We start from the raw sequence: 576,716 nt of genomic DNA, 5'->3' as shown, positions 1-576,716 counted from the left end.
CTGGTCAAGCCTCAAAGGCTGTAAGGACTTTTTTGAGCAGGAAAGGGAAAGGAGAACATTACAGGCAGAAGGAGCAGCATGGGTGGAGGCATGGAGGTGTGAAGTTCCCTGAGCTTGTTGAAGGCACCTGCAGGTCACGCTCTCCAAGGCGTGCTGTCTCTGGGAGGAAGGTGGGACTGGTTGGTGAGGGCTCCTCTTCATGGGCCTGCCTTGGCGGTGGAATGGCTCTGCGACCTTGGAGGAGACCCTCTGAGAGCCCTCTCCTCTGCCTGTTCTCTTTGTCTAGAGGGGCTGCCTGTGGGGAAGGGTGGGAGGGAAGAGGGCAGCGTCGTAGACAGTGGGCAGCCTGTGGTCCAATCTGCTGCATCACTTTTATTGATACCCTATGTAACTCTGGGTAAGGCACTCAGCCTCTCTGAGCCTCAGTTTCTTCATCTCTAGAATGAGACAGGCTTCTGTACCCCATAAGCTGCTGGGGGGGTCTCAGAGAAACTATAAGTTCTCCAAGTATGTAAGAACTGGGCAGTCTCTGTCCTGGGGACCAATATTTGTATATTTCTCCAGCCTCATCGGCTGGTCCTGGAGAAGAGAGAATTCACTTGAACAGAGAAAATGGAATCTGAGCAGGGATAAAGCTGGTTGAGAGGTGGGCTGGCTGAATAACATCCTGGAACCCCATCTCTCAGGGGAGCTAAGAGAAACCTGAACGTGGACAGAGCTGTGATGACAGGTCTCACTGCCTATGGTTGGGAAGAATTCCCTTAGGGTCTTCTAAGAAGTGGGGACAGTCTTCCGGGGAGCACGGTTAAGTAACTCAAGGTGGTTAGACTGTGTTTGGAGGAGGCCAGTCTGGTGACTGCAGAGCCTGAGTTTTGCAGAGAGGGTTTGCCGGTCTGGGGCTGGACCTGAATTGCTCAGGACAGTGGAGGAGGGGCTGTGAGTATCATCTGCAGTGCCCTTTGTTTTCCTGTCCTTCCTGTCACACTGCTTAGCTAGTCCTCTGATTAACTGCTTAGCAAACACTTAGCAAATATCAATTTGAAAAGGCCCCACATTATTAGGGTGGCCTCATGTCTGGGTCTGGCCTTGAAATATGGTAGCTGCGAGCTGCGTGTGGCTGTTGAGCACTTGAAATGGGGCTCGACCGAATTGAGATGTGCCGTAAGTATAAAATACACACTGGATTTTGAAGACTTAGTACCAAAATACGTGAACTATCTCAATAATTTTTATACTGAATACATGTGGAACTGATAATATTTTAGATATATTGTGTTAAGTAAAATATATTAAAATTAATTTCACCTTTTTAAAGACATTTTAAAATGTGACCCCTAGAAAATTTAATATTCAATATGTGACTTGCATTTTATTTATTTATTTATTAACATCTTTATTGGAGTATAATTGCTTTACAATGGTGTGTTAGTTTCTGCTTTATAACAAAGTGAATCAGTTATACATATACCCCCATATCTCCTTCCTCTTGCGTTTCCCTCCCACCCTCCCTATCCCACCCCTCTAGGTGGTCACAAAGCACGGAGCTGATCTCCCTGTGCTATGAGACTGCTTCCCACTAGCTATCTATTTTACATTTGGTAGTGTATATATGTCCATGCCACTCTCTTACTTCGTCCCAGCTTCCCCTTCCCCTTCCCCAGACTTGCATTATATTTTTACTGGACAGCACTGATCTAGAGGCTGAAGGGAGGAAGTGGTGTAGATGAGGGGCCCTTTGTACCTTGAAAAGAGATTCCCCCCCACCCGGTCAGGGACTTGAGCAGCACTGCTCTGGGTGGCTGGGAGCTCACTTCTTGGCAGCTCCACGTGGGATGTTGCTCCCCTCTTTTGCCTTCTGGGTCTGCTAGGAAAACGTCCCTGGGCCAGGCTGTGATGGAGCTGATGGGGTGGGAAACCAGAATGTGCTGCTTGAGGATCCCAGACAGAGGACACATTCAGGTCTCCAGAGGAGCTAACTGCATGGGCTTTATTCATAAAGGACCCTCTTCACTGGACTGAGAGGTCTTTATGGGTGGGGAGCAGCTGGTACTCATTTCTGTAGCCATAGACCCTGGCATAGATCCTGCATGCAGTAGGCTGGTTGGATAGATGGGTGAATGGATGTGTGGCAGGACGGTTTTTTGAGGACATAAATGAACCTAGAGATTGAAAACATTGCAGTTGGATGAATGGTTGGCTGGATGGAGCTCAGAGAGATGGACAGATGGGTGGTTGGGTGGAAAGATAGATGAATAAAAGGGTGGATGAAAAAGAGGGTGGTGAATCTGTGGATGGATAGCTGAAAGGAGGATGGGTGGATGGATGGATGCATGCATGCATGCATAAATAGATGGAGTGGATAAAAGGAAGATGTGTGATTAGGTGGATGGATAACTGGGTGGTGGTTGATGGAGGATGGAGAGGATGAATGAAGTGCTCATTCCAACACAAGCATTTGTCAGGGCCTGTTGAGGACATCACATCTTATGGTCAGCACATTTCTTGGCACATTTCTCTCCCCTGTTTTGCACAGACATGTCTCGAGATCCTCCAGGCTTTTGTTGTGTTCTCCAGAGAGTTCTCATTGCTATGGCTATGCTAGTGAAGTCTCTCTGCCTAATTAGAACTGTCAGCTCCCTGGGTGGGCCATGCTCTCCGTTGTCGGGGTCAGGCTGGGACATGATGTGCATGGGGTGCAGGGGATGATGTGTTTGCTAGATTGTGTGGGGAATTCTTTATGACAGGTCAATCATCTTTCTATACAAACCTCATAGGTCTTTCCAAATAATCAAGGAATCAAGAGTGTGACAAGGAGAAGAAGGAGGAGAAAGGATTCTGAGTTAATGGGATGGGGGAGACAAGATAGAAATAAATTTCTTTTCAGGACATTATTCCTGACCCATGTGGGACTGTCCTCACATATGCAGACATGGACCTTCCAGAAAGTGCTTTCTCTGATACCCCAATCTCCTTTCTCAGCAGTCCCAGGAGTCCACAGGGAAAGCCTGTCTCCTTTGAGGAAAATGAGCATCAGAGAGAAGAAAGGATTGCCTCCTATCTCTGGATTTGACTTGTTTCTCTGGAGGTGGCAGGAATGGGTGCTGGAATGGGAAGCTCTTTGTCTCCCTAGTGATAGAGGCCCTGCGGGAGTGGAGGGGAGACCAGACTTCTCCATCCTGGTTGGACTGCATCACTGCCCGGGGAAATCGGGGGAGACATGCCAGCTCTGGTCCTTTCAAAGTTCCGGATTTTCTGCATCAGCAAAGGCTTTGATCATCCTGATCAGCAGTCAACTCATCACGATTAATTGAATTACGTTTCAAGCAGGGTTCCTGGAGAGGTTCTGTTGCAAATGGCGCAGAAGGACAATGGGGCTTTTCTGCACACCACAGCTCATCCTGCACTCTGGGAAGTTGGGGGAATGTGCGCTTGCCGGCGGCGCTCTCCTCAGAAAATGCACAAACCTTCCTGTGCTCCCTTTCCTCTTATATTTAGGATCACAACCACCAAATCTCATCCTCTATACTCCATCCAAGTAGTGCATGGATCGTTTTTTCCCCCCTGTGAAATCAGAAAAAAAAAAAACTGGACCTCTTTTCATTAAGACAGTTTCAATACAGTTAAGCATCTAGAAGAAATGCACAAGTCTCTCAAAGCCTCGATGGGGATAATGAACAGATTTACTGAGGTTTTCTTAATGGGATCACCAAGGAGGATTTATTAGCAAACTTCCTAAATGTTCTCTTTTGTCCCTTTGTGTCCTTGAAGACTGGATCTTCTAGCAACTGCTCAGATCTCTGCTTTCTTTTCAGAATGCCCAATCTCCAGGCTGTCTTTCTTCCTTCACTATTCCTTCTGGCTCTGGCCAAGGCTTTTTAAGCAACTCCCATCTCCAACATTTTTATTTTCCTTCCAGTAAAGACAAGTCCATTTTTTTCTTTTTTTTTTTAGATGTTGGGGGTAGGAGTTTATTAATTAATTAATTTATTTTTGCTGTGTTGCGTCTTCGTTTCCGTGCGAGGGCTTTCTCTAGTTGTGGCAAGCGGGGGCCACTGTTCATCGCGGTGCGCAGGCCTCTCACTGTCGTGGCCTCTCTTGTTGCGGAGCACAGGCTCCAGACGCGCAGGCTCAGTAGTTGTGGCTCACAGGCCTAGTTGCTCCGCGGCATATGGGATCCTCCCAGACCAGGGCTAGAACCCGTGTCCCCTGGATTAGCAGGCAGATTCTCAACCACTGTGCCACTGGGGAAGCCCCAAGTCTATTTTTTTAAAATTAAATTTTTATTGGACTATAGTTGCTTTACAAGTTGTATTAGTTTCTGTTGTACAGTAAAATGAATCAGCTATACGTTTATATATATCCCCTCTTTTTTGGATTACCTTCCCATTTAGGTCACCACAGATCACTGAGAAGTGTTCCCTGTGCTGTACAGTAGGGTCTCATTAGTTATCTAATAGTAGTGTCTATAGGTCCATCCCAATCTCCCAGTTCATCCCACCCCCCCTTCCCCCCATGGTATCCATATGTCCTTTCTCTACTTCTGTGTCTCTATGTCTGCTTTGCAAATAAGTTCATCTGTATCATTTTTCTAGATTCCACATATAAGTGATATTATACGATATATATATTTTTCTTTCTAACTTACTTCACTCTGTATGACAGTCTCTAGATCCATCCTTGTCTCTGCAGATTGCACAGTTTTGTTCCTTTTTATGGCTGAGTAGTATTCCATAAGACAAATCCATTTTTATATAGTTACCTTCTGGCTCTCCTCATTCTCATCCTTCTCTGGTTCCCCACTCTGACCAGTCCAATTAAGGGAGCTTGGTGTCCAAGCTGGTTTGGCCAAATTGCCTGGAGTGACTTTGGCCGGGCTGCACAGGCCGAGGTACAAGGTGCAGCCTCTGGGAAGGTGAAGGTGGACAGAAAAGAAGTCAGGGATGCTGAGGGTGTGGTGCCCTCAGATTGTGTACGGCATCCTAAGGTTTCACTGTTAGAAATGTGCTAGTAAAACCATCTTTGGTTCTGAGGAACAGAAGTCCATTCAAACTAGTTAGTGTCAAAAAATTATTACAAGGACATAGGAATTTCTTTCACAACCCAAAGAGACGGAGGAAGCTGGGACTCAGGAATGGGCTGAGACTAGAATCTAGAAAGTGGCCCACTCTCTCCCTGTCCCTCTCTCCCCTCATTCGGTCTCCCCCTCATCCCCCTTCTCCCCATCTCTCTCACTTGGCACTCAGTTCCAGTCACATGAAGAAAGTAACATTAACATTTTGAGTTCAAATACCTGGAGAAGATTCTCACTGACTCAGCTTGGCTCAAGTGGTCTTCCCAGGTCTGGTCAACTGTGGTCAGGGAGCAGGGATCATGAGGCACAAACATTGGTGCCAGGACCCACACTTGTGGTGTGGGAAGGCAAATTCTCAGGGAAATGGGCTGACTCATGGGCTGTGCAGATACCCCTAAGGTGTTTACCATAGGAGGTACTTGTTGGATAAATAAAAGTGGGAGAAATGCTTATGAGACTCATTGCTATTAACATGGCTGTGATCAAACTATATATGATTTTGTTCTATTGCATTCTTGTTTTAGTAGTTTTCCATATTATTATATATATTTTATAGACTTCAACTGGATTAATTATAAATTACTTAATAATTTTCTCATTGTGGGACATTTAACTTGTTTAAAAATTTTTCAACCATTATAAATAATAGAGCAATAGTCATGTTTATGTGTAAGGTGCTTTCTAGGTTTTGTATTATTTTCTTTGGAATAGATTGCTAGAGGTAGAATTAAAGTTTCAGGCTCTTGTTTGTAAATGAGAGAATCTACTGGGGATATTTAAGCAGAAAGGAATCTTTACACAAGATAATAGGTATCTCTGGGGGGTTGGGGTGGTGATGCAGAGAACTAGGCTTGGATATAACCAGGAACAGTGCAGCTGGAATCTGCTCCATCCCATTGTGGGACTTTCTAGTGAAACACTCTTGCTGCCATTTCCTGATGCTTTACTCTAATGACTCCTGGGTTTTGGGCTCCAGAAACTCTGCCACATATTCTCTAGGAGGACCAGTTGCCTCCAACAGCACACTACTAGAAAACTGAGCTCTTTGCACATGGCTGTCATTTCACCTCACCCTTCTGAATCCAGGTCTCATGCGGGTGTCATACTGGCAGAACTTGGGACCCATGTCCTCAGTCTAGTAATAAGGAAGTCTGATAAGTGGATCTTTGGATTCCTAGTACAGGGAGGTAAGACTCATGTGAAACTGCCAAAATATCATGGGGTTATTAAAAAGATGTCAGACAGCCATGAATGATGGATGCCTAGTGTGTGTTCAGATGCAAATTTAGAGGAAAGACTATACAGGCTGGAGGAGTGGCTCAGTGATATCATCAAGAGCACAGGTGCTTTCTGTTTTTCAGTGTATTGATAATGTATGCCCTCATGGTCTAAAATAGCTGCCATAGCTCCAAGCATCACATCATTATTTGGTAGAATCCCAAGGAGGAAGGAAGAAGGTAGGAGCAAAAGGGATTTCTTCTTAAGAGCTTTCTATTTGCAGAGATTAATGTCTTGAGCAGACTTTCCTTTATGTGGTCTAAGTCAAATGTGTACTCCCACACCCATCACTGGCAAAAGGTAACAGGACTACCATACCATGATTGCCTTAGATCTGGGTTGAGTACATTGCTCCCCAAAGTTTAGATTCTTTTTTTTTTTTTTTTTTTTGTGGTACGCGGGCCTCTCACTGTTGTGGCCTCTCCCGTTGCAGAGCACAGGCTCCAGACGCACAGGCTCAGTGGCCATGGCTTATGGACCCAGCCGCTCTGAGGCATGTGGGATCTTCTCGGACCGGGACACGAACCCGTGTCCCTTTCATCGGCAGGCAGACTCTCAACCACTGCGCCACCAGGGAAGCTCCTAGATTCTGTTAGTAGGAAAGAAGCAGGAATAGATTTTGGGAAAGCAAGAGTATCTGTCATAAGGGGAATTAACATTTATTTATTTATTTAATTTTTTGATTTATTTTAAAAATTTATTTATTTGGTTGTGCTGGGTCTTAGTTGCAGCAAGCAGGCTCCTTAGTTGTGGCATGTGAACTCTTAGTTGAGGCATGCATGTGGGATCTAGTTTCCTCCTGACCAGGGATCGAAACTGGGCCCCCTGCATTGGGAGCAAGGAGTCTTAACCACTGTGCCACCAGGGAAGTCCCATCATTTATTTATTTTTATGTGAATATTCTAAGATTCCTAATACCTATTGCCAAATTGTTTCCAAAAGTGTTGTACCAACTTAAAAATTCTTACGAACAACATATGAGTATGTCAGTTTTACCACACCCTTGCCCACTCAGGAGTTTTGCATATTTATTAGTAACATGGTACTGAGCTCTCTTATTATTTCTGATACATTTTTAGATTAAATTGTCTTGAATTTTACAAGAATACAATCTTGTCATGAATGAATGAATGAAAATGATAGTATAGTCTCATTTTTAATAGTTAGAGATTTAAATGCTGTTTCTTATTGTACTGATCAGGCCTTTCTGAACAGTCTTAGTTAATAATGGTGATAACAAGCCTCCCTGTCTTGTTCCTGATTTTCACATCAAAATTTGAGTGTTACGTTGGTAGGTGTGAAGTGAATTGTTCATTTGAGATATGTCTGATTTCCTCAGATTTAAGCTATTTGTTCTGAGATGTACCAAGTTAATGATAACTTGATGGGAAGGGGAGGGGAAGGAATTACTTAATATTAACCTTACACATTGATCGAAAGGTATTATTTCAACAATGTGAAAGAATTAGAATAAACGAGAGTATTTATATATTTTCTTCCCATTGATAGTGTCATATAATTAAATACACAATTATTTGAATATAACCAGGATCCTCATGGAAGATAAATTCTTTGTATAATATATACTTTATTATGTTTAGCAAGTATCATTCTATTCCCAGATTTTAAAATTTTCATGAGGTAAACATGTTGAATTTAACAAGAGTCTAAGCATAAGGCTGTCACTAAAAAATTGATGCCCTGATCTGGGAGATTATATGACTAATTTCCTAACACTAAATCATTTATGCAATCCTGGGATGGATCCTACTTTATTGTTAAGCATTATTCTTTTAATATTCTATTGAATTCTATTTTCTGGTATTTTATTTAGGATTATTACACTTTTTAAAAAATTTATTTTATTGAAGTACAGTTGATTTACAATGTTGTGTTAATTTCTGCTATACAGCAAAGTGATTCAGTTATACATATTTATACATTCTTCTTCATATTCTTTTCCATTATGGTATATCACAGGATGCTGAATATAGTTCTCTGTGCAATACAGTAGGACTTTGTTGTTTATCCATTCTATATGTAATAGTTTATATATGCTAATCCCTATACTTATTTCTTTTCTTTTTTAAAAATTTTATTTATTTTTGGATGTGTTGGGTCTTCGTTGCTGTGCGCAGGCTTTCTCTAGTTGCGGCAAGCAGGGGCTGCTCTTCTTTGCGGTGCGCGGGCTTCTCATCACAGTGGCTTCTCTTGTTGCAGAGCATGGGCTCTAGGTGCGCGGGCTTCAGTAGTTGCAGCACATGGGCTCAGTAGTTGTGGCTCATGGGCTCTAGAGCGCAAACTCAATAGTTGTGGCGCACAGGCTTAGCTGCTCCTCGGCATGTGGGATCTTCCCAGACCAGGGATCAAACCCTTGTCCCCTGCATTGGCAGGCGGATTCTTATCCACTGCACCACCAGGGAAGTCCCTCTACACTTATTCTTTAAGTGAGGAGAATCCATGTTGTTTATATTTCTCTCAGGTTTTAGTGTCAGAGTTAGGATTGATTCATAAAATAAATTAGATTGCTGTTCAACTTTTTTTCAGGTAGTAAAATTGTTCACATGACAAGAATTAGCGGTTTCTTAAAAGTTAAATTTGACATGTGGACATGTAGACTTTTATGGAAGTAAATATTTGGTAACTTTTTCCTTGATTATTAATCTTAAAGAATTCTTAAAGGATTGATTTTTATAATTTCTATTTTCTCCAAACAATCATCCATATTGTTGAGATCTTCAAATTCATTAGTAAAAAATATTAATAGTTAAGTGCCTTGCAGTTTTTTTGGGGGGGGAGGGTGAAAGTGTTTTTTAAAAATTAAAAAAATTTTATTGAAGTATAGTTGATTTAGAATGTTGCTTTCTGCTGTACAGCAAAGTGACTCAGTTATATATATAACTTTCATATTCTTTTCCATTATGGTTTATCACAGGATATTTGATACAGTTCCCTGTGCTATAAAATAGGACCTTGTTGTTTATCCATTCTATATATAATAGAATAGTTTGCCTCTGCTAATCCCAAACTCCCAGTCCTTCCCTCTCTTCCCCACTGCCCTTGGCAACCACAAGTCTGTTCTCTATATCTCTGAGTCAGTTTTTGTTTTGTAGATGTGTTGCTTTGTGTTGTATTTTAGATTCCACATATAAGTGATATCATATGGTGTTTGTCTTTCTTTGTTTTCTTTTTAAAGATATATTTATTTATTTATTTTTGGCTGCGTTGGGTCTTTGTTGCTGCATGCGGGCTTTCTCTAGTTGTGGTGAGCAGGGGCTACTCTCCGTTGTGGTGTGCAGGCTTCTCATTGTGGTGGCTTCTTTAGTTGCGGAGCACGGTCTCTAGGCATGCGGGCTTCAGTAGTTGTGGAACGTGGGCTCAGTAGTTGTGGCTTGCAGGCTCTAGAGTGCAGGCACAGCAGTTGTGGCGCACGGGCTTAGTTGCTCTGTGGCATGTGGGATCTTCCTGGACCAGGGATTGAACCTGTGTCCCCTGCACTGACAGGTGGATTCTTAACCACTGCACCACCAGGGAAGTCCCCAGTCTTTCTCTTTCAGACTTACTTTGCTTAGTATGATAATCTCTAGGTCTACCCATGTTGCTGCAAATGGCATTATTTCATTCTTTTTGATGGCTGAGTAATATTCCATTGTATACATACACACCACATCTTTTTTATCCACTCATCTGTCAATGCACATTTAGGTTGTTTCCATGTCTTGGCTATCGTGAATAGTGCTGCTATGAACATTGGGGTGTATGTATTTTTTTGAATTATAGTTTTGTCTGGGTATATGCCCAGGAATGGAATTGCTGGATCTTATGGCAACTCTACTTTTAGTTTTTTGAGGAACCTACATACTTGTGGAAACATGCATACATGTTTCCACAGTGGCTGCACCAATTTACATTCCTACCAATAGTGTAGGAGGGTTCCCTTTTCTCCACACCCTCGCCAGCATTTGTTATTTGTAGACTTTTTGATGATGGCCATTCTGAGTGGTGTGAGGTGGTACCTCATTGTAGGTTTGATATGCATTTCTCTATTAGTTAGTGATGTTGAGCAGCTTTTCTTGTGCCTCTTGGACATCTGTATGTCTTCTTTGGAGATGTCTATTTAGATCTCCTGCCCATTTTTTGATTGGGTTGTTTTTTTGTTGTTGAATTGTATGAGCTGTTGGTATATTTGGGAAATTAAACCCTTGTCACTTGCATCATTTGCAAATATTTTCTCCTAGTCTGTAGGTTGTCTTTTCATTTTGTTTATGGTTTCCTTTGCTGTGCAAAAGCTTGTAAGTTTGATTAGGTCCCATTTGTTTATTTTTGTTTTTATTTCTATTGCCTTGGGAGACTGACCTAAGAAAACATTGGTATGATTTATGTCAGAGAATGTTTTGCCTATGTTCTCTTCTAGGACTTTTACAGTGTCCTTATATTTAGATCTTTAAGCCACTTTGAGTTTTTTTTTGTGTATGGTGTGGTGTGAGGGTGTGTTCTAACTTTATTGATTTACATGTGGCTGTCCAGCTTTCCCAACACTACTTGCTGAAGAGACTGTCTTTTTCCTGTTGTATGTTCTTTCCTCCTTTGTCGAAGATTAATTGTCCATAGATATTATGAGTGCCTTACACTTTTTAATTTTTTCCCTATATCTGCTTCATTTTTTATCATTTAGCATTTTATCTTTTTTGTTATTTGCCAGAGATTTGACTGTTTTAACTGTGGTTTTCCCCAAAGAAGAGTCTTAAATGTATTTATTAATGTTATTGTTTTATTATGTTTGAGTTTTCTCTGTTTTTCTTTAAATAATCTAATGTTTTCAGTCCAAGTCAGTATTACCTGTTTTTCACACAGCTGATGAAAGTTTGACTTCCAGTTTGATCCATGACTGTTTTGTTGCTGAGTTTTGGCATTTCTGGATTGCTGTGTGAATCAGAGCTACAAGGCAGGGATCTCTGTTCTTTTTCTCTGTGATGTAAGCATCTAGAACATCTAGAGCAAGCATCTAGAACATTTCCTGGCCCATAGTCGGGTGCAATGTGTATTTATTGGCCAAATGAAAGAATGAATCTAGGGAACTGGTTGGAAGCTGCCGGAAGCCTCCTCTCCTGGGAAGACCTCTTGCGGGACGGGGAGGAGGGGGAGACAGGTCACAGGCCTGACTGCACAGTGAGCTTTTGCCCCTGCTTCTCCTCCCTCCCCCACCCACAGCTGGTTCCCCACACATTACAAAGGAAACTCTTGGAACCTGTGGTAGCCAGTGTTAGGGGCCAGGCCCTTTTGAGCTCCATCCTCGTAGGCCTTTGGCTTCTGGTGGTGAAGTCTCTTGTGGCCACAGCTAGAGATGCTGGCAGGAGTGTGAAGGTGTGGAGAAGGCTGTCTCCTGGAAGGTGAAGGTGAACTCTAGGTAAGAGATGAGTCAGCTGGATGGAGGAGCTGGACAGGGGCAGGGGCTGAGGCAAGAGCACACATGAAAAAGACCTCCAGGTAAGGTTTCATTTGTGGCCCTTCAGAGTTTTGAGCCTGAGCCCAGGATACCTGATGTGTTGAGGATAGGAATGACCATGCAGCAGCTTGTGCCTTAGGAACAAGAGAGACCGCCTGGGCTGGCTGGGGAGGTGCCCATCCGGTGGACACCTGCATCCATCTCATCTCCATCCAGAGATTCAGGATAAAATGCAGGATGCCCAGTTAAATTAGAATTTCAGATGAATGACAATTATTTTTAAAACACAAGCCCTACAGATTTGAGGCCTTGATTTACCCAGATCTGAGGCATGAGGCTTCCTAGAACCTGGAAGGGACGACTCATTGGGAGGGCAGTAAGGCACGCATCCCCTCCAACCCAAACACACCCTAAGATAGTCCCAGCAAAAAGTGAAGCCTTTGTTAGAAGTCCTTATTAGACTCATCCCACTCAGTCTTGCTCCTCAAATGCAAGTGTGAACTAAGCAAGCTCTCTACACCTTCTTCCTCTTGGTGTTGGCCTTTTGGGAGATGCAAGTTCTGTCTCACGGGCTCTGCTGGATACAGGGGTGAGTGAGGTGAGTGCTTGCCTTCCAGCAGGTCCCAGTAAGTCAGAGGAGGTGGGGCAAGGGGCCAGGAAATAGTATTTTGGGCGGACTGGGGGTTATATAAACTGAGTGCTGGGGCTTGGCCAGAAGGGCAGACTGGAGGGGTGAGGTGGGCAAGGGGGCCATGCAGGAGATGACCAGAGGCTGAGGGGGAGCAGCCTGATGGCTACAGAGGGGAGATGTGAATCCTGTAAGATCACGGGGACCCTCCCTCCCAGGTACTTCTTCAGTGCCATTTGCTTCCAGGGGCTCTGAAAAAGCTGAAGGACGACCTCTAAGTTTCTGGGCTACAAAACAAACTTTGGGAAGTACTCTAGGTATTGTCACAAAGTGTGTGTTACCCTTTGACCAAGCTCATTTATTTTAAGCAGAAGGTTAAAAACTATACAAATAATTTTAATGGACATAATTATGTTCTCATCACAAAATAATGTGACACAGTTTCATAATTACTCAAAAATGATCATTGTCTGAATAGCTATTAATTAGTGAATAGCTTTGGAAAAAAATTTCAATAGATTTGGGAAGCATTGTTAATAACTCATTACGTTATGTCTGGGGGGTCAAATCACCATGTCATGTCAAAGCATAGATTTATGGCTCTATTTTTAATCATTTCAAAATAATTAGGAATGTGCTGTGCATCTGACTGGGCAGATTTGAGACATGAAAACCATATATCTGCATTAGGAAGGGAACGGATAATTTCCAGCCACAATGGAGATCAAAGCTCTTTCAACATCCATTTGTCAAGAGCAATGCACATTTTATAGCTTCTCAGAAAGTATTAGTGATTTTAGATAAATAGCATTCAGCTTTTCTTTTCCTCTCCCCATGGCCTTCTCTCAAGCCAAGAGAGGAAAATCACACATTGTCAGGAACTTCTGACCTTGACTTGGAACTCTGGGGGGTCCAGCCACACGTTGTTGCTAGTAGAGTGGGGGTATTTCTACATTACTCTTTGCCTTTCTCTAGAGAGGGTCAGCGGGAAGCAGCCTTGCCCTTCTCTCTGAGGGAGACGCTCATGCTTTTGGGGGATGGGTGCTGGAATCCCTTTTAGGCCAGCACCCTTCCTGTCTCACTGGAGCCTGCAATATTAGGGTGTTTTGAGCCTTTGGGAGCAGCCCCGCCTCCTGGACGTTCCTGGAATCCTTGTTGGGTAGGGGAGGGGAGTTGATGCTTACCGAGAGTCTCTGTGTGTCAGGTGCTGTACTGGACACTTTTTAAGTTTTTAAATTAATTTATTTATTTTTGGTTGTGTTGGGTCTTTGTTGCTGTGTGTGGGCTTTCTCTAGTTGTGGCGAGCGGGGGATACTTTTCATTGGGGTGTGTGGGCTTCTCATTACGGTGGCTTCTCTTGTTGCGGAGCACGGGCTCTAGGCGTGCGGGTTTCAGTAGTTGTGGCTCGCAGGCTCTAGAGCGCAGGCTCAGTAGTTGTGGTACGTGGACTTAGTTGCTCCACGGCACGGGATCTTCCCGGGCCAGGGCTCGAATCCGTGTCCCCTGCATTGGCAGGCACAGTAACCACTGTGCTACCAGGGAAGTCCTGGACACTTTATGTACATTATCTCAAGCCTGCACTGGAGCAGGTACTGTCATCCCTGTCTTACCAGTGAGGGAACTGATGCTCAGAGAAGTGAGGGGATCCTACAAGATTGTTTATCTTGAGGAGGACGCCTAAGGCTTGCAGAGAATCTTTAGGTCCAATATGCTATCTGATGTTTGACTCCTTTGGTGACTTACCCATGTCACCAGAGGGCTGACCATTTGGTCCTCCAGTCCAGGGCCACCACCTCTTGCGGAGGGGTGCTTCTACCAAATGACCTGTCCCATTCAGCATGAGTGTTGAGTGTATATACTCATTGTTTAAACCAAAAATGCATATAAAGTAGAAGATAATAGCTCTCCCATGTCCCTTCTAAATCTATTCATCAGAGGAAATGACTGTTAGCACTTGAGTGTCATTCCGAATAGCTTCCTATGCATGTATAAATATGTCGTTTTTATAGTGTAAGTAGGATCATATGTATGGCTCTAATATGCTTCTCACTCAACCATAGACTGGGGATGTGCTTTCAGATACGTATACGCACCTACACAATCTCTCTAACCATCTATCTTTATCTGTCTAGTTGGTTCTACCTTCAAAATACAATCTTCAAGGTAGATCTGACCATTTCTTACTTCTATCTTCCTGTATCTTAATTGGATTTTGATCATAGCCTCCTACCTGGAACCCCTGCTTCCACTCTAGCTCTGCCCTAGAGGCAATTCTGAACCCAGAAGTCAGCGCGTGCCTTTCAAAATGCAACTTGGGGCACATCACTTCTCTGCTCAAAACCCTCCCATCAGAGTAAAAGCCATAGCCTTGGCTTATAAAAGCCGTGGCCTTGGAGTGTCTCGGTGGTCTACCTCCTGCTGCCATCCTGATCCATTTCTTTGATTACCCCGCCCACCACTCTCCCCCTTGTTTACTCTGCTCCTGCTGTGCTGGCATCCTTGTTCTTTATTTTATTTTATTTTTTAACATCTTTATTGGGGTATAATTGCTTTACAATGGTGTGTTAGTTTCTGATTTATAACAAAGTGTATCAGTTATACATATACATATGTTCCCATATCTCTTCCCTCTTGCGTCTCCCTCCCTCACACCCTCCCTATCCCACCCCTCCAGGCGGTCACAAAGCACCAAGCTGATCTCCCTGTGCTATGCGGCTGCTTCCCGCTAGCTATCTACCTTACGTTTGGTAGTGTATATATGTCCATGCCACTCTCTCGCTTTGTCACAGCTCACCCTTCCCCCTCCCCATATCCTCAAGTCCGTTCTCTAGTAGGTCTGTGTCTTTGCCTAGCATGCTACTGCCTCCAGGCCTTTGGATTTACTGTTTGTGCTGCTTGGAATGTTCTTCCCAGAAAACCTTGTGGTTCCTTCTCTTCCTTCCTTTCAGATTTGTGCTCAAATGTAGTAAAGACCTTTCCTGACCACCCCTCTATAGATTGATATAATTTCTTAGGGTGATTTAAAAAAATCACATGCACATACACCCCAAGTCTAAGCCATCATTATAATTACTGATGAAATATAAAGGCATTCAAATTTACACGAGGAAAAAGACAAACCTGTTGAATTGGTCTCTCTATTCATGCGCCTGCACTGCACTGCTGGATTGGGCAGACAAAGAAGGGGTGGCAAACTGGAGGTTCTGGACTGGTCACAGAATGTCCAGAGAAGTAGTAGGCTAACAAACAACTTGGGAAGAGGAAGGTGTGGTCAGAGTGTGATGTCTGAATTAATGATGGTAACAGGGGAGTACTGTTGGTAGATGACAAGGTCCAAGGTGTGACTCTTGGTGGCCGAGATGGAGTGGAGGAGGAGGGCACCGGAACGAGGTGGTCTAGGAAGCGGAGGTCAGGGCGCAGGATGGGTTATCCATGTGGATGTTGGTAACCCAGGAGGAGGAAAGGAGTGGGGGTGAAGGGGATGATGGGTGCCAGGCACACAAGTCTTAGATGAATGAGTTGCCAATCAATGGGTGACACGATAAGGAAGCTATTGAAGGTGGGGAAGTATTGATGTAACAGCAGAGAGGGAAAGGACTCCACTTCCCATCCCCGAGGGCCTGGGGAAGCGGCATCTTCCATGGAAAGTCAGGTTGCAGAGAAGGCAGGCTTTTGAATAGAGGCTGATGATATGGGAGAATTTTTTTTTTTTAGATTTGAGAGAATGCTTTATTAACTGTAAAACACTATCCAAGTTGCAGTCACAGTTATTTCCCGTCCTTTTCGATATGGGAGAATTTAAAAATTATGGAGCTGTAGTTCTAGAAGCCCTAGTGGAAGGCTGAGGTATTAGAGGAGCTCTGTCCTAGAGAATTACAGATATTAAAATTCCTAATTGAAAATTTTAGACAGTCTTAATAATATAGTATATTTCTAGCATTTTATACTTATTTCCCTTCACAGTTTACCAATTTACGTATAATTAACATTTGGTTGAGGCCAAAGAAATGGCTGCTTTCTTTCTGCGCACTTAATGATTCCTCACGTGTCTCAACTGATGTGTCACCTCCCAAGTCGGAATGAAAAACACCTTTGGCTGTAATTGTCTCTGCTCTTTCCATAGCCTCTTACCTGAGGTCTGTGAGCCCAGTGGGACACTTTCTGGCTGGATTCCCCCGGCCCCACCATCCCCTGAACAGCAGACAGAGCCTTGACACAAACATCAGCAACGCCACAGAGACGCTAAGGCAGGGTGAGGCCACCTTGCAGGGTTTCTCGGCTGTGGACATCAGTGAGACTCCTGGAGGGGGCTGTCTGAGTGCATGAGATCCAGTCTTTACTCCAGGTTCTGGGCAGATTCAGCTTACTCTAGGATTACATGGGAAAGAGCCTAGAAAAATGTCCAGCAGGTTTCTTGGTGCACAGTAGGTTGTTTTTTTTGTTAGTCAAAAGGTATGTTGGCGGCAGCAGGGTGTCCAAGTGGTTTGTTCAGGCTCTGCGTTGCAGTAATGCTTCTGGCTGCAGTCCCATCCATCAGGACCGTGGCTGTCGTGGAGGAAGTTGCTGATGCACAGCCATGAATCACAGTGTGCGAACTGCTCATAATTGCCTAATGTGTGTTTTCACTTCTCAAATTTAAAACCGTTTACTGCTGGGAGCAGATGTTAAATTCAGGACACTTGTCAATTGTTGGTGCTATACACAAAAAAGATGCTTAAAATTAGAGGCCTGATTGAATTGTAAGTACAGTGATCACAGTGGTTGGAACTAAAATAATTGAAATGGTAAACAGCTTATTGTGGGAGATGGGAGGAAGCAATGGAAGGAGAAACCGAACTTAAATTTGAAAACCCATGATGCAGAGTTATAATGGGAATTCTACAATGGTTGTTAAGTTAATTAATACTTAATTGTAATAGAAACTCTCTAGCAGGGCTTGAAGAACATTCATTCTTAACTTACATGATTGCAAGAGAAGCCATATGGCTTCAGTAATAATAGTGAGAATGATAGCCATCATGTATTGGGCCTCTACTATGCGTCAGATATGGGGTGCACAGCCGGACAGGCTGGCCTGAGGCAAGTCTGCACCCGCTGGGTGTGCTCAGAGGAGGCTGGGTCTTGGCTGCTGAGCTCTGGTGGACCTGCTCCTCATCCTTTTGGTGCTCGGGGTGAGCGCATGCCGTACGTCAGCTGCAGCAGCAGCAGCAGCGGCAGCTTTTAGTTCTTTGGCCATATTGGTCCTTCTTTTAGGGACACCTCCCCCCGCTACACCCCCTCCCCACCGCCTTCTCTGCTTTGCCAAGGTGACTTCTAATCCTTCAAGCCTCAGCTTAGAGGTTTCTCCAGGAAGCTTTCCCTGATTCTGCCATGACTCTCACCCTCTGCTGGGTCTAGTGACCGCCTGTCCTCCCAGCGTACCCTGCACATCCTGTATCACAGTTCTGATCACACTGGGCTGTCAGCGGCTGTTCACTGGCCCAGCTGCCCCGCTAGCACATTGGTTGTGTGAGGGCAGGTCCAGCTCTCGCTGGGCTGCAGCCTCAACATCAGCAGTATGCCCAGTGTGTAGTAGGTATTGGGCAAGTGTGGGATGAAGCCCCTTCACAGCTTCCAGTCCTTGGGAAGAAGCACAGTGTGTAGCCCCTTTGCTGTCTGCTTTCACTGGCATCCACCCTGTGTTTCCGCGGGTTCCTGTGCTCCACGGGCTGGCCGAGTGCACAGACTACTGGGAAGTGGCATGTGTGGAGGGAGGGTGGAGAAGCACCAGAAAGGTGAGATCCTAGCCTGGCCTCAGCTGCTGAAGCACCCCACCCAGGAAACCGCCCTGACCCCTTGAGAGGGGGATGCGTTGTATGGAAATGGGCGCTTGTTGAGATTCAAGTGAATTTAAGTCAGGGTTCAGTTTTCCGTTGCGTTCTGAGGTTTGCTCTTTGATGCGAATTTCTGGCTGCACTTGAGGGCTGTGTGCTTCACAGGCCTGCTTGTTCCCTGTTGCCATTGTTGGTGGGCTGTAAGCCAAGTAGATTTTCATGTTCCTAAACTCACAAGTGTTGTTGCAATTTGAAATCCAACAGAGATACCCTATTTCTGCCTTGTTATGTGCTTCATGTGGTGGTCAAGATGCTCGTTACGTAAATACCGTGTTTTAGGCTTGGATCTCGCATGAGGAGCCCCGTGCAAAGCACCAAGAGAGTGCCAGCTATCCTGGGAAAGTCCTTGGTGATGCCGCAAGGTCAGAGATCAAATCTTAAGCCTGTGGGCCTTGATGAGGAAGAAGTGTGGCCCACAGTGTCCATCAGTATTAACAGAGTGACAACTTTTGATAGCTTAGGAAAGTCATAGCCCTTGTATCTGTTTTCCTTTCATGTGTCCTCTCACAAGGCATGTGTGCATAATTTTTTAATTGCCGGAAGGCCCTTAGTAATTGAGACAGCAGATTTGAATCCAGATTCCATCACATACTAGCACTGTGACCTTGGGCACATCATTCTCCTCTTTGGGCCTGAGTTTTCTCATCTCTAAGTTGGGGATGACAACCACAGGTGGTTGTGACAATAAAATGAGACAAGTGCTCACCACTAGGCCTGGCACATCACAAATGTTAAATATAGGATAGGCATAGTGTTAGTTCAGTTCTTATTTAGAATCCCTAACTCATACCGAATTTAGATTTTAGCCTCTTGCATGCTACCAGACAGACTCTGGTGTCTGTGGTCTTTCTTCTTCCCAGAGTAGAGTCATGTGGATTCTGATTCTGAGAGTAATTTACTCTGTGGTCCAGTAAAAGGACTTTGGGAAGGGGATTCCAGCCCGCTCTATGCTTCCCTGCTTGGGGAAGACTCTCTTTTGTTTCAGGTTATCTCTGCCTATAGTATAGACAGTGTGACCATGGCAGAAAGAGAAATGTTTGGTGTGCTTAAGGATTCTATGTGTGGTTGGAGCAGGTGAAAAAGACCTTCTTGTGGCAAGTCTGGGTGACCCTGTATTATCATCTGTCCACTCCTCAGCAGGAGAAGGCCGCTTGTGCTTGTGTGTGTGTGTGTGTGTGTGTGTGTGTGTGTGTGTGTGTGTGTGTGTGTGTGTGTGTATCTAAGAAAGCTTCTCTATGCTTGGTAGAGACTTGGGATTGGCCCAGCTGTCCAATGTTGACTAAAGCTGCTGCTGTGACAGATGTTCTTTTGTTTAGGGATTCATTTTGTGGTATTTAGTACAAAAACTTGAGGTAAACAGTTACTGCTCAAAGATTCATACTCTACATTAAAACCTCCTTATTAGCAATCTGATTCAATACGCACATAACCCAGAGTCCTGAGATAGGCATCTGCCACCTATTGAACATACTTCATCAGGTAATGGTGTGAGAACCAGCTGGGCGGCAGCCCTGCGAGGTCAGAAGTTGCTTCCTGAGCTCCAAGGATCCATCGGAAGCTGATTATTTAAGTGTCAACCAGTACCCTCCCCTTTGCACTCCGTCTAAGGTCTGCTGGTTTCAACAGCACACAAGCAAAATCCCGGGTGAGAAGACCTAGAGGGAAAGCCAGCCCTGGATGTTGGGCTCTGCTGTTTTTTTTGCTGTGTGACCACTTTTTCTCTTTTCCTGCCCTCATACCCATGCTACTAATTCTCACTGTACAATTGACCCTTGAACAACATGGGTTTGAACTGCATGGCTCCACTTATACACAATTTTTTTCAGTAGTAAATACTACAGTACTACATGATCCATGGTTGATGGAATCCACGGATGCAGAGGAACTGCATATACAGAAGGCCAACTATGAGTTATAGATGGAATTTTGGTTGCACAGAGGGTGGGCCCCCCAATCCCTGTGATGCTCAAAGCTTAACGGTATATGTCATCAAAAGTTCCCTCAAGTCCCCTCAGACGTAGAGGAGTTCTGGTTCATGGAGGAGAATGGGTGATGTGCAGAGCTCTGAGTTGCCCAAGGTGAAGGCTCTTTAAGCTCCAGAGGTTTTCTTTTCATCATCCAAACACCCAGGGTTATAGATCCTGTGAGAAGGCTGCTGCACAGGTTCAGCTCTTCTGGGGTTAGGAAATTGTTAGTGGAAATAAGACACCATGTTTATCAAACTCCCCTCATTTCTTGCCTTCTGGGATCTCACTCTCTGTCGCTGGTGTTTTGTTCCTAGCTTCAGGAGAGGTCTGAAGGATGGTTGGCAAATGCAGCTGGAATGCCCATCGTTTCCACACATATGTTCCCTCTGCAGGACAAGGGAAACTGATTTTCTGATTAGCCAGAGAATTCTTTGTCTTTTTGTCTTTTCCATTGTGCATCTGGAACAGTATTTCTTCTCCAAAGCCTCAGAAGCTAGTTTTCTAAAAACAAATGAGAAAAAGAAAGATAATTAAAATGAGCCAAAGTAGAGAACACATTGAAGGGTGAGATCTCCATCTAGTTTATCTAGCTTTGTAAAATGTTATTTGTCTTGACGAATATTTCCATATTTCATCTCGTTCCTCCTGTGTGTTCATACATCAAATCAACATGGTGTGACTTGCTCTAGTAAAGGGGAACTGAAGGTCAAGACATTCAATTGCCCAGTAGCCACAGGGACACTTTTTTTGTATAACACCTGACTGGTTAGCAAATAGAATTCTGGTTATGGAATCTATTACGGCCCACAGCGGTCTTCACAGTAACTCTCATAACAGAAGCATGGCTGCTCATCTGTAAAATTTATATTTGTCTTTACTGGTTCTCTCAGGAATATCCCTGGACTTGAGGAGCTGGTGGTAGATGTGTGCATCTGCCTTTCCAGTCTCCCGTGTCAGAGTCTTCTTCCTGTGTAGGAACTATGTCTGGGTCCTCAGTGTGTGGAGTGGGCCTAGCATGGCAGTGTAGGCTCATTACAGGTAACCTTGCAAAGCTCACAGAGTGTTGTTGGCTTGGAAAAAAGTTGTACCCAGTCACTGGACTTGCCCTTTTCACCTGGGCCCAAGTCTATAGGGATACACAGGCCCTGGTGGTGGGATTTGCAAAGGCAGCAGAAAGGTCTCCCGTTGCCTGGAAAGACTGCCCCCACCAACGTGCATTCATGGTAAGCTTCCTAGAGCTCTGCTCTTTTTGTGTTAAGCAATCCCTTCTACCTGTAAAACTCTGAATGTGGCACTGGAGAACATTGGTGGTTAAATTCCTTCCTCTGAGGTCAGGACTGGGCCCTGGGGCCAGAGGCAGAGGCTCCAAAGCCATACAGAACCTGGGAGCTTTGTTCTCCATCATCTTGTCTTGCAGTGAGGCAGCACTTGCTGTGCATTTTTTTGGGAAAAGATGTTTTAATTTTTTCTGAATTTGTTTTATTTTAAAATTTATTTTATTTAAAAAAACTTATTTTATATTGGAGTATAGTTGATTAACAATGTTATGTTAATTTCAGGTGTACAGCAAAGTGATTCAGTTATACAATACATATATCTATTCTTTTTCAATTCTTTTCTGATTTAGGTTATTACAGAATATTGAGCAGTGTTCCCTGTGCTATACAGTAGGTCCTTCTTGGTTATCTCTTTTAAATATAGCAGTGTGTACATGTCAATCCCAAAATCCCAATCTATTTCTGTCCCCCCACCGCCCCGCTTTCCCCCTGGTAACCATAAGTCCGTTCTCCAAGTCTATGGACCTCTTTCTGTTCTGTAAATAAGCTCATTTGCATCATTTTTTTTTTTTTAGATTTTGCATATAGGTGATATCATGTAATATTTGTCTTTCTCTGTCTGACTGACTTCACTTATTATGATAATCTCCAGGTCCATCCATGCTCCTGCACATGGCATTATTTCATTCTTTAAAATGGCTGAGTAATATTCCATTGTGTATATGTACCACATCTTCTTTATCCATTCCTCTTTCGATGGACATTTAGGTGGCTTCCATGTCTTGGCTATTGTAAATAGTACTGCAGTGAACATTGGGGTTCATATATCCTTTTGAACCATGGTTTTCTCCAGATATATGCCCAGGAGTGGAATTGCTGGATCATATGGTACCTCTATTTTTTTGTTGTTGTTAGTTTCTGCTTTATAACAAAGTGAATCAGCTATACGTATACATACATATATCCCCATATCCCCTCCCTCTTGCCTCTCCCTCCCTCCCTCCCTATCCCACCCCTCGAGTTGGACACAAAGCACTGAGCTGATCTCCCTGTGCTATGCGGCTGCTTCCCACTAGCTATCTATTTTACATTTGGTAGTGTATATATGTCCATGCCACTCTCTCACTTCATCCCAACTTACCCTTCCCCCTCCCTGTGTCCTCAAGTCCATCTCTACATCTGTGTCTTTATTCCTGTCCTGCCACTAGGTTCTTCAGAACCATATTTTTTTAGATTCCATATATGTGTGTTAGCATATGGTATTTGTTTTTCTCTTTCTGACTTACTTCACTCTGTATGACAGTCTCTAGGTCCATCCATCTCACTACAAATAACTCAATTTCATTTCTTTTCATGGCTGAGTATTATTCCATTGTATATATGTGCCACATCTTCTTTATCCATTCATCTGTCAGTGGACACTTAGGTTGCTTCCATGTCCTGGCTATTGTAAATAGAGCTGCAATGAACATTGTGGTACATGACTCTTTTTGAATTATGGTTTTCTCAGGGTATATGCCCAGTAGTGGGTTGCTGGGTTGTGTGGTAGTTCTATTTGTAGTTTTTTAAGGAACCTCCATACTGTTCTCCATAGTGGTTATACCAATTTACCTTACCACCAGCAGTGTAGGAGGGTTCCCTATTCTCCACACCCTCTCCAGAATTTATTGTTTGTAGAGTTTTTGATGATGGCCATTCTAACTGTTGTGAGGTGATATCTCATTGTAGTTTTGGTTTGCATTTCTCTAACAATTTGTGATGTTGAGCATCCTTTCATGTGCTTTCTGGATATCTGTATGTCTTCTTTGGAGAAATGGGTCTTCTGCCTATTTTTTTTTTGGTTGTCAGTAAATATTTATTGAATTAATTTGCTCTTTTATCTTCTGGCTTCATTTCTCAAATTCTATGTTTTCTTTTGTTTCCTGGGACATAAACATTTATACATTGCTTATTATTATCTTTTATTTTACTTATTTTTATTTAATTTTTATTTTAAATTGGAGCATAGTTGACTAACAATGATGTGTTAGTTACAGGTGTACAGCAAAGTGATTCAGTTATACCCATCCAGATATCCATTCTTTTTCTTTTTCTTTTTTTAACTTTTTTTTTTAAGATGTTGGGGGTAGGAGTTTATTAATTATTTAATTTATTTTTGCTGTGTTGGGTCTTCGTTTCTGTGCGAGGGCTTTCTCTAGTTGTGGCAAGTGGGGGCCACTCTTCATCGCAGTACGCGGCCCTCTCACTATCGCAGTCTCTCTTGTTGCAGAGCGCAGGCTCAGTAGTTGTGGCTCACGGGCCTAGTTGCTCTGCGGCATGTGGGATCTTCCCAGACCAGGGCTCGAACCCGTGTCCCCTGCATTAGCAGGCAGATTCTCAACCCCTGCGCCACCAGGGAAGCCCTTAACTTTTTATTTTATATTGGAGTATAGTTGATTAACAATGTTAGTTTCAGGTATACAGCAAAGTGATTCAGTTATATATATACACATATCTATTCTTTTTCAAATTCATTTCCCATTTAGGTTATTACAGAATACTGAGCCGAGTTCCCTTTGCTATACAGTAGGTCCTTGTTGGTTATCTATTTTAAATAGTGTGGACGTGTCAATCCCAAACTCCCAATCTATTCCCCCCACCCCCCGCCACAGTTTCCCCGTGGTAACCATAAGTTCATTCTCTAAGTCTGAGTGTTTGTGTTTTGTAAATAAGTTCATTTGTATCATTTTTTTTAGATTCCGCCTATAAATGATAGCATATAAATTTGGCTTTCTCTGTCTGAATTAACATGACTTAGTATAATAATCTCCAGGTCTACCCATGTTGCTGCAAATGGCATTATTTTGTTCTTTTTAATGGCTGAGTAATATTCCATTGTATATATGTACCACATCTTCTTTATGCATTCATTTATTGAGAGACATTTAGGTTGCTTCCATGTCTTGGCTATTGGAAACAGAGCTGCAATGAACATCGGGGTTCATGTATCCTTTTGAACTGTATTTTTCTCTGGATATATACCCAGGAGTGGGATTGCTGGATCATATGGTAGCTCTATTCTTAGTTTTTTAAAGAACCTCTGTACTGTTCTCCATAGTGGTTATACCAATTTACATTACCACCAGCAGTGTAGGAGTGTTCCCTTTTCTCCACATTCTCTCCAGCATTTATTGTTTGTAGACTTCTTGATGATGGCCATTCTGACTGGTGTGAGGTGATATCTCATTGTAGTTTTGATATGCAGTTCTCTAATAAGTAACAATGTTGAGCATCTTTTCATGTGTCTCCTGGATATCTGTATGTCTTCTTTGGAGGAATGTCTATTTAGGACTTCTGCCCATTTTTTGATTGGGTTGTTAGTTTTTCTAGTATTGAACTGCATGAACTGTTTGTAAATTTTGGAGATTAATTCCTTGTCAGTCGCATCATTTGCAAATATTTTCTCCCATTCTGTGGGTTGTCTTTTCATTTTGTTTATGTATTCTTTTGCTGTGCAAAAGCTTTTGAGTTTAACTAGGTCCCATTTGTTTATTTTTGTCTTTATTTTCATTACTCTAGGAGGTTGGTCAAAAAAAATCTTGCTGCGATTTATGTCAGAGCACTCTCTGCCTGTGTTTTCCTCTAAGAGTTTTATAGTATCCAGTCTTACATTTAGGTGTTTGATCCACTTTAAGTTTATTTTTGGTGTTAGGGAGTGTTTTTTTTTCTGATTTGAATTTTATTTTACTTTTTTATACAGCAGGTTCTTATTAGTTCTCTATTTCATACAAATTAGTGTATATATGTAAATCCCAATCTCCCAATTCATCCCCCCACCCCCGCTTTTCCCCCTTGGTGTCCATAGGTTTCTTCTCTACATTTGTGTCTCTATTTCTGCCTTGCAAACAGGTTCATCTGTACTATTTTTCTAGATTCCACAATATGCGTTAATACACAATATTTGTTTTTTTCTTTCTGACTTACTTCCCTCTGTATGACAGTCCCTAGGTCCATCCATGTCTCTACAGATGACCCAGTTCCATTCTTTTTTATGACTGAGTAATATTCCATGTAGATATGTACCACATCTTCTTTATCCATTTGTCTGTCAACGGGCATTTAGGTTGCTTCCATGACGTGGCTATTATAAGTAGTGCTGCAGTGAACATTGGGGTACATGTGTTTTTTTGAATTCTGGTTTTCTCAGGATATATATGCCCAGTAGTGGGATTGCTGGGTCATATGGTAATTCTATTTTTAGTTTTTTTTTTTAACATCTTTATTGGAGTATAATTGCTTTACAATGGTGTCTTAGTTTCTGCTTTATAACAACATTAATTAGTTATACATATACATATGTTCCCATACCTCTTCCCTCTTGTGTCTCCCTTCCTCCCACCCTCCCTATCCCACCCCTCCGGGCGGTCACAAAGCACCGAGCTGATCTCCCTGTGCTATGCGGCTGCTTCCCACTAGCTATCTATTTTACGTTTGGTAGTTATATATGTCCATGCCTCTCTCATTTTGTCACAGCTTACCCTTCCCCCTCCCCGTATCCTCAAGTCCATTCTCTAGTAGGTCTCTGTCTTTATTCCCGTCTTGCCCCTAGGTTCTTCATGACCTTTTAAATTTTTTTCTTAGATTCCATATATATGTGTTAGCATACAGTATTTGTTTTTCTCTTTCTGAGTTACTTCACTCTGTATGACAGACTCTAGGTCCATCCACCTCACTACAAATAACTCAATTTCGTTTCTTTTTATGGCTGAGTAATATTCCATTGTATATATGTGCCACATCTTTTTTATCCATTCATCTGTTGATGGACACTTAGGTTGCTTCCATGTCTTGGCTATTGTAAATAGAGCTGCAATGAACATTTTGGTACATGACTCTTTTTGAATTATGGTTTTCTCAGGGTATATGCCCAGTAGTGGGATTGCTGGGTTGTATGGTAGTTCTATTTTTAGTTTGTTAAGGAACCTCCATACTGTTCTCCACAGTGGCTGTATCAATTTACATTCCCACCAACAGTGCAAGAGTGTTCCCTTTTCTCCACACCCTCTCCAGCATTTATTGTTTCTAGATTTTTGATGATGGCCATCCTGACCAGTGTGAGATGATATCTCATTGTAGTTTTGATTTGCATTTCTCTAATGATTAGTGATGTTGAGTATCTTTTCATGTATTTGTTGGCAATCTGTATAACTTCTTTGGAGAAATGCCTATTTAGGTCTTCTGCCCAGTTTTGGATTGGGATGTTTGTTTTTTATGATATTGAGCTGATGAGCTGCTTGTAAATTTTGGAGATTAATCCTTTGTCAGTTGCTTCATTTGCAAATATTTTCTCCCATTCTGAGGGTTGTCTTTTTTTCTTATTTATAGTTACCTTTGCTGTGCAAAAGATTTTAAGTTTCATTAGGTCCTATTTGTTTATTTTTGTTTTTATTTCCATTACTCTAGGAGGTGGGTAACAAAGGATCTTGCTGTGATTTATGTCAAAGAGTGTTCTTCCTGTGTTTTCCTCTAAGAGTTTTATAGTGTCCGGTCTTACATTTAGGTCTCGAATCCATTTTGAGTTTATTTTTGTGTATAGTGTTAGGGAGTGTTCTAATTTCATTCTTTTACATGTAGCTGTCCAGTTTTCCCAGCACCACTTATTGGAGAGACTGTCTTTTCTCCAATGTATAGTCTTGCCTCCTTTGTCATAGATTAGGTGACCATAGGTGCATGGGTTTATCTCTGGGCTTTCTATCCTGTTCCATTGATCTATATTTCTGTTTTTGCACCAGTACCATATTATCTTGTTTACTGTAGCTTTGTATTATAATCTGAAGTCAGGGAGTCTAATTCCTCCAGCTCCGTTATTTTCCCTCAAGACTGCTTTGGCTGTTTGGGGTCTTCTGTGTCTCCATACAAATTTTAAGACATTTTGTTCTAGTTCTGTAAAAAATGCCACTGGTAATTTGATAGGGAGTGCATTGAATCTGTAGATTGCTTTGGGTAATATAGTCATTTTCATAATATTGATTCTTCCAGTCCAAGAACATGGTATATCTCTCCATCTGTTTGTGTCATCTTTGATTTCTTTCATCAGTGACTTATAGTTTTCTGCATTCAGGTATTTTGTCTCCTTAGGTAGGTTTATTCCTAGGTATTTTATTCTTTTTGTTGCAATGGTGAATGGGATTGTTCCCTTAATTTCTCTTTCTGATCTTTTGTTGTTAGTGTATAAGAATGCAAGAGATTTCTGTGCATTAATTTTGTATCCTGCAACTTTACCAAATTCTTTGATTAGCTCTAGTAGTTTTCTGGTGGCATTTTTAGGATTCTCTATGTATAGTATCATGTCATCTGCAAACAGTGACAGTTTTACTTCAATTTGTATTCCTTTTATTTCTTTTTCTTCTCTGATTGCCATGGCTAGGACTTTCATAACTATGTTGAATAACAGTGGCGAGAGTGGACATCCTTGTCTTGCTCCTAATCTTAGAGGAAATGCTTTCAGTTTTTCACCATTGAGAATGATGTTTGTTGTGGGTTTGTCATATATGGCCTTTATTATGTTGACGTAGGTTCCCTCTATGCCCACTTTCTGGAGAGTTTTTATCATAAATGGGTGTTGAATTTTTTCAGAAGCTTTTTCTGCGTCTATTGAGATGATCATATGATTTTTATTCTTCAGTTTGTTAATATGGTGTATCATGTTGATTGATTTGCATATATTGAAGAATTCTTGCATCCCTGGGATAAATCCCACTTGATCACGGTGTATGATCTTTTTAATGTGTTTTTGGATTCTGTGTGTTCCTATGGCCATTTTCTTAATTGTTTTGGGTCTTAATTTTCTTAATTCTTAATTTTCATATTCCTATGGCCATTTTCTTAATTGTTTTGGGTTTGTTTTTGTAGGTCCTTTTCTCCTCTTGTGTTTCCCACTGAGAGGAGTTCCTTTAGCATTTGTTGTAGAGCTGGTTTGGTGGTGCTCAATTCTCTTAGCTTTTGGTTGTCTGTAAAACTTTTGATTTCTCTGTTGAATCTGAATGAGATCCTTGCCCGGTAGAATATCTTCGTTATAGGTTCTTCCCTTTCATCACTTTAAATATATCATGCCCCTCCCTTCTGGCTTGTAGACTTTCTGCTGAGAAATCAGCTGTTAACCTTATGGGAGTTCCCTTGTATGTTATTTGTCGTTTTTCCCTTGTTGCTTTCAATAATTTTTCTTTTTTTAATTTTTGTCAATTTGATTACTGTGTGTCTCAGCATTTTTCTCCTTGGGTTTATCCTGCCTGGGACTCTCTGCGCTTCCTGGACTTGGGTGGCTATTTCCTTTACCATTTTAGGGAAGTTTCCAACTGATCTCTTTAAATATTTTCCCAGTCCCTTTCTTTTTCTCTTCTTCTTCTGGAACCCCTATAATTCGAATGTTGGTGCATTTAATGTTGTCCCAGAGGTCTCTGAGACTGTCCTCAGTTCTTTTCATTCTTTTTTCTTTATTCTGTTCCATGGCAGTGAATTCCACCATTCTGTCTTCCAGGTCACTTATCTGTTCTTCTGCATCAGTTATTCTGCTGTTGATTTCTTCTAGTGTATTTTTAATTTCAGTTATTGTATTGTTCATCTCTGTTTGTTCTTTAATTCTTCTAAATCTTTGTTAAACATTTCTGGCATCTTTTTGATCTTTGCCTACATTCTTTTTCCAAGGTTCTGTATCATCACTATCATTATTCTGCATTCTTCTTCTGGATGGTTGCCTATCTCCACTTAATTTAGTTGTTTTTCTGGGGTTTTATCTTGTTCCTTCATCTGGTACACAGTCCTCTGCCTTTTCATCTTGTCTGTCTTTCTTTGAATGTGGTTTTCACTCCACAGGTTGCAGAATTGTAGTTCTTCTTGCTTCTGCTATCTGCCCTCTCGTGGATTAGGCTACCTAAGAGGCTTGTGCAAGCTTCCTGATAGGAGGGACTGGTGGTGGGTAGAGCTGGGTGTTGCTCTGGTGGGCAGAGCTCAGTAAAACTTTAATCTGCTTGTCTGCTGATGGGTGGGGCTGAGTTCCCTCCCTGTTGGTTGTTTGGCCTGAGGCAACCCAGCACTGGATCCTACCCGGCTCTTTGGTGAGGCTAATGGCGGACTCGGGGAGGGCTCACACCAAGGAGTACTTCGCAGAACTTCTGCTGCCAGTGTCCTTGTCCCCATGGTGAGCCACAGCCACACCCCGCCTCTGCAGGAGACCCTCCAACACTAGCAGGAAGGTCTGGCTCAGTCTCCTATGGGGTTGCTGCTCTTTCCCCTGGGTCCCAATGCGCACACTACTTTGTGTGTGCCCTCCAAGAGTGGAGTCTCTGTTTCCCCCAGTCCTGTTGAAGTCCTGCGATCAAATTCTGCTAGCCTTCAAAGTCTGATTCTCTAGGAATTCCTCCTCCCATTGCCGGACCCCCCAGTTGGGAATCCTGACATGGGATTCTGAACCTTCACTCCAGTGGGTGGACTTCTGTGGTATAAGTGTTCTCCAGTCTGTGAGTCACCCACCCAGCAGTTGTGGGATTTGATTTTATTGTGATTGTGCCCCTCCTACCGTCTCATTGTGGCTTCTCCTGTGTCTTTGGCTGTGGGGTATCTTTTTTGGTGAGTTCCAGTGTCTTCCTGTCAATGATAGTTCAGCAGTTAGCTGTGATGCCAGTGGTCTCACAAGAGGGAGTGAGTGCACATCCTTCTACTCTGCCATCTTGAACAAATCTGTGGCTAGTTCTTTGTGTTTGGATGTAGAATATCTTTTTTGGTAGGTTCCAGCATTTAAAAAAAATTTATTTGTTTGTTTTTGACTGCACTGGGTCTTTGTTGTTGTGTGCGGGATTTTTTCTCCAGTTGCAGTGAGCAGGGCTACTCTTTGTTGCGGTGTGTGGTCTTCTCATTGCGGTGGCTTCTCTTGTTGTGGAGCACGGGATATAGGTGTGTGGGCTCTGTAGTTGTGGCTTGCAGGCTCTAGAGCACAGGCTCAGTGGTTTTGGCACCTGGGTTTAGTTGCTCTGCAGCATATGGAATCTTCCCGGACCAGGGTTCGAATCCGTGTCCCCTGCCTTGGCAGGCAGGTTCTTAACCATTACCCGACCAGGGAAGTCCCCAGCATTTTTGTCAATGGTTGTTCAGTAGTTTGTTATGATTTTGGTGTTTTTATAAAGAGGTGAGCTCATGTCCTTCCACTCTACCATCTTGCAAAGTCCTTCCCAAAATGTAAATCTTTATTCTAAGCAGGGAATTATTTTTTCAATAGGCTTCATCAGAGAAAAAAGTCATTAGGGTGCAAACAAGCTCAAGGAAGAAATTGTTTTCCCTGAAAACCCAAATGAATAGAATATGGTAGAGCTGGGCAGCAAATTGTCAGTGAGCATCTCTGTTGCAGAAAACTCATCCACATCAATCAGCTCTAGGAGTCCTATGAGAGAACTGTAAAATGAGGTCACTGGAATGGACGAGCTACTTCCACTTGGAGAGGCTGTAATTCCAGTCCATAAGATGGATCTTCAGTCACTTTTCCCAAAAAGGTGTAAAATGATCACCCCAAACCCAGGTAGTCTTTGTCCCCTCTGAAACAGAGTCATCCCAAGTACTCCTGCCAACATGAGCTGTGACTTGCATGGAGCACGCAGGCTGTGGTCTTAGCCTGTGCCTGTTCTTCAATTTGGTCATGTGGTGTATCACACTGATTGATTCATGGACATTGGAAAATCCTCGCATCCCTGGATAAATCTCACTTGATCATGGTGTATGATCCTCTTTAGTGTTGTTGGATTTGGTTTACTAGAATTTTGTTGAGGATTTTTGTGTCTATATCCATCAGTGATATTGGCCTGTAATTTTCTTTTCTTTTTTTTTTTTTTTGTGGTATCTTCGTCTGGTTTTGGTATCAGGGTGATGATGGCCTCATAGAATGAGTTTGGGAATGTTCCTTCCTCTGAAGTTTTTTGGAATAGTTTCAGAAGGCTAGGTGTTATCTATTCTATAAATGTTCGGTAGAATTCACCTGTGAAGCCTCTGGTCCTGGACTTTTGCTTGTTGAGGGTTTTTTTGTTATTGTTGTTGTGGTGGTACATGGGCCTCTCACTGTTGTGGCCTCTCCCATTGCGGAGCACAGGCTCCGGATGCGCAGGCTCAGCGGCCATGGCTCACGGGCCCAGCCACTCCACGGCATGTGGGATCTTCCCGGACCGGGTCACGAACCCGTGTCCCCTGCATCGGCAGGCGGACTCTCAACCACTGCGCCACCAGGGAAGCCCTTGTGGGTTTTTTAATCACACGTTTAATTTCAGTACTTGTAGTTGGTCTGTTCATATCTTCTATTTCTTCCTGGTTCAGTCTTGGGAGATTGTGATGTACCTGTACATTTTGATATAGCTGTACCATTCCATATTCCCACCAGCAATGTATGTGAGATATAATTTCTTTTCATCTGTGTCAGCATTTGGCAATGTCACTATTATGTTACTGTTCTAATAGATGTAGTGATAGCTCATTGTGGTCTTGATTTGCATTTCTCTCATGGCTAATGATGTTGAACATCTTTTCATGTGCTAGTTTGCCATCTGTATAATCCTTTTCAGTGAAATGTCTCTTCATGTCTATTGTTTTTTGTTTTGAGAGTTACTTATTATTCTGATGGGAGGAGTGGTAGGGAGGCATAATATTTTTTGATGCTTTTTGGTTCTAAATGGATACTAAGAATTAAAATTTATGACCTTAGAATATTCAGACATGGACAAAGTTGCTATACTAGTTTGTACTTCCACCAGATCTTTCTTGTGTGCTCATTTCCCCCATATCTTTGTAAGTATTTAATCTTATTAAACTTGTTATTTTTTGCCAAGTGGATGAGCAAAAGTAGATCCTACTCTTTTAAGCTGCATTTGTCTGAGACTGAGTATATTTTCATAGGTTTTTGGATTTGTATTTACTCTTTTAAGAATTAATTGTTTGTATCCTTTGTCACTTTAAAAAATCGATATTTAATCACACAAATAATCTGTGTTTTATTCTTCATCATCTTTTTTTAAAAGGAAAATTATGAGTAAGGCTAAAGTCACCTTTGAATACCATCCTATTCCTTAACATATCAACCCAAACTTTAGTAGTTTAAAACAGCCACCATGAGTCTCTAGGTTGCCTGGGTAGTTCAACTGATTGGGGCTGACCTAGCTATAAGCTGGCTGGATGACTGTGGTCTGGTTGTCCTGGATGGTCTAGAGTGGAATGACTTTCCTTTTCCCCACTTATCCTTCCATTAGGGCATTCTGGAAATCTTCTCATTATGAGTTCAAGAAAGGAAATGGAAACATGTAAGCACATTTTGAAGACTGCTTGTATTCCATTTACTACTATCCCACTGGCTAAAGCAAATTACATGGTTAGGTCCAGAGACATTGTGAGGGCACTGCTAAAAATCATAGATACAGGGAGGTATGAAACAATGGGGCCATTAAAGCAGTCAGTCTACCATAGCCTACCCTTTGGCCATGATTAATCACCTCCCTCCCATATGCAAATTATGCTCACCCCCATTCCAGGATCCCCCAAAGATTTTCCAATCATGTCATTATGCTTGGAGTCTAGGACCGCATGATCAACATCAGATCTGCATATGGCTCCCTGGATGCAACTTCTCTTTATCTGGGGACCTGTGAACTAAAAAGACAAGTCACTGCTCTCTGCTCCCAAATACAATGGTGAGACAAGGACAGGACACCTGCAACAGACACTCCCATTTAAAGGGAAAGAATGGGGAGGGCATATTGAATCACTGTTCATAGCAATTCTAAAATCAAGGTGGAAAAATAGTGCCAGGTTCCCCTGTTTTTGGCAGGACTTCACTCCAGGTACCTCCTACTTCAGGGATGGTGAATGTCCTTCTTTTTTGGCTGCTCCGTGCGGCTTGTGGGATCTTAGTTCCCTCACCAGTGATTGAACCCGGGCCCACAGCACTGAAAGTGCCAAGTCTTAACCACTGGACCACCAGGGAATTCCCAGATGGTGAATGTCCTTTGAATGGCACCTAATTCTGCTTACCAGGAGTGGCTTTCTAGTCCATTATATTCCAAGGCCCTTGACATCACCCTCTGAGGTGTTGTTAATTTTCCATTGCCCTCCTTTGGCCACTCCTGAAGAGAAAATACGCCCTTTGCACAATTTCTCAGCCTTTTTCCTGTCCAGTGGCCTTTTTACATTTTGAACAGTTTCAGCCCAGTCTGGAGGCACTTATACAATATCCTCAAAAATTTTATGGATTTTCTTTGTATCTGATTCTATTCAACTCCATTTTCTAAAAGCTATACCCATAATTTTTAAAGAGCTTCATCCTTTCTACGCCTGATCACTGTTACTCTGGTCTTGTCAGGCAATGTTCTTAAGATTCCTAGGTTCAGCAGAGAGGGTCTGTAAGGCAAAACCTTAAGCTTTTGCTTATGTCAAGTTTTTAATTTCCCCATTTGCCAAAGCAAGTCATATTTTTAAGCCCAGAGTCAGTATGAGCAGGCACTACAAAAGGGCATAGATGGAAAAAAAAAAAAAAGGGGGCATAGATGAATGCCCATCTATCCATTTCTCTATTGGGCTGCCTTTTTCCTGGGAGTCTTTGTGTATGCTGAATACTTTGTTAGGTGTGTGATAAATGTACTCTTCAGTATACAGCATGACTTTTCATGTTGTTTATTTTGCTTTTACCTTTTATACTTTTTGTTGTAGTTTCTTAGGACAGGGCCGAAAGGAAGCTCATCACACGAGATGAATTGTGCCAAAGCACAGCAGGAGAGGGCTGCCGCTCGCTCAGGCAAAACAGCGCCGTCTGTCTTGCTGTGGTAACTTTTATTAAAGCATTATCTAGGTTTACACTTTAAGACTTGTTTTCTTAACATTTCAGAAGTGCCAAAGCAGCAACCTATGTTTTTATTAATTATACAAGCAATAATTGGCTATCGTGAGCACCTGCCGTGCTTTGTCCTTGAGCGCAAGAACAGCACAAAGTTCCCACCATTATTTTGATTATACTGAAGTAGCACAAGGACATTTCCTTGCGTTCCCACCACTCTGATTATACTGAGGACATCTCATGGATCAGTGCCCAAAGCACTCAATGCTTCTTTTGCAGGCCCCCGGTTTGCCGGGGTGGGGGGGGGGCGCTCGAAGCATTCAGAACTGTTCACAACTCTGGCTTATTCGCATGCCCCCGGTTTGCCGGGGGGGCTCAAAGCAATCAGGACTGTTTGCAGTTCTGGCTTATTCGCCAGCCCCCAGTTTGCTGGGGGTGGGGGGGCTCATGGGTCACGTCTCCTTTCCATGTCCTCAGTTATCCCACTACACTTTTGCATTTTTATTTAGTCAAATTAAAAATTTTTAATTTATATTTATATCTGTTCATTATTTGTTTGAAAGAGCTAAGTTCCCATTTTCTTATAAAGCTTTGACTTTTTCAGGGAAGTTTAGATCTCTCCTCTATCTGGAGTTTCCTTTTTTTAAATTGAAGCATAGTTGATTTACAATATTGTGCTAGTTTCAAGGGTACAGCAAAGTGATTTTATATATATTCTTTTTCAAATTATTTTCCATTATAGGTTATTACAAGATGTTGAATATAGTTGCCTGTGCTGTACAGTAAATCCTTGTTTATCTATTTTATATATAGTAGTGTGTATCTGCTAATCCTATACTCCTAATTTATGCCTCCCTAGAATTTACTTTAGAGAATAGTATGTAGGGGCATACTATAATATTATAATACTATAATTATTACATAATTATTTTTTCCCCAAATGGAGAATCAATTGCCTCAGTAACATTATTAAAAGGTCCAGTTTCTTCCCACTGATTTGTAATGCCTCTATATACACATGAATCCATTTCTGAGCTCTCAATTACATTCTTCTGGTCTATTCACCTATCCTTACACTAATACAAACAATATTAATTTCTATAGTTTTATAATATGTTTTGATGTTCAGTAGGGCAAGCTCCACTCTTCTTTTTCAAACTTGTTTTTTACTACATTTGTATATGTACATTAAAAAAATTAATTCTATTAAGACAAAATTTTTAGAGCAGTTTATACTTCTTAGCAAAATTGAGGGAAAGGTACAGAGATTTCCCACATCCTGCCCCGACACATGCACAGCCTCCCCTGTTATCAACATCCCTCACTAGAGTGATACATTCGTTACAATTGATGAGCCTATGTTGACATGTTACCCAAAGTCCAATAGGTTACATTAGGGTTCATGCTTGGCGTTGTACATTCTGTTGGTTTGCACAAACGTATAATGACATGTATCCATCCTTCGGTTATCATACAGAATATTTTCACTCCCCTAAAAATCCTCTGTGCTCTACCTATTCATCCCTCCCTCTCCTAACCCTGGCAACCACTGATATTTTATTGTCTTCATAGTTTTGCCTTTTCAAAATGTCTTATGGTTGGAATCATACAGTATGTAGCCTTTTCAGATTGGGCTTCTTTCACTTGGTAATATGCATTTAAGGTTCCTCCATATCTTTTCATGGCTGGATAGCTCATTTCTTTTTAGTGCTGAATAATATTCCACCGTCTGGATGTACCACAGTTTATCCATTCACCTACTGAAGAACATCTTAGCTGCTTTCAGTTTTAGAAATTATGAATAAAGGTGCTGTAAACATTCATGAGCAAGTTTTTATGTGGGCATAAGTTGTTAGCTCCTAAGGGTGGATATCAAGGAGTACAATTGCTGGATTACATGGGTAGGAGTATGTTTAGTTTCATAAGAAACAGCCAAACTGTCTTCCAAAGTAACTGTACCATTTTTATATTTATATTTTCATAAGCATTTAATTAATTAATTTGATTATCACAATAAGTTTAGTGCACATTCATCATCTCATATTGACACAACATTAAAGAATAGAAAAAAAGTTTTCATTGTGATAACTCTCAGGATTTGCTCTCTTACAACTTTCATATGTAACATACAGCAGTGTCAATTATATTTATCATGTTGTATGTTACATTCCTAGTACTTATTTATCTTATAACTGGAAGTTTGTACCTTTTGACTGCCCTCATCCAGTTTCCCCTCCCCACCCTCATATGCATGTCAGAATACCTTATGCATTTCCTTGAAAAATCTTGTTGGTATTAGAATTGTGATTGCATTGGATTTATAGATTATTGGGGAGAGAATTGATAATTTTATTATAAATCCTCCCAGTCTCGAAAATGGTTTACCTCTCCAGTTACGTCATGTTTTAATTATCCTTTAATTAAGTCTTATAGTTGTACTATTGCTTGCACATTTGTTATTAGGTATATTCCAAGATACATTATGGTACTGATATCTTTCTTTGTTTTGTTTTGTTTAATTAATTTATTTCTGGCTGCCCTGGGTCTCCATTGCTGCACGCGGGCTTTTCTCTAGTTCTGGTGAGCAGGGGCTACTCTTCATTGCGGTGCGCGGGCTTCTCACTGCGGTGTCTTCTCTTGTTTCAGATCATGGGCTCTAGGTGTGCAGGCTTCAGTAGTTGCAGCACGTGGCCTCAGTAGTTGTGGCTCACGGGCTCTAGAGCGCAGGCTCAGTAGTTGTGGTGTACGGGCTTAGTTGCTCCACAGCGTGTGGGATCTTCCTGGACCAGGGCTCGAACCCATGTCCCCTGCCTTGGCAGGTGGATTCTTAACCACTTCACCACCAGGGAAGCCCCTGATATCTTTCTTTTTCTACTATATGTTATAATTGGTTAGTGTTAGTATACAGGAGCTATTGATTTTTTGTCATATAAAAGTTTGACTTTCTTGTAGTCAAATTTATGTTTTTGTTTTTAATTGCTTCTGGATTTTGAGACATAGTAAGGAAAGTTTTCCTCATTTTTTCCAATCATGTTGGATATTCACCCATGTTTTTTTTCTAATTCTTGTATGGTTTCATTTTTAACTTTTAGAACTGATTTGTTTGGTATTTATCCTGGGGTTTAGTGTAAGGAACTGATCGAGTTTTATCTTCTCTATGACAATCTAGTGTACCAACACTAATTTTTCCTTAAAGCCCATCTTTTCCTTGCTGATTTGAGATAGTGCATTATTGTAAACTAAATTTTCATATTTCTGGATTTTCTCTTTCGTTCCATTGGCCTGTGTGTCTAGTCATGCATAGTATCACGCTGTTTTAATCATAGAGGCTTTATCTCTAGTTTTCATGTCTGGTAGGTGTGTGTGAGATTTATTTTAGCACTCTCTGGGTCCTTTCTTTCTGCAGATGCATATATTGATATTGATACGTCTTTAGTTGTGGCCATGTTTAATGTTTGTTTTCCTTCCCCCTACTTTCTCCTCACTAATTTTCTTATGTAGTTTCTTTCTATTCCTTGGTGCCCTGTTCTAAAAGCGTTTCTGGCCTCTGATTCCTTCTTTAGATGTATCCATCCTGCAACTCAGCCCTTTTATTGAGTTTTTTAAATCTCAAAAGTTTAATTTTTATTGAGTGGTGATTTTTCATAGCCTATTCTTTTTATTTAATGGATGTGTTATCCTCATATTTTTCTAAGTATGTAAATATAATATTCTTATGATAAAAAATCCTGTCCTAATTGCTCTCCTAACTCTATTTCCTTGGACTTAGCTGTCCTGTTCGCCAAGTTTCCCTCTCTCAGGTTGTTGGTGTTTGGTGATCCATGACTGTGCACTTGTCTTTAGCTGAGCGACCCTTAGTGTCTGCCTGTTCTGTGCACAGTGCGTTTGTCAGGATGGGTGGGAACCACTATTGCTGCTTTCCTGAGAAGGACTTCTTGGGGGTTGATCTTCTGGGCATGAGTGAGCCTTGTCCCCATTTCCATTAGCATTGTTCCCTTCTATTTGGGATAGTACCTATCTCTCTTACCTAAGCATCCACAACCACTGCTCCTCCCTGGAGGCAGACACCTTCATGATGATGCTTGGCGCATTGCGGGTGGTGGTGGGAATGAGCAGGGTTACATCTGTGTCCGTGTTACCAGGTCTCTGTTAGTCACCATGGACCCAGGCCTTCTCTGGCCCTGAGTTTCCACCATGAGCACGAAACTTTTTTTTTTCCCCACCCTTTCTTTCCCTTCGTCTTCTTTTTTTTTTTTTTTTTTTGCTAAGCGAATTGTTTTTGTTCTGTATCCTGGCCAGTGGCATCCCTTTGCAGTTTTCAGCTTTCTCTCTCTTTTTTGCCCTTCATGGATTCCTCACATTTTGTGGTCAACTAGAGTTTCCTTTCTTGCTTTAAACATAAGTACAGTATGTATTTATTATTAATGATTTTGCCAACACTTTTATGGATTTGTTGCCAAAGGAGAATACTGTGGCCTTGATTTAGCTTACCATCTTGAAAGTGACACTTTATTGTTTTTCTCTTTTCTTTCCTTTTTGGAATTTTGTAATCAATTTTTGTTTATTAAAAAAATTAGAAAATTATACCCACCATCCAGAGCCATATTTATATTAAGAATAGATTATTACAGTTTATACTTGTATATTTATACTTTAAATAATAAGTATAGCAATGATTTAATTTTTTAACATATTTATTGGGGTATAATTGCTTTACAATGGTGTGTTAGTTTCTGCTTTATAACAAAGTGAATCAGTTATACATATACATATGTTCCCACATCTCTTCCCTCTTGTGTCTCCTCCCTCCCACCCTCCCTATCCCACCCCTCCAGGCGGTCACAAAGCACCGAGCTGATCTCCCTGTGCTATGCGGCTGCTTCCCACTAGCTATCTATTTTACGTTTGGTAGTGTATATATGTCCATGCCTCTCTCTCCCTTTGTCACAGCTTACCCTTCCCCCTCCCCATATCCTCAAGTTCATTCTGTAGTAGGTCTGTGTCTTTATTCCTGTCTTACCCCTAAGTTCTTCATGACATTTTTTTCCTTAAATTCCATATATATGTGTTAGCACATGGTATTTGTTTTTCTCTTTCTGAGTTACTTCACTCTGTATGACAGACTCTAGGTCTATCCATCTCATTACAAATAGCTCAATTTCATTTCTTTTTATGGCTGAGTAATATTCCATTGTATATATGTGCCACATCTTCTTTATCCATTCATCTGATGATGGACACTTAGGTTGCTTCCATGTCCTGGCTATTGTAAATAGAGCTGCAATGAACATTTTGGTACATGACTCTTTTTGAATTATGGTTTTCTCAGGGTATATGGCCAGTAGTGGGATTGCCGGGTCGTATGGTAGTTCTATTTGTAGTTTTTTAAGGCATAAAATACTGTTCTCCATACTGTTCTCCACAGTGACTGTATCAATTTACATTCCCACCAACACTGCAAGAGGGTTCCCTTTTCTCCACACCCTCTCCAGGATTTATTGTTTCTAGATTTTTTGATGATGGCCATTTTGACTGGTGTGAGATGTTATCTCATTGTAGTTTTGATTTGCATTTCTCTAATGATTAATGATGTTGAGCATTCTTTCATGTGTTTGTTGGCAGTCTGTATATCTTCTTTGGAGAAATGTCTATTTAGGTCTTCTGCCCATTTTTGGATTGATTTGTTTGTTTTTTTATTATTGAGCTGCATGAGCTGCTTATAAATTTTGGAGATTAATCCTTTGTCAGTTGCTTCATTTGCAAATATTTTCTCCCATTCTGAGGGTTGTCTTTTGGTCTTGTTTATGGTTTCCTTTGCTGTGCAAAAGCTTTGAAGTTTCATTAGGTCCCATTTGGTTATTTATTTATTTTTTTTAACATCTTTATTGGGGTATAATTGCTTTACAATGGTGTGTTAGTTTCTGCTTTATAACAAAGTGAATCAGTTATACATATACATATGTTCCCATATCTCTTCCCTCTTGCGTCTCCCTCCCTCCCACCCTCCCTATCCCACCCCTCCAGGCTGTCACAAAGCACCAAGCCAATATCCCTGTGCATGCGGCTGCTTCCAACTAGCTATCTACCTTACTACGTTTGTTAGTGTGTATATGTCCATGACTCTCTCTCGCCCTGTCACAGCTCACCCTTCCCCCTCCCCATAACCTCAAATCCGTTCTCTAGGCGGTCTGTGTCTTTATTCCTGCCTTACCCCTAGGTTCTTCATGACATTTTTTTTCCCTTAAATTCCATATATATGTGTTAGCATATGGTATTTGTCTTTTTCTTTCTGACTTACTTCACTCTGTATGACAGACTCTAGGTCTATCCACCTCATTACAAATAGCTCAATTTTGTTTCTTTTTATTGCTGAGTAATATTCCATTGTAAGATGTGGCACATATATACAATGGAATATTACCATGTGGTTATTTTTGTTTTTATTTCCATTTCTCTAGGGTGTGGATCAAAAAGGATCTTGCTGTGATTTACATCATAGAGTGTTGTGCCTATGTTTTCCTCTAAGAGTTTGATAGTTTCTGGCCTTACATTTAGGTCTTTAATCCACTTTGAGCTTATTTTTGTGTGTGGTGTTAGGGAGTGATCTAATCTCATACTTTTACATATAGCTGTCCAGTTTTCCCAGCACCACTTATTGAAGAGGCTGTCCTTTCTCCACTGTACATTCCTGCCTCCTTTATAAAAGATAAGGTGACCATATGTGTGTGGGTTTATCTCTCGGCTTTCTATCCTCTTCCATTGATCTATCTTTCTGTTTTTGTGCCAGTACCATACTGTCTTGATTACTGTAGCTTTGTAGTATAGTCTGAAGTCAGGGAGCCTGATTCCTCCAGCTCCGTTTTTCATTCTCAAGATTGCTTTGGCTATTCAGGGTCTTTTGTGTTTCCATACAAATTGTGAAATTTTTTGTTCTAGTTCTGTGAAAAATGCCAGTGGTAGTTTGATAGGGATTGCATTGAATCTGTAGATTGCTTTGGGTAGTAGAGTCATTTTCACAATGTTGATTCTTCTAATCCAAGAACATGGTATATCTCTCCATCTATATGTATCATCTTTAATTTCTTTCATCAGTGTTTTATAATTTTCTGCATACAGGTCTTTTGTCTCCTTAGGTAGGTTTATTCCTAGATATTTTATTCTTTTTGTTGCAATGGTAAATGGGAGTGTTTTCTTGATTTCACATTCAGTTTTTTCATCATTAGTGTATAGGAATGCCAGAGATTTCTGTGCATTAATTTTGTATCCTGCAACTTTACCAAATTCATTGATTAGCTCTAGTAGTTTTCTGGTAGCATCTTTAGGATTCTCTATGTATAGTATCATGTCATCTGCAAACAGTGAGAGCTTTACTTCTTCTTTTCCGATTTGGATTCCTTTTATTTCCTCTTCTTCTCTGATTGCTGTGGCTAAAACTTCCAAAACTATGTTGAATAATAGTGGTGAGAGTGGGCAACCTTGTCTTGTTCCTGATCTTAGTGGAAATGCTTTCAGTTTTTCACCATTGAGGATGATGTTGGCTGTGAGTTTGTCATATATGGCCTTTATTATGTTGAGGAAACTTCCCTCTATGCCTACTTTCTGCAGGGTTTCTATCATAAATGGATGTTGAATTTTGTCAAAAGCTTTCTCTGCATCTATTGAGATGATCATATGTTTTTTCTCCTTCAGTTTGTTAATATGGTGTATCACATTGACTGATTTGCGTATATTGAAGAATCCTTGCATTCCAGGAATACACCCCACTTGATCATGGTCTATGATACTTTTAATGTGATGTTGGATTCTGTTTGCTAGTATTTTGTTGAGGGTTTTTGCATCTATGTTCATCAGTGATATTGGCCTGTAGTTTTCTTTCTTTGTGACATCCTTATCTGGTTTTGGTATCAGGGTGATGGTGGCCTCGTAGAATGAGTTTGTGAGCTTTCCTCCCTCTGCTATATTTTGGAAGAGTTTGAGAAGGATAGGTGTTAGCTCTTCTCTAAATGTTTGATAGAATTCGCCTGTGAAGCCATCTGGTCCTGGGCTTTTGTTTGTTGGAAGATTTTTAATCACAGTTTCAATTTCAGTGCTTTGTGATTGGTCTGTTCATATTTTCTATTTCTTCCTGATTCAGTCTTGGCAGGTTGTGCATTTCTAAGAATTTGTCCATTTCTTCCAGGTTGTCCATTTTATTGGCATAGAGTTGCTTGTAGTAATCTCTCATGATCTTTTGTATTTCTGCAGTGTCAGTTGTTACTTCTCCTTTTTCAATTCTAATTTTATTGATTTGAGTCTTCTCCCTTTTTTCTTGATGAGTCTGGCTAATGGTTTATCAATTTTGTTTATCTTCTCAAAGAACCAGCTTTTAGTTTTATTGATCTTTGCTATTCTTTCCTTCACTTCTTTTTCATTTTTTCTGATCTGATTTTTAGGATTTCTTTCCTTCTGCTAAGTTTGGGGTGTTTTTGTTCTTCTTTCTCTAATTGCTTTAGGTGCAAGGTTAGGTTGTTTATTCCAGATGTTTCCTGTTTCTTAAGGTAGGATTGTATTGCTATAAACTTCCCTCTTAGAACAGCTTTTGCTGCATCCCATAGATTTTGGGTCGTCGTGTCTCCATTGTCATTTGTTTCTAGGTAGTTTTTGATTTCCTCTTTCATTTCTTCAGTGATCACTTTGTTATTAAGTAGTGTATTGTTTAGCCTCCATGTGTTTGTATTTTTATAGATCTTTTCCTGTAATTGATATCTAGTCTCATGGTGTTGTGATCGGAAAAGATACTTAATACAATTTCAATTTTCTTAAATTTACCAAGGCTTGATTTGTGATCCAAGATATGATCTACCCTGGAGAATGTTCCATGAGCACTTGAGAAAACTGTGTATTCTGTTGTTTTGGGATGGAATGTCCTATAAATATCAATTAAGTCCATCTTGTTTAATGTATCCTTTAAAGCTTGTGTTTCCTTATTTATTTTCATTTTGGATGATCTGTCCATTGGTGAAAGTGGGGTGTTAAAGTCCCCTACTATGAATGTGTTACTGTCGACTTCCCTTTTTATGTTTGTTAGTATTTGCCTTATGTATTGAGGTGCTCTTATGTTGGGTGCATAAATGTTTACAATTGTTATATCTTCTTGGATTGATCCCTTGATCATTATGTAGTGTCCTTCTTTGTCTCTTGTAATAGTCTTTATTTTAAAGTCTATTTTGTCTGATATGAGAATTGCTACTCCAGCTTTCTTTTGGTTTCCATTTGCATGAAATATATTTTTCCATCCCCTTACTTTCAGTCTGTACGTGTCTCTAGGTCTGAAGTGGGTCTCTTGTAGACAGCACATATATGGGTCTTGATTTTGTATCCATTCAGCCCGTCTGTGTCTTTTGGCTGGAGCATTTAATCCATTTACATTTAAGGTAATTATCGATATGTATGTTCCTATTCTCATTTTCTTAATTGTTTTGTGTTCATTATTGTAGGTCTTTTCCTTCTCTTGTGTTTCTTGCCTAGAGAAGTTCCTTTAGCATTTGTTGTAAAGCTGGTTTGGTGGTGCTGAACTCTCTCAGCTTTTACTTGTCTGTAAAGGTTTTAATTTCTCCATCAAATCTGAATGAGATCCTTGCTGGGTAGAGTAATCTTGGTTGTAGGTTTTCCTCCTTCATCACTTTAAATATGTCCTGCCACTCCCTTCTGGCTTGCAGAGTTTCTGCTGAAAGATCAGCTGTTAACTTATGGGGATTCCCTTGTGTGTTATTTGCTGTTTTTCCCTTGCTGCTTTTAATATGTTTTCTTCGTATTTAATTTTTGACAGTTTGATTAAAATGTGTCTTGGCGTATTTCTCCTTGTATTTATCCTGTATGGGACTCTCTGTGCTTCCTGGACTTGATTAACTATTTCCTTTCCCATATTAGGGAAGTTTTCAACTATAATCTCTTCAAATATTTTCTCAGTCCCTTTTTCTCTTCCTCTTCTGCAACCCCTATAATTCGCATGTTGGTGCGTTTAATGTTGTCCCAGAGGTCTTTGAGACTGTCCTCAGTTCTTTTCATTTTTTTTTCTTTATTCTGCTCTGCAGTAGTTATTTCCACTATTTTATCTTCCAGGTCACTTATCCATTCTTCTGCCTCCGTTATTCTGGTATTGATCCCATCTAGAGTATTTTTAATTTCACTTATTGTGTTGTTCATTGTTGTTTGTTTCATCTGTAGTTCTTCTAGGTCCTTGTTAAATGTTTCTTGCATTTTGTCTTTTCTATTTCCAAGATTTTGGATCGTCTTTACTATCATTATTCTGAATTCTTTTTCAGGTAGACTGCCTATTTCCTCTTCATTTGTTTGGGCTGGTCAGTTTTTACCTTGCTCATTCATCTGATGTGTATTACTCTGTCTTCTCATTTTGCTTATCTTACTGTGTTTGGGGTCTCCTTTTTGCAGGCTGCATGTTCGTAGTTCCCATTGTTTTTGGTGTCTGTCCCTACTTGGCTAAAGTTGGTTCAGTGGGTTGTGTAGGCTTCCTGGTGGAGGGGAGTAGTGCCTGTGTTCTGGTGGATGAGGCTGGATCTTGTCTTTCTGGTGGGCAGGTCCATGTCTGGTGGTGTGTTTTGGGGTGTCCTTGTTATGATTTTAGGCCACCTCTCTGCTAATGGGTGGGGTTGTGTTCCTGTCTTGCTAGTTGTTTGGCATAGGATGTCCAGCACTGTAGCTTGCTGGTCATTGAGTGAAGCTGGGTGCTGGTGTTGAGATGGAGATCTCTGGGAGATTTTTGCCATTTGATATTATGTGGAGCTGGGAGGTCTCTTGTGGACCAGTGTCCTGAAGTTGGCTCTCCCACCTCAGAGGCACAGCACTAACTCCTGTCTGCAGCACCAAGAGCCTTTCATCCACATGGCTCAGAATAAAAGGGAGAAAAAGTAGAAAGAAAGAATTAGTAGAAGTAGGAAGAAAGAAAGAAAGAAAGAAAGGAGGGAGGAAGGGAGGAAGGAAGGAAGGAAGGAGGGAAGGAAGGAAAAAAGAAAGAAGATATAGTAAAATAAAATAAAGTAAGATAAAATATAATAAAGTTATTAAAATAAAAAAAATTATTAAGAAAAAATATTAAAAACAAACAAACACAAACAAAAAGGACGGACAGAACCCTAGGATAAATGGTGGAAGGAAAGCTATACAGACAAAATCTCACACAGAAACATACACACTCACAAAAAGAGAAAAAGGGGAAAAAGTCATAAATCTTGCTCTCAAAGTCCACCTCCTCAATTTAGGATGATTCGTTGTCTATTCATGTATTCCACAGCTGCAGGGTGCATCAAGTGGATTGTGGAGCTTTAATCCGCTGCTTCTGAGGCTGCTGGGAGAGATTTTCCTTTCTCTTCTTTGTTGTCACAGCTCTCAGGGGCTCAGCTTTGGATTTGGCCCCGCCTCTGCGTGTAGGTTGCCAGAGGGCGTCTGTTCTTCACTCAGACAGGACGGGGTTAAAGGAACCGCTGATTCGGGGGCTCTGGCTCAGTCAGGCCGGGGGGGAGAGAGGGCACGGAGTGCGGGGCGGGCCTGCGGCGGCAGAGGCTGCACCAGCCTGAGGCGGGCCGTGTGTTCTCCCGGGGGAGTTGTCCCTGGATCCCGCGACCATGGCATTGGCGGGCTGCACAGCCTCCCCGGAAGGGGGGTGTGGACAGTGACCTGTGCTCGCACACAGGCTTCTTGGTGGCGGCAGCAGCAGCCTTAGCGTCTCATGCCCGTCTCTGGGGTCTGCACTGATAGCCGCGGCTCGCGCCCGTCTCTGGTGCTCCTTTAAGCAGCGCTCTTAATCCCCTCTCCTCGTGCACCAGGAAACAAAGAGGGAAGAAAAAGTCTCTTGCCTCTTCAGCAGGTCCAGACTTTTCCCCGGGCTCCCTCCCAGCTAGCCGTGGTGCACTAACCCCCTGCAGGCTGTGTTCACGCTGCCAACCCCAGTCCTCTCCCGGCACTCCGACTGAATCCTCAACTCCCAGCCCTGCCCGCCCTGGCGGGTGAGCAGACAAGCCTCTTGGGCTGGTGAGTGCTGGTCGGCACCGATCCTCTGTGCGGGAATCTCCCCGCTTTGCCCTCCGCACCCCTGTTGCTGCGCTCTCCTCCGCAGTCCCGAAGCGTTCCCCCTCCGCCAGCCACAGTCTCCGCCCGCAAAGGGGCTTCCTAGCGTGTGGAAGCCTTTCCTCCTTCACAGCTCCCTGTCACTGGTGCAGGTCCCGTCCCTATCCTTTTGTCTCTGTTTTCTCTTTTTTCTTTTGCCCTACCTAGGTACGTGGGGGGTTTCTTGCCTTTTGGGAGGTCAGAGGTCTTCTGCCAGCGTTCAGTAAGTGTTCTGTAGGAGCCGTTCCACATGTAGATGTATTTCTGTTGTATCTGTGGGGAGGAAGGTGATTTCCGCGTCTTACTCTTCCGCCATCTTCCTGGAACCTCCAAGTACGTTGATTTTTAAACTCAATCTTATGTTTTTGAGGTTTATCCATGTTAATACCTGTAGCTCAAATTCATTCATTTAACATTTCCTTTCTGTGATTAGACGATGATTTTTAAAAAGAATTAATTTGTTTATTTTTATTTTGGGCTGCGTTGGGTCTTTGTTGCTGTGCGTGGCTTTCTCTAGTTGCCGCGAGCGGGGGCTACTCTTCGTTGCAGTGTGCAGGCTGCTCACTGCGGTGGCTTCTCTTGTTGCAGAGTAGAGTCGCTAGGCGCGCCGGCTTCAGTAGTTGTGGCACGTGGGCTCAGTAGTTGTGGCTTGCGGGCTCTAGAGTGCAGGCTCAGTAGTTGTGGCGCATGGGCTTAGTTGCTCCGCGCCATGTGAGATCTTCCCGGACCAGGGCTCAGACCTGTGTCCCCTGCATTGGCAGGCAGATTCTTAACCACTGTGCCACCAGGGAAGTCCTAGACCACCATTTTTTATCTTTTTTTTTTTTTTTGCCACTGGTCATTTAGGTTGTTTCCAATTTTTCTTTATTACAAACAGTGATACTGTGAACATTCTTTAAATACTACTTCGTGCATATGTGCTAGCCTCTCTAGGTTATATACTTAGAAATGTAACTGCTGGATTACAGGATATACACATCTTTAACTTAATTAGATTTTGCCAAATTGCTCTTCAGAGTGGTGGTGCCAATTTGTACTTCCTCTAGAAGTGTATAAAGATCTTGTTTCCCCAGGAACTCATCAGAACTGGGTGCTATTGGACTTGTTAATTACTGCCACTCTTATGAGGGTGAAATTGTGCTGCAATGTAAATTTAAAGAGCATTTTCCTAGTTATTAATGAAACTGAGTAAGCTTTCATTTTATTGTTGCCCATCAGGTTTCATTTCTGTGATATGTGTGTTTATCCATCCTACATATAATAGTTTGCATCTGTTCATCCCAAACTCCCAATGCATCCCTCCCCTGCCCCCCTCCTCCTTGGAAACCACAAGTCTGTTCTCTATGTCTGTGAGTCCATTTCTGTTTCATAGATATATTCATTTGTGTTGTATTTTAGATTCTTCACATAAGTGATATCATATGGTACTTATCTTTCTCTTTCTGACTTACTTCACTTAGTATGAGAATCTCTAGGTCCATCCATGTTGCTGCAAATGGCATTATTTCATTCTTCTTTATGGCTGGGTAGTATTCCATTATCTATATGTAACACATCTTCTTTACCCATTCATCTGTTGATGGACATTTAGGTCGTTTCCATGTCTTGGCTATTGTGAATAGCACTGCTATGAACATAGGGGCGCATGTATCTTTTTGAGTTAGAGTTTTGTCTGGGTATATGCCCAGGAGTGGGATTGCTGGATCATATGGCAACTCTATTTTTAGTTTTTTGAGGAACCTCCATGCTGTTTTCCCTAGTGGCTGCACCAATTTATGTTCCCACTAACAATGTAGGGGGGTTCCCTTTTCTCCACCCTCTCTAGCATTTGTTATTTGTAGATTTTTTTAATGATGGCCATTCTGACTGGTGTGAGGTAGTACCTTACTGTAGTTTTGATTTGCATTTCTCTTAGCGATGTTGAGCGTCTTTTCATGTGCCTATTGGCCATCTGTATTTCTTCTTTGGAGAAATGTCTATTTAGGTCTTCTGCCCATTTTTCAATTGGGTTGTTTCTGTTTTTGTTATTGAGTTGTATGAGCTATTTGTATATCTTGGAAATTTGTCCAGATATTTTAGGTTTTCTTCTAAAGGTTTTATAGTGTTGCTCTAAATTTATCTTACCTCAATATGGATAGTTAATTATCTTAGAACCACTGATTGAATTGCATATATTTTCTCCCTGATTTTTAAAAATGCTGCTTCTTGTGCTGTGTATCTGGCTCATCTATCTGTCTGTCTGTCTATCTATCTATCTAATCTGTTTCTGACCTTTCTACTCAGTTCTATTGGTGTATTTACTCATTCCTGCAGCAATACGACTATATTTTAATGGTTATAGCTTTGTAAGAAATCTTATCTACCATTCCCTACCCCCTAGATTGTCTTGGCTATTCTTGGTCTTATTTGAATTTGATTAGGTTTGATTGGAAGTACGTAAAATTTATAGTTAATTTGAGGGAGCATGTCTATCTTTAGGATATTGGGCCTTCCCAGTCATGAACATATATCATCGTTTGTATCAGTCTTTTAAATGTCTTTTATAAACATATAATTTTCTCTGTAAAACACTTGCATATACTTTGGTTAGATTTATCCTTTGGTACCTTGTATTTTTTGTGCTATTATATATTATGCATCATTTAAAAATGACGTTTTCAAATTGTTTGTATAAACTCACAAGTGACTTTTCTGTATCTCTTGCCAAAGTTGCCAAACTCTTTTATTTGTTCTTAATAGTATGTCTTTAGAAACTCTTTGATTTCCCACATATTTATATACACCATAAATAATAACATTTTTGTTTTTCCTTTTCAATCTTATGTATGTCTGTCATCCACCCACCCACCCATATCTATCTATCAGTCCCTCCTTCTGTCCATCCATCTTATTACCTATACTTGCTAGAGTCTCTGGCACCATACTGAAAGGAGGGGAGACAGTGAACATTGTTTTTTTTTATTGAAGTTATAACATTGTGTTAGTTTCAGGTGTACAGTGAAGCCATTCAGTTATATAAATATGTATATATAGTCAGATTATTATCCATTATAGTTTATTGTAAGATATTGAATATTATTCCCTATGTTATATAGTAAATCCATGTTGCTTATCTATTTTACGTATAGTTTAGTTTAGTAGGTATAGTTTGTATCTATTAATTCCATACTCCTAATTTATCCCCCCCTTCCCCTTTGGTAACCATAACTTTGTTTTCTGTGTCTGTGAGTCTGTTTCTGTTATGTAGATAGATTCATTTGTATTATTTTTTAGATTCTACATATAAGTGATATCATAATATTTGTCTTTCTCTGACTTCACTTAGTATGATAATCTCTAGGTTCATCCATGTTGCTGCAAATGGCAATGTTTCATTCTTTTTTATGACTGAGTAATATTCCATTGTGTGATATATATATATATATATATATATATATATACACCACATATTCTTAAACCAGCCATATATTTGATGGACACTTAGGTTGCTTCCATGTCTTGGCTGATGTAAATAGTGCTGCTATGAACATTGGGGTGCATGTATCTTTTCAAGTTTGAGTTTTCATCTTTTCCAAATGTATGCCCGGGAGTGGCACTGCTGGATCATATGGTGGCTCTATTTTTAGTTTTTTAAGGAATCCCCATGAGACATTGAGCATTCTTGATTTGTTGCTGACTCTAAAGAGAACGAGTTTAACATGTCACCTAAAATATGATGTGGGATTTAGTTACCTCTGTTAGTTAAGATAATATTACATGCTGTAACAGACCTCAAAATCTCAGTGTCTGCAGCAAAAAGTGAGTTTATTTTTTGCTCAGTTAACTTTCATGTCATGTATTTCTGGTGGGTGGACAGTTATCTAAATGATCACACAAGGGACCCAAGTCCTCTCCAAATTGTGGCTTCTAAAGCCACCATGGAAGCAGAAGGAACATGGGAGGGTCATACATAGGAGAATTTTACGGATCAGGCCTGGAAGTGGTGTGTACCACTTTTGCCTACTTTCCAGTGGCCAGAGCTCAGTCATATGGCCACACGTAACTGTGATGGAGGCTGGATTCTGTAGTGGATGGGTGTGCCTGGAAGGAAGAAAGAATGAGGTTTGTGAACAGCTGGGTAGTTTTTGCTGCAGTCTGCCCTTCCATGTACAAAAGATCTATTTCAATCTTTGTCACACATGTAACATGGTGCCCTCTCCCCAAGGGATACAAGCCAGGGCACATCTAGTTGCTCCTTCTAGATCAAATACGAGGAGCTCTCTGGGAGATGCGCAGGCTCTCCTTTAGGTCCTGATATAGTTTCATGTCATCCAATGAGCTGTGAACTCATAAGACAAGTTCCGGCCCTCCCCTTGCCTAAGCAAATGACCGGTGGTGAAGCAAGTGCAGGATGGAGTCCTACATGAATTTCTCTTCAGAAGAGGAAAGATGACTACATACACAGCATTTCCTGGTCAGCAGTAATGATGAAATGCTGCCAGGCAGGCTCCGGGAGGTCCCCCTGTCCACTTGGTTTCAAGTGCCAGTAATTGTACCCATTGGACATTACTAGCGATAATTCTCAAAACTAATTTATTTCCCAAGAGAGTTCCCTTCTATTACTAATTAGCTAAGAGTTTTTTTAAAAATCATAAATGGGTGTTTAATTGTATCAGGTGCTTTTTCTGTATCTATTGAGGGAATCACAGATTTTTCTTCCTTAATATGTTAATGTAGTGAATTACACTAGTACCTTAGAATTTATCAATGCTTGTATTACTGGGATATGCTCTTCTTGGTCATGAGGTATTATCTTCTAAAAATCTGATTTGCTAGAGTTTTATTTGGAATTTTTCTATCATTGTTCATAAGTGAGATTGGCCCATAATTTTCATTTCTTTTACTGTTCTTGTCTGGCATTTGTTTTAAGAATTTCCCAGCATCATAAAATGAATTGAGGAGCTTTTCCTTCTTCCTATTTTCTGAAACATTTTGTGTAAGATAGAGATGCCTCTTAAAGTGTCTGGGCTTGGTGTTTCGTTTTTGTTTTTGTGAGTTGATTAACTATTGATTTGCTTTCTTTTATAGGCTTATTCAAGTTTTCCATTTCTTCTTGACTTCATTTTGGCAAACCATTTTTCTAGGAAATGGTCCATTTCATTTACGTTTTCATATAGATTGCATAAAGTTGTTTGTAGTAATCCGTTATGTTTAAAAAAATCTCTGCTAAATCTGTGAAAACTATGTCTTCCTTTTTGTTCCTAATGTTGTTTATACTCTCTTTCCTGATCAGTCTTGCTGTGGGTTTGCTATTTTATTAGTTTTTGCAAAGAATCAGCTTTTGGTTTTATTAATCCTTGCTGTGATTTGTTTTCTATTTTAAAAATGTCTGCTCTTACTCTTTTTTTTTGCTTTCCATTTTCTTCAGGTTTATTCTGCTGTTCTTTTTGTAATTTCTTGAGCTGAATTCTCAGATCTCTGCTCTGTAAACTTTTTATTCTTTTCTAATATAGACATTTTTTTTTCTAATGCACATATTTCCCTCCATCTGTGGTTGTACATGCATCATACAAGTTCTGATATATATCTCTAATAGACAACAGATAATATATATAGATGTATCTCTAATCACTTAATTTGTAATAGTTTCTAATGTCTATTATAATTTCTTCTTTGACTTATGAATTATTAACAATTACACATTTAAGTCTCCAAATGTACAAATTCTTTGGTCATCTTTTCTGTTATTGATTTCTGTTTTACTGGATTATGATTAGAGAACATGTTTTATGATTTTGATTATGTGGTACTGAAAAGGTTTTCTTGTGGCATTGTGCCTGGTACATGGTTTTTTGTGAGTTTGAAAATGTTTTGTTTTCTCTAATTGCAGGGTTCTACATACATCTCTCAATCAAGCTTATTTGTTTTGTGGTTCAAATATTCTATCCTTATCACTTTTTATTTGCTCAAGACAATTATTGAGAGAGTTATGTTAAAATCTCCTGGCATGGTGGTAGAGTTTTGGTTCCTCCTTGTAACACTATCAACTTTGCTTTATATACTTTGAGGCTATGGTTTTATAATTTGTTTTATCTGCCTGGTGAATGGCAACTTTTATCATGTAGTAACTCTCTTTAACCTTGCTGTTGGCTCTAAAGTCTATTGTGAGGTGTTAATATGTCCAGAACAGTTAAAAACTTTTTTATTTTATATTGGAGTATAGTTATTTTTCCAGCACTTAAAATATTTTTATATAGCTCAGCAAATGTAAAAATAGGAAGGAGGCTCTATTCCCATTCCCTCCAAGAAAATCCAGAATGTTACATTTGTATTTGAGCAAAGATTCGAACCAAGAATTCAAAATCATTTTATGAACCCTAAACTCTTACTCTTGCTTCTACTGTTCCCATAACAATGGTCTAAATGTTATATAGAAAAACTCTCCAAGCACAGAATAACATCTGACTCATCAGTGGATAATCAAAAAACAACACACAAATACATGGAATGGTTAGACAAAGTCATTTAGACTAAATTGCATCCATATTTAAGTAGTTGCCAGGTGGTTATTGAAGAGCCTAAAGAAAGATAGGTATTCTAGGGACCAAATTGGGATTAAAATATTCAGTAGCTAATTACTTTTCCCCTGCCCTAATATAAAGCCCTAGGAACTAAGTCATTACATTTTAAGTGGTAAGCAGCATTTCACTACTCATAATTTTGATTCACTGATACAATTACTAATCAGAGCCATCTCGTAACCCATTTCTACTAGTCAAAACTGCAGAATAAAATGGGAATATTTCCTATATTGTCTAATATGCGATTACTTTCCATTTCAAATATTCTTTCATTCATTCTAAAAAAGACTACTGTTGGTCAGTAGCACATTTATCAAGTGAAAAATTTCAGTTTTAGGGTACAAGTCAAGATGAATAAAATGAAGTTCTTGAACTTAAATCTGCATACACTACTGGTTTTCCTAATGGTTAACTAATTGTCACTCATGGAGAAAAATGAATTTATTCCTTCAAAGTAAAAAAAGACTAAAAGTGTATCTTTTTTCTCCCCTTAAATTAAAAAAACTTACAGGACAAAGTTTGCATTTCTCTTTTACAGTGAATTACAAATTCCTGAACCAGCAAACAAAAATTAAAATTCAGAATTTAAGATCAAGAAACAAGCTAAATCATGTAATATTTAATTAAGAAACTAACAATGGAATATTACCCAAATAAAAAGTAAGTACAAGCTCAATTAGCATGTTCCATATTTCAGAGAAGAAGCATTAAAGGTTTATGCCATAAGTTTATTTACAAACATATCTAGGATTCTGAGTTCAAGAATTTGATCGTTTTTTCAAAGAGACTGCCCCTCTTAAAATCTGCTCTACATATCTATCTCATAGATTATTTTTTAAGCAGTTGCTGTCTTACTCTAAAGAAAGGCACAGCAAATCTAGACCCAAAGTACAAACTCATAATAGCTAGTAACTGCTACTTCTTTTCCACTGAAAATGGTAAATTCTTCCCTGGATCCTCCTCATAGTGTCTCCTACGGACCACAGAGGTTGTGAACCTCTGGATGCTCTATCCCAACATAGTGCTGTGGGAAGCTCTGCGAAAGGCGCAGAGACTGAAGGTGCAAGAAATGGTGGTGGCACACCAAGCTGTATTGGAGCATAGCTGAGTAGCAATGTTGTGTTAGTTTCAGGTGTACAGCAAAGTGAATGAGTTATATATATACTTGTATCTATTCTTTTTCGAATTTTTTTCCCATTTAGGTTATTACGGAGTATTGAGCAGAGTTCCCTGTGCTATACAGTAGGTCCTTGGTTATCTATTTTATGTTTTATTTTTTTTCCAAATTTTATTTTATTTATTTTAAACATCTTTATTGGAGTATAATTGCTTTACAATGTTGTGTTAAGTTATCTATTTTAAATAGAGCAGTGTGTACATGTCAATCCCAAACTCTCAATTTATCCCTCCCCCTCCCCCTTCTACCCTGGTAAGCATAAGTTCATTCTCTAAGTCATTGAGTCTGTTTCTATTTTGTAAATAAGTTTATTTGTATCATGTTTTTTTAGATTCCACATATAAATGATATCATATGATATTTGTGTTTCTCTGTCTGACTTAATTACTTAGTATGATTATCTCCAGGTCCATCCATGTTGCAGCAAATGGCAGTATTTCATTCTTTTAAATGTCTGAGTAATATTCCATTGTACATAGGTACCACATCTTCTTTATCCATTCCTCTGTCAATAGCCATTTAGCTTGTTTCCATGTCTTGGCTATTGGAAACAACACTGCAATGAACACTGGGGTGCATGTATCTTTTTGAATTATGGTTTTCTCAGGGTATATGCCCAGGAATGGAATTACTGTATTGTATGGTATCTCTATTTTTAGTTTTTTAAGGAACCTCCATAGTAGTAATATCAATTTACATTACCACCAGTGAAGGAGGGTTCCCTTTTCTCCACACCCTCTCCAGCATTTATTGTTTGTAGACTTTTTGATGATGGTGACTCTGATCAGTGTGAGGTGATATCTCATTGTAGTTTTGATATGCATTTCTCTGATAACTAGTGATGTTAAGCATCTTTTCACGTGCCTCCTGGATATCTGTATGTCTTCTTTGGAGGAATGTCTATTTAGGTCTTCTGCCCATTTTTTTGATTGGGTTGTTTGTTTGTTTTGCTATTGAGCTGCATGAACTGTTTGTAAATTTTGGAGATTAATCTCTTGTCAGTTCCATCGTTTGCAAATATTTTCTCCCATTCTATGGCTTGTCTTTTCATTTTGTATATGGTTTCCTTTGCTGTGCAAGAGCTTTTGAGTTTAATTAAGTCCCATTTGTTTATTTTTGTCTTTATTTCCATTACTCTAGGAGGTAGGTCAAAAAAGATCTTGCTGAGATTTATGTCAGAGAGTGTTCTGCCTATATTTTCCTCTAAGGGTTTTATAGTATCCAGTCTTACATTTAGGTCTTTGATCCATTTTGAGTTTATTTTTGTGTATGGTGTTAGGGAGTGTTCTGATTTCATTCTTTTACATGTAGCTGTCCAGTTTTCCCAGCACCATTTACTGGAGAGACTGTCTTTTCTCCATTGTATAGTCTTGCCTCCTTTGTCATACATTAGGTGACCTTAGGTGCGTGGGTTTATCTCTGGACTTTCTATACTGTTCCATTGATCTATATTTCTGTTTTTGTGCCAGTACCATACTTTTTTGATGACTGTAGCTTTTTAGTATAGTCTGAAGTCAGGGAGCCTGATACCTCCAGCTCCGTTTTTCTTTCTCAAGAATGCTTTGGCTATTCGGGGTCTTTTGTGTCTCTATACAAATTAAAAATTTTTTTGTTCTAGTTCTGTGAAAAATGCCATTGCTAATTTGATAGTAATTGCATTGAATTTGTAGATTGCCTTGGGTAGTATAGTCATTTTCACAGTATTGATTCTTCCAGTCCAAGAACATGGTATATGTTTCCATCTGCCTGTGTCATCTTTGATTTCTTTCATCAGAATCTTAGTTTTCATAGTAGAGATCTTTTGCCTCCTTAAGTAGGTTTATTCCTAGGTATTTTTATTCTTTTTGATGTGATGGTAAATGGGATTGTTTCTATAATTTCTCTCTCTGATCTTTCATTGTTAGTGTATAGAAATGCAACAGATTTCTGTGTATTAATTTTGTATCCTACCACTTTACCAAATTCATTGATGAGCTCTAGTAGCATCTTTAGGATTTTCTCTTTATAGTATCATGTCATCTGCACTTACAACTTTACTTCTTCTTTTCCAATTTGGATTCCTTTTATTTTTTCCCCCCTCTTTAATTTCCATGACTAGGACTTCCAAAACTATGTTGAATAAAAGTGGTGAAAGTGGACATTCTCATCTTGTTCCTGATTTTAGATGGAATGCTTTCAGTTTTTCACCATTGAGTATGATGTTAGCTGTGAGTTTGTCATAAAATGCCTTTATTATGTTGAGGTAGGTTCTCTCTATGCCTACTTTCTGGAGAGTTTTTTTTTTTTTTTTTTGCGGTACGCGGGCCTCTCACTGCTGCGGCCCCTCCCACTGCGGAGCACAGGGTCCGGACGCGCAGGCCCAGCGGCCATGGCTCACGGGCCCAGCCGCTCCGCGGCATGTGGGATCTTCCCGGACCAGGGCACGAACCCGCGTCCCCTGCATTGGCAAGCGGACTCTCAACCACTGTGCCACCAGGGAAGCCCTCTGGAGAGTTTTTATCATAAATTGTGTTGAGTTTTTTTGAAAGCTTTTTCTGAATCTATTGAGATGATCATATGGTTTTTATTCTTCAATTGGTTGATGTGGTGTATCACACTGATTGATTAGCAGACACTGAAAACTCCTTGCAACCCTGGGATAAATCCCACTTGATCATGGTGTTGATCCTTTGAATGTATTGTTGGAATTGGATATTTTGCAGGTATTTGTTGGGGATTTTTGTGTCTATCTTCATCAGTGATTCTGGCCTGTAATTTTCTTTTTTTATGGTATCTTTGTCTATTTTTTTTTTATCAAGGTGATGGTAGTCTCATAGAATGAGTTTGGGGATGTTCCTTCCTCTGCAATTTTTTTGGAATAATTTCAGAAGAATAGGTGTTAACTCTTCTCTAAATGCTTGATAGAATTCACCTGTGAAGCCATCTGGTCTTGGACATTTCTTTGTTGCAAATTTTAAAATCACAGGTTCAATTTCAATACTTGTGATTGATCTGTTCATATTTTCTATTTCTCCTTGGTTAAGTCTTGGGAGACTGTACCTTTCTAAGAATTTGTCCATTTCTTCTAGGTTGTCCATTTTATTGAAATATAATTGCTTATACTAGTCTCTTACGATCCTTTGTATTTCTGTGGTGTCCATTGTAATGTCTCCTTTTTCATTTCTAATTTTATTGTTTTGAGACCTCTCCATTTTTTTCTTGATGAGTCTGGCTAAAGGTTTATCAATTTTGTTTATCTTTTCAAAGAACCAGCTTTCAGTTTTATTGATCTATTTTTTTTATGTCTCTGTCTCATTTATTTCTGCTCTGATCCTCATGACTTTTTTCCTTCTACCAACTTTGGGTTTTGTTTGTTTTTCCTCTAGTTGCTTTAGGTGTAAGATTAGGTTGTTTATTTGAGATTTTTCTTGTTTCCTGAGGTAAGATTATATTGCTATAAACTTCTGTCTTAGAACTGCTTTTGCTGCATCCCATAAATTTTGGTTCATTGTGCTTTCATTTTCATTTTTCTCTAGGTATTTTTTTGATTTCCTCTTTGATTTCTTCAGTGATCCATTGGTTGTTTAGTAGCATATTGTTTAGCCTCCAAGTGTTTGTGTTTTTCACAGTTTTTTTCTTGTAGTTAATTTCTAATCTCATAGCATTGTGGTTGGAAAACATGCTTGATATGATTTCAGTTTTCTTAAATTTACCAAGTCTCACTTTATGGCCCAGCATGTGATTAGTCCTGGAGAATGTTCCACGTGCACTTGAGAAGAATGTGTATTCTGCTGCTTTTGGATGGAATGCTCTATAAATATCAATTAAGGCCATCTGGTCTCATGTGTCATTTAAGGCCTGTGTTTCCTTTTTGATTTTCTGTCTGGATGGTCTGTCCATTGATGAAAGTGGGGTGTTAAAGTCCCCCACTATTATTGTGTTACTTTCAATTTCTCCTTTTATGGCTGTTAGCTTTTGCCTTATATATTGAGGTGCTCCTATGTTGGGTGCGTGTATATTTACAGTTGTTGTATCTTCTTCTTGGATTGATCCCTTGATCATAATGTAGTGTCCTTCTTTGTCTCTTGTAACAGTCTTTATTTTAAAGTCTATTTTGTCTGATATGAGTATTGCTAGTCCAGCTGTCTTTTAATTTCCATTAGCATGGAATAATTTTTTCCAACCCATCACTTTCAGTCTGTATGTGTCCCTAGATCTGAAGTGGATCTCTTCTAAGCAGCATATATACGAGTCTGGTTTTTGTGTTTTTTCAGCCAGTCTATGTCTTTTGGGTGGAGCATTTAATCCATTCACATTTAAGGTAATTATCGATATTTATGTTCTTACTGCCATTTCCTTAATTGTTTTGGATTTTGTTTGAAGATCTTTTGTGTTCTCTTCTTCTTTTGTTTTCTTTTATTGTGATTTTATGACTATCTTTAGTGTTGTTTTTGGATTGCTTTTTCTGTTTTGTGTGTGTTTCTATTGTAGATTTTTGGTTTGCAGTTCCCATGAGGTTTTGATATGGCAGTCTATGTATAAACAAAATTGTTTAAGTTGCTGGTCTTTTAATTTCAAATGGATTTCCAACATCCTGCATTTGTACTCACCTCTTCTCATGATTGCTGGTTTTGATATCATATTTATGTGTGGATGATTTCCTATCTTACTGTATTTTTGCCTTTACTGGTGAACTTCCCCATTCCTAATTTTCTTGTTTCTAGTTGTGGCCTTTTCTTTTCCATCTAGAGAAGTTCCTTAAGCGTTTGTTGTAAAGCTGGTTTTGTGGTGCTGAATTCTCTTAGCTTTTGCTTATCTGTAAAGCTTTGGATTTCTCCATTGAATCTGAATCGGACACTTGCTCGGTAGAGTGTTCTTGGTTGTAGGTTTTTCCCTGTCATCACTTTAAATATGTTGTGCCACTCCCTCTGCCCATCAGAGTTTCTGGTGAGAAATCAGCTGATAACATTATGGGTGTTCCCTTGTATGTTATTTGTTGCTTTTCTCTCATTGCTTTTAATATTTTTTCTTTGTCTTTACTTTTTATTAATTTGATTATTATGTGTCTTGGTGTGTTCCTCCTTGGGTTTATCCTGCCTGGGACTCTCTGTGCTTCCTGGTCTTGGATGACTATTTCCTTTTCCATGTTAGGGAAGTTTTCAGCTACTATCTCTTCAAATATTTTCTCAGGTCTTTTCTCTCTCTCTTCTCCTTCTGGGTCCCCTATAATGCAAATGTTGGTATGTTTAATGTTGTCCCAGAGGTCTCTGAGGCTTTCTTCATTTCTTTTCATTCTATTTTCTTTATTCTGTTCTGTGGCAGTGATTTCCACCATTCTGTCTTCCAGCTCACTCATCCGTTTTTCTGCCTTACTCATTCTGCTATTGATTCCTTCTAGTGAATTTAAAAATTTTAGGGTTTCCCTGGTGGCGCTAGTGGTTGGGGGTCTGCCTGCCGATGCGGGGGATGCGGGTTCGTGCCCCGGTCTGGGAGGATCCCGTGTGCCGTGGGGTGGCTGGGCCCGTGGGCCGTGGCCGCTGGGCCTGCGCGTCTGGAGCCTGTGCTCCGCGACGGGAGAGGCCACAGCAGTGAGAGGCCCGCGTACCACAAAAAAAAGAAAAATTTTAATTATTGTATTATTCATCTCTGTTTGTTTGTTCTTTAGTTCTTCTAAGTCTTTGGTAAACATCTCTTGTATCTTCTCGATCCATGCCACCATTTTTTACCGAGATCTTGGATCATCTATACTATCATTACTTTGAATTCTTTTTCAGGTAGATTGCCTATCTCCACTTCATTTAGTTTTCCTTGTGAGTTTTTATCTTGTTCCTTCATCTGGGACATATTCCTCTGCCATGTCATATTGTCTAACTTTCTGTGTTTTAGTCTCTGTTCTGTAGGCTGCATGATCATAGCTCCTCTTTCTGGTATCTGCCTCCTAGTGGGTGAGGTTGTTCCAGAGGCTTGTGCAGGCTTCCTGGTGGGAGGGACTGGTGTCTGCCCTCTGGTGGGTGGTGCTGGGTCTTGCTCTCTGCTGGGCATGGCCATGTTAAGGTTTGTGTTTAGAGGTGGTTGTTGCCTCAGTATGGCTTTAGGCAGCCTGTCTGCTGATGAGCGGGGCTGTGTTCCTATCCTGCTGGTTGTTTCACCTGAGGCGTTCCAGCACTAGAGCCTGTAGGCTGTTGGGTATGGCCAGGTCTTGATGCCAAAATGGCAACTTCCAGGAGAGTTTACACTGATCAGTATTCTCTGGGGCCTCTGCCACCAGTGTCCTTGCCTCCTCAGTGAGCCACAGCTGACTCCTGCCTCCACAGGAGACCCTCCAAGACTCATAGCTAGGCCCAGCCCAGGGTCCTATGGAGCTACTGCTTTATGCTGGGTCCCAGTGTACTTGAAACCTTGTGTATGTCTTCCAAGCGTGGAGTATCTGTTTCCCCTTGTCCTGTAGAGCTCCTGCACTCCAGCCCTGCTGGATTCAAGGGCAAATGTGCTGGGGACTCCTCCTGATGCCAGACCCTCAGGCTGGGTAGCATGATGTGGGGCTCAGGAACCTCACTCTTGTTGGAGAACCTCTCTGATATAATTATTTTCCAGTTTGTGTTTTGTCCCCCACCCCAGTGGGTATAGGATTTGATTATATCATGAAAGCACCCCTTCTGTCATCTCGTTGTGGCTTTTTTGTCTTTGAATGTAAAATATATATATTTTTGGTAGGTTCCAGTCTTTTTTGTCAATGGTTGTTCAGCAGTTGGTTGTGAGTTTGGTGTTTTTGTGAAAGGAGGTGAACTCGAGTCCTTCTACTCCATCTTTTCTGGAATTGAGGGGCTGCTTTTAGTTTGGATGCTTGCTGTCTCTTTCCTCAGCATGTGCTGACCCTTGTCCCCCTTATATCATCTGTGCAGGTCAGTGGTCCTTGCACGCCCCTTGGATGGTGGGGGCAGGGCTTGATGCCTGCTTGCAGGTCTCGTATAGGTGACTGCTGTCCGTGCACTCCTGGGGCAGTGTGGGCTGCACTTGGCGCCTGCTTGGGGGTCTCCTAGCTGTGGTTGCTCTCCTCTCACTCCTGGGACAGTGGGAGCAGTGCTTGCAACCTGTCCATGGGTCTCATAGTGGTGGCCCGTGCCCACCTCTGGAGCCCACAATGGTGGCGGCTACTTGTGTCCACCCCTGGAGTTTCTGTAGGCAGTGTCCTGTTTTCTGGGAGTACTCATAGGGAAAGAAGCCCTTATGGTGGTCCCACCTCTCTCCTTGTATGCCCCCCAACAAAGGTGCTTGCCTCTCTGGTGGGCCCAGGCTTGTTCTGAATGCACCCTCAGTTGCTGCTGTCCAACCTCTTCAGGCTGAGTCTGTGCAGCCAACCCCAGTCTTCTCCCTGGGTCTGACCTCTGAAGCCTGTGCTTCAGCACCCAGCCCCCACCCACACTGACAGACACGCGTCTCAGTCTGGGGAACACAGGGCGGTGGTGCTGACCTTCTGTGCACTTTACTGTCCATTTTGCCTTCTGCACACCAGTTGCTGTGCTCTCCTGCAAAGCTCTGAAACTCCCCATCCATCCAGGCTGATCTCCACAACAGTGAGGAGACTTCCCAGGGTGTGAGAACCTTTCCTCCTTCACAGCTCTCTCCCTGGGGCACAGGCCCCATCTTAATTCCTTTCTTTTTCTTTTTTCCTTTTGTCCTACCTGGTTACATGTGTGTTCTTGCCCTTTCGGGAGTCTGAGGTCTTCTGCCGGTGCTCAGTAGATGTTCTGTGTGAATTGTTCCACTTGTAGATGTATTTTAATGTTTTTGTGGGAGAAGGTGAGCTCCCCATCCTACTCTTTTGCCATCTCGATCCTGTCCTCACTGTTAATTGTTTAAACTATTTGGAAGGGGAAATGGGGAGAGTCCCTCCACTCAGCCCCAGGGCTGTTCTAATGTCAGGGCTCCACTGGTCACTCGGGGCTCGTCCACCTCCTCCTTGGTGTCCTGCCCTCAGCTGACCTGGAAGCAGATGTCTATATTTAAAAACTGAAGTATAGTTAATTTACAGTGTTGTGTTAATTTTTGAATCACAGCAGAGTGATTCAGTTATATATATATATTATTTTTCATATTCTTTTTCATTATGGTTTATTATAGGATATTGATTATAGTTCCCTATTGTTTATCCAGTCTATGTAAAACAGTTTGCATCTGCTAATCCCAAACTCCCAATCCATCCCTCCCCTGCCTCCCCCTACCCCGCCGCCCCCGGCAATCACAAGTCTGTTCTCTATGTTAATGACTATATTTTTATACTAAGTCTTGTTATTTGATAGGGTAAGTCTCCTTAACTTTTTCTTGAGTTTCTTAGCTATTTGTGGCCTTTCAAACTGCTATAAGTTATAGAATTACTTGCCAAAATCACCTCTTGAATTTATGATTGAGACTGTTATTATTTTGTAAATAAGTTTGGGGAACATTAATATCATTATATTATTAAATCTTCCAATCCATCAACATGGTATGGTTAAAGACATCTTCCATTTAATGTCTTTAATGTATACACTTAGAGTTCTCTTCAGAGACAACTTATATACCTTTGCTTATTTTATTCCTCAGTACTCTTTTAATGTTATTGTAAATGGTATCTTTCAAAAGAATAAATTTTATTTTTATTGTTTGTGCTAGTATATAGAAATAGAATTGTCATACTATTTTTTAAATCCAGTAACCTTACTCAATTCTCATTAATTTTAATAATGTATCTTGTATGTTCATTTTAATTTTCTACCTACACAATCATGTAATCTTGTTTTTTTTTGTTTGTTTCAATCCCTTATACTTTTTGTTTCAATTTCCTGGTTTATTGATCTGGCTAGGACCACAGTGCACAGGGCTGAATTGAAGTGGCAATAAGTGGGATCTTTGTCTTGTTCCCTATCTGAAAAGGAGCACTTACAATATTTTACCGTAAAGAATGTTTGTTGTAGATTTTCATCTCTAATAATCAAGGAAGTTTTCTTCTATTTCTACTTTGCAAAGAGGACACCATGAAAGTGAATGAATCTAGAATTTCTTTTCAATGCTTTTTCTACATCTTTCCTGTGTTTTTCCTCCTTTAATCTGACAATGTTGTAAATTACATCAATTATTATTTCCTGATGTTAAATCAAGTTTGCTTTTCTGGGATTAATTCAACTTGGTCATAATGCATTATCCTTTTTCTAAGTTGCTGGATTCAGTTTGCTGATATTTTATTTAGGATTTTGGTGTCTATTTTATGAGTAAAATAGGCTTGTAAGTTTTTCTGTCTTGAATTGATCTTGTTGGGTTTTGCTATAAAAGAGTTATTCTAATATCACAAAATAAATTGGGAATTTTAGTGCTTTCATTCTTTTCTCTGGAAGAGTTTGTGTAAAATTGTTATATCTTGCTTAAGTTGCTGATAGAATTCATTGGTGACACTGTCTGGCCTGGAGGCTTTAAATTAAAAAAAAATTGAGATAATTGTAGATTCACATACAATTGTGAGAAACAATACAGAGAGGTGCTATGTACCCTTTACCCAGTTTTCTCCAAAGGTAATAGCTTGCAAAACCATAGTAGTATCTCACAAACAGGATCTTGACATTGACACAATCAAGACAAAGAACATTTCCATAACCACAGGGATTTCCCATGTTGTCTTTCATAGCTACATGCAGTTTCCTCTCACTCTTGTACAATTTCTTTTAAAAAAAAATTGTTTTTACATCTTTATTGGACTATAATTGCTTTACAATGGTGTGTTAGTTTCTGCTTTATAACAAAGTGCATCAGTTATACATATACATATGTTCCCATATCTCTTCCCTCTTACGTCTCCCTTCCTCCCACCCTCCCTATCCCACTCCTCTAGGTGGTCACAAAGCACGGAGCTTATCTCCCTGTGCTATGTGGCTGCTTCCCACTAGCTATCTACTTTACGTTTGGTAGTGTATATATATCCATGCCACTCTCTCACTTTGTCACAGCTTACCCTTCCCCCTTCCCATATCCTCAAGTCCATTCTGTAGTAGGTCTGTGTCTTTATTCCCGTCTTACCCCTAGATTCTTCATGAAATTTTTTTTTTCTTAGATTCCATATACATGTGTTAGCATACGGTATTTGTCTTTCTCTTTCTGACTTACTTCACTCTGTATGACAGACTCTGGGTCCATCCACCTCACTACACATAACTCAATTTCGTTTCTTTTTATGGCTGAGTAATATTCCATTGTATATATGTGCCACATCTTCTTTATCCATTCATCCGATGATGGACAGTTAGGTTGCTTCCATGTCCTGGCTATTGTACATAGAGCTGCAATGAACATTTTGGTACATGAGTCTTTTTGAATTATGTTTTTCTCAGGGTATATGCCCAGTAGTGGGATTGCTGAGTCATATGGTAGTTCTATTTGTAGTTTTTTAAGGAACCTCCATACTGTTCTCCGTAGTGGCTGTACCAATTCACATTGCCACCAGCAGTGCAAGAGTGTTCCCTTTTCTCCACACCCTCTCCAGGATTTATCGTTTCTAGATTTTTTGGTGATGGCCGTTCTGACTGGTGTGAGATGATATCTCATTGTAGTTTTGATTTGCATTTCTCTAATGATTAATGATGTTGAGCATTCTTTCATGTGTTTGTTGGCAATCTGTATATCTTCTTTGGAGAAATGTCTATTTAGGTCTTCTGCCCATTTTTGGATTGGGTTGTTTGGTTTTTTTTGTCATTGAGCTGCATGAGCTGCTTATAAATTTTGGAGATTAATCCTTTGTCAGTTGCTTCATTCGCAAATATTTTCTCCCATTCTGAGGGTTGTCTTTTGGTCTTGTTTATAGTTTCCTTTGCTGTGCAAAAGCTTTTAAGTTTCATTAGGTCCCATTTGTTTATTTTTGTTTTTATTTCCATTTCTTTAGGAGGTGGGTCAAAAAGGATCTCTCTGTGATTTATGTCATAGAGTGTTCTGCCTTTGTTTTCCTCTAAGAGTTTGATAGTTCCTGGCCTTACATTTAGGTCTTTATTCCATTTTGAGCTTATTTTTGTGTATGGTGTTAGGGAGTGTTCTAATCTCATACTTTTACATGTACCTGTCCAGTTTTCCCAGCACCACTTACTGAAGAGGCAGTCCTTTCTCCACTGTACATTCCTGCCTCCTTTATCAAAGATAAGGTGACCATATGTGCATGGATTTATCTCTGGGCTTTCTATCCTGTCCCACTGATCTATATTTCTGTTTTTGTGCCAGTACCATACTGTCTTGATTACTGTAGCTTTGTAGTATAGTCTGAAGTCAGGGAGCCTAATTCCTCCAGCTCCATTTTTCGTTCCATTTCTTAATCTCTGACAACCACTAATGTGTTCTCCATTTCTGTAATTCTGCCATTTCAGGAATGTAATATAAATGGAATCATGTATTCAGTATGCAGCCTTTTGTAATATGCCTTTTCAGTCAGCATAATTCTCTGGAGGTTCATTCAAGGCTGTTTCGTGTGTCAGTAGTTTGCTCCTCTTTTTTCTCTGAGTAGTGTTTTATGGTGTGGATGTGCCACAGGTTTGTGTAATTATTCACCCACTGAATGAAGAACACCTCAGTTATTTCCAGTTTGGGGCTGTTATGAATAAACTTGTTATGAATATTTGTATGCTGTTTTTTTTTTGTGTGTGTGTGAAGATAAACCTTCATTTCTGTGGGATAAATGCCCAGGAATGTAATTATTGGGTCATATAGGAGTTGAATGCTGATTGTTTTGTTTTTAAAACCTGCTCAACCATCTTCCGTTTTACATGCCCATCTGCAATGTATGAGTGATCCAGTTCTTCTTCATCCTCAGCAGCATTTGGTGTTGTCACTATTTTTTATTTTAACTGAGTAATATTTAAGCAGTTCTGATAGGTGCATAGTGATATTTCATTGTGATTTCAATTTGCATGTCTCTAATGGCTAATGATGTTGAACATCTTTATTTTATTATATTTTATCTTAATTAATTTTAATTGACATATAGTTGATTTACAATGTGTTAGTTTCAGGTGTACAGTAAAGTGATTCAGTTACACATGTATATGTGTGTGTGTGTATATATATGTATATATATATACACACACACACATTCTTTTTCAGATTCTTTTCCATTTTAGATTATTACAAGATATTGAATATAGTTCCCTGTGCCATACAATAGGTCCTTGTTGTTTATCTATTTTATATATAGTAGTGTGTAACTTTTAATCCCAAACTCCTAATTTATCCCTTCCCCTCTTTACCCTTTGGTAACCATAAGTTTTTTTTTTTTTTTTGCGTTACGTGGGCCTCTCACTGTCGTGGCCTCTCCCATTGTGGAGCACAGGCTCCAGATGCACGGGCCCAGCCGCTCCGCAGCATGTGGGATCTTCCCGGACCGGGGCACGAACCCGTGTCCCCTGCATCGGCAGGCGGACTCTCAACCACTGCACCACCAGGGAAGCCCAACCATAAGTTTTTGAACATCTTTTCATGTACTTATTTACTATCTATATAACCTCTTTGGTGAAATGTAGCCTTTAGAATTTTATAATTCATGTCCTTTGTCCATTTTCTAATTGGATTGCTTGCTATTTTAATGTTGATTTTGAGTGTTCTTTGTAATATGCAAAGTTACTAGTCCTTTGTTGGATAGGTGGTTTGCTAATATTTTATCCTAGTCTGTAGCTTATGTTTTCATTCTTTTAACAGGATTTTCACAGAGTAAACATTTAAAATTTTGGTGAACTCTGATTTATCAGATTTCTCTTTATGGATCGTGCTTTGGTGTCAAGCCTAAGAACTCTTTGCCTAGCTGTAGGTCTTGAGTATTTTCTACTATTTTTTTCTTCTTGAAGTTTTACAGTTTCATATTTTACACTTAAGTTCATGATCTATTTTGAGTTAACTGTTTGATAAGATGTGTCATATAGGCTGAGGTTCTTTAGTTTTTTGCCTATGGATGTCTAACTGCTCCAGCAGCATTTTTTGAAAAGGCTCTTTCCTCCATTGAATTGCTTTTGCATCTTTGTCAAAAATCAGTGATGAGTGTGTTCCCAATTATGTTGCCTCATTCCCAATTATATCAGTCAGAGTCCAATCAGGAGCCCAAATCGATACCAATTTGAAAAACAGAAATTTATATAAAGAATTCTTAACTAGTAACAGGTGGTTAACTACTAAGAGATTTAAGGAGAGTCTATGGTGTCCAAAAGTATGAAGTACCAAAAAGTTGCTTATATCCCTAGAAGACTGGACAGTGAAAGAACTAGGACTTAGGAGGGAGGGCACATCCCATCCCTCCAAGAAGGCTGAGATTCAAACCACATCAAAAAGGGCAATGGTACTATAAGAACACACAGACTGCTAGTGCTGAAAAAATTGCTAGAGATAGTGAGCCACAGTTGGTTTGGCAGATGGGAAGATAGTTGCCTGAGGGTGTGGCTGGAGCTGTAGCAGAAGTGACTGCTAGGCTGTGATAGTGTGGTCTGAGGGCTCTGGCCAGACTGTCACAAAAATATATTCCAGGTGAGGAGAACATGGCTTGTGGCGGCCCTGAAAATGCAGCTGGGCTTGTGTGTCAGGGCTGCTGAGTTGAGTACCAACAAGTTTTCCATACCAGTCCTCTGGCTCCTCAGCTTAATGGAAAGGAAGGAGAAATGGATTCCAAAAGTAAAGTACCTACTGATTGAGTGTCTCCCAGAGCCAGAACACTGAGCCAGCAGGCACAGAGGAAATGTGTACAGAGTTCACAACACAGGGAAAAGAAGTGTAGGTTTGAAGTTGAAAAGTAATCAGTTGATAACTGGCATACCAACCTTGAGGGAAGGTGTATTAGGGTTCTCCAGAGAAACAGAAATAATGGAATGTATGTATGGATGTGGGTAGGTGTCTGTCTGTCTGTCTATCTGAAGGAATTGACTCACGTGATTGTGGAGGCTTGGCAAGTCCAAAATCTGCAAGGTAGTTGTCAGCTGGAGACCCAGGGAAGAGTTTATGCTACAGTTTGAGTCCAAAGGCAGTTTGCTGGCAGAAGTCCTCTCCTTCCAGGGAGGTCAGTCTTTTTGTATTAAGGCCTTCAACTGATGGGATGAGCCTCACCCACACTATGGAGAGTAATCTGCTTTACTTAAAGTTTACTGATTTAAATGTTAATCTCACCAAAAACAGCTTCATAGAAACATCTAGAATAATGTTTGACCAAATATTTGGGTACTGTGGCCTAAGCAAGTTGACACATAAAATTAATCATTACAAAAAGCATTCAGCCTTTCACCATTAAAGATGATGTTAGCTGTAAGTTTTTCGTAGGTGTCCTTTATCAGGTTGAGGAAGCTCCTTTCTGTTCCTGCTTTGCTGAGAGTTTTTTTAAAAAATTATGATTAGGTAGGGATATTATCATATTATTTTTCTGTTTCTCAACATGATCACATGATTTCTCTATTTTCACTCTGTTTTTACAGTAAATTACATTGATTTTCAAATGTTAAGCAAATCTTGCATTTTGGGATAAATTCTACTTGGTCATGATGTATTATTTTATTTATATATTATTGGATTGGAATCATTTAAATGTTGTTAAGGAAATTTATATCTATGTTCTTGTTCTTGAGAGATATTGGTCTATTTTTTTTTTTCTTTTGCCTCATAGGATGAGTTGGGAAGTGTTCCCTCCTCTTGTGTTTTTCTGAGAGAATTTTTGTAGAATTGGTACTATTTCTTTCTTAAATATTTGGCAGAATGAACCAATGAAACCATCTGGCCTAAAGTTTTCTTTGCGGGAAGGTTTCCATTTATGAATTAATTTTTTTCAATAGATGTAGAGCTATGCAGATTATCTATTTCTTCTTGAGTGAGCTTTAGTAATTTGTCCTTTTGGAATTTGAGTGATGGTTTGATTAGTGGAGACATAAATACAAATTTGTATTGATATTTCCAAACCATATTTAAATTGTAGGGCTTTTAATAAACTTTTCTTGAGTTTATGCTTGCATCTCTTTTCTTATGTGATAACATAAATTTTCTGTGGTCTTTAATGTTGCCTATTGATACTCTGTTTTCAGCTCTGCAGGGGCATGTAAAATTCTGAACTTCCTGGTCCTCTTGTGGTTGGATTTGCGCACATGACATAATTCTGGCCAATGAATTGTGAGGAGAAATAGAATTTTTCCACTTCCAAGCTAGAGAACTTAATTGCTCATTCTGGCTTCAATTCTCTTTTGCCCAGCCTCAGCAATTGTGGAAATGTATTGAGAGGGAGTTTTAATCAGCCTGGGTCCTTGAGAAACTATAATGCACAGAGCATCCTGACAGCCTCTACTGGATATATGGCATGTGCAAGAAATAAATCTTTGTTGTTTCAGGCCACTGAGCTCTGAAGTTGATTATTATTGCAGCAAAATCTCCTATCCAGATTGATATCATTTCTTAATTGCTTTATCCTGCTAAATAAGAAGGTAGCTTAAAAAATAACAATACAAATAATATTAATCATAAAATATTATAGTATATACAGTATATGTACTATAATAATATTATTGGTGATAAGACTACTGAGTGAAGTTTAATATTTCTTTGGCAGTTCGTTTAGCTCTTAATATGACCTACTAAGGATGAGCAAACTACTATGTTCCAAAGTTCTTGAAATTATTATTTTCTTTCTGTGATTGTGTTACCTAATTTTATATATTACTGAGTCATCTTTAAACTAAATTTGAGGCTTAAGGTTTTTTGAATGTGGGTGATTTGAATTTGGTCTGCAGATGTGATTACAGCCCCACAGGGACCTTTCCCCCTCCATCTCCTCAGCACTAAGGCAACTTTCCTTTAGGTTCCCTGGGGCTGGGGTGGGGATGAGCTATTCAACTTCTAGTTCAACCTTAGCCTGAGAGTATAGCCCTTTGAGGCCCCAGCTTTCTGTGGGATATGGTGTCCTAGCAGACTCCCACCTCGAGTGGGTCCTGCTCATTTCCCTGTGAGGCTATTGGAATGAAAGCCTGTTTACCTGGATAGACAAGTGCTCTCAGGAAAATAGCCTCACGGCCCTGCTTCTCTTTCTGGGTTCCCATTTATTTTCTCACGCGCTTCTCGCCTCCTTGGTGTTTAAGAAGATGTTCTTCTTTAAGAATTTTTTATCCAGTATTGTTAATGGTAGAATTGTCTGAGTGATCGAATCTGCCATATGCTCAGGGAGGGAAGTCTGACTATTGGTTCTGAGGTAGAAATTAATGAGATATTTATATGGTGGTGGCTGGACCATAGGAATGATTCCACTGTCTTTCCATTAACCCTCATCCATTTTGTTTTTCTTCCTTCAGTTGCACGGGAAGGATAAGGCAGGTTCAGCTCTGTTGTTGTTGCTTCTACCTGGGAGATCATCATCTCCCCTCACAGTGCCCCCATTCATCAAAGATAGGAGTCCTTCTTGTCCTTGCCTGCCCCAAAGAGAGCAAGAGTAGATGGGAAAGTACTGCTCTCTGCCTTGAACCTGTGCGGCTCATGAGTGGGTGTCAATGTTAGATTTCTCTTCTTAATACAAAAGTGGTATACATAGCTCCTTGTAGAAATTTTAGAAAATACAAATAAACGTATAGAAGAAAATTAAATCTGCTTATAATCCCAGAATTCAGTGATAAACATTTGGGCCCATTTGCCCCCTAGTATTCTTTTACCAAAATGAGAATATACAGTATGAGTTTTCTTATATCCTGAAGCAACAGTAGTGTGGTTACCTAGCAATACATCAGGAAGTGCTGATTCAGAGTGTCCTTGGATTTTCAGAACGCCTGATTAGTGTGAGCACAGGGCCATTGATCCTTTTAGGGTTTCCTTAGGATATCTATGAGTCACGTTCTCTTTCTTATCTCCCAGGGTTGTTGAAAGTCTCCCTGTTGTTGGTCTGTCTGGGGGTGCATTCTGCCCGTTGTACACTGAGTGGGCCCTATTGGTTGTCACTTGCCATCCTTTCTTCCTGGGCTGCTCAGGACACTGCCTAGCAGTTCTTCTGGCCACTGCTTACCAATATCTCTTGTCTGGTAACTGGATTTCACGTTGGCAGGAAACTCTGTCTTGAAGAGATGAACTCCGATGGCCAGTGGACTTAGAGAAGTGGGAGCTAAGAAAACAAACTAATTTTCTGTGGATGTATAAAAATGGTACCTTTGTACACATAAAGGTGATACCCGTCTAGACTTGAATATGATGTACTATTTACTGCATCAAATTTAGTTTTTAAAACTTTGATATTAATTTAATTTTTAAAATTGAAGTATAGTTGATTTACAGTGTTTCAGGTGTACAGCAAAATGATTCAGTTATATATATATATATATATATACACACACACACACATATATATGTATTCTTTTTCAGATTCTTTTCTATTATAGGTTATTACAAGATATTGAATATAGTTCCCTGTGCTATACAGTAGGTCCTTGTTGTTTATCTATTTTATATACAGTAGTATGTATCTGTTAATCCCAAACTCCTAATTTATCTCTCCCCCTCTTTCCCCTTTGGTAACCATAAGTTTGTTTACTATGTCTGTGAGTCTGTTTCTGTTTTGTAAATAAGTTGATTTGTATTATATTTTTAGATTCCACATATAAGTGATACCATATGATATTTGTCTTTGTCTGATTTACTTCACTTAGTATGACGATCTCTAGGTCTATCCATGTTGCTGCAAAAGGCATTATTTCATTCATTTATTTCATATATACACCACGTCTTCTTAATCTTTTCATCTGTTGATGAACACGTTTAGGTTGCTTCCATGTCTTGTCTACTGTAAATAGTGCTGTTATGAACACTGGGGTTGATATTAATTTTAGATTCAGGCGTAGCCAGCCCCAGTTAATTGAGAATTATGGCTCTGGGACCGTCTTCTAGCCACCATCCAATCTTCATTTATGGCCCACTGGCCCCCTGAATATTGGGATATTTAGACCCTAGGCCTGTTAGTCTTCTCACCTCACACTCCCGGGGCCTGCCTAACCCCTACTTCTTAGTTCTCTCTCTCCTATATTCTTCTTCCTCTCATATCTCATCTGGATATGCCCCCACCCCTCCCCATGCAGCCCAAGCTTGTTTGGACACCTCTTGCCTACCTGGCTCCTGCCCCTGTAGCCCCTAATAGAAGCTCCTCTCTAGGCCTCAAAGTTCCAGGGTTCTGTGCGCATAGGAAAGGATCTGTGCAGGGCCATCTGTCAGCTTCTGCCTGCCTCCCCAAGGGGCATCTGCTTTCACTGTCTTTTCTCTGACAGCCCTTCCTCACTCCCTGAAGACAAACTCCTCTTGAACAGAGTGATCCCAGGCCCTGGGCAGCTGGGTGCCCGAGCTGTGAGGCATCTGGGTCCTGGGTACAGGCCAGTAGTCAGAGTCACTGCCCTTTGCAGCACCTCTCTTTCTTCCACTTCGCCTGGACACTGTGCCCCCAGTGCCTGGCTGGGAAGATGCTCACCACAGCCCAAAGGATGCTCTCTATCTTCACAACACCATGGCACCCCACCATGCAGCCATCAGCCTTGCTGTGTGCAATGACCTCCCCTCACAGAGCTGGTGTGCCTGCGGTGCCATTGTTCTCCACTTCTCTCTTGTGTCAGCCCTTTGCCTTTGCTGTTCCTGTCTGCAGGCAGGCGCTCACCCCTGCCGTTCTTCACTCAGGCCTTCCTGTGACTTCCACAACACCTCTTCTAGAGAACCTTTCCTCACCAAGCCCCCCTGCAGGTCTCTTGGTGATCCTGTGTGCCACTGGTTCCTCTTGGGTCCATTTGACTCCTGCTGACTGTGGGCACCATGTGAGCAGGATCTGGGTACAGAAATGGTTTTTGGAAAATGATGGTTGAACAAGAGAGTAGATACATTGTGAAGGCTGTGAAAGTGGTCTAGCTGTGGGCAGGGCCGGTGAGTCTGTCTTTCTCCTCCTTCTCCCAGACCTTTGCATGCAGGAGCCAGACCCAAGCACTTTGCCTCTCCCTGAGTGCCCTCCTTTCAGCCTGGTTAGAAGGGAATGGGTGGAACACCAAATAGGATAGAAGCTTCTGTCACCTGTTGGGGGCAGGTCTGGTGGTAGGCTACAGCTTTGCTGCCCCACCCTACCCCAGTCTCGACACCTGACATCCTGGGTCTTGTGAGCCTAAAGGAAGAATCCAGGGCATGTGCAGTGATGAGCCCATCCTGTGTGGGCAGTGAGCAAACAGACTACTGCTATCTGCTTTCAACCAAAAGTTTTTGGCTTCTAATTAGAAGCATTTCTTCTTGCCTAGGGGGATTGGCCAGACCCAGCATCTTCAGGGCTAGTCTGGGCAGTTAACTTTCTTGAGCCCCTAGCATGTGTGGCCTGTGCCACCTGGGGTCTGCAAGGAGGTGAGTCTGGTGCATCTGGGATTCTGCTTTTTGTCAGAGTGGGTACTGCAGGGAGCAGGTTTAGTGGTTAAGAGCATGTGTTTTGGCCCTTGTAGACTTGCATTTTAATCCTGGCTCCGTTGTTCTGAGCCTCACTCAGTTTCTTTTTCTGTAAAGTGGAGATAATAATAACACCTCCTGCGTTGTTGGGGTAAGGTTTAAAACAAATGCTTATTAAGCGCTTATCACAGGGCCTGGCACAAAGCACTCTACTCCCCCAGGAGAGAAGGAGCAACATCTTGTTTGTGTCATCATGATAGTTAATTTTGTATCAACATGGCCAGGCCATGGTACCCAGACAGATAGTTGGTCACACACTATTCTAGATGTTTCTGTGGAAGTATTTTTTGTTAGTGAGATTAACTTTTATTTTTATTTATTTATTAAAATTTTTTTTTTATTTTATGTAGGAGTATAGTTGATTAACAATATTGTTTTGGTTTCTGCTGTACAGCAAAGTGAATCAGTTATACATATACATATATCTACTCTTTTAAAAATTCTTGTCTCATATAGGTCATTACAGAGTGTTGAGAAGAGTTCCCTGTGCTATACAGTAGGTCCTTATTAGTTATCTATTTTATATATAGTGTGTATATGTCAATCCCAATTTTCCAATTTATCCCTTCCTCCTCTTTCCCCCTCTTGTAATCATAAGTTTGATTTCTACATCTGTGACTCTATTTCTGTTTTGTAAATAAGCTTATTTGTACCATTTTTTAAGATTCCACATATAAGCAATATCATGTGATATTTGTTTTTCTCTGTCTGACTTCACTCGTTGTGACAATCTTTAGCTCCATCCATGTTGCTGCAAATGGCATTGTTTTGCTCTTTTTTATGGCTCAGTAATACTCCATTGTGTATATGTACCACTTCTTCTTTATCCATTCCTGTGTCAACGGACATTTACGTTGCTTCCATGTCTTGGCTATTGTAAATAGTGGTGCAATGAATATTAGGGTGCATAAATCTTTTCAAATTATGGTTTTCTCCAGGTGTATGTCCAGGAGTGGGATTACAGGTTCATATGGTAGCTCTATTTGTAGTTTTTTAAGGAACCTCCATACTGTTCTCTATAGTGGCTGATCCAATTTACATTCCCACCAACAGTGTAGGAGGGTTCCCTTTTCCCCACACCCTCTCCAGCATTTATTGTTTGTAGATTTTTTGATGATGGCCATTCTGACTGGTGTGAGGTGATACCTCATTGTAGTTTTGATTTGCATTTCTCTAACAATTAGTGATTTTGAGCATCTTTTCATGTGCTTTTTGGCCATCTGTATGTCTTCTTTGGAGAAATGTTTATTTAGGGCTTCTGTCCATTTTTTGACTGGGTTGTTTTATTTTTTTTGATTCTGAGCTGCATGAGATATTTATATAATTTGGAGATTAATCCCTTGTCAGTTGCTTCAATGGGAAATATTTTCTCCATTCTGTGGGTTGTCTTTTCGTTTTGTTTATTATTTCCTTTGCTGTGTAAAAACTTTTAAATTTAATTATGTCCCATTTGTTTATTTTTGTTTTTATTTTCATTACTCTAGGAGGTGGATCAAAGAAAATCCTGCTGTGATTTATGTCAGAGAGTCTTCTGCTTATGTTTTCCTCTAAGAGTTTTATAGTATCTGGCCTTACATTTAGGTCTTTAATTGATTTTGAGTTTATTTTTTTATTTTTATTATTAATTTTTTTCTGTGGTATGCGGGCCTCTCACTGTTGTGGCCTCTCCCGTTACGGAGCACAGGCTCCAGACGCGCAGGCTCAGCAGCCATGGCTCACGGGCCCAGTCGCTCCGCAGCATGTGGGATCTTCCCGGACCGGGGCACGAAACCGTGTCCCCTGCATCGGCAGGCGGACTCTCAACCACTGCGCCACCAGGGAAGCCCTATTTTTCAATTTAATTTAAATTTAAATTTATTTTATTTTTTAAAATTAGTTTTTATTGGTGTATGGTTGCTTTATAATGTTCTGTTAGCCTCCACTGCATAAAAAAATGAATCAGCCATACACATACAGATATCCCTTCCCTTTTGGACTTCCCTCACATTTAGGTTACCACAGTGCACTAGGTGAGTTCCCTGTGCTATACAGCATGTTCCCATCAGTTGTCCATTTTATACATAGTATCAATAATGTATATATGTCAATCCCAGTCTCCCAATTCCTCCCACCCCACCCCTTCCCCCTTGGTATCCATACATTTGTTTTCTACTTCTGTGTCTCTATTTCTGCTTTGCAACTAAGATCATCTATACAGTTTTTCTAGATTCCATATATATGCATTATTATATGATATTTGCTTTTCTCTTTCTGACTTCACTCTGTGTGACACTTTCTAGGTTCATCCACGTCTCTACAAATGATCCAGTTTCATTTCTTTTTATGGCTGAGTAATATTCCGTTGTATATATGTACCACATCTTCTTTATCCATTCCTCTGTTAATGGACATTTAGGTTGCTTCCATGTCCTGGCTATTGTAAATAGTGCTGCTATGAACATTGGGGTGCATGGGTTTTTTTGAATTATGGTTTTCTCTGGGTATATGCCCAATAGTGGGATTGCTGGGTCATATGGTAGTTCTATTTGTAGTTTTTTAAGGAACCTCCATACTGTTTTCCGTAGTGGCTGTATCAATTTACATTCCCACCAAAAGTGTAGGAGGGTTCCCTTTTCTCCACACCCTCTCCAGCATTTATTGTTTGTAGATTTCTTGATGATGGCCATTCTAACTGGTGTGAGGTGATAGCTCATTGTAGTTTTGATTTGCATTTCTCTATTTTTTTGGCTCTTTTTTTTTTTATAAATTCATTTATTTATTTATGGTTGCATTGGGTCTTCGTTGCTGAATGCAGGCTTTCTCTAGTTGCGGTGAGCCGGCTGCTACTCTTCACTGCGGTGGCTTCTCTTGTTGCGGAGGACGGCTCTAGGTGTGTGGGCTTCAGTAGTTATGGTGCGTGGGCTCAGTAGTTGTGGCTTGCGGGCTCTAGAACAGAGGCTCAGTAGTCATGGCGCACGGTCTTAGTTGTTCTGCAGCATGTGGGATCTTCCTGGACCAGGGCTCAAACCCATGTCCTCTGCATTGGCAGGTGGATTCTTAACCACTGTGCCACCAGGGAAGCCCTTCATTTCTCTAATAATTAGCAATGTTGAACATCTTTTCATGTGTTTGTTGGCCAACACATGGCCAACATTTTTTCTGTATGTCTTCTTTGGAGGAATGTCTACTTAGATCTTCCACCCATTTTTGGATTGGGTTGTTTGTTTTTTTGATATTGAGCTGCATGAGCTGCTTCTATATTTTGAAGATTAATCCTTAGTCAGTTGCTTCATTTGCAAATATTTTCTCCCATTCTGAGAGTTGTCTTTTCATCTTGTTTATGGTCTCCTTTGCTGTGCAAAAGCTTTTAAGTTTCATTAGGTCCATTTATTTATTTTTTCATTATTCTAGAAGGTGGGTCAAAAAAGATGTTGCTGTGGTTTATGTCAAAGAGTGTTCTGCCTATGTTTTCCTCTAAGAATTTTAGTGTAACAGGTCTTACATTTAGGTCTTTAATGCACTTTGAGTTTATCTTTGTGTATGGTGTTAGGGAGTGTATTTTTTTTTTTTTTGGTTTTTTAACAATAGATCTTTATTGGAGTATAATTGCTTCACAATACTGTGTTAGTTTCTGTTGCACAACAAAGTGAATCAGCCATATGCATACACATGTCCTCATATTGCCTCCCTCTTGAGTCTCCATCCCACCCTCCCTATCCCACCCCTCTAGGTCATCACAAAACACCGACCGATCTCCCTGTGCTATGCTGCTGCTTCCCACGAGCCAACTATTTTACCTTTGGTAGTGTATATGTGTCGATGCTACTCTCACTTCACCTCAGCTTCGCCCTCCCACCCCATGTCATCAAGTGCATTCTCTATGTCTACCTCTTTATTCCTGTAGGGAGTATTTTAATTTCATTTTTTTACATGTAGCTGTCCAGTTTTCCCAGCACCACTTATTGAAGAGACTGTCATTTCTCCATTGTATACTCTTGCCCCCTTTGTCATGGCTTAGGTGACCATAGGTGCTTGGGCTTGAGTCTGTACTTTCCATTTTTCTTTGAATTTTTGAATTCTATTTTATTTATTTTTTTATACAGCAGGTTCTTATTAGTCAACCATTTTATACACATCAGTGTATACATGTCAATCCCAATCTACCAATTCATCACACCACCACACCCACCCCCCGCTGCTTTCCCCCCTTGATGTCCATATGTTTGTTCTCTACATCTGTGTCTCAACTTCTGCCCTGCAAACTGGTTCATCTGTACCATTTTTCTAGGTTCCACATATATGGGTTAATATATGATATTTGTTTTTCTCTTTCTGACTTACTTCATTCTGTATGACAGTCTCTAGATCCATCCAAGTCTCTACAAATGACCCAATTTCTTTCCTTTTTATGGTTGAGTAATACTCCATTGTATATATGTACCACATCATCTTTATCCATTCGTCTGTCGATGGGCATTTAGGTTGCTTCCATGACCTGGCTATTGTAAATAGTGCTGCAATGAACATTGGGGTGCATGTGTCTTTTTTTTTTTTTGTCTTTTTGAATTATGGTTTTCTCTGGGTATATGCCCAGTAGTGGGATTTCTGGGTCATATGGTAATTCTATTTTTCATTTTTTAAGGAACCTCCATACTGTTCTCCATAGTGGCTGTATCAATTTACATTCCCACCAACAATGCAAGAGGGTTCCTTTTTTTCCACACACTGTCCAGCATTTATTGTTTGTAGATTTTCTGATGATGCCCATTCTAACTGGTGTGAGGTGATACCTCATTGTAGTTTTGATTTGCGTTTCTCTAATGATTAGTGATGTTGAGCATCCTTTCATGTGTTTGTTGTCAATCTGTATATCTTCTTTGGAGAAATGCCTGTTTAGGTCTTCTGCTCATTTTTTGGATTGGGATGTTTGTTTTTTTGATATTGAGCTGCGTGAGTTGCTTGTAAATTTTGGAGACTAATCCTTTGTCAGTTGCTTCATTTGCAAATATTTTCTCCCATTCTGAGGGTTGTCTTTTCATCTTGTTTATGGTTTCCATTGTTCTGCAAAAGCTTTTAAGTTTCATTAGGTCCCATTTGTTTATTTTTCTTTCCATTTCTCTAGGAGGTGGGTCATAAAGGATCCTGCTGTGATTTATGTCATAGAGTGTTCTGCCTATGTTTTCCTCTAAGAGTTTTATAGTGTCCAGTCTTACATTTAGGTCTTGAATCCATTGAATCCATTTTGAGTTTATTTTTGTGTGTGGTGTTAAGGGAGTTTATTTTTGTGTATGGTTTTATTTTGTGTATGGTGTATGTTACATTCTTTTACATGTAGCTGTCCAGTTTTCCCAGCACCACTTATTGAAGAGACTGTCTTTTCTCCATTGTATATCCTTGCATCCTTTGTCTTAGATAAGTTGACCATAGGTGCGTGGGTTTATCTCTGGGCTTTCTATTTTGTTGATCTGTATTTCTGTTTTTGTGCCAGTACCATATTGTCTTGATGACTGTAGCTTTGTAGTATAGTCTGAAGTCAGGGAGTCTGATTCCTCCAGCTCCATTTTTTTCCCTCAAGACTGCTTTGGCTATTCGGAGTCTTTTGTGGCTCCAAACAAATTTTAAGATTTTTTGTTCTAGTTCCATAAAAAATGCCATTGCTAATTTGATAGGGATTGCATTGAATCTGTAGATTGCTTTGGGTAGTATAGTCATTTTCACAATATTGATTCTTCCAATCCAAGAACATGGTATATCTCTCCATCTGTTGGTATCATCTTTAATTTCTTTCATCAGTGCTTTATAGTTTTCTGAATACAGGTCTTTTGTCTCCCTAGGTAGGTTTATTCCTAGGTATTTTATTCTTTTTGTTGCAATGGTAAATGGGAGTGTTTCCTTAATTTCTCTTTCAGATTTTTCATCATTAGTGTATAGGAATGCAAGAGATTCCTGTGCATTTATGTTGTATCCTGCAAGTTTACCAGATTCATTGATTAGCTCTAATAGTTTTCTGGTGGCATCTTTAGGACTTTCTGTGTATAGTATAATGTCATCTGCAAACAGTGACAGTTTTACTTCTTCTTTTCCAGTTTGTATTCCATTTAGTTCTTTTTCTTCCCTGATTGTCATGGCTAGGACTTCCAAAACTATGTTGAATAATCGTGGTGAGAGTGCACATCCTTGTCTTGTTCCTGATCTTAGAGGAAATGCTTTCAGCTTTTCACCATTGAGAATGATGTTTGCCGTGGGTTTGTCATATATGGCCTTTATTACGTTGAGGTAGGTTCCGTCTATGCCCACACTCTGGAGAGTTTTTATCATAAATTGGTGTTGAATTTTGTCTAAAGCTTTTTCTGCATCTGTCAGATGATCATATGGTTTTTAACCTTCAATTTGTTAATATGTTTTATCACATTGATTGATTTGCATATATTGAAGAATCCTTGCATCCCTGGGATAAATCCCACTTGATCATGGTGTATGATCCTTTTAATGTGTTGTTGGATTCTGTTTGCTAGTATTTTGTTGAGGATTTTTGCATCTATATTCATCAATGATATTGGTCTCTAATCTTCTTTTTTTGTAGTATCTTTGTCTGGTTTTGGTATCAGGGTGATGGTGGCCTCATAGAATGTATTTAGGAGTGTTCCTTCCTCTGCAATTTTTTGGAAGAGTTTGAGAAAGATAGGTGATAGCTCTTCTCTAAATGTTTGATAGAATTCACCTGTGAAGCCATCTGGCCCTGGTCTTTTGTTTGTTGGAAGATTTTTAATCACAGTTTCAATTTCATTACTTCTGATTGGTCTGTTCATATTTTCTGTTTCTTCCTGGTTCAGTCTTGGAAGGTTATACCTTTCTAAGAATTTGTCTGTTTCTTCCAGGTTGTCTATTTTATTGTCATCGTGTTGCTTGCAGTAGTCTCTTAGGACGCTTTGTATTTCTGTGGTGTCTGTTGTAACTTCTCCTTTTTCATTTCTGATTTTATTGATTTGAGTTCTCTCCCTCTTTTTCTTGATGAGTCTGGCTAATTGTTTATCAATTTTGTTTATCTTCTCAAAGATAACCAGCTTTTAGTCTTGTTGATCCTTGCTATTGTTTTCTTTGTTTCTATTTCATTTATTTCTTCTCTGATCTTTATGATTTTTTTCCTTCTGGTAACTTTGGGTTTTGTTTATTCTTCTTTCTCCAGTTCCTTTAGGTTTAAGGTTAGATTGTTTATTTGAGATGTTTCCTGTTTCTTAAGGTAGGCTTGTATAGCTATAAACTTCCCTCTTAGAACTGCTTTTGCTGCATCCCATAGGTTTTGGATCATCGTGTTTTCATTGTCATTTGTCTCTAGGTATTTTTTGATTTCCTCTTTGATTTCTTCAGTGATCTCTTGGTTATTTACTAACGTATTGTTTAGCCTCCATGTGTTTGTGTTTTTTATGTTTTTTTTCCCTGTAATACATTTCTAATCTCAGTGTTGTGGTCAGAAAAGATGCTTGATATGATTTCAATTTTCTTAAATTTACTGAGGCTTCACTTGTGACCCAAGATGTGATCTTTCCTGGAGAATGTTCCGTGCGCACTTGAGAAGAAAGTGTAATCTGCTGTTTTTGGATGGACGGTCCTATAAATATCAATTAAATCTATCTGGTCTATTGTGTCATTTAAAGCTTGTGTTTCCTTATTTATTTTCATTTTCGATGATCTGTCCATTGGTGTAAGTGAGGTGTTAAAGTCCCCCACTATTATTGTGTTAGTGTCAATTTCCTCTTTTATAGCAGTTAGCAGTTGCCTTATGTATTGAGGTGCTCCTATGTTGGGAGCATATATATTTATAATTGTTATATTTTCTTCTTGGATTGATCCCTTGATCACTATGTAGTGTCCTTCCTTGTCTCTTGTAACATTCTTTATTTTAAAGTCTATTTTATCTGATATGAGTATTGCTACTCCAGCTTTCTTTTGATTTCCATTTGCATGGAATATCTTTTTCCATCCCCTCACACTCAGTCTGAATGTGTCCTTAGGTCTGAAGTGGGTCGCTTGTCGACACCATATATGAGTCTTGTTTTTGTATCCATTCAGCGAGCCTGTGTCTTTTGGTTGGAGCATTTAATCTATTCATGTTTAAGGTAATTATTGATATGTATGTTCCTTTTACCACTTTCTTAATTGTTTTGGTCTGTTTTTGTAGGTCTTTTCTTTTATGTTTCCCACTTAGAGAAATTCCTTTATCATTTGTTGTAGAGCTGGTTTGGTGGTGCTGAATTCTCTTAGCTTTTGCTTGTCTGTAAAGCTTTTGATTTCTCCATGGAATCTGAATGAGATCCTTGCTAGGTAGGGTAATCTTGGTTGTAGGTTCTTCCCTTTCATCACTTTAAATATATCATGCCACTCCCTTCTGGCTTGTAGAGTTTTTGCTGAGAAATCAGCTCTTAACCTTATGGGAGTTCCCTTGTATGTTATTTTTCCCTTGCTGCTTTCGATAATCTTTCTTTGTCTTTAATTTTTGCCAGTTTGATTATTATGTGTCTTAGAGTGTTTCTCCTTGGGTTTATCCTGTATGGGACTCTCTGCACTTCCTGGACCTCGGTGACTCTTTCCTTTCCCATGTTAGTGAAGTTTTCGACTATAATCTCTTCATATATTTTCTTGGGTTCTTTCTCTCTCTCTTTTCCTTCTGGGACCCCTGTAATGTGAATGTTATTGCATTTAATGTTGTCCCAGAGTTCTCTTAGCCTGTCTTCATTTCTTTTCATTCTTTTTTTTTTATTCTGTTCTGCAGCAGTGAATTCCACCATTCTGTCTTCCAGGTCACTTATCCGTTCTTCTGCCTCAGTTTTTCTGCTATTGATCCCTTGTAGTGTAGTTTTTTTTTTTTTTTTTTTTTTTTTTTTGCGGTATGCAGGCCTCTCACTGTTGTGGCCTCTCACATTGCGGAGCACAGGCTCCGGACGTGCAGGCTCAGCGGCCATGGCTCATGGGCCCAGCTGCTCTGAGGCATGTGGGATCTTCCCAGCCTGGGGCATGAACCTGTGTCCCCTGCATCAGCAGGTGGACTCTCAACCACTGTGCAACCAGGGAAGCCCTCTAGTGTAGTTTTCATTTCAGTTATTGTATTGTTCATCTCTGTTTGTTTGTTCTTTAATTCTTCTAGGTCTTTGTTATACATCTCTTGCATCTTCTCGATCTTTGCCTCCATTCTTTTTCCAAGGTACTGGATCATCTTCACTATCATTATTCTGAATTCCTTTTCTGGAAGGTTGCCCATCTCTACTTCATTTAGTTGTTTTTCTGGGGTTTTATCCTGTTCCTTCATCTGGTACATAGCCCTCTGCCTTTTCATCTTGTCTATCTTTCTGTGAATGTGGTTTTTGTTCCACAGGCTGCAGGATTGTAGTTCTTCTTGCTTCTGCTGTCTGCCCTCTGGTGGATGAGTCTATGTAAGAGGCTTGTGCTGGTGCCCTGATGGGAGGGACTGGTGGTTGGTAGAGCTGGGTGTTGCTCTGGTGGGCAGAGCTCAGTAAAACTTTAATCCACTTGACTGTTGATGGGTTGGGCTGGGTCCCCTCCCTGTTGGTTGTTTGGCCTGAGGCAACCCAACACTGAAGCCTACCTGGGCTCTTTGGTGGGGCCAATGACAGACTCTGGGAGGGCTCACACCAAGGAGCACACCCCAGAACCTCTGTTGCCAGTGTTCTCGTCCCCATGGTGAGCCACAGCCACCCCTGCCTCTACAGGAGACCCTCCAGCACTAGCAGGTAGGTCTGGCTCAGTCTCCCCTGGGGTCACTGCTCCTTCCCCTGGGTCCTGATGCGCATACTACTTTGTGTGTGTCCTCCAAGAGTGGAGTCTCTATTTCCCCCAGTCCTGTCAAAGTTCTGCCATCAAATCCCACTAGACTTCAAAGTCTGATTCTCTAGGAAATCCTCTTCCCGTTGCTGGACCCCCAGGTTGGGAAGCCTGGCATGGGGCTCAGAACCTTCACTCCAGTGGGTGGACTTCTGTGGTATAAGTGTTCTCCAGTCTGTGAGTCACCCACTCAGCAGTTATGGGATTTGATTTTACTGTGATTGCATCCCTCCTACTGTCTCATTGTGGCTTCTCCTTTGTCTTTGGATGTGGGGTACCCTTTCTGGTGAGCTCCAGTGTCCTCATGTCGATGATTGTCCAGCAGCTAGCCGTGACTCTGGTGTCTCACAAGAGGGAGTGAGAGCATGTCCTTCTACTCTGCCATCTTGGTTCCTTCTCGATCATATCTTTTTTATTTTTCAGTTTGTTAATGTGATGTATCACATTGGCTAATTTGCATATATTGAAGAATCCTTGGAATTCTCTCCTACTAACTTTGGGTTTTGTTTGTTCTTTCTCTTGCATCCCTGTGATAAATCCCAGTTGATCATGGTGTATGATCCTTTGAATGTGTTGTTGGTTTCAGTTTGCTAGTATTTTGTTGAGGATTTTTGGGTTGAGGATGTTCATCAGTGATATTGGCCTGTAATTTTCTTTTTTTGAGTTATCTTTGTCTGGTTTTGGTATCAGGGTGATGGTGATCTCATAGAATGAGTTTGGGAGTTTTTCTTCCTTACAATGTTTTGGAAGAGTTTGAGAAGGATAGGTGTTAACTCTTCTCTAAATATTTGATAGAATTTGCCTGTGAAGCCATCTGGTCCTGGACTTTGGTTTGTTGGAAGTTTTAAAATCACAGTTTCAATTTTAGAAGTTATGATTGGTTTGTTCATATTTTCTACAATATTTCTTCCTGGTTTAGTCTTGGAAGGTTGTACCTTTCTATGAATACATCCATTTCTTCTAGGTTGTCCATTTTATTGGCATAGAGTTGCTTGTGTCCCTTATGATCCTTAGTATTTCTGTGGTGTCTGTTGTAACTTCTCCTTTTTCATTTCTAATTTTATTGATTTGAGTCCTCTCCCTTTTTTTCTTGATGAGTCTGGCTAAAGTTTTATCAATTTTGTTTATCTTCTCAAAGAGCCAGCTTTTAGTTTCATTGATCTTTTCTATTGTTCTCTTTGTCTCTATATCATTTATTTCTGCTCTGATTTTTATTTCTTTCCTTCTACTACCTTTGAGTTTTGTTTGTTCTTCTTTCTCTAGTTGCTTTAGGTGTAAGGTTAGGTTGTTTATTTGAAATTTTTCTTATTTCTTGAGGTAAGATTGTGTTGCTATAAACTTCCCTCTTAGAACTGCTTTCGCTCTGTCTCATATATTTTGGATTGTTGTGTTTTCATTGGCATTTGTCTCTAGGTACTTTTAAATTTCACCTTTAATTTCTTCAGTGATCCATTAGTAGTTTAGTAATATATTGTTTAGCTTCCATGTGTTTGTGGGGTTTTTTTAGACTTTTTCCTTGTAGTTGATTTCTAATCTCATACCATTGTGGTTGCAAAATATGCTTGATAGGATTTTAATTTTCTGAAACTTACTGAGGCTTGATTTGTGACCCAAGATGTGATTTACCCTGGAGAATGTTCTGTGTGTACTTGAGAAGAAAGTGTATTCTGCTGCTTTCAGATTGGATGTCCTACAGATATCAATTAAATCTATCTGGCCTAATGTGTCATTTAAGGCTTGTGTTTTCTTTTTTTAACATCTTTATTGGAGTATAATTGCTTTACAGTGTTGTGTTAGTGTTCTGCCTATGTTTTCCTCTGTTGTGTTAGTTTCTGTTTTATAACAAAGTGAATCAGCAATATGTATACATATATCCCCATATCCCCTCCCTTTTGCGCCTCCCTCCCACCCTCCCTATCCCACCCTTATAGGTGGTCACAGAGCATTAAGCTGATCTCCCTGTGCTATGCAGCTGCTTCCCACTAGTTATCTATTTTACATTTGGTAGTGTATATATGTCAGTGCTGCTCTCTCACTTCATCCCAGCTTACCCTTCCCCCTCTCTGTGTCCTCAAGTCCATTCTCTACATCTGTGTCTTTATTCCTGTCCTGCTCCTACGTTCATCAGAACCATTTTTTTTTTTAGATTCCATATATGTGTGTTAGCATATGGTATTTTTTTTTCTCTTTCTGACTGACTTCATTCTGTATGACAGACTCTAGGTCCATCCATCTCACTGCAAATAACTCAATTTCATTTCTTCTTATGGCTGAGTAATATTCCATTGTATATATGTGCCACATCTTCTTTATCCATTCCTCTGTCAATGGACACTTAGATTGCTTCCATGTCCTGGCTGTTGTAAATAGAGCTGCAGTGAACATTGTGGTAGATGACTCTTTTTTTTGTTTTGTTTTGTTTTTTATTATATTTAAAATCTATTTATTTCATTTATTTATGTTTGGCTGTGTTGGGTCTTCATTGCTGTGCACGGGCTTTCTCTAGTTGCTGTGAGTGAGGGCTACTCTTCATTGTGGTGTGCGGGCTTCTCATTGTGGTGGCTTCTGTTGTTGAGGAGAAAGGGGTCTAGGCACGCCAGCTTCAGTAGTTGTGGCAGGCAGGCTCAGTAGTTGTGGCCTGCAGGCTCTAGAATGAAGGCTCAGTAGCTGTAGTGCACGGGCTTAGTTGCTCTGCGGCATATGGGATCTTCCTGGACCAGGGCTCGATCCCACATCCTCTGCATTGGCAGGTGGATTCTTAACCACTGCACCACCAGGCAAGCCCTACATGACTGTTTTTGAATTATGGTTTTCTCAGGGTATATGCCCAGTAGTGGGATTGCTGGGTCATATGGTAATTTATTTTTAGTTTTTAAAGGAACTTCCATGCTGTTCTCCATAGTGGCTTTATCAATTTACATTCCCACCAACAGTGCAAGAGGGTTCTCTTTTCTCCACACCCTCTCCAGCATTTATTGTTTGTAGATTTTTTGATGATGGCCATTCTGACTGGTGTGAGGTGATAGCTCATTGTAGTTTTGATTTGCATTTCTCTAATGATTAGTGATGTTGAGCACCCTTTCATGTGTTTGTTGGCTATCTGTATGTCTTCTTTGGAGAAATGTCTATTTAGGAATTCCACCCATTTTTGGATTGTTTGTTTTTTTGATATTGAGCTGATTGACTGCTTGTATATTTTGGAGATTAATCCTTTGTCAGTTGCTTCATTTGCAAATATTTTCTTCCATTCTGAGGGTTGTCTTTTCACCTTGTTTATGGTTTCCTTTGTTGTGCAAAAGCTTTGAAGTTTCATTAGGTCCCATTTGGTTATTTTTGTTTCTATTTCCATTTCTCTCAGAAGTGGGTCAAAAAGGACCTTGCTGTGATTTATGTCATAGAGTGTTCTCCCTATGTTTTGCTCTAAGAGTTTTTTAGTATCTGGCCTTACGTTTAGGGTTTAATGCATTTTGAGTTTATTTTTGTGTATGGTGTTAGGAAGTGTTCTAATTTCATTCTTTTACATGTAGCTGTCCAGTTTTCCCAGCACCATTTATTGAAGAGACTGTCCTTTCTCCATTGTATATTCTTGCATCCTTTATCAAAGATAAGGTGACCATATGTGTGTGGGTTTATGTCTGGGCTTTCTATCCTGATCCATTGATCTATATTTCCGTTTTTGTGCCAGTACCATAATGTCTTGATTACTGTAGTTTTGTAGTATAATCTGAAGTCAGGGAGGCTGATTCCTCCAGCCCTGTTTTTCTTTCTCACCATTGCTTTGGCTATTTGGGGTCTTTTGTGTTTCTACACAAATTGTAAAATTATTTGTTCTAGTTCTGTGAAAAATGCCATTGTTAGTTTGATAGGGATTTCATTGAATCTGTAGATTGCTTTGGGTAGTACAGTCATTTTCACAGTGTTGATACTTCTAATCCAAGAACATGGTATATCTCTCCATCTGTTTGTTTTGTCTTTAATTTCTTTCATCAGTGTCATATTGTTTTCTGCATACAGGTCTTTTGTCTCCTTAGGTAGGTTTATTCCTAGGTATTTTATTCTTTTTGTTGCCATGGTAAATGGATGTGTTTCCTTAATTTCTTTTTCAGATTTTTTGTCATTAGTGTATAGGTATGCAAGAGATTTCTGTGTGTAAGTTTTGTATCCTGCTAGTTTACCAAATTCACTGTTTAGCTCTAGTAGTTTTCTGGTAGCATCTTTAGGATTTTTTATGCATTGTATCGTGTCTCATGCAGACAGTGACTGTTTTACTACTTCTTTTCTGATTTGTATCCCTTTTATTTCTTTTTCTTCTATGATTGCCATGGCTAAAACTTCCAAAACTACGTTGATTAATAATGGTGCAAGTGGGCAACCTTGTCTTGTTCCTGATCTTAGAGGAAATGGTTTCAGTTTTTCACTATTGAGAACAATGTTGGCTGTGGTTTTGTCATATATGGCCTTTATTATGTTGAGGTAGGTTTCCTCTATGCCTATTTTCTGGAGAGTTTTTATCATAAATGGGTGTTGAATTTTGTCAAAAGCTTTTTCTGTATCTTTTGAGATCATCATGTGGTTTTTATTCTTTAATTTGTTGATGTGGTGTATCACACTGATTGTGGATTTTGAAAAAGCCTTGCATCCCTGTGATAAAACCCACTTGATCATGGTATATGATCCTTTTAATGTATTGTTGCATTCCAATTGCTAGTATTTTGTTGAGGATTTTTGTGTCTATGTTTATCAGAGATATTGGCCTATGATTTTCTTTTTTTTGGTATCTTTTGGTAACAGGGTGATGGTGGCCTCATAGAATGAGTTTGGGGGGAGTGTTCCTTCCTCTGCAATCTTTTGGAATAGTTTCAGAAAATAAGTCTTAACTCTTCTCTAAATGTTTGATAGAATTTGCCTGTGAAACCATCTGGTCCTGGACTTTTTTTGTTGGGAGATTTTTAATCACAGTTTCAACTTCAGTATGTGTGATTTGTCTGTTCATATTTTCTATTTCTTCCTGGCTCAGTCTTGGGAGATTGTACCTTTCTAAGAATTTGTTCATTTCTTCCTTAATATTTCTGTGGTGTCCACTGTAACTTCTCCTTTTTCATTTCTAATTTTATTGATTTGAGCCCTCTCCCTGTTTTTCTTGATGAGTCTGGCTAAAGGTTTATCAATGTTGTTTATCCTTTCAAAGAACCAGCTTTTAGTTTCATTGATCTTTTCTATTGTTTTCTTTGCCTTTGTTTCATTTATTTCTACCGTGAACTTTATGATTTTTTTTCTTCTACCAACTTTGGGTTTTGTTTGTTCTTCTTTCTCTAGTTGCTTTAGGTGTAAGGTTAGGTTGCTTTTTTGGGATTTTTCTTGTTTCCTGTGGTAAGACTGCATTGCTATAAACTTCAGTCTTAGAACTGCTTTTGCTGCATCTCATAGGTTTTGGATCATCGTACTTTCATTTTCATTTGTCTCTAGGTATTTTTAAATTTCCTCTTTGATTTCTTCTGTGATCCATTGGTTGTTTAGTAACATTGTTTAGCTTCCACGTGTTTGTGTCTCTTAATATTTTTTTCTTATAGTTGATTTCTAATTTCATACACTGTGGTCGGAATAGATGCTTGATATAATTTCAGTTTTCTTAAATTTACTGAGGCTTGTTTTGTGGCCCAGCATGTGATCAGTCCTGGAGAATGTTCCATGTGCTCTTCAGAAGAATGTGTATTCTGTTGCTTTTGGATGGAATGCTCTGTAAAAATCAATAAAGTCCATCTGTTCTAATGTGTCATTTAAGGCCTGTGTTTCCTCATTGATCTTCTGTCTGGATGATCTGTCCATTGATGCAAGTGGGGTGTTAAAGTCCCCCACTGCTATTGTGTTACTGTCAGTTTCTCCTTTTATGGCTGTTAGTATTTGCCTTATATATTGGGGTGCTCCTTGTTGGGTACATACATATTTACGATTATTATATATCCTTCTTGAATTGATCTCTTGATCATTATGTAGTGTCCTTCTTTGTCTCTTATAACAGTCTTTATTTTAAAATACATTTTGTCTGATATGAGTATTGGTACTTCAGCTTTCTTTTGATTTCCATTTGCATGGAATACGTTTTTCCATCCCCTCACTTTCAGTTTGTATGTGCCCCTAGATCTGAAGTGGGTCTCTTGTAGATAGTGATATATAAGGGCCTTGTTGTTGTATCCATTTAACCTGCCTTTGTCTTTTGGTTGGAGCATTTAATCCATTTACATTTAAGGAAATTATTGATATATATGCTCTTTGAGCCATTTTGTTAATTGTTTTTGGATTTCTTTTTTTTAAGTTTAAAAAAATTAATTATTTTTATTTTTGGCTCTGTTGGGTCTTTGTTGCTGTGCGCAGGCTCTCTCTAGTTGTGGCAAGCGGGGGCTACTTTTCGTTGTGGTGCATGGGCTTCTCATTGCAGTGGCTTCTGTTGTTGAGGAACACAGGCTCTAGGCATGTGGTCTTTAGTAGTTGTGGCGTGCTGCAGGCTCTAGAGAACAGGCTCAGTAATTGTGGCACCCAAGCTTAGTTGCTCTGCGGCATGTGGGATCTTCCCGGACCAGGGCTTGAACCCATGTCTCCTGCATTGGCAGGCAGATTCTTAACCACTGTGCCACCAGGGAAGTCCCCTAGATTTCTTTTTGAAGGACTTTTTATTCCCTTCCTCTTTTGTTCTATTCTGTTTTGATTTGATGACTAGTGTTGTGTTTGGACTGCTTTTTCTTTTTTGTATGTATGTATGTATTATAGATTTTTGGTCTGTAGTTCCCATAAGGTTTTTTTGTAGCAGTCTGTGTATGTACAAGATTGTTTTAAGCCGCCAGTCTCTTAATTTCAAATGCAGTTCCCATATCCTGCATTTGTACTCTCCTCACAGTTTTGATATCGTATTTGTGTGTGGGTGATTTACTACATTTACTGTATTTTTGCCTTTACCAGTGAGCTTTCCCATTTGTGATTTTCTTGTTTCTAGTTGTGGCATCTTTTTTTTCCCCCTGCCTAGAGAAGTTCCTTTAGGATTTGTTGTAAAGCTGGTTTGGTGGTGCTGAATTCTCTTAGCTTTTCCTTGTCTGTAAATTTTTAATTTCTCTGTTGATTCTGAATGAAAGCTTTGTTGGTTAGATTATTCTTGGCTGTAGGTTTTTCCCTTTCATCACTTTAAAATATATCATGCCACTCTCTTCTGGCCTGCAGAGTTTCTGCTGAAAAATCAGCTGATAACCTTATAGGGATTCCCTTGTATATTATTTGTTGCTTTTCCCTCGTTGTTTTAATATTTTTTCTTTGTCTTTAATTTTTGTTAGTTTGATTAATATGTTTCTCGACATGTTCCTCCTGGGTTTATCCTGTATAGGACTCTCTGTAGTTCCTGGACTTGGGTGACTATTGCTTTCCCATGTTAGGGAAGTTTTTGACTATAATCTCTTCAAATATTTCTTCAGGCCCTTTCTCTTTCTCTTCTTCTTCTGGGACCCCTATAATGTGAATGTTGGTGCATTTAATGGTGCCCCAGTAGCCTCTGAGACTGTCCTCGTTTCCTTCTATCCTTTTTTTCCCACTATTCTGTTCTGTGGCAGTGATTTCCACCACTCTGTCTTCCAGCTCACTTATTTGTTTTCTTGCCTCAGTTATACTGGTATCAATTCCTTCTAGTGTATTTTTCATTTCAGTTATTGTATTGTTCATCTGTGTTTGTTTGTTCTTTAAATCTTCTAACTCTTTGTTAAGCATTTCTTGTATCTTCTCGGTCTGTGCCTCCATCCTTTTTCCAAGATCTTGGATCATCTTTACTCTCATTACTCTAAATTTTTTTTTCAGGTAGATTTTCTGGATCATCTTTACTCTCATTACTCTAAATTTTTTTTCGGGTAGATTTTCTATCTCCTATTCATTTAGTTGTTCTTGTAGGTTTTTATCTTGCTCCTTTGTCTGCAACATATTTCTCTGTCATCTCATTTTGTCTAACTTACTGTGTTTGTGGTATCCTTTCCACATGCTGCAGAATCGTAGTTCCTCTTGCTTTTGGTGTGTGCCCCATAGTGGGTGAGTTTGGTCCAGGGTCTTTTGCAGGCTTCCTCGTGGGGGGGACTGGTGCCTGCCCTCTGGTGGGTGGATTTGGATCTTGTCCCTCTGGTGGACAGGGCTGTGTCAATTGGTGTGTTTTGTTGTGTCTGTGAGCTTAGTAGGACTTTAGGCAGCCTGTCTGCTGATGGGTACAGCTGTGTTCCTGTCTTGCTGGTTGTTTGGCCTGAGGCATTTCAGCACTGGAGCCTGCAGGCTGTTGGGTGGGGTTGAGTCTTGGTGCTGAAATGGGGACCTCCTGTAGAGCTCATGCTGGATATTCCCTGGGGCCTCTGCTACCAGTGTTGTTGCCCCCACAGTGAACTACAGCCAAGCCCTGCTTCCCCAGGAGACCCTCCAAGACCCCTAGGTAGGTCTAGCCCAGGTTCCTATGGAGTTACTGCTTTGTGCTGGGTCCAGGTGCTCGTGGTACCTTGTGTGCACCCTCCAAGAGTGGAGTCTCTCTTTCCACAAGCCCTGTGGGGCTCCTGCCCTCAAGACCCACTGGCCTTCAAGGCTAAATGCTCTGGGGGTTCTTCCTCCAGATGCTAGACCCTCAGACTGTCTTGGAGGGTTATTTTTATGTGGGAATGTCCCTGTGTAGCCTGCATGGATTTGAATTTTTTTTTGGGGGGGTGCAATGTTTGTTTTCAGTATGGTTGTCTGCCACCTCTTTCTTCAGTGTATGCTAGCTGTTATCCCCTGATAGGGTATTTGACTGGTGTTTTGGTGACCAAAGCCTGCCCTGGGCATTGAGTGGAGCCTCCCCTTTGCCCTGTGGTTGTCTCTGCCCTGTCAGGGGTGGGGTCTGCTCCCTAGGTATTGGAGTAGAGGCCCCCAGATCTGTTTCTTAGCTGTGTTTCTGATCTGCAGTGTGAGGGAGGTGGTATTGGAGCAGTCCCAATAAGAGAGAAGCCACGGAGTATTCCTCCTTTGGCGCTATTCACCTATGAACATGCTCTGTTGTGTCACCTTTTACCCATTGTTTGAACTCACAAGTTACTCTGTTGTCAGCACTGCTCTCAGCCTCACCTTAACCACTGGTAGGCCGGCAATTGGCCTTGGTGTCTCTCAGGAGTTTTTTTCACCAGGCCACTAGCATAGATCCACTGATGTCGGGTCCCAGGAGATTGCAGTAATCATGGACCTGGACCTGCTTAGGTACTATGGGGGTGGCTCAGACTCTGGCTTGGCCCATCCCCCACATGTATGTGCTCACAAAGTCCACAGCTGCTAAAGCTAGACCCGTCTCAGCTGCAGGAGCATTTGTTGACTGTTTAGATGTTCTTCAGGTGCTGAGTTTACAAAGCCAGTTGTGGGGGTGTAATTCTGCCATTTGTGCAGCTGTGAGGAGGGATTTCAGCTCTTCTTTCATAGTTGCACAGTCCCTGGGGCTCAGCTGTGGTTTCAGGTCCACCTCTGTGTGGGGGCCACCCACAGGCATCTGCTCCCAAGGCTGCCCTGGAGCACAAGAGCCCAGCCCTGTGGGGATGGGTCACATGGCAGAGCCAGAGGCCGTGGGTGCAAGAGAGCTGGCTCTGGAGGGGATGGGGTGTGGGGGGGAGCGAGCCAGTGGCCATAGGTGTGAGAGAGCCAGCCCTGGTGGGATCCCTTCCTAATGCTCATGGAGGCAGGGGCTGGTGCATGGGCAGAGAGGCTTCAATGGTGACCCCGCCCTTTGTGTGTCCCTCAACAATGGCACTTTGCTTCTATGGCCATCCGGGCTTCTTCCAGGAGGCTTCATGGTTGAGGAGCTCCTTTCTCCTGTCCCCTCAGGCTGTCGCCTTGCAGAGAACAGCAGTTCTCTCCCTGGGTCTGCTCTCTAAACCCCACATTCCAGCACCCAGCCCCTGGGCACACGTCTCAGTCTGGGATATGCAGGGCTGTGGCTTGGACCCTCTGTGTAGGTCTCACTCTGTCCTGCCTGCCACAGACCAGTTGCTGCACTCTCCTCTGAGCCCCAAAGCTCCCCTTCTGTCCCACGTGATCTCCTGTCAGTGGGGGGCCTTCCCCGGATGTGGGAACCTGTCCTCACCTTCAGCTCCCCCCAGGGGTGTAGGTCCCATCCTGCTTCCTCTCCTCTTCCTTTTTCCTTCTTTCTTTCATCCTACCCAGTTATGTGAGAATCTTTCTTGTGCTTTCAGGTGTCCGAGGTCCTCTGCTAGTGTTCAGCAGGTGCTCTGTGAGAATTTTTCCATTTATAGATGTATTCTTGATGCATTTGTGGGGAGACATGAACTCCACGTTCTCCTACTCCTCCGCCATCTTGACTCGTCTTTAACAAATCAGTAGACTTTGAGTAAAGCAGATTACCCACCATAGTGTGGGTGGGCCTCATCCAATCAGTTGAAGGCCTTAAAATCAAAATACTGAGCTCCCCTGAAGAAGAGGGAATTCAGCCAACAAACTGCCTTAGGAGTTGAACTGCAACTCTTCTCTGGGTCTCCAGCTGCCCACCTGCCCTACAGATTTGGACTTTCCAGCCTCCACAACTGCATGAGCCAATTCCTTAAACTATATCTCCCTTTCCCTACACACACATACACGCACACGCACACACACACACACACACGCACACACACGCACACACATACACACACAGAGTGTGTGTGTTTCTTTGTAGAACCTGCACTACTGGTCATGGCACAGTGGACTTGAAACTCACCAAGGGCAGGGACTGTGTCTCCTTTGTGCGGCCCTGGGTCCCCCTCCCTAGCGCCATGCTGGCACATAGCAGGTGCTCCGTCCACATGGTAGCTTGGTGATTACCAAGCACTTTATACATTCTGCATCCTAGCTGGAAAGTCTGCCCCAGTAAGAATCAAGAGTGACTGGAGTCAAGAAATAGATAAGAGTCTGGGGGCTGGGGTGGATTTTAAGGGCCTGCAGGGCAGATGACGAGAAGTTTTGAGCCAGATGTTAGTTGTGCGTTTTGGGACCTGAAACTTCAACATGGGGAAGAGAGACTTCTGGGGTCAGATGCCTGCCTTTGTCCAGGCTCTCTTTGGACTGGGCCAGAGCAGGGTCCATTTTGCTTTGACCATCATGGACCTATAATGGCGACGGAGAAGGAGGAGAAGGCCCCTGAGTAGTCCTGCCTTAATCAGTTCTCACTTTAACAAGTGCATACAGACTGGCACCAAAAAAGGTAACTTTTTTCACGTTTTATTGTAAAGTCCTCAGAAAAAGAGCATTTACAATGACAATACTTTATGATAATCTGTGAATCGTCTTTATATCAAGTGGTACTGCAAACACATGGTGTGTCCAATACTGTGAAATACATCAAAGTAAACACAAACTTATCTCCAATGCCACATACAGTTGCTGTGTTGGTACAAATTTCTACTAAAGTTGATGTATTAAAAATAATTTATATATATTTTATAAATAAGGAAAAAATTCACATGTATAGTAATTACAGGAGGCCTTTTGAGAAGTACCAGTGATTACAGAAAATATATTTTGGAGTCTACACAACTGCTCAAAATAATGTAATCTGCCTCGACATAAGAGATCTGGAAGTTTTCTGAGGTGGGGGAGGATGAGAATCCTAACGGGACAAATTGTGTGTGTGTGACTGCATATCTCGAGGGTCGTTCACTACACTATAGCATGAACGCAGCGTGTGTGACTACAGCAGCAAAACTCCATGCCTAGTCTGCTTTTAGATCATCTCACACGGCCTTCAGGAAGCACGAGCAGCGGGGGAGGGGGAGATGGGGTGCGAAGGGGCAGGGCCAGGAACGGAGAGGAGGCTGGTCAGCCGCTGGAGCCAGGCAGTCAGGGTGTGGGTCGGGGGCACCACAGAAAGCTGTGCTGTGGGTCTGGGATGGGGGACTTGCAGACCACTGTCCCTCACCTCTCTGAAGCAGCTGAAGTAGCAAGGGACAAACAACTCTTAAAGCTATGGCCGATGTCACGCTGGGCAGTGCAGGAAGGTTTAGATTTAGGAAATTTTCTCATTTGAGAGCTCTTGGGCCCCGTATCCAGCCAATGATGGTTGCCATTCCTCAGAAATGATCTTGAAGACAGTGCCCCCACTGGGCAGCATTGTCTGATCCCGCCTTGGTGACATGTGGAGAGCTGCGTGTCACTGGGCTGGGGGTAGGGTCGAGTCGACAGTTATTGCTTTGTGGCATGCAGACTGAGCCCTCTACAGCCCTCCAGGGCATGGCCTGCTCCCTGGGGCCACGGCAGAAAGGGATGGTCCCATGTTAGTCAAGGTGAGCTTGGAAAGAGGGGTATGTGAATTGCGGTTTGTCCAAAAACCACACACATGCTCAACACTCCTGTGCTGGCTAAAGAAGCCTTGCTGTGAATTTTGGAGGTCAGTTCCTGCTCTCCCCCTATCTTCCGTAATTTCACACATTGTGTTTGGTTAAATTCCCAGTGCTGCTCACGGGTCCAAAGGATGGGTGAAACCGTGCTTGCTGGGCTCCAGGTGTCGGCTGCGTGGCTGGTGCCTAAACCCTGAAGGCCCAGATAAGATGCTCAAATCGTCAAGTGGCTCGGCAGGTAACCTGGTGTAGACAAAAGCAGGAAGTGGGTTGTAGTCCACCAGGTAGTTGGGGTCTTGCAGTCACACCTTGAGTATAAGCACTGTATATTTCCCCCTTGAACTTTTTTAAGCCCCTCTGTTCTATGATCTCTTGATTTTGGAGAGAAATCAAGGCAGTTAGTGACTTTCTTGAACAAAACTGCTTTCCCTATGTGCCAATCTGGGAGCAAATAGTAACATCTGGCCCTATGAGTGACTTTTCACTTGTACCCAAAGCAAGGAAGCAGCATGCAAAGGCCACTGGGGGCTGGTGTGGTGGTCAGGTGAGTTGCCCCTTGAGTTGTAGGAGTGGCTCATGAGCAGGAGGCCCCAGGCTTAGGAAGGGAGCGGGGAAAGGCAGAGAGCAAAGTGAGGATGGGGGGAGGTGTAGCTCAGCCCTTTAAGGGCTTGGCTGAGATGTTATGGTCTCTATTCCCGTCTGACAGTTTCTGTCTGATAATAGCCGACTTCCCTGACAGTTCTGAGTTCTCGCTTGTCTTGGTCACCTAACTCCCAAAGGGCTGTGAGCTAGGGTTTGGGGGGTGTGATTTTGGGTAGCAAGCGTCTATGTCCCAGTGGGTTCTGATTGCACTTGGAGTGGGATCTGGGGTCCTGGGTGGGGGAGGATGGCCAAGAACTTTGCCATCGATGTCGGCATCGTTGTCATCCTACATCACCTGTCTGGCCTCCTGGCTCAGAGGTGCCAGGTGCAAGTTGGAGGTGCCGGGTGGAAGAAGGAGGATGTGAGGTAGATTGGTGGATGTGTAGGAGGGCGTTGGGAGCAGTATCATTGCTCCTGGAGGCTGGCTTCTGAAGAGGAGGATGGGAGAGTGAGCTGTGGGATTTGGTAATGAAATGGTGCAGTGTCCGTGGTACCTGAATGAAACACGTTGTGAAAAATGAATGGATTACTATTTAAGCCCCTTGTAGAAAAATATATCCATCATGAAGCTGTTTCACATCTCAGTTCTGAAATCTCCTTTAGTTCACAGGTTATTTGGTCAGCAGAAAAGAAGTGGGGGCCACACAAAGCCAACTCCAGGCTGCTTTCCTCAGTGAAGACTCCGCAGTTACAATTCCCTGGGGCAGCAGGCGGTTCTTGGCTTTACTTGGGCTGGAGTGCTGTCCTCCAGGGCACTCACCTGGATCTGGGAGGCTGAGATGGGGGCAGGGGCGGGATTGCAGGGACTGAGCTTCTGTCTCCCGTGATGCTATCTCTAGGTCACAGAATATGAAGCCCCAGCCTAGACTTTACAGGGCTCTTCCAGCTACTTCTGGGGGCTTGGGGAAAGTAGCAGGACCCTCAAATGACTTGGAGCCTTAAAAAAGGGGCCTGGGCCAGCCCCAGGCAGGGCTCGCTGGCTCAGTGTTACTGGGGCTGCGATGATGGCATCTGCCTCACTCTGTGTGTGGTTCACAACCAAGCTTACTTGCACAGAAAGTCCATGCAGGCGTCTAGAAGCAGACAGATCTCTCTTCCCACCATCAATCCGTGGGTGGCTGCGTGGGCTTTTGGACCGAGAACCTCCATGTGGGGTGTTGCTCACTTGGGTAGAAGGAGAATGAGGGCCTCCAGTTCAAATCTTTAATGTCACCGTAGGTGTCGATTACTTCTGTTTGTTAGTCTGAAAAAAAATCTACTTTGAATTTTTGTGAAATGAATTTTATTTCAAAATCCAGTAATTTTGAAATAGTTCATCACGTAAGTGGCTATGGGGGTGATTCTTTTGGTAAAACGAATACTCCTTTAATGTGAAATATTAGTAGATAGCCGATAATTTGTGTTCATCAGAAGGATCGCTGGCTGTTGTGATGACTTCGTACCCCAGTGGCTTTCAAACTGTGTTCCACGAGCCTCTGCTGGGGCTAATGTGTGGGAGAAAGGGGCAGGTGGAGTCCTAGCCAGCCCTTCAGTCGGTTGCACTGCTGAAAAAACATTGACTTTCCTTTGTGAATTTGCAAATTTCACAGTTTTCAGGGCTGTGATTCCCCTCTCCTATTTAATTGTGTCTGAAATGCTGGCAGCAAGACCTGAACTGGCCATCTCCAGCTTTGCAACTTCACAGGTACGACGAGAGGCAGAGAAGCTTTCCAGACACACTTAGAAGTGGAAGGAATTGTGGAAAAGGAACAGGTGCCGCTGAAGTCACTCCCAGTTGAAAAGGCCAGTTGGGACTGGATTGGTCTTTTACTCAGCAGTCCTGCAGTCCAGAGGGGCCAGTGTTCTGGCCTGGCAGTTGGTGGACTCTTCTTCATGTAGGCTCAGAGACTTTCTTTTTCTTCCAGGGGCTGCCACAATTCAGAAGATGTTTTCCAAAGGAAGAAGCTCACGAAAGTTGGAGAATTTCAGGGACAGAAGTGGGACTTTGGAAGAAAATGTGTCAAGACATTGAGGCAGGAATAAAAAAAAAGGTGAGATGTGTTTTCCATCCCAGTTATTGTGAAACTAAATATTAGGCTTTTGAGGTCAGTTTCTTCAACCTATATCTACATATTGTATCTTAAAAAAAAAATCTATGAATGTATTTGTCTAGGCACACCCTGGGAGTTGTTGGGGACAAGAGTTTGGTGGACTGAGATGCATGAAACACACTAGAGGATTGGCCAATGTCGGGAACTCTGTGGCGGGCAGGTGGGTTGGGCAGTTAGGTGGGAGTGAGAAGCTCTGTTTCCAGTGAGGCAAGGTCTGTGTCTTCCTTTCTCTGAAAGGGGCCATTCCTCAGCAGCCCAAGAAACTCATGGCCATGTTGGCAGGTGAAGACATCTAACCTAACGTGTCTGTGATGGGACCACCTCTTCCAACTTCAGGTGGCTTGAAAAATGACCCTTCAAGCCAGAAGGCATACAAGTGCGATTTGACCACTGATGTGCACGAGAAGGAAAGGGGTGTTTTGAGAGCCCAAGGGGGCCTCTTCCTTGCTGAGATTCTCTGATATGGGCTCTCTTCACGGGGCTGTTGGGTTGTACTTCTTTGATGCCCAGTGGAGAGCCTACCACAGCCTGAGACATTTGGGAATAATGCAGCAGTGCCAGCCCGTATCCTTGTGTATTACTGGGGAGAGAGGGACCTAAGTGTAAGAAACACTTACTGAAATGTGCTGTCTGTGCTATGATGATGCAGGGACTGGGGTGGCCAGAGCTGAGTGCGAGGGCCACAGGGAGAAGAGAAATGGGGTTTTAAAAGGGATAGCCTAAGGAACCCGCCTGAACCCCACTTGTATCCTTCGGGTCTCTGCGTTGAGCCAGGAGGCCACTGTTCTGCAGGCCGCACACACCTTTCCAGGCAAGCCTGGTCTGCCCTGAATCTGGGGTACTGGGCTGGCTAATAAATGTCCCCCTTCAGTAGTGAAAAGCAGGCACGCAGGGTTTGTCTTGGTCTCTTGGGGTCCCAACCCAGAACGGAGCCTTTACCAATGTGGTGGCCTGATCTGCACTTGGGGGTGTCCCTGGTGCAGAGGAGCACGATCGCTTGGTGGCCATTGTCTTCTTTCTGGATGTGGGGTGGTGACTCTCAGAGCCATGGCCTAAGGCAGGGAGGAATACAGCTGGACCTCGGAGAGCATCTTTCTGCTTACTAGCATTTGAGATTATAAAAAATTATTTTTTAATCAAAAATTCCAAAATAAAGTGAGTGATTTCCCCATCCCCCAAGATGCAATAAGTCTTGTTGGCTCTCCCTCAGGCTTACAAGAAGTCAAATGGAAAGAAAAGCAAGAAGCAACTGCGAAGGAGAAAATGAGGTCCAGAGCGAGGGCGATGTGGCTCTCACGCCAGGAGGGAGAGCCCTGCTCCGGGGAGCCTGTGTCTTCAGGCCACATCAGGGTGAAGTCTGGCCGGACCCTGGAGAATGACTAGGCGAAGGCAACCGACAGAAGCATCCGCCTGGAAAGCAGGAGCTCCTGGTTCCATGGCGGCCCAGGTAACGTGGCACGTAGCTGGGCGCAGAAATGATTCCTTTACACGGCAGCATATTCTCATCGTAGCTCAAGGCAGAAATCATACGTCCTAACGAAAAACCCCCATCTTGTTAGCAGCGCATACCTTATACTAGGAAACTTGCAAGGAGACCAGTGTTGAACCACAAAGCGAATACAGGTTTTTGCTTTTGTCTGTAAAAATGTACAGGGTGCCTGCTTGGGGCTGCGGTGTCAGTACCAGGCGGCGCTCGTGGCTGCTTCATACCTCGCCCACCCACACCACTGTGGCCCCTCCCTTTACTCCCGCCACCTCACACCGCAGCGCCTTTTGTCTCGCGTTGATGAGAAACAGTGACTCTCGGGCCGGCGTGAGGAGGTACTGCCCGAACAGCCCGCTGTCCCTCACAATCCTGCGGGGCCCGGCCCAGGCTCGGGCTGGCCCCGTGGGCGTGGGCGGCTCCTTCAAACCCTTCAGCATGCCTGTCTTCCCCGTGGACAGCTCCAGGAAGAGCAGGTCCGGCTCTGTCTCTAGCGTGGCATAGACGTAGTACTGGTCGCCCTGGGTGAAGGAGGGCTGGAAGGCCACGTCTGAGACGCCCTGGCTCACTTTCAGGTCATAGAGGGTCTGGATCTCCCCCCGCAGCGTGATCTCCTGCACGTGAAGCTGGGGGCTGCTGGAGGCGGCGCTGACTAGGAAGCGCCCATCGGGGGAAGTGTGTGGGGTGCCGGTAACGTGGCCGTTGGGGCCGACCACGGCGTCTGTGACACTGTCGAGCAGCAGCTGCGGGGCGGCTGGAGAGGAGCTGTGCTGTCGGCACTGGATGAAGAAGTAGCCGCCCAGGTGGGTGTGGGCCATGGCCTGCGGCAGGCAGCCGTGGCTCTGCAGCCCGATGGTCTTGAGGAGCATCAGTGTTTCCAGGTCGACTTTGTGGACTGCAGGGTCAGACTTGTTGAAGATGAAGCCGAACCTGGGAGGAGACGCAAACTGAGGTCAGAGGTCAGGAGGACTTTTTGGGTAGGGGATAGGTCATTTGTCTCAAACGATGGCATCCTTTCTCTTTTCCTTTATCATAACCCTTTGGTGACTAACAGCCTATTAATAAGATCTACCATTCTGCAGGAGATGGCTTCATAAGCGATTCATCTATGATCTCAAAGCAAATGCAGCTGAGTTACAAAATGTTCCTGGATTTATGCTCTTGTAATATGCACGCATCTTTAGAAATGGTAAAGGAAGAGCATAATTGTGCCTCAGCAGCTTCTGCCTCGGGGATGCCTTTGATTCAGCTCCCCAGAGGCCTTGTGGCAGCTGGGAAGTGGCGGGCCTGTGGCTGGAGGGAAAGGACAAGAGGCGTCTGCCCTGACTCTGCCTGCTAGGAGGACAAGAGAGGTGAGTCTATATCTGAGGTGGTTTTTGGACTACCGGCTGGGTCAGAACTTGGGGATGCAGATGCAAGAGAACAAGGACAGATGTCCTGTCCATGCTCCCTTACCCTTGGAGACGAACGTGGGTAAGGGTTGAGGGCAGCCTCTTCCCTGGCCACGTTGATGATGCTGGTCGCAGGAAGCCCCTTTGGGCTGGGGCTAAGGACAGCTTTTACCTTTACAGCCAGATGGCCTGGCCCTGCTGCGGTGCCCTGCTAGCTGCAGAGCCTGGGGCAAGCTGCTTGCCTCTTCAAGCCCCTGCTAATATAAAGAGGGGAGTTCCTTCCAAGGGCTGCTGGGAGGATTAAATCCAAGAGGGAGCTGTAGTGGAAGAGGTCAGTAGGTGGAAGCTGCCATATCTGGACTTCGTGAAATTCCTCTTTGGAGGCTGGTTATGAGCTGCAGAAGAGCCTGATTCCAGGCAGGACTTCCCTCTGATTGTGAGAGCCTCTGCCTAAACCCCTCACTTGCAGAGGCCTTTGGGTGCCGTGTACACCTACAGGAGCAGAGAAAAATCTCTTCCACAATTTTCTCTTGAATAACAAGCTGTGCCTCAGAGTAGGGAAAATGCCCACTTTACAGCATCTTTAAAGCATCCTTAAAGAGCTAGAGCATGGAAAGAGCAGGAAAGAAAACCCCATGCTTATAAGAAACTGTAATGTAAAAGTCACACAGGCTCTGCAGAGCCTGAGTTTTCACGGCTCCTGGCTGAATTCAGCTTCTTTGAGGGCTTTTACCATTTACAACCATTTTAGAGGCTCTGTCCCAGGTATTCTCTGCAGTGAGGTAGGGAGGTCATAAAGTGGTTACTTTCTCCCTTGGCCAAAGATGAATGGGAGAGCCCTATTTTTACAAGTCTAGCTTCAGCTTGCAAAAATGAGTCATTTCTCCCTGGAAAAAGGTGCTTGATGTCAGAGTAAAGGAAGGCATAAACACTGCCACAAGACATTTGGGTCTTGATGACTTTATAAAAGGGCACGCTCAGTCTTCTGGCAGTGGTGCCTTGACAGAAAATGTCAGGGGTTCTCTGATGAATAGGGAAGGGGAGTGGCCAGGCTGGGATGAGGCTTGCAGTCGAGGCCATGGCTGGTATTATTAAGCTGTTCTTTTGGATGGTGGCAAACCAGACACCGAGGAAGCCTTGTTTCCTTGCAGGCCCCTGCATGGCTGCTCTGGGGACTCCTAGAGGAACCACAGGTTGTGGTTAGCAGAGAATGAGGCCAAATGGGGCACTGAAAGGAGACCCAGCTTTGCATTTAGTCTGACTCTGCCAGTTCCTGGCTGTGTGACTTTGGCCAGTGTCTTAACTTCTCTGGGCCTAAATTTCCTCATCTATAAAACAGATTCGAGACCGCCTCTACTAGTTTCTTGCATCTAGCAAGGAGAGGGTACTCAATTAACCACAGATGTTTCCCTCTTTCCTCTGCTGTCCTCACCCAAGTGTGAGACTTCCTGACCTCACTGGGCCCCTGAGGGCATTAGGAGCTGGGTGCCTTCCTTAACTTTAACAATTAAGTTCTGGGGATGGGGCCATTTCTCTGTCCATTCCTGATGGGTTCCAAAGCCAGCCCAGGAGGAGTGGGGGAGAAAGAGAAAGGAGCAGGGCCACCCCGGGCGAAGCTGCCCTGTGCAGGGCTGAGCTGGGGCACGGAGTAGGTTAGGGCATTGCGGGCCAGTCTCACCTGACGTGGTTGATGATGAGGTTTGTTGGAGGAATGAAGAAATCGTCCACTCCTGCAAAGGGCGTGCGGATGAGGTGCTGACCCTGACCGGTGCTGGCCTCTGTGATCACCTGCAACACAGAGCGGAAGTCCTTGTGAGGGCCCATCCCAGCGGGGCCTGGAAACCTGCAGACACATGCACGCTCGGGTGGAGACCCCGGCAGACAGGCTGCTTGAGAGAGAGATGATGGGCAAGTCACCGTCTTGGGTGGGGGGCGGGCCAGGAGCAGAGCGGGAGCTGCTTGGGAATGGCGTAGGCAGGGACCCATCCTTCCAGGGAGGGGAAGTGGGGAGACAGGAGTGAATGCCTGAATCGCTCCCTCCTGCTCGGTCAGGCCTGCCCCTGACTGACTGTGGTGCATGTTGTCAGCCACCGTGATGTGACAGCAGAGTGAGGACCTGGAGGGGCTGTGTTGGGGCTTCTGAGGGAGGGTCCTCGGAACCTAAGCATCTCTGCTCAGAGACAGCCTCCTCCACGACAGGGAGTCCCACCTGCTCAACACCTAGGCCACCCTGGGAAAGGCGGCGAGGTTGTAAATAATGAAAATGCTAAACGCTGGAATCGTTGACTGGCTCTGTATTTTCCCTTGATGCCAGGCACCTGGGCTGGTTTGTTGAGAGTCTCTGTCATATGCGCCTCACAGAGGCGCTCTCTGAGAACTGACTCCATAATTTATTAGAGAAAGCAGGCATCCGGTCAGAGGTGCTGGCCGTGTCATTTATTTTATTTTTTATTTTTATTTATATTTATTTATTTATTTAAACATCCTTAATGGAGTATAATTGCTTTACAATGTTGTGTTACTTTCTGCTGTACAACAAAGTGAATCAGCTATATGCATACATATATCCCCATATCCCCTCCGTCTTGCGTCTCCCTCCTACCCTCCCTATCCCACCCCTCTAGGTGGTCACAAAGCACCAAGCTGATCTCCCTGTGCTATGTGGCTGCTTCCCACTAGCTATCTATTTTACGTTTGGTAGTGTATATATGTTAATGCCACTCTCTCACTTTGTCGCAGCTTACCCTTCCCCCTCCCTATATCCTCAAGTCCATGCTCTAGTAGGTCTGTGTCTTTATTCCCGTCTTACCCCTAGGTTCTTCATGACCTTTTTTTTTTTTTTCTTAGATTCCATATATTTGTGTTAGCATACGGCATTTGTTTTTCTCTTTATGACTTACTTCACTCTGTACGACAGACTCTAGGTCCATCCACCTCACTGCAAATAACTCAATTTCGTTTCTTTTTATGGCTGAGTAATATTCCATTGTATACATGTGCCACATCTTCTTTATCCATTCATCTGTCGATCGACACTTAGGTTGCTTCCATGTCCTGGCTATTGTAAATAGAGCTGCAATGAACACTGTGGTACATGACTCTTTTTGAATTATGGTTTTCTCAGGGTATATGCCCAGTAGTGGGATTGCTGGGTTGTATGGTAGTTCTATTTTTAGTTTGTTAAGGAACCTCCAAACTGCTCTCCATAGTGGCTGTATCAATTTACATTCCCACCAACAGTGCAAGAGGGTTTCCTTTTCTCCACACCCTCTCCAGCATTTATTGTTTGTAGATTTTTTAATGATGGCTATTCTGACTGGTGTGAGGTGATACCTCATTGTGGTTTTGATTGGCATTTCTCTAATGATTAGTGATGTTGAACATTCTTTCATGTGTTTGTTGGCAATCTGTATATCTTCTTTGGAGAAATGTCTATTTAGGTCTTCTGCTCATTTTTGGATTGGGATGTTTGTTTTTTTGATATTGAGCTGCATGAGCTGCTTGTAAATTTTGGAGATTAATCCTTTGTCAGTTGCTTCATTTGCAAATATTTTCTCCCATTCTGAGGGTTGTCTTTTCATCTTGTTTATGGTTTCCTTTGTTGTGCAAAAACTTTGAAGTTTCATTAGGTCCCATTTGTTTGTTTTTCTTTCCATTTCTCTAGGAGGTGGGTCATAAAGGATCTTGCTGTCATTTATGTCATAGAGTGTTCTGCCTGTTTTCCTCTAAGAGTTTTATAGTGTCTTGGCCATTTCATTTAAATGCCTGTGATTAGGATGCTGGGGAGGGTTCCGGTCTCACAAAGGGGACTTGCTGTGAGAAGTGAAGAATTAGTCCCTGTGTTTTGTACAAATTGGTAGTTTGACAGAGCATGCTGCCTCTGTTCCCCTGGAGGTACCACTTTCTCCCCTGCGTGCTTGGCAGGAAGCGACTTGAGCCATTCCTTGGTGTGTGTCCCTGCTGTGTCTGTATCAGGGAAGGGCACGGTGGCAGCACAGAACAGAGCCAAGTGATGTTTGGGGTTAGACAGGACGAGAGCATGGTTTGGAGGCCCTGCCAGAAAGCACCCCCGCGGTCAGGCTGGGCTTTTATCCATCAGCTACTGAGGCCTTGGGCACAGGCAGGCTGGAGACACTGAGCCAGCCATCCTGTGTCCTCTTGCTTTCTGCATGTGCTCTTCAGCCTCCAAGTTCCAGGTGATTGCCCAGAAGGGTGGCAGACCTGCAGCCAGATGAGGGGCTTGGCTAGCTTGTGGGCAGTTTTGGCTGGAGGACCCCAAGGACAAGCCCAGACCCTCTCAGCAGGACAGGAGGCAGATGCCAGACCCTGACCAGGGAGGGGAGACACTTCCTGATCTTCATGTTGTGGCCATTTATACAGAAGGAAGGATTCAGATTTTTGCAGCCTGAGGCTGAGGACAGTTTGTGATGGGGCTTTGTGACTCACATGGCCTCGAGCTCTGGATGCTTTTGCCTTTTAAGAGTGGGACTGCCTTCTGCCTCTTACTTTAATGACAAGACAAACAGCACCTGCACAGCTTCTCGGGCAGGCTTGAGGCTTTACTTTTTGGATCATGCTTCCCTTGAGGGGTCAGCAGGCAGAATGCAGATTAGATTAGAATGATGAGAGCTGTGATTTTCAGTCTTGGGGCAGCTCTAAAGTTAGGTTATTTTCCTGTGATTTAAAAACAAAAAGCCAAATGACACTTCCATGGCAAGTCCATGGGAAAAGCTTAAAACTAGGCATTAAGAAAATATCAATATTAGGAAACTGGAAATTAGAGAGTCCAGGTGAAAATGCCAGAGAATTCCAAGAAGCCATGGAATCATTGCTTGATATAAGGTCTGTCATTTTAGCTTATAATAGAGATGGAAAATTATAGGCTGTCAGCAGTCAGTGTCATTCATGCATCACCACCCTGACACCCTATATTCAGAGGTTACTTCATCAAAACCCGGTGTCATGGGCCACCGAACTGATATGGGCTAGTCAGCCTCATTTCTCCAATGAGTCATGAATTCCTTCTTGGCCTGTGTCCCAGCGCATGGCTGGGCACATTTGTGACCAAAAGATAATTGTTGAGCCTCTCAAATTTCCTGGCTCTAGGGGCTTGGTTCAGGAGATGCACATAGTTGGCTGGGTATCAGGAGATGTAAGTTAGTAGTGAGTGTGGGGTAGGGAAGTCTGAGCATCTGCTTCCGAGGAGTGGACAAAACCAGATGAGAGGTGACAGCTGGGGAAGGGCAGGGGAAGGGCAGGGTGCAAGATATCGAGTGGGATGGGGAGAGAGGCAGCTGAAAGCTGGGAGTGGGTGGGCGAGAGCATGATGGGCAGAACTCGAGACGGTGCCAAAGGTTCTAACACTGGCTCCTGGGGCAGGGCCTTGGTGGAATAAGCCTCATTTATAGAACCACCTTCATTTAGTCATAGCAAAGCTTGTTTAACCAATTCCTTAGTGTTGGATATTCAGAAACATTAAGATGGTATTTTCAATGTTTTGCAAATATAAATATTGCAGTAACACACAATGTTGTAGCTAAATCTTTGTGCCCATCCCTGATCGTCACCTTTGGATAAGTTCTGAGAGGTCAAGTTGCTGGATTGAAAGCAATGTTCTGAGGCTTTTGGTTCACATTTCCAAATTGCTCACCATAAAGGCTCTGCCACTGACATTTCCAGGAGCAGTTTCTGCAAGCAGTGGTTTCCTGAACCCTAGTCCACAGAGATGAAGGTAGGTTTATTCAATTTATTTCATTTTCTTGTCATAGTGAATTTCTAAGACTTTCCAATTATGGTGATGGTGGGCATAATGGTCTAATTCCTGCTATTAATTAAAATGCTTTTAGTGTTTTGTCATTTAGGCAAAATTTCCTCTTGGTTTCTTGGAAATAGTCTTCATTATGTTTATGTCTTCTATTCCTATTTTTAGTTTTTTTAAAAAAATTAAGAATGTCTGCTGTATTTAGTTAAATGCTTTTCCAGCATTTACTGAAAATATTATAGTTTTTTTTCTGTTTTGTGTTATGAGTAATGTGGACTGATCTCCTGAGAGTGAACCATTACTACATCCCAGGAGTTTGTTCCCTGCTCGAGCAGTTAGATGCATTGTTGGACTCTATTTTTAATACCATGTTTAGAACTTTGCTTCTGTATTCATAAGTGAGATTAGTTGATAGTTTTATTTTTTAATTTTTTTTGAATTTTATTTTAGTCATGTTTTTATACAGCAGGTTCTTATTAGTTATCTATTTTATACATATTAGTGTATACATTGTCAATCCCAATCTCCCAATTCATCCCACACCCCCACACCCCCCAGCAGCTTTCTCCCCTTGGTGTCCATACGTTTGTTCTCTACATCTGTGTCTCTGTTTCTGCCCTGCAAACCGGTTCATCTGTACCATTTTTCTAGGTTCCACATATATGCGTTAATATACGATATTTGTTTTTCTCTTTCTGACTTACTTCACTCTGTATGACAGTCTCTAGATCCAACCACGTCTCTACAAATGACCCAATTTTGTTCCTTTTTATGGCTGAGTAATATTCCATTGTATATATGTACCACATCTTCTTTATCCACTTGTCTGTTGATGGGCATTTAGGTTGTTTCCATGACCTGGCTACTGTAAATAGTGCTGCAATGAACATTGGGGTGCATGTGTCTTTTTGAATTATGGTTTTCTCTGGGTATATGCCCAGTAGTGGGATTGCTGGGTCACATGGTAATTCTATTTTTAGTTTTTTAAGGAATCTCCATACTGTTCTCCATAGTGGCTGTATCAATTTACATCCCCACCAACAGAGCAAGACGGTTCCCTTTTCTCCACACCCTCGCCAGCATCTGTTGTTTGTAGATTTTCTGATGATGCCCATTCTAACTGGTGATAGTTTTATTTTTTAATACTAAGGAGTTGCACATTTTTTTCCATATGGTCTGGGATAGTTCAAATGATATTAAAATGATCTACATTTGAAAGGTTTGATAAAACTTGGCTGTACATTTTTCTATGGTAGATCTTTGATCTTTAAAAAACCTCTTCTCTGGTAATTGTTCTATTTCAAGTTTTCCTTTTCTTAGGTCAGTTTTTTTTCCTCCTTAATTTTTTTTTTATTGAAGGATAGTTGTTTTACAATGTTGTGTTAATTTCTGCTGTACAGCAAAGTGACTCAGTTATACATATATATTTTTAAATTTATATAAATATTACAAAACTATTATATCTTTTCCATTATGGTTCATCCCAGGACATTGAATATACTTCCCTGTGCTATACAGTGGGACCTTGTTGTCCATCCATTCTATATGTAATAGTTTGCATCTGCTCACCCCAAACTCCCAGTCCATCCCTCCCCCACACCCTTCCCCCTTGGCAACCACAAGTCTGCTCTCTATGTCTGTGAGTCTGTTTCTGCTTGTAGATAGATTCATTTGTGTCATATTTTAGGTTTCATATATAAGTGATATCATATGGTACTTGACTTTCTCTTTCTGACTAGGTCAGTTTGTTTTTTTTTCCTGCATTTTGCAAACAATCATCCATTTCTTCTAGGTCTTAAAATCTGCTGCCCCAGAGTTGCAGTGTAGTATTATTTTACAATTATTTTCATCCTCCTTTATCTGCAGTAATATGTCTTTTCTCATTTCTCATTTTGTTTATATTCTTTTTTATCAGGTTTGTGAAGGATTTGTTGGTTTTTGTTTGTCCTTTTTTTATTTCTACTAATTTTAGTCTGTTAAATAATTCCTTCCTGCCAGTTACTTTGTTCTTTTTCTTATTTCTTAATACAAATACTCTCTGCAGGCTTTTAAGACACAGATATTCCTTGTGTACAGCTTTCTCTGTATCCTGTAGGTTTTGATGAGAAGTAGTCTCTTTTTCATTGCTTTTGAGACAGTTTGTAATTTCTCCTTTTAATTTCCTCTTTGATGCAGCAGTGATCTAGGAGTGTTTCCTTATTAGGTAGGTCACATTTTAATTGTTTCTAATTATCAGATAATGTAGCCTGTAACACTGACTTTTACAAAATTTGCTAAATTTTTATTTGTGTTTCCTGACACATATGTGGACATGTGAAAAATTTCTATTTGGCAGAGGAAAGGTTTTCTATACATTTATTAAACCGAGTTCCTTATTCATATTATTCATTTTTCCCATGCCATGATTGATTTTGTCTCTCTGGAATGTACAATTTAAGTGCATATTGTAAATCAAGTTCTTGTATTTTTAATCACTCTTGTGTTACGTATTTAGTTATGTTGTTTGCTATCTGTTGGCTGTTTGTCTTCACATAATGCTTCTCCTTCTGCTGTTTAGTGCTTTTAACCTTAAATTTGACCTTGTCTGATATTCCACTCATACATCTTTTTGTCCACCTACCATCACTACTATTTCCACCCCTTTCAATTCAACCTTTTATTATCACTTTATGGGTTTCCTGTAAACAAGTTACAGCTAGTTTTCTCTCCCTCCCTTCCAAACCCAATCTCATCATCTCTGCTTTTAATAGGAGAAACCAGTTTGTCACATTTGGAATAATTAGACAGTTAACTATCTCAACTATTAATTTCAAAGAACATTCTCTATATCCTCTCTTATCCCTGTAAGATGACATTTTTGAGTATTTTTACTCTCCTCCACTCCCTACCCTTACTTTTACAGAAATAACTTATCATCTTTAGTTAGAGCCTGGTATCAGAATTTCTCTTTCAGTCCATTTCTCTTAATTCAAATGCCCTTATTTAGCACTTATTAATACATTTCCAGGTAGTCTCTCCTCATCCATCTTATTTTAGTTTTGGACCTTCCTCTCTAGGTTCCTTACTTAGGCCTGTTTCCTCTTTATCTTTCGCCATCTCGATGTCTCTGATCTGGTTCACCTACTGTTCTTCTGGTATCTTTCATGATCTGCTCTCTGAATTCTTGAATATCCTTAGGTCTTTCTTTTGTCCTGACAGGTAAATGATACCTTGGATATCAGCCCTTTTATCTTAATAGCATGTAGATATGATGCCATGGTCTTCCAGCAGCTGTTGCAGGTGAGAAGTCCAGTGCCAACCTAATTGTTCTTTTACAGGTGATTTTTCTTTCTGCCTTGAAGCTTGTAATATTTTTCCTTTATTCTTGGAAGTCCAGAGTTTTACCAAGAGCAGAGATGTGTTATTTCTCATCAAGTTAGCCTAGAACTTACAGATCCCTTTTAATCTACATAATTTACTTTTTCAACTTGGAAATTTTCTTCCAAATTTATTTAATGTTTGACTCCATTCCAACTATTACCTTTTCTCTTTCTAAACTTCTTTTGACTTTGAAACATCTTTTGAGACTTCATATCTCAATCTTGTGTTCTGTGATTTGAGGATTCTTCTTTATCTTTCAGGCTACTGTTTTGAGTCTCAGTAGAAACCATGCATTTTCAACTCATCTATCTACTGCAGTTTTAAATTAGGAAATCATTTTTTGTTAAATTTTACTTTTAGAAAAATATTTTTTGGTGGTCCCTCCCCTTCAATTTCCTTACATGCTTTCTTAGAGCTGCCAGAGGAACCAGTTTTCTGGGCTTATACTCTGTTCTAAGTGACATTTATTCTGGCTCCCAGGTCCTCTAATGAATTGTTATTATTTGTCATCAGCTCACTGGGGCCCAGGATGTGTTGATGGTGTTCACTGAGGGACAATAGTCTTGTTTTGTAGGAGGTGAAGTAGTGTCCTTCCCCTGGCCCAGCAGCACAGAGGTAGGTAAGGCAGGTGGCCAGTCCCCAGGAGGAAGCTTCTGTAGACTGGGTATCCCTGGCCTCTTACCAGTCTTGGGAACAGTGTGACCTTGGCTCCATCCGCAGCCCTTCTCAGCTGGGGTTCTGAGAGAGAAAAAAACCCTAATATCCTGAGGAATCCACTGTATGTGGTGAATTCTCTTCTGTGCATCTAGAATGGTTCTATGCACCATCATTGGGAGAATCGAGGGACCGGGCATTCAAATCACCTTTTGTAGGGCTTAATCCTCTCATGTACCCCTGATAAGAAAGGCTGAGCCGGACACACTCAACATAGGGTTGGTGATGACCTTCCCCGACTGGTGGAGGAAGGGATCCCACAGATGTCCTGGTCCCAAGCTCTTCCCAAGAGGCAGTACGATGCAGTGGCTGAATGTATGGGCTGCAGGGCTGAATGCAGGCCTAGGTTGGACCAGGGGCCAGTTATTGAAACTTCCTGTGCCTGGAACACTGTGAGCACTCAGTAATGTGCTTCCATTTATGAACATAATTGCTGCTGCTGCTTTTCCTTCTCCTTCCTTATCATCTGGTACCTGCTTTGACAGTGTTCTCCAGCCCATGCAGCCCAAGGTAAAGAAAGCCCTGGCTCCCTTCTCACTGCTTAAAGTCCAGAGGTTCATTTCTGCTTGGCCCCAGGAGCCCCTAACTCAGAAGAGGCAAGTGTTTTGGGGCTGGGCTGGGTGGGGCCCAAGAGACACATTCTGGTTGTCATGACATTAGAATCTTATCCATCATCAGTGTTACTGTCTTTAATAGCAGGCCTGGCGGAAGATACCGTTCACTGCCTATAAGGGGCATTATCCTGAGGATGTTTCCTACTCTCTCCTTAGCCTTCACGGACATACTTTGGATAAATGTGATTAGCCACCTAGGGAAGCAGGAGACATTTATTAGCTAGGGAGAGAGCCCTTTCCTGCAGGTGGGTGTTGTCTTCCATGTACTCAACATACCTGGAGGCTTGGTTGGGACTTATGCACGTTCCCCCAGCTCAGGACCCACACTTGGTCATGTGATTTGTCATAGGACAACTTAGCCGGCAGAGGGTCGACACCTATGGACTTGAAAAAAAATAGCGACAAGTTGGTCATTGTTGTAGAAGCTGATTCATTTCTAGGCCACTCTTGGGTGAGTGGAAAGCCAGCCTAGCAGCCTTGACAATGAGCCAGTTTGGGAACCCAGGGTAGAAACATCCCTTCTGGTTTGTCTTCAGAGGCATAAAATTGGTTGTCAGTAATGTTCTTCCTTTTAAAAATTTCTTGCAGGGACTTCCCTGGTGGCACAGTGGTTAAGAATCTGCCTGCCAGTGCAGGGGACATGGGTTCGAGCCCTGGTCCGGGAAGATCCCACATGCTGTATAGCAGCTAAGCCCATGTGCCACAACTACTGAGCCCACGCGCCTAGAGCCCATGCTCCGCAACGAGAAGCCACTGCAATGAGAAGCCTGCGCACTGCAAGGAAGAGTAGGCTCTGCTCGCCGCAACTAGAGAAAGCCTGCGTGCAGCAACGAAGACCCAACACAGCCAAAAAGTAAATAAAAAATTTATTTAAAAAACAAATTCTTGGGCTTCCCTGGTGGCACAGTGGTTGAGAGTCCGCCTGCCGATGCAGGGGACGCGGGTTCGTGCCCTGGTCCGGAAGGATCCCACGTGCCACAGAGTGGCTGGGCCTGTGAGCCATGGCTGCTGGGCCTGTGTGTCCGGAGCCTGTGCTCCGCAGCGGGAGAGGCCGCAGCAGTGAGAGGCCTGCGTACCGCAAAAAAAAAAAAAAAAAAAAAAAAAAAAAAAAATTCTTGCATGTCTTACTTAAAGGGTACCCAGACCATCTTGGCAAAAGCCTAAACACAGAGTTTTTTTTTTTTTTTCAGTTTTCCACTCAAGAATCAGCTTCAGGACCCTCCCATCACTTCTCCTGTAAGCCTTTGGGGCCTCTTGAACCCTCAGCATCCTTCTCTAGCTCTTCTTCCTGGGTCATCTGAGACTGTCTTTGAACTCATCCATTATCACCTGTCTGTCTCTTAACTTCGTGCAGACTCTATCTGGTACATCATTCACCTGGGGCCTCTGGGACTCAGACTGTAGCATCAGGCAGAGTCTTTTTCTACTGCTGTAACTGAAACTCTGCTCTTTTCTGAGGACAGAGCTTCCCCAGTGGCCCTGTCAAATGGTGACTTTTCTACTTCTCAGAATGTAGTTTTATAAGTTCCAAAACTCTGTTTTGATAAGAAGTTCCAAAACTCTGTTTTGTTATGCCACTATGACCCCTGCTCTTTTTGGCATTGGCCAAAGTTCTAGTCACTCCCTTTGTTCACTAAAGATGCTCTGTTTTCTCTGTCACTCCCTGAGTCCCCAACTTTGGTGCCTTCATTCAAAGCCCTGCTTTCTCAGCTCCTTCTTGGTTTCAGTGATCTTTACCTCTTCCCCACTGCAGCCACCATAACTTAAACCTTGTCAACAAATTTCTGAAATTTCAGTCCACCATATTCTAGCCTTTCTGATCTTGGGGGAAAACCATCTTTGCTCCCACTGATTAAAACTTCTCTAAAGAAATGTCTATGGAGTCCCTGAAACCACTTCCTCTTAACTGTTTGTCTTCACCACTCCACTGAACTGCTCTAGAGCTTCATGTCAAATTCAGAGATCACTGTGTGATCCTCCTATAACTAACTTGACATTTCACCAAGGTTCCACATGGTTAACCATTCCCTTCCGGAAACATTTCCTTCACTCAGCTTCCCATCTCCCTGGCTTCTCTTCCTCATCCTGACTTCTAAATGGTGGCATGTCCCCCGTCTTCATCTTTGACCTTGTCTCTGTCTATAGCCTGTCCCTGGGTGAGCTCATTCAATACATGGCTTCAAATAACCCATTATACTCTGATGACGCACTTTAGAATTCATTCCTCTGTCGATGACCACAACTTTAAACAAATCTGAACTCTTGATTTTGTCTATCCCTGCTGAAATATATTTCTTCTCCAGTCATCAGCATCTTTGAAGTCTCCTTATACTTTCTTGCTCTAATTAAAACTTCCTCTGCCCTGAAGCCTCAAGTAGAGGCTGTTTCTATGTTCCTACACTTCACATACCCCAGGTCCTTTGTTCATGCCTCCAGCTGCTCTTCCTTGATCCTCTCATCCTGGCTGCTTCCCTTCATTTACCAAAGGCTTTATGATCTGGCACTGTCTTCCTCTACCCAGAGCTTCTTTTCTCACCAGTAATGATACCATCCTGACACTATCTCTAGTTTCTTATATTTTCTCTCTCACTCTTTTAAAAACCCTCTTGATTACACATTCTCCTCCAGGTATCCCATTTGTCTGCCCTCTTCACAAACTTCCCCAAAGTTTAGACTGCAGGCATTATCTCTCCTTTCTGCTTAACTTTCTCTCATCATTTTTCATATTCTCATTCTGACTGAGGTGGTACAGAGTAGGAGACTGAAAACCTAAACCAAAAATCTCTTACATTCAGAACAGAGCTTTCCACAGTCTCAATATGCTAAGGAGCAAAGACATGGAAGGGAAAAGGTCCTGAAGAACACACAAGGCTCTCAGTTTAAAGACCTGAAGGGCTACCTACTAGGAGTGAATCAGAGACTGACTAAGCCTTATGAAAGCTGCAACTCAGCTTTGATTCAACTTAGTACTTGATTAAAGTGATTCATTCTATACTCTCTCTCTTCCTAGCAGAGAAAAGGGTAAACCCTCTTCAGTGGATGACAGCCATTTAAAGTCTCTACAGTGTAATACGGAATTACTAGGCATTCCAAGATACAGCTTATATAACTGAAAGCAACATAAAAAAGACAATAGAAACAGACTCACAGGTGATCCATAAAAAAATAATTTAAAAATTGTGTATATAAAAGGAATTAAGCAGAAATTCTAAAAGTGAAAAAAGGCAACACCTGAAATTAAGATCTCAATAAATAGGTTTTGTTATATATACCTTAGACACAGTGGAATATAGGATTATTGAACTGAAAGACAAGTTGATAGCATATGCCCAAACCGAACCACAAGAGATAAAAAGGATGGAAAATAAGAGTGAAAGAGATGTGTGGGACACAATGGAAAGGTCTAACTTTTTTTCTCTCAGAGTTCCCAAGGAAGAGGTGAGAGAGAATGAGGCAGCAGAATATTTGAAGAAATAATGGTTGAGAATGTTCCAGTCTGATTAAAGATATTAATCTACACATTTAAGAACCTCTGAAAACCCCAAATCAGAATAAATACAAAGAACACCATACCTGGGCACGTAAAACTGCTAAAGACCAAAGAGAAAATCTAGAAAGTAGCCAGAGAGAAAAAAGAGAGACATTATCTTCAAAGGAGAGACAATAAGACTGACAGTTGACCTATTAACAAAAACAATGGAAGATAATGAAACGGCATCTTAAAATGCAGAAAGAATTTAACTGCCAGTGTAGCACTCTATATCCAGTGCAAATATCCTTTACAAATAAAGGGCAAATTTTCAAACAAACGAAAACTACGAGAATCTGTTGCCAGCAGACCTGCACTAAAAGAACTATTAAAGAAACTTGTTCAGTCACAATGAAAATGATCCCAGACAGAACTATGTACTTCAGGAAAGAATAAAGAGCAATGGAAAAGGTAAATATGTGGGTGAGTGTAAATGACTATCAGCTGTACAAAATAATAATAATAGTCATGTCTTGTGGGGTTAAATTACATGTAGAATTAAAATTCATTCCCACAATAGTGCCAAAGGCAGGAGGAAGGTTAAAGGAGTCAAAGTGTTCTAAGGTTCTATCATTATTGGGCAAGTGAAGCAATAATTTGTATGAGACTATATTGAGGCAAGGATGCATGTTGTAATCTCTATGGTGGTAATAATAACAACAATGATAAAAGAATGCATGGACAACAAGCTAACAGAGGGAGAAATAGAACAAAAATGTTTGACTAATCCAAAAGAAAGCTAAAAGAAGAAAAAAGCAACATAAAGAGGTAGGTCAAATGAAAAAACAGTAAGATGATAGACATAACCATATAATTACACCAAAAATACATGGATCAAATAATCCAAGTAAAAGATCAAGATTATTAAACTAGATAAAAGCCAAAATCCAAATACATGTGGCTTTATAAGAGATCACTTTTTAAATATATGAGATAGAAAGATTGAAAGTGAAAGAATGGAAAAATTATACCATGGTAACACTAATCAAAATAAATCTGATTTAGCTATATTAATATTAGACAGAATGGACTTTCAGGCAAGAAGCTTTGCCAGAGATAAAGAGGGATATTTTGTAAGAAGAAAGAAGTCTTCCCCCCCAGGAAGATACTATAATTTTAAAGCAAAAATGGATGGAACTTGATAAATCTACAATCACAGTGGGAGACTTCAACATGCCTCTCAGCAGGTGGTAGACTAAGTAGACAAAAACATCACTTAGACTATCTGAACAATACAATAAACCAACTTGACATAATTGACATATATGTAAAATCTACCTAAAACATTAGAATACACATTCTTTTAAAGTGCACACAGAACATTTATGAAAGTTGATAAGCTGAGTTATAAAGCAAGCTTCAATAAATTTCAAAGGATTGAAATTATTCAGAGTACTTTCTCTGGCCAGGGAAATCAATAACAAAAAGATAGCTGGAAAGTCTCCTATCATGTTTTTCAGGAGAAACCACAACCACAACCCTGGTTTTTATACAACTTTCTCCCAACAGTGATCCTGCACCTGGGCAGCTGAGCATTCCTGGGAAAAAAAGATACCACCCTCCTCACTGGTCTGACTTTACATTTGCACCCCTCATCCTTAAGTGGGCCTTCACTATTGCCCTGCAGTCCTATCTCATTTCCCTGGTCAGTTCAATCTTACATCCAACTTTTACCTCTTTCCTTAGACCTCCAGCCTTGGTGATGATTTTCCTTCTTATTTCACTGAGGAAATAAAGGCAACCAGAAGAGAAGGTCATCCAGCTATCACCAATTGTATCACCTATTTGCACCTGTGCCCGAATACTTTCTATTTCTTCCTGTTATGATGAAAGAATGTGCTTTTATCTTAGGCTAGCATATCTACTTGTATGATCTGGATTCCACTGACTACTGCCTACCTTCGATGATGCAGAAGAAAGGGAAGAACTGTGGGAGAAGTTTTTCCCCTTAGCATACAAATGCTGTAATATCACCTATTCTAAAAGTTTCTTCAGCATCCTCTTCCAGCTACTGCCTCATTTGTCTACCTTTTCTCATATTTATAGCAAAACCCCTGAAAATAGCTGTCTATATTCACCATCTCTACTCCCTCTGATTCTAACTTGAATCCACCCCCTCAGGCTTGCATTCAGCCATTATAGTCCTATCTGTTCCCGCCAAGGTGATCCATGTGGTACCAAATCCAATGGTTAGTTCTCAGTCTTCATAACATACAAATGCTTTCAGCAACCTTTGACACCACTGGCCACTAACTCTCCCTTAAAAAGCTCTTTTCTTGGCTTGTGGAACACCACCCTCTCCTCATTTTCTTCCTGCCTTTCAGGCTACTCCTTCTTGGTCTCCTTTGTTGGCTTCCTGTCTCATTCCTGATCTTTAAGTGTTGGAATACTTCAAGGCTCCAACCTTGACCTCTTTTCTATCTGTACTTCACTCCATGATTTCCTCCAGTTAACTGGATTTAGCACAGTTCACATGGGGATGATGCCCACATTCATATCTCCAGCCTAGACCTCTCCTTTGACTCCAGACCTATTTATCCAATGGCATATGTATATATATATAAAATGGCAGCTCAAGCTTAACAAATCTAAAGCTGAATTACTAATTTTCCCCTGTATCTGCTTCATGACCTGTATCCCCTGCCTTTCTCAAAGCCTCTATCAGAGTGTATTAGCTTCCTATTGCAGCAGTAACATTGCCACAAAATGGTGGCTTAAAACAACACAAACTTATTCTCTTACAGTTCTGAAGGACAGAAGTCCAAAATTAATCTCACTGGCAGAATAAATATGTATGCAAGGTAATGCTCCCTCTAGAGGTTCAAAGAATAAATATGTATGCAAGGTAGTGCTCCCTCTAGAGGATCTAAGGGAGAATGCATTTCCTTGCTTTTTCCAGCCTCTAGAGCTGCATTCCTTGGCTTATGGCCTCTCCCTCCAATCTTCAAAGCCAGCCGTGTAGCAAACCTGTTTTAGTCCTTAAACTGCCTCCTCCTTCTATGTTGTCACATTTTTTCCTGCCTCCCTCTTATGAGGATACTTGTGCTTGCAGTTAGGGCTTGCCCAGATAATCCACGATAACTCCCCATTTAAAAATCCTTAATTTGAACAAAAATGTTTACAATTTGCATGGAAACTCAAAAGACCCCAAATAGGCAAAGCAATCTTGAGAAAGAAAAACAGAGCTGAAGGCATCAGACTCCCTGACTTCAGACTATACTACAAAGCTACAGTCATCAAAACAGTATGGTATTGGCACAAAACTAGAAATATAGATCAATGGAACAGGATAGAAAGTCCAGAGATAAACCCACACACCTATGGCCACCTAATCTATGAGAAAGGAGGAAAGAATATACAATGGAGAAAAGACAGTCTCTTCAGAAGTGGTGCTAGGAAAACTGGACAGCTACATGTAAAAGAATGAAATTAGAACATTCTCTAACACCATACACAAAAATAAACTCAAAATGGATTAAAGACCTAAATGTAAGGCCAGACACTAAAACTGTCAGAGGAAAACATAGGCAGAACGCTTTTTGCAATAAACTGCAGCAAGACCTTTTTTAATCCACCTCTGAGAGTCATGAAAATAAAAAGAAACAAATGGGACCTAATGAAACTCTAAAGCTTTTGCACAGCAAAGGAAACCATAAACAAAATGAAAAGACAACCCACAGAATGGAAGAAAATATTTGCAAACAAAGCGACTGACAAGGAATCAATCTCCAAAATATACAAACAGCTCATGCAGCTCAATATCAGACAAACAAACAACCCAATCAAAAACGGGGCAGAAGACCTAAATAGACATTTCTCCAAAGAAGACATACAGGTGGCCAAAAAGCATGTGAAAAGCTGCTCAACATCACTAATTATTAGAGAAGTGCAAATCAAAAGTACAATGAGGTTATCACCTCCCACCAGTCAGAATGGCCATCATCAAAAATTCTACCAACAATATATGCTGGAGAGGGTGTGGCAAAAAGGGAGCCCTCCTACGCTGTTGGTAGGAATGTAAATTGGTACAGCCATTATGGAGAACAGTATGGAGTTTCCTTAAAAAACTAAAAACAGAGTTACCATATGATCCAGCAATCCCACTCCTGAGCATATATCTGGAGAAAACCATAATTTGAAAAGATCCATGCACTCTAATGTTCATTGTAGCATTATTTACTATAGCCAAGACATGGAAGCAGCCTAAATGTCCATCCAAAGAGGAGTAGAAAAAGAAGATGTGATACACACACACACACACACACACACACACACACACACACACACACACACACACAGAGGAATATTACTCAGCCATAAAAAAGAATGAAATAATGCCATTTGAAGCAACATGAATGGACCTAGAGATTCTCATACTGAGTGAAGTAAGTCAGACAGAAAGACAAATATCATATGATATCACTTACATGCGGAATCTAAAAAAATGATACAAATGAACTTATTACAAAATAGAAATAGAGTCACAGATGTAGAAAACAAACTTATGGTTACCGGGGGGAAAGAGTGGGGGAGGGATAAATTGGGAGATTGGGATTGACATATACACATTACCATAGATAAAATAGACAACTAATATGGACCTATTGTATAGCACAAGGAACTCTACTCAGTACTCTGTAATGACCTATATGGGAAAAGAATCTTAAAAAAAAGTGGATATATGTATATGTATAACTGATTCACTTTGCTGTACAGCAGAAACGAACACAACATTGTAAATCAACTATACGCCAATAAAGAAAAGTAAAAAAAAATCTTAATCATACCTGCAAAATCCCTTTTGCTGTATAAGGTGACATTCATAGGTTCTGAGGATTAGGATGTGGACATCTTGGGGGCCATTATGCATCCCACCACACATAGTAAATGGCATCACCATTCTACAGTTGCTTAAATTATTATTATTATTACAATTATTATGATTCCTTTCCCTCAAACCTTACATTCAATCCAGCAGAAAATCTTTGGGGTCTACATTTAAAATATAGCAAGACTTTGATAGCTTCTTACCACCTCCACTGCTGTCATCATCTTGCCCAGATTATTTCAGTGACCAATATCTCTGTTTATTCTTCCAGTCTGCCCTTAACTGAGCAGCAGATTGACTCTTTAAAAATGTCAGATTATGTCACTCCCCTAATTAAAACACCTGAATGTCTGGCTATCTCACTGGCCTTTGTTTACCCCTGGCTTCACCACATCCTACTCTCCCCTTCCTGGCTGTGCTCCAGTCCCATTGGCCTTCCCTCTGCTCCCAGAGCGGGAGTCCCGCCTGGCATTCAGATCTCAGATTCTGTTCACTTCCAGAGTGAGGCCCACTTAAAAAGAGTCTTCCAGTTCCTCTGTCCCTTTCGACCTGTAAATAGCTCTTACCATCTGTAGCTCCCTAAAATTCCGATTTATGGTCTGTCTCCCCAGCTAGAATATAATTTCTAGGACTTGCTCATTCGTGGCTGTTTTCCAAGCACCTAGACCAAAGTTTGGCACGCAGTAGGCGATAAATACTTGATGAAAAATGCACATGAATCTTCTTTGCTCCCTCCCACTTCTGACCACCTCTCCTAGGAGCTGGGGAGTGTGTGGAAAACAAAGAAGGATGTGGCCGGCTGTGCCCCAGAACTGGAAGCTCCCCCCTCCCTCAGAGAGATGTACCTGGAGGACTTTCTGGGCCTGCACGTCGACCACGAGGACTCTGCTCAGCACAGGCTGGGCCACGTAGATGTAGCGGTGCCTGACATTCACTGCTGAGGCCCACTGGCAGGGCTGGGTGGCGCCTCCTTCCCTTTGAGGACAGATTTCTTCCTGTAAAGGAGATAGGTTGCCATATGTCTTCTTAATTTCCTGTTCCCCCGTCATTGCTGGGTTCCCTCTCCCCGACCCTGCTCTGTCCCTTTCTTCCTCTCTCAGAATTCTTCACATCCGAAGAGTACGGCACTTGAGCCCTCCCGAATCACCAGGTTTTCACTCCACGTTCGTTCATCTTTCACCTCCTCCCGCTCTTCCTGAGGCTGTAACTCGCTTTGCCGGCCTCTCAGTCAGCAGCTGCGTGGTCCGTGTTCTTCCACGCTTGTGAGCTACCTTCTCCCTTTCCTCATCCCCCTCCATCGTATAAACAACTTCTGTCAATGACCAGACTCCTGAAGGAGTTACCTATGCACTCTCAGCTTCCTCACCTCTCACAAGCTCCTTAATCCTCTGGCTCTAGTCCTCAGCACAGCTGGTGGTGCTCTCACCGAGCTCCAGGCCGACTTCTCAGTTATTACATTTAAGCTCTGCCATCATTTTATTTGAACTTGGGGCATCATCTGACAGCGTCTCGACTACTCCTTGGTTCTTTCCCCTCCATCCTCCCCAGTGGCTGATCCTTCTCTGTGGCTCAGTCCTACCCTGTTTGCTGATCTCTAGATGCCGGGATGCTCAGAGGTCGCTCCTGGACGACTTCTCTGAAATCCACTCCCTTTGCTAATCTTTGTTAACCACGCCTATGACTTTAGACACAATCTACGTGCTTACAACTTCCAAATTCATATCTTTAGCTCAGTCCTCTTCTCGGAACTCCAGACTTAGCCACTTCCTAGGTCTACCTGGCTATTTATTTACATCTCAAATGTATAAGTCCAAAATCAGCTCTCAACTTTGCCTCCCAATCCTGCTCATTCCACTCAAATAAATGGCAGCTCCCTTGTTTTAATTCCTTAGACCAAACCTTTCAGGTCATCTTTGACTGCTTTCTCTCCCCATGCCCTCAGCCTTCATCCAATGCATCAAAAATCATTTCAGTTTTACCTTCAAGAATATATTCAGAATTAAACTTTCTGACCACTGCCACCTCTGTCACCTTGGCTCAAGCCACGTCTGTCCGCTGAGTAACCGCTACAGCATTCAGACTGTGCTCCTTGATTCCACCCTGGCCTCCTGCTAGTTGTTCTTGACACAGAAACCACAGGGATCACTGTGAAATACACGTCAGCTCAACTCCCTCCACCACAGTAACATTCTTTCTGGCTCAGAACAGGGTCCAAGTCTTCCCTGAAGCCAACTAGGCCCTGAACACTCTGGCTCCTCTGCCCATCTCTGCCTTTTTGCTCCTTTTCCCATCCATCCTGTGCACACGGCATGCTTGCTCTTCTGCGCTCACACCACCCTCCTGCACCAGGGCCTGTGTAGCTGGCTGTTCGTCAGATGTCTACCTGGTTTATTTCCTTATGTCCTTTGGGTGTCAGCTTACGTGTCGTCTTCTTGAGACACCCTCTCTGGTCTCACCTAGCTTAGCGCCCCGGCATCCTCACTGCCTCACCTTGCTGCGTTTCTCATCTACCACCTGACCTTCTGCGTTTGTTTGTCTACCTATGTTTAGTCTTTCTTTTTTCACCAGATAGTAAGCACCTTGAGAGCACACTCTTGGTTGGGCTCACTGCCATACTCTTAGCACCTAGTAAAGCACCTGACACAGAATTGGTGCCTAAAATATATTTGTTGAATGAATAAATGAGAGAAAGGGGGACCTTCCTTTCCCTTAGTCTTCCACGATACACATTCTCATGTTTCTCCTCATGACTCTTGTCCAACACTGTCTCAACCTTTGTGGTTCCCCTCGGTGCACCTGCCCCTTAACCGCTGATGCCTCCCAGGGTTCTGTGCTGGGCGCCCGACTCAAATCACTCCCGTGCACCCTCGGCGATCGGGTCTCCCATCCGGGCTTTCGTCAGTACCCTCATGCTGATGGCTCCCAGATCTGTGTCTTTAGCTCAGAACCACCTTCCCCAGTTCCCACGCGGTTCCCCTACAGTCACCTCATACACAACCATCCACATCTGAACCAGTCCTCGCTCCATCCCTGCTCCTCCCCTGGGTCCTCATCACCCTCTGGTCAGCCAAGTCCAAAGCAGGAACACCATCTTTGATTCTTCCTTCTCCCACACAAGTCACTGTGAATTAGTCATCGAGGACTACAGAGACTGCCTCCTAAATCTCGGAGTTCTTGTACTTTCCATCTCCAGCCCCGTTTCTTTCCTAAATGGCTGCGATAGCTTTGAAACAGGTCTTTCTCCTTTTGCACTTGCCACTCTCTGTCATCATATTTAATCCTCACAATAACCCCAATATGCCTGTGAGAAAACGGAGGCTTAGAGGGGTTAAGTCACTTTTCTAAAGCCACTTAGACTGCTGAGTGACAGAGGTGGGACCTGAACCCACCTGTGCAGATCCTGTTCTAAAGCCTGTGCCCTTACCTATTAATCCTGCCACTTCCTGCTGGGCAAAGTGGACATCTCATCCAGCAGAGGGGCCGGAGATGAGATGCCAACCTCCTACTCACTCAGCACTTGAGAAAGAGGGTCAGCTCATTGTAACCCTCCTGTGACGTTCTAGACATTTTTTAGATGAGGAAAATGTTATTTGGGACTGTTCCATAGCTCACGGAGGTCTTGTGTTGCCTGAAATGCCTACAAGACCTCTCTTACTGTGTCTTGTTCTAGTTTCTTCGGAAAACTGAGCCCTGGTTAGCATTTGAGAGATGTCCCCTAGAAGCTACAGGTTAGGTTATCGCAAATATATGAGAAATTAGTGCCAATGTGGTGGGTTACAATTATTCAAACCTAACTGCTGGAAATTAACTAGGACCACTCTTTCTCGATGGTTTTGTGGCTGTCACGTGGAGGGAAAACTTATCAGAGGTAATACTTTAAAACATGATTCATTCAAAGGAAATAGCCTGGAAAACAGCTGCTCCCAAGGTGCAAATGTGAGAAATGCGACGCTCTGAGGCCCACCACCGGCCAGGACAGCAAGGCAACACACTCGTTTCAGGAACTTGTCTGGGCCAGGCCCACTTGCTCCATTAGCTCCAAGCCCGTGACTGTGTCCCAGTTTATCCACTGTCTGTCTTCAAGGAGAGGGCACGTGGGGGCTTTTAGATGACTCTTGGATCAATGCCATACTTCTACCTTCAAGTCGCTAGGGATTAGCAGAAGAGGGCAGACCTCGAGCAAGAAACCCCCAGCGCAACACCAAGTGGGGTACCAGTGGGCGGGACGGAGCCGTGGGGCGCGGAAGCACAGCTCTGGAGGACGCCTCCTGACAGCTGGGTCTTGAGGGTTGGAAGGGTTTTTCTGGACCTGCTACCCGCAATCATCTCTTTTGCCTCTGCCCACTGCATGTCACGTTGCCACTTTTTACCTGGCCTCTTATTTGTTCACAGCAGCTCTGATGCGTGGGCCGTTCACACATCTCAAGCTCTCTCCCCCGTTCCCTGGAGGCCACTGAGGGCCTCCAAGCTCTAAAGTCTACTCAGTGCTTCCCATTCCCACCACCACTGGCTTAACCCAGGTCACCGCCCTCACCTGGGTGATCACAACAGCCTCTTCACCCCCTTCTGTGTTTCTAGTGCAACCCTTCTGATCATTACCCGCCGTGAGGCCCTGCCCAGGTCCCAAAGCACCCTGATCCTGGCCATCCTTCACTTGAAGTTCTTCAGTGCTTTCCATGAGAACTCCTCAGCTTTGACCCTTACCTACGGTCATCCTAAGTCTGAGGCCCTTCCCACATCCATTCGTCCCTCCAGGCATACAGAATATTTACGGTTCCCTGATGTTTTATGCCTCTGTGCTCCATATTCATGACATTTCCTCTCGAAACCCATCACCAATTCCCACCTGTTCTTCACAGCTGAGTCCAGGCAACACCTGCCCCAGGAGCCTTCTCTGACTCTGTCCCCCAAGGTCTGGAGAGGCCTCTCTCCTCAATGTTCCAGTGCACCTTACACATCCTTCTAGCGGCACTTGTTTGGCAGCTGTCTGTTCACACTTCTGTCTCCGTCATTTGACTGTGAACTCGCAGAGGCCAGGAACCCATCTGTCCGCCCTGGGCCTCCCCTCAGGCTCAGTGCATGGAAGTGGCCGCTGGAGGAAGGAATGAGAGTTTAAGCCTCATGTGCTCCTTCCTTAGCCTTGAACCACATCTGGAGCCACATCACAGGTAGCAAATGGAATTTAAGAAATCAAGTGGCACACATGGTGAAAGGCTGCCTCTCAGGATGCTGTGTGTGAGGTGGATGTGCCCCAGGCACAGACACTTACGTAGCTCATGAAGATCTTCTCCGTGGGTTTGAGGTGCCTCTGGATCTCACAGTCCACCGGGTGCAGGATGATTATGCCATCGTCGGAGAAGATGTAGAACATGTTTCCCACACTGAGGCCTGCGAGGAGCAAGCACAGCCATACTTAGGCCCCTCCTGGCAGTTGGTCCCCAGGCGGGGTCACGTATCACATCAGGCACAGATGAAACCTACAGTCTGGCTGCGTCAGATACAGGCACAGAGTGCAAGGCCTGGTCGAGGTGGGGTGAAGGGAGACGAGCAGGCGGTGTGTGGGGAGCGAGTGCCCGAGGGCTGCGAATCAATGTGTACACCGAGGGCTCTGCAATCCCCAGGCTGTCCTCCCGGACACGCGTACCTGTGCCAGGTCATCCAGGGCCGGCCACCAACCCAAGTTTTCAGATGAGTGATAGCCTTGGCTTTGACATACATTTGACCTTTTCTGTTCCGAAAGGCAAAGTCTCCCGTGGTCCTTGTCAACCAGTCAAATCAGAATGGATCAGGTGATGCCAAAAAAGCAAAGGCTTTTATTTTTTTTAAACACATTTACGTACAGTGCTGCTACCTGGGATGTGAGGGCCTAAGCAAGCTGTGGCTGGTATGCCTTTGTCCAAACCGGGCCTGTCTGTGCCTGAGACCCTTCCTTCAAGACAGTTTGCTCCAACATCTGCCCTACCAGTTTCCCTACAGCAGCCCCAGGCCAGGCGACGGAGCCCACAGCCTGGTTCGGCCACCTGCCTGCACCCCCATCCCAGCCCAGGACTGTCTGGGGAGAAATCTCCTTAGACCAGCAGAGAAGGGGCCTTGGGGACAAGTTAGTTCAGCCTCCTTATTTTAAAGACAAAGAACCTGAGGTCCAAGATGGGGAGGGGCTGGGTTGAGGCCACGTGCCTTTGTGCCCAAGCGGGGGTTAGACCCCGAGCCCCAGCCCTGGGCTCTGTCCCTTCACCCTGCTCTCCATAAAAGGTCCACATGGCACAAGGGTGGGTAAGGTCTAGAGTTCTCCCTCTTTCTCCCCTCCCCTTCCTCCTTCCCTTCATTTCATTTGAAGGTAAAACATTGAAAAGATTGCTATGAATTCTAAGAGAATTAGCGATGTGGAAAATTCTCTCTTTCCAGTCATGCTGAGAAAACCAGTGTACTGACTTAACTGACTAGCTGGGTAAGTTTAGTGAGTTAGAAAACAATGAAACAGGCAAATAGGAATCACCGTTCCACTTGCTTTCAGGGGCTCTGCAGGTCATTTTCACCAGAGCCTGTGGTTCCCAGTGTGGACAGAGGTCCCTGACTGTGTGACACAGCCTCACCTGCCTCTGGTTCTGTGCTGAGAGGGGCTCCGGGCAGGAGGGCTCCTGCCACTAAAGACAGCTAGACGCCAGCCTCTCAGAAACTGGGAGCACCTAGGAGCACTGCATAAGCCCCAGTGGGAATCCTGGGGTGCTGGGCAGCCTGTCCTGAGAGCCAGACGAAGCAGGCCAGCGCCTCCTACACGGCCGCCCACTGTTTGGAGTGGGCTAGGTAGCACACATTCGCTCTGACCCCAGTCTATCCTGTCTCCAGGAGGACTTTCTCTTCCGTACACTCTCACCTGGGCACGCTTCTCTCATTCAAACCTGTAGGGGCCAGAGGGGGTCAAAGGCCCTGTAAGACCACAGACCCCTCAGTAGCCTCCCAAGGTTTTTGGAAAATCAGTAGCTGGAAGAACCCACATGAGATGGAAAGCTCAGTAGAGCCCACGTGGGCTTTGCAGCTGTGGTTACACTGCAGGCTGAGCACCGGGCCTTGTCACAGTCGACAGTGCAACGTGAGGCTCAACAAGGCCTTGCTCCACAAATAACTGACTTCCAGAGAGCTGGCCTCACGAGCCAGCCCCTGGAAGGTTCTGCTCGTGATTAGCTTGACCAAGGGGGCACACAGGAGCTTTCTCTGCTTCTGCGCACCCATCATTTCACTGTTCCTATTGAGAGCTGACAGCGCCCTGGGGCCCTGCTGGCTTCTTTGCTTTTGCTTCTGTATTTCCCTACCTCCAGGCCTGGAGTTTGAGCAGGGAGGGGTGTGAGCAGCTAGCTGTCCAGGCGTGATGGAGTTTGTTCGCTGCTGGGTTGTCCAATATTAGCGCGGCACCAGCCAGCCTAAAGCCCCGAGGCAGCTGTGGGTCTTAAGTTGGCCTTTGGGCCTCCAGAGCTGCATTTAACACTTTCCAGGGCCTCCTGCGTTCTCTGCAGGTCTCCACTTTTGAAATTTGGAAACACCCCTTAGAAAACACCTTTCAAAGACACAGAGCCAAAGCTCTCTGTGTGCACTGTGGCCCAGGGACTAAGTTCAGGCGGCGTCAAGGGACCACTGTCCATGATTAGCAACCGCTGCTCTGACTTTCCTCCTGAGGATTCCTAAAGCCCATTGGCAGCAATCCCTCACTTTCCGGGCTCTGCCTTTGTTTTGCTCCCAGACTTACTGTGTGAGCATTTGTGCCTGACATTCAGGAAGTTACTCTGAGTGCGTGTATGCGTGCATATGCTAGACTGTAGGTAACATGGAAGTTCTTAAGGAAAAAATATGAGGAAATACGACGGGTTTTAAAGGAGGAAATTTAGTGCTTAGCCCCGAAATTGCATGGTGCTCTCTGCTGCTTCTCATACCGTCCCTCTGTCCACCTGGCTGGAGAATAAGTTACCTCAGGGGATTTGGACTCTCTGGTGTAGGGGTTCATAGGTAGGGTTGGGGTCCACGAATGCACGTTCACCCCACAGAGCGACTCGGGCTCTTTAACCCAGCGCCCACGTGTGCCTGCCATTTTTGGAGTCGTGTTATCAGACCATTTTTGACATACAAAAATGGCAATTTTGTATGGCCCAACCTAATATCTACAGATGGTTAGATACAAATTTTAAAAACCCATTCATTTAGAAATATACATGTAAACATACATGTACAGAAATCATGGTAGCTTTTTTATTCAGCATTTCCTCAAAGTATACACTAAACCCCAACGCCAGTATCAGTTACTGGAAAAAAGTTTAAGGCCCAGCTCTGGCCAGGACCCCTGCCAAGAAGCTGGCTTCAGTGGAGGTTTCAAAATTGCTTTAAATGGAAACTTTCGTTTTAAAAATTCTAATCGTCTAATGTCCGTTCAAGACACTAGTAAGTTTAAATCTGCCTCACGTGTGCCACTTGACTTTGACATGGACTTCCCCGCTCCCATCTGATTTGGCCCGTGGACCCCACCTGTGGGGACTGCTTGATGTCTGGAAAAGCTGTTGGCTTATGGGAAGATGGCCTGTTATGGAACCATGAACACACGTGAGCACAGGCACGACACAGAATAACAAAGCTTGGTACCTTCTTCTCGCCATAGAATGTTTGCAACTGCAGCATCAGAGAACGGTGAAAGCAGGAATGTGATGGAGGGACGGAAAAAAAAAGAAAAAAGCAACTTCAGAACCTTCCTTGTAGTGATTCAGTTCATGAACATACTGGTATCTAGTCCATCATGTTTAGAACCTGCACCACTCATGGCCCCAGCAATACTGAGGGGGGACGCTGGATGTGGACAAATGCTTCCAGGGCTCAGGACCCTTTTGGTTCCTAATGAATCAGGTTCCAGGATCACAGAAGCTAATGGGACTCTCCTCTTCTGTGGATGATAAAGAGCAAGCAACGTCTCTCCCAGACCTCCTGGACTACTTCCAGGAGCAAGCTGGTTTTCTGCTAGGATCCTCCCTAGGAAGACCATCTGCAATGCTTCTGATTTTCTCCCTTGATGATAAAGACTCAGCTTAGAGCCTTTGATCAAGGGAAAGAGACCATGTCCGACACCCATATCCATGAAATCAACCTTGCAGGGTCTCTTGGGGAGCAGTAGCTACGAGGGAGAGCCTGCTTAGCGCCCCTGGTGGGCAACAATCCCTGGAGTAAAGACAGGTGTGTGAGAGTGCACAGGCCAGTTCCTGGGCCGTGGATGGGCAGCAGCAGCTGGTGCGCGGTTAGCATGAACACTTTTGCGGATGAGGGACAGAGCAAGTAGGAGGCAGAACTGGGGATATGATATGCGAGCTTCCTTGTGGTCCTGGGTTCTGTCTGCTGTCCAGAGAGTTTCCCTGTCTGTGCCTCCAGAGTTGTCTAGGCTTACAGGGAAGGTCTACCCACCTCTGGCCACCCTCTGTCCCCAGCTTTGAGCACAGAAGGATATGAGGTTTACCCCTGTCTCCAGGGGCTCATGATTGGTGGCTGTGGCCCTTGCCACCCAACATCCCCCAACCAGCTCAGTGAGGAGCTCAAAGGCAAGCGTGGACTCACGGGTCTTTCTAGCCGAGTCTTCGATGAAGAGGGAGGAAATATCTTCGTCCACGCCCACTTCATTTTTGGCAATGCAGGTATACGCCCCTGTGTCTTCATACCGAACACTGCTGATGTGGAGTTCGCTCCCATTGGCTGTAGAAGGGACAGTGCTCAGGGCGGCCTGTTCAGCTGGGACCTCCATCCTTCCTCCCTTCTCCCTTCTATTGAGAGTGTTGAGGTTAAAAGCACAGCCCCTCAGCAGGGCTGAGGGCAGCCAGTACCCTGATATACGCCCAGGAAGAGCTGGAACAGCAGAAATGAACTGCAGGTGACCTGGGACCTGATTGACAGCGTCTCATCATTGTGCTCACAAAGATCTGTGTGAGTCCAGAGAGCAGGGAAACGGGGAGATATCTGTTTGCTCCCCGAATGTCTGACTTAGAAAGAAATCACTCCTCTCATTCCCATTCCTGGGGAGAGCGTCAGCTTGAACTTGATGGGAAAAACGGCACAGAGACACCGAGCGGAGCGCTTACCTAGAAGGGAAAGCTGTTTCGACATCTGGGTTGAGACATCCATGCCATTTTTTAGCCAAGTGATTCTGGGCATAGGAATGCCCTCTGCGTGACATCTCAGGCTAGCTGCCACTCCGGGTTCCTGTGCCTGGGTCTCTGGATAGACACGGATGACGGGTGGCACTGTGGGTGAGAGTTAGTGCTGGTGAGAAAAGGCCTTCACCTGCCTCAGGCCTGTAGTCCAACTCGGAGACCCTGCCCAGAGGGCTGAACCGAGAGACGACTCTGGAGTTCTCTTTGTAACCAGCTTGCAAGCCCTAAAAGAAAGGGCTATAAAATGGATTGCCGACAATAAACACGTCAGGCTTTGTACGCTGTAATTCATGGCGTTCATCATTATTCTAAATATGATCAGAGGGACAGTCCAAATATTTACGGCTGTTCAGCCGCTACACGTAAAGAGCAACAACTGCCAAAACTTACTTCTGAATGAATAAAATTCAGATACATTGTTTCTCTTATCGGAAAGCCACTGGACAGGGCCTTAATCTCTTGCAAGGAAGTGCTTCACAAAGTACTTACGGGCACTGACTGGCAGGGCCCCTAATTACTGCTCTAGGGAAGACCATTGGTTTTCCAGTGGGTCATTTTTATTTTTCCACTTCTCATCCCCGGAACATGCGTGAGAGGCAAGTGTGCCCTCCTTGGCTCCTGACCCACCCATGGGTCCCGGAAGTCAAGTTCAGGGCTGGGGATGTGGCCAGGCCCACCCATCAGATGAGCCTCAGTACCCTCTACCCTCTGGCCTTTCCTACGTGGGCTGTCTGTAGGGCAGGAAGGAGTGAGGACTGTCTGGAGGATCTTCCCTCCTACCCCTTGCTCTGGGCCCAGGAAATAAAATAATTATCATTTTCAGTGGAACTGGGGGCTCTTACTTATTCCTGCATGTTTCTCTACATACTTCCAAAAAGGGTTTATGAGAGCTTCTGTAAAGGCACCTGGATATTAAACTAAACAACAACAATAACAAAAACCACATCATACACCTTTTGGAAAGTTGGGAGATGCATTCTTTGCCTTGAAGCCAGCAACTACATTTTCCCTATTGTCCGATAAAAGAAAGTGACCCAGGGCAACTTTCCTGGTGGTCCTGTGGGTAAAACTCTGTGCTCCCAATGCAGGGGGTCTGGGTTCGATCCCTGGTCGGGGAACTAGATCCTGCATGCATGCTGCAACTAAGAGTTTGCATGCTGCAACTAAGAAGTCCACATGCCGCAACTGAGTCCGCATGCTGCAACTGAAAGATCCCGCATGCCACGACGCAAATCCCGCGTGCTGCAATGAAGACCCAGCACAGCCTAAATAAATATTTTAAAAAAATAACTTAACAAAAAAGAAAAGAAAGTGACCCAGTATGTTAGGAGAGAGATTTTTCTTGGGACTAGAGGTGGAACAAATTGACGCATATATAGAAGGAAGTGATAATGTTGATCCTAGAACGTGAAGATTTCTAGTGATCTGTGCTTGGGTAGGCTGAGGACAAAAGAAAAATTCTATTACCTTATTGTGAGAAACAGATGCTGCAGGTCCTGTCAAAACCCAGGAGGCTGGTAATAATCTGATCAACTTAGCCTGAGTTTCAAGTCTTTCCTCTGGTTGACCTATGGGGCAAAGTAGGGGGCCGAGGACAAAGCCAAATGGATAGCTGGCAAAGGGCACAAACCCACCTTCAGAGTGGCCAGAGCTGTTTCCATAACATGAGCTCAGAGGCACCCATGACTAACCACACACAGACCAAACAATAATAAAATCTGAGTCATTTCCTTGGTTCCTCTTTGTTTGCAGTTCTGGGGGAGAGTCCCAGGGTGTGGGAGAAGGTCCTTGTCACGGGTCAGGCCACTTGGGATCAATGAAGTAAAAGGGGCTCTAGCTAAGGCGTATCTGGAGGACTGCTTAGAACACAGAAGTGGATCTCTCTTCTCTGACTCCCCTTGGTTCAAAGAAGGAAGAAATAGTAATTTATCTAGGAAAACTTCCTATACCCTGAATTTGGTAAAGAGAGGAATGGGGTTCAAGTTGAAGAGACAGCAGAGTTCTTTTCAAGAGGCTATGATTCAAAAGTACAGAGATAGAGACGGGGGACCTAGGAACACTGGACTGGTGGGGAGTTGGAGAAGGAGGTAGAGCAGCCCGGGTTCTAGAATGTGGGAGGCCAGGACCTGGGAGTGAATAACCTTGGGCTCCTGCTAGATCACCATTTATTTATATAGGCCTGCCAAGCAACCACATAGTAAACTTGAAGAAGGTGAGGGAAGAATCGATAGAGATAGAAGCAGAAAGGAATGAATCAATTTGCCAAAAAAGAGTGGAACTGATAAATCTGAGACTTGGATGTTTGTGAAAATGAATAAAGTAGCCAAATTTCTGGCAAGTTTGTTTAGTGAAAAATATAAAGAACACAGAGGAGGTTAAAAAATATGGAAGTACTTTGTTCAATTATAGGTAATAAACATGAAGCGCTCAATGAAATGAATCACTTAAAAGGAAACTTTAAAGTATTGACATGGAATCAAGAAGAGAGCATTTAAAACATTTTAAAGCACTACTTTTCAGTGATGCAGTGACTAAGTTCTAGAGATCTGTTATACAATACAGGGCCTATAATCAGCAATATTATGTTGTGCACGTAAATATCTATTAAGAGAGTAGATCTCATGTTAAGTGTTCTCACCACAAAAACGAACAAAAAAGAAAAACAAAGTGGAGGTGATGGGTATGTCTGTTACCTTGATTGTGGTGGTGGTATCCTAGGCGTAACATGTACAAATTCATCAAATTGTATAGATTAAATATGTGCAGTTTTTTTGTATATAAATTATACCTCTATAAAGCTGTTTTTTTTTCTTTTTCTCTGCTGTCTCAATTATCCTTTATTTGTAGTTTACCTTGAATTACTCTGGTAACCTATTCAGGTTTTTTTCTTTTCCTTCAATTCACGGTGTCTCGGCACACCTATGTCACCCACCGGTTCCTTACAAAGAAAGTTCATAAAGCTGTTTTTAAAAAGGCGCTACTAACCCCCAAAGAACCCTGATTAGTTTCATAGGGAAGTTCTTTTGTACATTTCAGGAACAGATAATTCCTACAGCATACAGCAGAGAAGATGTCCCAAATTTTATAATGAAGCTGTATAACCTGGACACGGAAACCTGCCAAAGAGAGCACAAAATAGATGATTACAGACCTAACTCACTCAGTACTAGATATACCAAAATCCCAAGTAAAATATTAGCAAATCAGGATTCTGGACAAGATGGTAGAGTAGAAGGACTTGTGCTCACCTCCTCTCACAAAAACACCAAAATCACAACTAACTGTTGAACATCCATCGACAAAAAAGACTGGAACCTATCAAAAAAAGATATTTTACATCCAAAGACAACGAAGAAGCCACAAAGAGACAGTAGGAGGGGAGCTTTTGCAATATAATCAAATTCCATACCTGCCGGTGGGTGACATACAAACTGGAAAATAATTATATCACAGAGGTTCCCCCACAGGAGTGAGAGTTCTGAGCCCCATGTTAGGCTCCCCATCCTGAGGGTCTGGCATCAGGAGGAGGAACCCCCAGAGCATTTGACTTTGAAGGCCAGTAGGGCTTGAATGCAGGAGCTCCACAGAACTGGGGGAAACAAAGACTCCACTATTGGAGGATGCACACAAGACTTCATATGCACTGGGACCCAGCACAAAGCAGTGACTCCATAGGAGCCTGGGTTAGACCTACCTGAGGGTTTTGGAGGGTCTCATGGGGAGGCAGGGGTTGGCTATGGCTCACTGTGGGGGCAAGGACACTGGCGGTGGAGGGCTCAGAATACTGATCAGTGTGAGCTCTCCATTTTGGCAATGAGACCTGGGGCCACCCCGGAGCCTGCAGACTCCACTGTGGGATGCTTCTGGCCAAACAACCGGCAGGGTGGGAATCCAGCCCCACCCATCAGCAGACAGGCTTCCTAAAGTTGTACTGAGCTTACAGCTGCCTCTAAACACAACACTTGACATGGCCCTGCCCAAGAGAGGGACAAAACCCAGCTCCACCCACCAGAGGGCAGGCAACAGTCCTTCCCACCAGGAAGCCTGCACAAGCAGCAGGACCAACCTCACCTACTGGGGGGCAGACATCAGAAGCAAGAAGAACTATGATCCTGCAGCCTGTGGAAAGGAGACCACAAACATAGAAATTTAGACAAAATGAGATGGCAGAGGAATATGTCCCAGACGAAGGAACAAGGTAAAAACCCAGAAGAACAACTAAGTGAAGTGGAGATACACAATCTACATGAAAAAAAGAATTCAGAGTAATAATAGTAAAGATGGCCCAAGATCTCAGAAAAAGAATGGAGGCACAGACTGAGAAGATACAGGAAATGTTTAACAAAGAGCTAGAAGATCTAAAGAACAAACAAACAGAGATGAACAATACAATAACTGAAATGAAAAATACACTAGAAGGAATCAGTAGCAGAGTAAATGAGGCAGAAGAATGGTAAGTGAGCTGGAAGACAGAATGGTGGAAATCATTACTGTGGGACAGAATAAAGAAAAAAGAATGAAAAGAAATGAGGACAATCTAAGAGACCTCTGGGACAACATTAAATGCACCAACATTCACCTTATAGAGGTCCCAGAAGGAGAAGAGAGAGAAAGGACCTGAGAAAATATTCGAAGAGATAACAGCTGAAAATATCCCTAACATGGGAAAGGAAACAGTCATCCAAGTCCAGGAAGTGCAGAGAGTCCCAGGCAGGATAAAACCAAGGAGTAACACACCAAGACACATAGTAATTGACAAAAATTAAAGACAAAGAAAAAATATTAAAATCAACAAGGAAGGGCTTCCCTGGTGGCGCAGTGGTTGAGAGTCTGCCTACCGATGCAGGGGACACAGGTTTGTGCCCCGGTCCAGGAAGATCCCACATGCTGTGGAGTGGCTGGGCCCATAAGCCATGGCCGCTGAGCCTGTGCGTCCGGAGCCTGTGCTCCACAACGGGAGAGGCCACAACAGTGAGAGGCCCACGTACCGCAAAAAAAAAAAAAAAAAAAAAAAAAAAAAAAAAAAAATCAACAAGGAAAAAGCAACAAAAAACATACAAGGGAATTCCCACAAGGTTATCAGCTGATTTTTCAGCAGAAACTTTGCAGGCCAGAAGGGAGTGGCATGATATATTTAAAATGATGAAAGGGAAAAACTTACAGCCAAGAATACTCTACCCAGAAAGGCTCTCATTCAAATTCGACAGAGAAACGAAAACCTATACAGATAAGCAAAAGCTAAGAGAGTTCAGCACCACCAGCCCAGCTTTGCAACAAATGCTAAAGGAACTTCTGTAGGCTGAAAGGAAAAGGACACACTAGAAACAAGAAATGAGAAAGCTCACCAGTAAAGTCCAACATATAGTAAAAGAAGGAAATCATCTGCACACAAATATGATATCAAAACCAGAAATTGTGAGAAAAGGAGAGTACAAATGCAGGATATTGGAAATGCATTGGAAATTAAGAGACCAACAACTTAAAATAATCTTGTATATGTATAGACTGCTATATCAAAACCTTATGGGAACCACAAACCAAAAATCTACATTAGATACATACAAAAAACCAAAAAGTAGTCCAAACACAACACTAAAGATAGTCATCAAATCCCAAGAGAACAGAACAAAGAGGAAGGGAAGGAAAAAGTCCTTCAAAAAGATATCCAAAAAAATTAACAAAATGGCTCTAAGAACACATATATTGATGATCACCTTAAACGTAAATGGATTAAATGCTCCAACCAAAAGACACAGACTGGTTAAATGGATACACAGACAAGGCCCGTATATATTGCTGCATACGAGAGACCCACTTCAGATCTAGGGACACATACAAACTGAAAGTGAGGGGATGGAAAAACGTATTCCACGTAAATGGAAATCAAAAGAAAGCTGGAGTAGCAATACTCATATCAGACAAAATAGACTTTAAAATGAAGACTGTTACAAGAGACAAAGAAGGACACTACATAATGATCAAGAGATCAATTCAAGAAGAATATATAACAATTGTAAATATATATGTACCCAACAAGGAGCACCCCAATATATAAGGATATATAAGGCAAATACTAACAGTCATAAAAGAAGAAATTGACAGTAACACAATAGTAGTGGGGGACTTTAACACCCCACTTGCATCAATGGACAGATCATCCAGACATAAGATCAATGCGGAAACACAGGCCTTAAATGACACATTAGAACAGATGGACTTAATTGATTTTTACAGAGCATTCCATCCAAAAGCAGCAGAATACACGTTCTTCTCAAGTGCACATGGAACATTCTCCAGGACTGATCACATGCTGAACCAAGAAGCAAGCCTCAGTAAATTTAAGAAAATTGAAATTATATCAAGCATCTTTTCTGACCACAATGCTATGAAATTAGAAATCAACTATAAGAAAAAAACCCAAAGAAACATAAACATGTGGAAGCTAAACAATATGTTACTAAACAACCAATGGATCACTGAAGAAATCAAAGAGGAAATTAAAAAATACCTAGAGGCAAATGAAAGTGAAAGCACAATGATCCAAAACCTATGGGACGTGGCAAAAGCAGTTCTAAGACTGAAGTTTATAGTGATGCAATCTTACTTCAGGAAACAAGAAAAATCCCAAATAAACAACCTAACCTTACACCTAAAGCAACTAGAGAAAGAAGAACAAACAAAACCCAAAGTTAGTAGAAGGAAAAAAATCATAAAGATCACAGTAGAAATAAATGAAACAGAGGCAAGGAAAACAATAGAAAAGATCAATGAAACTAAAAGCTGGTTCTTGGAAAAGATAAACAAAACTGACAAACCTTTAGCCAGACTCATCAAGAAAAACAGGGAGAGGGCTCAAATCAATAAAACTAGAAATGAAAAAGGAGAAGTTACAATGGACATGACAGAAATACTAAGGAAGAAATGGACAAATTCTTAGAAAGGTACAATCTCCCAAGACTGAACCAGGAAGAAATAGAAAATATGAACAGACCAATCACAAGTCCTGAAATTGAAACTGTGATTAAAAAACTCCCAACAAACAATCGTCCAGGACCAGATGGTTTCACAGGCGAATTCTATCAAACTCTTTAGAGAAGAGTTAACACTTATCTTTCTGAAACTATTCCAAAAAATCACAGAGGAAGGAACACTCCCAAACTCATTCTGTGAGGTCACCCTCACCCTGTTACCAAAACCAGACAAAGATACCAAAAAACAAAAATTACAGGCCAATATCACTGATCAACATAGACACAAACATCCTCAACAGAATACTAGCAATCCAAATCCAACAATACATTAAAAGGATCATATACCATGATCAAGTGGGTTTTATTACAGGGATGCAAGGATTTTTCAATATCCACAAATCAGTGTGATACACCACATCAACAAATTAAAGAATAAAAACCACATGATTGTCTCAATAGATGCAGAAAAAGCTTTTGACAAAATTCAACACCAATTTATGATGAAAACTCTCCATAAAGTGTGCATAGAGGGAACATATTTCAGCATAATAAAGGCCATATATGACAAACCCACAGCTAACATCATTCTCATCAGTGAAAAGCTAAAAGCATTTCCTCTAAGATCAGGAACAGACAAAGATGTCCACTGTCACCACTTTTATTCAACATAGGTGTTGAAGTTCTAGGCACGGCAATCAGAGAAGAAAAAGAAATAAAAGGAATTCTAATTAGAAAAGAATGTCATCACTGCAGATGACATGATACGATACATACAAAATCCTAAGGATGCTACCAGAAAACTACTAGAGCTCATCAATGAATTTGATAAAGTTGCAGGATGCAAAATTAATACACAGAAATCTCTTGCATTCCTATAAACGAACAATGAAAGATCAGAAAGAGAAATTAAAGAAACACTCCCATTTACCATTGCATCAAAAAGAATAAAATACCTAGGAATAAACCTACCTAAGGTGACAAAAGCCCTGTACTCTGAAAACTATAAGATGCTGATGAAAGAAATCGAAGATGACACAAACAGGTGGAGAGATATACCATGTTCTTGGATTAGAAGAGTCAGTATTGTAAAAATGACTATACTAAGCAAGGCAATCTACAGATTCAATGCAATCCCTATCAAATTACCAATGCCATTTTTCACAGAACTAGAACAAAAAATCTTAAAATTAGTATGGAGACACTAAAGGTCCCGAATAGCCAAAGCAATCTTGAGAAAGAAAAATGGAGCTAGAGGAATAAGGCTCCTTGACTTCAGACTATACTACAAAGTTACAGTCGTCAAAATAATATGGTACTGGCACAAAAACAGAAGTACAGCTCAAAGGAACAGAACAGAAAGCCCAGAAATAAACCCATGCACCTATGGTCAATTAGTCTACGACAAAGAAGGAAATACTATACAATGGAGGAAAGACTGTCTCTTCAACAAACGGTGCTGGGAAAACTAGATAGCTACATGTAAAAAGATGAAATTAGAACATTCTTTAACACCATACACAACAATACATTCAAAATGGATTAAAGACCTAAACGTAAGACTGGATACTATAAAACTCCTAGAGAGTACATAGGCAGAACACTTTTTGACATAAATTGCAGCCATATCGTTTTCAAGCCGTCTCCTGGAGTAATGGAAATAAAAACAGAAATAAACAAGTGGGACCTAATTAAGTTCAAAAGCTTTTGCACAGCAAAGGAAACTATAAACAAAAAGACAACCCACAGAATGGGAGAAAATATTTGCAAATGACATGATTAACAAGGGATTAATATCCAAAAGTTACAAACAGCTCATGCAGCTCAATATTAAAAAAACAAATGACCCAATCAAAAATTGGGCAGAAAACCTAAATAGATATTTCTCCAAAGAAAAGATACAGATGGCCAAGAGGCACATGAAAAGATGCTCAACATTGTTAATTATTAGAGAAATACAAACCAAAACTACAATGATATATCACCTCAGACCAGTCAGAATGGCCATCATCACAAAGTCTACAAACAATAAATGCTGGAGAGGGTGTGGAGAAAAGGGAACCCTCCCCTACACTGTTGGTGGGAAGGTAAATTGGTACAACCACTATAGAGAACAGTAAGGAGGTTCCTTAAAAAACTAAAAATAGAGTTACCATATGATCCAGCCATCTCACTCCTGGGCATATATCCAGAGAAAAACATGATTCGGAAGGATATGTGCACCCTGATGTTCACTGAAGCACTGTATACAATAGCCAAGACATGTAAGCAATGTAAATGTCCATTGACAGATGAATGGTTAAAGAAGATGTGGTACATTTATATAATGGAATATTACTCAGCCATTAAAAAGAATGAAATAATGCCACTTGCAGCAACATGGATGGACCTGGAGATTATCATACTAAGTGAAGCAAGTCACACAGAGAAAGACAAATATCATATAATATCACTTATATGAGGAATCTATAAAAATGATACAAATGAACTTATTTACAAGATAGAAAGTCTCACAGACTTAGAAAACAAATTTATGGTTACCAAAGGGTAAAGCCTGGGGGGAGGGATAAATTCGGAGTCTGGGATTGACATATACGCACTACTATGTATAAAACAGATAATCAACAAGGATCTACTGTATAGCACAGGGAACTCTACACAATTTTCTGTAATAACCTAAATGGGAAAATAATTTGAAAAAGAATAGATACATGTATATGTATAACTGAATCACTTTGCTGTACACCTGAAACTAACACAACACTGTTAATCAAGTATACTCCAATATAAAATAAAAATTAAGAAAAAATTGATAGACCTAGAGATCATTATGCTAAGCGAATAAGTCAGAGAAAGACAAATATCATATGATACCACTTACATGTGGAATTAAAAAAAAAAGATACAGATGAACTTATTTGCAAAACAGAAACAGACTCACAGACTTAGAAATGTGGAATCCAAGAAAAAATGATACAAATGAACTTACTTGCAAAACAGAAACAGACTCACAGACTTTGAAAGCAGACCTGTGGTTGTGGGCAGGAGGAAATGTGGTGGGGGGGAGGAATAAATCAGGAGTTTGGGATTAACATGTACATACTACTATATGTAAAATAGATAATCAACAGGGACCTACTGTATAGCACAGGGAACTCTACTCCATTTCTGTAATAACCTATATGGGAAAAGAATCTGAAAAAGAATGGATATATGTATATGTGTAACTGAATCACTTAGCTGTACAGCTGAAACTAACACAACATTGTAAATCAACTATACTCCAATATAAAATAAAAATTAAATTAAAAAAACACAAAAACAAATACCCACATAAAAATATTAGCAAATCAAACCTAGCATGGCATTATTGGGTAAGATGTATTATTTTCCATAAGATGTTACAGAAAAACCTCACGACCTTTTTTGCCAACCCAATAAAAGAACATACTGTGACCAAGTATAATACGTTTCAATGACTAACTATTAGGAAATCTATAATTAATCATATGCAAGTCAAAGGCAGTCAAAAAAGAAAAACCATTTGATTCTCTTGCTAGACACTAAAAGGCCTTTGAAAAACATTCAAAATCCATTTCTCGAGGGAAAAAAACCTCAATAAAATAGGAACAGAATAATATTTTCTTCCTACAATGAAGAATATCTCTATAAAAAGTGGGACCAGCACCAATCTTTTCAGAACGGTGAAACATCAAGTGGGGAAAAAACAAAAAGGAAAGAGGAAAGGAGGCAATATCAGACTCTCAACATTTTTCTGGATGTTACTGTCAATAGAAGGCAAGAAATGAGAGGGAGAAATATTAAAGAGGTGGAGAAAAATCATACTTTACCTGGATATGCTCCAGATAACGAACCAGAAGTGTAAGGTTTAATAAGTGAGTACCGTAAAGGGGCCAGTACCCAGACAGACAAAATGAATAGCTCACTTATGTACCAGTAGTGGCCAGACAGAAAACACAGCGGACCGAAATGAATGAAACTATAACATCTCACTGAAGACATATAAAAAGACTTGAAAAATTAGAGAGAGATGATCTTGGATAGGAAGACTTACTGTTGTTAAGAAACAAGATACTCCAAATTATGCCAAACATTTAATCTCATTCCAGTTAAAATCAATTGGTGGGGTCTTGACAAAATAATTCTCAAATTTAGCTAGAAGAAAGAATGTGAAAGAACAGCAGAAGAAATTTTGAAAAACAAGAGTGATGACTGTCATTTTTCCATACCACATATTACAAAGTATTTCAAATATTACAATAGCAAATGGCGCGGGGGGGTGGGGGAGAGGCAGGGGGAGAGGGAAAGGCAGTGTGGGGAGGAGAGGGGAGGGCTGAGGCACTTCCCAGCTTTGAGTCCAGCAGCACATTAATGGTCTTTATAGAGTTTACAAAGTTCTGTCAACTCAATATTGTACAGTCAACATTTATTACATCCCAACTAAGGGTCAGGCATTACACACAGAGCAGTGAATAAGATCGACCCAGTCCCTGGCCTCATGAAGCTTTCTGTCAGGGGGAAGATGAGTAACATAACAGCAAGGTGTGATGAGGATTACCAGAAGGGAGCTTTGGGGACATAGGGACAGGGGTCTGGGAAGACTTATCAGAATAGAGCACTTGGATCTATTCTCTCCACCTCACAAAGGAAATACAGACTTTCCTTATGCCTGTGGGGCCTACCCCTTTATTGATAGTAGGTTTGTCCAGTGAACTGGTGGTTTGTGGACCAGTCTCCTCAGTGAGGTGCCCAGTGGCCAGCACAAGCCTTGAAGACTAGTCTTTGCCTCTGTCCTGCCCTCTGATGGGAATCTGTGGACCCAGGAACCTGTCACACTTGAGTGTGTATCTGCATCCCCTGGCTGGAGCGGGGGCTCTTGTTAAAACAATGTTGGGCCCACCCCACAGTGTCTGATTCCGGAGGTCTTGGTTGGGGCTGGGGGATTTGCTTCTACCTGTCAGGTTCCAGGTGAGACCCTGGGTCAGCCCTGACTTGGAAGCTCTTGCAGACCGATTGAACTGAAATAGGTGGCGCTGTTCTACAACAAGACAAAAGCTGACTGAAAGTCAAGGGAGTGGAACCATCCATTCACTTAAAAACAAAGGACTATCTGCTGGGCAAAGACATCTGGGCCTCCAGTGGCAGGGGTTAGAAGACAGCTCACGTCTGCTGAGAGGGAGGAAACCCTGGCTGGCCTGGAGGTCTCCAGGAGCCGAAGTCATCCTGGGGGCTACGACCACTCCTCCTTGGACCTCCATCCCTCCATCAGCAGGACTAAAGATGGCCCTCAGAACCCCGTGTCCTCCACCTCCCAGTGGCCCCTGTCCCCAGTCTCCTCATCTCCAACTGAGGACCATCAGGGCCCTCTCCCTCATGCCCTTGATTTGGGATCCTGTCAGTCTACAAGAGCCTAGGCCGCTGGGGCATCCATCACCCCCCAAACCTTCTGTTGCGCCTTCTAGAACTCATGTTCTGCCGTCAGCAGAACGTCCTCTATCCTTAAACTCCTCTGTGAGTGTTCCTCACCTTCTTGCTCAGATGGAAACCTGGTGACACTCCTTCTCTTGCAGCCTTTTAAGTGGATGTGGCTCTCCCCCCACACTTGTCCCCCCGCCCCGCCCCCTACCCCATGGACTGGGAGGCGGGGCAGGTGTTGCCACCGACAGACCATCCTCCTTCCATTCCCCAGAAAAGGACCCAGTTTTGAGTTTCCTGTCCCGCGAGCCTCATTCCTAGATTCCATCCCCTCACGTCCTGTCCACAACGTCCCTCTAGCACTTCTCTCTCCCTCCTGCATCAGTTTCCCCCTTTTTACTGGATCTTTCCTATTAGTCCATAAAACACTTTTAATTTCCATCTTGGAAAACAATCCCAAAACCTCTTTACCCCAGCTTCTCTCCCCAACTCTGTCCCGTTTTTCTTCTTGGAAACACCCTGGAGAGTTGTCCATACTTGGTGGCTCTCACATCTCCTCCCCATCCCCCCGGAGCCAGCTCCAGGCAGACCTTTCCCCACCACGTGTGGAAATGGCTCTGCTCTGCACCACAGTGCCCCGCCCCCCCCACACCGACCCTGACCCAATGGCCAGTTCTCTCTCCTCACCTTCCCTGACCTGCCGGTGGCATTCACCACAGCTGATCACTCCTCCTCCTTGGCCCCAGACACCACTTGGCCCCAGACACCATACTCCTGGTTTTCCTGTCTCTGTGGCTTCTTCTCTGCCTTCCTTGCTGCTTTTTCTCATCCCCCAGGCTCTCAGCGCTGTCGTGCTCGGCTGCTGGACATTCTCTCTCTGCACTCCTTCAGCATCTATTCTGGTCTATTGACTTTAAATACAAGCCCCCCTGTGAGGCATCGGAAATTTATACCACCAGTCAAACCTCTTCCTTCAACTCCAGACTTAGATACCCCGTGGGCTGCGCGACATCACACGTTTATCACGTCCCCACGAGCTCCAGATCTTCCTTCTCCAAGCCTGCTCCTCCACGATCCTCTCCTCTCAGTGAACGGCCTTTACTTTTCCAGGTGCTCAGACCAAGATCCTTTGGAGGCATATTTGACTTTCCCACCAAGTGGACACAAATGTCATCTTTTCAGTATGGCCTTTACTTGCCGTCATACCTAAAGCTTCCACCTTTTATCTGAGTCTCCTTATCCCCTCCTGTTTTAAAATTTTCCTCCTTAGTATCTTCCACCCTCTGAATTGCTCCATGAGGATGGGGATTTTGGTCTGTCCACTGCTGTTTTCAGTGCTCAGCCTGGTGAGTGGCATGCAGAGAACCTCAGTAAACGCTTATTGAATGAATGATGACGACAGTGAAGGGTGAGGTGGTGTTGGCAGCAAGGCAGGGCGGAGCGGGGAGAGGTGGGTGGGAGGGAGGATTCTTAGCCAAGGGAACAATCAGTGCAGGGCAGTGGAGTCAAGGAGGCAGGGCGGGCCTGGCAGAGAGAGAGAAGTTCACGGGGCAGGGGCACGTGGGAGGGGTGGGGCAGGGCCTGGGTCCCAGTGTGCATGCGTGTGTGCGTCTGTGAGCGTGCACGGTGGACTCCCGGGGATGGAAGCTGCTGCTGCCCCTCCGTGAGCCCGTGGCTTGGGCCTCCCCTCCTACGGTTCCTGAGGGATTGGCGTGGAGGAGGCCAAAGAAGCGCAGCCCAGTCAGCAGCAATGGGAGGGGGCCCTGCACACAGGCCCAGACCCCCGGCTAGATCGGGGCCAGTAGCCTCCTGGATCTTCCCAGCTCCATGCCTGGCACGAGCGGGCCTGCGACATGGAACGCAAACCCCGGAGTACCAAGGAGCTCCACCGAGAAGCCCGTTTTGCCCTGACCTGACCTTTGCTAAGTTGAAAACTGGCAATAGGATGTTAAAGGGAACAAATAATCATCCCATCATTTGGGTAGAAGCTCAGCCACTGCCTCCAGGACCCAACTGTCCTCCTCGCGTGTGATGAGGCATCGCTAAGACTGCAGCTGGTGTGGAACAGGCCCCGGGCTCTGAAGAGAGCACTGCAGCCAGAGCCCTGATCCAGCCTCCTGCCAGGACAGGGAGGGCCTAAGGAGAACCCTGGGCAGGGAGGCATCAAAGACCTTGGTACCCTTGGCCCCTGCTTGGCCAGGGTCCTGTCAGAAAAAGTCCTGCATTTTCTTTGTGAGAAACTACCCTTCCCAGGGTAGGGATCGGGTGGAGACCCAGCTTTCTGCCAGCAGCAAGGCAAAGGCCCAACTGTTTTCCTCTGGCCCTGATCTCCCCTCTTCCTCTGTGTTAATTCACACACTAAAAAGCATTCGAATTAATGTATCTGGGATAAACACATTCATTTTCTTTTAAATTTGCAAAACCTTCCCATGAAAATATTTCAATACACAACACAAAGGCACATTTTCTTTGGGAAACATCAATCATTTCCAAGGTGAAAGGCAGCATAAATATGTCTTAAGTAAGAGGCACATTCACAAAAGTACCAAGCTGGAGTAATAGACAGATGTGAGAGATTACTATTGTGCTTTGGGAATGAATTGCTACTTGTCTGAACTGTGGGGAGGTTGAGGGTGTTTTTAATTTAATGGATTAATCATTTATTTCTGAAGTTTCTGTTCCTCCTATGGAAGCAATGTGGGAAGTTTGCATGAAGTTATAAATCATGTCAGTGTTTGGGCCTCATCTCTGGGGGGTCTGGTCTATGGGGAAGTTATACTAATAATTTGAGAAAGGAAATAGTTGCCTGGAAGGGCTTCCTTTAGCAACCCAGGTCAAGGTAGAGTCCTGGACGGAGGAGAAGCTCCAGAAGATGGTGGCCCAGCCTGTATATGGAGCCCGGCCCCTGCCACCAGGGCGTGAGGCAGCTCCAGGGCGGAGTCTGTATTTTATTCCTGGCTCGGCAACTTCCTCTGGGTCTTGATTTTCCCATCTGTATAATGAGCTGGAGTCCCATCTTGGACTCTGAATTGTATCTGGCCAGGCATTTCCCAAGCATCTGACACATATCCGATCTCATCAGGCCTATAAGGGAGGAGGCACTATTGTCATTCCCATTTTACAGGTGAGTTTACTCACCAAAGATGTATGTCAAGGAAGTACCAGCACTTGGATAGGTACTAGGCTTGAATCCAGGTCTCTCTGGCTCAGAGTTCATGTCTTGACCCTATGACACAGGTGTCTCCAGCGCGGGTCTGCGCCGTGCCTTGGGTGGAACAGCGCCACCCAGCTCCTGTTCGCATGTGCGGTATCCCCGTCTCTTGGGCCCACTGGCCACACATTGCCTCCCCAGAACACCTGCCATTCACATGGAGTCTTCTGAGCCCTCAGAGAGGCAGGGAGCTGGCAGGGCCTCCTCTCCCCGCTTCGTCATCCTCCCCTTCTTGTCCTCCCTCTGACTGAGGAGAAGCAAGGAGAAGGAAACGACAGAACACTGTTCCCTGTCTGTGTGTCCTGGGCACCGCCTCGGCTCAGTAAGCCACAGGCCATCTTCCAGGCCAAGAGGGGACCAAATCCCACCACCCACAGCACAGTTGGGCGACCCCACCAATGCTACTCAAGCTGCTCTGGGACATCTTTCATGCTTTTGACTCACGCTTGGGATGACTGACAAAAAGGAACAAATCCCACAGATGAATCTGTTATAGCTTTCTCACATCTTCTCCACGAGATGCCTCAGCAAAGCAGTGCTCCTTCTGTCCTGAGCAAAGACGGTGCCTTCTCACCTTCCCAGTCCTCCTGCCCGGAAGCCCCCCGTGCCCACCGCCTCGGTGAGCCCTCCTCAGCAGCCCAGCCCTCCTGGGCCTCCCCCTGGGAACCTGAGCAGCATCGGGCATCTGCACAGTGATCTGCCAAGCCCACCTGGAGCTGGACGGCCAAGCCGTGCAGGTCATCAGCTTCAGCCCTGCTGCGGGCGGGGCCTGCCCTTATATCTACGCTGTGGGTCCTCCATTGGATGCTCGCTAAGCCAGCTGTTTCTGACCATGCATGAGCTCAGCACCAGGGGCAGGGATAGACGAGGCAGGGTTCCCGTCCCCGGTCCCCCACAGTGTGCCCCCCCTCGACAGCAGATCAACGCCGACCTGCTGAACGACCACATCTGGATTCACCCACAGCAACAGTGCAATGTCCCAAAGGGGAGGATGGGGCGGAGAAGGCGTCAAGAGTCTAGGCTTTGGTGTCAAGATCCGTTTTGCAGTTATATACTAATTGTAGGGCTGGGGTTCCTGGGCAGATCACTTAATCTCTCTGAGCCCTAGTTTCCTTATCTGTGAAACAGAGATGGTGCCCAGTAATTATTCAGTAAATGTTCCTACTGTAATTGTGTCTTTCGTACCATTTTACTTTCAATGACATCTTCCCACCTTCCCACACAGATAGGGAGGTTTTCCCTCTCAGTCAACACAGCATGCCTCACTTCTGGAATACTCTGAAAACCTCGTGTCTTGTTCCTCGGTCAGCAGGCAATGGACTCATGTCCTTGGGAGGCAACACCAGATCTACCTTAGTACGGTGCTCCATGAGGGAGCTGCTTAATGGACCCAAATGCCACCCCCACGTGCCTGGGGGTGAGCCCAGCTCAGGGACCTTGTGGGCTCCTGGAGTGAGGCCCACCCTAATGGCCCAGCCCAGCCGTCATGGAACTGAGCGAAGTAAGCCATGGAATGAGGTGGAAAGCCCACCGCAAAATACGGAGGTCCCGGCATGCTGCCGCTGACTCTAGTGCTTCGGCTGGAAGAGAAGCCTTAAATCTCCAGCAGTTAGGAAATGGATCTCAGGGGGCCTCTCTTTGGATCTCAGTGGGGAGGTTTTGCTGTTTAGACTCCCCTAGCCCTAGGCAGCCTCTTTAGCAATCGCTGGGCTGGGGGGTGGGTAGGAGTGGAGTGCCCGGGGAGGCTCGAACAGAACTGTCCAGTGCCAGCTGCAGAGTCCACTCCCCACTCGGGCAGCAACAGGAAGCAGCCTAGTCTCTACTTTCAGCCCAGCAACACATGGTGTCCGTGGGCCTGGGCCTTGCTCCCGGATTCAGCACCGGGAGGGAGGAAATGGCTCATTCCCATCATGAGCTCTGTCTCAGAATTCTGGGGGAACAGGAGGCAGAAGGGCCCTCCCAGCACCGTGGACCTGCCATTCGTGTATTAAAGGTGTTTAAGACCACAGAGTCTCCTGCAGGCGCCTGAGGCGAGGACAGGCTCTCACTCACGAGTCACTCTGGTTCCTGGGCTGGTGGATCCCCTCCCTTCCCCACAGATTTGTTCTGGAGGAAATGAAGGGGACCAGGCTCAGGCCCTCTCCTTGTACCCTCGGTTCTTATGAGATGGGGCAGGATGCGAAGGGCTGGATGGAGGATCTGGGAATCCTGGGTGATTTCCCTTTTTCAGGCTGGTCTGAGGACCCGAGGGACCTGGGCCAAACCGTGTGGAGTTGTACAAGCACACATTCACCAACACTGTACAAGGCTGGGCACCACTTTCCAGCTATAGATGATAAAGCCCTCTTCACACTGCAGAGTACACACTCTGCCCCTGGAGCAGCCCTGCTCAGGGGGCGGCCCAGACACTGCCCGCCTGCTGCACACCAGGCTGGCCTCTGAATGGCAGCCTGGGATGACTCACCCAGGGGTGTTATAACTGGGAACCCCTGGGTTATTTCTGATGAAATCCAGAAACTTCATTGTACACCCTGATTCAAGCCAACAAACACAGCCACAAAGCCCCAAAGGATTAAATATGTCCCAGCTCAAGGGAAATACTAATAAAATACGGCTTCGGCACATACGAACATAAAAATCCCTAAAACATCCTATAAGACAAATGTAGAGGCAAGCTGAGCTCACTCTGTTGTCCTTAAATGGCCTGTCACCCAGGATCCCAGAGGTAAGTGACATTGACCTCATGATGTAATTATTCTCAACACCGTGTATACTTTATCAGAGCAGAAGCCCTGGACACAGCTGGCACAAAGGGTCTGGGGCTGACCTGGAGCTTTCCCATTATTCTGTGGTGCACAGACGCCCTGCTCAGGCCTGCTTGGTGAAAGCAGTGACGCCCAGCTGGGCGTGGCTGGACATGTCTAATTTCCCTGGAGTGCTGATCTGCCATGGCACTGTGGTGGCTTGTTTGTTGTGATGGGGAGTGGCCAGCCGTGTGACAGAGGCTGGGTCTAGAATGACACCTACCAGTGGTGTGACCAGGAAAGTGACCTTACCTAGAGACTCATCCATAAAGTGGGTTAAAATATACTGATGGGGAGAGTCCATGTGACGTGTTAGCCCAGGGACTGGCCAGAGAAAGTCTCAGAAAACGATTGCAATTGTTGACGTGGTCAGCAGCAGGGGTTAATTCTTCTCTGGGAGTCCTGGCAACACAGGGGAAGCAGAGAGGCAGCTGCTGGGGTTCTGCTTGGCTGGGCCCCAGCTGAGGCTCCTTAAGCCTCTGGGGGAGGGAGGTGGGAAGCAGACCCTTTTGCAGAAAGTAAGGCCTCCCAACTGGCTAAGTGATTTGGGTCCACAGTACCTGGAGGAGGAGTGGCATGTTCTAGACAGTGTCTGCTTCTCACTGGATCAAGACCACAACAGCTTGCCATCTCCATGTCACTGTAATCGAGCAGGACCCTATGGGGCCTTCCCGGGACAGACTCCCTCCCCAACCCCCATGTCCTCCACCTGCCTCTTGTCTATAGAAAACCTTTAGACTCCCAGGCCTGCCCTGAGTGCCAAAGAATAAATTTAATCAGACAAGTGAGAAAATGCAGAAAGGAAAACAGTTAAGCAAGACAAAATAATAATAGTTTAGTCATTAAACAAAGTCAAGGACCTTTAGTTCCTCCTCAAGGGCTATAGATAACATTCTGAGCCATGTCCTTTGAGCTGTTTTGCAGATACTGAAACCCCCACCAGGTGGAATAAGTTAACTCTATGCTGTCCACAAGTACATAGAACCCAGACCGGTTGGAATCAGAAGGTTGACAGTGTTGACTCCCAATTACCTCACCACCAACCAATCAAAAGAATGTCCACGAGCTTATCACGCGCCCCACAGCACCCCCCCCCCAACCCCCTGTCTTTGAAAACCTCTCCCTGAAAGCCTTCGGGAGTTGGGTCCTTTTGAGCACTAGCTGCCTGGACTCCTTGCCTGGCGCCTTCCAGTAAACGCTGCGCTTTCCTTCACCACAATCCAGTGTCAGCAGACGGGCTTTACCTTGAGCAGGCGGGTGGACCTGAGTTCGGTTTGGTAACATCGCCTACAGGGCACACTCCACATTCTACAGGGGCCTGCTGGAGATGCTGGGGGCGACCTGCCTAAGTGACTCACCCCCTCCCACCTTGACTCACTTCATCAGAGGAGGCTTTGGGGAAAGCCAGACCAGGAAATGAGTTGGCAGACTCTGCCCCTGCCTGCCCACCCCCCTCCCCAGTCCCTCTTTACTTGCAGGAAAGATGGGACATTTTGGGGTCAGGTATTTCTTTAAGAAGTCAGAATGCAGGAGGGGAGGAGGGTTGTTCTGAGCAGCGTTTGGGAACACTTTGTGGGGACAACATGCATGGAGCCATTTACTAACCATTCACCTGCAGGACGTGGGTCTGGAACAGCTGCTCGTAGCCAGAGGCATGGCAGGTGTAATTGCCCATGTGGATGGTGGTCACCTTGGTGATGTAGAGGGAGTCGTCCTCTCCAAAGTCCTGCTTGGGCAAGGAAGACAACAAGATTGGCTTCTCTGTTGAGTAGCCTGGGAAGCATAGCCAGGTCTCTGGTTTTGCAGGAAAACAGAAACCCTGTAGCTGCGAGAGACTTCCTTTCTGCCTGGCCCCCTTACTCAACCAGAGCTCCCTGCAGGGCTGGGCAGCAGGACCTCCACGTCTCTTCCGTGTTGCTTGCCCAGACCCTATACATCCTTTTAAGATCTTGTTCACCTTCTCTGTGAGGTCTGGCTTGAACACCTTCCCCAGCACCCTCCCTCTCCATTTCTACAGCTGGGCTCACCTGCCCCTCCTGTGCTGCTGCTTGGCCGGTTTCCTGAGCTCTTGTCCACCTGTTGAGAAGCTCTGGAGGGCGGCCTCCTTTAGGGTCAGCCATCTTTTTCTTAAAGGGCCAGATAGCAAACGTTTTTGGCTTTCTGGGCCATAGGGTTTCTGTCAACTACTCAGCCCTGACTTGTAGCATGAAAATAGCCATACCAATGCCTAAATTAATGAGTATCACTATGTTCCAATGAAATTTTATTTAAAAAAATGTGGTGGGCTGCCTTTGGCCCATGGGCTATAGTTTGCCTACCACTGGTTTAGATCTCACCTCCATCTCCAAATAATTTCAGGCAGCTTACAGAGACCTGGGTAACCTAAGAGAAGGGAAATTGAACTCTGAGGAAAATGAGGGCAAACAAAAAACAAGGGCAGGGATGTACTAGAGAGCAGGAGGGGCTGATGCCAGGGGTTCCATGAGAAATGACTCAGTAAGCCCTGTCCCTGTGACCTCTGCAGCCTCACAGAGTGGGATCCTATTTGGCCAGCATGTGGGGAGGGATGGGCAGGAGGGGGTTTTGAGCTGGTCAGAGTCCCCCGGTGAGCGCTGGGCACACAGCACTCCCCCAGGGCCTTTCCAGCCAGCTGCCTTGTCTCCTGCAGAACAACGCACAACACTGGCCCTGTCCAGGCACCAACTGCAGACATGCTGGGGAATGGAATTACCGGTGTTTCAGGGAGACCTTTCATCATGTTTGGCTTTAGCTACCAAACATCTCTGAGGTGTGGTGCTCAGAGCTGATGGGACAGAGGAGGTCCTGACTCCCTGGTGAGAACCAGGGCTGGGCAGTACTAGCTGTGAGGCGTGATGGGGGAAGCCCAGTGCTGGCACTCAAGATACTCAGGTTTTAGCTTGAACTCTGGCACTGACCAATGTTCCCTCATCCCTCTGGGCACTGGTTTCCCCACCTGTAAGTTGTGGACAATTTATATGCCCTATCTGCCTCCTGGGGTGATGGGGAGATCTGGCAAGAGAATGCCCATGAGTACATTTTCCAGTGTGGGAAGTGTGACATACATGGGGGCTGCTACTTTTCTTACTATTAACAGAAGATGCAAAACTCCTCTTGACCCCCTGGAGACAACACCAAACCATCCCTCCCGTCATTCTCCCTGTCCTTCCTGAGCTTCCTTTTTCCACAGAAGCAATCTCGTGGCAGGAGGGACGGAAGGCCACCAGTCAGTGTGGCACAAGGACTGTCCAAGGGCCCGGCCACAACCATCATGAGTCCTTTAAAGATGCTTTCGGGCTAATTAACCCAACGAAGGGTGCAGGCCCAAGAGAGTTTTGGGTTAAGGCACAGGTTGGAAGGTGGAGAGTGGATGCATGCAGCCTGCTTTCAGTATCAAGGAAAAAATACTCAGAAGTGCTCCCAGTGGAGTGAAATACTGGAGAAGGCTGCTGTAAGAAACCCTTAGAGTTTTCTCTGAAACATTGCTCTGCTGTAAAAAGCCCCATTCCTATCACGCAGTGGAAGCTTCCCTAATAAAAATAAAATACCAGATAGCTTATTTGTCCTGTGCCATAACAGAGACATAAAGGGTTCATACCTGAGTTGCTTATGAAAAGTTAATGATCAGTCAGTTCTGGGGCTGACATATTTCTAATCTAAGCTGTTTCCTGTGTCAAAACCTAAATCTGCAGGAAAATACATTTTGCTTGGAGTCTCAGCGGTGGAATGGCATCTCCAAAGAGGGCTGGGGAGCTGGGTGCGGCCCCACCTGGGGGAACCTCAATACCTCACTTGGTGGGTTCCTGGACAGACTCCATCCCAAAGGGCAACGCCAGAGCTGTGTGTAAGGGGTTTGGTGCCGGGGAGGCCCTGGCATTTCCCTCTGTGCTGCCTTCTTGAGCCTTCATACCCACAGCCCTTCCTCACAGGAGGGCCCTCCTCGTCGTCAGTCTCAGGTTCTGGGACCCCCTGCTCTTCTTGCCACCTCAGTGGGGCTGGGTGGTCATGGGACCCCAGGTTGAGAAAAGCCCCCAGGCTGAGGTTCCCACAGATCACCTGCAGAGTGGTGCCCAGTAATAACACCAGCTCACAGCCTCCACGAGCTAACTGTGTGCGGGGAATCCTGACACACGTCGCTTTGTTTAAGCCTCAGAAAAAACCCTGAAAACCATAAAGCAAAACAAATGCCCAGTCCCCCTGGGGTGAGAAAATAGAGCTCTCCCGCGCAATATATTCAGAGTCTGACCTTCTCTCACCACCTCCACGGCTACTGCCGTGGGCCAGACGCACGGTCCTCCGCCTCTGCCCCTCTGTGCCGCAGCCAGACCACGCCCCCCTCACTCGGAGTCCCAGCCCTAGAGGGTCTGCAGGGATGACCTGCCGTCCCCTCTCTGCCCCGTCTCCTTCCACTCTCCCTTGCTCATTACTCTCCAGCACTGTGGCCCCTTGCTGTTGCTCCAACATGCCTGGCATTCTGCCCCCTCAGGAACCTTCTCCTTGTCGTCCCACTACCCCAGGACTATCAGTCTGTCTTGCTCTACCTCCTTCAAGTCCGCTCATATGTTATCTGCTGGCCCTGTCTGTAACCCCCATGGAGCACCTGGCACGCACTTACTCCCATTTAGCGTACTGTTTGCCACGTGTCTCCCCAACTAGAATGTGAGCTCCACCCTCGTACCTGGTGCTCACTGCTGTGTCCCCGGTGCCTAGCGGGGCCTGACACAGAGTAAGCCCTCAGTAGATATTTGCTGAGCAGACTGTACCAGGCGCTGAGCTAGGCTCTCTGCAGGGGCTGTGCCCTGGTTCCCGTTCTTTGGGTTTGACAATGGAGGCGCCCACTCCTGCCTTCCTGTGCCCCCAAATGTTACCAATCACCCGGGGTCCAAAGCAAGTGGCTGGTGGGGAGGCAGAGAGCTGGTCTCAAGTCTTGTCCCTGCCTTTCCACCCTGCCCCCTTCTCCACGCTGCATCCTCACTCAGGCCTGGGCACACTGGGAGGGCTCAACTCAGTGCAGCAGGCAGAGCCCATGTGTGTAGTCCCAGATCGGGCTGATGGCTTCTGGGAGCCCCTAACAGAGTCGCTTAGCCTCTCTGTCTGTTTTTCCTCACTGCTCCTGGGAGCAGAGGCATATCCCTTGGGTGATCGCTCAGGGGTGGAGGGGTGTGGGTTGCCGGATGCGTTACGGCTCTGCTTTGAGCACCTAACTCATTATCAGCCTGTGAGTTAGGCTCTGGGGAGAACCTGGCTCTGTACTAAATAAAATAATGGCTCTGGGCTGAAACAATAGGCATCATATAATTATAGAAAAAAAGTACATATTAAAGAGCATGAATACTGGCTACAGAAATCAAAGTTACCTCATTGGATGTAAGGAAATTGCTTTATAAATTGATTTATGAAATTACATAAAACTAAACCTGCAATCCTTCTTCTCCTGAAGGTTTTCTGATGTGTCTGAATGCTGCTCTCAGTGCTTGACTGCATCTCTGAAACTGTCTTTTTATGGATGGCTTTTTTTTTCTTTTGCTCTGATGCATAGAAATGTATTAGCAAAATCAAGGTTCCTTCCAGAAATAAACAGATGCCAGATGAGATCATTCTTTGTATTGATGCACATCTGTCTTTGGAAAAGAGACAGTTTTACTTAAAGATACGTTTTTTTTTTTTTTGCCTTTTAAAAAGCTATTTTCTAGGTATCTGCCCTTAATAAAGTAATTAAACGAAACTTCAGTATTAAACAATATTTAAGCAGAGGCAAGATGGGGGATGTTGTCATGGCGATACATGTGAGTCAGGTCTAAGTAATATGAAGATGAGCCATCAGTGCTGATTATTTAGTGACTAAACGTTAGACACAAGGACTCCAGAGTGATTTCAGAGGTTAGGTTAATGGTACTGTCAGTGCTACAAAGTTTAGGAACATTTATTCAGAGCTTTTCTAGCTCTGCCCTTCTCAGGAGCACTCTTGGCTCTCTTTGGAGAGGATGGAGTAAAGGAGAGGGTCTTTTCCCCCAGGTTGGTTTGACTCTGGCCCCCAGAATTTCACTAACCCTAGCATCCCACCTGCACAAATGCACCCAAACACTGAGCGATGCGGCGCCTTGGTGATGGCCGGTCCTCAGAGATGTCTGCACTCACATGAACACACACATCCATCATCCAGACCCAGCAAAGACCAGATGCATCATTGGTGGGCACAGACAAACATCCTTGTGAACACATGCAGTAAACAGCATGTGTGCACACACATGTTCCAAACCCCTGCTCTCTCTACACAGCTGACCCCTCGGACTCACACTGGGGTTCCCGTGTTGGTCACCTCCTTCTAGCCCCTCGGAGGACAGACCTGTCACTCTGCGAGGGCCTGCAGAAGCAGTCCTCTTGATCAAAGTCCTCTTAAAAGAGAAGTCTCTGCAACTTGAAGCAATGCCTAAGTGGCCACTGAGCCCCCAGGGGAAGGCTGCTATGGACAGTCACGTTCGGTGTGAGCAGCCTGGAGTGGGTCTGTCCTCCTGCCCACTCCCAGGCCTGGCCCAGGGCAGGGAGCCACAGGTGTGGGAGAAGGCACTGTGGGGAGGCTCCGGGCTTCCCCAGGACTGTGGGGAGTGGGCAGCCACTTGCTGCCTGGGGTTTACGTGGTCAGTGCCAATGGGGAGGCACCTCATCTCTCTGTGCCCATGTGTGGCATGGCGCCTGGTGCATAATGGGTGCTCAGTTAGTGTTTGCTGAATGAATGGAGGTGTGTCAGCCTAGAGTGCTGGCTCGTGGGGAGCCATAGGAAGTGAAGTGAAGTGAAGGAGTACCGTTACCCAGAGAGAAGTCTGGCCTTTGCCCTCAGCTATTGGGCGGTGAACTCTAGGCCTTGGGATGTGCCTTTGTTTGCTTGAGCAAACCAGAGCATCTAACAATGTGATTTACGATGGGAGCCCTGCACCACATGGGACCAGCTCTGCCTCCTGTCTCCTGGCTGGATACGAGGGGTCAGCCACGTGGGCAGTATGGGATTGAGCGCTAGTGAAGGCTCTGGACACAGACCTGGGTGAGCTTCCCTGGTAGGTATGTTGTTACACGTCTATGCCGGGAGCCATGACCGCACCAGGAGACAATGGAAGCTCCGCACTTGGACCCTCCTGGACTCTGTCCTGTGGGCTTCTGCTCCTGGCTGACTTTAATCTGTACTCCTTCCTGATAATAAACAGTAACTGTGAGTATAACAGCTCTCAGTGAGTTCTGTGAGTCCTTCTAGTTAAATTATTAAACCTAAAGGTAGTTTGGGGAACTCCCCAAACTTGAAATTGGTATCAGACTGAGGACGTTCTTGTATGAACTGCTGTCTCTAACTTTGTAATGGGTTCCAGAACTCAAATGGGGGAGATTCTGACCCAGTTGTGTGGATGCTAAGCCTCTGCCCTGGGGACAAGCTTGAGTGTCTGAGTGCACACAGGGGCCTGGGTACCTGTACGAGAAGGCTCACGCCAGAGACATTGCTTTGAGCACCAGCTCGTCCATCCCCAGAGGCCAGAGGGCAGACACCTCTTGACTGGCCAGGACTCTATAGAGTCTATCACGTGGTTGAGTGGCAGCTCCTGGGGCCTTCCGGGGAGCTGCAGGCCTGAGCCCCTGAATGGGGCTTCGGATCCTTAACCGACCAGCCCCGTGTGCCCAGCCTGGGTGGGAAGGGACTCAGGCGCTAGACTGCACTGCGGGGTCAACTGAAGTTCCACAGCGCCTCGAACCTGCTGCCCTCATCTGGGAACCCTGCAACCCTCCCCCCGGGGGCCCCTTGCATCACGAGTCCCCAGGCCTAGAGGGCCGACCAGCTCCTCTAACCTGGATCACACTCCCAGCCAAGACAGCTGACAGGCATTCTTGCTGTTCCGGAAACACCCCAGGGAGGATTTGATTAAATTTCCTTCCATGGCTCATTTCAGGGACCAACAAGGCTTGCAATCAGGAATTTTCTCCTGCTATGGTGTTTAAAAATCTTATACACCATTGGAGGGAGTATAAACTGGTGCAACTTTTTTGGAGGGAGATTTGGCAATATCCATAAACACTGAAAACATGTCCACTCTTGGGTATAGTTATTCCACTTCTAAGAACTTATCTTACAGGGCTGCTAACACAAATGTGCAAAGAGGTACGTATAAGGATGTTCACCACAGTATCGTTTTTATAAGATAAAGCCTGAAAACAGCCTGAATGTGAGCTCCCCTGCGTAGGGCTTGGGGCTCTGCATTCAGGGTCTGGAAGCTGGATCAGAACCTTCCTGAGGGACTCTGTACCTTTGAGATGGGGCCAGAAGAGGTCACTGAGCACAAGTAAAGCCTTGAAGCTAGTACTATTGAGATAGGTTGGGACCTGGGCCCCTTTGCTGCAGTGCTTGCACCTGGACACACCTCTCCTCGAACAACAGAATACAAAGAAACTGTGTGGGACTAAAAATAACTGCCTGCATGCTGCCGTTGGGGCAAATTCTGGACGAAAGATACAAAGAGACCAAAAAACCCAACTGCCACTTCTGAAGGGCCTGGAGCAAAACCAAGGGGTCGGGAGCAAAAGCAGGGTACTGCGCATGCCCCCTGCACACAACACCACCGAAGGGGTGGGCAAACCACATAAGCTGGCCCTCCAGCCCGACCCCCCTGGACACATCCCTACTCTCACCGCATATAAAGAACAAGCTCGCCGGTTCCACCCCGCTCAGCTAGTGAGTCAGCAAGGGAACCTGTTGTTTGTTCTTTCCCCGCTGCTGCAGCAGGGGCCCCAGTAAAGCCTTACCTGAATTTCTTGTCTGGCCTCTGATCAATTTCTGTTGATTAAAGAGGCCAAGAACCCTGGTCGGTAACACTATGGGGAAAGAGGGGTGATCCTGAGGAGGCCACTGAGAAAGCAAAGGCCAGTGGAGGTATTTGGGAGGGCAGAGACCCCCACGAGTTCCACAGGCTGATGTACCATGGGCCCGGGCCCTGTCTCTTGGAGAGCTCTGGCCAATTCTCCTTGCGGTTTGAGCTCATCCAAAGCTCAAAAGAACCGGTTGTTCATCTGTAACCAGGGTTTTCGACACGAGCTGGCCAAAGGCTTTGAGTGCTTCAAGTATACTGTTTTCCAAGATTTTAAAACAAAATGTACCCAAGCGTTTAACGAGATTATTTTAATGCAGAACCTACAACCACTGTCTAGCATGTTGCAAACAGCTCTCTGTGCTAATCAAACGCCTCTCATCTTTTTACAATAGATTCATGACTGGTTCATACAAAGACAATAAGAATTAAATGAGTCATGAGCTCTTAAATCATTCTCTTTTGGTCTTTTTAATAACTCACTTCCAAAGAAGAGCTGGCTAAGAGCATATGCTTCATTAGAGTTATTTGTTCCCCATATAGGCATGGGGGAAAAGGGAATCTTTTAACACATCCTTCAAACACTGCCACAAATAATTTCTTTTAATGGGTTTTGTTTCTCTGCTTTTGTCACTGTACTCTGCCTGCCGACATCTGAAAGCCCCCAATAGGGAGATTTGGTGAAAGAAAAAAAAAAACAGCAAAAAAGAGTGGCTTTTTCAAGTCATTTGCAATACATGGGGTTTGCTATAAGCTTTTTTTTTTAAAAGAAGAATACAATAGAAAAAATTTTCCTCTCCCTGAGAATATCTCGGCCAAACAATTCCACGTGCTGGTCTCAGAGCCTTCTGCCTTCTCTTTGCTGTGGCAGAGGCTGGTGGCTAACGAGACCTGGAGCACCAGACACACGGGCTGCACCAGGAGGGGACACATCCACTGGGGCTCGGACACTGCAGCAGTTACTGTTGACGCAGGAGGCAGGCCCAGCTGCCCCAGGGCGAGGCCTTGGCAATGCTTGGTGCTAGGTGCTGTGTCCTAAGAGCAAGGAACCCGGGGAGCTCTGGCTGGGGTGTGCAGGCTGGCTGCAGGCCCTGGCAAGTTCCTGGACCCTCTGACTAACAGAACCCCACTTGCCTCACAGGGCTGCGATGAAGATTAAATGCTTGTGAGTGGACTAGCATGGAAACTGGCTCCTGGACACAGCAGCGGCTTAGTACCGATGGTAGAAACACCAGCATTAACGCTAGCAAGGATTCAGGAGTCAGCTATTTTCTGGGACTTTGGGGATGTCTTCTCCCTGCTTCTCCTCCCCTGATGGGCAGCCCCTGTCCTTGGGGATATAAGGGACAGTGAGGAAGACAGTTACGAGGGGAGGGCAGGTGACATTGTTGGTTGGGGCAGGGTGTGAAGACTGGGTTTGGGGACGGTCACTTTACTTCCTGAGTAGCTACTGTGTAGTCTGGGCAGGGCGCTGCAGCCTGGGATGGGTTCCACTTCTGCAGAAAGTGAGGCAGCCTCCTCCCTCACCTCAAGGACACCTAGTGTGGAGCCCAGGGTAGGGCGAGAAGTGTATGGATCTGCCTCAGAGATGGGCCCCCACCCCAGCCCCGATGCCTGTCTCAGGGGACAGGCCTCGGGAGACAGGAAAGATGGAGGCTCTGAGGTCCAGGTGAAAAAGCAAGGTTCCTGGCTCCTGTGCAGGCCTCTCATGCCCCACACGTCCCTGCTTCCCACACAATTTCTTTATCACAGCACTGTATAACCCCAGAGCCCAGAGAGCCCTCGGGGGGCACCTGGCTGGTCCCCTTTCCGCTTGGGTACCGGTGGTGAGAGGCATCTCCCTGCCTCCTAAGGCAGAGTCCTTCCTGAGGGTAAACTTCCCCCACGGACTCTGGTTGTGGCCCTCCAGAGTGACGGGCTGCCCTCCCCCACGTGGCACAGGGCTGTCTGAGCAGAGCAGGGCCCTAGGCTGGCCATGCCGACCACAGGCACACGGTGCATGGCCTGCGGGGTGCGGGCTCGCCCAGGCACGCCGGCATAGGTGCTCTCCTGGCCGGCAGCCTGGCCCAAGATCAGGGCAGGTGGTGCTCAGGGTGTTGTGCCTGTCCCCTGCCCGCAGCTTCTGAGCTGGAGCAGTGGCCGTGGGCCCTTGAGGGCTGAGGTGGGGGCCACAGGGCCAGGTCTGTAGCCGCCAGACCCACCACTGCTTTTGTAAAGAGCCCAGCAGCTGGCCAGGAAGTAAGCAAATTACAGGCCGCCCTTTGTGAGCTCTGGGGAACGTGCGTGAGCAGAAGCTATTGATTTCTTATCACCCAAACAGAAGGAGGTATCATAGTCCAGAGACCCGCTGCCGGGAGGTGAGGCAGAATTTCCGCCCCTCCTGGGGAGCACCTGTCTTGGGGGCCTTTGCACTCCTGGTACCTGGTGCTGCCCTCTGCTTGGGGGGTTTGTTTTCCCGGGTGGGGCTGAGGCAGGGCCCCTCATGGCCTGTGCTGCAGTGAGGCTGAGGCATCCTGCAGAGGGGGGCTCAGGCATCCCGGGGGCGGGGCACAACAGGGCTGTGCTACCTCGCCCCCTCGGGGCCGGGGAGAATGTCTTTGCTCCACGCTCTGCCACAGGGCTTGCCACTCACAGGCACTTATTACGTGAATGCAGAGGATGGCTCCCCACGTAGGCCATCTGGATGGCCGTGTACACACTGGTGACTCCTGACAGCGATACTGCTCACTGGGGAATCCAAGTGGCTCCTTCTTGCTTGGCTCCGGGCTACAAGGGTACATTTACTTTCTGATCAAATATTATTCTGATGCGTGAGGCATCCTTGATGTTTGCAAGTCAGAAAAGTTTAATTACATGTGTCATTAGCATGGCATTCTGTAATAGCTCTGTGACTGAATTCATTAACAGAATTCTTAACAGATAAGACAAATTAATATTTTGTTGCTCATGAAAGCCTCTCATTAAGAGAGTAGTGAAAAAGTGATTAATATTTTGTTGCCAATCAAGATGTCTCATACAAATGACAAAGAAAGGAGGCCCACACCTCTCGGTGCTCTCTCATCTGCCCGCCTTGGGTTTTGTAAGCTGATCAGCTTCCCCTGTTTCCCCTGCAGCGTTTCGGAGCCAGTTGCTCATTACAAGGCCTGTGATCGTGTTTCATCTCTGACTGTGGCAGGTGGGGGAGGGCGCTGAGATGCCACAGGCTGGGGGGCTCTACGAACCCCTCGCTCCTCGATCTTTGCTCGACCAGGGTAGCTCCCCCCTGGGCTTTTCTCCCCTGACCAATCTTGCTTCAGAAATGCCCTGAGAATCCTGATGACCCAGCTCTGCCCATCTCCAGCCTGATGTCCTCCTGGGGCTGCTCTCCTCACTGTCCTAGGACACGCTCAGTCTGAAAATGCCCACGCGAGGAGGACAGCCTCATCCCCGTTTCCCCGCAGGCTCAGAGAAGGTGGCGGCCCTGGACTTGTCGGAGGCGGCTGGTCAGCGTCTCCCTCCGGATGAATCGAGGCGACTACAGGCAGCAGGGGCACCCCAGGGTCACACCTGCCTGACGGGGAGCCTCACCAGACTGCGCTGGCTGCTGTCTGGGGACTCGGGCTGCAAGGGGTTGAGAGTGTTGTCTGGTGGGAGCAGTAATAATAATAATAATTAGTAATATTGTGAAAATGAGAGTGATAATAGTTAGCATGGAACATTATATGCTAAGAATTTCATGGGTCTCTTAATCCTCATTATAACCCTATGAGGCAGGATCTATTATTTATCCCCTTTCCACAGAGGAGGAAACAGGCCTAGAGAAGTCAAGTGCTATTTCCAAGGTCGCTCAACTAGTAAGTGGCAGAACTGAGGCTTAAACCCAGGTCCTTCTGACCCAAGAGCCTGGCCCTTCATGAGTAGGCTGTGCTGCGTCCCTCCCCTCTTAAAGGCAGGTGCGTGCGTGCGTGTGTGTGAGTGTGTTGTGTGAGTGTTGTGTTGTGTTGTGTGTGTGTGCGCTTGCATGCATCGGGCAAGGACCCCTGCGGGGCTGGCACTGCCCTGCACCCTCACGCTGGGGTTTCTGAGAAGCACAGGTCCCTGCCTGCTTGTGGGCTGCTGACTTGCCCAGAGCAGCAAGTGTTTCCTGGGAGGTAACAAGAGGCCATTAATCTCCAGTTGCACCCACAATTACCCAAATTGCTAACCTCACTGTGAAAAGTAGAAATTCAATTGAGCTGGTGCTGGAGGCATGTTCGAGGGAGGGGAAAGATACTCAAGAGTAATTTAATTAACCGCTGGCAAGTGCATTAAGAGGAGTTCTGCCTCTGCCTTTATTTCTAATGTCTTTAAATAGAGCATCAAGCAATGCACATGGATGTTCAGACAGACACAGGAGGACCTGACCTAGTTCTGAATTAATCACTACTGGCCAAACATGGTTAAAAGCTGGCAACCCACCTTGAAGGAGATGCATACACAAATGTGCGCCCCAGTGCACACACGTGCACGTGCACACACACACATACACCCTAGTCTTTACACACAGGACAGTGCCTTCCCTTGCTAAGATCGCAGACAAGCCCTGGGCACCTTAGGCTCAGAAGATGAAGAACTCTGCCCACCCAGCATCTGACCATCACGCAGCCACCAGGCTTGCTGGTACTGACATTCAGAGATGGGTGGGATATAGGCTATGCTCACTCTAGTGGGGAAATTGCAAGGAAACCATCCTGCCTGGTGTGACAAAGGTGGGGAAACGGCACTTCTGCCCAGCTCTGCCCAGGGTGGGACGCTAGAGTGACCCCCTCTTCCCATCTGCTTCCCCCATGTTCTCCAGGGCACATCCAGAGGGGTCTAGGGAGTAGCAGAATTCCAACTTTGTGGTTCCTGCAGGATTAAACGCTGGACCTCTCTCCCCACAAAGCAGTCTCAGAGTTGGAAGGGATCTTCAAGGTCATGGAGTTTAGCTGCCCTCTTGTGGCTAGCAGCATTGTTTACCATGATCCTGCTTGAGCTTGTATGCCTCTAGGGATGGGGAGCTCACTGCCTCCTGTGATGCTCACTGCATTGCGGGGCAGGGCTGATGGCTGGACTGGTGTTGCATCTAAGCAAACCAATTGGTCTCTTTTTGGTCCCTTGCCCTTTGTGCTAGTCCATCTCATGGGTCACATGGCCCAGGCCAGCTCCCTCTGCCCCAGCACCTCCCTCACCACCTCACAGTGGCTACAGGAACTGACCACTCATCCCACAGGTCTTCCTTCTTGGGGCCAAGCAGCCCATTCTGGGTTGGCCTGTCCTGAGCCAAGGAGACCAGGGCTGCCCCCTTTCTGCCTGAAACTTGTATTCCTGTCACAGTAGCTCAAGACCTGTCAGCCATCCTGGCAGCGCCCTGTGTGGGTGACATCACTCCATCTTCTCACATGAACTCCCAGGAAGCCACCTTATCCTGTGCCAAACCAGGGCCAGTGCGTATTCTTGACTCAATCCCTTTATTCCTCAAGGCCAGTAGAAGGGAGGCACCGATAATGTTGCTCTTCTAATAGATTAACTCACTGAGGATCAGTTTAAGAAATTGTCCAGTCATAAAGGCAGAGTGGGGTGATGCTGGGACCCCAGTGCGGGGTGCCTGCGCCCTCAGAACCCAGGAGGCCCCCGCTGCTCCTGTTAGGCTGTGAGAGCTCTGGAGCTCTCTTCTTCTGCTCAACTCATCACATCCCTACTCCCTCTCCCAGCAAACAAGGCTCCTGGGCAGGCCCCTCTGGCCTGATCTTGTTTCCTTTCACCACCCTGCTGCCCCTGCCCTCCAGCCAACCCAGCCCAGAGGCTCACCTCTGCCCTCCACAGGGAATACCCCCTCCTCGGCGTCCAGCTGTCTGTATCCTCCCCAGCTTCAGGGTCCAGAGTCTCTCCTGGGGGGCACCTAGCCAGATGCCCTGCCCTGCCCACCGCGCCTCCCCTGTTCACCTTATTCTGGGGCGGGCTAGCAGCTTGCAGCCACCATCCATCCTATTCTCTGCACGAGGTGGGACTGATACCTCCAGACACCAGACAACAGGCTGAATGGCACCAATGTGGGATGTGAAAAGAATGCCCTCTGGCCCTGCAGCTACCACATGGCATCTCGGCATCTCGCCCAGATGGCTTCCCTGGGAGGTGCGTCTGAGCTCAGAGTCAGAGCCAGGTGACTTACATTGATGTCTTCCAAATCCAGGAAGTTCAGGGCCAGCCCGTTGCGCTTCCAGACGATGGGCGGCCGCAGGTCTCCGTGGACAGCGCAGGTCAGCACTGTGCTCAGGCCCACGGTCACTGTGGCCACACTGACCCTCTCCTCAGGGGCGAGGCTGAGCTGTACCACCTCTGCAGGGAAAGGAGAAACCGTCAGCTGTAGGCCCAGGGGATGGAGTCTATACCTGAAGGGATACAGCCACAGGGATCTACTGCAGGTCAGGGGCCTCGGGCAAATTCCGGGGGCAGGAACATTGTCCACGCTGTGCTGACTAAATGTACAGATGGACACACCTCCTGGGAGAGGGGCCACAACTTACGTTAAATGCTCAAAGGGCTGTTTGAGGCAAATCAGGTCAGGAACCACAGCTAGCGTAGGGGAAGCATCTGGGCTGTGGATCTGTGAGTCAAGCTAAGAGTGTGGGCTGCCCCTCCGAAACCAGGGAGCCAGGTGTGCTGGCCCTGCCCTGTGCTCTCCAGGCCCCCTGGAGTCGGGGCCTTGCCAAGTGCTGTCAAGGTCTGCTGGCCGGGCCGACAGGTTTCTCGTCTACCTGGGGGCAAATTAAAGGTTGCACTGTCTGAAGTCTGGGGAATGAACTGGCTGACCTTTGAAGGTCTGTTTCTGTCTAAGGATTCTCTGAACTTGGATTTGGATTTCTGCTCAGCCGCCGTGCACTGCAGCCTTTAATTTTTTGAAGTGTACTTTAGGCTGTACAAATGATTAATCCTTGCCATTTTACACTTGATAACTGGCATTAAGACTGAGCATCCATCAGACAGAGAGGAAGGGTCTAAAATACCTCCCTGCACTCACAGGCCTTGTGAAATTCTCAGGATTGAAGAAAAAATCAAACTCAGGGTATTCAAGTGCCAAAAGGGGATGAGGCTTGGAGGGGCATCACTAGCTCACGGACTGGACTACCCCTCCGCTGTTCTGCCCCCAAATCTACTTGGGGGAGCTTGGGGAGGCAGCCAGAGGCAGCATGAGTTGGGGGAGGGGGCTGGCTCTGGAGGCCTGTGTTACTCTGGGATGCCAGCTAAGACGCTGGGACCCGGGGGCCTGACAGGTGTGGAGAAAGGCACAGAGTTGGGACCTGAGCTCTGTGACTCCGCGGGACACTTCTGAGCTGTGACCAGGCAGCACACCTGTGCTCACACCCTCTCGCCAGTGTGTGTGGGAAAGGAGGAGGGGAAGGGGAGCAGAAACAGCTGCAGGTGCCATGCACCGCAAAGCAGGTGCAGTGAAAGCGGGTGCACTAAGGTCTGATCCTGCGCCCCAAAGCCCTTTCTCCTCTGCAAACATTCAGTGGCCTGGCCCTGGGCCCACGAAGAGGAACAAGATATACACTAGGTGCTTAATCAGTGCTTGTTGGATGGATGGATTGATGAAAAATGGAGAAAATGGAAATAAAGAAGGAAAAAAGAGCCAACAGGCCAGTGGAGAGGGGCAATCACACAGAGGAAAAATGTGACTCCCGCTGAAGGAGCCACGGGAGGAAAGATAAGCACTGAGTGACTGATGCAGACGCAACCGGCGTAGTATTTTACAAACATTAAAGTGATGCATTTCAAGTTCCCTCTTAAATCATGTTCTGCTTGCTGCCCTCCCACCTCTGAGTCATGAGGCTTACTGCTCCCGCAGAGAAGCCGCTAACCCTCTGTAGCAAGAGCCAGGCTTTGGAGATGCAGAGGGGTAGAGAGAGGGAGAGAAGAACTTGCTAAAATAGTTTAGCTCCCACTGTGCCCAAGTGCAGAGGAGACAACTCTTCCTCCTCAGAAGAGCCACAAGGCTCCGTGCTCTGTGGAAGTGGGAGGGGGTGTGGAAGGCCCCCCTCATCCCAGGCGTGTGGGAAGAAGGAGGGAGATAGCGGGAAGGGCAGAGAGCATGCCTGTTGGTGTGCGGGTGAGGGAAACCACGGGGGGTTCTAGGAGGAGGCTGAACCCTCCCTCAAGCGGCCTGCACCCCACCACCTCAGGCGACCACAAAGATGTGGCAGAGAGCCAGGGCCTGCGCTCGTCTGCCAGAGCCCCCTCGGTCCCTTGCGGCATGGAGGGGCCCAGAGGTTCCTGGCTGGGTCAGGGTGTGCTCTGGGCCTCTGTACCTGAGGACTGCATCGGACTCTCAGACCTGGGCCTGACGGAACGGCCTCCAGACCTCAAGGGCGCATCATGCCAGTGGGGACTCTGGACTCCACTAGGCTGAGAGTGTCCAGACCAAAAGCACAGCAGGGCTGACCTCTGCCGCGGGTGCCCGTGGACAGCGCGGCCAGGGGTCCTTGCGGTGGGGACCAGAGGTGGCAGTGGACAGCCGCACGCTTCCCTCTACACTCAGAAACCAGCTTGGGGGGCTGGGAATTGGAGACACAAAGCATTTTTATTAGCCAGGGCATTACTTACGTGGACTGTTAAAATGATCAGCTCGGATTAAGCTTTACAATGGACTGAACATTTAGGGACATTTTTCTCCCAGTGGCTGGTGGGTGGGGTGTGTGAAGCGGTCAGTTATGTTACAAAAGGAACCTATGTTTTCTTTGCATGTATGAGCACCAGTGAGAGTAAAAGTAAAAGGCCAACTGGGAAGTCAGGGAGGGGCCCTCAGAGGAAGCAGGACCTCCCCTGGGCTCCAGAACTCTGCTTCTCCAGGTATGGTTCCTCCCGCCACCTGCATCTCATCTCTGGGGCAACTGATCAAAACGCAGACTCCTGCCCCTCGAGCCCAGGCTGGTACTGTCTGGTGGCAGGATGGGCATCAGGTTTTAACAATCATCCAGGGGCTTCTGTGGTACCTGAGGCCTGAGAGCCACTGCCTTAAAAGATTGGGGGTGTGGCGGGAATGGGGAGATGGAAAGGGAGAATGTGGGTGCAGGTGGGGAGGGGAGGCAGTGTGGTCGGTGGGGTCCCAGGGGCCTTAATTACCAATCTAGGAGCATGGGAATGTAAGATTACGTGCAATGTAGGAGCCCCTTCCTCCACGCGGCCCCAAAGTCTTCCATTTTAAACAGCTGTAGAAAAATGGCTGGAAGAGACTATAGCACAGGGCTAAAAACACACAAACAAACCAACCCGAGTGGGAAGCCTGTGTGGCTCGCCATCCGCCGCTGGGATCTGGTTCCTGCATCTTTCCTGAGTGCACGAGTGCACCCTCGAACATCTGTATGTCTGAAGATGTGTGATTTTCACGGGAAAGACTCATGCAAAATTAGAATGCATGAGTACTGACAAAACCATCATAATTCTGCTCCTGTCAGCTACACAAATATTAACCAAACAGCAAATATTTGGGTCATTTAAAGTTTAATTAAATGAATGTTTTATTAGATTTCGTCCATGTCAATATTCCCCAGATCCTTTTAAAATTCTGGAGGTATTTATGGCAAATGAACTGCTCCTCACTCTTGGTTATTTACTGTTCAACACGTCTTCCCCGGCAGGCCCCATCTCCCAGGGTGATTTCCCAGTGAGGGAAAGATGAGGCAGCATCACGGCCTGGGGCTCGAGCGAACTGGGCAGATGCCTGGCTACGGCTCTGGACACCCTGGCCTCCAGGCCTGGCTCTGCTGGTGACACCCGAGTGGCCTCGGGCAAGTCCCTTCCTGTCCCTGGGCCTCAGTTTAGACATCCATATAATGAGGGATTGGGCTAGGAGGGCTCTGGGGGCCCGGCTGGCTTTCAGGCTCTAGGACTCGGAGCGCACGGCTCTGAGCAGACGTCCCTGCTCACTCTCCCCGGTCCTGCCAGGAGCTGCCCGGCTGCTGCTTCCCTCAACGCCACCTGCCTCTGTTCCTTGCCCACTTGCCATGATGGTCCAAGTGACGCCTCAAGTGGCAGCGTGAACAGGTGCCAAGCCCACAGGGGCTTCCCTCCTGATACCCCCGGAACCCTCCCATCCCTCTCCATCCAGGTCCTCAACAGCCTCCTGTATGGTCACCCCTCCACTTTACCCCTTCTGCCCGTGAGTGTCCTGGTCACCACTTGGAGTACAAGATATATCACAGCCCTGTTCAAAAGCTACCAGTGGCTCCCCATCACCCACAGATTCACCGTGACTTGAGAACAGTCCCTGACCTTGCCCCACCTTCTCCTCCCAGGCGACTCAACATGGTACCCACTGGTCCCCATCCCATTGGGGTTTGGGATCTAAGCTTGTGCCTACTTGGCACCTTCTACTTGTCTATTCTGAGACTCTCACACTCTTGGTCTCCATCTCCAGGATGACCTCATGGGATGTTTCTGGGACTCTGAAGTCTTCACATAAGGAGACACTTGGACCGACATTGGGTGAAGATTGAAAGAAATCATCCTGGTGAACTTATCATGATCGTTTCAGCCTTAAGTAACAGAAACTCTCAGAAATGCTCAACTAGCCTAGGGAAAAAAAAAAGAGAAAAATAAGAACGGAGATGATCTTAATGCCTGTAATTGGAAAATCTAAGGGGGTGGAGGAGGCTGCAAGCATCCAGGCCCTCAACAGTGGCACTCTCTGCGTGGCTGCAAGAGGTCCAGGGGCGGCCCCACCCTCACATTGTTCCTGTACACGGGATCCCAGAGAAAGGGCCCAGATCCTTCCTGACAGCCCTGCCAAAAAGCACGGGGGGAATCTAATTGCCCAGACTCATCTCCTGCGTTCTTCCCTGAAGCAATCAACCAGGCCAGGTAGATGGAGTACTCTGCAGTCGCAGTACTGATCGACCCACAGGCCTGGGCCATGTGGGCACCTCTGGGCTGGGTGCTGGGTGGTTGGGGGTGGGGTCAGATGTCACGACAGAAAGGGTGTGCTGGGAGGATCAACACCCTGTGACCCCCACAGAGACACTGAAAGGGCCCCTTCGGTCCCCTCCATTCCTTCACAGCCCCGTCTGGAAGCCTCTACATGGTGCAAGATGATGATGGGATGGTGGCTGCAGCCATGTTGTGAAGACAATGAGAGTCGTCAGAAGGAAACCTGATTTCAGTTACCACCGTCTGCCCCCCAGCTGCCCCCTCTTTGGAGAGTGATCTGGAAGGGCTTTGTGGTGGTGGCGTGGCAGAGCTGAGCGGACCCCACAGTCCTCTTGAGCCTCCCATGGTGATGGGGACAGGAGGAGGGCCAGGCAGCCTGGGATTTGCGTAGATGGCCCTCTTACGTGTTCAGTGAACACACTGACTGAACTTCTACTGTGGGCCGAACCCCACCCCTGCCCAGGCACGTCTGTAGAGCAGGGGACTCAGATATGTCTGCACCTGGACTCTGCTCTGGTGGGGCCCAGTGTCACAGGAGAGGGAGGTGGAGAAGCCACACTGCAGCCCTCCAGGGAGCAGCCTGTGGAAGGGCTGACAAGGGATCCTTCCAGCTCTCAGCTGTGGCTCTGCTGCTCCCATGGTGTTGACCATCTGTGGTCCCATGGGCCACTCTGTGGGAAGCATCCCTAGATTTCTGGGGGACCAAGCAACAAGATATGCCTTGTGCCCAGAGGATGGTGGGGGCAGTGACAGAGGGCTGGGCTGGGGGCTCCCGTCAGGTCTGGGGTGACAGTGAATCTGTAGAAAGAGGCTGGTGTCCCTGGAAAGGGAGGGCCAGGGTGGGGAGTTTGTCTGGCACTGCTAGGCAGAGGTGGACACAAAGAGACAATGTCCTCACTATAAGAACCGGCACTGGAAGGCTGCCTGGTGTGTAGGCAATTCAAGGAAGGCAAGGGAAATGGGGGTTCCTCAGGGCTTGGGACATCTGTCTCCCTATGGGCTAGGCCTTCCGATATCAGTCAGCTTTTCTTTATTCCTCCTGGGATGAAGAGGCTCAGGTAGCATTGCCATGATTGTCAAAGTCAGCGTGGGTCGCTCAGCACAAGAGAGACCTTCCTGCTTCACTTGAGGCAGGAAACAGATGGGCCCCAGGCTGAGCAGCTGGAATCTATCCCCTACGGACAGATACTCCAAGATAAAGATAATGGCAGGAGCAAGGAGGAGCTGAGTCCTGCTTGGATGAAAAATAAAGAGACTACGTATTTCTCATTCTTGAGGTCAAGGAGATTGCTCAAACTACACATGCACAGAAAGGTTCCTCAGAGATCAGAGAAGGGAGGGGGCGCCAGACCATAATATATTCTGTCAACTTCTCAGAAACCCTTGCGCTGGAATCCATCTTGGCTAAGAGATGCACACGCACACAGGGGAGGGCCCTGAGTCAGACCAAATATGGACTCAGAGCCAGGCAAAGCAAGATGATTGGCCAGAGGAAACCAGAAGAACTTTCCCCATATAAGTGATTTAAACTACCCCAAAGGTGCAACTCTTTCTCTGAGCCCACCTGTGTGAGTCTATCCACACATACTTTTTTCCTCCTAATAAACACTTTACTTGTTTCACTACTTTCCAGCTCTTTGTTGAAATTCCTTTCTCCAAAGCTGACCTTGTCACTAACCACTGGCCCTGGTGGTCTAGTGGCTAGGATTTGGGGCTCTCGCTGCCGCGGCCTGGCTTCAGTCTCCAGTCGGGGAACTGAGATCCTGCTTTGAGCCGCCGCAGGCCAAGGCCACCCGAGATCACACTCACCAGGCTGCACGTCGGCAGGGGGTCCCAGCAGTGCTGTTTGGCCCTCCCGTATCTAGTACAGTGCCTGGCACACGGCAGGGGGGCTTCAGGTCCAGTCCAGGGAGACACCTCCCTGGTTCTCTAGGCCCTTCAAACCACGGTGGGAACACTCTTGGTTTTCCAGACACAGCCCTCACTTTCCTCCCCACACATGCGCTCTCCCTGCTCCTTGGAGCTTGGAGAGAAGAGGCAGCATGGGGGATTAACGGGCCCACCATGAACAAGCGAACAAGCACCCTGCCTAGAAGCAGGAGGCCATAAAACTTGAGTTGTGGGAGAACTGGGTTTTAGTTCCTATTACAGCTTTCCCTTAATCTCAGGCGCTATTTCTCACACTGACTTGAACTCAATGAGACACTCATAAACCCATCAGCACCCTCTCAAGCAGGCTTCTGGTGCTTCACAGCAATAGAAATTAAATTTCTTAAATTCCTGTCAAGTTGGCGTTAGTTTTCTTACGCTAGAAACGCACTAATGGAACACATTCCTACCTGGACATTTGCCAGCTTTCAAATGATGCTCTTGGTGGAAAGACTCTGTTCAAACCTCAGTCTACCAGCCCCCACATCCCTGTGTTGACTGAGCTAGGCTCAGGGCAAACCTGGGCTCAGGGGCTGGCTGGAAATGAGGGAGACCTGGAGAGACACCGCAGATCAGGCGCTTAGAGAGCTCTCTGCAGTGGTGGCCTCTTTGCGCACTGCTCTCCTCCCGTGACCCGGGGAACATCCTCTCCCTGGGCGGCCTGGGAGTTGCCAAAGGGGATGTGGCCCTGTGTGACAGACTCTATTAATCTGGTCTTGTTCCTGTGACCAGGGCCACACTGTGAAATTGGTGAGTGGAACAGAAACCAGGGTAGAGTGTGCATGGCTAAGGTCACCTGACCAAGTAGGGGACAGGCAACACCTAACATCCCCTGGGCCTGATGGCTTCCCTTGTCATTTACAGGGTGGGGCTGCTTTAGCTCACCCCATGAGGAGGTGATGGCGGTACTTCGTGCCTCCCCTGTTCCCCTCCACCAGAGCCTGCCTCTCTGGGCTCCTTCAAACATCTGCCGAGACTGTGTGGGTGGGAGGCTGGGAACAGGTGGTCTTGGGGCCTTTCATCTTGACACGCATGTTTGGAACACTGGGGTGTGTCCAGCCTGGGCAGGTGGCTCTGGACCAGCCAGACTTGCACTCATCCAACATTTCCTGTTTTTTTAGGCATGATCAGATTTCATTTTTGTGCCCCTGTCATATTCCCTCTTGCTTGCTTCATTTTGGGGATGGTAATACACTCACTAGTTAATTACCTCCAGGGAATTCCCTGGAGGTCCAGTGGTTAGGACTCCCTGCTTTCACTGCCAAGGGCCCGGGTTTGATCCCGGGTTGGGGAACTAGGATCCCGCAAGCCGAGTGGCGTGGCAAAAAAAAAAAAAATAATAATGACCTCCAGATCTGGGGGTAATCTCCTTTCTCAGTTGACTTATGTTGTTTGGGGCTGCTTCAACCATTTTTGCAGTTCAGTTATTAAGTTCTACTCTCTGAGGTAAACAGACACCCTTATAAGCTGCATGAAGACAGAGACCATATGTCTTTTATTTCTTTTGTATCCCAGCACCTAATACAATTCCTAGCACACAAAAAGGCTTAATAAGTAGTTTTAAGCAAGTGAGTGATTAGGGCAGTGTTCATTCAACAGTTATATACTGAGCACTTGCCAGGACACGTGGGTATATGCTACCAAGCAGAACAGGCCCAGAGCCTGCTAACCTGCGACTCCTGGCTCAGCAAGGGGACAAGTGTCATAGGGAGGGAAAGCAGGCCCCTGAGCCTGTCCACAGACCCTGGTGCAGAGCCCTTGGCTACTGCAGAGCCTGACTGCCCTCTTTTGGTAGAGCTCCCTGTTTGCCCAGTGGTGGGCCCTGCAGGGGTGGATGCAGAAGGTAGACCCATGTCCTGCTCCCAAAGAGCCCCGGTCTGGTGTAGCCTTCTCTCTGTTCGCAGGAGAGGCCTGGGCGGGGCAGGTCAGCTGGGCATCCTCTGAGTTCTAGGGCTCTGTTTTGCCTCCTCTGGCCAATGAACCCTTTTGGCTTTGGGAAAACTAAACCACACTGTGACTACTGTGGGCAGATGAGGGGAGGTTAGAGGTGAGCTAAGCGCCCAGAGACTATGACACCACTGTCTCAGGGTGCCCTGGGGTGCCACGGGTGTGGCAGGCAGCAGACGCATCACTGGAAGCATGGGGTCAGCGCCAAGGTTTAAAGCCCAGGGCCTCCTGGTTAGCAGGGTGCGTGGCCTCCATGGTGCCTCCCTAGCTGGTCTTTGTGGCCTGGGGGAGCCTCGGCCAGGCCAGCCAGTCTATGTATTTCCCACACCCTGCCAAGCTGGCTCCCAAAGGGGATGGAAGCACCTCTGTTCAAGATATTTGCAAAAGGAAAGTATTTTAACCAAAGTTGTCTTTTGGTGACTGTAGGGAAAAGAATGTATTGTCTTAGGTAATTGTATACTAGTTACTCGGAATTTGCAAAAATTCATACAGATGTCAAAGACTGGATCTAGCATCTCCTGGACAAGCTGTTGGTGGAGAGCAGACAGCTTTTATCTAACCAGCACGAGGGTGCCATGTTGTGTGTTCGCAGATGCTGGTTCATTTTCCAATCTCTGAGCACTCATTAAGACTATTTCTAAGCCCCTCTTGAAGCCAGGATGCAGTGATATGACTGGTTCTGACCAAAAGAATCTGAACATGCCTGGCTACACACGCAGTCATTACGATGGTTAATTTTAGGTATCAACTTGACTGGGCCATGGGGTGCACAGAGAGTTGGTTAAGCATTATTCTGGTGTATCTATGAGACTGTTTCTGGATGAGATGAACATTTGAATCAGTAGACTGAGTAAAGCAGATTGCCCTCCCTAATGTCCATGGGCCTCATCCAGTCAACTGAAGACCTGAATAAGACAAAAAGTCTGAGTAAGAGAGAGTTTCTTTTCTCTGACTGGTTCAAGAGGGGACATAGGTCTTTTCTTCTCTTCAGACTTGAACCAAGACAACATCTCTTCCTGGGTCTTGAGGTTGCTGGCTTTCAGACTAGAACGTACACCACTGGCTCTCCTAGGCCTCCTGCTTACTGACTGCAGATCTTGGGACTTCTCAGCCTCTATAATCATGTGAGCCAATTCCTAAAAATAAATAACTCTCCATCCATCCATCCATCCATCCACCCACCATCCATCCATCCATCCATCCATCCATCATCCATCCATCATCCATCCATCCATCATCCATCCATCCATCCATCCATCCATCCATCCATCCATCCATCCATCCATCCATCCAACCATCCATCCATCCTACTGGTTCTGGTACTCTGGAGAACCCTAACTAATGCAGTTATCATCCACGCTCTCATTTCCTTCCATGGAGACTGTATGGCGAAGCATTTTGTGAGAACAAAGAACAAAGTAGTCTCCTAGTTGCTGCTTGAGGAGAGCTGCCTGACCCTATCAGACCTGATGAGGGTGAGAAGTCAGTCTTCACTGCATTATGCCGCTGAGATTTTAGGGTTTCTATGGCACCTGGTGTTGATCACCTAATACATAACACCACACCCCACCCCCCTACTAAGAGGAAGAAATATAAGTTAATTTACTTCCACTGAAGAAATTGTAATGAGACGTGGAAGGGACTGTTGGGAGGGCAAGCCATTCAGGTCAGGAAGCCTCTGAGAATCCTCTGACAAGAGGAGATCTAACTTCTGTTCCAATCCCCAGAACATCTGTCCAGGGATCTCATTCCCTTATCCCATAGCTATTACTACTGCTTTCACTATTAGTGTTCAAACTCTGTGCCCAAGGGAGGGGGCATCTAAGGGTGGGATGGGAGAGAATGTGTAAATAAATTACACAGTATAATATGCTCTATAGGTAGAAGGAACAAGATGCCAGGAGAGAATATCAGGGGAGCCCTATCAAGATGCAAGTGGAGACATTCAGGATCAAGATGGTGGGGCAGTAGGACATGAAGCTCAGCTTCTCCCACAAATACATCAAAAATACATGTACATTTGGAACGATTCTCACAGAATATCTACTGAATGCCAGCAGAAGACCTCAGACTGCTGAAAGGGCAAAATAATTTCCATGTAACCAGTAGGAAAAGAGAAAAGGAAAAAAAAAAAAAGAAAGCAAGAAAGGAATAGGGATGGGACCTGCATCCCTGGGAGGGAGCTGTGGAAGAGGAAAGGTTCCTGCACCCTGGGAAGTCCCCTCATCTGGCAGGGAGATTGGCTGGGACAGAAGGGGAGCTTCAGAGCTTCAGAGGAGAATGCAGCAGCCGGTCTGTGGCAGCCAGAGCAGAGGGAGAACTACACAGATGGTCAGTGCCGCTGCCCTGCACTCTGCAGCCTGAGAGATGCAACCGCCCATGCGGACAGGGGCTGGAGGCTGGAACTCGGGCTTCAGAGATCAGAATCAGGGAGAGGATTGAGGTTGGCTGTGTGCAAACAGCCTGGGGTGGCTGGAATCCTATGTGACCGCAACTGAGGGTGTACACAGAGGAAATCTGGGCTGCCTTAGAGGCTTGTTGCCATTGTTTGGGGGGTGCCCAAGGTGAGGTGGGACCCAGATTGTAGCCCTTTTCCCTTTGTGCACACTTGCAGAGGGCAAGACACTGCCTGCACAGGCTCCAAGGGCAGTTGTGAACCATCATTGCTGCTCATCCGAACACCAGGAGTGGTCATGAGCCTCTGCCACTGCCCTCGCAGACTCCAGGAGTGGTTAGGAGCTACGTCCACTTCCATCATGTGCTCTGGGGACGTGCCTGAGCCGCCACTGCTGTGGAGAACCCCAGGACTGGGAACCAGCTGCCACATCTGTACGCTCCCTATCAAGGGGATAATGACCAGCACTCCCTGAGGAAAGAGGCGACAGGCACCCGTACTAAAAACAGCCCTCGCGCCAAATATATTAAACCCACACAAGCTACACAGGGGCACCCTCACATATAAATAGTCCTCCAAGACCACAGTAGACAACTGTTTCTCCTAAACTCACAGAGTAGACAAATATAAGTAAAATGAAGAAGCAGAGGAACCACTCCCAGTTAAAAGACCAAGAGAATTTCTCTGAAGGAACAAATAATGAAACAGACTTCTTCAGTCTAACAGACACTGATTTCAAAAAGGAGATAATGAAAATATTAAAGGAATTAAGAAAGGCTATTGACAGAAATGCAGAATACTGTAAAAAGGAACTAGAAACTATAAAGACGAATCAAGAAAAATTAGAAAACTCATTTTCAGAGATGAAAGCTGAGCTAATGGCAATGAATAGCAGAATGAATAATGCAGAAGAACAAATAAATGACCTGGAAGACAGAATAACAGAAACCACCCAATCAGGCCAGCAGACAGAAAGCCAAACAAACAAACAAACAAAAAAGAAAGCAATGTGAGACCTATGGGATAATATAAAGCATGCCAATCTACACATAATAGGGATTCCAGAAGGGGGAGAAAGAGAAAAGGGTATAAAAAATGTATTTGAAGAAATTATGGCTGAAAACTTCCTAAACCTAAAGAAGGAAACAGATATGCAGGTATAGGAAGCACAGAGCGTCCCAAATAATATACACACAAACAGACGTACACCAAGACCTATTATAATAAAAAATAGCAAAAGTTAAAGATAAAGAGGGCTTCCCTGGTGGTGCAGTGGTTGAGAGTCTGCCTGCCGATGCAGGGGACATGGGTTTGTGCCCCGGTCCGGGAAAATCCCACATGCTGCGGAGCGGCTGGGTCCGTGAGCCATGGCCACTGAGCCTGCGCGTCCGGAACCTGTGCTCCGCGACGGGAGAGGCCACAACAGTGAGAGGCCTGCGTACCGCAAAAAAGAAAATAAAAAATAAAGAGAGGATTCTAAAGGCAGCAAGAGAAAAACAAAGAGTTAATTACAAGGGAACCCCCATAAAGCTATCAGCTGATTTCTCTACAGAAATGCTGCAGGCCAGAAGGGAGTGGCAAAATATTCAAAGTCCTGAAAGGGGAAAATCTGCAACCTAGGATACCCAGCAAGATTATCATTTAGAATAGAAGGAGAGATAAAGAATTTCTCAGAGAAGCAAAAACTAAAACAATACAGCAATATTAAACTTATCCTAAAGGAAATATTGAAAGGTCTTCTCTAAATAGAAAAGAAGAATCTATAGGAAAGAGAAAATCACAATTGGAAAGTAAATCACTTAAATAAGCCAGGACACAGATTAAGAAAAAAATCAAAAAATTTCTCTGAAAGTGAAAATAACCACAATTAACAGCAAAAGGATGAAGATGTAAAAGAGGCCATCAAAATCATAAAATGTGGGGGAGCAAGAAAATGTATATTTTTCCCCCCTAGAATGTGTTTGAGCCTATATGACCACCAGTCTAAGGCAAGTAGATACAGGAAGGGGTTAACATACTTGAAAAACAGGGTAACCACATATCAAAAACATACAGCAGATTCACAAAAACCCCAAAGAAGAGAGTATAATTATAATACAAAAGAAAATCATCAAACCACAAAAGGAAAAACAAAAAGGACAAAGAAGAAATATAAAATCAATGGGAAAACAAGGTTTAAAATGGCAATAAATACACATCTATCAGTAATTACCTTAAATGTCAATGGACTAAATGCTCCAATCAAAACACACAGAGTGGCAGATTGTATAAAAAAACAACAGCTTATAATATGCTGCCTACAAGAGCCCCACTTTAGGGTAAAGGACACACATAGATTAAAAGTGAGGAAAAAAAAAAAAAAAGTGAGGGAATGGAAAAAGGTATTTCACACAAACAGAAATGACAAGAAAGCAGGGGTTGCAATACTCATATCAGACAAAATAACTTTAAAACAAAGGCCATAAAGAAAGATAAAGAAGGACACTATATAATGATAAAAGGATCAATACAAGAAGAGGATTTTACACTCATCAACATATATGCACCTAATACAGGAGCAACCAAATACATAAAACAAGTACTAAGAGACATAAAGGAAGAAATTGACAGGAATACAATAATAGTTGGAGACTTTAACACCCCACTCACATCAATGGACAGATCTAGACAGAGAATCAATAAGGCAACAGAGATCGTAAATGAAACAATAGAACAATTAGACTTATTGATATTTTTCAGGACATTACCTCCAAAAAAAGCAGAATACACGTTCTTTTCACGTGCACATGGAACATTCTCTAGGATTGACCACATACTATGGCACCAAACAAGCCTCAACAAATTTAAGAGTATAGAAATTATCTCAGGCATCATTTTTGACCACAACAACATGAAACTGGAAATCATCCACAGAAAAAGAAACAAGAAAAAACAATTACACGGAGATAAATAACATGCTACTAAAAAACCAATGGGTCAACGATGAAATCAAAGAAGAAATTTAAAAATATCTTGAGGCAAATGACAATGAAAACACAACCAAAGAAAATATATGGGATCCAGCAGAAGCAGTTCTTAGAGCGAAGTTCATAGCGATACAGGCCTTACTTAAGAAACAAGAAAAATCTCACATAAACAACCTAACCCACCACCTAAAAGAATTAGAAAAAGAAGAACAAATAAAACCTGGAGTCAGCAGAGGAAGGAGATAATAAAGGTCAGAGAGGAAATAAATAAAGTAGAGATTAAAAAACAAGCAAAAAAAATCAATAAAACCAAGAGCCGGTTCTTTGAAAAGATAAACAAGATTGACAAACCTCTGGCCAGGCTCACCAAGAAGAAAAGTGAGAGAACCCAAATAAACAAAATAAGAAATGAAAAAGGAGACATAGCAACTGATACCACAGAGATACAAAAAAACCATAAGGAAATATTATGGAAAATTATTTTCCAACAAATTCGACAACCTAGAATGGACAAGTTTCTAGAAACATACAGCTCACTAAAACTGAATCAAAAGGAAATAGATAATTTGAACAGACTGCTCACTAGAAGTGAAACAGAATCTGTAATTAAAAAACTCCCTGTGAACAAAAGAAGTCCAGGACCAGATGGCTTCACAGGTGAATTCTACCAAACATACAAAGAAGAACATATACCGATCCTTTTCAAGCTCTTACAAAAAACTGAAGAGGAGGGAACACTCTCAAAAACATTCTATGAAGCCACATGACCCTGATACTAAAACCAGACAAGGATACCACTGAAAAAGAAAATTATAGGACAATATATTTGATGAATATAGATGCAAAAATTCTCAACAGATATTAGCAAACTGAATCCAACAACACATAAAAAATATCGTACACCATGACCAAGTGGCATTCTTCCCAAGGTCACAAGGATGGTTCAACATATCCAGATCAATTAAAGTGATACACCACACAAAAAGAAAAGACAAAAACCACATGATCATCTCAATAGATGCAGAAAAACCATTTGACAAAATTCAACATCCATTCATGATAAAAACTCTTACAAAAGTGGGTATAGAGAGAATGTATCTCAATATAACAAAAACTATTTATGACAAACCTACAGCCAATATAATATTCAATGGTGAAAAGCTGAAAGCCTTCCCGCTATAATCTGGAACAAGTCAAGGATGCTCACTGTCACCTCTTCTATTCAACACAGTATTGGAAGTCCTAGCCACAGCAACCAGATAAGAAAAAGAAGTAAAATGTATCCAAATTGGAAGGGAAGAAGTAAAATGGTCATCATAGCAGATGATATGATACTATATACAGAAAACCTTAAAGACTCCACACAAAAACTACTAGAACTGATAAACAAATTCAGCAGGGTAGCAGGATACAAGATTAACATACAGAAATCGGTTGCATTTCTTTATACCAACAATGAAATATCAGAAAGAGAATGTCAAAAAACAATACCTTTAAAATAGCACCCCCCCAAAATAAAATACTTAGGAATAAACCTGACGAAGGAGGTGAAAGATTTATACACTGAGAACTATAAAATATTAATAAGGAAACTGAAAATGATTCAAAGAAATGGAAAGATATCCCATGCTCTTGGATTGGAAGAATTAATAATGTTAAAATGGCCATACTACCCAAAGCAACTAAAAATTTAATCTGATCCCTACCAAATTATCCATGACATTTTTCACAGAAGTAGAATAAATAATCCTAAAATTCATATGGAACCATAAAAGACACAGAATGAATTGCCAAAGCAGCCCTGAAGAAAAAGAACAAAGCAGGATGCATAATCCTCCCAAACTTCAGACAATACTACAAAACTACAGTAATCAAAACAGTGTGGTATTGGCACAAAAACAGACATATGGACCAATGGAAGAGAATGGAGGGCCCAGAAATAAACCCACAAACCTATGGTCAGTTAATCTTCGACGAAGGAGGCAAGAAAATACAATGGAAAAAAGACAGTCTCTTCGGCAAGTGGTGTTGGGAAAGTTGGAGAGCTGCATGTAAATCAATGGAGTTAGGAAACACCCTCTCACCATACACAAAAATAAACTCAAAATGTCTTAAAGACTTAGACATAAGACATGACACCATAAAACTCCTAGAAGAGAACATAGGCAAAACATTCTCCGACATGAATCATACCAATGTTTTCTTAGGTCAGTCTCCCAAGGCAATAGAAATAAAAACAAACAAATGGGACCCAGTCAAACTTATAAGCTTTTGCACAGCAAAGGAAACCATAAACAAAATGAAAAGATAACCTACAGAATGGGAGAAAATATTTGCAAATGATGCAACTGACAAGAGCTTAATATAGAAGCAGCTTATACAACTCAATAACAAAAAACCAAACAACCCAAACGAAAAATGGGGAGAAGACCTACATAGACATTTCTACAAAGAAGAAATACAAACAGTCAATAGGCACATAAAAAGATGCTCAATGTCATTAATTATTAGAGAAATGCAAATCAAAACTACAATGTGGTAGTTCTGACCTTATACTGGTCAGAACGGCCATTATTAAAAAAGTCTATAAATAGCAAATGCTGGAGAGGATGTGGAGAAAAGGGGACCCTCCTACACTGTTGGTAGGAACATAAGTTGGTGCAACCACTGTGGAAAACAATAGGGCAGTTCCCTAGGAAACTAAAAATAGAATTACCCTATGATCCAGCAATTCCATTCCTGGGCATATAACCAGAAAAAACTATAATTCAAAAAGGTATATGGGAGAGGGGGACAATGGCGGAAGAGTAAGACGCGGAGATCACCTTCCTCCCCATAGATACATCAGAAATACATCTTCACGTGGAACAACTCCTACAGAACACCCACTGAAAGCTGGCAGAAGACCTCAGACCTCCCAAAAGGCAAGAAACTCGCCACGTACCTGGGTCGGGCAAAAGAAAAAACAATAAACAGAGACAAAAAGATAGGGACGGAACCTGCACCAGTGGGAGGGAGCGGTGAAGGAGGAAAGGTTTCCACACACTAGAAGTCCCTTAACAGACGCAGACTGCGGGCGGCGGAGTGGGGAGGCTTTGGAGCTGCGGAGGAGAGCACAGCAACAGGGGTGCGGAGGGCAAAGCGGAGAGATTCCCACACAGAGGATCGGTGCCCACCGGCACTCACCAGCCCTAGAGGCTTGTCTGCTCACCCGCTGGGGTGGACGGGGGCTGGGAGCTGAGGCTCCGGCTTCAGTCGGATCACAGGGAGAGGACTGGCGGCGTGAATACAGCCTGAAGGGGTTAGTGCACCACGGCTAGCCGGGAGGGAGTCCGGGAAAAAGTCTGGAGCTGCCGAAGAGGCAAGAGACTTTTTCTTCCCTCTTTGTTTCCTGGGGCGCGAGGAGAGGGGATTAAGAGCACTGCTTAAAGGAGGTCCAGAGACGGGCGCGAGCCGCGGCTATCAGTGCGGACCCCAGAGACGGGCATGAGACGCTAAGGCCGCTGCTGTGGCCACCAAGAAGCCTGTGTGCGAGCACAGGTCACTGTCCACACCTCCCCTCCCGGAGCCTGTGCAGCCCGCCACTGCCAGGGTCCCGTGATCCAGGGACAACTTCCCCGGGAGAAGGTACGGCGTGCCTCAGGCTGGTGCAACATCACGTTGGCCTTTGCTGCCGCAGGCTCGCCCCACTTCCGCATCCCTCCCTCCCCCCAGCCTGAGTGAGCCAGAGCCCCCTAATCAGTGGCTCCTTTAACCCCGTCCTGTCTGAGCGAAGAACAGACGCCCTCCGGCGACCTACACGCAGAGGCGGGCCCAAATCCAAAGCTGAGCCCCGGGAGCTGTGCGAACAAAGAAGAGAAAGGGAAATTTCTCCCAGCAGCCTCAGGAGCAGCGGATTAAATCCCCACAGTCAACCTGACGCACCCTGCATCGGTGGAATACCTGAATAGACAATGAATCATCCGAAATTGAGGAGGTGGACTTTGAGAGCAAGATATATTATTTTTTCCCCTTATACTCTTTAGTGAGTGTGTATGTGTATGCTTCTGTGTGAGATTTTGTCTGTATAGCTTTGCCTTCACCATTTGTCCTAGGGTTCTGTCTGTCCGTTTTTGGTTTGTTTTTTACTTAAAAATATTTTTTTCTTAATAATTATTTTTTATTTTAATAGCTTTCATTTATTTTATCTTACTTTATCTTATTTTATCCCCTTTCTTGCTCTTCCTTCCTGCCTCCCTCCCTCCCTCTCTGTCTCTCTTTCTTTCTTTCCTTTCTACTTTCTCTCCCTTTTATTCTGAGCCGTGTGGATGAAGGGCTCTTGGTGCTGCAGCCAGGAGTCACTGCTGTGCCTCTGAGGTGGGAAAGCCAACTTCAGGACACTGGTCCACAAGAGACCTCCCAGGCCCACGTAATATCAAATGGTGAAAATCTCCAAGAGACCTCCATCTCAACACCAGCACCCAGCTTCACTCAACGACCAGCAAGCTACAGTGCTGGACACCCTATGCCAAACAACTAGCAAGACAGGAACACAACCCCACCCATTAGCAGAGAGGCTGCCTAAAATCATAATAAGCCCACAGACACCCCAAAACACACGACCAGATGTGGACCTGCCCACCAGAAAGACAAGATCCAGCCTCATCCACGAGAACACAGGCACTAGTCCCCTTCACAGGAAGCCTACACAACCCACTGAACCAACCTTGGACACTGGGGGCTGACACCAAAAACAACGAGAACTATGAACCTGCAGCCTGCAAAAAGGAGACCCCAAACACAGTAAGTTAAGCAAAATGAGAAGACAGAAAAACACACAGCAGATGAAGGAGCAAGATAAAAACCCACCAGACCTAACAAATGAAGAGGAAATAGGCAGTCTACCTGAAAGAGAATTCAGAATAATGAGAGTAAAGATGATCCAAAATCTTGGAACTAGAATAGAGAAAATGCAAGAAACATTTAACAAGGACCTAGAAGAACTAAAGATGAAACAAGAAACGATGAACAGCACAATAAATGAAATTAAAAATACTCTAGACGGGAACAATAGCAGAATAACAGAGGCAGAAGAACGGATAAGTGACCTAGAAGATAAAATAGTGGAAATAACTACTGCAGAGTAGTATAAAGAAAAAAGAATGAAAAGAACTAAGGACAGTCTCAGAGACCTCTGGGACAACATTAAACCCAACAACATTCGAATCATAGGGGTTCCAGAAGAAGAAGAGAAAAAGAAAGGGACTGAGAAGATATTTGAAGAGATTATAGTTGCAAACTTCCCTAATATGGGAAAGGAAATAGTTAATCAAGTCCAGGAAGCACAGAGAGTCCCATACAGGATAAATACAAGGAGAAACACGCCAAGCCACATATTAATCAAACTGTCAAAAATTAAATACAAAGAAAACATATGAAAAGCAGCAAGGGAAAAACAACAAATAACACACAAGGAAATCCCCATAAGGTTAACAGCTGATCTTTCAGCAGAAACTCTGCAAGCCAGAAGGGACTGGCAGGACATATTTAAAGTGATGCAGGAGAAAAACCTACAACCAAGATTACTCAGCCCAGCAAGGATCTCATTCAGATTTGATGGAGAAATTAAAACATTACAGACAAGCAAAAGCTGAGAGAGTTCAGCACCACCAAACCAGCTTTACAACAAATGCTAAAGGAACTTCTCTAGGCAAGAAGCACAAGAGAAGGAAAAGACCTACAATAAGAAACCCAAAACAATTAAGAAAATGGGAATAGGAACATACATATCGATAATTACCTTAAATGTAAATGGATTAAATGCTCCCACCAAAAGACACAGACTGGATGAATGGATTAAAAAAACAGGACCCATATATATGCTGTCTACAAGAGACCCACTTCAGACCTAGGGACACATACAGACTGAAAGTGAGGGGATGGAAAAAGATATTCCATGCAAATGGAAATCAAAAGAAAGCTGGAGTAGCAATTCCCATATCAGACAAATAGACTTTAAAATAAAGACTATTAGAGGAGACAAAGAAGGACACTACATAGCGATCAAGGGATCGATCCAAGAAGAAGATATAACAGTTGTAAATATTTATGCACCCAACATAGGAGCACCTCAATACATAAGGCAAATACTAACAGCCATAAAAGGGGAAATCGACAGTAACACATTCACAGTAGTGGACTTTAACACCCGACTTTCACCAATGGACAGATCATCCAAAATGAAAATAAATAAGGAAACACAAGCTTTAAATGATACATTAAACAAGATGGACTTAATTGATATTTATAGGACATTCCATCCAAAAACAACAGAATACACATTTTTCTCAAGTGCTCATGGAACATTCTCCAGGATAGATCATATCTTGGGTCACAAATCAAGCGTTGGAAAATTTAAGGAAATTGAAATTGTATCAAGTATCTTTTCCGACCACAACTCTATGAGACTAGATATCAATTACAGGAAAAGATCTGTAAAAAATACAAACACATGGAGGCTAAACAATACACTACTTAATAACGAAGTGATCACTGAAGAAATCAAAGAGGAAATCAAAAAATACCTAGAAACAAATGACAATGGAGACACGACGACCCAAAACCTATGGAACGCAGCAAAAGCAGTTCTAAGAGGGAAGTTTATAGCAATACAATCCTACCTTAAGAAACAGGAAACATCTCGAATAAACAACCTAACCTTGCACCTAAAGCAATTAGAGAAAGAAGAACAAAAAAACCCCAAAGTTAGCAGAAGGAAAGAAATAATAAAAATCAAATCAGTAATAAATGAAAAAGAAATGAAGGAAATGATAGCAAAGATCAATAAAACTGAAAGCTGGTTCTTTGAGAAGATAAACAAAATTGATAAACCATTAGCCAGACTCATCAAGAAAAAAAGGGAGAAGACTCAAATCAATAAAATCAGAAATGAAAAAGGAGAAGTAACAACTGACACTGCAGAAATACAAAAGATCATGAGAGATTACTACAAGCAACTCTATGCCAATAAAATGGACAACCTGGAAGAAATGGACAATATCTTAGAAAGGCATAACCTGCCAAGACTGAATCAGGAAGAAACAGAAAATATGAACAGACAAATCACAAGCACTGAAACTGAAACTGTGATTAAAAATCTTCCAACAAACAAAAGCCCAGGACCAGATGGCTTCACAGGCGAATTCTATCAAACATTTAGAGAAGAGCTAACACCTAACCTTCTCAACCTCTTCCAAAATATAGCAGAGGGAGGAACGCTCACAAACTCATTCTACGAGGCCACCATCACCCTGATACCAAAAGCAGACAAGGATGTCACAAAGAAAGAAAACTACAAGCCAATATCACTGATGAACATAGATGCCAAAATCCTCAACAAAATCACTAGCAAACAGAATCCAACAGCACATTAAACGGATCATACACCATGATCAAGTGGGGTTTATTCCAGGAATGCAAGGATTCTTCAATATACGCAAATCAGTCAACGTGATACACCATATTAACAAATTGAAGGAGAAAAACCATATGATCATCTCAATAGGTGCAGAGAAAGCTTTCGACAAATTCAACACCCATTTATGATAAAAACCCTGCAGAAAGTAGGCATAGAGGGAACTTTCCTCAACGTAATAAAGGCCATATATGACAAACCCACAGCCAACATCGTCCTCAATGGTGAAAAACTGAAAGCATTTCCACTAAGATCAGGAACAAGACAAGGATGCCCACTCTCACCACTCGTATTCAACATAGTTTTGGAAGTTTTAGCCACAGCAATTAGAGAAGAAAAGAAAATAAAAGGAATCCAAACTGGAAAAGAAGAACCAAAGCTGCCACTGTTTGCAGATGACATGATACTATACATAGAGAATCCTAAAGATGCTACCAGAAAACTACTAGAGCTAATCAATGAATTTGGTAAAGTAGCAGGATACAAAATTAATGCACAGAAATCTCTGGCATTCCTATACACTAATGATGAAAAATCTGAAAGTGAAATTATGAAATAACTCCCATTTACCATTACAACAAAAAGAATAAAATATCTAGGAAGAAACCTACCTAAGGAGACAAAAGACCTGTATGCAGAAAATTATAAGACACTGATGAAAGACATTAAAGATGATACAAATAGATGGAGAGATATACCGTGTTCTTGGATTGGAAGAATCAACATTGTGAAAATGACTCTACTACACAAAGCAATCTACAGATTCAATGCAATCCCTATCAAACTACCACTGGCATTTTTCACAGAACTAGATCAAAAAGTTTCACAGTTTGTATGGAAACACAAAAGACTCCGAATAGCCAAAGCAATCTTGAGAACGAAAAACACAGCTGGAGGTATCAGTCTCCCTGACCTCAGATTATACTACAAAGCTACAGTAATCAGGACAATATGGTACTGGTACAAAAACAGAAATATAGATCAATGGAACAGGATAGAAAGCCCAGAGATAAACCACGCACATATGGTCACCTTATCTTTGATAAAGGAGGCAGGAATGTACAGTGGAGAAAGGACAGCCTCTTCAATAAGTGGTGCTGGGAAAACTGGACAGCTACATGTAAAAGAATGAAGTTAGAACACTCCCTAACACCAAACACAAAAATAATCTCAAAATGGATTAAAGATCTGAATGTAAGGTCAGACACCATCAAACTCTTAGAGGAAAACATAGGTAGAACACTCTATGGTATAAATCACAGCAAGATCCTTTTTGACCCACCTCCTAGAGAAATGGAAATAAAAACAAAAATAAACAAATGGGACTAATGAAACTTCAAAGCTTTTGCACAGCAAAGGAAACCATAAACAAGACCAAAAGACAGCCCTCAGAATGGGAGAAAATATTTGCAAATGAAGCAACTGACAAAGGATTAATCTCAAAAATTTATAAGTAGCTCATGCAGCTCAATAACAAAAAAACAAACAACCCAATCCAAAAATGGGCAGAAGACCTAAATAGACATTTCTCCAAAGAAGACATACAGATTGCCAACAAACACATGAAAGAATGCTCAACATCATTAATCATTAGAGAAATGCAAATCAAAACTACAATGAGATATCATCTCACACCGGTCAGAATGGCCATCATCAAAAAATCTAGAATCAATAAATGCTGGAGGGTGTGTGGAGAAAAGGGAACACTCTTGCACTGCTGGTGGGAATGTGAATTGGTATAGCCACTATGGAGAACAGTATGGAGGTTCCTTAAAAAACTACAAATGGAACTATCATATGACCCAGCATCCCACTACTGGGCATATACCCTGAGAAAACCATAATTCAAAAAGAGTCATGTACCAAAATGTTCATTTCAGCTCTATTTACAATAGCCAGGAGATGGAAGCAACCTAAGTGTCCATCATCGGATGAATGGATAAAGAAGATGTGGCACATATATGCAATGGAATATTACTCAGCCATAAAAAGAAACGAAATTGAGTTATTTGTAGTGAGGTGGATGGACCTAGAGTCTGTCATACCGAGTGTAGTAAGTCAGAAAGAGAAAAAGAAATACTGTATGCTAACATACATATATGGAGTAAAAAAAAAAAAGTTATTAAGAACGTAGGAGCAAGACAGGAATAAAGACCAAGACCTACTAGAGAATGGACTTGAGGACACGGGGAGGGGGAAGGGTAAGCTGGGACAAAGTGAGAGAGTGGCGTGGACACATATACACTACCAAACGTAAAATAGATAGCTAGTGGGAAGCAGCTGCATAGCACAGGGAGATTAGCTAGGTGGTTTGTGACCACCTAGAGGGTGGGATAGGGAGGGTGGGAGGGAGAGAGACACAAGAGGGAAGAGATGTGGGAACATATGTATATGTATAACTGATTCACTTTGTTATAAAGCAGAAAGTAACACACCGTTTTAAAGCAATTATACTCCAATAAAGATGTTAAAAAAAATGTACATGCACCCCAGTGTTCATAGCAGCACTATTCACAACAGCCAAGACATGGAAACAACCTAAATGTCCATTGACGGATGAATGGATAAAAAAGATGTGGTACATATGTACAATGGAATACTACTCAGCCATAAAAAAGAACGAAATAATGCCATTTGCATCAACATGGATGCAACTAGAGATTATCATACTAAGTAAGTCAGAAAGAGAAAGACAAATACCATATGATATCACTTATATATGTAATCTAAAATATGACACAAACGAACCTATCTATGAAACAGAAGCAGAATCATGGACATAAAGAACAGACTGGTGGTTGCCAAGTGGGAGGGGTTTCGGGGAGGGATGGAGTGGGAGGTTAGGGTTAGCAGATGTATACATTTTTATATATAATGGATAAACAACATTGTCCTGCTGTATTGCACAGAGAATTATATTCAATATCCTATGATAAGCCATAACTGAAAAGAATATAAAAAAGTATATATATATGTATAACTGAATCAATTTTCTGTACAGAAGAAATTAACACAACATTGTAAATCAGCTATATTTCAATTTAAAAATATATATATGTATTGATTAAAAAAAGATGCAAGTGGCGAGTAGGGGTGGAAGACTTCTGAGTAGGAGATATTTAAGTAGTTATCTGTAAGAAGAGAAGAAACTAGCCAGGCCAAGAGTGGGGGGAAAGATATTCTAGTCAGAGAAACAGCTTGTGCAAAGGCCCTGAGGTAGGACGGGCCTTAGAGTTCTCTGGGAACTGAAGAAGGCCAGTGTGGCTGAATCACAGGGAATAGGGCAGGTGTGTGTGGCACACATGCAGTCAGAGAGGCAGAATGCAGCCAGGCGGAACAGGCAGAGCCATGGTTCCTTAAAGGGAAGATGTAACAGTGTTAATTTAAGGCAATGGAAAAGGATGGGAAGGATTTTAAGTCAAGAAGGGCTGTGATCTGATTTGCATGCTAAAAGGATCACTTTGGCTATTGTGGGAATGGACCATTAGGGGAGAGGAGAGGATGCGGGGAGACCATCCAGGAGGCTAAGGCAGTGGTTCAGGGGAGACAGGTGGTGACCGTGGAGATGAGGAGAACAGGAAGGCTTGGAAATAATGTGGATGAGGGGGCAAGGGAAAGGGGTTTCAGGGTGACTCCCTCCTGCATTCCTGGCTTGATCCTCTTGCATAATACAGTGGCATTCCCTGAGGTGAGGCAAGCTGGGAGTGGAGGTCCAGAGACCCACACACAGCCTTGAGGTGCCACCTCTGTCTTGACCGATAGCCGCTAAACCTTCCCAAGGCGTGTGATCTGAAATGTAGATTACAAGCACATTCTTGTTCTCTTTAGTGAATAAGACGTGAAGAGGATTTCTAAACGGTGGCACTCTTGTTACTACACAGCCTCAGGCGAGGAAGAGGAACAGACACAATCCTCTATTGTCCAGGGGCTGGGGGGTGACGGAGCAGCAGAAGCCAGACAGGGAGCCTGTCCCTGATGCGTCCCCTCGCTCCACCTCTGCCCTGCAGCACAGGCTGGGCCCGCTCTGAGCAGGGACCATGCTTCCTGCATGCAAAGGGGAGAAGCCATCGGGCCTTGCAAGAACATGAATAATATAGCTTGTTTTCTGTTTAATTATCTGGTCTCCTGAGGACGCTAAGTCACGGCTGCATTTTGTAAACAGGCATCAGCAGGCCATTTTGGAAACAGCTTACATCAGTGTATTTGTTTTTGTCTCAATTCCAACTTCTGGAGTGCACCACAGCTCCGATGAACTCCTGCTGAGGGGTTCCTGAGCCTGGCGGTGGGCTCTGCTTCTCCCAGGGCCCATGGAGCTCCTGCCAACTTCTGTCTTAAAGGAAACATTGCTCACGGCCTCCGTCCTTTCCAACATGGCCCCCAAGGACCTTGGCCCACCACCTCCAGGTCCAGGGTGAGCCATGTTCAGACTGCGTCCTCCCTCTGTGTCCCCCCTCTGCTCCCATAACTTTGGTCACTGAGTATTTATCAATGGGGCAGGGAGCTCAGCTGAGTCCAACTGTTGGAAGGAGAGGTCAGTGTGGGGCGTTGGCCCTGACAGCCTGGTTTGGGTCTTGGCAGAGGGGGCTCAGGGTTGAATTTGGAGGAGCCTTTCCCTCACCAGAGTGTGATGCTATGAGCACAAGCAGGGAAAGGGCAGCACGGAGTTAGGGAGGCCTCTGGGGGCAGTGGTCAGAGGTGAGGCTGGAGATGTGGTCAAGAGCTGAGCTGGAGGGGCCCCATGACAACGGTGAGGAGTTTGGGTTTTATTCCACGAGAAGCCAATGGAGGATTTTAAGCAGGAGAGTAAAATGGTCTGATTTACACTTTTAAAGACCTTGTGCATCGGATGAGACGTTTTCAGCTGCATTAACAGAAAACCCCGAATGGGAATGGCGCTGCCTAGTAAGGAAAAGCTATTATCAACATAGCGAGAAGGCCCTGGTAGGTTCATCCTGGGGTCCCATGATGGCAAGCAGGCCCTCCGCTTCCTGCCCTGCAGCCCTCAGAGTGCAGCTGTGTGGCACAGCTTTAGGCGCTGCACCAGAGGGTGAGGAAGGACTCTCCCTTGAGCGTGAACTGTGGGGACAAGGAAGCCTCTCTCAGAGGCCCTCACGCCCTGACTTCCCCTCAGATTTCCTTAGCCAGATTTGTGTCATGGGCTCACCCCAAAGCAACCACTGGAGAGAACCACCATGACTGGCTTGGGAGGCATGCAAATGTGGGAGGAGGTGGGCTGACCAAGGCTCTGTCTGAAAGAGGTGCACGGTGCTGGGGCGGCCTGCTGGGGGTTGCGTGGTGGGTGGACAGAGCGGGCAACAGAGGAGGGAGACCTGTTAGGAGCCAGACTGTTCTGGGACCACTGTTAGAGGCAGGGCCAACAGATGTGTTGATTGACTGAATGGTGGGATTGACAGAAAGGAAAGGATCAAGCACGAATATTAGAACTTTGACCAGAAAAACTGCGTGGGGTTTGGTTCCATTTACTGAAAGGATAAGGAGGAAAGAGCAGATATTTCGGGTGAAATTCACGTTCTGTTTTTCCCACAGTAGGTGGACTGAGGGGTAGGCAGTTGGCTATTTGGGTCTGGGGCTCAGGAGCGTGGTCCATGCCAGGGCTACTGCTTTAGAATTCATCAATGCTGAGTGATATTTAAAACCATGGGACCCAGTGAGATCACCAGGGGGTGTGTGAAGAGAGGGGAGACATCTGAGAACGAAGTACTGGTCCCCGCTGAGGTTTAGAGGTGGGAGGATGAGGAGAAGTCACAATGAGCCTGGGCAGGAGTGTGAGGGAGGGCGGGGGTCACCTGTGTCCAGTGCTGCCAACAGCTCCAGTCATGCCGGGACTGAGATCATGGGCTTGGCAACACGGAAGGCACTCAGGAACTAAATGTTTGGAACCTCTAGAGTTTCATTAGAGCACTGGGGAGTGAACTCATCTTCGGAATAGGCTGAGAGAGGACAGCAGGTGCAGAGGAGGAGTTCATTAGAAGAGTTTTGTCAGGAAGGGGAGCAGAGAAACGCGATGGTGGGTGGAAGGCCAGGGAAAGCCTGGCTTCCAAACACAACAGCTTAAAAAACAAACCTGTGGGAACGATCAAATGGAGAGGGTGAACTTCACGATGCAAAAAAGAGAAGAGGTGATTCTAGAAGAAAAGCTTCTGAGTGGGTGAAGGTGGAGGGCCCCCAGAGAATCAGTGGAGGCCTGGCCAGGGTTGAGACTCTGCGCTTCATGACGGAGGGTGGGCAGAGCCTGGGTGCAGGTGGAGATGTGGGAAAGTGCACCTGATGGTGAGAGACGGGGAAAGGCCTGTTTGGTGTATATCAGTGCTTCACAACCTGGGGTGATTCTGCCCCCCCAGGAGACATGTGGTAATTTCTGGAGATGGCTTTAGTTGTCACATCTTGGGGAGGGAGTGTTTTCCTACTGGCATCTAGTGGGTGCAGGTCAGGGATGCTGCTAAACATGCTACAAAGCACTTAAGGGTCCCCACAACAAAGAATGATCTAGTCCCAAACGTCAACAGTGGCACCACGGAGAATCGTGGTTTACATTGATAACCACAATTAACAGTAATAATGTGACCTGTACAGCCCTCAAAGAAATACTGATCCTTAATCCTTGAAAGTAAAAGCCCTTTCACAAAATTTAAGAAAATTCAAGCATCTTTTCTGACCACAACGCTATGAGATTAGAAATCAATTACAGGGAAAAAGGCTGTAAAAAACACAAACACATGGAGGCTAAGCAGTATGTTACTAAAGAACCAATGGATTGCTGAAGAAATCAGAGGAAATAAAAAAATACCTAGAGACAAATGACAATGAAGACACAACAATCCAAAACCTATGGGATACAGCAAAAGCAGTCTCAAGAGGGAAGTTCATAACAATACAATCTTACCTCAAGAAACAAGAAAAATCTCCAGTAAACAACCTAACCTTACACCTAAAGAAACTAGAGAAAGAATAAACAAAACCTAAAGTTAGAAGAAACAGCCATAAAAAGGGAAATCGACAGTCACACGATAATAGTGGGGGACTTTAACACTCCACTTGCACCAACGGATAGATCATCCAGACAGAAAGTTAATGAGGAAACACAAGCCTTAAATGACACAATAGACTAGATAGACTTAATTGATGTTTATAGGACATTCCATCTGAAAGCAGCAGAAAACACATTCTTCTCAAGTGCACACAGAACACTCTCCAGGATAGATCACACCTTGGGTCACAAATCAAGCCTCGGTAAATTTAAGAAAATTGAAATCATATCAAGCACTTTTCTGAGCACAACACTAAGAGATTAGATATCAATTACTGGAAAACACCTGTAAAAAACAAACACATGGCAGCTAAACAATATGCTACTAAATAACCAAGAGATCATTGAAGAAATCAAAGAGGAAATTAAAAAATACCTAGAGACAAATGACAATGAAAACACGATGACCCAAAACCTACGGGATACAGCAAAAGCAGTTCTAAGAGGGAAGTTTATAGCAACACAATCCTATCTCAAAAAACAAGAAAAACCTCAAATAAACAACCTAACCTTACACCTAAAGCAACTAGAGAAAGAAGAAGAAAAAACCCCAAAGTTAGTAGAAGGAAAGAAATCATAAAGACCAGAGCAGAAATAAATGAAATAGAAATGAAAAAAAATAGCAAAGATCAATGAAACTAAAAGTTGGTTCTTTGAGAAGATAAACAAAATTGATAAACCTGTAGCCAGACTCATCAAGAAAAAAAGGGAGAGGACTCAAATCAATAAAATTAGAAATGGGGCTTCCCTTGTGGCGCAGTGGTTAAGAATCTGCCTGCCAATGCAAGGGACACTGGTTCAAGCCCTGGTGCGGGAAGACCCCACGTGCCATGGAGCAACTAAGCCCGCGTGCCACAACGACTGAGCCTGAGCTCTGGAGCCCACAAGCCACAACTACTGAGCCCATGTGCCACAACTACTGAAGGCTGCATGCCTACAGCCCATGCTCTGCAACAAGAGAAGCCATGACAATGAGAAGCCCACTCACCACAACGAAGGGTAGCCCCAGCTCACCGCAACTAGAGGAAGCCCGTGCACAGCAACAAAGACCCAACACAGCCAAAAATAAATAAATAAATAATAAAATAAAATCAGAAATGATAAAGGAGAAGTTACAACTGACACCACAGAAATACAAAGGATCATAAGAGGCTACTACAAGCAATTATATGCCAATAAAATGGACAACCTAGAAGAAATGAACAAATTCTTAGAAAGGTACAATCTTCTGAGACTGGACCAGGAAGAAATAGAAAATATGAACAGACTAATCACCAGTACTGAAATTGGAACTGTGATTGAAAAACTTCCAACAAACAGAAGTCCAGGACCAGCTGGCTTCACAGGTGAATTCTACCAAACAATTAGAGAAGAGCTAACACCTATCCTTCTCAAACTATTCCAAAAATTTGCAGAGGAAGGAACACTCCCAAGCTCATTCTACAAGGCCACCATCACCCTGATACCAAAACCAGACAAAGACGTGACAAAAAAAGAAAATTATAGGCCAATATCACTGATCAACATAGACGCAAAAATCCTCAACAAAATACTAGCAAATTGAATCCAACAATACGTTACAAGGATCATACACCATGATCAAATAGAATTTATCCCAGGGATTCAAGGAGTCTTCAGTATATGTAAATCAATCAATATGATATACCACATTACCAAACTGAAGAATAAAACCATATGATCATCTCAGTAGATGCAGAAAAACTTTTGACAAAACTCGACAGCCATTTATGATAAAAACTCTCCAGAAAGTGGGCATAGAAAACATACCTCAACATCATAAAGGCCATATACGACAAACCCCCAGCAAACATCATTCTCAAGGGTGAAAAACTGAAAGCATTTCCTCTAAGATGAGGAACAAGATAAGGATGTCCAGTCTCACCATTTTTTTTCAACATAGTTTTGGAAGTCCTAGTCACAGCAATCTGAGAAGAAAAAGAAATAAAAGGAATCCAAATTGGAAAACAAGAAGTAAAACTGTCACTGTTTTCAGATGATTATATATGTACAAAGAAAATCCTAAAGGTGCTACCAGAAAACTACTAGAGCTCATCAATGAATCTGGTAAAGTTGCAGGTTATGAAACTAATACACAGAAATCTGTTGCATTTCTATACACTAACAATGAAAGATGAGAAAGAGAAATCAAAGAAACAATCCCATTTACCATCGCATCAAAAAGAATAAAATTCCTTGGAATAAACCTACCTAAGGAGAATAAAGACCTGTCCTCTGAAAACTATAAGATACTGATGAAAGAAATCAAAGATGACACAAACAGATGGAGAGATGTACCATGTTCTTGGACTGGAAGAATCAATATTGTGAAAATGACTATACTACCTAAAGCAATCTACAGATTCAGTGCAATCCCTATCAAATTACCAAGAGCATTTTTTCACAGAATTAGAACAAAAAATTTTACGATTTGTATGGAAACACAAAAGAGCCTGAATAGCCAAAGCAATCTTGAGGGGGAGAAAACCCCCAAAAAACAGAACAAACAAACAAACAAACAAAAAAAGGGAGTTGGAAGAATCAGGCTCCTGACTTCAGACCAAACTATGAAGGTACAGTCATCAAAACAGTACAGTACTAGCACAAAAACAGAAATATAGATCAATGGAACAGGATAGAAAGCCCAGAAATAAACCCATGTATCTATGGTCAATTAATCTACAACAAAGGAGGCAAGACTACACAATGGAGGAAATACAGTCTCTTCAATAAGTGGTGCCAGGAAAACTGGACAGCTACCTGTTAAAAAAATGAAATTAGAACATTCTCTAACAACATACACAAAAATAAACTCAAAATGGATTAAAGACCTAACATGAGGCCAGACACTATAAAACTCTTAGAGGAAAACATAGGCAGAACACTCTCTGACACAAATTGCAGCTAGATCTTTTTCGAGTGGTCTCCTAGAGTAATGGAAATAAAGATAAAAATAAACAAATGGGACCTAATTAAACTCAAAAGCTTTTGCACAGCAAAGGAAACCATAAACAAAATGAAAAGACAACTCACAGAATGGGAGAAAATATTTGCAACCGATGTGACTGACACAGGATTAATCTCCAAAATATACAAACAGCTCATGCAGCTCAATATAAAAAAAACGAAAACAAACCAAACAACCCAATCAAAAACTGGGTGGAAGATTTAAGTAGACATTTCTCCAATTAAGACATACAGATGGCCAAGAGGCACATTAAAAGATGTTCAACGTAGCTAATTATTAGAAAAATGCAAATCAAAACTACAATGAGGTATCACCTCACACCAGTCAGAATGGCCATCATCAACGTCTACAAGCAATAAATGCTGGAGAGGGTGTAGAAAAAAGGGAACCCTCCCCTACACTGTTGGTGGGAATGTAAATTGTTGCAGCCACTATGGAAAACAGTATGGAGGTTCCTTAAGAAACAAAAAATAGAGCTACCATATGATCCAGCAATCCCACTCCTGGGCATGTATCTAGAGAAAACCATGGTTCGAAAGGATACATGCCCCCCAATGTTCACTGCAGCACTATTTACAATAGCCAAGACATGGAAGCAACGAAAATGTCCATGGAAAGATGAATGGATCAAGAAGATGTGGTACATATATGCAATGGAACATTACTCAGCCATAAAAAGAACAAAATAATGGCATTTGAAGCGACATGGGTGGACCTAGAGATTGTCAGACCGAGTGAAGTTAAGTCAGACAGAGAAAGACAAATATCATATGGTATCATTTATATGTAGAATCTAAAAAATGGTACAAATGAACCTATTTACAAAAACGAAATAGAGTCACAGATGTAGAAAATGAACTTATGGTTACTGAGGAGGAAATGGGGGGAGAGGGATAAATTGGGAGATTGGGACTGACATATACACACTACTATGTATAAAATAGATAACTAATAAGGACCTACTGTACAGCACAAGGAACTCTACTCAGTACTCTGTAATGACCTATGTGGGAAAAGAATCTACAAAAGAGTGGATATATGTGTATGTATAACTGATTCACTTTGCTGCACAGCAGAAACTAACACAACATTGTAAATCAACTATACTCCAATAAAAGTTAATTAAAAAAGAATAAAGACTATAAATAGCACCACAAGAAAGAAGAGTCCCCACAACAAAAATGATCTGGTCCCAAATGTCAGTAGTGGCACCACGGAGAACCGCGTTTACATTAATAACCACAAATAACAGTAACAGTGTGACTTGTAGAGTGCTCTAAGAAACACTTATCCTTAACCCTTGAAAGTAAAGGGTCTTTCTCTCACTTCCCTTCCCTAGGCAGGGCCGGCTTGCGCATGTGGACGAAGCCCCGTGTAGACCAACCTAGGTCCTGGCAGTTACACTGTGGGGCCTAGAGGAGGCCCTTCGTTCCTCCCCGTGGCTTGACAAGGCCAATCCTTACTCCAAGGCTCGGCCATCATGCTTTGCTGCTGACACCAGGATTGGTGGACCCCCTGCTGCTCCTGGGGTGGCAGGGTCTCCATTCAGGGAGGTGACTGGGGAGGGGGGACCTCAGAAGAGTGGGTGTTATGATCATCGTAGTTGTGACATTAGAAACCGACTCAGTTGCCTTTGCTGAAACCTTCCTTGTGTCGGGCAAGATGCATGGTACCAAAATATTGGGATGTGAGAAATCTCTTTTCCCTCTATGGGACATTTCTCGCTCTCTTTTGTCTTGGGTAGGTTCTTTAAATTATCTCTCGGAGAGAACCCTATAATGTATGCTTTGTCCAAGGACAGATCTTGGTAAGAAAAATGCCTCCCGTTTCCTCTCCAAAGACTCCACTGCCATCTGTCAGTTTGGAAATCTCCACATCTTGACCCACAGCAAATTGCTTCTGGCTGCATCTGACAACGTAGTTCCTGCCCTGCGAGGCACACTCAGGCTGCAGGCTGGCTGAGTGAACAGTCCATTTTAGGGATGAATGAGCCAAAAATCTCATCCACCTCTCCCCATCTTTACAACTGTAGCCAAACCGCCCTTGCACCCCTCTGAGTTCACCCCTTTCTCTTCATCTCCTCCAAGGTTGCTCCGGTCAGGACCTCATTATTGGCCGGAACAGCAGCCTCTTCTCTGGGAATGTCTCCACCAACAGGCAGCTTGCCTCCAAGCCACCTCCCTGTTCACTGTCTCTGGAGGGAGCCCAACTCCTCTGCCTGGTGTTAAAGGCCCGCGAGCACCTATTTCCAGCTGCATCCCCACAGCTCCTGCTTAGTCTGAGCCAAACTGAACACACTCTCCACGTGTGTCTTGCCCTGGACCCAGAGAGAGTACTCAGGGCCTAAATGCTCAAAAACAGAGAAATTCCAGTGATCACAAGAGCAGAGGTGAAACTAAAACATCCTCTACAACTTGACACATGCAGCATTTAGTGGGTTGAATTTTGGAGAGCTGACCTCCAGACCAAATGCAGGGGAGTCATCCCCTTACCGGGGACTCACAGGCTGGCAGGAGGTGCCCGGCAGGCAGGCCGCCCAGCATCCCTGTTGGGCTGGCCATCCGGGGTCTCATGCAATTGACAGGCCTGTCCCCATGTGGAGGAACGGGAAAAGTGAGGCGCAGAGAGTTACAGTGGCAGGACAAACACCCTGCAGTTCTGAACACTGCTGTGTACTTCTTAGCACCCCATTGCAGTGGGGTCAGAGGGAGAGGGGGCAATGATAAATTCCAGAAGAGAATCTGGGTCTCAACCTCACGAGACGAAGGTAACTGAAGAGTTAAACACAGTGCCCCCGCACCCTCCCTCACAGTCCCTCTGCCAGGTTGGGGGAGGGGGCAGGGGAAGCCTAAGGATGGAGCAATGGCACCCTGTCCCTGGCAATGGGGACCGAATTATCTTGATCTCATGTGTTTTGCTCACGGTTGTGGCACTAAATGACTTCACGGCTGTATAACTGAAAAGTCTCATAGAGGCCGGGCCACCGTAGGGGTCCCAGTGCCCCGGGTGGAAGGGGACACATGCACAGCCTGAGCAGAGGTCAGCGTGTGACAAATGGCTCTCTCATGGGGAGGCCTGCAGGTGGTGTGTGGGGACGTATTTGGGCCTCACCCGGGATGCAGCCCATTTCAGGAAGCTGTGCTGGGCCCAGGCCCAGTTTCTCTTTGGCTCATTGTACAAACAGGCTCAGGTTCAAGTTCAAAGGCATCAGAATTCTTTGGAATAAAACAATCATCTGGGTTCTATAAATACCCCGCATATCAACAACTTGCACAGATACCCCAGGACCCTGACCTGACTTCTCCATCCATGGAGACCCCAGTTTCATACCTCTCACCTGCTTGCTTTATACTGACATCTGGCTGTCTGGAGTATCCTCGGGGTGCCGTCCTTCCTGCCCACTGTAACCCCATCTGTGCCAAGATGACCCTTCCCAGCCTCACCTCCGTCTCCACTCTGGCCCATCAGGAAGGAAAGGGTTCTGAGAAACTAGTTCCTGCTGTGGAGCCGACAACAGCCAGATGTGTGACCCTCTTAGGTCCTGGCCGGGTTGCTTCTGATCTCACCTCACCTCTCCATACCTGAGCCCTCATCTGCAGGCATCTTGGGAAGGCTGGGGTTGGAGAAATGACCCTGATACCAGAAGGCCTGCCACCTGCCCTCAGCTCCATGGACGCCACACACCACAGTCCCCCGACAGACCATGGGCCGGCCCAGCAGTCCTCGGGAAGAACTGGGAGTCACTGGCCACAGGCTCCTTCTGTTAAACCCACGGTGCTTCAGGAGAGTGGAGTTAAGGTCTTGAAACACAGCTGAGCCCTCCCTCCTTAAGCCAGTGTGGCATGGTTGGAAGCAATCACCAACATGAAAATCCATCTGTCCGTTCACAGTCACTCACACCACGCCCCATGCGCCGAGTGCCTGCTGGGAGCCAGGCCCTGTGTGCCCGGAGCTATCAGACCCCTGGCACTCCTGGCTGGGGCCGCCCTGAGCTCTTGTGGAACCGGTGCTCTGACGTCCACAGGACCTCTACCCTAGGCAGCCTGGCCTTCTCCTCCCCGCGTCTTCCCCGGCCCGTCCCCCTTCCCGGGCCCTGCCGCGCCGTCCTTTCTCATTCCTTCCGCCTCTCGCCCCAACGGTCCCAGGACTGGTCCCCTCCTCCTTCCCAAGCCTTTCAGCTCGGCCTGTCCTCCACTTCCATAACCACAGGCCAGAGCCTCCTGCCTCCCAGCCCACGTCCTGGACAGCCACCCTGATGCCTGGGGAAAGCCTGGAGCCCTCGTGAGACCTGGTGCAGCCTGTCATTTCCTGTTCCAGCCGCTGCACCCTCCTGAGGCTTCCAGCCCAGGCTGCCCCTGCGGCCACACCCTCCTCTTGCACTTAATGTCGGAACCACAGCCTTCTCAGGGTGCCCTATATCATGTTTGGTGAGGGGTAGGCAGGGTTAGGAGTGGCAGGAACCCTCTGCCTGGTTTTCGGCTGCTCCCTCAGCACCTTGCACGGGACCTGGCACTCAGCCGATACTAATAAACGCCAACTGAATCAAGGAAAAATAAGCTTACCGATCGAAGAGGGAGCAAACAGGCAGCCGAGGCACCGAGGGACAGAAGAGCGGGAGCTGCTGGGAGCTGGAAGTGCGTGGGCCGTGGAAGGAGGAAGGGAACGGCGGGGCGAGGATCATGGCAGCCCTGGTTTCCAAGCCCGCTGTGCGCAGGCGCCACGGGAGTTACTCCACACCACCGCCACCTGGCCGGGTGGTGCCTTATCCCTGCGGCTCAGAGAGAAGGGATGGCGCGGGGCTGCACAGCTGAGAAGCCGCGAGGCTGAAGCTGAGCTCAGGTGTAGCCACTGAGGGAGCACGCTGCCCCTTTGCCTCCCCTCCCTCCCCTTCACGCCCACCCCGTGACAGGGATTGATTGTTCGATGGCTCCAGCCAGAAGGTACTCTGCCGGAAGGCAGGCAGTAGCCCTGTGAGTCCCAGTCGTGTTGCCCCCGCACCCCAGGCCCACAATGGGGCGCTCGGTAAGGGTGAGGGCGCAGTGACTACCCAGCAGGGTGGCCCCGGGGCTGCCAAGTTCAAGGGTCCCGCTGCCGGCGACCACAGCGCTCCCATCAGCTCCTGGCTGGGCGTCGTGAGCCCAGCAAGTACTGGACACAATGCTGAGCGTGCACCCAGCATGGGGGCCTCTGTGTGCAAACATGGGGTACACAGACCACAGCACGAGCGGCCAATGTGGCGGCTGAATGCCGTTTCCCCGGCACTGACCTCGGGAGCTGAAATGAGTTTCCTTTCTCCTGGCGGCTCTACAGACAGGCCAGGAAGTCATGGGCAGAAAGGCTTCCTGCTGTCCTGAAACAACACTGCTTTAATGAGCTCCTGCCCACGTGGGGCAATCGCCAGTGAAAGGTGTCCATTAAAACGTATGTGGTTCAGGAGGCCTGGCCCTCTCCCGGCTGCGGAGCAGCTGAGGGTAGGTGCCTGGTGAGCCCTGCGCCTGCCTAGCTTGGACAGGGTCCACCTAGCAGCCCCAGCCTCACCATCCGCCCCCAGAGACACCCTCCACACTGGCTCCTGACCTTGGAGAGAAGATGGTGAGGCAAGAATGGCGTGGAACAAATGCCTGGGTGTGAGCGGAGCCTGGGAAATGCAGGAAGGCCAGGGCTTCCGGATTTCTCTGTCCTTCCACGAGAAGGGAGTGGGGCAGCTGCCTGCCTCTGCCCACTCCTTCACTGACTAAGATGTGGGGTGTCCTTGGCAGCAGAGAGCAAAGGATACCACCACCCCTGCCTCCTGGGAGCTGGGCATGTCCCCTTGTGGAGTAGGTGTGGTCAGCCTGCAGCAGCTGCAGCCGTGGGCGTCGCTGGCCCAGAGCAGTGACCAGGCTTCCCCTTTGGTCCTGGGTCCCCATGGGTGTCCTCAGCCTTTAGAATGGTTATGACCCTGTTCACGCCCATAGGAACCAGATAGGGGCAAGCATGCCCCTACCTCCCCCCATGCCCTCGGAGAGCACCGAAGTCCTCACAAGTCACAAAGGTGGAGGGTCTGGCCTTCTGGCTGGGCAGGGTGGACCCCGTCTTTGCATTTCCTCTCCCCCTGGAGTCTCTGTGACCCCATTTCTCAGGACCACTCTCCTGGGAGGTGGAACAGTAGCAGTAGGAAAAACCTGGGTGATTTTGATTTGATAGGTCCTGTTGGGGAAGGGGAGGGAAGGAGTGAAAGACAAGAGACCAGGGGAGGGGGAGGAGGACAGAGCTGGCTCAGGCACCCTACAGTCTAACGAGATTCTGGGGGCCGGGTTCGGAGGTGGCCATGGGGCAAGCACGGAATCGGAATCGACAGGTGCCGAAGGAGGTGGGTGTTAACTGTCAGAAGGTTGCAGACCCACCGCCTGTCAAAGACCAGCATGTCTGCAGTGGCTGCGAGGGCCTCTCCCTGAGCCCAGGCCCAAGAGGCCCACAGGGCGGGCGAGAGGGCATCCTGGGGCTGCGGTTAACTGGGCAGTGGCAGAAAGGGCACCACTTCATCACAAAACACTTGTACATCCAGGGTCACATCACCCCATGGGGAGGCCTGGGAGGGGAGCATTTGCCCATCTCACAGATGAGGACGCCACGGGCAAATGAGGCAAAGCAACAGGCCCAAGGTGTCAGAGGGGGGGTTCCTCTCCCTGACACCCTGGATGGTCAGAGTGGGTGTCCTTTGGAGGAGGACACTGAGAGCACAGTGACGCCTCAGTGCCTGGGGTGGGGAAGGACTCAGTGTTGCCCTCCTGCCAGTGGATACATGGGTCCATCACTGAAGGGTCATTTTGCAATTGAAACTCACCTGGAAAGACAGTGCCTATCACAGCTATTAGTCATTAACACTGAGGAGACAGCTAGATCTTTCCAGCTGTGGGGGAATTTGGTTTGCTAGGGGCAAAGGAGGGGTCCAGAGATCAGAATGGGAGCTTCCAGGAGTAAGGTTATTAGACACAGGAGGCAAACTTCCCCAAGCTCCACATTTGAGTGGCCTGGCTGGGGTGTGAAGGGTCAAGGGCTCCTTCTGGCAAGCACTTTCCCTTTCCGCTCCTGAAGGATGCTTTCCCGGGGAGTACAGCTAACACCCCACACTTCAACTCACATGCACCTCAAGCGCTGTGTGCTAAGGATTCCCAGGCTGTGTCACCCCACACTTGGCTCCAAACAGTATCAGAGCTGCTGTTTGGCTTCCTAGGTTGCATCACAGGCTCTGGAAGCTTCACCTGTATTTTCAAAAGCCATTTTTGTTTTCCAACTATCTGTAAACCAACAGGTTAAATGCTAGCATTCAATCAAATGATGCTCTAACCCTCCAGGTAACACTTGCATCGCTCCTTTGTGCTTGTCTCAGGATCCAGGAGCTCTCATGACAGATGAAAGGTCACGGTGCCAGGTCCTTCTAACTCACTGATCGGTCCACCCACTCTCTCGGCGGCTGCCTGCCCCCATGCACTGCTCCCAAGCTGATGAGGATTGACATGGCTGAGAAGCCAGGCGTTTGCAGCACGAAAGCAGGCTGGCTGGGATGGGAGAGGCCCTCCCCTCCACCAGCCAAACCAGCGGAGGGAGATGTCAGGCCCAACCCGGGTGGGGTGATGCTGTGAGGGGCCAGTGCCAGCGCCTGCACAGAACTGGGAAGTCCACCTGGCATCCAGATGTTTTCCTCCAGATGTGGCACCGGATCAAACTCTGGTCTGAGAGCCAGTGCTGTCCTGTGGAAGACGTCTTCTCTGGAGGGCAGTGAGGAGTGTGTGTGTGTGTGTGTGTGTGCGTGTGTGTGTTTGATGTTCTTGCTGTTACTGTGAGGCTGCCAGTAGCCCTTCCTTTAGTCTGAAATGATTTCCTTTCTGACTTACACCCTTTTTTTTTATGATGCTGTGGTAATTGCAGAAGCTACGAGTCATTACTTGGCCAAATGAAAGTTTGGCAGCCCTAAATTAGTCCTCTAAGTTTTTGTTTTTAATTAAAAAATTAAATTAAATGTAAAAAAACTTTAAAAAATTAAACAAAGTAAGTGTGTGTAATCTGGGCCCCACAGGTGTTGGTGTGACATTGGGACGCCAGCTTTCACCTCTCACCTCTTGGTCAGCCTCCCGTGCCTGTGGCAGCGGGGGTGGCGGGTGGTTCAGTGTCTGCACCAGATCTAATTGGTCGCGTTGAGAAGGAGTCTGGACTACGTCCAGCCTCAGCAGAAAAGAACAGTATCATTGTTGTGCCATGTCTGCCAGCAACTTGGGGAGGAATGTGCTTTCGCTAGCACCAGCCTTTGGGTTGAAAGTGAGCAATTTCGCATTTAAAGAAAAAAGAGCCAAAACCAGTTCAATGGGCTTAAATAAAATTGTAGCCAATACGCAGTAATTTCTGAAAAGTCCAGATGATCATAACTCAAGCTCTAAGGAGGGCCTCACTTTGGAAAGCTAGATGTCAGAGACATCTGGGCTGGTAATCAGAGCATGAGGCTAACTCAGGATAAATCCACTCAACAGGCCTTGGAAGGAGCACTGCCCACCGAGAACAGAGGCTGGATTCACTCCTCCCTGGAGCTTCATCCGCTGGAGTCCGAGCTCTGAGCTCACCAGGCTACAGTGCAGAAGACTTTGGGTTTTTAAACGCAGAGCTGGTCAAAGTTGTGCCTTTTCACTGGTGGATCGTTTCATGGCAACACCCAGAGCTCCATCTTCCCCACTTTCTGTGCCATTGCTTTTTGGAGGGCAGGAGTCTGTAAGCCACCACTGCCTGCCACGGGAGTTGGTTTGAGAAGCTGGGCTGATGCATATGAGTTCCTGGATGACTGAAGAGACCCAGGGACTTCTGAGGCCTCTGTAGGTCAATCTGGAGGTGGTGGAGGCATGGTTCCTTTATCTTTGTAGCCCAGCTTCTCCGGAGCAAATTCTAAGTGCAAATCCCAGTTGCCTCCCTCCTCATTCCAAGATAGGGAGGAGAGAGTGGGCTGTTTAGTCTTTTCCTAACTTTGGAAACCATAAGACACAGAGACGAGAGCCTGTCACTTTTGGAGAAGCTGGCAGGCACCTGCAAAGTCAGGTCCCTCCAGAAGTCTTTGTGAATTTATTTGATGGTGTATTTATGTGCAAAGATGTCTTTGACCAATGATGCTGATTGCAGTATTGTTTGTGATAATGAAAAACTAAGAACAACCTGATGCCCATCACCAGGGGATTGGCTAAATACACTGTTTCAGCCCCCAATAGAATATTATGCAGCTATTGGAAGGATCCAGGTACTGTTTGTACTGACTTGATGTGGTTTTAAGTGAGAAAAGCAAGTTGTAAAACAATGTGTAGATTCTGATCCTAGGTCACAAAAATACCTCTGCCGGTGTTTGTACATGCAGGAAGGAAAGCCTGGATGCGTCCCACCAATTTGTCAATGGACGTTGTCCCTGAAGCACAGAACTGGGGGTCAGTGGGTTTGGGGAGGGGTTATCCTTCAACTTAATATGCAATTGTGTAAAATTAGCATATACTACTTTGAAACAAAAAAGACATTGCAAAAAGAAAATGAAAGAAAGCCCTTGGGAGCATTACCGTTTCAGGGTCTCACGATGACTGGATGGGAGAAGTTGGATTTGAGGGATGAGTTCTTAGGAGTTCATGCTGTGGGAGTTTTCAATCAGCCTGATGCTCTGGTCCAAGCCCTCACCAGAGGTAAGGCCTTTGCTCTGCTCCATCTAAGATTTTCTGGACCTGTTGATATGTTTGCCTTTGAGCTGACTTTGGGATCTACAGATTTCTACAAGGCACGGTAATGTGTCCTCTCTCATCTTGTTGGGTTATGGGCCACAGAGTTGACTGCTGCTTGAACTTTTATGATGATTGGTTTGGTGAACACCATGCTTGTAAACCTGATGAAGAGAGGAGGCTGCATTTGATGCCACCAGTCCCTCATTACCAATTTCTGGTTGGAAACCTAAATGCCCACATACCTGGCTGTCTTCTCTCTCTCCATCCCTCTCCAAGTCTTGAATTCAGGTCAGACTTCCCTGGTAGCCCCTAACTCAATAGAGTGTGGGTGCCTAACATGGCCCTTCCTGTAGGGTTCCCTTCATTATCTCCCTAATCCAACGTGGAGACGGGGAAGATGAGCACAGCTGCTCTCTGAGTGATTTAACAGGATGCTTTAATGATGTATTGAAAATGAATGTTGACCCCAGGTAAGAGGGGCTAAACTGATACTTTCAAAGCATACCATCCATTTCGTTCTGATGGACTCTCCTCCTTAAATCACTGTGTTGTCACTTTTACGACGCCAATCTAGCTATCGAGGCTACAGGACTGTGAAATGTCATATAAAAAAGCCAATAAGAAAAAAATAAAATTAAGTTGCGGGGAGCAGGCATTAGCATTTCAAAAATGTTCTGTTGCAGTATGCTATTATTCTCTGTCAAGGGGCACCAGGATCCCGTCCTCCCCATAAAGAGACTATGCCACAGAATGTATTAGCGCTCCATTCCAGAAATGACGTGGCAGCTGACGGGCATAGTTACGATAATGGTGAAATACATTTTGAACTAAATTTGATAGGACACTGGGGCCGTCTGCCTCCTCTGACGACAAAGTCTTCATTGCTTTTCTCCTTGTTGGCTCAAGCCTGTGGCTTTCAGAGAGTTTTGACAAATTAGTGTTTTCAGCATTTCTGCCCTGGAGAAAAGTAAGGAGTGACATCTGCTGGGGTGAGGGTCTGACTCTCTGCTGCAGGTGACAACGTAGGGGCTGGGATTCCATGAGGCACAGGCCACCGCCACCCTGCACTTCCCTGCCTGGCAGCATGTAAAACACCCCGAATCACTCAAAGCCCAGTCCGCTTGAATTGCTGGATCGAGGGGTGAGTAGGCATGGTCCATCTGGAAAGGGCAAGTTTAATCATTCACAGTGGGCCTGGGTCAGCAGGACTGGTCACCTCAGGGAAAATTTACTCCCGTCCTTGGAGTTCAACCCCTTGGCTCTCTGAGGGGCGTCTTACAGTCTAAATGGAGTCTAGCAAGTGCATCTTCATGGGCTTCCAGGCCTGAGCTGGGCCGGAGGGAGGGACAGTGTCTGCAGAGTGGAGGAAAGCCTGCCAACCCTTGCCTTGAGGAGCCTCTGGTCTCCCGGTTAATTATGGGAATGTGATTCCCTTCTATGGCTCTGAATTTGGGGAAAGATAAATTGGGGAAGGTGAATCCAGTGCTCTTGGTAGTCAATTACACTAAACCACTGAGACAGCTGCAATGCTTTACCTGGAACCTTCAGAAAGCTGACTTGTTCCTTAGGAGCCATCGGCTTAATGGAACTCCACTGTATTATTTTCCAGTGTGATGTGCTGCAAAACTGGGTGGGTCAGCACTTTGGTTTGGGGAATATATTTTCATTTGAGAAGATGCCTCTGCTGGGCTTCTTGCAGCATTGGTTTAGGAAGCACGAGGCCCTTAGCTCCGCTGAAGGAAGGGGTCCTGGGGAGGCCATCACGGCAGTGCAGGGAAGTGGGGAGCACAGACCTGCCAGCAGTGGCTGGGGCTTTTATTTTTATTTTTAAAAAATATATCCAGCATCACGTCCAGCATGTGAGGTTCTCCGCTGAACTGATTGTTACTCTTAATGAGACACCATGTCCCTTCTGTTGTCTGTAACAGAGACCTTGAGAGTTTTTATTAGCGAGTAAAACCACTTTTCACATGTTTTCATGTTTCCTAATAACGGCCTGAGTCGTAACCTGAATTTTTATGCAACTAATGATGAGCGCGGCTTGGGCATGAAAGATTTATACGATCAGATATTACCTGTGTTATCTCTGGGCAGGCGGGGGATGAGCCAAGAAAGGAAGTTGGTCACACAGAAGGCACCTGTGAGGTGCTGGCTGAGAGGTGGGGTGGATGGAGGGAGGCAGGAGATGCCCTCCTGGGACACGCCCCACCCGGGAGCTGCTTGCTCCTCCGCCACCCCAGGCCAGCCAGCATTGGCCATAGAGCCCTGGGAATCAGCACTTTTTCCTAGTGTGACATTTCCGCCCTCTGCTTCCTAAGACCAACATAGCCAACTAACAGTCCTGAGGAAATGACATCAAGCACATGGAGGCGACAGGGTTAACGGGAAACAGAGACATCTCAAAAAGGGTCAATTCCCAGGATCAGAATAGAAGCCAGAATTCTAATAAATTTTGCCACTTAAAGTTTCATTTTAGGGACTTCCCTGGTGGCACAGCGGTTAAGAATCCGCCTGCCAGTGCAGGGGACACGGGTTCGAGCCCTGGTCCGGGAAAATTCCACATGCCGCGGAGCAACTAAGCCCATGTGCCGCAACTACTGAGCCTGAGCTCTAGAGCCCGTGAGCCACAACTACTGAAGCCCGGGCACCTAGAGCCCGTGCTCTGCAACAAGAGAAGCCACCCAATGAGAAGCCCGCAAACCGCAACGAAGAGTAGCCCCCGCTCGCTGCAACTAGAGAAAAGCCCGCGCGCAGCAACAAAGACCCAAGGCAGCCAAAAATAAAACTAAATAAATTAAAAAATTTATTATAAAAAGTTTCATTTTAGTTAAAAACAAAGACAGAAAATGAACCACGTGGCTGTTCCTCGAAGCCCGCAACTGAAGGAATGCGTGTCTGCCAAGAAGCAATAGCTTTTGCCACCAATCACACTCACTAAATGACTAGCGTATTGTTTATCTGTGGAAAAAGCAGCTTGCCCAGGGTGGCGGTAAGGAGTGCGTGATGGAGAGCCGGCCTGGAGAGCCTGGGTACTCATGCGTGTTGAGGGCCGTAATGAGCATTTAGTTACATGGCCATTTGTTGAGGCCCACAACTGATTAATATACACAGGCCTGTTCATGTACTCAGCATTATGTTTAATCATTTAATTTCACAAGAGTTTTCAGATCTTTTAATCATCCTAATATTCTTCTTATTGCAACATATTACTAAGCTGTTAGTTCAATTCAATTAAAAAGTGTCATCTAAAAGTAATTTATTCCATGTGCGTCGTTAAATGGATACCTCAGATATGCTTGCATTCTAAAGGAATAATAACTCTTCCGATTTATTAGTCTGCGAACGACTGCACTGCGTTAGCACTAAGGACGATACCGCGAGTGGTGAGCGTCTGTGGGCACTAATGTGGCAGCAGATCTGTGACTGTTTCTCCAGGTTTTGCTCTAAGACTCAGAAGAGAATATGAAAACTTGGACCATCTGTTAGTGCTCAGGTGGCCCCGGAAAACCCAGTGTGACTTTCTGGCCCTGATCATATTTGTAATAGCACAGCCTCTGGTTTCTGCCTTTGGGGACCTCTTGGCCAGAGTTCCCACCAGCACTGCCTCACTTCAGGAGCAGGGGCAGGAGGCCTTCGAGGGCCGGGGTTCAGGAAATAGCCTGCTGTGGGTCTGCTGGGGAGACGTCTTCCCTCGTCAGAATTCTGACCTTCCTGGTTGAATTTTTAGATATTTCCCCTGTCCTCTCTAGAGCAGTGCTGTCCAGTGGGAATGTAATGCAATGCAAACCACCTAGCAGATTTACATGTTCTCGCAGCCACATAAAGTAAAAAGAAACAGGGGCTACTAATTCCGCTAATATACTTTATTTAACTCAATATATCTAAAATATCATTTCAACATGTAATCAATACAAAAGTCAGATAGGAGAATGTAATGAGATATTTTACTTTCTTTTCCCATATAAGGCTTCAAAATCTGGTGTGCACATCTCACTCTGGACAAGCCTAATTTCAGGGGCTGGGCGTCCACATGGAGCTAGTGGCTACCATACTGGACAGCACAGCTCCAGAGACCTCAGGCAGGGGGCCCTGTGCAGCCCAGCTGTGGCTTCCCTGTGCCTGTGGCTGCCCTGGATTGAGGTGATGAGACAGGCTGGAACCTGGGACCCTTTGCTGCAGTGTTGCAAGGGAACCTGTTGTTTGTTCCCGCTCCCCCCCTGCTGCAGCAGGGGCCCCAGTAAAGCCTTGTCTGAATTTCTTATGTGGCCTCTAATCAATTTCTGTTGATTGGGGAAGGCCAAGAACCCTGCTTGGTATCAGTGGGAGCTGCTTGGGGCCCTGGAGGATCTGCCTGCAGAAACTGGTGACGCTCCCACAAGTGTACAGAACAGGGCACGCTGGCCACTGATGACCTCTGAGGCTCGTCTGACCCTGAGGTTGCAGGAATCCAGCAGGCCTGGGAAGGGATGGCTTGTTGGAAAAAACAGCTGCAAAGATGCCCCTTGCTGTCTTTCCTTGTCCCTACGCCTTTGGGGAGCCAAAGGGAAACCCAGGTTTCACGTGGTGGAAGGAGGAAAACCACTCCAGTGCTAACAGGGGACACTGATGGGAGGGTCCACATCCACTTCTCAGTCTCATTCCTGCCCCGTCAGGCATGACGCTGGCATACATGGGATGTGCCGACTGATGAGCAGGTCTCTTTTGCCTCTCCACCAGGAGGCTAGCCCTGAGGCCTGATTATCAAGCTCAGGGAGTAAACTTAGTCCTTAGCCTTCTGTGTCTTCCAAGGAAAGACTGACTTTCCTTGGGGAACAAAGTCCTCCATGATGAGGACACGTGGAATATTAATGCCTGCACTTTGAGGCCTAAGTGTTCCTTTTCCTTTGGCAGACCAAAGGTCAGTGGCCAGGGCCTGATGGAGGGTCGTTGCAGAGGTGTGCTCTGGGCAGGCAGGGATGTCCCTTGAGGCTGGTGACAGCAGCTAAGTGCCATTTCAACATCCTAGAACTTTGAGCAGTTAGTCCCCTGGGTCTGTCCCCTATCTGGGCCAGCTGAGAGCCTCAACAAATCAGGGACAAATAGAGAAATCTTCACGCCCTTGCCTGCTCTTGCAGAACGCCCTGATTATTAATATCTCGCTCTAGGAAAGGGCTATTTGTGCCGTTTCTTAGGAGAACAGCAATAAAAAAGGGAAATTGAACCAGCAACTCTGTGTGAGCTTCTAATCCGTTAGAGTGTCTTCAACTCCATAACCTGCTATCTTAAACTCTGGTCCCCTACTTAAGAGGTTTCAAGAAAATAGCAGTATTCCGCCTGGCCCCATTTTGCACCAGTTACAATAAAAGTGATTAAATGTCAGCAGAGTCTGGTGGTCTGGTCCCGAGTGAGAGGGCTCTGGACAGGTCACAGTGCTCAGCCGGCCCACGTGATCACCCCTCTGTCAACAGACCCATGTCCTCGCCCCAGAGCACACACCCAACTGCTACTAAATAATGGGAAGATAAAACTGTCTTCAGAGGAAAACATCACAAAGGAATTGCCTTTAATAACAAGAACAGGGTACCAGCAACAGCAGCTAACTATTACTGGGTGCCAACGGTCTGCCTGGCTCTGTGCCGTGCAGAGAACTGGCTACATAATTTGTGGGGCTCAGCACAAGATGAAAATGCAGGGCCTTTGTTCAAAAAAGTAGTAAGAATTTCAAGATGGAGATAGCAGAGCGCTGAACCAAGCGCGTGGCCTTCTGAGAACGGAGGCCTGTGTGGCTGCAGAGGTCGCCCGCCCATGGCCAGTCTGGCTCTGTGCTGTAGACGCATCAACGGGCTTGATTCTCACAACAAATCCTATTACTGTCTCCATTTTACAGATGAGCAAACAGAGGCTCAGAGAGGTCCAGAGACTGCTGGGATGAAGGTTTTGAAGTGGTCTGAATGGAGAAAAGTGGTGGGAGGGCTGAGTCATCCCCCAGCATATGGTGAAGTCGCAGAAAACCTCACAGAACCGCAGCAGCCTGCCCCAGAATCGTGCCGCGAGCGCTGATTTAGTTTCAGGAAAACAATATCATTTGTTCCATTAAATTAATGGTGTTAATTTGAAGTTTATTGGTTTTGCAGTTTGTTTTTATTTCATTTATAAATTTGTTTTAGTTTTATGATTGTAAAAGAGCTCTTCCTCATGAGGAACGTGTACCTAGTTTTATGTTTGTACATATTTAACCAACATTATACTGAACATAATTCAAGTCAACAGAGAGAAACCCCTTTAAGCGGGGTCTGCATATTACTCCAGGAGGGAAATGCATCTCTTGGCCCCCAAGGTGGGAGCCACAGGGTGTGCTTGCAGCCCCGCCCCTCGGCTGGCTGCTTGCAGGGGCCGTGCTGGCTGGATGCTGGACCCCGATGGAGGGGAGGGGAGGGGAGGAAGTGAGGGGGAGGGAGAGAGGGAGAGGGAAGGGAAGGCAGGTGGCTCCTCTGAGCAGGTGGCTGTCTAAAGAATCCCTGAAGGTCTGTCTGGCCCTGGCTCCTCTCCTGACTGCTGCTTCACATCCTTTGCCTTGGCCCAGGGAGCCCTCAGTCTATGGTCCAGATTCCTGGAGAGTGGCCCAGGCCCAAAGGCAGGGAGGGGCCTGCAGGAACACCCAGGGGCTCAAGACTGTGGCGGGGGAGCATTTATGACCTCTCAAGGGCATGTCACTAGCTGACCCTGAACAGGTGCCTTTGGGCTAAAGGCCATCCCCCACCTCCCCACCATGGTCTAAGTCCCCAGTCTCACAGTAGGAGCATGTTTAAAACCAGCAGACAATACCTTGTTACTCTTGACGGGCAACGGTACCGCCAAGATATATTTCCCAAAGAAATGCATGTCAAAGACTTGCACAAGAATGTTCATAGGAACATAATTTATAATTGCCCCCAGACAGAAACAAGCCAGGTACATCAACTGTGGTATAATCTTACAATGGAATATTACATACCAATGAAAAGGAACAAACTTCTGCTACAGATGAAATTCAATAGATGAGTCTCACAAACACAGTTTTGAGGAAGCAGCCAGACACAAAAGGGTCATATTATAGGATTCCACTGATATAAAGTACTAAAACAGGCAAAATGACTCAATGGTATTAGAAAGGCAGGATAATAGTTACACTTGGGAGGAGGGAGGGCGTCTGGGTGCTGGACCATGGGGCCCTCAAACAGCAGGAAGGCGTGCCTACTTCACAGATGGGACAACTCTTCCCAGGAACCTTAAGAGGTCTGCATAGGCACCTCCAGGGTTGCCCCCAGCATATCCGTGGGGACCTGGTCTCATGGCCTATGCAGAGCGCCGCTGGGCTGATGCAATTAGTGCAGCGATGTTCAGAAGTACTGAGAGGTTTCACAACTGCGAGCTAAAAAGGGCCAGTTCATGGGAGGGCCAGGTGCCCACACCCTGTCCAAAAGCCTGCCTCCCCTGCAGCTCCTGGGTCTGATATGGCACGTGTGTTTGGAGCAAAAGGCATCTTGAAAGACCTTGCATAACTCTTGCAGAGGCTCCTGCCCTCCTTGGCTCACCACGACTTCTGCCACGCCTCGGCTGCGGTCTTGACTCTTAGCCCCACACCTCACCTGCCTGCCGGCCACATGGACAGCCTTTCTGCTCTCAAGCATTCCAGGAGGGCTCTGCCTCTGCTGGATCTTTCTTTCCCACATTCCATCAAGGCTAACACCAGCTTATGCTTCCTGTTCTGTCATGGCTCAGATGGGGTTCAATGATAACTTTCCCCCGCCACAGTCTAAGGGAGCCAGGGTCTGTTCCCTTGCCTGCCCTGGGAGGCCATCCCAGAAGAAGTGCCTCGGGAGTCCCATGGGGAACATCGGAGGTGGGAGGAAGTTCACAGCAGAAGACTGGGCACCATGTGCTGGGCTCAGAGGGACATGCTGGAGGTGGGTAGCCCTCTCTGGAGGGGGCTTGTGACAGGCCTGCACATCACTCTCACCTCAAAGATTTCAGCCACTCCCAGACAGCTGGGCAGGGGCATGTCTGTGCTTCCCGCTCAGGACATCACAGAGGGAAGGGCCCTTGAAGACCATCTGGTCCCCTGCTCCTCCTGCGGACAAGCAAACCAAGGGAGCCTCAGGTACACAGGCCACTGATGGCCTTGCTGGGTCTGAAACTCAGGCCCCCGGACTCCCAGACCAGGGAGGGGGTGACGGGCATCATCTCCGGAAGATGCAGCTGCACACCTGTCAAACCCTCATGCAGAGGGAGGCCCCAGCCTTGGCCAACCTGCTCATCCTGTGTGGCTGCAATTCAAGTGTGGCTATGATGCTGGGGGTTTGTGTAGAAGAAGGTCAGTTTCTGTAGAGAAGTTCTTTAGAGCTGATTGTGTGTTCTCTGGACTTCCAGTGCCCTAGACTGTAGCCAAACTTGGGTTCCAGGAGCCGGGGAGGAGGTGCAGGCTGAGCCTGGGCTGGCCAGTGCACACGCATCCCGGAAAGTTCAGGGGTTCCTTGAGCTGACCCAAGGGAATGTAAGAACATGGTGACAACGGGAGTCACAGAGCACAGAGTGGCTGGGACGTGGAGCTGCCACAGGGCAAGCACCTGTGAGGGCCAAGACAGCACACGGCAGGCACCCCACACCAACTCCCCGCCAGGCCCACCTCCTTATGGGCTATAGTGGGTTGAACAGTGTCCCCCTCAAATTCAGGTCCATCAGAACCTCGGAATATAACCTTATCTAAAGATAGAATCTTTGCAGATGTAATTATTTGAAAGTCTCAGGATAAAATCATCCTAGATGTAGGGTGGGCTCTAAATCCAATGACTTAGAAGAAAAGACAGAGAGAAAGAAGAGAAGGCCGCGTGAAGATGAAGAGGCAGAGACAGGAGCTGTGCTGCTATCGGCCGTGGATCGCCGGGCGCCACCAGAAGTTGGAAGAGGCCAGGAAGCATGCTGTCCTAGAACCTTTAGAGGGAGCATGGCCCTGCCAACACCTTGATTTCAGACTTCTGGCCTCCTGAGCTATGAGAGAATAAACTTACATTGTTTCCAGCCACCCGGCTGCACTTTGCTATGGCCCTCCAAAGAAATGTACACAGGGGACTCCCTTGAGTTCAGGAGGTCGAATCAACCTGCAGCACCTTCTAGGCCTACATTTGGCTACCCACTCTGACCCCGGCCAATCACTTCAGTGCCCTCTGGCTTCCGGAAGCCACATTACTTAAGCTGGCTCCGGTGGAAAGTGGCAGGAGGAAGGGCTTGAAGTCTCAAGCCACAGGCTCAGTACCGCCCACTCACCCAGCTGCAGTTAGCTCAGAGCTCTCTACCTTGAGCCCAGGCATGAATATTCATGAGCCAAGTTACTGCAAGTACCTCAAACTCCCAGCCAAGGTCCATGCCACGAGGGAGGTGGACTGGGCCAGGTGGGTGAAAATGAGGCATAAAACCCATCCCCTACCTGCTCTGAAAATTGCTCCTGAAATGTGTCTGCACCAAGGCCCCAGCACCGAAGGGCTCCAAGACACTTCCCATCAGGCGGAGTCTCCCCAGGGGCAGGGACCGAGACTGCCTGGTCTCGCAGTCTTGCAGAGCCTGGCACCCCATGCCCCCAAATCAAGCCCTACCCAGGGCCACAGAGATCTTTAATAAGCAGCTCTCCACCGCACACTGTGTAAAATCCACCCTCCCTTTTGAGAGCTGCTCGCTAACAGCTTCCCTGCACCACTACATCCCAGCCATGCAGCCTGCCTCCTGTTCCTGGGACACAGTGAGCCTGTTCCCGCCCCAGTTCTTCGCATAGGCTGTGTCCTTGGCCTGGACTTCGGCTGGCTCCTTCTCATCCTTTAGGTTTCTTCCTTTACTATATCTCTCAGTGCGGCACCTCACCCTGTAACTACCCTATCTAGAGGGAGTAGCCACTGTTTTTCTGTCTCTCTCCCCAAAGGCTATAAGCTCTCCGAGAGCAGGAACCACATCCAGTTTTGCTCACCACTGAATCCCAGCGGGCTGCCCAGCTCCTGGCATGTGCAACACAGGTAAACACTTGGTAGTGGGCAGAGAGGTTCGCACACTGTTTCCCTGGGTCTGGGACACACTGGGATGCCCTGATTTGTGTGTGTGGGGGGTCCACCTGATTCCTGCCTCTTCCATCAGCCATGCCTCCAGAGCCCTGAGCCAGCCAGCTCTCCTATTTGCCTGGTGTTTGTGGTCTGCATTAATGGCCCTGAGGGCCACTTGAAGGTCATGAATTCAGAGTTCCCAAAAGACCCCTGCTGGCTGTTGCCTGGAACCCTCTTTCTAGGAAATGCTCCCAAATAGATTGGATTTAGGAGGCCAATAATAGTGATAATAAAAATAATGTTCCCTGAGCATCCCTGCCTTGCACTGGCTGAGTCCTATAAACACAACACTCATTGAACCCTCAGAACAACCCTATGAAACAGGTACTCTTTTGACGCCCATTGTACAGATGAGAAAACTGAGACTCAGAGAAGTGAAGCAACTCAGCTCTTCAGGACTCCCCACCTGAGCTCCCTAAAGGCTGCCGCAGTCCTGGTCCAGGTCTCTCCTGAGATTTGAGCTGAATAACTGGAACGAAAGACTAAAAGTGGAAGAGTGTGATGGGACTGGAGACTGAGGAAAGTGGCCAGGGAGTTTTCTTTTTTCATGAGTTACCAGTTCAGGGTCGGCACTGGGCAGGCCCGCCGTCCTGGTATTCGGTTTTTCAGGGATGGGTTGGGTCTCAAGGGAGCCAGTCAGAGGCAGGTGTGGCCGTAGGGCTTTATCAGAACTTCTGGCCCCAGAAGTGGCTAAGATTTCACTACATGAGTGGCTGGCAAACCTGGGTCTGGGGTTAGGCTTCGTGTCTCTAAGACTGCAGGTCAGGCCAAGGCCTGGCCTTTCAGGTGGTGGAGCTGGTTGGGAAGGTCAGTGCCTATTTTTTCCCTGAATTCATGGAGCACCCACTGTGTGCCAGGCCCCGCGTGGCTTGGGGAATGGGAGATGAGTAAGTCCAGGAGAGGGATCTGAGGACAGACTTGGGCGGTGATGAAAGGCTTGGGGGGCATCTGTTCTGTGTCCTTGGAGGTCACCCTGAGCAGGGGACACTTAAGCTGAGCCTCGAAGGAGTTTAACCAGAGGACAGGGAAGGGTGGGACCTAGGAAGGGGGTTCCAAGCAGAGGAGACAGAATGTGCAAAGGCACACACTGCTGTGGGGACAGATGAGCAGTGGCAGGAGTACCAGGCCACATGCTGAGGGCTGAGAGCATGGCGGACATTCCTTAAACGTTTGGGGCCCGGGAGGAGTCCTGGTGTATCCTTGTGTGTTCTGGGGTGGGGAACCTGTGGCTGTTTGGGGGAGAAGCTGTCAGTTCTGGTTTCCTGCCAGCTCACAGGTGCACTGTTCCAGTTAACATTCACAGAGTAACTGAAATGTGTGATTGGAAAACTCAAAATGTATTTTAATCCCATTAGCAGTAGGATTGCTTTCTCCCCATAGGACTCCCCTTGTGAGAGGAGATGAAGGTACAGCAGTGGCTCCTGGGGGCGGAGTCGAGGCCTTCTGTCCCAGAAGATGTCCCATCTTCATGCCCCAGTCTAGGGCTGTCCCCAGGGTTCTCTGAGCAGATGCCTGGGTCACTTTGGCCATGGGTACAGCCTGCTGATTCTGTGTGGTCAGCAGGACCTGCCCTGAGCCTTGACCTGGGCTCAGCTCCATCGAACCAGGGGTTCGTCACATTCACTCTAGTCCTCTGAGCTCCGGGACTCTGCTCTGGAAGGGTCTGTACTATCTTTTCCCACAAGGAACAAACAGCCCCTTTACCAGGAAGGCTGTTTTCTCTAAACAAACACCACAGCCTCACAAGGCTCATCTGACATTTACCTCTTTGCCAAGACACAGCTGTTGACGCTCATCAAGTTCTGAGGAATAATTTGGGAGCAGAGGGGCACGAAATGCCTGTTAGCACAAAGTGAGGGGCCCAGGCAGGAGGAGGTGTCCCTATCCCAGCAGACATGCCATTGTTTTGTCACCAGGTCACAGAGGAACCTGCTGCCTGCCTCTGAGGACTGGTCACCAGTGACAGAGTTTGGTGGAGGGATTAAGTGCCCCTAACCATTTTCCCCCTTAAGGTGTGTTCCAGGAGCCCTTCCTGGGGCCTTTGGGCCCTGAGCCCAGCGTGTGGTGTCTTCAAGGCTGCAATGGGGCCAGGCCGTGCCTTGAGGACCCAGCTCTGGGGCTGGCCCTTGGCTGTCCAGATGGTGGACAGTGACTCGGGCCCTGTCTTAGAAAGCTGTGTCCATTGGGAAATGAGAAATAAAGCCAAACAAGGCAAATCACCAAGGCACAACTTGTGAGCGCTCTGCTGGAGGTGCAGATCGGGGGGCAGCCTACCCTCTTGCTCAAACCAATCATGTCAGACCTGCAGCTTTCCACCCCATAGAGACCCCAGGGGGCAGATCACCAGGCGAGCAAATTCTGGGAGCTGCTGGGGGGGGGGATTGAGAACAGGCCCTGAAGGTGCTTGGCCTGAGGGTGAAGAGGGAGCTGGTGGCTTCTCACGGAAACCGTGCTGGGGACCGTGAGCAGGAGACCCACGTGCCAGATGAAGTCTGATCTGCACAGATGTGGGCGGGGGTCCTACCCTGACCTGGCTGCACCCTGGGAGAGACCATTTGCACATCTGGAACACCGAGCACATCATAAGGAGCAAACCTCACAAGTCTGTGTCCCCAGGTCAGACTGCTGCTAATCAAAGTGTTGTCTTCCTGACTTAGAACTGAGTCATGTCATTAAAAACACTATCTTTCTATTGTTGAAGTGTGACATTCTTTCCTGATCCTAAGACATGTGTCGCTAGGGGCAGAAACTAGGGGAAGGACGTGAACATCGAGGCCCCTGCAGATGTGAGCCGTCGCCCGCCAGTTAAGCGCCCCCTTCTAGGTACCCCCTCCCCCCGAATCCTCCCCATTGTGCTCCCCCCGTCAACTGTGCAGACATAGTACCTGGCACAGCTCTGCCCAGCGCATGTGGCTCTATAGCCGCTCTGGGCCCTGACTCTGCTTTGGGCACTTGATCTTTTTCTTAAGTCCCTAGCCAACCCTGCTGGAGAAGACTCAGGCATCCAAGACCTGGATAAAGCCCCCATCTGCCAACTTCCTTCTCACTTCCTGCATTAAAATGGTTAGTAAACTAACACTCTAAACTCTGAGAGGATGTCCAGTGTCAGATGCCGGAGAGACAGGTGAATCAGACATAGTCCCTGGCCTCCTCGAAAAAATGACCTTTTTTGGGGGGAGGGGGGAGGGGGAGGGGAAGTGCTGGGGAAATGCAAATAGACGTAGGCAAGAGTCAGGCTGGGTAGGGCATCGGGGCGCTGTGAACGGGGTTGGCTGGGGCGTGAGTCCTAAGGCGCAGGCACAGGTGTTGAGACTCAGTGAGGCAGGAAACAGGAAGCCATGGAAGGCTCTGGAACAGGTGAGCACAAGGTGATGGGTGATCTTTGGGAGCCCTGCCAGGCAGTCTTGCGAGTGGCCAGAGCACGGCACTGAGTCAGCCTTGGCGCTCTTCATGCTGCCCCCACTACGCCTGGCTAGTTCATGGGGGACAGGGAGGTCGGCACACGTTCCTGTGTCCTCTTACTGTAAAGAGGCAGAGCTCTGATTGAGAGAAGACAAGAAATATTTATGAAAAATGAAAAGAGAAATGAAAAGACAGAGGGAAATCATGATGGAGAGGGAATTGCTAAAACCCTGTAACAGGAATGGTAGTTTGGTTTTGCACAGTGCCTTGGCGAAATGAGGGGAACGGATAACGTTCCAGTAAGGTCCAGCCAGGTGCCAGCCCGGCTGGGACCCCAGCCTTTCCTCCGCAGGCTGCCTCTGGCACCAGAGGCTCTCTCAGACCTGCAGCAGAGACCTGCCCACTCCCTTGGCCCTGACACCTCACCCTTAAAGCCACCATGGAGTAGGATCTGAACTCTCGCATTTTCCTCTCCACAGTTCCGAAGGAATCATCTCCCAGTGTCCTTCAATTCCGAAGGGTTCAAACACTGCCACCCCAGGGAGCCTCCCTGAACCTCTAGCTCACCTCATCTTTCTCCTCCAGAAGAGGCCTTTGAGGCCCTGGCCAGATGGAGTTAGGCACCACCAGACACAGCTTGGGGCTGGGATGTTCCAGCAGCAGCAGAGGCAGGAGTTGGCATCTAGCTTTCTGCAGACCCCAGGATAGGCCCTCGGGCTCGACCACAGCCAGGCACAAACTCTGTGAAGACCTGCCTTGTGGGTTCTCAGCACCCTCAGGGTCGACCACAGTCCTGGGCACGGGGTCCTAGGAAGGGAGCGGGTCCGTGGCCCCATCACCAGGGCATCAGTAGCTCATCTCTGCACCAAGCCCTGTTTTGGGTGCCAGAGCACAGCAGAATCTGCCCTGGCCTGCCTTCACGGAGCTTGCAGCCGGGGTGTGTGTGTGACACGGTCATAACATGAGGCCGGACTGCTGAGTGTCTCGGGGTATGAGGTCAAGCAGCGCTTGGGAGCCTCGGTTCTAATCCCGGCTCTACCGTTTACTGACTGTGCCACTTGGGCAAATTCCTTTACCTCTCTGGGCCTTGCTTTCCTCTTCTATAGCATGGTTAATCATTATAGGGTGTGACTCCCAGGCTTTCCATGAGGATTTAATATGTGAAAAACACTTAGCATTGTGCCAGCTCATGGTAAGTATCTGTCCGCTTGTATTACCACCAGGGAGGAACAACAGACTCCAGGGCTTTGGGAGACCTGCCCAGACCTCCAAACTCATGTACCTAAAAACACTTGGACCCAGTTTTTTCCCCAGAGAGCTCTTGTTTCTATGGAGCACATTTTAGACACACATCCACCCACTACAAATTAATCATCTCTTTAGTCTTGACAAAAACCTTTCTCGCCCACAAGCTACGGTTCAAAGGAGCCTTTTAGCTTTTTAATTTTTTAAAAAACATCACCTTAGAGAAGCTGTTGTGTGAGGAGGGAGAAGCACGGCCTGGGGAGGGGTGGGGGCCTGACCAGTCACTGGAGACCCTGCCCCAGCTCACAGACACACCGTAGCATCAGTGACCCTCCCCACACATCCCAAGCAAGCCAGGGCCAGAGAGAAGGGGCCCGGGGACAGTTTCCTGGCAGAAGGGACGTTTGAACTGGCCCATAATGACTGGAAAGATCCTGGCAAGCCAGCGGGCCTTCCTAGCTGCTTTGTGGAAATGATTTCGGTTGCCTTTCTTTTTACTCAAAGCGTGTGTGAGCGTCTGGAAGTTATGAGACACACTAATCACCTCGATGCTGCCCCCAGACATATTCCTCCTCTGGGCTTGAGCGAAGCTTTTTTAATTCCATAAAAGGAAAACCTAATTCAAGAAGTATTGATTTTAAATTTCTTTCCATCTCTTTCACTTAAAAACAAACCCTCAACTGTGGGCGGGCTGTGTGGACTGGTGACCTCATCTTTACGTGCACAGGCCAAATGCCAGTGCTTCTCAGCCAGAAAGCCTCAGCTCTAAACGCATCAAAGCTTTAGAGAGTAACTATTTTGCAGAGGAATGGAGCACAGCTGCCGGGAGTCTATGAGTCCCAGTCTTGGTTAAGTCAGCGTTGGTTTGGGGATGCTACCTAGGCTCAGGCTTGTGACAGAGGCAGCAGTCGGGTCATTTCCTTTTGTAAGATGCAGGCATGGGAGTCCCACCCAGTTTAGCTCTGGCCCTGCCTCTCCTCTGCCCAGAGCTTTGGATGGCTGTCCCTGGCCTTGCGTTGGAGGCCTGTGTATTCTGCGTGACCTCACCACTCGGGTTCCCACTGTCCCCTACTGCCTGCACCCCGTGCTCTGGGATACAGCAGTGCCCTCTTTGCTGAATGTATTCTGTGCCCTCCAGTTTCCATGTCCTTCCTCACACTGTTCTTCCTGCCACTTGGTTCAATCACACATATTCTTCTGGGTGCCATTCAAATGCCAAATGCCACCTCCTCCAAGGAGCCTTCCATGACCGCCATACCACAAGCACCCTGCATCCTTCTCTTACCCTCCCTTTCTTCTGGGAAGCAGAATAGTGCAGTGGACAAGCTGTGTGTTTAGGAGTTGGACTTGTCTGGGTTTAATTCCAGCTCTGCTATTGCCTGACCTCAGTCACCTTACCTGTAAAAGGGGGTTAATAATAGTACCTGCAGACTGAAAACATAAAATATATAAACTACTTAGCAGAGTACCTGGCACAGAGTAATGGCTTAGTAAAGAATAGTTATTGCCCTTTTAACAAAAGTCATCGGCTTTTTAAGTATCCCAGCTCTACCTCTCACTGGGTGGGTAGCCTTGAGAGCAACTGACTTATCTCCCTGAGGCTGCGGTCTTGTGGAGTCCGTGGACCTTAGATGAGGGTCTTGGGGATGGGCGGGGCTGGGGGAGCTGCTGCCCGCCCCTCCCAGGCCTCCATCCGGCGCACGCACTGTGCAGAGCTGTCTGCGGCGGGGCTGCTGCTCATGTGGAAACAGTGTCACCTTCAGTACTCACGACATGGAACACAGAACCTGCCCAGCCATGAGTGGCTTCAAGCGTGGCACAGTCACAGTGCTCAGAGCCCTGCAGTGAGAAACTCACCAAAACAAAGCACCAAACTATTAACAAACCCTGAACCCACCCCTCTTAGCCCTGAACGCTGGGACAGGACCTCCTTAGGGGGGGTCCCTTTGTTCCGGAATTGCTGAGCTGCACCCAAGGCCTGGGGGCACCTGTGAGAAAGGCTGTGGTTCAGCTCTACTGACCTACCCAAGTGGCAGCCCCTGTCAGGACAGCTGGACAGCACTGAAGGGGGCTCCTGGGGATGAAGGGGTACCTCGTCTCTCTGAGCCTCATGCCACCTCGCTCATTGTTCCTGGGTCACAGGAACAACTTCTTGCCCTGCCTCCAAAGACAAGTGTCAGAGTCCATCAGTGGCTGCTCTCCACACCCCAGAGGTGGTGCTGTGCTTCTCTCAGGGAAGCACAGCCCTGTAAGAGGGCCTTTGGGCAAGGGAGCTCCAGGAACGGCCCCTCTCTGATGGGGCACTCACCAGGAGCAAGACAGCTCAGTGACACCGGCTTCCCAGCTGCTCTGTCAACATTTCAATGGTGCCAGAAATCCCAGGGGAACCCAGGCATGGGACACCCAGGTCCCTCCCTGCCCACGGGGTGAGCATAACCCCTACTACCCTGGAGGCTGGGATAACAGTGAGGACCTTGGAGGCTGCCAGGTCTGGAGCCCCAGGGCCAAGCAGGACAGAGCTGGAGGTCACATGTCTCAGCTTGGCCTGGAGGCTCAGTTGCGACTGCCCCACCACTGATCTGTCCAACTTCAGCCCTCGAGTCATGCAGACTAGGAATACAGCGGGTACTTAACCAGTGTTGGATGAAGGTAAATTCTTGAACCTTCTCTCCTAATCCCTGCTCTGAACCTTTGTCTCACCACAAGGTAGAGCCCTTTCCTTTTTTCTGTCTATGCATGTCTACCCCATCCCCATTCTTCAAGCCCATCTTAAGTCCATCTTCTTCCACGAAAGCTGCTGACCTTCACCATAGTTCCACAGCACCTAGCACACAGCCCCTGTGGTTTAGTATTCCATATCCACGCACTGCCTTCTGCCCATGGGCCTCATTTCCCTAGATGGGTCGGCAGCTACAGAGTGCATGGACTGGGCCACCACTTCCTCCCCCTTCCCAGTGAATGACTGGGCATGTCTTTCTTCCCCAGAATCTTGGCTGATAAAGAAGCCTTCTAAGATAGTGTTTCAGACCCCAGGAATGAGTGAGGGACCATAGCGTGGCTGGACAGGTGTCCTGCAGTTGGGGTCACCTGTCTCCTAGCTCAGCTGACTCCTGGGTGGCCCAGCAGCCAGTCCTGGCACAAAACTAGCCCCAGGCCTGCCATTGTGCCTCCAGAGCTGCCCGAAGCCAGGTATCAGCCCTTGGCTGGTAAAGTAACCTGAGAGCTCCACGTGGCAGTAAGAGGTGGGGGATTTAGTTCACCTGACACAGCCAGGCACACAGTTGTTTATTTCCACTCTCCTTGGCCATCAGTTCACTTGATGAGAACCAGAAATGGAGCGATGGCTTCGGAAACAAAAAGAATTTTGTCTCAACTGCATTTGCATCCAAATGGGCAAAATAAATTCCAGCGCCTTCCTGAGTGTGCCAAGAGCGGGGTCTGGGTACCAGGGGGTTGCTGACAGCTTTCCACCCCTGAGAGAGAGAGACGAGGATGAAAAAGGAGGCCGCAGAGCAAAGCTTCGCAGTCAATCTATTAGCGGTGGCGCAGGCGCAGCACCAGGAGGTGTGGCCTCCAGGCGGGGTGTGCCTCTCGCCCCTCTCAAAGGAAGCTCGGTGATTAATTATCGCCTAGGCGGCCCTGGACTGCAAAGAGGAGAGTGAATGAGTAAGATGGAATTTTATCTCTGCGTGCGCTGGTTGGGAAGCATGTGAGGCTGTTTGCTGCTCTAAATGAACAGAAGGTTTAGAGCCGCAACAATCAGCAGGCACGTTCGGCATCCGCACCCGCCGCTTAACCCCTCCGCGCCCGCGCCAGACCCTCAACCCACAACCGAGCTGGGGGGGGGCAGGGCCCCTGCAAGAACCATGACGAAGCCTGCCAGCTTCCTCCACGTGGAGACAAGATATAGCCCGAACCCGAGTCTTCCCTCTCGGTCCAGAGCCCTGCTTCCTGCCATGTCAGCAGCCCTCGGGGAGGTGGTCCCACGAGGGCAACAGGGGGACGGACCCTCATGGAGTTATACTTTCTGCAGGGTCTGTGGGTCTTGACATGGATGTCTGAAGCCCCAGAATTTTAGCTGCCCTTCACCTGTGTTCTCTTGCCTGCGCCTGGGAAATCCATCCGCAGACTCCTTTCCTTTCAGCATAACTCTGTGGGGCCCTGTTGAAATGCCAAGACGCTGGTTTGTTGGCCAGCCGGCCCGTAGGCAGGCAGCGACCCGGGCCCAGCAAGCCCTCGAGGGCGGCTTCCTACTCGGGTGCTACAGTCTCTCCACGGGGCCCTCGGAGACCCAACACTCCCTTGGAGGCACTTAGCAATCTGATTATAAATGAAGTACATTGGTGAGGTAGGAGATGCAGAGGAGAGCGGGGCTTGAAGCACATTGAAGGGAAGAGGTGAAAGTACATTGGTGAGATAGGAGATGCAGAGGAGAGCGGGGCTTGGGGGAGGCTGGGGAGTTCTGTCACCTCAGTGTGTGGAGCCCACAGTGATGACCGAGGGGACACCAGGGGGCTGGTGGAGACCTGCAGCTGGAAACTTGGTGTCTGGAGGTGGGGGTGGGCCAAGACCCCCCTGAGGAGAGAAGCCTGCCTAAGTGTCTCAAGAAGGCCCTCTGCCTGCTTTTGTAAATAGAGGTTTCCCGGAACGCAGCCACACTCATTGGTCTTATGGCTGCTTCTGTGTCACGATGTCAGAGTTCTTGCCACCTGGCCACCTATGGAAAAAGTTTAAGAGGCTGGCAAAGGAGAGGAGCTGACTCACAAAGGAGGTGGAGAAGAGGTGGAAGGCAAATGAGCGTCTCAAGGAGAGGGATCAGTAGGGCCTGCAGAGGTCAAATCCGCTAGAGGCTGAGGTGTGTCCATGGATGCCAACTGTAGGTCCCCAGTGACCTCTGTGGGCCTCAGTTTCCTCATCTGTACAAGGGTGTGGTGGAGATAGTGAGGGAAGTGGACAGGTTGCAGAGGGAAGAGCCAGGAGTGAGGGGTAGGGTCACGGAGTCCGTGCGCACAGATGAGCCCTTGGTAAGATGCTTGGCTCTTTCAGCGAGGAGCAGAGGGGCTGCAGGTATCAGCGTGTAAAGGGCAACCGGCAAACCCTTCTGTATCAGATCCAAGCCTTGAAAATATTTCTGAAATAGCCGAGTCTGCTTTCCTACCTTGGTTACAATTGTCCAGTGAGCTTCACAGACTCGGCCTTGTCAGGCCTCGAGTCTCCACAGGGGTCTGCGGAAATGGGAGCTGGAGTGTAGAGAGGGGAGCAGCAGACCCAGGGCCAAACCTTGTGGGTCATGTTACCCTGGTGCTGGCCCTTGTCGGGGTCAACTCACCAGTTCTCTCCCATCTCTTACCCTCTTTCCACACCAGAGCCCAGAAAATGTCTACTTAGTCTGCTGAGTTGAGGCTTTGCCATGCAGGCTCCGTCCTTTCCTCCTGGAGCTGCACTGGCCCCCGGGTTCTCTGCGTGACCCAAGAAAGAGCTCAGCCTGCCAGGCCTGGCCCCAGTTCTCCTGCCTCTGAGTGCTCCACCCAAGACTGTACCTCCCTGCACCATGGAGGTGGGCTTTGGGGTCTCCGTCCCACCTTGCACAGCCCAGCCCCGGTGGCCCACTCCAGGAGGGGTCTGGGCAGCACCCCCTGCCCCCCCTGGCCTCCTAGAGCATGTCGTCTTGATTCCTCCCAGTGGTGCCACAGCTAGACCTGCAGGCCAGCCCTTGAATCCAAAAAAAAGAAGTGTGAAGTTAGGTAGCAAACTCATCATTTGAAAATCTCACGTTTCCTGAAATGAGATGATTCCCATTAACAAAACACCTTCGTTTTCAGAAAATCCATGTTCACAGCTTGCTCTGTAGAGCCTGCCCCCACAAGTTATGATTTATATTTTATTACAAGGTGAAAAGAGACAAAAAAAAAAAAAAAGCCTCACAAGGAAAAAAAACAAGAAAGCCCACTGACTCTATATAGCAACTCTCAGGGCATTTGATTTAAAGGGACATTGTCATCTTTAATGTTTTCATCCAGAGGAATTAGAGAGCACCACCACGATAATTTAGAAGCCCCTGATTTAAGGGGCAGCCTCCGTGGTCTGGCTTCACTGTATTTCCCTCTTTATGGTTCCAGAGAGTATTTTCTGAGCAATAATAATGTTAGGTGATATTTCTCCTTTGTCATGTGGAGGCCCAAGGAGAAAATTAAAACAGGTCCTTTCTTCCTCCCTGTCTGATGGCCAGGCTGTGGATTGAGGAGGACTGTCATGGGCCACCTGCAGCCACTTCATTTTCCCAAGGCCTGCGCCTGTCTCTTGGTGCTCCCACTGCGGAGATGGGGAGGTGGGAGGCCATCTTGGCCCCACGGGAAGCAACTCCTGCCCCAGCCACTGATCACGAGGGCCTCTCAATATCGTCTCTTTCTGTGGCCCTTTCTGCTCCCACTCCTGCCTCCATGTTCAGGTCTCCATCACCTCCTGAGTTCTCCAGCCCGTCATCTCCCCTGTGGTTATCTCCGGGTCAGTCCTTCGCAAGCTGGCTTTGATCATGTCTCTTCCTGTTTCCCTGGTCTCCCTGACTTCCTTGATAAGCCCAAACCCTGTGGCCTGATCTGGGGGCCTATGGCAGAGACTGCCATGTGTTCATCTAACCTGCTTCCTTTCCCTCTTGTGGACATAGCTGGACTACATTTCCCAGCTGCCCCTGCAGCCAGGCGTGGCCATATGACTGACTTCACTTCTGGCCAATGGAGTAGGTCAGGAGGGATGCACATAAGTCCTAGCTGGGCTCCCCCCAAATCTCCTGCAAGATCTTCTACTCTCTCTTTCCCTCTCCATACACTGGCTAGGTGCAGGGCATCTAGTAAAGGAGTCTGAGGCCCTATGAGATGGTAGAGCCACAAAAATGAAGATGCACGGGTCCCTGTGTCATCATGTGGCCATGAACTGAACCCCAGCATTGAACTGTTACATCAGGGAGAATAAATCTGTATTGTGTTAAGCCTCGAGACTTGGGGGTATTTGTGCCTGCGTTCAGCCTCCTGACTAACCCAAGCCCTTGCTGCTCTGGTTCTAATCTTTCCCTCCAGCATCACCTTCTGCTTCTCTCTTACTTATCCATGACACGAGGGATACACTGGCCATGCAGGATGGTCCTGGGCCTTCCCACATCTGGACTTTTGCTTGGGCTGTTCCCTCTGACTGGGATGCCTTTCCCTACTCCCATATTTGCCTGTGAAATGCCAGCCATCCTTCTCGGAAGACTTCTGGCATCTCTTTGATGGGAGGTGTTACACCCTCCTCAGTTTCCAGGGCATTCTGTAGGCAACCATCTCCCAGCCTTTTTGCTTTATCTCTGCACATGTACTGATGTCCCACAGGAGCGTGAACTCCCTGGGGACAGGAACCACATCACCCTCGTGCCCACGGTTGGAAGGTATGCTGCGCGGTGGCCAGCCTTGGAGGCAGACTCCCTGAGTTGTGTTTCAGCTCTACCACTACTCACTGACAATCTGGTGCCTCAGTTGCTCGTCTGTAAAATAGGGATAAAAAGAGGACCCCACCTCACAGAACCTGCTCCCAGGGAGAGATGGAAACACCCGTGCAGGCTCCATGTACCACTGCCACCCCTCTCTGCTGCAGTCACCTACTGAGGCTGGGTCACTCCTCACCCCATTTCTGTTGCTCGTAGCCTTTGGCTGACCATAGTCTCTCTGCTGCTCCTCCTATGTTTACATCCACTGGGTGATACAAACATCCAAGTGGATTACCCTGCCAGCGCTCCACTTTACAGCCCTCACTCCCATGACTGTATCCCGGAGCCTAGAGATCGTCATTATAAATAATGTCAGCCTGAAAAGGCTTATCTTCAGGCATCCGCCTCTCTGATCACTGCCCCCCTCGCCCCCCCCCCATCTCTTCTGGTTTATTCCCTCTGGTATCCAGACTCCGAAAACTCTTCAGTTCCACTGGGACCCACAATCTACTGACCTACCATCTAAATTTCCATCAACCCCCTTATGATGTCACTTCCTTCTCCCCCAGCTTCAGCTCCATGGAATTTAAGTCACTGGAATCATCCATTGCACACGCCCTCAATTCTCTGCCCTTCTCGGCCCTACTCCAGCCCTGGTTAACCCTGTCTATGTGCTCTGTGCTTACATCTGAGTAGCTGAACATGGCTGGGGACAGCACACCACCCTGCTGACTGGGGTCCCTGTGAGTCCATGACTCTGTGCTTCATATGAGCCCTTCATGCTGCCTGGTGACCACGTCACCTCCTCTCCATCTGGCCACCCTCCCACTCTCCTGGACGATCGCTCCAGACCTTCTCTCTCCTCAAGCCTCCGCATCTCCTTCCCCATCCTCATTCTCAGCCATGACCTTGCTTCCTGACTCACTGAGAAAACAGACATCTACACATACTCCCACCACACCTTTCCACCTACCTCCACCTGTGCTCACCCCGAGGGCTTCTCTCCTGTTGGTATGGATCTACCAGCCTCGCCCGGGGGCAGCCCCTCCACCCCGGCACTGGATTCCAACTGCCCTCACCTGCTCAAAGAAGTCACTCCAGGCGTGTCACCGCTTCCTTCCACAGCGTCAAGTTTCCCCTTTCACTTGATTATTTCCATCACCATGCGAACATGCTCTTACTACCTACCCCTCCCTACTGTCCCTCCAGCTACTGCCCTATTCCTCTACTCCTCACAACAAAACTCCTCGGAAGAGCTCTTTATACCTCGTTCCTCCAGTTCCTCCCCTGCCATCCCGTGGAAACTGCTCTTCGAGGTCACTGAAGACCCTGGAACTCACAAGCCAGTGATCTTTTCTCTGTCTTCACTTTAACTGACCTCTCAGTAGCATTCGCAGAACTCACCGCTTCTGGCACATTCTTCTCTTGGCTTCTGGGGTGCCGCGCTTGTCTGGTTCCCCTCCCACCTCTCTGGCATCTTCTCGCTCTCTTTCGCTGCCTCCGCCCACTCCCATCTCCTGACCTCTTCACGTCGGACACTTGTCGGGCTCAGTCTTGGTTACTGACTGAGAGTCTCCACCTACCCTCACCCTCTCAGTGATCTCATCCAGCCTCATTGCTTCACACACTGTCAACATGCTAAGGACCGGCCCATTCCATCTCCAGGCTGGACCTTGCCCTGACTCAGTCTCGTATACCCAGCTGCCTGTTCTGCAGTGCCACTTGCATGTGTGATAGGCACCTCAAACTCAAAATGCCCCCAAAGTAACAGCGATCTTCCCTCCCAAACCTACTCCACCCACAGCCTTCTCCATCGCAGTAAATGGCAACTCCATCCTTCCAGTCCTCATGCGGAAAACCTCAGAGTCATCCTGGACTCATCTCTTCTCTCATAACCACACCCAACCCATCGGCAAATCTCCTTGGTGCTACCCTTCAAAATAAACCCCTAACTGCCCACTTCTCACCACCGTCATGCCTGTCACTTTGGACTTCGCCACCATTATCTCTCACGCGGATTATTGTAAATGCCTCCTGACCTGTCTGCTTGCTTCCCCCCTTGGCCTGCAACAGTCTGTTCTCACTACAGAAGCTAGAGTGATTCCTTCAGAATATAAAGTCAGATCATGTCACTCAACTCAAAACCCTCTGAAGGCTTGCCGTTTCACTCAATGTGAAAACAAGTCCTCGCGCTGGCATCCAGGGCCCTGCAGGACCTCCGACCTCACCCCCTCCTTCCCACGCCAATCCAGCCACTGGATGGACCTATTCTCACCTGAGGGCCTGGGATGGGTCTTCCCCAGGTGACCTTGTGGCTAGTGCCCCTCGCCCACCCCAACACCTGGCTCAGACAGCCCCTGCTTGGTGAGGCCTTCCCTGGAGTTCAGTGTTTAAATTCTGCCACCCACCTGCCGCTGCCTGTCCCCTGCCCTGCCCGCCCTCATCCTCTGGGTTGTTCTCAGAATCACTTCTTGTCTTCTAATCTGTGTTTCTCTTGTTGTTTATTTCTGTCTCCTCACTGGAATGCAAGTTCCATGAGACTGAGAATCTGTGTCTGGTTTGAAACCTGCTGAATGCCACGGCCTAGGACAGTGCTGCCAGGAGGTGTTTGTTGTGTGAGTGACTGCACCCTGCTTCCAAGGTGAAGTGCTTTTCACCTGCAGACCAACCTCGGGGGGCTGGGGGGTGGTGGGAGCCTCGTGGAGGCTCGGGTGTAGGTTCTGGAAGGGCACCTCTGAGGCCACGCGGGCAGGACGCACCGGCCTATCTCAACTGCATCAGGAGGCCCTCCAGAATCGGTAATGGCACCCTTTGAGGCAAAACATTTTGAAAAAAGGCCAGGAGCCAAGAGGACCATTTTTCACGCCAAATAGCATCACCCAAAACTGTTTTGCACTAATGTGTCCTGTCTCACGTGCGAGAAAAGCATTTTGCAAACGCGTATTAATTGATTTTTACAACATCCCTGCCAGACAGAGGAGGAATCGGTCCCCCAATTAAAGAAAATTCAGTTTCATGACTGAATCAGGCACAACGATGGAGTGTGGGGAGCCCCAGGGTGCCAGGGGCAGAGGAGAAACGCCTGTCTGCCCTCAAGCCAAGGCTTAAATGTGGTCACAAGTGGCCTCGTCACAGATGTGCTGGAGGGCGCAGCAGCCGCAGTGCCTGGGTTCAAATCCTCTGCCTTCTGGGTCCCAGCTGGGTGACCGCCGGCAAATTACTTCATCTTTCAGTGCCTCGATTTCCTCAACTCTAAAATGGGGATAAACGATATCCTTTTCATAAGGATTGTTGTTACTAGATAAGATAATGCAAAACCGGTTAACACTCAACAAATATGATTCGTGGTAACAAATGCCACAGCTCCTGCTGCCTGTCTCGTCCGTCTGAGTACTTGTGTGCCTGACTGGCCCCAGCTCCCTGTCACTCACAGCCCACAGAGGCCCCAGGCTGGACACAGGAGCCTCTGGAAGTGCTTGCCAGATGGGTCCTGGCCAACTGGGAGGAGGGGCCCTGCAGCGGTCCTTCACAGGCCTGTGGGTAGGACAGACTCTAGAAGCAGGGGTGCTTCTGGTGCAGCGGCCTTTGTGGGCCAGGATGCAGGGGGTGGGAGTGGGTGGGACTGGGCCAGCTGTGCCCCCTCCTCCGGATACACTCCCTCCCCCCCAGCCACCGACATCCACGAGGCTAACACCCGACAAACTTGAGGTACCACAGGGGCCCTGCTGAAACACTCTGGGCATCAGAGCGTCTAGAATTCCTTGAGTGGCAGTATAGCCTCGCTTGGCCTCTGAAGCCAGACTTCTGGGTTCACATCCTGACCTGCCACTCCAGCCCTGAGGCGCAGCAAGTCACTCTAGTGCTTGGCGCTCCTGGGCTTTTTCTGCACAAAGGGGCTAATGACCGTCCCTCCCTCATAGACTGTCACAAGGACTAATGGATGCACTTAGAACAGTGCCAAGGCACGTGCTAAGCACTCAGTAAGCATCGGCTCTTAACGCTGTTATTACTCCCCAAGATTTATTATATGGCTTGAGAAGGAAGCGCTGCAACACATCACGGGCCCTGTAGCTGCTCTGCCCCAGAGCCCTGGGGCCTCTGCACCTTGTGCTGGGTGCTGGGTCAGCTCACACAGGAAATACCCCATCATGGGAGGGCTTCCCTGTGTGGGCCCCAAACCATTTCCTCAGCAAGCGACTTGTGGGCAGGGTAACAGGGCCAGGCCTGCTATGGTCGCCACTACGTTCCCAGGGCCCAGGCTGGCATTTGCTAAGCATGCATGCAAACCGGAGAGCAAATATTTACCTGCTGCTTCCATTTGGAAGCGTTTCCTTAAACTTGTGTTTACTCAGAGCTTCCTAACCTGATGGTTTTGGGACTTCGCAGACCACGGCTGTCACATGGAAACCTCCTCCAGTAAACTAAGCCATGGCGCTGAGCCGTCTGACACCTGCCGGGGGTGTCTCGGTCACTCTGGAAGCTCACTGTTCTCCGCAGAGACCGCAGGGGCAGCTGCTGGTCAGGCCACTCACGCTGGAAGCAACCATACATCACAGTGCCCCCATCTGAGGGTTAGGAACAGGGATTAGGGTCGGGAGGCCATCCCTGTACATTTGGGGAGACCCCCCGGCTGTGTCATTGTAAGGACCATCTGCTCTCCCATGATGAAGGCCACCTCCCACACCCTGGGCATCTTGGCAGATGTTACAGAGCCTGCAGGGCCTCAGCCTTCTGAGCCACGGCTCTTCAGAGAAGCAGGCTTGGTCTAGTCCAACACAGGCATTTTAAAGTTGAGCTGCCTAGACTCTGGGCCTGTGCATATTTCATCTACCCAGCTGCCCGGCTAGGGCTGCTCACAGAGGGGCTGTGGCCTGCAGCCTCGTGGCCGTGGATCATGGTCTTGGGCTGGGTGTGTGCCCTTCACTCCAAGCAAGATCAATAACCTCTCCTGACTTCAAAGGGAGGTGGGCACACAAGTGTGGAGGCTCAGGTGGGGCCCACATGGACAGATAACCCCAGTGCTTCCTCCTGTGTCCATTTAACCCTGGTTCTGCCCTCCTCTCCAAAAGCACTGCTGCCCAGAGACATTCATCAGCAGCCCATCTAGCTGCCTAGAGTCTTCCCTCCACCTGTCTCTGCTTCCCCTTCACAAGAGCTGCTTTCAAACTCTAATGAGGCAGTGGCTGGTAGGCAGGGAGGCAGAGAGGCTGGGAAGCTTGGGGGAATCTGGGAATGAATAATCCAAAGTGAACCATCAGCCTCTGAATGATGGAGGGCTGACTCTAGGGGACCGGGAGCCCTGCTCAGCCCATGTTAATTTAGAGAATGCAAGGAAAACATTCAAAGTGGAAGCACATTGGCATTCCTCTTTGATTAGATGCAGCTACCGACTGCTTCTCCATCCAGCACACGCCGCTGCTCCCTCAGAAGCTACACAAGCAGCACTTAGAAGGTCTCCCACCACCTCCCCTCCTGTCTGGTAAGGGCTGTGTGTGTCCCTGGCTGGAAACAAGGGGGGCGGGTGAGGTGCCCTGTAATGATGGGGCTGCGGACAGTGAGACCCCAGGAAAAACTAGCAGAACTTCTGTGTGGGGCACAGTTAGAGAATCCATGGGGCAGACTGGACCTTTGCGTTCAGGGTGAGATATGCCACGTTGCCTCCGAGCCTCCCTGTAGGTGTGACACCTGCTGCTCTCTTTCCAAATCCCCTCCTTTCCTCACAGCCAACGTCTTGCCTGTGAACATTCCACATTTTCTGTTTCTTCCCAAACCTGAAGCCCTGAGCTTCACCAGGAAGTGCTTCATTGACCGCCCCCCAGTTCACAGGATGGTAATTCTGTACGTGATCTAACCCCCAGGCCACCAGGGTCCCCAGGGAGGACAGGGCTGTACCACTGGTCATGACACAGCAGGGCCCCCGATTCAGCCCTCACTTTGCACCTACCCCGTTCCTCCAGGATGGGGGATGTGGTCCAGAAGACATGACCACCATTGTCTCCACGGAAAGAGAGAGCTGAGTGTCACTTGTCCACTCAGCACCCCCAGGGCAGCCTCAAGAGCTCTGTCGATGCTCTTATTTGACCTCTAGTCCTTTTCAACCCAGCTCCCAACCCACCGTTCGTCCTGTCTGAGCCAGCCATGGGTGGCCTCCACTGACCCTTAGATCCCGCACCGTGCCCTGTGCCCTGGGTGCTGGGCGATGGCAGCCCCACATGTGGTCGGATGCAGCTGCCGCCTGGACAGTGCTAGGCCTGGTGAGCTCCTCCTTGGCTGTCAGCCTGCACCCAAGTGTCAGCAGGGGGACCTCAGGGGAAGGGTGGTCTGAACACCCATGAACGGCAGTGTTGTTCCCAAGCCGTCCTGCCGTCTAGCACCAGCACTTTTCTAAGTACGCTGCACAGAGGTGGGCTTTGGAAGACTGGGACCAACACCAGGGCTGGACACCAGGAAGAGGAGGCTCTGGATGTGCTTTTACTTGTGGGAGCTGAGAAGGGGTTGCTATTTGATGGGTTTTGGGTCTGAGAGGAGAGCATCTCTCCGTGGGGGACCTGATCCCTCAGGGAGCGTGGGGACGCCTGTTCTGAGTGACAGGCCTGCTCCCTGGGGCCCCACCTTCCCCTATGGGCTGAAGCCCACTGGTCCTAAGGGGCTCTTTCCGTGGTGTCATCGGAAGGGGACCTGGTAAACGTGTCTGAAAGCACCTGCAGCACACGGACTTCAGGATCCAGAAAGAGCACACAGTGAGGGGCACTGTCCTGCAGCAGCACGTGGTGAATGGCCCTCACTGGCCCCTCCCTCTGCCCCATCCCAGAGTCACAGATCGTGGGGATCCTTCTGGATCTTGGCCTCTGGGGGAAGAACTGGAAACTCCTAAGGGTCCCGTCTAGAGCAGGGTGTGTAGCCAGTGCCTAAGCGCGCAGGTGTGACTCTGCAGACTTGGCTTTGTGTTGGCGTCTGTATTAGCAGCTGTGGGCACCTCACGGGCCCCCAGCCTCCCCGGCCTCAGTTTCCTTACCCTCAGAACTCAGGGGCGGGAGGAGTGCCCTGCCAGGCGCGGGTGTAGCGTCTGGCACGCAGCGTTGTGTGCTCTGGAGAGCCGTCAGCGCCTCGCCAGTGGGGCTGTGTCTGCAGAGGCTCGAGAGCATTTGGGAAGGTGAGTGAACCGAAGGAGGCACTCAGAGGGCCCGCCCGCCCATCTCACTGCCCCTCCTGCCACCTGTGGAAGGCAGAGTCCTTTGGGCCCCATTTCTACTCCCACCTGGATTCGATCTGCGATCCTGACAAGTGTACCAACAGTTGTGCCTGAGGCACCTGAAGACAAACGCCCATGCCGTCTGGAGCAGAGTGGCTCTCCAAGGCTCAGCTCACGGGTGCCTGGGGCAGTGCACGCACAGCCTCCCTCCCACCTCCCCTGGGCAGACCTTACTGCGGAGGATCCGGGAACGGGACCGCGCCAGAGGACTTGGAATCCTGGCCAAAGCCCGAAATGGAAAACCATTGCCAAGTAGCCCCATGTTTAAAGAGCACCAGAAGGCCACTTAATGCTGGCGGACAGCTGCTCAGTGGTCCTCAGCTCATCGTCGCCCTCAGCCCACGGGCAGAAGCCTCAGGATTCACTGGAAAGTCTGCACAGAGGAGAATGAAACTGGTTTCCTGCCTGGACCTCTGCGGAGCCCTCCTGCAGGTCAACAGACTGGTAATGCACATTGTTTGTCCCAGTCCCAGGCTGGATGCCACGGGTCCAAGAACAAGAGCAGAGTCCAGAAGCGGAGGCAAAGGTCTGAGGCCCTCAGAACCCCAGCAAGTCCTGGGTGCGCTGAGGCGGGAACTCGGGGCTTGGAGCACACGGCCGTGAGCAGCTTGCCTTCTACCCAGAATCGGAACATGCTCTCTTCCGTCAGTGGGGACACCTCCCGAGTCCCCATTTTACTGCGAAGGGCATTTGAATCCCAGTCGCCTCCTTGGCCTGGGGCCTCCCCCTTACAGCGTCCAGCCTGGAGCCTCCAGGGGGCATTTGGTAAGGACCCGTCAGATGCTGTAGTTATAAGGGGATCTACAGGTGGCTTTGCGCTCTCCCTCAGAGGGCCAGCTTTTGGGGAAAAACAAGTCCCACCAGGAGAGGGGTGAGTGAACTACAGCAGGGGTGGGAGCTGTCTTGGCAGCTCTCTGCCAACCCAGTGACCCAGATAACCCAATACCCCCGAGGAACAACGGTGGGCAGCTGACCCCGGCCAGTGTCACGCGTGGGCAGTAGGATGACCTCCACCACCAGAGAACCACCTGACTGTTCTGCATTCTCCCTGGGAACCGCTACAACTGCCTTGAACCTTTTTGCTTTGCTGAGATTTAGAAAAATCCACCTTGGTCGTTAATCCTTTCAACAGGTGTTTATCAAGCACCTACTATATGCCAGGCTGAACAGCCACCTTGTGGAAAGCTCTAGGCGTCTGTCTCTCTCTCCTGCTCCCTTGTCCTCCAGCTGGAACAAAATGCCTCGGGCAATAACAACCTTGCCTGCTCTCAGACGCAGCCCCTACCATCCTTCGCCCTCTTGCCTTCGGGGTTTGCTTCTGCTTCGTCCCTTCTGCTGCTTCCTGTGTTCAGGTACTCTTGGTCACGTGGGCTCCGCCCATACATCCACCACCTACCATCTTCCCTCCCCTCAGTCCCAGGCCCAGCAGGAGGGCCTGGGGAGGGGCTGGGCCCTGGGCCAGTGGGAGGCACCCTCAGCCTTCGGGGGCTGGAGAGTTGCTGAGTAATAGTCACGGTAAGGTGAGGACCTGCGAGCCAGCAGGTGTGGCCGGTGCAGGGGACACCTGGATGGGTCACCAGGGTCTCCCACCAGCCCCTCACGTGCCGCCTGAATGCCTGTTTCAGGCAGGCAGCAGCAGCTTGGGCGTTCCTTGCCCTTCCCTTCTCCTCTCCCAGGAGAAGACAACTCCCTCCGCCTATCCAGGTCCGGTCTGCGCCCAGAGCCTGGCTCTCCATCCACCTCCTGCCAGGGGCCACCCTGGTGCTGGGGCTTGCGAGCGCCCCCAGCCCCACCCTGTTGGTTGCCGTGCCCATGTAAGCAGAGCCCTCGCCCCGTCGCTCCCCAGCACTCTGTTCCATGTCCGGCCCACAAGCTGGGCCTACAGAGTGGTAGTGGCCAGGGAGGTCTTGCGGGGCGCTGTCACAGAGCCTGAAAGGAGGTGGCTAGAGACGAAGGAAAGACCACAAGGCACGGGACAGTGATTTATGCTCCAAGTATCCTCCCCAGGGGCGCACAGCCCCGGGAGGGCTCACCTCTCAGGCACATACCAGGCAGGCCTCCTCCACGCCTCAGACCGCGGGGGTCTCAGGTGCCACAGAGCCCACACCACCCCCAGGCCACATCCACACTGACACGCGGGTGTTGCCGGTAGGACGAGGGGGCCGCGAGCTGGGGGGCAGCCTGCCTTGCTTTCTGGGCTCTCGCCTGGAGCGTGAGAGGCAGCCTCGGCATCTGAGGAACCGCTTGGAGAGCTGGGCTCCGGACAGCTCGCCCATTCACATCCCAAGCCTTCCCAGCACCTTAACCCCAGGGAGCAAGCTTGGAAGTCAGTAATGTGACCTTCAGTGCTTAACTGCACGTTTAGGTCCTTGAAGCCCTCAAAAAAGTTTTGCAAAAACAGTGAAATTTATGAGGACAATAAGGTACTATCCTGGTAAAAAGTTGACATTTAAATTGTTCTCATTTTATATCTTTGTAATGAAATTTTTTGTTTCCTCTGCAGCCATTTCTGAGTATTTACTAACATTTCTGTTCCATGCAAAACTTCAAGTCAGGCTGGCTGGGTGGCACACGAGCATAAGACCCACAGCCTGGCCTGGAGTGCCACCAGGAGTTCTCACCTCAGAACAGGGAGAAACAAGGTATCCAGCCACCCTGCCCCTGCCTCTCCGTCGACGAGGAGGGTCTTAAAAGAAAATCACCAAAGCATCCTATTTTAATGAGTTTTCTTTGCAATTTGTATATAATAGATTTTCGATAACAACCTGTAACAAGTTCATTTTCTACTCTTCAATTGCTCTGCACTGAGGCCATTGACAGCCTCCAGCTGGGATCTTTAAAAATGGAAAGTGCTTGAAAACTCAGCTCCAGACCATGCTAGAAAGTGGGACCAATAGGGCAGCTGTTAGCAGCAAACCACTGGCGATGGGAAAGAGGCCGTCTGGGTTTGAAAATTCCAAGGAGAAACTAGCAGAGGGCAAGCTGGCTGGTGAGCAGCAGCTCTGGCTCAGAACTCACCCCTCCATGCTGTGATGCCGGGCGAGGCTGCTTCACCCCAGAGTCCTGATACATGCGTGGGGGGCCCCATTTTACCACCCTGGCTCCCCATGGGGGTAAGGCACTCATTGAACACCGCCCCCCCCCCCCCCCCCCATCACGGGCTGCCAATGGCTTTTCCTGCCCAGCTGGGGCTGAGGGGTGAGCACGCCCTCGGCTGTGTTTCCACTTTCACAGAGAAGGGAGAGCCTGGAAGGACAGAGTTCAGGCACTGGAGCATCAGTTCCTTGGGACCTTAGACAACAGCCCCGCTCACTTTATCATCTTGACAGTCATCACTGGAGATCTGAAGCTAAAAGGGCTTCCAAGGCGAAGTCTGGCGTTCCCCGTGATGCTCAGTGCTCTCTCCAGCGCCTTATGGGGTATGGGGTATGGGGGGGTGCGGGGGGAGGCAGGGTGTGCACCTGCAGTGAAGGGGCCTCACCACTCCCCAGCAGCTCCTGCCAGGCCCGCCGGCCGGCCGGGGTAGGACCCCGCAGATCCAAGCGAAGTCGGCCTTCTCCTGGCCCGGCCCCTCTGTCCGAGATCTGCCCTCTGGGGCCCCACTGGTCAGCCATCGCTCCTCGTGACAGCCTCCTGACTCACTCCAAGTCCTTTGCCCCATTTGGGACCACACCCTCCCAACATCTGTTCAGGACCCTTTCTCCTCCCCCTTTGCCTGGTTATCCCCAGTTCTGTGTGCAGGCCTCCCGGCCAAGCCTGCACCCAGTTATTCTCTGTCCCAGCTCCTACTGTATTGGGTGGTGGTTCTGTTTCCCAACTACTACAAGCTCCCTGCAGGCAGGGCTTGGGGGTCTTGCTCATGCTGTGTCCCCTGCCTGGTGCTCGGGCTCTGGGAGTGTTGGCTGACCTAATGTTTTCCTCCTTCTAAGCTTCCTCACCTGTGTCTGCGCCTTTCCTCATGCGTGCTCTCCCTGCCCTGGCCAGGCTCCCCTAAAGTGTTCTGGTCGCCCGCTCGGCCCCTCACTCAGTGGACCCTGCACTCCCCGTGCACCTGTGTGGAGAGAATGGGCCAGAAGCTCCCTGCCCAGATGCTCCCTCCTTTCAGAGCCTGGCCCACACCAGCACCAGGGCAGATGTGCCCAGTCTTCCTACGGTGCCCCAGTAACAGTGCTGCTGCCTTTTCTGGTGCTGGCCTGAGTCAGGGAGCTGGGGTCTCTGTGCTCAGTGGCTGTGATCCAGAGGCTGGTCCTCCCAGGCTTCCAGGGCCCAGCTTGGGGGTCTCAAGCTGCCAGGGGCTCCAGTTTTCAGCAGGGCATGCTGTGTCCTCCTCTGTGGGCGCTGGCTTTGTGATGTGGCCTTAGGTGGGAGGGCGATGGCCGCGGGGCCCGGCAGGGGCCTGTGCCAGGGTCTAGGAGGAAGTGCAAACCCACATTCCATGCTAGTGAATTATTTTCCAAGGTGCACAGATTTGCACCAAGATGGCAAAGCTGACCTCCTGGTGTGGGAGCGGGGCAGGAGCCGTGGGGCTGAGCCTGGACCGCTCACAGCCAGGGTCTGCTGCCTCTGCTGGGCATGTGGCTATGGGCTGAGGAGCGGCTCTGAGCGTGATCCCTTGTCTGCACACATAGTGGTTGGGAGTGGGGGTAATGAAGCAGCAGGCAGGTGACCTAACAGACTAACAGAACATGTGTCCCGAGGAGGCTGAACGGCCGGTCAGCGGCCCTGGGAGCAGGACGAGAGCTTCATGGGACAAGCAGCTTCTGTCTTCATTAAGGGAGCATTAGGCCCATGTGGGCATCAGGGGCTCACCTCACACCCCAGTCACTCATCCAGCAGATCAGGGGCGTCCGTGGAGGTGCCCTCTGGCCTGGTCTGGCCTGGCTGGTGCTCCCCCACCAGTGATCCCACCTGTGAGGCCCCAGCAAGCTGCTTCCTCCGCCCCCGCCCCCCCCCCCCCCCCCCCCCCGCAGACGTGCTAAGGCCCTCCGTGACCCTTGGTGACACTGTGCTTGGATGCCTCTGCTTGCCGTGAGCACATGGTGAGCAAAACAGCCTCTGGCCTCTTGGAGCCTATGGACAATAGTGTGGCACAGAGTGACGGGGGCTGGGCACACACAGAAATCTTTATCATCACCATCATCATCTCCATCATTGACCTAGCTGGCTAATGATTACTTAGCACTTATCATATACAAGGTATCATTCTAATCACTTTACACGTATTGTCTCATTTAGTGCTGAGTAACACTGTGTGGTGGTTAGTATACCCATTTTATAGTTAAGGCACTTGAAGCTCAGCTTAACCTCTGGTAAAGACCTGTCCAAGGTCACACAGATAGTAAGTGGCAGAACAAGGATCTGAACAAGGTCTGACTCAGTCTACACTCAACCACCAGGCCACAGTCTTATTACCGTGTAGAGATGAACCCAGGGCTATTGGCACACAGAGGAAAGCGTGTGGGGCTTGGTAGAGGAGAGAAATTAAGGAAGACTTCCTGGAGGATGAGACCATTGAGCTGGGACTTGAAATTCAGGGAAAAGCACGGTGGGGACAGTGAGATTCTCCTTAATGGAGAATGCTGATGAGTTGCAACCTGTGTTTAAATGCATGAAATGTTTCTGGAACCAGGCATTTGGGTTCTCCTACCTGCTGGCTGTGTGACTTCGGGTTAGCTACTTAACTTCTCTGAGTTTCAGTTTTTTCATCTGTAAAATTGGGACATAATCACAGTGCTGACACATGATAAATGTCAGATATCATTTTATATGACTCAAGTAGTAAGAGCTCATTACTAACTAAAGCAATATTAACAAGCAAAAAAGCATTCAGATGGCACACTGACATTGGCTTCAGGGGCACTGAAGCTCACGTGGAAACTTTCTGGAGCCCCTCTCTCCACTGGAGGTGAGGAGAAAGTCCCTGGCAGGGGGTAGTGAGACTCACAGCACCTTCTGATACCAGTTTCCAGTTCCTCCCTCCAGTGGCCACTCCAATTTAGCTGTTTTATGCCCTTGAGCAAATGAGGGACCAAGAGAGGGAATCTGTTTTTTTTGCCCCTTGATTTGCAAGTCCTGCATGAGGCATCACACATGTTGGGGTTGGGGAGTCGTCACACTAATGGTCTTAGCATCCGCCAACACCGACACCAGCGCGCAGGTTACTCCTGCTCTCCAAACTCAAGAGACAAATATTCTCAGATAAAACTTTTGATAAACTCCATGCTATCTGAAACGTTGCTATTCACTATCCCAAACTAAGGAAATGAACAGAGTAGGATAAAGTGGTATCCTTACCCGCTGAATTTCCTGTCTGAACTCACGCTACATGGATGAAGAGCCGGACAGATTTGGGGGAGGGATGGTTGCCGTTGTTTTGCCATCACAGGGTGGCTGTGAGGGCTGACTGAGATAACGTGTCTGGCATGGCGTCTGGCCTGGGCGGGCATTATTCATTCCAGAAGATAACGACGTGCGAGGTGAAGCCGTAACCATCCTTTCATTACGCAGAAACAATGGCAGAAAAACAGCTGTAAATTCGCCAAGTGACCACCTCCTCTGTTTTACAGAGTTGCCCTGATACAGAGGTATTGCAGTAATCAGATTAAATCACTGTTTTCCTTCCTGCTTGCCTGGAGCTGAGGGAGGGCATCTGACTCTCACACAATCAGCTCCCTGCAGTCCCCCTGACACGGGTATTCCTCCTGGACACTGTGCACCTGTGATCCCAGATGTTAACACGGGAAGCCCTTTATCCTGCACCGCGAGCTGCGCAAACCCTTCCTTGGCATGCAGCACATTGCTCTCATAGGAAAAGGACAAGTATTTTTCTAAAAAGCAGAAGGAACTTGTAATGAATTCAAAGTGAGAGAAAAATCCTCGTTTAAAGTAACATGTTTTTCCCATGCTCCCAACCCAGGCACTCAGAAAAGTGCAAAAACATGCATTACGAGAAAGATTTTTAAGCGAGCAACTTTTAGATTTATTTATCGAGATGAACAGACAGGCTGGCATGCACCATGCTTACCAGCAATCCGGGGGCCTGGGTCTCTGTCTCATAGCAGGGACGGGAGGTTCTGGGGCTTGTTAGGGATGGGGAGGGAGGAGTGGGGAGGAAGGGTGGGGGACACGTGCGGAGGGGACACTGTGTCTTTAGTTCCGAGATCAGCCTGTGATTTGGAAAGCCAAAAGCAACCTGAAGAGAATGTTTGGATGATAAACAGAGGAAGAGAGGGAGGCCACCCTCCTATTCCACTGCCATCACTGTACAGACATGGGTGATTTGCAGCCTTCCCACCTTCTGACAGAAAGAGGCTGACCTGACTTCCACGGCTAAGGGATCTGTCCTCTGCCCTCCTCGGGGGAGGGTCACCTGTTCTGCAAAGCCAGGAGGAAGGTGCAGCCCCATCATGAACCCGTTCAACTGAGTGCGGCAGCCAGCAGCCCTAGGGTCCCTGGCATTGCCCTCAGCCATCCGTAGACAATGGCAAACACTGGCCCAGCCTGGGCTACGCCAACTGCACGAGAAGACGCCATTTAGGAGATCCACCCGCAACACCAAAAACTCATAAATACAACCCACTTCTCCAGGGAAAACTCCCCTAGACCCATCCCTTAATAGAGCGGCTGAGTCTGTGCCAGGAGTCACCCCACAGACCCTGCCCTGCCTGGTACTCAAGGATCCTGGCAAAATAGAGACTAAAGAATACAATTTTAAAGCCTCAACTTTTGCCAGACTGTCAGCGGCAGTTTTGAAAATTAAACCCGAGATGTTGCTGCTGAAATGTTTCAGATATTACTTTCCGAGTTTTCGGGAGATTTCTTTAATGCCTATTGATTTCTGGTTAAAAAGTTGTACCTATATGTCTCATTTCAATTTCCTAGTTAACATTCACTGAACCATAAATCCATTCCCAGAGCAACGGGAATTTAGAGTTCTTGTGACTTTGAAAGACCATTGATCCTGTGTGCTCCGAGTGGCTGACTGTGAGGCCTCTGTGGCAGGGTCAACTCGTGCTGCAGCTTCCTTAACGGCTGCGAGTTTACGTTTTATTGCATATCTGTTATTTGGGTTGGGCTGTGATGAATGGTTTGGCTGCCCGGTTCAAAACAAGTCCAAGGCGACAGCAGAATCTAATTTGCTTTAAAAACGGTGATTATAAAGCTTTTCAAATAATAATCCAGGAATGAGGGAAACAGACAGCACATTGCTGTGCATGGGACATATGGCTGGAGGTGAAGCAAGGACTTCCCTCCTTTTCCACAGGCAGCTCCGCTCATAATGACCTTCACTAGGGAGGCCAGGGAGGGCTTCTCTTTCATCAGGGGTAACGGGGATGCTGCCATTTCCTTGAAAGTAGAGCCCTTAGCTCCTATTTGGTCCCAGACCAATTCCCATGGAGCGGGCTCATGCGCTAGAGTACCAGGACGGTGCCTAAGCAGTGCCCTTCTCTGCCTAACGATGCCGTCGTGGGACATCTGAGTGCGATGCTCAGTGTATCCCCCAAGTCCTTGAAGTCCAGCCTTGGCCCCCAGCTCTTAAAAGGCACTGATCTTTTTCGTTACAGTTCCTTTTTCAGAGGGGCTTGAGCGCACGAGGCACTGTCTCAGAGCTGCCCCCAGAGAGCATGCTGCTGCTTCCCTGACGTGGAGGGCGGCTCACCCTGCCATCTGCCCCGACATCTACTCTCTTTCTGTTCACGTCCTGTGGGAATAGCATCATCAAGAGGGGAAGCTGGATGGAGAGAAGCTTGTGGGAGGTGGATGCTGAAGACAGGAGGGGAGGGAGGGTCTCGTCCAGCGTGTGCAGGTCAGCGCCTAACAATGGGCTCTCCAGAGGGGAAAGAGCACCCTCGCCCTTTTGCAGCATCTGTGTAGGTATAGATTTCTGTGTTGTAAACACTCCTACTATGGCCGATTTAAAGCTACCAACCATTTCACTGTTTGCCTTGCAAAAGTCCTGAAAAAATCTAAGAATCGTCTCACGAGCTAGGTCTCTGGAGTTGCTGATACTTCCATACATTCTAAAATTTAGAGATTTATTTCATGGAATAAGCTCCTCAATCCACAAAGCAAACCCCTCCCACAGCAGATTGAGCCTACAGCCATTCACACCTTATTATGAACCACCAGATGCAGATATGGGTTTTAGCCGTGGGCAGGAAGGAGGAGGTTGGGGAGCCACACCTAGTCACCGTGTATCAAGCAGAGCCCGGGAACTGGGGGTTGGACTCTGGGCCTTGGTAACAGGGACGTCGTGGACTGGGAAGGCACCGCCTGCAACAAGCTCAGGGACATTTCCCACAGGGAAGAATCACACTCATTTTTCTCCTCTTAGGTCACATGAGTACCTCTTCTATCTGCCACAAGAGCTCTTCCTGCCAACAGATCACAAGGATTTTCAGGCCTTGTGAATGTTTGGAATAGCACACAGAGATGTCCACGAAGCAGGAATACCTTCCTGGAAAATGGAACTCCAGGTACAGGCTGGGGCCGGGGCCGAGGATGCCAGGACCTGGGGCTCAGGGTACTCAGGGCACCCTGGGGATCTCATCCCTGCTCCCCCAGTTCCAGGGCCTGCAGTTAGGAGCCGTGAGCTTGCAGGTCACGTCCAAGGGCGCCTCACACAGGGCACACACATTACCTGCTTTAAGCAGAGCCTGAATGCTGTCTGTCGTACAGGGACTTCAACTCTTTGGGGCCAAGAATGTCCCCTCTTGTCTCGGGTTAGGGCCCCCGCATCACCCTTCCCTCTCCTCTCCTAGTGAGCTTGTCTGCAGTTACCTGGGGCTCCTTCTTGCATCTCGCATCTCTTGGAAGCCCTGTTCCAGCCCCAGCTACGGCTGGCGTGAGGTCATGTCTTGGGGCAGCACCTCAGGGAGAAGACCTGTGTCCTTCAGCTGCCCTACCCACTTGCCATATGTACTAGCAACCCCGCAGAGGGTCCACTCCGGGCACCTCCTCCGTTTTCAGGTAGCGCACCCCCTGTCTCTTCTCCAGGGATTCCCCTGCCTCTCATCAACCAGGACCCTTGCTCTTCCTCATCCTCCACAGTGACTGTTCCCTCTCCTGCCTGGCCAAGCCTCCAGCACCCTCCTGCAGGGTTTACCCCCAGGTAGGGTTCCCTGATGGGGCCAGGCCACTGCCTGGGGAGAACCCTAACATCTGCTCCCCCCATGTGCAGTCACAGAATCCCCTAGCGATGTGAGGCAGTGCCCTCCTAACCGTGCTCACGTCGCAGTCCCGGGTCCCTCAAACAATAGCAACAGCGCGAAGCAACTTTATCCAAAAGCAGCAGAGCGAGTCCCCCCCCCCCCCCGCCCCCCGCCCCCTACCGTCCTTACTCTTCCCTTAAAGCTCAGGCTTGTTGCAAAACAAATTCAACTGCTTTCACCTATAGAAGAAGCCAATCTTGGAAACAACCAAGGACAGACTCCAGGCCCCTGACACCATTTTGGTGCAGGAATGTCTGTTTGCCCACTACGAGCCCCGACTGGGGCCTGACTTACGGAAGGCTGTGTAGAACTCATGGAGGGTCAGGAGGCCGTCTTTGTTGTCGTCATCAAATCGGAGGAGGTCGCCTGGTGAGCACCCCAGGAAGTCCTCTTCCAGGCCCTGCTCCTTCAGCATGTGCTGCGGGTGAGAAAGGGAGCAAGGCAAGAACCGGGAGTGAGCTCAGAGCTGTGGGCACTGCTGGAAAATGGCTCAGGCCAAGTGGGTGGGGCTGTGCTCACCAGCGCGCGCGCGCGTGTGTGTGTGTGTGTGTGTGTGTGTGTGTGTGTGTGTGTGTGTGTGTGTGTGTGTGTGTGTGTGTGTGTGTGTGTGTGTGTGTGTTCGTGTGGGGACTCCAGCAACAGCTCGGTGGGCCATGAGGAGCATCAAAATCTCTTTGGTATTGTCTCATTTGATTCTCTCATTTTATAGCTGAGACAACTGAGGCTCAGAGAGGGAAGGGACTTTCCCAAGGTCACCCAGTGATTGGGGCCGACTCGGGATTAGCATTCAGGTCTGTCTTCTCCCTGCCTGGGCAAACAGACCCCAGACAGTCTGAGGTGGGAAGGATCCTGTGGTCACCTGATCTACCCCTTCACGTTGTAGATGGGGAAACAGGGAAGAGAAGGGGCCTGATCAAATAAGCCCAGCAAACAGTGGCCGAACTCAGTGGCTCCCAGCTATGTAGAGCTGGAAGGTCACTGCTCCATCAGTGTTCCCCTCCCCGCCTCCACCAGCCCACTCCAATCTCAGGGCAGCACATCCTAGCCACAGCACTCCCCCCGGGAAGGGGAAACCGTCGTTCTACTGACCTAGGCTTGGGCCCCCGTCTCTGCCTGCCCTGTCTTGCCAGGAACACAAACCACTACCCTTAGGATTCTGTCACGGGGACCACGGGGGAGCCCCTGTGAACTCCTCTCTGGATGTGGCCTGGGCCACAGGGCAGAGGTCTCCCCAGCATGACCCGTCACCTTTTGGCATGTGTGTCTGGAACTAGAGTCTTGCAAGGAAAATGCTCTGAAGGAAATCTCAGAAGAAAGAAAAGATTTTATTTTTGTGGGGAGAGGGGAACAGAGGCCTTTCCTCTTTATTTAACAGTCTCAGCTGGGCCTGCTATGTTAAATGCAATTTAATGTGATAATGTTAAAAAAATGACCCTTCACCCAGCAAGTAAGAGTGTTCGATAAAAGGGCGATCAACCGTAACGCCCGAAATCAATCTTCCAAAGATGGAAATTTCCCTTTGTCTATTTCTGTATTGGAAGTTGATTAACTTTTCATAGGACTGACAAGTTTTTCCCTGACGCCTCTGATTCAGTGTCAAGGCAAGGCCCATTTTAGCTGGCCCCTGCGCTGCAGATTTATGAAATGTACTTTAAACACATTAAATTTTAAAGAGGAAATCATAGTCCAATTACCATGCTTGTTAATGGCTTCAGGTGCCTCGGGGCATGTCTCTGCCGGGTTAGAGCAAGGCGCCCAGGAAGGTTCTGTTTACCTGGCAGCTACCGGGAGCCACGTGGGCCTGGGGCACCAAGAGCCCACAGCCACCTCTGTTAAATAAGGAGAAAACGCCTGCCCTCCGGGCTCCCCGCACAGCCTGTATTGCGGGGAATCGAATCGCCAGATGGCTCTTCTCACGGGTAACCGTAACTAACAGGACCTGGGCTCTCCCCAGAGCGGCGTGGGTCACCTGTGGGTCCCTGGCCCCGCCCCTTGGGCTCTTAGCCATAGCTGGGGGCTGAGTGTTGCTGGAAGTGGCGACATGCAGGCTGGCATGTGCCTGGGAGGCCTCCCGGGGTGCGGGCCGTGGATGGACTTGCACATGCTGCCAGGTGTGGGTGAGCAGGGGCGGGTCTGCAAACACCTTAGGATCTGTGTTTCCCCACACACTCCCTGGAAGCAGGCTCTGGACTGGCTGGACTTGAGAAGGGGACCCTGCGTGGGGAAGCGTCTGGATAACTGCTCTGTACTCAGATTTTATGGGCACCTGTCATCCCCACAGACTTGGAGAGGATCAGGTGGAGCCTGTGGTGGGAGCCCTCCCCCCAGGGAGCCCCCTGTACCGTGAGGAGAGCAGGTCCACTCACCGCCCCCTCGCCCCCCCGGCCCCCGGGTTTTGTCTTAGTTCACCATGTTCTAGGTAGTACACACTCTGCATGCAAGTCTCCTGATCTCCTGGAGCTGCTTCCTCATCTAAAAATACTCGGGAAGGGAGGATAACACTAGCACCTACCACACAGCGAAGGGTGGCTGAAAGGTTTAAGGAGGAAATAGTAACAACAATAAAGGTGACGATGACGAAGTGATGCTGACGGCTGTCACTGAGAATGTGCCGCGTGCTGGGCACTAGGCTGAGAACTTCACGTCTTAGCTCATCTAACCCTCCTGAGGACCCTGCGACAGTCACAGACAAGGAACGAGGCGCAGAGAGGCGAAGCTGTCTGCCTAGACCCACTGGGTCCCTGTAAATGCTGGAGCTGGACCTGAACTCAGGCAGTCTGACCGTGAAGTCTGCGTTCGTAGCTATTCTACCTCCGAGTGAGGAACACATCTGTGTTGGGCACATCACAAGTCAAGGGCCTTGCTTAGTGCCGAGCCCACAGTGGGTGCTCCGTAAATGTCAGGACCCTCCCTAGCCTGGTCCTTCCTGGTGACCTGGTCACAGCTTTGATGAGGTCATTGCTGTGCCTTGTGAAGGATTTCTTTAAAGTAGCATCAAAGGTGGGGACTCATCCTATTACCTGTCCTCTGGTGGGGGGCACTCTGTGGTCTCTGGGGCAGAGCTGCTAGGCCCTCCCACCCTTCCTGGGGAGGCTGACCTCGTCCTCCCTCCATATCTTTGCCCCCGGTGTGGCTCCAGGGCCCCAGGCCCTCAGAGACAAACAAGCAGAGTAGGAGCAGGAACTCAGGCCCTCGGGGCCACCCAGCCTGCCTTTCTGCCACCAGCACCCAACAGGCCCACCCTGCAGCTGGCCTGCCTGGCGCCCTAGGTTGCTCCTTCCTCGCTTCTTTTTGCTGCAGATGCTCCAGGCCCTTGTACCACCTTGTAGCTGGACAGAGGGACACGTGTGCTGTGTCTGGGAGGGAGGCCCCATCCAAGTGTTTTCTCAAAGGGAAGAGCAGTGTTTGGGGGTGGCCACAGGGCTTCCCGCAAGCCAGCAGGCTGGGGTGCGGGCTACTGATTCCTGGATACCGCAAAGGGCGAGGTTCTAGCGGAGAGGACGTGGGGACACCCAGGTCACAGCTCCAGAAGTGTTTGGTGGGAACCAAACCTGCTTCCTTTGAACCTCTCTGCTGAGGAAAGCAAAGGACTCAGGAAGAAAAGACTTACTTCCTAATGAAAACCTCAGAGCCCAGCCGGTGTGCAGTGTATGTTTCACCAGCTAGCTGAGAGTGCCTCAGAGCTTGTTTGTAAATATTTGCTGACGGTGGCTGGTGGGAAGGAGACACTGACATCGTTCTGTTTGTCAGATATTCTCGAGAGGCGTTAAACACAAGCTCTCCGACTCCCGGGAGGTGGCTTTCTCTTGCAGGAGCAAGGCCTCCTTGGCATCCCATTACAGAGACGGTTACAAATGACTCTCCCCACGTGGATCTCCCAGTTCTCTTCCTTCACACGCGGAATGGAAAACTGGATTCCTCCGTGATGCAATTTCACCGAATGCCGTACCCACCTGGGCCAGTTCAGAGCGGCTGAGGTGGCCGTCCCCGTCTACATCCAAGTCCTTAAACAGAGATTCCACCAGGAGCCGCTTCTGGGAAGCAGGGTCTTGTCTGCTGTCTCCTTCATGGAGCGGCTGCAGGCGGGTCTGCAGCGCCAGGAGGGCCTTCTTCAGGCGGGCGTAGTCGGCCATGGTGCATGGGTTACCTGGAAGAGAAGATGGGGTTATTGCAGCCAGACTCCTCCCCCGGTCTCGAGAAGACCCCCATCCACCCCACCCATCGGCAGTTACTGGGCGTTCACTATGTGCAGTGCAGGGTGTTACCGGAGTGCATGAGACCTATTCGTCCGTCTGTCCGCCAGTCCATCCCATAAATATTTATGGAGCAGTGGATACATGCTACACATGATGCAAATGCTGGAAGGAGCCTGTTTGTTCATCTTGCAAATGTTTATTGAGCACCTACTACAGCCAGACACAGAGTGTTTGCCAGACGGAATGGGGAGATCCGTCCAGGGGAAGTCCCAGCACAGCCCCACAGCGGCTTTAGGAGAGCCGCCCCGATTCCATTTTGTAATAGCTCATCTTTGCCTTAATCCTACCTTAAAGGCTGCTTTGGAATCCTTGGTCTCATAGATTAGCGAGTTCCAGTTAACAGGACTAATAAGCCCTGCTTAAGTTAATTAGGTACACTCCCAGGGCTGGATTACTTCAAAACGAACATGAGTACACAAGCCTACGACCAAGACACAAAAGGCAGCTTTTACAAAATCAAAACCAAAGCGCACAGCCCGTTGCTCTTAGGCCTTTTATCATGGCCATGCTTGGTCCACAGCATCCGAACCACACAGTGTTTTGGCAAATGAGGCCTGTGACGCACTGTGACATGACATAGTTTATCTCGCTGGCAACAGGCCATGAGGATGCTCCCCGCACAGGGCTGCACCGTGAGTGGAGGCTGCTGGCTGTTAGCGAACGGGAGAGCCTCTCTGGCCCCACTTCCCCACCTCCCGGGATGGAATATGTACTCCAGCACCTGGCTTTGCTGAGCCCTGGAGCATGCGTGTGCACTCCTCCTCATCCAGTCCAGGGTGAAGCCAGTGCCCTGCTGGGAAGGGAGTGTCTGGGGCCTGGGGCTCGTCCCCTTAATTCTAAGGCCAGTTTAGGGCACCAGGTCATAGCTCAGGGGTGCTGGAGCGCACTGGATCTGGAGTCCACCGGGTTTGAGTCCCAGCTCTGTGGCTGCCTGTGTGTGTACCTTGCACAAGGTGCCTCAGTGATTTCATCTGTGAAGTGGGGAGAGCAGTGCCTCCCACACAGGGCTGTTAGGAGGGTTAAATAAGACCCGCACATAAAAGGCACAGCAGTGGTTTTGCACCAAGTAAGGGCTCTAAAATGATAGCTACTCTCCCCCTTGTCATTACTGGAACCACATTTGCCGAAGAGCAACAAACAGGGGAGCTGCCTGGTGGGGAGAGTGCTGGTGGGGAAGTCTGTCTGTTTCTCTCCCTGCCTCCCTAGACAAGCCTGGATGGTCCAATCACTTTCTTGTGCTTGTTTGTGTTTCTAGATTTTCTTCCAATTTGGGTCAATTGATTCTTGTCAGAAACAGATACCCGTTACTCTCCTCCTGCGTGTTTATTTAGAAAAAAATCAATTGCTGCGTTCAATATGATCAAATCTATTTGCTCTCTGGGGGTTTCTATGCTCTGACAAGAACAACTCACCCACCCCTCTTTGGCCTTGTAGGGTATCCATTCCTGGGAGCTCGTAGGGCCCCTGGTTGGCAAACCCGATTCTCAAGTCTGTACGGCGTTGAGAATTGTGGCCGTGTCCCACGACCACACACTCACGCCCAGGGGAATACGTGGCGGCCTGCTGGGCTCTGCTTCCTGAGCCTGGACAAAGGTCAGTCTGGGGAAAGTAGAGGAAGAGCTTTGCTCAAATCCTGGCCTCCAGCCTCCATGAGGGTGAAACTAGTCCTGGCAAATGGATAGAAGCTGGATGCGGTATCTGAGTGGAGAGAGAAGCTTTGGTGGAGACGGCAGTGGAAGTCTCTGTGGGGGGATCTGCAGGGACCTGCACTGGAGGGCCTGTCGGGCTTTCCTGGGGACAGGCATTCATGCCCAGATGCTGGGAAGCTAGTGCACACTAGTGCACACATAGCGGATGGCTATGGGGCTGATAGGAGGCTTGACTCAGAAATGCTAGCGCACAGTTAGCCTCCAGAAAAACACACTACAGCAGGGCCACCTGAAGGATGGGCCAAGCCAGGTCAGATGGGGAGAGATGTTTCATCCTCGCAGTTCCTCCCAACCCTCCAATCTTCTTCACAGACCCTGGTGGGGCACAGATCTCCTCTGAGCTGCCTGCTGCCCTAGGCCAGGGGTCCGAAGCTAGACAGCACCTCCCACTCTGGCAGGCCAGGGAAACCTTCAAGGTGGGTTCTGTCAGGTGGGCTCCCCAGGCTCTTCCCCTCTTATCACATCCCTACAGTTCACTGTGAGTTCACAGTGTCTTCTCCACCCTGGCAGCGGCCCAGCACATGAATCCTGGTCAGGAAGGTATGTACATGTCTAGAAATCAACTTGGGGGAAAGAGGTGGCTGCGCCCAGTCTCCAGGGCCAGCTCCCTGAGCCCCTGGTCTGGCCTCCTGCTAGGGCTCGTGCCAGCCATGCCCTCCCATCCTTTTACCAGCATTTACTCATAAACTCTGTGCCCAATACTGGGCAGCACTTTGAGGATACGATGGAGCTTCCCATCCTGGGCATCAAGGGTGCCCGTGGAGGGAGAGCTAACGAGGCCGGGGTGAAGGAAGTCTCCCTAAGGACGGGACCTGCAGGATGAGGGATCTGTGGGCAAAGGACGCGGAGGGAAGGGAATGCCAGGTCACAGGGACTGCAGGTGCAGGAGCTGGTGGCACAGAGGAAGCTGGTGTGGCTGAGCCGGAGTGAGGCGGGGATGGGGGCACAGACAAGGCTGGAGGGAAGTGTGGAGCTGGCGTCGGATGCCAAGACCGGCAGATCACACTTTGCCAAACTTCCCGTGGCTTCTTTCCTTTACTGAGGGCCTCACTGTGCCTGGATGCTGCTGGGCGTGGGGGTCCTGAGATAAACTGAGCTGCTCCTGGAAGACGATTTGAAATCCTTCTTTATCCCAGGAGCACTTGCACTTTACATGAGTTTCAACCTGGAATAATTAAATAATTGGCCCAATGTTCCTGAGCTCCTCTAATATCCCTATAGCTCTGGGCGACCACGAGCACCAGAAGAAAGACACCCTAATGGTGTCACTTTAGATTCCAAAATTCAACCTCTTTCAAGACTTCTGATGCTTCATCTCCAGCAAGGACTGCCCTCTCAAAAGCCTTCCCTTTTGGTTTCCAGGATGAGTTTACCAAATCCCAGGTTTAGTTTTTTCATTCACAACCCCCCCGGTCACACTGTGGGGTCAGACGGAACAGCTCACCAAGGTGGAGTGTGGGCGTCTGTAAAGGTTCCCACCCTGCTGCCAGTTTTAAACCTTTGTCTTATTGTAAAAGAAACACACGTCCATCAAAACAACAACAACAACAAAACACTTGGAAAGTGCAGATAAGTATAAAGAAAGAAAATAAGTTACCCATAATCCCCTTCCCAGAGGCTGGCCAGAGGTGAAGCCAGGCCCTCTGCACAGGTGACCCTGACTGTGAGCTGTTTAAACTAGTGGAGCCCTGGCTGGCCTTGTGTGTCGCACGGGGCCTGAGGCCCGGCCCACAGAGCCCCTGTTTTCAGATCTTCCTCTTCCCTTACTCAATTTGGGCAAGAGCTTCAATACCCAAGGGTTGGGTCTTTCTCAGTATCATGCGGGTCACCGCTGCCCGCCCACCCAGCAAGTCCACTTGGACTTGAGGAGGTAGGGGTGTGGAGGGAGAAACAATCTTAATAGCACCTGCCACACGAATGTGCTGCTTGGGGTTGGTGTTTACTGCTCCCTCCAGTGCTCTTTTATTTTTCTTTATATAGCAGGTTTTTGTTAGTTATCTATTTTATGCACATCAGTGTATACATGTCAATCCCCATCTCTCGATTCATCCCACCCCCACCCCCACACCGCTTTCCCCTCTTTGTGTCCATAAGTTTGTTCTCTACATCTGTGTCACTATTTCTGCCTTGCAAACCAGTTCGCCAAAAAAAACCCCATTTTTCTAGGTTCCCCATGTATGTGTTAATATACGATATTTGTTTTCTCTTTCTGACTTACTTCACTCTGTATGACTGTCTCTAGATCCATCCATGTCTCAGAAAATCTACAAACAATAAATGCTGGAGAGGGTGTGGAGAAAAGGGAACCCTCTTGCACTGTTGGTGGGAATGTAAATTGGTACAGCCACTACGGAGGACAGTATGGAGGTTCCTTAAAAAATGAAATATAGAATTACCATATGACCCAGCAATCCCATTACTGGGCATATACCCAGAGAAAATCGTAATTCAAAAAGACACATGCACCCCAATGTTCACTGCAGCACTATTTACAATAGCCAGGACATGGAAGCAACCTAAATGCCCATCGACAGACGAATGGATAAAGAAGATGTGGTACCTATATACAATGGGATATTCCTCCAATGTTCTTTACCCAAACCTCTGCCCGGCTTATTCTTCACTGTATATTGGCCACTGCAGAAACATCACCCAATCTAAACTAGCACCCCCAGCTTCATAATTCTCTGTGCCCCACATGTCTGGGGTGGGCCTGGGTCCCAGGGACGGACCCTGCCCCTTTGGAGGGCAGGTGTCTGGAGGGGATACAGCAGAGGCTTGGGGACCACAACACCCCTCCCGGGTGCCCCCGCGGGGGCTGACCGTGATGATGGTGAGAATGGCCGTGCCCAGCCTGTCCTGGGAGCCCTGAGCCTGGGCCTCCGTGGCCTAGCCTGCAGTACGGTCAACTTCCTTACTATTGATCCAGGGTGGGTGGGTGGGAGGGACTTCCAGAGAGGACTCTGGAGAGGAGGACGTTTGTATATGATATTGAGGTCTGTGACTTGAATGAGCTCACCTGGAGCTGCCCAGCTGGGACATTAGGGGACCCGCTTCATGAGTAGGCAGACTAACATAATTTGTACATGCTTGGAAAGTCATTTAAGTGTTTCCTCTGTGTCTTGGTGTTTTCAAGGAAAAGAAAAATTTGTGTCATTATAATATGGGGATTTGGGGATCTCTTTGTGACCTAGGCTAGGTCAAAGCCTTTTAGTGAGGCTTGGGGAGTCCCAGGGAAGACCCCTCCAGGCCCATAAACTCACTGTGCCTGACTGCAGCCGATGCTGGCCTGCTGGGTACCTTCTTGCGTGCTTTCTCCTCTCCTCTTCTTTCCCCTTTCTCTGGGGCCCAGCTCAGCCCCCTCCTGCGCACATACAGAACCACTGTCGTCCATCCATCTTCTTACTCTCTGCCCTGTACATATGGTCTGTTTTTGTGTGTGTGTGAGGCCTGTCCTCTGTCTTAGTTTGGCCTCCTGCTTAGCAGCCCCTGCAACTAGGATAGAGGCTGAGCAGTACATTTGGAGATGATCCCAAGAAGTGCAGGGAGGAAGGAGGAAGTGAGACTGGGGACAGGGGAAGACAGTGGCAACCGGGGCTCAGTCCACAGGACCTTGCAGAGACGGTGTTGAGTACACCTCGGAGCTGCTCCACCGAGGTGCCGGGGGCAGGGTGCTCTTCTACCAACTTCCGGCCCTCCTGGGCTGAGGGCTGCTCCTGGGGGCATTACCCCCACCCCAATCCAGCACTTGTGGACTCAGTTCATGCTTGAGGCCAGAAAGTGCCCTCAGGCTGAAGATGAGGTTGGAAGCTATTTACAGGTGTCACGGGGACTGATCACCCGAAGCTGCACGGAACCTCTGGGTTGACTGCGGGAATCTGGATGGGGTGTTATCAGCGTCGGCTACATCCCTCTGTGGGACTGCAAGTTCCAAGCTGGTGGGGCTGGCCTGGATAGTCACACGCACAGTGTGACAGTGTTAAATGCTTGTGAATGTGGTTGAGTCCTGCGGCTCTAGGCAGACTCTCTCCTCAAGAAGCTAGGGTGACAGGACCACCGTGTAACAACCTTAGCTGGGGTCCTCAGGTAGAGACAGTCTTCATCACAGGCTGCCACACCTGACACCAACTCCACTAATGACAGTCGTTGCAAGGCTGGAAGGAGCACTAGACGGGGAGGCAGGAGAACGTCTGGTTCTGTTTTTGAGCAGCTGTGGGACCCCTGGAAAGGCATCCACCCCTGCCCTTCTTGCATCCACTTCCTACCTTAGAATGGGGGCAATAACAGCCCTTGACCACCTTATAGGGTCCTTTTACGTAAAACTAAATATAAACAGACTTGGCCATGTCTGAGTGGTCAGCCAGCCCCGAGGGCTTCTCTGCATGAGATGGGCTCAAGGCCCTGTGTGAGCCGGGGCCTGGTGCATCTGTCTTTGTCCCCTTCACTGATGCCCAGCGCCTGGCACAGGTGGCCACAAAATCAGTGAAGACTTCTTCACTCCCTTCCCCTCCCCACGAACATTTCTGCTCTAGGGCCTTTCACGGAGGGAGGCTTGTGTCCCGGCCAGCCTGGCAGTGATGAGAGTCCCCAACAGGCCCTTGGAAGGGCCCAGCCCTCCTCCGCTGGCTGGGGTGCCCCCTGTGCCGCAGCGCTGGCCCCTGGCGGCCAGCCCCCAGCGCTGGCCTCGGGCTTCCTGCCAGCATGTGTGTGCGCGGGGCCCCTCCTGCTCACAGACCGGGCCTGTTTTGGCAGATAAAATATTGATCAGCCCGCTGAGGAGCCCAGAGTGTGATCCTATTTTCATGTCAGAACTTGGTAATGAACTACATTTATCAAGCCCGTTCTCCACGAGAAAGGTCAGCCGCAGATCTGGCTAAGTTGTTATGACACCTCATTAATCTAGTTCCCTCAATAACTGTCCCTCTTTGAAGATTCTAATGCTCTCCCATTCCAGCCACAGTCCTTCCACTCCGAGGGAGATTATTATAGCAGGAGCACAGGCACATCCGCATTTAATTTTTTGAGCAAAGAGAGATAGGAAGCAGGTAGCAGCTTCTGGAATTAAACGTCTATCACAGGAACGCTTTCTATTGCAAAACAAAGGGAAGTAAGAGAGACACTGAGAATATTCTATCAGCCACACGTGCCCCTGCCAGCCTGGGCCTCAAAGGGGTGGTCTTCACTCTGTGGCAGGCAAAGCTTCCGGTCCCCGGTGTGGGAGGGGCTGGTGGCTCCAGAGTTGAGGAAAGGGGGGTTGCACAGGGTGGGCAAGGTGGGAGGCAACAGCCAGGAAGCAGGATGCTCAGATTCTAACCGAGAGGGAGACAGGCCATATGGTCGAGGCCCCGGACAGGCCCAGGTCCCAGATTCCGGGGGAGCCTGGAGACCCGTGGCACCAGGAAGGGAGATGGTGCGGGAGACTGCGGAGGGGCCGTCTCTGCCTGCCACCCTCTCCGACATCCCCCCGCCCCCCGTCTTCTCTGTCGCTGCCCTTTCCCTAGGCTTCATTCTCTGTTATTCATGCACTGTTGGTGTCAGGCTGCCCCATCAGATGGGAGCCTCTGGAGGCCAGGGCCCTGCCTTGTTGCAGGTGTGACGCCAGCACCTGGCCCACGCGCCTGCCTGCAGAAGGTGCTCATTAAATGCCTGCTGACTGGATGAAGGTGGAATCTTGGTGGAGAGCCGCTACAGCCCTGCCCTGAGGAGGGGACAATCCTGGCCACCCTGAGCCACAGTGACTGAGGTCTGGAACTCAGGAGAGGGCTGGGGGCCGTGTCATCACCCATCATATCAGTTCCTGGTTGGAGGGGGGCGTGAGATGCACGTGTGGTGGGGCATCTGCAGTGAGTGTGCGTACGTGTAGCTGTGCTCACTGCCGGGGGCATGGGCCCTACCTCGTTAGTAGGGGCACCCCAAAACGTGCGACAGGGCCCCACAGAGTTGCGCATGGCCAGGCGGGGAGTGGCGGTGGTGAGCTACAGAGGGGATGCTGCCCTGCTGGACACGGGGTCACGTGGAAGATGTCTCCTCCGAGCCCCTGTGGGGACACACACGGCTCTTTGGGGCCTGCCTCTGGAGAGGAGGAGGATGAGAGGGTCTGTCCTCTGGTCCTGCCACCGCTGGTCAGGATACCCTGGACAGCCCTGTGAAAAGGCCAGGCGGGGGGTGGGGGGCTAGGCTCGGAGCAGCAGCCCAGGTGGGGAGGCCTGAGGGGGAATCTGGCCACCGCACAACTTCGGTAAAGGCCTGGTCCCATACCAGGGCTCTAATCAGTAACTGAGCACAGAGCTGACCCTGGGGACCCTCTGAGCTCCCAGGGAGAACTTTATACACAGGCAGAATTGGGGGGTCGGGGTGAGGGGGATCCTGAGGCCCCTGTGAAGACCCCAGCCCCCAGCGGCCTCCAGGGTGCTGGCTCTTCTCTCACCAGGGCAGCCCTGCACTTCAGAAGTCCCCTGCCAACCCCAAATTTATGAGAGAGGGGACTGCAGGACAGGGGCTACTTGATATCATGAAGAACTCCTCTGCCATTAGCAGAAGCCATCCCACTTGGGCATGGGTGTGAGCTAAGGAGCCGGAGGATGGGAAGGAAGGAAGTGCTGCGGGGGGGCCGGTGGGTCGTGCTCTGAGAGGCCCACTTGTGGGGGAAGGGCAGCTCCCTTCCCGAGCCGCACAGCAGCCAGCCATGCCCTCGAGCCACACCCTCTGAACTCCAGTCCTCCTCGACCTGGCAGGGTGGCCCAGCCCCTAGGCTCAGATCCAGAGACCCTCACCTGGGAGAACCCCCAGAAGGGTCCAGGGGAGAGACTGGATGTGGCCACAACCTCTTGGTGGCTGTTGGGTCCGCTCATGGGTAGGCTCTGCCCCGAGCCCCACCCAAACACCAGCAGGTTCTCACATTGTCCCCAGATGGCCTGACAAGTAATGTCACTGCTGCAGGCAAAGCTGGGATCTTCACCACCAAAGCAAAAACTCAGCTTAATCGTCTGGCACCAACATCACAGCTGAACATGGTTGTGTTACGTGGGCCTCCACTGCAATGTGTCATTCGGAAGTCTATTTTGAAACCGCTAAGCTGTGCAAAGAGCAACAAGCATTTTACTTCCTGGTCTAATTTATGAGCCGCCATAACTTTACTGGAGTTTAGTTTAAGAGGAACAGATGTTTAACTTGATGTAAATGCATGAACGTTAACAATCTTTCTGCTGCCATTTCTGGGACAATTCAATTAACAATAAATGCCAAAACCAATGGGTTTATCTTTAGGATATGTTTTCACTAATACGATGTACTTTTACTGATGGTGTTGACCAAGCCACAAAATTCTGAAAATCCCTGGCGCTTGTTAAGCACACACGATACGGCCTCCTCACAATCCCCAAACAGACACAAACAGTTGTACTCAAAGTCACTCCACCTGGTGACTCCCTGCTGGCTGTCCCCTGGGGCCCGTAACTTCTGAGCAGATGGGTCACTACTGCCACACTCAGGCCCCCTGGGGAGGTGTTTGCGCCATGGCCTGAGCTGCGTGCGATTCCTGGCTACTCCCACTACCTGCCAGAAAGCGGCCTGCAGATCTGCTTCCAGGTGCCCCTTCCTGGAAGGCCCTGTCTTCAGATCTGACTTTTCTCCCAAGGTCCGGCTCTAAGGAGGTGCTCTGTCTGCTCGAAGCCACACACTCTCATTCTGTCTTCGTCTCTGCCCGTCTCCTCTGAGACTGTGCTCCAACACCTTTGCATCTCCTGCGTGAGTGTCTTCAGTTTCTTAGAGAACTGGCCGTGCGGACTGCAGTGGACGCCGTCATGGGCCACGAGGGCGCCGGCGAGTTGCTGCCTGCCCTTGGTTCGGTGTGCTGGGCCAGCCTCCCACCATACCATCACTCTGGGCTCCAGCTGGCTCCCCTCCTCACGCACTAGTCTCAACCCCAGAACCAACGGCAGGCCCACCACTCATTCATTAGCAGCCCCTCATCGGCCCAGACCCCAAAGAGGGCCTAGCGTCAGGCTGGCCAACTGTCCGTGCTCAGGGTCCTCTGCTCTTTGCCCTGGCCTGTGCTATTTGTCATCCCAGCTTCTTTGGAATGTTCTGGGTTGAAGGTACAGGACCCACTTTGGGCGCACAACAGGATCTGCACATCTAAGGCTCCACGTGGCCTCCTGCCCTGCTTGGCCCAACACATGTGCCACGCAGACCACGCACCTTCTTCCCCAGCTGCTGCACCAGAGCCGATCAAGGCTGCTCAGACGCTGGGTGGAAGTAAACACCTCCACCTGCACCTGAGTTCTCGGACAAAACCTCATCTCAGACCTGACCCAGCATCAGGTCATTTAAATTAACAAAGCCACCCAGAGCTTTGCTAGACAAATGGTACCTTTGCTCATCAATGCCTGGTTCAATTGATGTTGCCATACAATCTGCTCGTTGACATTCACAGTCCTCTCTTCTATTCCTATTAGAGAAAGCAAAATTTGTTGGATTCCAAGGAGAGGGATCCACATACACTTTTTATGGTTGATGGGCACACCTATCAGGTGGCCCCAGAGTGAAAGAGTAATGTTTGAAAACTTGAAAAAACGCTAAAGCCCTCCTGGCATTAAGAACTTTAGTTTTTACTCCTGTGTTCGTGGGAACCTCACACAACTAGGTTCCCTACCAAGTGAGTCATGCTTTCTAGAAGGAGGACACTGACTCCTTACAGACTCCAATCCCCCACTTTCCGGCCTGGAAGCTCAGGCCCCTGCCTGCTCCCCACCTGCCCTCACCCACACTAAGAGGAGAAGCAGTAGTGCCGGACCAGAGGACGGCCAGCAGTGGGGAAGCTGGAGTGCGTGAGGCGGAAGAGAGTGGGCACCAGCCCGCTTGCTGTGATTCCATCAATTTTGTTCCTGAGAATTGCTGGGAGGCTTCCCAAACACCGAACCAAAGGGCAGGGTCCTGCTACTGAGGCTGCAAAAGTTTAGTTCCTCAGGGGTCAGATTGTCCAGAAAATGTTACTGCTTTGAGCTTTCAGCTGCCCTGTTTTTTTTTTTTAACAATTTTATTGGAGTATAATTGCTTTACAATGGTGTGTTAGTTTCTGCTTTATAACAAAGTGAATCAGCTATACATATACATATATCCCCATATCCCCTCCCTCTTGCATTTCCCTCCCACCCTCCCTATCCCACCCCTCTAGGTGGTCACAAAGCACCAAGCTGATCTCCCTGTGCTATGTGGCTGCTTCCCACTAGCTATCTATTTTACGTTTGGTAGCGTATATATGTCCATGCCACTCTCTCACTTTGTCCCAGCTTACCCATCCCACTCTCTGTGTCCTCAAGTCCATTCTCTAGTAGGTCTGCATCTTTATTTCTGTCTTGCCTCTAGGTTCTTCATGACCATTTTTTTTTTTTTTTTAGATTCCATATATATGTGTTAGCATACGGTATTTGTTTTTCTCTTTCTGACTTACTTCACTCTGTATGACAGACTCTAGGTCCATCCACCTCACTATACATAACTCAATTTCGTTTCTTTTTATGGCTGAGTAATATTCCATTGCATATATGTGCCACATCTTCTTTATCCATTCATCTGCTGATGGACACTTAGGTTGCTTCCATGTCCTGGCTATTGTAAATAGAGCTGCAATGAACATTGTGGTACATGACTTTTTTGAATTATGGTTTTCTCAGGGTATATGCCCAGTAGCGAGATTGCTGGGTCGTACGGTAGTTCTATTTTTAGTTTTTTAAGGAACCTCCATACTGTTCTCCATAGTGGCTGTATCAATTTACATTCCCACCAACAGTGTAGGAGGGTGACCTTTTCTCCACATCCTCTCCAGCATTTATTGTTTGTAGATTTTAATGATGGCCATTCTGACCGGGGTGAGATGATACCGCATTGTAGTTTTGATTTGCATTTCTCTACACCGTGGTCTTTGAGCGGCCACTGAGCTGAGGGGGACCTCGCCCAGAGACGTGGTGGGGTCTGAGGCCGCTGTGGGCTCAGTGAGTGGTGGGGACAAGGTCTCCTGGTGCCAGAGTGAGGCTTACATTCAGGCAAAATGAACACTTTGCTCTGTGTGGAGTCGCAGCACGGGAGAGGCACTCTACACACCATCTCAAGAAGGGTGGTGCTGTTCCCAGTATGCGTTTTGGAATTCCATGTGGGTGTTTCTGGTTATCACGATGGTTGGTGGGGGCCCTAGTAGCACTTAATGGGGGGGCAGCAGGGACCTTAGGGATCCTGCTCTCTGTAGCACAGTCCTGCCCAACAAACATTTGCTGGGCTGGCATCTTGTACAAGTTTTCAAATGTCACAGTGGACAGTCATGGAGTGAAAGATCCAGCTACTATTCTCCGATTACTAGGTTCTAATACCTAACATGGTGTTACACAAAAAGTATCTCCCCCCCGCCAGGGTTTGGCAAGGATTTTCCAAGGAGGCACCTATGCGGTACATTGTAAATTTGGTTTACAACTTTATCACAGATTGTCCACTATTTTGGAGAATCACCCCTCCACACACAATGTCACTTGAGTACTCAAACTGTCAACCTAACACGCCAGTCACAGGCTCCATCTGCAGCCATGGCGTTTGCAGGATCCACGTGCCAGGGCTGACGTCTGACCACTGCGAGTTAGTGTGTGTAGCTGGTGTCCAGTCACATACTGAAAGGCATGTTGTATGCCCACGACTTTTCTTGTATTTCTCCTTTATATCCCAGGTTTGGTTAAGACACATATTCATTCAAGATAATACAGGGATGTTACAGAATACTTGCTGTGAAAAGGTGGCTTTGGGTCTGACAGGCTTAAAGGCACGTCACCTATGTGAACAACTAAAATCTGTTTTCTTCCCCCAACTCTTTTATTGTGGTGAGGCACACATAGTATAAAGTTTATCATTTTAACCATTTTTAAGTGTACAGCTCGGTGATATTCAGAATATTGTGCGACTCTCACCACCACCCATCTCCAAAACTCTTTCCGTATGTAAAACTGAAACTTTGTTCCCATTAAACAACAGTCCCTCATTCCTCCTCCCTCAGCCCCTGCAACCACCATTCTTTTTTCTGTCTCTATGACTTCGACTCCTCTGAGTATCTCAAATAAGTGGACTCATACAGTACTTGTCTTTTTGTGACTGGCTTCTTTAACTTCACGTAATGTCCTCAAGATTCATCCATGTTGTAGGATGTGTCAGAACTTCCTTCCTTTTTAAGGCTGAATATATTCCATTGTACGTATACACCACATTTTGCTTATCCGTTCATCTGTTGCTGGACACTGACTTGCTTCCCGGTTTTAGCTACTGCGAATAATGCTGCTATGAACATGGGTGTATAAATGTCTCTTCAACACCCTGCTTTCAGTTCTTTGGGATAAACAGTCAGAAGTGGAATTTGGATATGATTCCAGAAGTAGGATTGCTGGATCATAGGGTAGTTGTATTTGAGGGACCTCCATACTCTTTTCCACAACAGCTGCACCATTTGACATTCCCACTACCAGTTCCCAAGGGTTCTAATTTCTCCACATCCTTGCTAACATTTATTATTTTCTGTTTTACTGTTAGTAGCCATCCTAATGGCTGTGAGGTAGGGGCCTTACTTCTTTTGACACTCCTTGGTTCTGGGATTTTAAAGGACAGTGGGAACAGTGCAGGAGTGTAACTGAGTGTGTGCGTGCAGCCCCATGGCTACGCCGTGTACACGTGTACCTGTGTGCAAGCCCAGCCCGCAAAGGCCAAGCACAGGGAGGCAGAGGGTGCAGGGCCACACCTTGGGCTGTGGAGCTGTCTGGCCCTAGGAAGGAGGCTAGCAGCAGTCCCCGAGGACCGGGCTTCATCTGTGTGTCCACCCCGCTGGGGATGAGGGGCCCCGCATGGGCACCACCAGGGGGCAGGGACCTGCCTCCCTCCCCCTTTCTCCAGAACTGGGCTCTTTTCTTCTGGGACGCCCCCTGGGCAGGGACTGTGCACTCTGGGCCCACAGGTGAAGAGACTGGGATGGGGAGTATTTTGAGCCCATGTCTCACATGCCTGGCGTGGCCCGTGGTGTTTTTCTCTCCTCCGTGTTGTCTGGGGGTGTTTGCTCAGATGCAGTAATCCTCAGCTTCTGAGTAAGCCAGAGAGCCACTGGCTTTTAAGACAGCAAGCAGAGATGCTCCTTCTCTGGCCTGTGGGGTGTGTGGACTGCAAATCAGTGCCATTGAACTAGGGTCTCCAGGAAAGAACTGCCCAGACGGGAATGGGGTCCCCCTTTCCTCCAGCAGAAGCTTAGCTGGGCTCGTGGGGACATTTACTTTAGAAGGAAAAGTATTAGAGGAAAACTGCCTGAGAATGTTCTCAGAAGCCAGGGTCTGCTCTAAGCTGGGGATTCATGTCTTTATGTGGCCTTGGCAGGAAGTGGCATTTCAGAGAGAATTACCTGTACAGAGGTTTTTAGACCCGAGATGACTTGGAGAAGTTTCTTGAGGTTTGAAGATTTATCTGAACCTCTCTGACTTGTATGATTGACAGTAAATCCCAGGTCAAAACAACAGCTTTTCGAGGATAGCTTTGGAGTATTTTCAGTGCTTGAGCTGCCGGAGGAGAAACAGAAGGCTCTCCCTCTACGCATCTACACCTCTGTTCTGGGGATTATCCACACTGGAAACCTATCAAAATGCAGGCAGCCTGCGGAGAGAGCCCCAGAAACTCTCGTCTCCATGAGAGCCAGCTCCAGGCTGGATGTGTCTGAGCTGACGGGCTGGCCACAGCGGTCCTGGCTCCGTGTCCAGACCCAGAGCCTGGCAACGAGGAGCCGGGGCCGACAGTGAAGGAGGGGGCCAGTGGGACTGAGGAGGAGTCCGGGGTACGGCTCCTCTGCTGCTCAGAAAGTCCCTCCCCTCCAGCAAATTGAGTTATTCCAGACACACCTCAGCCGCATTACCGTCTGCTCTGTTCGCTTCCCAAACACCGCTGTGGGATTTGCCGATGCGCTGACTCTCATTAGGTTCACATGCTGGGAAACTGCTGGGCCTGCTCCTTGCTCGCCTTCATCATAAGGTCTCCCATCCCACGAATGGCCTCCCCGTTGCCTTATCTGGGACGAAAATGGATTCAGGAGTTTTAAGAGGGCTCAGCACCCACAGGAGATGGGCGTGACAGGGACCTTCCAGGATTCTCCCAAGGACGATGCGTACAGCCCGGAGCACACCTGGGGGTGGAGCAAGGGGGGCCAGTGCCCCACAGCTCAATGCTCTTCACACCTGAAGCTGTAGCAGGTGCCCTGTGTGCATGCCCGCGGATGGGGTGCAGCCCGCATGGGACACAGGACTAGCGCTCTGTGCCCCAGCCTCAGGGGATGCTCACCTGCCTTCTTTTGAGTTGGGCTTTGAAAAAGGTGGGTAAAAATTTCATAAAGAACTTTCCATGGAGAAGGGCAAATCTGAGAAACCACCTGGTGAGGCTCAAAACCCAGCACGTAATGATGCTAATGGCCCCTAGTAAAAATGGGAGCCATCGATCAAATAAGCTTATCCTGCTCTTGCCTTGATTTGTGTTTTTCCCGCTACTGGTGCTGCTTAATGAGTCTAGTGTCCTGGTGAGATTTTCAAGAGCGTGGGGATGAGATGCTCTTTCACTTTTTTTGTAGGCCCTCAGCATGCCACCCAGGGCCAGGTGCACAGAGGACACTGGATAAAAAGTCCTTATACGTGTAGACAGACACACGTGCACACACACAACTGCAGATTCAGGGGCGCAGCCCAGTGACACTGATCCTGTACCAGTGACTCAGCCCCAGCCTCATCCCCCAGCCCTGTTCGCCTTTTAGAGACTCCTACACAGGCTGCCCAGCACAAATCATAGGCCGCAGATCCTAAGAGCAGAGGGTAAAGGCCTTGGCATGACGTAGTCCGGACTCCTCATTGTATTGACATGGAAACCGAGGCCAAGGAACACTAAGGGGTCTGTCTTGGGGCCCAGGGTGCTGGTGATGGAGCTGGGCTATTGCCTGCCCGGCATTTTGTGCCCACACCCTTGGGAGCCTTTCCTGCCCCAGCCTTCATCCTTCTTTCTTGTAAAGAAGCCCCATGAGACATAAATAAACCTGTGGGGAAGGATGAAGGAGACTGTGGTGGAGAGAGAATGGGATTTTCTGTAGCATGAGGAGGATGTAGAAACCTTGCCCAGACGTGAGGGCCTCTTCCTGGGCAAATCTTATTATCATCAACACATTGGCAGGTCTGGCCTTTTTCTGCCAGCAGCCTTGGCTCAGAGCTGCTCTTGGCAAGGGTGGAGTGAACTGGACCCAGCCTGACCTGGGAGGGGCCTTCAATGCCCTGTGTCGGACCTCTGGGTCCTTAGAAGGTCCAGGCCCCACCCAGGTTCCAGGGCATCACCAGTGGCAGGAAGAGCCAACAGATCTCTATTTTCTACTCCACTAATAATTTTTACTGCTTCCCTTCAACAGTCTCTCCTCCTTTGGGTGTAGAGCCTAGAAAGGGCCTGAGTTTGGAGTTGACATTGTAACCCATACTAGTAAATTCCTAGGCCGTTGTTTTGCGTTCTAAGTGCAATGACACATCACAGTCGGCCTGTGCCTGCCAAACTCACCGGATCATTTTCTTCCACACTCACATGAAGCTTTTCTTAACCCTCTGGCCTGTGTTTTCTTTCTCAGTATACCCTCTCTTCCTGGGGCCTCCTCTAAGTGACAGTGTTGGCTTTTGTCACTGATCTGGTTTGTCATCTTCTCCTCTTTCAAAAGGCAACCTGAATAGGGTGACACTTGGACGGGGGCTTGAATGGAGCACAGTGTGGGGTGCTTCGGGGTGCGGGTCAGGAGATGTGTTCTTTGTGAAAATTCATTGAGCTGTACATTTCTGATTTATTCATTTTCTGTATGTGTTATACTGAAATATGCTTATTTAAAAGAGGCAACCTGATGGTCCTCAACGTCAGCTGCCTTGGGTAGGGTCTTTGTCCTTGGTCAGGCACCGGCCTGGGTACACAGACTGGGAGCGGGGCTTCACAGGAGGGGGTCTGTGATGTGACAGGAGCGGGTCCGTGATGTGGAGTAGCAGCCGCCTGCCTGGTCCCTCAGGCTCTGCCTGCGCGCATGGCTCTGGCCCACACACCAGCCTGATCGCCGGGATGCCCACCTTCCCTGGAGGTGTTCCTTGTTAGGGTCTCAGGCTTGGGTCTCTGTGGAGGGGGGTGGGAGTGGGGTGGGGTTTGCAGAGGGGCCTTAGGAGAAGGAATGGAAGAGGCCGAGGTCAGGGGATCCCCACTGTCTGGGGCGTCCCGGCCTCACCCCTGCACTCTGCTCCAACCTCAGCCCAGCAGCTAGGACAACCCCTCACGGGCTCTGTGGGCAAGGCTCTAAGGCGCCCTCCTGTGGAGCTCTGGCTCAGGTCCCGGGCCCGGCCGGCAGTGGGCGGCTCTTGACTCAGAGGTATTGATGCGGAGTCAGGCTATATTCTCAGTGAGCGCCCTGAGCGCACAGGGCTTGGGGAAGGCCTGGGAAACCTCTCACAGAACTGGCTCCCGTGTTGGTGAGGACTGAAATGAGGACTCAGGCCCAGCTAGGACTGACCTCCGCGGCCCTGCTGTTTGGCTCATGCGGCCCAGAAATGGGCATCAAGGGTCCCCTGCTCAGAGGGCATCGAGATGGACCCTTCTGCAACCTCACCTCATGGTCCAATTGTGCCCGACTCGCTTTCCATGACGACGGCCCAGCGGGCCCAGCTGCACCCTCCTCTTCCTACGCTCCTCCCGCCAAGGCCCTGCCCTGCCCTGCTGGGCACAGCTCAAGTCTCCTCCTGGAAAGCTGTCCCTGGCAAGCTCCCCTCCCCTTTTCTGTGGCAACCAAGGTCCAGACCGTGCACCTGACTTCCAGCATTCACTCGCTTTCCAGTGGGCGGTGCACGCCTGCCAAGCAGATGGCCTGATGTGCCACAGTGGCAGCCGCAGGGGCAGGAAGGCTGTGAGCCGTCTCTGCACTCCCGGCACCCACCACGCCCATGCAGGATGCTCCATCCCTGGGGACGGACTAATCGGTCCTAAGCAACATGACGTTCAGATAATCTACACCAGGGGAGCAGAGGGCAGCTCACTCCACAGTGGGAGATAATTTACAACCATTGTGGACATCTGGCTTGGCAGGTGGGCAACCTCGTCACTCACCCCCGATCTGAATTCACGAGCACATGAATTACCACCGGGCTTACCGTAACGCTACATCTCAGCACGAATGTAGGCCAAAGGGGCACCGGGTGAAGAGCTCTGAATCCAAAAAATCAGGTGGCAGCCCATCCTCCCCAGTGAAGCTGTCTAGCTGGGGAGGAGGGATGGGTGTGGGTGTGGGGAAAGAGCACAGCCAGCCCTGAACAGCTCTTAGGTTCTGTCTGCATGCATTCAATAGACATGCACTGACTCCTTGCTGCACTTGGGGTGTAGGTGTGCCAGCCCTGGGCCAGGCAGTGGAGCAGAGAGGGGACATGGCACAGGCCCTGCTCTCCAGAAGGCCAAGCCCTAGGACATGGAGAGATGAACAGCACGACCGGGCTGCATCCTTCCCTCCTGCACCGGGTCAGGTCTCACTCAGGGCGGTGGGGTGAGGGGCTGCAGGCCCCTGGTGCTCAACTCAGGGCAGCATCCTCTGGTAAGGCCCAGAGCCTCCCGCCTGCCCTTTCAGGAGTGCAGGGCTGGGATGGGCATGCCCAGTCCCACCTCTGGACCAGCTGCACAGGCTCATGAGACAAGACACCCACCCAGGGAAATCATGCTTGCATTCCGGGTGGGCGCTTCTCTCCCTGTGACCCAAATGACAAAGCCAAAGGTACATTTTCCAACTAAGAAGAGAACTGTAAAGAATCCTGTGCAACTAATTTGTGTACACATTTTACGTGTCTTTAAAAGGAGATGAGGGGAGGAGCCTCAACATGGTGGAAAAATAAGACGTGGAGATCACCTTCCTCCCCACAAATACATCAGAAATACAGCTACACGTGGAACAGCTCCTACAGAACACCTACTGAACGCTGGCATAACACCTCAGACCTCCCAAAAGGCAAGAAAGTCCCCACATAGCTGGGTAGGAAAGAAAGAAAAAAGAAAAAACAGAGACAAAAGAATAGGGACGGGACCTGCACCAGTGGGAGGGAGCTGTGAAGGAGGAAAGGTTTCCACACACTAGGAAGCCCCTTCACGGGTGGAGACTGCGGGTGGCGGAGGGGGTAGCTTCAGAGCTGCGGAGGAGTGCACAGCAACAGGGATGCGGGGGGCAAAGCGGAGAGATTCCCGCACAGAGGATCGGTGCCGACCAGCACTCACCAACCCGAGAGGCTTGTCTGCTCACCCGCCGGGGCGGGCGGGGCTGCGAGCTGAGGCTCCGGCTGCGGTCGGATCCCAGGGAGAGGACTGGGGTTGGCGGCGTGAACACAACCTGAAGGGGGTTAGTGCGCCACAGCTAGCCGGGAGGGAGTCCGGGAAAAGGTCTGGAGCTGCCGAAGAGGCAAGAGACTTTTTCTTCCCTCTTTGTTTCCTGGTGCACGAGGAGAGGGGATTAAGAGCGCCGCTTAAACGAGCTCCAGAGACTGGCGCGAGCCATGGGTAACAGCAAGGACCCCAGAACGGGCATGAGACGCTAAGGCTGCTGCTGCCGCCACCAAGAAGCCTGTGTGCGAGCACAGGACACTGTCCACACCTCCCCTCCCGGGAGCCTGTGCAGCCCGCCACCGCCAGGGTCCCGGGATCCAGGGACAACTTCCCCGGGAGAACGCACGGCGAGCCTCAGGCTGGTGCAATGTCACGCTGGCCTCTGCCACCGCAGGCTCGCCCCGCATCTGCACCCCTCCGTCCCCTGTCCTGAGTGAGCCAGAGCCCCCGAATCAGCGGCTCCTTTAACCCCGTCCTGTCCGAGCGAAGAGCAGACGTCCTCAGGCGACCTACACGCAGAGGCGGGTCCAAATCCAAAGCTGAACCCCGGGAGCCGTGCGAACAAAGAAGAGAAAGGGAAATTTTTCCCAGCAGCCTCAGAAGCAGCAGATTAAGTCTCCACAGTCAACCTAATGTACCCTGCATCTGTGGAATACCTGAAGAGACAACGAATCATCCCAAATTGAGGAGGTGGACGTAGGGAGCAACGATATATATATATATATGTGTATATATATATATATATACACATATATATATATATATGTGTATATATATATATATATTTTTTTTTTTCCTTTTATCTCTTTTTGTGAGTGTGTATGTGCATGCTTCTGTGTGTGATTTTGTTGGTATAGCTTTGCTTTTACCATCTGTCCTAGGGTTCTGTCTGTCCGTTTGTTTTTTATTTTCTTTAGTATAGTTTTTAGCTCTTGTTATCATTGGTGGATTTGTTTTTTGGTTTGGTTGCTCTCCTTTCTTCTTTTTTAATTACTTAAAATTTTTTAATAATTATTTTTTATTTTAATAACTTTATTTCATTTTTCTTTCTTTTCTTTTCTTTCTTTCTTTTCTCCCTTTTATTCTGAGCCGTGTAGATGACAGGATCTTGGTGCTGTAGTCAGGCATCAGGGCTGTGCCTCTGAGGTGGGAGAGCCAACTTCAGGACACTGGTCCACAAGAGACCTCCCAGCGCCACGTAATATCAAACGGCGAAAATCTCCCAGAGATCTCCATCTCAGTGCCAAGACCCAGCTCCACTCAATGACCAGCAAGCTACAGTGCTGGACATCCTATGCCAAACAACTAGCAAGACAGGAACAAAACCCCATCCATTAGCAGAGAGGCTGCCTAAAATCATAATAAAGCCACAGACACCCCAAAACACACCACCAGACGTGGACCTGCCCACCAGAAAGACAAAATCCAGCCTCATCCACTGGAACACAGGCACTAGTCCCCTCCACCAGGAAGCCTTACACAACACACTGAATCAACCTTAGCCACTGGGGACAGACACCAAAAACAACGGGAACTATGAACCTGCAGCCTGCAAAAAGGAGACCCCAAACACAGTAGGTTAAGCAAAATGAGAAGACACAGAAACACACAGCAGATGAAGGAGCAAGATAAAAACCCACCAGACCGAACAAATGAAGAGGAAATAGGCAGTCTACCTGAAAAAGTATTCAGGATAATGATAGTAAAGATGATCCAAAATCTTGGAAATAGAATGGAGAAAATACAAGAAACGCTTAACAAGGAACTAGAAGAACTAGAGAGCAAACAAACAGTGACGAACACCACAATAAATGAAATTAAAAATTCTCTAGAAGGGATCAATAGCAGAATAACTGAGGCAGCAGAACGGATAAGTGACCTGGAAGTTAAAATATTGGAAATAACCACTGCAGAGCAGAATAAAGAAAAAAGAATGAAGAATTGAGGACAGACTCAGAGACCTCTGGGACAACATTAATCGCATCAACATTCGAATTATAGGGGTCCCAGAAGAAGAAGAGAAAAAGAAAGGGACTGAGAAAATATTTGAAGAGATTATAGTTGAAAACGTCCCTAATATGGGAAAGGAAATAGTTAATCAAGTCCAGGAAGCACAGAGAGTACTATACAGGATAAATCCAAGGAGAAACACACCAAGACACACATTAATCAAACTATCAAAAATAAATACAAAGAAAAAATATTAAAAGCAGCAAGGGAAAAACAACAAATAACACACAAGGGAATCCCCATAAGGTTAACTGCTGATCTTTCAGCAGAAACTCTGCAAGCCAGAAGGGAGTGGCAAGACATATTTAAAGTGATGAGAGAAAAAAACCTACAACCAAGATTACTCTACCCAGGAATGATCTCATTCAGATTTGATGGAGAAATTAAAACCTTTACAGACACACAAAAGCTAAGAGAATTCAGCACCACCAAACCAGCTTTACAACATAATGCTAAAGGAACTTCTCTAGGCAAGAAACACAAGAGAAGGAAAAGACCTACAATAACAAACCCAAAACTATTAAGAAAATGGTAATAGGAACATACGTATTGATAATTACCTTAAATGTAAATGGATTAAATGCTCCAACCAAAAGACACAGACTGGCTAAATGGATACAAAAAACAAGACCTGTATATATGCTGTCTACAAGAGACCCACTTCAGACCTAGGGACAGATACAGACTGAAAGTGAGGGGATGGAAAAAGATATTCCATGCAAATGGAAACCAAAAGTAAGCTGGAGTAGAAATTCTCATATCAGACAAAATAGACTTTAAAACAAAGACTATTACAAGACACAAAGAAGGACACTACATAATGATCAAGGGATCAATCCACAAAGAAGATATAACAATTATACATATTTATGCACCCAACATAGGAGCACCTCAGTACATAAGGCAAATACTAAAGCCATAAAAGGGGAAATCGACAGTAACACAATCATAGTAGGGGACTTTAACACCCCACTTTCACCAATGGAGAGATCATCCAAAATGAAAATAAATAAGGAAACACAAGCTTTAAATGATACATTAAACAACATGGACTTAATTGATATTTATAGGACATTCCATCCCAAAACAACAGAATACACTTTCTTCTCAAGTGCTCATGGAACATTCTCCAGGATAGATCATATCTTGGGTCACAAATCAAGCCTTGGTAAATTTAAGAAAATTGAAATCGTATCAAGCATCTTTTCCAACCACAACACTATGAGACTAGTTATCAATTACAGGAAAAAATCTGTAAAAAATACAAACACATGGAGGCTAAACAATACACTATATAATAACCAAGAAATCACTGAAGAAATCAAAGGGGAAATCAAAAAATACCTAGAAACAAATAACAATGAAAACGCGATGACCGAAAACCTATGGGATGCAGCAAAAGCTGTTCTAAGAGGGAAGTTTATAGTAATACAATCCTACCTTAAGAAACAAGAAACATCTCAAATAAACAACCTAATTTTACACCTAAAGCAATTAGAGAAAGAAGAACAAAAAAACCCCAAAGTTAGCAGAAGGAAAGAAATCATAAAGATCAGATCAGAAATAAATGAAAAAGAAATGAAGGAAATGATAGCAAAGATCAATAAAACTAAAAGCTGGTTCTTGGAGAAGATAAACAAAATTGATAAACCATTAGCCAGACTCATCAAGAAAAAAAGGGAGAAGACTCAAATCAATAGAATTAGAAAGCAAAAGGAGAAGTAACAACTGACAGTGCAGAAATACAGAGGATCAGGAGAGATTACTACAAGCAACTCTATGCCAATAAAATGGACAACCTGGAAAAATGGACAAATTCTTAGAAAGGCACAACCTTCTGATACTGAATCAGGAAGAAACAGAAAATAAGAACAGACCAATCACAAGCACTGAAATTGAAACTGTGATTAAAAATCTTCCAACAAACAAAAGCTCAGGACCAGATGGCCTCACAGGCGAATTCTATCAAACATTTAGAGAAGAGCTAACATCTATCCTTCTCAACCTCTTCCAAAATATAGCAGAGGGAGCAACACTCCCAAACTCATTCTACGAGGCCACCATCACCCTGATACCAAAACCACACAAAGACGTCACAAAGAAAGAAAACTACAGGCGAATATTACTGATGAACATAGATGCAAAAATCCTCTACAAAGTACTAGCAAACAGAATCCAACAGCACATTAAAAGGATCACACACCATGATCAAGTGGAGTTTATCCCAGCAATGCAAGGATTCTTCAATATATGCAAATCAATCAATGTGATACACCGAATTAACAAATTGAAGGAGAAAAACCATATGATCATCTCAATAGATGCAGAGAAAGCTTTCGACAAAATTCAACACCCATTTATGATAAAAACCCTGCAGAAAGTAGGCATAGAGGGAACGTTCCTCAACATAATAAAGGCCACATATGACAAACCAACTGCCAACATCGCCCTCAGTGGTGAAAAACGGAAACCATTTCCAGTAAGATCAGGAACAAGACAAGGTTGCCCACTCTCACCACTATCATTCAACATAGTTTTGGAAGTTTTAGCCACAACAATCAGAGAAGAAAAAGAAATGGAAGGAATTCAAATCAGAAAAGAAGAAGTAAAGCTGTCACTGTTTGCAGATGACATGATACTATACATAGAGAATCCTAAAGATGTTACCAGAAAACTACTAGAGCTAATCAATGAATTTGGTAAAGTAGCAGTATACAAAATTAAGGCACAGAAATCTCTAGCATTCCTATACACTAAGGATGAAAAATCTGAAAGTGAAATGAAGAAAACACTCCCATTTACCACTGCAACAAAAAGAATAAAATACCTAGGAATAAATCTACCTAGGGAGACAAAAGACCTGTATGCAGAAAATTATAAGACACTGATGAAAGAAATTAAAGATGGTACAAATAGATGGAGAGATATACCATGTTCTTGGATTGGAAGAATCAACACTGTGAAAATGACTCTACTACCCAAAGCAATCTACAGATTCAATGCAATCCCTATCAAACTACCACTGGCAGTTTTCACAGAACTAGAACAAAAAATTTCACAATTTGTATGGAAACACAAAAGATCCCGAATAGCCAAAGCAATCTTGAGAACAAAAAATGGAGCTGGAGGAATCAGGCTCCCTGACTTCAGACTATACTACAAAGCTACAGTAATCAAGACAGTATGGTACTGGCACAAAAACAGAAAGATAGATCAATGGAACAGGATAGAAAGCCCAGAGATAAACCCACGCACATAGGGTCACCTTATCTTTGATAAAGGAGGCAGGAATATACAGTGGAGAAAAGACAGCCTCTTCGATAAGTGGTGCTGGGAAAACTGGAGAGCTACATGTAAACGAATGAAATTAGAACACTCCCTAACACCATACACAAAAATAAACTCAAAATGGATTAAAGACCTAAATGTAAGGCCAGACACTATCAAACTTTTAGAGGAAAACAGGCAGAACACTCTATGACATAAATCACAGCAAGATCCTTTTTGACCCACCTCCTAGAGAAATGGAAATAAAACCAAAAATAACCAAATGGGACCTAATGAAAATTAAAAGCAAAGGCAAATATAAACAAGACCAAAAGACAGCCCTCAGAATGGGAGAAAATATTCGCAAATGAAGCAACTGACAAAGGATTAATCTCCAGAATTTACAAGCAGCTCATGCAGCTCAATATCAAAAAAACAAACAACCCAATCCATAAATGGGCAGAAGGCCTAAATGGACATTTCTCCAAAGAAGATATACAGACTGCCAACAAACACATGAAAGAATGCTCAACATCATTAATCATTAGAGAAATGGAAATCAAAACTACAATGAGACATCATCTCACACCGGTCGGAATGGCCATCATCAAAAAATCTACAAACAATAAATGCCGGAGGGTGTGTGGAGAAAAGGGAACCCTCTTGCACTGTTGGTGGAAATGTAAATTGATACAGCTACTATGGAGAACAGTATGGAGGTTCCTTAAAAAACTAAAAATCGAGCTACCATATGACCCAGCAATCCCACTACTGGGCATATACCATGAGAAAACCATAATTCAAAAAGAGTCATGTACCACAATGTTCATTGCAGCTCTATTTACAATAGCCAGGACATGGAAGCAACCTAAGTGTCCATCGACAGATGAATGGATAAAGAAGAGTGCCACATATATACAATGGAATATTACTCAGCCATAAAAAGAAACGAAATTGAGTTATGTGTAGTGAGGTGGATGGACCTAGAGTCTGTCATACAGAGTGAAGTAAGTCAGAAAGAGAAAAACAAATACCGTATGCTAACACATATATGGAATTAAAAAAAAAGTTCTTAAGAACCCAGGGGCAAGACTGGAATAAAGACAAAGACCTACTAGAGAATGGACTTGAGGATATGGGGAGGGGGAAGGGTAAGCTGTGACAAAGTGAGAGAGTGGCATGGACATATATACACTGGGAAACGTAAAACAGATAGCTAGTGGGAAGCAGCCGCATAGCACAGGGAGATCAGCTCAGTGCTTTGTGACCACCTAGAGGGGTGGGATAGGGAGGGTGGGAGGGAGGGAGATGCAAGAGGGAAGAGATATGGGAACATATGTATATGTATAACTGATTCACTTTGTTATAAAGCAGAAACTAAGACACCATTGTAAAGCAATTATACTCCAATAAAGATGTTTAAAAAAAAAAAAGGAGATGAGGTAAACTGGCAGTGGCCGGCTCTGCCTGCTAATTTGGGGTGCTTTAGTGCGGAACTGGAGCCTAGGGCATCTTCAAAGAGGGGATCTGGATCCCCTTATCTGGATCACATCCACCTGAGCAAATGGCCATGCCCCTAGCTTTTAAATGACTTAGTAGAAGTAATGGATCACAGGAAAGAGTGTGGGACTAAAAGTAAATACGAAAGGAGGGAGTCTGCTGGCTTGAACGCTGGGACTGCGGCGTCGGAACACCAGCAATAATTACATTTAAAATGCCGCCCCTGTCTTGGGAGATTCTTCTCCCGGCTCCTGTCTCCAAGTTTCAGGCTGCATGTTAGAGCTGCACCCCTGTCAGAGCTTTAAAGATGCAGCAAAGAGTGAAGGATCATCATCCCATTCATCAGAAAGCAAACCTAAGAGCTGGAGAAGCATCCTTCCCAAGGTCAGCTAGCTCCGTGGAGTTGATTTAGCTTTTAAGTGATATGTGGTGAGCCTCCTGGGGGACACTGCTTGCAGAAATGGAGATTTAGTATTGAAAACAGTCATGCCTTTCGCCTACAAGTCACTTGTACCTGTGCGGCTCCAGATGACGGTGTTGCGGTGGTTCGTATGTGTGTGGAGGGCACCTGGCAGTGGACTTCTGGGAGTGTTGTGTATCACAGGTGTGTACAAGTGTGAGGCTGGGTCTCTGGGTGTGTTGGTCTCCTGGCTCACCCAGGAGGTGAGCTTGAGAGAGGGGGCTGGATGGAGCCGGTCACCTCTGGCAGGTCATGAGCGAGTACTGGTTGAGCCATGTTTCTGCAGGGGCCTGGTTTATCCTTACTACCTCTGCTCTGGCCCAGACCACCCTGTGTGCACTGGAGGCCGCTATCTGCCCAGGGGTGGGGCAGCTTGGGCTATTCACTGGCCCTGCCCACGTCACACTCGGCTCTTGGAGGCCCCAGTGGGGTGTGCTGACCTGCTCATGCCAGTGCCCCTCTCGGGATCAGCTCCTCTGAGCAGGGCGTGAGCGTGGCCCCCCGGCTCTGGCCTCTCTCCATGCTCCATCTTCCCGCCCTGGTCTCTGCAGGCCCTTCCACACGTGATCATCGCTGGGGTATTTGGACTGTTTCTCCTGCTCCAGTGCCTTCCAGGTTTCCAGAAGCTTTGGTTCTTTGGGGACTGGACTGACATGAGCTGGGTGGAGCCTCTGGCTGCTCCCCAGTAGACGCTCAGTCCCTTTGATCAAGGGCTGGAGCTGGGGAAGGCTGGAGAGGTCTCCACTCACTGTCAAGCCCAGACCCTCTCCTGAGCTCCAGACCTCACACCCCACTGCTGGCCTGACATCTCTCCATGTTGTCCCGCAGGCTCCTGCCTCATCACGGCCCAAAGTGAACTTGCCATCGAGACTGCTCCCTCTTTTACCTCCTAACCCCAGCCAGTGGCCCCTCCACCAAAGCCCTCAGCTGCCCAACCGCACTCCTGAGGTTGCCCACGACACCCCGCCATCCCAGCCCATCAGTCCCGGCTCAGGCCACTCCTGCCTCCTAAGTGTTTCTTCACGGTGCCAGTTTTCCCCACTCCTAAAGCGTCCACTCTAGTTCAAGGAAACCACGAACATGACTTGGATGACCCCTCTGCCCGGGTTAGCCCATGGCTCCAGTCTCGCTCCCACTGACCCCATCCACTCAGCGGCTGGAGGAATCTGTGGGGGCACCCCACGTCCTCAGGGTAGAGCCCAGCTGTCCCCCTGGGCCTGAAACAGCTTCTTCAGCTGGCCTGGCCCCTTCTCCAGGCTCACCTCTTCCCACTGTGCACACTCACCCCAGGGAACCTGAGCCACCCCCAGTACCACTAACCAGCCTGGCACCACCCTCGGGCCGTGGCACCATCGCCACACCGTGCCCGTCTTCGCAGACTCCTCACCATCTCTGGGTCTTAGCTGGCACACGGCTGCCCCTGCATATCACCGCCCTGAGCGCTCTGGCTGGGTTCACACTCCTCCTATGTGTCCTCAGAGTGCCCTGGGCACCCCCTTCAGAGCATTTATTCTCTCTGCTTCCTCGGCTTGTTCATCACGCCCCTCCCGTCGTGGCCTGAGAGCCAGTGGGGGTCCTGGCACGTGATTAGTGTTCAGCAAGCACACGCCAAAGAAACGAAGGAGTGACCGAATGAACAGGCAAATGCCTTCTGTCCTGAGTCCCTTCTACTGAGACACACATGGCCTCTAAGTTTCCTTCTGACCCAGGATGCCATAGAAGAGCCGCTGGGTTAGCTAAACATGGATATTCCATGCTCACAGGCCTTCCTTCCACCTCCACCTGGAACCTTCCTCCAGTCAAACCTTCACATGAGTGGGGGCAGGAGAAGAGGAACGGTGGCAAGTAGGCCCGAGTGAGCATGAGGCACTCCGGCCGTGAGCCCTGCCCGTGTCCGGGAGCTGGCCTGGGCCATCTGGGGTCTGCTGTCCCTTTCACTGATGGCGGAGGGAGCTCTGCTCACTGCATGAACGTACGGGCACTGGGGTCAGAGTGGCTTGACAGTCCTTCCTTCCAGCTCTCTCTTTCACTTTATTTTCCCTCACGTGTATTCACAGGACAGGCTGGAGGGCTGGGTGTGCCCACATCTCTGTGTGCTCCTCCTCTGGGTATGTGTGTGAGCCAAGCAGCGCCTGCTTGCTAGAAACTTAGATCTTCTCTCCCTGAGCCGTGTTTCCTCTTGTGCATGAGGGGGCTGACCACCTGTGTCCCCCGGAGCTGTCTGAGTCAGGGTCCTGGACGGCCCCTCGCCTGGCACAGAGGAAAAGGACTCTGGATGGCCGGGAAATCCTTTCTGCATTTAGTGGGTCAGATTGCCAAGACCTCCGGGTTTGGGGGGAGTGTGGGCTCTAGGGAAGTTACTGGGAATTCAATCTCTTTCCAGAGGAAACACCTCCAGGACCTTGATCCCAGAGAGGGCCCAGGATGGACACCCCTCTCTCTGGTGGCACTGGTAGTCGAGGGGGAGGGCACCCAAGGAATGACTGTAATGGAAATATAAATTATCCTACTTCAAAGCAGGTACTTGAATATTTCATAACGACCATTATAAACCTGTTCTCTGTACACTGCTAATAAATATCTCAGCCCCACACCACGTTTTCAGGTATCTCTAAGGACACAAGGAGAAGGCAGGGGAGCCATAAAAGAAACATAAAAATACAGTTGCAGATGAGCTAAAAACTCATTTTGTTGAAGCTTAATTGATGGGAAAAGCTTCTGGCCCCAGAGAACTTTAAGGTCCATCATGCAGATATTTGATTAAGCACACCCATGGCATAGACCACACTAAATTGGAAATCGTTATGCAGTAATTGCAGATACATTAATAAAATGATGATGTGGGTTTGTTCGGGACGTAAAACAGAAATAAAATAATTCATTCAGATAACTCAACGAAAATGTACAGAATGCCCCTCAGCAAGGGTTGTTTGGGTCTCAGTCTTACGAGCCCTCATGGGTTGTGGCCCAGGTCTCTGTTTTCAAAAGTTCTTGGGGTAGATGGAAGCATGGCCAGGCTTCAGAACCACTGATTGAGTCCAGGTATGTGACCCCCAAAGGTCCTCTGAAGTTACTGTCCAGGGAACCACCAGCCCGCTTACATTCCTGTCACCCAGCCAGGGAGAGACAGCCCCACTCTGATGACAGCGTCTTTAACTGTCATCTCTCTCCTAAACCACTAAAAGGGAATGTAGAAAATATGTGCAGGAAGTCAATCACATTTGCATTAACTACCTAAGATCTCAGCCAAGGCCAAGATGACTATCCCTAACCATGCGTTGGCTTCCTACTGGACATTAGGCAGGCGCTGCCACTGACTCCCGGACCCCAGAACACAGCCAAAGAAAGTTCGCCAGCCTCTTCTGGTGGTCCCAGGACTCTCTGGCAAGCTGCCGTGTGAAAGTGTGTGCGTGTGTGTGTGTGTAGGAGAAGGGAGCGGGTAAGAGAAGTGTCATGAAGTCCTTTCAGGGAGGAAAACGTCTTCCTTTCTTCCCTGTTCTCATCTACCAATGGAGAACATCCAGCCACCGACACCTCTGTACAAACTCCAGACCCTGTCACTCTGTACCACTGCCCCCATGCCCTGCTCATATCCCATCTGTCCTTCCAGACCCATCCTGAAGCAGTCTTCCTCTAGGAAACCCTCGGTATGGACACTGGATATGCCACTTACAAGTTGTGTGACCTCAGGTAAGTCACTTCACCTCTCTGAATCCTATTCACAAAGCAAGAACTGTACGAGAACCTACCTCATTGACATGTCTGAGGCCTCCATTGCTTTGTCTATGCCCCTCGCCCCCAGGCCCGCGAGAGTGTGGGTATCTGCCCCAGGTGTGTGAGAGTGCCTGGCACCTGCTCTAGCACTACCTCTCAGGCACCCACAGCTTCCTCAGGGCCCGAGTCACCTCATATCTGGCTCTGGCAGCTCACATAGTGCTCGCACAGAGGGGACTTGTTAGAGAGCTGGGACCAGATGATAAGTGGACAGGAAGGAGAGCTGGGAAGGACCGGCTCAGGGGAGGGTGGCGCGGGAGAGCCTAAGGCAGCATCACTCGAAGCTCAGGGAGTGGCGGGTGTGGGAACAGAAGGGGAAAAGGTGCCGGACCCTCATGTGGCCAGAGAGGGACAGGAGGAGGCGTGTGAGGAGAGGCTGTGAGGGTCAGGGGGAGGCACAGGGGAGGGGCAGGAGCGAAGACAGCTCAGAAGCAGAGAAAACAAAACCATGTCTTCGTTAGAGCAAGGTACGCTGGCAAGATGAATGTGGAAACCGTGTGTAATTCATCCCTGAACGAGAAGCATTGTTCGTCTTCCACTTACCAATGCTTTAGTGAGGAGGCGAGCTGTTGACGTGCTCATTTGCTACATTTTTACCCCAAATGGCAGAGGAAGGACGAACATTTGGAGACGGTTTCTGTCTATTGGCTCTGGCGGGGGCCATGCGTCTCCGTGGGTCCAGGTGCACAGGAAGGGCACGGATCTTTAGTGAGGGCTGCTCTGGACTCCTGGGTGAGCCGCGGGCACACGGGGCCTCTGCACTTCCACAATACATGCATGCGCACACGCCCAGGATAAGAGGATGCAGTGATACAGAGATGACATGCGTGCACCCTGGTCAGGCGGGGTGGGGGAGAGGATGGGTGGTTTTCCGGCAGCCTCGACACTAGGAGCAGGTGGTCAAATGGGACGTTAGGCAGGGCTTCTCCGGGGCAGGGACTGGGGTAGCTGATGGGGCCCCAAGGCTGCCTAGACTTGTTACTTTATGGGTACCCACCTGAGTAGGTCTTTGGAGACTTGCATGTGTGTCTGATTTCAGCCCCCTCCCGAACTGAAGGTATCCCTGGGAGAGCTCCATCTCTGACACAGAAAGGAGTTCTTTTCTCTGAGCCTGGATCTTTTGGTAGTCGGGGTGTTCTCCCCTCGCTGACAACAGGAGAGAGAAGGAGGGGGTTGAGACCCAGGCAGTGTGGCTGCGTCTCAACCCTACACCCTTACCCCTGTGCTGTACTGTGGCTCACTTGTTTGTAAAATTATGAAGAGCCCAAGGCACTGGGCAAACTTCTGTTCAATGCAAATAACTAAGTGGTAGCCCTAAAAGTTCCCCTTTCACGGGGATTATGAGAAAATTTTGAAAAAGGAAAAAATAATCGCCAGTGATTCTTGAACCTCTAACAGCAAGGCCACCTCTATTTCCGCATGGTCCCTTTCGCTGTCTGCCTTCATGCTGCACATGTTTGCATTATGGCAATGACAACACTCGTGGCACCCAGAGTTCTGCCTTTGTAACCATCTCGGGGAAGAGTCCTGTTTGCATTTGCTCACGGATCTTTTCACTGCAAGGGGAGCCACTTCCTGCCATCCCTGGAACACCCCAGTGCTTCTCAAAGTGACTGTGGGCCCTGAGGCAATTCCTTCCTTCTGAGGAGAAGCAGGCCTGGGAGCACCCCTGCTAGCTCATCAGGATGAAAGATGCTCCTGTCATGTGTGTTATTATTATGTATTATAACGAGGGCCCACCTGCCCTGGATAAATCCATTTTATTTTAATTAGCAAGAAGTAAAGCAGGACAGAGATTTCCTTAGCAACTCTGGAAAAAGAAGGTTTCTGGACCCAGCCTCTGAGCCCTCCGCGAGGAGGACAGAGAGAGGGCCGAGGCTGGCTCTGATATGGAAGTTCTCCTGTGGGCCGCCGGCTGTGTCAACAGAGGCCTGGATGCTCAGCACAGATACAGAGACAGCCCACAGCCAGCCCGTATCTGGGCTCCCTGGGAGGTCAGCCCAGGGCTACCTCTCTGTCCTGGAAACATCTGAGCAGCCCTGGAGCTTCACAAGGGAATACAGGGAACTTTTCAAAACACTGTGTCATCCTTCTGAACCCTGGGATTTGAGAATCTCAGATCTAAAATCACACGAGTCAAAAATACACTTTTTGCTCAAATTGCTTAGCACATCTGAAAAAGGACTCTGACCCTACACTTGTGACATAAAGTTTTTATGACTAGGGGCTGCATTCGCTGATATTTGCTTTGTTGTGTTGAAAGCACTAGGAGACATTTTTATTAACGGCACAGTTCCCATCACTGGGTTTCTATTTACTCTGCGAGACCTAATTCTTTATCGTCATTCCAAGAGCAGCACCACTGGAATCCAATCACTAGTTTGTAAATTTCCTCAAGCAATTTCTATTTAGTCAAGGCCAGAATCTCAGTGGGTTGTAATAAATATCAAAGTACAGGATGGTTGAGGAAGCAAAGTAAAAAGCCCAAATCAAATATGATTATTGATCAACACTGAACTGCCTTAATCATCTCTTTGCTAATCCCAGATATATACATATATAGTGGAGCTTTCATTGCATAACTACACTGACATTTTTAGCTGAGAAAATATATTGAGCAATTCAAAATGGCAGCTTTTGGAGAACAGCAAATAAATAAAAATACAGTAAAAGGCACAGAATAGAAAATGCAGGGACCTCTTATAAGCACGAGATAGCCTGTGACAATGAGTTAGGTAGAAGCTCTTCAAATATTCAATACGGTGCCACTTTTTAAAACATTTTGAAAGCAAAATACACACTCCATAAAAACAAAACCCTAAACTTTAACACATTAAGATCAATTAGGCAGTCTTTCTTGCCCCTTCACTGTGGAAGAAATCCAATCCCCGATCCTTCCCTCTTAACTTCTGATTTAAATGATCTACGTTAATTTTACCTTGTTACACTCTGTAACTGTATGTAATAAGTGCCAGTTTCTATTCATTGAACCTAAAAGTGAAAATGAATAAAGAGCATTACGAACATTCTGGTCCATCATCCTCAGCAGAAAGACACAGTGACCCTCCCTTCAGGGAAGGAGGTGGCAGCTCCACTGACTCACCTGTGCTGTTTCAGGCCTCAGTCAAAAAGTTCTGTTTCTTCACCTTCCTTCAGTTACTCAAATATGTGACATATTTGAGTTTGCTTAATAAGGGACCATGTCTTTCTTGTTCAGTAATTTGTTATTCCCAGAATTTTTAACTGCCTTAAAAATGTATTAAGGAACCTCCATACTGTTCTCCATAGTGGCTGTACCAATTCACATTCCCACCAGCAGTGCAAGAGTGTTCCCTTTTCTCCACACCCCCTCCAGCATTTATTGTTTCTAGATTTTTTGATGATGGCCATTCTGACTGGTGTGAGATGATATCTCATTGTAGTTTTGATTTGCATTTCTCTAATGATTAATGATGTTGAGCATTCTTTTATGTGTTTGTTGGCAGTCTGTATATCTTCTTTGGAGAAATGTCCATTTAGGCCTTCTGCCCATTTTTGGATTGGGTTGTTTGTTTATTTGTTATTGAGCTGCATGAGCTGCTTATAAATTTTGGAGATTAATCCTTTGTCAGTTGCTCCATTTGCAAATATCTTCTCCCATTCTGAGGGTTGTCTTTTGGTCTTGTTTATGGTTTCCTTTGCTGTGCAAAAGCTTTTAAGTTTCATTAGGTCCCATTTGGTTATTTTTGTTTTTATTTCCATTTCTCTAGGAGGTGGGTCAAAAAGGATCTTGCTGTGATTTATATCATAGAGTGTTCTGCCTATGTTTTCCTCTAAGAGTTTGATAGTTTCTGGCCTTACATTTAGGTCTTTAATCCATTTTGAGCTTATTTTTGTGTATGGTGTTAGGGAGTGATCTAATCTCATACTTTTACATGCACCTGTCCAGTTTCCCCAGCACCACTTACTGAAGAGGCTCTCCTTTCTCCACTGTATATTCCTGCCTCCTTTATCAAAGATAAGGTGACCCTATGTGCGTGGGTTTATCTCTGGGCTTTCTATCCTGTTCCATTGATCTATCTTTCTGTTTTTGTGCCAGTACCATACTGTCTTGATTACTGTAGCTTTGTAGTATAGTCTGAAGTCAGGGAGCCTGATTCCTCCAGCTCCATTTTTTGTTCTCAAGATTGCTTTGGCTATTCGGGATCTTTTGTGTTTCCATACAAATTGTGAAATTTTTTGTTCTAGTTCTGTGAAAACTGCCAGTGGTAGTTTGATAGGGATTGCATTGAATCTGTAGATTGCTTTGGGTAGTAGAGTCATTTTCACAGTGTTGATTCTTCCAATCCAAGAACATGGTATATCTCTCCATCTATTTGTACCATCTTTAATTTCTTTCATCAGTGTCTTATAATTTTCTGCATACAGGTCTTTTGTCTCCCTAGGTAGATTTATTCCTAGGTATTTTATTCTTTTTGTTGCAGTGGTAAATGGGAGGGTTTTCTTGATTTCATTTTCAGATTTTTCATCGTTAGTGTATAGGAATACCAGAGATTTCTGTGCATTAATTTTGAATCCTGCTACTTTACCAAATTCATTGATTAGCTCTAGTAGTTTTCTGGTAGCATCTTTAGGATTCTCTATGTATAGTATCATGTCACCTGCAAACAGTGACAGCTTTACTTCTTTTCCGATTTGGATTCCTTTTATTTCCTTTTCTTCTCTGATTGCTGTGGCTAAAACTTCCAAAACTATGCTGAATAAGAGTGGTGAGAGTGGGCAACCTTGTCTTGTTCCTGATCTTAGTGGAAATGCTTTCAGTTTTTCACCATTGAGGACGATGTTGGCTGTGGGTTTGTCATATATGGCCTTTATTACGTTGAGGAAAGTTCCCTCTATGCCCATTTTCTGCAGGGTTTTTATCATAAATGGGTGTTGAATTTTGTCAAAAGCTTTCTCTGCATGTGTTGAGATGATCATATGGTTTTTCTCCTTCAGTTTGTTAATATGGTGTATCACGTTGATTGATTTGTGTATATTGAAGAATCCTTGCATTCCTGGAATAAACCCCACTTGATCATGGTGTATGATCCTTTTAATGTGCTGTTGGATTAAAAAACTACAAATAGAACTACCATATGACCCAGCAATCCCACTACTGGGCATATACCCTGAGAAAACCATAATTCAAAAAGAGTCATGTACCAAAATGTTCATTGCAGCTCTATTTACAATAGCCCAGAGATGGAAACAACCTAAGTGTCCATCATTGTATGAATGGATAAGGAAGATGTGGCACATATATACAATGGAATATTACTCAGCCATTAAAAGAAACGAAATTGAGCTATTTGTAATGAGGTGGATGGACCTAGAGTCTGTCATATAGAGTGAAGTAAGTCAGAAAGAGAAAGACAAATACCATATGCTAACATATATATACGGAATTTAAGAAAAAAAAATGTCACGAAGAACCTAGGGGTAAGACAGGAGTAAAGACGCAGACCTACTAGAGAATGGACTTGAGGATACGGGGAGGGGGAAGGGTAAGCTATGACAAAGTGAGAGAGAGGCATGGACATATATACAGTACCAAACGTAAGGTAGATAGCTAGTGGGAAGCAGCTGCATAGCACAGGGAGATCAGCTCGGTGCTTTGTGATCACCTAGAGGGGTGGGATAGGGAAGGTGGGAGGGAGGGAGTTGCAAGAGGGAAGAGATATGGGAACATATGTATAACTGATTCACTTTGTTATAAAGCAGAAACTAACAGACCATTGTAAAGCAATTATACTCCAATAAAGATGTAAAAAAAAAATTAAAAAATGAAAAAATAAAGTATCCTTAGGTTTCAAAAAATGTATTAAAAGATTTCTTTCTTTCTTTATCAGTAAGGTTTAGAGCTTCTTAATCTTATTTTTGTGAAATGGAATCTGTTTTGTTCTTGAGGTCTTTCTTCTCAGAACCTTCTGACTTCCTCTTCTAACCTGACTGGATCATCTCCCAGGTTCCCAGTTGGTCCCACCTGTCATGCTGGGATCCCCTTCATTACACGCTTGGGTTAGTTCTGCTGTTTCTTGGACCAGCTCTTCTTATTAAATACCTTTCCTGCTTTACTGGATTATACCACCCCTCCCCCACACTTTTTTTTAAATTAAGAAAGAAGGTAAATTTATGTGTCCTTGCATGTCTGAAAATGCCTTTATTTGGTATAGGATTCTAGGTAAAAATTGTTTTCCCTCAGACATTTGAAGGTAACTGCTCCACTACCTTCCAGTGTTGATAACTCCTATCTGATAACAATGATCTCCTGACTCTTTGTTGATGACACGTCTTTTCTCTCTGGAAGCTTTTACAGTCTTCTCTTTGTCCTTGGTGTTCTGAAATCTCAAAGGGATATGCAGCTGTGGATCTTTTTCATTTCCCCCTTCTCAGTTCTAATCTGGTCTTTCTACCTGAAGGTCTGTATCTTAGTTCAGCTCTGAGGAGTGTTCTTCTGTTCCTCTCTTGATAATTTCCTCCTCTCAGATTTCTTGGTTGTAAGTCAACTCATCTGAGTAGACGGATGTTCGTTCCCCTAGGTTGATCGTCCATATCTCTCAGTTTTTCTCTCACCTTTTCCATCTCTTCAGTTTTTAACCTATATTATAGGATAATTCCTCAACTCTTTCTTTGACTCCTACTGAATTTTTAACTTTAGCAACTATATTTTTAAGTTCCAAGAACTATTTCTTGCTCTATTCTTCTTCCTCATAACAGTGCTTTCTGATTATATAAAAACATATTCTCAAGTCTGTCTAAGGGTTTATATTAGATTTTAAAAATTTTCTTTTGTTCCATATCCTCCAGGGTTAGTTGTGGGTTTTTATCTCGTTGTTCATCTTGGTTCTTCTCTTTTATGTTGTTGATTTGCTTCAAATGTCTCATGACCCCTGTTTGTCCAATCTATCTGTATGTTTAGTGCACTCAGCTGACACTAGTTTCCTCTGTGGTTGTATAGGTGTCTTACCCTGGGAGGGCTGGCTGTGAATTCTGTGCACAATGGTGTGTGTGTGTGAGTGTATGTGTGTGTGTGTGTGTGTGTGTGTGTGTGTGTGTGTGTGAGAGAGAGAGAGAGAGAGAGAGAGAGAGAGAGAGAGAGAGAGAAAGAGAGGGGCACCCAGCAGCTCACTTCAGGACGCACAGACAAGCTACCCTGCCCAATCCTCCAGGACTTCCAAATGCTTGAGGTCAGATCTGCCCCATGTAGTTTCCTCTTCTTAGCCCTCAAGAAGACTTTGAACAAGACAATCATTAACTAATAAAAACAAAAACAAACAAAAAAGTTCTTACTGTTCATTAAGGGCCTACTTGAGCCAGATGTTTTATAGCTGCTTTATATCCATTTATCTTATTGAATTCCCCAAACCACCCTATTTTTCCATTTTGGAGGCAAGGAAAAAGACTCAAGGAGTGTAGGACACCTGCTCAAGTTCACACACGTGGGAAGTGGCAGAGCCAGAAGAACACAGTTCTCAGTGACCCCAGAACATTGCTCTTTCCAGTACTGCTTCCACATTTGTCTGAGGCCAACAGACCAACCGTTATAACTTCCAGAAATCTACGGTCACCACAAACGGCCCTCACCTTATCACCTCCGTGCGGTGTGCTTTATAAATTCGTGGTGTAGGGAATTACATTCAATATAATCTCCAGGTCTGAGCTTGAGCAGATGAGCAGTCATTGTAACAAAGCCTCCGTTATAACGCAGCCGGGGAGGCAGGTGTTCTGGTTAGTAAAGCGCTCCCAGGAGAGACGTATTAGAAAGTACTGAGACCCCTCCCGTGAGCCACTCGTAAACAGGACTCCAGCTTCAGAGTCGGGCCTTGTCTACCCCATGGGGACTTCTGGTGCTCCAAACGCAAGAGGGCAGAAATACACACCGCACAGTAAACAGCTGGGCTTGCTCTGATGACCCAGGTCAGAGCTGCCACTGAAGTCGGCGGCAGCAGCACTGTTCCCGGCAGTCGTCCTGGCTCGGAGAGGCTGGTCTCAGCCTCCTAGAGCACCAAGCCTGATTCGGCCCTTGGCTCAAAGGCCCTGGAGCTCCTGGAGAAAACCAGCCATCAAGAGGCCAAAACACATCCAGACCAGTCATCCCCAACCCTCCTAGGGACAAACCCCACAAACCCCATCTCTGTTGTGAAACTTCCGAGCCACAGTTCCAGGGACTTCCTGCCCAGCAACAAGCAGCAAGTTGTGGACCTAAGAGTTAATGCAGGACACAAAAGAGGGCTTGGAGGGCTTTATCATGGACTTGGAGCTGCTGAAAATAACCCCTGTGGTCATGTGAATACTGTAAAATCAGTTCATGCATTGACATACTGAGAATCACAGCAGCCTTGGGAGGCAAGCAGAGCATGAGGAATTACCCCCATCTTACAGATAGGCAAACTGAGGCTTGGCAGAGTATATTAGTCAAATTCCTCTAAGGGCATAAAAGAATAGCTTAGGAAATTAATTTTCTCCACTAATTCCATTTTTAAATTAAAATTACACTTTGATCCAGAACGTGGCCCTATGTGCCCCCAGAAGTGTAATGGTTGTTTGACAGAGAAAACCTTGTTCCAGAAGGATCTAAGGTGGCTTCAACTCCCTCAAAGAGTGCTGGGGCTTGAGTTGAGTCTGGTCAAGCTTGCCAGTTCCTCTTTGCTGGTCTCAAATCTTCCCTGTCCCTCCTCAGGGGCTGAGGAGGCCCAACTCCAGCTGCACCAGCATTCCGGGCCTCTTCCCAACACGTCCTGCTCACAGGACCTGGACCCCTTCAGAAGCCCTGTCCCCCACCAGGCCTGGAAACAGAGGACACACCAAGACAGGCAGAGGAGGGCAGAAGTGCAGACCCGCGTTCAGCTGCAAAGCTCGCTTTGCTTTCAAATCTCCGCAAACTGGGGCAAAAGCCCTGCAGGGTCTGAGGATTTCCCCAGGAGAAAGCAGACAAGGGCAGCCCCTGGTGCTAGGCAGTGGGAGCTGATGAGAAGTGCCCCATAACTGAATCCCCACTCAGCAGTGTGGCACCTGTGGTTCTCCTGCCCAGTGCCACTCTCCCCATGCCCACCCCACTGTCCCGTCCCCTCCCCTTCACTTACTCCACAGCCCACTCTATTTTATGAATGCATGGAATGTGAAATCACCCAGTCGGAAGATGGAAGATGGAATGTGTTAGCTGCAGCCGGAGACAGCAATGAGTTTTACAAATAGCTTTCTAGAAGCCCTCATTCAAGTTCACAAATCAGGCCCATAACAACCCCAATTCCACATCCCTGCAGACGGAGATGGCCAGCTTCTCATTTCTGGCGAGACCATTTGTCTTGGGCCTAATCTTATTCATGCAGTGTGGAAGGCTCAGACTGATCCTGAATTTCCCCAACTGTCTCAAATTGCAGAGGAGAGAGACCCTTCCTCGCCCATGTCCATTTTGAACGGGTCCCAGCTATCCTGCTGGAATGCAGGAATCATGGGTCGTCACAGCCAGTAAGGATGGAGAGACCAGCAAGTTCAACTCCTCCCTCAAAAGACAAGGAACCCAAGTCTGGGTGTTACCCAAAGCCAAAGTCAGGGGAGCAGGACAGTCTTTCAAAATGATAGCTGGTGGGTTTTCATTTTCAGCAAATTATTTTTTCTCCTACGTTCTTTCGCCATTAAAACTAGACCCAAGGCTGAGCATTATGGCCTCAGGGGAGGGTACGGTGCACAGAACACAAAGGTGTCAAATTCCTGGCTCTTGAAGCTCACAGCACAGACGATTTTCTGGAAACATGGCTTTCAATTTGCAGAAGACAGGGTTTTTGAAAAATAATTTATTTCTAAAGCTCTAAAGGCTTGGCTTTTAATATCAAGAAATAAAGCTGTGGAGTCCATAAAACGCAGAGCATACGCAGCTGAGTTGGGAAGAATGTGTGGGAATTTAAGAGCTTGTTTTCTCTCCCAGTAGGAGATCAAGTTACTGGGCTGGGAGAGGAGGGAAGAGGGGCTGGGCAATGAGATCAGTAAAGGTCATCCCTGGTTTCCCTCTTCTAGAGGGGGCCTTTATGGCCCCTTTCCTTGGAGGAGATGATCAAAACCCCATAAAAGCTGCTGGGGGTCCCAGGAGAGAGGAGGCCTGTGCCATGAGGGGCTCTGAGCCTGCTAGATTAGACAGGCCCTGAGTCTAGCCAGGCATGGGAGCTGGAGGGCAGAAGGGCTGCGGGCTGTCCCTCAGGGTGAGTCCCTGGGCAGGGGCAGGACCCTCTCTCAGCTGGGTGTCCCCACCTCGCCTCCCATGACTTTCAAGTCCAACAGATCTGAACTCACCCCTGGTCTGCGTCCTCCACTTCCTTGTGGACGGACTAGTAGCTGACCAGTGTCCCCATCGGAAAAGTGGGGACAGTAATAGGGCTGTGACCTCACTGGGTATTCGTGAGGATTGAGATGATGCATGCAAAGTCCATAGCACGGAGCCTGCCACAGAGAAAGTACCCGAAAAACGCGGCTTTTATTATCATTGCTAACAACGACATGCTGGCTTTGAAATCAACTCACTTAAACAAGCAGAACCAGGGAACTCCTGCAAGCAGGCTAATTAAAACATCTAAGTCATCATCATCTCTTCAATAACTGCCGGTTAGAGTCAGGCCGCAAGGGCTTCTGGGGTCTGTAATCACCTTCAGTGAAAACTCAGAATAGTTCTCTCAAGTTCACAGGCCAAAAACGAAACACATCTTGTGACAACCTCACTCCTCTTTGCAGAGCAGAGGCTGGGGTGTAGACCCTGCCTCTGTGTGACAGGAGCGAGCAGCAATGGGCAGTCCTGAGGGGAAAAGAAACAGTGTTCTTCTAATTGCGAGAAAACTGAGTGCAAGGCTGCTCCTCCTCTTGGAAGCCAACGTGCATGTGTGTGTGTGTGTGTGTGCGCGTGTGCGTGTGTGCGTGTGCACACATGCACATGGCTTTCTCTGTGTGTCCTCCTCCTCCCTGCGGCCCCAGCTCTCTGAGGAGCTTCACATAGTACAGAAACCACTGACCGACGGGACACAACCCCACTGCACCAAAGAATCTAAGAGCCCAGCCAGCACAGCTCAGCACTTTGAAATTTGTAAGTCTGCGATGCCAGCTGTGAGTGGCCATACCATAAAGGACCCACTTGATGGGGTGGGCTGTAGTTTTGTTCATCCTTGGAGAGAGTGTCATACATCTCCCAAGGGTGACAGTTATTGGAAGCACTGAAGTAGGACCCTTGGGGGCCAGCACAGCTGTGCGGGAGCGATACTCAGCCTCTCTTGGCCTCCTGCCCGCTGAGGACTCGCTGTTGCAGGAAGGGCCCATGCTCTGTGAACACAGGAGGGTCTTCCCTCCAGGCCCAGGCTCTCAGACTTGACCACCTCCCTTGGTTTCCCCCGCACCCCTCGTTCTCAAGGTTTATCCCAAGGTTTGGGTCCCTGTTTTAGTTTCTGCTGTCAAAAGCTTTTCAGCATCAGTTAAGATTAAATTTGCTACAGCAGAAATGAACACAACATTGTAAATCAATTATACTTCAATAACATTTTTTTAAAAAGATTAAATTTGCGGTAACAGGAATCCCCAAAGGGTGACTTAAACATGTTATAAGTTTTTGTCATCTTTTTCATGTAAATAAAAGAATCCAGAGGCAGGAATTTCAGAGCTGGGGTGGGTGGTGTCTCCACTAGCTTGTCATAGACCTGGAGTCATCCCCGTTCACCCTCCGCCATCCTTTTGGTGTGGCCCTTGGCTTCATGGTCCCAGATCGAGCTAGAGCCTCAGCCAGAGTTCCTCCTTCCCGGCAGCAATATGGGGGAAGGGAAGGGGAGGGCATGCCCCCTCTACTGTAAAGCAGCTTTCTGGAAATGTCACATAGCACTTCTGCTTCATCCCATTGGGCAGAACTTATTTGCAAGGCCAACTGAGTGATGAGGAAGGCTGGGGACATAGTCTTTTGTCTGAATGGCAATGTGTCCAGGTAATTTTGAGATTTTATTACTGAAGAGGGAGGTGAGGAGAGGATATTGGAAGGCAACTAGCAGTACCTGCCCTATATAAATTGTTTATTTTGACGAGCAAAGGGAACTGGGCACAGATCTCCCCGCTGCCTCCACACTGCTCTTCCACTCCCTGTCCCCGAGGCCACCTTGCCGTTCCTAGTATTATTTCATTGTGTTCTAGCACCTATTGTTGTCTTCTGCCAGTCTAAACATGTCCCCTTTGTAGGTAATACATTTTTTTTTTAATCTCTGGTTGCTCTTAAACTTTTCTCATTGTCTCTGGTGATCTACAATTTTACCATTATTTGTTTAATTTGGGATCTGCTTTTATTATCTTGTCTGGAACCTGCTGTACTTTCTCAATCTGAAGATTAAAGTATTTCTTCAATCCTGGAAAATTCCCAGCCGTTATCTTCAAACATTGCTTCTCTTTCATTCTCGTTATTTTCACCTTCTATAACTCTTACTAGATGTGTATTGGACCTTCTTATTCTGTCATCCATATTTTAGCCGCTGTTTTCCATTTCCCTTCTCTTTATCTCTCGATGCTGCATTCTGGGTTATTTCTTCAGCTGTCTTCCAAATCATTAATTCTCTCTTCATCTGTCTAAACTATATTTTAAATCCTTAGTCATAACGGCAATTAAAAACTTTTTCCTACAAGTTCCATTTGGCTCTTTTTTAGAGTGTTTAGTTCTCTCAGGATGATCTAATCTTTCTGATATCTTAAAAAATTTAATATACTTTAAAAAGTTATATTTTAAACATGTTACACAAGCCCATAATTTAAAGAGCCCAATAGTTACTTAAGGCTTTTTATGAAAAACAGCAAGCCTTTGCCCCTTCCTTCCATTTCCCTTCCCTAGAGTCAATCCCTTTCAGCAGTTTTACTTGGTTATTTTAGAATTAACCTAAACAACACTCAACTTCTCTTTTTTTTTTCCTTTTTAGTGTTAGGCATTCTCCATTAACTTCCCAGTATGGAAGATGAGAATTTAGCTACCTTTTGCATAATTCTTCCGGCCATCCCCACTAGAAACAGGCACCCTCCTGTCTACCCTTCCTCCCAGTAGAAATATGCCCTCTTCCAGTTAGCTCAATGTTTGGTGTTTATGTTACTAGGCTTTATAAAGGCTATTCACAGCCGAGCCATGAAGTGCACTATGATGGTATCCTGACCCATGGGAGAAGGTACTGGGAACTTTCCTTGAGGTTTTTTTTACTCTGGAGATAATTTTTGGTGACAAACAATCCCTCTGCAGAGGAGGAAACAAAGGTCTGCAGGTGGGCTGGAACCAGGCTGCGCCCCCAGGCGGAAGGGTGCACGAGGGGTCCCTTCCACACCCCAAAAGAGGTAAGGGGGTGCTCTGGCCTCCCTGGGGTTTGGTGGGAGGGTGTGTGGGGCATCCTTTCTCAGATGGCAACAGTGTGGAGGGAGAATGGGAGGGCTGCACAGATACCTTGAGGGGCCAATAGCTGATGGGGGGGGCAGCTGGAGCCACAAAATGACAGGTTAACACTTTCTGGAAGGCTTTCTTTAGAAAGTTGCTTCCTGACAGTGTTACAGCGGAGACTGAGGAGCCGTACGCGCACGTACACGCACCCCTGAAATAACAATTTCAGAAGCAGGAAGGAAGCATGCTGCCTGCCAGGACTTTGTTGGCCTCAGGTGTACACCACATTCCTAGAGTTCAGTTCCTTCCAGTGGCAGCAGGAACCCCAAACATGCTGGGCAGTGCAGGGGGCACTGTCCACCTTGTCACCTCCCCTGCTGAGGATGAGTCAGGGCCAGAGCTACGATCAACAGGGGCAAAGGAACAAGGCGGGGGTGGGGGCGGCTTTAGAAAACAGGTGGCCCTGCCGCTCTGCACTGTGTGCAGGCTCAGGGGGCTGGTGTGGTCTGGACTTTGCTCCTGCTGGGTGGCCTCAGGCAGCTCCTGCAAAATAACCCCAGTTATGCAGGACTATCCTAAGGATTGAGAGAAATGATATCAGCAAAACAAAGCAAAGCAAAGCATGGAAAGTTTGTAATGTCACCCTGAAGTGATGGGCAGCTCTTACCAGGGTGGAAAGAGAGAAGGAGCTAGAACAACACACGATAAGCCGGCCCCAGCTGGCCTTGGAACAAAGGAGGGCAACATCCCTGCTGTTGAAACAGGAACGCGATCGGAAGTTCCTAAAAAGGGTCCTCGTGCATGTGTTGGGAGCAGGATGGGGATTGTGGAGTAGCTGTGGGAGTTTCCCAGCTCAGCCCTTCTGGCTGAGTGTGCATGGGAGCTGTGAGATGGAGAGGACGTCATGGAGAGCCTTGGTGACCCAGGCCCAGGTCTCTCTGCCTTCTGCTCCCAGCAGCCCTGTGGTCACCCAGCCCCTGGCCATGCCCATTACCACTGGGTATGGATTCATCGTTACCTTCGCAGTGAGACCACATACACTCCTTGTGCACAGAGACTGGACTCATCCATGCTATGGCCTAAAATGGAGCTGCAGAGAGTGGTACAGCTAACGGCTGGGCACTGGGCAGGTAATCAAGGAGACCACCCACAGGAATTAGTATAACTAAGTGGGCACGGCACCAGCCCTCTAGTTGATGGCTTTGTGACAATCTTATAATCCAAAGGTCGTGTCTGTGCCCACGCAGATCTCATGTGCCTTACATCAAACCTACAGCCCCAGGAACATTATTTTTCCACCAAATGAACAGACTGATGGCAGCAATGGGCATGCGTGCACAGGTGTGGGGAAATGTCACTGCCCACGCTGGTGTGAGTTTCATGCCTGCTCTGTGCCTGCTGGCTCCTGTCACATCGACCGTGGACTCTGTCCACTGCTAATTGAATTTAGGAAGCCCCACTGTGAGCGGCAGTCAGCCTCCAGCTGTGGTATAGACTTTGCTGGTCCTGAGCAGCTGTTAGTAAGTAGTTTGCACGTGAAAAGACAGGAAATACAGAATACTAGTCACAGGTGGCAGCAGCCGGTGCTAGACGTTTAACCAGACTAGTTGAGGGAACAGTGTTCTAGATGCCTGAGCATTCTAGTTCACAGTTATTCCCAGATGGCTCATCAAGTTCAAAGAGAGAAAACAGATAAGCAATACTTAGCGTGGAATTAAACTGAATGTGACTGAATCTTTCTCCCGGCTCAGAAGACATGCCAAGCTCTAGTGGAAACTGAGAACCAGCATTAACAACGACAAATTCAGTTGTAAAAGGGGATCAAAATCAAATTCTTGAGCTATTTAGGTTTTAATGGCCAAGAAGCGGTTTCTAATCCTTTATTTCAGACTCAGCATTCCCTTTTTTGTGCTGGTCTGAGATCCCCTTTGCACTCCTGGGGACTTGAAACCAACACCGGTGGCTGCAGCCTGGTCTGTGGGAGGAGGCATCGTCTGATGCTCAGTGAGGGCGGGTGTCTAGGCCTCCTGGGCAGCCCAGTCTGGGTGGCGTTGTACCTTTTAAGAGGAAGACTCTCAAGGCCTTTCACAGAGGCATGGGGCCTGGGTCCCAAGGGGCCCTCAGGGATATGGAGGCCAGGTGTGACTCACTACCCAAATCCTCTCTCCAGCCGAGAGCCGAGGGGGTCCTGCTATAAGAAGTCTTCATGATTAAAAGATAGTCTTTTATCCTCCTCCTCCCACAAAGCAGAAACGTTGGGGTGCGTTATTTACATTGCAAAGTAATTCTTATTTACCAAAGACGCAATCACAGACACGTACTTTGTGTCTATTCTGCGCTAGACCCCAGGGACACAGCTGCGGCACCGCCAGCCTCAGGCCCTCTGGGCACTTTGGGTATTCCCAGGTGGGGGCTGAACCTGGATTTGGGGATGGGGTCTGGAGGGCCATGTGGAGGAGGTACCTGGAGGGCGCACTGAGAGAAAGAAGCATGTCACGGCAAGCCTGGGTGGCCAAGGCCAGGCCCCCGACCCGAGCTCTGGCCACGTCCAGTGGGGCGAGGGCAGGCCAGAGAGGACAGGTTGGAGGCCTCTCAGCAAATTTCAGGGGACTCTCCCACCTTCTCCGGGTGGGAACAGGTGCCAGAGTGGCCAATAGGGCATCTGCTGATGGGTAAATGGTGGCAATTGGGCAGCAGGAGACCAGAAACCACTTTGAGGGTAGCAACTGCAGGGGACGCCGTGAGACTAGAAACTTAAACCATAAAAGGAGTGAAGAGCCCACCGTCTTGGTTCCAGGCACAGCTGCCCAAGTCTGCCTTCTGCCCTGCCTTGCAGGGAACCTCGGGCCTATGCAGTCTTTTCACAAAGGGGCCTCCTGAAGCTTCCTCTGGGACTTTAATGAGGATGCTGGGCATGCACGCGAGACCCTCTAGGCCACATCACACAGCCCTTGGTCTGGAACAGTTCATCCCAAAGTGCACTTACTCACAGCTGAGCGAATAAAGGGGCACTTCCCCGTGCCCGTTGTAAATCTGAGGTAAGTTTTATGATCCAGGGCAAGAAGGGGTGCAGAGCCCAGTTAAAGCTGCATCAGCCCTGGAGTTCGAGAGCCCAGGGTGTCCGAGTGTGGAGCTGGGGCACATGGAGACCAGTAGGCACCCCTCGGGCCGGAACTGGCAAGCTGCTGGTCAGCGGGGCCAGATCAGACCGCTGGCAGGTAATGGAGGAAAGAGAGCATCTGAGATGGCCACCGTGGCCCCAGACCGGGGCTAAGAGGAGCAAATGTGATGGTTTGGGTAGTTTTTCACTTCCTTCCTGTCTGTGCTCTCCTGGACCCCTGCCCCTCCCCTGTCAGAAGTCCCTGTTTGCCGTCTGTCTCCTCCAGACTGGGCTCTCTCCCCTCTGTCCTGGCTGGATCCTCAGTGCCCGCTCCCAGGATATGCCAGTGAGTAATCATACAAATAACCAACTGGCAGGAAGTAACAAAGGCACGTGGACCGGGTTGGGAGCCAGGGAACCAATTTCTAGCTGGGTTTGGGCTTTCGCCATTTTATAGAATGCAGTTTAGAAGGTGCTGATTTCAGCGAAGGCTTCACGTTCTGTCTGACATCATCCCTTGTTAAGCAAAAGTGAATTCTTCCTTGGGATGCTGCCTCCCCACATAAGAAGTGCACCCCTGCACCCCAAGCTACAGAGCCCTCTCGCTGCCTCATTGCTTCCTACAGGCTTCACAGACTCGGCTGCCTTCAGGGTTTCCTGCCTGATTCATGCCCGAAGATTTGCCTCCTCCAGGCTCACTCTCTATAATCCCCTTCCCTAGAATGAGGCAGGAGCCGGTGACTTGGGCTCTGAGACACGCACACTGAGGCCCCCAAAGGAAAAGTATGCTGGGGTCAACCTCGCCCCAGGCCCTTCCCGAGAATGCTCCCACCTTGGCTTCTCCGGCCCTCCCCACTGCTGGCTGCATGTGGTGGAATAGCCCAGGCGGGGCCATCTCCGCTCAGGACGACCAGTCAGCCGGTCATGGTGCCAGCTCAGCCTGGCGAAGTGTGCAGCTGGCCTGGACCCACCTGCATCTGCAGGGCCTGCCCGCACCTCCCCTGGGGCACGGCCCCACCCACTGCTCTCCCTTGGTCCTTCTCTCTCAGGGCAACTGTTGGCCTGTAGTCATCTCCTGTGGCTGCCTGGACAGACTGCCATGGACTTAGTGACTTAAACCAACACAGATTTGTTACCATATAGATCTGGAGGCTGGAAATCCTAAATGGGTCTCAGTGGGGCTAAAATTAAGGTGTTAGCACTTCCTCCTTCCTCTTTTGTCTGCAAGGACCTTGGGATGACTTTGGGCTTACCTGGATAGCCTCCCAATCTCAAAGGCCTTAATTTAATCCCACCTGCAAAGCTCCCTTTGCCATGTGAGGAACAGAGTCACAGATTTCGGGATTAGGGTGTGGGTACCTTTGGGAACGGGTATCACTCTGCCTACCACACTGCCCAACTCAACCCGTCAGCTCCAACACTAACCAATAAAATTGCATTACAGGAATTAGGCTTCACATGTCACTTTCCCAAAGGCTCAAACAGCAGGGCCTGGACTCTGACAGCAAAGGAGTCCCCACAACGGAGGGGCACTGTGGGGATGATGAGGGGGCCCAGGCCCTCCCCCGATGCCCCCTGAGGCCGTGCCCAGACACCCTGGGTTCCCTGGGGTGACAGTGCCTGTCCAGCTGGGGTTTCGTCCCTTCTCAGGATTTGGTCTGACCTGGCTCCTCTGCTCTGAGGACAAACCTGCAGCAGGTGATGGATTTGCAAATGCTTTCAAGGGTTTTTTTGTCATAAAAAAAGAATTTTCCTGGGATCATTCTTTTTAATGAAATATTACAAAATAACACACACTCCCTCAAGACAAACTGGAATGTAAAGAAAGGCACCAAAAAGGAAATAAGTCTCCTGTGATCCCAACACCCGGAATGAGCGTCTAGGTACAGTTACATATAAGGAAATTCTTATGGTGGTGGGGGGGGGGGAAGCAACCACACACGCTGTTCTGTAACCTTTTTGCTCTTAACCTGTTGTCAACATTTTCTGGTGTCACTGGATGTTCTCTGAGCTAGAACATGATCTGTGACAACACAGTCGGACTCTGCCCTTCCCTCTACCATATAATACTTAGCCCCTGGTGGCCATTCTGTAAGCTTTCCTCACTATTGTAAGCAGTGCTGCCATCTAAGTCTTTTGCACTGTTATGATGGTTTGGGAAACACCCCTGGCCATGGAAAAGCTGGATCAGAAGGTGCAGAGTAAACTCTAAGAACGCTGGTACCACGACTATCTTTTCCATGGTGTGTCCACAGTGTGAAATCTATGGATATCTAATGACTGACTGGGGCACTGATGAATAAATGTGATGAATCTCAAAACTTCAGCTGAGCAAAAGACGCCAGATGCCAGAGAGCACATACTACATGATTACTCTTAGTAGACATTTTAGAACAGGCAAAATTAATCTATAATGATAGAAATCAGGCAACTGCCCTGGTGGGTGAGGTGACAGACTGAGAAAGGACCATGAGGGAATTTTTTAGGGCGATGGTAACGTTCTGTATCTTCGTTGGCGTAGTAGTTATGCAGGTGTGATGCGTTTGTCAAAATTCCTGAGTTTAGCCCCTTATTAAGAGCAATATTAGTGTTTTGTTCTTATAGATTTAGAGTGTTTTAATTAACTAACATCCACCCTCTCTCCATCCTCTTTTCTGTTTTTAACAGCATTTCTTTACTATTCTTTGGCTTGATGGAAACTCTTATCCGGAACCCGCTCTCTCTGTTCCTCTGCTGACTGTGGCCTCAGCATCCCTCCTGGGAGCATTCCGGAAGAACCAGAGAGGGTGGGGCAGGTGTGGAAGCACTCTCCCTGACCCTCCGCGCTGCTGGGTCTTAGATTCAAAACCACCCTGACAGAACAGAGCCAGGTGTCCAGAGCTCCAGCCTGCCTGCAGGCTCCTATGCCTTCTACTTTCTAAACCCCACAAGGTGGGTTCCAAGCAGAGCAGATTTGCTACAGCGCTCCTGGGAAACAACAGTCCCCACGGTGGACAGAGGCTTGGGACTTCCCCCTCTACCACGTGCAGGCGCTTGGGGGCAACACACCCCCGCTCCTCTCTACCGCCAATCATTTAGCTGCATTATACAGTCCAAGTACAATTTTCTCCTAAATTTTTTTTCAAACTGTGAAGGAGGACTTTGGGTGACTCCTCTGCTACGTACACCTAGCTGTTCTCTGACCTTTTGAAACCTCTTTTATGGTGAGAAAGGAAGAACCCATTGTTTAATGCAAAGCTGGCTCCGGTGATCTGACCTTAATGCATGGAAATGTGTTGTGGTCCAATGACCATTTTGTAGAATCTAAATCTGAAAATATTCTCACTTCCAATCTGAAGTTAAAAAACGTAAACATTATCATTAGTGTCAGAGTTTGTTTTTCAGGTAATGAAAACTTTTTGCAATAAACCAGCTTTCATTCTTCGTGAACAATCTCTAAACTCACTAAGTTTGATAGGCTGGAAAAGGAAACTAGACAAGGCAATAAAATCCCCACAGGAAGGTTCCTATTGATGTGATTACAGCTTGAGGGAAATAAGAGATGACACATTTAAAAAGGAAACTTCTCTTCACATCACCCAATTATGCTAAGTAAAAATAAAAATATGCTCAAAGAAGAGGCTATGTTTTCAAAATTCAGGCACTCAAGAGCAGCAATGCATTTACCCTTCAAAAATAATAAATAAAGTTCCAGAGTAATTGCAAAGACTCTTCATCTCTTCTGAGATGGCATGTCCCATTCTCTGTCATGTTTCCCAGTTATCACCATGAGGAATACTCCCTCACACAGGGAGTTTAATTGCCATCTTACCATGTGTAGCATTTATTTTTTTTTCCTAAAGCAAAATTTGGGGAATTAAATCTTTGAGAATAAAACAGTTCAGTCACAATAACACAACTGTGTATTAACTTTCTCCTCTCCTTGGAGTTTATAAACCTCAAAATTCTGCTCTGACCAAGAAGCCCATTTTAGAAGTGAGTTATATGACCCAGAGTAAGAAGAACATCCGATTACCTTTTTTTCTGGGCCCTTCCAGCTGAGACTGAGTCTGAAACACGACTCCTGACTTCTTGCTCTAATAAATTTTCCAAGGAGGGGTTCACATTCCAACCGTGCAGTGTTGGCTTCTTTCCAGAGCTTTCTAATAACTAGAGGAAAAGCATTGTGTCTAGATGAACACCATGCCAGGAGTGGGAGCCCCTTACCTCTGACTCTTTATCTGTTATCTTGAGATGTTACAGTCAATTACAATAATTCTTTATATATATTTACTACTCTAACTGAGAAGCATCCTCTCTTCCGTCAGCCGCTGTTCCTTCAACAACAAGCAGCAGGCTCTCTAGTGGGTTCTTTGGCCCTGCTTGAGCTCACACCTCTCCTTTTCTCCAGCAGTTGTCTTCTGTCTCCATGAGACCCATTTCACTGTTCCCTGCCTGAGAATCTACAGAGCTCCCCACAGCATCACACTCATTCACCTTGGCCAAAGCTCAAAGGCCTCTCTTGCAGGGTTTCCTGCTCTTATTCCTAAATATCTTCTTTTGCAAAAAAAAAAAAAAAGCTCCCTGCCATTTTTGAGGCTTGGAATGTGTACCCAGATAGCCATGAGGAGGTCCAAGGGGCTGTCAAATGCTTTTTTTTTTCAATTTTAAAATTTTTATTGGAGTATAGTTGACTTACAATGCTGTGATAGTTTCAGGTGTATGGCCAAGTGAATCAATTACACATATACATATATCCACTCTTTTGTTAGATTCTTTTCCCATATAAGCCATTACAGCGTATTGAGTTCCCTGTGCTATACAAGGGGTTCTTATTAGTTATCTATTTTATATATAGTAGTGTGTATATGTCAATCCTAATCTCCCAATCTACAGATTCAATGCAATCCCTATCAAATTACTGATGGCATTTTTCACAGAACTAGAACAAAAAATTTTACAATTTGTTTGTAAACACAAAAGACCCCGAATAGCCAAAGCAATCTTGAGGAAGAAAAACGGAGCTTGAGGAATCAGGCCCCCTGACTTCAGACTATACTACAAAGATACAGTCATCAAAACAGTATGGTACTGGCACAAAAACAGAACTAGAGATCAGTGGAACAGGATAGAAAGTCCAAAGATAAACACACCCACTTATGGTCAATTAATCTATGACAAAGGAGGCAAGAATATACAATGGAGAAAGGACAGTCTCTTCAGTAAGTGGTGCTGGGAAAACTGGACAACTACATGTAAAAGAATGAAATTAGAACACTCCCTAACACCATATACAAAAATAAACTCAAAATGGATTAAAGACCTAAATGTAAGGCCAGACACTATAAAACTCTTAGAGACAAACAGAGGCAGAACACTCTTTGACACAAACAGCAGCAAGATCTTTTTTGATCCACCTTCTAGAGTAGTGAAAATAAAACAAAAATAAACAAATGGGACCTAGTTAAACTTAAAGGCTTTTGCACAGCAAAGGAAACCATAAACAAAACAAAAAGCAACCCTCAGAATGGGAGAAAATATTTGCAAACGAAGCAACCAACAAGGGATTAATCTTCAGAATATACAAACAACTCATGCAGCTCAATATCAAAACACCAAACAACCCAATCAAAAAATGGGCGGAAGATCAAAAGCTTTCTTGATCAGCCATGTTTCCCCCTCTAAGACGCTCGTTCTAAGTCAGGCGGAACTGCCTCCCAGCAGATTTTCTGGATATCACTGGAGCATTTTGGATTGCCACAATGACTGGGGGTGTGGTTGGTGGGGGAGGGTCGCTGTTAGTATCGAATGGAAAAGGACCAGGGATGCCAGCCATCCTGCACAGGGTTGTTCTTCACAACAGTGAATTGTCACATGTCCCCATTTTGGGGGAATGTCTCATTGGGTATTCATGTAGGTGAAAATAATGATTTAAGCCTAAAACCTAACTCTGATTATACATAAACACAAGCTAACTTGTGCATGGTTTTAATATATTTGGAATTTTCCTGGGATACAACTGCTATGAAAACCAAGTGAAGAGCATACATTGTTTTGTTCAGAACTTTATCAAATGCTGTTCACTATGACCTCATTGCCTATGACAACGCATTGTTCATGGTATGAGCTGCCAACTGAATACGCCTGAATCAGCTGCGTTTATGCAGGTTGCTTTCATGCCAACATCTGGCTTCCTCATTAGGAATTCTGTTGTGCTCTCACATGAGCACCCACCTATTGAAATATGTAGTTTTTTACTACAAATTACCTTCTTTGTACTTTTCATTTATATTTCAATCAGGGCATCCTCCTTTGAAATTACATGTATAAGTACATTATATTACCTATAATTTTCATTTTGGGGTAATAAAGAGGGCATTACAAATAATTTGTTATAAAAAACAGGCACTAGGTCTGATAGAGTTGAGACCCAGGGCTTGAAGATTTAGCTGTGGAACCCAGCCATCCCTCCCCGGAGAGGGTAGGGGAAGCCTTTGTTTGTACATTTGCTTGTGTATTGGTTTCTTAGTTCTCACTCCCCAGCCTTCTAGGGGGTCATGAGGGGCTTGCTACCTGCACACTCAGGGTTTCTCTGATGGGTCCAGGCCCTGAGGCCTCTGGGCCTGCTTGTGTGTAAAGGAAGGACAGCCCTCTCCCACTCAAACTGAAAAACGCTGTCCCTCTGGCATGGGCAGAAAGGACGAGGGCTGGGGGCTGTGAGCAGGAGATGTCAGGGCTGCGCCCGCTCTGGGACCTTCTCCTCAGGCTCACCTGCCTGGACACCTCCCACCACCTCTGCTTCTCTTTTGCTCAGCAGCTATTTCTTCACCCTAGTTACCTTTTATATATATATATATATTTAAAAAATTTATTTAATTTATTTATTTTTGTCTGCGTTGGGTCTTCATTGCTGCATGCAGGCTTTCCCTAGTTGTGGCGAGCAGGGGCTACTCTTCGTTGCGGTGCACAGGCTTCTCATTGCGGTGGCTTCTCTTGTTGCGGAGCATGGGCTCTAGGTGTACGGGCTTCAGTAGCTGTGGCACACGGGCTCAGTAGCTGTGGCTCATGGGCTCCAGAGCGCAGGCTCAGTAGTTGTGGCACATGGGCTTAGTTGCTCTGTGGCATGTGGGATCTTCCTGGACCAGGGCTCAAACCCATGTCCCCTGCATTGGCAGGCAGATTCTTAACCACTGCACCACCAGGGAAGCCCTACCTTATATTTTAACACTCTATCTCCTACTTTTATTTGATCTTCACTAAATTTCTATGTTTTTAACCTATCTCCTTTTTAATACTTAACTTCGAAATTCATTCTGAATTTTTTTTATAACTTTCTTTTCTATTTTATCTCAAGGTCAATAACTGGGATTTCAATTCTAGTCTTCTAATTCCTTTTCTCCTGTCTCGTGTAGCTGTCAGCTTTCCAAACCGCTTGTCTTAAACTTCATCTGTTTTATTGATTCTCCTCTCTTCTAACTTATGCCTGGTTTATTTCCATTTTGGGGTTTTATGTCTGCTCTATCATCCTTGAAGAAAAAAATAACCTCTTTTTATTTTTTTCTCTTTGCAAATAATCTGGACGATCCACAGAGGGAAAAACCAGGTGTAGAGATAAACTCATGGTGCAGTGCTGGTGGGGACATAGCTGACAGTGATAGCCAGGCGCCAGTCTCTCACAGGAGGAGGTCTCCCGTGCTTCCATGGGTGGGGTGTCATACAGGGTGGGGGTGTGCTGGGAGGTCCCCGACCTCCAGCTCCAGCCCTGCAGTGGGGGTCATCTACTGCAGCCCCCATCAACCCTTGCTTTTCCCCAGGAATCCTGGAAACTCCCATCCAAGATGACTCCCCTTCTTCTTCCTGCCCCCAACCTTGCCTTCCCCAGAGCTCAGCCCCCCGGGGAAGTCCTCTCCGACCGCTGAAGCCTGCAGGAACCTGGCAGCCCTGAATGCCTGTATCACCAGGCACAACTCAAGTCTTTAATAACTCTATCAGCTACCTTTTCATTTTGCCTCCTTTGCTCTTTCTTTTAAAAACAACAGCATGTAGCCTCGATGTAGGAGGCCAAGCAAGGTTGTTCTTGAACCTACAGGCAGTACACTTGGTGCTATAGGATGATACTTGGGCTGCAGGGTGAGGGGCATCTCAGAGCTGGGAGGCTGGAGACCCGAGGAACCAGCTCCCGCTCACTCGCTTGATTCTGCTGCAATTTCCCACACCAAGGGTTGCGTAAAATGAAGGCCACCCACACCCTGCTCCACGTCCTGTCCTTCCATCAGTGTTAAAGCTGTGTGCAGGCCTCTCGGCACGGAGAACACCTCACACTGAGCTAACGATGGTTTTCTGTGGCTGGGTTAATTCAGAGGTGGTGGTACAGAGGGCATTAAATTATGAACACTTGCCACTTTGCAATAATCCACCAGGCTTCTTGCTGATTACAGCCCCCCTCTGGGCCTTAAATGTGCTGCCAGGAACAGATCTTTAAATGGCCCCTTCCTACTGAACACACTGGCTAAGGCAGCACATACTGAATTCCAGCATCAGCAGGCAGACTGACAGCTCAGAAACACAGGACCAAGTGTGCCCGTGGGGTGGACGGTTCCAATCATTGCCCAGCGGGGACATGTTCAAAGCACATCTTGAGCTAGGCTCTATTTCTGAGAGACTCCAGACCACTTTCAAGCTCTAAAGCCGGGTTCTGTCATGGGGGGCGAGGGTGGGCCTGCTGTCCCCCAGCCTGTGTCTCTAGAGTAAGCGTCATCATGCTTCCAGGGAACCAGGAGCCTCCGGCCCCACGATGCAGGGGGGCTGTGAAGGAGACAATCAGCGGGCTTGCCCTGTGCCAGGCGCCTCCTGCTTCTGCTGAGTCCTGATTTAAGGCCCCATAACCAAGACACCTTGGCCCTCCTGCACAAGCCACCCCTCCCGACGCACATTAGCAAACAGCGTTTGGGAAATTGTGCAGTTATGAGGCAGGCGCCGAAATGAATCCTGAAGGAGGTGGTACATTTTTTTAGTCACTTAATTGAATCTGTGGCAGTAAATCTTTTAGTCTTCTCTTAGTATTTAGAATTTCAATTTACTCCATGGATTTTTGTGCTCAACCCCCAGTGAAAATGAGCATTTGTGCCGAAAAGCTTTTAATCAACTGTTCTGAAAATGTCAGTCCCCCTTATCTCCAAAGCCCACTGAAATCTTTGTGCCTTTGGTTTAAAAAATATATTCTGTGTATCCTGTTTCTCCCTTTCAGTTTCTAGCATCCTTTATCGTGGTTTAATCAGAGTCAATTTTGATGTTCATCCCTCTCTTAATCTTCTTAGATTTCTTTTTAAGGTGAGCTTTCCACTTCAATCTGGCTTCGCCGATCTCTTAAGATTCTCTGCAGCTGCTGCCTCACAGATGAAGACACGCTTCTGTGGAAAGCCCTCACAAAGCCCTCTGTTTTAGCCCGCAGAAGGTTAATTGCCCAGTCTTTAATTAAATCAGTCATTTTTCTTGAACGTTGTTTGTGGAACTCCATAATAAATGAAGCCATAAACCTATACTCATTTTATGAGGAGTCTGAGTTTTGACTGTTCTAACTCACTCTTCTTCCAAAGGCTGTTCATGGCAAAAGCTAATTTCTAAAAAACCTTAGTAGAAAAAAAAAATTACAACTTTAGGGATTTTAGTGGCAAGTGTTTTATTTAGCCATGGTTTAGGGAAAAGTGTTTTTTTAATACTTCTGTGGTAAAACAGAAAAGGCTAAACCACTGGCCTGGCAGGACCCCTAGACAGGGCCTCTCTCCCCAGGCAGGACCTGGACCTGGACCAGGCTCCCCTGGGCCCTCCAGCTCACCTCCAGACCCTGCTGTTATTTGAGCAGCCACCAGGGGGCAGCATGCCCACCACCTGCTGATCGGCTAATCAGCACTGTGCTGCCCTGACTCCCTGCATGGGGCAGTGGTGTTCTCCCATCGATTTCTCCCTGGCCCTCCGACTTCCAATGAGCCTAATCAGCTGTGCAGCTCAGTCCTTGTTCCTTGATTTGTCAGGAGAATGAGTTATTTGAGCAGACACTCTCTGTGATTTGTAGGTTGGAGGACTCAGCTGTACTGCTATGACCTTTTTAATATTCTGTTATTAGATGGGCTGGCCATTTCAACTTCCTCCTGAACAAAGTGTCTTCCACGTGTGCTGAAGTGGGAGGATGGCCAGTTAATCAGAACACCCAATGCTGAAAAGTTCAGACCAGGACCAAGGGTATTAATACACCGTCTGCATTAGCATCCCGCAGCCTGCAAATCTCACATCCCAAGGTCTCTGGTGGGACCAGACAAAGGGATGAGGTTCAGCCTGCAGATCCTCTCCTATCTCTAGCACACAAATCTACAAGGCTCCCTCTGCCTGGGTTTCTGGCTCCTTCCCTGACCTTGTCTCCTACCAGCCTTCACTTCACTTTTGATGCTCCAGCCACAGTGACCTTTCTGTGCCTTGAGTAGCCCTAGCTCCCTCCAGTCTCAGGGCGTTTGCATGGGCTGAGCCTCAGCTTGGATCTCTCTTTTCCCAGATTTTTGCATGGCAGCCTCCTCCTGAACATTCAGCTCTCAACTCAAGTGTCACCTCACACAGGCCTTCCTGACAGAGACCCTAGCTATGAAACTCCCCATTGAAACATCACCCTATTTACTTCTTTTCAGAGTCATTTATCACACTCATCTGTTCATGTGTTTATTCTCTGTCTCACTCTACTTGAATGTAGGCAGCTCAAAGGCAAGGATGCTGTCTGTCATGGTCACCACCATATCCCCAGTGCTTGGCATAATCACAAGGATACAGCAGGTCCTCAGTAAATGATTACTGTTATGGACTGAATGTGTCCCCCCAAATTTCATATTTTGAAATCCTAACCCCCCTAATGTGACAGTATCTAGAAGTGGGGGTCTTTGGGAGATTATTAGGTTATGAGCGTGGAGCCCTTGTGAATGAGATTAGTGCCTTTACAGGCAGAGTCAGGAGATCTTGCTTCTCCCTCTGCTCTCCACCACGTGAGGATACAATGAGAAGGTATCATCTATAAACCAGGAAGCAGGCCTTCACCAGACACCAGATCTGCTGACACCTTGATCTCGGACTTCCCAGACTCTAGAACTGTGAGAAATAAATGTTTGTTGCTTAAGCCACCTTATCTATGGTAATTTGTTATAGCAGCCTAAAGGAAGACAGAATGAAAGCAACAGTAGTTTACTAAAACATAATTCCGTAAGTCAGACTCCACAATGGCCACTGAAAGCTTTGTTCCACCTGCTTCCCTGTGCCCCCTTTCTCACCCCTTCTTGGGAGGTTCCAAAGCACATGTTCCCGTGACACCGAGGCCAGGTGAAACCCAGTACCCAGGATTTTAACCCACTGCAGTTACTCGCTCAAAAAATCAGCAAGTGATAGATCTAAAATAGAAGTTTCTTATAAAAGCACAAAGCAGCAGTATCATTTGCAGCAATGAAACCATTTTCAAAATCGAAGGTTTGAAATCAGGCCTACTTAAAGCACTCACCCTAGCTTGAGAAGGTAAAAAACAGAAAAACCCTTTGCTTAATTTTTTGGGGCAGGGCACTTTGATGCTGACCACCGATCCATCTAAACTTGGATTTGTATTGAGTGTTGAAGCTAAACAGTATCCACTCTGTGAGATGATAGGGACCCACTCCTGGGATTCAGCACCCTCCCCTTGCAGGTCTGTCCTGAGAGTGACTCTGTTACAGCATCTTTGTCGTAGATGCAGGTGGAGGCCAGCAGTCCTTCTTTCCTGGGAGAGCTCAGCTCAGGGCTGGTGAGGGATGAGCAGACCTGACTGCATACCTGCTGAAGGCAGCACAGAGGGGTGGCTACCAAGACACCCAGAATCACTTGCCCTACAGTGAGTGAAGCCTGCATTCAGCCGGCAATGCCAATTCCAAAGGCCTGAGATATGTTTCACATCGTCACAAAGTGGGAGCCACTATTTTTAGCATGATCTAAAAATGCGTGCGGTTGGAAATGTTGTCTCTGAAACAATGTTTAAGATTCTGGCCCAGAAAGTCTCCCTTCAGCCCTAAGGTAAACAAAGAAGCAGCCATATGGCACACTTGATTCTTAGAAGTTTTTTAGGAATCCAACCAAAGCATCGCAGAAAGGCCTGTGCTGCTTTAATCCCGTTCCAGACAGCCCCCAGGGGTTTAGGATCATGCTGCGAAGAGGCCTCAGCGCCACGGCACGGGCGTTTTTCCGTGAGCACTTTCACACCGGATGCCAGTTGGCCGCGAGCAGAGCCACGGCACAGCCCTGGCTTAGCTGCGCTTCCTCCCCTCAGCCCTTCCTCACCTTGAGGCTGAAAGGTGTTCAGAAGTGCAAGGAAGTAGGTGTGCCTGCCACCGTGGGGTTTTCCGCAGTAGACCACGCCAGGAGTTTGGATTCAAAGATCAGGAGAGTGGAGAATTAAAGCTAATGGTTTTAAAGGGTCTGCCAGCTCTCATCTCTGGGAGAGGACAAACCAAACGCAATTGCACAGGTAATATGGGATGTACCTGAACAGAAGTCTAACAGTTTCTCATAGCATTTGGCCGGTTGGCTGGCACTTTGCTCTCCATGCTCTGCTGCTGATAAACCGAGGCCCAAGAGGCAGGATCAAGACCCCAGAGCCTGAGACCCTGAAGAAGCCAGGAGACCGGGCTCTTATCTGACCCCTTCATTGTGTGCAGAGGGAAACTGCAGTGAAGGATTAACCTTGTCCAGGGAGAGTCTGGCCTCTGCCCCCTGGCTCCTGGGAGGTGATCGCTAAGCCCTTGGAATGTCTGGCCTGATAGATGTCTTTGCTGACCTGTGAGCTTTGGGCTGCATCAGACAGTCTCTGCTAGCTAGCTAGCTAGCCAGCCAGCCAGCTATCTATTTATCTATTTATTTATTTATGCAGCGTTGGGTCTTTGTGGCTGCATATGGGCTTTCTCTAAGATGCAGCGGGCGGGGGGCTACTCTTAATTGTGGTGCATGGGCTTCTCATTGCCGTGGCTTCTCTTGCTGCGGAGCACAGGCTCTAGGTGCGCCGGCTTCAGTAGTTGCAGCACACAGGCTCACTAGTTGTGGCATGTGGTCCTTAAAGTGTGCGGGCTTCGGTAGTTGCGGTGCGTGGGCATGGTAGTTGTGGCTTGTGGGCTCTAGAGCGCAGGCTTGGTATTTGTGGCACATGGGCTTATTTGCTGTGCGGCATGTGGGATCTTCCTGGACCAGGGCTCGAACCTGTGTCTCCCATGTTGGCAGGTGGATTCCCAACCACTGCACCACCAGGGAGGTCCCAACAGTGCAATTTATGATGGGGGCCAAGGTCCACATGGTGTCAGCTCCACCTCTGCAAGGGCTGGAGACTAATTGGCCATGTGGGCAGTCAGCCATCTCTATGGGACTGAGTCCCAATAAAATCTTTGGACACCAAGGCTCAGGTGAGTGTCCTCTGTTGGCATTACTCCGTGTGTTGTCACACGTCATTGCTAGGAGAAACAAGCGTGTATGCACAACTGCTGGGGGAGGACCATTAGAAGCTCTGTACTTGGAGCCTCCTGGACACTGCCCTACGTGGCTCTTCCTTCTGCTGTTTTTAATCTCTATCCTTTTACTGTAATAAACCACAACTAGTATACTGGCTTTTCTGAGTTCTGTGAGCCCTGGTAGCAAATTATCAAACATGAGGGTGGTGTTGGGGACTCCTAAGTTTGCAGTTGGTATATGAAATTAGGGAGGTCTTGGGGCCTATCTAACTCTGTAGAGATTGAGGTCCAAAGAGGAGGAGGGAGACCCAGAAGAGAACTCAGGCCTCCTGATGGCCAGTTCAGATCCCTAGCGCCACAGGGGAACGGCACACAGATGCCCTGAGCTAGGAAACAAACACGTGCTAGAACAGAACTATACGCGGGGACCCTGCAATCGGGTCCCACAGGCACCTGTGCTCTTGACCTTGCTGCCAGATGCACCTGGATCCTTCAAGCCAAAGTCTACTAGGTCCTTTCCTGGTGCCCTAACTGTGGACACGTTGCTGGCTTGTCATCTGGCCCAACTAATCACCGAATGAAGATCAGCTAGCAGGCCGGGATTTTTCTCCTAATGCCAACTGGCTTTTCCTGCAAAAGATTCTCTGGCCAACAGCACTTCAGTGGGAAAAGCCAGTCTTGAGCCAAATATAGGTGACCCTCCCAATAGGCGGAGAAGCCATCCCAGTAGATGGAAAAGCAGCAGACGCCAGCTTCCAGGTCTACTTGGGATCCACACGGGGTCTGTCAGGCATGCCTGCACGGGGCCTGCTGAAAGCCACCAGCCTCCAAGCCACCCAAGTCTGCCTTTTCCTTGATAACGTTAATCTCTTTATATCTTTCAAAGCTCAGTGCCCATCTGGCATTTGAGAATTGGTTGAAGAGAATCATGCCTCTTAAAAGAAGAAGCCAATTATGCAAGTTGCTGCATTTGACAACCGGCATCTAGCTAATGCGCCGCAAGCGCCGTCCCTCCGTCAGCCGCCTCCCTGGGGCTCCTCGCTCCTGTGGGTCCTCAGCAGGACCCGGACTGAGCCCCCCACTGAGACATGTAACACAGCTCATGGAGGAGTCATGGAATATCACGGCGGGAAGGCGACAGAGAATCAGATCAACCCCTCGTTGTACAGAAGCAGAAAGTGAGGCCACCTGCCAGGAGGCAGGGCGGGGACCAGGTTTGGTCAAAGTCACGACCCCAGGAGGTTGAAATGCCAGGCCAGCCCAGCACACCCCAGCCTAGCGCCGGCCTTGCTCCCTCCACCCTGGTGCCTGCTTTCTCATTCTCCGCAAAAGCTCAGCTTAGGCAGGCCCCATTCTGACAGGTGGGCGTCTCCTACGCGGTGACACTCTGGAGACTCCATCTGGCATGTAGAGCCTGAAATAACATTGTTAAATGGCACTCGTGTCATTTTATTTCCTGGGTGGACTCCTAGTCACCCCATCACCTGTCATCAGCAGGACCCCATGAATTCACTCGACTCCCCTCCCCCCTTCCAAAGTCCCAGAGCCTCAGAGCTGAGGGCAGAGCCCTGGGTGGCAAGGACACAGGACAGAGGTGGACGACTGGCACTTGTCTGCCAGGTGACAGTGAGGGCCTGCTGGTCAGTGCCCTTTGTTGAGGCTGGTCCCTCTCTGACCCAAGACCATCGTGCTGGGTTCCAATCCCACCTCCTCCAGGAAGGTCCCCCAGTCCCCCCAGTGCTCACGGGTCCCTCTCCTTTGAAGTCTTGCCATGTGTATGGTGAGTGCCCCACACCCTCTCCTGGCGAGTATCCTCTTGAATCATGTCCTAATTATTTTCAGTCTGTCCTTATGAGACTCTGAGCTCTCCAGGGCAGAGGAGAGAACTGGTTGCCTCCAAGAGTGCTCAGCTCATGGCCGAGGGAATGACAAGGTAACTTGGATACTGCAGCCGTGGTTGGCAGGCTGGGCAGTGGGCAGCCAGACATGGGCTGAGACAGACTGCTTCAGCCCTGCTTCTTTGCCAGAGATGGGTCCATCATTGGCATCTGACCCTGAGGGCAATCCCGCTAGCGTGAATCATCTCGATCATTTAAGGAGTCTATCCTTGGGGCAGTTTTCATTTTTAAAAGCATTAGCCACGGGCCCTGCAGGAAGCAGAGGATACCTAAAGGAAGAGATGGAGGGCCTGTCCCAGCCCGGAAGAGAGACACGACTGGGATGTGTCCAGGGCAAGCCAGGGTGGTGAGGCACCTGAGGATGGGTTGGGGAGAGAGCCGCATGGGCCTAGGAAGCCTGGTCCATAGGGGGCATCAGGGTTTGGACTCCGTAGTTTCACCCGCTTGAGGTGAAGGATGGGAGATGAAGCAATGCTGGTGTCGACCCGGGGTTAAGAGGCTGCTCTGTCTCAGAGGAGATGACTGGGTGCAACCTGGGCCCCAGCACAGCCGTGGGCTTATACATCAGGCCTGTAATTACAGAGACCTCGGCTGCTTCCCCTCCCAGCTCCAGGCCTGGCTCTTGGGCAGTGTCAGGTGACGTTGGCAAGATGGGCCCATGGAGGAAGGGGCACAGTGGCCTGAGTGCCCCAAGGCACTGAGAAGGGGGCCGCTCCCAGGTCATCAATAGAGGACAGCCTCGGGGGACTGAGTGAGATGAGCCTCCCAGCCTGCACCTCGGCTTCCACGGACTGGGTAAGCTCTGCCCACATTTTGGGGTTGCCCGGAAGCCGGCTCTGCTCTCTCACACCTCTGCAGCAGGGGACGTTCCTGACGTTGAACACACCCGTTCCTGAAGCCTTTCTCCAATGTGGGTCTCATGGAATTTAAAGCTGGAGCTGGTTAGTGTCCCCAAGGCCCCCGTGAGTGAAAAAGCAGCATGACTGAAGAGGTCTGGGGAGAGCGTGGGATGCCTGGTGGTAGGCTGAGGCCTGTCTGGGGGGTGAGGAGCTGCCTGGGTGTCCCTAAGGCAGGGCTGCCACTTGCCTGTACAGCCCAAGAATTCTCGGAGTGGGGAGAAGCCTCCTCTCCGTTTGAAGAGCCTGCAGAATAACACAGAAAGTGGCAGCTGACTCATGTGCATAAACACCCACTGGCAGACAAGGAAATGTCGTCTTCTCCTTTGTCCTCAGACCCCTTTGAAGTGTGATGGAAAACAGATGGTCACACTGATTGTTGGGTGCTGTTTGTTATGGCAGCATCATTTAAATAAACTGATTTGGGCTTGAAAAATACTGCTAAGGTCCAGCAGTGTCTACTGGAGTGGACACCTCCAGGCTCGAGGGCTCTCCAGGTGACCTTCCCTCCCAGGGCAGGAAGTTCTCCTTCTCTTCCACCAGCCTTCACTGCTGCATCCCAGGATGGGAGGCCCCATATTCTGTTGCACATAAAAAACCCCAGCTGTTGGAAGGCTCACCATTTTATGGTAGAGGCTGCTTCCAGAGGGGAGGAGATGAGATTCACGATACTGAGAAGCAGACTTTGAAATCTGCCTCTGACCCACAGGCCCAACGTCCACCTGCCATGGGGCCCAAACATCCCACATCAAACTCCCAGGTGAAGGTCCTTCACGCTTGGAGAGAGTCCTCTTGTTTTTCTTAGTAGGGAGACAGTGCTTTAGGCTGAGATTTGGGGGACTGTTGCGGAAAACCTACAGTGTTGTTTTTACTGTCCTGTGGGATGAAATGTCTAGACTGAGTGCTACTCTAGTCTTCCCTCCTTGGAGGCCACCTACTTGTCAGAATCCCCTTCAACACGCAAAGCCAAGGAGAGAACATGCAACACAGCCTGGTCCAGCCAGTGCTCAGTGGGGTGTCCCTTCCCTCCCTCGAGGTCCCTTTGAGGACCGGGTCATTGCTCAGGTCTCCTGGTCGCCACCCAGCCAGAGAGTCCAACAACCACTCCTGGAGCCAGCAGGAACCCCACCTCCAGGCTTCCATGGAGGGACCTATAAGGTGGGAAAAAGCCAATGAGGGCAATTACAGAGATGCTGCTTCACTTTGGACCAGTTCCAAGTGACACTTGCAGTGAGAATAAGCCAGAATGAAAGTCAGGTGTTGCAGTATAAACATCATGTACCTGGGGCGGATGGGGACACTCTCTCTAGACCTCTGGAGGGTGCCAAGAATCTGCATTTCAAACGTGGTGTGTTATGGTGCAAACTGGGCTTCCATGGGGGAGAACTAGAAATTCATGACACTGACCAGGAGGGCACTGCCTCTAATTGTGCCCAGAGGAAGGGCAGCTCCTTGTGCCAGGCTCTCCTACCAGCTGTGCCCTGGTGGGAACTGTGTGGTCAACCTTCCACACTGAGGAAGAGGCTGGGGCTCTGAGGCCAGCAACCTCCCTGTTGCTTTTACGGGGACCCCGTAGGGGACTGTCTGCACCTTAAATCCTAGGCCTCGGGAAGTGATGGGGATTGGGAGGGTTCGTTCCAGTGTGTTAACTCCTCCTTGAAACACATCTCAAGAGTGATAATGTGAAATCCACGGGCAACAGCGCGGGAGGGCTGTGTAACGAGGTGTCTACAGAAGAAGAGAGGCACTGTGTGCACGTGAGAGGGAACTGGCGTCAACAAGCAACAGTACCAGTGTGAGAACGTGTGAGCTGGAATATTCTGCTTCTGGAGCCAAGCCAATCTACTCAGTAACAGCCCACTGCACTGGCTTCCTCGCTGGTCTCCACAGAGGCGGCTGAGTGTTACGGGGGGACAAACATCCCCTGGCCTTAATGACTTGGCACAGGTTGGCACAGTCCTTAAGCAGGTTGGCTGTGAGTCTGGGATGCTGGCCCCGCACTGAGTGACCATCTGGGGCAGATCCCACAACTCCCACACTCTCTGCATGGGAAGCCCCGACCGCAACCTAGGCCGTGCAGTCTGGGGTGGGGCCACAGTGCCCCTTGGTCCCCCTGCGTGGGGTACGGACGTGGGTGGCAGTCCCCTAAATTTCAGCATGAAGCATCATCTGGCAGGCAGTGTGACGCTCTTCTCCATGCTGGCTTAAACGGCACTTCACAGTTATCCACCCCCACCCTTTGGGAAGCACAGGAAGTTTCTCCCCTAAAGCTCTGCCTCCCTCCTGATCAGCACAGGTAGAAGAGCCAAGTCACTTCCCTCCGCCGGACCTGAAACGGAGGCCGTCGGGTAAGGGAGCCCTGAGCCCACGCTGTGTGGTCATTTAGGGTGATTTCACAAGCTCTGGGGAGGTCCTCCTGCCCACCGCTACCCCACTTGCTCCACACTCAGGCTTACTGCCCTGGGCACAAGGAGTTTATTTTATAATTAAAGGCAGTTGTATAAATTTCTCCTATCCAGTCACTACGGAGACAAGTTCGTTCACACTAAGGTCCTTTCAGGGGAGGGTTCATGTCAGTGGCAGAGCTGAAGGGAGAAGGGCAGGGTCTCAGCAAGGGGCCTGAGCCCAGGGCACACAGACACTTCACCAGAGACAAGCTCTGAAACACCGTCTCTTCTCAGTACGAGTAAGTTGTGCAGATGGAACGACCTTGTAACATTTCCCTTCTAGACGGAAATAGGGACGGAACTACATCCTGGTTAAATATGGACCCTTCCAATCATGTTCTTGGTGAAAAGCCAAACAAAACATCGTCATGGCAACCATTCAGCCCTATGACAGGGAGATCTTGGAATCCCAACATTTTGGAGTTGGAAGGAACCTAAAGGTCGTGAAAATCGTAAGTTAACCATCTAAAAAAATGAGTGGGCTGAGCACCATGAGTGAGCTGGCACATAACCTAACCAAGTACCTGATTTTAAAAATGTTTATATGATGCAGAACTGCAGGGGCTCTTTCAATTTGGACACTTCTGCCTCTCCTGAAGGAATTCTCTGCCCACTTAACCTGCAATGCACCTCTGCATCCCCACCACCTGCCCTGCCTGGGTTGGAGGCCCTTCTCCCAAAAGAGTGATGGCCTGACTTACAATAACAATTAAAGTGTTATTTTGGAAAAAAAAAAGGTGTGCGCATGGGTGCATATATACACATAAAGAAAAAAACTCTAAAGTTATATGCCAAAATATTATCCGCGGTTCTCTCTGATGGCAAATACATTTTATTTTTCTCTTTTGTGCTTTCCTGTACTTCCTAAATTTTCTGCAAATAATACATAATACCTTTGTAATCAGAAAAACAACAATGAAAAGAAAGCAACAGTGGTTACTTTAAAAAACCCCAATCAAGGTTTTGCTGCCTTGATTGAAGTAGCAGAGCCTGATGCTAGTTCCCCATTGTCAGAAAATGGCTGGAATGTTGATGAAAGCATGAAAGGAAACAAACTGGTTAGTTAAAAGTGGTGTAGGAGCTTCAAAGTAGGTGCTACTTTGAAATGTACTTTCCTCTATTCTTGCTCCCATTGGGTATAGTTGATCCATTAGAGGCAGCTCCCCAAATAACTACCTGTCTGGAAATCTGGCTTTCTGTCACATCCAGATCAGTAATAAACTCTAAGGTTAATTTGTTTCTCTCCAACTGACACAATTTAAAGTGAGATCAACCCTTGTGACAAAGGAGTGGAGACAGGAGAAAATGTTACAAGTCACTGAAAGATCCATGGCCTGGAGAGCAAACATACTGCTTGTATCAGTTGATATTCAGACCTAAACAAATGGAGGGATATGGTATGTTTGGGGATTAAAAGATACAGTTGTGTAAATATGTCAAATCTCCTGAACTGACCCATAGATTCAATTCAATACAAATTAAATTTCCAACAGGGTATGTGCACACACGCATGTGTGCATGTGCACTTGGGTGCGTGCAGTGAACAAGCTCCTTCTACAATTTATTGGTAGGTATGAAGGACCAAGGACAGCTGCAGCGCTCCCAAACAGGAACAACAAGGGCCTGCCCTATGAGATATCAAAACTTATTATAAAACTCTACTAATTGAGACAGTGTGGTATTGGTGTACAAATAGATCAAATGAACAGAAGAAAGGGTTCCACAATAGGCCCCTGAAAATATGAGTATTTGCTATAGGACAGAGATCTTATTGTAGATCTCCAGGGGAACAGATGGACCTCTTAAGAAATGATGCAAGCACAATGTGGGAAAAAATGGCCTCTGTTTGACACTATTCGTAAAAAATTACTTCCATGTAGAAGAAAAAATAAATATGAGATTCTACTTCTGGAATGATGGCATAAGGAGCTCTGGAGACATGCTTCCCAGAGAAACAACCATAACTGGTAAAATGATTTTTAAAACCATTTTTTAAAGTGTCTGGAAATTGTCTTAAGGGCATACAACACATGAAGAAACTTTTTTTAAAAAGAAAACCTAATAACTCTCAGTAAGAACAGTGAGAGTCTTACTTGAGCCATGACCTGTTTACTTTCCCCTCTCTACTCTGGATGGGAGTGGCCCAGGAGACAGAGCTCCTTCTCTTCCATCTCTCAGTCAAGGCTTATAGTACCTTCCTGGGAGGGCAGGACACCAGCATTTCTCATCCTTCCTTCCTCCATTTTGCTCAAGCTAAATTCAAGTGAAGGGCAGCTGAGGGATATGGGGCTTGCTTCTTATATCCAGCCCTGACTCATAGGATGGAAATTCTACTGCTGACAAGGCAGGCCAAGGATACCAGGCCCCAACTACTCTCACCCCAGCTCTCTCACAGGACACGGGTCCCATGATGGGAGAGGCAAGCCAAGAAGACCAGAGGCTACAATTGCCACCTAGCTAGCACCTCAAGCCTAAACCAGGGGTGTCACTCTGAGAGAATCGGGCCACTACCCCCGCCTCAAGCTCTGGAGCACTGGCTTGGAGATTTTGTCCAAGGGGAGAGGCAGGCCACAAAAAAAAAATGGAAAGCTGTGACTAAGAGGATGTGATTTTATTTGGAACAGAGTATGGAGAAGTTCAAGCCTAAGAGTGCTCTTACAACAAGGAGATTTTGGTGGTAAGCAATTAAGAGGAGGCTGTTAGCTCTACAAACTAGACTATAGGCTGGCCAATTTACCAGGGAAGGAAATAAACAAAACAAAAATGAACAAAGCTTCAAAGACATATGGCATACCATTAAGCACACCAACATATGTATAATGGGAGTACCAGAAGGAGGGGAGAGAGAAGAAGATGCAGAAAAAATAGTTAAAGGACCAATGGCTGAAAACTTCCCAAATTGGAGGAAAAACATTAATCTACACATCCAAGAAACTCAACAAATTCCAAGTAGGAGAAACACAAAAAGATCCACACTCGGCCATATAGTAAAGATGTTGAAAGACAAAGAGAAAAATTTGAAAGCAGCAGGAAAAAGAAACAAACAAAAAAACAACTCATCAGGTACAAAGGAACCTTCAGTATGGTTAACGACTGACTTCTTATCAGAAACAATGGAGGCCAGAAGGCAGTGGGATGGTAAAAGAAAAAATAAACTGACAGCAATGAATGTTATTGCCAACAAAACTGTTTTTCAAAAATGCAGGGAAAATAAGGACATTCCCAGGCAAACAAAAACTTAGATAATTTGTTGCTAGCATATCCACCTTACAAGAAATACTAAGGAAGCTCTTCAGGCTGAAAGCAAGTGACCCCAGATGGTAATTCAAATCCACACACACATAAAAACAAAGAACACTGGTGAAAGTAATTATTCAAGACAATATAAATACATTTTTCTTCTCCTTTCTTGTCTTAGCTGATTTAAAAAGCAACTGTATAAAACAACATGTAAATAATTGTATTGTTGTGCCTATAACATATAGAAATGTAATATATTTGAGAATAACAGCACAAGGGAGGCGAGTGGATGCAAAATTGTATTCGAGTAAGGAAATGATACCAAATGGCAACTTGAATCCCCAGAAACAATGAAGAGAACCAGAAATGGTAAATAAGGTTAATATAACAAATTCTGTAAATTTATACTTGCCCTCCTTTTTTTAATCATCTTCTTTAAATGACATAAAATTACATATAGTAATAATTATAACAATGTATTGTTGGGTTTGTAACATACATAGATGTAATATGTATAACCATAATAGCAGAAAAATGGGAAGAGGAAATACAGGTATATAGGAGTAACGTTTCTATATTTCACTGGAATTTGGTATGAATCTGAAGGAGATTCTGATTTAAGATGTATATGATTAGGCTTAGAGCAATCACTAAGAAAACAAGTACAAAAATATAGTGAAATTGCATTAAAAGACTTAAAATATTACACTAGAAAACATTCAACTAATGCAAAAGAAACCAATAAGGAAGAATAGAGGAACAAAGTGATGTAAGACATATAGAAAACAAAGTAAAATATCAAATGTGAATACAACTATGTCAGTAATAATATTCAATGTAAAAGGATTAAGCAATCCAACCAAAAGACAGTGATTGTCTGGATGTATAAAAAAAACAAGATCAAGATATATGCTATCTATAGGAGATATACTTCAGAATTAAAGATGTAAACAGGTTAAAAGAAAAAGGATGGGAAAAGGAACTATAGAAAGCTAAAGTGATTATACTAATATCAGACAAAATAGACTTTAAAACAAAAAAATGTTACTAGAGATAGAAAGGAATATTTTATAATGATAAAAGGATCAATTTGTCTGAAATATTTAACAATTATAAACACATATGCAACTAACAATAGAACCCAAAAATACATGAAGCAAAAACATGACAGAATTTAAGGGAGAAATAGACAATTCAATAATAATAGTTGGAGGATTCAATACCCACTTTTAATACTGGAGAAAACAACTAGGCAGAATATAAACAAAGAAATAGAAGACCTGGACAACACCATAAAACAACTAGACCTCTATAGAATTCTCCATCCAACAAGAGTAGAATACACATTTTTCTCAAGTGTACACGGAACATTCTCTAGGATAGACCATATTCTATACCATAAAGCAAGGCTTAATACACTTAAAAGGACTGAACTAATATAAAATATGTTCTCCTACCACAATAGAATGAAATTAGAAATCAATATCAAAAATAAAATTTGGGAAGTTCACAGATATGTGGAAATTAAACAACATACTCCTAAATAACCACTCAATCACAGAAGAGATAACAAGGCAAATTAGAAAACGTTTTGAGATGGATGAAAATGAAGATGCAATATAACAAAACTTAAGGTATGCAGCTGAAGGAGTGCTCAGAGGGGAATGAATTTATAGCTGTAAATTCCTCATTAAAAGAAAAACAAATCTCAAATCAATAACCTAACCATCTACCTTAACACACTAGAATAGTAGAGCAAACTAAACCTAAAGTAAGTAGGGGATAGAAATAGTAAAGATTAGAGTAGAAATTAGTGAAATAAAGAATAGAAAAATAAAATCAACAGAACCAAAAGTTGTCTCCTTAAAAAAAAATTGACAAAATTTTAGCTAGACTGATAAGAAAAAAATACAGATGGCTCAAATTCCTAAAAACAGGAATGAAAGAGGGTACATTACTACTGATTTTACAGAATAAAAGGATAAGGTAATAACATGAACTACTGTATACCAACAAACTAGATAACTTTGATGAATTGGATAAACTTGTAGAAACACACAAACTACTGAAATTGACTCAAGAAGAAACAGAAAATCTATACAAGTAAAGATATTGAATTAACTATTTAAAAATTTACCACAAAGAAGTGCAGGGCCAGATGGATTTATTGGTGAAGTCTACCAAACATTTAAAAAGATTTAATATCAATTCTTCATAAAGTCATCCATAAAATAGAAGATATGGGAACACTTTCCAACTCATTCTATGAGGCCAGTATCACACTGATACTAGAGCTAGAGAAGGCATTACAGGGAAAATAAAACTACTGACCAACATCTCTTATGGTTATAGGTACAAAAAAAAATCATCCTCAACAAAATACTGACAAACCAAATCCAGCAACACATAAAAAGGATTATATACCATGGCCAAACAGGAGTTATCCAAGTAATGTAAGACTGGCTTAGCATATGAAATCAACCTATGTAATATACAATATAAATAGAAAAAACAACAAAACCACATGATCATCTCAAGGGTTGCAGAAAAAAATGTTTGATAAAGTGTAAAATTCCTTTTTTTGATTAAAAAAACACTCAACAAAGTAGGAATAGAAGGGAGCTTCTCAACGTGATAATGATCATCTATGGAAAACTCACAGTTAATATCATACTTAATAGCGAAAGACTGAATGCTTTCCCCTAAGATCAGGAACAAGACAAAGATGTCTGCTTTTGCCACTTCTATTCAGCACTGCACTGGGGGTTCTGCCTACGGCAATTAGGCAAGAAAATGAAATATAAGGCACCCAGATTAGAAAGGAAGAAGTAAAACTATATGCTCACATTATCTTATATATAGATAATTCTAAGTCATACCAAAAAAACCTATTAAAACTACTAAATGAGTTTGGCAAGTTTACAGGGTACAAGATCAATACACAAAAAATCAGTTGTATTTCTATATATGAACAATAAGCACTCCGAAAGTGAAAATACGAAAACAATTCTATTTACAGCAAATTCAAACAGAATAAAATACTTAGGAATAAATTTAACAAAAGAAGTGTAAAAGTTATACTCCAGAACTGCAAAAAAATGTTGAAAGAAACTAAAGAAGACCAAAATAAATGGAAAGACATCCCGTGGTCATGGATCAGAAGACTTAATACTGTTAAGACAGCAACACTTCCCAAACTGATTGACTCATTCAATACAACACCTATTAGAATCTCAGCTGACTTGGCAGAAATTAACAAGCTGATTCAAAACTTTATATGGAAATGTAAAGGACCCAGAATAGCCAAAATGATCTTACAAAAGAATAACAAAGCCAGAGGATTCACATTTCCTGATTTCAAAACTTACTACAAGGCTGCAGTAATCAAGACAATGTGGTACCAGCCTAAGGATAGACATACAGATCAACAGAATGGAATTAAGAGTCTAGAAATAAACTGTCACAATTACGGTTCATTGATTTTCAATAAGAGTCCCAAGACAATTCAAAGTGAAAGAGTACTCTTTAAAACAAACGGTGCTGGGACAACTGGATATCCACATGTAAAAATGTGACACTGGACCCTTGTATCACAATGTATGCAAAAATTAACTCAAAATGGACTTAAGACCTTAACATAAGATCTAAATGTAAATGCTGAAATGTAAGATGTAAATGTTACAACTGTAAGACTCAGAAAAAAAAACGATAGTAAATCTTTGTAATCTTGGGTTAGGCAAAGCTATCTTAAATATGACACCAAAAGTACAACTGACAAAATAATAAATAGGTAAATTGAACTTCATCAAAATTAATAACTTTCATTCTTCAAAGGATAACATAAAGAAAGTGAAAAGAAGAACCTATAGAATAAGAGAGAATATTTGCAAAGCATATATACTATAAGAGACATGTATCAGGAATACATAAAGAACTCTTGTAACTCGATAAGAAAAAGACAAATTGTCCAATTAAAAATGGGTAAAGGATATAAATAGACAGTTCTCCAAAGAAGATATACAGATAACCAGTAATCACATGAAAAGCTCAAAATCATTACCCACCAAGGAAATGCAAATCAAGATACATGAGATACCACTTCATACCTGCTTAGAAGACTGTAATTAAAAAGACAGATAATAACAAGCGTTGGCAAAGATATGGAGAAATTGGAACCCTCATGCACTACTGGTGGGCATGTAACATGGTGTAGTCACTTTGGAAAACATTTTGGCAGTTCCTCAAAATGTTGAACACAGAATTCAGATATGACCCAGCAACTCTACTCCTATGTAAATACCCAAGAGAAATGATAACATATATATGTCCACACAAAAACTTGTACACAAATCTTTATAGCAGCATATTTATAACAGCCCCAAAGGGGAAATGACCCAAATGCTTCTCAACTGATAAATGAATAAAATTTAGTGTATCCATGCAATGGAATTTTATTTGGCAATAAAAAGGAATGAGGTACTTATATATGCTACAATGTGGGTGAATCTTGAAAACACGATATTAAGTGAAAGAAGCCAATCATGAAAGACCACACATTCCCTCAAATGTCTAGAATAGGCAAGTATGTAGAGGCGGAAAGTAGATTACCATGTTTGCTAGGGCTGGGAGGGTTACAGGTGGGATGGGAGAAATGAGGACTGACCGCTAGTGGTTCAGGGTTTCTTTTTGGAGGGGAGGAAGATGTTTTAAAATTGTTTATAGTGATGTTTGCATAACTCTTGGGATATTTTAAAAATTATTGAATTGTATACTTTAAATAAGTGAATTGAATGGTATGTGAATTATATCTCAATAAAACTATTATATTAAAAAAACTAAATGTAAAAAGCAACACTATAATAATGATATAGAATAATGTAGAGGGGCAGGGAAGGATTTATTTAAAAAAGCATAAAATCCGCTAACCATGATGGAAAAGTTTTTTTTTTTTAATTGAGATATAACTGACATATAACATTGTGTATGTTTAAATGGTACACGTTGACTTGATACATTTATATATTGCAATATGAAGGAAAAGTTTGATAAATTCAACTATATTAACATGAAGAACTTCCATCCTTAAAAAGAAAATAAGACAGAGTGAAAAGTCAAGCCACCATTGGAAGAATATGTTTGTAATAAACATAATCAACAAAGAATAAGTATCCAGAGTATAGGAAGAACTCTTACAAATCAATTTTTAAAAAAGACAAACAACTGAATGGAAAAATGAAGAGAAAACTTGGGCAGGTCCTTGAGAGAAGAGGAAATCAAAATAGATAATAAACAAATGAAATGATGCTTAGTCTTATTGGTGATTAGAAAAAAGTCTCAGTTAAAACTACAATGAAAAGAAAAAACAAACCACAATGAGATAGCATTTCATACCCCCCAGACTAGCAAAAATTAAACATGTTTAGCTGTCACAAGTATCAGTGGGAAGGGCAGGAGCTCTCATACCCTGCTGTTTTCAGGGTAGACTGGTCAACAATTTTGGAAGACAGTATGACAATATCTAGTAAGGCTAAAGAAGCATACTGCCCAGGGATATAGCCTAGAGAAGCTCTTGCATGTGCACAGTGGAAGACATTTATGAGAACGATTCCAGTGGCACTGCCTAGAATAGCCCCGAGTGGGAACTGATGCTGGCTGTCAGCAGTAGGATGGATAAATGGTGATACGTTCATATAAGGGGTTTTCAGCAACACAAACAAACAAGCTACAGCTGTACTCAACATGGATGAGTCTTACAGATAACGATGTCACGTGAGGGCGGCAAACCCAAACAGAACCTCTACAATGCAGTTCTGCTTATATGAGGTTCAAAACTGGGAAAAAGCAAACCATGTCTCAACACATATTTAGGTGAGACAACTATAAAGAAAATCCAGAACGCGATGATCACAGAAGGCAGGGAGGACAGCACACAACTCCAGGGCAGGGAAGAAGATGTGAGTTTGGTGGGGGGCAGGAGAGAAGGGGTGTTTCTAAAGCACAGCCTAATTCCTAAAACATGGCTCTTCTCAAGGTTTTCTTAAATTGCAAATATACATTTTGTATCCTCTTCTGTCTGCATGTCATATTTCATCATAAAACATGAAGAAAACCATTCCGTTTTCAACAAGTGGCTTCCCTTCCACTCCTTTGAATGTGCCGGCAGGTCAGCACTGCACATGGGCACATCTACGTGCAGGGGATCGCCAAGGCTCATGGAGCCCGACCTTGGAGGAAGAGGTGTGTCTGTGGGAGTGGGCATGGCCTTGGAACACTCCTCTGGCCTGAGCACATCCTGCTGTAGGTGACGCTGCCATGTGAGTAACAGACTGAGTGCTGTTCATCGAGGTTTCCTCTGTCCTTCTCAGCTTTGCAATCATCAACTGTTTGCTGTTCTACTGACCAAGGTGAAAACCAGGCTTGCTTCCGTCCAGTCCCTCCCCTGCTTTCCCTCCCTCTCCTGAGCACGTGTTTATGGCATGCTTAGTCCATGCCAGGTGCCCAGGATACAGCACTGAGCAAGGCGGATCTGGTCTCTACAGTTCAGCGGAGGGGTGATGTTACCTATTATCTCCTAATTAATTGATCACTATTGTGCCAACAGCTAAAGAGGAACATTTAGGCTTTATATACTCACGCTTGTTAAACCAGGCCCATACCCAGGCCAAGGGCAGAAACCTGGGAAGACCTTGTGAAGTCTTTTAGTCCTGCCCTTAAAATGTTAATTTTGTGGATATTCTTAAGCACTTGAAGGTTTCCGGGATGTAAAATTTGGTCACTAGGAAGCAATTTGTGTATGATTAATGTAATTGCTTTTGTTATGCTAGAAGTTTCACACTGCTCTGACACGAAACTTAAAAGAACAGCTTCTTTTCGTGGCTTCATCATTTCTGTTTGCGTGTGCAGGATACCTGGTGGGCAAAAGTGAAACCTAGATATAATAACCAGGAGGTACTGAAATGACGTGTAAGGAGATTGTTTCCTTCTGAGGCTACGGGGAGATGCATTTTAGCCTTAAACCCATCAGCCCTTATGTCCTGTTTTCGGGATTTACAGACTCCGTTGGATTTTCCCTAGTAGTAGAGTGGGACCAAGACGTGAAGGGGAACGCTGTTTAATTTTCTCCAACGCACTCCCATCTGGGAACGCGTTCTCACGGAAGGATACATGTCCGCTTGTAGATGTGGTCTCACACACGACTTCAGCTGACATGTGAGTGAGAGGACTCCAGAGAACAGCCCAGCCGGAGCAGTGCCCACTCACCATACCCCCTTCCCCATCAGCGATGATGGAGGCGCCGGCGCTGGGGGGGTTCCGTGTGACTTGCTGTGCTGACTGGCTGTGGGGTGCGGTGTGAAGTACACCTCAGAGCCTTGGTCTCCGCTTCACAAGGGGGAATAATTCCCACCCACCAGCCTGACTGTTAGTTCCCATCATCCCCTCCTCCCCCCTCTTTAAACTGGAGGCAAGAACCCTGAGAAATGACTCGCTTGTTTGTTGAGTTAGTCACTTATTTATAATCTAGACTGCGATGGAAAAGCTGGAGAGAAGGATTCCTCTAACAAAAGACAACCTTGCTGGCTCATGTGGAGTCACCGCCATTCACACACCAGGAGAGTCAGAGGGAAGGGGTTCCATCCCCTGCCCAACGCTGGGGGATGACGCCCAGGGGAGGGTGGACAATTCCGTATTTCAACTGTGTCCAAACGCCAGTGAAACTGCTTAAGTCATTAAAACTACTTGTGCCACCCAGTTCACTGAGAAACAGGTAATTTTCCAGCCGCTTGTTTTAGGTATGTGTGGGCACACTCAAGCCAGATTTCCTGGGGAGAGGGGCGGAGAGGGAAAGCAGAAAGGGGGAGGTGAGAAGATGGGGGAGGGGGCAGGGGGGAGGAGAGAGAGAAGCGGGGACCGCGCCTGCCTGGTGGATGTGCAGTCAGCTCCATCCCCCCCCCTTAAATGGCCTCCAACTTCAGCTGGCGGGGGCCCGTGTCCCCACGGGGCCGTTACTGAAATCTACTCGGCGCATTCGGAAGTCAGCCTCTCCCTCGGCATGAACACCTCCTCCCCGTCAGAGCATGCCTAGCCCACCCTGACTTTGCCCTCCCCTGAGCTTCCAACGTCCTGCGTCCCAGCCTCTCCAGTGGCCCACATCCTGCACCCCTTCCTGGTCATCCCGGGATCCCAGACCCCAGCGGGGTCCTGGCAGGGGCTCTCCAGACTCGGCCTGGACAGGGGAGGAGAGCTACCCTCTCACGGACCACGGACCAGGTGCACTGGGCACCTCTACTGCAAAATTCTCCTGGCTTCCCAGATTCGTAGCCTTGCCCCTGGCTCTGTGATCCCCTGGTGAGAAACCCAGCTACACAGTCTCCATGGTGGTGGGTGGTGGGGATGGGGAGCCTATCTGAAGGACATGTCTTGTTCCAGGTCAGGCAAAGATACTTGTCAAAAACAAACTTCGGTCCCAGTAAATGATAAGCCAGTGCTCACTTCCCTGGAAGGAGTTTTTCTCCAATTAACTCAAGTCATGTACCTGCCTGTCTGACTGCCTGGCCCCCAGGGGACTCTGGGAGAAGAAAAGGCATCCCATCACTCGGCGGGGACACCTCAAACATTTGCTCTGTTAATTGGTCACTGCCTTATTAAGAGGCGGGTCTCCTGCTGCCGCCTTCATATCCAGGAGGTACTGCAGCTCCCTGTTCTCCCTGCAACGCTCCCATCAACCAAGGCAGCTGATTAAATACTTTGATTTCTGTTTCTCTGAACCTGGCAGCTTGCCGGCTGAGGTGTGCGGTTGCAGACAAAGGTATCCTTGGAACGGAGCCACATTAGGATTTAATCAGCAGCCTTTCTGTCCTGCCACCATCTCCTGCCACGTGTACATCTTCCTTGTGTTTGGAGAAATTTGATGCCTTTGTTCCCCTTTGATTTTTCTCCTCTCAAATTTGCATCTTATATCATTTGAGTGTTTACGTATAATTTCAGACAGTTATTGTTTAAACTATTAAGCTTGTGGGAGAGAAGAACTTTACTAGGAAAACAGCCATTGGCAGAAAGCACCTCTAAGGTTGGTGGATGCAGGATGGTGGGGCCTTCTGGGGTGAGTGCCACTCCCCCCCCTTCTGTGGATCTCCTGGGTGCTGGGTGGGGGTGAGGGCTGGGTTGCAATTCAGGGGAAGCAGGTGCAATGACCCCGAGAGTCAACACTCCATCTGCAGCCCAGGGTCAGGGACTGAGCCCCAGGGTGGGGGAAGCACACCTCTCACTGGATGTGTAAGCAGTGCCTCCTTCCTGACTCAGTTCCTGCTCTCTAGATGGAGTGTTAATGGGGTGCGCCCCTGACAAAGGGCCAGCATGTCCGCACGGCTGTTCAGGGCCTGGTCCAGATGGATCGAAGAACCTCACTCAGACCTACCCAGCGATGGCCGATACTTACAGTTAGATGAGGACTGGCTAAGGTCTGATGAAGGCAGTTAGAACAACCCTGAGGTGAGGAGATAGTGCTTAGTTTTATGTGTCAACAGCACCCTGATAGGTGAGCAAACATTATTCTGGGTATTTCTGTAAGGGTGTTCTGGATGTGATTAAAATTTAAACCAGTGAACTTTGAGCAAAGCAGATGGCCTTCCACAACGGGGGTGGGCTTCATCCAATCAGCTGAAGGCCTGAATAGAACAAAAAGACCAACTCTCCCTCAAGTAAGACAGAATTCTCCAGCAGACGACCTTCAGATTTGCAATGGAACACTGGCTCCTTCTGGGTCTCCAGCCTGCTGGCCCATCCCGCAGATTTGGGACTTCTCAGCCTCCATAATCACGTGAGCTAATTCCAGATAAAAAAATCTCTTTCTCTGTCTAAACACATCCTACTGGTTCTGTGTCTCTGGATAGCCCTGACTAATGCAGTAAGGGTAGGAGGCAGGGCTGACTCTGCCATCCCCAAAACGTTTGAAAGCCTCTTTAGGCAGGAATGGCTGAAGTCTGGAGGGCAGGCTTTTATAGAAACGGAGTCCCTCTTCCCCCAGCCTTCCTGCAGGGCCTTAGACTCCCCACGTCCACAGCAGACGGGACGAGTCTACCACTCACAAAGCTTCCGCTCCTGCGTCCCCATCTCGGTGGAAAAGGCACGCGCTCCATCCAGGCCACGAGCCTCGATGTCGCTCCCACCTCCTTCTCCCAGGGTGTTCAACCAGTCCCTGGTCCCGCCAGACTGATTTTTCTTGAAGAGTTCCCCAGTCTGTCCACTCCCTTCATTCAGGCTCCCACATCTCTCTGCCTCCTCGCTGGGCTCTGCCCCAAGCTGCTCCCCATGGCACTGCTGGGCGATCTTTCTAAACACCAGCCAGACTGTTTCAAACCCCCAAATCCTGCCCGCAAAAGAAAGCCCCCATCCCCTTAACCTGAAGTTCAAGGTCTAGCCCAGAACTGGCCAAAGCCCCTCCCCAGATTCAGCTCTCGCCGCTTTCTCCCACCTTGAACTTCATATTTGGAGAAACAGCAGGTGGCTTGTGGCTCCCCGTACTGGCTTCACACCCCAACCCTTGGCCCAAAAGGCCCTTTCCCTTCCTCTTTGACTAGCCCATTTCTACCCATCGTTCAGTACTCAGCCCAGGTGGCACCTCCTCCAGGAGGCCTCCCGGTTCCTTCCATAAGAGACTGGAGGTGCTCTACCGCAGTGCTCCCCGCCCTGGTTTACATGCATCTCCACTAGGAGCTCCCCACAGGCAGGGGCCACTTCACACTCCTCTTGAGTCCCCAGCCCCTAAACTGGGCCAGGCACACAGTGCTTGTGAAATAAATGAAACGCTGAGTTGTTGAGACCTGCCAAGTCATGAATGGCCAGATATAAGAACCACAGATTTTTTTAAAACAATCCTGAAGCCTACGAGTGAACCTTGGTCCATGTAATGTTGAAAACAGGCCCACTGCTTTACTTGCCCCAGGAACGCGAGCGAACAGGTGGAATGCAGTCAGGGCACACCTCGTTGCTGCTTGTAAATCCTGCGTGATGCTGTGCTTTTCCTGATCACACCCGCTCCCATCCCCTTCTCCATGGACACCATCTCGGGCCATCCCACAGGTTCCTGGTCCTCCCAGGACCCCGCCTGGGGCCGCCGTGGGAGGCCAAGTCAGCAGGCCTGGTCGGCGGCTTGGCCCCAAGCCCACTCTGTCCACCGGCACCTCTGAGGAGAACACACACGGTTCCCAGCTCATCCTGACCCACGGTTAGACTGGGTGGGGCTCATGGCAAAGTCTCTGTCCTTTTTTATTTATAAAAATCAGCACATATGCAGAAGGCATAGGAGAAGGAGCAAAGACTACAAAGGAAGAAATGTTTAAAAAAAAAAATCACCATTTCTTTGTTGAGACAAGAGTGGCTAACAGCAAGGTGCCCGTCAGCTGCATGTGTGAAAAATCCCTCCTTCAGAACAGAACATGGACACAGGCACCATCTGCTACAATGGTGAGCAACAGTCACTATGTGCTTTCAAAGTCCAATGATTTCCAGAGCTTATTTCCTTTCGTTAATTGTAAAAATCACTATAGGTATAAGAGATGCAGTACAGCAGTAGGCGCTAGGACAACATGTAACATTTAAAATCAAAAAGACAGAGAGACGTGACTCTGAAGTGCAGCTCTCCCCCTCACCGGCTGGGTGGTCTTGGGCAAGTCACTAAACCTCTCTGAGCCTCGGTTTCCTCATCTGCCTAGTAGGAATACTAATAGTCCGTATCCGGGAGGGCCGTGTGGGGTTGATGAGAAAGAGGGAATAAAGTACCCAGCCTTGGGCCCGGCACACTGCATGAGCTTCTTGCATTAGCCATTACCCTGCCTTGCATTCCCAGCCAAATCTCTGATCTCTTCAAAAGGGTGAGAAGCGTGAAATCACAATAATTTGCTGAAAATTTTCATGATTGTAATCGCAGCCAACTGAGTCCCTGTGGAGCTGCACCCAAAGGAAGGCCGGCGGAGCCTTCACTTCGAGTTACTTCTTCCCCAGCCTTCTAGACAGGCACATTCAAGGGTGCATCTTGTTTCCCACCAACTGTTTCTCTAAATGAGTACATGGGCTCCTGTCGGCGTTTCTCAAGGGAGAGAAACCACATTTCCCAGCAGCGGACTCTGCCTTCTTTCTCTACAGATGCCCATTCTCATTAGGTCTTCCTGATACCCACAACTGTTTGCCCTGAGAGCCACAAAACAGTTTAAAATGCAAAGTGTGTTCCTTTAAAACCATGAGCAGACAGACACCGAAAACAAATTTATGGTTAACCAAAGTGGAGAGGGGGGAGGAATATACTGGGAGTATGGGATTAATAGATGCACACTTCCATATATAAAACAGATAAACAACAATGATTTACTGTATAGCACAGGGAACTATATTCAGTATCTTGTAATAACCTATAATGGAAAAGAATTTAAAACAGAACACACACACATACTTATATATATATCTGAATCACTTTGCTGTACACCTGAAACTAACACAACATCGTAAATCAACTATACTTCAATTAAAGAAAAACAAACCTGTGAGTAGAGTGTTTCCTGAGAGCAGCCTGGCATGTAAACAAGACCTTCACTCTGCTATAGTTTGGCAGGGGTGGGGTGTGGTGGGGGTGAGCAGGCACACAGGTGAAGGGGAGATGCAGGGAGGCACGGGAGATACGAGCGTCCCCTTCTCCCGTTGAGCAGAGCCCGCGGTGGCTCCGTGGCAGGGAGCGGGACTTCCTTTCTGTGCAGCACGCTCACCTCACTGGTCATGGCACACATCCACGTGGAGACAGACGCGGGTGTAAAACAGAGTGTGTGTGAATATGCCAACCTCTCTTTCACGTTCAAACAGGTCTGTGCAGGCTTCACTGCCCTTGACTCGCATCCCGGCCCTGGCGAGGTGGTCCAGACTGTGGAATTACGGCTACTTGCATGTCACTGCCACTAAATACCACTGAAGGGTTGTAACTTCCCTGTAACCAACACTTGTGGCCACATAGTTGAGAGGACCCTTGAAAATCTGGTTTTGTTCATGGGCGGGGGGGAAAGGAGAACTCACAAGCTCACTCTCTAAGTAATTGGGATGAGGCCTCACTGACCCTTCCTGCCACCACCTCCACTGCTATCCTGGTGTCCCTGGGTGTCCCACTTCGAAACGCCTTCCTCACTCTGGGGTTTTCTTCCTTCTGCAGCTGGGCAAAGAGCTCATCCTCAGTCCCTTTTACCTGCCCATTACCCCCTACCAGGAAAACTTCTGCTATCAGACCCAACATCCCTTGGGTTCCTGAAATTGCTGGACAGGCTCAGGTGGGGGAGAAATTCACAACCTCAGCTACGAGGGCCCATGCAGAGCTGGGCGTGCACAAGCTCCACCTGACTGGGTGAAGCGAAGGTCTCTGCAAAGCCCATAAAAAAGACCTTGAACTTGCTACATTTTAATGGAAACAGGAATGATTAAGTGAGCTACACACACAAGAGACAGGGAGAGAGAGAGAGGTATGGGCAGAGGATCAGAGAACTCAGCCAGGCAGAATGAAAGGGGCATGTGGGGCTCACAGAGGCATTTGCTGGTCCACCGGAGACAGGCCTGTGGGCCACACCTCAGCTGACCAAAGTGGGCAGGAGAGGACTAAGGGACAGACAGTGGAACACAATTCCCTAAGGAAGACAAGTAAACAGACATGTCTGCCAGGTCACTGGATGAGCTCTTTCCTCCAGCTGCAGAGAGAAACCCACAGCACACACACCCTGCTTATAACAAGTGGACAGAGTCCCCTGCATCTGGCGATTTTAATTACCTGCAAGCAGAGTGATGCTACTACTTTCATTTAGGGGAGCTTTCTGAAAGTAGTTTCACTCTGCTTGCCTTCATTAATGAGGGATTGGAACACATCAAAGCAGAAGTGAGCACAGGAAGAATCAAGGCAGAGGGCAGGGCTTGCAGGGACCGGGTGCCCAAGTCTGGGAGTCACTGTGAAGCTCTGCTCTCATTAGCTTCAAGACACCCCATGTTCTGGGCCAGGCACAAGTCCACCCACAATAGGGAAACGGGCGGTTCCTGAGCCCCAGGATGCTGCAGGGGGCTGGGCCCCAGCTTTCTGTAGCTCTGCCCCTTGGCTGTCCCAGGTGGGGACTCACCTCCACAGGCTGGGAGTTGGATCTCCTTATTCATGCATTTGATGAGGCTGCTCTGCTGGGGGAGATTAGCCATCACCTACCTCTCCCTGGGTCACTCTGTGCATCTGCTCCACCCCCAAACTTCCCTACTTTATTTCAGTTAATTTGGCACAGTGATAAGTGCATCTCCCGCTCTTTGGAGAAAAAAGATGGCCCAAACTGGTACATTGCTTCCCTGTCCAGAAAAGCAGGCAGGGAGTCTGGGCACCCACGCCAGCCGCAGGGGCTGCAGGTGAGTCAGGGGGTTGAGAACCAAGAACTGCAGGCGGACCTGCAGGCCTCGCTGGACTCACGTACCCGCTGTCTCCCCAGCCACTGGCCCCTTTGACACCTTATGTCATCAGGGAACAGAAGAACCTGAAAGGGACTCCCTGTGTACAGAAGAGAGAGAAAGGCCTTGCCGTCAGCCTGTCAGTAAGCAGGGAACACTTTCAGGCAGGGACCCAGAGTCAACATGTTTGAGTTGTGGTTGGCCTGACAGCTGCTGAGTTTGTCACCCAGATAATTAAATAAACGGCTTGAGCACAGAGATTCAGTATGTGGTGACATTTCGCGGCTGCTCCACGGGGGCCTTGATCTTAATTGAAGGTGCAATAGGGGAGAACCTTAAAGAAGTCCCAAATCAACTTCTCGCCCTAGTAATTAAACATTTGACTCCTGATCGTCATTCAAAGCCTCCCAGGTTTTGGCCTGAGTTCCATTACATGGCGCGAAGCAGGCTGAACCAAGGGCCTCCCTCCTCTCCACGGGGGGCAGAAGGCTCCACGTCACCCCCTCACCCCACCTCCTTCTCCTTCCCTCCTTCCTCGTGCTCCCCCCACTGCCCCTTTGAGCAGGGTCCTACTTATGAATCTATCACCTCCTTTGCCGGGACCCTGTGATTCGTGTTGCGTGGTGGGCCTCCAGCTAGGGCTTCCCATCCTCTCACGTGGGGCCCTCTGTGGGACTGTGTGGGCCCTAAAACACATAATCATCAATTTGTGCGTTCCTCTAAGAAACGAACGGAACACCTCCAACAAGCAAAGAATAGAAAGACAAATCGCATCTCCCCACTCATAAGGACGTCCAAGACAGTGGGAGGACACGCAAGCTAACAAGAAGTTGTAACAGAGGGAGGATGCTGCTCCTGCTAGAAGTTCTGATGGCACCTTGGGGCTTGTGCCGGAAATCCCCTGGGCCCTATAGGTTTATGTCGGTTAAAGCGTGAACCTAGAAATCCTTGGTGATGAGCTCCTGGACAGGTCGTCTTTTCCAGCCCACAGCACACCCCTCAAGCTTTCTGGGGTGGTGATGAAGAAGGAGGTCCCTTCAAGGCCACCCCTGGGTGAGGGTGGTAGAAATTAGAAAGAAAACATAGCACAGTGGCTAAGAGTTTGGGCTTTCAGTGTGGACAAGGCCCTACCTGGAAGATCTGTCCCTACACCTCTTGGATGTCTCTCCCCTTCTGCACTCTGCTCCAACAACCCCAGTCCCCTTTTTGATCCCCAAAAGTACCAGGAGACCTCTCACACCAGGGTCTTTGCATCCGCTATTTATTCCGCTGGGATGCTCGTGCCCCGGATATTCAAATGCCTCCCTCCCTGACCTCCCAGCCTCCTTCAGGCCTTTGCTCAAAAGTCACTTCTCATGTTAGATGTTCTCACTAACTTCTTTCCCTGTCTTCCTCTTCTCTGGCACTTGTCACCACCTAAGACACCTCATCTCCTGTTTACTGTCTCCCCCATAAGTCTGTATGCTCCACGAGGGCAGGAACCCTGTCTGTTTGTGCACTGCTGTATCCCCAGTGCCCAGAGTAGACCCAACTCATAGGAAGTGTATGTTCTTTGGATGAATGGATGAAAGGGTTCAAGCAGGAGAGCACGTGGTCAGAGTTACAAACCTCTTGGAGGGTTCACTCTTAAAGCCACATGGAAGGTGGGTTTGAAGAAATATCTGACCAGGAGCTGGGAGAACAACTAGGGGGCCTGTGAAGAGTCAGAGGGACAGGGGCTGGACCAGGAAGACTGATGGATACCCATGTAGGAGGGATGTAGTAAGACCAGCCTGGAAAGTGCCACCTGGACCTGGCATTTACAAGGATACGGTGTTCTTAATGGGGACAAGAGCCAGGCGCAGGCCTTGGTGGGCAGAGCGCCAGGGAGCTGGGAAAGTGGAGGCAGCCAGCGCAGACAAGGCTTCAGGTGCCTGGGAGAGAAGGAGGGGAGAGGTGAAATGGTACCTTGAGGGATGCTGGGACGAAGCCAGCTCTTTAGGCTGTAGGGTGAAAGAGTGTGAGCCTGTCAGTGGACATAGAGAAGGAGGGGCTGGAATAAGAGGGAGTGCACGTTGGGAAACAACAGGGAACATTGTGGGGGGCCTCGGAGACTGCAACCTGTTTCCATAACTGAAATCAGTGCAGTGGGAGACTTTCTCAGCTCAGTAACTTATTAGCAATTTTTAATTACTGGAATGTATTTAGAGTGTGGTGGTTCTGTGAAGCACACCACACATGCTGAACTGACAGCACTCTTGTGTACTTGCAGGGTGCTCACGTCAGGACACTGTGTTGCATAAAACCTAGAGGAAATACCCAGAGGGGACACATGTTTAAGTCATGTTTCTTGATCCTGGAAGCAGATACTATAAATGGGATGACTGCGACCCGAGGGCCACTGTGCTGGAAGGCTTTTGGTGATGGACTGATGCTGGCAGAACCTATGGAGGAGGCTGCAAGAAGGAGACGGTCCGTGAAGACTCCCGTTGGTCCTCGAGATCTTGGGGTGTCTCTGGCTACAGCAGCCCCACACAGTGGCCCAGACAGTGGGGGTACTGGGGACTAGACCCCAACCTTCTTTTGGCTGTTAATTCCATGATATCAGGCCTGGCATCCTGATCATACTGGTACCCTCAGGTCCTGCACAGCCTTGGCACCCAGTGGACATTCAAAAATGTCTATCTCTTCGGCAAGTGGTGTTGGGAAGGCTGGACAGCTGCATGTAAATCAATGAAGCTAGAACACACCCTCACATCATATATAAAAATAAACTCAAAATGGCTTAAAGACTGAAATATAAGACATGACACCATAAAGCTCCTAGAAGAGAACACAGGCAAAACATTCTCTGACATAAACTGCATCAATGTTTTCTTTGGTCAGTCTCCCAAGGCAACATAAATAAAACCAAAAATAAACAAATGGGACCTAATCAAACTTATAAGCTTTTGCACAGCAAAGGAAAACATAAACAAAATGAAAAGACAACCTATGGACTGGGAGGAAATATTTGCAAATGATGCGATCGACAAGGGTTTAATTTCCAAAGTATACAAACAGCTCCTACAATTCAATAACGAAAAAACAAACAACCCAATTGAAAAATGGGCAGAAGACCTAAATAGTCATTTCTCCAAAAAAGACATATAGACATTCAATAGGCACATGAAAAGATGCTCATCATCTCTAACTATTAGAGAAATGCAAATCAAAACTACAGTGAGGTACCACCTCACACAAGTCAGAATGGCCGTCATTAAAAAGCCTACAAATAACAAATGCTGGAGAGGGTGTGGAGAAAAGGGAACCCTCCTGCACTGTTGGTGGGAATGTAAATTGGTGTAGCCACTATGGAGAACAGTATGGAGGTTCCTCAAAAACTGAAAATAGAATTGTCATATGATCCAGCAATCCCATTCCTGGGCATGTATCCAGGCAAAACTATAATTCAAAAAGATACATGCACCCCTGTATTCATAGCAGCACTATTTACAATAGCCAAGACATGGAAACAACCTAAATGTCCATTGACAGGTGAATGTATAAAGAAGATGTGGTACATATATACAATGGAATACTACTCAGCCATAAAAAGGAATGAAATAATGCCATTTGCAGCAACATGGATGCAACTAGAGATCATCATACTAAGTGAAGTAAGTCAGAAAGAGAAAGACAAATACCATATCTCACTTATATGTGGAATCTAAAATACTGCACAAATGAGTATCTATGAAACAGAAACAGATCCACAAATATAGAGAACAGACTTGTGGTTGCCAAGGGGGCGTGGGGGTAGGGGAGGGAAGGACTGGGAGTTTGGGATTAGCAGATGCAAACTAGTATATACATGATGGATGAACAACAAGGTTCTACTGTACAGCACAGGGAGCTATATTAAATATCCTCTGATAAACCATAATGGAAAAGAATATGAAAAAGAATATACAGATGTATACCTGAGTCACTTTGCTGTGCACATAACATTGTAAATCAACTAAACTTCAATAAAATTTAAAAAAAAACCCAATATCTCTGAAGAGAGACAGCTTGGTGGCAAATGGCCACATCCCCCTGTGTGGAGCTCAAAGTGAAGGACAGGAAGGGTACAGAGAGATTCCTTTGCAAGGGCTGGGGAAGCAGCAGCGGCCTTTGGACAGAATGCAGGTGGGACCAGGAGTTGAAGGACAATTGGAAGAAACTGGAAACAGGTAGGGGGCTGGAGAGAAAGTAGAGGCCAATGCCCAGAGGCCAGAGCAAGCTAACAGTGGGCATGCCCCAGAGGCTCTGAGGCTTCGTCTCCAGCCTCCTCTGGCAGCTCTGGGAGATGCTGAGTTTCCCACTCCTTCCTTAGGGGAGAGGAAGTGGTCTGGCGCTCTGGTGTGCAGAGGCCCTGTGGGTTCGGGGTGACTGAGCCAGCTCTCCTGGAGAAGCTCCCAGATGGGCCTCTTGCTGACCTGCATAGCAGGGAGGCCCGGCCCAGCAGCAGAGGCCTTTCCCACTACCATGGCTCCTGAGTCCTCCCTCCACAAATTCTCCTGGGGGAAAAGGATAAAGCAGTCGCATCTGCTGTGAACATGCCTTGCTGGGACCGAATTAAAAAGAGCCCTGAAGCTGGGGGTGATTATGAAGGGTGGGCTGTAGCGACAGAGCCTGTGGAACTTGGGGCAGGTGCTCGTCCTCTCCGGGCCTGTGGGTTCCCATCTGGGAAACGGGAAAGCTGGACTATCTTATCTGATACTCAGTCAGCTTGAGTTCAAATTACCTAGGTTGGCACACAGGCCTCACTCGTACCCACTTGTCTGCATTCACTTGTAGTCTCCGTCACCATCCCCCACCCCCCCGCCCCCCGCACCCAGGACCTGCATCTGAATCACCTGCTCTGTCCCGTCTGCACCCTAGGATGCCCTCACTCACCTTTCAAGATTCACCTCAAATGTCTCTTCTCCAGCTCCCTCCCCAGACATTCCCCTTCTCATCCTCTGGTGGACCAATCCCTCCCTCAGGCTCAACTGACAGTTCCTGAGGGCCTTTCAGGCATTCCAGAAACTTCCTGTAGACCTGGAATCAAGAGCTCTTGGTTCTTCTCTTCCATCTCTACTAGCTCACGGGGTGAACTTGGATGACTCACTGCATCTCTTTTCAAAAAGCAAGGCCGACTTATAGGGCAGGAATAGAGATGCAGGTGTAGAGAACAGGTATGTGGACACGGGGTGGGTGGGGAAGGGGAGGGGAGGGCGGGATGAACTGGGAGATTAGGTTTGACATAAATACACTACCATGTGTAAAATAGAAAGCTACTGAGAACCTGCTGTATAGCTCAGGGAGCTCAGCTCGGAGCTCTGGGATGACCTAGATGGGGGGTAAAGTGGGCGAGGGAGGTCGAAGAGGGAGGGGATGTAGGTGTGCATATAGCTGGTTTACTTCATTGTACAGCAGAAACTAACACAACATTGTAAAACGGTTTTACTCTAATTAAAAAAAAAAAAAAAACCAAGGTAGTTGGAGAAGCTGATAGAAGTTTGATCATTTGGAGGTCAAATTCCAGTCATTCGTTAAATACACGTGGAGGACAAATGTTCTTCTCTCCCCTTGTTCACAGAACATCCACACGCCTGACCTCTAAGCCCATATCCAGCGTGGTCACATGCGGGCAGGGTTCTTACAGCCTCCTGCGTCTGCCTCTCGACTGTGCCCTGATGTCTGCAATGACAACACCGTCCTCTGGAGTGCTGTGATACTGCTTAGAGAAGGGCGCTCATGATGTGACTGGCACTGCTCATTTTACGCTCACGACACCATGAGGTGGGCGCTAGCATCATTCCCATCTTACAGACGCAGTAAGTAAGACAGAGCTTATGTGTCTTCTCCAAGGCGGTGTGGAACGGCCCCACGGCTGACCTAAAGCCGGTGCCTTTGGTCCTGTGCCACCTGCTCCCTCAGCATGGGCCTCTCCGCAGGCCCCAGCACCTCCCTGCTATAGGGACCGCTCCAGCAGCGTGAAGCCAAATCCCCTAGGATGCCTGCTACCACCAACACGGCCCTGCGCCCGCTGCTCCCACACCGTGGGACGCTGAGTCTCTCTGGGGCTGGGCCGATACAGCTGGGAATGTGAGTAGCTCTCCCTGGCAGGGCAGAGGAGACTTGTCGAAGTGTGGGAATGCCCTGGAGGCATGGGACTCAATTTATGTTTCTAAAGCAGTAAGATGTGAAGTAACAACAACAACTAAATACCCAAAAGAAGTCTTTGGCAGCAAGATCTATCTGCTCTGCTAACTTGTAACAGATGTTTGGGTTTTTATTCCTGTGTTTAGTAACACTTAAGAAGAAAAGGTTTATTAGTGAGCCTATAGCATGTTTAATTTTTAAAATAAAAAGCGGCAACTATTTTCTCTGATTTCATAAGCCTGGGAACTCCCCTCAGAAGCACCAAAGCGTACCTACAAATTCCATGCAGGATAAGGAAGCTTAATGGTCTGTTTAGAACTGAAACCCTAACAGGCTTCTTTCTTCCATAATTTCATGGTTTGTTGGGAAAACTGCCCAACTATGACACGATCATCTGGGATAATACAAGCCAGGAGTGGTGAGTGATAGCTGAGTGGCAAGCCTGTCTTCTCCAACAGTGTAGGAGATAAAGCGTGAATTCAGAACTGAGTCAGAAAAATCATTTTAAAAGTATACAAATAGGAATGCCATGTCACAAGATAACTTTTAAGACACAAACTCTAGAAGAAGTTAAAGGTACAGAGAAATCCACCTACTATCTTGGTGTTCACTGGTGATATTTGGTACCGAGGACAAATGTGGCTCTAATTTTGCCCCAAGGAGAAGGAGAGACAGTATCCCACCTCCCTTGTCCCCCTGACTTTCAGCGAGTGAGACCCTGCTTGGGACGTCAGGACTGCTGGTATGGATGCTGCCAACACCCGCTGAAGCAAGGCTGCTGAGTTCAGTTTTGATTTTCTCACCAGCTAATGATCCCTAAATGATGTTGTATTTCATTCTGTATTCACACAGTATCCCATTGCCATGGCAACGGGAATGTGATACCACAAGTTTTCTTGTACATGGGCTTCGAATGCTGCGTCTCCTCCCTGGCAGAGGGGTTAGTGTCATGTCCCCAGGCGGTACCCCTGAGAACACCCTCCGCACCCCAGTGAGGGCTCAGGGGCTCTGGTGGCAGAGCGAGTGCTCTGAACTGCGGCGGCCTCGCCTAGGAACCCACCACCACGTCCCCATCCCCCTTGCTCTGCGTGCTCCAACTCCATAAGGACGGTCCTAATATAGTGACTTCTGGGGGCAGAGAAAGCCCCAGAGAGTAAAGTCATAACTTCTCTTTGTAAAGCTGGAAGGAAAGGACAGTGAAACATCATGATTTTAGAATTTTTGTTTGCATGGGTAAAAGGTGTTTTTAAGTTTCCTGGATCAACAACTCCCTGGAAATTCGGGATCATCAATGGAGCTCAAGATGGCATTAAATACTCTGCTGCCATCTTGGGGTGAGGACTGAAGGAAGCTGTCCTTTATACCCACCAGGCGTTTTCCCAAGAATCTCATCCTGCCTGCCCCCCAGCCCTCTGTCAATCCATTTCGCCCCGCTCCCCGTTGGAGCCATGGTTCTGGCGAAGGTGAAGAAGTGCGCTCCCAAAGCACCCTCCTAGGCCTGGCTGCCTCCGTGCCCTCCAAGGCCCTGGGACCAGTGAACAGATCTCTACTGCTTGCTGGGCATTCCCTATGGAAACGCTAGAGAAGGAGAGGCTGGCTGGCCTCCTGCCTAGGAACTGGAGCTGATGCTGAACCAGAGGCAGTGAAGGCTTCTCCATGGGGTCCAGACCCATGGGGCCAGGGCTGCAGACGGGGGAGCCCTAGCCCCAGGTGGGCATCTCCAGGATAGCCCGAGGGCCTGACTCTCAGCACGTTCCTCTTCCACTCTCCATCTACCAGCAAGCCATCCGGGCCAAAGACCTGCTGGTCAGAGCCCTTGTTCCTGCCTCTGCATTCCCCTCACAGCTTGTGCACCTCTCTGCTCCAGGCCTGAGGCCACACTGAATTAGATAAATGATGACAACAGGTGTCATTAATACCCGACACGTGTAACACACCCGGCCCACGCTAAGTGGTCTCTGTGCTGCATCTCCTTTACTTTTCTCCACGGAGCAGGTGGGAACTGCCAATAGCCCCTTTTTACAGCTGAGGAAAAGGCCCAGAGAGGCGGAGTCATGCACCCAAGGTCACAGAACTGGGCTGCAACCCCAGGTCCCTCTGGGACTTTGTAGGTACCCCTTTCCACCGAAAAGGGATCTTTTGCAGAGCGGCTCTGTCTGCCACTCAAGTGGGTGGGAATTCACAAAATCGGTGAAAAACCCAACGAATCAGAAGGATTTGGTGAATAAATTCAATCAGCACGAAGCAGAGGCAAGACCTAATCTGCCTGCCCCTCCCGCACGCTCTCCAGCTCTCCCTCAGCATCCCTCACCGTGGCAGGTTTTGTGGTGGGTGATTTTCCCTCACGTGACATAAGAAATGCTGTTTGAATAACCGATGGTGAGGGAGGCTGTGCACACTCTGATGCAGAAATAAAAACCTTTAGAAAGATGCAAGTTGGGGGATACTGGAAACCGGAGAATAGAACATCAGTCTATAAAATTCAACATGGCCAATAAGGCTGGATGGAGCGAGTGGTCAAGCGTTTTAGTGCTCACGGCTGCTGAGGCATCGGCAGGCCTGGGCTGGGAAGGGCTTCCAGGCCTCGGACATGTTTCCTGGGCTCATTTTGTCTTGATTCCACATTGGGCCTCATGATTTCTAAAGCACGTCAGCATTCGTGTCATAAGCATGGCCATGAAAGGGTCCAAGACTTCCCATCACAAGATAAACTCAACTTTCCGGAGACCCGCCTCCTCCAGGACCCCACTGCCAGGGCCCGTGGACGAGGTGGGAAAGCTGCCCTTTCTCAGGGTGCAGAAGGCCCACAGACCTGGACTCCTCCACTGTGAATCCTCCTGCCACATGTTCCTGGAGCCTGTGCAAGTGAGACCACAGCTCTGCCCTTCCCTCTGGGCACCCAGGCTCCCAGCTGTGACCACACAGAAGCCCTTTTCTGTCAGTGTCACCAGCACTCTGCAGCGGAGCTCCATCCAGGCTTTCTCCTCCCCTCCCGGCCCTGCCCCACAGCACGTCTCGGACCTCATGCAGCCCCACGTGGGCTCCCCACCTCCAGCGTCCCCCGGCTCGGGCCAGTGGGCCTGTTCCCACCTGCCCAAGTGCTGCTTCTCCCGTCTCACATCGTCTGATTTATTCATGTGTGGCCATTTGGGTTCAGCATCACCAATATTTCTACAGGCTGTGGCATGCACCATTCATTGGGGCCACATGAACATGGGAATTTGCGGTCTAGCTCTCATACTCTTGAGCATCTGTGAGTTGTTGACGTCTTGGTGCAAGGCCCTGAGCCACGTGCTGAGGCTATATTCGTGCCCCGAGAGCCACGGGCTCTGCCCTTGAGGCTCTTACCATCCACTGGGAGCTGGCACCGCCCCTCTCCCTCAAGCCCAGCAGAGGGCATGAACCCTTTGGCCCCAACTCCACGGACACCTTCTGAAGTCCTTGCAGGGCCTTCCTCATCTTACTCAGAGGTGTTCTGGACAGGCCAGGTGACCGCTCTAGGCCAGAGCTGGAGTGCCCACCATACTGGGAACCACTGGACTGCGGGGTCCATCCGGCCACATTCTACACACAGCATGGTCTCCTGATTCACGAGACACTGTCCGGAGGGGCCAACGTGCTCTCTGCCGCCACCTGGCAGGGCCCACCCTACGCAAGAGACCTGGGCAGTGCCTACCCTGTGCAAGAGACCTGGGCGGTGCCTTTCAGCCTGGTTCCTACTGGACACATGCTCTGCACCAGCCCAGGGCTTAATGGGCCTCCCTGGCTTCTGATCTCCCAGGGCCTTCCTCTAAGGGCAGGGGCCTCTGGAGGTGGACACAAATGAACACGCATCTCTGAAATGCTGCTGCTGCTATGTTGTTAAGACTCTTTCCTCTTTCTCTTTTTTTAAAAACACATTTAACCTGTAAGACGCAGCACCCAGGTCATTTGTCAGAAAGGCATTAGCAAATCCATGGCACAACCTACGAGCATAGAAGCAGGGAGCCGTCTTCCTACCTTTAAGGAAACAGTCCTTGCTGTGGACGATGACAATCTTCTTCCCCAGCAGGCAGGCAGCACGGTGGAGCTCACAGTGGTTTTCGTAAACCCTCCCGTCGGAGCCACACACGGGCACGTAGCTGGGACTGCAGGCCTCCAGGCACCGGCACTCGGGCTCCCCCGTCTCCCTGCTGAGCGCGCACCTGCTCCCGTGGCTGCAGAACTTCTTCCTGCAGGAGGCCGGCAGCCCACGGTGGCCGGAAAGCCCTGCCAGGCACACAAACACAGAAGGTCAGCCGTGAGCACGCAGGGGTGTGTGGCTCTTTCAGGCTGTGGTGAGCAGAGGCTGTGAAGCTCAGGCCTGGGGGCTCGGGCGCCCCATGGAGCCCCTGCCCCTCTGGCGGGGGTGCTACCAGCAGTGCCCTGCCGTGTAGAACCCAGGTTTTTTGGCTGGCTCTCGCCAAACATCTCAGACACAACCCCTGCCCATCCTGGAAGGGAGGAGTAAAGAGAGGGCCACACGGAGCTGGCAAGGTACCGATGGACCCTGCTGACTGAGCGGAGGAGGGCTTTCCAAGGGACAGAGGGCTTGAGCCAAGGCTCCCGTAACCACAGTGCAGGGAGCACTTGCCTGTCTCTGGGAGGAGACGGTGTGGGGTGGGGGGATAAGGGTAGCAAGGCGTGATTCTGCCTTATAGACTCAGACAGCCAAGCAGAGGCGTTTTGGTCTGATATGTTAGGGACTGGGGAGCCGTGGTGGGGTCTAGGGAGTAAGGAGAAAATGGTACTCTTCTTTTTTTTTTTTTTTTTTTGCGGTACGTGGCCCTCTCACTGTTGGGGCCTCTCCCGTTGTGGAGCACAGGTTCCGGACACGCAGGCTCAGCGGCCATGGCTCCTGGGCCCAACCGCTCCACGGCACGCGGGATCCTCCTGGACCAGGGCATGAACCCGTGTCCCCTGCATCAGCAGGCGGACTCTCAACCACTGCGCCACCAGGGAAGCCCGAAAATGGTACTCTTAAGTTTCAGGATCGGGGGGCAGCCAAGGCAGGGAGGCCAAAAGTTGACCTATTCCTCTGAGGAGAATACAGTTCTCTAGGACACAACAGCAGTGGCGGCACCAGCGGCCTTTGTCTACTGCTCAGTCCTTTCTAGCACAATCCTGCAGCCTGCAGCCACGGGCAAGAAGGCTGAGACCATGGAAACAGCAGCTGCTGTGTTCCTTTGGGTCTCACACTTGCCATGTTGTTGTGTGTCTCCTGCACCCAACACATGCCCATAGTGATCTCAGGCAGCGGTGTCTAGAGCTCACACACCAAAGCAGCAGGACAGCTGGTAGAGTGGCTTATGGCTGAAAAGGTACACTTACATGGAGGGCCAAATAAGCATCTACCACCAACGTGACCCTCCTCCGAAGAGTCCAGAAAACTGGATAATTGCCACGTGGCATTAATGGCAACAGATAGCAACTTGAGAATTATAAAGGGATATAAAGACGCAAATAATTAAAACATGAATGCAGATTTTATGCCCACAGAAGTTTTTGCTTTTAAGTTTTAATTAAATCTTCTTCAAAATATTGGCAAGACAGAATGGCCTGGGCCGTCAAGACTGAACTTTCAGCCTCAAGTCCTACTCCATGGGATTAACATGCCTAAGGAAAAAAAAAACTTGTTTGTGGTTGAGTCTGTTTTTCATCATTATAGATTTGAAAAGAAAAAGTCAGTTATCGGTAGATTAACTGCTTGATTCAATAACTCATTTAAATTCCTCCAGCCTTGGCAAGCTGAGAAATATTGACTTTTTCTTGAATCATAATAAACTAGAAGGTCAAAATATCTCTGAGCAGTATAAAAGTGCAGAGTGTAAGTGGGCGTGGGAATCTCCTTTATCCACCTGGCTAACTGTTGGCGTGTCACCGCGAAGGCTAGGTGGCATTCACCGGCCCCAGCGTGCACCCTCCTGTCAAGGCTGACAGGCGGCGGGGAGCCAAGGCACTCGGCAGTGGGAGGCTCTGGGCCGGAGGCCCTTCACCCAGGGTGCTTATGGCTGCTTTGCCACGGAGTGTGTTTGATTAGTATGATTCTCCTGGGTTATTGGAAAATGGGTTATCCTGGAGAGCACCAGAGGCTACTGGAAGAAACTAACCAGCTCCAAAAGTATCAGCCTTTGTTTCTTTCCCACAAAGTGCTGCCACTGTATCACTATTTTAATAAACTGCCCTGTGGGATGAGAAGGATACCCACTAGCCACCCCATTTTGAAGAAACAAAGCCCAACCTTCCGAGCCGCTGGTCTTTCAGTTCCTGCTTTGGTGCTTTTGCCCCGGCTGTGCTACCTGCCCAGACTGGGCTCTCTCTGGTACATCAGCTCCAATGCACCCTTGGGGTCCACTTCCTCCACCAGGTGCCTGCTGCCACCTCCAGTTCGAGGGCCCCTCTCTGAACCCCCTGACCCTGAGAGGGTCTGCCCCACTCTCTGGCCTCAGGACGCCCCACGGGTGCAGGGCCTTTGTTTTCTTGAGCCTGCCCCTCACTCAGGATTTAAGAAACACAATAGTTTTCAAAGCTGTTCTCCCTAACTGTTTCGGTGCTTAACCCCCAGGCTAAAAGCTGGGACGGGAAGGTGGAAAGGGCCCCCGCATGTAGTGACTGTTCAGGGGTGTGCCTCCCTTGCCACCTCCATGTGGGGAGCTGGAGGGATGGAGGCATGAAGGGGAGGCAACTGTCCGTAGAGGTGGGCCTCCTCTGGGGTAAAGGGGACTAGAAACGGGAGTGGCAGTGCAGCGAGGCCCTTCAGAGACCACCTAATCCAGGGCAGGCATCAAAGGAAGGCCAGTGAGCTGTGGACGGGGGTGGGGAGAATCCTCTCTACCTGATCCTATCCCCTCTGAGACGCCCATGTGCCCAGGCCGCACCCAACACCTCTGAGGACCAGAGCTGCACGTGGCGCTTCCGACGCCCAGGTTTGATCATCCTGCAGGTGTGGCTCCGAGCGCCTCCCCCAGGCTGTGCTCTGAGGGGTCAGTGTTAAGAAAACAGTTGTGCCAACCTGTGCTCATCGAAGTGGCCAAGAACACTCAGGTTCTCTCTGACATGGAAATGGGCTGTTGGCAAATATTTGATTCCTAATTATTTGCAATTAAGACAAAAGTACCTTGAAAGCCCTGCACCTGCCTTTCCCAGTCTGTGGCCAGTAGGCCCCCTGAACAAGCAGAGAATGCCGTGCATGGGGGCGGCCTGGAGTCCCGACCCCGGCGTCCGAGACGCCGGCCAAGCGTGGTTTCATTAAATGAGGCCCTTGTCACCACTTCCCCCTTGTTATGAAAACAGAATGAATTCCCCCCTCCTACCAGGACGATGATAAAACAGTAATGGGAAAGGTAACCAAGTGAGACTGCCAGCAACTGCCTACAGTATTTATGAGGACGACCATGATGCCTGAAAAAGATATAATGTGCTTAATTTATAGGCATAAAGAAAGTCATTTACCCGGGTTAGAAACTGATCATCTCACCAAATAAGCTACTTTTCAACACTAATTAAATGTACCTGACATGGTCAGACATGGGAATTGTTACATGAAAGTGATGGTGGCAGAAGAAACAAGTCCATTTGTACCAGTCGGTGCTAAAGCCTCCCTCTGCAATTCAAATAAGGATGCTCGATTTGACCGCCACAGACCAGGGATCTGCAGGCGGTGGAGGTCAGCCGTGGTGGAGTCAAGCCCGCCCGACCCCAGGGGAGGGATCAGAGGGAGAAGCCTTCCTCCTTCGCCCAGAGCAGGAAGGCTCCTTCCTTGGTTTCTCACCTCTGACCACAGCACAGAGCACAGACAGTTCAGTTATTTTGCCCCCAAACTCTGACTCAGTCTCTGAAACTGGTTCTTCACACAGAATAAACCAGTGAGCTCTCCCCTCTCAGGGATCATGCCCTGAGTGGCACACAAGGGGAAACCCCTTCGAGTTCCTCTTTGGGATGCTAATTCCACTTCAGGCATGTTTGCCCAGGGCAGCATTTCACCTGAGAACTTGTCCTTGCCTACTGAGGGGAGCCCCTCCCCTTTCCCAGCCTGCGGAGGTCATTCTAGGTCTCTGTGGGCGGTGCTGCCTAGGCCCCCTCCGGCTGGCCTCAGTGTCCCAGCAAAGGGCTGGGGCTGAGACGCCCACTACCTCGCCCCACCCCTCCACAAAGCCACAGTGAGGCGATGGCTTGGCTCTACGGTGGCTGCACACTCTGCGGGGCCCAAGGCCAAGAAGAGTGGGACGTGGACGCAGAAGACGAGAGGTGACAGGTGCAGCCCCAAGTACCGGCCGCCCTGCACGCTGATGGCCTCACTGCTGCCTGCCGTGAACCCCTGTCTGGCATCGCAGTGGTCTCCAGCTGCTGCAGACGGAAGGTATTTGTCCAGGAATGAGGGGCCCACCTGTCAGCAGACATAGCCCCTTACACACAGATTATAGGCTTTATTCTCTGTGCACTGATATGGGTCCGCCGGGGAGCTGCAGCCCATCTCCTGTGTCATGGTCAGGTTCTTTAAAGACCTAGAGCGAAGAGTGGTGTGTGTACAGAGGTGTAGCTGTGTGGGCTGTATCAGGCAGGGGCTGAAGGTGACGATCCCAGTACGTGTCCCTACCTCATAGCCCCAGACATGCCCAAGGTGGTCTGGAGACAGAGCGTCTGGTAAACTTTGACTCTGTTTAGCAGAGACCAGACAAGTGCCTTGGAAGTGGCTGCAGAATTGGGGTTTATGCGAGAGCCAGGCAGAGACCCAGGTCTGCAGCCAGTGCAGTTTCTACACACCAGATGCGGTGGGTGGTAACAACAGGGTGCTTCAGGAGTGCCTGCCGGCCAGCCCTCCAACCACCTATTCACCCAACAAATACTTACGGAGCACCTCCCATGGGCCAGACCCTATTCTAGGTGCTGGCGACACAAGGCAGACTGGGACACTGTCCTCAGGGCACTGACAGTACAGTGCAGGAAGACACACGAGAGCGTGAACAGGCAAACACACACACAAGACAAATGTGGGTTGGGGAAAAGGCCAGGAAGGAGCTAAGTAGGGCGTTGTGGTGGGCCGACTTTCATCTGAGGTCAGGGAAACCTTCTTTTTTTGGGGGGGGGGGCTTTCATTTTACTTTATTTATTTATTTATATTTCTTAACATCTTTACTGGGGTATAATTGCTTTACAATGGTGTGTTAGTTTCTGCTTTATAACAAAGTGAATCAGTTATAAATATACATATATCCCCATATCCCCTCCCCCTTGCGTCTCCCTCCCACCCTTCCTATCCCACCCCTCTAGGTGGACACAAAGCACCGAGCTGATCTCCCTGTGCCATGTGGCTGCTTCCCACCAGCTATCTATTTTACATTTGGTAGTGTATATATGTCCATGCTACTCTCTCACTTCGTCCCAGCTTACCCTTCCCCCTCCCCATGTCCTCAAGTCCATTCTCTATGTCTGCATCTTTATTCCTCTCCTGCCCCTAGGTTCTTCAGAACCATTTTTTTTTTTTTAGATTCCATATATATATGTTAACATACGGTATTTGTTTTTCTCTTTCTGACTTCACTCTGTATGACAGTCTCTAGGTCCATCCACCTCACTACAAATAACTCAATTTCATTTCTTTTCATGGCGGAGTATTATTCCATTGTATATATGTGCCACATCTTCTTTATCCATTCATCTGTCGATGGACACTTAGGTTGCTTCCATATCCTGGCTATTGTAAATAGAGCTGCAATGAACATTGTGGTACATGACTTTTTTGAATTATGGTTTTCTCTGGGTATATGCACAGTAGTGGGATTGCTGGGTCGTATGGTAGTTCTATTTTTAGTTTTTTAAGGAACCTCCATCTTGTTCTCCATAGTGGCTGTATCAATTTACATTCCCACCAACAGTGCAAGAGGGTTTCCTTTTCTCCACACCCTCTCCAGCATTTATTGTTTGTAGATTTTTTGATGATGGCCATTCTGACTGGTGTGAGGTGATAGCTCATTGTAGTTTTGATTTGCATTTCTCTAATGATTAGTGATGTTGAGCATCCTTTCATGTGTTTGTTGGCAATCTGTATATCTTCTTTGGAGAAATGTCTATTTAGGTCTTCTGCCTTGAGAACGTGAGATTTGACCTGAGACCTGAAAGTCAGGGGGCAGAGCCCTGGGCCGGGGAGAGAACAGCAGCCTGGGGGCCCGGAGCCCTGTGTACAGAGCAAGGGGGCGGCACAGGGAGAGGCCTGGATTGCTCCCAGGCAGACCTCACCGGGGCAGAACCAGTCTGTAGAGTCAAATTTGCCGCATTGCCCAGCTGTACCCCCGGGGAAGTGGGGCGACTCTGGTTCCCTGGAAGCCTGCAGTCAGCTCTTGGGAACTGAATGTTGGAGGGAGGCCCCATCTCCTGGCGCTCAGCACTCCTAGCTCCATACCTGGCTGAAAGGGCCCGTCCTCAAACACCCTCACAGGCCACAAGGCTCTTAGCACCTCACAGGCTGCTGGTGGGGACGAGAAAAGCTCTCCTGGTCTCTCAGCACTGGCCCCCTTGGTGGCAACCTCCATATTCTCTGGGTGACCTGAGTACTGTGGCTGCCCTGGGTCCACCTCTGCCCTGCAAAGTCTCATTCACGCTCAAGGGCTGGAAAGAGAATCTGCAATTCCTCCCAGGGAGATGTGCATTTCCAGTAGTACCCAGCCAGGGGGCTGTTGCTTAAAGTAACTCCTAGTTACGGAGTAAACGGTAAACTCCTGTTTACTGAGGCGTGCCAATGGCCAGGCACCATGCCTAACACTTACATGAGCTCATCTAATCCTCATTTCATCCTCGTAACAGCCCTGTGAAGTAGACACACAGGCCTCACTCTGAATGTATTTGTATATGTGCCCATTTTACAGACTGGGAAATACGAGTCAAGCGGTGACATGCCTATGGTCAGACAGCAAGCAGGATGTAGGTGGTACAGCCTAGATGTGAATGAGTCTCACCTCAAATCCCTCGGACTTGGGATAATCTGCTCAGTCAGGAATACGATCCCTGCCTCAAGGAACTCAGGCCAGGAGGGTTCAGACGTCCATAGTCTGAGCTTCTCCGACATCAGGACACATACAAATGTCCGCAGCCCTGGCCGGTAGGCTTTCTGCTGCTGATTATGCAGCTAGGAGGCCAGTTTAGCAAATTCTCTGAGGGCTGGAGGTTTACAGAGTCACAGGAGGAAGCGCTGCTTGGATCTTCGAACATCGAATCCCAAACCCACTCCTCAAGCACGGACACCGGGTCCGCGACCCCCTCCCTCCGTTATGATGTCTTTCAGCTTCAGTGGCCCCCTGCTCCCCTCCTCTGGGCTTTTCCCCTGAAATTGTTCAGGTGACTAGTGGGCAGACGTGATGTTCTCTCAGTGACCACACAGCACAGCCTAAGCTGAGAGCACTGTGTGCTTCATGAAAATGGAAGTTTGACCAGCTCGGAAACACGTGACCAATTTTCCAGCTCCCAAAGCTTAACAGCACCATATGGTTACCCATCGCTGGAAGGTAACTTAACCTGTTCCGTGTATGGCTCACAGATACTAAATTAAGGTCTGACAAATTGGCTTCAAAACACACCACTAAGTCAAAGCCAGAAACGCCTGGCACACGGACAGAGGAAGGAGGACCTTTAACCCTCAGCGGGCTCTCAGTTCTGCCTGAGGAATTTGATTCTAACCAATTCTGCATCAAGCCAAAACACAGACTAGGATGCTACACACTGTCCAAGGTCCCTGGGCAGGGCTTCTGAAGACAGTTATTTCCAGTCAGGGATGAAGAACATAAGTGCCAAAGTATACTTTCCAAAAACTTGAAAACAGGACTCTGATGAGAATACAAAATAAGCAAGTGTTAAAGATATATTCAACTCAGTAATGAGGGACCTGCAGGAGGGTGCAGCTGGTTCAAAGGAGAGTTGGAGGAGGTATACAGGTATTGGAGAGAGAAGGTGGGATGAGATAGCCAGGAGAGGCACACCACCAGGTAATGACCTACAGGGCAAGAACACCATACCGTCTGGGGGTTATTTTTTCCACCTGAAAGAAATAGTTTGCATCTTTACTGGAAACAAATCTGTAAGTTAACATATAACTGCATAGTCTGGGCCTTTAATTAACACAAAATAGTGAGTTGAACAAAGGTACAACTCCGTAGCATGGATCAGTATATCATTTTTATACTGCTAAAACATGTTCCCATATGACACGGGGAGAACTCGCCACCCTCCCTTGTCCTTATTCCCAAGCGCTGGACAATTTTCCCAATGCCACAAAGTGCCTAAGATGTCATCTGAGTTGGCTGCCAGGACTTGCACCCTTGCCTCCTACCTGGGGCAGCTCCTTCTCCTGGAGCCCCCAGCCTCACAAAAGACCCCAGAGGGAGGAAATGAGACCCCAAGCCACTGAGCTCAGCTCTGCTGAACTCTCACGTGCTGAAAGGCACCTGGTGTGGGAGGGTGAGAACAAGCTGGAGCCGGTCGGGTGCGAGTGAACCCATCTTAGTGCTCACGTGAACCCTGAACCGCATCTGGGTTTCAAGCAACCCGTGGTTAAACCTCACATTGACCCAGCCCTGGGCTCCTGGCCTTGTTAGCTGTGTGATTCCAGGCAAGTTCCCCACCCTCTTTTCCCTCTAATTTAAAAATGAGGATAACAATGGTTTGCCCTTTACAGGATTTTTTTTTTGAGGATTAAATGAGCTGATTCATGCGAAGGGCTTGGCACATAGTAAGTGCTCAATTCAGACATTTGGAATTACTGACAGGTTGAATAAATAAGACTGAAAAATAAAGCCATTTGGGTTTACTGATATAAGTGTATACAAGCGTGGGCTGGTTACAGTCTTCAGGAGGCCTGCCTTAATGAAAAGGGGAGCATATTTGTATTGAAAGTATTGCCTGGTTTTAAAAGGCAGACTCACAATAGCATGCTTCATAATATCTCGAAGAAATGCTTCCCTTGCAGTTTCCCTTACATTGGGAGTTTGCTTGACCCAAGTAAAGTCTGCCCAGCTTCTGAGGGAGTCTGAAATCACACATTCTCAGGGCACAGTGAACAGCACTGGCCTGAAGCCCAAACGCAGCAGGCTCCACTCCACACCTCAGGGTCCCTGCCAGGCGAGCCCAGAGTTCAGTTTCAAAGGTAGCCATGGCACGGGCCCTGGTCCTGTGAACGTCGCAGGCCCACTTACCTCACTCAGTCCTGGTGTATCTCTCCCCTCTGGGAGCCCTGTGCACTGTTATGCCATCTCTCCCTCTATATTGTGTGATGATAGTAAAGCTACCTGACTCACGATTTTTAAGAGCGTTCTCCCTGGGGCCTCCCACAGGCATACTCCACTTAAAACGGGCTCCCAGACTGCTGGCCTGGAGCTTTTTCTAGCTGTTTGCCAGCACTCAGCACTTCTCACCCCCCCCCCCCCCCCCCCCCCCCCCGCCGCTCCTGTGGCTCCCCTGACAGAAGAGCAGGCCCTGGGGCAGGGCCTCCGCAGCCGGACTTCACAGTCACCCAGAGCTCCAGGGCGGGCATGCGGTAGTCCCTGTGGCTTCAGGGCAAAGATCAGGTTCTACTTCTGCTGTTCAGAGCTCGGCACAGGGCCTGGCACAGAGTGGGCTGCGGAAAACGCCAGGTGAAAGACAGAATCTGATTAGGACACTACAGAGACCCAAGACGGCTTGCTAGAGATCTGAGTAATCAGAAATCAATGGTTCCAAAGAGACAGACATGGGGACACCATGAGTAATAGAAGGAGTGGAGGCTGTGGACAGCATTTGGGTGGGAGACTAGAGACCTGGGTTCTGTCCGGGTTCTACCAAAGCAAGTCTCTTTCACACCTGAGCCGCAGTTCCCTTATCGGTAACATGAGGCAGTGTCTAGAAATTCCTTGAGACTGAATTTAGGGTGTCTATAAAAGCCTGTGTTCTAACTTGCACATCTTTTGGCTGTAATAAAACTACAGTAATTCCTTCTTTTTCTTTTTGCCTCTATTTGCCCTATCAAGCGACTTCAACTGGCCTCTGAAGGGTTATTTCAGAGACGAACTTGGGAGGAAAAGCTGCATAAAAATGTGAAGCACAATAGGATTTTTGCCCTTGGGAGAGTTTCTTTTACAAAATGGTTTTGTTTTAGAGTACTTCCTCCAAATATACTCCTATCCCCAAGTTCCTGTTCCTCTCCAGTTCGCATCTGTCTTATTCTCTAGTCACCAGGGCCCTTATTTTTCCTCCGGTACCGAGCTCCCCTGTCACTTTCTCTAGCTCCTCGGGGCTCCCTGTGTCTTCCAGCTGAGAGGGCCAGTTGCTGCTGCTCTCAGTGGGTCTTCACTCTCTCCCTGATGCCTCATTACGTGGGTTTGTTCCTGCTTCTCCACCAACTAATGATTCAAGGCCATGACACCTCGGACTGCCTCTAATTATTTCAAGGATTATTGTAAAGACGCTCAGCGTGAGCCACCAGGATGTTCCCCAGCACTTTAGACCTATGACCGCAGAGGGGATGCTAACTAAATCCTTCCAGGGCCCTTTACCTGCTGTACAAGTGCTGCCCCCAGGTCAACGCATTATCTTGGTAGATCACTGGTCTTTGTGATGTATATTATAAACAGAGAGAATAATATGTACTTCTTGACCATCCTTTTAAAAAAATGAAGCACAATGAAAATATCTAATATAAGCACAGAAAAATTTAGTACTTTCAATCAGAAGGGTATCAGTTTCTCCTCTCAAAGATCTGCCCTTTTCTCTCATTGGGATTAGCAGCCATAAAAATATTTGCTGGATAATATCAAAATAAAGCTTAGTAATAGTATCAAATAGGTAATTCCATTTCTCCTCTGGTTTGCCTGAACCAAGTGGCTGCTGAGGCCTCTGGCAGGTGGGCCTAAGGGCTCAGGGAGGCTGGCTATCCTGGCTGAATGGGTCTCCCCCCCGAGACCAGGAGAGCACATGCTGACCAGAGAGCAGGAGGCTTCTTCCAGGTGTCTCCGCAGGGGCTCGACAACCTGTCTACTCCCACATAAAGGCCCTCAGGACCAGCCACCCCCTATCAGGGCCTATCTGGGAGACCACTACTGCATTAGAGTCCTTCAGCGTCTGAACTTGAGCTCCAGGGAGCAGGCAGTGGACCATAACCACGGACACTAGGGGGTCCAGCCTCCAGGGGGAGGAGGAACAACCAGAATCAGAGCTGCTGGAGCAGGATAACAACTTCAACAGAGACAACAAACTATCAAAACTCCAGGAGAGGTGACTACAGCACAGAGAAGGTTTTCAAGAGAGTTGTGATTTTTGAACCAAAAAGAAAATCAGAGGAATTTAAAAAGAGAATGGTCAGTATTGGGACTCAAATTAGTGGCCTCCAAGATCAAGTAGAGTACATATCTCAAAGCCCAGAGCAAAAATAGAAAAGAAACTCTAAAATACAGTAGTCATTCTAAATAAAAACTTTAAGGAAAAAAAGCACGGAGGACAATTTCCAAATACGTCCTTTTAAATGACCAACCACTGTTTCAATTAAAAATCAGGAGCCAGGCTTCTCTGGTGGCGCAGTGGTTGAGAGTCTGCCTACCGATGCAGGGGACGCGGGTTCGTGCCCCGGTCTGGGAAGATCCCACATGCCGTGGAGCAGCTAGGCCGTGAGCCATGGCGGCTGAGGCTGCGCGTCCGGAGCCTGTGCTCCGCAACGGGAGAGGCCACAACTGTGAGAGGCCCACGTACCGCAAACAAAAACAAAAACAAAAACAAACAAAAATCAGGAGCCAGACAGGGATACTGGTCATCACCATTTTTATTCATAAAGGGAGTGTAGTAAGACAAGAAAATGAAATATTTGTAAAACTTTGGAAAAGACAACTAACAATTATCTCTTTTTGCTGATTGTATATCTATATACTTAGAAAACTAAGGGGCTCTAGTGCAAAGATATGAAAATTTTAAGAGAATTATTATGAGGTGGTTGGACAGATGATAAATATGCCAAAATTAACCATTCTTTTCTTCACTAGCAAAATAATTAGAAATGAGAAAGGGAAAAGAGTCCACTCATAATAATGATAAGACTATAAAAGATAAGACTATATTGGTCCCAGATAACCAAGAAAAATAAGAAAAAGAATAATGAAGGGGGATGTGCCTTTCTAGATATCAGAACATCAAATCAGAAAGCTGTTATGATCAAATCAATATGATAACGAGTGAGGAATAGACAGATCAATGACTGTAGTTGTGACAATAAAATAGAAGAGGGGATCCAGAAATAAATCCCTGTGTATCTGAAAAGTCGATGTATGACAAGAGTGGCTACTGCATGGGGTACATGATAGTCATTTGATAAATGATGTTGGGGTACCTAGCTATCCACCTGGAATAAAATAACATCAGAACCCTATTTCACACCACATAAAAGTCAAATTCAAGTAGCTGTACATGTTTAAGTTATTCTTATTAAATAATGAGTGGATATAAAAGAACAGTTACACACTTTGTGGACAGCATAAGCATTGCAGCACGATGAACAACTATGTACTCACCTACCCATTTAAAGAAAAAGAACAGTTTCACTAGTTTTGAGTTCCTCCGATACTATACCCTCATTTCCGCTCAGAGGTAAACATTATCTGGATTTTTTTGTTTATTATTATTTTGCTTTTCTTTGTCGTTTGATCTCATCTTTGCATTTCTATGCAATATACTGCTTTTTTTTTTACATGTTTCTGAACTTTACAGAAATGAATCACATTGTATTTATTTACCTGAGAAGTTACCTCTTTGACCTTGCACTATGTTTTGTTTCATCCACATCGTTGCATATACCTGTAATTCGTTTTCACTTATGTTGCCCATTGTACACACACGTCATTATTCATTTATATAGTCTATTTAGGTTGTTGATTGCCTTTTCCTATGGTCTTCTTTCTCTCTTTTGTTTCTTTATTTTGGATTGAATACTTCACCTTTCATTGTTTTTCTTCTAGTCATAAAAATTGAACATACTCTTTTTATTCTTCTACTCTTTACTCCATAAATTAAAAAATGTATAAATTAACCCAAGTCTGAAGTTAACCAATAACTTTACTCTCCACATGAAGAGCATATGAACTACAATCATTCCTTTCCTGACCTAAATATATAATAGTATATATTAATTCGATTTTTATGCCTCAAATTTTCTTAGTTATGTTTGTCTAAAATATCCATTTTATCCTTGTTTTAAAGAGTCATTTATGCTGTGTAATTAATTCTATATTCACAGATTTTTCCTCTCAACTCAATGAACATTTTATTCCCCTGCTTCTTGGCTTCCACTGTTGTTGAGATGTCAGCTGACAGCCTTTTCATTCTTTTGTAGGTAATCCATCTTTTCTCTTTGGATCATTTTAAGACCTTTCCTTTGGTTTTCTGCAGTTTCTCTAGGATGTAAGTATGCATATTTCTTTGCTTTTGTTCTGCCTATGATTCATTGGGTTTCCTGGAAGTGAGGATTCATGTCTTTCATCAATTTGTGGAACTCGCAGCCATCTTCCTTTAGATACTGTCTCTGCTCCATTATTTCTCTCCTTTTTCAGGCATTCTGATTAGACACGCGTTACAAGTTCTCATTCTATCTCAATAACTCTTATCTCTTTCACCTTTCCCATATTTGGTTTCTCTGTGCTGCATTCTGTGTAATTTTTTCAAATTCATCTTCTAGCTCCTGAATTCCCTCTTTGGCTTTTTCTAGTCTACTCTTACATTCTCCCATTGAGTGTTTAACTTTGAATTTTTATTTCTAGAAGTTCTATTTCATTCTTCATGAAGATGAATGGTCATCTGTAGAATCTCTTGATTTTCAACCATATTCCAATCTTCGAAAAATATTAAACATACATATTTTATTTTCTGTGTCACTTTGCTGTTTATGCTGGTTGTTACATGGTGCCTCCCTCCATGGTGTTTTAAGATTTTTTTTTTAAAGACTGAGTTTACATTTCCCGGAAGTCGATCTGTGAAAATTCAGGATGCACAGTTTGAAGATGGGCTCATCTTGATTGTGCCAGGCATTCAAGGACTCCATCATTCTGGGTTAAACTCAATTTTATGTTTGAGATTTTACAGACGACCTAGGTAGTTTGCATCTGAGCTATACTTTCTTGTGGAGATCAGCATATGGTTATATGTTATCATGGGATATTTTCCCTCTCTGCTCTCTAATTTTGTGCCAAGATTTGAGACAAGCACATTTCCTTGCACTTGTTTGGGACAGGGTGTGTTTCTTTCTTGTTTAACCCTCCACTGTGGATGTAACGCTTTGGAGTTTCAGGTTTATAATGGGAAGGGGGAAATTTTTCCAAATATGTCCACCTTGGAAGGACCCTGGGATTTGTCCTTGCTGCCCTGAATTATGTTGGGTGTGCAAACCAAAGCTAAGGTTCACCCAGTTTGGCAAAAGCCCTCCACGTAAAGCCAGCTTCATAGCTACATGACCTCTCTAGGTTTCTGATTTCAGTTGCTTTTTTAACCTGTAAGTATTCCTTACATTCTTACCAGCACATCAAAGCTTAAAAGAATTTATAAATATATTTCTCTGACCATTGCCAGAGGCAGAATTTAGATTATGACTTTAAAAACTATTACATAACAATTTAAAAAACTGAAGTAAATACAGGGGTATGACATTCAACACAGCACTAGCTAGCTCTTTGGAAAGTGGCTGAGAACTGCTGTGCCACAGAAGAGACTCAGGAAAGGCTGGGGTCATTGCCAGAGAGCCTATTGTAACTTTCCTGAGTCCACCTGCATGTTTAAAGCAAACTTAAGCCCTTCCATCACCAGCAAGTTAAAAATTAAAGAGAAGTCTATGAATGGGGTGCAGTGGAAAAAAAGAAAAAGACACAGTTGTCCCCAATAACCTATGTCCCTATCTGCCACCTCAAAGCTCAGAGCAGGTCCTCTCAGGAGCAGTATTTTTCTCAGTATACAGATGTGGCTGGTGACAAATACAAGGAGAGTGACTGGCCACTTTTGGACCACTTGTGATAAAAGAAATAAAAAGATTGAGTTGAGTTTGAAGTATCTTCTGAATAAACAATGCCTTTAGGCACCGTGTGGGTCTCCGACCTTTAATGTCATCTGATCTCTAGTTTATACTGACCAAAGCAAACCTGCTTTCGATTGGTCCTGCTCTCCGGAGGCAGCAGCATCAGAGTGAGGGCTTTACTCTCACTGACATATTTCTACCTAAAGCCTGGGCAGAAGTCACTCTGTAATAGGTGTTGGCTCAGCCTTATTTACAGTGGCAAAATGGAACAATATTAAAAATCAAAATGTCCTTCTAAGCAGGTCTTATTAGCCAAAACAAAATTATTTTTGATTTGTGACAACTAGCATACTTATCATCTCAACTCTAAACATGTCAGAATGACTTTTGCTTTTTTAACTGAAGGAGAGAAAATTCTAATGATATTTTAACTTCAAAAATTCATAGTTAAGAGGTAGGCAGCAGAGTATAGTGGTGGCCAGGTGGCGGGGGTGGGGCACCACAAGGAAGGGGACCAAAGGATGATGGCCAAGTTGGTTCTGGTAGGCAGCTGCACTGGGCAGTGGCAAGGTGGAATTAGGACCCACAGAGGAAGGTGGGGTCAGGACATTATTTTATATACAGAGGGACCTAGTAATGGATGAATACCTTGAGGATAATGGGAGCCAGGTTTCTCATTGAAGAAGAGAGTTATAAATATGAAAAGAGGGAAGCTAGCAGGAACCCTATAGAATGAGCCCTGTATATATATGTGTGTGTGTGTGTGTGTGTGTGTGTGTGTGTGTGTGTGTGTGTGTGTGTGTATTTCCTGTATCTCTTTTCTGAGAGGGTCCAGGAGCAGCAAAACTCCAGTGGCAAGGAGCACATTTTACTCTCAGTCTTGGTTTCTAAATGCAATTCACCACTAATGGGAACCAAAGGTCTTTGAAGAAATGGCTTATTCCAGAGAAGGGGCAGGGAAAGTATAAGAAGAGCCCAGAATATCTTGTTGTGCCAGAAAGTAATGAAAAACTTTCTTACATATCAAAAGACGGGACATATCAAAAGACACAGAAGCTAGTTTGAAGAAGCTCCCACGGGCCAAATCTGGGATATTTTGGGCATGAAAATAAATAATGACAGTAGCAGATAATATCCCACTGAATAAACAGAAATCTACAAATCCAGACTGATTTTTAAAAAGTGAGCAAATAAATGGGGAAACAGAAAATTCTTCCAGTGGATTACAGTAGAATTTCAATTAATAAAAGTAGAAGAAATCAAGGAATTAGAAAATTTTCATTTGGCAATGATAGTACTAATTATTTCAAACCAAAAAAAATCAATAAATGCTAAAACTAGTGGGTGAAAGAGGAATAACAGGATATTTACATAGTTTCAAAATAGCTCATCAGAAAACATTTATTAGTTTTAAAGGAAAACCGAGCAACTTTACAGTGGAGAAAGCTGGCAGATATCACCTTATTCAAGTGATCGAAGTTAACCTCACCAGTGATGGGAGAAGTTGACATCAATTCTTAATTGCTGGGATGCAGGAGAAGTGCTCATCATAACTTCACTTATATTCTTGCCAAAATTTCATAACCTCAAGTCACAAGGAAACATTAGAAAAACCCAAATTGAGAGACACTATTAAAATGACTGGCCTATAATTTTAAAAAATGTTAAGGATATGAAGGTCAAGGATTGAAGGATTGAAGAACTGTTCTGAATTGAAGCAGGCTGAAGACAGATGACAGCTAAATGTAATGGGTGATCTGGTGTGAATTCTCTTACTAAAAAGGATGTTGTTAGGACAGCCGGCAAAAGTTGAATGGGGTCTTTTGTGAAGTATATATGAGAGTTCTTTGTATTGTTCTTACAATTTTCCAGTAATATGGAAAATATTTTTAAAAATAGGGCATCTTAAATTTCAGACAGAATTATACTTCTGTATAGGACAGAGAAATTTCCAAAAGATTGTTGTCCCCGTTATAACAACAAAAAAACCCAGAAGGACTAAAATTCATATCTTTCTTAAAGTCGTGTGACAGTAATGACGGAATATATGTCTAAGTGAACCAAATTCAGAGAAGAACAAGCCTTTAATAGAACTGAATATACAATATATGAATTAAAGGATTTACTAGCTGGACTTTAATAAGAATAAGCTGACTGGACACAGCAGATAATGAGATCAGCAAATTCCTAGATAAGTCAATAATAAAAATGGCTGAAGCACAGAGAAGAAAAATAGTGAAAAAAGACTGAACAGATCACCAGAGAGCTGGGGGATAATCTGAATAGGACTAACATACATGTAATTGGAGTTTTAGGAGAGGAGAGAAAGAATAGGGCAAAAGGAATATTTCAAAAGATATTGGCTAAAATTTAAAAAACTGACTCAATCCATGACATGGGAGGTAAGAGTATTCAAGGGAGAAAAGACAGTCTCTTCAATAAGTGGTGCTGGGAAAACCGGAGAGCTACATGTTAAAGAATGAAATTAGAACACTCCCTAACACCATACACAAAAATAAACTCAAAACGGATTAAAGACCTAAATGTAAGGGCAGATACTATATAACTCTTGGAGGAAAACACAGGCAGAACACTCTCTGACATAAATCGAAACAAGATCTTTTATGATCCACCTCCTAGAGTGATGAAAACAAAAACAAAAATAAACAAATGGGACCTAATTAAACTTAAAAGCTTTTGTACAGCAAAGGAAACCGTAAACAAAATGAAAAGACAACTCACAGAATGGGAGAAGATATTTGCAAATGAAGGGACTGACAAGGGATTAATCTCCAAAATATACAAACAGCTCATGCAGCTCAATATCAAAAAAAACCCACAAACAACCCTCAAAAAATGGGCAGAAGATCTAAATAGACATTTCTCCAAAGAAGACAGACAGATGGCCAAGAAGCACATGAAAAGATGCTCAATATCACTAATTACTAGAGAAATGCAAATCAAAACTATAGTGAGGTTCCACCTCACACTGGTCAGAATGGCCATCATCAAAAAATCTACAAAAAATAAATGTTGGAGAGGGTGTGGAGAAAAGGGAATCCTTCTACACTGTTGGTGGGAATGTAAACTGGTACAACCATTATGGAGAACAGTATGGAGGTTCCTTAAACAACTGAAAATAGAGCTACCATATGATCCAACAATTCCACTCCTGGGCATAGGAGAAAACCGTAATTCAAAAAGATACAGGCACCTCAATGTTCATTGCAGCACTATCTACAATAGCCAGGACATGAAAGCAACTTAAATGTCCACTGACAGAAGAATGGTTAAAGAAGATGTGGTACATATATACAATGGAATATTACTCAGCCATACAAAAGAAGGGAATAATGCCATTTGAAGCAACATGGATGGATCTAGAGATTGTCATACTGAGTGAAGTAAGTCAGACAGAGAAGGACAAATATTGTATGATATCACTTATATGTGGAATCTAAAAAAAATGGCACAAATGAACTTATCTACAAAACAGAAATAGAGTCACAGATGTAGAAAACAATCTTATGGTTACCAGGAGGAAAAGAGGGAAGGATATATTGGGAGGTTGGGATTGACATATACACACTACTGTATATAAAATAGATAATTAATAAGGACCTACTGTGTAACACAGGGAACTCTACTCAATACTCTGTAATGACCTATATGGGAAAAGAATCTAAAAAAAGAGTTGATATATGTATTCAATATACCTGATTCACTTTGCTGTACAGCAGAAAGTAACACAACATTGTAAATCAATTGTACTCCAATAGAAATTAAAACAAACACAACAAAACAAAACAAACAAAAAACCTGAAAGACATCAACCAAATATCCAAGAAGTTATGTGAACCAAAGCAAAAGGAACTCCAGCAAAGAAAATCACAGAGAAAACTATCATCAAGCTACTGAAAACCAAATATAACAAGAAAATGTAAAAAGCAGCCAGAAGAAAAAAGGTATACCGCCTTCAAGAGAATAAGAAGAATGATGTTGGGACTTCCCTGGTGGTGCAGTGGTTAAGAATCTGCCTGCCGATGAAGGGGACACAGGTTCAAGCCCTGGTCTGGGAAGTTGTGTGCCACAACTACTGAAGCCCACATGCCTAGAGCCTGTCTCCGCAACAGGAGAAGCCACTGCAAAGAGAAGTCCATGCACCTCACCGAAGAGTAGCCCCTGCTCTCCGCAACTAGAGGAAGCCCACACACAGCAACGAAGACCCAGTGCAGCCAAAAACAAATGAATTAATTAATTAAAAAAAAAAGAAGAATGATGTTTCATTTCTCATCAGAAACGATGGAAGTCAAAAGACAATGAACAAAGCTTCCACTATAAGAAGGAAAAAGAAGAACACTAAAAGGAAGTAGAAGGAAGAAAAATAAATGTAATAAAATAAAGAATAGAATAAAGAAAAAGAAGAGAAATCACCAAAACAGAAAACATTCCCACCAGCAGTACATGAGTGTTCTGGTTCTCCCATATGCTTGCCAACACTTGCTATGGTCAGCCTTTTAAACTTTAGAAATTCTAATAACATCCTTGTAGTTTTAATCTGTATTTCCTAATGACCGATGATGTTGAACATCTTTTTATGTGTTTGTGTGCCATCCATAAGTATTTATCCAAGAGAAATGAAAGCCTATGTCCACAAAGGACATGTACAAAAATATTCATAGGAGCTTTATTTATAATAGTCCCCAAATGGAAACAAACCTAATGTGCTTCAACAGGAATGACTAAGCAAACTGTGATGTGGTCATTCAATGAAATACTATTTAGCAATACAAAGGAACGAACTGATTTACCAACAACAAGGAGAAAACTCAAGAACGTGATGCTGAGTGAAAGAAGCCAGACACCAAAGATTCCCTACTGTATGGCTCCACCTCGTGAAGTTCAAGAACAGCTAAGCTAATCTATGGTGACCAGAACTGGAATAGTGGTTGCCTCTGCGTGTGGGCGGGTTGACTGGGAAGGGACGTGAGATCACTTTCCAGGGTGATAGAAATGTTCAAAGTTTTGATTTGAGTAATGGTATATACATTTGTCACACATTATTGACAAAGACCTATGCATTTCATTGCACGTAAATTATACTTCAGTTAAGAAAGAATCCACATTCAGGTTTTACTTGTTTCAAGACAACGCTTAAGATTAAATGATCACAAATGGAAATTTAAGAAATCTTTTCTATTGCTCCCAAATCTTACGCAGCAATGCTGGGCGCCAGCAGGGCCGCGACGACAAGCCGCTGGGGGATTTGAGCAGGAGGGTAATCCGATATGATTAATGCTTTTAAAATGGATTCTGGGGCTTCCCTGATGGCACAGTGGTTGAGAGTCCGCTTGTCGATGCAGGGGACACGGGTTCGTGCCCTGGTTCGGGAAGATCCCACATGCCGCAGAGCGGCTGGGCCCGTGAGCCATGGCCGCTGAGCCTGCGCATCCGGACGGAGCCTGTGCTCCGCAACGGGAGAGGCCACAACAGTGAGAGGCCTGCGTACCGCAAAAAAAAAAAAAAAAAAAAAAAAAAAGGATTCTGTCTGCGGGGGGGAGGGTTGACTGAAATGGTGGCCAAAGGAGAAGCAGAGGGACCGGTTTAGGAGGCTGCTGGAGTTGCCAGAGCATCAGATGCCGTGGCCTGGACTAGGGGGTGGGACTGGGGGAAGAGGGGAGGGGCTTCTGTGCTGTTTTAGGCAGGACTTGCTGATACAGCAGGTGATGCTGTGAGTGAAGGAGAGGGTCAAGCTTCTTGCCCGATAACCAGGTGAATGCTACTTACTATCTACTGAGACGGGGAGAATGGGGGATGGTCAGGTTTGGTCATAACATCAAGAGATTTGTTCCAACTGCACTAACACTGAGGTGTCTATTAAATGTCCCAGCACAGAAAATCAAGGGGCAGTTGGCTTTGTGAGCCTGGAGGCCAGGAAATAAATGTGAGTGGAGACAGAGATTTAGAAGATTTTAAAATCATGGGACTAGATGACATCACCCAGGGAAAGAGTGTAGATAAAGAAGAAAAGAGGGTTAGCCTGAAAAAGTTATTCTTAGACAATTCTCAAGTGTGGAAATTTGTGAAATTTAACATTCCACCTCTGCATTAGGAAATTTGCGTTTAATTTGAAAACGATGTGTTCAATTAGGTTATTCAGGCTACCTTAAAAGAAACTCTTGGCAAAATTATTTTATTTTTTCTTTACAGGTACAAGTTGTTCCAGCTTAGGAACAACACCCGAGGTCCTTGGGACTTGGTTATTGTTCTAACGACCGAGGCTCCTGGTCTGGTGCTCTGAGAGCCTGAGGTCCAATGAACAGGGAACAGACTGGAGCTGCATGGCCTCGTTGCAGCCGAGCTCCAGCTGTGGCGTTTCCTGTACACAGTTTCTGCACGAGGACCATAGAGGAGAAAGATCCCCTGGTATTGCTGAAACATGTTGGAGCCGGCACACTGGCTTCGTCCTCGGACTGCACACAGTAGCTCGTTTCTCGGCCGGTGTCTCTGACTCCTGTTTGACTATGCCGCACTGCTCACCCTGATGGCGCCAGCGCCCGGACCTGCATTCGTTTACATCCGCGGAAGCTTCAGTCCTCAGCCCGTTCGGGCAGCACCCCAGCTGTCCCGTTTGTACTTTAGGAGCTGGAGCGCGCACATCTTCCCCCCGGGGGAGGCCCCCGCCTTGCTCCCTCACGTAGCCCGGTGCCCCTGCCGAGGGACTGCACACCAGGGCTCCCCGCAGAGCAGATGCTCCACACATCTGTCCCAACCCTGAGGCAGGGGTGCTGCCTGATTCTGCTACAACACAAGGAAATAAGGCCCTGCCACACGCAGGTAGGAGCTTCCAAACAGCTGTGTGCTGGGAAGTGGGTGGCGATGGTGGGGAGACAGAGTGGTGGAAGGAGACTCCGAATGGGGACCAGAGTGGGGACGTGGGGTGGGTGGGGGCAGTGACAGCGCTGAAGGTGAGGGTGGCTGAGTAGCAGTGGGATGACTGTGGAGATGAAGGGGTGGTGGTCCACAGTGGTGAGGGAGAGGACAGTGGTGATGATGATAAAGGGGGTGAGAAACACAGACCATTTTCTTCCCCTTGGAGAAGGAGTCCCCTAAATGACGGGTGAGAGAGGCCAGGGGACCTGCACAGGGCAGGAAAAAGACGGATACGACCGAGTATGAACCTTTTCACAAAAGAACACGCAATAGGTCCACGAAGGCTGGGGGCCCACAGGCCAGGATGAGAGGCCCCCCCCTGCACACAGCCCACGGGCTGAGGCCGAGCGGGGAGGTGGGGACAGCGCTGCAGTTCCAGTGGGTAACCAACCCACCCCATGTCACCGCTTGTTCCAGGGCCAAGGGCACTGGCAGATAAGCAGGGCCACGCCTGCCTCTGTGAAACCAGGATGGGCTGTCCGCCAGAAAGGGCATTCTGTGTGACACCACTAGAAGGAGTGCCTGTACCCTGGGTTTCAGGGACCCTGGGACCTGAGGCAGCCAGCCATTCCTGGGCACAGGGTGCCCCTGAACTTTATAGCAGTTCAAAAAATCAGTGCAGAAGGATTCCACTCACTGGTTACTAGTGGAGACCTGTGGGCAGTGCAGGAGGCCATGTTGGGAAAACCTATGAAATAATCATGTCAGAATGATGAAAACCTTCTCCTGGGACCAGCTGACAACACAGGAAGTTCACAGAAAATTTGAGAAATATACAACCTGATGGAAACGTTTTCAAGATGGGGAATAAAAGATATTTTTATTCAACACATTAGAGACAAGGAAATAGCATATTTTGAAGCACTCTGAGTTTACAGCCACTCAGTTTTGATATTTAGACCATCCGGGGCACCTGGGTCCCCTCAGTTTGCTGGCCCACGCTGCCTCCCTGTTGGTGATGCTGCAATACCTGGCCCAACACCTGACAGGTTAGATGACAGTGTCCTCTGAAAGGCACCACTGCTCATCCCAGGCCAAAGGAAGGCTGGACTGGACAGGGAAGCTGGCAGTGCCCTGACCATGTGGTCACATGGGCCATTTTGTCTGAGTTCACTATGGACAGTTCCCATTTCTGGGCTCATTTCTAAACACCACAGAAGGGAAAGAATGCTAGCTTTGGGGTCCAACAATCTTGAGCTCCTCATCTGGAAAATGGGAGAACAAACCTTACCCGGAGGTCAGCAGAGAAGAATACAATGAACATAAAACAACTGGCCCAACTCCCAGCATACCCCAGAAACATGCTAGATCTTTCTCCCTTCCCAATACAAAGAGATGCCATTGAAAGGAAACATATAAAAACAAATCTATAGATCCTTTACGTGAAATTTCTCATCTATATCAGATTGTGCTGAAATCTTAGCCTGTGAATTAACCTATTTCAAGTGAACATTGATAGAAAAGATTGATGGGCTCACATTTATTGAGAATTTACTATGCTCCAGACACTAGAAGTTCTTGATATAGATTTTCATCATCGGTGATTGTGTTACCAATTTTTAAAAACACTTTACTACAAAGGTTTTAGTTTGTGCATCTCTTTAATATTAAAATTTCATTCAAGTGACAAAAAAGAATGAGCTTTAGCTAAAGCCCAAGATTTGTTCCAGAAGCTGTTCTCAAGCTATTCAGATGGCCTGTCCCAACTGGTCTTCCCCTTTGTCAAGAGACCCAGAGTAAGGCATCTTGACTGACACACGTAAGACCAGGCCCATCCCCGTTGGCAAAGCTGTTAAACTGCCAGGCCTGAGGCTTAACAACTGTCCATAGCAGAAGCTGTGTTGAGATATTAAGAAAGAGACGTAAGGGACAACTATTTTGAATGTGAGTTTAGACTGTTCAGCAGAAAACCTGGCAAAGTAATTAGCAGACTCCTGTGAGGAAAGATTTAAGGCCCAACTGACTCCTAAGACTTTCATGACATCTGAATCTCCACTGCTGGAGATTCATTTCTTGGACTAGCCCTTCTGGGTTCCTCTCTGAAAGTATCAATTTGAGCTTTAAGTTAAAGCATTCATTCATTCATTCACTTATTGAATAATTTTGTGTTCCTACATGGGCTGGGCACTACGTCCTGGGAATACAGCAGAGAACAGGACACACATGGACCCTGCCCTCAAAGCTTATGGCTACCATATACAGCTGTGCAGTTTGTGCACTGCACAATACATCCAGTGGGGGATGAAATCTAGCGAAGTTCATAGTCTATGTTTCCTGGCATTGGGTTGAATTTGTCTGGATGAAGGGGCACTATTTTCTCTGCACAGAGTTGTCCTCTACTTGCCAAGCCAAGAACTGACAGCGCTCTGTTTGCCCACTGGGAGCACTTTTATTCTGATGTATGCAAAGGCTGTGGAGGAGACGGTCCTGAACACATGGTCACAGGGCCGTGACGGTCTCACGGATGTCTCCACAGCCTGTTGGTTTGGGCAGAGGTCTCCCCCTGTCCCACAGCCAGGCCTCAATGGGAGGACGGAGACATGAAAAAGAGAGTCTGTGTTTGAAGTTGGGGTGAGGGGAAGGGAAGCAGGACCACTTGGGTGGGCTCCAGTCCTCCTGTCCAGTGTTGTGGACCTCACTGGGCAAGACCCTCCTCTCCCTGGCCTCGGCCCCCTGCTCTTCGGTTTAGGGGCAGGTGGAACTGGACTATTTGTGACTTCCCTTGCAGTTCTCATCTGCCCTTACTGGTCCACCGTCCCTGAGATCAGGCCTCTGATCTCAAAAGAAACCATCCCTCCCAGGTAGGAATTCTTAAAACACAGAACGTGCTAACGGAATACTGAGTGTGGCCCTTTATGCCTGAACACAAGGAGGTCTTCCCCACCAAGGGAGTGAGCACAGAGCAGCGGGGAGCCTGAGGATGCGAGGAGGAGACCGGCCTCCCGCCCCTCCGTGGGGCTGTGCTGACTGACAGGACCAGTGGACTTGGGGCTCCAGCATAACAAGCCACTGTCACTGCGTGGTGGCTCTGGGCAGATGGGCTGTGCTGCCCTGCTGGTTTGGAAGCTCCCTAATTGGAGAACAACCCGAAGGTGGTCTCCTGACAGAGATCATTAGGCGAGAGACTAATAGTTCTGATGACTCATAACACAGCTCCCACGGCCAATTAACAGCAGAGGAGGCCGCACTGTATCATGGGCTGGGGGGATGATCTCTACGGCTTTGTGCCTTCTGACGGGGTGGGACAGTGGGCAGCTGCAGAGCAGAGGAAGTGGTGGCAGAAGGGGTGGCGGAGGAAGGGCTGGGGGAGGAATAATCTGGGAGCATCCGTCCTGCTGCGCCCCAACCTGCAGGTGGACAACCTGCCAATCCCTGATTTAATGACACATGGATAGAACCTCCAAGTCCCTTCGTCAGTTTAACAAACTCCACTGCCACCACAAGGTAAGAACCCAAACCCCGTATGAAATATCTCCTCCTTCCAAGAGTCAGCATGGGTTTTGGAAGGAGCAAGCCAGCGTTTCAGGATCTAAAACCAGCTCAGTCTCAGCATGTCTTGTCACATTCTTGGCACTGGACTTCTGAGCTCAAAGGCTCAGGGGACATCTGGTTTTATTGAATCAGAAAATACACCAACGTTCCTTCTTATAGGCTGGCTCACATCGTCTCCTCCAGAAGGTCCCAGCAGTGTCACCAGAAGAGAGTCAGCCAGCCCTGGTTTACAACCTGCTTCTGCTTTTACCAGCTGTGTGGCCTTGGACCAGTCACACCTCTCTGGGTCTCAGTTTCTACAGCTGAAGAGCTAACAACCAGTACCTCGCCTAAGGGTAAGAGAGGGCTCACTCACAGCACTCAGAACAACGTGGGGCCGCTACAAGGTTCTCAGTACTTGGAAGGGCTCCTTGTTCTATCAGTTTCTTCAGCCAAACCCTATTCTAAAGGAATGAACCCAGAAGCCCGAGAGGACGGAGCCCCCCTGGGAGTAGCTGTAACTGTCCATCTCAGGGGTTTGCCTTTCCCCATTGGCAGGGCTGCCACCTTCTCTAGGGCTCCCCAAGCCCTGAGACGTGGACTCCTTTTGGTGGGAGGGTGGGAGGGGGAGGGCTATACAGGAACACTCCTCACCAGTGCTTCCTGCCGGGAGTGCACATAACTGGGGGGTCAGTGATGGGGGGGGTGTTCAGGCTAAGAATGCAGATTCCTAGCCTCCACGTGCAGAGATTCTGATTCAGCAGTTCTGGGGCTGGGGCAGGTCCTGGGAGTGTGTGTTTTTACAAGTGCCCTGGCTGAAGTTAGGGTGCAAAGCTGTGGACCACGCGCAGAGAAGCCCCGCAGGGCTCCAGCTCCTGCAGTCGGGACACACAAGCCTTTGAGTTCCAGCGGGTCCCGGCCTCTCCCCTGACCTGGGCGGCGGCCCTGCTTGGGCCGAGGGCAACACACCAGCTCAGAGGTTTCACGCGGCACCAGAGAAGTGTGGGCCTCTGGGTCTCTCAGGGGAGGTGCAGAGGACATCTGCTTTCCATTATGGATCTTTCCGGAAAATCAGGTGTACACAGAGGGTAAGAGAGAGAGAGCTGGGGAGGTGGTTATTTCAAGGACTCTGCTGAGGCCCCTAATGGGAGAAGAATCACCCTCTAAAACCAGATGTCACCTTCCGTCAGTTGCGAGGTGGCAAGTAATGTGTGACTAACAATGCCTGAGGTGTGCCAAACTGGGAATGAGTTACTTTTCAGAGAATGCATTTTGAGTGGATTTAAATTTATCCTGACAAAACTCTCATTCTCACACACTTGTGCTCTGAAAAACTGTGGCGTATGTATGAGGAACTGCAGCCAACGTGTGTGGCACCGGGCAGGGCTTCTGGTCTTTGGTACCTGGGTGTGCGAGACAGACGATGTAACCCGTCACACATGTCACGGTGGGAGACAGACCTACTGCACCACCTGGGCTGTGATCCACGGCTCATGTCTTGCCCCAGGGCCCCTGAGCCGGCGCCTTGCTGGCCTCACCCTGCTGCCACCTCTGACTGGAACCCTGAGGGCCTCTGGAGAGGCCTGTGGGGATGCCCTGCTCGGAGCCGACCAGACGGGAGAGACAGAGGGCGAGGGGGGAGGGGAGGGCTGGGGCAGGCCCGTTCCAGGTTCCAGGGGGTGGTCCACAGTGAAGCCCTGACATTCCTCCCATCAGAGACGCGCGAATGGCGGATGCTGTGCCGGTGCTCAGCTTGGCAGCAGTCGCCGGGCCCCGAGTACCGGGCAGCTCCATGCAAACAGGAAGCGACCGCCCAGGTGCCGGCGTGCCACGGGCGGGGGTGCTCGTCATCACGCGCTGCAGACCAGCCCTGCCCTTGACTGCAAACACGCGCGCGGGCACTCCAACTCGGGATGCCCCTTTCTCTTTGGCCATTAACCTTAATGCGACTCTTTAAAAGGATTTTTTCTGGGGACTTTCCCCAGTGCCCAGCCCAGGGCCGGCACACAGTGAGCTATGCCCGGCCCGCCGACTGGCTTCACTGTTAAGGGAGTAACTGTGATACACGAGCAGCGCTAGCTCTGTTACCACGTTAAATGCAAACACCATCATTCTAAGTTGCCTCCTTAAGCCCCAGTGGCATTTTTCAGAAATGAGTGAGTGCCTCCTTGTCCACAGGCAGGGATTTTAGTTTCCTCTTTCCTGCCTTAGAGATGGGCTCCTAAGGATACCACAAATGGGAAGAAATCAAACACTAAAGATTCCATAAAAAGTAATCTTGTGGAAATCTGGTCTCTGGAGTGGCCTGACGTGGGTCCTGGGCGTAAACTGGTTTACCCCTTGGTGTCCCACGTCAGTGGGGACGGGCTCTCAGGAAGCGCATCGCCCGTAGTCACCAATGCTGAGGAGCTGCCCCCTTAATCCTCAACTCAGACAGCGGTGAGGATGACGACGGTGATAGCGCTGCGTGGGCTGGGCTCTTACTGCGCACCAGGCTCTGTGCCAACTGCCCTGCGGGCATGACCTCATATTATCCTCACAACGATCTCCTGAGGGGGGTTCTGGTATTCCCATGTTACAGGTGAGAAGACAGGCAGAAGGAGGATCCTATGCCAGGACTGCCTGCTCAGACCACCATCCAGGGAAATGGGAAGAAATAGGGTAGTGGTGACAGCAGTCACGCTGACAGAAGATGTCCAGGATGGGGGCTAAGTCCAAGCTCTTTCTCCTTCCAGAACCTGCCTTTCTCAATATTAGGCATGTCCTCTGAGGGTGGATCTCAAGGCTCCTAGGCTTCAAGACAGTTTAGGCCATCGGGGTTCCCTGTGTTATGGGTGTCTGTATGCCCCAGGTTGCCCACAGGAAACAGGACGGAGCAGGAGAAACTTAGGACCCACTCCCTGTGAGGCATCGACTCTCACTCTGTGGTCATGGTCCCTCAGGGACCTCCCAGAATCCACTGGCCCACACCACACCAAGATATAACTCAATTAGAGGATAAGGTCCCTCCCCTCCTTTTTCAGGTTAATTGGGTCTGTACCATAGGTCACATATTCTTGCTTTCGGATCTCTGATTATTGATTAACGGCAGGTCACTGGTCACAGACACACTGCATAGCATCAGCCTCTGAGACGTGAGCTGTAAATAAATGCTCATAATTAGTGCTTGAGAAAGATTGGGTGGCCCCAAGATGCACAAAGCACTTGGGAAATGTGAGGTGCAATTCTTCCCTGTCCAGGCAGTTTCCAAACTCTAGATACAAAGCTGTCTGGGTGTGGAATGTAAGTTGGAAGTAAGATTTTTCACACTAGGGGCAAACTTTACAAGAGAAGAATTGGAGAAAAACCAATTGAGTTAATTGCCTTTGTTTCACCTGCTGTTTCTAGGTAGGTGGAGCTAGACATGCTTCTTCTGAAGCCTAGCCTTGCTCCAGCCACGGTGGCCCTGTGGGGTGGGTCTCTTTGCTGTTTCTGCAAACACCCTGCTATCTCCTAGGGGTTGGGCTTAATGGGAAAGCAGCATTTGCAAAGGTTTCGGGGAGTGGCCCTGGGACGGTGATGTTTGTTGCCATAGAAATGAATATAAAGTCTCCAGTTCATCACTGTCATCTCAGCAGGACCTAGGAGAGGAATGGACAAGTCAGAGCCCTTATACGTTTGCTTACAGATGCAGTCATGAACTCACAAAAGAAGTGGAGGAATAACTGTTCAGGCATGCCTTAGCTCACTGCGTGTGTTGTTTTAGCCAAACTCATATCAAACTCTTACTCTACAGAACAAAAGAGTGAAATATGACTTTCCAAAATAATAAGCTTCCTCCCTCCCTCCCTCCCACAAATTCCTGAACAAATTCCTGATGTGTATTTCAACAGGAGTCAACTTGGTAGAATTAGAAGTAACACAATCATTCGTGTTTTTCACCATTTCTTGAAGGACACACCCACAACTGGATGTAGAGATGCCTGGCTGGCCTTGTTTAACTGACTGGGTAAAACTACAGAGAGTGGTCAAAGGCCTTAGAAAGCTTGTCCAGGAATGCATGGACAAAGCTTAGAGAAAAAGGGCACCTGATAAAGAAACGAATCCCCAGCACAGATCTAAGGCCCCACCGTTCCTGCAAAGTGGTGGTGAACAATCGAATTGGCTACAAAACTCTACGGTAGACAATAGTTAAATACAATCAGAATAAAACGTTGATGGGAAGAAAATAGGGTAACACAGAGAGGGTGGGGTACACACTCTGAGGGAGAAAGTACTAAGTCAGGGATGGCAAGTATGGGGCACTCACGCCCCAACTGTAAAGGCAGACAATGGTAATCACCCCACTCTTGCCCAGTGCACCCATGCGAGGCCTTCTCCTTTCTCTCTCACATCACTCCAGGCAGACACTACCAAGAGATTAGAGTTACCACCTGTGGTAGATTAAAGAAGGCAGCAAATTTTCTGATGCCTCGCAGAGGCAAAGTCTAATTTCCCTCCTCCCAAATCTGGTCTGTCCCTAGTGACTTGCTTGACCGATAGAATGTGACAGACATAACTGGGACTTCTGAGGCTAAGAAGCCTCACAGGTTCCACAAGTGTGTCTTGGAACACTCACTCTCGGAGCCCTGGGCCACCGTGTAAGAGATCTGACTATCTTGCTGGACAGACTTGTGGAAATGCTCTAAAACTATGTGGGAGGAGAAGAGTGGTCCATCTGACCCTGCCAAGGTGTCAGACATGTGAGTGATACTGGCTGGGACCCTCTGAATACTACTGAGTAGCCCTATCAAAGCCACCTGAAGCCGACAAAAGAATCACTCAGCTGAACCTTTTCCAAATTCCTTACATAATCATGAAATATAATACAAAGGTTGTTGCTTTTAAGCTGCTAAGTTTGGGGGTAATTTGTTACACCACTGTAAATAACATGCATATCACACAAGGTAAAACTCATAGGCCTTCCTGGGTGTAGATAAAAATTGTGCTCAGGGCCCAGCAAGAGTCTTTGGAGGCTTTTCCAGTAACACAATAGTAATAGTAGTACTTACTGAATGCTTACTACGTGCAAGACACCTGGAAACACTTTATATGGAATAGCTCATTTATACGCCAAATCTCCCTAGGTACCCAAGGATAGATACCAAACCCCCATGAACTGGGCCAAATACAGATGGACCAACCTCATTGACAGTTAACTCAACCTAGCAGAGGGTTTGACAGGTATCCAATCATGTCTTTTCTCTCATTGCTGCCTCACTATAGCCCATATAAGCTGGGCAAGGCTAGTTTCATTTTATACACACACACACACACACACACACACACACGTATTTTAACATATGAGGAAACTGGGGCTCAGAGAGGTGTGATTTGTCCAAGTTCATACTGGTTTGCAAAGGAAATGGAATTTGAACCCAGATATGACAATTCCCGGCCAGCGGTTTTTCTGTACAATCACACTGCCTCTCTCAACATGCTAGCTAGCAGAGAGAGGTTCTCCTCACCATGAGCATCACCACCACCATTCCTGCTTCTCCCACAGTAACTACTAGACACAAGGAAGATCAGATAGGGTCCTTACAAAGGAAATCAGCTCTAACTTTCAGAGACTTTTGCTGCATGAGAGATTTGTAGCACCTAATGTCTTAGGTTCTCCTCTGCAAAACCCACCTGTGGGGGTGGTGTGAGGACTAAGAGTTCAAGTTGCTATGAGAATTGAGCCAGGCAAGGCACACAGGGAGGCTCAGTAAGTGGGGGCAAATGTCATCACTCATTTATTTTTTTAATAGTTTTTTTAAAAATTAATTAATTAATTAATTTTGGGCTGTTGTGGGTCTTCATTGCGGTGCACGGGTTTCTCATTGCGGTGGCTTCTCTTGTTGCGGAGCATGGGCTCTAGAGCGCAGGCTCAGTAGTTGTGACGCACGGGCTTAGTTGCTCCGCGACATGTGGGAGCTTCCTGGACCAGGGCTCGAACCCATGTCCTCTGCATTGGCAGGCGGATTCTTAATCATTGTGCCACCAGGGAAGTCCCATCACTCATTTATGAACTCATTTGACATTAATTTTTATCTGCTATGTGCATGTGATGTTCTAGGCACAAGGGATTCAGCAGGGAACAAAATAGGCAGAAATCTGCCTCTTAGAGATCTTATACTCCACTGTTGAGTAGAAGCCTCTATGGGAAGGCATGCTGGATGGCTGGCTAGGCTAGCTCAGAGATCACTCACTAGCTCAGTGATCTTTTTCCACACAGCAGCCTTGGATCACATTTGATTCAAATTTATTCCACAGCAACATGACAAATTAGTGTCCTGTGGGGACTTTTACAGTGTAGTTAAGACCACAAACACTAAATCCGGCAACTTTTCAAATTTTCATGCTCTAGTGCCTTGCAGTGTGAGGTCATGGCCCAGTTCTTGTCAGCAGTCCTAAGGAATGGCTTACAAAAAGGGGAGAATGCTCCTTGGGTCCTATCTCATTAAAGGGCAGCTCCACTAAGGTCTCTACCTCCGACTTCTCAGGCTGTCACACTGGGAATGAGAAATTCCTGGAGTTGTGAGGCAGACAAATATCTAAGCTGCTCTCCCTTTCAGTGAGCTGAAAGCCAGAGGTGAAATCTTGCATGATTAAGACTGGAGCTCATTGGAATTCACCAAAACCTGGACGAGTTCCCCAGAGACCTGCAAAAGCCTAATAGGGTTGTTTGTTTCTGAAGCAAGGGACACTGCAAATCCATTCCACCTGCCCACCCACATTAATGTCATTTTCTGGTCTGGGAGGTTAGTGAGGGGAGGGATTTCCCACTCTCTGGCAATAGTGTATCTACACGAGGGCGGGATACCCCTCCAACCTGGAGATTTTCCAGAGTATTTTCTTTTTTGAAGATTGTTGGTCAAGTAGCCGGTCATGATTTAACTTTTCCAGTACTGATGAAACATTTTTGGTTTCATTTTCTAGTTCACGCATTCAGCTAGCATTTATTGCCTGCTAAGGCAGGGTTCTAAGTGAATATAGCAGGCTGTGATGGAGGTTGTATTCTAGTGGCGGAAGTTTAGATAATACGCAAAGAAAGAGACACATAAGAAAAAAATCAGACTGTAATCAATGCTATGCAGAAAATTAAAATACACCGATTTGATCAGGAGGCCTCTCAGAGGAGGTTGCATGTAAACTGAGAGCTGACAGGAAGGAATCGACTACACAAAGGGCGGAGGTCAGCATCCCTGGTAGAGGGAGAGCTAGAGCCAGGCCAAGGTTGGGCACATGAGGGAGAGGCCGCAGCACAGTGGGAGGACAGAGCCGCTTGAGATGAGGTCAGACAGGCTGGCCAGGATCTCTGGGGGCCTCTGGACCCTGCCAAAGGAAAGAGCTTTGGATTTTACTCAAGGTGGGCTGGGAAAACACTCAAGGGTTTTAAGCAGGAGGTAATGTGGTCTGATTTACATTGGAAACAGATTACTCTAGCTATTGCATGGAGATTGGCCTATAACAGGGCAAATGGGGAGGGAGGGAGACCAGTGAGAGAGGCTGCTGTGTTTGTCAAGGTGAAAGATGATGGTGGCTCTGACCAGGCAGGGCACAGTGCTGGGGATGGACAAAGTTGGCAAGATGCAGGGTATACTTTGGAAGTAGAGTTGATAAAACTTGGTTGATGGATTACATGTGGAGATGTGGGGGATGGTTATAAAATAAATGGAATGTTTTTCAGACAGAATAACTCAACATTTTAGTATACTTCACCCTAGTATTTTCCAGTTACATAAACATACATATGCATTTTTATAAAACTGGAATCTGGATGTAGTTTTATATCATGCTTTTCAACTTAATGTTCTTTTTGTGAATATTTCTATAAGTCATAATTTTTAATGACTGCATAGTATCTCATCATGTAGGGCATACCATAATTGCTTTAACCAATCACTGCTTGACATTTGGGCTGCTTCCAATACTTCTGCTGTTATAAACAAGGCTATGGTAAACAACCCTGTACATAAATCTTTAGGCAATCTCTGATTTTTTTTCCTTGCGATAAATTGCCTGAAGTGGAATTACTGAATCAAAGGCATTTTGAAAAAGAGGCTTGATAAATGGGTACTGCCAAATTATTGGCAAGAGAGGTGGTATTGTTTCATATTCCCATTGGCTGTACTTGATAGTACCTATTTCACTTTACCTTGCTGAAACTGAATTTTATCATTAAAAGTGGCCAATTTAATAGCCAAAATAATGTATTATGCTGTTTTAATTTGCCTTATTTTGATTATGAGTGAGGTTAAGCATCTTTCCAATATTTAACCATCATGCATATTTGGTGGATGGAAGTGAACGTGAGTGTGTGTCTATGTACTTTCCATTCCTGCTCTTCATCAACTTTGCTATTTGGATGGTAATCTTTTTTTTTAATTGATTACTAAGAACTCTTTATATAGTAAAGTTATTCCTAACTCCAACTACTTTTTTTCCTTCAGTTTTTCATTGGCTTTATGATATTCGGAAGCCTAAAGATTTTATGTCATCAAATACATCAACTGTTTGCCTAATTGTGCCTTCCCTTTTTGTTTGGGTTAGGAGATACTCATTCACCTGGATAAAAGCACATAAATATCTGTGTATATTTATTTGAGGTCTTTTATGATTTTATTTACTTCTTAAGCTACCATTTCCCAAGTGGTTTCTGCAGAACATGAAATATCAGTCTCATGAAATGTCCTGTGGTCAAGAAATTCTGGGAACAGTATGTATAATTTCTCTTGAAATTATGTAGTTCACAGCAGCAATGAAGATTTTTGAAAAGTTTGCAATAAAGAAATCTGCTTACCTTGGCCTAACATAATGTTTTCCAGAATTATTTGACTATGCAACCCTTTTCCTATTATGATTATTAATGTCCTGTAAGAGTGTTTTGGGACAAGCTTTAGAAGAGCCGTTTTATCTAACTGGAATAATGGATCAATCCCACTTTTTAAAAACAAACACTTGTTTCTCCCAGCACCATTTGAAAATATCCTATCCCTTTCTCACAGCTCTGAAATATGTCTTTATGTTAGTGTTCTGTGTCCTAAGGTTTGTTCCTGGCCCTTACATTCAATTCTACTGGTATGTCAAGGCCTCATGCTACAGCTCTTATTTTTCCTTCTATTTCTAACATTAACGGCTGATGTTATTTGGTACATAAAGCTCCTTGACCACTGCAACTTCTTTATGGATTTTATCACCATAAAACAACCTCCTTTTTTCTCATTTAACGTATTTACCTTGAATTCTACTTTGTCTATAAAATTGCTATCTTTCCTATCTTTTGTGTTTCTGACTAATAGATATTTGCCCACTCTTTCTCCTTTAACCTCCTTGTGCCATTTGATTTTAATTGTATGTCTTTTCATTCTCTCATCCATCAAAACTGTATTGAGGGCTTCCCTGGTGGCGCAGTGGTTGAGAGTCTGCCTGCCGATGCAGGGGACACGGGTTCGTGCCCCGGTCCGGGAGGATCCCACATACCGTGGAGCGGCTGGGCCCGTGAGCCATGGCCGCTGAGCCTGCGCGTTCAGAGCCTGTGCTCTGCAATGGGAGAGGCCACAACAGTGAGAGGCCCGCGTACCGCAAAAAAAGAAATATATATATATATATTGAGTACCTCCTATGTGCCAAGTGTTAGGCATTAAGGAATACAATTGTGATCATAAAACAAATACGAAGCTTACCCTCACAGAAATTAAAGTACAATATGAAAAATAGACATTAATCCATCGATAATTTCCTAAGTAAGTATATGTAAATTTGCAATGGTGGTATATGTTTTGTGGCATAGAGCAAAATGAGCTACTAAGTGCTACAAAAGTTTATAATGGAATCCCTTCTTTTAGCTTGGGGGACTGCTCAGGAAAGGCTTCCCTGAGGAAGAGACATTTCGGTTCAGCTCTAAAGGATGTTTTGTTAACCAGATTGGGTGGGGGGCACTGGGAGCATACCAGACACATGGGGACCTTGTGGCAGGAAAGAACTTGTTGCCAGCAAGTGGGGCCAGACGCAGTGGACCAGGAGAATATGGTACGAGCCGAGGTTAGAAAGGTCAGTGTGGTCTGACTATGAAGAAACTTTTAGGTCCTGCTGAGGATTTGAGCCTTCATTCTAGAAGCAATGAAAAGTCATTCAAGGGTTTTAAGCAGAGGGTTTACAGGCAGTGATGTGCTGCAGATTTCTGCACACAAGAGCAAAACTGGGCACATCTCTTCCCAACTCTGTGTTCAGTGACAGCACTGAACTGGTCACTTGAAATCACCCATGGTAGTAGTATTCATACCATGGATATTGGCAAATGTTACATATCAGGGCTTCCCCCCCACTGCCCCCTGGAGATCCAGCTGTTAAACATTTATCTGCATATAACTGATTGACATAATCATCAATTGCATTTTGAAAAGAAATCGCTCTGGTATCTGGGTAGAAAACAGATTCCAGGAGAGCAAGAGGGGATAGAAGGAGATTGGTTAGGATGTGGTTATGAGAGTCTGGTGAAGAAATAACTGTACTTTGAATCAGAGATGGGGAGAAGTGAATGGGTCTGAGATACATATAGGATGTAGAGTCAAACAGATTTGGTGATGGATGGGATTGGGTAGCTACAGGAGGAAGAAGTATGGAGATGGCTCCCAGATCTCTGGCTTCTGAAAATGTATGGATGGTGGTATCATTTACTGAGATATAGATGCTGGTTGAGTAGTGTTTTGTCTTTGTTTTGGCAGGAGGGTTGGTGATGGGCAAAGACCACGAGTTTAAATTTGAACATTATGAGTATGAGTTGCCTGTGAGACACTCAAGTGCAGGTGCCCAGTTGGAAGATGGAATTATGGGCCTGGATATCAGAGCAGAGATCTGAGTAGGAGCTGTAAAGGTGAGTCACAGCACTTTGGTGGTACTTGAAACTCTGAGCATGGATGAGGTGACTGGAGAATACAGAATCAGAAGAGAAGATCATCTAAGACTAAATCTCTAAGATTAGAGCCTCAGGAAAGAACACTTATTAGCCAACATTTAATGCAAATAGAATATAGTCAGGTTATGGGGTGGGAGTTTTGAGTCGATGTAGGGTTCTTTGCCTTTTCATTGGGAAGTTCTTTAAATTTTTTTTTCATTATTTCTGTTATTAATGTTTCCTTGCTTTGTCCTTTTCCTTGGATCATTATTTTTCCGTTTTTCAGCTCCACAGGCCAAGTTTTCCTCTTTAATTTCTTTCCTTCTTTCTTTCCTTCTGTGCCTTCTCTTCCTCCTTTCCCCTTCCTTTCCTTCTCTCTTTCTCTTTCTTATTATTAATGAATTTTAATATATTACTCTAGTTATATATACTTAATTCTGATATTAACTCATTTGGAATCTCATGGCCCATTCTTTTATGACACAATTTCTCTTTCTGGATATTTATTTTGATGCATTTATCAGTGGGGTGGAGTATGACTTAAAGTAATTTTTTTAAACAAGAAAAAGCAGGAAGATGTCATATGCTTCTGAGCACTTACATAACTGAGAATGTCTTTCTCTTACCTTCACACGTGAACAACACTTAGGCAGGGTACGAAATTCTTGGATCACCTTCATTTGTCCTTAAAACTCTCTAACTACTGCTCCAGGATTTTCTGGCATTCAGTATTTACAGACAAGAATTCATGAGTTGATGGGATTTTTCTTCCACAATGTTAGTAGAATGTTTGTGTGTGTATATTTCAAAACATTTTCCAGGATATGTCTTTGGGTTGGGCAGTATCTATCAGGAGGAGACTATATTGTATTGGTGGAAAGAAATATACTAGTGCCTATAAACAAAAAGGAAACTGTGAACTCCCTGCAGTCAGGGACACATATACAGGTCATTAAGATGATACGGAGAAATAGACACGGGGGTGGGGGAAAGAGGTAGATGTGGGAGAAAGTGCAGAATCTTTGCCTTCACAGGATCCTAAACGCGGGATGAGTGAGGAACTCAGAGGGAGTTTGACTAAGGGAAGTTTTCAGTGAAGCAGACCTGCAAATTCTCTGTCCTGACAATGGGACCCACACCTCATAAGAATGACATAATCATGAGGAAAAACCACATGCAAATTAACTACCTTAGATCTAGAGGATGAACAGAACTGGTCTAGTTAGCTCCACCTTTGGGGAAGTTCTGAAGAGGAATTAGGAGAGTATGTGGGCTGCAGGCAAAGAATGCGGTTTATGAGAAATGATTTGTATTATATGTAAAAGGGCCAGATGAGTTTGGGTGCTCAAGAGCTGCTGGAATCCCACACACCTGTTTTTTTTTTATTTTTAGTTTTTTGCGGTTCGCGGGCCTCTCACTGTTGTGGCCTCTCCCGTTGTGGAGCACAGGCTCCAGATGCCCAGGCTCAGCGGCCATGGCTCATGGGCCCAGCCGCTCCGCAGCATGTGGGATCTTCCCGGACCGGGACACGAACCCGTGTCCCCTGCATCGGCAGGCAGACTCTCAACCACTGCTCCACCAGGGAAGCCCCCACACACCTTTTTTTATTTCTGCCCACTCTTGTGGAAGTCAGTATAGATAAAGAGTCATGAACCTGTGAGGTCACCATGTCTCTCTTATTCTACTGATTGGCAACACTGCCTAGAAGGAAACCTGGACAGGGAAATGGCAAAGAGCATTCCCTGGTGGCCTGGAATTGGAGGCCTGGGAGCAAAGTGATGCCACTGATGGGGCTCTTCTCCCAGCCTTGGCTGATGTCTGGGACATTTGGGCCCCCTAGGGGTAGGGTGGGGGTAGCTGATGGGAGTAGAACAAGAGTGTCTAGAAATTGTTTTGTTTTTTTTCCTTTTTCTAGAACTCTGTGAGCCCTTCAATCTATCGCCTCTTGAATTTAAACAAGACATTCTTCTGACGTGACCAGGCCAAGATCTGCCAGTATTTGGTTACTCTTGGGGCCATGAGTTTCTACCTTAAATCAGTACAAGTTATTTCAGGGCTCTGGGTGAGACGGAGGACTGATATCACAGGTTAACATTTTCATCCTGTTGTCAGGTGGGAGGTTGACTGTCCTCTCCACTGCTAAAAATAAATAGCTTAGGATTACCGGGAGTTGAAAGTTAGGGGAAGCAGAGCATCTTGCCTCCTCCTCTCCTGCATCAGGAATCTTCAGGTGTTGACTCATGGGACACCTAGGGAAACTCCCTTCCTCGTGGGGCTGTATCTTCCTTGTCTCTGAAGCAAGGTCTAGAATGAGAGGTGTTCCAGCTCTGGTATCAATGACTACAGAGATGGCGTCACTGTCCAAAGACAGCCTGTGCCCGGTGGGTGTGGCAGCCAGGGTGCACATGGGCAGAGCAGGCACCGTGTGGAAGGCTTTGCTGAAGGCGGCAAGCTCAAGGGTATTCATGTGCTTGGCCCACCTCCACCCACGCCCCAGCCTGGCACCATCAGTGGTGGAAATCCCTTCATTAGGAATTCACTCCCTCATTCGTAGGGATTAGGGCTCAGACCCCTGGGAGGAGATAGATGTTGATCTATCCATTCTAAGCACGATGACTTGTTCAGTCACTCTAAGGATGACGGTCCTTGGGGAGTAGAGCTTCTCGGGTAGGAGGACAGATGGGATAGGAGGAGGGAAAGAAAAGCAAGCTTACAGTGAGGCCCTGGCCCTGGAAGAATGGCGGGTCCAGCCTAGCAGGTGGCACAGGAGAAGCTCTGGACACGGGGGCGCTTCCATTCACTGAATAGCTCCTGGGTGCTGGCGAGGGGCAAGGGCCCTGGGGGAGTAGTGTGGGCACAGAAACAAGCTCTGTCCACCTTGGCAGCTGTGGGCTAAGGACAGCTATGTGTCGGCACCACGGGGTAATAAGATCACAGCTATCTTCCTCCCTCTACTTGGTTACAAGAAGATGCAACAAGACTGCAAATTGATAGCACAAGCATCCTTTTCAGCTCCCAATCATTTCTCTTTGTTGCTGATTGTACAACTGCAATGTTTTGCCATTAAGTCACTAGAATAAAAGATGCTGAATAGTCTAGGCTAGCGTGGAGTCAGATCCATTTTTATTGAACATCCTCTTCTGCAGCTTTTCTTGAGAGATGTGATGTTGCTGCTTTTTATCTACCTCTATTTATCAAGATAAAGGAAAAAAAAATCCTCATCTGTTTTTGACCAGAGTCAATAAAAGCATGTTTGGTAAAACCAGTACGATACAGCACGGGTGCCCTTCTCTGATTTATTTTTTAAAAAGCTCCCATGAGATGGTGTATCATCTTGAACTCTGGTGGAAGTAAGAAGAAAAACACAGAGGCATCTGTGCAATGATCCTCAGTCAAAGGACCCCAAAATTCATGTCCTTCTTTCTTCTGAGTCAGATAGGCTCAATCGGGCTTTCACAGTCACCAAGACAAAACCGCTCACTGATGAAGTCGCATTATACCATTGAGCCAATACCACCAATATCTCCAAGCTTCATACACATTGTACCTTTTTGCCATGTATAATTGCACACCCTGTACCTTCTTTAAAGCAACAGCAGGTACCTTGCCTATCTTATTAAATGTGAACAGAGCACATTAAGTCAAATATAATGAAAAAAGTTCCATTTCCTTCTAACTTTGCAGGACCCAATCGAGACAGTTCACTCTGGGCTCCTCTGCCTGTGCCATGGAGTTACCACGTGTGGGCCACGATGGCGGGGGCGTGGCCGAAGGAGGCGGAGGGGCAGCCCTGGCACATACCAGGAGGACTTGTGCACTAGGCACGTGACAAGCCTCACCTATGGGGTCAGCATCATTACCAGCCCAAGTTAGTTAGGGAAACTGAGGCACAGAGCAAGGAAAGGACTTGCCCAAGGCCATGTGGGGCCACCCAGAGCCCAAGTTCACCCCTAAGCCACAGCGCTATTCTCTCTTTTCTCAAGGCGAACTTTTACTTGACAGATGAAATCAGGACAAAATGCATCTCCCGGAAATTTCCAAACCCTGAGCTTGAGAGAAGCACTCTGGGCTGGCACAGGGGAAAAGACAATACACCTGGCGGGATCAAGGGTCAGATCCCTGAAACTCAAACTGGATAAAGTTCACAGAAACACACAAAGAGCAACAATGTACACAGGGTTATTATTTTTTAAATATCATTTTAGTGCAAGCTAAATGTTCCCACCATTCTGGTAGAAACTTCCTAATCTTTCAACAGAACTTTCTTTTTTTTTTTTCTTTCTTGGAACAGATGGCAAGATTTTTATCTCAAATATCTTCAACGAGGAAATTGTTATTTCTATCCTGTGTTTGCATGTGCGAGTACACCACGTTTCATATATTTGCATGAAAGTAGCTGTGTTTAGTCTTTGCTCACACTTGAGATGCTGCGAAGACACTTTAAATTAAGCACTCTTAGTAAACAGTGATCATAAAGTAGCGGGAAGATAACACTGCACTAATTTGCCCCTGATGAAGCCATATGCCACTCTCCACCCCGGGGCTGCCCTTCTGATGGTTTCTGTCCGCTCTGTAACAGAGTCATGGCTTCTAAACTTCTCTCTCCATCCTCTGTCTTCCGCAGGCTGCGCAACCTTCCTCAGTGACATGGGAGAGCACTGGGCCAGCACCCACCCAACTGAAGGGGAGAAGCACCCAGGGCCATATACTAGGCACTTAGCTTCCAGCTTCACAACCTGGGGCACGTGTGTGCAGAAGGTGTCACTCTGTCTCCAGCACCATAGTGCTCACGCCCTTGAGTGCACACACTCACAACACACATAGTGAGTGTCAGGTGCTCCCCTGCTCTTGGGGCTGACAGTGGGGTCACACCCAAGACGAGGGCCTCCCTGCCACCACCGCTCTCCCACAAATGCTGGCATTTCTCAGTCTCCTCCCAATGGCACTTTTGGGGGCACATTAACATCCCCACCTTAGAGACAGAGGCTGAGGCTGAGAGAGATTGCAGACAACTCCCAAGGTCAGACGTTCTTTAGCATTTCTCAAAGGGTGGCCCTGACCTCTTGCAGCATTTGTTTAGAAAAACGTCCTACTGATTCAGTATCCCAGGATATGGGCTCTGAACGTCCTGAGCTCTGAACAAACACTTCTTGTGTCAAGGTGCACAAAACAGCTTGACACCCTCTAAAGGGGATAAGACAGGGATTTAAATTCAGGTCCCTGTTGCCAGTGCTCCTTTTAAACCACAGCTGCCACCAATGTTTCAGGTAATCGACTAATTCACACCCAGATGTTTAATGGCCAATTGACTAATTCCTACTGGGGAGGTAATTCTGACAATGGTATGAACAGGTCTTCCCTCCCAAAGAATATTCCCTTTTCGTGGTGGCCTTTAGGCGTATGGATAAACATTGAAAAGGGAAGGCGGGGGCATGCCCAAGCCTCCACTCCTTGGATTCCCTTGGCGTGTGCACTCTACAGCAAGCTCACTGAACCACTGCTGCACCTCACTGATGCTTGTGGCAGCCCCACGGGGCAGGGTGGCTGGGCCTTTGGTCTGCTCTGAGCTACCTCAGTGCTTCACCCTAGACTGGCCTCCCTCAGGAGCTGGGGGCCCCATCGGGACTGCACCCTCATGGTCGCCCTCATGGCCAGTGGGTGGGGAGGCTCTGGGCTCCAGCCCTGCCACTTCACTTAGCCATCTGCACACAGCCTGAGCAAGGGTTCCTGCACACTCACAGCTCATGGGGCCCAGGGGAGCCCTGAGAACCATCACCAGTCTTGTCTGTCTTTCATAATTCAGGAGAATCAGGGTTAAAAAAAGTGCATGAGCAATCGACATAATTTATATGCTGCAAGTGGGTGAGCTGGCATCCTCTCGCGTCATAAAGTTTAAATAACGGTGGTTTAACACCAGATGTAAGTGCAGCTGTCCTGAGTGGAATGCCATTAGCTCCATTACGATGGGAGACGGTGCTTTTCCCAGTTTAGCGTCCCCAGGAAAACACTGCACCTGTCACCTCGGTGCCACAAGCAGCTGACTTGATGCAGGCGTCTACTGGTGCCTCTTCAGATCATATCCATCGAGGATCTGGGGCATTCAGAGAGGAGGGGAGGGTCGGCTGCAGACCAGCCGGGAGAGAGGCCGACCGTGTCCGCATTTAGTGCACTCCGGACAAGACCGGGACTCCAGGTATTCCCAGGTGGCCTAGCCCTTCCCACTGTGGGAGCAGGGGGGGGCGGGGTCATGGCTGAATGGAGGGAAAGTATGGGAGAAGAGGAGAGGGAGGGAGAAGGGGTAGGAGGGAAGGAGAGAGGGACAGAGAGGGGGAGAGGGACAGAAGGACAGATGGAAGGAGAGGGAGACACAGAGAGAGAGAGAGAGAGAGAGAGAGGAATGGAGGAAGAAGAAGGGAGGAGAAGGAAAGGGAGGGAGGGAAACGTGGAAGGCGAGAGTGGGAACTGGGCCTGGGCAACTTGGAGGAAGAGGCTTTCCCCTTGGCCCGTGTTTTGGCAAAGCCCCTCGAGGGCAGGTTGAGTTGACCTGGGCAGGCAGGGACCGTACCCATTGACTATTCCACCTGCCTTGGCTAATGGTCAAGGTTTCCATTCCAGTCAAGAAATCTCTTGAGGGCCTTCTACATACAAAGGGGAAACTTGAGAATGTCAACAGCAGTGCAGTGGGGACAGGGCTCAAACACACCTGTGGACAGAGCCACTGGCTGAGCTCTGTGGAGCACCGTGCTGGGCAGAGAGCACCCCTCTTACAGACAAAAAATGGAGACCTAAAAGGGAAGGGATTTCTCTGAGGCCCCAGGAACAGTTCAGAAGGCAACAGAATTGTCAGAGTCAGGCAGAAGAACTGGACTTTTTCTATTTCTTGGGCAATGAAATCGCTGTAACTCTTCATCGTGGAAAGAGAGCATTGGAATCACCATGAGCTAGGAGCACCAAGGTGCCCACAGCCACAGAGGGAGGACCATCTGTTCTGCTGTCTGCCTGCCCCGTCACTTATCCCGCATCAGGAGGCACTGCAGGTGCAGACATAGAAGACACAGTCCCTCCTCCTCCAGGAGCCCACACCTGACTGGGAGGCGGACCTGCGGAACACCTGGGGCTTCCATGGGTTCCATGCATTGGCTGCGGGAACACAGAGGACGGAGCCCCTGACCTTGCAGAGGAGTGAGTGCTGGTAGCGCAGGTCAAAGGTGGCTCCTGACAACGTACCCCAGGGTTCCAGGTTCCAGGCCAGTCTCACATCCGCCCACCTGGAAGCCCCAGCACACACTGGGGGACCATGGTCTGGGCGCAGCCTGTGAATGTGCAAACCCACTGGGGCTGAGAGCCGTGGCCAGGTAGGTTAGGACACTCGCAGACCAAGGCTGCTGGGAGACAAGATGTCAGCCGTCGGCAGGGTTAGCTGCTTGGCCCAGTGTCCCTCATAAAAACTCCAGCTGCACTGCTGAGTGTCACTCTGGCCTGATTACCTGGGAAGAAGCATGTCTAAGAAGACACAGACTGTTTGGTTTCCGTCATCCTTTGCTCATATCTCTCAAGTACCAAACCAAAGAATTGGATTTTTAAAAGATGACAAAGGTATTTGTGTTGCACCAAACAACAAGAGGGCAAACAACACAGGAATACTTAGTGCGATCTGCAGCTGGGAAAATTTTCCTGAGCTAAGAGATTTCTGTGCAGGAAATTTCTGTAGACAGTTCTCATTTAAATGGAAATTCCCCCTGAAACACTAACAGTGGCTAACACAGCCATTGCTTTGCTAGGTGCCAGGTACTGTTCCGAGAGGTTTATGTGCATTAACTCACTTAACCCTCACAGCTACCTTGTGAGGTACATACTCTTCTTACATGTACTTCACAGATGAGGGAATTGAGGCTCAGAGAGGTTAAGCAATTAGGCCAAGATTACTCAGCTTATAAATAGCAGAGCCAGGATTTGAACCTAGGCACAGTCTGGGTCCAGAATCCATCATCTTAACCACGAATGTGCCAGGAATGGTAAATGATCTAGAGTGAAAGCATTAAATTAACTTTCACAACAAAGGCTCACATTTCCAATGACCTCTGCAGCTAGTTTGGAGGGATTTATTTAGTTAGTTTTAGTAGACTTTGACATAATTAATTTTGGGAGTCCATCTCAGAAAAAATTCAGAGAGGGGCTTTTCCGACAGGGAAGAATGGAAATGCTTTGCCATTCTGAGCTTCTGAGTCCTTCTTACACAGAAAAAAAGGGGTTAGTGGTCTTCGACTGGGAAAGCAGGGCCCCAGGGGCCTGAGTGAGGTGCGCTGGCTCTATTCCTGCCCAGAGAGACCACACGTGACACAGCTCTGCTGACCTCATCTAAAAACCCCACACATGATGGTAATGACTTTCTCCTCCACTGCAGGCTCACTCTGCACTGTGTCACACTGAGTCACTGAATGTTCCCAACAACCCTGAGAGGCAGCCGAGATGCAGAGTGGAAGTGACTTGGTGGGATGATACGAACAACGCCTTGCGAACTTGGATATATGTCAGTGTCCACAGCAGTGTCCGGAGCACATACACCCTCCAAAATGAATGAATGGATGGAAGAACAAATGAAGGAAGGAATGAATGAACAAATTACTCCAGGTCCAATGACAACAAAGGCAGCGAGAAGGCCGAAAGGACATACAATTCTTCTTTCTCCTGCAAGGAGGTCTCATTCATGGGAGGGAAGGGCTAGAGGTGAGGTGAGCCTAGCAGTTGACACTCACTAAAGACTTAACTGATGCCACACTCTCCTGAAGTCCGTACTCTGTCGTTGTCATCGTCATCAACATCATTATCCCCACGGCCTCATTAAGACAATATTCTGAGTGTACAGTATAGCTTTCCAAGTTCATGTACTGAGACTGGATGAACTCTTGAATGCATGCTTCCTCCCCCGGGCAGTGGCACCTGTCCCTGGGAGCAGCTCCTTGCTGTACCTGGCGTAGGGGCCTCACACAGGGGACTGTGCTCTGACTCCTCTGGGCTGTCTCAGGGGATCAAAACCTGATCCAGGTCAGATCCTGGGCTGGCCCTGACTCTTGCCCAGCCCAGGCTGCCAACCTGGGGAAGAAGATGGGAGAGAAGGAACCAGCCACTTTCTCCGAGGTCTCCCAGCCCAAGTCCATGGCTGGGAGCCACAGCACGCACCCAGGCGAGGGTGTGTGGTCCCCTCAGGGGTCCACTGTGTGGAGCACTTGGTTACTGCCTAGTAGAGGCCCTCATGACTAATTAGGGAGGGGCGGGGTTGAGGGGCTGGAGGGGAGGCCACCAGCCTCAGAGGCAGTATTCTCACAGTTCTGAAAGCCACTGCAGCATTTTTATCTTCCACAAGAAGTGGAAACGACTAAGTTGGGCAGAGATGAGGCATACTGGCAACACAGCAGCTGTCAGAAGAGAAGCATAAACCATTCTCAGCGAGAGCAATATCGCATTTCTTCCTCAATCAGCGAGTTTTAATTTATTTATCTAGCCGAGCCATGATGGATACAGTCTCCCCAAATATATTACATGGGGATAATGTAATCTCTTATCCAGAAAACCACCATATTATAGATACTATCAAGCTACTTCCTCAAAAGTGTTTGGTACCCTAGCAACCAAAGAAAAAAACAAACAAAAGAAAAAACCCAACACACAACACTAAGACATAAAACTTACATTGCATCTGCAATACTTTGTTGAAATTGGTTTTGCAATAGAGCATGTATTGTAAAAACAAAACAAAGGTTTAATGATATATCAGTTTGGTGAAAATCTGATTATAAAGCAAAAACACATACATCTAAGTAAAGTTGCAGAGCTTTCCAAAATGAAGCTTGGCAGGGAAGTCCTGGGTAAGCTCTGTCTGAAAGGGTGCTGGGTTTGGTTTCTCCCTAATGTGGGTCTGCACCAATGAAATGCCTTCTACCACATCCAACTCCACGATGCCAGCCTCAATCCTGAATTTGACCTTGCAGCAGCAACTACTGGAGTTGGTACACTTAGACAGAGGGAAGACGGTTGCATGAACATATGAAACATTTGCCTACACAGTAAGCTCCCTCTGCCCTCAAAAGTGGCATTGCACAGAGCCTGGGAACACTGGGGGGGTCCCAGCAAGATGGCTGCCACACCCCGTTACGAGCAGCCATCCCAGTCCTGTTGGCTGGGATCTGGTTGTTACGGATGCCACACAGTCTGCCAGCCGCTGGCTGGGGTGTGGAGGCTTTTGTTCAGTGTCCTCAGTCCCTCGGCCCCTGGACTGAGCCTGCGATCGCTGAGAAACCCCAAGATGTGTGGGCTCCAAAGTACTCTGTCCTACCGTTGGGCTCTCGTTGTGGCCTTTTGTTCTCTAATGTTCTCTGTTGCCAAACTCCTCCACAGACTGGGGCACCTTGGGCGAGGACCACGTCTTATCTGACTCAGCTTCCCACCCCAGCACAGAGCTTGGCACACAGTAGGCCTCACTCAATGTGAGTCGTTAAATGCCCACATGGCAGCCTCCATACCAAGGGAGGAGGGCACAGAGGTGAGCAAGAGATGCCCTGCTTGGAGAAACTTCCAGCGCAGCTGGGGAAGGGGAGAGAGAAAGGTGCCTGTGGCATGTCCAGCAGTCTCTCCATTTGGCCCTCCCTCCTCTTAGTTCTTTCACCTTCCTGGGCTCCTCACCTGGGTACTTCCTTGTTTTCCTGCCACAGAGAAAGAATAAACTCATATTAAAATGCCAGGCATAGTGTCTTGAGAAGTGTTTTTATTTCCTAAGAAAATAATAGGCTGGACGTCCCTGGTGGCGCAGTGGTTAAGAATCCGCCTGCCAATGCAGGGGACACGGGTTTGAGCCCTGGTCCTGGAAGATCCCACGTGCCGCGGAGCAACTAAGCCCGTGCGCCACAACTACTGAGCCTGCGCTCTAGAGCCCGCAAGCCACAACTACTGAAGCCCGTGCGCCTAGAGCCTGTGCTCCACGACAAGAGAAGCCACTGCAATGAGAAGCCCGTGCGCCTCAAGGAAGAGTAGCCCCTGTTCTCCACAACTACAGAAAGCCCACACGCGGCAACGAAGACCAAACACAGCCAAAAATAAAAAATAGTAATAATAAAAATTAAAAAATAGAATTAAAAAAATTTTTTAAGAAGTAATTGAGATTGATCTTTAAAAAAAAAAGATAGGCAGGGAATGTTTAACCTAAAAGAACGAACAGGAGCATGGCAGGCATGATGCCCTCTGGGTGGAGGTAATGCCCTGCAGCTGCCGCTGCTAACACAGCAAAAGATGAAAGATGTTTGTTTTTTAAACACGTATGTATATGTACCTCACTGATTACATTTCTTAACCTACATGGATTGCCTTTTCAAATAAATTTGCCCTTTTAGAAGGGGTCAGGCTTGCAGACTTCACCAGCAGAGGCTGAGGGCAGAGGGTCTTTGAAGGAGGTCTGCAAGAGAAAAAAGTCTAGAGGGAGAGAAGAGAGGAAAATCTCAGGGGCGGCTTATGCCAGGTAGAGACCAGACCCGAGGAGACTTCCACAGCACTAGATAACACTGAAGGTCTTGGGAGAGACATGCAAAGGCAAAGGCAGAGAGTCGGTGATGGGATCTACGGACCAGGCTCTTAGCCTGGTACCCATTCTACCTCTTGGCCTGCAGACAGGGGCTCCTGGGCAGGCAGACCGTGCTCAGTGAAAACCTGTACTGGCCCCCATCCCCCGGGCAGGATGGGAGAGCCTCAAGACTGGGGAGCGTCCAAAGGCTGTGGTCCCCCTGAACGTGCAGGGAAGCCCTTGGAGGGCCTGGTTGGACAGTCCTTCTTCTCAGGCCCCAGCCCTCCTGGCGTCTTGCCATCAGCAAGCCCTGCAGGTGCCATTTGGTGTGGTAGGGGCCGCTCTTCTGGGAACAGTGACATTAGCAGCTTGGGTGTTTCCTGCAAAGAGCTTGAGGCTTTTTATTGAGTGGATCGGGCTTTCAGAGGTAATTTCTGGATTCCATTATGAGCCCCAGTGGCTCCTCAAGGCCTGTAGCTTTGACTTCTGCATCATATCTGGAGCACACACCACACATACTCACACACACACACACACACACACACACACATACACACACACACACGCACACGAGACCAAACATCCCAGTGGGGAGAAATGAAGCTCATCGGCTGTGAATTCAAGTCCAGCTTACAAATGTGGAGGACCAGCTGATGCCTCGCCTCTGGACCACACTACCTGAGACCCAGAGATGGGCTTCCCCTGCCCAGGCCAAAGGCCCTTGGTGGTCACTGACATTTTGGTTAGTACCCAAGAGTAGGAAGGTTTTTTTCTTTTTTCTCTAGAAAGGCTTGTCAATGGTCAAGACACAGCATCACACAAAGTTCTGCTTTAAGGAAACAACCCTTCAGCACAAGTAACAAGGCATAGAAGCCTGAGATCTTCTTTACCAGCTCTGGTCCAGCACAGGGACAAGGCCCTGTTGTACCCAACTCATGATACTATAGGTTCTAAGTGCAGATGTGCCCGAAGTACACACACCCGGCCTGCTCCTCTGCCCACCTCTGGCTCCATTTCCGTCCCGGTGGCTTCCTGTTTTTGCTCTTCAGATGTCTGCACAGTGCAGAACTCACTGACAGGCCCCATGAAATAGGCCTGGGGAGATGCCATTTCACAGACCCTTAGCAAGGATGGGGCTAAATGCACTGGTTGGAATTTACAACCTACAATTTTCTGTAACATTGTTCCCAGGGTGGGGAGGTAGAGAAGGAACAAAAAGAAAAAAAAGAAAGCTAAGAGAAGGAAATATAATTTCAAATTCATTTATGATTTATCTGTTCCCTCCCTGTGGCTGCAGAGGAATCTTAACTCTGCTGCAAGATGGCCATGCTGTTGGAGGTTGCGTGCCACGGGGCCGCAAACAACTCGGGCGGTGTTAACCCCTCATTTGCTGGCTGCTTCCCGCCCTCACTCTGCTGCTACGCAGCCTGGCATTTGGTTGATATCAGCCACTGGGCGGGACATCACAGGTCTACTGAGGCACTGAGGTGGGTACACTCAGAAAGAGTCTTTCTCCGCAGAAAGACTCACTCCAGTCCCCACACAAACAAAATTCTCTGGAGCCAAAATGAAACAGAACAGGTTTGAAATCTGTGTCTTTTCCACTTCTGCTCCTTTCTCCTTCATCCAGTGCCTTCCCTTTGAAAGGCTGTAAAGCTCTGAAGGGAGGTGAGACAGCAGTGCGAGGAGACTTTCAGAAATGTCAGTTTCCATGTTAGCGAGCTGAGGCAGTAGGGCCAGTCAAATGCTCCGGGGCCTCCTGTGTTGCTTGCACCAAAGGGCTCTATCTACTAAGGCATCATCAGCACCTCAAGTCTGCGTTGCCCCACAGTTTATAAAAGCCCTTCCTCATACCTTTCCCCATTCAACCTGCTTCTGCCATTTAATCAAAGATCCTTTAACTTCCAGAAGGAAGGGCACAGAGACCTTGGAAGGAGTGGACAAGGCCATTAATCAGTGGTCTCCGCATGCAAGTGAGGGGAGGCCAATGTGTATAGCTGAGCATCAGATTCCAGGTAGTGCACAAGACGTGTCCCAGGACGAAGGAGTTAATGCCAACGTCACCGGGCAAAAGCAACATGTGGAAAATTCATTCCCATAGTCTGGCCTTCGACAAGCATCCGTCTATCTATACGTTCAGCTGAGCTTCCCCATTCCATTCTGCACGGCGAACGATCGTTGTTTAAAAATGTCACAATAATAATCAGCTTTTGTGGCAAAGATATGAAAACTGTATTGCAAGATCAAAAGGGTGATACTGCCTTCCAGCAGATTACACATTCTGCCCAGAGAAAGGCTAATCTCATGTCCTCAGAGAGGAAATAGGTAAACATTTTCAACATTATCTCCATCTGTGTTTCATTTCTTTGGGCCTGCTCAAGAAAAAGTTATTTACGTATAAATAAAGAATGATTTCTGTCCTTAAGAAAATAGTAATGGAAGCCTTGAAGTATCTGTTTTGGGTTTTACAATCTCAGCCAGTATATCTCAGAGGAAACATGGATGCCCTCACGCAAACTTCTTGGGGAAGAGATAGCCATACTCCTCCCAGTTCCACTCCGTCTGCACCCCAGCTTGAAGTTTAGTCTTGGAATTGGCCAAGGTAGTGTCCCACCCCACACTGTTCTCAAGGGGAGAACGGACTCTCCTGATGGTAACCCCAGAGACGTGCCCTGGGGCTGGAATCCCCGCCTCTCCACATCCGGCAAGACTTTTGTCCTGAGTCTGACCCCAGATGTGAAATGGGGATGACCTGGCCTCAGCAGGATGATGGACAACTGCTGGCCACTTAGGAGGCCCTCAAAGACAGGAGGGGATGGCATGACTGTCCTTACTGGCAAGAGTACTGTCATTAAACACAGGATGGGGTGAGGGAAGGGAGAGCACTTTGAAACCTGCATCTTTTTAGATGATTTCAGCAAGGGTTTCCTGAATGACCTACTGCGTGCTTAGGCCTTGGCCAGCCTTCTGGGAAGGACATGAAATGTCCCGACGGAGCACTGGACCAGCAGGGGTTGGAGGACAGGTACACACACCGCCACATTCTAGCAGGGGCGGGCAGGGAGAGCCAGAGGGAAAGGGAGGTGTCCCAGCTTCTCTCACCTTGAAAGTTTTCAAGTGGGCTGGTGCTGATGGACAGCTCAGATCTCAGCGTCTCTAGGGGACGGGGCATTGTCATCTCCCCTTCCCCCGACAGACCCATGGGCTGAACCTTCCAGGGGAACTTTCAGCCAGCAGGCTTCCGGAAACTGAGGGGATTTCACTGTTTTCTCCTGTTTCCTTGGGCCTGAGAGGCTAATGCAAAGGGCACGTATGTTAATTCTGAAGCTGAGAACATGGAGCAAGGCAAACCCACCAAGTGTTCCTCAGTGCTTTCCGACCACCCTGGATCCAGGGAAGGGGTGGGGAGGGAGCCTGCCCACCAGCAGCCACCTTGCCAAGAGCCTACACCTGGAGTTAACACCATAGCAAGAGCCACTCAATACTTGGGACATCAAGTGAAATGAGGATTAAATCTTTGAATTTTAGATTTGAAAGAAACATTTGTCTAGAATTTCAAGTATAAATTTAAAATTGTGTTATTTTAAAATAACACTGTTTTGCTCTCAGAAATCTATAAGCTTGAGTAAATTCAATCAATAGATATTATCAAACATCTGCTGAGGGAACTGTAGAGAACCAAAAACAAAACAATATAGTCCTTGTCTTCAAGCCGCGTAGTCTGAGCCAATGGGTCAGACAGAAGAGGAAAGAGACACATGAGTTCCCAGTGTCCGAGGCTGCCTCTCGACAGAGGGCGTGGCGAGGCCATGAGGGGCCATGCCAGCCTAGGCTCTGTGATGGGAGATACTTTGGTGTTTATTTCTTGTTTTACCCTTGATGGGCTCTGGGCCATGCACACTTGACGAGCGGACTATGTTTTTGGATGACCACCTCCCCTTTCCTTCATCAAGGACTCTCCCCCTCCCCACCATGGAGAGGGTCCTCTGTGCCACAGTACTCTGGCCAACCAGGGCAGCGACAAAGCTGCAGGGGGGTGACAGCGCCCCCTGGTGTGGAGCTCTGCCAGCTCCCCACAGGCTCCTCCACAGTCACAGTTCCTGCGCTCCTGCTATTTCCAGCTCCTTTACTTCCACCTTGTTGTTCTCTCTCACAGGAACACACATTTCTTCTCTCTTCATCCTGTCTGTGAGCTCCATGTGTCTACTCCCAGAGAAGTCTAACAGCAGTCCTAGGTCCCAACGTCATTTAAAAAAGAAGCAACAGGACATATTTTATAGTGAAACTGGGGGAAATAGACATCCAATGGGGCCCAACACAACCTGGAAGACCATGAATGTATTTGATAGTCTCTTTGGAAACTTCCCAAAGGCCTTATTCTCCGGGTCGGGGGGGCCTGGGTTCTTGTCTCACTGGCTGTGTGACCTCCAGCCAAATACTGCACCTCTCTGAACCTCAGTTTCCTCATTTGACAAACGAGGGCTTGAACTCAACCATCACTCAAACCCTTTCCACGCTTGCACACTATGTGGTTAGCTTCTCACCTACCTTCACGTTACCCCAATCAAGGAAAAAAGAAAAACAATTTTCTCTTCAATGTTTCTGTTTTACTTATAACACTGGGGCCCCTAATATTAACCGCAAATGTATGGTATTTTTGGCTACATTAAGAGTTAAATAAAGTTTTGGAGACTTGTCTAGAAATCAACCTCCATTCTGGGAAATATGTCTGTGGAAAAAATGCATTTTAGTTTCCAAAGGTCCAAACAATGGCCTCACGACAGACGCCAGATGCTGGGAAAAAAAACCCTCTTGTGAATTGTGGACTGCTTGCAAAATCACTTACTCAAATTCCATCTGTCGACACTGCTCCACTATTAAAATTTCCTATCTAAAGGGAAAATGCCATAACTAGTGTGGGTTTCAATCCCGTGTCTCAATATTGGGACCTGTCATCCATCCTTCCTTGTCATAACAGACTGATTGCTTTCAGAAGTGGTTTTCAAGAACAACGGGTGATTCTCACATTCCCAGCAGTATGGTCTCTTAATTCAATTCCTAAGTAGTTTACTGGGGCATTTACAAATTTCCTGTCCCATATCCCAACTTCCCAGTGTAATCTCCCAGTTTTAGCTCATCAACGTTTGCTGCTGCAGATCTGTCCTTGAAACATCTTGGGATGAATGCACATTTGATTTTTTCCCCCAAACCAAAAAAGCTTCTAAATTTTCAGAGAAATTCTACTGCAGTTGTAGGCTGCAGACCCTGCGGATGACCGACGAGACACATCTGGGGGTTCACACATGTCACACTAGTGCCCTTGGAGATGGGCAGGCGCTCAACCCTGTTCACTGGTATGCTATTCATATCTAAGCATTTTATACTATTTAGATGATTTATTATGCTATTTGATCAGCTTGGGTAATGAATCTCATATATTTTCTTCATTTGAGAGCTCCACCCCTACCCCCAACACGTTTACAAAGAAAAGACCCAATGACCTAGGTTGTTCAAATAAGAAAATAATTACACATTCTCACAACCATGCCTCGGAACCTTCCAGCTCTCAGCAAGAATGAGGAAAGCCTAGGTCTATGCAGGTTTAGAGGAGGAGTACTGCCAAGCACATAACCCCTGGTCCAGCCACTGTACGGGAAGTAGATGGTCTCAGGCAATAAGAGGGGCATCTACTTTCACAAAACCATGTGGCCTCATTCTGAGTCATTCACAGGCGTCATCCAAGAAGGGGGCGGTGGGCGCGGAGAAACGCAGACATAGCTCTTCACAGCCACATCCTCACTGGGGCCAGACAGCCAGTGACACCTGCCCCTACAACGTCCCCTCCTGTCCCTGAGGCTCTGATGGCAGATGCAACCGTCTCAGAGTGAAAGCTGGCCAGGTAAGGGGCTGACCGGGTGCTCATGCACAGGCCTGCTGCATACCACCCTGAGGGGCAAGGCCCGGGGCCTCGGCATTTGCTTCTCCCCGACACTCTGGAGGTTTCCTGCAAAGAACTGCCAAGCTCTGACCCCTCTGCTGCCAGGGCTCTCCTTCCCCTCTCACTCACTCCTTACTTAGCTCCTAGCCTATTGACACTCCACGCTGCGCTCAGAATTCCATTCACTTCAGGTGGACTCCACGTAGCACATGTGAGGATGGATGGTTCACTCTCTAACTTCCTTTGCACTCCAAATGATTCAAGACACCCCTGAAATCCCATTTCCACGCCAATGATTGGCTCAGAAAGGGGCATATATCCCACCCCAGCCAATGAACTGTGAGGGGCACTCTTCTGGGCACTGAAGAAGGATTAAGAGACTGTCTTTTCTTCCAGTGGATGTTGTAATGTCGAAGTGTGACTCCTGCAGGGACCAGAGAGATGGCAGAGCCGGCCCCTGGGGGATGGAGGGCGAAGGAGCCTGGTCCTTGATGATATCACTGATGGTTGGAGCCTGGGACCTGCCCTACCCACGGAGAGGTGTAAAAATATCTTTGCTTGAGCCACATTGAGTGGGGCTGTCTGTAACCTGAGAGAGCATGGTCTCAGCGATGGGAGACACGCTCCAGGGATTTCTTGCTCTCCTGGAGCTCACAGGCAAACAGGGTCTGGACTTGACTTCTTTCCAGAGCCTGGCTGAGGAAGCCAAGTGAGGCCCCTTCTAGATCTCAGGAATTCAACCATCTTTACTACGCATGGGGCAGCGACAAGAACTCACAACAGCCAGGGGCCACTCCAGTATCCTTAGCAACAGGGTGCTAGACCTCGCAGGTCAGTCTCCACCCTGTGAACACCTGGTGACAAAGACTTGACAGAATTTCCGTCAGGCTCCTTTGAATCCTCTTCTCCACTAGACCCTGGCCTCGGCTTGCTGAGCCTAGTTTTAGGAGAGAATCCTACTAGGCCAGTTTATCCAGAATCCCCCAACTCTTGATGTTCTTTCAAGCTCCTGTCCCTCCACACCCTTGATACCTAACCAAGGTCCTCTTAGTAATGTTCCATCCCCTCCCTTACTCTTCCTTCAGGTTATAAATCCCTACTTGTCCCTGTTGACTTGGAGTTGAGGTGAATCTCTCTCTCCTCTACTGCAATAGTCTTTTTAAAAAACTCTTTTTTTAATTTTTACACATTTTCTTTTTTTTCTGTTCTTTGCTCTCCTTTTATTTTTATTTTTTTAAACTGAAGTAGAGTTGATGTACAGTATTATATAAAAGTTACAGGTATACAATATAGTGATTCACAATATTTTAAAGTTATACTCCATTTATAGTCATTATAAAATATTAGCTTTTTTTCTCTGTGTTATACAATATACCCTTGTAGCTTATTTTATATATAATAGTTTGTACCTCTTAATCCCCTACCCCTATATTGCCCTCTCCCTGCTTCTCTCTCCCCACTGATAACCACTAGTTCGTTCACTGTATCTGTGAGTCTGTTTCTTTTTTGTTATATTCACTAGTTTGTTGTATTTTTTTAGACTCCACATCTAAGTGATATCATACAGTATTTGTCTTTCTCTGTCTGAATTACTTCACTTAGCCTAATACCCTCCACATCCATCCATGTTGTTGCAAGTGGCAAAATTTCATTCTTTTTTATGGCTGAGTAGTATTCCTGTGTGTGTATGTGTGAGTGTGTGTGTGTGTGTGTGTGTGTGTGTGTGTGTGTGTGTGTATGATCAACAGTATAAAACCCTCCTTGCTGTTTTTAGCAAGTGCTAGAATAACTTCTCCTGAACACTACCCATCATCCCCCCTCAGCATTCCATGCTTTGCTTTCCGATGGTTCGGGCCCAGGCAACAACGCACAGGAAAAGACCTGTTACCCAAAGCACCATCTCCTCTCTTATTTCGTCCTGGCCTCTCAACCTCCCGGTACAAAATCTTTACATAAATAGGGGACAGAGCTTTCCATACCACAGTGAGAATTAAGGTTTAAAGCACAGATATCCTGTGTCAAGGAGTTTGACTTAACACACACTGAGGTTGTAATTGGTGATACCTTTTCCTGAGAGCAGATGATAAGAGAATAAATACAAACGGCTGCCCACGAGACTAAATTAATAAATTAAGGTGTTGTGCACCTGAAGGCAGGTAAGAGGACAGAAAGGACCAAAAAAGTAGGTGGAGGTCGACGAGGCAAGGACAGAATCCTTTACCTGCGTTACCAACTTGCTGCAGGGCAGCCTCAATCCTTCCTGCACCAAACACTTCCACCACGTCTGTTCTGAGTCGCTGTTCTAAATTCAGTTCCACTTACCTCCCCATGGGACAGACACTGAATGAGGAGTGTGTGCGCACTGACATGTCATAACTGCCTCACGTCTCTAGGGTCTCCGCAGATGTCCTCCCCAGAAACTCTGCTCCTGTCAGTGGATGCTCGCGTCAGGGATGTTAAAGAGCCTCCCCTCCCCCATCCACACAGCACAGGCCCTGCCCAGAGCCTGCTGCGCGGCCACGTCTGGGCACGAGCCTACCAGGCCGGCTGCGGCAGCCCAGGAACAGCCCAAGTTTCCGGCTTCAGGGCTGCTGCATTTCCCCAGTGACAAACCATTCTTCTATAGGTGGACTCTATATGCAGGTTTTTCTGGTTAAACGGTGAGAAAGATAGTCCCACCCCTACCACCAAATACCCTAAAAAAGAAATCATAACCAGACTTTAAATGTTCACGTGGTCCAAAGGAAAAATCTCTTTTTTTTTCACAAAAGAAAATCATTGACTAGTTTTACAGTGAAGCATTGCCAGTCTGCTGGGCAAGTTCCTTGGACTGCCGAGGCAGAAGCACCAGGGACCCTCCCTGCCCCTCTCTGCCCAGCAGGCCCCTCCCCACAGCAGGACTGCGTCTCAGCCCCTAAAGACGGAGAGCAGCTGCAGTACAGGAAGTCGGGGGCTACGACTTCAGGGCGGGGAGCCAGGGGAAAGGTCACTGCAGGGTTTGATGGGGGAAATTCTCAAAGGTGACTTGATAGAAGAGGCCATTTTCTTACATTTTATGCTTTACCTATGAAACATCACTGAGTGAACTAGTGAGTTAAATCAGACCTTTCCAAGAATCAGCTGGGATGAAGTGAGAGAGTGGCATGGACATATATACACTACCAAATGTGAAACACGTAGCTAGTGGGAAGCAGCCGCATAGCACAGGGAGACCAGCTCGGTGGCTTTGTGACCACCTAGAGGGGTGGGAGGGAGACGCAAGAGGGAGGAGATACAGGGATATATGTATACGTATAGCTGATTCACTTTGTTATACAGCAGAAACTAACACACCATTGTAAAGCAATTATACTCCAATAAAGATGCTAAAAAAAAAAAATCAGACCTTTCCAGGGCCCGCGTTCATCTGGATAGTCTGTGTAGTAAAGTGCACCTGTAGGCATTTCCCCCGCCCTGGGTGAAAGGATCATTTGCCCACAGGGCAGTCGGGTCTCTCACTGCCAGTCTCTGACAGGTGCCACCGTGCTGTCCTCCCTAGCCTCTGCCCCTCCCGTTCCCTCCTACGCCCATCATTGCCCCCAGCCGGAGCACCCACTCCATTACCCATCCACCCGCCAAAGTTGGGCTCCAGTTCTGGCTGCCTCTCAGAGCCCTGCCTATGTGGCTCAGCCCACATCCGTCTCCTCTGAGCGCCTCGAGGTCACAGGACTGCTCCGCATGAATGTGGAAGACACCCCGTGTTGTCTGGTATTACTCCCCATTACCTCCTGTGTGATGTGTTCTCTCCGATATGGAGTGACCTTCCTGAGGGCAGCCCCATGGCAAGTGTCCCGCGAGACCCCCAGACGGTGCTGAGCGCAGGGTGGGGGCTTGAGCATGGGGGGCAGTGGGGAATTTGGGGGAGGGGCAAACTAGCAGGGGCAGAGATCCCGAGTTCCCAGGCACATGTAACCCAGAGCCAGTCTGTCCCTACTCTGGGAAGGGGGCAGCGAGGTCACACCCTCTGGGAGCCCAGGCGGTGGCCCAGCAGTGGAGGGGAAGGTGCCATTGCTGCTCCAGGGAGCGTGTCATCTCCAGCTGGGCCTCAGCGTGGGGCCTGAGACACAGGCTCGAATGTGTGACAGCCCAGTGTGAACTGAATAAACGACAATGCCTCTGCGAAGGAGGGGGAGAAAAAACCTTTAGTGATGCGTCTGATGAAGTGGCACACAGACAAGCATGACTAAAATACATTCTACCGGGATATGGTATTTCCAAGTAAGTACATCGATGGTCAAAGATGCAAGGTAGCTTTGAAGATGTAGGATCAGGATGTGTTTCTGAAAGGGCAGGAGAAGTAGATCAGAGAGGAGGCGAAGGCTGATGAATCCATGGATGGGTTTCCAAGAGGCCAAATCTGGAGCCTGAGAGAGGGAAGAGGATGTATGTGACTCAAGTTCCTGCCATTTAAAATTCTTCTCCAACTACCACCGGAATCTCTCAGGCATGAGTCTAAACCTTCCCTTGCATATGAATCTCCAGGGGTGCTAGTTTAAAATACCCAGCTCAGATTCCCCCCACCCCAGACACTGATCCAGCAGGACTGGGGTGGGGCCCCAGAAACTGATTTTTAAGAAACCCTCCCAGTGATTGGAGTGCAGATGGCCTGTGCCCTGGATTTAAGAGCCCTGTGAATCCTGAGAACAGGACAGACCTTCTAGCTGCATCCTCCTCTATTTTTCCAACACATCATCAAGGAGAACTTTAGGTGGATGGGTGTTTCTGTGTTTCAGGATCTTCCTGTAGGGACACAGGAGGGAGTGGCTAGTTTGTCCGCAAGACCAGACCTCCATCCCTACACCAAGCAGGCTCCAGTGCTTAAGGGAGAGATTCAGTGGGGGGTTACTCAGGTTTTAGCCGTGGAGCAGGGAGATAAGGCTAATTTGTGAACCTCACTTGGTTCAGAGTGGAAGGAAATAGGATACAGCCTCTGTCATCAAACTGCTGACCCACTCTTTGAACAAATGTCTCACCACGTTCTGCTCCCCACACAGGAAAGGGTGTTGCCCAGTGGAGAAGAGAGTCCCCAGTGGAATCAACCCATCTCTCTCTCTTCCCCTGGGGTAGTTTCTGATTTTGAGTCAGGTTGAGGTGGAGGAACTTCTTGGGATGAGAGCATTTAACAATCCTCAGGGCTACTCATTAATTCACTGTCCATCCATCCACCCATCTATCCATCCAACATGTGTTGAATTCTCTCTGAGTAATAGATCTCTTGCCACATGCCAGGAGCAGAAAGCGAAGAAGGTAAGGCCCCTGCTCTCTCAGCGGCACACAAACTGGTGAGAACAACAGAGAGATAAATGGAGGCAACACAGCATAACCATGAGTAAAGTCCCAGGCCCAGCACAGCACAAAGGAGAAAGTCCCCAACTCCTCCTGCCACGTTAGAAAAGCTTCACAAGGCAAGGATGCCAGGCCTGAAGGCTGAGGAATGGGGAACGGTTTATGGCCAGAGTACGTGCACGCGTGTGCGAGCATCACACCCCTCTTGGGACAAAGGAAGAGCAGAGTGAAGCCCAGAGCAAAAGCAGGATGGATCAAGATGATTTTCAAGGTCTGCAGGCAGGCTGGGCCTGCAGGTGGAGGCTGGACCTCCAGCTCGCCGGTGCTAAGGGTTCTCTGGTGGCCTATAGGAAGCCACAAAGCTGTTCAGAGGTGGGGGATTCGGATCCGATTAATGTTACTTGTGTGTCAGGCAGCCCCCATGGTGGCCGTGAGTAGGGCAGCTGGGAGGAAGACGGGGAGCTCAGTTGGTGGCTACTGTAGCCATCCTGACTGCAAAGGGTGGGCCTGGGCCCAGGCTGTGATGGGAGGGGATGGGCAAGAGGACACAGCACCCGCGGACCTTGCGGGGGCAGGGGCAGCACTCCGGGATGGCTCCCAGGCCTCCGCAGGACCCTGAGTACACTCAGAGATGGCCAGCAGTGGAGACTCCCCCGGCCCCACCCCGATGGGGCCCGCTGCTCACCCACAAAGGTCCCAACCTCCTCAGTGCCCCGCCCTTAGGCCTCTCAGGTGCCTGTTTGCTCAGACACCACTGGTTGTGAACTAAATGCTCCTGAAATGTTTCTTATACACTGCAGACGTTTTTCTGCCCTGAAACACTCAGGTGGTTTAATTTGTTTTCTGAAATAAGAAAAGCAATTAGACTAATTGCCTTCAGAATGGGGCACTCATAGGGAACAGCCTCCATGCTGCAGAGGCCACGCCTGGCAGACTGCTTCCAGGCCCATCACTTAGGGAGCAATCTGCCTGTCCTGTCACAGGCAGGTGTCTCAGCAAGAGAAAGGTGTGCCAGGTGCTGGGCACCTCACTTCGCAGCCCCTTGGTGACTCCTCCTGCTGGAAGTTGAAAATAAGACCCGGCCGCATAAGCCAGGGGTGGTACTCACCCACCTAGCTCACTACCTCTGGCACCACCAGGGCACCAGGGCCCTCCTCAGCGCCACGCGGGTGTTACTGCTCCGCTGTGTCACCCACGGATTGCAGACGACGTCATTCTGCTGAGCTAGCCCAGACCCCGGGACCACGGGCAGGGCAGCTGGGAATGATGCCTGGACTCAGTTCACGGCCATCTGCACTTTGGTTTATTCCTGAGGCAGCTAACGAGCAGTACAAGGGATGGCTATGAATTAGGATGTAAGGGGGTGAATGGGGCTCCGTCACTCCCCCTGTTTTCTCATGGAGGCGCACTGGAAGCTCCTTGGAGAATCTTACTAAAGCTGCCTGCTAAGGCACAGGGCACAGAGCCGTGAAACTGGTGCCTCTTAGAGTTCTAGCTACACTGGCTTGCTAAGAGCAATGCCTCCACTCAGGCACCAGGTTAGCTATTGAGTAAACCCCACTCCCAGGCCTAACACCCAGGTTCCACATTCTTTGCGCACCAGCACCAGGCAAACTCCCCTCTGATCTTACAGCTCAGTGGGGGAGACACCCCTACCCAACCAACGAGCAAGTGCACGGCAGGGTGACCTGTGAGCTAGAACAAGATGCAGGAAAGCGTTGAGAGAGTCCCTACAAGAGCAGGGATTCAGGAGTCCTTCTCAGAGGAGGTAGCATTTAATCTAGGCTCTATTATGCTCTATGGGCAGAATTGAAAGAGGTCTGAAAGAGAGGGCATCTCAAGCTGAACGAAGGCACAGGTATGTGTCTGAGGGTGGCTGGTAGTGTCACCAGGCCAAGGGGGCAGGAGGCAGAGGAGAGCAGAGGGGGGTAAGGTTGGGAAGTCAGCTCAGGACCAGATTGTGGAAAGGTGGGACAACCAGCCAGGGGACTGAATTCTCCTTTGTGTACTGGGAGGGGTAATGTCTACAGTTCTGAAAACCATGAGCTGCATTGGCCAGGGGTGCAACGGAGTCAGGGGATCTGCCAGAAAGATCAGCCCAAGGAGAAGACAACAGCCCAGGGGCCCATAACCCAAATGCTGCGTTGAGACCCATCCATGCTGAGCATGTCCTCCCTTCCTCCCTCACCCGCCCATCAAAATTTTGCTGAGCACAACTGCCCCGGGCACCATGCAGGCTGAGTACACACTGGAGGAGAGAACCAGCATGATTCCTGTCCTCTGGGTACCTGGGATCCAGCTCACCACCTATCAATAAACTAGTAAATAAAACATGAAAATAATGATTGGGAGAAACCTACTTAGAGGGAGTAGACCCTGAGCGGTGCCTAAGGATGAGAAAGTGGGTGCTGTGTGGGGGGCTGGGGGCTGGGTGAGCACTGCTCCTTGGAGGAGGCCAGAGTGGCTGAAGCCAGAGGCAGACGAGAGGGGGGAAGGCACTGAGGTTCGGGAGGTGGGAAGGAGTTAGTTCTCGCAGGCAGGCCCGGTGGGGAATTGGATGCTACTGAAAGGGCGACAGGAGCCACGAGACGGAATTACTTTTTAGGTCGATCGCTCCGCCGCAGGAAGAATGGGCGGTGGGGTAAGAATGGAAGAGTGTGGAGGGGATAAGAGTCTTGGCTTGTCTAGGTGGTGGCACTGGGGGTGGAGATACGGACAGATTTGAGATACAAACACAGAAGGCAGAGCCAATGAACTTGATGCTGGAGATGGGAAAGGGAGGAATGACAGAAGGATGACTCAGTTTTCCATTTAACAAGTGGGTGGATTTTAGTGCTGTTCCCCGAGGTTGGTAAGACCAGAGGAGAAGCAGAGACTTCTCAGGGATGGCAGAGGGGATATAACAGCTCTGCTTTGGGCATGTTACACTTGAGATGCCAAGTGCTAATACCAGAAGGCCAGATCTTCCATAGGTTAGAACAAAAGAGGAGGGTTCAAAATGACAGCGTAGGCACACGCATCCTCCTGAGACTCAATTAAAATGACCTTAAAAGAATAAATCACAGAACTGAAGAGAACGAGAGAGGTACACTCAGCGAGCGAGGTATTTAAAGACATGTCTTGAAGAACATTCACTGGCGAGCAGGGCAGAGGGCACCTCAGCCCACAGCCTAGAACATGCACCGAAGGGGCAACAGCTGCACGACCCCTCCCACAGAGGCAGGGCTGAGATGCTCAGTGTATGGGAAACTCCCTCACCCAGAAAACACCCAGGGGGTTCTTCTCTAAACAAATGGGATTAACTGCCTGAGGAGAGCCATGGCAGTTAAGGTGGGTGTTGGCGCCATCCTCACTCTGGCACCTGGGCCACCCAGTATGATGTCTGGCTCACACCAGGCTCATTCTCAAGTGGAACCTCCAGCTGACAAGCCCTGACCATCAGCATTTGTACCCTCTTCATTATTGCACCTGGAAGGTCAACAAGAATCGCCAGACCCACAACCCAAGACAGAGCAACCTGAAGCCAGGTCAACAAAAAAAGGGAAATTAAAGAAAACCACACACAAAGATAATCTACATGACAGAAGAAAACTAAAAGTAAAAGCAGAATTCAAACAGAAAACCAAAAATTACTAACTAGTATCCTCAAATACTTTCAAGGTGTCACTTGTAGAAATCAGAGAATGAGAAAGTGTGCTTGGAAATTAAAAGCACAATTTTTGAAATAAGAAGTTTAATTCTCAGTTTGGATGATAAAACCAAGGGAATTTTCCAGAATATAGAATAAGATATATGGAAACAGAAACTTTGAGAGAAAAGGTGTGACAGCAACTATTGACCCAGGAGGTTACATATTCAATTAAGATTTTCAGAAAGACAAGAGAGAAAACCAAGAAGAGGGGATTACTGAAAAAAAATTATAATTCCTTTCATTTGAGGAAGGATATATATCTTCAGATTGAAGAGCCCACAAAAGGGGCCACAGAGCCAGACACATCATTGCAAAATTTCATAACACCAAGAATATTAATTATTATTTTAACATCATGGATTTTTTGGGTAATAATTTTTATTTTGTAAAATACTGTATTAAATATTTATCTTGGTTATTGAGTTTTTGTGCTGAAAGTGAGGGCCTTGGTCACCTCACCCTAATCCCAGCCCCATTACATACCAGGCAGAGATACTGGAGATAAACTAGTGAAACAAAGTGCCTACTCTCATGGACCTTAAAGGAGACAAAGAGATTATCCTACTAGCTTCCAGATAGATTAAAATGGGTCACCCACAGGGAACAAAAATCAGTCTAGCATTGGACTTGTTATCAAAGACTGCTTGCTTGAAGATGATGCCTTTAAAAGTAGGAAAGTGTGGTTTTCTCTACAAGCCTACATTAACTATGCTTCCGATTCCCCTTGCATCTAGATGCTGTCATGTGATTACTTCTCACAGAGAAAGTGTGATAGAATGATATATCACCTCTAGGCTGGGCCAGGTAAGAGCTGGCGGGCCTTTTCCATACTCCCATATCCTTGTCTCCAGTGGCCTTGGAGACCACAGTATAGAAGGAGTCTCTCTAGGTCCCTGAATTATGGTATGGGTCAGAGAACACCCCAGTATTTTGGAACAATGAGCAGGCTGTGATGGGACTGGATAATCAACTCTGTTATGCCACTGGTATTTGAGTTATCCTACCTTGACTACTAGAAGGAAAATTTTCAACTTGTAACTCTACATCCAATCTGTCAAGTACAAAAACAGAATAAAAGCATTTTCAGACATTTGAGGAGTAGAAAGTTGAACTCCTGGACACGCTTTCTTAGGAAGTTACACAAGGGTGTATGCCAGCAAAAGGAAAATGTGAGCTAACAAAGGAAGAGTCAGGACATCCTAGGAAGAGTGGTGCAACTGAAAAAAAAAAAAAAATTCTAGATTGGAGCAAGAAAATGAGGCTCCAGAAGAGAGGACTTGAGGCAAAAGAGACAACTGATGCTAAGTGAGAGCGTATGAATGCATGTCAGGATACGTGAAAGGCAACTGAGGGAGGGTGAAAAGGGAGATGCTATCTGAACCTGATGTCAGAAAAAAAGTCTTCACTGAGTGACACAAGGGGTCAGTATGCTGGCACACAGAGGATGAAATGAAAAACTAGGACATGATTTGACTCTCCAGGGAACAATATTTCATAGTCATAATAATAGAAATGTAATTTATTTGTCCTCAACTTTTAGAATCAGCTTGTAGAAAAATGATGGGAGGCCATTCAAATGCTGGCATGATAGGGACAGATCTTGGCCATTGAATTCAACCACAGCCTCTGAAGATGAATAAACCAGAATTGGAATAATGATGTGAGTTTCCCAAGGTCCCTCAGAGTGTAGCAGGGACTGGAGGAAAGTGGCCTTGGCTGTTGGCCTCATTATGACCTGTCTCGTGCCCTGCTCACCTGCCTGGATTCACTACCAACAAGCTAGGCAGAGGAAGCTTGTGCCTCTGACTTTGCCTTCTCAGCAAAGCCCGTGCTGACGTTTGCAGAGTTTATCATCCAGTTCCAGTTCTGAGAAGTCTTCCCGGCCCTGTTCCTTTAGACACTTTTCCTCCCAATAGGGACAGCTATTGATTCCCTCTCTAGAGAAGATAACCTTGCCTGTCCAACATGTGCTAATCTAGTGCTCTGTTCCTTTAGTTTTGGCATGCTATTGGAAAGGCTCCAATTTGAAAGGAAAAAAAAAAAATCAATGGTGTGCTTTGTAGAGGTGACACATCAAAGTATATCAGCCACTCGGCAGTTGGCCAGGAAGCAGCACCACAGGCCCCTGGTCTGCAGAGTACCAGGGATGGAGTGCACTGCGTGGCCTGCCAGCCCAGACTGGACAACATGGCTCCTAGTCATGTGCAGTGTGTCCCTCCCGGGGGCTCTATGAGTCTGCAATCAGGGGTGACCAGCCTGCCACCTTCGGCAGCCTGACCAAGGGGTTATGGCGTCAAGCAGTCAGCTAGGCCCATCCTCTGCCTCCGGACCAGTGCCGCTACCTTGATATGCTTCCTTAGAATGTCTTCTGCATTTAGGAATTTAGGGAGGACAAATAACCGAGACAGAATTTCCAGAGAAATCTAACTCCAGGGGTGGCATAATCCATCCCACAGTAAGAAAACAGATTGCAAGTCTCACCTCAACGCTTCCTGCTGGACTTTCTTCCCATTCTATAGGTTCCGTGGGGCTGCATTGGAGCTGGTCCCCATCTTCAGTGCTACCTATGTCACCTCTGGAAACTGAGATATCTAGAGTGGTGGCTTGTGCACAGCTGGTGCCTAAGAACCAGGGAATGAGACACACACACACACACAGAGTCTCTCTGTGCCCCAGCTTTTGGGCCCTGCATCCTGCTCCCTGGCCAAGCCCAGCAATTCCAGTCATACTGCCTGAGGAGGCAGGACAAAGAAGAGAAGAAGCCAAGGACCTGCTGAGAAGCAGCGAGTGCTCAGGACCCAGCTAGAGGACGTGACACCTCTGTACGGGGTGGTGGGGGGGGGGGCGGGTGCGGCTCAGACTCTCCCAGGGTCAGGCCCTTTCCACTCCAGCCCACGTGGGGAGTGCACAGGCCGAAGGGAATGCCAGGACTTGCTTATCTGTGTTAGTCGCCCTATCCCGCAGCTGTCACCAAGGGCATTCGGTGCTCAGGGATGGGCAAACCTCCATGCATGACTTACGGTAATGCGTGATTTACCGGCAGGCATTGCAACATTGAGCAGCTATTTGCGAAGAAGGGCTTTCATTATCTGCTCCCCTACCCTGGCATTAATAAGGAAAGCATGCCTAATTGCCAAGAGTGGTCATGTAAGGAGAGAAAACTCTGAGCTCCAGGGTCAGTGGAAAGGGCTGGTGCACAGATTACTCTGAAATTATCTTTCCTCTGTCTTAGCAGCTTCCTTTAAGGCAATAAACAAACAGCAATTTCTTCGTAGTTTTGACTGATACTTGGCCGTTGAACTAGTTCTGTGATTTTAACTGATGGTCCTCTCTCACTCCCACTACCCCATGGGAGGAAATCAGCCTCCCAGGGTCCTTGGGCAGCCTAAGTCATCCCACGGTCCCGAATCCTCCTAATACTTGGTTCCCACAGCCTGGCCTCAATGGGAGGAGACTGAATGCTTATCTCAAGGGGGCTGTGAGCCTCATGTCCAGCCCAGGCTGGGCCCAGGACACGGCCTTGACAGACATTTAAGTAGGGGAGCATCCTTAGCTATGAACTGAAACTCAGCTCCAGGCTTAACTTTCCAAGAAGTTTGCTCTGTCCAGAAACCTGCAGCCATTTTCCCAGTTAACTACTAACAGGTGGGTGAGAAGGGCACACAGCAAAATGTCATTTATAATTTAAAATTCATTACTGAAAAGGGTTCTGCAGTAATAGTCTGACCTCAGTCATTTCAAAGATGCCTTCACGATGGAGGTGCGGCGGGTTTCTGGGGCTAGTTTCCTCGCCCCCCCTTACTGGGCCGAAGCCCTCCCCCACCCAACCCTCCCGTCAGAAAGCTGTTTTATCCCTGGAGAAGTTTTATGCCAGGGGTATATGACCAGAATACATGAAGGTCTTTTAAATTTATTTTCAATAGCTCTGCTACTCTCTTCTCTATGAAATGTTTAGCGTTTAACTCGTTATTTCTGTGGCAAGCAGTCTCAGGTGCAGGTGGCTTTGTAGAGATGGCAGGATGTCACAGCAAGGTAATTGTTTCTCTTTATTTCCTCTAGATAAAGCGTAAGTAACAGGCAAGCGTGAATCATTGGGCAGTGCTTCCATCCCGGGCTCCAGCGATAACATAAACCAGGAGACTGAATTTGGAGTGGTCTGCATACTCAACTCCCCAGCCCCCAACTCCAAAAATCTGCCTGAGAAGCAGCCTGCATTCACGAGCCACTTCTGCTCCCCGCCTGTCCTGCGTGTGCGATAGGACCTGCTTTCTAGAAACTCTGAGCGGCAGAACTGCCTTTTAATAACCACCCTCAAGAGTTGTCTGGGCAGGCGGGACCGGCCTCCTGGGGCCCTGTGAGAAGGCGGCAGGAGGATGCCGCGGGGAGGACCAGCAAGAGTAGCTGAGGCACAGAAGGGCGCTGGAGGGCAGAGGAAGGTGCGAGAAGGGAGGTTCACAGAGCAAAAGCAGAGATCACGGCACCAGACCAGAGTCCTGATGAGTATCTGAACCAAATGGAATCCATCTGCAAACCTTCTGAAGCTTCGTCACTTAGCTTCAAGTATATTATGTTAAGTTCGATTACAAAAAGGTGAAGGAAGCGGAGACCGACACATCTCGTGTTTCTGCGCACAGCCCCACATCCTTACCTCCTGTATACCTTATTACGACTTGCTGTTAATACAGAGCCGACTTCAGCTTTAAATGAATATTGGTCTAAGCACTTGGTTCAGCAGTACCCAGTGACTATACCTCAGAAAAACTGGAGACTGAGAACAAAGTTTGTTTTATTCCCCCTCCAAGCATTTTAAGCAGACAAGGCATAAATATTCATGAGTGATAGGAAAGCTAGCTAGAGAGCAGTTGTGGTGGAGAAAATGGTTCTGTGAAGTTTTTATAGCCCAGCCACTTACCTCCGTGGTAAACTTTTACTCAGAAAAAAGCGCATCAGATATCAAATTTACTATCATCACCAATGAATGTTCCTTCTCTGAGGAAAGAGAAGTGTCTGTCCCATGAATGTTTCCACCATATTCTCCTGAGCCCTCACTTTCCCACCCTACCACTCTTCCTTTGTTCAGGAGGCAGAGGTAGGGAGGGCTGTCTATGGAGAGCAGACCTTGCTGACCCCATGTCAGTGGGATACACATTGATTGATCTTCAGAATGACATACATACATTATAACTATAATTGGAGGACTAATTTCTAAGTTCTTTCTAATGTCATTGTGTAAACCCCAGGGGATGGCTGGGTGAGGGACCAAGCTAAGCCTGGCTCAGGGATACTCGGTCCTTGGGGCTGGGATCGTAGGATCCTTCAGGTGGATCAGCAACTGACCCATCTGAAAGTTATACCCATAACCTGGCCTCTTTGGCAAACACCTGGGGCTGTGCCTGGCACACAGTACGTGCTTAGTGAATCATTTTACTATTGAAGACTTGTGTGTTCTGCCATCATCATTCTGCTCAAGGAGCCAACAGACTAATATCATTGATATGCAAATGTTTACCATCTATGTTGAAAGTTTGGTTTAAAACAACGGCTCAAGTGACTCATTAATTGTCAGTGAGAAAAAAAAATCTAGGAAGGAAGGAATGGAGGGAGGGAGGGAAGTAGAGAGGGAGGGAAAGCGTTAAGTATTGATACATTCCTCAAATCTGCTGATAGCTTAGTTGGTGTATAAGCATGTTGCTCTGATTTCTCAAGGGAGAAAGTCAAATTTCTCATAAATGATCAATAGTTCTGCCATTTTTGCTCTGCTATTCTAACAAATTCCACTCTTTCCACTCCTTCCGGTAGATTACCATCGCGTTGGGCATTAACTTTATGCTGCCTACTTCACTCAATAATTTTCACACTTCTCACTGGATCCTCCCAGCAGATCTGTGGAGATAGGGCTTATAACGTTCCACCTTCCACATGAGGAAACTGAGGCTGGAGAGCATGTGTGGCTTGACCAAGGCCACAGAACTTGTTAGTACCAGTACTGTTTCCTGTTATTCCCAGATCTCCGCTCTTAACCAATTCCCAGTATTTCTCTTTTTAGGAAGATACAGAGTGACAGATGTGACCCTTTAATGTTTTGTCTGCTTCTCTTCTGAGAGAACAACCTGCTGAAATTTTAATTGGCTCGGGCGACAACTTTTCTAAAAGCATCTTTTTCAAACTTTATCTTCAAAACTCTGCAAAATCCTTCTTTTTTCCCCTGAGAAGTGGCAGTTTTCTAGAGAATTCAGACAGAAATTTGCCCAGGTAATTGATAACTCTTTTCGTGGGTACTGAAGCACACCTCTCACTGGGGACATTTCATATTACTTTATGCTTCAATTACTAAAAAGTTCTCATTGTGTGGCTTGTGTGACTTCAACAGCAATGACATCTGAGGCAGATGCCAATCCATTAACGCCAGTGGAACAATTTTCTCTTTCTGAATCTCACGCTGGTACATATCATTGTATGAGCCAGGTTCATTAGGAAGGAAATTATATTCTTCCATTGAAGGTCCCCAGTGAACCAAAAATCACTTTTGATGTTCCTCCAAGATTTTACTAATGAAAAATATGTGGGAATGAACCACATAACCAATTCCGTGATTTTCTTCTCAATAAAATTTATGCTGTACAAAGCCAGCATTGTGGCCCCAATTGGATTTAGACTCACGTAGCTACCTTCATCCTCACGATTTATGATGCAACTGTACACACAAATATGCTAAAAATATCTCGACTGCTCATCTGAAATTCTAACTCTACTGGTGAGCTGCACGTCGTCTGTCTCTGGTCTGCTTCTCTAACCGAATGGGGTCCAAACCACAGGAAGGAGCATCCTTAACAGTGGTAACAGGCAGGGGATAAATAATGCATTTTCAGGCGAGAGCCTTATTTAGCTGCAGTTTTAGAATGCATTGCCAATATTACAGACTTGCAAATTTAATCTTAATTTCTTCTGTGATTTTCTCTTTAAGGTTCTCCATTCGTCCCCTGAGTCAAGAAAATGTGTAGTTTATCATCTGCCTGATCAACAATGGCTGAGTTCACTTAAGTTGCCTCATCTATTTCCTTCCATCAGATCAGGACAACATTTTAATTTTTCATGAACGGCAAAACTATAGCTTTCTACGCGGCCAGATAACTGGGGTAATTTGCACGCGCACACTGATGCAGCTTCAGCTGAAGGCTCCTGAGGCCTCTGAGCTGCCCCCAATTGTGGAATGGAAAGGATGCTGCCTTGTCAGGTGGGGGTGGGTGGCATGCGGGAGAGAACCTGGTGTGTACTGATCCCACAAAGTGTGCAGAGAAGCCACACGCACCCATGAGGCAGTCCATGGGTGTGTCCCCGAGGTATACAGATAGAAATGATTTTCTCTTTTGTAAATCTTTGAATATTTTCCAGGCAAGGCGAAATTATTTGGGAAATTCTTTAAGGAAAATAGAAATTTCAAATGCTGGGGGAAAAAATCTAGACAAGTTTAAAATAAAAATGCTAAAAAAATTCTGAACTCCTCATTACATTTTCTCACATTACCTTATGTTATTTCCTTCATAGCACTTACCACTATCTAACACTCAAAATTTTAAGTTTGTTTACTTGCTAATGGTCTCCCTCCACAAGAGTGAGAGCCTCACGGAGGCAGGGACCTTCTGTGTCTTGCTCACTGCAGAGCTCCCAGGGCTGAGTCCTGTGCCAGGAACACAGAAGGAGCTAAATAAGTGTTTGCTTGGATCAGTGAATGAGCCAGGAGGCACCAGCCTGCGTCTCCCTGACTCCACTGATCACGTAGCTGTAACAAGGGCAAAAGCTGAGACTCAAGTTTCTTTTTCTATCAAAGAGGATGATACAGTAGCCAAAAAGTGGAAAAAACCCAGCCCTTCCTTAACTGGTGGATGAATGAACCAAATGTGGAACACAGGACTGTATATAATTCAGTAATTAAGGGAAGGAAGCCCCCTCTGTCCTAAACAGTGTTTTCTGCTGTTTTCCCCAGAGACGCCTCTCAGCAGTCCCCTTAGAATCCCACACCTAATCCTTAAAGCCTCTGCTTTCGAACGACCTTTCACATGACCCTGAAGAAATGCTTCACTAGATGATGGATCTCTGTTTTCCTAGGAAGAGAAACTCAATTTTAAAATGGGGTTTCTCTCCCGAAGTCTTTGCCTGCCTTTCAGCAACACGTCCAAGAAAAGGGCAGCTTCTGACTGAGCATATCGCATGTGAGGCCTGGGGGGCAAGGGGTGGCAACGGGCCAACCCCTGACACAGATGCAGCCCTGGCAATCCCAAACACCTCCGGGGTCCAGGCTAGAGGGACAGGGGCTGTTGATCTCATAAGCAAGGCCGCCAGGGGCTAGGGACCGTGCTGTTGCTGAGGACGTCCTGAGAGTGGGCACAGGGCTGGTGCCTCCACAAACTTGCAGGTATGTGGTCCAGGTCTCTCTGGCCTTGAGATGTTTAACCCCTGCTTGGGGGCTGGGTCATAGATTTTCCTTTTTATCCTAATCACTCATGAGCTCCCAGGCATTACTGTGGAAGGAACTCAGCACAGGTGGTCAGCTGCTCAGCTCAAAAGACATTTTATTCGTACACTCATTCAACAAATGTTTCCTGAGTGCCCACTGCGGGCTGGACTCTGTGCCACTGTCTGTGTTCACAAGGGTGACAAGTCAGCACAGTCCCTGCCTGCAGGGAGTGATCCAGAACTGACCCACCACCAAGGGGGAAAGTCCTGCCCCCAGAGACGGCAGCCTGATGCAGGAATAACATGGGGGTTGTAAACTTGGGCTCCTCTTGTTGGCATCTAAGAGAGCACCCCTACAGTGCCAAACCCAGGGGATCAGGCAGAGAGAAGGGGATCCTGTCTCTTGGGACTGATTTGTCTTGAGAAGGGCAGGTTGAGGGGCGGCGGGGAGGCAGCTGACACCAGGTGGGAAAGAAAACCATCTGAGAATGATGAGCAGGACCACAGTCAGGCCGTGTCTGCCTTGCAGACGCAGAGTGGGCGTGGGGTGAGGAGGAGACGTTGGCGTGCCAGAGAGCGGGGGACCCAAGGCCTCCTTTGGAGGGGAGAGGTTCAGGGATCCTCCCTTAGCCAGTGCAAGGGTCAGCTGCAATTTCACAAGAGGAGGGGGGCTCAGAGCGGGCCCACTGGCGGCTCTGTGTCTCTGGCAGTGATGACCCCTGACCCCATGCAGACAATCCATAGGGGCAACACGGGAGTGCTGTACAGAGCCTGCAGGCTCTCACGGACCAAAGCCATCCACAGAGAGCATATGCACCCAGCAAAGGGCGTGTGGCCGACTGCGGGCCCCTGCTCAGCGGCTGTGTGTACACACGCCCCCGCGCGTGTGCGCACTGCTGTGAGCCCGTGCCCAGCGCCCATCCCAGCAAAAGGGCTGGGATATGCTGGCTGGAGCTATGACTGGAATCTCTCCAAAGCCTGACCTTCTAAGGCCATTCAAATACCCTATGGCTGGGTGAGCCATCACCTGTTCTTTGACCATAGACCACCCCCCGACCTGGCATCAGACTGGCCTCACTTTTCATCCTGGAGGCCGAGGCAAATTCACCAGGCAACCTTTTCCTTTTGGTGTCACTGTTTCACAGAGCTTCTACCAGTTTTTGTGGCTTGGCGCGGTACACGTGCCTCATGGGAGTGGGAGGAACCAACAGGTCTCGAGGGCAGGTGGGAGCCTCTGGGCAGGGGCGGGGGCGGGCTCAGCAGAAGATGAATCTTTCCCTGCTATAGTCCTGCTGCACGGCCCACCACCTGCCTCCCTAGCCCTCACCCAGGCAAGTCTCCCCAGAGTCTGTACTAGGGGTGCTGGCTGCAAAGTTCCCACCACCTCCGGCTCCTCCTGCAGCCTGCCAGGCCTCCCAGCAAGAATGTCCACTCGCATTTTCTTTCCCTGGACCTTTCTCCCCGTCCCCCTACTCCAAATCTCCAGCATCCATCACTCTCCATGCCCAGGCTCCAGCCACGTGCCTGCCTTTCAGTGCCCCCAACTGGCCCTGTCCACTCTCTCCCACATGTGTCTGCCCAGGTGGTGGGTTCACAAACGCTCTCTGTCCCCTGGGTGTGGCACCTTCTCGGCTACACGGCAAACCGGGCAATTTCTTCATCTCCCAGGCACGGCCCCTTGAAGTGAACGGAAGGCAACAGCGGTGCTATCACCACCTTTGAGGTCCCTCTTTGCAGAAAATTGAAATGTAGGAAGAAAAAAGGTTTTTGAGAAGGCTGGTTCACTTAAAGGCCTCTCACACAGAACTCTGATGATGACACTGGAAGAGAGGCCACTTAAACAAATAGGATGTAATATTTTTTTAATAAAAAGAGTAAAAATCCTGCTTTCTTAACTAGCCAAGAAGGAAAAGAAGATGATACTAACTTATATGCAAGAAGAGCTATGTTCTCCTACTTTGTAAGAACCATCATGTGTCAAAGAAAAACATGTTTGTATAAGGTTTAAAACAGCTCATCTGAGAGTCCTCATCCTGCTCTTGCCTGACTGTAAAGAGAACTTCCGCTTTCTAGGCCCCCGTTGTTTTATGTGCACTTGGCAGCCGCACTTTTTACACACGGCTCAGCAATGGTGTCTACTGTCTCTTAAGTGACAAAATAACACAGTGACAAGAGCCTGGTGCCAGCATTCAAGACACTTCAAATCTAGCCCCACTTTTACAACTGATGTCAGCGTGAGGGCCTCAAAGTCCCTTCCTGTGAAATGGGGATGCCCTCCTTTAAGGATAAATTGAAATCATGAATGTGACAGCTTAGAGCTCTCTAAATGCAAGCACCTTGTATTTATTCATTAAGCAACAATTCTTACTATTGCTGCAAGAAAGATGCAATTTAGGCTGTCTCAATTCAAGCTTGATTTGACGGGTAACTTCACCCAAAGAACTTTCCTAGCTCTTCTCTTGTTTTTACCTCTTTGTCAAGGATCTCAATACATTTATATTACCCTTGACAGTAGCTGTGAATTTTGGCTTAAAAATGAAATGTGACTGCCCCGGGTAGTGCCATTCCTTAGCCCAGAAAAAAAAAAAAAAAAACCTTATGAGACATTCTAGAGCAATAGGAGTTTATCCCGATGGCCCTGAGAGGACCCTGCAGCGGCACACGCTTTAGGCACACGCGTTCTCTTAGCATGAGCTTTAGCACAAGTACAGAGGCAGAGTTCACAGTCCCAGCTGGCTCTTAGGAGCACATGCTAAAGAAATATCTGTCTGGAGATTTGTGGAGTGAAGCAGGAGGGAGCCCTTTATGGGCAGGTAATGGCACTGCTTCCCATGTAGGTAAACCTCGCCACTTCAGGCTAATTGGGAGGATGGCCAGTGTTAGCAGTGGCTGAGCTTGGGAACATTGAAAGTGAAATCTCATTTCATTTCAGTTTTGCAGCAACACAAAGTAGAAAGAATGGCCAGGACGTGCTGCTCTGCAGAGGTCCTTTAAACCCACTTTATGAGAGGTAAAGAATTTATAATCAGCACATTCCAAGCCAATATGCAAATGGGAGCAGCCCAAGCAGCTGCAAACAAGCTGTTGTCTGGAGCGGGTTGGCCGGGCAGGCTGCAGGCTCTGCTGCAGGCTCTGCCCAGCTCCTTAGCAAACACTCTGTCCCTAGAAAACTCAGCCAGTTTCTGCCTATCAGATACTGTGTAGGAGACTGAGTTGTTGAGGTCCAGTGTACATGGGCACAAGCTGGTCCTGAGCTACGGTTATCTGAGGGAGTGCATCCTTCTAACCCCAAACAATTAGCTGGGACAAGGCACTTACAGCAGAAGACAAACTCTCCTTTAAGTGGCAAATTACTATTTCCTCTAATCCTAGACCAGGCTCACTGTCTTTTTGTTGGTCAATGGACATATGCCCAAGCTGAGGAGGGACTACTTGCCACTGGGAAAAGACCAGTCACGGGAGGATTAGCTCACACTCATGAACATATCACCTTCATGCAGGCATCAGCAAGACACGGGCTCATGCTTGAGACAGAGCACAGTGTGTGTGAGAGAGAGACGGGGGAGAAGGGCTGGCTGAGAGATACGGACAGGGACAGGGAGAGACAGCAAGAGAGGAAGGGAGGGCGGGGCAGAAAGACAGGAGAGAGAGAGAGAGAGAGAGACGGGGGGAAAGACTGAGGGCAAGAGACTGACAGAGAGAGACACTGATCAAGAAAGCCAGTGAGGGGGAGAGACCATGAGAGTATAAGAGAGAGACCTAAAGAGAAGAGAGGGAAGAAAGGGGGTACAGGGAGGGAAGAAAAGACTAAGACATGCGAGAAGACAGACCTTGAGAAAACCTTGAGACAGAGATGGAGAGAGACTGAAGGAAAGACTGAAAGAGGCTGAGGGAAAGAGACATTCCTCTAAGGAATAAGAGAGAGGGACAGAACTCTAGCAAGCATTCCCACCCCTGTTCTGTCCTTCACTTTCTTTAAAACTAGCTCAATCATCAACCAAGTCTGAAAATGCTTTTGAGGAGTTAAGTTGAAGAAAAATGTTTCCCTGTGAAAAATCCATCATCAAATACAAGTTATTCTCACTGGCTTGCAATAAGGAAGCAAAAACAACCCAGGTGACCCTTCACAGCTGATGGACATGTTACTGGAAGAGTCTAGAGACCGCCCCCCCACCCCCCAGCTCCCTGTCCATAGAGGGAGGCTGAGGCCACATCCAGGAGTCCAGTTTACAGAGGCCAGTGAGCCTGAAAGCTGGAGCTGGGGGTGAGGGGAGCTCTGCACCACACTGTCTTCGGCGCTGCATACATAGTGAAACTCCACAAAATTACGCAAAGCAATATTATCGCCGTTTGACTGATGAGCAAACGGAGGCTCGGGCAGGATAACGTGCTTGAAGTTATGCAGCGGTAGGAGGAGAATCTCGGGCTCCCCCGTGACTCCTGTTGGAGGCCCTGACGCCCGCCTTCTGAGGAAAGAGCTGTGTTTGTCAAAGATTTTGATACATTTACACTGTCCTTGATGGTATCTGTGGGGGGATGGGGGGAACTGCGTCTTACCCTATATACTATACCCAATACTATACCAGCGAAACACAGAGAAGAACTGGCAGAGGCTATGCAAAGCAGGCCGACAGCAAGCATGTCCTTGACGCCTTTTAAAAGCACCCCATAAGCCCGAGAGGATGCTCTACTGTGGACATTCCACCCTGTGATCACTGGGGGGGCCTGACACTTGGTCTCACCACCCACGTCAAGCGCTTACATCTCCCTGCACTTGGCACCCAGCAGTGCCGGAGCTCAGGATGAACGCACGCAAAGGGCAGGCACCCACGATTTATCTGCTGCCTGTGTGGTATTCTCCTCCTCCCACAGCCTGAGCTGTCACCATCTTTCCTTGCAGATGATGGAGGATGAGCCACTCTGAGGTTAAGCATCACTCACCGGGGGCCCCTGGATGCATGATGGCAGGGTCCTTGTCTTGGTGAACTGTACTGCTGCCGGCCTATCTCTGTGACCTTGGATAAGCGATGGCCTCTGAGCCTCAGGTTTTCACTATTGAATGTAAAATTCCTACCTCACTGGGTCGTGGGGAGTGTGTACTGAGCTGTGATGTGAACATATTAGCACAGTGCTTGGTAGACGGCAAGTCCTCACTCAGTGAAGGAGAGTCAGCCGTGGGAGAAGGCTGTTGCCCCCTGCAGGTCTCCAACATGCAGCAGGATCCCCACTCACCTTCCCTCGCCACCATCTCCCACTGTGCTAACCAGCCCCAACACTTGGCTTGTCTGTGCACTCTGCAGAACCACAGCAAAGGACTAGCACCTCAGGCCATCTCTAATCTCCAGAAGATTCTGGGAGACCTGGGTCTCCAACCTCCAACCTTGTTGCTGTGGGCCTGGGGTTCTCCATCCTTAGGACCAAGCATACAGGTGAGGTCCGAAAGCAATAGTCCTATCCAGCACTATCATCTCACACAGGGGAAATCGTATGCTCCAAGAAGGAAGGGGTCATGCTTCATGCAAAGACAGTTAAGGAACTAGAATTCACACCGCTTCCTACACAACTGTGTATATATTTTCTATTATTAACCAGTGTTTATTAATTTTGATTTTGTTGATATAATTATCTTATACTATTGAGGATTTTTTAAAAGCCCAGGAGAAATGAAGCAATCATTGTGGTGAGAAACCTATACAGATCAATGACGGAGCATGTCCCACCATCTACTCAGCCTAGGGCACTGTGGAAGCCTGGCTCCTGTTCAGAAATTCTCACTGCACTAGGTGTTGGGAAGGGCCAGGTGTGATGTGGAGTGCAGGAGAAACCTAATCAACCTGATCATGTAATAATTGTATACACATGGCTGTCGGTGTCGGGGCTGTCACTGTGACAACCTCAGGCGGCAGGGCCTCCATTTACCAAGGGAGGAAACCTCGAGTGCCTTTGAGGTCCCGTCCAGAAGCTCTATCATCTCAGATGTGGTCCATGACCCTCAGGAGAGCCTTAGGCTGAGACTAATGAAACATTCTCAGAAGACGTGCATAAGCTCAGGGACCAGTGTTTGTTCTGGGGAGAAAACTTCCCTTTTAGAACACATACAGCACACTGTGTCTGGGCAATGAATATATCTATCTCTATATACATCAGCCTCTAAATAACCGCCACTTCCTCAGCTCCATTTAGTCCCAGGGGGCTCCTGACTCTGCCTGCATGGCTCTGAGGCCCTCCCTGGGGGATGACAATGGACGAGCAGCCACTCATCACTGACATCTGAATAGATTCGGACGTACATAAGCCAGGTCATAGGCTTACCTCTGCCCTGAAAGCAAGAGTGTAGCCTGAATACTGCAACCACTGACATCATCTCCTACAGCTCATCCCTTTTGCCAGGAAATGCCCATTTCCACACCAACCTTGAATGCCAGGAACCAGCATCTCATTTCACGTTCTTAGTATAAGACATTCTCTTCTTTGCCAAATTTGTTTCTTCCATTTTTACGTTTTATTATACCTGCCCTAGTAATTATGTATATCTTGTCATAAGTTACCTCCCATCCTTTTTGCCTTATTTATGGTTTTGTTTTGTTGCTTTTTTGAAACAAATTTACATTTGTCATAAAGAATGGAGTGTCCTGCAATGGCGGTGCTTCCCTCAGGTCTTACGGAGCACCAGTAGCTGTGTGGTGAAATAACACACTTACTTGCCTCTTAGGCTGTTTTGGCCTTTAAGTGAATTAAATGTAAGGCACATGGAAGTCTCTGGCACATGAGCATGATTATCACCAGTCTTGCCAGAGCTTAATGTATTTTATTCATTTTTTTCAGGAGGCCAGGTCTTGGCTTCATCGATCATCACAGCTGTTTCTTTGTTTTCTATTAATTTCTGCTCTTATCCTTATTATTTTCAAAGTTCTTGAGTTGACTCCTTTGGCTCTTTGATTTGCAACTTTTCTAATTTCCTAACATTGCATTGAAGGCTATAAATTTCCCTTCAAGTATCACTTTAGCAGCATCCTATATATTTCGATATATAATGAACTCATTATTATTTAGTTCTAAACATTCAGTAATTTTTATCATGACCACTTCTCTGACCCTTGAGTTATTTAGAAGTGTGTGTATACACACACACACACACACACACACACACACATATATACACACTGTATTTATAGTTTTAAATTGAGGTAACATTGTTTTACAACATTACGTAAGTTTCATCTGTACAACATTGTATTTTAGAAGTATATTTTTAAGTTTCTAAATGTATGAGCTTGTAGTGGACTTTTTGTTATTGGGTTATAAATTTATTGCATATTGGTCAAAGACTATGGTCTATCAACTACTTGGTATTAGTTGAAGCTTTTTTCTGGCCTAGAATGTGGTTAATTTTTGTAACTGTATATGCAAAGGATGTATACTAGGTACACAGTTTTACATATAGTAATTGGAGTAAGTTTATTACTTATAATTTTCAAATATGTTTTTTATGAATTTTGGTTTGCTTGGCTTATTTTATGAAATATATGCTAAAATATCCCATCATAATTGTGGATTTGTCAATTTTCTCCTTTAAGTTTCTAGGCTTTGCTTTATGTTTATTTAGCACCTATGTTAAGTACTTATATGTTCATAATTGTTGTCTTCTCAGTGAATTCTTTCTTTTGTCAGTGTACAGTAAACCCAACAATGTGTCTGGGTCTTAAAGTACACTTTGATATTAATGCTACTACAAAGCATGTTTTTTCTTTTAGTATGTATTACCTTTATAGAATACCTTTCCCCATAGATTTCATTTCAAATTTTGTGTCATTATATTTAGACATGACTCTTTTAAGTAGTACATCTCTAGATTTAAAAAATTCAATCTGAGAATTGCTATTGACTAACAGATGAGTCTATTTCATTAATAATTATTACTGATATTCAGACTTATTTTTGCCATCTTATTTTGTACATTTATTTACTATTTTTATTATTATATATTATTACTACATTATTATGCTCTTACTTTGCTTCATTTTGTCTACGTTCTTGTCTTCTGTAGAATTGGTTGAGTGTTATTTAACAAGACCCCTTTTCCACTCTTCTGCATTAGAAGTTATATCCCATTTATATTCTTTTACAGTTTACCCTTAAATTTTTAATATGCATATTGACTTAAAAATCTAAAGTTTTTTAAGGGCTATTATCTTCTCAAATAACACAAAAATCATAAAATGCTTTAGTATTGATCATCATCATCACCTCCCATCTCATATTTAAACACCCCGAATGAGTCATCTTATAATTGCTGTTTTTCTAGTCAATGCTTACTTCTATTTACCTTTATGTTTGCCTATTAGCCTTTCTTGCCAGTGATTTTTGTATTCCATTATTATCTTCTGGGTTCAATCACCTTCCTCCTAAAGTATATCTTTTAGTAAGTACTTCTTCCAGAGAGAGTTTATGAATGGTAACCTCTCAAATCTTTGTCTTGAAGTATCTTTGCCCTCACTATTGCATATAATTTTAAGTTGACTATTTTCCTCATAATGTGGAAGATATTATTCAATTGCCTTCTGGTCTCCACTGTTGCTGATGAAAAGTTTGCAATCAGTAGTTTTTCCTTAGCAGTTAATCTTTTTTTTTCCTCTTTCTTTGTTTTTTATTTTTGGTATTCTGCAGTTCACTGTGATATAACCTGTACTCATCCCATTCAGGACTTGGTGTGCTTCTTCAGTCTAGAAATTTATATCTTCCTTCAATTATAGGAAATTCTTAATCATTATCACTTCCAATATTTCCTCTCCCCAGCTCCCTTCATACTCTCCTTATGGACCTCCTTATTCTCTCTCCTCAAGTATTAATATCTTTTAACAATATCTCTTAACAATATCTCAAGGTCTTAACATTCTCTCAATATCTATTTTATGTTCTTTCAACTTTATGTCTCTGAGTTCTCTTCTGGATAATTTTCCAAGATCTATCTTCCAGTTCAATAATTCTCCTTTTAGCTATGTCTAATCTGCTTTATAACCCATCCACTGAATTATCAATTTTAATAACTTTAATTTCTAGGAATTCTACTTTTCCCAATTTACCTGTGTTTTTCTCTACAATTCTTTCTTTATAATTCTCCTCTCCTCTTTATAATTCTCTTCTCCTTTACGATTCTAATCATTTCAAACTCAAATTTTTAAATAGTTACTTTTAAATTGTTTTATTATCTGAACAGTCTGGAGGGGCTAACCCTCTGGTGTGCTGAGTCTGTTAACTCTTCCTCAATGCAAATTACTTCCTTATGATCAGCAATTTTATATTCTCAGGTTTTCTTTCTCCCATGGGAATCCCATATGTTCTGGTGTGGAGGTACTCAGTGAAAATGCATTTACATGAGTTTCTTCTAGGATCCCTAGTAGTTTTACTGATCTGGGACCTACCTGCATGTTAATTTCTAGGTTTAGAATTTCAGAACCACATATACTAAACAGTGTAAATGCAGATCCTCACACTAATGTGTGGAGAAAACCTCAGCAGATCACAAATTACTTTCCACCTTCTTGGCCCAGCAGGTAAAAGTTTCATAGTCCCTGGAAGTTCCCTTGGTTTTGGCCTTTTGTAGGGGCCTTTTTCTATCGTGCAGGCAGACCACACCCGCTGTCCTGGCATGGATGTTACAACCCCTGCTCCCAACCCTCATGGCTTCTGTCTGGATTTGACACTACCCCTTGAAACTGCAGGGTGCCACCGTCACAGTGGCATCCTTACTAATCACTGCCTTTGAGAGTTCTTGTTCATTTCGGCACCTAGGAATTTTCCTTACCTTCACGTTCAACCACGTATTTAGAAAACAAACCAACCAACCATCCTTTTTGCCTAGTAATATTTTACCCAGTATTTATATATGTTTGGAGTGGGGACAGTGGATGGGTCTGGTGTCAAGCCAGATCACTTCTGTCAGAAGGTGAGTGTCTTCCAGCCTCTCGCTTGAGTATTTGTTTTCTTCTGAGGTAAAAACCAGTCCCCAGCCAATTGTTGCTTCAAACTACAGGAAGTTAAATGAAAGAAAACTCCAACAGTGAAGCATGGAGCTCTAGAATGTGTAATAACAATAGCAGACCCACTATGTGCCAGGCACTTTCTGAGCACTTTAGCCATACTGAGACGTGTGATCTCCACGATAGCCCTATGATATTACCATCCATTTTATCGTTAAAGAAACTGAGGAACAGAGAGTCTAAATACACACAGCAGCTATTTGTTTAACAACTTCTGAACAACAGCAGAAAGAAGAAAAGGAAGACATTCCCACTTCTTTAGAATTGGGATGATGGAGGATTTCATATGTGACAATCTCACAACCTCTAGCTGCCACTGAGGGCTTAATGTTGGCTTATCATGCCTAAGATGATACTGGTGGTGCAGTCTTTTTAAAAATTGTGTTGTACAAATGTGTAATTTAATCTCCTTGAAAGCTTCCCAGGCCCAGCATCTCACAGGGGTGAGTTCACTGAATCACTGATATTGTTACTAATGCGCAGAAGACATTAGCACACATGGACTCTCACTCTTGAAATACATTTGCAGACATTTTGGATACACTGCCAGCATAAAATACACCGAGAAGTAGTATTTTTTGGAGGTAAAATGTTCAACAGTTGAGTCCTTAGACCTTATGGAATTCTGAGCATAGATTTTAGTCAAATCGGAATTCCATGGTACTAAACTGTATCTGAAAACTGTGAAATCCTGATGTCCCTTTGAAGAGCATGGTCTGGCTTATGCACACATTTATTTCCGTTACAACATTTAAAAGAAGGTGGCCTGCAGCCTGAGAAAACCCACTGGTGGGGCTTTGGCTTGAACACAATGTCGCAGCACAGAGAGGCAGTGGACTTGCGTGCCAAGGCATCTGATGCAAATGCTTTGATCAGCCTGGAAAGTGAACTGTGTTTTTCTCCTACTCTCAGTCCTGGAACTGCCGGTTACATTTAGCAAATATTTTGACTGGTGAGGCTGCAAACAACTGTTTGCAGAAAACCAAACATATCCGTGTTGAACAAACAAAGAGGAGGGATGATACCTGCCTTGGCCTGCAACATCTCGACAGCAATCAGTCTGGGGAACAAACACTGCAATCATTTATGAGAAGGATCAACACAAATGCTTACAAACTGGCTGGGACTGAGGGATTGCAGCTGATAGGAGATGTGGAGACACGTGCTGTTAATGAGCAAGGCTGGGACCTGCCCAGGCCCCTGTGGGGAAGGGCAAGGGCGGGGGTAGTTCCCAGCTCTCAGAGAAACTCTGCAGCTAATTTCCAGGTCTTCCACGTGTCTATGGGTGAAAGAGCAAGTGTCTCAGATGTGGCAGTCACACCTAGAAGGCAGTTTCCCCATCACTGAGGAGAACAAAACAAAACTGAACATCAATCCCAGCAAGTAAGTGCTACACGTCATCCCCTAAAGCTGGCACATTTGAGGATATCTCTAAGCAGATGAGCAAATGCTCCAAACAACTGAGCTTCAGACCTTTGCATGGTAAAACTGGTTTTATTCTAAGCGTGATCATTTCGGATGAGTCCCTTCTTTGGGGCATTTCCCACACCCAGACATTTTACAAAGAGAGAACTGAATAGCCCCCAGGGCTTTATGCAGAAGTCAGATCATCCTAGTGAACGGCAATGATTAGCCCATGCTCTGCTCCCAGGATCACCCCAGGGCCTAATGAGGTGGAGGAGGGAGGTTTGGGCCAAATCTGAGTAAACTGGTGACCCTCTGTCTACTTCTGCAGTTTGCTTTTGGGCTGCCATCTGTCCCCCGCACTGTGGCCAAAACCTGCTGCCTCTGGCACTGCCTTTCCTGCATCTAATGCTCACGGGCTGGGAAACCACATCATCGAGGTGGTTAGAATTACGTGTAAAGCAGGAGTCACCAGGCTCTGAGTGCTGAGAGAGGTTTCTCCTCTCACGTAATCATGAGCATCTGCACAGGCTGTGGCCTCAGGATGAGCAGCTCAGGGGTCTTCTGGGTGCCTCTGGGTCCTAAGATGTCCAGAGGGCAGAGGAGGGGCAGATGTGCTGTGCAGCAGCTCCACTGCTGGGAGCAGAAGGACCAATTCCACCTACAGCACATAACTGGGATTCCACCCTCCCGACCGCTCACGGTGTCTTCAGCTATGCCCTGAAATCCAAACCCGTCTATACTTAATTGCTTTAAATAGAAAGTATTTCTGTGACATAAGGCTGGTGGGTATAGCGTACCTTCTGCAAGCGTGCAAACATTTAAACAAACAAAGGTAACTTGTAGATTAAAATACAGACTGTTTTTTAAGATGCTAACGTGGGAAGGGAGAACACAGTGCCCAGTCCCATGGTCTGGCACTCAGTGCTCTCTCATACTAACCCCTCCACAGCCCAGGTCTGCAGAGGTCTAAGGTCTAAGAGGAAAAGCCACTATTTTTTTTTTTTTTTTCCTTTGAGGTACGCGGGCCTCTCACTGTTGTGGCCTCTCCCGTTGCGGAGCACAGGCTCCGGACGCTCAGGCTCAGCGGCTATGGCTCACGGGCCCAGCCGCTCTGCGGCATGTGGGATCTTCCCGGACTGGGGCACGAACCTGTGTCCCCTGCATCGGCAGGCGGACTCTCAACCACTGCGCCACCAGGGAAGCCCGAAAAGCCACTATTGACTTAGCTTCTCCTCCACACCTGGCTACATGGGCCTCGCACCGAAGGAACCTTAGAGCCCTAAGCCCTGTGTCCTAGGCAAAGACCTACCTTTGCTGCATGAAATTCTGAATCAACCAGGACCCAGGAGATAGGCCTCCTTACCATCTCTCATGTAGGATGGAAGTGATGGTGAGGCCTCGACAGGAACTGCACAGGCAAGGATGAGGAACAAGGAAATCCTGAATCCCCTCTGCCTCAGCTTGCCTATCATATCAGAGCTGTTCCAGAGGAAGAGAGGGCCCCAGGGAGACTAAACCCCTGTGACTGGGCTCCTCCCTGCCAGTCTCTCAGGGACCACCTAGGACCACCGCCTTCCCCAGCACCCCTTCCCAGAGGGAGTTCTTGGTACCGGCAGCCCTAACTCTGCCTCACTGCCTCTCATATACCCTCCTTCTGCCCACCTTCTGGTCTTGGAGGCCCCCAACCTAGTCCCCTCGCCTCAGGACCCAGCTGCCCCCTCTTCCTCCAGGGGCTGGCCCTGCTCGTCTCAGCCCCAGGGTCTCCTGCCCGCCATGGTACATCTCCCTTCCGGGCTGCATTCGCTGAGCTGTGTTGACTCCCCAGAGCCTCCGTGAGGTCAGGGGCTGTATCTGCTACTACTCCTGGCTCTGGTCCTGCCAGAGCAGCTCAGACCGGACAACCCAGCAGGCGCTCAGTAAAAAGCAGGTGAATGGGTGTGGATTGAGCAGGCAGGGGCTGGGGGGGGAGGAGAATGACGGTCATTTTTTATGAAATCTGAAAAAGGCTCCAGAAAGTTGGAAAGGGCCTTAAAGATATATCATTTATAAAAGGACAACTTTGATGTACAGAGACTATAATGATAAAATCCCAGTTCTTATCAATCTCTATGTTGCAATTCTTATCAAGCAAGGCCACGAACAGTGAGCTCTGGGGAGAGAAAACTTTCTCAAACGTTACTTTACTGAAGGAGATGAGAGGATGTAGGATAAACACCAACGGCACTTCTGGAAGCTGTTAGGAGGACAGCTTGGGGTGTCAGTCATCCTGGGGCGGGGGGCACCTGAGGATTTACCCTGAAGTCTCATTTGCCCAGCACACTCACTGCTCTGATCAAAGTGTGCCTCTTTGAGGGAGGTGCTAAAAAATATTATGGGAGAGCTGCAGCTTCCCTCGCCAGACCCCCTTGGTACCACCAGCATGTAGGCTGGGGCCATGCCTGCAGACAGACCCCACAAGTCACAGACAAGCCCAGTGCACAGACCCTTAGCGTGGGTTCAGCAGAAGTACCTTCTGGGTAAATTCTTTCCTGCAAATCTCGTTCCTCTAAACCTTTCCCTAAATCCTGGCTTTCCTGGGAGCATCCCCTACTTCAAAAATAAAATAAAATTGTACAACCACATTTTATGCTTCCTTCCATTAAAGAGCAAGGAAAAAAAATTAGTGGGCAGAACAGGCAGACCCAGGGACTCATGAGAGCAGCAAGTTCATGTGTCGGGGTCTGAATCATGTTCCAGGCTCATCAGAGATGCCGGATGTCAGTGCATTGTGGGCTCCAGCCCCGGTGCCAGGTCAGAGGCCTTCAGCTCCAGCACCCTTCCTGCTGCCTTCTTGCGTGTGTGGCACTACAGATTCTGGATCTGATAGAGACGCAGCCTGCCCTTTCCATGGATCAAGGGCACTATGTCCCCCACAACCGGATGTCAGGGGAAGAGACCTGATGAATGGGGATAAGGAACCAGCCTCCGGGGCTGCCTGGGCTCAGCCTGAGCAGGAAGCTGAGGCTTCTCCCCTGCCCCTCAGACAAACAACAACAATAATCGTATCAGTAGCCCTCACTACCATTTACTGAGCAGGTACTATGAGTTAAGCAGTGTTCCAAGGGCTTTACATTGCTCATTCTGATTTCTGTACTTCCTCTACAAAGTAGGCTTTAGTATATCCATCCTATCAGAGAGACTCAAGGAAAGTGACCAACTCAAGATCACACAGCTATGTAAGTGGCAGAACCAGGACTGGAACTTACATGGGTCTGAGTCCAGAATGCTAAGCCCTGCTCCATTCTGGGAAAGCTCCTCGTCAGTGGGGAAGGGAAGGTCTTAGATAATTCTGTGGAGAACCAATTACCTCAGAGCTGGGCTCAGTGGCACTGCCTGTGAGGGCTGAGTCCAGGGGAGGAGATTTCCATTTTTTTTGTCAACATGCATCTTCCTCGTTTAGAGGAAATGCATAAACAATCAACGCGTGGATGTCTGACAGGGAATACAGTAATTCCTCAGATCCCCTAAACTGAGCATGTTCTCACCATCAACAAATATCACACACACACACACACACACACACACACACACACAGTGTGCTTGAACACACTACTTTTACCCACTGGTTATTTTCCAAATGTTAAACAACTGGTGTGGCATGAGCAGTGACCATTCAGAATGGACCACAGCCATAAATGCTTAGTTTAGACAAACGGTTGCAGTCTGGCTAAACTTCAGCCCTTTTCACAGCCATGTTCGAAAATCCACACAGAGGACAGCTGCTAAGTAGCTCTTATTCTACCCCTGTCTAACCTGGTCCTGAGATGGCTGGTTTAAAGCTAGAAAAATAGCTCCAAGATTAACCAAGATACCAAGTCTTTGCTGAACTCTCTGGAGGGATCTAACCATTTCATCAGAGGCTTCTCTTGGTTACACACGCCACTGGGTCTTGAGGGGGCCAGGGAGGCATGGTAGGATTCCCCTAGTTACACAGGTGGGGGGTTCACTTTGTTGTGGGTGGAAGCAAAAGTCAGACTCCCTTGATCAGGGCTATAGCGCTGGGGTTTCCAGGAGAGACTTGCACAAATTGTGACTGCCAACTGCTTCTCCAGGCTCAAACCCAGGAATAAAACAGCCTCTCAGGGTTTCAGTTCAGCTTAAAATTTGCTGTTCATAACAGTGACAATGTAGCTTTGCTTCAGTGAAGCACATTCTTACATAATTTTCAGTTCCTTCTGTGACTGAGCGCGGGTTCAACGGATCCATCCCGTGCTGGGACCATGCCACCCCACACCTCTCTCCCATCCCTTTGAAGTCCTCAGGGCAGCAATGATCTCTACCCAGCCCCACCTCCCGTGGCACACAGTTTAGCTTGATAATGGGATCCTGGAAAGGCAGGACCCCAATTCTGCTTTGTCATATTTTGCTGGACATTCATATATTCAATCAACCAATATGTATTTAGAGCCCACTCTGCACAAGTCTTATCTTTACAACGAGACCAGAGGGGCTGCAAAGCATGCTGCATGCTTCCTTCTTATACCCTCTCGTGGGCCAGCAGAAGGCTGGGGATGTAGAGGGTCCTTCATAAACACTTGGAGCATTGAATAAATATTTGTATTGTGCTGCAGGAGTAGAGAGTGAGTTCTAAAGAGCCCGCCTTGGGCCCCATTTTAAGTTGAAGTGTCTTTTATCTCATGAGTCTGGCTCTCCATCCTCCTCTTCCCTGTCAACATCACACGTTCACATCTGTGAACTCATGTGACCCTCCCAACGTCCCTGCAAGAGAAGCTGAGCCCTCACTCTGCAGAGAAAGACACAACGTTCGTGGTGGGTTCGACAACTTGTCCCGGTTTCATACACCAACGAGGCTCAAAGCGGACACTCTGGTTACACTGACTGAGCCCTGGTCTTTGGCTCATCACACTGCATGATGCTGCCAGTGAGCAAGGTTAAGGAGACCAAGGTTGTGGGTTCAACTCCCTCCTCAGAAGAAGCCCTTCCTCATGCTGTCTTCACAGAATGACCTGCAATGCAAAGCTGAGCCCAAAGGGTCCAGGTCGGAGCACACGTGCCTGGAACTTTGCCTCAGCAGCAAGAAAGCCCAGGCTCCTGACTCTGGTGGTGTCGTGTCATCTTGGGGTGCAAGGGTCAGTGTCCAGAAACACAAAATAACAACGGTTTTAATTTTCCAAGCTCACACCCTGAGGCTATTTTACAAATTAGCCATGTTAAAAAAAACCAACTGATTAACATGCTAACCTTTGAAGATATAAAAGCTGATAAAATAACCAAGCCCATTTCCAAAAAGCATTTCCTAAATGACTAATTCTCCTCTCTAACCTTTCTGGATGGAGTAGACGATCACACGATAACGTAGCATAATTAAATTCTCCAAAGGAAACTGCCCAGAAGAGAACGAACTGGACACACAGTGGGAAGCCATTCAGCTCTCAACGTTCCTGTGAAACACGGACACCGGCAAGATTCCTGTTTGCTTCACAAAACGTGTGCTTTCACTTTTGAATCTGCTCGACATCTAGAGCAGGGGGAGATAAAGGAAGACTCTAAGTGCCATGTAGTTTCAGCCATCACTCACAGTGGGAGATGTGCTTCTGGGGAAGACGAAAAGAGAGGGCAGGCCGAAAACAGGTGGGCATGGAGATGACTCCAGCCCACACAGATGCACTTCCAGTGGGCGGCAGAGTGCGGTGCAGAGGGTGCCAGGGAAAGGAAGACGTCCTCCGACCACAACCATACGGGGGGAAATGGGGAGCAATTTGTTACACGCTCCGCAATCTTAAGAAAAAAATAAAAAGCAAGAGCAAACCTCCCCTCGCTGATGAGTAGAGCACAAAATTGGTCATGTTTGAAGGCTGAAGTTCTTTCTCATCACTGTGTCCTATACCAACCACCTTAATCAGCACGGGTGGTCAATTTCTACTGAGCCTGCCCCAAGAAAGAGAGCAGTATGGTCCATGAGACAGTCCTGTTTGGAAGGCAGACAATACACTCAAAACTGGAGGAGGGAAGAAAAGGTGTGAATTGAGGTCATCCAAGGAGGAACCCTGGGGGCATGGAATCTATTTTTAGGTAAGGCGGTGAATGGGACAATTCCTCAAAGGGCATCTTTGGAGACTGAGGTGGGTAGATTTCTAAGAGTGTACCCACCCCCAGAGTCTAGGCCCTAACTCCTAGAAGCTGCCACTATGATGAGATCCCATTTCCGTGATTATCTTATATGTTCCATAGCACTGTTATAGGTAGAGTTGTGCCCCTCAGAAAGATTTGTTAAGGTGTGGTACATATATACAATGGAATATTACTCAGCCATTAAAAAGAATGAAATAATGCCATTTGCAGCAACATGGATGGACCTGGAGATTATCATACTAAGCCAAGTAAGTCAGACAGAGAAAGACAAATATCATATGATACCCCTTATATGTGGAATCTAAAAAGATGATACAAATGAACTTATTTACAAAACAGAAACAGACTCAGAGACTTTGAAAACAAACTTATGGCTACCAAAGGGGAAAGGTGGGGGGGAGGGATAAATTAGGAGTTTGGGATTAACAGATACACACTACTATATATAAAATTAATAATCAGCAAGGACCTACTGTATAGCACAGGGAACTCTAATCAATATTCTGTAATAAACTATATGGAAAAAGAATCTAAAAAAGAATGGATATATGTATGTGTATAACGGAACCACTTTGTTGTACACCTGAAGCTAATTGTAAATCGACTATACCCCAATATAAAATAATAATTAAAAAAAAAGATTTTTCAAAGTCCTAACCCCTGGTACCTGTGAATGTGACTATTTGGAAACAGGGTCTTTGCAGGTGTAATCAAGTTAAGATGATGTCATTAGGGTGGACTCTAATCCAACCTGACTGGTGTCTTTATGAGAAGTGGGTAATGTGAACATGGACACACACGCAGGGGAGAACACAGACACAGAAGGAAGATGGTCACGAGAAGTTGGAGTCAGATATCGGAGTCGTGCTGCCACAAGCCAAGGAATGCCTGTGGCTACCAGAAGCTGGAAGACGCAAGGGAAGATCTTCTCCTCGAGGCTTTGGAGGGAGAACGGCCCTGCTGACACCTTGATTTTGGACTTCTAGCCTCCAGAACTGTGAGAATAACTTGCCAATGTCTTAAGCTACCCAGTTGCTGGTACTCTGTTATGGCAGCCCTAGGAAACCAAGACAGGAGCAGTTAACCTTAAGATGGGTGGGTTATCTGGGTGGGACCGATCTAATGGTACAAGCCCTTAAAGATCAAGAGCTGTCTATGGCTGGTGGCAGAAGGTCAGAGGTTCCAAGTATGAGAAGGACTTGATGTTCCGCTGCTGACCTGAGGATGGAGGGGTCACAGGGGAAGGAATGCAAGTGACCTCTAGGAGCAGAGTGGCCCCGAGCTGACAGCCAGCAAGAAGTCAGGGGTCTCAGTCCCATGTTCAGAAGGAACTGAATTCTGCCAACAACGTGAAGGAGCTTGGAAGTGGGATTTTTCTCCAGAGTCTCCAGACAAGAGCCCAGCCTGGCAAACCCCTTGACTTGGGCCTTGTGAGACCCTATGTAGAGAAGCCAGCTGGACCAATGTGGACTCTGACCTAGAGAAACCTTGAGATAATAGGTTCATGTTGTTTCAGGTTGCTAAGTGTGTGATTTGTTGCGGCTGCAACAGAGAACTGATACAGAGACTGAGGAAGTTCACTATTTCAACATGTCACTTGCTTACTCCCTCTTTAGCAGAAGGGGCTGGTAATTTAGAACAGAATCAGAGACTTTCAGAGACATAGCAAACCCATCACAGATACTGTCCTTCTCAGATCCCAATGGAAATAACCCACAAAATACCATTAGAAACAAAGTTGGTTATAAACAGTGGTGTGCTGGTAAGTGTTTAACAACCAGCTCTCCAGGAAGGGGAAGGGGAAAAAAAAAGCCCTAATTTGTAGCATTTGCCAATTTCCATGGTGAGAGTGTTCCTATGACGGCTAATTTTAAATAACTGGCTCACAAAATTCCTGAAAATTTAATAAAAGCTCTCCTGAAGCAGAAGAGCTGGCTTCAGTACTCCACTTGGAGTACTGATTCACAAAGCAGAATGGACAGAAGTTATCTTGAAGGAACGCGGACAGTCTTGGCCTAAAGGAGCTGAAGAGGCCCAGCCCAGTGCATCCACCCTCTTACAGAGGAGCTCAAAGGCTCTGGCCCTCCAGGCCCTGTCCTAGGCCTTCTTGTCTGCAGACTCTACCCTCAGGCCCCAGACGTTTTCAGCCACCCACATGCTGATGACCCCTAAATTGTTATGTTCAGCCCAGGGCCCTCTGTTGCATTCCTGGCCAATAGCCTGTGTGCTGTCTCCTCTCCCACAGGTACATCCAGCTTGGCATGTCTAAACCAGAGTCCATTATCTACCCCCCAAATCCTAGTCTTCCCCCAGGGTTTCCCTGTGTCGGCATCCAGTGCCTCTACCCAGTTGCAAAAGGCAGTAATCCACGAAGCATCCTTGTTGCTTCTCTCTTTCTTGCTTTCCATATCTAAGTAGTCACCATATCTGATTCATGTACTCCTCAAAGGAAAAAGCAGGTAGGCTGCACCCAATTCTCCCATCTCTGCTATCACTCTACTCCAAACACTGGCATTGCTCTTCTGTATTACTGTAGTAGCCTCCTAACTCAACTTCTCGCAGCTACCCCAGAGTCCCCACTCTTTGCTACAGAATAATCCTTAAAACTGTAAATCTTATCAAGTCCCATACCTGATTAAATGTCACGATGTTTCACCACTGCTCTTAGGATAAACCCAACATCCTTAACTGGGGCTCTAAGCGAGCCCCATGCCTGCCTCTCCTGTGACATTCTGGGCCACCTACTCCCTCACTCTCTCAGCCGCTCCGGCTGCCTCAGCTCCCCCAGAGCTCTTGTCTCCCTCCCACTCTCCCTCCGGGCTCTTTGCTTTGACAACAATGCTTGCTCAGCTGTCAGCTCTGAGCCTTCATGCCACTTCCTCGGGGAAGGCTTCCTGATACCCAGACTAGGTCAGGTGCCCACAGTCCCCTGTTCTCCTTCATTGCTCTTATCACAGTTGTAATCAAATGATTATTGGGGCAATTCTTTGTTTAATGTCCTCTCCTCTCAGATGAGCACTCAATAAGGGCTGGTCCAGTGGGCCCAGTCGCTGCTGTATGCTCACAACAGCACAATGACTTCTTCGTGGATAGATGCAGAATATGTATTTTTTAATAGCAACAAATGAAAACTGTAGTGTTAAATGAAAAGAATCAGGTTACAGAATAGAATGTACAGGAAGATCCCAGTTCTGTGGAAACAACATAAATGCTTTAAGAGAGAACAGGCTGGATATACATCAGAATAACAAAGATGATGTCTGGGTGGTGGGATTACAAGAAAGTTTTGCTTCCCTGTCTACATATACATTCATTTTTAAAAATAAAGGACATGTTCTACTATTATCATCAGGAAAAAAAACTATGAAGGGTATTGCTTTTAAATATAAGAACACAGCAGAAGGGGCATTGTGTCTGAAGTTAAAGAACGACGGAAGGTCCGGCCCTTCTCCTCTGTCTCCGGTGCCCAGCAGGTCTCTGAACCAGTGAGCATCCCCACAGCATACGCTGGGCAGCAGCCAGTTCTCACAGGCCAACCTCTGTGTACTAGAAGGTCCCAGCCCCACTGAGAACCCAAGACAAGATTTTCTTCCTGAAGTATGACTAGCCCAGAAGACAAACAGTCAGAGAAGAAATGCCCACCTTTGCAGTTCCTTCTTAATCAAGGGGAGATTCCTGGCCATTAAGCAGGATTTTTATTTCCATTGGGATGAAGATATTTTAGAATAAATTCTCTCTTATTCCTTAGAATGAATTTTGAAAAGAGGGGATGCATTCTCTATAGCTGCCGGGTTTTTTTTTTTTTTTTCTTAATGAGTGGATGAGAAACTTTGACTCTAACATCTATGTGATAAATTAAGGTTCCTACTAGCAGATGAAGCAATGGAAGGTTGTTTATAACTTTAATACTCCCGAGGCCCGAAATCATGGCATCAGGGCTGCATATCAATGTCTGGCAGAAACAAATCAGTTGCAAGATAAAATCCAATAAACTACATCTCTTCTCAACCCCCATCAAAAATACCCATCGCACTTGCTTGAGAATATATTCTTCAAGTAGGTTTATTTCAGGCAAGACAACTACAAAATCCCAGAGAGTGGGCAAGGGTCTACCTGCCAATCCCAGCAAGGTGGGGTCTCTTTGGAGCTGGGGAAGGACCTTTAACTTCAGGGAGTCCTCATTGCATGCAGTATCATTAAAGCTGTCACCCAAACCCAGCTCTTAGAGAAAAGGCTGACAATTAGCTCATAAAAAATAAAGGTTGTGTCAATTCATTGGGTTTCCCAGGGATTTGTGACATGGCAGAAGTATGCTCTTACCTAGTTATAAAGTTTTAGTCCAGGTGTACCCCCGACTCTAGCTAACAGAGAGTCTGCCGAGCCAAAGGCGAGAGGTGTGTGTGACAAGTTGCCAACCTTGTGGCAGGTAGAGCCAGTGCACAGAGGGTAACAGTGAGTCACTATTCCTACCCATTAGCACAGAGGAGCTGACTCCATCAACTTGTCACTGCGAAAAGTCAATAGCTCAACCCTGAAGGAATGAGGGAAGGGACACGTAAAAGCTGATGAGCAGGGAGGGAAAGAAGAAAGATCGGAAACTCGACTGGGCGGAATGAAAATTCTGGCTTTTGATTCACCGCTGACTTTGGTAGTTCATACAACCACTAATCACGCTCAGTCTGTTTTCTCACCTGCGTGACAGGGGTATCATCCATCCAGCGTTGTTGTGAGAGCAGATGTGACAGAAATATTCCACGGATTTGAGGGCCAAGGCAGGACACAAAGGTGAGAATCAGGTTGAAAGCAGAGCGGTCTAAATGTCTATCTCTGTTCTAGGGCCCAGAACAGTGCCTGGCACAAATGGGGTCACTCAATAAATATTTGTTGGAGGAACGGCTAGCTGAATAAACAAAACATAGCAAGTATTTTTGCAAGATGCATCTGAAACAAGTTAGATCGGGACTTTAAAAAAGTAGGTAAAAAAAAAAAAAAAACTCTTAATACAAATGCAGCGTGCTGTACTAGTTCTTTATAGTTTCCCCAATCAGGCTGCAAAGAACTTGGGCCCAGTGTGTCATTTCTGCAGGTTGATCAGAAGGCTGCTTTGGAACTAGCTCAGAAATTGCCTCCACCATCCCAATGATCTAATGCTCTCTTTTGAAAACACCTACAACATATGAAAACAAATCTGGCAGTGATTTTCAAGTTGTAGGCATTTCCCTGCCACCCGATTACATGGCCATCCCCATGTGGAAGCCTCGTTCAGACCATGGGAGAGCTGTCCCCTGCAATGGTGGGGGACCCTTCCTCCCGTGGCTATGCCATGGCCGCAGGGATGCTGCACCGCCCCTCCACCCCCCGCCCCGCAAGCCTCCCCTCCCCTGGGCTTCCAGGCTCTTCTGGGACAGAGCCCTCCCCTCCTTTTCACACACAGCAAAGACCTGGCCAACCTATTCTGTGCCTCATTTCCACGTTCTGTTTAGATTTTTCTTTTCCTGATTTCCTCTCCTCTGATTCTTTATCATAGGGGAGCCGTCACTGTCCCTGTGCCTGCCCCCTCCTCACTCATTACTGCACCCTGGATACCCTCACAGAGACACACAGCACTTGGCAAGCACCAATTCATCCCAAGAAAGCCTTTTAAGGGGCTGGACCACTGAGTTCTCTCTCTCGCTGTTCAAACGGTTATGATCTCAGCCTAGGAATATGGCTGTGGGAGATTTCCCTTGTTTTCTTCTGGCAATGATTCATTTCATAACAACAGAGTCCTTCAATGCAGGACTGCAATAGCATCTGGGTTGCTAAACGCTGCGTGTTTCATTATGGATAATGGACCTAATACGATAACGTATGTAAGCAACAGGAAAAGAGAAAAGACACCAAGCCGGCTGTGAAACTGTGCAGTGTGCCAGCCCTGCCTCTCCTGCTGCCCTGGGCAGCGCCCACTGGCCGAGGGCCTTGACCTTGCAGCACCTGCACTGAACGTGGGCAAGGACCTCAGAGGTCGTGTACAAGTCAAATGCCTACGAGGCTCTGGGGACAAATGTCTGGCACAAGTCCCAGATGCTAGAGTTCATACACAGAGCGGTGGCAGAAGATCTGGCCCGCTCACTCACACTTAATAACTGTAGCTAAGGTGTGAGGGCCCACTGCATGCCAGGTCCCGTGCCAAGGCATTGGCGCATGTTACCTCCTTTAATCCTGATAACAACCCTAGGAGACATGCATGAGTATTATCCCCATTTTACAGTTAGGGGAACTGAGTTCACTGTGGTTAACCAACTGGTCGGAGGCCACAAAGTCAAATGGCACAGCTGGGCTATGCAGCCTTGTTCGCCAGACCCCCAATGCTGAACTCCTACCAACAGGCTGCGGCTCTTAATTATTATATGGGACAAAAGTTAAATTGTGTCCTTTGTCCAGAGAGAACAAAGCCTGCCACTAGAACAAGCAGTGATTACATTGAATTCATTTTGACAAAGTGCATGAGAGCAGAGATCCTAGCAGCAGTACACTCTATGAATATAGTTTGTCCTGCACCTATCCATATGTCCAGCATGTCAGAGGAGCAGTCAGGGGGACTAAAAGATACACTTGGTTAAACATTCATCATGAGCTGAATTCCTCCTATGACCTGCAGATGGGACTGGATTCTAGTGAACCTGTGTTCAGCAGCCCACATAGATAGACGAGGACAGGAGCATTTAACACCCTGTCTATTGGCAAACAAGGAATGGGAATGGATCGTCATTTTGCTGAGTAAAGCATTTAAGTTCTTTACTTAAATCCTTAGGGCAAAGGAACGGGGATGAGTGTCGGGGCGGAATCTTCACATCAAGAGCATATCTCCCTGAAGAGTCATATCAGAAAATGGTCAATTTTAGGATTCAGAAGAAAATTTAAGAAAACTCTGCACCTCAGGAGAATTCAAGAAGTCATGGTTTCTGAGAGAGAAGCAGAGATTCATAGAGAAGAGGAACACATAAAAAGACAAGAGAATGAATCAACTCAATAGAAAAGGGTGGAGGGACAACATGAGGAAATCTCATGTGAGGTAGCTTAGAAAAAGGGAGACTTTAAGAGGCATAAAATGAATTTGCATAATTAACATCCATATAGGAGTCAGTAAAAAGCAGAACTGAAATGGTACAAAACTAAATCAGCGATGCAGAAGATGACTTCAGAAGGTTTCCCAAAGCAAAGAGAGAAGACAGAGGGGTAGGGCAGGCAAGAGAGATGCATGTACTCAGCTCAGAAGACAAACCAGAATGAATAATTAAGACATAGTTGAGGAAAAATTTCCTAAAGATCAAAGACCAGATTAAAAATGCTCACCATGTTCTAGAAGAAAAAAAATGATTATAACTATACTTACCTAAACAAAACATGTGAGTAACAAAAATAAAATACAAGTGGTTCTAGCACTGTAATAAGAAAATAAAAGAACAATGACGACCAGATTTTCTGCAAGAAAACAAAATCAGGCCTCCCTTGGATTTTTATTTTGGAACACAAAATACTGGAAGATGATGGAGCAATGTCTATGTAGTTGTAAGGGAAAATAATTTTATTTTATTTAAGAAGTATAGCCAGGGAAGTTGTCTTTCATGCATAATAGTATTACATTCTTGGATATGCAACATTTCAGACAATAGAATACTCATGCACTCTTCCTTCAAAAGCGTTGCTTGAAAATATAGTATTAATACCACTAACCCAGGAGAAGAAAGTTAATATCTCCTGAAACCATAAAAGAACACTCAATAAGCCATGCAACTAAATAAACAATAGATATATCGAAATAAATGCTATTATGCTGGTTGATAAGCTGAATAAAACTGTCAACATATTTTTTACTGAATATAGTTAATTTACACTATTATATTAGTTTCAGGTGTACAACATAGTGATTCAATATTTTTATAGATTATACTCCATTTAAAGTTATTATAAAACATTGGCTATATTCCCTTTGTTGAACATTACATCCTTGTATCTTAATTATTTTATACCTAGTGGTTTGTACCGCTTAATCCCCTCCCCTATCATGCCCCTCCCCCTCCCCCTCTCCACACCATTAACCACTAATTTGTTTTTCCTTATCTGTGAGTCTGTTTCAGTTTTGTTACATTCATTCATTTAATTTTTTAGATTTTACATATAAGTGAAAACATACCGTATTTGTGTTTTTCTAACTTATTTTACTAAGCATAATACCATCCCCAGGTCCATCCACGTTGTTGCAAATGGCAAAATTTCATTCTTTTTTGATGGCTGAGTAATATTTCATTGTATGTACGTATGCATGTATACACAAACACACACACCACATCTTCTTTATCCATTAATCTATTGGTGGACATTTAGGTTGCTTCTATATCTTGATTTTGTAAACAATACTGCTATGAACATTGGGATGCATATATCTTTTCAAATTAGTGTTTTCATTTTCTTTGGATATATACCCAGGAGTGGAATTGCTGGATCATATGGTAGATCTATTTTTAATTTGGGGGGAAACTTCATATTGTTTTCCATAGTGACTATACCAATTTATATTCTCACCAAGAGTATACTAGGGTTTCCTGTTCTCCACATCTGTGCCAACATTTATTATTTATTGTCTTTTGGATGATAGCCATTTTGACAGCTGTGAGGTGGTATCACATTGTGGTTTGGATTTGCATTTCCCTGATGATGAATGACGTTGAGCATCTTTTCATGTGTCTGTTGGCCACCTTTATGTCTTCTTTGGAGAAATGCCTATTCAGGTGTTCTACCTATTTTTTAATCAGGTTGTTTGTTTTTTCATATTGGGTTGTATGAGTCCTTTCTATATTTTGAATATTAACCCCTTATCTGACATATCATTTGCAAGTATCTTCTCCCATTCAGTAGGTTGTCTTTTTGTTTATTGACAGTTTCCTTCCCTGTGCAAAAGCCTTTAATTTTGATTAGGTCCCATTTATTTATTTTTGCCTTTGTTTCCCTTACATGAGGAGACAGATCCAAAAAAATATTGCTAAGACCTATGCCAAAGAGTGCACTGCCTATGCTGTAGAAGTTTTATGATTTCTGGTCTTACGTTTAGATTTAGATCTTTAATCCACTTTGAGTTTATTTTTGTATATGGTATGAGAAAATGTTCTAATTTCATTCTTTTACATGCAGCTGTCCAGTTTTCCCAACACCATTTGTTGAAGAAACTGCCTTTTTCCTATTTATATTCTTGTCTCCTTGTCATAGATTAACCATATGTGTGTGGGTTTATTTCTGGGCTCTGTATTATTTCACTGATCTCTGTGACTGTTTTTGTGCCAGTACTATACTGTTTTGATTACTGTAGCTTTGTAGTATAGCCTGAAGTCAGGGAGCATGGTACTTCTGGCTTTGTTCTTTTTCCTCAAGACTGTTTTGGCTATTCAGGGTCTTTTGGGGTTCCATATAAATTTTAGGATTATGTGTTCTAGTTCTGTGAAAAATTCCATGGGTATTTTGATAGAGATTACATTAAATCTATAGACTGCTTTGGATAGTATAGACTTTTTTTTTTTAGTATAGACATTTTAACAATATTAATTCTTCCAATTCACAAACACAGGATAGCTTTCCATTTATTTGTGTCATCTTCAATTTCCTACATCAATGTCAACATTATTTTTTTTTAAAGAAAAGACTCCAAACATTTTAAAAATTGATTTGGCTCCAAATGTCTAATAATAATATAAACTAAAAAGTGGTAGACAGGTAAGGAAAGAAATTGGAAACAGAAAAGAAGGTAAAAATTTATTAAAATGAGTTAATATTGAAATTCAAAAGACATTGTTTCAATGGACTGAAGAGTTAGAGAAAGATCGATTTAGAGTGCTTCAAAAAATTTAAATGTGGGAGATTTAAGAACAGGGAACAAACTGGTGACAGTGTGGAGAAAAGGGAATCTTTGTGCACTGTTGGTGGCAATGTAAACTGATGCAGCCACTATGGAAAACAGTATGTAGGTGCCTCAAAAAAATTAAAGATAGAAGTACCATATGATCTAGCAATCCCGCTTCTGAGTATATATCCAAAGGAATAAAAATCAGGATCTCATAGAGATATCTATGCTCCCAAGTTCACTGCAGCATTATTCACAATAGCTAAATTATGGAAATAATCTATGTGTCTGTCAATGGATGAATGGAAAATGAAGATGTGGTGTAGGCAATAATATACACAATGGAATATTATTCAGCCATGAGAAAGAAGGAAATCCTGCTGTTTTCAACAACTTGGATGAATCCTGAGGACGTTATGCTAAGTGAAAGAAGTCAGACAAAGAAAGACAAATTCTGTATAATATCACTTGTATGTGAAATCTAAAAAAGCTGAACTCAGAAAAACAACGAGCATAGTGGTGGTTACCAGGGATGGGGAGTGGCAGTAGGGGAAATGGGTAGATATTGGTCAAAGGGCACAAACTTTCAGTTGTATGATCAACAAGTTTTGGGGATCTAATGTACAGCATGGTGATTATAGCTAATAATACTGTAATATACTTGAAAGCTGCTTAAAGAGTAGATCTTAAACGTTCTCACCACAAAACAGAAATGCTACTTATGTGATGTGATGGAGTTGTTAGTTTATATTATGCTGGTAACCATTTTGCAATATATAAATGTACCAAATCAACATGTTGTACACTTTAAACTTACTAATGTTATATGTCAATTACATTGTGGAAGAGCACAGAAAAATGTTCAACCCTTACTGGTAATTGGGAATAAAAACTTACCCCCAAAATGCAAAATAAAACATGATAATGAAATAATGATAGCTCATTGGATAAAATATAGAAAACAAAGACAAAAGAAGCATAAATTCAGAAAACAAAACAAGCTGAAAGAAGTAATTCCAGTCATAACACATATAATAAAATAAGTAGATTAAATACTCTTGTTTTAAAATAAAAGACTTGATTGGCTCAACAAAATAACACCTGGTATCTTTTTTAAATAAGGAAAGCATAGAAAACACAAATTAAAGGATGGACAAATAAAAATCTATGCTTAGCACACAGTATGTGCTCAATAAATATTTGCTGGAAAATGAATATCAGAAAAACCAATTTACAAAAAAGCAGGGTTGGTAATAGTAACATCAGACATAGAGCAGATATAGTAGCAAATAGTATTTAACAGTCCAGTATATTGGGGAAAAAAAGGAATTTCCCAGTTCTTTACAAAGTGAGTGACCACTAACACAAACATGAAAAATGAAACATAAAAACTGAAAACTACAACTCCATATCATGAAAATTTATGCAAAGGAAAAATCCTAAGTAACACATCATGACCAAGGAGCACTAATTCTAAAAATTTGGTGATTATTTGGGGGGAATGAATTTCATACATGGCAATAATAGCAGTAACAGCTATTAGCCAATATTTACTGAGGAATTATTATTATCCTGATTTAAAGGTGAGGAAACCAAGACACAGAAAAATTAAGTATTTTGTCCAAAACCCCACATCTAGTAAATGGGGATGCCAGAACCTGTACCCAGGAGCTTAGATCTAGAACCCACACTCTTAACCTCTTTGCCAACATATTGACAATCCAAAGGTGAGAAACCACTTCACAGATGTAGAAAAGACAGCTGACGAAGTTTCAAAGTCATTCCTCATGTAAAGCTCCTACTGAAAAGTACGAATATGATGCTTGCTCTATACGATAAATACTATTGACCTCAAAATAACAACCATCATTTTCAACCATGATTTACTTAGGGGCATTCACTTTACTTTTGGAATTAAGACAAAGACACTTGCATACAATATATATGACTGTTTCCAGCAAGGTCTAGTCATTGCAGTTAGAGAAGAAAATAACAGTCGAAAAACTTAGAAACGAGACAAAATAATCCTCTTTTCTTAAAAAAATCTGCAATTTGCAAAATTATTATTAGAATTTATTAAGAAGTAATAAAGTAAAAGTAATAAAATAAAAATATTAAGAAGGCAACTGTTTACAATGTAAATTGACGGAAAAGCAAACATAATGGCCAAAAAAATCCAGCTTACAACAGCAATCAGAAATAGAAGATGACTATAGAATGTGCGAAACACATATGAAGAAAATCACAAGAGTTTGAGAAAAATGAGAGACAACGAAATGGAATTTTGTAAAAATTTTAATTTTCTCTACATTAACCTATATTAATACAATTCCAATAAATCTCCAACAGGGTTTCTTTTTGGAACAAAGATTATTCAAATGCATGTGGAAAATATTTCCAAAATAGTATTTGGACAAGGCAGTAGAGAGTGTATGTATCCAACAATAAACCGCACTGTAAAACTAAGGAAACTGAAACAGTGGCATATGGGATTAGGAGCAGACACATCACAATAACAGACTTAGAAATCCAGGAAGAAAAAATTATAAATGATAAGGGTGCCATTTCAAAGTAAAGAAGAAGGGCTATGCCATTCAATTTATGGTGTTGGGACTACTAGTTAACCACGTGGGAGATAATTAATTCTCTGCCTCACAGCAAACATTAAATTCCTGACAGACTAAAAAAAAATGTAAAAACAGACATCGTAATACTATGAGAAGAAAGTATAACTTAATATTTATATCATCCTTGGTTTGGAAAGGTCTTTCTACCATATAAGCAAATGCAGATACTATGAAGAATAAAAAAGAAAACTTTGACTAAATAAACATTTTTAAAAACCTTTTGTATGTCAAACCTATCATAAACAAAATTAAAAGGCAAATAACAAATTGGAGAAATATTTGCAAAATATATGCTGAAAAGTTAATGTCTTTTATATATTAAAATCTTATTTTACAAATCAATAAGGAAAAGATAAAATATGTGAGAGGAAAAAAAGGCAAAGGAACAGTCAAGCTGCAGAGAAATCCACACAAGTGCCTGATAAACAGACAAAGACAGGTTCATCATCACCAATAATAAAAAACAGGCACATTAAAAACAAAACAAAACAAAAACAGGCACAGTAAACCAGGACATACCACTTTATACTATCAAATGAGTAAAGATTTTTAAAAATATCAACACTCAGCAAAGGACAGGTAAGGGGAAAACAGAGAGCATCCTGTTTAATTTCTGGTGATGTGAATTAAAATACTCTTTCAAAATGGCAAATTGACACTATGTTTCTAAAGATCTCAAACTCAGCATATACGCTGCTCCAAATTCCAGCAATTTCACTACTAAAACTCCATGTTAAGGGAAAAATTAGGAATACATAGATGAGGATGTAAGTACAAAGATACAAAATGCTTGTTACTCTTAACCCATGCATGGGAAAACAAGCCTGATGGGACATACATACAAACAGTAATGGTGTTTAATGTCCAGATGGTAATTTAAAATTTTTTGTGTGTGCTTTGTTGTGTTTTCCAAATTGACTACAATACAGATATATCACTTTGGAAACAGAAAACAAACAAAAAGCTCTCTTAAAGCTCAATTACAAAGGATATTACTCCCTGACCACCAGAGCATGCAACAAAATTAGCAATAATCTTTGTATATGGTTAGTCCTTTTTTGAGTCTTTCTTCAAACCAGAGAGAGAAGAAAGACTATTATGAGCACCACTTTACACATAAAAGTACTGAGACCTAAAGAGAAGAAAACATTTTTATAAACCCAGGCTCTGGGTTCCAAAGCTCACTTGTCAGGTGGGGACAAAGGTCCCCTAAGCAAGGATGAGGTCCCCCTCACACCTCTGCCCCTAAAGCTCCATTGTTTGTCCTTACTGTTTAATGTCACGTATGGCACTTTCCAAAGGCTACCATTTGTTCGGATTGTCATAGAAACCAACAACACATGTACACTCCAGAGCGTGCCTTCTATGAGCCAGAATGTGCCCACTGCTCCCTGGACACACAGTGACTAAGTGGGCAGTAACAACTACCCTACAGCTGGCTCCCTCCCAGACCAGCACCCCTGGAGGCTGTACCTTTCTGCTCCTACCCCAGCACCTGGCACCAGTGAGGAGATGAGCTGGCCTCGGGAAGCCTGTGCTGGTAGTGCCTTGGGGCTGTTATGTCACCAGTCACAAGGGGCATGCCTCTTGTAGTCTGCTCCCTCCAAAGTTGCAAGGCAAAGGAGAGCCCCAATGGCCACAGGCATTTTGAGGCAGCTGGGTGGCCACACGCCTTTCAGAGAGGGGCCATGGCAGTAACAACGGTGCCTGAGCCACTCTGGCGTTTTTCATGCAATAACTAGCTGTACTTTTCCAACCAGATATTATCCCTCCTTCCCCAGCAAGTTGCCTGTTACAGAGAATTTTGTTGTTTGGCAAGAATCACTTCTGCTCTAAGAGGTGCAGTCAGGAACGGGAATTCAAAATAAGTCATCTCTAAGATCTTCTAATCAGAGGGAGAGGGATCAGGGCCCACGACCCCACAAGTCACATGCGTTCATTCTCGGTCTAATTACGATACGTAGGCAGTAGATGTAGGTGTTAGCCCTGGCAAGGGAAGCTCCAGAAGATTGAGAGTAAATTTTCAACAGAAAAAAAATTACATAAAATTACTTGGGATAAACCAGCAGCTAAATTAGACAGTGGGTACCACTGTGTTAAAAAAGTAGCAACATAAACCAGATGTACACGAAAAAACCCTGGAAGGAAAATGCCAAAGAGGCGAAAGGAACCGGCTTTCCATATTTCTTCTCTAAATTTTCCTTCTCCTTTCTTTTAGTCTTTTCCCTTTCTCTTCCTTTCCTCCCTCCCTCCTTTCCTCATTTTCTGTTTGCAATCTGGTTGTATTACTCACGTACTTAAAAATACATACAGGTTTGAGGGGAAGACAGTGCAAAGGCAGATGGGCGGGGAGCTTCTCGGACAATGTCCCTAGACCTCAAAGCAAAGAGTCCTGGGCAGTGGAGCAGGTCCGGGACCTGCATCCTTCCCCTCAGCCCTGCAGACCTCTGTGCAGCCTCAAGGAAGCATTCCAGTCAACCAGCCCACACTGAACACAGACTCCACACTGCAGAGTGCTGGGCATGGCACCAGGAAGAGAAGCGCAGGGCTGCCCCTTGGCATGCCCAGTGTCAGGGGGCAGGGGTGGTGGCGGGCAGACGCCAAGGCAGCAAGTGACAGGCAGAGCTGTCAGGACACAAACAAGGTGTGAGGCGAGCACAGTACTCTAGGGGGAGAAAACGTCCCCCCAACTCCGGCATTCAGCACGCGTCCACGGGCATCTACTCTGTGTCCAGTGTGGTGCTAAGTGTCAAGACCAGGGAGCTGCTTGGTCCCAGCTGTTAGACAGTGGAATGCTGAGCTCAGGCACTGGTCAGAAGGACGGGAGGGGGGAAAGTGTTCAATAAAGGGATTTTTAAAAACAGTGTTGCTTTTATGAAAAGTCATCCATATGTGTATGTGTAATAATATATGTATATTTTTATTATATGTAATAATTTAGAATTAGGCATCGTTTTGGAAAACAAAGAGCTAGGCGCTGGAGAACGAGACACAGGACCAGTTCTGCTGGGTGAAAGGGCAAGAGTGTGTGAAGCATCTAGAGGTGTTGATATGGAGGAAGACTGTCCTTGCAGAGAGGACCAGGGAAATACTGCAAGCCCTTCCTAAAGGAGCACAGTGCAGGGAAAGCTCTGGGTTCAACATCCAGCTCGGCTCGGTCCTGCAACCCTGAGTGGATCATTTAAACTTTCTGCAGTTTGGTTCCTCCTCTGGTGTAGTGAGAAGTAACTGCTTCCCCCCGTGCCACACACACGCACACACACCATCAAGCACCCACTATTCCTTCCTAGCATGAGAGTACCTGCAACCTGCTTTCGAGTAACCACTCCAGCCCCACTCTTTGGGTGACGCTGTCCTCACCCCCAGGGGGAAAACCTGGTCTCCACCTGACCATAGGTGCCACCTTTCCTTCCCTTTCCTTGTCTCTATAATGGGTGTTGGAGGATGGGCCCAAGATGCAAGGTGGTCCAGCGAGAGGAGACCTCGGGCTTTGGCTTAAGCAGCTGCGGAGGGGCTGTCTCTTGCTTCCCTACGGAGCTCTGAATGCAGCCATGCCTGGAGCCAGTTACCACTGGCCTCTCCAGTTACACATCCCTTTCCTCTTGCTAAAGACAGTTTTGGTAGGATTTCTGTCGCTTGCAGTTGTAAATCCTAATTGATGAGGAATTGCAAGCTCCCTGAAGACAGGAACTCTGCATGTCTGTCACCCTCTCTTCAGCATCTGTGAGTGCCTGGTATCTAGTTGGCTCTTAAAAGCCTTTGTGGAATCATTGAAAGGATGACACAAGTGGGACAATAGCATCTCCTTTGTAAACCTGCTATATTTTAAAAGAAAAATGATTTTCAATAAACATTATTTCCTTTTCCATTTTGTTTCCCATTATCTTATCAACGCTTTCTAAATTAACTCCCAGAGAGGGACCGTATTAACTCTTTGTGGCCATTAATGTCTTAGTGGGAATTTTTATTAAATTCCTTTTCACGGAGAGGCAGAGTGGGCAAACATGATATCACACCGATTGTTAAGTTATAAGAAAGAACATCTCTGGATGTTCTGGCCACAAAGAGCCTTCACAGTCCTCTGGTTTAATCTCCCGTCTTCAGGTAGCTGGATACCTAAACTGCAGGGCTGTCCCAAGAGCACAGTGATGCAATTGAGTAGGGATGCCAAGAGGCACAACTAGATGATGTAAAGCTCCCTTTATGACAGAAATGCAGACATTTCAGAAGGCACTGTGCAAAACAAGACAGAGGTACGGGTCCCAGGCCCCCAGAGGCCCCGTAGGGACATAGAGCTGTGGGGGAAATTGTGAGTGAGTATTGAGATTTCCACCAGGCAAGAGAGGCTTGAGTTTACTTGCACAGTAACCAATCAAGACAAAGGGCCATCAGGACAGGACCGCCGGTAGCGCAATTCTCTTGCTGGTCTAATGCAGCATTTAATCACAGTAAAAATCAAAATGATCACTTCTTTGCCTCTTCCACCTTTCTTTTGCTGGACTTGAGCCCATAACTCCTATTAAATTTTCCAAGAAAATGTTAAACAGCTGGCCAGCGTTCTTCCTTAAACCACCCTAGAGGACAGTATATTACCCGTTTGCCATAATCTCTTGGGCACAGGGATTTAAAAAATAAAAAACCGAAATATTTTCAACTTTTGGACTTCATGTACAAAATGTCCTTCAAGGCTCTGTATGCCCTTGGAGTGTTTATTCTCTGATATTTATGCTTTCAATTCTACATGAATTTATTTCACTGGAAAATACACTAGAGTTCATATTCCAGTTGTCCCCTTTAGTTCTGTTTTACCATTTTTAAGAATACCCTTGGCTACAACGAGAGACATAACAGATTGTTTTCTTTTTATTTCTACAATTAAATTTGGAAAGCGTTGGGAGAACGTATATAATGGGGTTAGATGAGAAGGCAATCTTATTTGGCTGACTGCTGTTTACAAACAGTTCTAAATAGACTGACTTTCCCACAAAAAGAAAACAACACAACTCTCTTCGCTTTCTCTCACAGCATCATTTTCTGTCCCTTAATTCACCCCGGTTGTTCATTTTTGGACCCCTTCCAGCTTTTTCACATTCTGCCTAAATTTTGGAGGTCAAAGCTGATGGCATAATGCTGATGCGGACATCTCTCTGATGTGACCTGCAGCCTAAACAACTTTCAGTTGCATTTTTCACATTGAATATTTCAGTGGCTGCCACTGAAACCATACGCCATGAAACTCAAAAGTATCGCACAGCAAAGGAAACCGTAAACAAGACGAAAAGACAACCCTCAAAATGGGAGAAAATATTCTCCCATTTGAAGCAACTGACAGAGGATAAATCTCCAAAATAAATAAGCACCTCATGCAGCTCAATATCAAAAAAACAAACAACCCAACCCCAAAATGGGCAGAAGACCTAAAGAGACATTTCTCCAAAGAAGATATACAGACTGCCAACAAACACATGAAAAGATGCTCAACATCACTAATCATCAGAGAAATGCAAATCAAAACTACAATGAGGTATCACCTCACACCAGTCAGAACGGCCATCATCAAAAAATCTACAAACAATAAATACTGGAGAAGGTGTGGAGAAAAGGGAACCCTCTTGCACTGTTGGTGGGAATGTAAATTGATACAGCCACTATGGAGAACAGTATGGAGGTTCCTTAAAAACTACAAATAGAACTACCATACGACCCAGCAATCCCACTACTGAGCATATACCCCGAGAAAACCATAATTCAAAATGAGACATGTACTACTATGTTCATTGCAGCTCTATTTACAATAGCCAGGACATGGAAGCAACCTAAGTGTCCATCGACAGATGAATGGATAAAGAAGATGTGGCACATATATACAATGCAATATTACTCAGCCATAAAAAGAAAGGAAATTGAGTTATCTGTAGTGAGGTGGACGGACCTAGAGTCCGTCATACAGAGTGAAGTAAGTCAGAAAGAGAAAAACAAATACCGTATGCTAACACATATATATGGAATCTTAAAACAAAAAGGTTCTGATGAACCTAGGGGCAGGACAGGAATAAAGACACAGACGTAGAGAATGCACTTGAGGACACGGGGAGGGGGAAGGGTAAGCTGGGACGAAGTGAGAGTGTGGCATGGACATATATACACTACCAAATGTATAATAGCTAGTGGGAAGCAGCTGCATGGCACAGGGAGATCAGCTCAGTACTTTGTGACCACCTAGAGGGGTGGGATAGGGAGGGTGGGAGGGAGACACAAGAGGGAGGGGATATGGGGATATATATATATATGTATAGCTGATTCACTTTGTTATACAGCAGAAACTAACACAACATTGTAAAGCAATTATACTCCAATAAAGATGTTAAAAAAAAAACTGAGCCTGACAATTTTCATAAAAAAATAAATAAATAAAAGTAATGGACAGTGGAGGGAAGAGGATTCTCCCTGAGATGAGAAAGTCAGCAATGGCCTTTCTGGAGAGTTACCGTCTGAGGGGACACCACACGGTGAGAGGGTGGCAGTGTGAAGGATCTGAGGAAGACAAGGCAGAGGGAACAGCAAGTGCAAAGGCCAGGGTGGAATCAAGGCTGTTCTACTTGAGGGGCAGAAAGAAAGCAAATCATTGTGTCTGGAGTATGGGGAACAGGAGAGAGAGAGGGAGGAGATGAGTGGCGAGAGGCAGGCAGAGGTGAGATCATACAGGGCCTTGCAGGCCCTGGGAAGAAACTAGATTTTATCCTAAGCATAATGGAAGGCCACTGGAGGGTTTAAGAAGATAAATCATTATCATTACGCTGGGTTTTCCAACGTCTGACAATACATAGGGAAAAGGCTTTATGATGACTGAAGGGTAGAAAACCAGAGTCACAGCCTCTGGCAGTGTAAGAGGGAAGGGTCAGCGTGGTGTCCGCCCCAAGGAGTTTATGAGGAACACATACCATATGTCACCTCGCCTTGTCACAGATTGCTGTAACTTGGGAAATAGAGGTCAAGAGCCGCCTGTTATAGATGAGCCTGCTGCAGACAGAGCACCAGAGACACGTGCTTTCTCCACACGTCATTGTTTTGGACCAGCACTGCCACAGAACCTGGCATACAGAGGACCCTCCAGAAACACTCGCTAAGGTGGCTCACATGATACTGCAGCGATTCAAATGGGCACAGTGGATCTCAGGAAGGTCACAACCAAGACACAGCATCCCACCTGCGCTGCCCATCTCCTGAAGGATGCCACCTGCCTGGACACCAACTGGGACTTGCAGGTGAACATTGGATGTCAGGACTGAATTTGACCTCACTGTACCCAGTCCCCTTTAAAGCCCTTTAGAACCACCTGATCTTGCTAATTTGCATGTATAAGCTTTAGATGAGGAATCCTTGAACAGACCCAGTAGCACTAACATCTTGGATCAAACAGGCCTCTGAAATTTCACCTTCTAAACCCTGTTGTGCGGAGTCTTCCCAGAAGACTGGTGCTCCAACCTTTCTCCTGTTCTGGCACAACAGCCCGAGGGATGGCTAAGTTCAAGTCCACTTGACGTCGGAGGACTTCTACTAATTAATGAATCCCTTTGGTTAAAAATGCAAATGATCCTTGTCAGCCACTTAGACCTCCGTGCGAATTAGCTTATCACACACATTCTAACCCCAAGCCAAGCCAGACAAGTGTGATTTTCTTTTTTTTTATTTGCGGTATGTGGGCCTTTCACTGCTGTGGCCTCTCCCGCCGCAGAGCACAGGCTCCGGACGCGCAGGCTCAGCGGCCATGGTTCACGGGCCCAGCCGCTCCGCGGCACGTGGGATCTTCCCGGACCGGGGCACGAACCCGTGTCCCCTGCATCGGCAGGTGGACTCTCAACCACTGCGCCACCAGAGAAGCCCCCCAAGTGTGATATTTGATGAGGGCCGGATCCGGGGAGCTGGACCCCTTCTCCCTGCACTGCCCATGTCCATATCAGGTTAGCTGGTCCTAGCTTCCTCATGAGGAAATGCCAAGTTTCCACTCAAAGGCAGCTCCTTTATTTCACAATGTGAATGAAGAGATGCTTCGGGAAGGATGAGAGCTAGCTAAATTAGGAGCATTAAAACATCCTGCCCACTAATGTGCCCCAGGTCTGAATCCATAGCTTTCTCATTTGATGCTGGAGTGGGGAGAATTTTTATTCATCTTAAGCAATCTCCTCATGGTCTCTGCTCTCCTGAGACTGGCACACAGTCATCAGTAACCATACCGGCCTTGGCAATGATGCCATCCTCACTAACAAGCTATGTCTCCACTGTGTAAGTGCCAGTTAAAGAGCACCGCATCCTAATTAATCTCTTTAGGGAATGAAAATAAAAGCATTAAGAATTTCAGAGTTCGCAGGACCTGAGCACAAACCCTTGTCATACACATAAGGAAATCATGTATGAGGATGATTAGGGCCCAAGGTCCCATGGCCAACTAGCAGAGCACCAACACCAGAATCTGGATCTCTAGACTGACAACCAAAGCACCGGGTCACTCCACCAGCCAGTATGAGCTGTCCGTATTCCCTTCCTCTTTATCCCTTCAAACATGTCGATCAAAGATGTATTAGTTGAGCATGTATTATGTGCTCTGTACCACGCTGGGCTCTAGGGTCATGGGGAAGACATAACGGCTTGTTCATTCTTTTAATAACTATCTACTGAGCACCTATTATATGCTACACACAGTAAGGGTGCTGGTTAAAAGCACTGCTTTTACAGGTAAACACCTTTGATTCTTGGCAGTGGGATTTACTAACTAAAATGAGACACTGATACTAACTACACAGAGTTATGAGCATATTAAGTGCAGTGATATTTAAGAGGGGCTCGGCGTAATCTTTGGCCCATTGTAAGTGATCAGTGTGTCCGTAGCTGTCTTTATTCTCCTCACCACATAGCTAGGGAGGTGAGGTAATCCATGAGACCAAGCGGGTAGCCTCATTATCAAGCACTGGACAACAAGGGGTGGGTTTTGGGTGGTGAGGAAAAAGCAGATGAACAGAGAGAAAGTGAGACAAGACCTTAGCTGGATCTTGCAGGAAATAGAAAATCTGTTCACAAATTGAAGAAGCCCAAATATACAGCCAGAAGAAAGGAAGCATGCTAGAGCAGGGTGGGTGGCACTTGTCACTGGAGAGGAAGATGAGGAGTGATAAAGGATGGCCTCAGAATTTGGTCAGAAGAGCAGGGATGATGCCCAGCGATTTCCAACTCAGCCATTTAGACCTCCATGTCAATGAGCTTACGGCACAACACTCCACCCCCAAACCAAGCTGGCCAAGAGTGAGGAGATACCATGGACCGTTAGTGGAGTGGTGCTGGGCAGACTGGGGCCAGAGACGCCTTTGCAGGGAGCCAGGGATGAAGACAAAAGGGTCAAGGAGGGTTGGATCTGAAAGAGGAGGAGGAGAAGAACTTGTTGCCAACCTGGATGTGGCTGACGCGGGACCAAGGGGGACTTGTGACTGGGTTGAGGTTGTGCATTTGGGAGGATGGTGTTGCCAGTTGACTCCCTCCATTTTTTTTTTTTTTTTTTTTTTTTTTTTTTTTTGCGGTACGCGGGCCTCTCACTGTGGTGGCCTCTCCCGTTGAGGAGCACAGACTCCGGACACGCAGGCTCAGCGGCCATGGCTCATGGGCCCAGCCGCTCCGCGGCACGTGGGATCTTCCTGGACCGGGGCACGAACCCGTGTCCCCTGCATCGGCAGGCGGACTCTCAACCACTGCGCCACCAGGGAAGCCCGACTCCCTCCATCTTTAAAGGGACCTGAGGAGGAGGTTTCCCAGTCCTCCTCCTTCCCACCAGCAGAGGGTCAGGCAGCACGTCGCCCTGTGAATGTCCACAGAAGCATGAGTGACGCGGGCAGCGAGGACTCCTGAGCACACCCTCTGTCCAGAGAGCTTCACTGCACCCGGCACTCTCCCCAGAGGACGGCTAATGGGCAGCTTCTCAGTCACCGCGTGCTCCCTCTGCCTCTCATTGTGTTTCTGTGCTGCTGGAAAAGGAGAGGTTTCAGTGGAAGATGAAAAATGATCCTTTATTTTTATTCTGTGTCTGAATACCTTCCACTTCTCTGTAAATTGAAGGGTAGAGTTTGATACTTTGTCTAATGCTTGGCTAACAGAACCAGAGAATCAAGAATCAAAGTTCCAGGAAGACTGACGCAGCTTGACACCTCATGGAGACACATCACTCTCACCAAAAACTGCTCTGACTCCTCATGAAAACCGGGGTTCACTGCCTAACTGGGGGGGAGTTGCTGTGCCCACTCCCCCCTCCTCTCAGCTGTGATCTCCCCATGTCCCCCTCGCACTCACACGTGTGTGCATGAGTGTGCTCACTGCGATACTGATGGCTGTTATAAGCATTCCAGACACATAATGCTGTTAAACAACCAAGAGTCATCTCTGAAAATACAGGCCAGAACTGGTCCTGTCAGAGCTGTGAACTGAAGCGCTGAGGGAACTCAGAGCACTAAGAGTTACTCACACTTCATCGATTTCCCCCTTATTTTTTCTCCTTATTTCCAAACATCAAGGTGCAAGAGAGACACAAGCATGCACAGACTGAGGGGACTGTGGAGTGATGACCAGCAGGGTTTGTGGCCCAGCCAGGTATGTGCAGCTCTGGGCCCAGGCAGGAGGGTCCTAGGGAGCCCCCGATGGCCTGAGGCCAGCCGCACCGAAGTGCAGCCTTGGCCTCGCTTGGCCTCCATCTCCCAGCCCCAAGGAGTACTGTGCGCTCCCCTGCAAGTCTGCAAAGGCACAAATCTCATTAACTTAGCTCCCCGCACTCAGACAGCCCATGCTGGGAATGAGGATGACCCCTGGTCATCAGGCTCCATGCAAGTACCACGATGTAACCTTCGTGGGTGTCTGCCACTTCACCTCAGGGGTGGTTAGATGTGTCCATCCTGGACGGGTGGACGGTGGTCCTAGAGCCATGGTTGCAGGTAAAATACAATATGCTTTCATGCTGCTTCAGTATGATTCCTAGGACACACCATTGTGGCTCCAGAAAATAAGTCACCTTTAATAAAGGGGCACTTCCCATAGGAAGATGAGCTACCCGGCAGACTTGACTATAGCCCGTGGAGCTCTGCACCGCCCGCCAACCCCTTGGTTTCTTGGCTTCCCTTCCCCCACCCAAGGTCTTGCTGCGTTGCGTTTCAGTTCCTTCCCCAGACTGTGCTCCCACTTCCTCAGGACCTTGCTCCCGGGATCCCTCTGCTCCAGACACCCTCCCTCCACCTGGCCCTGCCTGCCCTGCCCCTGCCGAGCCAGCGGCTCTGTTCTCTGGTAGACATCCCATTCTGGGGAAGGACACCTTGACCTCGTCCAGATCAGATGCCACACGTATGCTTTCACAGTGTGCGTCGCACTGTATTGCGACTCTGATTCACATCTGTCCTCGTCATGTGACCACTGTGTCCCCAGCACCCAGGGCAGGGCCTGGCACACACAACTCTGTGAACATTTCTTGACTGGTTTGGTCAGGGGACAACACAGGAGTGATGCCGAAATGCCGGTTAAACTGCTCCCTTGCTCTCCTGCAAGCTTAGGTCACCGTGCCCTGGTTCACATGGCTATTTTCAGCTCAAGTGACTTGACACCCAACAACACATGTGAGTCAGCATGGCAGGGGGCATCATCCCCCCACTTTAGAAAGGAGCAAACTGAGATGTCTCGTAAAATCTGTTCTTCTATGGACACAGAGTGGAGTGATCTCTCCCAGCCGCTCTTGCTATTAGTTGTGACCATGTGATAAGTCCTCCTTCTCAGAGTGCGCAGGGTAGTGAGAGTGCCCCTCCAGGTCTGGCCGAGAGACCCTCCCACAGGCATGCCTTCACCTCTTTCCAGGGCTGGCTCTGGTGCTAACTTGGAAGCTGCCGTCAGCCTGGGTCCCCGGACGCCCATGTGCAGGACGGCTGCCTTGACAAACTGAACACCTGCTCAGAACTGTTCCTAGGGCAAGAAATAAACTTCTATCATGTTGAGGGCACTGAAACTGCAGGGCCTACTTGTTACTGTAACCTAGCATACCCCAACACATACCCTGAGGCTCGGAAAAGATAAACAACTCCCCCAAAATACTAACCACCAATGCCAGCTCCAGAATCCACGTTTTAATTGAGGATCTTCCCACAATTCCGTGCTGAGCTACATTCACCACAGCATATTTCATTCAACTCTCTCCTTCTCTGTCTTCTCTGATGCCACGAAACATCAGCTACCCGGAGGCCGCCTAGCATCAAACCCAGTACACAGGAGGCTCTCAATATTTTATTTTGCACACACTTACATAATGTTTCCCGTGTGCCAGGCTCGGTTCAAAGGTTTCATAAACCTTCATTTAATTCTCTTAACTTCATGAGGGACACATTATCGTCATCTCCACTAGGCATGAGGAAACTGATGAAGAAACTGAGGTACCACTATATCCCTAGTGACTAATCCAGCAGCTGGAAACCTCCCAACCCAGTCAGAGCATTTCTAGTCCTGAACCCACTCCCGAGCCCACGGGGCTCAGCAAACAGGGACGTTCTGCTTCACTAAAGGCTCGCTGCTTCAGAGTTGCTGGTTCAGATCTCTGTTGAATGATTTTTTGTACAACACTATCCATCTATAATAACATTTATTTTCTACAGAGAATGAAATGCAAGCAGGAAAATGGCTTTAAAAAAAAATCCTCTATGGCTGCATTTGTGCAGCAGGCCCGAAACACTGATCCAAACCACTACGAAAAGACAATGCTTTTGTGTAACCATTTCTCTCTTCTAAGGCAGCGATTCCAACCTTTTGGAGTGTGACACTCAATTTGCTTGTTTGGATTTTGTGGCACGCTTCTTCCTCCCCTCCTCCAAACTCAGCTGAAACTGCTGTATTCTGCATATTCTGCAAAAGCAAATGGTTTTGAGAATCCTGTGCCAGCCCTTGAGACAGCTGGAGACACCCTGGGGTGCTGTAACACCGAGGGTGGGAACCACTGATCTGACAGAGGAAAAAGGGTGCAGGGAAAACTAGCGTATCAGCATCTTTCAAAGCTGCAACACGATCCAGAGAGTGCGGCAGCCCAAGCACAGCCACCGCTCACACTCACTTTCAAGGTTAGAGCAGGTGAAAACCACCTTGCAGGACTCCCAGCTGCCTCTCTGCTCCACACCCTTCGCTGGCTGTTCCAAGACAGCTCATACAGCAGTTTTCAAGGGCCCCTGTAATCCTGAGTCAAGTGACCTGTAGTTTTGTACTCAGCACTAGCCTAGGCACCTTCGAAGCACAAGTTAAGCGAAAGCATCATCCCTGCCTTCAAGGACATGTGAGTTTAGGCAGGAAGACGAGACACACACATGATGTGCTCTCTTGTTTCATGGATAAGATCTAAGTGTTCACAGAAACAGAACCTCATTTTCTCCTCTTAGAAATCGCTGTGTATCTGGGCTGCTGTTAGGTGGACCTACAGTTAGGGACCTGCCCCGACCCCACAAAGTCTCCAAATACAGAAGACTTTTTGGCAAAAGAGAGCCAAGTAGGCTCTTGCTAACAGCTAGACCCAGGCCCCATGCCCCAGTGCAGAGATCTGGCACACAGAGCTGGGCTCGAGATTCAGACCGAAGCAGGTCCTAAGTGGGGTCTGTGTGTTCCAAATACCTGCATCCAGAAACTCAGGTCTGGATCTTGCCACACTTACTTGATCTGCAACAGCAAAGACACAAGAGAAGGATTTGCCCCAGTGCCCAATATATGGACCACAGCAAGCAGTGCCCAGACCTGACATGGGGCCAGATTCCAACACCCTGGGGATGAGCCTGGAGACGAGGCTGGGCCCAGGTGGAGGCAACAGTCTTCTTTGCCAGGAGAACTAATGCAAAAAAAGGATGGACCCCAGCCATCTTGACTGACCCTTTCCTAGTGTCTCTCTGGGACCACCGATGTGACTGTGTCTTCAAACTGTTTTTTTTTCAACATCTCTCCATCGAAATCTTAACCTTCTGGGTGACATATTCCCCAACATAATTGTTACAAGGTACCACTTTTGGAGAAAGTGCTTCCCTCCACTGATAAGAGTGAGAGGTATGAAAGGGGAATGGAGTGAGGTGGCTGGAGCCCAGACCATAATGGTCGCCTTGCCAGGGAGAGACCCACATGGTGAGTTTCAGAATTATTCTTACCAGGGAGTCAGGAGGCCTTGAGCATCCTGCTTCTGCTGTTAAAGACCAGCTGAGAAGAACTAGGTCTTGAGCTGCATAGGGTGTGGCTCTCCCTACACAACAGAAATCGAGCCCCTCCAGTCTGAACTAGTTACCTAAAGGAATATTGTTCCAAGGAGGTCTCTCATCTCAGGGGAATGAACAGTGACAGAATAAGCAACCAATCCTCTTATTTGCTAAGACTATGAGCTACAACCTGAAATAAATCAGTGTGAAATGAGAAAATAGAAAGGGAAAGATGACCCTTTTCAAATTGCCAGTCGAGTTTCAGTTTACAAGATCACAGGTTAGTGATAGGAATGGCAATCATCAGGCGTCTTGGTCACAGTCCGAGTCTCAACAGAATGATATTAAAAGGTATTCTAGTGAGCTCATTCCTGGCATCCATCACTGCAGCATGTAACACTTCAATAAACTGTGTCCTTTGATCATGGGAAGAGAAACCAAGAACAGTGCTCCAGGGCAGGGAGCTAAGCAGGGAGTAGTCCCTAAACCAGCTCTGCGGTAGACAGAATACTGCTCTCAAAGGTGCCCATGCTTAATCCCTAGAACCTGTGAACACGTTGCCCTACATGGCAAAAGGAACTTTGCAGATGTGATTAAGTTAAAGGTGTTGGGGGGTGATTATCCTGCACCATCCCTGTGAGGCCAATATAATCACAGGGTACTTCTCAAAGGGAGGCAGAAGGAACAGAGAAGGAGATGTGACAAGTGAGTCATGAGTGAAGAAGGCAGGTAACCTCAAGAAGCTAAAAAATAGACGGAAACAGATTCTCCCCAAGAGTCTCTAGAAGGAAGCACTGCCTGTGCTTGTCTGAGGCCACACGGACCAAGCAATCTTTATAACTTCCAGAAATCTACGGTCACTACAAACGGCCCTCACCTTATCACCTCCGTGCGGTGTGCTTTATAAATTCGTGGTGTAGGGAATTACATTCAATATAATCTCCAGGTCTGAGCTTGAGCAGATGAGCAGTCATTGTAACAAAGCCTCCGTTATAACGCAGCCGGGGAGGCAGGTGTTCTGGTTAGTAAAGCGCTCCCAGGAGAGACGTATTAGAAAGTACTGAGACCCCTCCCGTGAGCCACTCGTAAACAGGACTCCAGCTTCAGAGTCGGGCCTTGTCTACCCCATGGGGACTTCTGGTGCTCCAAACGCAAGAGGGCAGAAATACACACCGCACAGTAAACAGCTGGGCTTGCTCTGATGACCCAGGTCAGAGCTGCCACTGAAGTCGGCGGCAGCAGCACTGTTCCCGGCAGTCGTCCTGGCTCGGAGAGGCTGGTCTCAGCCTCCTAGAGCACCAAGCCTGATTCGGCCCTTGGCTCAAAGGCCCTGGAGCTCCTGGAGAAAACCAGCCATCAGGCAGCAAGCACCTTGTGGACCAAAGAGCTAACACAGGAAATGAAGGAGGGCCTAGAGGGCTCTATCACGGGCTCGGAGCCACCAGAAATAACCGTGCAGTCATGATGTAGCTTGACACTTTGATTTTAACCCAATGAAACTGACTTTGGATTTCTGACTTGCAGAAACTGAATTTTGGATTTCTGACTTGCAGAGAATAAACGTGTGTTCTTCGAAGCCACCCAGTGGGTGGCGACTTGTCACGGCAGGGATAGGAAACACATGAGTTTTCCATGAGTACAATGGAAACACATGAGTTTTCCATGAGTACAATGTCCACCCCACTTTGGGTAGGACAGACTCCCAGCAAAGCCAGCTGAGGAGAACGGACCCTTGTGATCAGCTTCACCTCACGTTAGAGACGAGTCACCCTGCGCGCACATCTCAGAGCAGGCTGATTTAGCTCCCCACCGAGGAAGGGGGACGGCCATTCAGCCCGAGGCATCTCCTTCCAGCCTCACTGCCCTTCTCTGCCTCCTGACTTCTCTCTCCAGCAGCCCACAGCTGGAGCTCTCCCCAGTCCTCTCCTCCCACTGCAGAGAGATGAAAGAGGGCCTCTGAGGTAATAGAGCTACGGCCTCTCAGCCACACCTCCACAGCCAAACCTCAGGCCGGAGCAAGTCACCTTAGAAGATAAACTGGTTGTATTTTAAAAAGCAAAGAATAAGGAAAAAATATTTAAAATTAAAACCTCCTATGAAGGGCTTCCCTGGTGGCGCAGTGGTTAAGAATCCGCCTGCCAATGCAGGGCACACGGGTTCAATCCCTGGTCTGGGAAGATCCCACATGCCACAGAGCAACTAAGCCCGTGTGCCACAGCTACTGAAGCCCGCATGCCTAGAGCCCGTGCTCCACAACAAGGGAAGCCACCGCAATGAGAAGCCCATGCACCGCAATGAAGAGCAGCCCCCGCTCACCACAACTAGAGAAAGCCCGCGAGCAGCAACGAAGACCCAACGCAGCCATGAATAAACAAACAAACAAATAAATAAAAACCCAAAAACCTCCTATGAAATAAGAGTCTGCACGTTCAAGTTCACAAATCATCCTAAACTACTGGATGCAAATTATTTTTATATCACGTGAGTTTCAGAAACGGTCAGTCAGTCAGTAAGGCCTCTGCCATTTCCCAGCCAGCCAAGGTCTGCTCTGCCTTCCGCAATCTGGTCCAAACGTGGACAAGCCCAGGCACGGGGAAGAAACAAGCCCCAGGGTAAGCTGCAAGGAAAATTTATTGTTGATATTGTCTAACACACTTAGCTACAGTAATGAGTTCCTTATATGCTAATATATTTCTTCTCATTACCCATTTTACTTTTATTCCTGGTGATAAAAGTCTTGGGTAACTCCACCCTTTGTGTATTCATTACTATACTATTCTTGGGTGACCATTAAACCCAGATCCATAAGGTCCAGTCCTGAAAGAATAATGTGGTTGAAGGAACAGAGCCCCAAGGTCAAAAATCATTGTAACAAATAACACAATTCCTCTACTTGCTTTTTTTTCTAAAACAGCTAGTGGGACATACATACCTAAATTATGGTGACATCTTTGTTTCTCCTTGCCTCTTTTCCCTCGCACCCCCAGCTGTCCCAGGCATCTCTCCCCACTATTGCTATAACCTCTTCATTCCCAGCAGCCCTGGCTTTTCTTCCATGCAACCACTTCTTCATCCTTTCAATACATGGACCAAACTGCCTCTTAATGAGCAAGGAAGGAGAACTGAGGGGGTAGAGACTGGGTTGGAAATCATGGGACTTTCTTTGGTTGATGGAAAGAAGTGAAGAAGTAGCATTCACTTTAGTATTAATGAGAGTGTCATATACTGTCATCATACTACATATGACACTGTATTATTTATACAGAGACTGAACTCCTCCAGGGCAGGGACCATGCCTTGCTTATCTTTCTTTTCCTAGTGCCAAGCAGAGGGCCTCACACACACAAAAGATACTAAGTGGCTGATGGAGGAACAAGCAAGTGAATGAATGAGCTGAGTACATGGTGGAATATGTTCGCACCCACTCGCCTCTGTTTAGCAGCTGATTTTACCCCCTTACACACGTTTATTCTGGGAAAATATTATAAAATACAGAGAGTCATGAAGAAAAAAAAATATTCAAGTTGACTGTTTAGAAATAAGTCTCTTGATTTTTTGTTCTATATACTTCTACATTTATCTCATTTATCATTATTTTTTTTACAAAATAGAGTCCAATAGTGCATATCTTTTTATAACTTACTTTTTTCCTCCTTAACAGCATATTGTGAACAACTTTCCATTTCAACAAACGTCACTGTACAGCACTGTTTTAAACAGCTGCTTAGTATGCTATGGCATGGATCTACCGTAATTATTTTACTCAGTTGCTTTTTCTTAGTTTAAAATAATTTATTATTATAATTGATGCTGTGAAAAACACTTTAGACTTATTTAAAATTTAAAATTAACTTTTGAACAGAAACAAAGTATTTATAAAACATATGTACAAGATCGTGTAAAATAACAATGATTAAATTAGTTGTAAAACTAATATTCGTTATTAGATGTATATTAGATGTCTTTAATGTAAAGATATCCTTTTGTAATTTGTTTCTTTTGTTCAATATTTTGTTCTCAGAATATTATATCAATGTTATTACATGTAGATGTAATGCATTGATTTTCACTGGTTATAGTATTCTACTTCTTTCTATTTATCTTCTATATATCACTAGATAATAGATCACTATGTTATCACTGTAGACTATATCACAGTTTACTTATACATTCTTCTGTTGCTACACCTTTAAGTTGCAGTTTTAAACTATTATAAATGAAGCTGCTAGAACTTTCTTGTTCATGTCTCCCAGCATAAAATATGCAAGAAATTCTGAGAGTATATAGCAGGAGTGGAATGTCTGGTTCCTATGGTATAAGTACTATCAGCTACACTAAATAAGAACAAACTTTTCCAAAGGAGTCATACAGTTTATATGCTCACCAGTGGTGTATATATTAGAGTCCCCTGATGTGTGCTTTTTCTTCAGGATGACCATCACTATTTCTGGTCCTTTGGTTTCCATATAAATTTTAGAACCAGATTGTCAAATTACATACACACATTCGTATATACCTGATAGAAAGTTAATATACTGATCATTTTAGGGGAGAATAAACTTCTTTGCAATATTGAGCTTTTGTATCCATTACTTTATGTGTTTCAATAAGTTGTCATAACCCTTTTCCATGAATATCTTACATATTTCAATTATATTAATTCTTAGAAACTTTATATTTTTGATGTCAGTGATTTGGGTATCATTTTAAATTATATTTTCTCTTTCTTGCTGTGGTATAGAAATGCAATTAGATTTTGTATATTAATTTTATATTTAACAACCTTATTAAAATATATTGGTTAATCCTAATAATTTATTCACAGTCATTTGGATTTTCTATAGAACCATATCAGTGTGAATAATCAGTTTCATCTCTTCCTTTCCAATTTTTATGCTGTTAATTTCCTTTTCTTGCCTTATTGAACTAGCTATGCCATCCAGTGCAACGTTCAATAAAAGAGACATAGCAGGAACACTTAGCTTGCTCATGATCTTAAAGGGAATGCTTTCAATGTCTATTAAAAACAGCATTTGCTGTAGCTTTGTCACTTTTTATTTTGATACAATTTCAAACTTACAGAAAATAGAAAGAATAGTGTAAGAAAATTTTTTTTTATCAGATTCACCTTTTTGCCCTATCTACTTGTCATTTATCTCTCTCTCACTAGTTAGAGATAGATATACACACACATATATATATATATACATGTGTATATATACACACACATGCACACTTTTGTGTGTATACACACACACACACACACACACACGATTTTGGGGGAAACATTTGTGAACAAGTTAAAGGCATAATGTGCCTTGAAGCCTAAGCATATATTTCCTAAGATCAAAACATCCTTCTACACTACAATTGTAAAATTCAGCATTGCTACAGTACTATTATCTAATCCACAGTCCATATTCAAATTTTGTCAAATGTTCCAGTAGTGTTCTTTATAGCTGTTTTTCTTTCCTACTACATGATTCAACCAAGGATCATAGATCTAGTTATGTTTCTTTAGTGTCCTTTTATCTGGAACAGTTCCTCAGCTTTTCTATGTGTTTCTTGATCTTGATATTTTTGAAGAGTACAGGCAAGTTATTTTCTATGATATCCCTCAACCTGGATTTGTCTGATGTTTTCTCATGACAAGATTCCAAGTTATAAAAATTTCACAAGAATACTACAAAACTGACATTTTGTCCTCAGTACATCATATCAAGAGGCACACATTTTAGCTTGTCCTGGTACCAGTGATGTTAGCTTCAAGCAGTTGGTTAAGGTGGTATCCACCAGTGTCTCCAAAGTAGAGGTAGTAATTCCCCTTTGTAATTAAAAAGTTATTGGTGAAGTACTTTCAGAATATGTAATATTCTCTGTTCCTCATCAACGTTTGGCTATTGGTTGTCAGTATCCACTGATGATTTTTTAAACTCCATCATTCTTTTTATATTCTGGCATTCTACCAGAAGGAAGAGATTTCCTTTATCCCCATTCATTTATTCATCCATTTATATAAGAATGGACTCACGGATTCCTATTTTAGTCAATGTGTTATAATCCTGTTCCAGTTATCTTTTGTTGTATAACCAATCATTCAAAAATCTTGTGGCTTGAAGCAACACCACCTATTTCACTATCTCTCACAGTTTCTGTGGGTTAGGAATCTGGGCAGGACTGATTCTGGCTCAGGTCCCTCATGTGATTGAGGTCAGACAACATCTGGAACGGGAGCAGTGGGGGACCAGCCAGCTGTTGGGGGCTTGTCGAGCATCTCTCTCTCTCCATGTAGTCTCAGAGTCTCCTCATGAGGTCTTCCCACATTGGCTCATTTGGGTCCCCTCAGAGGATGGTGAGTTCAGAGTAATCAGACCGTTTACATGACAGCTCAGGGCTGTAGTGTGAGTGATCCAACCACCAAGGCAGAATATTTGTTACCTTCTATGACCAAGCCTTAGAAGTCACGTAGCATAATTTCTATCACAGTCACAAGCCCCACCTGAATTCAAGGGGTGGGAAATACATCCCATCTCTTAATAGGAGAAAGGGCAAAGAACATTGTGAGAAGATTTGTGATGGAGATACTGCTGCAGACATCTTTGGAAAATACTGTCTGCCATGTTCCACCCTCTGACCACAACAATTCACATACCTCCCACATGTATGCACGCCATCCTCTCCTTAATATCACCAAGTCTATTAGTGCAATAACACAAAGTCCAGGATATTGTTATCTAAATCAGGTTCAGGTTCAGATAAAAGATCTTGCTGTGATTTATGTCAAAGAGTGTTCTGCCTATGTTTTCCTCTAAGAGTTTTATAGTGTCCAGTCTTACTTTTAGGACTTTAATCCATTTTGAGTTTATTTTTGTGTATGGTGTTCAGGAGTGTTCTAATTTCATTCTTTTACATGTAGCTGTCCAGTTTTCCCAGCACCACTTATTGAAGAGACTGTCTTTTCTCCATTGTATATTCTTGCCTCCTTTGTCATAGTTTAGGTGACCATAGGTGCGTGGGTTTACCTCTGGACTTTCTATCCTGTTCCATTGAGCTATATTTCTGCTTTTGTGTCAGTACCATACTGTTTTGATGACTGTAGATTTGTAGTATAGTCTGAAGTCAGGGAGCCTGATTCCTCCAGCTCTATTTTTCTTCCTCAAGATTGCTTTGGTTACTCGTGGTCTTTTGTGTTTCCATAAAAATTATAAAATTTTTTGTTCTAATTCTGTGAAGAATGCCATTCGTACTTTGATAGGGATTGTGTTGAATCTGTAGATTGCTTCAAGTAGTATAGTCATTTTCACAATACTGATTCTTCCAATGCAAGAACATGGTACATCTCTCCATCTGTTTGTGTCATCTTTTATTTCTTTCATCAGTATCTTATAGTTTTCTGCATACAGATCTAAATAGACATTTCTCCAAAGAAGACATACAGATGGCCAAAAAGCACATGAAAAGATCTTCAACATCACTAATTATTAGAGAAAAGCAAATCAAAAGTACAATGAGGTATCACCTCACACCAGTCAGAATGGCCATCATCAAAAAAATCTATGGGGGTTTCCCTGGTGGCGCAGTGGTTGAGAGTCCGCCTGCCAATGCAGGGGACGTGGGTTCATGCCCCGGTCCGGGAGGATCCCACATGCCGCGGAGCAGCTGGGCCCGTGAGCCATGGCCGCTGAGCCTGCGCGGCCGGAGCCTGTGCTCCGCAATGGGAGAGGCCACAACAGTGAGAGGCCCGCGTACCACACACACAAAAAAATCTATGAACAATAAATGCTGGAGAGGGTGTGGAGAAAAGGGAACCCTCCTACACTGTTGGTGGGAATGTAAATTGGTACAGAAGTAGAGTCACAGATGTAGAAAACAAACATCATTACCAGGGGCTAAGGTGGGGAGAGATAAACTGGAAGACTGGGACTGACATATACACATTACTATGTATAAAACAGATAACTAATAAGTACCTACTATATAGCACAGGGAACTCTACTCAATACTCTGTAATGGCCTATATGGGAAAAATTTAAAAGAAAAGAGTGGACATATGTATATGTATAACTGATTCACTTTGCCATACACCTGAAACTAACAACACTGTAAATCAACTATACTCCAACAAAAAAATTTTTTTTAAAAGGCATACCCTTAAGATCTTTAGAAGACCTTCTTTTTTCTTTCTTCTTCCTTTTCTTTCTTTCTTTTCTTTTCCTTTCTTTCTTTCTCTTTCTTTCTTTCTCTTTCTTTCTTTCTCTTTCTTTCTTTCTTCCTTCCTTTCTTCCTTTCTTCCTTTCTTCCTTTCTTGTTGGAAGAGTCTAAGATACCTTAAAATTTTTGGAAGTTTTAAAAAAGAATTTTACAAGCCTTCCATGGATTTGATTTTTGCCTTGAAATCTTTTCTTAATTTGACCAGTTTTTTGCTGCCATCTTTGAGAGGTTGAGAATGAGAAACAGTTTTATTTTCAAATTCAGTGAGTCCTGGCCCCTTATATCCTTAGCTCACCTTTCTCCTCTTATGTTTTATCACAGACAAGCAGTAGCCAGGGTGTTCTTTTGATATTCTGCCTGATTATCTGTTTAGCTGGATCACTGAGTTCATTTGGTAAATTTCCTATTATTGTATTACCACAGGTGACGATATTACCAAATCATCCTCTTTCATCCAATTTTTAATAACGTTTTCCTTTCTTGCCTTTAAGCTCTCACTGAGGGCCTCCTCAAGGCTCTTCTAACATTCTCACAAAGCCCTTTAAGCTCTCACCAGCAATCTCTTTAAGGCACTTCCTGCTTCTTCCTCTCGCATCCAGTCCCAAAACCAATGTTATATGCCTTGATTTTTTGCTGTGGCACCATTTCACATCCCCGTCCCAAATCTATTACAATTACCTATTGCTATGAAGCGAATCACCACAAAACTTAGCGACTTATAACAACAACAAGCTTTTTATTACTTCTCAGTATTTCTGTAGGTCAGAAATTTGGGATGGGTGCAGCTGAGTGGTTTTGACTCAAGATCTGACGTAGCTGTAGTCAGATGGTGGCTGAAGCTACAACAGTGGGGAGCTGAAGCTGCTGGGGGCTGAGGCAGCATTATTCTTTCTTCATGAAGTCCCAGGGTCCCTCCATGTAGTTCCTCCTCATGGACTAGTTTGGGCTTCCTTAGAGCACAGTGACCTCATGATAGTTAGACAATTTATATGGTAGCTCAGGGCTCCAGCATGAGTACTCTAGCCAGCAAGGTAGAAGCTTTCTTGTCTCTTATGATCTAGCCTTGAAAGTCACATATTATCACTTCCACCGTATCGCAAGCCCACACAGAGTCAAGGAGAAGGAGCATAGACTACACCCCTCAGTGTGAGGGGTTTCAAAGGCACATCATAAAAAAAAAGTACAAAATGGGAAATACTGCTGTGGCTGTCTTTGAAAAATCTGTCACAAATATATTACTATCCTCTCTTTTCTTGTTTAAGTCTAAATTGCCCAGATGTGTCCAGTGTGAGCCCTTTCAAGTTGGCAACTGTATCCTTTTGACAAGTTCCCATGAGTTTTTGAGCACTGCCATACTTTCTGGAACAAAATAGTGTTTCAGATTCACTGTGTACTTTTTCTGCTCCACTGGTGCAATGAGCCATTTCTCCAAGAAGTCTTGGCTCCCTAGAGGAGAATCTGGGCACTAAAGGCTTTCATTGCTCCTGGAGTATCATTGCATCTGGCCCATCTGAGCAAACAAAGCTAGGAAATGTTACAGACATACACACACACAGACACACTTTGAGTTCTTACTGATACTTGCAACTCTAATTCAACAACAAAGGGTACATTCTAGACGTGCCTCTTTCCATATTTGTAACCCCCTTTCCTAACAGTGAGAAATCTGGTTCTCATTATACTCAATATATTTACTCATTTGTCTTCTGTTGAGTTCTTTAAATTATGCTTTATTAAGTTAGATAAGTTCCCTTCTATTCTAGTCCTCCTTTTCTAATGCTTTTTTTTCTGAAATAATATTACATATTTCAAATGCTTTTCCTACATCTAGTGAGATCATCATATGACTTTTCTACTTAAATTTGTTGCTGTGGAGAAATACATCAGGACATTTCTAGTGGCAACCTAAACATAAATTTAGGGGGTAAACCCAAAGTATTATGTTTCATTATTTTTTATTAATACACTACTAAATTTAGTTTGCTAATTTTTGTTTAGGAATTTCACAGCTATGTTTAAAACCCACCTTCCTTTTTAAAATACCATTCTTGCCAGATATGAGTATCAAGTTCATTCTAGCCTCGTAAGTATACACACTTTTTCTGCATTCTAGAATGGTTTGTGTGAATTGAAATTTTTATCCCTTGAATGTTTATTAATTTATTAGTACTTGTATCTGGATCTGATAATCAACTTTGTGGGAAGATTTCTAATTAAAAGTCTGATTCTATTTCTTTAATGATCATAAAACTGATTGGGTTTTTTATTTCTACTTAAGTTTTGTAAAGTTTTATTTTAGTTTTTTCTTTTTCAGGAATTTGACCATTAGAGCTTTCAAATTTATTGGCAAAATAAGATTCTGTTACTGTTTTAATTTCTGCAGCTTTAATAATTACATCTCCTTTTATTCCTCCTATTAACATATTTATTCTCTCTCCCTCGTCTCCTCCTTCCCTCTGTCTCTCCTTTATTCCCTCGCAAAGTTCTGTCCGTTTTATAAGTTCTTTCAAAGAATCTGCATTTGGCTTTGTTTATCCTTTCTGTTGATTTGTTGTTTCAACTTACATCATTTCTTTGTAATGTTCGTTGTTACTCACTTCCTTCTCCTTTATTTGGGTTTCCTCTGCTAGTTTTTACCCACCTTTGTGAGTTGGATGTTTAATTCATTGACTTTGGGCCTTCTTCGACTTTAATGGAATTACTTAAGATGATGGGTTTCCCTCCAATTTCTACCTTAACTGCATACCACAAATTTCAGTATGTAATGTTTGTTATTGTTTAGTTAGATAGTCTCATTTCTTCTTTGGCTCTTGTATTATTTAGAAAAGTATTTCATCTTCAAACATTTTTTGTTTGGGGAGTATTTCTAGTCATCTTTTTAAATTTCTTATTTTACTGCATAGAAATTTTATGTGAACTGCTCTTTGGTTTAGCTTGTGGAAAGATTCTTAAACTTTCTGTGCACACATGAGGAACACATGACTTCACCACTTGTGTGTACTCTGGGTTACGATTCTGAACCTTCCTTTTAGTTCTCTTTAGTTACGTCTAATTTGCTCTTAAATCTATCTATTGATTTTTAAGATTTCAATTACATTTTTTCATTTCTAGACAGTACACTTGGTTGTTTTTCAAATAATCAAGATTATGTATTATAGCCTTACTCTCTGTTTATATTTTCAGCTTTTTTTATATCTTTGTAAGATATTCTACTTTTTTCCTTTTTTTTTTTATGCTGTACCTGTTAATTCCAATATCTGAACTTTTGTTTTTACTGGTTTTCACTTTGGTGTCTTTTTTATTGTTTTTATGTTTTTGGCTTTTGACTGTGAGCTCACATTCCTTGGATGGTAACCTGTCAAAATCATCTGAGACCTCTGTTGAAGAAGGATTCTTCTAGACAGGATTTGCATTTCCTTTACCATGTCCCTGGGAGCACTACCGACAGGACAGCTTTGAACTAAATTCTTGGTCTGAGGTCTTCTCAGACCAGTCTGCTGTATGAATTCCACTGAAAACCTGGCTCGTGGCTCTAGTTCTCAGAGGAGATATTTTAACCCTTCACTTGGCACCAAGGCTGGGGGCAGGCAGTTTTCTTCACTCATCCCTGAGGGGAGACAGGTGCGTTTGTCTTCCACCCTCACACGACACATGTAGCCTCTTGGGGCCTCAGCTTTAGGTGGACCAGGTTTCCTGACAGACTGATATGTCCTGGGCTGGGCTCCTGTCCCCCATATACCTATTTTTTTTAATTAATTAATTTTTATTTTTGGCTGCGTTGGGTCTTCCTTGCTGCATGCAGGCTTTTCTCTAGTTGTGGCGAGTGGGGGCTTCCCTTGTTGCGGAGCACAGGCTCTAGGCACGCAGGCTTCAGTAGTTGTGGCACACAGGCTCTAGAATGCAAGCTCAGTAGTTGTGGCGCATGGGCTTAGTCGGTCCGTGCCCTGTGGGATCTTCCCGGACCAGGGCTCAAACCACTGTCCCCTGCATTGGCAGGTGGATTCTTAACCACTGCACCACCAGGGAAGTCCCTGTCCCCCACATATGTTGACGTCATAAGAATTCAAAGCTCAAGGTCACCTGCCTTGGGCAAACACCCTCAAAGCAAAAGGCAGCTTCAGAGCCCTGATTTTCAACTTTCACTGAGCTTGTGGCATCTTAGGAAATCTCCACTTTCCTGCCTTCTCACTGATGTCACTAACAGATTATTTAAATGTTTTATCCATCATTTTAAATTATCTCAAGTGGGAGAGTCAGTTAAGGAATCTAGCCACACAGCTAGAAACAAAAGCCTGCACAAATAGTTCTAAACTTTTCACCTTATTATTGCCCACTCTTCCTGAAATAGTGGGTAAATGTGATTACTTAGGTTTAATGAAAGTAAATAACGTGGACCACTAAACCCAAGGCTTTCTAACACAATTCATTTCAGCAAGTGCTCACTGCAGATGTCCTAGTTTCCTATAGGTCCACTTAGAATTACAGGACACAACCCAGCCAAGCCCAGCCCTGGCGTGAGTGAGTAACTAATCATGCTGGCGAACAAGGGGCCTGCTCAGAAGGTGGGCCAGGGCCGTGCTAAGCTTTTTTAAATATGTATTTAATCCATACAAGTGTCATATGAGATAGAATTAATAGTACCATTTTAGAGATGAGTAAACCAAGGCACAGAAGATCAAGCAACTTGCCCAAAGTAATATAGCTAGTAAATTGGATCATCCTCAGAAAGTCTGGCTACGTTAAGTTTGAAAAACCACACAGAAAAATTAGAGAATACAATGGTAGATGATGTGCGATTATATGAAGAATAAGACTAGGGGAAAGTCCCCGGGTAATGGTGGTTGGAAATGTTGCAGAAGAGCCAGCTGATAAGCAGACAGACTTTGGGTCGCTTTGCACTGTGCAGGAATGGCTTTCTTGCCTTTTGCTATAGTGTAGCACGTGATGTGGTCACTGCACACTTATGCCTGTCCCTAACTAGATGGGCACATCTTGCTCCTCTCCTCCCACATTCTGCCCTCTGTTACTTATGGTGCTTTTCTAGTAAATCTCCTATGGCTTCATATAAGTCCTTTCACAGCACAGCAGCCAACAAATTGGGAATCATTGTTCCTAACGACAAGGCGTGAGCCACGAGAAGCTGCTTGTTGCTCCAACTCTGTTAGAGATGAGCGACGTTTGTCCGCTTCTTGCCTCTGCTAATGACATCTGGGGGAGAAACAAGTGTGGGAGGGAGGACAAATCACAAGACAGTTTTTATGAAATGACTATTATAGAAATAATGAGAATCCAATAACTACCAACTACAGAGGCAAGAAAAATAACAAAGCAGAAAATGTACCAAGCAAACAATTAAGCCTATTTTATTAAAACAGTGTTTGCTACTCAGAAAGCATTAATTCTCACCACACGAGTGCAGTAACTGTTTATCATCGGAATTTTGCACATTAAGAAAATCACACAGAGGAAGTTAATATGCTCCTCCAAGCTCTAGGATACTTCGCAGCCCAGATTAAAAGTTAGCCATGCTCACTATTAGGCTGAGATGCCATCTCTCATTAAACTCTAAATCAGCTCAGAGGACACACCATGTTTATTACTTTTCTAACACCATGTGACTGATTCTGGGGGAGCCAAGAGAATCTTTGGGATAAATGCATTGATTAAAAGATACTTTATGGGTTTCCCTGGTGGCGCAGTGGTTGAGAGTCCGCCTGCCGATGCAGGGGACACAGGTTCGTGCCCTGGTCCAGGAAGATCCCACATGCCGCAGAGTGGAAAGGCCCGTGAGCCATGGCTGTTGAGCCTGCGCGTCCGGAGCCTGTGCTCCGCAACGGGAGAGGCCACGGCAGTGAGAGGCCCGCATACCGCAAGAAAAAAAAAAAAAAAAAGGTACTTTAAACTTGTCTTTTTTTTTTTAGCCCAATGAACCAAAATACATAAATCAGAACTATTCCGGTCTACTGAGTACTGTAAATGTATATTTAGATGTAACAAAATATCAGTGGGAAATATCTTTGGAGAGTAATTACAGTATATGTGGAATGTTTTGTAAACGCTTAAAACAACTGATCCATTTTAAAGGCCTAACTTACATAGAGAGGACACAAATACCAGTTACCAAGCTGGAAACTCACTTGCAAACTTATAGCCTGGAGTTAATGCTTACAGATCAAGGCATAACTATCAGAAAATAAAATAGTTTAATGGAAGGCTTAGCTGCCTAAACTGAGGACCCACTTGTAGATACCAGCTTCAACAGAGATGCTCAAGGAGGGCTGAGTAGATAAGAGTTACTCCAGCCTTTACACTAAATTTCTCCCTGCTTCCCCCTCTCTTTCCCACTCCCACCCTTGCTGACATCTGGTTCTCCCGTGCTGTTATTAACAATTTCTGTATCTGAGTGCAAACAGGGACTGAAAACTCAAATACCGACACAGCCCAGTCGGGTAACTTAATGATTACGGTTATGCTGGCATTTCAACTTGTTCCTAGTTATTTTTCAAAACTGCACCTGACACTCTGTGTCAGTATCAGGGAGGCACTAGGGACCAGGGCAGACTGTGGCAAAATAGGAAGGGGTGCATACTCTCTGAGGACGTGGGTGAGGGCTACTCACTCCAGCCTGTTGCTGCCATGAAGCCACACGGCCAGAGTTAACCAAGCGTTTCACTTTGCAAGATAATCAGCCTATTTGAATCTGTAAGTAGAATTTTCTTGTTTTTAAATGTTGACAACTTACTCAAATTAAAATAAAAACACAAATAACCCCCTGTAGGTCAACACTGTGTTAAGGCAAACAACATGATCACCGGCTGATTCTGGTCCACAGAACACACAGACCAAATATGGAACAGACTTTGGGCCCAGGGATCTTAGGAAAAGCTTGTGTTTGGTTTTCTTACAAAGAGGCAGACAGGCTTAGTGAGTTGCCCAGGTAGGGTATGACATGGCTCGTTAGACGTTCTGGGACTCGTTCAGGACCCAAAATGACTTTGGGGTGTTCACGAGGAAAGAAGGGGTTGAAGCAGAATGGTGGGTTTAGGTATTAGTCAGCAGTCATGGGAGGCATGTGTGTGCAAAAGTCCTTCCTGGCCCCTTGAATATAGGAGCAGAGCCACAGAATTCCCAGCATCCACTGGGTGCAGGGTGAGGCAGCCTCCAGGCAAAGTCCCTGCTCCCAACGTGCCCTGCGCTCCCACCCCAGTAGCCTTTCGGTATCTGCCATCCGATATCCTGGCCCGCGAAACGGAGCTCTCCCTCTAGCCTCCTGGGGGCATGGCGGAGAAAGAGCCTGGTGGCAGCTCACTGTCTGTATCAAGAGGGCAGAAGCCCAGGCTCATCCAAGATCAACAGACCCGGCCAGCATCCTACTCCGTGCCTCACGGTGTCTGGCCTCCGACATCCCCTTTCTCTGTTTCCATCAGTCCTCCACACTGCTCCTTCTTCCATCAAGGGCAGCCATGGAGGTGCCTGCTCTTCTTATGCTTTTCAAGGACTGACCATTTAGAAATGGCTTTGGGGAGGTACCTGAGAGCTGAGAGTCCTCGGGACAAGGGTCCTAGGGAGGCTACAAGAGCAAAACACAGGGACACGGTATCACAGAACACTCTGAATGTTCTGTTGCAATGAGCGTTAACATAAGGGCTGTCTACTAACTGAAGCACCCAGCCAGCCAGATCACTAACCCTTCCAAAGCCCGTGTTCCCTCATCCGTAAAACAGCAGGTCACACTAGTGGGCCACACTGGACTGCTGAGTGTGGAAACAAGTTAACTTGGCAAAGCTTACAGTGGGGGCTTTAATCATGACAGTTGTCACTATGTGTTCCATCCCCCATGGTCCCCTTCCCGCAAGAGAAAAACAAAATATTTAGAAACATCTTAAACAAAAGTCGAAGCAGAAAATTTAACTAGAAATCTCAAGCAAGCTGCCCATCCATAGGCCATGGTGGCTGAGTATCTAGGTTATGTTGGACACTGTGCCACCTCTAGAGAGAAAGGAAAACCTGGCCCCAAGGGTAGGAAGAAAAGGAAGAAAATCAACCACAGAGAGCCCGGAGGTCTATGCACACTGGCTCAGGTCCTCACGTCCTTCCTCTGTTACTCTCTAGCCATGGGACCTCAGGTCTGTCACTTCCCCTGTTCAGGTGTGTGTCTCCACCTTTGAAAATAAGGGTTGACCCTGCAGAGATTTTCTGGACGTGGGGTTGGATCATGGGATGATTCCATGAATGGCAGCACCAGAAAGAGAGCTAGACTTCCCAAGGAGGGCATGACCACCGCCACGCAGAGCATTCAGGCAGGCTGCTTGGTGGAGGGGGTACAGCCACAAAGACTGGCTGTAGGACTGGCCTTGGAAACAAAGAGTGAGGTGGGGGAACAGGGGGCACCTGGACCAGACAGCTAGGCACATCCAGCATGTTCTCAGGTCATCTAAATGGGGCTCGGCCAGCACTGGCACGTCTCTCACTATGTTCCGAGTATCTCTGATCTGTGAACACTGGCAGCGTAATGGATCCTGCTGTCAGCGATGGATAAGCACTGAGCTAATAGATGTCAAACAGTATTTGCATTTCTGAGATGGCTTCATCCGCTCCCTCTCCCAGGACTCTCCAAAGTGAAATTTGAAATTTGGACAGACAGGTCCACTCCGAACAGCTCCTCTTCCAGAAATCCCATGGGAAAGAGACAATTATTTAATTATTTCTTACACAGACAAACAGCTGAGCTTCTTAAACAGCGACCACAACTACAACCACTACAGGAGGCTGCTTCTCAACCCCCTCATCTTGGGAAGGCATGCAATTCCCCAAGAGACACATGGAAATGTTTATCACCCTTTGTAGTTTAAATAGCTTTCATTCATTCATTCAAAGCACACATCACAGTGCACTGTCTCGTTCATTAGAAATTCTGCAGAAAGCCAGTGAGAGGGTTTGGGTTGGGAGAGCGTCAGGGAGGTGAGCATCTGGAATATGATCCAAGAAACAAACCATGAGGCTAGATTCACCCATGCGCCCTCTGGATGATGACGGCAGGGTCAGAATGGAGTTCTCAATTTGGGTGTCAGTTCCAGGGACATCTGTAGCCATGTGAACAGGCTGCAGAATCATCTGTGTGGGGAGCATCTGTATTTGGAGGTTACTCTAAAGCAGTGCCTGACACACAGTAATGAATGGATTTTCTGGCTCTCCCTGGCTCTATTTTAAACTGTCATCATTTTAAACCATGAAATATGTCAAGTGGTAATTAAACCTCACCACAGACAGATTCTGTGAAAATGATTAACTTTTACCATTTCCCCCCCACACATTTTGAATATTCTGAATCCCCAAGGTATGGGACCATTACATTGACAGATGAGAAAAGTTGTCTTCACGGTAATTTATTTTTAAAAGAACCAAAACAGGCCTGAAAAGTCTGTGCTTTCGCGTTGGGTTTTAATTTGAAAACTTCTGCTGTAAACTCACACTCTTAGAGGAAGCCTGGTGGGAGGAGTACAGAGCTGACATCACAGCTCCAGCCCCACCTCCATTAACTGCAGGACCTGGGACAAGTCCCTTGCCACCTCTGAGCATCAAGTTTCCCCACCCATCAGTTAACAATGATAATATCCTCACTCCACCCAACGCGCAAGTTTTCTCAAATGTAGTAAATGAGATGACAAATGAGAAAGCTCTCTGAGAGCAAAAAGCAGCCTGGTAACGCTATCCAAGTATAAGATGTACATTCTGTATAAAGGGGGTAAGTGATATGCTAGCACAGCTTTACAGACCTGCTGTCTTTAGGGAAAAAAAGAAAGAAAAAAACCAACCTCAACTCATTTTATTTTCAGTTGAAGTTTCTAAGCATGAGATTAGATCTGACCCTGTGAGATAAACGTCTCCTCTTAGCCACAGGACTCCCATTTGGGGCCCAAATATGCAGTGATTTACATAAATGATAAAAATTCAAATGAAGCAGCCAAGCAGCGGGATGGGAATGCTGCTTCCAGCAAAAAGAGAGCACAAATAACTGGTAAAATTAGTAAAACAAACAGATTTGAAATGTATTTTGCCTCCCATGACTCTTTGTCTGGACCTGTGATTTTCTCCTTTAAGCCCCATTTCTTCTGAACGTGGAGGTCCCTGGTTCTCTCTGGCAGCGGCAGCCCTGCAGGGTCCCATCACCCTAACCCTGTGGGCACGTCAACTGCAGAATGATGAGTTCACGTCTGCGAATGTGAACATTTCAATCAGAATTGTACAAACATTGCTGAATTTCCATCAAGAATGTGCTTTCCTGGATGACCTCAGTTTAGCCCATTTAAATTATTTTATCAATTTCCTATAGCATTCAAAGGGTCCCACGTTTTTCTTTAATTATAAAACAAAATTGCAATGTCTGTATCAGAGGGTGTTTATGAGGATTAAATAAGAGACTGAGTGTGAAAATGTTTCCATTAAGAACCCTTCCAATCTAGGGAATTTATATTAAAGCAGGGAAGTAAGCCTTCACTCCTAAATTAATGTATAGACAAAGGAGAAAGCACTTCACTTTAAAAGCGGCTCGTGATCAAGAGCGCTGGTTTTCTGTAAGGCCCAGGTCACCCCACCACAGCTGTGCCCCTGCCTGCCACATAATGCCCATTTGGAAGCAGCAGTGCAGAGGGGCCCCGCCGTCCCCTTTCCAAGAAAGAAGGGGGATCTCTTAAGAAGAATGGAAAATAAAGTTTCTGGAAGCCCCATGGAGGTGACTACTGAAGTCACCAAGGGGTGGGGCTGGGGGGGTTTGCACATTAGCTTTTCATCTTTATGCCCTTCGGCGGAAGGGCTAAAGAAAGGAGAATGTGTTGGGGGTCCAAACAAAGAGTAACACCCCCATAGTCGGGCCAGGGGATGCTCGCTGCACCTCACCACGTCACTGTGTCTATCACAGGGGAAGAGGCTGAAGGAGCAGGAGATCCCGTCCCTGGAGGCAGCCATGATTTTAAAAAACCAAACGTGCTGTATTTGTCATCAGGGATCTGGGTTCCAAGTCACATTCTCTTATAAGCTCCTGTGATCTTGGGTCATCAGTGTTGTCTCTTAGCCTTTGTTTCCTTCTCGGAAGATGGAAGAGATGCCCTCCTCTGAAACATTAGGTAAATGCTTGCTGAATCTTCGCCTGCCTTTGAGGCACTGAACACTCCTTGGGGGTGGAGGATGTGATAGACACCAGATGTGAAATAATTAAGTAACTGATACTATGCACCTTCCTGCGCTGTGTTCCCTACCTGGGCAGAGCCCTAGTTGTCATCCGGGGATCTACCTCCTTCTCACTCTCAGGGGTACAGTTTGTGACTCTGCTAAACCCAGCAGCATGTAGCATTCCCCTGGCTTCAGTCACTGATTCAGGAGGGGACACGTGACCCAAGCCCATCCAATCTGAGTAGATTTTAGCACTTTTGGGGGAAATAGCAGACCAGAAGCTCTCCCTCTTCATGGGACTTGGAGGTGGAAGGAGGGGCGGCTGGTACTCCCCATGAGGGGGAATCAGCTGTGAGAGGGATATGAGTGAAACCAGGTCCTGGTACCCTATGTTAGGTTTGCCTGAAGCCGGCATCCCTCACGCCTCCATCCCCTAGCCAGCTGTCCGGTTACCTAAGCCAACAAGATCCTCTGTTTGGGCTAGCTGGACTGCGTTTTGCTATTTCCAACAACAAAAATGTCCCCACTAATTGAGTGTGCCCAAAAGGAGACCCTCTGCCAACAGAACCGTCCTTTGGGGACTTCGCTGGTGGTCCAGTGGGTAAGACTCCACGCTCCCAATGTGGGGGTCCCGGGTTCGATCCCTGGTTGGGGAACTATATCCCGCACGCATGCCGCAACTAAGAGCCTGCATGCCGCAACTAAGAGCCCACATGCCGCAACGAAGACCCGGTGCAGCCTGCATAAACAAACAAACAAACAAATAAATAAATAACCATCCTTTGGAGAGAAGATCCTGAGAAGTCACGTCCACCAGGCCATTCAGAGAGCTGTTCCCCTAGGCCCCCGTGTTGGTCTACACTGAGCAAACACTCTCCCACTTTGGGGTCGGCCCCCCTGCAAGGTGCCTAGCCATGGTGCAGGGCAGCCAGGTGCCTTTCTATCTACAGGACACTCGCGCATCTCCCGGCTGACACATTAGTGGATGCAAGTGCTCTGTAAAGGCAGGGACCACTCCCTGTCATCACCGCACACCCAGCAGACTCCAATCCACCTGTGGAAACTTTCATTAGCACCTAATAAACCTTCACGAACCCTAAGAACCCTTTCCACCAGAGTGATTTCTCTTTTAGAAGTAATCATGATCAAAATACATTCCCAGACATTGCTTTAAAAGCACTGCAGGGGTGAGGGGGCAACTGAGGGCCTCAGAACTCCCCACAGAGGCCTCCGGAGAGTGGGTCGGTGGGCAACGACCAGCCTAGGTACCCAGGTGAACTAGCGCCACGCACCACCCAGCAACACTGACTGTACCCACACTCCGGCCCAGACTGCCCCCTGTTGACTTCACCCACATCCCAGAGGCTGCATGCAGGTCACGGTCCACATGCCACAGAGCCAGGGGCTAGTCAGTGCCTGCTCATTTCTGGGGCCCACGTTTCCTGACTTCCTGAGAACAGAAGGCAAGCTAATCTTACCTCATGTAAAATTCAACATTTTGAAAAAAGTTTTCTACATGCAGACCCTGAAGCATCTTCTTGGAACCCAATGACAGCCCCAGCCAGAAAGCATAACCAAAAACTGAGCGTGCAGAGAACCACTGGGTGGGCTGTAATGCCCAGGATCTCCGGCCCTCCTCGCCTGGCCTGCAAGGGCCCTCCAGGGGCACGTGGCTTGTTCACCACATGCTTGTGCGCCAGAGGGCACACCGTGAAGACCTCACCGCAGCCACAGGGAGAAACAGGCCAAGGGCTCAGAAGCAGCGAGCACCCAGAAGTGAGTGGGGCTGATCAGGAGAGAAAGCAGTGCATGCCTCACTCCTTCAGATGAGACATATCACCTTGCAGATTACTCCCCATTTGGGCTCTGTGACTGCTGGAGCTGAGAGATTAAAGATTTGTTGTAAAGAGACAACACAATCTGAAAGTAAGGCGATGGGAGGGTTTTGTGGGTTTTTTTTTTTTTTTTTTAAGAATTTTTAACAGATGAAGTAATTCTGAGGACAAGAAAGGAATTACATCATAACGGTCAGTTGGATTCTGTATCTCGTTCCCAAGAAAGAAAGGCTGTTGAGCAGCAAAAAAATAAAAGAGACAGAAACAAATGATTTTTAAGTCACAGATAATTAACCCCAGAGGCTCGCTGATGGCATATTAATATTGCTGGGGCAAATGGCTTAACAAGTTTGAAAAGGACCTCAGTGTTTATATGCAGCAGATCATTTCAAGGGTTCCTGAAAAGCAGAGAAACTCCTTCTGGCTTGGGGGCCAGCCAAGGGGCAAAGATGACAAATGTCAGCCTTCACTGCTGGGATCTCAGAGAAGAGAGGCGAGCCCCCTGGGCAGGATGGGACCTCAGCAGGTCCAGCAGGCCTTGACAGGCCTTGACAGGCCAGCTTGGTGCGATTCAGAGTGATGCTGTCTCATGAAGGGCTTGCCATACTGTCCTTACGAATCTGCAGTGGTTCGTATCTTTTAGGGGTTATGACTTCTTAGATAACATGACTCTTTCCCCACCAATTCCAGACAGGGAGCTATGCGCACATCTTGCAATGGCAACCCCAGGGAGACTCCTCGCTGACACAGCCCACTGGACAGGGCTTCCTGACCCCGCTCAGACCTACTGAGGCCCTTCATAACCACAAAGATTTAGCTGACTCGCATGAGCTCCTTTTAAGGACTTTCTATCAGAGGGACCCACAAGTTGTCAGAAAGAGCAGAGGAGCTCCCTGAGGATGGTCATTAAGGAGAGGGAGCCCTTCCAAGGGCAGTAGTAGTAAAAGTAAGCACAGCACATGGGACAGGGGTGCCAAGCAACCTGGCAGCCCCTATACCTGTGATTTTACTTGATGAGCAGTGGAGGTGTGACAAAGGGCTGGGTCAACCCTAGGACGCGCCAGGATCTAGCATGTTTCCAGTGCTCGCTGTGTGCACAGGGTGGGAGAGCCCAGCAGGACGAGCCTCGATCCTTGCTCTCCCAGGGCTCATCCTACACAGCAGCATGAGAGCTGCCATTGCAGCACAGGCCACAGCCACCAGTGCTGCGTGCCATGGCGCTGAGGCACCAGGTGAGGCATCACACACATTCAAACAGCAGCACGAGTGACTCCCTGAGGTGTATGCAGCACGGTCCTGCTTCTTCCAAATCACTGGAGAAAATGACATCAGCCAGATGATAGGAGGAAAAAGCCACTCACCAAGAGCCTGGAAGACCTTTGATTAAGGGAGAACATGTAAGGGGCAGTAGAGAGAATTCAGGCTCACTTGGGCTTAGTCCATGGCTGGTCTTTCCAGGTCCAGGTACTTAGAATTGTTTTCGGGAAGCTTGGGGAACAGAAGCTTGGGGTTACTCACAACCCGAGAATCCTCTGGCTAAGGCTGTGCTTGGTCCTTGGGAAGGCCATTGTCTGCACTTCCTGAGCTTTATTACGATGAAGTAATTGAAAGGAAATATAAAGGGTCTAGTAACTGTGATGCTCAAGACAGTTTCTGACCCCAGTGCCCAGGAAACCCTTAATCTGGGGAGACAAATTTTATGTGTGTTTGTCCGTACGTTCTTAAAGACCTCATCAAGAAGAGAGCTGTTTGTTCCTTCTGATTGCAGAATACGAGAATCTGAGCAGAAAGTTAAAGCCTCTGACAGAGGGGACAGATGGGAATGGCTAAATTTCAGAAAATCCTTCTCAGGAAAAGTCAACAGCCTACAATATGCAAAGTCACCTTAAGTCTGCTTGGAGACAGAGGAATGGGCTTGGTGACTGAGACATTCCTCATTGCATGTCTGAGGCCAAATCTACAGATACAGTATGAGAATAGCCATCATGAAGATTACCAACCTCACTGGGCACTGACACCACTGCCCACACTGTGCCAAGGGCCCTCCATGCCAAATCCCTCCCCATATTATGTCCAGGAGGCTGTGAGGGGCATTGATTGCATGCTGCCCAGCATCCTTCCTCTGTGGACCAAACCTGCACCCACTCCCTGGCATTTGAGTAAGGGTGATTCTGCAAACCCCAAGGGGAGAACATGTGATCTCGCCTGGCCAATCACAGTATTCCAGTCCCTCCATGCCACAGTGATTGGTTTAGGGCTCGAGTCGTGATATTATACAAGGCCAGCAAATCAGAATCCTCACTGAGACTTTTCTGTCACTCTGGAGGAAAGAAGTTTCACCCTCTGAGATGGTGAGCAGTCAGGACCCTGTGAGCTGCAGCTGCTAGGAGTCATCCTGCAAAGCTGTGTAGAAGAGGCCAACACACCAAGAGAAGGAAGGAGAAGGGGTGTCAGAACCCCTGTATAAGCTGTTCTTGAAGCCAGATCCACCCTCCCTTAGATTCTGCAGTTTCACAGGCTTTTAGGCTTTAGCCAGTGCAAGTTGGGTTTCAACAACCCAGAGTTGGGACTAATGGTCTATACTATTACTATCCTCATTTTTTTCAGAGAAGATTGAGTAACTTCCCCGAAGGCACACTGTAATTGGAGAGGTGGGATTCTACTGTCTGCCAACTGGTCATGACTAAACTGGGTGCCAAAACGTTGTATGCAACCAGAACACATCAGCCAGCGGTGTCATCCACTCCCCCACTTAACCTGGGGCAACTGGGTACAATACAGTTTTGCAGCAGCTAAAGACTGGCAGCTCTATCCAGAAAGAGTCAACTGCTGTGGGGCTAGAAATTGAAGGAGTAAGATGCCACCTCCACCTTTTTGGAGCCCAATGACTGCAGGAGAGAACCAACAAGCTCCGCTGTATAGAGTGGGGGTAGGATGGGGAAGGAAGCCCCATTTCTTTCCCCATATGGCAGTCTTGATTGGAAAAGGACCCACTATCCCAGGCACTGTCAAATCTGGATGGCTCCCTTTTAAATTCGCTACATCTGCAACCATTCAAGAAGTTATCTCAAAAGAAGCTAGGAGTTTATTAATCTGTTTCATCGAAGACAGTCGCCCACTGTACATTACACCAAGATAGATTATGCAGGCAGCTGAGAGATCCAGAAAACATCTGTTAAACAAAATCAAAATTAATGGCAAACAGAATGCAATTCTTGATAGCTGAAGTTCACCCAGATGCAAAGAACTATAAAGGGGCTATTAGAGGCAGCTGCCAATTAAGGGGATAATTCCAAGGGTTTTCACAAAAGTGAGGCTCTAGTTACACACTCAGGACTGGCAGGTCATGTTTATGTAGGAGATTTGCATTGCTAAGGAGCCAGAGCCAGCCTGGCTGTGTGACTGTCACCCCCCTCTGTTTTTCTGTGAAGACAGCAGCGTCCCTCCTCTCAGGTTTCCCTCACAGCCCTGCTGGAAGCCACACCAAGCTGGTCTAGACTGGAATGTGTGAGTGAACCGTCGTTGGGAGGGTGGGTAATGCAATGTGACATCGATGCCCACCCCCAAACCCACAGCCTCTAATGGCAGCACAAGCACAGACATCTGGAAGAGCTTACAGATCACCCCATGCTCTAAGAGATGGCTGACAAGGGCTGAATTATCCCAGTTGCTTGCTCAGCTTACTCAAGTGTTCTCTCATGGCTGGAATTCAATGTGATGGGATCAGTTAGAGAAAAGCACTGATTTGAGTAGATGAATTCTGGCAGTCATAATCAGCATCAGCCCTCAGAGTGAACATGGGAGTGTCTTGGAGAGGTGAGGTTGGCAACTTTTGCTGAAGCTTCAGAAAAAGTTAAAATTAAATTGTAGGTGTCTAGAGGGAGGTGTAAAAACACCTGCCTTAGAAAGCAGATAAAGAAGCAGCCATCTCTCCTTCCCCGCGCAGCTGGCACAGGTGGGTCCCAGGGCAGGAGGATAATATAGGACTGCCCTGAAGGTGGAAGTAGGTCCAGCTGGGGTAGGCATGTACCCTTCCTAAGAGACGTCCTCCCAGTGTTGCTGTCCTGCCACAACCTCTGATACTCTATCTCCCAAGAGCCCTGACCACATATCTAAATTGGAAACAAAGCTCCCTTAGGAAGTTTTCTTCCAAGAGTCCCGCTCAGCTTTCCAGGCTTGGCAGTGATCATGTATGTTTAGAAATCCTTGGATGGTGAAGCAAGATCAAGTCACTTAAGCATCCCCACCCCGCCAATTAGAGAGGTTCACTGCATCAGAGGGACATTGGTCCAGAGGGACACTGACCCAGAGGACTCTTTGTTCCTACCAAAATTAGCATGGAAAGGAAGGAGTCTCATGCAAGGTGTGACCTGCTCTGCTCATACCATGGGTTACTGAGAGTCAAGGGAGGTAAAGAACGTGAAAGCTCTCTGAAAACTTCAGAACCACTGAGACATAGTTATCATTATAACTAGCTCACCATTCTCTCCATGCACCACCCTTGGAAGACAGTCACTGGTGCTGGGGCATGTCCTGGGCTCTGATGAAGCACTCCCTCTCCATGGACTCTCTAGAGCAGGGCTTGCAAAGGGCACTGCATGGAATGTCAGCCCAGAGATGATTAAAAGCAACAAATCAAGATGCCATGGGAAACTAAGTTTGGGAAATGCTGCATATTACACCTCCTTTTGAAAGTCCTATTTAGCATCTTAAAGAGCTGAGAGGTTCTGCAGTAAAAATAACAACTACTAGCTCAATAGTGAGTCCAGCCTTTACCAAGTGTATCATTTCCCTATGGCTCCTGTAACAAAGTTCCATAACCTGAGTGGAACAAGAGAAATCTGTTTTCTCCCAGTTCTGGAGACTGGAAGTCAGAAATCAAGGTGTTGACATGGCCACACTCCCTCTGAAGGCTCTAGGGGAGGATTCTTTGTCACTTTTTCCTAGCTTCTGGTGATTGTCAGCAATCCTTGGTGTTCCTTGGCTTACAGACTCATCACCCCAATCTGTGCCTTCATTGAAGCATGCTGCTCTCCCTGTGTGTCTGTGTCCATATTTCTCTCTTCTCAAAAGGATCTCACTCATTGGATTAGGGCCCACCCTATTCCAGTATGATCTCATCTTAACTTAATTACACATCTGTCAAGACCATATCTCCAAGTAAGGTCACATTCACATGTTCTGGGTTAGGACTTCAACATATCTTTTTGGGAGACACAATTCAACCCATAGTACCAAGCTTATGTGAACATAGAGCACTTTCATCAATGCACCAGCTGGTAATATCTAGATATCCACAGAACACTCCCTAGAAGTGCCTTTGTAGAACCAATGACTCAGTGCCTCTCTTGCTTAGCACTAGGACAGAATCAGAGAGAAAAGTACATATAAAAAGCAATTTTTAAAATTTGCACTTTATTCAAGAAATGATTGTTGAGCAACTATAGGCCCTGGGCTAAGGGCTTGAGGACTCTGGGAGTGAATGAGGGGAGGGTCTCAGCTCTCAGGAACTGAATGACCTAATAGGAGCCCTTAACTCTCAGGTAAAGTAGGGTAAGCAAAACTCTGCAGAAAGAGAGTTGGAAGGGGTGAGGGAGAGGTGGAATTTCACAAAAGATGAGGGACAAAGAGCATGCAGCCTGCAGGAACAGTGAAGGCCAGAGGCAAGAAAGCTGGGCTACAATCTGGGAACTGTGACATCACTGGATGGGAGGACCACAGGGGGAAATAAAGCAGAGAGTGGGTCTGAGGCACACAGTGCATTCATGTCACCCTAATGATCTCCAACCCAACTGTGACTTAGCCCAGACTCCATTTCCACTGCTAATATTAGCCCCCTCATTTCTCACTCCACAGACCTATTCAAGAGTTTGCAAAAGTCACATAGCGTAAAGTTGCAATTGGTCATCCATTTGTTGCAATGAACTCTGGTTGGAGCTGATATCTTGAGTCAGATGTAGTATTAAAACAAAACAAAACAAAAAAGGAAAACATCTTGGGTTTTGTGGTCCAGAGGCTACCTCTGTAGACCTTTCCAGAATCTCCTGGGCTTGGTAAACTGGGCAGAAAAATTCAGAGTATTAATTATTTGCTCCTCTTTCAGTGCCAGATCAAGATAAGTGTATTTTGCTAGACAACAATGTCTTACTTGTGTTTGTAGGAATAATAGTTTATTGAAATATTCACAGCGCTTCAACTATTTTTATACCCATACACTGTTCTGGAGAAGATTAATAACTCTACTCTCATGCTCCCGTATAAGTCCAGCAACGAAGGTTCTCGAGTTCCTCTTGCCTTGTCATACGGACTCAGGAGTTGACCAAGGAAAACTATTTGGCCCCGTGAGGAATGGCACTGTCAGTGTCTGTCCTGGATGGAGCCTAGTCAGGAAGCAGTCTGAAAGTATACAGTTGTGGTCACCTCATGAAGATGCCTGGCAGGTGGCTCTCAGGAAAAATACTAAGTCTGGATCATCCATGTGGCAGCTTTGCATGGGGAGATGGTGGCTCCGAACTGGAACTGAACTGCCTTCCACACACTTGACCAAAGCAGTGAGAGTGGTCAGTACGTGTGGTGTGAATGGCAGGTTTAAAGAGGAGGAAATGTTTTCTGCTTTCCTTTGTCCTTGGACTGCTCAAGCTGAACAGTAGGTGACCACTGTTTTTAAGGAACCAGCCCCACTTGGCTGGTTTGCATCAGAGCTCCATTTCATCCCTAGCCTTGAGTTCCTTTTGGTCTGAAAAGGTGGTTTGTCTCATGATATCCACAGCTAGAACATTCTCTGTAACTATGAATTGTTTCACATTAACTAAAAGAGATCACTAGAGTTTGTCAGTCTTGGATTGTTTCCATTGTGACATTCTTAAATTTTTTGTTTCAAAATATTAAAGTAACTCATGTTAGAGACCCTTTCAACATGAAAGGCTTGTAGTTGAGACATTACATATATTTTACTGTTTATAAAAAAGTCATCTATACCAAAAAAAAAAAAAAAAATTAACACCCCTACTACCCAAGCCTGTGAATCTCAGACTTGAAAATACTCGGAACCCACTCTTCCTTCCTTCCTGCCGGGTTATAAGCACTGACATTAAAGCACTGGGCTATTTCAGGAATTTTCAAACACTCAGCCTTGCCAGAAACAAGCAAGAAACACATCAGTTCACAATAGGAAGAAAAAGGTTTATGTTATGTCAAGACAAATTTACCAGTACAAACCCAAGGCATATGCCAGTTGTGAAACATGCTGCTTCTAGAGAGAAGGGGATTATGGATGATTAGAGCACAGCCTGACCATGCTTTGGCTCATCCTCAGACACTCAGTCTTCTAGGAATTGGGAGTCTCGGGTACAGTAAGGCCTTTTATGCCTTTGAACAAAAGTACATGTGGTTCTTTCATACCCTAGCCTTACTATTCAAAGACATTTCTAACACAAGGACAGTAATATTCCAAAACAGTTAAGTTTATATGTGATTCCATAACTCAAATTAATTCTAAACAATCACACTCAAGGGTAGTGAATGAATAGTATTCTAAACCAAAGTTCATGCCAACCTCTCTCCTAATGGCTATTTCTCTCCAGTTTACATGTTATCGCACTCACTGTGAACACACCTTTGAATAAGAAATATGCCTTCCCTGCCCCACCCACCTTCATCCAATTTCATTTGATTTTGATATCCAAACAATGCAGTTTACGCTATGGATGCAGTTCAGAGGACACTGAGTCCAAAACCAGATGATGGCAAATGAGAATGAAAGCCAGAAAATTCATCTTATAGCTAGATAATCCAGATTCTTTGTATCCAAGATTCCAGCACCATGGACAGCAGCAAACAACCAGTTCTATTAACCCATCGGTACAGATAGTACGGAAAGTTTAGGTCTAGGAACACACTTTGGTAACATGACCATTCTGTGTCTTTCACTGTGCTGCATAAAATAAGAACTAAACCGGGGGGAGGTTTTTAGATTTGAAAGTCAATATGGTATTTGCTCACTTTTAAAGATTGGTGCTCTTTTTGGAGACAATACCACAGAGAAGGAGACGTGATTAGGGCTAAAGCCAAAGGCCAGACTCTAGACCAAGAATTCACTTTGGTTTCTGACTTCATCCTCCCATCCCTGCAATAAAGGGCTGACTGGTGGTGATTTCCATAAATCATACAAAAGACACCCTCTCATGAGAGACCAGGTATTACTGAAAGCAAGTAAACTTCAATTTCCACTAAAAGATTTCAGAACTTACCACCCATATATATATTTACCTCAGTGATCAGAAAACGAATGTGCTAGAGGAACTCGGCAGGGAAAATAAAACACCATTGCATTGTTTTCAGAAGGGAAATTAATTGCTTATATCTATTTCAGCTTAACTAAAGTTGTAAAAATCTAATCAGAAATATTTTTCACAGTGGCACATGTTCCCAGATATTGAAATACCTCAAACCATAAACCATTTTTTATTGCTGAAGTGGTTTTCACTGGGTGGAACTAAATTATTACTTCAAACTTCACTCAAAAGATGAGGCCTCTCTGGAGAGACTGTAAACATTATCATGAATAAGCCAGTTCGTCAGATCCCATCTCTGATACTAGAAGGTAGAAGACGTAGTTCTCACAAGCAAACCTGGACTTTAGTTCCTGCAGTCCCTAGAGGCAAGTGCCACATAGCCAGCACCCAGAAAAGGCCACACGAAATGTCAAAGAACAGGCTGAGGTTCGTCTTAACTTCAACAAACTACATCCAAATGTCAACAATGAAAATGAAATGAGTATGAATGCATCTTCCCTACCTTCTCTTCTTGTGACTTCAAGGCGTCTGGATTCCTGCAAGAAAAGAAAGACTTGGTGTTTTCGAAGAATAATTCATATGTAGAGATACTTGAAAATATCTCACCTGTTGTTAGACATTTATTCACAGAACGGTAAACAATCTCATAAGGACAAGACACTCAGCAATGTGGGGTTTATTAAACTCTCATACATACACACATCTGTACATGTAAACTACTTGTTGCTTTGTTGGCTTAAGCAAAAAATACTGTTAATCATGCGGTTTTTAATGAGCGGAGCCAACTCTCATGGTCTTCCTTATGTGGAAACTGGGCTGGTATCAATTGTTAGGAAAGACCTCGTTCCAAGTTGAATTCCCACCCTCCACCTAGACTGCAGGTGCTTGTAGGGCCTGGGGAAAACATAAGAAGACAGGGACCAGAATTATATGAGCAGCAGTAGGTTGTGATTGGTGGTGCCATGGTGAAGACTACCATTGCTCCTGTGCAGGTTACTGGCGTGATCTGGTGACTGATTATGCTCATCAATAGTTTCCAAAGGGTGGGATATTATGGACAATTTGGATAGCCAGTCCATGCCACTGGACTGAATTAACCCCTTGGCTTTTCTAAATTCAACCTCATCTTCATGCACTGTGCAAAGCAATAAGCAAAGTGTTTCAGAAATTACATAGGTAAAACAGAGTCCCTGCATTGAAGATATGCACAGTTGAATAGAAGGGTACAGAACATAAATTACTGAGAAATAAAGGGGTGATTTTGCCTTGATAAATATCAATATACTCACATTCAACTGAAAACATAAGTTTTTTTTTTTTTTTAAAGCACTTTGTAAATAGCACTGAAGAATGGGAAGGCTTTCAGACAGCAATAAGGGAAGGAGGGTGCACCAGGAAGAGAGAATGGCTTGAGAAAAGACAGGGTGGCAAAAAAGTACAGGGCATGGTCAGGAAGCAGGAAAAGACCCAGTGGGAAGTAATGGGGGGAAAGGCTGAAACATATGGTGGTTTCATAACTAATAAAAAGTATCTACAATCCATTATAAATGACCAGTTTAGGAATAAAAAGCCTAATCTTGAGAATAAGCTGAAAATCCATTCTAGCAATTGAAGAAAAGAAGATCAAACACCAAACTTGGGACAACTCAAAATCACAACCAAAAAGACCATTCAGCACCATCACTTTTTTTTTTTTTTTTTTTTTGTGGTACGCGGGCCTCTCACTGCTGTGGCCTCTCCCGTTGCAGAGCACAGGCTCCGGCCGCGCAGGCCCAGCGGCCATGGCTCACGGGCCCAGCCGCTCTGCGGCATGTGGGATCTTCCCGGACCAGGGCATGAACCCGTGTCCCCTGCATCGGCAGGCGGACTCTCAACCCCTGCGCCACCAGGGAAGCCCCACCATCACTTTTTAAACAAATGATATTGTCTTTCATACCTTAACATTCTTGTCTAGCATTCTTATGGAGCCAGGTAGGGGAGGCAATATTAGAAAGGAAACTGAGGAGGCACTGAAAAGATTGTCCTGCCCAAATTACACTTTCTGACTGCCATCTCTGTAATGCGTCAAATGCCCAAGTGGAGCTGATCTCCCTGTGCTATGCGGCTGCTTCCCACTAGCTATCTATTTTAAGTTTGGTAGTGTACATATGTCCATGCCACTCTCTCACTTTGTCACAAGGTTCACTTTGTTATAAAGCAGAAACTAACACACCACTGTAAAGCAATTATACTCCAATAAAGATGTTAAAAAAAAAAAAGCCCAAGTGGAGACCAATTGAAGATACATGTTATAGGGCAGCAGCACATCAGCACTGCACAATTAACCAAAGAAGCTTCCAACGTGCTGGTTCCTCAGCAGCTCAGGGTTCAAAAGAGGGAGCTTGGGCAGTAGTAACTATAATGAGAGATACGAAAGCCATGAAGCCCATCATGCACCGAGTAAACCCAGCTCCTCCCACACTGCTCCTCAGCTCTCTGCTCCAGGGGCTGGCACCTCCACCCTTGGAAATAACTAGTATTTGTTATATGTGATGGCAACTGATTCATATATATTGATGTAACCGACCACATGACTAAATTTCTTATTGCCTGTAATACGTTTCCCAATGATTCTTTTGGGCTCTCCATTTGTATATTTATACAATCTGCATATAGCAGTGATTTTCTTTCTTTCTCCCAGTTTCTAGGTCTACAGCTGCTTTCTCTAGCCTTATTCTTTTTTTTTAACATCTTTATTGAAGTATAATTGCTTTACAATGGTGTGTTAGTTTCTGCTTTATAACAAAGTGAATCAGTTATACATATACATAACTCCCCATATCCCCTCCCTCTTGGGTCTCCCTCCCACCCTCCCCATCCCACCCCTCTAGGGGGACAAAAAGCACCGAGCTGACCTCCCTGTGCTATGCAGCTGCTTCCCACTATCTATTTTACATTTGGAAGTGTATATATGTCAGTGCTACTCTCTCACTTCCTCCCAGCTTTCCCTACCCCTCCCCGTGTCCTCAAGTTCATTCTCTACCTCTGTGTCTTTATTCCTGTCCTGCCCCTAGGTTCTTCAAAACCATTTTCTTTTTTTTCAGATTCTATATATATATGTGTGTGTTAGCATATGGTATTTGTTTTTCTCTTTCTGACTTACTTCACTCGGTATGACAGTCTCTACGTCCATCCACCTCACTGCAAAAAACTCAGTTTCATTTCTTTTTATGGCTGAGTAATATTGCATTGTATATATGTGCCACATCTTCTTTATCCATTCATCTGTTGATGGACACTTAGGTTGCTTCCATGTCCTGGCTACTGTAAATAGTGCTGCAATGAACATTGCGGTACATGACTCTTTTTGAATTACGGTTTTCTCAGGGTATATGCCCAGTAGTGGGATTGCTGGGTCATATGGTAGTTCCATTTGTAGTTTTTTAAGGAACCTCCATGCTGTTCTCCATAGTAGCTGTATCAGTTTACATTCCCACCAACAGAGCAAGAGGGTTCCCTTTTCTCCACACCCTCTCCAGCATTTATCGTTTGTAGATTTTTTGATGATGACCATTCTGACAAGTGTGAGGTGATAGCTCATTGTAGTTTTGATTTGCATTTCTCTAATGATTAGTGATGTTGAGCATCCTTGCATGTGTTTGTTGGCAACCTGTATATCTTCTTTGGAGAAATGTCTGTTTAGGTCTTCTGCCCATTTTTGGATTGTTTGTTTTTTTGATATTGAGCTGCATGAGCTGCTCTTATATTCTGGAGATTAATCCTTTGTCAGTTGCTTCATTTGCAAATATTTTCTCCCATTCTGAGGGTTGTCTTTTCGACTTGTTTATAGTTTCCTTTGATGTGCAAAAGATTTTAAGTTTCATTAGGTCGCATTTGTTAATTTTTGTTCTTATTTCCATTTCTCTAGGAGGTGGGTCAAAAAGGATGTTGCTGTGATATATATCATAGAGTGTTTTGCCTATGTTCTCCTCTAAGAGTTTGATAGTGTCCGGCCTTACATTCAGGTCTTTAATCCATTTTGAGTTTATTTTTGTGTATGGTGTTAGGGAGTGTTCTAATTTCATTCTTTAAAATGTAGCTGTCCAGTTCACCCAGCACCACTTACTGAAGAGGCTCTCTTTTCTCCATTGTATATTCTTGCCTCCTTTATCAAAAATAAGGTGACCATATGTACGTGGGTTTATCTCTGGGCTTTCTATCCTGTCCCATTGATCCATATTTCTGTTTTCATGCCAGTACCATACTGTCTTGATAACTGTAGCTTTGTAATATAGCCTGAAGTCAGGGAGCCTGATTCCTCCAGCTCTGTTTTTCGTTCTCAAGATTGCTTTGGCTATTCGGGGTCTTTTGTGTTTCCATACAAATTGTGAAATTTTTTGTTCTAGTTCTAAAGAAAAAGCCATTGGTAGTTTGATAGGGATTGCATGGAAACTGTAGATTGCTTTGGGGAGTAGAGTCATTTTCACAATGTTGATTCTTCCAACCCAAGAACATGGCATATCTCTCCATCTGCTTGTATCATCTTTAATTTCTTCCATCAGTGTCTTATAGTTTTCTGCATACAGGTCTTTTGTCTCCTTAGGTAGGTTTATTCCTTGGTATTTTATTCTTTTTGCTGAAATGGTAAATGGGTGTGTTTCCTTAATTTTTCTTTCAGATTTTTCATCATTAGTGTATAGGAATGCAAGAGATTTCTGTGCATTAATTTTGTATCCTGCTACTTTACCAAATTCATTGGTTCACTCTAGTAGTTTTCTGGTAGCATCTTTAGGATTCTCTATGTATAGTATCATGTCATCTGCAAAGAGTGACAGTTTACTTCTTCTTTTCTGATTTGGACTCCTTTTATTTCTTTTTCTTCTCTGATTGCTGTGGCTAAAACTTCCAAAACTGTGTTGAATAATAGTGGTGAGAGTGGATAACCTTGTCTTGTCCCTGATCTTAGAGGAAATACTTTCAGTTTTTCACCATTGAGAACGATGTTGGCTGTAGGTTTGTCCTATATGGCATTTACTAAGTTGAGTTAAGTTCACTCTACACCTACTTTCTGGAGGGTTTTTATCCTAAATGGGTGTCGAATTCTGTTGAAAGCTTTTTCTGCATTTATTGAGATGATCATATGGTTTTTCTCCTTCAATTTGTTAATATGCTGTATCACACTGATTGACTTGTGTATATTGAAGAATCTTTGCATTCCTGGGATAACCCCACTTGATCATGGTGTATGATCCTTTTAATGTGCTGTTGGATTCTGTTTGCTAGCATTTTTTGGAGGATTTTTGCATCTATGTTCATCAGTGATATTGGCCTGTAGTTTTCTTTCTTTATGACATCTTTGTCTGGTTTTGGTATCAGGGTAATGGTGCCCTCGTAGAATGAGTTTGGGAGTGTTCCTCCCTCTGCTATATTTTGGAAGAGTTTGAGAAGGATAGCCGTTAGCTCTTCTCTAAATGTTTGATAGAATTCGCCTGTGAAGCCATCTGGTCCTCGGCTTTTGTTTGTTGGAAGATTTTTAATCACAGTCTCAATTTCAGAGCTTGTGATTGGTCTGTTCATATTTTCTATTTCTTCCTGGTTCAGTCTTGGAAGGTTGTGGTTTTCTAAGAATTTGTCCATTTCTTCCAGGTTGTCCATTTTATTGGCATAAATTTGCTTGTAGTAATCTCTCTCACGATCCTTCATATTTCTGCAGTGTTAGTTGTTACTTCTTTTTCATTTCTAATTCTATTGATTTTTCTTTTTTTCTTGATGAGTGTGGCTAATGGTTTAACAATTTTGTTTATCCTCCTCAAAGAACCAGCTTTTAATTTTATTGATCTTTACTACTGTTTCCTTTATTTCTTTTTCATTTATTTCTGATCTGATCTTTATGATTTCTTTCCTTCTGCTAACTTTGGGGGTTTTTTTGTTCTTCTTTCTCTAATTGCTTTACGTGGCAGGTTAGGTTGTTTATTTGAGATTTTTCTTGTTTCTTGATGTAGGATTGTATTGTTATAAACTTCCCTCTTAGAACTGCTTTTGCTGCATCCCATAAGTTTTGGGTCATCGTGTTTTCAGTGTCATTTGTTTCTAGGTATTTTTTAATTTCCTCTTTGACTTCTTCAGTGATCTCTTGGTTATTTAGTAGTGTATTGTTTAGACTCCATGTGTTTGTATTTTTTACAGATTTTTTTCCAGTAATTGATATCTAGTCTCATAGCACTGTGGTCGGAAAAGATACTTGATACAATTTCAATTTTCTTAAATTTACCAAGGCTTGATTTGTGACCAAAGATATGATCTATCCTGGAGAATGTTCCATGAGCACTTGAGAAGAAAGTGTATCCTGTTGTTTTTGGATGGAAAGTCCTATAAATATCAATTAAGTCCATCCTGTTTAATATATCAATTAAAGCTTGTGTTTCCTTATTTATTTTCATTTTGGATGATCTGTGGGGTGAAAGCAGGGTGTTAAAGTCTCGTACTATTACTGTGTTACTGTCGGTTTCCCCTTTTATGGTTGTTAGCATTAGCCTTATGTATTGAAGTGCTCCTATGTTGGGTGCATAAATATTTACAATTGTCATATCTTCTTTTTGGATTGATAGCTTGATCATTATGTAGTGTCCTTCTTTGTCTCTTGTAATAATCTTTATTTTAAAGTCTATTTTGTCTGATATGAGAATTGTTACACCAGCTTTCCTTTGATTTCCATTTGCATGGAATATCTTTTTCCATCCCCTGACTTTCAATCTGTATGTGTCCCTAGGTCTGAAGTGGGTCTATTGTAGACAGCATATATATGGGTCTTGTTTTTGTATCCATTCAGCTAGTCTGTGTCTTTTGGTTGGAGCATGTAATCCATTTACATTTAAGGTAGTTATTGATATGTATGTTCCTATTACCATTTTCTTAATTGTTTTGGGTTTGTTATTGTAGGTCTTTTCCTTCTTGTGTTTCCTGTCTAGAAAAGTTCCTTTAGCATTTGTTATAGAGCTGGTTTCATGTTGCTGAATTCTCTTAGCTTTTGCTTGTCTGTATAGGTTTTAATTTCTCCGTTGAGTCTGAATGAGATCCTTTCCTGGTAGAGTAATCTAGGTTTTAAGTTTTTCCCTTTCATCACTTTAAAATGTCCTGCCTCTCCCCTCTGGCTTGCAGAGTTTCTGCTGAAAGATCAGCTGTTAACCTTATAGGGATTCCCTTGTATGTTATTTTTTGCTCTTCCCTCACTGCTTTTAATATTTTCCTTTGTATTTAATGTTTGATAGGTTGATTAATATGTGTCTTGGCATGTTTCTCCTTGGATTTATCCTGCATGGGACTCTCTGCACTTCCTGGACTTGATTGACTATTTCCTTTCCCATATTAGGGCAGTTTTCAACTATAATCTCTTCAAATATTTTCTCAGTCCCTTTCTTTTTCTCTTCTTCTTCTGGGACCCCCATAATTCGAATGTTGGTGCATTTAATGTCGTCCCAGAAGTCTCTGTCCTCAATTCTTTTCATTCTTTTTTCTTTATTCTGCTCTGCAGTGGTTATTTCCACTATTTTATCTTCCAGGTCACTTATCCGTTCTTCTGCCTCAGTTATTCTGCTATTGATCCCTTGTAGAGAATTTTTTATTTCATTTATTGTGTTGTTCTTCACTGTTTGTTTGTTCTTTAGTTCTTCTAGGTCCTTGTTAAACATTTCTTGTGTTTTCTCCATTCTATTTCCAAGATTTTGGATCATCTTTACTATCATTATTCTGAATTCTTTTTCAGGTAGACTGCCTATTTCCTCTTCATTTGTTAGGTCTGGTGGGTTTTTACCTTGCTCCTTCATCTGCTGTGTGTTTCTGTGTCTTCCTATTTTGCTTAACTTACTGTGTTTGGGGTCTCCTTTTCGCAGGCTGCAGGTTCATAGTTCCTGTTGTTTTTGGTGTCTGCCCCCAGTGGGTAAGGTTTGTTCAGTGGGTTGTGTAGGCTTCCTGATGGAGGGACTGGTGCCTGTGTTCTGGTGGCTGGGGCTGGATCTTGTCTTTCTGGTGGGCAGGTCCACGTCTGGTGGTGTGTTTTGGGGTGTCTGTGGACTTATTATGATTTTAGGCAGCCTCTCTGCTAATGGGTGGGGTTGTGTTCCCATCTTGCTAGTTGTTTGGCACAGTGTGCCCAGCCCTGTAGCTTGCCAGTTGCTGAGTGGAGCTGGCTGTTAGCGTTGAGATGGAGATCTCTGTGAGAACTTTTGCCATTTGATATTATGTGGGGTGGTCTCTGGTGGACCAATGTCCTGAACTCGGCTCTCCCACCTCAGAGGCTCTGACCTCACACCTGGCTGAAGAACCAAGACCCTGTCAGCCACTCAGCTCTGAAGGAAAGAGAGAAAGAAAGGAAAGAAAGAAAAAATAAAATAAAAAGTTATTATAACAAAAAATAAAAAAAATTATTAAAATTAAAAAAGTAATAAGAAAGAAAGAACAGCCAAACCAAAAACCAAATCCACCAGTGATAACAAGCGCTAAAAACTATACAAAGAAAAAGAAATGGACGGACAGAATGCTAGGACAAATGGTAAAAGCAAAGCTATACAGACAAAATCACACAAAGAAGCAGACACATACACACTCACAAGAAGAGAAAAAGGAAAACATATATTTTTTTAAAAAAAGGAAGAGAGAAACCAAATCAATAAACAAATCTACCAATGATAATAAGTTCTAAATACTAAACTAAAATAAACATAAAACCAGAAACAAATTAGGTGCAGAAAGCGAACCCCAAGTCTACAGCTCCTCCCAAAGTCTACCGCTTCAATTTTGGGATGATTCATTGTCTATTCAGGTATTCCACAGATGCAGGGTACATCAAGTTGATTGTGGAGCTTTAATCCACTGCTTCTGAGGCTGCTGGGAGAGATTTCCCTTTCTCTTCTTTGTTCTCACAGCTCCTGGGGGCTCAGCTTTGGATTTGGCCCTGCCTCTGCGTGTAGGTCGCCGGAGGGCGTCTGTTCTTCGCTCAGACAGGACGGGGTTAAAGGAGCCACTGATTAGGGGGCTCTGGCTCACTCAGGCTGGGGGGAGGGAGGGGTGCAAATGCGGGGCGAGCCTGCCGCGCCAGAGGCCAGCGTGACGTTGGACCAGCCTGAGGCGCGCCTTGCGTTCTCCTGGGGAAGTTGTCGCTGGATCCCGGGACCCTGGCGGTGGCGGGCTGCACAGGCTCCCCGGAAGGGGGTTGTGGATAGTGACCTGTGCTCGCACACAGGCTTCTTGGTGGCAGCAGCAGCAGCCTTAGCGTCTCATGCCCGTCTCTGGGGTCCGCGCTGATAGTCGCGGCTGGCTCCCGTCTCTGGAGCTCATTTAGGCGGCGCTCTTAATCCCCTCTCCTCGCGCACCAGAAAACGAAGAGGGAAGTAAAAAGTCTCTTGGCTCTTTGGTAGCTCCAGACTTTTTCCCCAGCTCCCTCCTGGCTAGCTGTGGTGCACTAGCCCCCTTCGGGCTGTGTTCACATAGCCAACCCCAGTCCTCTGCCTGGGATCTGACCTCTGAAGCCAGAGCCTCAGCTCCCTGCCCCCACCTGACCCAGCGGGTGAGCAGACAAGCCTCTCAGGCTGGTGAGGGCTGGTCGGCACCGATCCTCTGTGCGGGAATCTGTCCGCTTTGCCCTCTGCACCCCTGTTGCTGCGCTCTCCTTCCTGGCTCCGAAGCTTCCCCCCCACCGCCCACCCCCCATCTCCACCACTGAAGGGGCTTCCTAGTGTGTGGAAACTTTTCCTCCTTCACAGCTCTCTCCCAGAGGTGCAGGTCCTGTCCCTATTCTTTAGTCTTTAGTTTTTACTTTTCTCTTTTGCCCTACCCAGGTACGTGGGGAGTTTCTTGCCTTTTGGGAAGTCTGAGGTCCTCTGCCAGCGTTCAGTAGGTGTTCTGTAGGAGTTGTTCCACATGTTGATGTATTTCTGTTGTTACTGTGAGAAGGAAGGTGATCTCCACGTCTTACTCCTCTGCCATCTTGAAGGTCCCTTGGTCTATTTTATTCTTTTTTTACATCTTTATTGGAGTATAATTGCTTTACAATGGTGTGTTAGTTTCTGCCTTATAAGAAAGTAAATCAGTTATACATAGTCTTATTCTTTTAGCTAATCCCTCCACCTAATGTTAAGTGTTGTAAACATAGTCGGTATCCTACTCTTCTTTCTGATTTTAAGAAGAAAACCTGTAGTGTTTCCCAATAAGTAAAATGCTGGCTCTTGGCCCAAAGGATGTTTATTATATTAGTGAGATCTATGCATATTTTATAGAGTTTTTAAAATAAATGTATGTTCCAGCTTGTCCCCTGACTTGTTAATTTATTGGCTGTTTCCTTCCACTGGAATGTGAGCTGGGATGGTGCCAGTATCTTTTTCATGCTGGCATCCTCAGTGTTATTTATAATAGCACAGATGTTCAATACATATTTGGTGAATGAAAATAAAATAAATGTGTGTTGAATTTTATGAAATACTTTTTCTGCATTTATGGAGGTGATTCTATGATGTTTTTCTCCTCAGCTCTATTAATGTGATGGCTTATTTAGTAATTTCATAGTATTCAATTATCCCTGTATTTCTGGAATAAGCTTTTGCTAATCATGGTGCATTTTTAAAAATATGCTGCTGGATTCTATTTGCTATGATTTTAAATATATTTTTGAATTAATATTCATAAATGAGATTGGTCCATAATTTTTAGGTGTCATTTTTCTCAGTTTTAGGAATTAAAATTATACCAGTTTCATACAATGCATTTGGAAGTTTTCCTCATATTATGCACTGAAATAGTTAAAATAAAAGTCCAATTATCTGATTTTAGTTGAAAATGAAGTTTCTGCAACTTCATTTCTCAGATATTTACTAAAATGGGAGGAAGTAGAGGGTCAGAGAGGTTAAAATTTGTCTAAGTTTTCACATTTTGGTCAGTGGCCAGCTGGGACTTAAATTCTAAACCCAAAGCTTATGCACATAACAACATTCTATGTATTTAATTCATAAAGATAGTGTAAAAATTAGATGAGATAGACTTCTGCTTCAGGCTGTGAAAGAATAGCTTGCATTAGACCAATCCTTCTGTTAAGATAACTATAAAAGTTGGATAAATAACCCTCCAAAGTTTTTGTAGGCATCTGAGAGCAACAAAGGCAGACAGAACTTAGCCAATATTTGGAGAGAAGAGGAGGCTTTTGAGGTGAGCCCCATATTTACTGCCAGAGTTTCCCTTTGGGGCATTTATGGTTTTACACAGAAGCCAGACAAAAGTAATGTTCTGGAGCTTAAAGTAGCCTTACTGAGTTGGGAGATACCTAAGTTGGGGCTACAAAAGCAACCAGAACTTGAGGGTCTACAATCCTAGAAAAGGGAATCAGAAAGAAGTAAGCCCAATATTCTGCACACAGCTTCCTCTTGAGTTAAATTATTATACTTAAGCTGTACATATAAAGAGCAAGAGGTTGAGAAGCAAAAAATTAGCCTCAAACAGCTAAGAAACTAAGCACAGATTTTGACAGCATCATGGTGCTAGGAAGACAAAAATTAAGCTTTCAAAGGAAGAGTGCTACTAGTAAATGCAGCTGACTTTCAGTTAAGATCATATATTCTCAAAGAATTTCTATTCCTGGGTAGATCAAGATGATCTGCCAGTATTCGATATCTAACAAATAAAAGTAAATCTTCGCTGAAAGACAATAAAGTAGTCTACAGAGTTTACAATTTTTCATATTTTTTACCTAAAAAAATAAATTGTTAGTTATTTCTCCAGAAAAAAAAATGGGGGGGGGGAGTTATTCAGGATCAGCAGATAAGTGAAATTCAGAGTCTACAACCATGATGAGCCATCTGCAAGTCCCCACATGGCAAAGGAAGGAAAACTCTTTTATAGAGAGGAAAGAAAAATGGGAGGGCTATAGTAAACACAGAGTTCATGGCTTTTTATTAGGTGAGTTGTTGCCAGGAAATAAAAGGAGTCTCTTCTTTCTTTTGGGTTCTGCAATTGTCACAGGGTGTCAGAGCTCCCCATTCTGGTCTCCCAGCTGTATTTAATTGAGGTTTCTGTTTATTCATTTTTTCTTTCTTTTTTTTTTTTTTTTTTTTTACAATATATAATGTCTAGCATCCAATCCAAAATTACTAGGCAGGGTGGGAAACAGGATCAAATGACTAAAATCCAATAAAACAGACAGCATAAACTGATCCACAGGTTATCCAGATTTTAGAATTATCAGACACAAGCTGTAGAATAATTATGATAATATGTTCAGGAAAATAGAAGAAAAGATGCTGAATTTCACCATAAAATTTGAATTAAAATAAGAATCAAATGGAAATTCTGGAACTGAAAATTAAATAACTGAAAGATTCAGTAGATGAATATAATAGAAGATTAAAGACAACTAAAGAGAGGATTAATAAGATGGAGTTTAGGTCAGTAGAAAATAATCAGACTGAAGATCTTAAAAGAAAAAATAAAGAATAAAAAATACAGTAGAGTATGAGAGACATTATGGGGTATGGTGAAAAGTTCTAACAAGCATGTAATTGAAGTTTCAGAGGAAATTAGGCAGAATTAATATTTGAAGAGATACTGCTTGAAAAATTTCAAAATCGATGGAAATCATCAAGCCAGAGATTTAAGAATCTCTACAAACCCTAAGCAAGATAAATACAATGAAAATCATCACTAGGTACTCATGGAAATATAGTTGAATATTCAAAGAGAAAAATAAAAATCTTTAAAACAGCCAGAGGGTGGGTGGTGGAGGTGGAAAGAACATATAACTTACAAAGGAGTAACAATAAGATTTGATAGCCAACTTTTCAGGAGAAAATAATGGAACCAGAAGACAATGGAATGACATCTTTAAAATTCTGAAAAAACTTAGAATTCTATATCCAGTGAAAATATGGATATTCATAAGCTAAAATAAAGCTATATCTAGACAGGCAAAAACTGAGTGAATACATTGCTAGCAGATTAATGCTAAGAGCAATACAAGACAACACTCTCAACAAAAGGAAAGTTTTTCAGATGAATGCATAGTTATGCAAGAAGGAATAAAGAGTACCAGAAAGTGTTAAAAATGAATAAATCTAATTTTGCCTGCTTAACACAACAACAATAATGCCCTCTAAGGTAATGCTATTTGTAGAACAAAAATGTATGACAATTAGATCACAAAAGGTCAGGAAGTCAAATGGAATTTAAGTATTACAATCCTATTACTATCCAACATATGGTAAAAGTAGTGCTATAAGGGCAAAGGACTGGGATCACAAAAAACTAATCCAAAAACGACAAGAAAGAGTAGGGGGAAAAAGAATAAAGAAGAGAGAATAATATGTTAGATTTACAGTGAGAAAAGGACAATTTAACAGGAATAAATAGCAATTCTAAACTTGTACATGCCTAACTACATAGCCTAAATGCATAAAATCAAAACTAAAAGAAGAAATCCACAGTGACAAATTCACAATAATGCTTGGAGAATTTAAGAAACCTGTTACTAAATGATAGAATAAATAAAGGAAAAATTAGTAAGGATGTAGAATATTTGACCCTCATGATTAACAAACTTCACCTAGTTGATGGACATCAAACACTGTACCAACAACTGCATACTACATATTCATTTCAAGTGTCCATTCAACATTTATAAAAATTGACCATATTCTGAGCCACTGGGAAGTTTCAACAAATTTCAAATTATCAAAACCATATAGACAACATAAAAGTTTTCTGACTACAGTGAAATTAAATTAGAAATCAGTAACAGAAGATATGGAGAAAAATCTCCAAACACTTGACTCATGGATTTGGAAGTATATTGCATAATTTCTAAGAGAAACATCACAAAGGAAATAAGAAGACACAATTATAGCATTTAAAAAATTATGGGATGTGGCTAAAGCAGTGCTTAGAGAAAAATTATAGCCTCAAGTACCTATGTTAGAGAAAAAAGGGGGGGGCTTCCGTGGTGGCGCAGTGGTTGAGCGTCCGCCTGCCGATGCAGGGGACACGGGTTCGTGCCCCGGTCCAGGAAGATCCCACATGCTGCCGAGTGGCTAGGCCTGTGAGCCATGGCCGCTGAGCCTGCACGTCCGGAGCCTGTGCTCCGCAATGGGAGAGGCCACAACAGTGAGAGGTCCGCGTACAGCGAAAAAAAAAAGAAAAAAAAAAAGAAAAAAAGTGGGGGGCTAGAAATTGATGACCTTAGCATCTATCTCTAAAAGCTAGAAAAGGCCAATGTAAGCCCACAAAAAATAGGAGGAAAGAAATATAATAGGAGCAGAAATCAATGAAACAGAGGAAAATAATTATACCATGAAAAAATAAGACCAAAATTTAGTTCTTTGAAAAAATTAATAAAATTGATCCCTAAGAAGGCTGATCAAGAAAAAAGAGAAAAGGTATACAGAATGTGAAGTCAAGCAAGATATCACACGTATCCAGTTTCTGGGGTTATGACAAAGGTGTCAGTGCAGTACAATGGAAAAGAATGGCTTTGTAACAGATAGAGCTTGATCCAGTGGATATCCATACAGATAACAACGACCTCCTACCTTATAAAGAAAATTCATTTCCAGATGGACTGTAGATCTAGATGTGAAATGTAAAACAATAATGTTTCTAGAAGATACCATAAGAGAATATCTACATGACCTTTAAGTAAGCAAAAATTTCTTAAATGGGATGTGAAAGGCAGCACCATAAAGGAAAAGAATGATATATTGGACTTTTTTAAAAAATGAAGACTTCTGTTCATTAAAAGATACAATTGAGACAGTGAAAAGCTGAGCCCCATTAAAGGAATATATTTGCAATATTTATCTATATATCTGACACAGCACTCATTCAGAATAGAAGATACTTTTGCAGACAAATAAACAAATACAAATAACCTAATTAAAAATGAGCAAAAGGCTTGAATAAGAACTTCACAAGTTAAAACCACAGTGGGATATGGCTATACACCGTAGAAAAGATAACAAGAGAACAAAGCAAAACTAGTAACAGCAAATGTTTATGAGGATATGGAGCAACTATAATTTTCACACTTTTAGAGGAACCAGCACCAGCAGGACTCTCCTCATTGGCCTGAGACTCAGCTTCCCGGGGCTCCTCCCCTAGAGCTGCTTCCTGCAGTTATTGCTCTTAGTTATCACAGCGGTCTTTTTTTTTTTTTTTTGGCTTTTTAACCCTTTATTACCTGTTTAACCAATTCTATTAAAATAAGTAGTACAATATTTCTGTCTTACTTGACCCTGCAATACCTCTCCCAGGTAAACGTCCAACTTAAGTACATTCACATGAGTACCAAAACACATGTCCAAGAATGCTGATCGCAGCATGATGCGTAATAGCCACGAACAGGGAACAACTCAAACGTCCACCAACAGTAGAATGGATAAAGTGTGGCACAGCCACACAATGGAAATGTCCCAGCAATGCACAAGGACCAACTCTGCAATATGCATCAACTTGGATGATTCCCACAGACATAACGTTGATCCAAAAAAAGGCAGACGCAAAAGAGTACGATGTATAGGATTTTTATAAATTTCAGAAACAAGCATAAGCAATCTTTGGTGACAGATTAGTGGTCACCTTTGGGAGTAAAACAACAGGGGGATACAAAGGTGGTTCTGGGGTACTGGAAATGTTCTAAATTATGATCTTGGTGGTAGTTACTTGGTTGTGTTCACTTTGTAAAAGTAAATGGAGCTCTATACTTAAGAGGTGTACACTTTCCAAAATATCTGATGCGTCTCAATCAAAAATTAAAAAATATAATAGGACAAAGTACCCATAGTACACAACAGAAATTTGTTGAAGAAAGGGAATAATCATACTCCCTAATTTACAGATGAGAAAGGTTCTACAGAGGGAAAGGCTGCAGCTTGCTGACTCATCACAGGGTAGCAAGTGGCCAAGCCAAGGCTAGACTCAAGTCTTGGAAATCCTCCCACTATGATCTGCTGTCTCAAAGCAAATACTCAGTGAACGTTCAGGAGACACATGACAGATATTAAAAAAAATGGAACTCTGAAGTCGGATGGATCTGGGCTGGATCCTGGCTTATTCCTGACAGCCATGGCCCTGCCACCTTTGGTTAATTATCTCACCTTTCTAAGCCTCAGTTTGTTCATCTGTGAAATAAGGGCAGGAATGGTACCTTCTTTGTAGAGCTGTTGGGATGATTAAGTGAAATAATAAGTCTGTGCTACACTTAGCATGGTGGTTGGCATACAGTAGTCCTTAAATGGTGGCCATCATCATCTTTATTGCCATTAATGAAGATAACTAAGGGAGAGAAATAGTAAGATCACTTGGGGAGGGAAATGAGTTCAATGTCTCCGTCGATTATTGTGGTTAATAGAATATCTTTTCAGTACTTGAAAAAGTATGCCCCAAAAAGCTGTAGCAGAACTGTACAGAACAGAATTCACTTATAGAAGTGACACCAGGGCCCCAGATGCTTTGCCTAAGGAAGAAATTATTTGCTGCAGAAGCTTCAAACCAGATGGTTAGAAATGAGAGTTAGCACATGGGCATTACTTAATGACTAAATTTCTTTAACTAAAAATCTAATTTTATTATGGTATAAATCACATTCTCTTGAAGTAGGGAATTAATTTTAGATTTTTCATTTACTGTTCATAACCTTTCCACGAATTTGACAGCCAAATCATTTAAAATGTCATTTAACCAATACAACAGCTTTATTCCTCATTCTGCCCTTCCTGAATCCATTATCTTCTACTACAGTGTAGAAGAACTTAAGTAAAAAATTACCATTCCATAAAGCTGTACTTTATTGTGCAGTTGAACTGCATAATCTTTATTTCTGAATCAATATAATATGATTGCTGAGTAATATTTTTCATAATCCAAGAATCTATTACGGATTCTCAGCTACCAAAAAATAGTCTGTGAGCTGCTGAAAGAGGACAAATGAAGATCCTCAGATTCCATGCCTGGATCCTTTTCCTCCATCTTAGGTGGTGCTCAGGACATTAGGCTGTATGTGAAGCTCAGGAAAAGGGTGGTGGAGCTTGGCCACAGATCAAATTCATCCCCCTTGGCCATGTGTCCAGTCATCCTTGGTTAGAGAGTAAGTCTCAGTGTGTCACTTGAAATGTTATGGGATTCAGTGGCTTCTGGGAGAATGTTGGTTCTGTGAGTTAGCAAAGTGGGGATCAGAAGCACCCACTACTCAGAAGAGAGGGCCATGGAAACAGCAAGTTGAACGGAGCTTGACGTGGCCAGGTCTTTGTAGACAAAGCAGAGGTGAGTCTGGTGCAGATGGGGCATGGCCTGCTGAGGTGGGCAGCTGCAGGACCTCTGCCCCTGCCAGTGTCCTGGTGGTGAGCCCATGACCGGCAGCACCTCAGTCCAGCATGAGAGGAGCTGAGGAAGCCCCTGCTGCAGAGTTCCTCAGGCTCCCACTGCCTGAAGAAGCTACGACAGGAAGCCCAGGTGCTCAATTTAGAAACCACTTGGTACAGCTGGTATGGAAGCTTTGCTAACTGCCCTCATCACTACTGAAATTCTGACAACTAAATTCTAAGGTTTTCATATCTGAGATGTTCTTAAAACTAATGCTTCTTTAACAACCTTTCTTACAATTTTTCATTTATTCATTTGAATTTTAAAAGCTTGACTCTTAATGACTTTGATTTTTGCTAGCAGGACACCACTCTGCAATTAAAGCCTTCACCTGGACGAATAGAACACGGCGAAAGAAAGCGATGCCTCATGTATTCCATCACTGTCTCCCATTTACTGAGCACACAGTAAGTGTTTGGTACACTTTATCTCATTTATATGGCTCAGGTAAAGGCAGAAGGAAAACCACTGCGTTGTTAGATGTGCCAGCACATCACGTCAGGGCCTTCAAAGCCAGATGAAGACAGGGTTAGGGGATTAACCCTAAACTCAAGAGCTAGCTTGAGAGCCAAGGTGAATAATCCAGCTAATAACAGGATTTCCTGGGGGGTGCAGGGGGGGAGCCCGAACATCAGCTTTCTCGTCCGGTCATGTGGAGCCCACGGCAAGCGCCTAAGGAAAATACTGATGAGGAGGTGCCCACTTCTGAGGAATGCCACCTCACCTAGTCAAGGGGTCAGAGCTCATTCCCCACCTCCCTGAGAATAGCACCACGTGCCAGGGTCTTCTGGGTAGAGCAGTGTGTGTCCTCTCAGGTAGACAGCCTTACAGGCGGGAGAGGCACAGCCAGCCGCCCTACACCTCAGGGTGCTTAGGGAGCAGAGGATGCTGGGCAGGCGTGGATGTTCCCCTCTCAGCCCACAAGCTGCCCAATCCAGTGAGGCCTCCCTGGCCTCTATCAGGAAAAGGAGAACAGAAGTGGTGGGAAGCATGACCACACAAGCAATGAAAGGGACCTTCTCCAAGACTTCAGGGCTGAAACATGGACCATACAGTGAGCAATTTCTCTGTCCGTTCTATTTCCTGTCCAACGATAAATGGATCAGTGTAAGCAAACTGGTGTTTACACAGGACCCAAGCATTTAATGGAGGTTTATCAAGACAAATGGAAAAGATCATGTATGGATACTTTTGAAAACATATCACAGAAATCTCTTTATGATTAAGGTACAGTCATCTTTTTTTTTTTAAGTCATTAATATGAAATCACCAATAGCCTCCCTGTGGCACATTTGTGGGGAACATCAATGTCATTATGTTCACAAGGGAAACTGAAACGAGGTCCTCATAGCCTCTAGGAGGCCTGAATAGCCCGATTTTATTAGTAAGTGCTCCACCAGCCGCAGCCCAGACACTTCCCACTCCAGGTTCCCCATCTGTGAATGGGCAGACCAGACAGCCTAGCCAGGATAAATGAAGTAATGACTCAGAAACACGGGCGGAATCCACAGGCAGTTCTGCTCAGTGCTTTCTGATGGGGAACACAGGGGGGCCACACTGGAGAAAAGCTGTGATACTCTAAAGAGAAAAGATACTAATGGTGATTACAAGACACCAGAGTAAAAAGAATGAGGATATTTGCCAGGCCTTCAGAAATTACGATGACTTGGAAGTTAATTTTCTTGTTTTTAAAAGTAAAGAATGAATAGAATATTATATGAGAATTATAGGGATCTTAAATTCTTGGTAATATTTAAAGCTATATATTAAAGGTTATTAATTTACAATTAAAAAGAAAAGTTGGCTTTGGATTTAAGGTCATCTTTTGTAGCAAATCTACTGATATGACAGTACAAGTAAACATTAAATTACATTTGATGGAATAAATATCAATGATTAATTGATCTCTCCACCTCGTTAAACATCATCACCTGCACACAGCCAGATGAAGAGACCAAGGAGAGAGGGGCACTTTCCAGCTTCATCTCTCTGACAGCCCAACAAATTAGAAACGAATTAAGTTTATGATTTGGGGAAAGTAATGCACATTTCTGCTTGAGAACAAGTAACCACTGCAGGCAGGACTCTCCTAAGGGTTAGCAGCATGCACCCCAGGGGCCACCCCGTTACCAGTCGTCCTCTCCGGGGACACCAGGCACGCCAGACAGAGCCCAGCTCACCACACAGAGCTGATTACAATGGGCCACGGTCATGCAGGACTGTCATTACTAGGTCAGCATCTGTCTCCCCCATGGCCCACACCTCACTCCTCTCTCACCCCAGTACAGGTCCTGGCCTATCATAGGCCCTAAACAGATTGACTGCAAGAATGAAATCAGTTTATTTCATGATCTCCTGTGGCCCCAGCTGTGGCCCCAGAAATGGCAGCGAGCATCACAATGGCCACTTCTGTTTGCTGAGCCCTCTCCACACCCACCTCCTTCAATCTTCATAACCCCCGGAGGGACCCCCAGCGCCACCCCACGAGCGTCCACCGCCATGCCTCCCACTCAGGACGTGGAGATTTTTGATTGTTGTCTGAATTAATAATTGGCCTGTGTTCCCATGGGTATCTGTTTCTATACAAGGAGATAAATCCACAAACACACTTTGATTAGAAAGCACTTTCATTGTACCACTATAAACTTACATTAAAAATGGAACCTAAAGTAGTTTAAATTAAATGAATTATATATAATTGAAAAGCCTTTTAGGCACAATAAGGCTCTTTCTCAATCTTCTTTTATAACAGAGTCAAAAAGGAAGAAAGGCACCCAATGGACAGCATAGCTGGATTGCTGTTCACTTGGTAGCTGGCCCTTCTGAGAGTCCCAGCTAAAACCGACAGTTTTCTCCCTGTCCTTCCGCTGCTGCACTTAAGTAGGATGCTCCAGGAGCTACAGCCTGCTCAGCTAGGAGATGACATTCAGGGTGGTGCCTAGAAGGTGGTCCTGAAAATAGAATGAGGCCTGTGCAGAGAACACTGAGCATCACCCCTCAGCTGGAGAGACGCCTGCCCTCCACCTGCCGGTCAGGAGCCAGGCCAGCCTTAGTCACCCACACCTCCCAGAGGGCCTTGCACTTGGGGCAGAGGCACGTGGGGGCTTTGTCTCCAACACCCAGAATCATCGCTCCCCCTGAAGAGCATTTGCTGAGAAGGACAATGATGAGAGAAGTGGGCGTTCTCTCTGCACTTCTTCCACAAGCTAACCCCGTGGTTCTTGAACAGGGATGTTTTAAACAATCCAGAGCTCAGGCCACACCTCAGACCAATTAAATCACAACCTCGGGCTTCCCTGGTGGCGCAGTGGTTGAGAGTCCTCCTGCCGATGCAGGGGACACGGGTTCATGCCCCGGTCTGGGAAGATCCCACATGTCGCGGAGCGGCTGGGCCCGTGAGCCATGGCCGCTGAGCCTGCGCGTCCGGAGCCTGTGCTCCGCAACGGGAGAGGCCACAGCAGTGAGAGGCCCGCATACCGCAAAAAAAAAAAAAAAAAAAAAAAATCACAACCTATGGACACGATTGGGAACCACTGGGCTAACCAAGTATCTTACAAACTGTCTCCCCCAGAATAGGGTTCTCACTCTGTTTGTCATTGCTGCTCATCGCGGTGCCGGGCAGCCCCTGATGAACCACCACAGGTGCCAGCCAGACTCTCCCAGGCACAGACACAGTAGCACCGATTTCTCTTTCCCAGCAAGATTTATTAAAGCAGGTGGATGGCTGGATAGGCCTGGGGTCTCTTTCCATGGGGAGCAATGCCACCCCAGCATCTAGGTCTCAGCAGATCTCAGCAGCCACTGGGTGCAGTTGGGAAGGGCAGGCTTAGCACCCAGAAGTGGGAGCCGCCCCAGTGATGGGGAGAACAGGGTGACTGGCCTGCAGCACACAAGCTGGCTTTGGGTGGTCGTGAAAGTGCTCATCTGGGCCCCAGCACCTTGGGTCTCTAGCTCCAAGGTGGTAACGTCGAGCTAGTCTCCTCGGCCGTAAAGTGGGATACAGGGTAGCGCCTGTGAGGCTGCTGGGAGACCTGACAGAGGAAGGTTGCTTGGTGGCTGCTATAGCTTACCAGCTCCCAGCCACAGACAGCATCTGGGACTGTCGGGGGTCATGCCGCCCTCAGTCTGGAGTGTAGTGCCCACTACACTCCATCGGAGGCTGCCCGGCACCGTGATGAGCAGGGCAAAAGAGGTGCTCGTCGGTGTTTCGGGGCCTCTGGAGTGGGGGGGCCGACAGTTCTGCTGCCCCAGTGGGCAATGATGGGCAGAGACAGGGTGGGGGGGACGGCGCCATCAGGCGGTACAGTGTCAATCGTGAACCATCAACACCTGGCCAGAGCTGTCCCCTCACCTGTCTTTTTACACCCACCGCAGGCTGCCTTCCCCGACTTTCTCTGACCCTCTGGGGCTGCCCATTGGCTAACTGGCTCCAGCACACTTAAATGCCAGGATTCCTTCCCCTCGGTGTTCCACAGTGGGCGCTCTGTATGCCCCTGCCCTTCCCTCCTCATCCATGGGGCAGGGGCTGAAACTTCCTCGTGTGCTCGCCCACCTGAAAGAGGCAGGCAGACTTCTGAAGGGGCCAGCGCCTGCTCCCACAGCTAGGCCAACCTTAGTGCCCTGTGTACCTGGGGCTGCCCTACCACTCCCACCTCTGGGGAAGACAGGACCACCCTCCATGACAGCCTCCCCCCAGCAGCAGGAACACAGGGAGCCTGCCTCTGGCTGTAACACAGCACTGACCCCTTTGCTCTCTTCCAGTGGCTGGTGGAAGAGTCAGAAAACACCAACAGTTTCCAGCTGGGATTCCTGACCCTCCAGAAACCTGTATCTGACAGTAGTCACCTTTGTCATCTTGGTCGCCAATGCTGGGACTCTTGCCTCTTCCCTAAAGTCAATGTCCCAGAGTCCAGCTTCTGAAAGGGAGACAGTTCTCATCAACCCTTAGGCACTCCCCAAGGCCAATTCTTAGAAGCAGAAACAGAGAGCACCACACACCATCATGCTTAGGTCTCCATCCAGAGCCCAGACACCCACCTTTCCAGGTGCACAGTCACAGCAGTGGGCCTGGCCAGGCTCTGCCCTACGTGAGGGCAGATGCTCAGGGACCCACAGGGCAGTGACTGCAAAGTCCCCACCAGACCCCCTTGAAGAACAGAAGAAAACAGCCTAAGAGATGTTCATTCTCGTGGATTCCACGGCTGCCCCGTGGGCCCTTTCCCACAGTGGGAGAAGACAAGAGAAAGGTGTGCATGTTGGGGAATCAGGGTGTGAATAGGGACAGGACATGCTCTGCCACTCCCCACGGGGGGGTCAGGAGGCCCTCAAGCTTTGCTGCGCTCTGGGGGGTGGGGATACCTCATCTGATGTGACAGTGTCTGCTTTGGCCTTCAAAGCTCATCATCATCACAAGTCCTTTTCTTGGTCTCAAAAACACGTAAAGGGGGAGGGCTGGGTACAAGCATAGCCGGATCTCGTGAGGAGCACAGCAGCACAGTCAGAATGCCGGGTGCAAAGCCCAGCTCTACCACTTACCACACAGAAGACCTCAGACAAATCATCCATCATCTCGAAGCCTCTGTTTCCACGTGTGTAATATAAGCAACTTAAGGGTACCTCACAGACTCTTTTTGAGAAGTCAATGAAGTAATGTACTTAAAACTTTGACAACATGATAGCTGTTTATTAATGTTATCAACATTAATAACTATGGAATTCAAAGGTGTCCCTATCAGGAATCTCCTCCTTATTCCTGTAGAAGAATGATGAGAAGTGTCATTCAGACACCCAGCTCTGAGCTCCAGAGGCCACCCTGCCCTGACATGCCCACCTTGGAGGTGTCCCCGGTTTCCTAACACTCCGTAATTCTTAGTTACGCAGAAATAGACATGATAGCAAAAGCCAAGTTCCTAATGCAACGAGACTCTGCCACCTGGCTGGGAAGAAAGCTCAGCCCCAGAACTGGGGGAGCACCCATCGTGTCTCGTCTTCCGCGGTGACTGGCCTAATTATCCCACGGCAGCTCGACTGTGATGTTACTCACTGGATTCCACAGGGTGGTGGACCCTCTGAGAGGCAGCTCATCTGGTAAAGCCATGACTCCCCTCCCATGTAGCCCCATCTTTCTTCCCAAGAACAGTTCCAGCTAAACCTTAAAGCAGCTGCACTAAGGAGCTCCCTGCCCTACAAGATGTGTGAACTCTGGAGTCACAGGGCCACCTCCAAGCCCCAAAGCCTGCTGCCCTTTAGTGAATCTGATGGGGACAGGGTGTGAACACAGGCACAGGGAGCACAGGCCCCAGGAGGGCTGAGAGGGTCAGGGTGATGCCTGGCGAGATGCGAGTCAGCCCATGCGAGTCAGGCAGCCTTTACAGCCTGTCTACTGGGATAAACCAGGGAGGGTAAGTTGGGCTTGCAGGCTGCCCAGCCGCAGACAGGCCAGGTTGGTGTGGTGAGGGTAACAGCGAGACAGGTAGAGGAAGCTGTGCACACGAAGCAGAAGAGCAAAGATTTAAGACCACGTAGGCAGGCCCTCCTACCCCCAATTCCAGCTCTGAAGGTGGGAAAGCTCAACTTGATAAAATGCCGCACTTCTGAAAACCTTGCACACATTACTCTGAGCCCCGAGAGGCTGGAGGTTGGCTCCTTAGCCTCACCAGCCCCATCCACCCGCAGTGACCTGCTCTCTTGCCTCTTCACTAGAGCCTCCAGGCCACCACCTGCAGCCTCTGCTCAGAGCCCCTGCATGGGACTTCACCTCTGGCGACCTGTCCCCTCCAGGGCAGACACTTGGCCAAGTCGAGCCAACCAGGTTGTCAGAGACTAGACCTCGACTGGGTAGTCCAGGGCCCTGGAGCCGGAGGTTCGTATGGTGGCCGGGCCATGTTACAATGTAAAGGCTATGAGACAGGACTTGCAGGTTTGCGGAAAGGCCGGTCTCCAGAGAGAACAGGCAAAGGAGAGAGAGGCGGAGGTTGGAGATGGTGCAGCTGGGAAGCCGGGGGAGGGGGGACAGGCTTCCTGACGACTCTATCCCCTGCACCCCCCCAGGCAGCCTGCTGGGCTCCAGAAGGTCTCTGGGGCCTCAAGATAACCCTTCTTTGTACACAAACACATTGGAAGGTGATTCTGCTCATGGCCACCAAGGGTCCCTCATGCGTCACTTTGCCAGCAGGCCTGGGTATCCACACCCATCAGTCCCTCTTCCTCTCCCTTCCCACCAGACACAGTCCTGTTCCAGCCCACACCTACACTTGGAGGGTGCTTCCTCCTTAAATACTTAAATGTTCTCCCCACCCGCATCTCTGCCAGCCTCTCCAAGGCCCTCTGCCTTCAAGAGGCCCTTCCCAAGCCCGCCTCCTACCCAGTGCCTCTCTGCTCTCAACTCTCCCATCACCCATGATTGGCCCACACTGCTAACGTTCTGTACCACATTAACTGCTCACCATGTGCACGTGTATAGGTGATTTCTTACAGCTGTTTGTGATTATTCCCTTTCCTCTCTCACAGTCTCATGGTGAGACATCAGCCCACCACGCACAGGAATTTCCTATAGAATGCAGCTCAGGACCATCCTCTCTTGCAACATAAGAACAGTCATTTTGAATGAGATATTTAAAGTTTATTATACATTTTCATCTAGAATGTGTAATGAATCAGATAATCTTGTCCTAGTCAGCATGGCCACAGAAGTGTTTTCTTCCTGTAAATTACCAAACTAATTGGTACAACAATTGGTACAAGGATGGGCACCTAGCTCAAGATGGGACTCAAAAGCAAGAGCTAAGACTTCCAGGTATGATGGTTTGGGCACTGGGGTGGTAATGTCCCATGCTACTGCATCCTTGGAGAGATGAGACGCAGCAACAATGAGCAACCATCCCCTCCCCATGGCCAGACAAAGTCCTCTGAGCCAACAAGAAGGACAGGGCCATATCGGGTAGAACCACCTTAGGAGAGGGCCCAGAGGGGTGCAGACCCTGCTCTGGTGGACAAGTTCTAGAAGGGCTGGGGGGCTCTGGTTGAAATTCTGAGCCCTGGACACCACCAGCTACTACAGTCACCACTGTGTCCAGCCTGTGGGTGTGACACCCTGAGATGCCAGCTTCTTCCAGCCCCCAAGCAACCCTCTGAGGGCTCCAGAGCAGCTGAGTCATGGGTGTGGATGAACCTGTGATACTAGATTTGCCGTCAGTCACAACCCCGCTGGAGAGGAGAAAGTCTGGACTGTGAGAACAAGCATCCTGCTCTGGGACCAGGGGCGGACCAGTGAAACCAGGAAGGCGGGAGTTACTTCCTCCTTTATTACTCAAGAAAGATACCTGATTTCCTTTGGGCTAAAGTTGACATAGGGTTAAATTCCTTCTGCTAACTCTGTTATTCTGTTCAGCAATAGCCAAGTCCTCCATCACCCTCCCAATTCCCCACCCCAGTCTCATGCCCCACTGGTCCTCAAGCCCCAAGAAGAGAATCACAAATCCCATTTCTCTTCATCCAGTTGGCCCTAGAACCGGGCCAAGCACACAGAGGGGTGCTCAGTGGATACCTACTGATGACTAAGATTTAAGACCACCCGACATCCCAGTTGGCCTAGATATCCCAGGGTCGAGAGACCCATACAAGGTAGGTGCATAGCATCCTGAGAAGGTCAAGTCAGAAGCTCTGCTTTGGGACACAAAGACATACTCCTCAGCTACACTGCCAGGGGATGAACACCCAGGCACGAGGCAGAGAATCCCATTCTTCACAGCCAAGTGCTACAGTGAAAACAACAGCATATGTAACAACCAAACAGGAGAGAGTGGAGGAGGAAGAGGAGCCCCAGTGGGGCACATTTTAGAAGCACTGCAATTAGAGCATCGCCTGGCAGGCCTCTCCCGTTTGACATCTCCTAGGGTCTCCACGTGAAAGTCTAATTCCCTGGAATGAATGCACAAAATGTGACATCAGCAAAACCACAGAAACCTGAGGTCCTTGCTTACAGAGGAAGTTTTCCAGCATGTTTTAAATGCAAGGTTAGAAAGGCAAATAAATGGCAAGAGTTCTGTTTTCTTTATTCAGAGAGCAAGCTTTAAATGATAGAACAGCTTAAGCAAGCTTTTACTCCAACTGACCTAAGACTTAGTGTCAAGGAAAGCCATCAGGAGTCTTAACAGCTATTTAACAAAATCCCCGAAGACAACTTCCATTCTCACTGCCCTCAATCCCTTCCTCCCTTTGTGGGGACAGTTGGCAGCCACCCTCCCTGGAGCCACAGACTATTTCTGCTGACCCTGAAAATTTGAAGCACAAACAGAACATCCTGCATGTGAGTGTACGTTGCGCTCTAAGGTTTCCGTTTTGGGTGAGGGTCTGGTGTGCTCGCCTGGTGTGTTGGCCTCTTCGCAGAAGGGACCGTCAGGGTCAGGCAGCCCCTCAGACCACTCGAACAAGGAGACAGCAAATGAGTCAGGGATTCCACCCTCGTTCCCCATACACAACCCATAGGACGCCCTTAAGCTTCTACTGATTCAGTAAGGATGATGGAAAGATTTGAAACTGTGACGGGATTCTACTACAAGTGGAAACCAAAGAACAGCCTGGTCTCTCCTGGGATTTCTTCTGTAAGGAGTCCTAGAAACTCAAGTCACCTTGTCTAAATCCCTACGTGAGGCCAAAACAATAATAAAAGGTCGCTGACTCATTCACCTACTCGACAAGTATCTGAACATCCTTGTGTACCAAGCTCCCCTGGACACTGGGGACCCAGGGGCCCAGACCCCAGGATACTGACCATTCCACCAGAAAGAGGACCCTCCCACCCCAAGAGCTACCTTGCTAAACACTGAGTGACAAGCACTGCAGCTGGCGGTGACACGCCAGCCCTCGGCGCGAGAGAAGTGAACGGTCTTCTTGATGGGTACTTCGTGGGGTCCTGAGATCATGGACACAAACCGCAGCTCTGACTGCCATGTTCTGAGCAGGTGTCCGTGACGGGTTTTACATGCACCACCTTAGTCCTCATGACAACTCGGAAACCAGGGCTTTTATTGCCTGCATTTTACTCAATGCTAACCTGAAGGTCAGAGAGTAAGGAACTTCTCTCAGCCACACAGCTGGAAGGGGAGAAGCAGATCTGAACCACTGGGCCCTCCAACATGAGGGGCCCCTGAGTCAAAGGCAGGACTGGAGATCCCTTAGGAAGCAGTGCAGACAGGCAGAGCAGCAAGTGAGTGATTTGGCCCCAGCTGGAAAAAGCAGCTATGGGGTTTTAAAGCAACAACAAACATTGTGGAGGAGAAAGAGGAAACGTAGAACATGCAGGGTTCAGTTAGGACATGGCAGGGACAGCTGTCTGCATCAAGCTGTCTGTGCCAGGAGCTTGCCCACCACCAGCCGACAAGCCAGAGCACAGAGAACTCTCAGCCTGAGCAGGGAGAGATGTGTGGTCAGAAAAGCAGGCTATGCTCCAGAGGCTGGGGCCGAAACCTGGGTGGTGACGTTGGCACCTGCCACCTCCCTCATAGCTGGTTAGGTGGTCAGCAAACGTGGTTCTTTAATCTACTTCCTACTATGTTAAGGGCTCACTGGAGGACTTTTCTGAGAAATACAGGGACGACTTCTCAACTCTTCAAAAAATACACACATACTTTCTACCCCAATACAAACCCTCAATGATTAAAGTATTTTAACAAAAGTAACAGTGGCAGCTCTCCTTTCCAACTAAGCCCTCAGAAGGGTTTCAGTTTGAACTCAAGACCTTCTTGGAACACTGGGGAGGGGGGAACAGCAGGGCTCAGCCTCCAGGTGAAGAAGCATCCAGCAGTCACTCAGGTGTCTTTCTAGAAGCTCCTGCAACTGGAAGGAAGCCAATGGGGGTTCCCTGCAGGCCAACCTCAGCCTCTCATCAGCACCAGCTTCTCCACTGCTACCCTGCACAGAGTCAGGCTGAAACACACCCTTTGGCCAAGGGAAGACCCAGGTCCCACAGGTCACTCACCCTCCATTCTTCACTCCAGCCAAGAGCAAGCGCTGAGTTTTCTTATTCCTGACTAGGAGTAAAACGAGAATGCCTTTTATGAGGAGGAAGACGTTGTCCGCCAAATAGCAGTGGTGGTCAGTTTTCATGAGCAGATTAAAGAGCTAGCAAGAAATTTTCAAAACCACGAACAAGAAATCCTGCACCCCGCTCTCCCTTTAAACCCAGCCACACCTGTAACCTCCACATAGACTTGTGCGGGATGGACAATGGAAACCTATATGCAGGGGGACACCCCTGCCACCTACCCAGAGGGCCCAGGGACCTCTTTCTGGGATGAGCATCCATCCTACCTATCTTGGAGCTAGGTCTTTCCAGCCATGACATTAGGACAGGCACTGAAGAGAACAACACCGGACCTAGGTCTGGGACGTGGTGTCTCAACAGGGCTTACACTCCAGCTCGCCAGGAAATTCAAGGCCAGGCCACCAAACGCTTCAGTGTGTCTCAGTTCCCTATGATCTAGGTCAAGGTTCCTGTGATTCACGATTACATTGTGAATGTAATTGTTGTGGCTCAGACACAACACACCTGCACAGGCAATACAGAACATGCCTGCGGAAGGCTTCTGTGGGACGGACTGCACGTTGTTCTGCAAGTCTGGCCTTTATTCTTTTTTATAAATTAGAAAGTATAAATAATGAAATAAATAAAGAGGTGATAGGGATTCCAGGAGGTAGCTGAGTTTATTCTTTAAAAAGTTTTCATTTTTCTCCTCTTGAAGTCAAACGGTCTAGGAACCCCTTCTCTGAGCACAGTTCCAGCACACAGCAGATATTTAGCCGTTGTTAGACACTGAATAAGACAATCAATTCCCGTTCCTTTCCAGCTCAGTACGCTAAGGACTTCTCTCCCTGACACCAGCAGGTCGCTGGTGGTTGTGGCATCAGCACTTAACCCAGGGGGTCTTCTTTGAACCCGGGTCTGTATGAAGGTCGGGGGAGTGTTTCCGGTCAAACAGAGCCCATATGGTTCCACCCCACATGGTCTCCATGAACTCCTCACCCGCTATCCCTTCCCAGAGGAGTGCACCCAATGAGACTTGGTGCAAGGTGGGCCACACCTTCAGACCTCACACCTGTTGCTTGGCCACACGGGATTAAGAAAGAGAGGTAGGGTTGCAACTGAAAGGACACTGAGTCTCCTGCTCACGTTTTAAAGGGGCCCAGTCTGCAGCGATAGAATTTAGATGTAAAAGCAACACAGAAGAGACCTCAGTCGGCATCCTGACCACCCCCTCAGTCTACACATGAGGAAACTGAAGCCCAGAGAAGAGAAGGGAGCAGCTCAAGTCCACGGAACTAGCTGTGCCAGGCTACACCTGGAGCGCAATGCCCCATGGGAGTCCTGTGTTCTCACCCTGAGACGCGCAGCCTCGCGGCAGACTGTGCTTCTGAGCCAGAAGGCTGCTACGGTGCGTAAGGGGCTCTGCTTGGATCTGCCCCAGTGGGACAGTTCTCAAATCTTGGGAGCGGGTAAAAGGGCTGACGGGCCTTACCATGGACTGCAGAGAGGCCAAGCCACGAGACACAGGTGGACCGCCGGCCTCTGGCACACACCCTGTGTCATCCCCAGCTCAACAGCCAGAGACAGCCACTTCTACTCACTGACCCAACGATCACACTTCACAGCCCTCTTCCTCCACCCTCCCACTCCCCCCCCCCACTTCCGTCCAACCTCACTACACTCAGACTCTTCCCCTGGGGGCTATTTTCTCCAAAACCTAATTGTATGCCACCATCCCTTGGAGAAGCAGCAGCAGTACCAGGCAAACCGCTAGCTGCCCAGCCCCTCCCCACCCCCTTCTCTACAGAGTCCCATTCCTCTCCACTCTGCAGGGGTCCATTCAGGGCTGGATTCTGTGTCACCGCTCCCTACCAAGCCCAGAAGGGCTGTCAGGGAGACATTTTAAAATTAAGCTGAAGTAAAATTAATTTTATTTTCTGAACTTCACTATAGTCCCTGAAATACCCGAGCGAAGCATGAAGCTAGGTCCCCAGGGTAAGCTGGAGGCCCCACTCACACGAAGGAGTAAGTGAGGATACCCAGGTTTTACTTTTGGAAAGAAAGAAACTCCAAGGTTTCTTTCCCACATGAGGAAAGGGATTGGGTTTCTCTACATCCATGCCTTCCTGCCTCAGGAAATGCCTAAGGCCAAGATGCAAGTGTGTGGCCACAACTAGGGAGGCCCAATGGACGGAGGGCTTCTCTAAGCCCTGAGGGGCTGAGCTCGGCTGCTTCCTCCACCCAACAGCATGCACCTGACCCTGCTGTGGTTTTCTCAGGTACGGGACCCCCCCTCTCATCCTATGCCCTCCATCTCCGGAGCCAGTACCCTCCCCTTCCCAGGGGGCTCAGAGCAGAAGCCACAGCAATGGAGACAGAAGGACAATGGCCCTGGATTGCAGGACGGGGAAGTGGAGGCCACGCACAGGGGCCCTGCTAGAGTCTGACACCAACACAGCATTCACTTCTCTCTGAATGGGAAACAAGAGAGACAACCCACAAGAGACAAGTCACAGAGAACAAATCAAGCAGATGACTGGGGCCTAACAGAGCCGATGCTGCCAAGTGCCCGGACAACGGAAATCAGAGCCCCACTGACAGCACATGGCCTGACGTCCTGCTTACAATCGCGGGAAGTTTCCTAGAGAGGCAGAGCTTATTAGCAGCAGAGACACTCAGAAAATAGTTAGATGAGTAAAGGCTCAATTAAAAGGAAGAATAATGGTTTTCTGTGAACTCATAAATGCTTATTTTCCTGGGTCACAGAACTTTTCAGAGCCAATTAAAACTCTGTCAACTATGATCTCAAAATACTAAAGGGGAATACAGTGCAGTAACTGGTACAGAGTAGAAGGATTGCTGGGAGCGGCGAGAGAGGAGAAATATCCAACACAAAGAACAAAGACAGCGGCTTCCCCTGTCCAAGGATAAAAATGAAAACAAGACCCCCGAACACAGCACCAAGCCGGCAGTTGTGGTCCCCAAGGCAGCCTGGCTGGGTGCTGGGGACAGAAACTGGGCAGGACACCAGGATGTCTGGCACAGAGGCAGTGATGGTGAGAGCATGGGAGTGTGGGCCGACCCTCTGGATTTAAATCACCTGTACGTAAGCCAGGGTGGAACTCTGGGTTCAGAGATCTAAGTTTTCTTATCTGCCTGCTTGCTTGAAGATAGGTGAAAATGACTCTCAAACCCAGGCTGTTTCAATTCACCTCTCCCCTCACCTACCTGTCCCTGCCTCCCCTCACTCAAAGCCAATTTCATGGCAAGCTCTTTCCCGGCATGACTGCAGCCTTTGTGTTTCTCTCCTTTTTCTGACTGCAGTCAGCGTCATCACATTAGCAAGAAGCTAAAAAAGGCCAGGGTTCATCACCAACTGGATTCTCCTTCTTGGATGTGTGCATAGGGGGTGGTGGCAGGGCATACCTCTAGGGCTTTTCTGCCCACTGTCCTCCAAGACTGCAGGGCCTGTTCACAAGCACACTGAAGCTCAAGACGCTGGATAGGAGTAGGTATAGCCCACACTAACTCTGAAGGTGGAAATCAGCTCATCCTCCCCTGGGGCTTGGAGTATCTCCCACCACCCTTCACCTTGGAAATTGGATTTACTCACATCTGCAGGTGGGAGATTGTGCTCTCCCAATTTTACCTAAGAAACTAACATCCATACCCTCTGACACACAGTAATGGACAGCCATGGCCGAAGGCTGGAGGAGCAGAGAAGAGGCCTCTCCCTCCCAGAAGCAGCCCCGCAGCAGAAGTCCCGGATTCATATAACGGGTACCATCTGCATCCCAGTGCGCCACGCCCAGTGAAAGGCCCCGCTCGCGCCTCCTGCTGTGACACTACACCCAGAGTCTCGTCTGCTTTGAAAGCTGCAGTTGTTACCAGGGAGTCTTTAGGAAGGGTGATTCTGCAGAAAACAGACATAAAAGCTGCATGCAGGCCTGTACTGCAGATGAGGCTTGGAAAACGCTGAGCATCCAGCCTGTACCCTGTCTGTTCACAGGGAGGAGAGAGTTGGTTTTCTCCACTCCCAGAGTGAGGGGCCGGAGTGATCAACTCTTCTTCCCCGGCAATCAATCAAAAGGAAGTCAGGGATCGGGAAGATGGCGGAAGAGTAAGACGCGGAATTCACCTTCCTCCCCACAGATACACCAGAAATACATCTACACATGGAACAACTCCTACAGAACACCTACTGAACGCTGGCAGAAGACCTCAGACCTCCCAAAAGGAAAGAAAGTCCCCACGTACCTGGGTAGGGCAAAAGAAAAAAAGAATAAACAGAGACAAAAGGATAGGGACAGGACCTGCACCAGCGGGAGGGACCTGTGAAGGAGGAAATGTTTCCACACGCTAAGAAGCCCCTTTGCGGGCGGAGACTGCCGGTGGCGGAGGGGGGAAGCTTCGGAGCCTCAGAGGAGAGCACAGCAACAGGGGTACGGAGGGTAAAGCGGGGAGATTCCCGCACAGAGGATCAGGGCCGACAGGCACTCACCAGCCGAAGAGGCTTGTCTGCTCATCCGCAGGGGCGGGCGGGGCTGTGAGCTGAGGCTGCGGCTTCGGTCGGAGCGCAGGGAGAGGACGGGGGTTGGCGGCATGAACACAGCCCGAAGGGGTTAGTGCGCCACGGCTAGCCAGGAGGGAGTCCAGGGAAAAGTCTGGACCTGCCGAAGGGGCAAGAGAGTTTTTCTTCCCTCTGTTTCCTGGTGCACGAGAAGGGGATTAAGAGCACTGCTTAAAGGAGCTCCAGAGACGGGCGCTAGCCGCGGCTAATAGCGCGGACCCCAGAGACGGGCATGAGACCCTAAGGCTGCTGCTGCCGCCACCAAGAAGCCTGTGTGCGAGCACAGGTCACTATCCACACCCCCCTTCCGGGGAGCCTGTGCAGCCCGCCACCGCCAGGGTCCCGGGATCCAGGGACAACTTCCCCGGGAGAACGCAAGGCGCGCCTCAGGCTGGTGCAACGTCACGCTGGCCTGTGCCGCCGCAGGCTCGCCCCACTTCCGCATCCCTCCCTCCCCCCAGCCTGAGTGAGCCAGAGCCCCCTAATCAGTGGCTCCTTTAACCCCGTCCTGTCTGAGCGAAGAACAGACGCCCTCCGGCGACCTACACGCAGAGGCGGGCCCAAATCCAAAGCTGAGCCCCTGGGAGCTGTGCGAACAAAGAAGAGAAAGGGAAATCTCTCCCAGCAGCCTTGGAAGCAGCGGATTAAAGCTCCACAATCAACTTGATGTACCCTGCATCTGTGGAACACCTGAATAGACAACGAATCATCCCAAATTGAGGAGGTGGACTTTGAGAGCAAGATTATTTTTTCCCCTTTTCCTCTTTTTGTGAGTGCGTATGTTTCAGTGTGAGATTTTGTCTGTATAGCTTTGCTTTCACCATTTGTCCTAGGGTTCTATCCGTCTGATTTTTTGTTTGTTTTTAATTTTTTTTCTTAATAATTATTTTTTATTTTAATAACTTTAGTTTATTTTATCTTACGTTATTTTCTTTTCTTTCTTTCTTTCCTTCCTTCCTTCCCTCCTTCCTTCCTTCCTCCCTCCCTCCTTTCTTTCTTTCTTTTCTTTCTTCCTTCATTCCTTCCTTCCTTCCTTCCTTTTTTTCTACTTTTTCTCCCTTTTATTCTGAGCCGTGTGGATGAAGGGCTCTTGGTGCTGCAGCCAGGAGTCACTGCTGTGCCTCTGAGGTGGGAAAGCCAACTTCAGGACACTGGTCCACAAGAGACCTCCCAGGCCCACGTAATATCAAATGGTGAAAATCTCCAAGAATCTCCATCTCAACACCAGCACCCAGCTTCACTCAATGACCAGCAAGCTACAGTGCTGGACACCCTATGCCAAACAACTAGCAAGACAGGAACACAACCCCACCCATTAGCAGAGAGGCTGCCTAAAATCATAATAAGGCCACAGACACCCCAAAACACACCACCAGACGTGGACCTGCCCACCAGAAAGACAAGATCCAGCCTCATCCACCAGAACACAGGCACTAGTCCCCTCCACCAGGAAGCCTACACAACCCACTGAACCAACTTTAGCCACTGGGGACAGACACCAAAAACAACGGGAAATATGAACCTGCAGCCTGCAAAAAGGAGACCCAAACACAGGAAGATAAGCAAAATGAGAAGACACAAAAACACACAGCAGATGAAGGAGCAAGATAAAAACCCACCAGACCTAACAAATGAAGAGGAAATAGGCAGTCTACCTGAAAAAGAATTCAGAATAATGATAGTAAAGATGATCCAAAATCTTGGAACTAGAATAGAGAAAATGCAAGAAACATTTAACAAGGACCTAGAAGAACTAAAGATGAAACAAGCAACGATGAACAACACAATAAATGAAATTAAAAATACTCTAGATGGGATCTATAGCAGAATAGCTGAGGCAGAAGAACGGATAAGTGACCTGGAAGATAAAATAATGAAAATAACTACTGCAGAGCAGAATAAAGAAAAAAGAATGAAAGGAACTGACGACAGTCGCAGAGACCTCTGGGACAACATTAAACCCAACAACATTCGAATCATAGGGGTTCCAGAAGAAGAAGAGAAAAAGAAAGGGACTGAGAAGATATTTGAAGAGATTATAGTTGAAAACTTCCCTAAGATGGGAAGGGAAACAGTCAATCAAGTCCAGGAAGCACAGAGAGTCCCATACAGGATAAATCCAAGGATAAACACGCAAAGAAACATATTAATCAAACTGTAAAAATTAAATACAAAGAAAACATATTAAAAGCAGCAAGGGAAAAACAACAAATAACACACAAGGGAATCCCCATAAGGTTAACAGCTGATCTTTCAGCAGAAACTCTGCAAGCCAGAAGGGACTGGCAGGACATATTTAAAGTGATGCAGGAGAAAAACCTACAACCAAGATTACTCAACCCAGCAAGGATCTCATTCAGATTTGATGGAGAAATTAAAACCTTTACAGACAAGCAAAAGCTGAGAGAGTTCAGCACCACCAAACCAGCTTTACAACAAATGCTAAAGGAACTTCTGTAGGCAAGAAACACAAGAGAAGGAAAAGACCTACAATAAGAAACCCAAAACAATTAAGAAAATGGGAATAGGAACATACATATCGATAATTACCTTAAATGTAAATGGATTAAATGCTCCCACTAAAAGACACAGACTGCCTGAATGGATACAAAAACAAGACCCATATATATGCTGTCTACAAGAGACCCACTTCAGACCTAGAGACACATACAGACTGAAAGTAAGGGGATGGAAAAAGATATTCCATGCAAACGGAAACCAAAAGAAAGCTGGAGTAGCAATTCTCATATCATACAAAATAGACTTTAAAATAAAGACTATTAGAGGAGACAAAGAAGGACACTACATAATGATCAAGGGATCAATCCAAGAAGAAGATATAACAATTGTAAGTATTTATGCACCCAACATAGGAGCACCTCAATACATAAGGCAAATACTAACAGCCATAAAAAGGGAAATCGACAGTAACACAATCATAGTAGGGGACTTTAACACCCCACTTTCACCCATGGAGAGATCATCCAAAATGAAAATAAATAAGGAAACACAAGCTTTAAATGATACATTAAAGAAGATGAACTTAATTGATATTTATAGGACATTCCATCCAAAAACAACAGAATACATATTTTTCTCAAGTGCTCATGGAACATTCTCCAGGATAGATCATATCTTGGGTCACAAATCAAGCCTTGGTAAATTTAAGAGAATTGAAATTGTATCAGGTATCTTTTCCAACCACAATGCCATGAGACTAGATATCAATTACAGGAAAAGATCTGTAAAAAATACAAACACATGGAGTCTAAACAATACACTATTTAATAACGAAGTGATCACTGAAGAAATCAAAGAGGAAATCAAAAAATACCTAGAAACAAATGACAATGGAGACACGATGACCCAAACCCTATGGGATATAGCAAAAGCAGTTCTAAGAGGGAAGTTTATAGCAATACAATCCTACCTTAAGAAACAGGAAACATCTCGAATAAACAACCTAACCTTGCACCTAAAGCAACTAGAGAAAGAAGAACAAAAAAACACCAAAGTTAGCAAAAGGAAAGAAATCATAAAGATATCAGAAATAAATGAAAAAGAAATGAAGGAAATGATAGCAAAGATCAATAAAACTAAAAGCTGGTTCTTTGAGAAGATAAATAAAATTGATAAACCATTAGCCAGACTCATCAAGAAAAAAAGGGAGAATACTCAAATCAATAGAAATAGAAATGAAAAAGGAGAAGTAACAACTAACACGGCAGAAATACAAAAGATCATGAGAGATTACTACAAGCAACTCTATGCCAAAAAAATGGACAACCTGGAAGAAATGGACAAATTCTTAGAAAGGCACAACCTGCCAAGCCTGAATCAGGAAGAAATAGAAAATATGAACAGACCAATCACAAGCACTGAATTTGAAACTGTGATTAAAAATCTCCAAACAAACAAAAGCCCAGGACAAGATGGCTTCAGAGGCGAATTCTATCAGACATTTAGAGAAGAGCTAACAGCTATCCTTCTCAACCTCTTCCAAAATGTAGCAGAGGGAGGAACACTCCCAAATTCATTCTACGAGGCCACCATCACCCTGATACCAAAACCAGACAAAGATGTCACAAAGAAAGAAAACTACAGGCCAATATCACTGATGAACATAGATGCAAAAATCCTCAACAAAATACTGGCAAACAGAATCCAACAGCATGTTAAAAGGATCATACACCATGATCAAGTGGGGTTAATTCCAGGAATGCAAGGATTCTTCAGTATATGCAAATCAATCAACATGATACACCATATTAACAAATTGAAGGAGAAAAACCATATGATCATCTCAATAGATGCAGAAAAAGCTTTCGACCAAATTCAACACACATTTATGATAAAAACCCTGCAGAAAGTAGGCAGAGAGGGAACTTTCCTCAACATAATAAAGGCCATATATGACAAACCCACAGCCAACATCGTCCTCAATGGTGAAAAACTGAAAGTATTTCCACTAAGATCAGGAACAAGACAAGGTTGCCCACTCTCACCACTATCATTCAACATAGTTTTGGAAGTTTTAGCCACAGCAATCAGAGAAGAAAAGGAAATAAAGGGAATCTAAATTGGAAAAGAAGAAGTAAAGCTGTCACTGTTTGCAGATGACATGATACTATACACAGAGAATCCTAAAGATGCTACCAGAAAACTACTAGACCTAATCAATGAATTTGGTAAAGTAGCAGGATACAAAATTAATGTACAGAAATCTCTGGCATTCCTATACACTAATGATGAAAAATCTGAAAGAAAAATCAAGAAAACACTCCCATTTACCACTGCAACAAAAAGAATAGAATATCTAGGAATAAACCTACCTAAGGAGACAAAAGACCTGTATGCAGAAAATTATAAGACACTGATGAAAGAAATTAAAGATGATTCAAATAGATGGAGAGATATACCATGTTCTTGGGTCAGAAGGATCAACATTGTGAAAATGACTCTACTACCCAAGGCAATCTACAGATTCAATGCAATCCCTATCAAACTACCACTGGCAGTTTTCACAGAACTAGAACAAAATATTTCACAATTTGTCTGGAAACACAAAAGACCCCGAATAACTAAAGCAATCTTGAGAACGAAAAATGGAGCTGGAGAAATCAGGCTCCCTGACTTCAGACTGTACTACTAAGCTACAGTAATCAAGACAGTATGGTACTGGCACAAAACCAGAAATATAGATCAATGGAACAGGATAGAAAGCCCAGAGATAAACCCACGCACATATGGTCACCTTATCTTTGATAAAGGAAGCAGGAATGTACAGTGGAGAAAGGACAGCCTTTTCAATAAGTGGTGCTGGGAAAACTGGACAGGTACCTATACAAGTATGAGATTAGATCACTCCCTAACACCATACACAAAAATAAGCTCAAAATGGATTAAAGACCTAAATGTAAGGCCAGAAACTATCAAACTCTTAGAGGAAAACATAGGCAGAACACTCTATGACATAAATCACAGCAAGATCCTTTTTGACCCACCTCCTAGAGAAATGGAAATAAAAACAAAAAAAAACAAATGGGACCTAATGAAACTTCAAAGCTTTTGCACAGCAAAGGAAACCATAAAGAAGACCAAAAGACAACCCTCAGAATGGGAGAAAATATTTGCAAATGAAGCAACTGACAAAGGATTAATCTCCACAATTTACTAGCAGCTCATGCAGCTCAGTAACAAAAATACAAACAACCCAATCCAAAAATGGGCAGAAGACCTAAATAGACATTTCTCCAAAGAAGATATATAGACTGCCAACAAACACATGAAAGAATGCTCAACATCACTAATCATTAGAGAAATGCAAATCAAAACTACAATGAGATATCATCTCACACCAGTCAGAATGGCCATCATCAAAAAATCTAGAAACAATAAATGCTGGAGAGGGTGTGGAGAAAAGGGGACCCTCTTGCACTGCTGGTGGAATGTGAATTGGTACAGCCACTACAGAGAACAGTATGGAGGTTCCTTAAGAAACTACAAATAGAACTACCATATGACACAGCAATCCCACTGCTGGGCATATACCCTGAGAAAACCATAATTCAAAAAGAGTCATGTACCAAAATGTTCATTGCAGCTCTATTTACAATAGCCCGGAGATGGAAACAACCTAAGTGCCCATCATCGGATGAATGGATAAAGAAGATGTGGCACATATATACAATGGAATATTACTCAGCCATAAAAAGAAACGAAATTGAGCTATTTGTAATGAGGTGGATAGACCTAGAGTCTGTCATACAGAATGAAATAAGTCAGAAAGAAAAAGACAAATACCGTATGCTAACACATATATATGGAATTTAAGGGAAAAAAATGTCATGAAAAACCTAGGGGTACGACAGGAATAAAGACACAGACCTACTGGAGAACGGACTTGAGGATATGGGGAGGGGGAAGGGTGGATGTTGATGGATGTTGGATGTTGGATGTTGGATGGATGGATGGATCTTGGATGTTGACAAGGTACAGCAGAAGGGTGAGCTGTGAGAGGGCAAGAGAGAGGCATGGACATATATACACTAAGAAACATAAGGTAGATAGCTAGTGGGAAGCAGCCGCATAGCACAGGCATATCGGCTCAGTGCTTTGTGACCACCTGGAGGGGTGGGATAGGGAGGGTGGGAGGGAGGGAGGCGCAAGAGGGTAGAGATATGGGAACATATGTATATGTATAACTGATTCACTTTGTTATAAAGCAGAAACTAACACACCATTGTAAAGCAATTATACCCCAATAAAGATGTTAAAAGAAAAGAAGATGTGGCACATATATACAATGGAATATTACTCAGCCATAAAAAGAAACGAAATTGAGCTATTTGTAATGAGGTGGATGGACCCAGAGTCTGTCATACAGAGTGAAGTAAGTCAGAAAGAGAAAGACAAATACCGTATGCTAACACATATATATGGAATTTAAGGGAAAAAAATGTCATGAAGAACCTAGGGGTACGACAGGAATAAAGACACAGACCTACTAGAGAATGGACTTGAGGACACAGGGAGGGGGAAGGGTAAGCCGGGGCAAAGTGAGAGAGTGGCATGGACATATATACACTACGAAACGTAAAACAGATAGCTAGTGGAAAGCAGCCGCATTGCACAGGGAGATTAGCCAGGTGCTTTGTGACCACCTAGAGGGGTGGGATGGGGGGGTGGGAGGGAGGGAGACGCAAGAGGGAAGAGATATGGGAACATATGTATATGCATAACTGATTCACTTTGTTATAAAGCAGAAACTAACACACCATTGTAAAGCAATTATACTCCAATAAAGATGTAAAAAAAAAAAGGAAGTCAGGGGCATGGGGTGGGAGCTGTGGGGGGAGAACAACACTAGAAAGGGCAGGGGAACATTGTCTTAACTGCAATCAAATGTGCAAGAACAAGGACACTTATTACGGAAGAAAAATATTTTTTAAATTAATGCTCAGTCTTAGCAGCCTAAATGCCCAGCCAACGCAGAAAAAAGCCAGAGCATTTAAGTTCTCTGCAATTTGAAGGTGTCCTCACAGGGACAGGAGTGCAGTCAGCGTCAGGCGTCAACACTTGCAGAAGGGGAACGGGCTGGTCAACCAGGGTAGGATCCTGCTCTCTTAGGCTGACCCCTGGATTTAGGGAGGACAGGAAGCATCCTGACTACTGATACCACTCCTACTACCTATTGTTTTTCCTCAAAGACTCTTATGAGGGCTTCCCTGGTGGCGCAGTGGTTGAGAGTCCGCCTGCCGATGCAGGGAACACGGGTTCGTGACCCGGTTCAGGAAGATCCCACGTGCCGCGGAGCGGCTGGGCCCGTGAGCCATGGCCGCTGAGCCTGCGCGTCCGGAGCCTGTGCTCCGCAACGGGAGAGGCCCCAACAGTGAGAGGCCCGCGTACCGAAAAAAAAACAAAACAAGACTCTTACGAGACTTCACACACACTGAAAACAAATGGTGTCTGACATCAAAGCATATCTCGGGTCTATAAGCACCAAGGCATACAAAGCTAACAATTTTAAATGGAACCAATATTAATATTTACAGATATTTAGTGCATGACTAGAAACCATGGGTATGAGCAATTTAGGAAAAGTTCAGTAAGATCAAGAAGGATGCATAAGGCTGTGTAACGGCCCCCATCCAATCCCAGGGCCCAGCGGGTGATGGCAACACAGTATCCAGGGCTCAAAGGGGACGGGACCTGCCCACAAATGTCTGCCCCTCAAGAGGGACGTCCCTAGGGACTGTTATCACATCCCTTCTCACTTTCTTGGTCTCCCCAATATAAAATTCTACCAATATTGATTTTACTACTGTATCTATCTTGGCCAGAGTATTGGGGAAAGGGGGAAAATAAAATATAACTCTATTTCAGAATTTCGATAAGTTGTATCTCTCAGAATTGTTTCCTCTGAATTCAGAATTGCATTAGGATTCTAGATCATGCCCCGCCACTCTGCTCTTTATTAAAGAGGCACTCCACCCAGCTACATTTCTTTTTATCGACGTTTGTAAAATGGTAAACTCCTTGAAGCTATTTCAACTGCAGTCTTTGTACATGAAACAATAATTTAACACAATTCACAATTGTTATAATTGCTTTAAAAATGTGCAAGCACACACACATTGGTCATTTAATCCTTATTTACCCTTAGGACACTCAAGTAATTGGTATAATAACTTGAAAGGCAAATTAAATCTTATTAATGCTTTCCAAGTACTTAAAAAAAGCTTAAGTCAATGAATGTTTTGGAAAGTACTACGATCAGGAAGAAAATACACACTGAAACATTTTACCATTTAGTTCCTGGAAAGGTTTTTATTCATTTATTTATTGAGTCTCAGGAAACTGAGACTGGTTGGTTTTGATTCTTTTAGAAAATAAGACTGTCTGAGGAATCTGCTAGAGGAGTTTAATATGGTTTAGGCAGTGAGTTCTGGATATATAAAGAGCTACAATTCAAAGAAGAAACTACCCAGAACCTTTTACACAGAGGACTATCTTGGATGTTGACAAGGTACAAGCTTGGCTTGGCCCACAAACTGCTAACAGATTTGCTGGGGGGACCATTCATGTCCACACCAAAAATGAGCCTGCTGTGCAGGGAGGTATAAAAACTCATTTAAATACATGACAGTCTAATGTGAAATTTGAAAGCACCAAGGCGACAACATGACTAGTACCAAATGTTGAATAAATATCAATTGACTCAAAAACTCAATGAGCCTCTATTTTCCTCTTAAAATTATTAGACGCTGTAAGGAAGAGAAAGATGAAGATGGCTTCATCCATATGCTAAAGTACAAATACAAGAGTTAAGAAAAAGATAGGAAAGACTAAGACCAGGAGTTCAGAGAAAGAGATCAAATGTAACCAAGAGTGGTCAAAGAAGACTCTAGGGCTTCCCTGGTGGCGCAGCAGTTGAGAGTCTGCCTGCCGATGCAGGGGACACGGGTTCGTGCCCTGGTCTGGGAAAATCCCACATGCCGCGGAGTGGCTGGGTCTGTGAGCCATGACCGCTGAGTCTGCGCCTCCAGAGCCTGTGCTCCGCAACGGGAGAGGCCACAACAGTGAGAGGCCCGTGTACGGGAAAAAAAAAAAAAAAAAAAAAGAAGACTCTAGAGAAAAGGTAAGAACCAGAGCTGGGCCTTGGAAGAGGGGCTGATTCAGACTTGCAAAAAGAGGGGACAGCACTGGGGCAGGAGGACCCTAGTGAGTGAGGGCACAGAGGGGCTGTGCATCAAGTGTCATCAAGGTCAGCAAACTAACCAGTTACGCTACATGTCCTACCCACTCTCTCTAAACATTCAGAGGCTGTCCTATGTCCTGGGCCCATTCACATTGTCATCATCTAACAGTTGACAGAAGCAGACTCAATGAGCATAAGTTACAACACTTCACGAAAACTCAGTCTACGGCAAAGAGAACTGGATGGGTAGGGCGGTTGTTCTGGCCTTTGGGAGTCCACAGAGGCATCACTTCCTTTTCCCGAAGCAGTGAAATTCCCGAACCTGGGAGACAATGGCATCTCCAGGCCTCTATCCTAATGGGGTGAAGGGGGGAACACAACAGCACCCCCAAACATAAAAACAGCCTCACTTCTTCAGGATGAGCATCAGCTACTCTTTCTTTGGTACACAAAGAATTAGGGTGGTAACAACTAAAATAAAGAGACCCTAGGTTGATATCAACTTACCTTCAATTTACCTCCAGCTAAATCCCACCGTAATAGGCTTGACTCTTTTAATTGAAATAAGTGATTTAAAACAGTGGGCCAGTGAGCCCCGAAAGTAAGAACACTAAATACACGTAGCTGTGTGTTTGCCTGTTTGCTTTGCTATTAAATATTCAACAATATATTGATAGGACTTAAATGATCATGTTCCCTCTGTATGGATATGAGTATAACGATTAAACGATTCCCATTGGGAAATGCTGGGCTCGCTAGCAAGTCAGCCTTCAGACTCTTTCACAAGAACATTAAGTTGTGTCCTTCATGGATTTAGATGGGAGAGACAGTGTTTCTGTTTAATCATCTGCTCGCCACAAAGGGAAGCCACACACTTCAGCAGGAAGAGTGCACATTAAATTACTTCTGCAGCTCCCTGAAGATTAAGGCCTGTAGCTTTGGGATTGCGTTACAAGTAAGTAATAATGAAAGAGAAATCGTGTCTTTTGCTCAAATAACGCATTAATCCTACCATATAGTGTGTATCGTGATTCACTCTCCGGGTAACGTTGACTTTTGGGGGTGATTTTTCTTCCTCATTCCACAGGATGGGAAGCACGCACAGAGAAAAGGAGAAGGGGAGGCATCACAGAAGACAGTGGCAGTTAAGATGCCCTGGAAAGCTCTCAGGTAAGAATTAGTATTCATCATGTCATCCAGAAAATCCTAGGTGGTTTTATTGAAAGGGTGTAGTCATTGCTCAAGGTTCAGCATGTACAAAAAAAACTCAGCACGTGCAGAAAATCTACATCCCTCATGAGCCCCAAATTCATGAGGCCTACTACCTGCGCAGGGCTGGTTGCAGTTTATGACTCCTTTTCACGACTTCAGAGCAGAGTTCACTAAGCAATTAGCAGGATAGCAAGACTCTCCCGGGAGGTATTTGAGAACAAGTTTTTCAAGCACTTTAGAAGCATTTATATATACCTAGCATGCCATTAATCATTCTTATCTGTTCATTAAGGCCGTCTCCCTTAGGACCTCTACCCTCCGTTCTTACTCAGCCTGGTTCTTGTTATCTATATAGCTGAAAAGAAGTCTATTTCCTTTATAACATATTTTTTAATTAAAAGACTTCATTAATTCACATGGGTGTGCTCCACCAATGAGTCAGCACTTTCAGAGTGCTATTAAATATACACAAAGGCCCTTCTCTGGTGGGTCTGTGTGGAAGACAAAACATGCAACCATAGCTTGATCTGGGGATACATTTTTGGCACTGGAGAGATTTTAGACCATTACTTAACAGCATGATATAAACCTCCTGTCCTTATCAACACACGTGGCTTCCTTCTGTCCCCTACCAAAAAGGGGGCAGGATTTTAATTTTCACTGCAATCTACTTGATAAAAACTAAAGGTGGAAAGGAAATTAGATACTCTAACATTGAAAAGCAATGAGTTTTAAATGGCATGTCAGCCGTGACGTGACTATACCTCTTCCCGGGACTCTCCCACACCCATGTTCAATCCTCTGCTGGTTCCTGGGTTCATCCACCCCAGCGCAGCAGGCAGGGAGGCTCCAAGCAGTGTGAGATGCAGCCAAAAGCATCCTGGTTTCATTTTGTTGAGTCTGTTGAGAAAATGACAAACACTCAGAACTAAGTGCTGCAAAGTGTAAACATGTCAAGGCATAGTTAGTTAGTGAGTACCTGTGCTCCAGAATCAGATAAATCCGAGTTTAAATTCTGGCACCAACCGTTCTGTTTTCCTGTGGAGAAGTTATAATACTTCGGAGCCTAAGTTTATTCACCTCTAAAATGGGGTCAGAATATGTACCCAATAGCGCTGCTGTGAGGACTGAAGGAGGCAGGGCTGGCACATAGTAAGAACTCTAGAAATGCTAACTGGTATGTAGAAACCCACTTGAAATGCACCTGCCACTACATCTGCAAGAACAAATGAGGGTGAGAAGGCTGAGGCACCTCTGTTAGGTTACCCTATGTCCACGCTTCTGTTTCCTAAGAAAGTATTTGCAGCTGGGCACACTAGTGCTCAATAAATGCTGATGAGGAATCATGTTAAATCTGTAGCACCCCTGTTCGTAGCTGATGCCTCAGTTAACAAGATAGTGAACTTCAAAACAGCATTAAAGGGTCTACTATTTTTATTTTTGTTTCAAGACCAGTCCTTGTAGTAGAATCCCAGCATCCAATGGATAATAGGATTTCAGTAGCATTTAAGATATTTCCTGAGACTCACTTGATAGATTGTCTAAGAAATGGACAATGGAAAGTAATCAAAGAATCCCATGGATGAAAAAAAAACTAAGGATCAGCTATAATAAAAATTCAACTCCCTAACATATGCTGGGCATTGTGTTAAGAGGACAAAGACACAGACTGGTGCATTTGTCCAATTAGCTGTACTTTTTAAGGCTTCCACTGTGAACATATTCCAACCTTAATTTCAGTATCTCTAAGAAACATATCCAGATAGAACTCATCATGCAGTATTTAGAACTCTTACTCAAGGAAACTTGAAGAGTTATTCATTTCTGTGAGCACCATACAATTTAGTGCTTAACTGCATGTGGTCCACACTGCATCCTGCTCATGGCTGGGGAGATGAAAACACACAGAGCTCCTTGGAGGCCAGCACCCCCATCACTTGGCTTAGGACTGGTCATGAGCAGGTGTCCGAGTCAGAGATGATTAGCTGCTTGAGAGACCTTACAGCCTGTTTGCGGGGTCCACCCGTGCTCACCCCCAGAGCCAACAGCTTTGAAGGATCCCTGCTGCACACAAGGGGAGGTATCAAATGATCACTAGCGCTGATGCCAGGGCTGCCAAACAAATACACTCCTGCCACATTCCAGGTTTCCTCTGGCTGCCTTCCATACCCAGTAAAGCTGCTGCCCCAGATTTGCTTCATGTCCCCAACTTGAGGCAGAAATGCCCCCAGGAAAGAGAAGTCAAACTAAACATTGTAGGCATATAACACTGGCCTGTGAAAGGCAAGGTTATAAGTTATGACTATCTTTTAAGAGACGACATCCCTTTTTTTTTTTTTTTTTAAAGAGTCCACAGGCTCCTACTCCTACCTCTGTTGCTTCGGCCGTTCATCTTTGACATCTGGAGGGAAAGCTAGAATTACTGGGGAAACAGTCTGAGTGGCCAGTAAATACAATCTGAAGGTCATGGTCTCAGCACAGTCAGCACCAGCTCCTCCCTCTGAAGAAGGCAGAGTGGAGCAGAACGCTGCAGCTTCCGCAGCTACCTGGGAGAGGGCTGCAGCACTACCAGCAGCCACCCAGCGCTACGCTCCCTGTCCGGGGCTCCAGCTAGGGTGTGTGTTCTTACAGGGATGAGGAGAGAAAAATCACAGTTGGGACTAAAAGAGAATAAAAATGACTTCCCTGACTGCAACCAGTTTTTCTAAAAATAAATAGGGCAACTCCTTACTCCCCATAAATTATTCTCTTCTGAACACAGAGCCATCCATGTTCCAGAGACTGCAGAAAGCAGTTGCAGGATTTTCGGAATTTTTTTTAAACCAGCAAGAGTAACTCAAGCTAGAACTAGCAAGACACTGCTTCCTACTCTACTTTTATTAATTCTTCCCTACTTACCCACCATCAGTGCTCATGGAGTGAGCATATATATAAAAGGTCTTCTTCTCTCCCTTTTCATGCCTTCAAGCCCAAATAAACTAAAAACAGCAAGATAATCAAAACTTACTCTAGATAATGTACAGATGTCAATCCCTGGAGTTATGAAATATTTGAGCCACAATATCTAGTATTTAGTTTTCAGTTGGCCTAGTAATCCGAGACCAATTATTTTGGATGTTTTATTATTAATGGATAATATCAGAATAAATTCTGTTCATTTCAATTGTTTTGGAAAGCGCCAAATCACTTCATTTAAGAGGGTGTGCCCAGACCTCTGGCATTAAACCAGCTGTTCTGAGATGTGTTTCAGGAAGCTGAACTGCAGCCCTACTGCACCTGGAGTCATCTCTGGTTTTGTCTGGTTTGTGTTGAGATTCCCGTAGGATTTCATTGGATGACAGGGAAACACACAAGCCAGGCCAACTACTGAAATATTCCTAGGCAGCCTCTCTGTAAAGTTTATTTCAGCTTGGCCACCACTAGATCAAACTTCATTTGCACGGCAGATGAGTCTGAGATGTCATTTTATACTCATGGTGACTGACAATTCAGTCCGTCTACAGCAACAACACTCTTAAAATTTACAACCCAAGTTTTATGACAGTTCGGTTCATAAAAAAAGAATACTGCGTCTAAATCAATTTTGATGATCTGTCTAATAACCAAATAGAGATTCTCTATTTGATTAACACATATAGCAATTACTATGTGTCAGGCACTGTTCTAAATGCTTCATAGGTATTAACTCATAATCCTCATTTCTACTCTATGAGGAGGGCAATGATTATCCTCTAGTCAAATGACAGAGGAAATGGGTCACAGAGAGGGTTAAATACCTTGCCAAGGCTGCATGGCAAATAAATGGCAGAGCTGGGACTCCAAGACAGCCAGGTGGACTTGGTGTCTATACTCTTAAACCCCATCCCCTGCTGCCTCTTGATACTTAGAAATATTTTATTTGGATGAATGGTTGGTTTTAGATGGGGAGACATCTATGTACAGCAAGATTAGAGGCCATGAGCCCCAAGTCTCTCCTCTCACAGATGCCAAGAGCTGTGTTCCTCCAGCTTTCATGGCCCCGAGCAAGGCCAGAGGGGGAAGCCAAGCTGCCTCCCTCCTACACTTCACCCAGGATGGGGCCACTCAGCACGCTCTCCTCGGCCTTCCTTGGTGCTGTCTTCATTGGCCAAGAATGTGGTTGAAATAAAGAAACCATGAGGAGATACAAAGGATACCAGGCATCAAGAGTACCCTTTAGCTCATGGGCAACACCAACCAGCCTGGTAGACAGTCACTTTGGGCAAAGAGGACCTGTTGGAAGATTACTCATCAAATTCAAATAGCCCTACTGGCCCTCAGATGGAAGAAAATACAAGAATCTCCCTGTCAAAGAAACGGGAAGGTACCACTAATAAGGTCACAAACCCTCTTTTTCAACCTAGAGCTCCTTTTGAAATCAATTTAGGTTTATAAGCTTCATTCAATCCATGCTAGAGTCCCAAGATTGGTTATAAATCTACCTGAGATTGTTCTCATAAAAGACCTGGAACTACCTTTCCTTTCAAACAACTTGTAAGACACAATCACTTGATATTTAAGACATCTCGTTTCCAAGAGAAGTACTTCACTGCTTCCTCTGAGGTTTCCCAGCTGAGCCTCATGTTTCCCCATGCTCAGGAGAATCAGGTGCCAGACTGGCCACTGCGCAGACAGGACACCAAAGGCCTAGAAGGTGGAGGAATTCACCCAATGTATGAAGCCAACTCAGTAGCCAAACCTAGACTAAAACTCAAGCATCCTGACCCCTAGGCAACTGTTTTGTTTCTAACATAATCACAAACTTACAGACGGAATATGTATGCATTCTCTGTTTAGACAGACTGATTTTGCTTTTTTTAGTTCAAGATGGGCCCCATTAGATCATCTACCCCTTGCTGTGAAAACCACAGGATTTTCTGGTGTTATAATATAAGCTGATATCATGCTATTATTTATTTGTACTTAAAATTATAGAGGTACGACAAATCTGTAGAATGTAACATTCCAAATACTGACTTGTTTTTTGAAGGAAGTTGAAAAACTGTGACCTAAGAATGCAGATGACCAGGGAGAAATTGGTATGAATATGTAACCTCCAAATCTACCCCACCAGAGAACATACAGCAGCATGTAAGCTGTCTTTACTGAACAGTGTCAGAAGGCAAAGAGAAGCACAGGCATGAGTACAAACTTCTCTTTCCTCCTCCAGGAATCAGCCCTGTTTGGGAAGAATGGGAATTCTGACCCTTGGAGCTTTTGGGAAAGCTATTCACTGGTTCGTTCTCTCTCATCCTCTCTCAGAATAGGGTGACATTACCAGACCAGACACTATGGAATAGTCACATGGAAATGGCTTCTCTTTGTAACAGACAGGACCAGAAATTAGGAAGATGATTTGGCAGAACTAAGCAACACCACCCATCCTTGAAGAGAATGGTAAAGTCTGTGATTTTGAGGCACCTGAATTTCTAACCTAATTGAAAAGTGTATGCTCTAGCCAAGTACTTTTAGGTGCATTGCATCTTACACATGTGATGTTGGCAATCAACAAATAGGAACCAACTGGGGACCACCAAAATCCTACAGTTCTCTTCTGTATGCCTGCCCAATGTTCAAAGAGAAAAAAAAGGCATATCAACTCCAACCTAAAACCAGGAAGCTGTATGCTAATTTCTTTTGCAAGGTTTAGGACCCCAGTTTTGATTTGTGAGTGTTTTAGGAAAAAAGGAAAGGGTTCAAACTTCCTAAAATAATCTCTAAAATACCAATCCAGGGAAATTAGGCATGGAAACATATGAAGCCAACCCTGAAGCAATCCATAATGAAGTTATATTGCATTTCCTATTAATTATCTACTCGGTATCTTTGGTTAATTGTTCCAACATTTGATAAATTTGATATCTAAATTAGTCTATGTGCAATGTGTAAATCTATGACATTCCTATTTACTATGAAGTTAACGCACAGCACCCTCACCCTTCCAACATTCAGATTATGCCTCCTAGGTACCATGTTCGCTCCACTGTAGTTCTATTTTACTTGAAGTTGCATGCCTTGTGTTATGCACCAAGATAGAAAATGTAAGGAAAGATGTGCTATTGAAATAACTGCCTAATTTGATTAATTAGTAAGCACAGAGCAACACAAGAAAGTTGAGTTTGCAAAGAAATACCAAAAAAGGCAAAGTGGCAATTAAGGAGATTTTTAGGAAATCCTGACTAGTCAATGACAATTTCTGAAATGTAATGTTGTCAAACAAAAGCTCACATCATGAAGATCACTAAAAAAAAAAAAAAAAAAAAAAAAAGGCTGCAGCCCTTAGAAGAAGAATCCTGAGTGACTGGCAGGTCAAGGTAGAAAAATCCAACCTACCACTCCAGGACACAGCCAAAGTGATAAAAGTTCTCACCATACCCAGAACAAGCTGGCCCCTCTCTGGAACAAAAAGCCTTCCTGGAACTGACAACAATTGAGGGTGGACAAAAAATTTGAAGAGAGAAAAATCCATTGGAACAACTTTTAGTAAGCAATTTTAATTCATTACATCAAAGACTATTTTCTTGCACAACCTTTGGCTCTGTCTGAAGTCTTTGGAGAGACGGGCTGTCTTTTTCCCTAGCATGGGAAGAAAGTGAACATTCATCTCAGTGCGTTTAAACAGAAATAAACTAGTAATGCTGCAGTGTCTTCTCACAAAACTGAGATGGAAAGCAGACATGCGCTCTGTGGAGCATCGGCTCAGGTCTTCCATTAGAGTTACTGCCTGCAGGCTGCTGAGCCTCTGGGTTCAGAGAAGCCGTATTCCTCACTCCCTTGACCATTTGCTTCCCAGGTGAGCCCTCCACCTGACCACTGCCCAGACCCAGAGCCTGTCTGGGCCATTCCAGGATTAAAAGGACACTGTTAAAAGTCATCTCTGGCTTTCCCCTAACCTGATGATAGGAAAATAACTCGGGACTTTTCAGAAAAGTCCGAATTTCTTCCCGATCCCTTTTCTCCCCTCTCGGATTGTGTGATAATCAAAATGTGCACCAAAAATGGGCTTAAGTTACCGCGCCCCTTCTACTGAAATTCTGTTTCTGTTTGGCTCAGAGAATGTGGACGGATGTTTGCGTCTCAGGAGCCCATCTAGTACCATTCCTGGTGCACAGGCTTGCAACAAATTCACCAAGGGAACAGACCAAAGCTACCGGCTCCACTCGCCAGAAACCTCGGCGGAAGCGACACCTAGAGGGGAGCGGAGGAGAGGCTGCGGAAGCGCTATTCATCAATGTCGGCGACAGTTATCAGGAGAGAGGTCGTCTGGACAGCGCATGTGGGACCAACTCTCTGGGCTAGACGCAAACCTAGAAGGCCCAACTCTGCAGGTCCCCAGGAACGTACATAGACGGACACGCTGCACGGGATGCTCGCCACGTTCTGGGCCTGGTGAGAAACCCTACTGCTCCAGCAGGTTTCTGTTCCTGCAAGAGGGGCGGGCGCCGAAGTCCTCAGGTGGCAGGCCTCAAGCGAACGCGCTCGGGGCAATGCTTTGTCAGTCGAAGGGAGACCCGAAGGCTCGCGCCAAGCTCTCCCCCAAACTCGAGGTCACACGCGCACCCAAAGCGGATAGCTCTGCCTGTTTCGCCTAGGTCCCCCCGAAACTTGGAATAGGTCTTTTGCTGGCGCCAAGAGGAGTGGAGATCACCCACATTACAAGCTGTTAGGACCAAGTCCCCTGCCTGAACATCCCCCCCCAAACAAATTGCTCACTAGTGATTTCCCAACAAATAACACCGGCCGCTTGCTTGGAACAACGACCGGCCCGACCGAGCAGAAGGAGCGCGGCGGGCTGCCGGAGCCTAGTGGGGTCCCGGGTCCTTCCCGCCTCCTCCGCGAAGCCCAAGCGCTCAGCCCCGGACACGGCGGCCCTCGGGGTTGCGAAGGCCACGCCGGGCGCCGCGGGCCCTTCGGGCTGCAGCGAGCAGACGCAAGTTTCCCCGCAAAGCTGGAGGAAAGAGGTAGTGAGGACGCCCGCCTCGCGTCCCAGCCCGGGGCCAAGGGCACGAGTCCGAGCCCAGGTGCAACCGCTCTCCCGTCTCGCCGAGGCCGCTCGGGGTCCAGAACACAAGAACGGCACCTGAAGGGTCTCGGAGCCCGGCGCCCGCTTCGGGCTCGGCTCAAGTGGTTCTGCGCGGTGCTCTGCGCGCAAGCCCGGTCACTCCGGTCCCCACTGCCGACCCAGGCCACACGCCTCGGCTCCCCAGCCTTTACCCCGGGGTAGCCCTGCCCAGCCCGGGTCGCGGGGTCCCGTGCCTGCCTCCCGGCAGGCGGGCAAACTTGGCTTACCAGGCGCGGCGGTGAGGACTAGCAAGCGCCCGGCCGGGCCCTGCGGGGAAACGCGGGGCCGCGAGCGCTAGTACCCCAGCGGGGCGCAGCGGGACCGGTTGGTGGCGGCGGGGGCGGCGGCTTGGCACCCTCCCCACGGCCGCTCCGAAGCTGCGCCCGCGTACCTGAGGCGGCCGGGGGCCGAGGGGAAGACCAGGTGGCCGCACTCGGAGGGCGAGAGGGAGCGCCCCGTGGTGGCAGCGGAGACCCGGTCCCGCGTCCTTCGGTCGGTCTCTCCGGCTGTCGACGGGTCCTGGGCGCGCTGGAGGCTGTCGGGGATCCAGCTCTCTAAGCCGCCGCGGCCCGCTGCTGTGGCACCACCGCCGCGGCTGCCCTATTTCTGCCGCCGGGACCGGAGCCCGTGACGTCACCCTCCGGGCCCCGCCTGCCCAATCGCCGCCACCTGTGCGCGCGGCCCGCCCGACCGCCGCTCAGACCCGCGCGGGGCCCGCGGCAGGTGCGCGGAGCAGCCGGGCGCGCACTCGGGGCTGGAGGACTCCCGGCGCTCCAGGGCGATCTCTGCAGCCGCAGGGGCACGGGGTGCGCTCCCGGCCCTGGCTCTGTGGAGCCCGGGAGCCGACGAGCTCTCCCACCCCCCAACACACTCCTCCTCTCCTCTGGCTCTTTTCCGGGCAGGGTTCCCCAAGTCTGTGCTCTCAATATGCGCTGCTGGTCTCAATCAGCAGCTGTAGCTTGTGGAGCTCAGGCGGGCCAGTACACCGCACCAAGAGAGCTGTCCCTGGATGCAAAGTCAAATGACGCTCCACCTCGCTGAGAGCCAACAACCTGCGAAAGAGCGAAGTTTTTATTTCTCTCTTCTGAATCTGCCTTCTCTCACTGCAGAATCTCACTAAATCCTGGGCATTACAGAGGCAGTCGCAGTTGACATTTGCCTAGCCTGGCCAAGCTGTGACCAGAGAGTCCCTTCTTCTCCCTTAGAACCAGGCATGAGGCCTGGACCTCATCCCCAAGCCTGGGGCTCCCAAAGCTTTCTGGATCCCTCTTCAACATCCACAACTTTTGGAGACCACAGCCCAGTGATCATTTTGTTTCCATTAATTGGCCTAAAGATCGGTCTTGGTGCCCAAATAAACTGGAAACAACTTTGTAACTACTAGGGGCCCCCAAATGGTCATACTGTAGCTCCAATCTGGCATCAGACTTAGGAGTAGACTCTAGCCAGTCTAGGCTGTGGTAACTGATGGGCAGGAGACTTTCTGGGGGAAAGCCTCCTACGCTGGCTGTGTGGGCACCAGGTGACTTCCTGGCTTAGGGGAACAGTGTCTTGTTCATGCCCCTGTGACCTTTCCTGGCCTGGAGGAGGGGCAGAGGGGCTCTTCTGAGGTTAAGGTTAGTTAAATATCAGGAGAAGGGGAAGAAAAATAGAAAGCTGACATGGAGGAAGCGGTGTTAGATTTGTTCTTTCCTTCAACAGATATTTACTGGGCCCTCCTGTCTACCAGGCACTGTACTAGGTGCTGGGAGACAGCAGTGGATGGGCCAGCGTGGTCCCTGCCCTCTCATAGGTTTTGTTCTGGGATGCAACCCACCCTCTACTACCACTCAGCTTGCAACCCAGAGCCAGTCATATTTCTGCTATTGGTATGTTTCCCCATCTGTAAAATGAGGACTTGGAGGAAGCCTGGGTGACTTCCAGGGCTCACTCTGCTGTGACTTCCTCCATGGATACCACGATTTGTGCTCAAAAGGATAAAGGCTACTCCATGCTCCGTGCCCCTGGCCTTGGAAGGCGTGATATTCTCTCAGAATTGACCATGAATCTTTGCCCAGGCCACCCATGACTGAACCTCCAAGGCTGGCTTGTGACCAGATTCTCTGTAGCTGGATCAGGAAAGGGATGGCACTGTCCATCTTGGGAAAAAGAAAATTAAGACTGAGCATAAAAGGAAGCAGGGACGTTTGGAAACATCCTGAGCCTCCCCCTGAAATTTAATTCTAAGTCAGTGGTCAAGATGGAGCCCCACAGCCTGGAGGCTGGGTTCACCTCCCTTCACAGACTTTGAGGTGTTTGGAAAAGCCAGTTTCTGTTCTCAGCTCTGAGCACAAAGTCCCTGAGTCAGCCTAGTGGCCCTATTACATAACCAAGGCAGGCCTTGGGGTGTGTGTTTTTAATAACTTCAGGGTCATACGTAAGTCAGGATCTGTAAATCCACCAAGATCAGAAATAGCTCTGTTTAATGCAGGGACTGGATTTCCACAAACTTCCTCTGCTCCCCAAAGAAGGGGGGAATGTAGCTGCTGCAAATCAGATGCACGGAATATCCCTTAGAGATAATGCTAACAACTGAAGTGAGCTATTGTGACTACTGTGCATAAAATAAGACTGGAATTAAAAGTCATCTTGGGGGCTTCCCTGGTGGCGCAGTGGTTAGGAATCCGCCTACCAATGCAGGGGACACGAGTTCGAGTCCTGGTCCAGGAAGATCCCACATGCCGTGGAGCAACTAAGCCTGTGTGCCACAACTTCTGAGCCCGCGCTCTAGAGCCCGCGAGCCACAACTACTGAAGCCCACGTGCCTACAGCCCGTGCTCCACAACAAGAGAAGCCACCGCAATAAGCCCACGAACTGCAACAGAGTAGCCCCCGCTCACTGCAAGTAGAGAAAGCCCGAGCACAGCAACCCAGTGCAGCCAAAAATAAATTAAACAAACAAATAAATAAATTTTTTTAAGTCACCTTTGAAAAAAAAGGTGACGTGTGAATGACAAAATAAAACAAGCCTTCAGGGAAGCAGCATCGGATGCCAGCAGACCTTGACACCTCTTTGAATTGCTCTGTGCTTTCACTTCTCAGGGCAATTCTTGGTTTAATAACAGTCCCCAACTTGGAAAATAGGCTAGATTTTACACAGAGAATTTCAGAATTTGCCTGAAACCCTGTTTCAGAACTTGCAAGCATCCTGATGATTCTCAGTAGCCAACTGTGATGCTTAAATTTTGAAATCATACAATTTAGTAAATATGAAAGGAGGACGTTAAAAGGCAACATAAATTTAGACTACTGCCCAAGGCAGACTCAGAGACACACAAAAGAAACTTACCAGTGTATTTTTACAAGATCAAGAAGTTTAAAAATCCCCAATATATGTTAGGGATTTTACTTTACCAGTTTTAAAACATTTTTCTATTTCTAATCTCACCAAAAACACAACCACATGACGAAAAACAGCTGCCACTTAATGTGTCTCCTACAGGTCATTTCAGATTGCAGCTGCACATCAGGATACCCAGAGATGACACATAGTTGTGGGGGTCAGAAGGAAGCAAGACACCTCCTCCAGATTCTACCAAAAGTTACCCTGTCACTAGCAATGGGTCAGGTCTGCCCTGGGCTGATCCAACAGTCCCAGAAATACCCATTAGAAGCCAGTCCGGGAGGTCACATGAGAAGGTGGGAATAGGCAGGGAACTGTCTTCCTTGTCTTCCATGATTTAACATTCTGCTGCCTGTCCAAAAATGTCTTAGCAAATCTTCAAACCAAACTATGCAGTTGATTGAAGAAGCAGTCTGGATCTTAGGAGAGCCCTGGACAGAAAGGCAAAAGGACTGGGTCCCTAGCCTGCCTCAGCCCCCCTCTGGCTTTGTGAGTCTGGAAGAGTCCCACCTTTTCTGGTTTGTTTCCTCATCTCTCAAGAAGGGGCTGGGAGAGGAGTGGGAAGTGGTCATACTCAATGAACTTCTGAGGCCATTTTCAGTTCTGCAAGTCGATGCCTATATTTTGCTAGAAGTTATAGCTACTCTGATCTAGAGCTATGATGTTAAAGGGTTCCCTTAAGTCTAATCTTAATGCTGATTTCTTAAGTGATGATTCATGATCATCTAGAAATTAAGGCAATGGAGGCAACAAATTCAAAAACCTAGACCTAAAATCACACTCAGAAATAATTATTTAAAACTCTGATTTAGGGAGAAAAGGGGCCAGCATGGAGATAAGGTATTCATTCAAGAGATAACTGATTTGGGAAATTTTTCAAGGCAATGAAGAAGTGGTGTAGGGTCAGAATTTTAATTAAGAAGGTAGGATGAATGAGAAGATGCAGTGATGGAGAGGGAATCTGTGAATGGGAAACGTGGAGGGGGGTGAACAACAAAACCCTTCATCATAGTGCTGTTCCAGAGACAAAAGTCCCATGTAACTCCCAGGGCCTAGAGTGATGGCACAAGGGACCTAAGAAAGGCATTGAGAACCAGAGGGAATGAAACTCAGCGACTCTCAGAATTCCATGTGCACAGGGAGAATCTGGGATGAGAAGGCCAGGCCTCCAAGCCACAAAGCAGCACCCGTACTGGGAGTAGGAAGAGGCATGAAAGAGGCAGCACAGTAGGAGGAGAGCCAAGGGAGGGGCCGACCTCCTTTATTCACAAGGGATATTTCTGTCATGGCTCCGTTTTCCAACTCATTAGTAGAGAGTGGTAAATAGCATGACAATCTGAAAAAGAGATCTTTCAAAAAGATGAGCTCCTGCTTATGGAGGTTCCATCCTGGTGAATATCTGCTCCATTCAAATGAATATGCAGTATCATGGCAGGTCATCCTCAGTGTTACGAAGAGAACTACGCAAGATGAGGATGTAGCAGACGGTGCTGGACTTAGTTTATACACCACTCAAATCTGAGCAGCCACGCTGACCTCTCCGCCCCCATTCCCCACCAGGGCTTTGGCTACTTTCCTTGCTTTCTGACCACAGTGACCCTATCAACTCTTCCATGCTATGGCTTAGAGCCAGGTACCTCTGCTGTTATTGCCAGCAGCTCAGATCAAGAAGCCCTGCGTGTGGCAACAACCGACAAGAAGACACTGGCCTCCATGCCTATGCATTGGTCAGACTGGACCCCTGAGGCTCTGGCTTTTCCAGAGGCTGCCTGGGGGGGCTACTCACTACATCATAGAGGTTGGGGGGGTGGTTAATTCCTGCTTCAGGGGTGGACTGACCAGTAGGAGAAAGGGTACAGAAGGGAGCCAGCAGATCATTTCTCTCTTCCTTCCCTGGATAGTCCGTACAGAGAGGCAGAGCTCCCTATGCCCCGTCTCAAGACATCCCTGGGGACTAAGCCCTCAGCTACACTGATTACAAAGCTGGAGCCCTTTCAGTATCTGCTCTTTCTTCTTCCTTGCTCCTGCTTCCCTGGGACTGTATTCCTCCTCAATCACGTGTCAGCACATGAGCTTTTGCCTCAGGTTGTTTTCTAGACAGTCCAGCCTAAGAGAAAGAGTAAGTGGGAGTGAGCGTGGTGAGTGCTTTTAAGAGGGCAGATGACAAACTTCTGTCTGAGGAGGTGCTTAGAGCACAAACATGAATAAATGAGGGGGGAAGATATGAGATGATCTAGTGGGGAGAGCGTTCAGGCTGAAGGCCCAACAGGCATGAAAACTGTGATGTAGGAACTGGCTTGATGCGATTCAGGCCAACGTAGAGGGATCTGGGTGGAGTTGTTGAAGAAGGCAGAGAGCTAAGCAAGGGCCAGACCACATAGGCCCTGCAGGCTGTGATGAATAAGGACTTTAGATCTGATTTTAGGTGCAATGGGAGCCATGAGAGGGTTTTGAGCAGGAGAATGATCTGATCTACTATATGTCTTTTTTCTGGAGTATAGCTGCTTTACAATACTGTGTTAGTTTATACTGTACAACAAAGTGAGTCAGCTCTATGTATACATTTATCCCCTCTTTTTTGGATTTCCTTCTCATTTAGGTCACCAGAGAGCACTGAATAGAGTTCCCTGTACTATACAGTAGGTTCTCATTAGTTACCTATTTTATACATAGTATCGATAGTGTATTTATGTCGATCCCAATCTCCCAATTCATCCCATCCCCCCTTTCCCCCTTGGTATCCATACGTTTGCTCTCTACGTCTGTGCCTCTATTTCTGCTTTGTAAATAAGATCGTCTATACCAGTTTTTTCAGATTCTACATATATGCTTTAATATACGATATTTGTTTTTCTCTTTCTAACTTACTTCACTCTGTATGACAGTCTCTAGATCCACCCATGTCTCAAAGAATCTACAAACAATAAATGCTGGGGAGGGTGTGGAGAAAAGGGAACCCTCCTGCATTGTTGGTGGGAATGTAAATTGATACAGCCACAATGGAGAACAGTATGGAGGTTCCTTAAAAAACTAAACATAGAACTACCATATGACCCAGCAATCCCATTACTGGGCATATACCTAGAGAAAACCATATTCAAAAAGATACATGCACCCCAATGTTCATTGCAGCACTACCTACAATAGCCAGGACATGGAAACAACCTAAATGTCCATCAGCAGAGGAATGGATGAAGAAGATGTGGTACATATATACAATGGAATATTACTCAGTCATAAAAAGGAACGAAATTGGGTCATTTGTAGAGACATGGATCTACTATACGTTTTTAACAGGTCACTCTGGATGCTGTATATAGAGTAGATGGGTAGAGGGCATAGTGGCTGCTGGAAAGAGTAAAAGCAGGAAAAACAGCTATTCAACTGTTGAGAGGTGCAAGGTCATGCCAGCTCATTATCATCATCACTGCATCATACCAGCATCGCACATTCATTGATTGCTAACTATGCACTGGGCACTAGGCCTACCTGTTCCTATGTAGTGTTTTACCTAATCCTCACAAGTCCATTAGCTCCCCATTTTATAAGTTAAACTTAGAGAAGTTACACAACTAATCTCAGGCCATTTGTCTGGCAAATGGCAGAGCTAAGATGTGACTCGGAGTCTGCCCTCACAATCACGATGCAATTCTACATCGGTTACACAGAATGTCTATGTACGTGGCAGCTAATCCTGATCTCAGAGGTCATGTTCTACAAATCAGTGCCTGGAAAACCTTTTGTTCTGAACCTGTAGGTATATTTACTTAATTGTCCTGTGAACCCTTGTCATATCAAAACCAAACATGAAGTCTTTCTCTCTTCTTCTCTGCCTGTAGAATGTCAATTTCGTTCAGCATGGTCTAAGCCAGTCATGGAGCTCCCATTCTCCCTGCCGGGAACTGGCCAGGGGGTGAGCAGGGGCCCAGTGCTGGCCAAGGAGGGGTGAGAGAAAGTCAGCTGCGGAGATAAAAAGATGCACCAGAAGAGATGGTGCCTCTTTTCTCTCTTGATACCCTCATCAACTACAGGGTCCCCTAGACCCAAGGTCACCCTCTTGTGACCCTGAGAGCAGCTGAGTTGACCCATGAATGGTGGCAGAACAGGGAAAGGAACCTAGGACCTTCGTGAGGTGGTGAAATGAGCTGCCAAAATAACCAACTCTGAAGCTGCCCTACCTCGGGATTTCTATTTTCCTCACGACTTAAACCAGTTGAGTTGGGGTTTTCTGTTACTCAGGGTAGAAAACATAACAAATGAGAAAAAAGCTAAAAATGTAAATAAAATGCTGATTTGACTGGCTTTAGACACTCACCATGGGAGACAGGTGTCTATTGATATTGTCATAATCCCACTTAATTTGTCTAAGAACCCCAAGCTAGTGAAAGGCTGAAGTCTCTTGACCCCAATCCAGTGCTCAGACATATAGTAATTTTCAGTTATGGAGAACATGTTACTCACCAGGACTCTCATTTCCTAATTGTCCTAGATAAGTGCCAGTGGGCACTTAACAGCTGATTTGTACAGGATGCTTTAAAGCTGATAAATGCACGCACACCCACCACACAGCCCAGCCGTGTGTGACTTGCAAACGCCTTTCACTACAACCCTCTCCAAAGAATTTTAAACTGGTTTTGCCATTTTTCTGTGGTATGTGACAAAGATGTGATTTGAACTTTCAAACAAACTATTTAAGAGTATCATATTAAGTATGGTATACTACAGTTTGTTTTAATGCATTCATTAATAATATTCATAATATACAGTCATTACAGACAAATTTCCACTTTGTATCATTTGACAACAAATGCACGTTTAACTCTTTTTAACTTATACAAGAGAAAGCATAATTTTCTAAATTATGCTAAATAAATATACTAAAGAATGATATGTCAAATCTGATTTGGAAACTGTATGTATATACTAAAAACACTTTGGGATTTAACTCCCTGATACAGCACCAGTACAAGCAAAAGCTGTTTTCCAAGAATCTATGTCTGAAATTATGGAATTTTATGCTAAAAACACTACAGGTTTATTTTTATAATTTCTATGTTTTGTTTATAAATGACAAGAGGGGACAGATTTCAGACCACTGTTTGCAAACACTCTGCAAATAGCACATTGTGGCTGGGGACCCTTTATTCCCAATAAATAAAAAGCCAAATTAGATATAATTGTCACTCTATTTTCTCTTCTTAACACTGTTTTTGAAGTACCAAAGACATCTTGATGTTCTATATAATGATTTTTTTTTTATCAGATGAATGCCATTTACAGGATGGGAAAGGTAATTTTGAAGTAGGATTATAATCCAACCATTTTTGCTCTTAATTATCTTGTATTTCATCATCGGGTTCCTTATGTTTCTAGTCTTTAAATGTGATCTAATATGGGCACAAATCAAACCTATTTGACTAAGAAGAAAAACAATTTAAAATGCAGCAGTCTCAGGCTTCCCTGGTGGCGCAGTGGTTGGGAGTCCACCCGCCAATGCAGGGGACACGGGTTCGTGCCCCGGTCCGGGAAGATCCCACGTGCCACGGAGCGGCTAGGCCCATGAGCCATGGCCACTGAGCCTGTGCGTCTGGAGCCTGTGCTCCGCAATGGGAGAGGCCACAACAGTGAGAGACCCGCGTACCACACACAAAAATAATAATAATAAAAAAATGCAGCAGTCTCGACCATCCCAGGAGTCAGTGCTATTCAGCCAAGTGATGAACTGAGTGATGGAATCATGAGCGTCCCCATCTGACCTCCCCCTAACGGCTACATGTGCTCACTTGTTACACACTGTCAGGCTCACAGTCTTATAAATGGAAAAAATTAAATAATGTAGCACTTATTGGTTTTTTAACTAAACCTTTTATTTTTAAATAATTGGAGATTCACATACAGTTGTAAGAAATAATACACAGCAATCGTGTGTACCCTTAACCCAGTTTCCCCCAATGATAACATCTTGCAAAACTATCATACAATATCACAACCAGAATATTGATGTTGTTGCTGTCAAGATACAGAACCTTTCCATCACCATCCTTTTATAGCCACACCTCCCTCTCTTCCCTCTCCCCCTCCCTCTTCATCTCTAACCCCTGGAAACCATGAATTTGTCTTCATTTCTATAATTTTGTCACTTCAAGAATGTTACATAAAGAGAAGAATACAATAGGTAACCTTTGGAGTTGGCTTTTTTCACTCAGCATAATTACCTCAAGAGTCATTCAAATTGTTTTACATATCAATAATTGTTCCTCTGTATAGTAGTATTCCATGGTATGGAAGTACCACATTTGTTTAACCACCTGGGTTGTTTCCATTTTGGGCTATTATAAATAAAGTTGCTATTAACGTTTGCATGCAGGTTTTATATGAACATAAATTTTCAGTTTTCTGAGATAAATGCCCATGAGTGCAATTGCTGATTTGTCTGACAGTTGCATGTTAAGCTTTTTAAGAAATGACCAAACTGTGTTCCAGAGTAGCTATTGCATGTTCCAACAACACATGAATGATTCTGTTTCTCTGCCTGCATTTGCTGGTGTCACTATTTTTTATTTTAATCATTCTGATAGGTGTGTAATGATACCTCATTGTGGTTTTATTTTACATTTCCCTAGTGGCTAGTGATCTCTTCATGTGCTCACTTGTCATCTGTATATTCTCCTTGTTGAAATGTCTTTGGACCATTTTCTAATTGGATTACTTGAGGTTTTTTGTTTGTTTGTTTTTACTGTTGAATATTAAGAGTTCTTTATACATTCTAGATATTAGTCCTTTGTGGATATGTGGTTTACAAATATATCCTTCCAGTCTCTAGCTTGTCTTTTCATCCTCTTCGCAGAGACTTTTGCAGAGGAGACATTTTTAGTTTTGATGCAGTGAGGTTTATCACCTTTTCCTTTTTATAGATCTGCCTTTTGATGTCAAGTCTAAATCCAAGATGCCAAAGATTTTTCTATTTTTAAAATAAAAGTTTAATAGTTTTACATTTAAGTCTGTCACCATTTTGAGTTAATTTTCATTCAAGGTCTGAGACTTAGATTGAGATTATTTTTCTCCCCCTAAGAATATCAAATTGCCACAAATCATTTGCTGAAAAAGCTTTTTTCCTCCATTGACTTGCTTTGCACCATTGCCAAAAATCAGTTGGGCAAGAATTGCAAGGGTCCCTAAAAAGCCAAAACAATCTTGAAAAAGAAGATTGGAGGAAAAACAAAGTTGGAGGATTCATACTTCCCAATATCAAAACTTACTACAAAACTACGGTAATCAAAATGGTATGGTACTGCCAAAAAGATAGACATCTGGACCAATAGTGTAGAACTGAGAGTCCAGAAATATATATCTATGGCCAGTTGATTTAAATCAAGGGAACCAAGACTACTCAGTGAGGTAAAGAACAGTCTCTTCAACAAGTGGCAATGGGACAACTGGATATCCACATGTAAAAGAATGAATTTGGACCCCTATCTAACATCATATATAAAAATTAACTCAAAATTGATCAATGACCTAAATATACAAGCTAAAACCACAAACTTTAAGAAGAAAACATAGGGATAGATTTTCATGACCTTGGATTTGGCAATGGATTCTTAGATATGACACCAAAAGCATGAACAACAAAAGAAAAAAAGAGAAATTGGATTTTATCAAAATTAAAAACTTCTGTGCATCAAAGAACATTATCAAGAAAGTGAAAAGACAACCAGTAGAATGGGAAAAATATTTTTAAATCATATATCTGATAAGGGAATAATATTAAAAAAATACAAATAACCCTTACAACTCAACAACAGAAAGACAAACAACTCAATTAAAAATGTGCTAAGAACTTGAATAGACATTTCTCTAGAGAAGATATATAAATAGCCAAAAAGCACATGAAAAAATGCTCAACATTCTTAGCCATTAAGGAAATGCAATTCAAAATCAAAATTAGATACTATATAATAACTTTTTTAAGTAAAATAACAAGTATTGGCAAGGACATGGATAACTGGAAACCTTGTACATTGCTGGCAGAAATGTAAAGTGGTTCAACTGCTATGGAAAACAGTGTGTTGGTTCCTCAAAAAGTTAAACATAGAATGACTATATGACCTAGCAATTCTGCTCCTACATATATACCCAAAGAATTGAAAACAGGCTCTCAAACAAAGGCTTGTACATGAATATTCATAGCAACACTACTTACAATAGCCAAAACTTAGAAACAACACAAATGTCTAGCAACAGATAAATGGACAAATTGTGGTAAGTGCATATGATGGAATATTATTCAGCCATAAGAAGGAATGAAGTACTGATACATGCTACAATATGAATGAATCTCAAAAACAATGTATTAAGTGAAAGAAGCTAGACACAAAATGTCACATATTGTTTGATTCCATTTACACGAAATATCCAGAATAAGTAAATTCTGGATAGAATAGAAAGCAAATTGGTGGTTGAAGGGAAGAATGAGAAGTAACTACTTAATGGGTATGGAGTTTTATTTTGGAATGATGAAAGAGTTTTGGAACTAGATAGAGGTGGTTGTTGCCAAATATTATAAATGTACTAAATGCCACTGTTTGGTTTCATTTTAAAATGGCTAATTTTATGTTATATGAATTTCATCTCAATAAAAATTAAAAAATCAGGCATATTTTGCGGTTCTATTTCTGAGTTCTCTATTGTGTACCATTGACAGATGTGTCTATTCCTCCACTAACATTGCACAGTCTTGATAACTGTAAATATAATAAGTCTTGAAATTGGGTAGAGTGTTTCCTCTATTTTAATCCTTAATTGTATGTTTGTCTTTTATTTGCTTTTCTTGCCTGGTTACATTGGCTAAAAGTTCCAGAACTATATTGAATAAGAGCAGTGAGAGCAGACATCCTTGTCTTCTTCCTGATCTTAGGGAGAAAGTGTTCACTCTTGCAGAATTATGTATAAGGCCAGTTGTAGAATTTTTGTGGATGTTCTTTGTCAAGTAGAGGAAGTTCCTCTGCATTCTGGTTTTTCTGAGATTTTTTATAATGAATGGAGTTTTGTCAAATGCTTTTCTGCATCAATTGATATGATCATATGATTTTTCTTTAGCCTGTTAATATGGTGGATTACACTGATTTTTCAATATTGAACTAGCTTTGCATCCCTATAATAAACCCCTCTTAGTCATGGTGTATAATTATTTCTATATCTTTCTGAATACTCTATTAATATTTTCCTGAGGATTTTTGTGTCTATATTCATGAGGGATGTGGGTCTTTAGTTTTCTTTTTTGTAGTGTTTTTATATGGTTTTGGTATCAGAGCAATACTAAATTTATCAAATTAATTGGGACATATTACCTCCTCTTCAATTTTCTGGAAAAAAATTGTGTATATTTAGTGTTCAGTCTTTAAATATTTGGTAAAATTCTCCAGCAAAACAATCTGGGCCTGGAGACTTCCTGTTGGGGAAATTTTTGAATATTAAATCAAGTTCCTGAATGATTTAGAACAACTCAAATTATTTATTTAATTTTTGACGAGTTGTGGAAGTTTGTGTTTTTTGAAGAATTGATCCATTTCATCTAAGTTATTAAATATAGGCATGTAGAGTGGTTTGCAGTATTACGTTATTCTCCATTCGACATCTGCATGGTCTATAGTGATATTCCTTATTTCATTCCTGACATTGATGATTTGTGTCCTCTCCCTTTTTTCTTTTGTCAGTATTGATACAGGTTTGTCAATGTTATCAATCTGTTCATAGAAGCATCACTTTGTTTCATTGATTTTTCTCTGATGTTTTTTAAATATTTTTCTTTTCAGTGTCATCAATTTCTATTGTTGCCTTTATTATTCCCTTCCTTCTACTTGGTTTGGGTTTATTTAGTTCTTTTTTTCTAAGATCTTTAGATGTGAACTCAGATTATGTGAGAATTTTTCTTTTTTCTAATGTATGCATTTAGTGTTAAAAATTTTCTTCTCAGTACTACTTTCTGTTCCACAAATTTTGATATGCTGTATTTTAATTTTCATTCAGGTTAATATATTTTTATCTCCCTTAAGACTTCCTGTTTGATGCATGGATTATTTAGAAGTGTGCTGTTTTAAGCAGAAATAGAGACACAGATGTAGAGAACAGATGTATGGATACCAGCGGTGGAAGGGGAGGTAGGATGAATTGGGAGATTGGGATTGACATACATACACTACTACGTATAAAATAGATAACCAATGAGAATGTACTGTATATAGCACAGGGAACTCTACCCAATGCTCTGTAGTGACCTAAATGGGAAGGGAATCCAAAAAAGAGAGCATATATGTAAACGTACAGCTGATTCACTTTGCTGTACAGCAGAAACTAACACAGCATTGTAAAGAAACTATACTCCAATAAAAATAAATTTAAAAAAAGAAGTGTGTTGTTTGTTTCCAAGTGTTTAGAAATTTCCTGTTATCTTTCGGTTATGGATTTCTAGTTTGAGCCCATTGTGGTTAGAGAGCACATCCTGTATGATTTAAATTCTTTCAAATTTGTTGAGTTTTATTTTTTGGCCCAGGAAATGGTCTATCTTAGTATATGTTCTGTACATATTTGAAAACAATATGTATTCTGCTGTTGTTGGGTAGAGTTTCCTATAAAAGTTGATTAGATAATGTTGGTTTATGATGTTGAGTTTCCAATATCCTTGCTGATTTTCTGTTGTTTTATCAATCGTCGAGAGAGGGCTACTTAAGTCTCCAACTCAAATTGTGGATTTGTCTGTTTTTCCTATCAGTTTCTGCTTCACATATTTTGCAACTCTGTTGTTTAGTGCATACACATTTAGGATTGTTATGTCTTCTTCGTGGACTGACCCTTTTATCATTATATGATGTCTCTCTATGTCTCTAGTATTTTCTTTGCTCTGAAGTCTACATTATCTGCTATTAATATAGCCACTCTGGCTTTCTTTTGATTAATGTTTGCATTCTTTTACATTCAACTTTTCTATATCATTATATTTGAAGTGAGTTTCTTGTAAACAGCATATAGTAGGGTCATGTTTTTCACTCCACTCTGAAAATCTATTTTTAATTGGTGTATTTAGACCATTTACACTTAATTGACATGTTAATGATTAAGTTTGTCATTTTGTTTTTTGTTGTCTGTTTGTTCTTTCAGTTTTCCATTTCTGTTTTCTTTTTCCTGCCTTCCTGTGAGTTATTCACACATATTTTAGAATTCCATCTTGATTTATCTGTAGCATTTTTTAGTGTACCTATATAGATTTTTAGTGGCTGCTCTAAGTATTACATCATTTCTAGATAACATTATAGTCTACTGGCTTCATTATTTTACGAGTTCAAGTATAGGAGCCTTACCTTCCTTTACATCCCTTTGTCCTTCCATTTATATTGTCTTAAATCTTTTCTCCACACAAACTTAGAACCACATCAGAGAGTGTTACAATTTTTTCTTCAAACATCAAACATGACTTATAAATCTCAAAAGGAGAAGGAAAATCTGTTGTATTTTACCCATATTTTTGCTTACCACAGTCTTCCTTCCTGATGTTCCAAGATTCTTTTTTTATTTTCTTTCTTTTTAGAAAACTTCCTTTAGACATTGTTTTAGAGGAGTTTTTCTGCAGACAAAGTCTTTCAGTTTTCCTTTCCCTGATAATGTCTTGGTTATCCCTTCATTCCTTAAAGATATTTTCTCTGGTTATAAGACTTGGGGATGACAGGTTTTTTCCTTTGGTTCAAAAATGTTGTGCCACTTCCTTCTAACCTTCATAATCTCTGATGGAAAATTCTCTGTAATTCAAAGTGTTTTTGCCATCTAGATAAAGTGTCATTTCTCTCTTGCTACTTTCAAGATTTTTTATGTCTTTGGTTTTCAGGAGTTTAACTATGATATGTCTTGGTGTGGATTCATTTGGATTTATCCTAATTACAGTTGCTAACCTCCTTGAATCTGTAAATAAAGTCTTTTGCCCGATTTGACTTTCTACCATCATTTCCTAGAGCACTTTTTTAGCTTTGCCCTCATTCTCCTCTCCTTCTAGGACTCATAACACAAATGTTAGAGCTGTTGTCATAGTCCCATGGGTTCCTGATACTCTGCTAATTTCAGCCTATTTTTCGCTATGTTGTTCACAGTGGAAAATCTGTTGTTCTATTATGAAGTTTACTAATTATTTCTTCTGTCCCCTCCATTCAACTATTGAGCCCAGCCATTAAATTTAAGTTTATTTCAGTTACTGTATTTTTCACGTTTAAAATTTTCATTTGGTACTTTTTTATATCTTCTATTTCTTTGTTTTTTTTTGTTTTGTTTTTTGTTTTTTTTGTTTGTTTGTTTGTTTTTTTGGCTGCACCACACAGCTTGCAGTATCTTAGTTTCCCAACCAGGGATTGAACCCATGCCCTAGACAGTGAAAGCACAGAGTTCTAACCACTGGACCGCCAGGGAATTCCCATCTATTTCTTTGTTGAGACTTTCTATTTTTTCATTCGTTTCAAGTGTGTTCATAATTGTTAACTGAAGCATTGTTATGATGGTTGCTTTAAAACCTTATCAGATAATTCTAACATTTCATTTATCTCCATGTTAACACCTGTATTTTTTTTCATTGTTTGAGATCTTCCTGACTTTTTGTATGATGAATGATTTTTGAATGAATCCTGGACATTTTGGATATTATGTTTTAAGACTCTCGGTGTTATTTATTTGTTTTTCAGCCTTATTGAGGTATAATTGACAAACAAAATGAAATAGTATATTTTTAAAGTATACTATGTAATGATTTGACATATGTATACTCTGTGAAATGATTACCACAGTCAGGTTAATTAATACACCTGGATCTTTTTTTTTTTAACATCTTATTGGAGGATAATTGCTTTACAATGTTGTGTTAGTTTCTGCTGTATAATATAGTGAATCAGCTATACGTATACATATATCTCCATATCCCCTCCTTCTTGCACCTCCCTCCCACCCTCCCAATCCCACCCCTCTAGGTGGTCACAAAGCACCGAGATGATCTCCTTGTGCTATGCGGCTCCTTCCCACTAGCTATCTATTTTACGTTTGGTAGTATATATATGTCAATGCTACCCTCTCACTTCATCCCAGCTTACCCGTCCCCTTCCCTGTGTCCTCATGTCCATTCTCTATGTCTGTGTCTTTATTCCTGTCCTGCCCCTAGGTTCTTCAGAACATTTTTTTTAAGATTCCTTATATATGCGTTAGCATACGGTATTTGTTTTTCTTTTTCTGACTTACTTCACTCTGTATGACAGACTCGAGGTCCATCCACCTCACTACAAAAAACTCAATTTCCTTTCTTTTTATGGCTGAGTAATATTCCATTGTATATATGTGCCACATCTTCTTTATCCCTTCATCTGTTGATGGACACTTAGGTTGCTTCCGTGTCCTGGCTATTGTAAATAGAACACACCTGGATCTTACCGAATTCTGTTTTAGCTGGATTCCTCTGACATTGCTCCAGGTTCCCTGACACCTAAGGGGAGGGGGACTCCTTGTTACTGCTGGGCAGGGGTTGCAGTTCCATCTCCCTACTAGGCTTTCACTGTTACCTCTGTGGCAGAGGAGGATAGGAGTACCTCATTACTACTCCCTATATGGCCTCCACTGACACCATGGGGTGGGAGAAAGTGGAGGGAGAGCGGCCTTGTTACCAAGAGAGAGGCAGTGGTGAAAGTCCTGACTCCACAAGGCCTCCTCTGACACCACTTCAGCAAGAAAAAGGAGGGGTTCCTTGTTCCTGCTGCGCAGGGGTGGAAGTCTAGCTCCTTACTCAACCTTCTCTAACACCTTTGAGTCTTCTAATGTTTGTAATGTCTAGGCTTCTAGTTGTAGTTATTGGGAAGAATAGGGAAAAATCTGTCTGCTCCAGCTTTCTGAAAGTAGAAGTCCATTCGTTGATTTTTAAAAGTAGCAATATGAATCCTCTGGAACACCACAGTTGGGAGGTGCTGACACTAATGACATCAGCTGAGATTTGCGATATGTTAGATATGTTACTACTGAGAAAAGAACTGTACAGAGGGGTCCTTGTACCCTGTTCCTCTATCATTCTTTGGCCTTCTCCAGAAAGCATCCTCATATTCCACAGCAAGTGGCATGAAAACAAACTTCCCCAGGAAACGGAGAGCAATGCCTTGTTTACCCAGAGCTTAGTTTTATATACATAAACTTACATACATATGTAAAAACAAGAGACTCCAAACTTTGAGATCTCTGATTTATTGCATCACTGGTAGAGGGTAAAGGAATAAATAGTTCCTTTACTTGGCACTTTACTGATCTCTTGTCTATTTTATTCATTTTTTAAAAACATAGGAAGGAGTTCATAGACATCATACTGCCATCCCATCTGTTCTTTACATCTAAGTTGGAATGGAAAGCAGTCACCTGCTATGTTACATATAAAGGCAGTTAGGAAGTGAGGATTCATTGGTTTTAGGAGGCTTCAATAATGAGTCATGTGCTGGTGTACTCTGAGGATCAGCATTCCCCAGGGGAGTAAATGATGAAAGCACAACAGGACTCTTAGGATCAGAGGAGATAAGGTAGCCTCGAGAGAAGACTGTGTTTATGTGTTTGATAACAATGGTCTTGATGTGAAGTAAGCCAATTGCTCCGACAATTAAACAGGAAAAGACTGAAAGACATATTGCCATTGTTTGTATATGGGAAGGTGTGTGGACTAGAACACTATCACCTCCTTAAAACTCCCCTGGTTCGTCCTTCTTGAGTTCGCAGAAACAGTGAAAATACCTCCACTCCTTCCTCCCCCAGTAAAATCCAAGTGAGTCCGTCTTAAGTCAAATGGTAAGAGGAGAAGCCCTGCTGTGGGCATTACTGACGCCAAGGGAAGGAAGGAGGCAGCCACCCCCACAGCATGATGCCACATCACAGTGCATGGCACCACGTGGGCAGGGACTCTGTCTTGTCCATCGCTGAATCCCCAAGGCCCAGGTCAGCCCCTGGCCCATAACAGTCCCTCAATAAGTAAGTGTCGAACGAATGAATAAACAACCTTGAGAGGCTGTTAGGACAATGGCCACTTCACAGAAGATATTATGCTGAGTCCTGGTGATATGCAAGACAAGACTTATGTTCCAAGACTCAGGGGTCCCAGAACAGAAGCCCAACCTCAAAGAGCTTGCAGGCTTATAGGTCAGGGAAACTCTCAGCAGCCTTCACACTTCATGAGTGGGACAGGAAGTAAGGGCTACAGGAATTCAACAGATGTGCCTTGGCCCTGAGTGGTCAGGAAGGCCATGGGCTCCTTGAGGACACAGGCAGTAACTTCGGCATTTCTAAATCCCCAGTGTCCGGCACAGGGACTGGCTTACAGTCAACAGTTGATAAATATTTACTGAACAGAGGATGAATGAAACAACCTGGCTCTTCTACCTGAGAGCTGTGCACCTGAGACAAGGCACCTAACCACTCTGTGCCTTGATTTCCTTTTCTACAAAATGGGAACAACAACACAACCTACCATTCAGGGCTTCTCTGAGAATTAAATGAGTTCACATGTACAAAGTACTCATTTAGTAAGTAGTAAGTGCTATGTAAATATTTGCTCTTATTATTATAACTATGAATAAATGAATAGATAGTCTTTTTTTTTTTTTTTTTTTTTTTTTTTTTTTGCGGTACGCGGGCCTCTCACTGCTGTGGCCTCTCCCGTTGCGAAGCACAGGCTCCGGACGTGCAGGCTTAGCGGCCATGGCTTACAGGCCCAAGCGCTCCACGGCATGTGGGATCCTCCCAGACCGGGGCACGAACCCACGTCCCCTGCATCGGCAGGCGGACTCTCAACCACCGCGTCACCAGGGAAGCCCCGAATAGACAGTCTTGAATAGGATCTTGGAGAGGATTTTAACAGATGGACTATGGGGGGTGGAACTAGCACAAGCAAATGTGCAAAAATGAGAATAAGAATTATTGTTATTTATTGAATATCAACTGAACACTAGCACTTAATTCCCTTAACAGCCCCATGAGGCAAATATAGTAATTATCCCTATTATACAGATGAGGAAACTGAGGCTCAGAGAGGTTAAGTGACTTGCTGATAGTTACACAGTTCATAAGGAGGCTGGGATCTACATTGTTTGGCTGGAATAGAAAGGTGTTAGAGGGAGAGCAAAAAGCAAGGATGAAAAGATGGATGGCGGCTGGATTGTGTCAGGAGAGTTTGGACTTTATTCTGTTGGGAAGATGAACAAGGACAAGGTGAACGCCAGGCTCTTGGATGATGACACCATTAATGATGTGACAAGACAGACTGGACTCAGCATCATACTTTCTCCAGCTAGAAGCTCACTTGTCTGTTCTCCATCCTGTGCCTGCACTTTCTTCCCCTCAGAGCCCACCCCCAATAAGCCTTCATTCTCATCACACCATAAAACGGCTCTTGTAAGGTCACCCACGACCTCCACACTGCTACATCCAATGGCAAATTCTCAGTCCTCATCCTATTGGACTTACTTATTCACTCAACAAATTATTTGTTGAGTATCTGCTATGTGCCAGATCCCAGTTTAGTGGCTAGACATCAAGCATAGAATAATATAGAAAAAGATGTCTGTGCTCATGAACTTGCAGTCCAGTGATCAGCAGAACTGGACACAGCCAATCACCTGCTCACCTTAGTAGCACTTCCTCCACTCCATTTCCAGGATGTCACTCTCTCTGCATCTCTTTCTCCCTCCCTGGCCATTCCTGCTCAGGCTACTATGCTGGTTCCTACTTGCATCTCCTGCCTCTGAATGTTGAGGCACTCTGGGTCCTAGTCCTGGGATCTCTGCTCTTCAAGATCTTTACTGACTGTATTCAGGAGCTCTTCCAGTGCATGGCTTTCATTACCTGTGCAAGATGCCAACTCTGAAACTCGTGTCTTTAGCCTGGACCACCCTGTGAACTCCAGGCTCCTGTATCAACTGCCCTGAGCACCTCCCCTTGAATAACTAATGGGCATCTCAGATTTAATGGGCTCAAGTCTGATTCCTGACTTTTCTCTCTCCAAAGCTGCTCCACTCAGCCTTCCTCAGATTCGATCATGGCAGCTCTATCCTTTCAGCTGTTCAGTCTAAAACCTTAGAGTCACCCATGGCTCTTCTCTTTCTCTCACATCCCAGTCCAATCCATCAGTAAATGGTTTCAGTTTCACTTTCCAACAGATCCAAAATCGGACAGCGTGTCACTGCCATTATAGCAGCCCGGCACTGTCGCCGGCCACAACCAGCTGCTAGCTGCATTGTGAACACCGGCTTCCCCTCCCACCAACCCGGCCCCGTCAGGGACTATTCTCGAAACAGGAGTCAGAGCTTCCTCTTAACTATCAGGTAGACCATATCTCTCCATTTCTTGACCCCCTCCCCTAGTGACTGCACTCCAAGGTAAACCCCAAGTCCTCATGAGGGCCTATAAGGCCCTACACGATCAGCCCATCATCTCTCTGACGTGTGTCTCCCTTCCGTCCTCCTCGCTCACTCAGCTGCAGCCGCCCTAGCCTGTGGAATACTCCGGGCGCACGCCTGTCTGAGGCCGCCCTCCCGGACACCCACCAGACTCCCTTCCTCCTCCACAGGCCTCTGCTTCTCCACAAGGCCTTTCCGGACCAGCCTGCTTAAAACTTCAATTCCTCCCCATCCTAGCGTGGCCTGTCCCCTTCCTCTGCTTTATTTTTCTCCCATAGCACTTGCTTTCGTTCAACATACTCTCTCTTTTGCTTTTAACTCTCTCTCCCCACTGAAATGTAAGCTCCCCGAGGGCTGAATGTCTATCCATTTGGTTCACTACTATATCCTCGATCCCTAGACCAGTGTGGCAATAGATCTATGAATCTTTGTAGATTGGATGATTTTAGTACATGAATGGGGACCCTGAGAGTCAGCGAGGGGAGGGTCTGTGACCAGCCCATCAGCTTTTCCCCAACCCCAGGTCAACAGAGAAGATGTGTGAGTCTCCTAGGGTGATGCTGGAGATTTCTCAGGCAGATTTCCTAACAGCCTCAGCTCCTTCCCCGTGAGAGGCCCTCACCCTGTCCTCAGAGCTTTCTTTGCTTCCAAAGCAAACCCAGAGCTCTAAGTCAAGTCAGGACGTTCCAGGTAGGGCAGAATCTCTGGGGTAGGAAGGGGAGGGCCCCTTTCCCTGGGGCCATCTGAAGGAGCCCCACTGAGGGTAGAGAAGGGCAGTGGGCAGGGAGGAGCCTGCATGGACTATAGCCTCCAACCCCACCTCCTCAGGGGGATGTCCTCCCCCCCTACTGCATTATCTCTGACTGCCCAGGTTCAAGGGGTTGCACGACAAGGGGAAGAAACAAGCTTTTATCTACCACCTTGTGCACTAAAAGCCCAGGGCTGAGCCTGGAGAGGAGACAAGTGTGGTCACCGCACCCATGGTAATCTTTCTCACAGGCTCTGAAGGGTCAGCACCCAAGACAGGGACATTTCCCAGTCCCCATCTCTTTGTCCAGCCTCTTGGTGACCCAGGAAGAAGAGTCAGAACTGACTTTTTAGAACAAGAAGAAAGAATCTGCTCTGGTTCTGAATAACGGAAAGAGGCAGGCCCCATTCACATCCACCACAGGTAAGTTAAGCCAACAAAAAAGTGACAACAGGCACCGTGCAGTGACAGAGGAGCCTATCGTTATCACGGTGACAAGGTGCACCTGGCCCACATGCCATTCATTAAGGCTTCCCATTCTGCTGAGGCATGAAATTATCCACCCTGACCGAGCTGCACCTACATTCATGCCAACTAGCAACATGGCATCCTCTCATTATCCCCTTGGTTACAAATCCACCTGGAGGGGTGTGATTAATGAGAATCTCATAAAACCTGGGGGAATGGGCCATCCCTGGTGCCCTGTAAGAGTGAAATTGCCACTCACAGCCACATAAATCACCACGTGTTAATCCCCACTTCCTCACTGTCACACCTTGGTGAGCCACCCCACGGCCTCCAAGATGTGACACGTTTTCTAGGACAGCAGAATCTGCTGCTCTTGGGGACACCTTGTACCTGACTCCAAAGCAAGGTCAGAGTTTAGCTCTAATTATCCCAGAACACTTCTGGCTCTGAGACCTCCTAACGGGGCAAAGAAAGAAGCAGTGTGTTTACATCAGGGGAAATACTAAATGTGGAGCAATGGCCTGATTCATTTCACAGCTGTAGTCTTTTTTGATTTTTTTGTAACTTTCTGCACTACTGCTTCCAATTTGATACTGTCTGGGCCTAGGATGACAATAAGAATGGGATAACAGATGATGAGCTCAAAATACTGAACACTGTCAGAGTCACCCTGCATGTATATACAATCAGCATGTCACTTGGAAGAAGAAACCATTGGCCGCTGTGCAGAGTGGGAATGTAAAATGTCACAGAATTCAAGATGCATTTCTTATGTACTTAGGAACTGTCACCATAGCTTCCTCACTGCTCAGGAAAGGAAACGGGCTTAATGTTTCATAATCAGTTGCCTTAGACAAATGAACTAAAAGTTCAAAAGAAGTACGGGAAGGGTTTCCATGTGACTTCTTTTGCTTTGCTTGGCAGGGGTGCTATGTACTGTTGTGCAGGTTATCTACTGCACAACTCCAGGGGGGCACAATTTCCATAGACTACATTGTGAAATAGCACCTCCTGGAGTCAGGAAGTCATTTCCGTACAACCATATGCAAGCAGCCCTGTGGGTGACTGAGCAACTTGGAGTTAATACTCCTAAGGGCTCGCAGAGTGTCACAAAAATGGATCACAAAGACCCAAGCACACAGCATCCACATTGATAGCCTGAAAAATCTATGTATAGACTCACAGATTACTAGTACAGTGAATTTTCTGTTATCAGGCTCCGTAGGGCAAGGGGCCGTTCCATTTATTCTAGATATTCTGGTTAATATAGCTATCATGTAGAAACATGCATTGTTAATAATTAATTTTTAAATTATTTGATTATTATGAAAACTCTCTAAACTTGACAACTCCTTTAAACATGACCTATATTTGTTGAGAGGCACTTCAACAAACTTTTAGGAAGACAATGTTATGATACATATCAAAATATAAGATTTTAAATATCGTGTGACCAGCACTTCTACTCCTCAGAATTAATCCTACAAAAATAAGTTAAAATATACCAATATATTTGTACTTCTGTGTATATATGTGTGTATACATACACATACACAAATATGATTTTTAACAGCAAAAATAAAGGAAATCATTTGAATATATGTTAATAAGGAATTTGCTAAATGAATTATATGCATAAAATGCAATACTATGCATAGGTTAAAATAATCTGCTATAGCTATTTGTACTTGTAGAGGACTCCTCCTCCCCTCCCCCTCCCCTCCTCCCCTCCCCCTCCCTGTCCTTCCCTCCCCCTCCCCCTCCTCCTTCCTTTCCTCCTCCTCCTCCTCCTCCTCCTCCTTTTCTGCAGTCCCAGCAAATTTTGAACATCTTTTAATGTTTGGAAAATCAGCTGTCTTATGATACCTTCTCCCCACAGCAGAAGCCAGAAATCCCACTTCCCAGCCTCCTCTGCATCTAGGACATAGGGATATAACCTGGCTCTACCAAAGAGACACACCACACAAGTTTTCAAAAAGAAAGTGAGGAAACAGGCTCAGAGAGGGGGCAGCGTTTTGCTGGTGAGGAGAGTGCCTGAGACATCCTGCTTTAGGACTTGCAAGGCTGAGTTTCTGATACAGAAGTCCTATCAGTGCTAGTGGCAGGGTTATTTTCAGCAAAGGTGAGTTCCCAGCACAGCCAGCTGTAGCGCCAAGAGCTTCCTGGTAGTGTTTTTTCATCAGGACAGCTCTGTATCATGGGCTTGGCCATTGCTCCTCAAAGCAGAGCTCTGGACCTAGTGCTCTGGCCCCCAGCACCTCTCTGAGCTACCCAATCTTTTTTAGTAAGTTCATTTTCTTCTTAAGGAGCTAAGTCAGCTTCCACTGCCCTCAAAGACATCCACAATACAGGTATCCTTGATTTTATAATTTCAACTTGTGAATAACCCACACTTAAGCACAACACACGTGGAGACCCTCTAAGCCATCACTCAGGTACCAGCTTTAGACCTTCAGAATTCACCAAAAGGTTGCATGTTCGAGATCTGCAGGGTGGCGCTGTCCGCCAGCCTCCAATCCAGTTTAAGGAGCATGGCCAGGCAGGTTTGTACAATTATCCTTGTATATTTTACTGCAACATGCCCCTTTGTTTTACTAAAATGAATAATAAGAAGAGAAATTAAAATGTTGATATTTACAACAAGAAGACAAGGTCTCATATGCCTAATAAAACTGAAACAAAGAAATTACTGGGCACTGCAAGGAGAAAGTCTTCAGCCTTGATTTGCTGCTCATGGACTTAAGCTGGTGGACTTTGTGTTCAGCTGCAAAGTGTAAGAACAAATTCTAAGAATGTGAACGGGATGCCAGAATAATTTAGATTTCTGAGATTGCAATTACCTTAGAAAATGTATGTTGACTTTTTACTTTTGCGTATTTAACTTCTGAACATCTTTTCAGAAATGCCTTATGTGTGAAAGTAGGACTGCCCGTACCTTCTAAAGTAAAATAAAGTAGGATAAAGTGTACAAAGGTTTGACCCTCGCTTTAAAACAATGATATGAACATTAAAAAAATCTGGAACTATACCTGCAAGCTCCGAAAACGTGCTAATTCTGTAGGTTGAGACGGTAAAGGAATTTCACTGGCTATTTCACACAGACTTGAACTGCTTCAAATGCTGCAATGAGCAACTTTTACTACTAGAATCATCAGAAACCTTAAAGGTCTTTCCATTGTGAAGAATGAGTGTGATGGCTCTTCAGAGCTTTCTAAGACCTGGGGCCATTGTATAGGGATGAGTCCAAGACCCTGGGCCTCGGGAGATCCTCCTGCAGCCTGATGTGTGGCCTCAGGCCTGTCATGCCACCCCTCTGGGCCTTATGTCTTGATCTCTAAAATTAGGGAGTAGGCATGTACTCCCATGGTGGACCTCTGGAGTTTTGCACAATGAACAGAGAGTTCTACCACCATCAAGGGCAGAGCAGGTCACCCACCAGACACCCACCAGACAGGTCACCCACCAGGTCCCATAAAACTGTCAATAGACACAAGAACTTAAGAGAAACTGCCCGACAGTGTTGTTCAGGGTGAATAAAACTAATTGACTGTTCTGTTTAATAAAGTGCAAGACCGCCCCAAAGGCACCATGGGCCACGGAGCTCACAAGGATCAGAGAGAAAAGAGACTGAAGCTGGCATTCCCCCCTGCTTACAAGGAGGGAAAGGAGAGCCTGGCAGAAACTCAGGAAGAAATGAAACAGCATGCAAAGAAGACCCAAGGACAGAACAAAGCTATTCTTATCTTACTGCCTCGCAGGGAGGCAGCTTATCCTTTCTACCATTTCTAATAGTTCTGTTATTCTTCCAATAAATTAAAAAAAAAAAGATTTCCTAAATTCAAGCATCTATCAAAATAAAATGGTGAGAAAAGTGTAAAGGTGTTGGGCTTTGTAAAATGTGTCCTTCCCAGGGCCACAGGGATGTGCTTTGTTAGGAGAAAAGAGGGTTCACTCCGCTTGGATGTCTGGATGTCCAAGAGAGATGTGGAATCTGCCTTCAGCTGGAAGAGCCCTTCTGGTTGCTAGGGTTCAAGTTGGCAGCTGTGCTGAGAAGGACCACTCCGGTTCTCATCCTTTTCTTGGTTCCAGCTTGCAAGCCAAAAGTTAAAGTTCTCTTTTTCTTTCTAACCCTGTGGTGGGCAGGGACTGATCTGTGAACCCCACAGTAGAATTAAAGATCCTGCTGTAAAGATCCTCTCCCTGCCTGCCGCAAAGTCTTGCTGGGCTTCAGCCCCTGCTCTCCACAAGCATCTTCACCCTCCAGAGCCTCTTGCAAATGTGGCTCAGTAGCTGGGCTCTTCCTGTCCCCCACCCTCAGTGTCACAACTGTTGGAACAACTGAGGTAGTCTCTCTGCTTACAGGGAGGGTGGTGATGGTGGGGGAGGATCATGGGGGAGGGAGGGAAGTTTCTTACTTGTTGTTGCCTTGTTTAGACCAAGTGACAGCCCCTTCCGCCTCCTGCCTCTCTGATCCTTCAGATGGAGTCATTGCTGGTAATCTGCCCTGCTGGTAATTTTCCATTTGTGTCTCCTCCGGACCTTTGCCCTGTCTGCTTCCTGACTCTGTGCCCCAGGGGCTGAGGGCTATGGACTATGGGCAGTACCTAGAAGACCCTTTTCCTCTGGTTCTGTTTCAGTTCTGCCCACTGAGAACACCAGTAGATCAGAGGATGGAAAGAGAGACAGGTTACATATTTCTCTCCCTACTCCCTCCCCGCTTTGACACCATCTCTCTCTATGACTATATCTCCTGCCAGGCAGCTCCATAGCTTAGCTCTCACGGGGCTCTGTTAGCATTATTTCCTCTCCCTGTCCCCGTGGTCCTAAGGGTGGTGGTGAGACCTTCCCACTGCGGACCTCATCATCCCTTGTTTGTTCCCTTTCCCCTTCCCACACTAATTTAAGTAGTCTTCTCATTAAAGCCTCTTCATTCGACCCATATGAGTAGATACTGTTTCCTTTCAAGATCTTAAATGATACATCTGCCATCCTTTTGCTTTTGAGAGTCTGCTTTTTCTTCCCTCGTGGGTGATGCAGACAGTCTCTGAACAAAGAGAAGCCCTAAGAGATAGCCATGGTGGATGATGGGTGAAGCATACACCTCAGGTATACAGGCAAGTGTTAATGCAGCAAGCCCAGCGCCCACTTGGAAAAGACACCAGAAGGCAAATATTTCTAATCAAAGGTGAGGGTCACTGCAACAAGCTGCCTGGTTTCTATGATCACAGCAGCCCTGGTTGATTCCTTCATTCACTCAACAAGTGTTTCTGAGCACCTAATGGGCACCAGGACCTTCATTAGGTACGGTGGGCTGACTAGTGGCCCCCAAAATATGTCCACGTCCTAATCCCCAGAAGCTGTGGATATGACCCTATATGGCAAAAGATGTGACCAAGGATTTTGAGAGGAGGAGTTTATCCTGAATGATCAGGGTGGGCCCTAAATCCAATGATAACTGTCCTTATATGAGTGAGGGAGAAGGACATTTGACAGAAGAGGAGGAAGCAGTGTGAACATGGAGAAAGAGACTGGAGTGGTGCAGCCACAAGCCAAGGGACACTGGGATCCACCGGAAGCTGGAAGAGGCAAGGGAGGATCTTCCCTTAGCGGCTTTGGAGGGAGCACGGCCCTGCCAACACCTTGATTTGGGGCTTCTGACCTCCAGAACTGTGTGAGAATAAATTTCTCTTGTTTTAAGCCACCCAGTTTGTGGTACTTTATAATAGCAACTCCAGGAAACTAATACACTAGGTTCTGAGGATACAGTACTGATCAAAACATACACGGTCCCTTACCCACTAGAATATACAGTCTAGGGGAGCAAACACACAATGAACAAGTGAAAAAAGATGAGTAATTACAAACTATGATGAGTACAACAATGTCCTTAGATAGAGAGGAGTGCAGAGGAGTACTTTATTTAGATTGGAGGTCAGGGCCAACATCTTTGAGGAGGTGACCTTTGAGCTTAGACTTGAAAGATGGAAGGGAACCAGCCATAGGAAGCTCTCAGGAAAGAGTGTCCACCAGAGGAGACAACAAGCCAAAGGCTGTGAGATAAGAAACAGACTTACATGTTCTAGAAACACAAAGAAGCCCAGTATAGGTGGAATGAGGTCAGAGAGGTGGGGAGGGCCAGGACACACAGGGCTTATGGGCCAGGGTAAGGTCTCAGTATTTTATTATGTGATGAAAAGGCATCTGATGGTTGAGAGCACTGGAATACCTTGGGCTAATTTAAGGTTTTATGTCAATTCCTCTGGTTATTGATGGGAAACAGCTTGGAGAGCGATCAAGGGAGAGCACAAAGACCAGTTAGTACACTCTTAAAGTCTTCTACTCAAGCACTGAAAATGGACTATGTGATCCCTTAGAGATAGAGAGAAGGAGATGGTTTGAAGACATATTTTGGAGATGGAACTGTCAAGAATTGGTGGATATTGGGTGTAAGAGAAAGACATGAGTTAAGGATGAAAACAAGATTTTAGGCCTCTCGTCATCAAGACGAGAGGAAGAGGAGTCGAGGAGCACAACAGGAGAGGAAAGAAACTGGGAAAGGTCCTCTCACTCCTGTTAGAGTGTCAATAAAGTCTTCTGAGATACAGAAAGCTATCCCAGTTTCTGGTGTTTTGAGGACCCAAGGAAAAGTATCCTGGCTCCTGCAGAAGGGGTACTAGGACCATTGGTCGCCTAGATCTAGTCCCCTAATACCATCCACAATGCAACGATGCACAGAGAAAACCAGCAGAAGCAGGGAGCGGGGTCTTCTAAAGGAGATATCTCTCCTGTCTCCCATGCTGCATCCGGAGTCCACTGTAATTAGGGTTCCAGTGATTGGGATCTAATTGAATAACACCTACACCCTATCCAGTTGACTCTTCCAACCACTCACCATGATCTTGACCCTGTTGGAGGCACCATGAGAAGATACGGGAGAAACAGTGGTTGAAAGTTATATCCTGAATACCTGAACAAAGTACTACCAAACACTCCACTAAAATATTTTATGTTTTTGGTCAATGTCACCCCAGGATATTGAGTTCTAAAAAGTGACTACCCCTCTCAATCTTCCCTCCAAACATATATTATGAGAAACTTTCCTGATAAAAGGATAGCACGTACACATGGTCTAAACTTTTCTCAACTACTCACCTGCCTTCCAGGGAACAGAGACAAGGAAACCTACAGTGACGGAGCCTGCTCGGGGCCTGCCATGCAGCTGAAGTCTTGTATTAAAATCATAGATGGTACGCTTTCTGGAGAAGGTATCTGAAGAATCACCTCCCACATCTGCATGTAGGTCATGCTTTTCATTCCTCTCTAACATACAGCATACCACTAAGATCCAGGAAGAAGGCAAAACACACATAGGACCTCATACCACTAGCCAAAGGTTTAGGCGTGTTTCTCACCAGCAATCATAAATCCATTCACTCTAGTTTCACTCTGCCCTCCTTAGCATTTATTTAATATCTTATTTTAAGGCTATGCCCGATACTAACATTCTTGATGATCTGATTTCCCAACTCACAAGAAGCTAGCAACAATAACTATGAAAGGAAGAGAGGTGATTCTAGAATGAGGTATACGCCAATGAATGACAGCTAAAAGCATGAGAACAAAGGAAGTGACAGAAATTAAAAAGCAGAAATAAGAATGGGAAAAGTTTGGGGCCAAATAGTACCAGGGCAAACAATCCCATTCATTTCAGTAACCTTAGGGGGCAGCACTGAATTGCTGCATGGTTTAATAATTAGTGGTGCCAGTACAGCTACTGGGCAAAGAGGGTCTCCTCTGACTAAAGTTGTCAGGACCAACCTTTTCCACGATGAACTTTCTGTCTCTAGGCTGACCCCCCAAAAGGGCTGTCACATACCAACGCAATAAAGTAGGCATTTATCATGCATGCACCTGTGGTGTACCCAGCACAGTTCCAAGCCTGGAAGGAGCCAAGCACAGCTGCCTGCTGAGTCATGGGGTGTTGATCAGCCTCAGTTCTCCTGGCCTCAAAGGGTCTGCTGGGCACTGACACTGCAGGCCAGACCAAGGGACTTGGTGCTGACTTTTTAAAATTAGAAACAAGGATGTATACCTGTTTTGATGAACATTGATATCCCGACAATATTCCAATAGATGTATTCAGTAAACATAAATGTGACAATGGCAAGTTAGGAGAGGCGCCCACAGTTATCATGGTGACAATGGGTACCCTGCCTACATCCCATCTATTAGGCGTTTCATTTTGATTATAAAATTGCCCACAGTCCATGCAAGGAGGGGGTTCATATACCCAGAAGTTACCCTGTACATACATGCTGATTCCCTGTGTCAGGTAATGCTGCCTTAGGCCTCAGACAAAACAAGTCACACACCACACATGCATGTTCATAGCCCAGAGCACATGTGTGTTGAGTCAAGGTGCAAGTTTTTAGTACAAGAAAGGCTTTTAGCAATGAAACGGCTCAGCCTCCTCCGTCTGTGAGTGGGAAACTCAGGTGAAAGGAAGGGAAAGGAATCTGAAAATCCCTTCCAAGTCAAATACCATCATCCTGACTCCCAGACTTATATAGTTCACACAGCATTTTGTCCCTGAGGCCTTGTCTCCTCAGCAGACAAACTTGCCGAGGTGAAGCTCACCCCACTAGGCACCCGAGTCAAGTCGTTGAAGGCCTCTACAGAACCCCAAACTCTTTGGGTCACAAGGAGACAGCCCTGTTTGAACACTGGCTCTGGAAATCTCTTCCTCAGGAAAGTATCCCTCCCTGCTCCAATGCTGAATCTTCTTTCCTGCTGAGGATTAACTATGCTGCATCTTGGGCAGGAAATGAGCTCTTTGCTGTTTATTGGGGTCAAATCCTAAAATGAAGTCAATCTAGCAGTGAAGGCTGGATAAGCTGATGTCTTTTTATTAATTCATGAGGCACTTTGCAGTCCACCACTGTCCATGCTGAGACGGATGGAAGCCAAAAAAAAGTACACGTGAAATTACATCTTGATAACTTCTGCTTAACTGGTCTGTCAGGGACAAAGAAGATTAAACATCTGTGATTTATTCCTATGTTAACTCAACACACACATGCACACCCGCTCACACACCACACACACCACAAACACACATGCCAGCTAATGAGAGACTGCACCAGACTGCATCTCAAACTCGACTCCACCAATTTGTAGTGTGAAATCAGAGAAAGGTCAGCGCTGAAAGGCCATAACAGAAGGTTCATTATTCCTTTGTTTATTCCTTATTCCTTCATTCATTCGTTCATTCAACCTCTCCTCATCAGCTCTGGACTTGTTAAAAAGGGTCTTGCACTAGGCAGAAAGAAGATTCCTGGGGGGCTAAATTTCCTAATTTCTAAGGCAAACAGTCTGGCAGTAATTAATCTGAGTGTATGTTTGAAGAAATTGCTAACATCTCCAGCTCTGCCTCTCACAGGTCAACTGGTCTTATGCAAACCCGTTCCCTTTCTCTAGCCTGCAGTGCTTGAAATCATCGCAGCCACCATGTACTGAGATTTATTATGGGCACTTAGACTGGGTCCTTTGCCTGAATGACCTTATTTAATCCTCACCACAACCCTCTGAAGTGAATACAATTTATTTGCTCTTTTACACAGTAGAAGTCTGAGGCTCAGAGCAGTTACACAACCTGCCCAAGCTGCCAAGCTACAAAACAGGGATGCGAAGGCCAAACAGTCAGACTTCAGAGCCCGAGTTCTTCCCCACCCCCCAAACCCTGGGGCCAGCCTTCACTTCACAGACTGCCCTGGGTCACAAGCGGTCACTGCCTGCATTCCCCGTTTCCACCATCAGCTCATTGGTGTCTCCGGGCGAAGTCTTCTTGCTGTCTTTCTTTCTAGACCTCTGCTGATGGTGCGGATCACGTGGAAGGGACTTCTCCTGACCTGACCTCAGTCCTCCCAGGACTGGGTGCAGAGCCACAGGGATACCAGGTAAGGGAAAGGAAGGAGGAGAAGAAAGGCAAACATCCTTGATGAAGAGCTGCTGGGACAAGTGCCAAGGAATCCACAGGGTTGTAGGGGTCCAGGCCCTTTCCAGTGGGAACACAGCCCTCAGGGCCTCCCTGGCCCATCTAGATCTTCTGAGGGCCCTCTGGTATTGCTTGGGATTCTCTTCGGACAGAAGTTGGTGATCACATTCCCCTCCATTGCTTCAACCTTCTCCGTGAAACAACATATCCACAAATTTTTGTCTCCAGGCCTAACCTCGGTTCTAAGCTGCAGACCAGTATATCTAACGGGGCCCCAACATCTGTCTGCTCCAAGTGACCTCTATTTTTCACACCCAACACAGTTCAAACTAGATTCACCATCTTTTACCTACGCCTGTTTCCTCCTGTGTTTCTTATCCCTTTCTGTCTAGTCTGGAACCAGGTTCCAGACCTTGGAATCTCTCCCTGTCCTCCCTCACCCAACAGGCCCTCCTCTTCTTCCCCACAATTGCTCCCTGTGTCCAGGACCTCCACCCGCCTCATCTTTTCACCTCCCATCTGCCTGAGGCTAAGCTGGAGCCTCCCACAGAACCCCCGTCTCCAGCCTCTAGTGACCACAGCTCACCCTCACCTACCACCAGAGCGAACTCCTGGAAGCACGGCACTGCATCAAGTCACTTCCCTGCCCCAAAGCCAGCAATGCCCACCCCTCCCCCAATGCACACAGCACCTTCAGCAGCAGTAGTGGGAGGTACACAATGGGGGAACTCTTCAAGGGCCTTTAAAGGAAGGTGTTGACTGAATCATTTACTAAACAAATGTGCCTGAGTATCAGCTGTGAGCCAGGCCAGGAGCTTGGCGTGCAGTGGGGAGCTACACAGTGAGTCCATGTGCTTGGGGACCAAGGATCCTAGTGAGGAAGACAGAAAGCAACAAATGAGCAAACAAGATAAACTATAATATCAGCTAGGGACATGTTGCCACGGGGACTAAGTGCGTTAATAAACATGGCGCACTTAGGAACATAGCCTGGTGTGTAGTAAGCATTCAGTAACTGTTACCTTGTGAACCCTGAATACCACAATGAAAATAGCTCTTGGCCTCATTACTATTATTACTTCTCATTTCACAGCTGAGAAAATGAAGCACAAAAGCCCAAGTCCACAAAGTGAGTGAGCAGCGGGGCCAGGCGTTTCCCCCAGTAACTTGACCCCAGAATCCACTCTCCTAACCATTGTGCTGTGCCACTTCTCCAGGAAGTGATGTTTCAGGTGAGACTTGTTGGGGTTGGCAATGTCTTAGTTTGAGTTCTCTCAGAAGCAGAACTGAGACAAAGATTCATGGGCAGGCAGCTTATTTAAGAGACGACCCCAGGAAACCTCGGCAGAGGACTGGGAAAGTGAAAGAGAGACGGGATGGCAGCCTCTAAAGGTCATGTCATCAAGCCAGACACCAGTGTGGGCAGATGGAGCCTAAACCTGCCGGAGGACCTCTGGGATCCAGCGTAAAACACATGCCTCTAAATCTCCTTCCCACCCAAAGGGCTGAGGGAGCTGGGATATTGATACACCAACTCCCATCTCATTGGTGGAGGGCTGCTTTCAGGGGCATGACTTCTCTGGCCCTTCTGACTGGCCATTTACAGAGGCAGATGAGGCTCTCACCAGCGAGAATACCCAGACAAGGAGAAACAGCTGCTGGCAGGTGGAATTCTGGCTGTGTGCACAGAGATGTGGAGGCCCAAGAGGATATGATCAAGGCGCCAGCAGCAGCTGCTAGAGCATTCCAGGCAGAGGGGACACCATGTGAAAAGGCCCACAGGTGAGAGCAGCGCTGGTGCGCTCAAACAGCAAAGAGAAGGCTGTGGCTGGCTGAGTGACTGAGGTGGTGGGAATTGCATCCAGAGAGGGCACCAGAGGCTAGACCATGTAGGGACTCAGAGATCATGGTAAGAAATTGGCATTTTAATTAAAGTATGATGGGGATGCCATGGAAAGTTTTAGAGTAGGAGAGTGACTTTATTTACGTCTTTAAAAGGTCACTGTGGTTGCTGGGTGAAGGATGGACAGTAGAGGACAAGAATAGAAGAAGGAATATCATTTAGGAGGCTATGACAGTTCAGGTGACAGATCTGTAGCCTTGGACTAGGGTGGCATTTAAATTGTGGTTGGATTCAGGCTATAGTTTAAATTTACAGTGTATCAGAATTAACGATGGAATGGTCATGGAGTATGAAAGAGTCATTTATTAAGATGGAGAGATTAGAGGGAGACACCAATTCAGAGCAGTGGGTGGGGAAATCCAGAAGTGTTTTGGACATTTAATAAGTTTGAGATGTCTGTTAGTAGACTGTTGGATACATGAGTCTGGAGCTCGAAGAAGAGTTTGTTAAATTTGCTATGCTGTGCTGTGACCAACCCCACCTGCCCTTGCCTTTCTATTGCTCTAAACCTTCCGGAGAGCCCTCCTGGGACAGTACCTAGCCTGGGGTGCAGAGTGCTCACATAGCTTGGAAGAGGGACGGTGGATTCTAAAACACAGTGGAGAGGTGGAATGTATCAAGACTAGCAGCTCTGAGCACAAGATAGCCAGGAGAAAACTTAGCCCCAGGAGACAGTGGCGTGCAGCCAGGTTACCTCACTACATGAGCTAGATGGGAGCTTTTAGCTGAGTGGCTCATGTTACTCAACTCGATGCAAAGTCTTCATTGGTCCGCACAGGGCTTGTCTCTGGTTTTGTATTTTATTATTTCCCCTAGACCCCTGTTTCCACATCTGTTCTTCCCTGCCTATAGGTAGCCTCTCTAACACATTTATCAATGCCACTAGATATCTGGGTATCCATGAAAAATATGTATTGTTTTATATATGTTTGTTTTTATAATTCAAAAATTATAAATTTCATTCTTTTTTACTCAATTCTATATTAAGATCTATTTGCATTACTATATGTAAATCTAGTTTATTTTGACCAGGTGTTGTGTAGTGGGTTTTTTGGGTTTTGTTTTTTAAAAACAGGTGTATAGACTACATCTTCTTATCCATTCTCCTAAAGGGGGACACCTGGGCTGCCTCAAACTCCTCCTTTATAAATGATGCTGTAAGAAATCACATTTTAAAAACTTAATTTTTAGTAGGTAGACTTCGTTAAGATTGGAAATTTTCCTTTTATTCTGGTTTACTCAGAGTACTTTTTAAATGATAAATAGATGATGAACCTTATTGAATGCATCATTTGCATATACTGAAGCAATCATGAGATTTTCCCCTTTATTTCATTAATATATTGAATCACAATGATAGATATTTTTAATGTTTAAACTTTCTTAAATTCCTTGGATAAATTCAATTTGACTGTATGTATTTTTAAAAAATAAACCATTAGATTTCATAAGCTAATATCATATTTAGGATTTTCACATCTATGTTCACAGAGAAATTGGGCTCTAATGTTCTTTTCCTGAATTGTTTACATCCAGTTTTGGAATCAAGTTTACACTAACCTGATAAAATAATGTGAACAATTTTCTCTCTATTTCTATGTTTCTACAGCAACTTTATAAGGTTGGGATTGCCTCTTCCTTGAAAGTATTATCGAATTTAGCTGTAAAACTATCTGGAGCTGGGGCTTTCTTTGAAAGGGTGATGATGATTCCATTACAGTTTCTTTAAGGGTTATAGTTTTACAATCTTGGGCCACTTTTAGCATTTTTACGTTTTTTTCAGAACTTTATCTAGTTCACCTAAGTATCCAGTTTATTAGTGTATAGCTATACTTATATTCTCTCACTCATATTTTATTTATTCACATTTCCTCTCGTCTTCCCCTCTCCATGAGTCTTGCCAGAGGCTCATCTATTTTGTTAGTCTTTTTAAAGAACATGTTCAGTTCTGTTAAGTTCCTACTTGTTTTTGTTATCCACATTTACTGACTTCTGCCCATGTTCTTATTTATGCCCTTCCTTCTTGTTTATTTGGGTTTACTCTATTTGTCTCTTTGAACTTTGTAAGTGGAAAGCTTCACTCTCTTCTTTGCAGTCTTCCTAATTTCTGCCATATTTAAAGCTATAAATTTACCTCTGAGTACTGCTTTGAATATGATCCACAAAATTTGGCATGTGGTACTTTCATTGCTGTTCCTCTGTAAGTATTTAATAGTTTAGCTTTGATTTCTTTTATAGCCAAATGATATATGGTAGTATTTTTAAAATTTCTACACAAAGGATTTTTAATTTAATTGCATCATGGTCAGGAACACTGTGCTGTATATATGACGCTGACTCCTAAATTTACTAAAGTTTCTTTTGTGGCCTAGCACATCCGTGGGTATATGAAAAGAAAATATTTTGTTTCTTGGGGAAAGATAGGGACAGATTACATCAGTATAGTCTTCTATATCTTCGCTTATTTTCATATGCTTCAACTACTAGTTTTTGAGAGGGTATATTAAAATTGTCAACTATGATTTTTTATTTATTATTTCTATCCTAGATCTATCAGTTGTTGCTTTACTCATTTTGATGTCATATTGTCAGGGGCATACATGTTCTTGATTATTATATTTCTTGATGTACTATTTGTTTCACTAATATATAACATCTTCAGTTTCCTCTTTTAATATTTCATGCCTTAAATTAATATTTCTTTCATATTGCAATTTCTATCTTGACTTATTTTTGATAAATCTTTTCCTGTCTATCTTTTCTGTACCTTTTTGTTTTTAATATGTATCTTGTAGGCAATATATCGTTTGATTTTATATTTTTAATTCAATTAGAGAGTCTTTATATTTCGAAGCATTTTAACTATTTACATTTATTGAATTCCTCTTATATCAATATTTATTTCTGCCCTTTTTTATGTTCCAAATTTTCCATGCCTCTTTTTTAATCCTTTCCTTTTTTCCCTATATTCTATTGAATAGATGGAATTTTCTTCTCCTGGTGTAAAAGTTATACATTTTATTTTTATTCTTCAAATAATTGTCCCTAAGTTATTAAGAACAATGCCTTTTTCCCCTATCAATTTTTTAAGCTATCAGTATGTATTTGTTCCTTCAGAAAAAGAATTTCAGAGAAATAGACATTCAAAACCAAACCAAAGTAACAGAGAAAAGATAAAAGGAGGAAAGTAAATGAGGGAGAAAGAGGTCAGCAAGAAACAGAGAAAAAGGGGGAAAAAAACCATAAATCAACAAAAAGAGTTAGGGTCTGACGGAATAAAGTCAAGAGTCCTGCACACCCAGCATGATCAAATTCAGACAGTGAGAAAAACCCTAGGCTTCATTCATTCCTTTCATGTAATGTCTCCAGATCATTTCTTTCTTCCCTTGCTTGGGAAAGCATTACAAATTATTTCATAACTATTTACTAAGCAGCCACTGTGTTCTAGGCCCTCTGTCCAGTCTGGGGACAAAGCAGTGAACAAGTAGACCTTCTCCTTGCCCTCCTAGGGCTCACAGTCAAATAAATCACTTTAAAAAGCAATTACAGGAAGTATTAATATTGTTAAAATGG

The 576,716-nt window shown here is 45.9% G+C and overlaps 1 protein-coding gene across 2 annotated transcripts; it reads right to left on the bottom strand.

Moving 5' to 3' along the window:
* Positions 1–99,471: 99,471 nt before the first annotated feature.
* On the bottom strand, positions 99,472–539,792 carry FSTL4 (follistatin like 4). 2 transcript variants are annotated; one of them, XM_082835740.1, is made up of 16 exons: positions 539,596–539,792; positions 531,889–532,024; positions 487,755–487,788; positions 342,151–342,399; positions 248,682–248,875; positions 245,023–245,146; positions 163,857–164,023; positions 150,432–150,552; positions 130,336–130,497; positions 129,818–129,952; positions 128,861–128,887; positions 125,505–125,623; positions 121,081–121,230; positions 112,155–112,262; positions 103,108–103,217; positions 99,472–100,968 (listed from the first exon to the last, which is right to left on the bottom strand). In XM_082835740.1, exons 2-16 carry the CDS (start codon positions 532,012–532,014, stop codon positions 100,260–100,262), a joined length of 2,535 nt encoding a protein of 844 aa, XP_082691866.1. In that variant the 5' UTR covers positions 532,015–532,024; positions 539,596–539,792; the 3' UTR covers positions 99,472–100,259. The 2 variants fall into 2 exon arrangements, with proteins under 2 accessions (XP_082691866.1, XP_082691865.1); XM_082835739.1 differs by lacking the exon at positions 128,861–128,887 and having other exon boundaries at positions 539,596–539,693.
* Between the last annotated feature and the right edge of the window lie 36,924 nt (positions 539,793–576,716).

Source organism: Leucopleurus acutus (genome assembly GCF_964270905.1).
Source record: "Leucopleurus acutus genome assembly, chromosome: 3".
NCBI lineage: Eukaryota > Metazoa > Chordata > Mammalia > Artiodactyla > Delphinidae > Leucopleurus > Leucopleurus acutus.
This window is presented reverse-complemented; position numbering and strand designations above follow the sequence as displayed.

Bases quoted from the DNA above. Each gene is read 5' to 3' on its own strand.
- FSTL4 (XM_082835740.1), bottom strand. From the start codon at position 532,014: ATGAAACCAGGATGCTTTTGGCTGCATCTCACACTGCTTGGAGCCTCC. The intron at 164,024-245,022 runs GTAAGTCAGGCC...CTTTCCCTGCAG, and splicing joins TGAGTTCTACACAGCCTTCC to AGGTGGTACAGCTCAGCCTC. The intron at 125,624-128,860 runs GTACCAAGCTTT...TGCTCCTCGCAG, and splicing joins CATTCTATGGCGAGAAGAAG to GCCTCAGTGTGGGAAACATG.